The sequence below is a fragment of the Diceros bicornis genome, chromosome 18, assembly GCF_020826845.1.
Source record: "Diceros bicornis minor isolate mBicDic1 chromosome 18, mDicBic1.mat.cur, whole genome shotgun sequence".
NCBI classification, from domain to species: domain Eukaryota; kingdom Metazoa; phylum Chordata; class Mammalia; order Perissodactyla; family Rhinocerotidae; genus Diceros; species Diceros bicornis.
The window spans coordinates 61,298,859-61,806,228 of NC_080757.1; the positions used below are offsets into that span (position 1 = coordinate 61,298,859).

Here is a 507,370-nt window from a genome sequence, read left to right on the forward strand (position 1 = left end):
TGGCAGCCTGGGTTCTCAGGTATAGATCCTGGGTGTGGACCTACACCACTCGTCAAGCTATGCTGTGGTGGCAATCCACATACAAAATAGAGGAAGATTGGCACAGGTGTTAGCTCAGGGCTAATTTTCCTCAAGCAAAAAAAGAGGAAGATTGGCAACAGATGTTAGCTCAGAGCGACTCTTCCTCAGCAAAAAAAAAAAAAAACAACCCAGAAAACTAACCCCCCCACACCAAAAAAAAAGGAGCATAGGAGCCAGCTTGAAGGGGGTCTCACTGGCCAAATTTGGATCAATTTGAGCATCAAAAAGAATAATTGAATGAACAGTGAATCTATGAATTCATATCAATATTTGAGAATTTTTTTAAAAGGAGAAGAAGTATTTCTTGACCAAGCAAATGTCTATTAAACGTAGAGGGAATGATAAAATTGGAAAGTCATGATTTTGCAACCATAAATGTAATGATGGATTCAGGCAAGGACCATCAATTGATGCTAAAACCTTTGAGTAAATGGTTATTGGTCTCAAAGAATTACCCCACACATGGCTTATTTCACTCTAAAAGGGACCTTGACCATGTTGGAATCTGGCAGACCCACCTTCACCAAGTGTTCAGACTTCACGTCCCCACTAATGGGACAAACTGATGTCCTGGATCTCCTGATGGGCTGTCATCTGCACTGCCTTACCACCCCAAATGTTTAACCCCAGGAAAGGATCAGGCAGATCCAGATTGTGGAACATTCTAAAGAAAATGGGTCTGGGCTCCTCAAAAATGCAAGGGTCATGAAAAATTAAAACAAATAACCCAAAAGATGGAGGGACTGTTGTAGATTAAAGGAGTGTAAACAGATGCAACAACCAAATGCAATGTGACAACTGGACCATTTTGGGACAAGGGAAATTCCAAAGTGGACTTCGTGTTAGACAATATCATTATATCCATGACTGTATGGCTGTTGGGTGCGGTGACAGGTACGATTAAGTAGGAGAAGGTCCTGGCTCTTATGAGGTGCTGCTGAACTATTTGGAGGGAAAGCGCCTGGATATTGAAACTTACTTTCAAATATAAATATATATGCAAATCTAAATGCAGAGAGAGAAGGTGAATGATGTGAGAAGATGTTAAGAGTTGGTGTACCTAGGTGAAGGTATAGAGAGGAGTTGAAAAGTAGTAGTTTATTGTATTAAATTTTCAGCTTGCTTGTAGATGTGAAATTTAATTGAATTTTTTATTGAGATAATTATAGAGTCACGTGCAATTGTAAGAAAAAATATAGAGTGACCCCTTGTGTACTTTGCCCACTTTCCCACAATGGTAACACTTGGCAAAACTGTAGCACAATATCACAGCCAAGAGAGTGATGTGGACACAACGGACCCGTTCTCTTCACAACCTAGTTTCACGTGCACTCAGTTGTGTGTGGACCATGTTGTATACAGGTTGGTGTGTCAAGGTACTGAACAGCTCCATCTCCACAAGGGTCCCTCGTGCTGCCCTCCTACAACCACACCTGCTTCACTCCTTTCCCCAATCCCACTGCCCCTAATGTCTGGCAATCCTTAATTTGTCCTCCATTTCTAAAATGCAGTCATTTCCATATAAATGGAATCGCACGGTATATAGCCTTCAGGGACTGGCTTTTTTCACTCAGCACGCTTCCCTGGAGACTCACCCAGGTGGCTGTATCAGTAGTTCGTTCCTTTTGGTTGCTGAGCAGTGCTCCACGTGTGGATGGACCACAGTGTGTCTAACTGCTCACCCTGAAGGACATCTGGGCTCATTCCAGTTTTTGGTTATTACAAATAAAGCTGCTATGAACCTTAGTGTACAGATCTGTCATTTTTTAAGATACCAAATTTGGAAGGAAAAATATGAGCTGCAAAAAGAGGCAGAGCTACAAGAGCATCTAGTACAGACTCCCCTTCGTCGCCCTGCAAACCTCCCAAAGACGATCTTTGACCCCATGGTCATCACGGTGGCCTCCATTGTGAGCATGTCTTAGAATCTGGGCAGCTCAAAGCTGTGCCCAAACTGCCTGTGACAGAGCCCTGAGCGAAGGTGCCAAGTTGCAGTGACGAGCTGAAGGAAGTGCAGTGAGGAAGCACAGGGAAGCAGCCTCCCAACAGAGCAAACATACGGTCCCAACAGGTGGGTTCTAACCTGAGTGTGCATACTCGCCATGGGGCATGTGAGGGTCCTTCCTGCTGTAGCAGAGAGCTGGCGTGTCCAGCCACCTGAAGTTTTGGCTCTGCTCAAATGCCCACTTCTGGGCGTTTCTTGCCCCTGGAGTCTTGTCGAGCTGCATGTTCAGCACGCCCAGGGCCCCACACAGCAACAAGTGGTCGTCTCTGGGGCTTGCTCGTTTTCACGGGTGCCTCGTGGGGTCTCTGTCTGTCCCACCTGGTCTTCACCAGGTTTGACCCAGCCAGGCCATCGGGGGGAGGTGGGTCTGCGCTGCCTCTCCCACCTCGCACTGCTAGGGCGCCCTACCTCCGCAGCAGGAGGGGAAGGCATGCTTAGGGGGATGATGTGTTTGTTTGCTCCCCCATCAATAATCAATTCTCTGATAGATGGTTGCCAAGCACCCGCCTGGACCCTGTGCTCACTCTGCTCTGCCTGCCAGCATGGTGGAGGGCCAGGCAAACAGGACTGCCAGGGGGAGAGACAGCCAATAAACAAGCGAGCAGGTGTGAAAGACCTGTGCCAGTACAGATGAGGCTCTGAGGAAACCCCTGCAGGCTGAAGGGCTGAAGAGGTCAGGCTGGGCAACTTGGGGTGCAGGGGGCCTGGCTGCCACAGAACTTTGCATGGGGCCCTGATGGGCTGAAGGCTGTGGTGGGGAGTGCTTAACCAGGCAGTGGCCCCCAGAAACGCCCCACAGGCGTCTGCTCCGAGGCTTTGCGTGCCCAGCTACACATGGACAGTGAGACCCACTGGAGGAGGTAGGAGCGGACAAGACAAGATGAAGACAAGGAGGAGGCACGTCAGCAGGCATTGTTTCTGAGCTACCGTAGACCTGATAATGGCCAGTAAGGCGGCTTGACCAGATGACCTCCTGAGTGCCCCAACCTGAAATCTCGGCAGTCCTGTGATGCTCCCTGGCCTCAGGGGAGGGGGCTGACGGATGGTGACCAGGCGATGTGTGTGGCTCAGTGAGGCACTGAGGTTGTGGAGCTTGAACGGGTGGGTGTGTCTCAGAGGGGGTACTGGAGGGGCATCCCTGGAGCTGCAGCTACCTGAGGCTTTCCCCGTGTTCCTACACACACATGCAGGTGTCTGTGACACAGAGGTGTCAGCTATAGGAAGGCGTGAGCACCCACATGGGAGGGATGGTAGGATCCCACACACCCCTCCTCCCGGACCTTCTAGACTTCCATTGTGCGCCAGTGGGTTGGAATCGGGGACAAGTTCTGTCGCAGGGTTTTTAGCTGCTGGTAGAGAGAGTCCAGCACTGACAGTGTAGAAAGCTCATCTCAGACTTTGACTGAATCTGCGCTCTCAGGTCTGGAGTTTCTTAGGGATTGCTTGACCTTTACACCACCCCACGGGGCCCGCAGGCATTCACTCCTGAAGGAACCTCCGCAGAGGTGCAGGCAAGCAGAGGTGACCAAAGGGGACAGGGGGTGGGGGGGCGTGCGTTGGAGTGGAGGTGGGAGCACAGTGGACCGGCGGCGAGAGGGAGCCCAGGCCTCGGCGCGCTCCCGGCCCGCACGGCCTTCCTCATCTGGCCGTCCGTTCAGAGCGGGGGCGCGAGCGCTGACAGCCGGCCGGGGCCTGGGGCCACGTTAAGCCGGTTGGGGTGACAGCGCGCCGGGCCCCGCCCCGGGCACGCGCTCTGGCAGGCCGGGGGGCGCGCCCCGGGCCGGGGGCGTGGCCTGGGCGTGGGACTGGCAGCGCGCGGGCCCCGCCCCTCAGGCTCCGGCCGCGCCCCTCAGGCTTCGTCCCCGCGGCCGCGCGGCTGTGCGTCACGGCTGGTGCCAATAAAGTTGTTTGAGGCCGAACCCGCGGCAGCAGGTCACGTGGGCGGAAGATGGCGACCCCGGCAGGCGGCGGGGGCTCCGCGGTGTCGGTGCTGGCCCCGAACGGGCGGCGCCACACAGTGAAGGTGACGCCAAGCACCGTGCTGCTGCAGGTGCGGCCGCGGGCGGGCGGCGGGCGGCGGGCGGGCAGCGAGGACGCGGCCCCGTGCCTGCTCCTGCGGTTGGCGCCGACAGCCGCGGGGCGGGGCCTGAGGGGGCGGGGCCGGAGGCGGCCAATGAGCGGGTTCCTGGCGCGGCGGGCCCGCCCACTACCGCGCCGGGATCTGGGCTCCAAGGGGTCGGGGGAAGGGTCCCACCGTGGCGAGGGGCGGGCTGGCGGGTGTCGGCACCTCCTGGCACCCCTAGCCGGGTCCTCGGGGCGCCCGAGCCGGTCTCCCAGCGCCCCCGGCCCGTGTTTCCATCCCCGGGCGTCCTACCGGTCCGGCGTCCACTGTGACTAGGTCTGCCGGCCTTTGTGCCTGGGAACTGGTTTGCTGAGTCACTCGCTGCACTTTCAGCGGGGCAGGTGGTTGACCTCGAATCCATGACATTAAAATGCTTCTTGGGTCCTGCTGTGTAGGGGACAGTGCGCATACAAGGTCTGCGGGGAGGAGCCTCCGGGGGGCTGAGCCCAAGAATAGTGACTCAGTGTGTGTGCAGGGCACAGAAGCGGGGAGCTCCCGGGCCATTCGGGCGCCCCAGGACCCACTTTGAGCTGGCTCTCTGTGGAGCCGGCTCGCGGAGAGGAGGGTGAAGCGCTGCGGGCAGTGGGGGCCCAAGTTTGAACTTTATTCTCTGTGAGTGGGGAGAGGCGGGCCACGAGTGTGTAGGAAGATGTCTGTGGTGCTGGGCTCTCCTACAGAGCTGGGGTGACAAGGCAGGCCCAGTGAGGACGGGGAGAGTGAACAGGATTTGTGAGTGAGGCGCATGGAGCTGTTGAGTGGAGGGTCCATCATGTGACTAGGCTTTGTTCTGCAGGGCCAACCGGCTCTCCAGAAAGAGAGAGACTCTGCACTCGGCTGCCTCAGTGCCACTGAGCCTGCCAACCAAGGACCAGGCCAGACCCAGTGGCTCACCATCCTCTCATCTCACTCCTAGGTTCTGGAGGAGACATGCCGGCGGCAGGACTTCAACCCCAGTGAATATGATCTGAAGTGAGTTTCCTCTGTTTGGGCTGCGGGCTCTGAGTCCATCTCCCCCCACCCAGGGCCCCGCTCGGGGGCTTAAGCCAAGAGAAGTTTATTCTCTCAGTTCTGGGGGCCAGAAGCCCAAAATCAAGGTGTGGGCAGGGCTGTGCTCCCTCCAAGGCACTGGGAGAAGATCCTTTCTCTTCCAGCTTCTGGGGGCTCCAGGCGTTCCTTGCCTTGCCTTGTGGCTGCATCACTCCACACTCTGCCTCCACCTTCACGTGGCCTTTTCCCTGTGTGTTGTGTGTCTTTTGCTCTTCTGTCTCTTGTTAAGAACACTTGTCATTAGATTTAGGGCCCACCTTAATGCAGAATGACCTCATCCTGAGATCCTTAACTCAATTACATCTGTAAAGTCCCTATCTCCAAGTAAGGTCCTGTTCACGAGTGCTGGGGGTTAGGATGTGGATGTTTCTTTTTAGGGGCCACCGCAGAGGGTTTTCATGCCTTTGGTTGTGTAAGTTCTTGATGGGGCTCTGAGGGCAAAAGGAAGTAGTCATGGAGAAATGGGAAGAAACCTGCAAACTGTGGGTGGATCCCGGTGGCCTTGTAGCCCCTGGAATTGCATGCAGGTCTCTGTGTGTGGGCATTTTTCCGAAGAGAGGGCTTTCACCACATTCTCAAAGAGTCCAAAACAATAAAAGGGTCAGAAGGCACGTTGGTGGGGTGTGGGTTTCTTTTCCCACATGAGGAGCTTTTGGCCTTAGCGGCATGTCTTCACGGTGTGGCTGTCCTCACATGGGGGGCAAAGAGGAGCCTGTTCTTTGGGGCTTTCTCACGCTGCCTTGTCTGTGGGGCTCTGCAGGGGAGGTTTGGAGCAAAGAGGCCCTTGTGTCGTGCTGACTCCCCTACTCCTGCCTGACCACTGAGAATCTCAGGGCCTGTGTTCTGTCCTTCGCCGTCCCCTGGCATCCTGTCACAGAGCTGTGCGCCCTCTCTCTGTTCTCCTTTAATCTGCCTGAAACCTCTGCATGTTGTATGGTTGGAGCGGGTCAGAATGTTGGAGCTTTTGCAACACAGTATCAGTTTTTCTCTTGTCTTCCTTTTACACACCTGTGGTGTAATTTGTTTAAAAAGTGCTGCCCCTCTCAAGTGTGCATGACACCTTCCCTTCACCTCTAGGGCTGCCAGTCCACCTGGTCCTGGGTTCACCTTAGATCTGCTGTCCTGTCTTGCACTAGTCATTGAAGTTATTGTATTGCATTCTCCAGCTAGTGTTGAAGATGGGTATCAGAATTGCTTCTTTCTCAAGTCTTCCCAACTCCCTGGGCTTTATAAATTGTCCACGATCAGAAAACCATTGTTTCTAACGGCGTCTTGGCACTCGTGTAGTCAGGTCACCACTTTGTGTGTATTCAAATCTCACACGCGTTCTCTCTCCAGCTCTGTAGTTTTTTCCTAAACTTTTATTAAAAGTCAGCTCAGAGTCTGACTTTTGAGCAGCATAAGTAGGTTCTCCTATTCCTTCTCTGGCGATTCGTTCTGGCGATTCGTTCTGGCCACCATCTGCCTCCTCTGAAATCAAGCCACACGGCGATGGTGTTTTCAGAAGCTGTGGGCAGGAGCTTTTCTCTGACCCGAATGATCTGTGGGGTTAGCAGTGGTAATTCTTGTTCCTGTGGGGTTCCTGGGAGCCAGAGGGGTTGGGAGGAGAGGGACCAGGGTCAGGCAGGCTCCAGGGCCACCTGGCTGCCACCCTCCCTGCCCTCATGTGAGGCAGTGTCCAGGTCTCTGAGTCTGGGCCGCCGTCCTCTCTCTCCTCTTCTCAGGAGTAGGTGTCTGACTCCTTGTCGGTCCATAGCTGACGTGTGATCCGAGCTGGATGTCAGGAACCACACATTATGGTCCCAGCTTTGCCATTGGGTGGCCTGGGCTACCTGTTGGCACTTCTCATCTGAGTTTCTTGTTTGTTAGGCGTGCTGAGCGTGACCCTGGCCATGATTTCCGGGAGGGCAGGCTGCTGATAAAGACCCAGTGGGCATCTTGGAGGCCGTGGGAGTTCTCTGCCTGCCCTCTTCTCCTGCCCTTGGTTATTTCCTCTCCTGACTCATCAGGTCTCTTCATTCCCTCCAGTCCTTCTGAGAAACTATACCCCCATGGACCCGGGACCTCTGTGCACAGGGATCAGAGGAGGTTGCGGGCCCACCCCGTTGTCTGAAGGCACACACTGGTCTCTTCCTGACCGGTTGGGAGACTCAAAGCTGCCAGGTGCCTGTGCAGCCGCTCATATGTGCAGGACACAGGCAGAGAGACTGCTGGCTGCTCTGGGTTGGAGGACCTGGCTTTGTGGGTGGGAATGGCAATCTTAGCCCTTTATCCCTGAATCCTGGCCGCCGTCAGGGCCTGGCTCTCCGTGGGGACTTTAGGCCAGGTTGTTTCATTTGTGTTTCTCTAGAACCTTTGCCCTCTGTTGCTCGTCTTTGGGGTCATGGCCCTGCTTCAAAGGATGGCGGGAAGCAGGAGTGAGGGGAGCTGGTCATTTTGGCTGGTGGCCAGCAGTGTAGGGAGAGTGGCTTGCAGGGGCTGGACGGCTGCGGGTGCAGCTCTGGTTGGTGAGGATAGGGTGTTGTTCTGTGAGATCTTTTCTGAGCAGAGCAAGGCGCACGCCCCTTAGTTGTTCCCGTGTGTGCTTTTATGTTCCAAGTCTGTACTTGGGCTGGTTACTGCTTCACGGTCTGAAGGAGCAGCCCCTCAGCTCATCCCAGAGGGTAACGCATTTCCTTTTTCTCCTTTCCTGCCCTGCCCTTGTACACTTAAACTGTGTCAGTGCTCTCTTTGTCTCTCCTTTAGAAGACACTGTAGTCAGGGACCTGCTCCTGCCCCTGCAGGCTTCCAGGCTGTGGCTGTCTGTTCTTATGGCCTTGGGGGCACTGGCTGGAGAATCGCTGCACAGCCGAGGACATCCAGGGTGTCTACCCCGTTCCCAGCAAGACTGTGCCAGAGCCAGACGGGAGCTGGGCTGTTAGGATCTGTGGGGCAGCTTATGGGCCTTGGTCTGTTTTGCAGGTTTCAGAGGAACGTGCTTGACCTCACTCTCCAGTGGAGATTCGCCAACCTGCCCAATAATGCCAAGCTGGAGATGGTGCCCATCTCCCGGAGCCGCGAGGGGCCCGAGAACATGGTAGGTGGCTCTCAGGGAGAGACCAGCAGTACTGCTGCTCCTGGCTCTTTCATTCAGACTGTTTGGACGGCAGGGTGCTTCAGCAGGCCGAGCAGATGGGGAGGGCCTGCGGCTGTGGTTGGGGAGCGGGGGCTGTTTTAGAGGGGGGTGCACGGTGAGGCCTGAGTCCTCGGATCCATCCTGCCTTCCTGGGGTCAGGTCAGAGCTAGTCTTCTGCTTCGATAGCTGATGGTTGGAAATGAGACTTGCTCTTCATGTTGAATTTATTTTTGAGCAACAGTTAATTGTGCTGTGTCCATCCCAGCATGTCAGCAGCATTCGCCCAGCCTCGTGATTTACAGCCTGATGTTTCTGGTCATAAAAGTGCCAAGAAACTTAGAGCCTGCAGAGCTCTGTGAGGCGATGAAGGCGGCCTTGGTTCTGGGATGAACTCAGTTCTCAGGATTCGCCCCAGCCCTCCTACAGGTCTCACCTGGACCACAGCCCAAGTGTTCTGACCGCGGCCCACCGCCTTCCACCAGATCAGTAACTTTCAGCTTCTAGAGATGAGCGCACGACAGCAGGGTTACTGTAGACGGAAACAGTGACCAGGGTGACGGCTCCCACTCCTGCGAGCCCAAGCCAGGTCCTTTGCGGGTGTGATATTCACCCAACACCTCAAGGAAAGCGATTTTCATCCCTGTTGAGAGATAAAGAGGCTTGGGCCCTAGGGGTATTAGTCTCCAGGGCCCACCAGGAGACAGGCGGCTGGGACTGACCCTGACACCCCTCCTTTTCCATTACAACTGTGGTTCTCAAACTTTGACGTGGAAGGGAACCTGCCTTTCTTTGGGAGTGACTTGGGCTGTGGGGCAATTGGGGGACTCCGTTGTGCTTTCACACAGAGCAGCTCCTGCTTTGTTTGTTACTGGATTTCATGTAAATGTGCAGGAGTAGCTGTGATGTAGAAAATCAGGTGCTGGGCCGTGGCAGGTGGGGCTGAGTGCGGCTCTTGTAGGTGTGGGACACGTTCTTACTCCGGGGCTCTGTGCACACATGCTCTAGGGTGTCTGTCACTCAGCAGAAGGACCAGAGAGGAATTTCCCTCCTTTGGGTTATAAACTTGTGTCCTTGTTTAGGGACATTATTATTAAAAACGGACTTATAAAAGCAATGTGCTTATTTGTGGAAAAAAAATTCAGAAAACACAATATATTAGTTATCATTGCGTAACAAGTTACCTCAGAATTTGGCAGCTTAAAACACAACAAACATGTTTACAGAGTGTGCAGAGCGGCAGCACTTACCGTCTCCCACGCGCCCACAAGATCCCAGGAGCCCTGAGGGAGGGCGTGTGCTCATGCCTGTGCCCTGAAAATCAGACCTGAGTCCAGGATGGGACAGCTGCTTTTCCTCCTAACTTGGTTTCCTGTCTCTCGCCCCCTTAGGTTCGCATCGCTCTGCAGCTGGATGATGGCTCTAGGTTGCAAGATATTTTCTGTTCAGGCCAGACACTCTGGGAGCTTCTCAGCCATTTTACACAGATCAGGTGAGCATCAGTGAGCAGGTTCTGGGCTCTGCTCTCATCTGCAGTGCCAGTGCTGCCATGCTCAGCAGGGCTGGTCCAGAGCCACAACCTTGAGCTCTGCTTCAGCTCTGCACGGCAGAGCTGGGGTTCTGGGGGCCTGGTAAGAGGACTGGCTTGAGATGAGGGGGCTGCCCGTTCATCAGCTGTACCAGCAGCTACTGATTGTCTTTTTGACTGCATTTCCTGGTGTGTCGGCCAGGCCTCACCCTCACGGAAGAGCCAGCACTTCCATCTTTGTGGGGACCTGAGAGGCCCCCGAGGGCTTGGTGAGTAGTGAGGAGAGAAGTTGAGTGCTGGGCTCTTCAGCTGACAAATGCTTTAGATGTAAAACTCCCTTATCGTGAAAATGGGTTGTGTTCAAAAAGAAAATCTTCTTAATGATAACTGATTATCAGTTTCTGTTTGGTGATTAATGGTTTCAACTTTACTCCTGAATGTGTCAAAATGGTGGCTCTTTAAGTTTTGGTCTCGTTGGGTGGAATTCTTTGTCCAATTTTTTTTTTTTTTTTTTTTTGGTGAGGAAGATTGGCCCTGAGCTAACATCTGTGCCCATCCTTCTCCATTTTGCATATGGGACGCCACCACAGCATGGCTTGATGAGCAGGGCGTAGGTCTGCGCCTGGGATCTCAACTCGCAAACCCTGGGCCGCCAAAGCAGAGCCTGTGAACTTAACCACTGTGCCACTGGGCCGGCCCCCTCTTTGTCTACTTTTAAAGGTCTCGACCAGCAGAATGGAAGGGATTGTGGGAGGATGTAGTGGTCTCTTTGTGGCCGTGGGCATGTTGCTTGCCCTGTCTGGGCCTCCCAAGGGAGACGTGAGGATGAGATGAGTTGATCTATCTCAAATACTGAGAACAAGGCCTCACACTGTGGTTTGTCTGTGCAGAAGAGAGGGACTCTGGGCAGGGCCGGCTCTGATCTGACCGGGCGCCCACTGCCCCTGCTGTCCCAGCAGCCAGACTCCTGCTCCCCACCCAGGCTGCCCTGATGGAGCTCCTCACCCGTTTCTGATGTGCTGGCGTCTCCACATTCCCGGTCCTTTCTACAGCACAGCTGCAAGGGCTGCTGTGCCAAGACGAGGTGGTCCCTCCCTGCTCCTATGAGCCTGGGCAGCCAGGGCTGCCTCCCGTCCAGCCAGCCTCTGCTTCCTACCTCAACATTCCCCTGAGAGAACTTTGTGACCGCCCCCCCCCCCGCACTTAGGTGGCCTTCAATAGCGCCCCTGAAATAGGCACCTGGGTCCCCGCCTCACTGTGCTGCTCTCGGCACTTGTTGTCTGACCCGGTCCTCCTATCAGCTGCATGAGGTCGGGCTGCTGTTACTCTTATTTTCAGAAGAAAGTATGGAGACCCAGAGGCGGAGGGGAGCTCCTCAAAGCCCCGAGCCTGGGACACCGGCTCCTGCATTTTTAGCTGCCACCCTGCACTGCTGAGACGATGGGGCGTCTGTGTGTTTTTCCTTTGTTCTTTTGTTTATTCGCTGCTAGCCAGCTGGTGCTGCCTCAGGGAGCCTGGTTCTGGTCTCTCAGAGCTGGTGTTCTCAGTGGGGGGCAGAGCTAACAGCCAGGTATACAGAGCTATAAGATTTTTACAAAGAAGGGAAGACGCCTTGGGAGGTGGTGGGGCAACATTTTCTGGGTAGTGGGGTAAGTCTTGGTAGAGCCAGCTGCACCAGGATCTGGGACGGGGATAGCAAGTGCAAAGGCTCTGGGCCACCAACAAGGAGCAGGAGGAACATGTGGCACACAGTGTGCAATTCTTCTCCCTCCCGAAAGGCAGCTAAAATGACAGTAAAGGACTTCACAAAGATGCAGCCTGGAGGATGGAGTGAGCGGAAGCCGCGCAAGGCAGCACCAGGATGAGGGTGGGAAGGTGATGGAGGGGTGGGGAGAGGAGGCAGGTGCTATATGAGATATAAGAAGCCGTAGGGTCCTAGATTCCCTCCTGCCCCGAGCTGCTGGTACTGGAGGTGGTTTTCTAGGGAGAGTGAGCCTTGGGGCTCTCTGGACTGGGAGTGCCTGCATGGTCGAGGCTATGAGCGCTGTCCCAAGAATGGGGAGGTTAGGTGAGTGTGAGCTGCCAGTGTGGCTCCCAGAACTCTGGCAGCTCCTGATGTGGGAGGCACGACTCGCTTCCCAGATTACCGTCTAGGTACTGAGAGCTAGCTGCAGTGCACCAGAGCCCCTGCTCTAAGTGTGAGCAGACAGCCAAGTATACCCAGACATTGGAGCAAGTTTCTGATGGGAGAGGCCGGTGCAGACAAATAGGAAGAGACGGTACCGTCGGGGGTGGGAGAGGCAGTGTTTGTTCCTGTTCTCAGAGGACTGAGAGGCTGTTGGAATGAGAGCTGGATGTGATGAGAAGAGCGTTCAGAGATGAAGAGGAGCCTTTGGAATCTGCTAGGGAAGCCGCAGTGGAAGGGGCATCATGCGTCCACAGCTGTGAATCAAACGGCCATGACCCCGGGCACACATGACAGGCTCACGCCTCTGGGGGCGGCTGCCCTGTGGATCTGCCGTCCTGCTTACATGCCTGAGGATCAGCAGATTTGGCTGGTCTGCGGCCTGCCTGAGCATGTTCTTCTTGTGGTGGTGGCAGATGCCTGAGAGAGTGTGGGGCCACTCGAGGCCTGGGAGCTGACACTTGGAACCGGGGGCGCAGGGTCCCTACCGTCCTGGCTCTCGCTGAGGCGTGGGGAGAAGCCACATCTCCTCAGCAGGAGGAGGAGCTGCAGAGCCAGGCGGGCAAGTGCGAGGACGGAACAAAGAGGTGAATCCGGGCGGCCCAGGCAGCTGGCTCCTGCTGATGTGTCTCTTGAAAGAGAACAGAGCAGTGGGAGGACATGGGTGAAACTGCAGTGGAAAACGGTCCCAGAAGTGAAGGGTGTGTGTTTCCAGATGGACGAGCCTCCTGGTGCCTGGCCCAGTGGGGGCCTCACCTGGTGGCATCACTAGGAGCTGGGGATGAGGAGACAGTTCTGCCCTTGACCATAGGCCCGCGTAAAGGCCTTGGGCACCTGGCACCACCACTGGGAAGGCGGCCGAGCAGTGTCTTTGAAATGCTGTAGGAAAATCATTTATTCTAGAATTTTCTCATTTTCCCTAAGTGTCATTGAGTGGGGAGGATGGAACAAAGCCATTCTTAGACACAAAAGCTCACATGTTTACCCCACGCACCCTCGCTGAGGAAACTGCTGAGATTGCTCCCCCAGGGATCCCCAGGCGGGGTCCACTGGGAAGGGGGCAGACGTGGGTGTGGGAGCAGGACTCTGCTTGAGGGAGTAGGCTGGGCTGGGTGGTGGGGTGTGAGTCACCTGGCCCCTCAGGAGGGGTCCTCGCCTGAGGTGGGCCTCCCTGTGGCAGCAGAAACACCTCTGACCCTGAAGTCACAGCTCTGTCAGTTTGGGTTGGTTTTTGTTGTTCTGGCATGGGGGAATGCGGTGGCAGGCCTGTGTTGACAGCACCTGTGTTTGTACCAGCCCCATCTTGGTCAGGCCCAGATGACCTAATTAGAAAGGGCTTTAGATACCTGGCTTGCCCCCAGCGCAGTGCCTCGTGGGAGCTGGCCCAGGTGGGTGGACAGCCCACGCCGTGGGGACGATGTGCTTTGTGGCTGGCGAAGAATGTCTGTAAATCCAGCAGCAGCAGGACCTCTGCCCTGCCTGGCGTCCCCGTGGGTCTCCGGCTCATCTGGGGTGCTGGCCTTAAAGCAAGACCCCGGTGGTCCTCCCCAAGCACTGTCCCGCTGGGCTGAGGTGGCATCTGGCGAGGGTGGGCAGGTGGGTACCCAGGGAGCTCCACCCGACTCCCGGCCTTGCCTGGCGTCCAGTGGCTCTGCCTGGGTCTGGGGTGTGGGAGTAGGTCCAGGGGCACAAGGGTCCTCAGGAGGCCCCTGGCTTGGCTCCCTTAGAGACATTTGGAACTTTAGTGAGGTCTGTTGCAGGGAGTGGTGGACTCTTGCTGAGAGTGCGTGAGGGGCCGGCTCCTCAATGCGCTGGAATGTCCCCCGGTCCGCCATCCTCGGAAGGAGAACTCTGTTAATTGGCTTGGAAGGTCTGGAAGCGATTGCATTGCGGCTGCCCCTCCCCTCGCTGTGTTTACAGGCCTCTCCCTCAGATCCCCACACGAGGGAATCTGATTCCTCTGGAGGAGATGCACATCAAAGCCGGGCTCCCGTTTGATGTCCAGAGACCTCCAGAGGCCTCCGAGGGCATGGAGGCTAGCAGGTCTTCCCGGGGTGCTGCTTGCTTTGTCCCTGTTTGTCCTTTGCCGTCCCTGCGCTGGCATCAGGTGCCCTGGGGAAGTATTGTGAGAGAGGATGCCTGGCCGGAGCCCCTGCCAGTGCAGAAAGCACTGTGCTGGCTGCTTGGTGGGCGTCAGCATGGCTGGCTGTGTGACCGGCCAGCTTTCTCTCTAGGCAGTTGCTGTCTGTCACAGTTGAGGGAAGCAGGACCCCCATGTCACTCTGACTCTTCCTCTCTGGCCCCGGGGTCCTGTTTGCTGGAGTGTCTTCCTTGCCTGAGGTTCCTTCGCTTCTCCTTTGTCTTGGCTTCAGTAAGAAGAGCATGTGGGCCTGGCTGGAACTCTTGCTCTTTCACTTTCGAGGTCTTGTGTGTCTTCGTGAGGCATAGGGTCGCCGAGTCTCAGTGGACTGGGGCACCCCTGGCCCCACCGTGTGAGAGGTCGCACCCTCCATGCTGGCCCCCACGTGGCTCTGGTTGAGGCCAGAAGCCTTCTCTGGGGAGCAGCTTCACCATAGGTGCAGGTTCATAGAGCTCTGGATGAGCTCCGTGGGGGCTGTCAGCCGGCGGGCCTCCTACGTTCCTGCGGGGACCCTGAGAGGTGATGAGGCCAGTGGTGCCAGGGCCTGGGCAGGGGCAGGGCTGCACTTCCTCCAGGGGCCCCACAGCTGGCTCTAGATTGTGGGTCTCAATCCTGGGGAACATGCAAAAGCAAAAACATGCTGAACCCAGAGGATGGGTCACGGGTCTTGGGGATGGGCCCAGGCAGCCGTGCATTCTTAGTGTGTAGTCAGAGGCCCTGCTGCCTCTGGCCACCACCTCAGCTCCTGTATCTTCCCGTCCCAACCATGTCCCAACCATGTCTGCGTGTCTGAGCCGTGAGGCCTGGCAGGTGGAACTGTGCTGACCAAGGGCCCTCCAGGCCTCCTGCTTGGTGGACCAGCCCCTCAATTCACCCTGCCTGGAAGGGAGGGACTGGCCTGGGGTGCGCCAGGTGTTGTCTGGGATGGGCTTTTATTTGGGGGGCTAGTGTTATGATTATGTGTCAGGAAGTGCAGAAATGAGCTTCCCTTTGGCTGTCTTGGGCCTGCCATCAGCAGTTAAACACTCCAAAGCCAGGACTCAGCCACCTTGCATTCTGTAACTTGGATGGTCAGTGCAGGGCCGGGTAGTGGGAGTTATGTTGGGTGGTTGCACAGGCGTGTGCATGGGCGAGCGTATATGTGCCTGTGCCTCTGGTTGTGCGCCTGCACACCCTCCGCCCTTCACGCCCATCCAGGTGTGCCTCCTGGGGGCTGCTCTATCCCATCTCAGGGTCCAGTTTACAAGGGGAGAGGACGTTGGTGGCCAGGCCCAGTGTGTGGTGACTGGGTGACCATGTTGAGGGGTGCGTTTGCTGTTTCCCAGATGATGGAGGGAAGTCTGTGTGGAGCATCCGTGGTGTTTCCTGCCCGTTTGCCCCCACACTGTCCCCACGCCCAGCCTATGTGTGATGGAGTGGCCCGAAGTACTGACTGCCCAGGCGTACCAGTATCCCGTGCCATGCCATGGCCTTCAGTTTCCCTACTTTTGTGTTTTGGTGACAATAATTTCAGTGGCCGTCAAGAGCCCTCTGTGAGCCTGGCCCTGTCTTACTCGACCACGTGGGCATCTGGGTGCATTTCAGGAGGAGGCGTCACCATCATCCTCCTGCCTCACGACTGGAGGTCACACAGCGTCTCAGGGCCCAGCTCACTCCTGGGGCAGGCAGCAGGCCACGACCCCAATGTGCAGCTTGCTCCGGCCCTTCAGGAATACCAGTGCCCTGTTGATCCCGGCGTTGCCCTGCAGGGTCTGGGCAGAGGGGATGGCACGGAGTGCTCATAGCCTCAGGGGCCTGGGCCTCTCTCCTCGAGTCCACTTAATGGATTCTTGCCCTGAGCTGCTCCTGATGCCTCAGGGGTCAGCGACCCTCTAGGAGGCCAGCTTCAGATAAAAGCCCAGATCACAGGACCCCCGGGACCAAATCACAGCCCCCCTGGATACTCTTTCTCATCGCTGACCCAGGGCACAGTTGACAACGTCCTGTGGCTCGTCCCCTGCTCCATGTCCCCCCGCACTCAGAGCCTCGAGGCTGGAGGCAGGTGGGAGACACCCCCAGACCAGGTGCTGGTGGCCCAGGCCTGTCGGGCAGCAGCTCCTGCCCAGCGGTTGGCTGCCTCCTCTAGTGGCTGTGGGGCTGCCAGGGTGGGCCTGGGATGCTGTCCTGGGTGGGGCCTCCATGGTGCCTTCCCAAGGGCACCAGGTGTCCCCTCAAGCCAGCGGCCGGCCTGTGGCGTTTTCTTTCCTCTCCTTGCAGGGAGTGTCTGGAGCAGCCGTGTGAGGCGAGCCCAGTCTGCGTGTACATGAGGGATGAGGTAGGTGAGCTGCCGGGCCCCACCCGCCTGGCCCACTTCCCACTGCCCGCTCCCAAGTCGCCACACAGGCCGAGCCCCTCTTTCCAATCTGGAAAATTCACTCTCCCTCAGACCCGCCTTCAAAGCAGCGGCTGGGGACACAGCTCTGAAAGCGTGATGTGTTTCATGGAAGGAGAGCAGAGCGCCAGCTCCACGGGAGCTGACCACGGGCCGCCCGGACTGCTCCCGGAGCCTCCCTCAATGCCCTGTTTGTTTTCTCAGGTTCTCTCAAAGCCCAAGAGTGACAAAAGTGGTTTCATTTTAATAAATGTTTGCTTTGCTCTGTGTTTTGATCTTTTCCAAAACCAAGTGCAGCGTGTTGCAGGCTTAGCCTGGCACTGAGGCCCTGCCTGTCCCTACCCGCCCGCCCGCCCTTGACGGGGGACCCTCCTGGCACTTGGTCCCCTGGCTCACAGGGGCTTTTTGTTTCAACCCTGGCAGGGCTCCTTTTCCTGGCCTGGGGTGGCTACTGTCCCCGAGGGGCCCTGGGAGGGCCCTGGTGTGGACGGGACACACCCACCTATTTATCCCAGTTTGAGATTCTCTGACCCAGGGCTGTGAGGGGTGGGACCTGGGGGGACGCATCCTTCCCTGGAGGAGATAGACCACTGGACCTCAGGCACCTGGGCCTGGACCAGGGCCATCATGATCAGGCCAGTCCTCAGACGACTGGTCAGCTGGTCAGATGTGGCTAACCCAGGCTTGAGTCCTACCCGCCCAGGCTTCGGATGGGACGGGTTGGGGGGACAGATGTAGACCAGTGAGCAGATGTTCAGGTGCAGGTCAGGTGGGGTGTGGAAGGCTGGACCCAGGCCTCTAGGGAGCCAGCGCTGAGTTGGGGCTGGCTGGGGAGCCCCTGTGGTGCCAGTGATGTTAGTGCCCAGGCTGGGGGCGGTGGCGTGAGCTGGGCTTGGCAGGTGGGCAGGGCCTGTGGTACCTGCGCCCAGGTCAGGTGGGGGAGCTTTGTCTCCTGTCCTGTTCCCTCCTCACAGGTGACCGGCAAAGCTGCCTTGCAGGGCACGACGCTGCAGTCGCTGGGCCTCACCGGGGGCAGCGCCATCATCAGGTGGGGGGGGCCTCTGAGTCTTGTTTAGTGGAAGAAATGGGGTCTCAAAGGAAAGGAAACAAGAAACATGGAAAAGTAGAAGAGAAAACGTGCCCCTGCGGTCCTTGCCCCTCAATCTGAGGCTGCTGCCCGGCAGCTTCTCCTGCCTGTGGGCCTGGCGGGCTTGGCACTTTTGGGTAAGGGGGGGACGGGAAGGGGGCCATGGAGTGCTGAAAAGGTTAAGACGCTGGGGCTGTGAGACCTAGGAGCAGGGACAGGCTCTGTGTATGGAGTTTCATCTGCTTTCTGGGCCTTCCCCTCAGGTTTGCCATGAAGCAACGAGACTCTGCCGGCAAGCAGGAGCATGGGGTCTCCAGGAGCGAAAGCCCAGGAAGCCCAATTCTTTCCACATCAGCTGATCAGGCAGCTGGCAGCCCTCTGCTTCCGTTGAGCTCAGTAGGGCTCAGCTGGGGCGACGGGAGCCATCAGGATGAGGCGGGTGCCTCAGGGTCTGGCCACGTGGATGTCCTGGGCCCAAAGCCGGTGGATGCTCAGGCGAAGCAGATCTCAAAGGAGCCTGCACCTAGCCCCTTCGTTCCTTTCTCAGGGGGGGGCCAGCGCCTGGGGGGCCCCTCCGGGTCTTCAAGGTCTCTGATGTCACCTTCAGCCAAATTGCCAAAGTCTTACTCTAGCCCCGGAGGCCCCTCCAAGCCAAAGAAGTCGAGGCCTGGCCAGGATCCCCAGCTGGAGCCGGAGCCAGAGCCGGTAAGGGGCGAGCTGCATGCTGGGGGGTCTTTTCTCCTGATTGCACCTGACCTCTTGGCTGGTCAGCCTGGGAGTGTGGCAGGGTCTCTGGGCACATTTTTGTTTTCTTAGGGAAATGATTTTTTGGTTTTGTTTTTTCTGAAATCCACTTCATTGAGGCACTATTTTAGATGTACAGTTTGATGGGCTTTGACAAACTCATGTGCCCCCGTGATCATGGTCACAGCCAAGACAGCCTGCCTTCCTGGTGACCCTCTGTGTTGGTGTGGGGGCTTGGAGCATTTGTGTCCCAGGCGCTGCGTTGGAGTCATTGCCCTCCACCCTTCTTGCCTGGGCCGGTGGTTTTGACTGGCTTTTGACGCGCATGTGGCTTTGGCACATTGACTCCTGAGCCGAGCGACCCCCACAGCTTATTGACTGTCTTCCCCGCTAGCCAGCGGGTGTGCAGGGCGTGCAGAGTGATTTTAACATTGCCCTAGACCAAGCAGGAGGGAGGTGGTGAGTTTGCTCACTCTTCACAAGCTGAGTGGGTGGGGCGCTTGGTATCTCTGGGAGGGACTAATTTGGCGTGGAAATTCCCCCCGGCCGCTTTAACATGGCTGGGAGGAGGGAGTGCAGCTTTCACTGAGTGAGTGAAATGGCGGAGTGAACGGGCTCTTGTCTAGGCCTTGACACACCTCCAGTATGTTGTCTTCTCTTCTGTGATTGGCTTTATTGAGGTATAATTGACTGCATAAACACAACCACCGTCAGTGCCACACTGGGCAAGTTTTGCAAACAGTGTGTTTTCTTGATGGCCAGGTTCATCTTTGAGTGCCTCTGACTTGAGCTGTCATGTCGGCCTGCTTGTCCCTGAATCTCACACCCTGCCCCCAGAGTTATGCCCATTCCCGTCCACTCCTCTGACCATACACCAAACTGAGGGGTGGAAGGGGCCCCACATTTTGGATCAGGCTGCGCAGGCAGTGACAGGTTGGGGTGTGGCCCCCAAAGCGAGGGGACTCCCAGGTGGGCGGTGCCTCTGCAGGAGCCAGGCATGCATTGGGCAGGCTCTCGGCATCACACCAGCGTCCACCTCCCACGCCGTCTGATGGTGCCAGCCCCTGAGGCCATCTCTGGTCCCTTGTGGGTGAGGCTGGGTTCGCCTGGGCCCACCCTGGCCAGCTGCAGCCACGTCGGAGCTCCTGAGGGAGGACATGCGTGGGCTGCCCATCAGGTCGGTTCTCATGCTGGGTCCTGGTGTGGAACTTTCAAATCAGAGGGCCACTGGGCCTGTGTCCAGTCAGGATTTCATGGGTCACACAACAGAGGTCCCGCTGGCGTCTTTGGGAAGCTGCAGCACGGATGGTGTCGGCCCAGGTGCTGCAATGGTGGATCCCTCTATGTGACTGCTCCCTTGGCAGCACTCACAGACCCAACTCCCCATTAGCAGTACAGGCATGTGACCGATTCCCCAGGGATCTTGGGCTCCTGGACTGCCCCGGGCTCCCCTATTTCCCAGTCGTGGTTCCTGAGAAGGCTCCGGGTCGTCCACCCAGAGAAGGTCTTTCCCTCCGGCCAGCATGTCTCTTGAAGTGTTAGGAACACCATTAAAGAGACCTGACAGTGGGACCAGCCTGGGTTTCCAGCCTGGGCTGCATGTTGTCATGTGTAGAGTCCCCTGAAGCTGCGCAACTGTGGGTGGGTGTCACCCTGAGATGCCTGGGGCTCCAGGTTCTCCACCTTCTCTCCCTTTCCCACCGGCTCCATCCCACCTGCGTAGTGCATCAGTACTCAAGATTCACTCGAGATTTTTCTGTGATAAACAGGGTTCCACTGCTGAGAAAAATTCCTTTTCACAAATCACCTTTCCAGATGATGGAGAGCCATTGCAGGACTCTTAAGAGAAGTGACCTGGAAAGTTTCTTACAACCATCCCATGGTGGTGGGGGAGCTTGAATGAGGATGACAAGTCTTGACCCAGGATGTGGAATGCTGTTGGTTTTTATACCCAGCAGCCATGCTAATCTGCTTTATTAGTTCCAGTAGTTTCTTAGTTTCAGTTGAGGTCTCTACAAAGAGTGTCAGTTTTTTTTTCCCTTTGTGTTTTTACTTCTCTCAGTTTTCTTCTTGTATCGTAGTGATTGTGTCTCCAGTATTTGTTGAATACTAGCAGTTTTAGTGAGCATCCTTGTCCTGACTTGGACCTTAAAGGGAATAATCTGTAGGTTATCTGTGAAGGATGATGTGTGCTGTGAAAAGCCTTTATGAAATTAAGAGAGTTTCTTCTTTTTTTTTTTTTTGTGAGGAAGATCAGTCCTGAGCTAACATCCATGCCAATCCTCCTCTTTTTGCTGAGGAAGACTGCCCCTGAGCTAACATCTGTTGCCAATCCTCCTCCTTTTTTTTTTTCTCTTTTTCTCCCCAAAGCCCCGGTAGATAGTTGTATGTCATAGTTGTACATCCTTCTGTTGCTGTATGTGGGATGCCACCTCAGCATGGCCGGACAAGCGGTGCATCGGTGTGTGCCCGGGATCTGAACCCGGGCCACCAGTAGCGGAGCGCACACACTTAACTGCTAAGCCACGGGGCCGGCCCCAAGAGTTTCTATTCCTAATTTCTGAGAACTTTTTTTTATCATAAGTGGGTGTGGAGCTTTATAAACTGCTTCTTCTGTGAGATAATTTTATGCCTTTTTTCTCCTTCAGATCATTCACGTGTGGTTTTGGATAGATTCCCCTTGTCAAGCCATCCTTGCATTCCAGGGATCAATCCAGTTTCAGTGATGCGTTTCCTTTTTAGCTACACTTTAGTGGTGGTTAACTAATATCTTAGTTCAGAGTTTTGCATCCATGTTCATAAGTGAAAGACTACAGAGGTCGTGCTGCTGAAACCTACCCACCTGCATCCTGTCTCTTCTGGAGCCCCCCCCACTTGTCTCCAAGTCATACACCTGGGGAGGGTGGAGAGTCAAGGGCACCTGTGCTGGGGCGGTGGGGGCAGGTCAGCTGTGGAACAGAGCCTGGGTCCCTTCAGAGGGTCGGTGGCTGGGATTCGCTCTTGCTCCCTGAACCACCCTTGATGTGTCCTTGCTGAGTGGACAGGGGAGGGGGACCAAGGCAGTCCCGAGTCCCGTGAACGTCCATCCTGGGAAGGTGGTGGCAGTGGTACCCCAGCCTTTGGGGACCCCACTGGCTTCCATGCTGATGTTTGGGCCACGTTGGAAACCAGTGTGCAGGCCCCAGTCTCATGGCCTTTGTCACCTGGGCCCAGAATCAGCAGCGGAAAGCAGACCCATGTGGTTGGGGTGAGCTGTTGTGGGGGCCTGACTCCCCCTGGGCCTGCTCTTCCTAGGGGCCCCTGGGTTTGAGGGCCAGACCCTGGGGCTGGGGCTGACTGTCTCCTTCTCCCACCCTAAAGGCACAGTGGTGCGTGGAGTGGGGCTGCTGGGCCCCTGGCTCCCCCAACTTGGGCAGGCCCTGGTTCTCTGTGTCTCTTGGGAACCTGCTGATGGCCCCGTGGGCGTGTGGAGGGTGGCCTGGGCTTGTGCTTGCCCGGTGGGTGGTTGCTGTCCAGGCACAGGATCCCAGTGCAGCCCTGCATGCTGACCCTGGGGCCCCAGGCAGGAGGGGTCCTGGGGAGGGTCTGCCTGGCTGCCAGCAGTGCGTGCCTTTGATGTGGGAGTCCCAGCAGCTGGTTGATTGTGGAGCGTCCCACACCCGCCCGCCCGCCTCACGCCTCCTGTCACTAACAGCCGCACACCCAGAGGGCCGCCAGCCACATGGTGTCTGTTTTGTGTCCCTTTTCAGTCTTGGGGGAGGGGAGAAGGGAACAAAACAGAACTTTGGGGGAACTTCAAAGGCACACTCCAGTATCTAAAAGAGCTTCCAAGTCTCCCAGTAGTGTTTTGCCTGCGTGTGGTTTTTAGATTTAAGTAAAGAGTCAGAAGAGACAGGATAAAATATAGGCAGGTCCTCTGCTGAGGCCCAGGATGGTTTACAGACCCCAGCTGCTCCTGCCTTTGATGTCAGAACATTAATTATTAGAAGGTAGTTTTACTGGCCATCAGAACCGGGTACAGGGAGAGGCTGGGGCTGCCCGGCAACCGATGGCCTGTCCTTTGAAGTCCTTCTGCCGGCCTTGGAGGCCGCCCCGCATCTCTGTGCACGGCTGGGCCGCAGTCCCAGCAGGCGCCCCCCACGCGGCTGGCATGGGAGTCTGATCAAAGGCCCTGATCCACTAGGCAGGGTGGGCAGTTGACAGCATCTCCCCTGCCTGCCCCACACCTTCCAGGAGGTGGGCTTGCCCCCCCAGAGACGGAGAGTTGGGGACTTCCTCGGTGCCTTGCACCCCCGTCTCACAGCAGGTGTCAGCCTTGCCTCTGGCTGTCCCTGCTCCCTGGTTTACAAGCCTGGCTAGGGCCTGGGGGCTGGAGTGGACTGAGTGTGGTGCCCCTTGCTCCCCTGCCACCCTTGTTCCCTTGGCCCAAGGCACCTGCTCGTGATGTCCCCCACGTGTGTGCGCAGAGCGTGGTGCGAGCCTGTCCCTGCTGTGCTCAGTCAGTGTTTGTGGATGTCCTCTGGGCTCTGGCGACAGCCCAGGGGCCCAGCTGTCCCAAGAGACGCAGCCATGGCCTTGATTGGAATGTCCATTGAGGTTTGTTGGCAGATGGTCAGTGGCTTTGAAGGTGCTGGCCGAGTCTTGTGGCAGTTTTTGAAGCCTAGCAATGGGCAGGTGCCCTCCAGCCGTCTCTGTCCTGCTGTGTCTCAGCCGTGACTAGACTGAGGGGAGAGACAGATGCCCAACCTGTGAGCCAGAGTGGAGAATGGGTGTGCAGGGCGCCCTGGCCACCAGAGCACCCCTGCAACCCCAGAGCTGCCCAGGTGGGGCCAGGCGGCCCCCGGGGCTCTCTGCCAGATTCTTCCTGGCCCTTTGGTCTCTGTGGGTGTCCACTCCTCTGAGGCTTGCTGACCTCAGGCTGTGCAGTCCCTGGGCTCCCCAGGGGCAGGTGCCAGGCCTCTGGATGAGGACACCCTGAACCACACCCTACAGTTATTTATTTCAGTACTATGGGGGTTCATGGGCCTTATCCACAGCGATACATGCCTGGCCACACCACGGATGCGTGGGAGCCACTCAGTTTTAAAATGTGCCAGTGTTGCTGCTGCGGCCCAGCATTTAGCTACCCTGATCTCTTCTTTTTAAAGAACTTCTCTCATTTCTTCTGCTCAGAAGGGTGGGCAGAGCCAGGAGTGGATGTTGGGCCCCAGGCCTGGGTAAAGCGCTGTCTCTGGCTGGCGCTGGCTGGTGAGTGAGGGGATCTGCTGAGGCTGCCTTGCGCCACCACATCTCTGCGAGCTTCGTGACCAGGGCCTTGGGTGTTCAGAGGAGTTCCCGTGTGCAGCCTTGCCTGGGATCAGGCCTGGCCTTGAGCTCTGGCACAGCTCTCCCTGCCTGCCTGGAGGCCTTTGATGGTGTCCATGTGGTCTGGCGCTCCCTCCACAGGGCGGCTGGCTCTGTGAGTAGCTCAGGAGGTTTGGCCTCTGTCCCTTGAGCACTGATTCATTGAAGCTCCAAGCCTCAAGGGGAAACGCTTCACATTCTCTCTTACCCAAAACCATTGTCAGAGGACAGTCTGGGCTGAGAGTGAGGTGGGAGAGAGGGGAGGAGGGAGGGAGGAAAACAAGAATCCTCACAGGGAAGCTGGAAAATCTGGGGTTGAGGTCACCTCCAAATAGTTTTTACGTTTTTTTCTCCATGTGTCATCACGTCCTGGAAAATTACTGTCAAGAAAAGGAAACCTCAGTGGGCGGCGAGGCCACTTCTGACATGAGGGGACCCCTGTGTGCCCAAATGGATCCTCAGCCACTCATGCGGCGGCTGCTGGAGCATGTCCACCTGACTGTCCGGGGACGCACTGGGTCCACGTCTCGGACCAGCACCTGGCCCCCTGTCCCCTCCATGCCCGGCCCCTGGCTGTGCCTGCTGGCCGCGCTGAGCCTGGCATGGGGCCGAGGGTGGGCAGTGCCTTTATGCCTTCCTTCCCTCGGGTCTTGCTCACAGGGCCGGTCCCAGTGTGGCAGGGGCTGTTTCTGAAGGCAGCAGTGGTGGTTGGTCATCAAGTCTCCACCTCTAAATGGCCTGGGTGTCAGTCTAGTATCTGTCCAGCTTTGGGCTGTCATCCAGGGCCTGCAGAGAGTGCTCCTGTCCCTCTGCCTCTCAGAGGGTCTTGTCCCTCCTACGCACCTCCCAGGCCCCTGGCAAGTGTCGTCCCATTCACAGACTGCCTCCCCTCCTTGCTGTTTTTCTGGATGTTCTCTTGGCTGTAAGACGCTTGGTGTAGGCTAGGACCTGGGAGTCTGTGCCGGGGTCCTGCGTTTGCAGGAAACAAGAGCCCCTGGCCTGGGCATTTCATCAGAAGGGTCTCTCATGGCTGCCCGCTTGGAGCCCGCAGACACTGGCACCTCTCCTCAGGATTGCGTCTGTGCCTCAGTTTCGTCAGGCGCAGTCATAATAGATCCCCCGCCCTATGGGCTGAGACCTTACGCTGGGCCTTTGGCCACTTGGGCTCTGGCTGCGTCCCTGTTATTCTGCCCATCCTCTCGCCAATGCCACAGTGTCCAGGGCACCGGGGGAGGGACCAGCTCCTCTGGCTCTCTCTGGGCTAAAGGGATGGGGGCCTGGGACTGTGTCTTTGTAGACTGACAGTGTTTAGGAGCCAGGCCTTGAGTCGATGAGGTGGAAAACCAGTGCCTTTGCAAGGATGACCCAGGCCTGGTGACGTCACGTTCTCGGTGGAAGTGCTGTCCTCTGCGTGGCTCCCTGGAAGCCTCAGGAGCCAATTTGGAGGTTTAGGCCGTGAAGGCCAGTTGTGAGAAGCGCCGAGAAGGTCCCGAGCTGAGCTCTGTCTTCTTAGCCCAGAGCCTGCGACCCTGCCAGCATCCTCAGGCACCAGCCAGGAAGTTCATCTTGGGGCCCCCTCCCCGCCCCAGGGCTGTGGCCCTCAGCCAACTCACGGGAACTCCTTCCCCGGAGTGAGGGCTGAGGCACCGCGCCGTTCCTTCATGGTTGCTGCTGTGTGTGCTCTTTTTCCTAACAGCATCTCATCCTAGATCTCTACTCTCCATCCAAAAATATCTCCATAAATCTACCTAGGATGGGGCCTGTGTAATACCTGCTGACGACCAGGGAATGGCGGGTGAAGGACAGGTTGCCGGCAGAGCGTCAGAAGTGAGCAGGGCCAGGGCTTGGCCGAGAGGCCGTGGGCTCTGGCCTTCCCTAGCACAGTGTGCCCTGTGAGGCCCCGCACCCATGTGTGCCTCTTTCTCCTCCTCAGCCCTCTTCTCTGCGGTGGAAATGCTTTCTCCTGGGGAAGGCTAAGTCGAGGCGTTTGAAACCCTGGCTTCTCCCTCAGTCATTTGGTGGCAGCGTGATACTTCCTACCAGCCCAGCCACGGACCTCAGTCTCTTCTCGTGAGACAGAGCCCACCTGGGGCCAGGACATGGCAGCAGCTCTGGGACTCGAGTGGTCTGGCAGCAGAGGCTGCTGGGAATTCTGGCTTCTGTGCCCAGAGGAAGGGAGGCCCCAGGGGCGCAGGGCAGTGTGGAGAGTGTGTCCTGAGGCAGCTCTTACCTGGCACTCTGGTTCCTGTGTGGGACCCCGGCTCTTTGCTTCTCTTTAACAGACAGGCTTTTGGAGCAGAGTGGAGACGAGGGGAGGGGTGGAAATTGACGGTAGATCCAAAACCAGAGAGGGATTTTGTCAGTTTTATTTTCTGACTGAAAGTTAGTGGCCCCTGAGCAGTGTGAAGACATGGTTGGTATCACCTGTGTTCCCCATTCTGCAAGTGGCCCAGGGAGAGGGCTGTGGCCTTGGAGTTGTTGGCACTGCCAGCGGTCTGCAGTCCTCCTGGTCACCCCCAGGCTGTGTCCTGGCAGTGCCAGGGAGGATGGGGAGGCCAAAGTGGCCACATGCTCCCTGGGCCTGGCTTCACCAACTGTGTCCTGAGGTCAGGGCCCATCTGGATGGTCAGGCTCAGCTCAGTGCCACAGACTGCGCATCACCTGATTGCTGAGTTCTCAGGGTGACTCCCATGCCCAGGACTGGGTCCTCGGAGGGAGCGGGACAGGCTGGTCCCAGAGCTTGCTCGTTAGCCTGGGGGCTTGGTGCTTGAGCTCCTGGGGACCTAGAACTCATGGACATGGCGGTTCCCAGCTCAGGCATGTCCACGTTCTGCCCTTGCCCTCCCCCAGGAACCCGGGCGAGCTCTTGGCCCTTCTGGAATGCAGGCGCCGTGGCTGTGGGGGGCAGCCTGGCACCTGGCATCAGGTTATAAAAAGCTCTGGTGTAGACTGCCCGTGGCGGCTGCAGGATGGTTGTGGCTTTGAAGGGGCAGCCCCCAGGGGCCTCAGTCAGCCATCTACGGGCTCTGCTGCCTGGGCCTCAGCCAGCCCTTCCTGGCCACTTCCACAGCGCCCCGAGATCAGAGGGGCTTCCTGGTGAGAGCACACCTTCCTTCACAGAGGGCGAGCTGTGTTGTGATGTGTGATGCAGCCGTGCGCTCAGTGGACTGTAGGGAGCTGCCGGTGTGGACAGTCGAGGCCTTGGGTGTGGCTGGGGGCGGGCAGCCCTGGAGGCACCTGGCGGGTGCACTGGACTGGTGAGTCCTCAAACACTGGGCAGCCCTGGCCCTCGACCGGCCTAGGCCTGGCCATCCCCAGGGCGGTGAGGCTAACATTTAGAGCAGGTGGGGCTGTGGCGAGGCTGGGCTGTGTAGAAGGCTGCAGGAAGGGACATTTGGGGAAGTGTGTTCCAAGAGCCTGCCAAGCCCGTCCCCAGGTGTCCAGAAGCAGGAGGTGGAATTCCTATGCTGAAACCAGAGTCGGGAGGTGAGGGGCAGGCAGGGGCAGAGGGCAGAGGGTGCCCTCGCCCCTGACAGCTCACAGCTGTTTTATGTGAGGGAGGGCAGGACCTGGTGCGGGTCCTGCCGGCCTAGCTGGACGCCTCCGTCAGGCCCTGCTCCATGGGCGGCGTCCCACCCCCATTGCACTCGCTGAAGTTACCCACCCGGAGGTGCCGCAAGCAGAGCGAGCCCTGCCTGGTAATTTCCACCATCGTTGCTGCCAGTTAGGAGTGACGCTGTCCCTTCCTGTGTCCCCAGGGTGGGCAGAGGTGGGGCTGGGCCGCTCCCCTGGGGAGGAGAAGGGGAGTCAGCCTGGCTCTGGGGCCAGTGGTTGACAGGTTTCTGCCAAACCTCTAATTTAGGGGCTGTTGCTTCCCCTGCTCTCTGGTGGAGCCCCTGACGTGGCCACTTTGGGGGACTGTGACAGCAGGCAGCTCCCTGGGCCTCTTGTGAGGGGCCCCCCACGGAGACAGGAGTGAGCAGAGGAGCTGCTGGGGAGGCTGGCCCTGCCAAGCTGCCATTTACCCTACTCTTGTGAGGGGGCCACGGGTGCCAGCCCGCCTGGCTGAGCCATGTGCCCTGCTGGTGATCATCAGCGTTGCTGAGGAGGCAGGCCTTGGGGGGTGCTCTGGTCCTGGACAGGCTGGGCCTGGGGTGGGGTCCCCCAGCCCACGGCCTACACCCCACCCTGGAGACCTGGCCCTGGCCATGGGCTGACAGGTGGGCCCGGTGAGGGTGTGTGCTCAACTCAGGGGCCTGCACGGCCACTCCAGCTGTGGGGCCTGGGTGACCCAGCCTCCTGGGAGCCTACATCAGCCGAGCCTTCTGCCTACCCAGCCGGTGGACCGAGATACTGTGGTGTGCCATCCTGACCTGGAAGAGCTGCTCCAGGCCTGGCCTGCAGAGCTGCCTGATGAGTTCTTCGAGGTGACCGTGGACGACGTGCGAAGACGCCTGGCCCAACTCAAGAGTGAGCGGTGGGTGTGCCCCCGGCCCCTTTGGTGTCTCCCTGCTTCCCACTTTGGATCCCCAACACCCATGCCCTCGGCAGCACCTTGTGGGGTGCAGGGGCCTAGGCAGGGATCTCCTATTACAGCCCTCTATGGGGGAGCAGCCTATGGAGGCCGGGGTGGGGCAAGAAAGAAATCCAGAGTCCAGCTGGTGTGGGGCCTCTGCTCTGGCTGGGGAGACCTGGCACCTTCACCACCCCTCACCCCCCTGCAGGAAGCGCCTAGAAGAAGCGCCCTTAGTGACCAAGGCCTTCAGGGAGGCTCAGATGAAGGAGAAACTGGAGCGATACCCAAAGGTACGTGGAGTGGTTGGCGGGTGTCTGCGCGTGGCTCTGAGCTGGGGTCTCCTGTGGTTCCAGCAGGGAACAGAAGTCTCACCCTCAGCAACCGCAGCCCACATGCCACTGGCTGTGGTCACCTGGCTTCACCCGAGGCCTGCGCAGCCACAGTTCATTGATGAACCAGTCAACCCCTTTTTATAATTAAAACAAATGTCATCATTGTTTACAAATGCACATGGGGGTACCTGATTGGTCCTTGTGGCCAGCCCGTGGCACAGCAAGCAGAGGCTGCAGCTCTGGCCAGGAGCGTGGGGGGCACAGCCTGGGCCAGGGGCAGCTGGCATTTCTGCCTGCCCCAGTCCTGGTGTCTGCTGGTATGGGGTGAGGGGCTTGGCCATCGTGAGCCCAGGGGTGCAGCTGCCTCCTCCTGCCTGGGCCGGGCTCTAGCTGTCCTGCTGACAACTCGGCTTGTCCTGGCCTAGGTGGTCCTGAGGGTCCTGTTCCCTGACCGCTACATCCTGCAGGGCTTCTTCCGGCCCAGTGAGACAGGTAAGCAGCCCCGTCTGGGAGGGTGGGGCGCCCTCTGAGCACCTCCTGGCTCCTTCTGGGCCATGGGACTGCAGCCACCTGGTCTTTGGGCTCTAGGGAGACAGACGTTTCAGGGTGCTCTCATTTTCGTGGGGCAGGCGGCAGGCTCTGAGCTTGCAGAGTGTGTCGTGGGTCAGATGCTCACTAGGCCAGCCTGGCGGTGCCCGTGGTACTGGGTGCCGCTGTGCACCCACCTCTTCTGGGCACGGCAGGACAGAGGGGCAGCCAGAGGAAGGGTTGGCCCGGGGCTCCCCCACGCCCAACAGTGGGGTCTCTGGCCTGGGCTTACAGCTCACCAGGAAGGAAGGCAGCGATGCCACCAATTCTGAGTGGGATCCCTCAGTGACCTGAACCCAAGACAGCGAGGGTGGCAGGCAGGCCCTCGAGGCCCCTGGGGGGCTGTGTGACAATGCCCTTGTACCCGGGGCCTCATCAGGACGGAGCTCAGGACTGGGTGGTGGGTGGGGAGGGATGCTTCCCAGCAGGGTGGGAGTCTCGGTTGCGGCCTGCACTGCGGTCCAGCAGGGCTGAGCATCTCGGGGTACTGCAGAAGGACCAAGCTTGAGTTTCCACTCCTGGGCTTGGATTCAGCCTGAGGATGGGAGCAGTGTCCATAGTGCCTGAGGCCCAGGAGGCCCAGCTGCCTGGGGCTGGTGGCAAGTCCCCCAAGGCCAGCCTGGAGGGCAGTGGGGGTGTGCACAGAGGTTGGACCCGGCTCGTCCCATCCCATAGTGGGGCCCTGGAGCGAGTCTGAGCATGGGGCCTGTGCCTGTCCCATGGAGCCCTTCTGCTTACCCTGTCCTTCCTCCTCCAGTGGGGGATCTGCAGGACTTTGTGAGGAGCCACCTTGGGAACCCCGAGCTGCCGTTCCACCTGTGTGAGTGTTCCTCCGGGACCTCCTGCTCACGCTCAGGCCTCCATGACCCCCGACCCCTCCCATTGTGGTTTAAGCAGCTTTTCCCATAGAAACAGTGTCGTGAGGGAGGCAGGTCTTGTGGTCAGTGAGGCCCACTGGTGTCTGAGGACAAGTCCAGAACTGGGGAGTCAGAGAGGGAGGGAAGTCGGCCTTTGTCCTGCATCAGCACCCTCTGCTTCTGGCCTCTCCTCCAGGGCCCCCGGGAGCTGTGGGGAGATGGGGGAATGGAGAGCTGCTGGCCTCCCTCGGAGGGCTTCTGGGGGGTGAGGGGTCAGGCCACTGGGCTGCATAGGGAACTGGGTGGGGCTGGGTCCCCTGCAGGTGGGTCTGTTCAAGGCCCCTCCCCCTAGCCCCTCACCAGAGTTTTTGCAGCAGCAGAGATGTGGGCAGAGGGCTGTGAGCTGAGGGGGCTCTTCAAAAGTACGCTCTCCGAAGGCTGTGGGCCCTGGGCCTCCCTGCTTACCTCAGGCCTGTCTTCCCTGGGTAGTGGGGATGGGGGCGAGGGGCCAGGGGGCAAGGTGCTTCCTGACCCAGAAGACCATATTTCCGCAGTCATTGCTCCTCCAAAAACCATCCTGGACGACCACACGATGACCCTCTTTCAGGTACGGACTGTTTGGCTAGGGGCACTGCTCTGGCCAGTTGGGGAGGGCAAGGCCAAGGCTGCTCGGGAGGAGCGCCCTGGCAGCTGCTGTGGGAGGATAATAACGCCTTTTAGCTGGCGGACTGGAGGGAGCAGGGCGCCTCTGAAGTTGGTTCTGGGGCTTTCCAGCCTCCTCCGCTTCCTGCCCTAGCAAGGGTGGGCCTGCCTGGCTGGCTGCCAGCCGTCCTGAGCAGGACTGCCTGCGGGCTGGGTGAGAAGAGGCCGGCAGGTGGGGCTGCTGGGGGAGCCCCTGAAGGGTCAAGGGTCAGAGGCCTCAGCTGCAGGTGGCTGGTTGCCCCGGAGGCCCCAGGGGTGCCAGCTACTGGGTAGGTTTTGCCCTGGGCTGGAGGGGCTGCTGCCAGGCCTGCTTCCCTGCTCCTGCCTCCCGTTGGACCCCACTGCCTCTCCTGGGAATGCTGTCGTGGGCCCTCCTTGCTACTGTGGCTGCTTCTGCCCCACCCTGCCATCAGCCCCTAGGGCTCCCAAGGGTGAGGAGTGTTGATGCAGTGCCCTGCTGGGCTGCCTTCCAGAGCCAAGAGGAATGTCCTGTCCTGTTGCCTCTGGGAGAGCAGCCTGGGGCCTCCCCAGCTCTCTGGCCTAATGGTTTTGTCTTCAAAGTCTCTTAAGCTGTTTTAATTAGTAACAGAGACTGGCCCTTATTAACTGGCTGGCAGGCCCTGCAGAGGTCTGAGTTGGGGCGAGGGGGTCTGCTTGCTGCCACCATTGTGGGGGAGATAGGGCAAAACCAGTCACAGAGGCTGGAAGCTCACCAAGGAAAGGAGTTAAAGTGGGTGGGAGCAGGGCACTGTGTGCTCCCCACCCTTTGCAGCCCCCTTCTTCTTCACCCTGGGAGCCCCAGAGGTGCTGGGCCTCTTTCCTCCATCCCTGCCTGTCTTTCCTCCCTCTCTCCCTCCCTTCTTCTCTGGCCAGCCTGTTGATAAACATTGAATTTGGAAGGTGCTTTAGGATGGAGGAGACTAGCGCCCAGGCCCGCTCCCATTAGGAGCCCTGGGGTGCTGCCTGCCCCGCCCACACAGCTGATTTCTGGTGACACTCTGCCTCTGCTACCAGCAGCCGTCTCCTTTCATCCGTCAGCTCAGCCTTGGAGCCGCAAGGCTTCTGCACGGGGTGGTGTCCCTGCCTGCCGGCGATCAGAGAGCTGGCAGGGCTCAGGGAAGGAAGGCTTCCTCCCTCCCGCCAGTGAGCAGGCGCGAGTGAGCAGGCGAGGAAGCCGCCGGCTTTCATGTCCCTGGCAGGGCCGTGCTCTGGCTGCTGGCTGCCCTGGAGCCGGCCCGAGTTTCAGAGAGTGACAGCATGGGGTGGGTGTGGGGGATGGCAGCCCAGCTGCCCTTTTTGGCTGCTGGACCAGGAGAGTGAGTGAGTGCTGAGAAAGGGCAGGGTTGAGGACAGGATGGGAGGATGCAGGGACACAGCTGGTGGGCACAAAGGCCCCACATCAAACCTGCTTCCGGGTCTGAGCCCCCTTTAGTGCTGCGTGCTGCCCCGAGCCCCAGGGGGCCTTGTTCTGCCTCCATCTCAGCCCCCCGCCTACTGCCTTGTCCCTGGCTCAGGCATCTCCCTTAGCAGGCTCTGAAGACCACCAGGATCTGCAGGGATCTCCTCAGCCTGAGCAGACAGGTAGACCTTCCCTCGTGGTGGTCATGGTGGTCTTCTGTGCTGTCCACTCACCCCTTATTTGGTTGGGATTCAAGAGATACAAGCCAGTGGGAAGAAGGCTTCCAGCAGGTGCTGAGGGGAGACAGGGAGGCAAAGTTCAAGAGGAGCTGCTCCGAGGGGCCCGAAGGACTCCCAGCTGGTGGGAGGGATCTTCAAGGCTTCAAGCTCTACAGCCCCCAGATGGCCTGGCTGGGTGGGCTTGGGCAGGGTCCTGTGAAATGGGTACAATGCCATCCAGCGCGGTGCTGGGAGGGTGGCCCCGGCACCTGGTGCGTTGGCTGAGTCGGGGTCCAGCTAAGCTGAGCCCAGGGAAGGTAGGGGCGCTGTCCTCCCCACGTCTCCTTCCTGTTCCCTGGCCACCTCCCAGCTTCCAGTGCCTCCAGGGCCCTGGGGCAGCCCCCACAGACCCCCAGGGCATCCTTCCACACGAATCTTTGGTCCCAGGTGTCACAGTGGGGTTTTCAGAGCATTCACAGCCCTTATCTGTGTCCCTTGGCTTTGGCTGCAGTCTCAGTGTTCCTAGGCCTGGTTTTTGAAGCTTCCTTTTATTAATACCCATCACCCCGACTCCGAGAGCTCAGGGCCAAGAGCAGAGAGGATGCCCTCATCTGGCAGCTGTGGCCTTTCCACCGAGGACTGAGGACACGGATCCTTGGGCAGTAGCATCGTTGCTACCTCGGGCCAGCTTTGGGGCTTGCAGCCATGGTCCTCCTTGGTTGAAGAGGTGGGAGTGGAAGGCAGGTTATGACGCCGGGGGTGCCCTGGGGCCTTCTGCCTATAGCTTTGGTTCTGTACTACCATCTAGCCCCCTGCCTGGGAGGCCTACAGGGGCATGTCAGGGGTAGTATGACCCATCTTCATCCCATGCTTCTGCAGGCGAGGCCAGTCCCTGAGCAGAAACCCTGAGTCACCAACCCCACAGATGGGAGCTCAGGAGAGGCACAGTTCCTGGACCCCCCAGGGTGGGATGTGCGGACCCCAGTGCAGTGCCCGCTCTGCGGGTGGGGCTTCGCACTAGCTGGCACTGGCTCTTCCCCACCAGGCAAAACCCACCCAGTGTTGAGTCAGGGAACCTGAGCATTGGCGTTCAGGGTCTTGGCTGGTGGACTCTCAAAGGCAGCAGACCTGCGCAGCACCTCTGGCCCTGGACTCCTAAAGCAACTTGTCTCCACAAGTCGCCCACTCCCCATGCCTGGGCCTGGGCCTGGGCCAGCTGAGGGTCCCCCCATGGTGCTCCTGTCTCCCGGCCAGCTGCTCCCAGCAGGTCTGGGTGCTTGCATTCAGCCTGAAGGTGGCCCCCTCAGGGGTCTGGCTGCCCCTGAAGACCCCCACGCTCTCTGTTCTTCAGGCAACATGGATGGGGGAGGGGGACAGCATAGGCTGGGGGCCCCAGCTGGCAGCCACCCTATGCTGCTCCGGCCTCCCTGGCCATTCTCTGCCCTGTACTGCAGTGTGTCTGTTTGTATCTCCTCTGATCTGTCTGCCTCCTACAGTCTCTGCAGAGGGTGGGGACTTCCAGGCCTACTTCCTGCCTTCAGAATGTTAGCCGTTCACCCCAGGAACTGGGCAGGAGGGAGAAGAGGTGATTAAAAATGCCAGAGTGCACAAACTACAAGAACTTCCTGTCCAGCTGGTGCTTGGGGCTGGTCCCTGGAGAGTCCCCTGTGGTCTGACGCCCTAGCCTGGCTTGCCCTGGGATTGGTGCCAGAGAAGGAGCAGGCAAAGCCGGGCTGGGGGCAGCTCATGGGGACCGGGCAATGGACTGTGCTCATGGCAGCGGCCTGCTGGGGGCTGTAGCCCTCCTCAACAGAGCCCTGGGCCTGGTGAGTGTGGCTTGCCTCCGGGTGCAGCCCTCATGAGGCCACCACAGGAAGTAGGGTGCAGCCCACCTTCCCCACTGGCCTCTGCCCACAGTGCCCACCTGGCACCCACCTGGCCCCCTAAGCTCCCCTCTGCCATCCTTGCAGGCAAACCTCTTTCCTGCTGCCCTCGTGCACTTTGGATCTGAGGAGCTCACAGGTAGGTGGGGGCCCCTTGCTTTGCCCATCACCACCAGCCAGCCCTGGTCCCCGTGTTCCAGCTCATCAACGTCCCAGAGCAGGGGACTTCCTTCGGGCCTGGGAGGGAGACCTGCGGCCCAGATACCACGATCCCCTACTCCCTGGGGGCTTTAGGCTGGGACAGCCACCTGCCCAGGCCATGTCCCCTCCCATTGCAGAGCAGCGGTGGTGGGTGGGACCCCCTCTTCCACCTCCGTGACCTGAGGGCAGAGTGGGCATCTTACAGGCTTCTACCTGGAGCCCAGGCTGCTGGAACACACTATCTCCCCGTCTGCAGCTGACGTGCTGGTGGCTAGGTGAGTGCCTGCAGAGGGGTGGGGTGAGCCCACTGCTGCAGTGCCTACTATCATGAGCCTTGGCCTTCCATCCCCAGGTGCCTGTCCAGGGCCACTGGGACCCCATCCCCGCTGCCAGCCCCTGACCTGACACCCGTTGAGTTGGAGCCAACTGCTGAGGGGCCCCCTGAGCCCAGCCCTGGGACAGCCCAGCCTGTGAGGAGGGATCTGGGCAAGATGCCCAAATGGCTGAAGCTGCCAGGTACTGTGGTGGGTGGCTGGGTGGGGAAGGGCTTCTGGGTCGGGGCCCAGGGCCCCCAAGGTCATCCTGGTGTGTTTGTACTGCAGCTAGCAAGAGGTGAGAGCTGCCACACTGGAGGTCCCCACTCTGCCGGCCACAGGACCCCTCCCCACCCTCAGCAGGAATAAAAGCTCAAACTTCTTTCCTGACCCTCATGAGACTCTCCTGTCTTCCTTTCTCCTGAAGAGGGCCTCTGGGTCCTCTGCCCCAGCCTCGCAGGCACAGGCCTCCAGCTACTCCCAACCCCAGGGCCAGCCAGTCCTGCAGCCAGGCTGGACCAGGGTGTGGGCCGGGGGCTGCTTGCTGGGGCCTTGCTCTCGTTAACAAGGGCACAAGTGTCCTCCCTGAACCTCAGGCCACTTCCTCTTGGTTTTTACCTAATTGACATTGTTAATTACTCCCCCTCTGAGGTGTGAGAAGAAAGGCCTCCAGGCATCACCCACTGCCTGGCTGTCACAGGCCGGGCCACCCCAGCCCTGGTGCAGAGGGGTGGACCATGTGGCTGGGCAGGGCTGGCCTGGGGTTTCCCAGTGCCCCGCCCGCCCCCACCATCTGAGCGCACTTCAAAGTGGCTGTGGGGCACGGGTTCTGGCACTTGTCACCAGCCTCCCCCTTCAGGTCTAATTACTTCCATATGCTCCTAGTGCTCTGAAGCCCAGAGACTGCGGGGGGTGGGGAGGGCGGGGCAGAGGCAGGGAAGGAAGAGGTGCAGGAAGGGGCCAGCAGGGGTGAATTGGGGGGGGCTTGCCCCACCAACCCACACCATCCTCAGGTGCAGGGGTGGGAGGGCACAGAGGTGGGGCAAGTGTGGGTGGGGTGGCTCAGCCAAGGGCAGCGGTTGTCCCACCTGCCTCCCCAACCTGGATGTCCCTCCCCAGTGGACCATGTCTTGCGGCTCCATGTCCTGACTCTAGTCACGGCCCAGAGCCCTTTGGGTGTTCCTATCCTGGGCTCTGACGAGTCAAAGCAGATTTTAGAACTAAAAGGAGGTGGGTGCTGCCGGGTAGGGAGGGCCAGGTTGGGGGGTGGCCCAGACTTGAGCCAAAGGAGCTGGGCCCCAGAGGCCCTTGAGCATCCAGGGCAGCCATATCTCCCAGATGGGCCTTCTAGTGGGTCCCGCGCTGGTCTGAGTCTCTGCGGTGGGAAGGGCCCTGGTGTTGGGGCAGGGGCCTGATGGCTGGTCTCTAGGTTCTTCCCACCCTGCACACCCGGGTCCTTTGCACCAGCATGATCCCCCACGAGCAGACCCTGCCCACACTGACATTTCCGGGCGCACCTGCTGGCTGGTGGCAACCCCACAACCACAGCAACCCCGTGGCAGGAGTACTACTTCCAGAAGAGCAGGCACATGTGCAAGGGCTCCGATTTCACAGCCCCTCTCCGCAGCCCGGCCCACGGCAGGGCACTCACACATGCTGTTTGTTATTCTGTCCTTTCTCAGAGCTTTGCTTTTGTCTTACCAAGGTTGATAGAGGGGGTGAGTAGGTTTTGAAGCAACTTTAGGTGATTAAGGGCAACAAGGAGGCAGCGCCTGGGAGAGACAGCTTTGATTTATTGATGTTGCTTTACGAGAACAAATTTATAGCTCAGGGAAGCATCTTCTGAGGGGAATATCAAATGGTTAAAAGGTTACACACCAGCTTTGATGTCGGGGTGGCAGGACTGTGTGCAGCTCCGCTTGTTTGTAGAAGACACACAGGTTACCTGCTCAGGTGGACTGGTCCCCACTTCTCCCTCAGCACCTGCTTCCCAAGGACCCAGCGCTTCTCCCACGCCAGTGGGTGCTCGGCTGTCCTGGGAGGCACGAGGGATGGGCACCTGCTGTGGCGCCAGACCCCATGGGCCTGGCTCCCCACACAGGCCCGCCATCACCTCAGTACCCCCCCATCTGCTGCGTCCAGGCTGTCGGCAGCAGGGCAGAGAGGACACTAGGAGGAGAGGTGCGTTTGCTGGGACCTGGCTCAGTCTTCAGGGTGGGAGGAGAATCTCAGGGATCAGCAGCTCCTTCCTTGCCTGAAGTCAGAGGCCACAGACGACACATGAACACGGGGCTTGGCTGTGACTTGGACAGGCAGCCGCAGCAAGCACGGAAACCCCTAGAAGTCTAGAAGCTGTGGGGGAGAGGAGCGCTCAGAGCCTCATGGGTGCCAGCGCACCCCTCATCTCCTCTGCCAGCCCCCGCTCCTGGAGGGCACGCTGCTCCCTCTGCCGGGCCCACCTACCAGCTGTGGCAGCACCTTCTCCAGCTGGTCCAGGTCCACGAGGGCCAGGTCCTCTGCCTGGGCCTGCCAGATGCTGCGGATGGCCGCCTCTGCCGGGACACAGGAGGAAAGTGAGAGGCGAAGAAGGTTGGGGGGGCTTGAACCCTGCAGCCCCCTGGGCCTCAGCCTCAGCCCCCCCTGTGCTAGCTGGCAGCTCAGGAGATGGAGGTTGTGGCCTCTGAAACACAACTTTCCAGGGATACAGAGCTCAGGTGCTTGTGGGAAAATGGGAAAAATACATGTCCTGGTTTCCCCATGAAAAATGCGAAAGGGTCATGGATGGTCTGGATGAGCCCAGGTTGGACATCAGAGGACGCTGCTGGGGTCCCTCGGCTTACCCACGACAAAGATCTTCAGCAACTCGGCCATGAGCTGCAGTGCGTCCCCGCTGACTGCAAGGTGGAGGGGAGCAGGTTACAGGATCCCTGCGCGCTCCCTGTGCCCTAGCCAGGGGCTGCAGTCCCACCCCCCACTTCTTTCCTCACTACTTCTCACCTGGCTCATCCTTGCGCGGGTGACTCCTAGCCCTCCCCACCCCGGCCCTCCTGGTGGCCCTGGCCCTGCAGAGCTGCGATGTGGGGTCCTGTCCGCCTCCCAGCTGGTGTCACACACCTTTGGTCTTGTCGTCCTTAAAGTGCAGGTACAGCAGCTTGCTCACCAGTTCCTGGGGGGGATGAAGGGGTGTCAGTGGCCCACTGCCCCTGCCCCCATCCCTCTGACTGCTGCAGACCCCTTAGGCATTTAGTTCTGGGTGGGGATGTAATTTCCAACCGGAAATGCCCTCTGCCCACGGGCCTCTCCCAGGGTGGGGGACGAGGCGGTGGGGAGAAACTTCCCCGTAGATGTCTCCAGGAGGCCCAGAAATTAGACACATGTGCAAGGCAGGTGGAAGCAGCCCAGGTGCCTGCTTGGTGTTCTCTGGGGCTCCAGTCCTTGTGAAATCCAGGGCACTCTTGTGTCCCCACCCCTGGGACCAAAGCACTCTCCCCTCAAGGGGCTGGAGGTAGCCACTCCCACCATGGGCCTCTTCACAGGTCTGTCTGCCAACACTGCCTAGCTTGTGTCAGACCCTCCAACCGAGGTCCCTCCCTGGAGCCTACAACATGCAGTGCAGGTGGTGCCAAAGGGAATCTTCTTGTAACAGGACAGACACTATAGGAACCGCAGTGCTGGGCAGGGCTGGGCTACAGCCTCAATGGGTGGTCAGGGTGGACAGGGGATGGGGGCACAGAGCCTGGACATATCTGTAGGACTTCTTGATGACCAAGGATGAGACAAGGATGGGTCCAGGCCAAGATTCCTCAAGGTTGGGGCTTAAGCCTCCAAAGGATGGTGCCACTCTGCAGAGATAGGGGCTGTGGACAGAGATGGATTCTGGGGTCCAGGGACTCAGGAGCTCAGCTTGGGACACATTCAGAGAGACACATGAGGCACCCAAGCAGAGTGGCCAGAGGGGCGGTTGGAGCTGAGAGAAGGGCCTTCTGGAAGGTTGGAGCTGGCCATGAGGATTTGGGAGGTGGCAGCATGTGGGTGGACCACGTGAGGTTGCTGAGGGCAGGGACCAGCCAGAAGAGGCTGCAAACGAGGAGCCAGCAGAGCGCATGGGGGAGTTGGGAGGACAGCAGCAGCAGGAGCTCAGAGACAGGGTGTTGTGCAGGGAAGGTGAGCTGGGGACCGTTCAGCCTTCCAGCCTTAGCCACGGGAGGTCGCGCTACCTCGCTCAGCGCAGCTCAGCAAAGCCCAAGAGCAGAGCGGAGTGGACAGAGGATGGTGCCCAGGCTCAGAAGGGTAAGAACTTGCCACCTGGTCAGTTGGGGAAGCAGTCACTTGAAGCGGCTGCAGCGGCTTTTCCCTCCCAGCAGTGACCGCGTGAGCTTGGCACCACCTGCTGGTCCTTCTTGCTGCTTACCAGGAAGGTACCAGAAAAGGCCCAGAAGGGTCTATTGCACCACCTGCTCCTGGACCTCCAGGAAGAGCTAAATCAGCCAGGCTGCTGCATGGGGGGCTGCTGCATGGGGCTGTTGCGACATCTAGCACCAGCTGGGAGTGGTGGTTCCCTGAACAAACGAGTGACTTGAACTCACAGAGGACAAGAGGGGACCTGGGATGTGTTCAGCCTTTGCCCCTCCCTGATACTTGCAACTGGGACAGCCCTGCTCATACGTAATGACCACAACCCCACTCTGGCCAGAGCCCTTGGGCCAAGGACTCCAGAGCTGTCCAGGGCAGCATGATGGAGGCCAAGCCTGGTGCTCCCCTCTTCAGCTACTACGATAGGCGGATTCTCACAATCACCCTGCCAGGTCGCCCCAGCCTCAGTGACTTTCCCTTTTAGATCACTGACCCCTTCTGCGCCAGGGCAGAGCCACGAGCCTGGGTGAAAAAGGAGAAGCAGCAGAAGGTGAACCAAAGAGAACTCCCCTGAGCTTCTGCAAGGTTGAAACCCCCACCGGTGAGGTGTGGGACAAGGAAGTGCTCACGAGGGGCTGAGACCCTCCTTTCCTCCCCAGGTCACAAAAGCTCACAGGCCCTCCTGGAGCACCTTCCTGACATCAAGGGCTCAGTGCCTCCTAACCTTAGAGCAGAGCAACAAAATGAGACTCAGAAACCACTCACAGCCTGCAGGGCATGGGAGCCAGCAGGGGCCTTGCTACCCACTCACCCAGAGCAGCCCTAGCCAGGTGCAGAGCACAAGGCAAGACTCTGGAGTCGGATGGCCTGGGTTTGACCCTAGCCTTGCCTCAGTTTCCCCACTGGTAAATGGGGATGGTACTAGTACCCATCTCCTAGGGTGGCTGAGCATTACACGGGTGAATCTACGTCAAGTGCATGTAACAGTAACAGTGCCTGACTGTGCTAGGGTGTTGCTAAGAAAGCACTTGTAGAGCCCTAACACCAGACGGAGCACAAACAGGCTGCCAGAAACGCAGTTCGGCGCCGGGCTCTTTAGAATACGCGGGCAGCGTGACTGTCAGCGAACCGGGCGGAACTGCGCTCTACGCGCGGCGGTTTAGGGAGGTCCCGCCAGATCCCCGAGCATCAGGGCGGGGCGGGAGGCGGCGGGCCGGGGCTCTTCTCTGAGCCCCCTGCATTCCGCCGCGGCGCCACCCACCCTTGCCCGGTTTCTGCAGCCCGCTCCCTCGTGCTGCAGACCAGGCTGCCTGCCCAACCTTCTGCCACCGGCCGCGGGACCCTACCGACCGGAGGTGAAGGGCGCGCGGGATGGGGGTCGTGGCCGGATTCTGGGAATGGGCCCACCCTGGAAGGCCCCAGCGGGCACCGCGGGGGCTAGCTCAGGGCCCGCACGTGGGTCATGCGTGGGGCCAGACCGCAGTGCCCCCGCCGCCCCGGAACCCCCCGCCCGCCCAGCCGGCCCTCTCTCACTTTCCGGAAACCAGCGCAAGTTCCCTCCATGACCGCCGCCCCGCTCACACCGTCCGCAACCCCCGTCCCCGAGCCCCAAGCCAATCAGCCCGGAGCGCGTCCTCCGCAGCCCTGCTTCCGAGTCCCCAGCCAATCAGTTCTGAGCGCGCCCTCCTCAGTCCCTCCCCGCCCCTATCCAATGGCACCGGAGCGTGCTGCCTCTGCTCCTCGGGCTGGCGGCCCGCAGCGCGCGCCTGCCCCTTCGCCGTCATTGGCCCGCGGCGAGCGCCCCTCCTACGCAAAGCCTCCTGGGAGTTGTAGTTTCCGCCAGCGCTTCCCGGCGCACCTTGCTCTTCCTGGATACTGAGGCGCCCCGGCGGCCGTGTAGACCCGCGGCGAGCGAGCGAGAGTCCGCGGCGCGAGGGCGGGGGACCGGGGTCCGGGGTACGTGCGACGCCCGGACCAGCCCCGCCGCGGGAGGCCCTGTCTCCGAGGGGCGGGTCCCCTGCTCGAGCGGCTTCCTGACCATCTCCCGCCAGAACCAACTCCGCTTGCTCGTGGTTGCTGGGCTGGGAGGACTTAGGGGTCGTCGCGCCCCACGCTGAGCTGCCGGGCTCTCTCTCTCTGTAGGCCCCCGGGGAGAGGTTCTGCCTGCCGCCAGAGGAGCCGTAACGGGGCGAGCGTCCCCCTGCCCTTGGCTCCCTGCCCAGCGGCACCCGGTGAGGCCCATCTCTGGAGCACCGGAGGGAGCCCGGCTAGCACCAGGGACATGGAGGAGCTCTGGCGTTCCTACAGCCGGCTGTGCAAGGAAAGCGGGGCCGAGCCCCAGGAGACTGTCCTGCAGCAACTGCACGAGCTGCCGCGGGGCCGGCTGGACCTGGCCACACAGAGCCTGACTGTGGACACCTGCAGGGCCCTGGGCAAGCTGCTGCAGAAGGAGGCACTGTTGACCCAGCTAGTCCTGAGTGATTGCATGCTGAGTGAGGAAGGTAGGCACCCGAGGGCAGGCAGGGGCCAGGGAGCCCTGGCAACTTCAGAGTCGGGGTTGGAGTCAAGCCTTTTGCCTCAGGGCGGCCTCCTCTTGCTTTGTTTGCCCTGCCGCCCAGTCGCTGCCCACACCCAGTCCTCGGCTGCCTCCCTCTGGTAGAGAACTCTTCCATCCCACCTGATCACTTCTTTATGAGGTTTCTCCTTTTCTGTACTGCAGTTAAAACAAGTAGCAGTGTTCCTTCTTGAAACCTGGGAGTGGAGGGCAATTTCTCTTTGTAATGAAGAAGCCTTAGCATCCCCTGACTTGGGAGAGCCCCAGTGTGCTGGTGAGCGAGAGGGTCAGTGGCCTGGCTCCGCACCTGGCAGAGGTTGCAGATGTTTCAAACCTGACACAACGAGTGGGGCGACTCATTTCCGGCATGAACCCTGACCAGTGGGGGCCACTGGGACAGTTGTCTCTCCCCTATGTCTGGGGAGCTGCCCACAGGGAGGGGCTCAGGCCACCAGGGGCAGAGAATGACCACCCTACTCCCTTACAGGGGCCACACTGCTGCTCCAGGGGCTGTGCACTAACACCGTTGTGCGGTTCCTGGATCTAAAAGTGAGTGGATGTGCACTTAGGGGTGTGTCACCTGAGAGCGGGAGTGGCGGGGGAGGGGCGGGTGTCCCAGGGACCAGAGGTCTGGCTGGTGGCCAGAGGCTGAGTCTGTAAGTGCTCTTGGCACACATTGCTCCACCCCATTTTCTCATGGTCTCATGCGTGTGTGCAGATGTTCTGAGGGCAGGAACTGAGTTCCAGAGTGTTAATGTAAGCAAACTGAACGAGCCCGCACCTGGGGGCCCACTGCGTGCGGGGGCCCACTGCAGTCAGGGAGAGCGGAATCTGAGAGGAGCCGCACCTCTGCCCAGAGCTTGCAGCCTGGCCTCGCCCACTGCCTGACTAGGGTCCTGTGGAGTGTGGATGTGTTATTCTGAGCCCAGCCTGGTGGACAGGGAATGACTGCCTGCCTCTTCCTGTCCTAGGGCAATAACCTTCGAGCTGCAGGGGCCGAGGCTCTGGGAAAACTCCTCCGACAGAACAAGTCCATTCAGAGGTAAGGGGGCTGTCCAGCCTCGCCCCCCTCCCCCCAGCCCCCTCTTTCTCCGCACAGTTCAGAATTGGCCCCAGAGAACAATGTTCCACAACCCCAGAGAGTTCTCTCCTTCAGGCCCGTTGTGCGTTTCCCATCTCCTGGTGGGGAGTAGGCAGGTATAAGTTACTCATGTGGCTTCAACCTTTCTGCCAGAGACCCCCAAGCCTGTGCCGCTTCTCAAGCCCCCGTTGACCCCGTGGGAGCAGGGTGCTCCTCGGCCCCATGTACCTCACGTCCACCCTTCCTGCAGCCTCACCCTGGAGTGGAATAACCTGGGCACATGGGAAGATGCCTTCGCCACCTTTTGCGAGGCCCTAGCCACCAACGGCGCCCTGCAGCACCTGGATCTCCGTAACAACCAGATCAGCCATAAGGGTGCAGAAGAGCTGGCCCTGGCCCTGAAGAGCAACGCCAGCCTGCAGCAGCTGGGTGAGGCTCCTGGCGCTGGCCCACTCTCCCAGGTCCTGCATCCTGTTGCTGCTTCAGTCCTCCCCCTGCTTCTTTTGTCCTCTCCTGAAAGCAGAATTGAGAGAGTAGGGCTGTTAGGGAGAAGGGGCATGCTGAGTGGGGCTCCTGCTCTGTTGGTGATCACGGAATACCCTCCCTGCAAAGGAAGCATCCGAGCCAGGCCAGGCCCTCCCTGCATTCTGTCTGGTGACACTGGTTTCCTTCCAGACCTGCGCTGGAATAACATTGGCCTCCTGGGTGGCCGGGCCCTGGTGAACTGTCTCCCCAGCAACAGAACCCTGTGGAGGCTGGAGCTGGCTGGGAACGGCGTCCCTGGAGATATCCTCAGAGCCGTGGGTATGGGCGCATGGGGCTGCTGGTGGCTTGCAGTGTTTGGAACAGGGCATAAAGTTGATTTGCTCTGACAGAGGCCCAGCCACTGAAGCAGGGGCGGCTCAGGGCTCGGGGCACGTAAATGCGTAATGATGGCAGCCTAAATTACAAATGGAGAGAGAGAGGGAGAGGAAGAGGGCGCCTCAGGAAAGAAAGGGCAATGAGATCACGTAGCTACTGCCCAGAGCTGCTCTTTGCACCGCTTGCATGTCCTCACTTGGTTCTTAGACCCCATGAGGTCACCCATTTCACAGAGAAGGAAGCTGAGGCAGTGTGGCTCAGGGCCTTGTGCTGATGACCATGACGCTGCCTCAGGTGGCCCAGCCACAGCTTGGGAGGGGCTTCTCAGCATCTGCCCTCCCCCCATCACCTGGAGTTCATGGCCGTGCACATGAGCCGTGTGAGAGTGGGGCCACCCGACCCGAGCTGCCTTTGCTGGAGCCACAGTCTCTACGGTCCCCTCCCTTGGTGACCCTGACACCTCAGCCTCAGGCCTGGCTGAGCACTTTGCCACTCTCCATGGTTCTTTGTCCTGCTGCCAGTGCCAGCCACCCGAGGGCCTAAACTTGGACTGGGACCCTGCACGGGGTCACCACCTCCTGTTGGATCTGCCCAAGCTGTATCATCTCTGACTTCTTGGTTCTTGGCCCTGCGTCTGAGTCACCCCAGCTGTTGTAATCACCTCTTATGCCACAGCCACTTCTGTCTGGCCCCTCTCCAAATGCTGCCTGGATGTTTCCAGAACACAGGAACTGAGCACAGCATTCATCTCTTAAGTCATACAGTGGTATTTGACCCTTGGTATGGAGCCCAAATGCCCCAGAATGTGCTCACCTCTTCTAGCAGTTGAATAGCCTCCCCCATCCCTCCCCATGTGTATGCCCCCTGCACCAGGCACCTCCCCGGCTCCTGGCCCCACTGTTGCCCCAACTCCCGCCCCCGCTGAAGCCCTTCATCCCCTAGTGCACTGGGGGGTGCACTGTTTGGTTTGTGGGGTGAGACACTGCCTCACACAGTGTTGATTCCTGGATGACTGGCTTCTGGGTACAGGGCTGGCCCAGCTGGTGGCCACTCCCAAAACCGAGCAGCTCCCCTGGTGGGTAACTTGGATCCTTCCACCAGAACAAGCCATGGACCACAACCAGGACTGGCAGACCACCTTCTGGGAGAACCAGGCCTGTGCCCACGTGCTCAGCAAGGAGATGCAGCACCTCCGAGAAGAGAAGTCCAAGCAGGTGGGGACAGCAGCACCTCAGACCGCAGAGCCTCATCCCCTGGCCCTGCCCTGGCTGCATGGACAAAGGGCTCCCCCAGGCCCTGTGCCCTGACCATCTTCCCTTCTTCTGGGTCCTGGAGCCTCTCCGAGGGGCCAACACACAGGCCCGAGAGGTGGCCTCTTGGTCTAGCTCCCTCTGGCCAGCAGGCCTTTCCCGGGGGCTCTGGGCCTCCGTGTGTGGGAGCCAGCCTCTCTTTGGCTGTGGCTGAACCCTCTGTCGTCCTGCTGCCTCAGTGGGTATCTGCTTTCCTTCCCACCTGACCAGGGGGAGCGGGCAGGCTCTGGGTCCTGACACGGCTCTGGCCGGCTCTGTCCCCAGTTTCTGGACTTGATGGAGATGATCAATAAGCAGCGAGAAGAGATGGCCCGGAGCAGCAGGTGAGCACAGCCCGGGGCTGCGGGAGGCAGAGCTGGGGCTCAGTTGGGGTGCGAGAGGTTTGGGTCCTGGCTCTGGCCTCGGAGGTGACCACACCTGAGCCTTGTCACTTGCCCATGGATGAGGTCATAGCGTGTGCTTCTGAGGAAGTTGGCTGGAGGGTTAGAGGCTGCACAGAGCACTTCTCGGCTCAGCACCTGGGCTGTTGGAGAAGCATGAGGAACAGCAGCTGCTGCCAGGGCCAAGGGGGCCCCAGAGGGGTCTGCGGTTTGGGTTTGGGTTTCTCGGACCCTCCTCTCTGCCCACAGGGCCTCAGCAGCACGCTTGGGGCAGTTTCAGGAAGCCCTGAATGAGAGACACTCCATTATCAATGCCCTCAAGGCCAAGTAAGTGGGAGTGGAGGGGCGGCTTCAGAACACATTAGAGGTGTGCCCATGGGGCAGAGGAGAGTGGTACAGACAAGGACCCGAGTCCCCAGTGTACAAAGGAGAGGTGGAAACAGCTGGGTGGTAACCTGGGAGGGTTACCTGGAGGAGGCGAGCACTAGCTGGGGTGAAGAGTAGACTGATAAGAGTGAGAACAGTGAGGCCTTTGCAAGGCTCGAGGTGGGGCCAGGCCGGGGCTCATGGAGGGCCCGGGGCTGGGCTGGCCCTTCCCCTCTTGCAGGCTACAGATGGCTGAGGCTGCCCTGGCTCTGTCGGAGCAGAAGGCCCAGGACCTGGGGGAGCTCCTGGTCACTGCAGAGCAGGAGCAGCAGAGCCTGGTGCAGAGGCAGGCAAAGGAGCACAGGCTAGAGCAGCAGGTGGGCAGGTGGGTGGGTGCGGGGCAGGCAGGGGGTACATGGTGGCAGGGGACCGGTGGTACCCTTTCCCCTTCTCACCCCTAGGAAGCTGCGGAGCGGGAGTCTAAGCTCCTCAGAGACTTGTCTGCTGCCAACGAAAAGAACCTGCTTCTGCGGAACCAGGTGTGGGGATGCGGGGCCAGGCCCCCCGGGGAAACTGGGGCAGGGGCCGCGGGACTGGGGCCAAAGCTTCCCTCTCACAGTGCTGGCTCTCCAGGTGGATGAGTTGGAGCGGAAGGTGAAATCTCAGCAGGAGCAGCTGTTCCTGACCAGGCAGGAGCTGACCAACACGTCGGCTGAGCTGAAGATGCGGGCTGTCCAGGCTGAGGGTGGGCATGCACAGGCCGGCCACTGAGGGGCATGGAGACTGCAGCCCTGGGGGCAGGGGAGGATGGGGAGCCCTGGGAAATAGGAGACCCTCAGAGCAGTCCCACCCATGCTCTTCTTCCTGGGCTTCCAGAGCGCCTGGAGCTGGAGAAGAAAAGGTCCCGACAGAGCTTGGAGGACTCAGAGCAGCTGCGCTTCAAGGAGGTGCCTCATTCGTTGTGTCGTCTGCTCAACGTGGCATGGTGTCCCCAAAGCACCATGTCCCCTGGCCGGGCTCCCCTCAACAACCTTGGCCTGCTGGGGGCAGTTCTCTGCTAGTCCTGGCAGATGTCAGACCTACTATCTTCAGACCAGGCTCTAGAAGGGATCCCGACTGTGCTGGGGCCACAGTGTAGACTGCTGTGTGCTTCATGCCACTTGGGGTGTGGCGCTGGGGTGTGTCCTCCATTCTTGCTTCTTGTGAGGCCACTTGGGGCAGCCACTTCTTAGAAGGAACAAGGTCCCCAAGATTCACCTGCCTCCCAGGGAGGGGATCCCATAGGGAGAAGGCTGGGGTGCCAGCCTGCCAGCCCCATACCCGCCCCACACCTGGGCAGGTGGAGCACATGACTCGCCACCTGGAAGAGAGCGAAAGGGCCATGCAGGAGAGGGTACAGAGGCTGGAGGCCACACGGCGGTCCCTGGAGGAGGTGAGCACGCGCTGGCTGGGCACTGGGTTCTGCCCTCCCCTGGGGCACCCGTTCCATGGTCTCAGAGCCTCATCAGGTCCCCCTTTGGGATCCTGTGACCTTGTGAGACCAGAAGGACTTAGTAAGGTGGGACAAAGGCTCTCTTGGCCATGGAAACCCTGCCTAGTGAAGGAAGCCCTCAGGAGGCTGGTGGAGTCGTCGTCATCGTCCCCCCTCCCCCCCACTCAGCAGCTGGGTGGGGCCAGGAGGGGGTCCCTGGGCCAGGGCAGGAGGACAGGCCCAGTGAGTCACTGTCTGCGGTGCAGGAGCTGAGCCGAGCGAAGGCTGTAGCACTCAGTGAGCGTGGCCAGGTGGAGGAGGAGCTCATTAAGGCCAAGAGCCAAGTTCGTCTAGAGGAGGTGAGCTCACGGCTACAGCCATGCGAGGGCCCGAGCCCACGGCTTGTAGCACCCACCAGGGAGTGAGGTCTGAGGGGCCGGCATGAGCTGCCTGGGATGGCACAGCCTGCAGGGCTGAAGCTGGCAAGACCAGGGCTGTCTGCTGGTTCTGTAGGGGGAGACGGGGGTGGGAGGAGACGGAGACAGGAATTCCAGGGGTACAAGGGGTGGGGAGAAGTCAGAGCAGGACAGTCGTCCTATCAGCGCCATGTCAAGCCCTCCACCAAGAGCCACCATCGTCAAGCCCTGAGTTGGGGGAAGGGGTCTGGCCCATCTCTGCAGCCTGTGACTGCATGGCTGAAGGTGGAGACCAGAGGAATTGGCCGGGGAGATGGGGAAGGGGAGCCCAGGAAGGGTGCTCCCTGGACACTTGTTCAAGTTGAGCCTGTTCAGAACAATACACATAATAACTTGAGCAACAGGGCGGTTTCCACGTTGCAAATAAAAGCTCCCCTTGGTCCAAGCAGGGGGGTCACTCCTCATGTGAGCTCGGGCCCACACATCAGAAAGCAGCAGGCAGGCTTTGAGCCCCCTTGTGCTCACCAGCCCCTCCTGTGCCCACAGCAGCAGCGCCTGGCTCACCTGGAGGAGAAGCTGCGGCTGCTGGCACAGGCACGGGACGAGGCTCAGAGCGCATGCCTGCAGCAGAAGCAGACAGTGGCCGATAGCCAGGCACGGGCCAGCCAGCTCGGTCTGCAGGTAGAGGGCCTGAGGCGGCGCCTGGAGGAACTACAGCAGGTAGCCGAGACTTTGAGGGCTCCCAGGGGTGTCCTTGGCCCCCCAGCTGCCATCTCACCCCCCATGCCTGGCAGGAGCTGAGCAACAAGGACCAGGAAAAGGTGGCTGAGGTGACCAGAGTGCGAGTGGAGCTGCAGGAGCAGAACGGCCGCCTGCAGGCCGAGCTGACAGCCCAGGAAGCTCTGAAGGAGAAGGCGGCTGCCCTGGAGCGCCAGCTCAAAGGTGAGCTGAGCTCCAAGACCCCCATGCCACCTCTGTGGGACCTTTTCTTACTGGGTCATCTGACAGGCGGCTGGCCTTGAGAGCTGAGGTTGGCCTGGTCTCAGCTCCAAGAGGTGCTGGCATGAAAGGCCGGGTGTGTCTGTGTCCAGGGGACCCTGAGCAAGCCCCGCCCGGCCCCTCTGTGGGCCTCTGGAATGGTGGGTGCCCAGGCAGCACCCAGTGCCCCCTCCTCACTGAGCTTCCTCCCCTGCAGTGATGGCGAGTGATCACCGGGAGGCGCTGCTGGACAGGGAGAGCGAGAATGCCTCTCTCCGAGAGAAGCTTCGGCTCAAGGAAGCTGAGATCGCCCGGATCCGGGACGAGGAGGCCCAGAGGGCCAGCTTCCTGCAAAATGCTGTCCTGGCTTATGTACAGGGGTCCCCCTTGAGGGCCCTGAGCCCCCAAAAGTGAAGGGAGGCAGGGAGACTCCAGGAGCTGCGGGAAGGTGGCATCTATGTGACGGCTGTGTCTCACTCCTGCCTGTCCCTTCCTCCCAAGGGACAGGCCATCAGGCAGGGCCTGGCAGCTTAAGCAGGGTCTACAGCTGGTGACTTGGAAAATCAGTGCCAAGATGGATGGGCCAGTGGGACTGCTGCAGCTTACTACCACGTGCCTGGCTGCGGGGGCGCAGAGCCTGAAGGGCCAAGAGGGCCCAAGTGGCCACTGCCCCAGCCCTTCCCCACTCTTCCATCCCAATCCCAGGGAATGATGCGCCTGAGAAAATGTTCCCATGATGAAAGGCAATGTGGAGGAGGGGAGCCCAAGCTCTCCCAGCTCCAGCCCATATTTCACAACCACCTTGTACAGCATAGCCCTGAAAGCACACTGCTGCGTGCTGGGACTGTTTGGAAATATAGAACTTTTGCACTTTGTGATAACTTCTGGGCCCAGTCTTTCCCCCACATCAGCCAGTGCTCCCAACTTGCTGGAGACCCTCTGCTGGACCCTGCAGGAAAGCCCCTCCAGGGTGTGACTGGGTCGCCCCTGACTGCTGCGGGGTGGGGACAGTAGAGTTACTAGAACGGGGGGGCGGGGGCGGATATGGGGCTCCCAGGCGTGGGGGAACTCTGGTGACTGCAAACACCCTTTTCACTAGCCACCTCCAGGTGGGAGGGTGGGTGGGTCTCAGCCCTTAAGTGGGCCTTGAAGGGAGTGCTCTCCTTAGAAACCACGTGCACGCAGACAACCGCACGCACGTCCCGGTGGGCGGGAATCGCCTGCCTGCGCTTCCCCCTGCCTCTTGGCGTTGGTCACGAGAGCGGCCGGGAGCCCCCGTGCACCGGGCCCTGCACCTAACCAGAGCTGGAGCGCGCCCGAGCTCGGGGACAGACTGCGGGTGTCCCGGTGCCTCGCTCCACACCAGATTTCTCTGGAAGGCGCGTCGGCGCGGGTTCGGAGCTGACCCGCGACCCCCGCCGGCGGCGCTCGGCTATCTTCGCGCCGGCGCTCGGCGGCGCTCGGCAGTCTCCGTCCTCTCGTCTCGGCGCTCGGCTCCGGTCCGCGGCCGCTGCGGCGCCGGGCATTTCTCCGCAGCTGGGCTGGCGGCCGCGCCCGCCGCCCGGCCCGCGCCCATGCAGGCCATTAAGTGCGTAGTGGTCGGCGACGGGTGAGTGTGCGGCGCGGAGGCGGCGGGCCGGGCGGCGGGCGCGGCCCGGGGATCCTGTCCGGGCCAGGCGTGTGGCTCCGGGGCGCAGCCCGAGCAGGGCGGGGGTACTGGCTCGGGGGCTGGGTGCGGCACCCTTGACGCCCTCCTCCAGGCCCGCGCGCGACCCGGGACCCGGCAGGGGCTGAGGGCACGGTGGGGCGGGGTCCTGGCGGGCGGCGGGGCGCAGGCCTCCAGCCCAGGCCCACCTGATGCTGCCCGGCCAACCGCCCGCCGCCGCCTGGCCTCCCAGTGGGTGGGGCCAGGCTTCTCACCTGGGCTGAACTCCCAGCGGGTCCTACCCTTCCCGGTTGTCTGGTAGTCTGCCGCCCTGCCTGGGGCTCTGAGGCGGCTCGCCCCAGCTGGCACAAACCACTCTGCCCTCGGAGACCCGCCTGCCATGGTCCGCCGCCTTTAGTCCTATGTCGCTGTGGTTCTGCTGGGCTGGGACTTCTGTCCCCACCCCAGGCACCCTAACTGGGCCTCTGGCTTTGTGGGAGGGGGCTGTCTTTGCTGGGCAGAGGGCTGAGGCACACGGCCTGGGAGCAACATGGGCTCATCGTCTGTCCACAGCGCCGTGGGGAAGACCTGCTTGCTGATCAGCTACACGACCAATGCCTTCCCGGGAGAGTACATCCCCACCGTGTGAGTGGGCACCAGGCGGTGGGGTCCAGAGCTGGCTTGGTGGGAGGCCTGGGTGCCTGTGTGTGGGGCTCCCTTGGGCTTTGAGGTCAGGCCCAGGTGGCTCTGGTCGGGGCTTCTGGCATGGGGCCAAGGTGCTGAAAGAATTTCAGTTCTGTGCAGGCCTGAGAACCCGAGACATGGGCTGACTTTCCCCACTCTGCTCCTGCAGTTTTGACAACTACTCTGCGAATGTGATGGTGGATGGGAAGCCGGTCAACCTGGGACTGTGGGACACTGCTGGGCAGGAGGACTACGACCGGCTGCGGCCGCTCTCCTATCCCCAGACTGTAGGTGACCAGAGGGCCAGCCCCAGGAGCTGGGTGGCTCAGGTGGGCCCTGAGGTCCTGATGGCAGTGACAGGGGCCATTTGGAGCCTCCTTGACCACCCTCACCTGGGCGTCCCCATCTTTGTCCCCAGGACGTCTTTCTGATCTGCTTCTCCCTGGTGAGCCCGGCCTCCTTTGAAAATGTTCGAGCCAAGGTAGGGCAGGGCTGGAGGGGGTCCGACTTCGGGGAGGGGTTGCCCAGAGGAGTTGCCCTGACAGGGCAGGGGTCTCTTGCCTGAAGAGCTTGGACAGGCAAATTGTCCTTTGGAGGCAGAGGAGACGCTTGTTCTGCTTGGTGTGGGGTCTGAAGGTGGCCCGAGGGGTGATGAGGGGCAGGGGTTGGGTAGGGGTGGTGAGCAAGGCTCACAGAGGAGGGAGGGGCCCTGACTGCGAGGCTCTGATAGGCCTTGAAGCTTCTTGGCTGGGTATTTTTGTCCTTGGTCATTTCTGCACCAAACCCAGTGGCCATTTGGTGAAGCAGAAAGGGCTAAGTGTGATTCTAGGAGCCGCGACGAAGGGGTCCCTGGGAGTCATGGCCTGCTCTGGGCCAGGCTGGGGGAGAAGCCCCCAAGGGGTAGGGGTCAGAGCCTCCGTTCCCACAGTGGTACCCGGAGGTGCGGCACCACTGCCCCCATACGCCCATCCTCTTGGTGGGCACCAAGCTGGACCTCCGTGACGACAAGGACACCATCGAGCGGCTGCGGGACAAGAAGCTGGCGCCCATCACCTACCCCCAGGGCCTGGCCATGGCCCGGGAGATCGGTGAGTGGGCATGGCCCATCCTGGTGGGGAGCAGGGAGATGTGCTCTGGGAGGCACAATGCTGCCCCCTGCTGGCCCCGACCTGTGCTGATCCCCCATCACACTCCCGCCTTCACTGCCCTCTCTCTTGCTGTTCTCCCCCTCGCTGACCCCCACCCCCAGTGTCCCCCCACCCTTGCTGCTCCCTCCTCACTGCCCTCCTCCCTCACTGCCCCCAGGCTCTGTCAAGTACCTGGAGTGCTCAGCCCTGACTCAGCGGGGCCTGAAGACGGTGTTTGATGAGGCCATCCGGGCTGTGCTCTGCCCGCCCCCCGTGAAGAAGCCAGGGAAGAAGTGCACGGTCTTCTAGAGCCTGGCTTCCAGAGGAGCAGCCCCACCGCTGCCCGTGTCTGCTGTCGTGTTGAGATGTTTGGTGTTCCTGAGTCTGCTGTGGGGGAGTTGTGTGGGGGGGTGGGAAGAAGCATGGGGACGGGGCTGCCACTCCTGGGGGTGGGGCTGACACTATGGTGTCTGTGGGCTCTGCCTCCTTTTTCTGGGGGTGCGGCTCCAGCCTTCCCTGGCCCCCACAGGAGGCCGGGAGGGAGCAGGGTCTCCCTCAGGCTGCAGGGGCAGGTCCAGGGCAGCCCCAGGATGGGCTTCCCTCTGGGGGAGGCTGGGGGGTTGGTTGTATCCATGTACCCCGGGATGGGGCAGCCCTTTCTTATTTTATACAATAAACGTTCTCCACCGACATCTGCCTGTCTCACTACCTGCCTGGCCTCTGCCTGCCCCTCTACCTTGGGGTGCTTTGAACCTAACTACCCCCAGCTACACGTACAGAGAGAGGGGGTGAGCTTGACCCCACACCCTGGGCAAGAGGAGAGAAGAAGAGCTTGCTGAGTTTTCAGTCCCCAAAGGAGGTAAGCCAGAGGAAAGTAGGAGCAAGTGCATTTAGCCCCTCTGGATGAAGAAAGCCTCCCTCGTGCTGCCTTCGGGCCTCTGGGAGGGTCACAGGAGAGTGAGGTGGGCTCCGTTCAAGCAGCCCCCAGGTGTGGTGGGGGACAGTCTGTCAGGCCCCATGGAGCCCTAGGGACTCCCTGGGGGAGTCTGGGGGGACCCTGAGCTGAGTACTCGAGAAGAAAAGTCGTCAGGATGAAGGGCGTCCAGGCAGAGGGACCAGAGTAGCTAAAGGTGTGGAGGTCAGGACAAGTGTGCTGAGGCGGAGACACACAGCCTGGCTGAAGTCAGAAGCAGGAAGTCAGAAGCAGGGGCAGCCAGGACCGTAGCTGAGGCCGCAGGCATCGCTCCAGGCAGACACGTGATCTGAAGGCCACACTTGGCTCCCTCCCTATGGCGTGGGGAGCGGGCTCATGAAGGCTCACACTGGCTCAGCAGAGCTGACAGCTAAATCTTCAGGAATTTTGCTAGCCAGTTGTTAAAGAACCATTATTAGTAATTATATAAACTTACAATTAGTTGTATTAAAAACAAAATTAACAAACACTCAAAATATATCACTTCCTAATTATTTTTGTACATATTACTATTATCTATGTTTTTGGGGTTATTTACACCTATGTTATTTACATATCTGTGTGATAGGGATACCATATAAAGGTCTGAGTACACCACGGAAATTGGCAAATTCTACAGCTGGGCTTGATTTATTGTTAATTGCCTAGACTTAAAGTGATGGGAAAATGCAGATTAAACTTTAGTGTGCTTGTGTGTATCTGTACCCTGTACATTGTGAATAACTCAACATGTTGAAAAAAATGTTGTTCCAGTATTCAAAAACTATCATCTGATTCAGCAAATAAGTTGCTCAGGTCATTGACAATTAGTGAAGTTCCAACACACATCTCTGTTTCACTTTTCTTTTACTCATTAACTTCAAGGACTATAAACCAACATTCATGTCAGAATTACAGCCACAGAGCTGGTTGTTTAAAACGCCACTGCTTCCATCCCAGAGGCATCTGGACAGGGCCCAAGGCCATCCTTGGTCAAATTCACCATGCTCCTTAGGACCTGGCTTTCTGGAAGGTCCCACCTCCCAACTCCTGCCAGGGACTTGGGCAGGTCTAAAAATCTCAGGCATAGGAACCTGGCTGCCACCTGGCCTGGGACATGAGTTGAATGGGTATCCCCCTATCTGGGAATCCATTCCACACCCAGCCTTAAGCTCTACATCTTCCATCCACTTGCAGGCAGCCTAGGAATCAGTATTCAGGCTGGGCAGAAGAATCACATTTATTGGAGGGATGGTGGGGGCAGGGGTGTGTGTGGGGGGGGAGGGGCTCAGGTGGCCAGGAAGCCCCCATCCACTGGCACAGTGGAGCCTGTGGTCATGCTGCTCCGGTCACTCAGCAGGAAGATGATGGTGTCCACCACATTCTCTACCTCTTCGGGCAGCGTAGGGGTCAGGGTGTAGATGAAGGGGGCTGCCTCCCATCCTTCCCTACCCCGCCTCACCCAGGCAAGCATAAGGGCTACTGATACAACCCCCAGCTGGGCTCCCACCTGACTCACCAGCAAACCTGCCAAGTGGGATGCGATCCAGCATGGTCTTTGCCTTCTGGGGGTCACTCCAGTTGGCCTGGCCCATGGGCGTCATCACCACTGTAGGGTTCACTGTATTCACGCGGATCTGCACCAGGACAGGCAAGGGGTCAGCAAGGTGGGCTGGGGTGCCCTGGGCAAGACAGGCTGGGTGGTGGGAGGCATCTCAGAGGGGCTCACCTTATGTGGCCCAAGCTCCAGAGCCATCACCTTTGTCAGCATGTTCATGGCACCCTTGGTGGAGCCTGTGAGGAGAGATGGCATGCGTGGAACCTTAGCTGGGTGCAGGCTTGGGGGCAGGGGGTGAAGGCCAGGGCACAGCTGGGGCTCACTCACAGTAGACACTGTGGTTAGTCAGTGCGCGCTGGGAGGCCTGGCTGGAGATGTTCACGATGGCCCCTGGGGCTCCCCGAGCTATTAAGCCCCGGGCCACGATCTGGAATTGCAAAGGGAGCATGAGGCAAAACTAGCGTCACCCACCAGTTCCCACTCCTGCTCTGAAGGCAGCTCACCTGGGACACCTGGATGACAGCCCGCAGGTTCACGTCGAAGGACCTGGAGGCAGATGGACAGACCCTGGTCAGGGACGGGGGCTGCTGCTGCAGGGGACAGCCCCTGCCCCCAGGGCTCCTCCAGCTGCCAGCTCACGTGTCAATCGCCTCCTTGGTGACCTCCAGGAAGGGCTGAAGCAGCGCCACGGCAGCGTTGTTCACCAGCAGGTCTACGGGGCCCACGCTGCCCAGTGCCTGCTCAGTGGCCTCCCAGTCACCCAGGTCCACACACACGGGCTCTACCCCGGGGCACTGTGTGTGTTGAGTGGTTGAGGGTACAGCTACCAGAGGCTCCATGCCCAAGAAGGGGCACAGCTGGGCCTCTGCCATGCGAGGGAGGGGGGCTGGGTCTGGGTGACCTTTAGGCCCGACACGGGGAGGGGTTAGGGGTCCCAGAGGAGCCAGCCACCTTCTTGGGGCTCAGAAGCCCAGGCTGCTCAGGGAGAGGGGAGGGGAGTTAAAGCAGCCTCTGGGCCACTGGGTAACTCAGGGCTTCGGGACCAGGAGCCTGGTCCCGCCTCCGGCCAGTCCACTTCCTCCCTGCGTCCTAGCGCCTCTGCCCCGGGCCTGCAAAGCAGCCATTTCTGCCTCCTTCCAAGCCCAGGGAGTGTCACAGTTCTCTCGGCCACTCGGCCGCCCACGGAGGCCGCGAGCCCTAGGAGGGGGTGCTGAGGGTACTTGGTCCGCCCCAGCGCCTGGCTCCCGCGCGTCCCGGCCCCGCGTCCGCCCGTCGCCCGCTGGGCTGGAACAGGGCGGCGCCTACCTCGCGAACCAAGCTATCCAGGTCCGCCTGGGTCCGGCTCACGGCCACCACCTGCGCACCTGCCGCGTGCAGCGCCTGGACCGTGCTGCGTCCGATGCCTGCGGGGAGCGCGGCTCAGTGCTGGTGCCCCTCCCCGGCCGCCCCTGGTCGCCGCCTCCGGCCGCCGGCCCACCTTTGCCCGCCCCGGTGACGAGCGCCCGGCGGCCCGCGAACCCCAGCTCCATGGCGGTAGCGATCCACCGGGCGCGCTGCGGCAGCGCAACTGCGAGCCGGTGTTGCAGGACAGCGCGGGGCGGGGCGGTACGAGGCGGGACCAATCGCAGGGCCGTGTCAGAGCGGGGTTGGGGGCGGGGATATTCAAATAGAGGCCCCTCCTGCAGAGGCGATTGGCCGAAAGGAGTGGGCGAGGCTGGCGCGGGGCTGGCGGAGTCCCGGCCGGGCCTGGGGCGGGGTTTCTCAAACTGCCTGGTGGCGCCGGATCAACGGGGCGTGAAATCGGTATGGCGGGTCTTAGCCAGCATTTTTTCCCTGCCAAGAAGATTATTACAAAAAAACAGATGTGGTAGTTAATACCAGAAAGAGCGTGTACCTACACGTGAAATGGGAAACTCAATGCTAACATTTCTTGTTTTGTTTCTGAGAAGAAAAGTTTGGCAAAAAGGATCGCATGCCCCCCTCCCCCAGGCATGGGGGTGGCTCCGGCCCCCTCACTTGTAGTGCCCAGAGGGCAGAGTTTGAACAACCAAATAAGCCTGAAGAAGAAACCAATGCCAGCAAAGGTCCACTTTAGCCTCGAAGGGAGTTTGTACCCCACGGTCACCTGGGCCAGCCTGCAGGAGGCAACCAGCACTTTTATTTTATTTTATTTTTAAACGATAATTCTTTTTTTTTTTTGTGAGGAAGATCGGCCCTGAGCTAACATCTGCCAATCCTCCTCTTTTTTTTTTTTTTTTTTGCTGAGGAAGACTGGCCCTGGGCTAACATCCATGCCCATCTTCCTCCACTTTACATGGGACGCCACCACAGCATGGCTTCACAAGCGGTGCGTCAGTGCGCGCCTGGGATCCGAACCAGCAAACCCTAGGCCACCGAATCGGAGCGCACACACCCAACCGCTTGTGCCACCGGGCCGGCCCCTAGCCAGCACTTTTAAAAACTTGGATAGGATAGAAAAGGATAGGATTGGGTTCATCGGGGTACATGGTGGCCAGCAAGGGCAACCATTGCTTCCTGAGGCTTTAGGGTCAGTTACAGACGTACTTGTGCCTGCTTGCACACTGGCCCCCCTGTGAAAGCTATTTTTTTCTGTGGCTCATGATGGGACAGTCTAGAACGACTGCCCTGAGGACCTTCTGTGGCCAGCGGTAAGGAATTGGTGATTGCAGGGCCTTTGGGTCACCTAGAGCTTTGGGCCCAGAGAGGTGGACAGGCCGGAGGTGGCCAGAGGTGGCAGGAGGCACAGATTTGAGAAGCTCCTGGAGGATAGCCAAGCGAGTCCTCCCCTGGTGGCCCTGTAGTGCAGCCCACAACCCCTGGCCGCTCGTCAAATCCTGCCATCTGCTCCTAGACTTGGACCCTGTCTTCTGCCTGCCAGAGGCCAAGAGAGGGACAGCCCCCAGCCTGTCCTTCCTGAAAGGCACACCTGTTTAGATTCCTTTGGTGGCTTTACCTTGCCCCCAGAATGTGTCCAAACACTTTCACTTGTCCTGTGATTCTCGGTGGGCCAGCTGGACTGACTCAAGCCAACTCTGGCAAGAACATTGTTCCAAGAGGCCCCGAGGGCTAGCCGGAAGTGCCCTCAGCGTTCCCCATCCCACTCAGTGCACTGTGCTCTCCTGCTTAGCAATGCCATTGCATGGAGTGCGTGGAGGGCCCCACCCAACCCCTCGACCCCTGCCCCCTTGCCCAGGGCTGGACACTGCACTAGTCCAACTGACTGACCAACCACCTCAGGCCTCATAACACCCACACCCTGGCCTCCCAGAGGGCATGTACCACGTGGGGAACTGACCCAGGCAAGCACAACTGGAATCCGGCAGGGCCAGCAAGACCCTCTGGCCACTCCAGGCTGCAAGGCTGTTGTGCCTGGATTCAGGCCAGGGACAGTAGGTAGAGCAGCAGCTGTGGATGCCTCCCCAGCTTGGGCTGCCCTGAGTGGTCTTGTGGGAGGAGGTGTGCCCAGAGGTGGAGCTGCTTTCCCTAGGGTTGGATAAACTAGACTGGTGCAGCCTCCTGCCCCTCAGGCCGGGGCTGAGTGCTCAGTCTCATCTTCCCTAGGGATGGCCTAGGTAGGGTCCAGGGCATCCCCCCCACTCCGCAGACCCTCTACCCTCTCTGATGGGCAGCGATCAGCAGGTCAGCTGGGACGCTGGGCTGAAGGGCAGGGCCAGAGTCTTAGGGGAGGAAAGGCGGCTACAGGCTGCCCTCTGCCCTCTGCTCTCTGATCGGGGCATGTTGGGTATTGGAGGGAGGGGCGTAGACACGAGGAATCTCCTCCTTGCGAAAGAATCACGGCCCTTCTGCCAAAAGGCAGGGTCAGCAGTGGAATCCCGCTGGCTTCAGGATTTGCGCCCCCATTGCTTCACGGAAGGTGAAATGTGTGCCCCCAATCCCTGACCGTCCCCTCGCGGCGTGCTCCTCCAGAGGCACGGTTCCACAGTGGCATTTACTTAGGCAAATCGACCCCAGCACAGCAGAGGACACAGTGGGTGGGGGCGACAGAGGCGGGGGTCTCATGGCAGCGCGGGTGTGGTTGCGGAGGGGTGTGGCCAGATTCGGGGTCTGCATGGGGCATGCGCTGGTGGGGCGGACAGGGCACTCTGCGGAGCATGGAGGTGGGGCTGGACGACTGCCGGGACCACAGAGACCGCAGGGTGGGGCGTGAGCGTGGAGGCGGGCTGGGGGCGTGGCCTGGTCTGGGCGAGGCCGGGGCATGGAGGCGTGGTCGGGGCGTGGGGCCCTGGCCGAGCCGGGTTCCGCTGGCCGCCCCGCGCAGGGCGCTCTAGGAGGCCAGGTACCCGGCGTCCACGAGGATGCCCGAGCCGCTGGTGGAGGCGCTGAGGTTGCTGAGCAGGAAGAGGATGCTGTTGACCACGTCCTCCACCTCTGCAGCGGACAGCGGGCGGGGTCAGCGCAGCTCGGCGCAGCCGCCCCGGCCACGCCCGCTGCCCCCGGCGGCCCCGCTGACCTGCAAACTTCCGCAGCGGGTGACGCTCCTTCAGCTTCCGGACCAACTCGGGGTCCGTTGTGACATGCTGGCCCATGGCTGTCAGCACCACCGTGGGGTTCACAGAGTTCACCCGAATCTGGGACCAAAGGCCAGTGGACTAGTCCTTCCCCCACAGCCTCCGCTACCCCCGCTTCCGGCTGAGCTTGCTTACTGTGTTGGGTCAACCCCTGACCCCACTGCCCAGAGACTTGGGTGGTCCCCAGGACTCTCTCACCACCCCCGCCCCCGTTCTCATTTCCCCAGCCCGCAGCCTTGCCCCTCAGGGCCTGCCTCGTGTCCCCCACAGACCCGGGCCCCCACACACCCCCAGCGCCTCCACGCCTACCTTGTATGGCTCCAGCTCCATGGCCATGGCTTTGGTCAGCATGGTCATTCCGCCCTTGGTGGAGCCTGTGAGGGGAGGGTAACACTGAGGACCCCTTAGGGATTCAGCCTTCTTTAGAGCACGGAGGCCCAGCCCCAGAGCCAGAGGCTCCGGCATGGAACGGGGAGTACAGGCTGGGCAGAGGGACTCACTGTAGGCAGCTAGGTTGGGATAGGTGACATGGGCCACCATGCTGGAGACATTGACGATGGAGCCAGGCACCCCACGGTTGATCATGCCCGGGGCCACAATCTGGAAGCAGAGTGAGAGGGGGGCAGCCTGACCCCTCTGCACTCCCACCTGGGCTGTGTCTGGGCCATGTCAGTGCTGGGCCACACCCTCCCCCTGCTGGCTCACCTGGGACACCTGGAACACAGAGCACAGGTTCACAGTGAAGGACCTGGGGGGAGAGCAGATAGTCATATGGACCCTGGCCACATCTGCCCCACGTCCTCAGCAGCCCCCTCCCCAGCCCACCTGCTCTCCCACTCCCCACCTGTCGAAGACCTCCTTGGTGGTCTCCAGGAATGGGTATGTCAGTGCCACAGCAGCGTTGTTCACCAGCAGGTCCACAGGGCCCACACTGCCCAGTGCCTGCTCTGTGGCCTCCCAGTCACCCAGGTCCACACACACCAGCTCTATCCCGGGGCACTGTGGGGAAGCATTGGGCAGTTACGGGAGGGTGGGGGGGTCCTGGCAGGCTCGTGAGGATCCTTGAAGGTGTGGGGGGCAGGCCTGGGCCATGGTACAGCTTCGTGCCTCACCTGCTTGGAGAGGCTGACCAGGTCAGCGTTGGTGCGGCTCACAGCCACCACTCTGGCTCCCAAGGCATGCAAGGCTTTCACAGTGTCCCGTCCAATCCCTGCAGGGGTGCACTGGGAGGGCAGATGGCTCAAAGCATCTGGGTCAAGGCTGGGGGCAGGGGCTGCAGCCTTGCTGCTCAGGAAAGAGCAGTGAGAGGGCACTGGCCAGAAGATGGTGGCCTGGGAGTGAGCGAGGGCCTGGGTCAGAGGCCCACCAGCCAGGATCCAGTCAAGGGAGGCCCCAGAGGGCGGCTCCTTCCCACTGGGCCCAGGGAAGAGGCCGTGGCTGGGACCACCATCTGCCCAGCCTGAGTCTGAGGGCTGCCCTCTCTTGAGGGGGGGTGGTCTTGCATTGACTGGGGAGGGGCTAGTGTCCTGTGCCAATGGGGCCTGCTGGGTGGTGGGGAGCAGCCCAGACCTAGGTCCGGGGGCTGTGGTTTGCTGGGGGACAATTGCTGGTGGGGCCGGTTATGACAGACATGAAGAGACTCATAGACCCCAACACAGACCTGTGAGGCTTCAAGTCTGGCCACCTTGTTCTCCACCTCTGGCCTCCCTTACCCCCGCCTGGCCCGCTCACACCCACCTTTCCCGGCCCCTGTCACCAGGGCCCTCAGGCCATGGAAATTCAGCTGCGTGGTGCTGGCTCTGAGCTTCTGTCCAGCCGGACAGCGGGGCGTGGAGGCTTTATAGACGCGGGCTGGGGAGGCCTGCGAGCAGGAGTGTGTGTGAGTCACCGGAGGAGGGGAGGCGGGGGCACCGGGCGGGGTGGGGCATCAGAGCAGCTGCTGCTTCCTTGTTCACGGGAGCCTGCTCCCCTCAAGGGCCTCCCTCTTCACCCACACCCCAAAGGCTCAGCCAGAAACTCCAACCTGGGTTTTGGAAAAGAAATTAAAAATAAACCCTGAGGTGAGGGACATGCCCCTTCTTGGCTGTCTGGGGGCAGATGGCCTGGAGCTGACCCCTGCAAGCTCTAGGCTGGGTGCCCCTGGGTGATGGCCAAGGCACACCATGCTTGGGTTGGCCCCCTGCCCCTGCCACCCGTCACCCCACCATGGCCCCAGTCTGGAGGTTACTACAGCCTCCAGATCTTCTTCACCTGCTGCTAGCCAGCCTAGGACTCCTACCCCTCTGTCCACAGGTGTGACCTCCCTGAGGCACCCTCATTCCCTCTCAAATGTGCAAATCTGTGGACTCTTCTGAGGGGGCAAAGAACTTAACATGTGCTCCCAACTTGTGCCACTAATACCTGTGGATTCTGATGCCAATTCCACTTCTGGGAAGGAGTCTGAGAGTGTGTCCCAAGTGCCTTCCAGTCCTGTGTAACAGGTCTTGCAGGACCAGTGCCTCCATTTGGAGGTCTGAGAGTCAAGTCAGGGCACATGACACCTCCACCAGGCCCTCCAGGTGTGGCCCCAACAGGTAGGTGGGCCCGCTGCCCTTCCCTCACTCAGACTTTGGGCCAGACCCCCAGGCGCGACCCCAGGAAGAAGGGCTCCTGTCAGAAAGCCCATCCCGCCTCTCTGAGCTCTCCCTGACTCCTGGAGGTCCGAGGGGCTCACCCTCTGGAGGGTGCTGGGCGCAGCCCTTGACCTTGTGGTTCATCAATGAGTAAAACAGAGGAAACTCTTGCCCTGGGCAGGGACGCAGGGAGCTCGAAAGCTGGCTGTCTTCCCCCACCCTGGTCAGAAATTCATTTTTAAAAGGGACTCAGGGTGCAGGCTGTGGAGGGCACAACTGAAAGTCACTTCTGTGCCTGAGTGAACCCACTCAGAATGCACACAGGAGGGGCGCCTGGAAAGCACCGCTATGTAGCGAGGGGCTCAGCTCTCATCTACAATGTGACCTTCAGGTTTCTTCATGAGATCCCCAGGGTGGAACACATCTCTTCCACCCCTGTCCTGAACCCTGGGTGCTGACCTCCAGGTAGCTTGGGAGAAAGGAACATCCAGCGGCTGAGGCATGGCAGACAGCCCCCAGTCCCCTGCCTGCCCCCTGCCTGATCTACTCGCAGAGGTCCCTCAAGGGACGGTTCTCCCAAGTACCTGCAGCTTAAACAATTTCCCTACCTCCATCAACCCACACCCCAAATCAAAAGCTAGCAGTGCCTGCCCCGCTCCACCAAGGCCACCACTACACTCCAGACGCATTGTCAAATGCTAAAGATAGTTTTTATTTTAAAATAATTCAGAGTTGCAAGGATAGTAGAACTTTTTTTCCTCTGAACCATTTGAGAGTAATTTACAAAACTAGCACTCTATCACCCCCAAATAGCTTAGTGTCTGTTTCCTTCTAACAAAGACATTGTCCTGCACAACCACAACACACACAACACATACAACACAACCACAATGCGACCGTCAGTGTCAGGAGATTAACACTATGTGTCCCTACCACGTGATCCTCAGCCACTATTCAAGTTTCATAAGGTGTCCCAATGATCTTCTTTTTAAAAAAACGGCTTTATTGTGGTACTATTGATATATGCTAAACTGCACATATTGAATGTATACAATTTGATGAGTTTGAACATAAGCATATACCCATGAACTGTCACCACAATCAAGGTCATAAACATATCCATCACCTCCAAAAGTTTCCTCCTGCTCTGTAGGTTTTTGTTTGCAGTAAGAGCACGTAACCTGAAATCTAGCCCTTCACGCAGTATTTCAGTTTGTAGTACTGATTGTTGGCTACAGGCACTATGTTGTTCGGCAGATCTCTAGAACTTACTTGTCTTGCATGACTGAAGCTCCCCATTTTCGTTTTTTACAGTGAAAGAGTGCGGTCCAGGGTCACATGTTGTCTTTGGATGTCCCGCCTTTCTAGTCTGCCTCCCTCTGGAACACTCAATCACTGCATCACCCTTCCAGGCATAAAAAGAACATGGCTGCTGCAGCTTCACTTCTGTCCTCCAAGTTTCGGGTGAAATGTCTCCTGTGTTCCACACCAACTTGGAACTATGCAGAGAAAGCGGTTCTGGGACTCTGGGTTCATCCTTGTGCAATGTACATGGACCCAACACAAATCTGCCACAGTCCATTGAACTTAACTTCCAAGGAAAGCCAATAGCAAAATCTGCCTAACATAATTCAACCTACAGTACACAACCAAACACATGCTACCCTCTCCCCAAAAGATCATGTGAAGTCCCTTTATCCATCTCTGGGTGATGTTCATTCCTCTTCCAACTGAGTCACGCTCCCCCTTAGATATCCTGTAACTTAAATACTGAAAAGGTTAACCACTTTTAACACATCTGATGGTAGATGGTGTGGGAACGGGAGAAGAGAAGAGGAAAAAATTGGTTAATATGTACTGTGGGAGATCAGAATTTACCATCCCACAATATGTCTCTTTGGCTTGATTATTTTTAAGAAAAAGACTCAGAAAAAAACTTTGACCTTCCCCCTAACTGCCTAAAAGAGTTTAAGATAGAAGGCCTGTTCCAGGAAGGAGCTATCACCATAGTTAACTATAGTATAATAGGAACTAGGTGTGATAGACAGGGAGGAACCTAGCAAGGCCCATTTGATCAAAGTTCTCCCCATGTCCCGTTGTCTCTGGAAGGCATAGCAAACATCTGTTTACCAAACATTTGCTTTTCCATCTCCATGTGAATTGCCTTCTTCCCCTTTGAAGTCCCAAATGACTACCTCCAACATCCTCCTTTGTCTTTAGCTGAAGATGGTATTTAAGGTGGTGGCTTTGGCCATTTTGGTGAGTTACTCAGTTTTCCTGGGTTTCTCCCAGGTATACATATTATTAAATTTGTTTAATTTTCTCCTGTTATTATGTCTCATGTCAGCTTAATTCTTAAACCCACCAGAAGAACCTAGAGGGTAGAGGAATAGGCCTTCCTTCCCTACAGTACACAAATATATTTGTGAAAAAATAATGATGAAATTATTACAGTTCTCTTCCACAGCTGGCCACATGGTCACATGGTCATAACTACTGTTTATCTTCTTACACTCCTTCATATTCCTTTGCTCTCAGCTGGCCAAGGTTCCTTGCCCAGTGGATAAGACTTCTGCAGGTACAACATTTTGATTACGACTATGGCTTTGCTACCATTGTGTTAATCATGACCAGTTTGTTTTTGGGAATTAAATGCCACCCCTTGGGCCTTGCCACCCTGGGATCCCATCACTCCCATTGAATTCAGGAATCCCAGATCAATGGCAGCAGTTCCCACTGTCACCACTGGCCTACAGAGAAGAGCCCCTTAGAGCTCTTCAAGGATGCTGGGGAGCTCCCCATGAGTTTATTTCTCAAAAGTGTGGTAAAAGACGCATCCTCTGGGCTCTCCGAGGTGGGTGAACAGGTCTAACATTCTGATCTCTGTATGCCTTTGGATACCTTCCTCTGTGGCATGCCAAGGAAGTTCTGGCATTTCAGTTCATTTAGAGTGGCCATCTTTGGGTCCAAGTTTCTGTCAACCAGCCAAGCACACTGGTAGAGCCCCTCAGTTGCTCACACTCACTCACGGAATTGAGATCTTTGCATAGTGAGCCCACATCTATCTTCATCTGCATGCAGCTTTCTGTTCCTTCCACATTGGCCCCCTACCCTTAGGGTCCATTCCACACAGATTTCTCCCCATTTCTATTGATATAAATCAGCAAAACCGTGCAATTCTTTTGGTGTGCATTACACCTCTTCATGGGTCACACTTTATACTTCACCCTCTGGAACCTGATGGAACTTGAGAGTCTAGAGCAGAGAGAGAGGGCCGGCCCCGTGGCTTAGCAGTTGAGTGCGCGTACTCTGATGCTGGCGGCCGGGGTTCGGATCCTGGGTTCGGATCCTGGGTGCGCACCGATGCACCGCTTCTCGGGCCATGCTGAGGCTGTGTCCCGCATACAGCAGCTAGAAGGATGTGCAACTATGACATACAACTATCTACTGGGGCTTTGGGGGAAAAATAAATTAAAAAAAAAAAATGTAGAGTAGAGAGAGGTGGTGGGCTGTGTACTTAGAAGGACCAGCAGTTCCCTGCAGGACAACAACCTCAGGGGAGGCCATTACAAGTTTTTTAGGCAAAGGGACACTGAGCTCCTGGGGCAGCGGCTGAAGGGCTGCTTCTCCTGGGAAAGGGAGCTCAGCAACACTTAGTGGTTCAAAGCGTCTGCCCATCTGTCCCGTCCCAGGGTTCCAGGACCCATTCATTACCAATTAATGCTGCAGCTTTAAGAAAAGGGACCCTGCAGGGTTAGGAATTCAATTTGCATTGTTATTCAGGATGAGATTTTGAGTTTGGTTTTGGAAATCTTGGCCCTGCAGCTACAAAGGATCAGTGTGTTTTCCAGGGCCACCACAGACACTTTCAGGCTACTCATGTGGCCCTTGGGCTGAGAATGTCCTTTCCCCAATGTCTCTAGTGCCCTTAGTGCCTAGTACACTTGAGCTGAGGAGCACCACAGCACTCAGCAAGTCACACAGCACTCAGCAGCCTCTGCAAGGCAGGCATGTGGGAAGCGAAATATTGTGGAGAGTGCAATCTGCCACATCCACAAGCCAAGAATGAGCCAGAGACAAAGCCTGGGTTCCAGGCTTTCTCCAGGCCCCGGCTGGCCACAGAGAGTCTCTCTGAGCCCAGGACCAAGAGGAGGCATGGGGGAGGGCTGGGGAAGAGACGGGGCCCCGTGTGAGAAGCAGAGATGCTAAGAACCAGGGCAGGCCAGGCCGACTCTTTAGGGGACCAGGACACAGGGCAGAGGGACAAGGCAGCCTGAGGGCTTCATACAGCCTTACACATACCATAAACATACCACACACACCGCAGATAACACACACACCACAGACACCACACATACACACCACAGCACACACACCACCATGCACACACCATACACACTACACACACCACCACATACCATACACACAACATACAACACCAAACACACATACCACCACATACATATACACAACACACACACACCACAGACACACACTAAACATACACACCACATGTCACACCACACACACACCACCGCACACCACCACATACCACACACACAATACCACACATCACACAAACACACACCATATGCATACCAAAGGTACTACATGTACCACACATACCACACACAACACCACACACAAAACCACACATACCACGACACAACACACACTACACACACCACACACACCACATACCACATACCATACATACCATAACCACACACACTTACACCACATACACCACACCACACACATACCACACAACACCACGTACCACATACACACTACACACAACACCACACACCCCCCAGATACCACACCATACACAACCACAGACACCACACATGCACCAAAAGTACAACACACACACCACACACCAAACACCACACACATGCCACGCATACCACATGCACACTGCACACCACACACACTGCATACCACACACACATACCACATACACCACACACCACAGATACCATGCACCACAGACACACATACCACACACTCATACATACCATACACAACACACACACCACAACACACACACACCACAACACACACACACCACACATACACCACCACACCACACACACAATACACACACACATCACAGACACCACGCACACAACTATACAGCACACACACTTACACACCACACACTCACTCTCATGCCTGCATTACTGACTGTTTTTGTACCCCTGGGATTCTGGGTTCTTCATTCTCCAGAATTGGCCTTCCAGAGGCTGCCCTCTGCACTCTGGCCCCAGCAGGCCGTAGAGGCTGTCTTCCCATGAGACAAGAGGGTGGGGGTGCCTGCACCCTGGGACAGCACCTGGAGGGGCATCAAACCCAGGATCAGGGCTGCCTGGAAAGGGTTTGCAAAGTGCCCCCATGCCTGCCCCAGGGTGCGGCACTGTACAGCTCCCTGACATGGGCTCATCAGGGTCTCTTCAAAAGGAAAGTCGTTTGCTCCTGGTTGAGCAACATGAGGAACCACCATGAGCCTGACTTGTGCTCTGTGGTTGTGATGCACATGGTGGACTTGCCCATGCCACACAGGGAAATGGACAAAGACACAGGCCCCGAGGCTGTGATGGGGCCACACCTGCTGTGAGCCCCTTACTGGGCTGGAGGAGAGGAGCAGGCCTCTGTGTCGTTAGTCTGCTTGGCAAAACCCCAGTCCTCTTGCATCAGGTGTGTAGTGAAGAATGAATTACTCAGACAGGTCTGGCCTTTGCCTTGGCTCCTGGAAGGGGAGCTCCAGGCTCCCTCCATGTCCTGCCTGACAGGACCGTGTGTAATTTATGCCGGGGGCTTTGGGACACGCTGTATCGGTTCTGACCTCTGGAAAGAACTGGAGTCTAAAGGTCAGGCCAGCCCCACACGCAGTAGGTGATGAAGCCCCAGTAAAATCTCTGGGGGCCAGCCCGGTGGCATAGTGGTTAAGTTTGGTGTGCTTCACTTCAGTGGCCTCGGTTTGAGGGTTCGGATCCTGGACATGGACCTACACCACTCATCAAGGCATGCTGTGATGGCAACCCACATACAAACTAGAGGAAGATGGGCACAGATGTTAGCTCAGGGCGAATATTCCTCAAGCAAAAAGAAGATGATTGGCAACAGGTGTTAGCTCAAGTCCAGTCTTCCTTACCAAAAAAAAAAACAAAAAACAAAAAACCCAAAACAATTCTGGACATCAAGTGTTGGGCAAGTTTCCCGGGTTGGCAATAATCCATGCAGGTTGTCAAGCCTCAAGACTCCACTGGGACAGATGGCCAGAAGCTCCATGTTTGGTGCCTCCCAGAATCCACCCTCTATGTCTTCTCTTTTGGCTGATTTCCTATATTGTTTTGCTGTTATAAAACTGTAATCGTAAGTACAGCACTTTCCTGAGTTCTGTGGGTCATTCTAGAGAATTATGGATGCCGAGGGGAGAGTTGTGGGATCCCCTGAATTTGTAGCCAGCTGGTCTGCAGTGAGGGTGGTCCTGGGGATCCCTGATCTCATGGCTGGTGTCTGAAGTGAGCGTGGTCTTGTGGAGACTGCTCCCTCAGATTGCAGTTTGCTAAGCTCCTTTGCAACAGGCCACAATTCTGCTGCACCAACAAGCCCCACAATCTCAGCAGCATAACATAACAAGAACTCTCTCACTCAAGCTACAGGCCCAGGGTCAGCCACTCAGGGACTCAAGCTGGTGGAGGCGCCACCAGCTTGTAGCTACATCATCTGGAATTTGGTCATCACAAGAGGCAGCTGTGACGCCCTGCACCTGCTCTTGGCTGCTTTGGCCTGGAAGTGACACGCACTACTTCTGCCCACAGCATGGCCAGGATGAGTCCCATGGTCCCACCTACACTTAGAGAGGCTGGGGCATGTCAGGGAGCAGCTGAATATTTGGTAGGCCCTAACTTCTCTGCTGCATCTGGTCAATCCAACTCCTCTTGTCACCAGCTACCTGCTCCCGAGTTGCTTAAAGAGTTACTTAGGTTTAGAGTCACTTGTTGCTTAAGTTGCTTAAAGAGCTGCTTAACAAATGCCATCAGCATTCAGTAGTTCCTCAAAGTTGTTTTTCAGGAGGATGAGCAGCTACCCACCAGCTTAAAGCAGCTCAGACCAGTCCAAACCACCCTGCAGGAATGATGCCTGTGCAGAAGAATGGAAAAGTGTACAAAAGTGACCTTTACTTCATTGTAATATTAGAAACACCACCCCGGGAGGAGCTCAAGTCATATTAACACCACATGCGATGCATGCAGGGGCGTGTATCTGAACTGCTCATGTGCCAGCCCTTGCCCGCCTCTACGTGGAATGACAAAGCTTCCTTCTTGCATATTCATTCTCTACCCCAGATCAAAGGCACCCACTCTCCTTGTTCGGGGAGTCATAGCTTTTTTTTTTCCCCCAGATTTTTTTTTATTGTGAAATTTTTGTTGTATGTTACTGTTTATCAGTCACCATATAAGTGCATCCCTCCACCCCTGGTGCCCACCCCCCAGCTCCCTAGCCCCTGGTAACTACCAAACTGTTCTATCTGTGAGTGTGCTGGTTTATCTTCCACATATGACTGAAATCATGCCCTGTTTGTCTTTCTCTTTCTGGCTTATTTCACTTAACATAATACCCTCCAGGTCCATCCATGTTGTTGCAAATGGGATGATTTTGTCTTTCTTTATGGCTGAGTAGTATTCCATTGTATATGTATACCACATCCTCTTTATCCAGTCATCAGTCGAGGGACACTTGGGTTGCTTCCACTTCTTGGCTGTAGTGAATAATGCTGTGATGAACGTAGGGGTGCATAAGCCTCTTTGGATTGTTGATTTCAGGTTCGTTGCGTAGATACCCAGTAGTGGGATAGCTGGATTGTAAGGTATTTCTATTTTTAATTTTTTAAGGAATCTCCATACTGTTTTCCATAGAGGCTGCACCAGTTTGCATTCCCACCAGCAGTGGATTAGGGTTCCCATTTCTCCACAGCCTCTCCAGCATTTGTTGCTTTTTGTCTTGGTGATTATAGCCATTCTAACGGGTGTAAGGTGAGATCTTAGTGTGGTTTTGATTTGCATTTCTCTGATGACTAGTGATGTTGAACATCTTTTCATGTGCCTATTGGCCATCTGTATATCTTCTTTGGAGAAGTGTCTGTTCATTTCCTCTGCCCATTTTTTGATTGGGTTGTTTGTTTTTTTGTTATTCAGTTGTGTGAGTTCTTTATATATTATGGAGATTAATGCCGTGTCAGATATACGGTTTGCAAATATTTTTTCCCAGCTGGTGGGTTCCCTATTCATTTTGATCCTAGTTTCATTTGCCTTGTAGAAGCTCTTTAATCTGATGAGGTCCCACTTGTTTATTTTTTCTTTTGTTTCCCTTGTCTGAGTAGACATGGAATTCAAGAAGATCCCTTTATGGCTGATGGCAAGTAGTGTACTACCTATATTTTCCTCCAGGAGTTTTATAGTTTCAGGTCTCACCTTCAGGTCTTTGATCCATTTTGAGTTAATTTTTGTGTATGGCGAAAGAAGGCGGTCTATTTTCATTCTTTTGCAAGTGGCTGTCCAGTTTTCCAAGCACCATTTATTGAAGAGACTTTCCTTTCTCCACTGTATGTCCTTAGCTCCTTTGTCAAAGATTAGCTGCCCACAGATATGAGGTTTTATTTCTGGACTTTCAGTTCTGTTCTATTGATCTGTGTGTCTGTTTTTGTACCAGTACCATGCTGTTTTAATTACTATCACTTTGTAGTATGTTTTGAAGTCAGGGATTGTGATGCCTCCAGCCTTGTTCTTCTTTTTCAGGGTTGCTTTAGCTATACGGGGTCTTTTGTTGCCCCACATGAATGTTAGTATCTTTGTTCTATTTCTGTGACGAATGTCCTTGGGATTCTGATTGGGATTGCATTGAATCTGTAGATTGCTTTAGGTAGTATGGACATTTTAACTATGTTTATTCTTCCAATCCAAGTGCATGGAATATTTTTCCATTTCTTTATGTCATCATTGATGTCACTCAGTAATGTCTTATAGTTTTCATTGTATAGGTCTTTGGCTTCCTTGGTTAAATTTACTCCTAGATATTTTATTCTTTTTGTTGCAATTGTAAATGGGATTGTCTTCTTGAGTTCTCTTTCTGTTAGTTCGTTGTTGGTATAGGGAAATGCAACTGATTTCTGTAAGTTGATTTTGTACCCTGCCACTAGCTTTGTGAAATTCCCTATGGTCTCCATTTTATTTGCTGCATGCTGTAAATAAAATTCTGGTTCGTGTGACAACTGCTGCTGGTGTAGTTTGATTAATTTGCCAAAGAGAGGACTCACTTTGGTCCAGTAACACTGCTACTGTTTTTGTAGCAAGAAAACACACACTCGACCACCCCAGACACGCCCACAAACCACATGGCTTCTCTGAGCTTCCCGGTAATCGCCCACACTTCCCAATCCTTCACTTGATCAGATGGCCTCTCTCACCTCCTGTTCTCTGCCAACCCTTGACACCTCCCTCCTCGCTCTTAGCTAATGGCTTGTTCCCCCCAGCACCTGCTGCCCAGCACTGCCCCACTCCCTACGCCCCTCCCACACCCCAGCTTTCTGCTCCCAACAGCATCCCCTCTTGAAGGCCAGCTCCCTGGAGAGTGACCCATTCCTCCCTGTGTCATTAAAGCGTCTCCCGAGGGGCCCTTCCCTTCTGTACCAACAAGTTGCTATTTTCTCTTCTTAAAAGCAAGCCAGGGGCCGGCCCCGTGGCTTAGCCGTTAAGTGCGTGCGCTCCGCTGCTGGCGGCCCGGGTTCAGATCCCGGGCGCGCACCGAGCACACCGATGCTACCGCTTCTCCGGCCATGCTGAGGCCGCGTCCCACATACAGCAACTAAAAGGATGTGCAGCTATGACATACAACTATCTACTGGGGCTGTGGGGGAAAAAATAAATAAATAAAATTCTAAAAAAAAAAAGCAAACCAGCAGAAAACCAAAACCCGCACTAGCTACCGCACATCTTTGCTCTTGTTTCAGAAGAACTCCTCAAGAGAGAAGCTTTTCTCACCATCTCTTTCCCCGCCAGATCCACTTGAATGGTACTTTCACCTCTTCACCAGACTGCTCCTTGTAGCCAGTCCCTGTGGTCACTCACAGGCCCCGCTGATCTGCATCCTTTCTCAGCTGGTTGCTCCACTCAGCTGCTGTGGCCCATCGGTTCCTGAACCCTCCTGCTCCATAGTGACAGCCTCAGGTTCTCTTTTCCCCAAGGCTCCCCAAGGGGCTCCAGGGGAACATCCTTCCTGCGTTTCCCAGTTCTTGGTGGCTCCAAGCGTTCCTTGGCTTGTGGCCACATCACTCCACTCTCTGCCTCCTCCTTACATGGCCACCTCCACTGTATGTGTCTATATCTCCTCTTCTGCCTCATATGGAAATTTGTCGTTGGATTTAGGTCCCACCCCAATCCAGGATGACCGCATCTTAAGGTCCTTAACTCAATTACATCTGCGACGTCTCTTTTTCCAAATGAGATCCCATCCACAGGGTCCAGAGATTGGGACGTGGAATTCTCTTTAGGCCTCCATTCAGCTCATTGCCTTTGCTCATTCCTCCTTTGGGGTTTTGTGCACGTTGCTCTCCCACCACGAGCCGAGCCAGAGTGCCAGGACACTGACGGGTGCTGGGTGAGGGTGGCAGGTCTGGGAGGTGAAGTGCCTTGTCCACTGTCATGAGCTGGTCAGTGCAGAGTTGGCCCCTGCCCGGCCACCTGCCAAGTGCCAGCCTGAGCTACAAGGTGGCCTACCATGGAGAGCTGACCAGGTGCAGGTAGTTTACGTGGGTGGTGGAGTGTGGACACTGACCAGCCTGGGATCTGCTGCCCTGGAGAGGGACTGCCGGTGCACACACTTGCACGTGCACATGTGTGCACATGCGGACACTCACACTTCTGGCCATGGAGATCTGAGTTGGGGAGGAGCAGGATGGGAGGACAGTGTGGGCAGCGTTCCTGCCGGGGCAGGGTGCTCTGGGACCCTGGGAGAACAGAGGGCTGGAGGGACAGGACCAGGTGCACCCCAGGGTGGATGAGGTGGGGAGACCCCTGGGAGCATTTGAGGGCAGGGGCTGATGGCTTAGCCCTGTAGTGCATGTGTGCATGCACGTGTGTGTGTGTGCGTGCATGCGTGCGTGACAAGGGAGCAGGGGGGAGGCCTCTGACACCCTGAGGGGGTCTGCACATGACAGGCCTGGGGTGGACCTGAACAAAGGTCCAGAGAAGCCTCTGAGGTTCCTTCTCAAATTCCCTCCTTAGAGACTCTCAAGAGGGAGGGAGGTTTTATTTGTTTTTCTGTTTCTCAGAGTGAGGAGAGCGCCCTTGGGCAAACCTGCCTGAAATTGGACAGGGGCCAGGCCCCAAAGGGGACACTTGAGCAGGGTGGAGGTGGGGGAGTTCAAAGCTGGCCAGATTCCAAGGACAAGTGGGCTTTGAGGGGAAGGGCCCCCTCCAAAGGGCCAGCCCTTGGGCACCTGCTAGGAAAGCCCATGCTCTAGGCTGAGCTCAAGTGGGGCCATAGGGGCTTCAGGGAGGACAGGGTGTCTGACAGAGCCAGAGATGGAGGGCACGGTACCTGGGAAGGAGGGCCCCCCACAAGCCAGGTCCCACTCTGCTTCCTGGGCTGGACAGTTTCTCAGTGGGGAGGGCTTGGCATCACCTAGAAATTTCCGTGTCTGAGAGGTGGGGCAGGGCACGGTCCCATGATTATTTTCTCTGGACCTCCAGAATGTGGGGTGGCAGGAGGGTGAACTTATGGGCACAGTGCCTGGAAACAAAGCCTGCCTCCCAAACACGGGCACCTGGGTGCCGAGAGGTGCTGCAGAGTGGGGCCGCCCCTTCTACTGTTCAAGCTGAGTGAGTCGCTTCTCTCTGAGCTGCAGCTGTCTCTGCTGTGTGACTCAGCCCTCACCCAGAGCCACAGCCATGGCTTCATCACTGCCCGCTGCTCAGCTCAGAGCCTCACTTGTTCCAGACCTTTCCTCGTCCTCCACTGGCTGCCTGTGGCCACCAGGCCTCACTGGTTCTATTTCACTATCTGCCTGTGTCCTCACTCCCCTCTCCCAGAAGGTAGGTTGCCTCTGTGACCTCTGGGCCTCCACTCTCATCACCTGGATCCTACGCTGTTAGTCCCTGCACGTCTCCCCATTGCCTTCTCCATGAAGCTGAAGCACTGAGTCACTTCGTGTCACATGCAGGCCTCCACGCTGCCTGCCAAGTCGGGAGGTGGAGGGCTGAGCTGTCTCCTCGCTGGCCACTTCCCTTCTCCGCTCTTTGCTCCCTCCACCTTGGCTTATGGGCCCCGCTGGGGTGTCAGTACCTCTGAGGTTCACCCCTGTGGGCTCCTGTGCCCCTGGTATGGCTCTCAGCCCCGCCATCTCCTCTGTGGCTCATGTTCCCTCTGCCTCGAGATAGCCTGGACCCCCAGAGGGCAGGGGCACTCTCTCCATCACTATCTCCCTAGCACATGGCAAAGTGTGTGCTTCCAACATGTGTCTGCAGAGTGAATCAGTGAATGAATGACACACACCCCAAGTCAAGGAGGATAGGGAACCTGTGGCTACAAAGAACACCAGCCACGGCCTGTGCCTGCACTGGGAGCTCGTGGTCAAGCGGGAGGATAAGAGCAGGCACAGGGGTATGAGTCAAGATAACAGCAGCAAAGACTTTCACCCCTATGCCTGGCCCATGTTCAAGTTGGGTGGAAGTGGCTTTATCACAGTCGATAGGACTGTCATCAAGAAAGCACTGTTGACAGCAAACCCTCTTAGACACAAGGGCTACGAACCCTTACGTGGATAATAACAGTATGTGATCCAGCCAGAGCAGCGTCAGGCTGGAGGCAACACGGGGGGTGCTTCCCAGAGGAGGCCAGAGGCAGGCGTGGCTGAGAGAAAGTGTAAGGGCACCCTGGGAAGGAGAGACAACCTGTTCATGTCACTGGACACAGGTCATCATTCCCCTTTCACCACTTATGTGTGCACACATGCAACAGGCACATGCAAATGTGAGCACATGTGCTCAGGTGTGCATGTGGGGGCACATGGGTGTACATATGCACACACAGGGAGACACAGGGACACACATAAACATACACACACATAAGCACACACATAGGAACACATGTGCATGCCCACATGGGCATACAGGACCTTGCACGCACGGGCACATGCATACACACACATGGGCAAACAAGGTACATGGACACACATGGGTGCAATGCATCAGCACACACACAGACACACATAGGTGTGCACATGTGTGTACACATGGGCCCATGTGGGCACACACGCATCTGAAGCGCAGGTTGAAGAGGACCCTGGATGTCAGCAGGTTCAACCTTGATGCTGGGCTGAGCCAGTAACCAGGCTTGGCCATGTCCTTGTCACTGCTTTCAGTGTCCTCCTGCAGGACAGCTACTCTAAGGAGGGGACAGAATCCTGGCTATCTCTGTAGCTGTCACATGGGCCAGATCTCAGGGGAGGATGGCGAATGGCACATTGGCCTCAGTGATGGGCCCTGAGACTGCCGCTGCTCCCTGGAGTCCACGTGGCTCCTGGGGATTCTGTGGGGCCAGCTTTGCACCTGGTGTTAGGAGCTCTGTCCAGCTCTGGAGCTTTGAACACGACCACGGTGCGGGGGTGGGGGTTGACCCTGGGGAAATGCCCATCTCTCTGGGAGGGAAGCCAAGGGCCACCTCAATGGCTCAATTTCTTCTGGACAATGAAGGGATTGAAAAGACTTAAGACCTTCCAGCCTTCATCTTCCCTGGACACTATGCTGGTCCTTCTGACCCTCAGGGTAGTCCTTGTGTAGCTGGCAGCAGGCAAGGGTCATTGTCCTGAGCTGACCACATGGAGGGCGGGGTACTCCAGGTCAGGTCCCGCCCCCTGGGCCTCTATGCTCCCTGCAGGGAGTGGGATCCAGGGCTCAGGCCACCCCAGGAGCCTGGAGCGGGGCTTGCCTAAGGAGGTGTCTGTGGGCTCAGCACCAGGCCTTTCCTGCCAGAGCACGCCCTCTGTGGAGGGGCGTTCGAGATCATGGGCACCACTGAGAAAGGGTTTCCTGCAGGACTCCTTGAGGACCTTGGAGCCAACACCTGCATGTCACCTTCGTCAAGCCATGTGGGACACACTGCCCTGAATTGGAATGTGAACCCCAAATCACAGCCTTTCCCGTCATTCCCGTGTTGGCTTGTTGATTCTGTTCTTCACCTGCAGCAGTGAGTCCCTACCATGTCACCGGGGCCCAGAGTCTCAGAGGGGAGAGTGACATAGGAGAGAGGGGCTCAGGGTCCGTGCTTGGCACTGCTGAGATCGCTGGGAGTGGGGGTGAGCATCACCTACAGCTAAGGTCCGGGTCTTTTTCAGGGCTTTCCATCCCTGCCTACATCTGCCATCTCCTGAAAGTCCTTGACCCCACTCTGGGGGTCTCTGCCCCCCAGGAAGCTGACTTATTCATAACTTGGCATCGGGTCTTCGGAGAAATGAGGGGGAAACTTCGAGTGCCAGAGTTATCGGGCAGGAGTCCCACTTCCCGGAGGCTCCTGGGTCCCTGGGATCAGCACTTGCCCCCAGGAATGCTGACAGCTTCTCTGGTGGGAAAAGGACTGAGAACCCCTCCGCCCCCAATATAATGGGATCATAGCATGATTTATCAGGTATGAACTGAGAGAGGGCCTACAGGCAGATCTCCTTTGCTAAGAGACTAAGCTCTTCCGGGTAGGGAAGTGCTCCTCTGAGGGGGAGAGTTGCAGACTTTCCCTGAGGCACAAAAGCTCTGTGAGGCTGAGTGTAAATACGGTGATGCCGCTGGGAAAAGCCACCGCCCCTGCTGCTCCCAGGATTAGGCCTGAGTGGGCGGGCAGGATGCAGAGCTGAGGAGGCCTTCCTCTGCTCCACTTCTCACTGTGGGACGCTGAGGCCCACACTGTTTGTGGGTCAGCAGCTCAAGGGGGAGTTGACCCCAGCCTGCAGCCGCAGGGCCCCATGCACTGCAAGTCCTGGAGCTGAGGGTCCTGCTGTTGGGTACAGGGTACCTTTCTGGGGGTGAGGAGGGTTTCTCTTTTGCAGGCTATGTCGCTGAATCCTTAATCTCTTCTGCTTGCTCGCCTCCATGCCCCCCGGCCTCTCTCAGTCCCATGGAGAGGACAGGCCCTTCCTTCAGCATGGTGGTGTCTCTGGGAAGTCCAACAATCCCTTTGGGAGTTGGCCTAGCTCAGATGCATTTCTGTCTTCTTAGGCCCCACCGGACCCTTCCACCGGCTAGTGCCTGCTCTTGCGGCTGATTCTTCAGGAACTGCTATAACTTGCCCCCTTGGAACAGAGTGGAACAAGTCAAAACAGACTGAGATGTACAGCACACTGTCCTCTCCATAAACTAAAAATGATGCACAAACAACCACGGACATTTGCTTCCAGTGGTGATGTTGTAACTGGTACCTAGTCTAGCTCTCCCACTCTAAATAACCATGAGTCTTGACAAAATATACCCAAAAATTGTTTTCAGGAACTGGATAATAGGCAGCATAAGACTTCCATCCCCGGAGGATGGAAATCCCTGAGATGAGACCCACAGATGCTCGACCTGGGATAACACCTCCACCAAGGAGCAGGGAGTGGGATTCCGGGCAGAACACATGGTCCTGCTGAGTGGAGGAGGCAGATCAGAATTTGAGGCAGCTGAAGGGGCTGGAATCTTTAGGGCAGAGCATCAGAGAAGAAGGGGCTGTGCCCAGAAGTCTGTGTGTGGTTCCTTTTGAGTCCATGGCTGAGGACTGGGCTGTACATGTGTAGGGTGAGATTACTCAAGAGAGGTTAAGAACAGAACAGAACTACTACAAGTGGAGCAATGCTGGAGACCTGGGAGTTCTGGCTCCCAGAACTCAGAGTGGACACAGGTCATTAACCCCTAGTTCACTCCCTGGGCACCCAGCTGAGACCTGGAAACTCTGATCCTTATGAGTCAGGACAACTAGAGTAGGCTTACTCTAGCCTCACTCTCTAAAGCCCTGATAAAATGCACAGGGGAGACAGAGTTTAGAGGCTGAGTCCCATTAAGTTAGAGGGCCTTGGGAAACATCATCAGTTTTCCACAGATAATCCTAATAACCAAACCTAAACAAGTTCAAAGTGATTAGTCAGTAATTAAGCTTCCTACCAGAACAAAAATCAACACTCTTCAGAGGAAGATAACAAAATCCAGACGATCTATAGCATATCATTCACAATGTCCACTATATAATAAATTTTTTCTAGAAATGAAAAGAAACAGGAAAAAGTTATCCAGAGTCAAGAAAAAAAGCAGCCCAGAGGCCCAATTAAAAAAATTATCTGGATTTACCAAGCAAGACTTTAAAGCAGCTATTATAGATATGTTCAAAGAATTAAAGGAAAATATCACCTTAATGAGTGAACAGACAGGAAATTTCAACATAGAAATGGAAACTATAAAAAGAATCAAATGGAAATTGTAAACTTTAAAAGTATAATAACTATATTAAAATTCACTGGGTAGGTTTAACAGCAGATTGTAGACGACAGAACAGTCATTAGACTTGAAGACAGATCAATAGAAGTGATCCAATCTGAAGAAAGAGAACAAAAAGACCAAAGAAAAATGAGTAGACCCTCAAGGACCTGCTGGATAAGGTGAAATAGTCTTGGGGCCAAGTGAGTGGCATAGTTGTTAATTTCATGTGCTCCGCTTTGGTGGCCTGGGGTTCGCAGGTTCGGATCCTGGGTACGGACCTACGCATTGCTTATCAACCCATGCTGTGGCAGGCATCCCACATATAAAGTAGAGTAAGATGGGCATGGATGTTAGATCAGGGCCAATCTTTCTCAGCAAAAAGAAGAGGATTGGCAACAGATGTTAGCTCAGGGCTAATCTTCCTCACCAAAAAAAAAGATGAAATAGTCTAATATACAGGTACTTGAAGTCCCAGAAGAAGGAAATGAGAATAGCGCTAATAAGTATTTGAAGAACTAATGCCCCCAAATTTCAAAAAAATATTGATTAGAATCATCAACATACAGACCCAAGAGCTCCCTGAATCCTAAGCAGGATAAGCATAAAAATAACGACAACAAAGCACATCATAGTCAAACCGATTAAACCAAAGATGAAAAGAAAATCTGGAAGGAGACCAGAGGAAAAGCACCCGTCACTTACAGGGAAAAAATTGTGTGAATGATGATGACTCCTCACACAAAAAAAGTGAGACCAGAAGACAACGAAATGACATCCTTAAACTGCTAAAAGAGAAAAAAATCTGTCAATCCAGAAATTCTATATGCAGCAAAAATATCCTCCAAAAATGTGGGTGAAATAAAGCCATTTTCAGGCAAACAGAAGCTAAGAGATTTTGTCACCAGTAGACCTGCACTATAAGAAAGCTAAAGGATGTTCTCTAGCCTGAAGAGAAATTACACCACATGATTCCTTGCATCTACCAGAAGGAATGAAGAATTCTAGAAATATTAAATACATTGGAAAATATAAAATACAATTTTTCTTTTAAAAATTTCCTGTAAAAACAGTTGCCTATTTAAAATAAAAATAACTTTGCAAAGTGGAATTTTTGGCATATGTAAAAGAAGATATAACAACAATAGCCCAAAGGATAGTGAGGGTAAAAGAAATTATGCTCTTGCAAGGTTATTACATTTGTGAAGCATGAAATTAGAAATGTGAAGCAGGAATAATGAAATGTCTTCAGTGTGAAGTGGTTCAGTATTGACTCTAAACAAATTTTGATAAATTAAGGATGCATAATGTTAATGCAAGACTACTAACAAAATAATTTTTAAATGTATAGCTGAAAAACCATTAGAGGAAATAAAGTAAAATACTAAGCCTACTTGATTACCCTCAAGAGTGACAGCAAAGGAACAATGGAAGAACAGAAAGCAGAAAGAACAAACAGAAAACCTGGCAAAGCAGTAGACTTCTACCCAACTATACCAATAATTACACTAAATGTAAACTGCCTACACACTCCAATACAAAGGCATGGATTGTCACACCAAATATGAAAGCAAGACAATATGCTGTCTATAAATTACTCACTATGAATATCAAGTTACAAATGGGTGGAAAGTAAAAAGATGGAAAAGATATACCATGCAAATAGTAAGCATACTAATTTCTGCACACAAAATGATACACATTTTATAAGAACAGAAACACACAATTATACACTGAAACACATTAAATGGTTTCCAGGAGGGGTGGGGAGTGGAGGACAGGAATACAAAGGAATGAGTGAATCAAAAAGAGGGGGACCTGGCACGAATGGGGGAGATCCTCAGCACTTGAATGCGAAGAAAGAAAAAAACAAAAGAAGGAAGGGAGAAAGCAATGAGAAAGGAAAGAGGTGGGGGAGGAGAGGGATCTGCAGCTTTGTGTGGCCACACTGGCTAGAGGCTGGGGGTGCACATGTTTCCTGGGGGGTCTCCCAAAACTGTATTTGAGGCTTTTGCTCCTTTCTCCCAACCAAGGGGATAAGACAGAACAGGTTAGAGGCCCAAGGCCACTCCGCATGGCATTAAGCTTCTTATAGGAAACCTAAAGAACAGTTTACCCTTCCCAGCGTCCAGGCTGCCTTGGTGTTGTCTAGAACACAGCTGGGAAGGTGGCCTCAGGTTGGTGGAGCCAGAGTGCTTGCTCAGGTTGGAGGGAAGGAGCTGGGGTGGAGGCTCAAGGGCTGTGGTATGGGAGAGGAAAGCCCACCCTGCTGGGCTACTGGGAGATTAGACACAGGGTGTGTATCTGGGGCAAGCCAGGTGCCCAGCACAGAGCAGGGGAACTAAATGGTGGGGACAACTGTGGATAAGGCTTTGGAACCCATTCCTGATGCATTCCTGCATAGAGAACAGAGTCAACCAAACTGCTCCACCTTACAACAGATCAAGCTTCCAAAGGATCCTCCTGTGGAGACCACCTCCCAGGACCCTCCCCTCACCATGTTGAATATGAGAGGGTGGCTGCCCAGGAATTACTCCTCACTGAGTTTTCAAAATGCAGGTGTTTGTCTCCTGTCCTCTCGAAAGACAGAAGACTGACCACTACCCCCTGACAATTTTGTGTGCAGCACCAGGAGCCACTGTCCCAAGCTGAGGCTTCCTCCCATATCTCCCCTTTTTTCTTTATTCCTCCTTTATTTCTTTTTCTTCCCATTACTACTCCTTCCAAAAACTATTTGCAGTCATAGATCTTCCTTCACACTTCATAATCAGTTAGGAATGCTTTCAGCTGCAAATAACACGATTAATGCTGGCTGAAATAATAGGAGTTTGTTTCTCTCATGATAACAAATGCATAATAAGAACATGGCAGCCAACACCACCATCAGAGACTCAGGATCTTTTTCTCTGTCTGCTCACCGCCACAGGTAATCAGTGCTCACCAGACCCCTGTGCTTCTCCACATTTTCCAGTTTCTCTGGGTGTTATGGTGGCCATGTGACTTCTTCAAGCCAGTAAAATGTTGGAGAAGTAATGTGTGTCCCTTCTGGGCTCACGTGGCAAGTATCTGGTGTGCCTTCATCATACCTTCTTCTGCCCTACATTTCACCTGACGATGCCAGGTTGACTTTTAAACTACAAGGTGGTGGCCCAAAGGATAGAAGCAGCCTGGATTCCCGCCTCACCACTTAGAAGAGAGCCACCCACACACTTCATAACATGATGTGAACAAATGCAGTTTCAGTGTTACTCGTTTCTGCAGCACAGCCTAGCCCATCCTAATGCACACTCCATGTTGGCTTTTTTTTTTTTTTTAAGTATAATGAAATTAATAAACTAATTCTAGCACCATTTGTTGAAAAGGCTTTTCCCCACGGAACTGCTCTGGTGACTTTATCGGGAACTCTATGACAGTATGCGTCTGCATCTGGGCTCTCCTCTGTGTCCCACGGTCTATTTGTGGCCACTTGTGCCAGAGCCACACTGTCTCGAGGCTGTAGCTTTACAGTAGGCTTTCAAGTCAGGCTGTGTATGTCCTTCAGCTTTGTTCATTTTCAAGACTGCTTTTTATATTCTATGCATTTAGCATTTCTGTACAAAGTTTAGATTCAGCTGGTCAATTTTTTTTGTAACATATCTGTCTGATTTTGGTACCAGAGTTATGCTGGCCTCACAAAATGAGTTGGGAAATGTCCTCTTCTTATCTATTTTCTGGAAGACTTGGTGTAATATTGATGTTATTCCTTCCTTGAATGTTTGATAGAATTCACCAGTGAAACCATCTAATCCTAAAGATTTCTTTGTGGGAATGTTTTTGTTAATAAATTATATTAACAAATAATAGGAGTTTGTTTCTCTCATGATAACATAAATAATATAGGGCTATTGCAATTTTGAATTTCATCTTGGCTCTTTTTTTTTTTTTTGGTGAGGAAGATTGGCCCTGAGCTAACATCTGTTGCCAATCTTCCTCTATTTTGTATGTGGGGCACCCCCACAGCATGGCTTGATGAGCAGCATGTAGGTCCGCACCCAGGATCTGAACCTGCAAACTCTGGGCCACTGAAGCGGAGTGCATGAACTTAACCACTACACCATCGGGCCAGCCCCTTGGCTTATTTTTTAAATAACATCTTTATTGAGATATCATTCACATATCAAAAAGTGTACAGTTTTGAAGTGTACAATTCAGTGATTTTTATTATATTCACAGAGTTCTGTAACCATCACCAGAATCCAGAATAAAGTCCATAATTCCAGAACAAAGTTAATTCTTATTATTCGCAGTAGATTGAAGTCACCACAAATACTGAATTAGCTAATACTGAGCCATTGCTCTTAAGGGAAACACACACACACATTTTACATAGATTATAAATCTTAAATCCTAAAAACAACTCAATATGTAGATTCTATTTTCCTTATTTTACAAAAGAGAAAATGAGGCTCAGAAGTGTCAGGTGACCTACCTGAGGCCACCCTACCAACAGGTGCCAGAACCAGGACCCAAACCCAGTTCCACTGGCCCTGGAGCCGGAGCTTCTTGCTTTACTCTGCACTGCTCCCTGCTGGCTCTGTCTTCTCAGTATCTCTGAGGCAGAGCCTCACCTAGTTCAACCTCAACTGGGGATGGGCACATCCAGGGACTCAAAGTTTTCACTATTCTTCACGTGTCTGTGAATGTCTAGGAAAGCAAGTATTGATTTTGGGGTTACAAATAAATTTATCGAGTGTGCAAATTCACAAATACAGAATCTGCAAATAATGAGGATCAATTGTGTTTTCATCACCCCAAAAGAAAGCCCATACCCATTAGCCGTCATCCCCCATTGGCCCCCAACCCTCCCCAGCCCTGGGGAGCTGGTCCATTCTGCTGGTCATCATTCCTCCAGTGCTCGCTCAATGCCTGGCACGCAATGACATGGGGTGTACTGATGCTTAGTAGATGCTTGTCCAAAAAATGTTAGATGGAGGTCCGAAAACATACAGTTTAATTTTAACCTTAATTTAAAACACTTTAACTTTTTCTGATTATACATCTACTATATGTCCATTATAAGACATATTTTATTTGTAAAATACCAAAAAGTAGAAAGAGAAAAAAACATTTTACCAATTTTTGCTTTTGTGTGTGTGTGTGTGAAGAAGATCAGCCCTTAGCTAACATTCGATGCCAATCCTCCTCTTTTTGCCTAGGAAGACTGGCCCTGGGCTAACATCCGTGCCTATCTTCCTCTACTTTATATGGGACGCCGCCACAGCATGGTGTGACAAGCCGTGCTCTGGTGCGCGCCCGGGATCCGAACCTGCGAACCCTGGGCCGCCGCCGCGGAGCGCGCGCACTTAACCGCTATGCCCCGGGGCCGGTCCCCAGTTTTTGCATTTTTTCAGAGACAATTATAGATAAATATTTTGGTGTGTTTCCTCCCACGCTTTTTTCTCTCTGAAAAATAAATGAACCAGCTGCCCTGGCAGACCATGCAGCCTCAGGATGCTGGCCAGTGCCGCCTCCCCTTGGAGGGTACTAGGGGTTCTGGGGTGACTGTTACACCCCACCGAGTGAGGTAGTCCGGGGTGGAGCTCTGGGCCGTAGGCTGCTCCAGCTGGGGGAGGGGCAGTTTGGTCCAATCTGATGCTGTGCTGGGTCTGTGCTCTGTGAACACAGGAGAGGCAGATGCCCTAGTGGGCTAGGGTCTGGGAGGCTCAGCCGGTGTCTAGGTCTCGGGGCAGGGGTGTTGTTGCACATTCCATGTCTGGGAATGGGAGGGAGGTGGCTCCTGAGCACAGACAATTTCTGGTAACCTACCAAAACCCCCTCCCCAAGTGACCTGTGCCTGACGCCACCTCACTGCCTTGGGGTCTGACTACCAGCGCCCAACCCAGAGGACCCCAGCTGGTTTCTCCCACCCTCACTGGGCGCTCCTGAGGCATGCCCATCTCTGGCCTCCATTCCTACTCCTGAGGTTCAGGCTGCCCCTCAGTTTTCTTTCCACCCCTTCCATGCTGTGGTTCCTCTGCAGCCCCAAGCTCACCAGATTTGCAGCAACTTGAGTCTGGGATTGCCAAAGTCTCTTTCCAGAAGATCTGAACAGCAAGACTGGCTTTGCCTAGAATCAGTTGTTTGAATCAAAGTGGAAAATTACCAGTTTGAAAAGTTTATAATTATACACCAACAATTCAAAATGGCACTGGTGTGACTGGTCACTTACGAGAAAAGCCTCAAGACCTGAGTAAGTGGACATGAATTTACACCAAAAAAAGAGAGAGAAATGGAACAGGCTTAGTTCACAAACTGATGGCAAAAACCAACCTCAGAGAATGACTTAAATGCTAAAGAATTACCATTTCATATCTACTAGTACACAAGATGACATTTTAAATGATAAGACCAGTATAGGCAGAGTGGAGGTAGAAGGGATACAATTTTCCATTCTCAGCTGTATTGCAAGTTGAACTCACTCTTTTGGAAAGCATCTGGCCCTAAAGAAGAGCCAAAAACTACTCACTTGTTTTGAATAATAACCCACTGGTAGGAACTTCTCCCCAGACATTCTTTCCGTTGGGTGAACACGTTCTATTTCATCTTCCTCGCCATCCACGGACATCGTGTTTGTGGGCAGTGCCTGGGGCAAGGCAAGGGGTGTAATGCAGGCTCAGGAAAGAGGGCAATCCTTACACGACATTAAGGGGACAAGGAGGACACAGAACTCCATGTCTGGCGTGAATGGAGCACCAAGCAAACCACACGTCCACACAAAGTGGGATGCGGGCCGTGTGGGGAGAGGCAGACAGCTGATGCAGGCGCCTTTTTCTATGTGGATTCTTTTATTGTACATATCTGCAGCAAGTTTCAAGAATTTTTTTTTGTGTGTGTGAAGAAGACTGGCCCTGAGCTCACATCTGTTGCCAATCCTCCTCTTTTTGCTGAGGAAGATTGGCCCTGAGCTAACATCTCTGCCCATCTTCCACTATTTTGTATATGGGACGCCGCCACAGCATGGCTTGAAGAGTGGTGTGTAAGTCCGCGCCTGGGATCCGAACCTGCGAACCCTGGGCTGCCAAAGTGGAGTGCACAAACTTAACCATTATGCCACCAGGCCGGCCCCAAGTTTCAAGAATTTGCTGTCTTTTCTTATCAAGGTGAGGTTTCAGGCTTGCTGAAACTCACCACCCCTTACACTTGTTTGGACTTCCAATATTTCTCTTCCAGCCCAGAGCCTGACAGTGCACAAAGTTAGGGGCCTTTCCCTGGGCCCCTGGCAGCCCCAGGCCCTGAAGACCCCATGAGGCTTGGGATGCATTTTCCTCCTGGCTGTGCACCAATGAATCAGACAGAAAACGGTCCATGCTGACTCAAACCTGCTTATTGGAGTACTGCCTGCCTGTCCTCCACATGCACATCTGCACACATCTACACAGCCATGCACATGTGCGCACACACATCCATGTACATACACAGCCATGCACACACTCATGTACACACACCCACGTACATACAGAGCCATGCACACACTAACGCACATGCACACATTCATCTATACACACAGTCAAGGAGGGCGAAAGGGATAATGCGGCACATGTCTGTGCTGATGGGTTGTAATTAGTATTTGGGTGGTGAACAGGATGTAATCTATGCAGAAATAGAAGTATAATGATGTACACCTGAAATTTATACAATGTTATAAACCAATGTTACTGCAATAAACGAAAAATTTAAAACAAAAAAAATAAAAAATAAAATAAAAATATACAGTCATGCACACAAGTACACACAGATGCACACACATATACAGCCATGCACACACTTGTGTACACACACATCCATGTACATACACAGCCATGCACACACTAACACACATGCACACACACTCATCTATATACACAGCCATGCATGCATGTGCATACCCCTCTGCACAGCCATGTACACATGTGCATACCCATACACACATACACAGCCATGCACACACATACCCATGTACACATACAGCCATGCACATATGTGCATGCCCACGTGCAGAGCGAATCATGCATTTACATAGCAATTCACAGATATACATGCCATGCGCACCCAGGTACATATGCATGCACTCATACACACGTGTGTGCACACACGTGCACAAACACACACAAGGTGTTCCACAACGTGCTGAGAAAGCCAAGCATGACACTCAAGAAGACTGTCTCCTGGGACAAGGCTGGTCATGTTTCCATCATTCCCTGTGGGATCTCATTCCCACCACCCCTCGCGATATGCTTTGGCTCCTGCAGAAGAGTCCAGTGGGCAGTTTAAGGCTCAGCTGGTGGGGCTGTAACGAATGCAGATCTGCCTGGGACAAAGACTGTCTCAGGGCAGAGCCTTCCCTGGGGAGGAGCAGGATGTTGTGTGGTCCTGCCTAGAGGTGAGTGCCAGGTGTTGTGCTGGTCCATTAAGACAACGAGCCAAACAGAAAGTCACGACCAAGCCTTTATTCACTTATGACAACAGCACAGCAAGAGATCAGAAAGGATGTGCTGGCTCCCGTGCTCCATTTTCTGCACCTGTGGAAAGGCAGAATCAGTGCCCACAGGATGAGGATGTCTCCCTGCAGAGAGAGCCCCACAAAAAAGGCTCCTGCTGTTTTGTGGACTTGGGGCCAGGAGGAGGGGGAGGAGGAGGAGACAAAAAGCACTGTGTAACAAGTCAGAGCAGAGAAGTGTCTTCAAGGCCCCTCAGTAAGGAGACCTTGGCTGAAGAACCTGAGAGGGGTCTTGGCCAAGAGTCCCCCAATAATGTGGCCTCTGAATAGAGATGCCCTGACTAGAAATAAGCCGTGCCCAAGAGCACAGCTGGCTGGGGAGCCTGAGTCCTTGAATGCAGCTATCCTCAGAGACCTTAATACCCTGGCTGGGCACCAAGCCTGGTGTGGGGAGAGCAGCCTCCCCTGCAAGGCCTGGAAAGCCTCTGCAGTCAACTACGGTTGGCTAAAGGCTCCTGCACAACCCTGGCCTCAGGACCTAGTCTTCCTGGAGCCCCCTCTCCAGCACGGTGAGGAGGGCAGCACAGAGCCCTGGGAGCCGGATGCCAGTGTCCTCCCAAGCCCCCAGACCCTAGCGTAGAGACCTTTCCCACGGGAGCAAGCCTCCAGAGCAGAGCTGGGCTGGGAGGAGGGGGCAGCGCGTCCCCTTCCTGCTTTTTCTGGGGTAGGCTGCACCCTACAGAGGCTAAATCCCTTGGCAGGGCAGGGCAGGCAGCGCTGTCCTCACTCTCCCACAGCACCGGGTCCCACAGGCCTGCCCAGGGGCTGTGAAGGAGGCCTGCAGGCCAGCCCGAGTGTCTGCTGAGCACCACATCGCCCCCCTGATGTAACCATGGCTGTGACCGTTGCTGCCTGAGGAAGCCAACCGAGGCCAGGAGGGGGCAGCACCGTTCCTGTTCTTTTGGGCAAGCATGGCCCACCTGCACCTGGGGCAGAGCCAGAGCCACCCCCTGGGTCAGGAGTCGAGGGTCACCGTGAGGCGAGGTCACCCTGCTTTTGCACAGGACACCAGTCTGTGTCTGGGTAGAGCAGGCAGTGGACGGACTTAAACCTGGGAAGGGGGAAGTGGAGGTCAGCACTGTGGGAGGGGTGGGCTAGCACCAGAGCTCCTGTGGGGCCCTGGCAGCCCACTCCTCCCCACTGCCCACTCACCGTGTGGGGTCCTGCTGCAGGCTGAAGCCCCCAGCCACGCTCACCACATTATGTGGGTTCTCAGGACCCCCATAGCTCAAGGTGACCTGGGAGAGGGGAGGAGAGCAAGTCACTCTCTCAGGGCCAACTCCTCTACCTGTCTCAGGAGTCCAGCCAGGAGAGGCCACTCAGCCTCCTGGTTGCCCTGCTGGAGGAGGACCATGCCTACCAGCCCCACCCTGTGTCCTCTGGGGCAGGCTTGGACACAGCACTGAGGATGACATGGGCTGAGAGGCGTGGCCAGCACAGAAGACACCTCAGGAAGGTGGCTGGTGCACGAGCGGGGGCTGCAGTCTGGAACTTCCTGTTCAAAGCCAACTCCCCCTTCCTGTGGCCTGATCTGCGACTCCCATCACCACTCGGACTACTGCCCACTGCCCAGCTGCCCCGGGGCCTGTCCATTTAGGTAAGAGCAGCAGCGGTCCTTTACAAATGAGCACCCACATAAGACTGGATGCCCCCACTGCAACGGCAACCCTGGGGCCCAGCAGGCTAAATCCAGGGTCCACAGCAACTTCACTGCAGCACTGGGACCTAACCCCAGCCCCGTGCCAATCTCTCCCTGAACCCTCTCGCAGCCGACAGACCATCTGGGTGACAGGCCAGGCCTCTCAGCGAGTGGGGTGGGGGGCAAGACCCCAAGTCAGGGACACGTGCTAAGGCACTAGGGAGCACCGGGCCTGGCGCCTGGTGGACCGTACTTGCTGGAGCACGGCGTCAGGCGGCAGCCTCTGCAGGTTTTCCAGGTGGGAGTGGAACAGGGAGGTGTGCAGCAGGCGAGCACCCAGCAGGCCCTCCACGATGTAGCCCACCGTGCAGTCATCCGGCAGCCGCACCCGCTCGGCTGTGCTCATGAAGCTCCCCAGGCTGGGGGCGGCGGATGCTGGTCAGCATCTCCTCAGTCCCAGGCGCCCCCACTGCCTGCCTCCCAGCCTGAGCTGCCAGTGCTCCCACAGCCCCACTCACCTGGCCCATGGGCTCATCTTGAGGGCAAGGCCTCTGCTCAGGCAGAACCCAGCCCCACCGGTAGCGAACCAGAACTTAACAGTGGTCACCTGGGAAGAAGAGAGCCACAAGTCAGAGCTTTTCACCCCGACTCTTCGTCTGAATATCATGAGTGTCATTCTAAGCCAGCGCTTAGCAGCTCCTAGCCCAAGTGGCAGAGGCTCCCCAGGGCACAAGGGGATGGGGGCTTCTGCAACCCAGTCGCCTGTGGCCCCGGCCCCCTCTTGCTTGCCAAACCTCTTGAAACGACCACCTGGGTGGATCAGGCACCTGCCCTGAGCCCCTGCCCTTTCCCGCTGGGGTCTCCACGCTCTCAGCTGTCCCTCCTCGGCCCAGCACTCACAGTTCCACTTCCCTGTACCCTCTCAGTAGCCTCGATGGGGTGGTCTAGGCTGGGCCGCCCCAGGTAGACGTCTTGGCTGGGTGAGAAGGCGGAGAGCAGCTGCAACAGGCCTTCGGGGTTCACGTAGTTGTCATCATCCACATGGCAGAACCACCTGGGGGTGATGGGGAAGTCTCGCCAGCGAGGGGCCCAGCCCAGGTGTGTGGGCCCAGCTGCGGCCCTGGGATCTCTGAGGGGCGCGGAGCCGTGGCCACCACATACTTGCGTCCAGACTCGATGAACTTGTCATACTCCACTGACATCTTGCAGCACAGCGCCTGGCGGGTGTGCACAGCCGAGCAGTTGGTGTTGATGACGTGACTGCCTGCCATTTAGAGAAAAGGGGGAAGCGTGAGGGCCGGGGTGAGGCCTCCCCCCAACCTGCCCCACTGAGGTCAGCGCAAAACGACAGGCTGGCCATCTTGCCCTGCTCAAGGCCCCGAGGCCAGGTCCGACTGCAGCCCTGTCTCGGCCTCACTAGGCTGGCCCTGTTGCAAACCTCTGAGATCCAGACAGACGAAAACCCGTTGGAGTCCTGTGAGTGGAAACTCACTGGAAAATGGAACTGAAATGGGATCACCCTGATAGGGACAGGCCCGGAAGGAATGGTTCCCTGCTGGAGCCACTTCTGGGAACATGGCTCCTGCCTGAGGCCTTTGGAAATCTGGCAGCGGTGGAGAGAGGCAGAGCATGGTTGGCAGGGTGGGGCCCTGGACGATGGGCCAGTGGCAAGTGGTCATCCTGGTTCTGTTCTCTACCAGCTGTGTGACTCTGGGCAGATAACTCAAACCTTCTAGGCCATTGTAAACGATAGAGGGATGCATGACACTGGAAAGAGGGATATGTGAGGAGGGGGCCCTTGGGCACCATGGCAGGGCTGGGCCTGGGAGGGCACTCACCTCCCTGAAGCTGTAGCTCAGGGTCATCCCCGTCGGTGAAGATGAACGTCTGGGGAGACAAAATCTGTGAGGCATCAAGGGGCCCTCCCCAGGGACCCCAGGCCTGGTAGAGCCTTGGCCCTGGTGAGTGAGGTTGAAGCAGTAAAGGAGCCAGCAAGTGAGCCTGGGCTTCAAAGCCAGAATCTCAGAATGAGAAGTATGCCCCCAGGCTGGGCTTGGATGCCAGATCAGGGTCAGGGGAGAAGGAAGGATGGTGTCACAGCAACAGCCAGACAACCTGCTACTATCTTCAGCATCTCCAGTGCAGTTGGGGCCAGGACTGCTCTCACTGGAGGTTTTTGCGGTCTCGGTCGGTGCCAGCTAGGAGAACCTGCCCAGAGCATCACCCCAAACCTGGAGCCCTGGAAAGAGCGGATGCTGGAGACCCTGGGTCCCCCTGGATTCAGGACGCAGGGCATGGTCACCACGCCGGGCGACGGGTAGCGGGTACTGGGATCTCTGGGGCGAGGCTCCCGGAGTCAGGGCTCCCGGGGCCAGAGTGCCAAGGCGGGGATCCCAGGGACGGGGGTCCTGAGGTCCCGGGGTCAGGGATCTTGGGGGGCGGGGTCTCAGGGTCAGGGATCCCGGGGACGAGGGTCCGGGGGGTCAGGGGTCCGTGACGGTGTCGCGGGGCGGGGCCCACCTGCCGGCGGGCCCGGGAAATCCAGGTGCGTAACAGCAGCCCCAGGCGCGGCCCGTGGTTCTTCCGGGTGGTCTTGACTGCGATGAAGACGTCGTCCGGCCGCAGGCGGGGGGCGGCGGCGCGGGTACGGGGTGCGCGCGAGCCGGGGGTTGAGGCCGGGGCCGGGACGGGCGCGCGAGGCAGCGGCAACAGCAGCAGTGCGGCCAAGGCCGCGGCCAGCGCGAGGCAGGCCCGGCACAGCACCCCCCGCGCGCGGCTCATGCGGCCGCGGGACCGGCGGGCACCGCCCGGGCCAGGCGCGCGCCGCGGCCCCTTTAAGAGACACCCAGCCCGCGCCGCGACCCGGAAGCGGCGGCCGCGCTGCCCCGGAAGTGGACGGTGCGCCGCGGCGGGGTGGGCGAAGATGCCGTTGCCGGTTCAGGTGTTTAACTTGCAGGTAACGAGCGCGGCCGGTGGCCCCTCCACGTCCCCGCTGCTGGGCCGGAGTCGGCCGGCCGTGTGCCCCCTCCCCCGGCCTCCCTCCTGCGGCGGTGCCCCCCGCCGCAGCGCCCCGCCGTCGGCACTCGGGGGGCCGTCCGGCGCTAACGCTCTCTCTCCTTCAGCAGCCAGCCAGCTCTGTGTCAGGGTCGGGGGGTGCAGAGAGTCAGGACAGGATGAGGGGTGGCCCGGCCCCCAGCGCGGCCGCCGCGGCGGTGGCAGATCTGTACCGCGCCCCTCTCAGCAGTAGGTCAGACCTCTTCCTGCCGGGCACGGCCGGGGACTTCAGCCTGAGCGCCAGCCTGTCGGCCTGTACGCTGCTTTATGAGGTACCTCCCAGGACAGGGCCCAGGACAGCGAGTGAGCGCGCGGGAGGGGGGCAGACCCCCGCCCGCCGGGCCGCCCAGGCCGCTCGCCGTGCTCCCGAGGAGCGTGGCCTCGTCCCGCCAGGTCCCGCCGCTGCGCCCCCAGGTGACTCCCGCCCGCCTCCGGATGCGCGGGCTTCCGGTCCCTCGGCAGGACTCGCCCCCCGCACTGGTGCCCCTGCTGCTCGGGACTTTCCCGAGTTGAGGTCGCCACCGTTTTTTCCCTGTGGCTCGGAGGAAGCTGCATCAGGACGGTGGCTGAGAACGTGTAGGGACCCTCGCGGGTCCCTGGGTAGCCGTCCTCCGATGTCTGCTTTCCGGCTCCAAAGATGCTCGCTTAGAATCGGGCCAAGGGTTTCTGCTTATGAGCCGCTGGTCTTGCAGGGAGCCCCCTCCCTGATGTGGCGGTGCTGGAGACGGGGCAGGGAGTGGGTAGGGGCTGGGATGGGCACTCTTGGGGGAACAGGATCTCCCGCCTGGGAGATGGCAGGCAGAGCTGAGCTCGGGGCACAGTGAGGGTCTCTCACCTTCCTTGGGCTGTCCCAGGCTGGAGGTGCCAAGGTGTTGGCCCGTGTTGCAGGGGGCTGTGGAGCCCATGCAGATTGATGTGGACCCCCAGGAAGACCCGCAGAACGCGCCTGATGTCAACTATGTGGTGGAGAACCCCACCCTGGTATGTAGCTTGGTGGGGTGCTCCTGGGGAGAGGTTGGGGGGTCTAGGCCAGGCTCCCCACTCTGGTTGTGTCTTTCTCCGACCCACAAACCATCAGGGTTTCTAACTGCCTATTTATAATGGGTTGTTAGCCCAGCTCCAGATCCTGCACCCCACTTCTTCCCCACATAGAAGAGCCCTGTGTGCCAGGCTGCCCTGCAAGTTGAATCTCACCATAAGTGCAAGTCTTCCTTGGGGTCCAGCCTATGAAGCACTGTCTCGTCACTGGTCATCCTGGTGACTGGCAGTCACGAGCAGGTGCCCATCTGGCTCTGGCCATTCACTCCCCCCAGGGCAGAGCTCTACTCTGGAAGCCCCTGCACTGGCCCACCCCACGTGGTTTTTCTCAGCACCTGGATAGTGGTTCTTCTGGTGCCCACATGCCCAGTTGTGCCTGTTGAGGGCCTAGGGCCTCTCAGACACAGGGGAAGGGTTGGCATTCGCGCCCTTGCTCCTGACTCACTAGCCAGGGCTTGGGGTCTGGGGTTCCGCCTTGCACAGTCTCCCTGCCCCCTACCCCCAGGACCTGGAGCAGTATGCAGCCAGCTACAGTGGCCTGATGCGCATTGAGCGACTGCAGTTCATTGCTGATCACTGTCCGCCGCTGCGGGTGGAGGCCCTGAAGATGGCCCTCTCCTTCGTGCAGAGGACCTTCAACGTGGACATGTATGAGGAGATCCACCGGAAGCTCTCAGAGGCCACCAGGTGAGGCCAGGGGCTTGGTTAAAGGAGGAAGGGGCTGGGCATGGTGTGTCCCTGTCGGGTCCAGCCAGGGCAGGGGCCATTCCTGTGCTCTTGCAATGCCTGGCCCTACACCTGTGCAGGCACTCACAGTGCCACGACCTGGCCTTCCTTGTTGAAAAGCTGCAAAGAGCGTTAAGCTGTTAAGTGGCAAAACAGACTAGGTTCTTGCTCTCCTGGCTGAGAGAATCCAGGCTCTTTCTACGCCGTCCCTGCTTCTTCTGCATACGTGGGCACATGGCGGCTGTTCTGACGCGAGCAGAGCTTGTGGAGATGGCAGTGGGCTTCTCTCTTCTTGGCACGGCTGCCTGGCCCTTTTCCCACTGGGCTTCCCTGCCAGGCTGCGGGCTTCTGCGGTCAGGACTGCCCCTGTGCCAACTGGGTGCTCTCCCAGTGGGGGCCAAGCCAGGCAGGGGCCGCTGGACGGTGCCTGCCCGCCTGTACCTCAGCCCCTGATGGCCAAGCCCTCCCTCAGAGAGCTGCAGAATGCACCTGATGCCATTCCTGAGAGTGGCGTGGAGCCCCCGCCCCTGGACACGGCCTGGGTAGAGGCCACGCGGAAGAAGGCCCTGCTGAAGCTGGAGAAGCTGGATACAGACCTAAAGAACTACAAGGGCAACTCCATCAAGGAGAGCATCAGGTGCCGCCCACGGGGGCGGGGGAAGCGGGCAGCCAGACCCTCCACGGCCCCTGACAGGGGTCCACTCATGGCTGGGCTCACAGGCGCGGCCACGACGACCTGGGTGACCACTACCTCGATTGTGGGGACCTTAGCAACGCACTCAAGTGTTACTCCCGGGCCCGGGACTACTGTACCAGCGCCAAGCACGTCATCAACATGTGCCTCAACGTCATCAAGGTGGGCCCAGCGGGAGCAGGTGGGCGGCGCCTGTAGGGTAATGCTGCCCCTGGGCCAGGAGGGGCGCCCCAGGCTGAGTCCTCTCCACCTGCCTGCCTGTCAGGTCAGCGTCTACTTGCAGAATTGGTCTCACGTGCTAAGCTATGTCAGCAAGGCTGAGTCCACTCCAGAGATTGCTGAGGTAATGCCAGCTCCGCGTCCCGCCTGCCTGCCTCCTGAGATCCTGCCTCAGGAGCCCTGACCACAGTAGCCCCAGTGGGCCTCACCCTCCCCGAGTCTGCCTTTGCCCTTCTCAGGCTGGGGCTGGGTGTCCAGGCCTGGGAATTGACAAGTGTGGGAGAGCATTGGTTGCTCAGGTGTACAACCTTCTTCTGCAGCAACGTGGGGAACGGGACAGCCAGACCCAGGCCATCCTCACCAAGCTGAAGTGTGCCGCAGGTGAGGACCCTTGGGCTCCAGGGCGAGTGGACATCACAGGTTACCCTGTCCCACCTCCACTGGGGGTGGCCCAAGCACATCATACTGCTGAGTTCTCATGACCTGGGAAGTAGGCCTTGTCACAGCTGGGGAAAACCTGGAAGCCTCACACCCATGGCTATGGGTGACACCTGCCCGGCTCAAGTCCTGTATGGTGAGGCCAGTGTGTGACCAGCATTAGGAGTGGAGGTATTGCCTTCTGACAGCTGCTGTCACGGTTGATTCCCCACTGGTCAGTTGTACAGCCCTGATCAGGTCAGCCTGCAAACAGTAACAGCCACTGTGCTCAGCTTCCCTGGGCACCTGACTCTCAGAGTGCTCATGGGCGCTGTTACTTCTCGCTAGCCAGAATTTCTGCCCCTGGTGCTGAGGAGCCCCTGAGGTGGGAGAGGCCACGGTGCGCCTGTCACGGCGCTGGGCTTTATTCTGTCCCCCTCTTCTCCCAGGCCTGGCCGAGCTGGCTGCGCGCAAGTACAAGCAGGCTGCCAAGTGCTTCCTGCTGGCTTCATTCGATCACTGTGATTTCCCCGAGGTGAGGGGCATGAGGGTCTCTGGGGAGGACCCCTCGCTGGGACTTGGGAAGCAGGGTGAGGGCTCAGGGGCTGGGTTCTTTGTTGGGAGGTCTCCCCTATGGGGTCCCAGGCATTGTCTGAATGGGCAATGGGTGGGGCAGAGGCGGACCCAGCCCTGGCTCCAGGCTTCTGTCTTAACCACCAGTGACCCCAGGTCTCTGGACTCACCTTCCTTCTTGCCCCTCAGCTGCTTTCCCCCAGCAACGTGGCCATCTACGGTGGCCTGTGCGCCTTGGCCACTTTTGACCGGCAGGAGCTGCAGCGCAATGTCATCTCCAGCAGGTGCGTGGAGGATGGGGGTGCTGGGCCCTGCAGCTTGTCCCTCTGTGGGCCCTTTCTCTGGCCCTGCTCCTCCTTGTGTCCTGGCCTGTCCCAGAAGCCTTGGGACTGGGGCCCTGTGGGCCTCTGCAGCTCCAGTCCTTCCTGTTGGCTGCCTTCAGGGCAGGCAGGCGCAGGGCCAACCCTAACAAGGTGGCATCTGCAGCTCCTTCAAGTTGTTCTTGGAGTTGGAGCCACAGGTTCGGGACATCATCTTCAAATTCTATGAGTCCAAATATGCCTCATGCTTGAAGATGCTGGATGAGATGAAGGTGAGGGACTTACGGCCTGGTCTGGAGGGCGAGTAAGTGCAGAGAGCCCAGGCAGCCGGTCCCTGACCAGCTCTCTTCACCAGGACAACCTACTCTTGGACATGTACCTGGCCCCCCACGTCAGGACCCTGTACACCCAGATTCGCAACCGTGCCCTCATCCAGGTAAACGTGGGGTGGGGTGGAGGCTGAGGCAAGGTGCTGCAGACATGTCTGGAAGCTGACATCCCCTTTGCGCCGCAGTATTTCAGCCCCTATGTGTCAGCTGACATGCGCAAGATGGCCACAGCCTTCAACACCACAGTGGCAGCACTGGAGGACGAGCTGACGCAGCTCATCCTGGAGGGGCTCATCAATGCACGCATTGACTCCCACAGCAAGGTGGCTGGGCTCAGGCTGGGACCGTGGGGTGTGGGAAGGGGGACCCCTGGGCCCTATTGAGCCCTGCACCTCTACAGATCCTGTATGCCCGGGACGTGGATCAGCGGAGCACCACCTTTGAGAAGTCTTTGCTGATGGGCAAGGAGTTCCAGCGGCGTGCCAAAGCCATGATCCTGCGCGCGGCTGTGCTGCGCAACCAAATCCATGTCAAGGTAAGATCAGGGATGGCGCTGGGATGTGGGGAGGACAGGCTGGGCCCGCACATGCACCTCCTAGGCTGAGCAGCCATGTCTCCACTGCAGTCCCCTCCGAGAGAAGGGAGCCAGGGGGAGCTGACACCTGCCAACAGCCAGTCCCGAATGAGCACCAACATGTGAGGGTGCCTGTTGGCTTCCAGGATCGTCTGCATGCCCTCATCCTGCCCCATGCCCCAACCTGCAGACTCGGACACCTGGGCCTCCTATCTGCCTGCACAGGACTTCTGGAGGTGCCCCCTGTGGCCCACTTGCAGAGGCCTGGCCACTGAATGCCAGCTCTTGCCCCCTGCCCAGGCTTCCACGTGTCCAGCTTCTCCTGCCCCCTCCCCTACGCTGTGCCCTGTGCTGGGGCCCTGGGGAGGTGGTGAGGCCTGCAGGGCTCACCTGTGTGGCACCTGTCCCCCCCCCCCCCCCAGCAGCACTGCCTCCCAGCCCCTGTTCATGCATTGTTTGGGACTGCAGACAAGGTGATGAATCTTAGTCCATTAAAGGGCAGCCTGAGAACACTCCCTTTGCGCTGTTCTTTCCTGCCACAGTGGCTTCTAATGGTTGTCTCCCTGGGGCCAGGCTTTGGGGCAGGGCCTGGTCCTTGTCCCCTGGCCCAGACCCTACTTCCTCAGGTTCCCCTCCCTCATGTTCAAGCAGTACGGCCTGGAGGCAGCCTCTGCTGGGCTGACACTAGGCATTGCCCTCTTAGGAAGGTTTCCGTGGCCACAAAAGAGATCAAGGCAGAAGGTCCTTTGCCCATTTCCCCTTGTTCTGAGGTCCCCACTGGCCCTGACTCCATCCTCCCAGTTTGCAGCGGCAGTCGGGCCTCGTTGGGCCTGGCGGTGTCACAGGTCGTCTCTTGGGCTCTATGCATGCGCGTCTTTGAAATGATTTATTGTTCGCTTTTTAACACACACAAGTCTGGAGGACAGGGCAGGTCCAGCCTGCGAGCCTACTCCCTAGTGCAGCATTTCCAGGCCCCCAGTGTGGGCTGAGGATAAGACCAGCTTGCCCTTCTAAGTTAAGTAGCAGGAGATTCCCTGAGTAAAGGCGTTTCCTTAAGTGGGATGTGTCGAGGCTTCGGCAGCACTCCTGGGGCTCAGTGGGATGGCACATTAGGCTCCCGGTGCCCTCAGGCCAGGGCACTGCCAGTGACCTCGGGGAAGAAGTTGCCTGGTTCCCCAGGCCCTGCCTGCTGAGGCTCCTGTGGCCGGGGCTGGGCCCCCTTCCATGCCAGAGACTTCTCCAATTTGGTTTTAAAAAGCAATCCGTGACCTGGCAGAAGAGGCGAGAGGAGGAAAACGGGGCTCAGGAGGCTGAGGGTCCCAGAGCCCACTGGGGGCCCTAGGGAGGGACGGGCTGACAGCAGCAGGCATCCCCACCTGGGCAGTCTGCGGTCTCTTTGAAAGCTCGCTTCTTGCAGCAGCCCCGGCACAGGTTAAACACACATCTGTTGCCCTGGAAACAGGAAAGCCAGTGAGCCTGCAGCTGACACCCTTCCCCAGGCCAAGACCTGCAGCCTAAACAAGCTGCCAAGAGCACAAGAGGGCTGCACCCCAGGCCAGGGCCTCCCTTCTAGACTCCCAGGGGCTGACCTAAGGCTGGATAGAGCTGACCTTACAGGGAAGCAGCCACCCCACCTGCTACACCCTCAGCAGACAGGGAAAGGATGGCTCCTGCAAGTACTGGGCAGCCCAGGGATCCTCTGAGACAGTGTCAGCAGGGACCACTCTCCCCGTCCCCTCCTGGGGCTGACCTCTACCCTGAGCAGCATGGCCAGAAGGACCGACTCACCTTTGGGTTTCCACACTGATCACACTTTGCATATTTCGCTGGGAAAAGAACAAAAGGAGGTGCTGAACAAGCCTACACCACTGCCGTCTCCTACATGAAGCCCCTAGTGGGTATACCTGCTCGCTGGGCTGGCCAGGCCAGGTGGCTTGGGGTAATGCAGAGGATGCAGTGAGTACAGTCCTGCCAGGAAACCAACAGGCCCTTCTTCCCACTTGCTCAGAAGGCTCAAGGGGTCTATGCCCATTGCTGCACATCTCCCACTTAAAGGGCCTTCTCAGGAAGGCCATCCCAAGCCCCACTTCTGCTTCTCCAGCTGCCTTAGGGCAGCAGCCAAGGGAGCACGTGGCAGGCAGGACTGCTGGCAGTGGCCTAATGTGGCAGCCTCGTGGGACTTGCCCATCTCCCCGGGGGCATGTGGGGGTTGCAGGGCCCTTCCTGCTGGTCTCCCCTGTGGCCTGTGAAGCCCCCTTTATGGGGGCTACCCTCCCTGGGCCCCGGCGGCATGAGCAGCTTACGCTTCAGCGAGGGGTCAAAGGTCTTGTGGGGATTCCTCAGTTGTTTCTTCTGCTTGTTCTTGGACAGGACATCCGTGCTGCCCTCCTCCTCCTCCAGGGCCCGCTTGCCACAGGCACCCCTGTTCTCCTTGCTCCCCTCCCTGGGCCTGAAGGGGGAAGACAGCGGGCAGAGCTGAGGTATACCCGTGAGAGGGGCCTGCCAGCCACAGTCCTAGGACGAGGGGGACCACGTGGCCATGGTGGGTACTTATGTACTGGTTGTGCACGTAGCTCCCCCGAGGCTCCAGCAGCTCAGTTCTTGGGCTGCCAGACTGAGAACACCAGGGTCTGAGCCATGGAGCCCCAGGCAGGGCTGTGACCACAGAGGATAGCCTGGCCTTTCCTCTGAGAACCCAGAGGAAGCCTGGGGGTCAACATCTTGACCCCAAGACAAATCCTCCCAGGATCAGAGGAGCTTAGAGAAGCATCTTGTGGAAAAAAAGACTTAAAACCTAAGCGTCCACTGATAGGGGAGAGGCCAACTCCACACCTGGAGGGATGGAGCTGAGCTGCCAGCACCCCTGCCTGTGCACCATGGCCCTGTGCAGGCACTCACCCTGGCCGGAAGTAGGGCTGGCAGATCCAGTGGAAGAAAGGCAAGCCACCCGAAGGCTTCTCTCCCTCCTTCTGCCTAGATATATCCTCCTGCAAAAGCCCAGAGGGCCCTCAGTCATGACCCAAGACCCTCTCCCACCCGCTCAGCGACTTGCCCGGCTTGCCAGCCCCTGCACGTGCCTGACACCGCAGTTTCAGCTCCTGGCACACTGCAGCGACACCCTCCAGGGTCTTCACTTTGGCGAGTTCCTCTCGAAGCTGCTGATGCACCTGCAGCCTGAGACAGACGCCCCATCACAGCTGGCCTACCACCCTGCTCCAACCGCCACCCCGAGCCCTGACACAAAGGGGCGCTGTCTCTCTCCAACCCAGGCTTCCCACCTGACCTCACTAGTCACCTCAGCCCTTCCAGACCTGACTTGGTGACAAACTGTTTTGGTAAATGTTTTCGGAGAGGTCTCTCTTAAAAGCCCCAATGCCCAGGTAGGGCTCATACCAGACAGCATCTGCCTTGTGGGTCAACTCACGTGTGGTGCCACAGCTTGAAGAGGTGGGCCCGGACGTAGGACAGGGGGCAGGGGTGCTGCCGCACAATGTCCAGATACTCCTCGGCCAACTCCCACACGGCAGGGCTGCGGCCCTCGAACAGGGCGGGGTTGTGCAGGTTGCCCTCTGCAGGGGGAAGGGGGCTTGAGGCTGCGGGTGCTCACCTTCCGAGAGGGACGCCCCCACCGGATGCCATGTCACACCAAGGGCAAGGCTGGCCACCCAGCTCACAGGCTGATGGGGACCCGAGTAAGGACGGTGAGGGGCCCAAGGCTGTTTAGCTGGGCCAACAGCCTCACAAGCTACACAGGGCCCTCCAGTGTCTGCCAGCGCCGGCCCAGCGGCAGGCGAGAGCGCAGCCTCACCTGCACTCATGACCCCCTGCACCCCTGTGTCCTGGATGCAGCGCTCCACGTCCCGCAGGCACTGGATGTTCCCGTTGGCAAACACAGGGATGGCCACTGCCTTCCTGTCGGGGAGCAGGATAAGCAGACACTCAGAGGAACACTGTCCCTTCACCCCCTGGGGCAGTGCCCAGACCCCCAAACTTCATCTTGGCAGGCACTTCTCTCTTTCTGCCACGCTGCCCCCCGACCCCACTCCCACTGAAGCACAAAGGGCTGAAAGCCTTGTCTCAGGGCCGGGCTGCGTCCCTAACCCCTGGTTTGTCCCCCATGTCCACTCACCGCACAGCCTTGATGTGCTCCCAGGATGCGATACCCGACAGAGGCCCCTTCTGCTCCTTGGTGCGCCCGTGCACAGTCAGCAACTAGGACAGAGCAGCACTTGGCTCAACCCCACTCCCGGCTATAGCCCCAAAGTGACCCCCAGGGGACCCTCTCCCTTTGGCTTTTGGGCATCAGCTTCCCACGCAGAGTGGAAGAAAGGCTGCCCTGGGCCTGCCCCACACCGATCCCTGGTTCCCTGGGCTGCACTTGGGGCCAGGTGATGCCCTGGGGTGCTGTCTGGGGTGCTGCCTGGGGCTCCCACATCAGAGCCATCTCACACTTCCACCCAGGACTCAGAGGTGAGAAGCCTAGCCTCAAGGGCCAGTCCTCCTGGAGGTGGCAGCACCCCACTGCCCAAGGCCAAAGGCGTGAGGGAGGGACCGGACTAGCCCGACCCCAGGGCCTGGCACCTCCCTCTACCCAGTATTCACCTCCCTCATACAAGTGAGCATGGGTCTCATCAGGCCTTGCCTCAAGGTCACTGTGATTCCTGTCCACCCTCAGAGAGTAAGCTCCTTGAGGGGTGCTCCTGGGGACGGGGGCCCCTCCAGGCCTGACTCAGTGTCTAGAGGACAGAGGGCAGGGGAACAGCACGGGCCCTGTAAGCCATGGCCCGCTTACCTGGCAGCCTGCTTTCTCCAGCATCTGGGCATACCTCACAGTCTTGTCAATCTCTGGGAAGACACGGATTTTGCATGTGACGGGCACAGAGAGTTTCTCGTGGGCTAGAAGAACTGGGGAAAAGGAGAGTCAGCTTGTGCAAGAACCGTGGTGTTCACCTTCAGGCAGGCTGTGGGGACCCACAGCTCAGCCCCTGATGGAGCACAGGCCCAGCAGATGGTCCTGCACCTGCTCCCACTTGATGGCAGCTGAGAGATCCGCCTCCGTCCCTCAGGGTGTTGGAGGGGCCAGGACTGGGAAAGGACACTGCCTTCTGACACCTACTGTCGGGTTCTAAGGGCGGCAGCTGGCACAGCATAGGTGACTCTTCATAGCCACCTTCTACAGCAGGAAGAGCACTGTGACCAGGAGGACTCTGCCAGCCACTGTGCTCTCCTGAGCCCCTGCCATGCTGTCTCTGGGGTTCCTTTGCCCAACCATGACCCAACCCCACAGCCCCACACACAGCACAGAACCTACTTACTCATTCTCTGGAGCAGGTCCCACTCCTCCTGTAGGAAGGCACCGTAGTGACCTGCAAAGGAAAAGCATGACCCTTTGCACCCCTCCTCCTCCTATGTCCACACAGACCACGAGCTGACCTGCCAGGCCAGCCCCAAGGGGCACCAAGCCTCCTGCATGGGCTGCATACACGTCCACAGATCCCTCGGGCTGGGGGCCCCCTGACTGCTGGCCCCCACAGCCTCCCCAGGAGTAGATGTCTCCGGCAGAGACAGGAGACCATCACTGAGTCAAGCAGTTTCTCAGGGTCAGACTTGGGGGCTGTTTGCCCAGCTGCCTGAGCTCAAGAGTGCTGAACAGAATGCCCACCCTACATGGTCTTGACCAACCAGCAACTCCTCAGGCCCAGTGAGGAAGAAAGGTTGAGCCCCACGCCAGGGGAGTGGCCACTGGTGTCTTGGAAGCTCAAGGGTGTGACAGGGACCTCCCTTCAGCAAAAAACGTTTATCCAGAGGGAGCCCGACCGCTTCCCAGGCACTAGGGGAAGTGATGAGCCTCCAAGTGCCAGCAGAACCCTGCCCCTGTCTCCAGTATAGAAGAGCCATCCTCCAGAGGGAGGAGCAAAGAAAGGGCTGGTGCTAGGCCTGAGCTACCACTGCAATCAGAAATAGGGCCAGGCCCTGGCCCTAGCTCATCCCCACCCTAGACTCTCTACTTGAGTGCCCGATGGGCTCAGAGCCTCACTTTGGCCTAAAGCAGGTGCTCTATACAGGACTCCAAAACTGAACTCACCTCGCTTGGCTATCATTTGCGGGCAACCCAAATTCAGGTCTATGGCGTCGCAATAATCCTGAGCCAGGAGAGCTGCCTGGACGAACACCTCTGGGTCATTGGCACAGAACTGGAAAGACAGCAAAGTCACCACGAACCTGAGCCTGGTCCTGGTCTGTTGGCCACCCAGCCCCACAGGGGTTCATATGTGACCAAGTGGGGAGTGTGGTCCCAGGGGTTGACTGTAGGATGGCATCCTGTCTTCAACATTTACAACATGACTAAACTAGGACACGTCCCCATGCCACCAGGAGGGTGAGTTAGATTCACAGAATTTCTCTCGATTCTAACAGAAAGCCAGTGTCACTGACTTTCCCAAGACCTCAGAGCCATTCTTTTCTCTTGTTCTGAGAAAGAGGCGAGACAGCATGCAGGATGATGTTAGGGGGCTGCAACTCTTTCAGGGCACCCAAGCTGTCCATTCACCAAAGTCTGAGCCAGCTCCTGGGGAGAGGGGGGCATCTCCGGGAAAAATAGCTATAGATGCACCTGGAAACTTCGCATGCGCTTCACCATGGCACACCCACCCACTCCCCTCCAATCAGGAAACTGTTTCTGGAAAGGCTGAAGGAAAAGTGTTCCACCAGGTGTTCCAGGGGCCAGGCTTTCCCACCCACCTGCACAATGAGAGGCCGGTCCTCGGGGCACACTTCACAGTACAGATTCTCTTTCCGGTAATTGGCATCGCGGACGAAGACTTGGGCATGCAGCATGGGAGTGTAGCAGAGTTGGGCCCCGTGGCGACGGCTCAGCAGCCTCCAGGCCAGCTCGCTCTGGTCCACCATGGGGGCCACCACGTGGCGGGCCCCCCCTAGGGTGCGGCTCCAGAAGTCAAAACCCTGCAGCTTTGGCATTGTCTCCACACTGAAGGGGGAGAAGACCAGGGCTCAGCCACCGCCAATGGAGAGCCGAGGCAGGCATAAAATCAATCTCAAAGGCTAAGCGCTAATTCTCCTCAAGGCCACTCCACTGACAGCCAAGCGTCACAAACGTGGACACTAAAGGTATCGGTGCAGGCCAAGAGCTGAAACCCCACTGCCGTCACCTTCCAGCAGAGACCTTGGGCAAGTCACTCAACCTCTCCGGGCTTTAACCCTTCATTTGTTAGCGGGATTGAGACGTTTGCCGGTCAGGACTGGTGTCAAGAGTAAATGAAATAGTGAATGCAATGTCCTAGTGGACGCCTGGCCCACAGCAGGCTACCATAAAAGGATGCTGTCACCCACAAGACACAGGGACCCCTACCAAGGCAGACCACCCTGTGGCAACATCACTGGAGATCTGCAACCAGGCCTGCCCTCCCCGCCCACCATGGGGCCCAGGGTGGTCACCTGCCCAGCCCTCTGTGCCCTCCTGTGGGTGTCAGGTGTTCTGTGTAACAGTGCTTTGAGAGTCTCACTCTGGGCCACCTCTGTCAACGACGAACTGAAAATACAGCATTACCTTCCTCACAGAAACGGTTCTTACTCCTCAGGCAGGTGGGAGGAACAGAGGCCCCCTTTGGCATATCTCATCCGTGACTGGCCAGTCAACCTCGCTGGAACCATCTTTCTGCACCGCGATTGAATAGGCGGTGGCCTAGACATGGTTACGATATTAAATTCCGGAGGCCCCTTTTAAGAGAACACTTACTTCACGTATCTAGTTCTGGAACTATTAAGCAGGGTCATCGGTTTCATAATTGACTAAGCGCCCAACTGTGGGTTTGGTATTTCCGGAAATCGTGAAATTACGCACAAAAATCCTCTAACGCGCCAGCGTCGTCCCCAAAGAGACCAGGCTGGAGTGAGTGTGGCGCAGCGTCCTCACGCCGGCGGGAACGAAGACCAGAAGGCGCAGGCGCTGCGGGCCCGTCCCCGCTCCGGCCCGGGAGCCCGAGGAGGACGCGGGTCAACCCCGCGGGACACCTACCTGTGCCCTGCACGAGCCTGGCCGCCCGGCGGGGCTGCGACTCCTTCCCGGTCGCAGCTGGGCCTTCGGAGCCGGCGGCCGGGGCTCCCCGGGGCGGGGTGCAGCTCAGGGCTCGCGCCGTGTCTGTCGTGAGGCCGCCACCCCGGGGCCGCCGGAAGTGAGCCTCCGCCGGGGTGGTTCGGCCAGCCAGCGGTGCGGTGGGAAACGCGTCCCCGGGAAACCGGGCCCGGCCGTGGAGGGGCCCGCTCGCAACGGAGGAGCGGCGCACAGGGTTGGGGGTCAGAGGCCGAAGGTCGGCTCGGCCCGGCCGGCGTCCCGCCCGGAGCCGTCGGGCCTGGCGGGACTCGCCGCAGCTACCTCAGAGCGGGTGTGGGTGGAGTGCCGACCGCGGGCGCCGAAGGCCAGCCCCGCCGGCGCCTGGCCTCGAAGTCGAGCCCCCGCCTCTTTCTCCCAAAGGGGCCCCAGGGTACGCCCAGGGCCCACGGGGACTAAAGTCCTCGCCGCCTCAGCCCAGCACAGAACCACCGCATAAAACCTCCACAGCCCCAAACATGCTCTTTTATTGCGGAAAGACAGCCCCGCCCCCAGCGCCCACCGGACCCCAAGTCCCCATACGGCTCTCTCCTCCTCCGAGCATCGAGCGGTGCATTCTGGGAGACGGCTCGGGGCGCCGCTCGACGCCCCGCCCCCAGCCGCGCAGCCTCCGCCGCGCCTGGGGAGGCTCAGGGGACGGGGCCGACGGGCTGCGCCGGCCGGGGGCCTCGGTCAGGTCCTTCTGAGTTCTCCGAGGGCCAGTTCTCACGGTTAGGCCTCTGGGCAGTGGCTTGTCGTTGCTGGTTTGCGTGGGCGTCGGTGCGTGCGGGCGGGTAGAGTTTGCCCCCAGGTGCGGCGTGTGGAGAGGCCCTGTGAGGACGCCCTTCTCAGCCCGGCCTCTGACTTCGGGGACCGTGGTACCCGCCTTTCGCGCTCTCCCCTTCCCTCCGGGGTTAAGGCGGTGCCCCGGCCTCCCCCGGAGCAGAGAGTGCGATCCTTCCACAGGCTGTCAGGACGCCTGCAGCCTCGGGGGCTCATCTTTAACGCGGAGGCTGGCGTTCCTCGCAGAGTTGTGGCGAGGACGGCGCGAGAAGGTAAGTCGTGAGCGGGCCGCAGCGTGGCTCTGGCACATTCTGACTAGTCACACATAAGATGAATGTTAGCTACGGCTGTTTTTCTGCGTCTTTGCCCTTTCTGGTGTTTGAGAAGAGTTCTCTGCCTCACCCCGTTTTAGCACAGTCATAAACGTTCCGAGGCACAGGCCAAGTTACACCCAGTCTGAAACCAAGACTAGTTTATGGCCGTTTAGCCATCGTCACGAGTAACCAGCTGCTGAGCCTCGTCAGAATGAAACAACCCCTGCCCATCAGAGTGTTCACTGGATCAGTTGGATTAGAAAGCAGGACAATGCCTTCAGTGCCACCATCCATGCCCTCTGGTTTAGGAGGCAGGATCTCAGGGTTATCTTCAGTTCCTCATTCGGCCTTGAAAAAGCATTTCAGTATTTATTATTTCCTGCCATTTGCAAGGAACCAAGAGTATCCTCTAAAATGGAATTTGTTTTGTCTTGTGCTGTACAGGATCTAGGGAGGAAGAAATTTAAAAAATTTTTTTGAGGAGCTGCCATTTCCAGCTTTTTTTTTTAATAGCATCAATTATAATTTTATTTATTTATTTATTTTTTCTCTCAAAGCCCCAGTAGATAGTTGTATGTCATAGTTGCACATCCTTCTAGTTGCTGTATGTGGGACGCGGCCTCAGCATGGCCGGAGAAGCGGTAGGTCGGTGCGCGCCCGGGATCCGAACCTGGGCCACCAGCAGCGGAGTGCATGCACTTAACCGCCAAGCCATGGGCGGGCCCTCCAGTTTATCTTTAATTCTCACCTAAATACTTGAGTATTTCATCGCTCATTCATTCATTCTTTCACTCATTCAGCAAGTTTTAACTGAGCACTTACCATGTGCAGGACCATTCATAGTAGTGCATTCCAGTGGCTAAGAAATAATAAATAAAAACGTTAAGTGTATAGTTTTCAGATGGTGATGAGTGCTATGTAGGAAAAGTAAGCAGAATAAGGGGGACAGGAAAGCTGGGGATGAGCAACATCTGGCTATTTCATGTGGGATGGCTGAGGAAGGCTGCACAGGTATTCAAGCCAAGACTCCAGGGACGGGAAGGAGCAAGCCATGCAGATATGTGTAGGAAAGGTGAGTCCGGCAGATGTGAAGAGGAAGCTGCAGCTTGGTTTGTAAACTCATGAAAGATCAAAGAAGCCGGTGTGGCTGGAGCAAAACGAGCCAGGGAGTTGGTGTTGAGGACATAGAGGTGAGAGCGCAAGATCATGTGGCGCCATGCAAGGGTTTTGTTCTGAGTAGGCTGGGAAACCATATGATGATTTTGAGAAGAGTGACACCCTCTCTTTACTAGCAGGCTGCTGGGTGGAAGACAAACTGTAGAGACAAGAGTGGACATAAGAGTTTTTTGACAAAATCCGGGAAGAAGAGATGGAGCTTGAGAACAAGGTGGTTATCAGTGGAGGTGGTGAGATGTAGATTCTGAAGGGATTATTCATTTTAAACTGAAGATGTTTGAGATTCAACACGTGTAGAAAGCTTTTTCAGAGCTCCCTTTTTCTGACTAAAGGCAAAAACTTTTGAGAGTGAGGCTGCCAAAAATCCCCTCTCCTGTGGCTTCATTCCCAGAAGAAGATAGAAAAGACCACTTGAACTGGCATAAACACGATCACAAACTTACCTCCTGTTTGTTCCCCTAAAAACCCATTTCTCTTTCCTGAAGAAACCGTTTGATCTTCCCTTTTCTCCTCCCTGCATTCTCCCTATTAAGTTAGGTGTATAAACCCTTGTCTCTAATTACTGAGCTACTTCTTTTGTGCGCTCCAAATGTATGTAAATAAACTTCGTCTTTTCTCTTGTTAATCTGTCTTTTGTCATTTAATTTGCAGACCCCCAAACATAAAACATAGCAGGGCAGAAGGAAAGTTTTCCTTCCTGACAGAACCAAGTTTCAGACATTTTATCATTTCATTCTTAAATATTTCAGCATCTCCAAAGCATAAGGATTGTTTTAAAGAACATAACCACACTACCATTAATACACCTAAAAAATAACAATTTCCTAGTATCATATATTCATCCTCGTGTGTCTAATATGATAGCCAGTAGTCACATCTTGAGTGCTTGAATGTGACTGGTCTAAATTGAGATATGCTGTAAGTGTAAAAAACATACCAGATTTCAAAGACTTAGTAGGAAAGGAAAATGGTTCATTCATAATTTTAACAATATTGATTACATGTTGAAATAATATTTTTATATTAAGTTAAATACATTATTAAAATTAATTTCATCTGTTTCTTTTTATCTTTTTCAATTAGGCTATTAGAAAATTTAAATTTACGTATGTGTGTAGAATTTCTGGAATAGCAGATTGAGGAGCTCACCAAATCTCCTCCCAAAAAAGCAATGATATAACTGGATAAAATTGTTAAAAGCAACCATTCCAGGATTCTGGAAGTTGACCAAAGGCATACAACATTTGAGAAGTACTTATTTAAAAAAGAAAAAAAATTAACATAAAAAGTAAGAATAGTGGGAGTCTGTGGTGTTTTAGTATGGGACTGCTTTCATTTCCTCCCACCTCATAGTAATTCCACCAGAGCCAGGTAGGCCTTGAGGATCTGAAGTTCCTGCTGACACTGGAAAGGGTTGGCTTTTTGGGGAGGGGGAAAGCTCCAAGGAGTGTTTGTCAAGAACAACTGCAGTCACCTTAGCGAACAACTGATAGAGGCCCATACCTCAGCTGCCTGAGGCCATGGTAATGGTTAGAGCTAGCAACAGTCCAGCCAGAAATTTAACGAGGAAATTCAGTAAGTAAGACAGCCATAGTGGACCTTCATAAGCTACCAGAAGTCCCTGGTACTCTGCAAGGCTGTGCATATGCTAAGGAAAGACCAGAGCGGACCCTAGCTATGTACTCCTCTCTTGCTGAATATGAGGCTTTGTGCAAGCAAAAAGTAAAAGCCAGGGCCAAATTGCAAACTTTGAATGCACCACCAACCCATACACAGAGCCGACAGCAAAGGGTGGAGGCCTTCCTGGTTCAATATGTTTAAGCATAATATCTAGCCAATAATTGGCTGGCCACTAAACTATACTGACCCAGGGGCAAGCCTTAGAAACCCAGGCTTACACATAAAAAAAAATTTTTTTTAAATCCAGCAGAGATATCCGTGACCATGCATTGCAGAGGGGACAGATGCTACAGAATTCATCCAGGCCAGGTGCTAAGCAAACAAATACCAGCACCAATAACAACACCCAGTGAGGGGAGAGGGGGTCAGAATCTAGAGTTTCTACAACATGTTATCTAAAATGCCCAGTATTCAATAAAAAAGTGTGCAACATTAAAAAGAACAGGAAAATGTAGGCCGTACACAGGAAAAAAGTAGTTCATAGAAACTGTCCCTGAGCGGGGCTCAGATGTTGGATTTAGCAGACAAAGAATTCAAAGCAGCTATTATAAATATGTTCAAAGAACAGAAAGAAACTATGTTTACAGATTTTCTAAAAGTACGATGAGGGGCTGGCCTGGTGGCGCAAGCGGTTAAGTGTGCGCGCTCCGCTGCGGCAGCCCGGGGTTCGCTGGTTCGGATCCCGGGCACGCACCGATGCAGCGCTTGTCAAGCCATGCTGTGGCGGCGTCCCATATAAAGTGGAGGAAGATGGGCATGGATGTTAGCCCAGGGCCAGTCTTCCTCAGCAAAAAGAGGAGGATTGGCAGATGTTAGCTCAGGGCTGATCTTTCTCACACACACACAAAAAAAGTATGATGACAATGACTAATCAAGTAGAGATTATCAATAAAAAGACAGAAATGATTAAAAAGAGCCAGTGGAAATTAAGAGTTGAAAAACACAATAACTGAAATGAAAATTTCACTAGAGGGGTCAACAGCAGATATGAACTGGCAAAAGGAAGAATCAGTGAACTCAAAGATAAATCAATAAAGATTATCCAATCTGAAGAACAGAAAGAAAAAAGCATAAAGAAAAATGAATAGCACCTCAGAGACCCACAGAATACATACCATCAAGCATACTAACATACACGTAACAATACATACACATCCAGAAGAAAGGAAAGTAAAAAAGGAGCAGAAAAGAATATTTGAAGAAATAATGGAGGCAAACTTTCCAAATTTGATGAAAAACACTAATTTACACATCCAAGAATCTCAATAGGACAGATACAAAGATATTCACACCCAGACATGTCAAAGTGCTGAAAAATAAACACAGAATCTTGAAAGCAGCAAGAGAAAATGATTCATCAGATACAAGAGAACTACAATAAGATTAAAAGATGACCTCATAAGAAATAATGGAGACCAAAGAGCAGAGGAATATTCAAAATTCTGAAAAAGAAAAACAGTCACCCGGTAATCCTATATCCAGCAAAGCTATCCTTCAGAAATGAAGGCAAAGTAAAGACATTCCCCAATAAACAGAGATGGAGAGAATGTGTTGCTAGCATACCTGCCTTACATGAAATACTAAAGGAAGTCTTTTAGGATAAAGGAAATGACATCATATGGTAATATGAATCCACATGAAGATATAAGGAACACTGGTAAAGATAATTACATAGATAAATATAAAAAATGGTATGTTCTCATTTATGCTATTAACTGATTTAAAAGATAGTTGCGTAAAACAATAATTATAAAGCCATATTGTAACAAAAAAAAGATATATCTTATGATATATAACTTCTAAAATGTAAAGATGTTATAAACACTTAAAGACATGTATGATAATGATCATACAAAGGAAGAGGAGAGAATAAAGCTATATTAGAGCAAGATTTCTATATCTTACTAGAATTGTTAGTATTAACCTAAAGACTACAATGAATTAAGATGCATACTGTAATTCTCAGAGCCACCACTAAGAAAATGACATATATATATGTTATATGTTTATGTATGTCATATACATATAAAGGAATTAAAATGGTACAGTAGAAAATATCTGTTTAATACCAATAAGGCAATAAAGGAGAAACAGGAACAAAAAAGACATGAGACATAAAGAAAACAAATATCAAAGTGGCATATGTAAATCCAAATTTATCAATAATAACATTAAAGGATAATGTATTAAACACTCCAAAATACAAAGATTGTCAGAGTGGATTAAAAAAATAATCAAGATCTAACTATATGCCATATACTATCTACATACTTTATATTCAAAGACACAAATAGAGTGAAAGTAAAAATATGAGAAAAGATACACCATGCAAATAGTACCCAAAAGAGAGCTGCAATGGCTATACTAATATTAGACAAAATAGACTTTAAGACAAAGTATGTCACTAGAAACAAAAACAGACGTTTTTGGTTTTTTGCTGAGAAAGATTAGCCCTGAGCTAACATCTGATGCCAATCCTCCTCTTTTTGCTGAGGAAGATTTGCCCTGGGCTAATATCCGTGCCCATCTTCTTCTACTTTATATGGGAAGCCACCACAGCATGGCTTAACATGTGGTGTGTCGGTCTGTGCCCAGGATCTGAACCTGTGAACCCCGGGCTGCCGAGGGGGAGCACGCAAAGCTAACTTCTACACCATGGGGCCAGCACCAGATACAGACATTTTATAATGATAGAAGTGTCAATTCATCAGTAAGATATAACAATTATATATGCACCAAGCCACAGAGCCCCAAAACACATGCAGTAAAAACTGACAAAAATGAAGAATTAGACAATTTAACAATAATAGTTGGAAATTTCAATATCTTACTCTCAATTATGGACAGAACAACTAGACAAAAAATTGCAAGGATATAGAAGATTTGAAAAACACTATCAACAACCTTACTTAACTAACATTTATAAAACACTCCACCTATATAGCTAGGCCATATAACAAGCCTCAACAAATTTAAAAAGATTTAAATCATAGAAAGTATGTTCTCTAACCACAGCAGAATTAAATTAGAAATCAACAAAAACAGAAGTTTGAGAGATGCACAAATATTTGTAAATTAACAACACACTTCTAAATAACCAGTGGGTCAAAGAAGAAATCAAAAGGGAAATTTAAAAATATTTTGAGATGAATGAAAATGAAAACAACATATCAAAATTTATAGGATGCAGTTAAAGTAATTCTTAGAAGGAAATTTTTAGCTGTTAATACTTACAAGAGAAAAGATCTCAAATCAATAACCTAAGCTTCCACTTTAAGAAACTAGTAAAAAAGAAGAGCAAACTAAACCCAAACCAAGCAGAATACGGAAATAATAAAAATTAGAGCAGAAATCAGTAAATAGAAAACAAAAGCAAAAGTGAAAAGCAATAAAATCAAGTTTTTTTTTTAAGAATTAACAAAATTGACAAACCTTTAGCTAGACTGAGCAAGAAAAGAGAGAAGACACAAATTACCAAAATCATGAATAAAAGAAGAGTTATCACTATAGACCTTAAGAAAATAAGGATTATGAGAGAATACTATGAAAAACTGTATTCCCAAAAAGTTGGATGAAATTGACAAATTTTTTTTTCCCCCAAAGCCCCAGTAGATAGCTGCATGTCATAGTTTCACATCCCTCCAGTTACTGTATGTGGGACACGGCCTCAGCATGGCCAGAGAAGTGGTGCATCGGTGCGCGCCTGGGATCCGAATCCGGGCCGCCAGCAGCGGAGCGCACGCACCCAACCGCCAAGCCACGGGGCCGGCCAGACAAATTCTTAAGTAAATTACTGAAACTGACTCAAGAAGAAATGGAAAATCTGAATAGATCTGTAACAAGAAATTGAATTAATAATTAAAAATGTTCACACAAAATAAAGCCCAAGCTCAGATGATTTCAGTGAGTTCTAGGAAATATTAAAGAATACCAGTACTCCACAAACTCTTCTAAAAACTAGAAGAGGAGAGAACACTACCCAACTCACTGTATGAGACCAGAATTATCCTGATACCAAAACCAGTCAAAGGCATTATAGGGAAAGAAAACTGCACACTAATATCCTTCATGAGCATAGTCACAAAAGTCCTCAAGATATTAGCAAACTTAATCCAGCAACATATAAAAAGAATTATATACCATGACCAAGTAGTATTTTATCCCAACAACGGAAGGTTGATTTACTATCTGACAATCAATTAATGCAATACATCATATTAATAGAATGAAATATAAAAACCACATGATCATCTCAATAGATGAAAAAAAACATTTGACAAAATTCAACACCTATTCATGATTAAAAAAAAAGAAAAGACTCTCAATAAACTAGGAATAGAAAGGAACTTCCTCAAGTTGATAAAGAGTATCTACCAAAAAACCTACAACTAATATCATGCTTTATGATGAAAGACTGAATGCTTTTCTCCTAAAACCAGGAACAAGGCAAGGATGCCCAATCTCACCACTCATTCAAAATAGTACTGGCAGTTCTAACCAGCACAATAAGGTGAGAAAAATAAATGAGAGGCATACAGATAGGAAGAAAGGAAATGTGTCTTTTTGCACATGGCGTGATTGTCTACATAGAAATTCCTAAGGAATCTACAAAAAAAACCCTACAATTAACAAGTGAGTTCAGGGCCGGCCCTGTGGCTTAGTGGTTAAGTGCGTGCGCTCTGCTACTGGCGGCCCGGGTTCAGATCCCGGGCGCGCACTGAGGCACCGCTTCTCCGGCCATGCTGATGCCGCGTCCCACATACAGTGACTAGAAGGATGTGCAACTGTGACATACAACTATCTCCTGGGGCTTGGGAGGAAAAAAAAAAGGAGGAGGATTGACAATAGATGTTGGCTCAGAGCCGGTCTTCCTCAGCAAAAAGAGGAGGATTAGAATGGATGTTAGCTCAGGGCTGATCTTCCTCACAAAAAAAGAAAAAAACACAAGTGAGTTCAGCAGGGTCAGCACAGAAATATCAATCACATTTCTATATACTAACAACAAACATGTGAAAACCGAAATTGCAATCACAGTACTGTTTACAATTGCTCCAAAGAACATTAAATACACAGGTGTAAATTTAACGTCCAATGTACAGGATTTGTTTGCTGATAATTACAAAATTCTGATGAAAGAAGTCAAGGAAGACTTTTTTTCACGATATAGAGAAGCATACCGTGATCATGGATTAGAAGACTCAACACTGTAAAGATATCTCCAAGATATTATCTCCAAATTGATCTATACATTTAGTGTAAGTCTCTCAAAAATCCAGCAAGGCTTTTTGTAGACATGGACAAGCTTGTTCTAAAATTTATGTGGAAAAGCAAAGTACCCAGAATAGCTAAAGCAATTTTGAAAAAGAAGAAAAAAGTGAAAGGAATCACTCTACACTTAACATCGGTTAAGTCTTACTATGTAGCTACAGCAATGAAGAGTGGTGGTGTTGGTGGACACATAGGCACAGAATAAGGAACCCAGAGGTAGACCCATACAGATACATCCAACTACACTTTGACAAAGGTGCAAAAGCAATTCAATGGAAGAAGGATAGGCTTTTCCAAAAATGGAGCAACAGAACATCTACAGGCAAAAATATGAACCTCAACTCAAACCTTAAACAAAAATTACCTCAAAATGGATCACACACTTAAATGTCAAATGTAAAACTATAAACAGTTTAGAAAAAACAGGATATCTTTGGTACCTGGGGCTGGATGAAAAATATTTAAATGTAACACCAAAATCATGATACATAAAAGGGTAACTTGATATATTGAACTTCATCGAAATTTAAAACTTTTGCTATGTGGAAGACCGGGTGAAGATGAAAAGACAAGGTACAGACCAGTAGGAAATATCTGCAAGCCATATAACCAACAAAGCCCTCGGATCTAGAAAATATAAGGAATTGTCAAGACTCAACAATACCAGTAACCTCAGAGAGTAATCTGAACCCACAGGAGAAAACAAAGAGCATCAGTCAGGGTAATGAGGTAATTATAAAAGACATTATGAATGCATATGCCTTCTCTTTTCTTTTCATAACTGATTTTCAAAGCAGTTGTATAAAACAGTATGGACATAATTGTATTGTTGGGCCTGTAACATGTAGAAATGCAATATATTTGCCAATAACAGCCCAAAGGAGATGGGTGGGAGCAAACTCTGCTGGACTAAGGGGACGACACCAGATGGTAATTCAAATCCACAGGAACAAATGAAGAGAACCAAAAATGCTAAACAAGAAGGTGAATATGACAAACCCTATAAAGAGGCACTTGCCTTCCTTTCTTCTCCCAGCATCTTGAGTGATACAGTGATATCCCTTCCTTCATTCCTGATATTGGTATCTGGATACCTAGGTGAAATGAACAAATTCCTAAAAACACACAGACTCCCAAAACTGACTCAAGAAGAAATAAAAAACCTGAATAGACATATTACAAGTGGAGAGATTGAATGATTACATCCATGTCATGGATCCTACACAGCATTAAAAAGGATCAAACGGTGGATACATGCAACTGCTTGGATGGTTCTCAAGGAAATCATGCTAAGTGAAAAAAGCCAAACTCAAAAGGTATCTATGATTTCATTTATATAATGTTCTTGGAATAGCATAATTATGGAGATGGAGAACAGATTAGAGAACGCCAGGGCTCGGGGAGGGGAAAGGCATGGGTGTAGCTACAATGTGGCACACGAAGGAGCCTTACAGTGCTGGCACGATTCTGTCTTGATTGTGGTGGTGGTTGTACAAATCTACACCTCATGAAGTTGCATAGAACTACACACACACAAACGAATGAATGCACATAAAACTGGTGAAATTTGTATGAACTCTGTGGATTGTACCAGTGTCAATTTCCTGGTGTCTATATTGTACTCTGGTATAGAGATGCTACCATGGAGGGAAACTGGGGAAGGGTGCACAGGACCTCCTGTTCATTCATATTTCTTGAAACTTTCTGTAAATATATATTATATATATATATGTGTTTATTTAAAGTTGTTTTTGTTTTGTTTTTTTGTTTTTGTGAGGAAGATCAGCCCTGAGCTAACACCCATGCCAATCCTCCTCTTTTTTTTTGCTAAAGAAGACTGGCCCTGAGCTAAAATCAGTGCCAATCTACCTCCACTTTATGTGGGATGCTGCCACAGCATGGCCTGACAAGCAGTGCGTCAGTGCGTGCCCAGGATCTGAACCTGGGCTGCCAGCAGCGGAGCATGCACACTTAACCTCTGCGCCACAGGACTGGCCCCTAAAGTTTTGTTTTTTAAAAAATAATTCACAATAGCCAAGACATGAAAAAAACCTCAGTGTCCATCAACAGATGATGAATGGATAAAGAAAACGTGAGATGGAATATTATTCAGCCATAAAAAAGAAGGAAATCCTGCCATTTGTGACAACATGGATGAACCTTTAAGATGTTATGCTGGGCCAGCCCCGTGGCTTAGCGGTTAAGTGCGTGCACTCCGCTGCTGGCGGCCCAGGTTCGGATCCCGGGTGCGCACCGACGCACCGCTCCTCCAGCCATGCTGAGGCCGTGTCCCACATACAGCAACTAGAAGGATGTGCAGCTATGACAGACAACTATCTACTGGGGCTTTGGGGGAAAAATAAATAAATAAAATCTTTCAAAAAAAAAAGATGTTATGCTAAGCGAAATAAATACAGCATGATCTTACTTATATGTGGAATCTAAAAAAGCTGAATGCGTAGAAACAGAGACTAGAATGGCTAGGGGCTGGGGGGTGGGGGAAAAGGGAAATATTGATCAAGGGTACAAACTTCCAGCTCTAAGATGAATAAGATCGTGGGAGCCAATGTACAGTATGGTGATTGTAGGTGACAATACTGTATTGTATAGTTGAAAATTGCTAGGAGAGTAGATGTTTCAACAAAAATGGTAATTATGTGTTAACTAACCTCGTTGTAAACATTTAGCAATGTATACATGTATCAAATCATCACATTGTACACTTTAAACTTAGGCAATGTTATATGTCAATTATCTCTCAGTTAAAATAAAAAAAAACCTGCTAGGGGCTGCCCGGTGGCGTGTAGTGGTTAAGTTCCCGCACTCCGCTCTGGCGGCCCAGGGTTCACCGGTTTGGATCCTGGGTGTGGACCTACGTACTGCTCATCAAGCCATGCTGAGGTGGTGTCCCACGTAGAGCAACTAGAAGGATGTACAACTATGACATACAACTATCTACTGGGGTTTTGGGGAGGAAAAGGAAAAAAAGGAGGAAGATTGGCAACAGATGTTAGCTCAGGGCCAATCTTCCTCAAAAAAAAACCCTCCAAAAACTAAAAACTTCTAAACTATTTTCCAAAATGGTGGTACTATTTTACAATGTTACCAGCAACATATGAGGGTTTCAGCTGTTCCACATCCTTACCAGCACTTGATAATGGCATTTTTAGCCATTGTAGTGGGTGTGAAGTGGTATCTCATTGTGTTTTTAATCTATCTTAATGTGTTTACTGAGACATTCGTGTCTGTTGTTTTGTGAAGTGTCTGTTCAATTCTTTGGGCTTGTTAAAAAATTGAGTTATTTGGCTTCTTATTGCATCCTAAGAGTTGTTCTTTCAATAATTTTGGATACAAATCCTTTGTCAGATATAGGAATTGTAAATAATTCCTCCCAGTCTGTGGCTTGTAGTTTTGTTTTGTTTTTCTTTATCTTTGTTTCTTGTTTGTTTGTTTATTTGTTTTGTTTTCTTGACAGTGTCTTTTGAAGAGCAGATGAGTTTCATTTTGATGCCAATCAGTTATGCATTTTTGGGAGGGCTTGTTGTGTCCTGAGAAATTTTTGCATTCCTGAAGATCACAGAGATTTCCTCCCATGTTTTCTTGTAGAAATTGTATAGTTTTAGATTACACACCTAGGTCTGTAATCTATTTCGAATTAGTTTTGCACACAGTGTGAGATATGTTGTTGAGTTTCACCGCCTCCCATATGTATATCTAGTTGTTCTAGCACTATTTGTTTAAAGGACTCTTTACCCCATAAAGTGTCTTGGCGCCTTTTTAACAAGCAACCATATATGTCCAGGTGTATTTCTGGACTCTCTATTCTGTTTCATTAATCTCTATGTCTGTCTTTACATCAATACCACACTGTTTTAATTAATGTAACTTTAGAGTAAGTCTTGAAATTAAGAGTGTAATTCCTCCAACTTTGTGCTCTTTCAAACTCATTTCATCCATTTCAGGGTCTTTGCATTTCCACTTGAATTTTAGTATCAGCTTGTCAATTTCTACATTTAAAAAGAAGCCTGCTGGGACTTTGATTAGGATTGTATCTAATTTATAGATCAATTTGGGGAGAACAGAAATATTAACAATATTGAGTCTTTGAATTCATGAGTATGGCACATCTTTCCATTTATTTAGCTTTCTTTCCATTCTTCTCAGCAGCGTTTTGTAGTTTTCAGCATAGAAGTTCTATACACCACTTATTAAATTTATTTCCAAGTATTTTCTGTTTGGGTTTTGGACACTATTGTAAATGGTATTATTTGTCTTCTATAAGAAGTAAAGGATGGGCTGGCCCAGTGGCGTAGGGGTTAAGGTTCGCGCACTCCGCTTTGGCAGCCTGGGGTTCGCAGGTTCCAATCCTGGGCACGGACCGACGCACCGCTTGTCAAGCCATGCTGTGGCGGCGTCCCATATAAAGTAGAGGAAGATGGGCACGGATGTTAGCCCACGGCCAATTTTCCTCAGCAAAAAGACGAGGATTGGCAATGGATGTTAGCTCAGGGCTAGTCTTTCTCATTAAAAAAAAGAAAAAAAGAAGTAAAGGATGACTCTTATCATCTTATCGTTGCTTCCCTGTACGTGATGTGCCTTTTTTTTTTTAATTTCAGGTTCAAGATTTTCTCTTTATCTTTGGTTTTTAGCAGTTTGTCTATGTTATGCCTGACTGGTTTTATTTGTATTCATCCTGTTTGTGGTTTACAGAGCTTCTTATCTGTCTAGATCAATGTTTTTCAAGTTATTTAGCAAATTTTCAGCCATTATTTCTTCAAACATGTTTTCTGCCCCGTTCTCACTTTCTTTACCTAACACCCTCCTCTCAATGGCTCCCTGCCAAAATCACCATTTTCTTTTCAGTTATTTTATTGAGGTCATAATGGTTTATAACATTGTATAATTTCAGGTGTACATTATTATTTATCAGTTTCTGTATAGACTGCATCATGCTTATCACCAATATTCTAATTTTTGTTGTTGTTGTTGTTGTTTTCCTCCCCAAAGCCCCAGTACATAGTTGTGTATCATAGCTGTAGAGTTGTAGCTCCTCCACATGGGACACTGCCTCAGCATGGGTTGATGAGCAGTGAGCAAGTCCGTGCCCAGGATCCGAACCGGCGAACCGCAGGCTGCTGCCGAAGCAGAACGCGTGAAGTTAACTGCTACGCCACTGGACCGGCCCCACCAATATTCTAATTTTTATCCATCACCATTCTCATGTGACCCTTTACCCCTTTTGCCCACCCCTACCCCCTTCCCTTCTGTTAACCACTAATCTGTTCTCTTTATCCATGTGTTTGTTTATCTTCCACATATGAGTGAAATCATGGTGTTTTTCTTTCTCTGTCTGGCTAATTTCACTTATCATACTCTCAAGATCCATCCATGTTGTTGCAAATGGGACAATTTTGTCTTTTTTTAATGTCTGAGTAGTATTCCATTGTATGTATATACCACATCTTCTTTATCCATTCATCAGTTGACGGGCACTTGGGTTGCTTCCATGTCTTGGCTATTGTGAATAATGCTGCAGTGAACATAGGGGTGCATAAATCTCTTTGAATTGTTGATTTCAAGTTCTTTGGATAAATACCCAGTAGTGGGATGGCTGGGACATATGGTATTTCTATTTTTAATTTTTTGAGAAATCTCCATACTATTTTCCATAGTGGCTGTACCAGTTTGCATTCCCACCAGCGGTGTATGAGGGCTCCATTTTCTCCATATCTTCTCCAACACTTGTTATTTTTTGTCTTGGTAATTATAGCCATTCTGACAGGTGTAAGGTGATATCTCATTGTAGTTTTGATTTGCATTTCCCTAATAATTAGTGACATTGAACATCTTTTCATGTGTTTGTTGGTCACTTGTATATCTTCTTTGGAAAAATGTCTGTTCATATCCTCTGCCCATTTTTTGATCAGGTTTTTTGTTTTTTTATTGTTGAGTTGTATGAGTTCTTTATATATATTTTGGAAATTAACCCCTTGTCGGATGTATGGTTTGCAAATATTTTCTCCCAGTTGGTGGGTTGTCTTTTTGTTTTGTTCATGGTTTCCTTTGCCTTGCAGAAGGTTTTTAGTCTGATGTAGTCCCATTTGTTTGTTATTTCTTTTGTTTCCCTTGCCTGAGCAGACATGGCATTCGAAAAGATGCTGCTAAGACTGATGTCAAAGAATGTACTGCCTATATTTTCTTCTAGGAGTTTTATTGTTTCAGGTCTTACACTCAAGTCTTTAATCCATTTTGAGTTAACTTTTGTGTATGGTGTTAAGATAATGCTCTACTTTCATTCTGTTGCATGTGGCTGTCCAGTTTTCCAGGCACCATTTATTAAAGAGATTTTCCTTTCTCCGTTGTATGTTCTTGGGGTCCCTTGTCAAAAATTAGCTGTCCGTAGATGTGTGGTTTTATTTCTGAGCTTTCACTTCTGTTCCATTGATCTGTGTGTCTGTTTTTGTGCCAGTACCATGCTATTTTGATTACTGTAGCTTTGTAGTATATTTTGAAGTCAGGGATTGTGATGCCTCAAGCTTTGTTCCTTTTTCTCAGGATTGCTTTGGCTATTTGGGGTCTTTTGTTGTTCCATATGAATTTTAGGATTCTTTGTTATATTTCTGTGAAGATTGTCATTGGTATTCTGATTGGGATTGCATTGAATCTGTAGATCAATTTAGGTAATATGGACTTTTTTTTTTTTTTGGCAAGGAAGATTGGCCCTCGGCTAACATCTGTGCCCATCCTCTTCCATTTTATATGTGGGATGCCTACCACAGCATGGCTTGATAAGCAGTGCATAGGTCTGTGCCCAGGATCCAAACCTGTGAACCCCGGACTGCCAAAGCGGAGTTTGCGAAGTTAACCACTAGGCCACCGGGCTGGCCCCAGTATGGACATTTTAACTATGTTTATTCTTCCTATTCATGAGCGTGGAATATCTTTCCATTTCTTTATGTCTTCTTCAATTTCTTTCAATAATGTTTTATAGTTTTCAGTGTATAGGTCTTTCACCTCCTTGGTTAAATTTATTCCTAGATATTTTATTTTTTTTGTGATTGTAAATGGGATTATATTCTTAACTTCCCTTTCTGCTAGTTCATTACTAGTGTATAGAAATGCAAGTGATTTTTGTAGATTGATTTTGTACCCTACAACTTTGCTGTAGTTGTTGATTATTTCTAATAGTTTTCCAGTGGATTCTTTAGGGTTTTCTATATATAGAATCATGTCGTCCAGAAACAGTGAGAGTTTTAATTCTTCCTTTCCAATTTGGATACCTTTTATTTCTTTTTCTTGCCTAATTGCTCTGGCTAAAACGTCCAGTACTGTGTTGAATAGGACTGGCAAGAGTGGGCATACTTGTCTTGTTCCTGTTCTCAGAGGGATGGCTTTCAGTTTTTCACCATTAAGTATGATGTTGGCTGTGGTTTTGTCATATATGGCCTTTATTATGTTGAGGTACTATCCTTCTATATCCATTTTATTGAGAGTTTTTATCATTAATGGATGTTGAATCTTGTGAAATGCTTTCTCTGCATCTATTGAGATGATCATGTGGTTTTTACTCCTCATTTTGTTAATGTGGTGTATCACGTTGATTGATTTGCAGATATTGAACCATGCCTGCATCCCTGGTATAAATCCCACTTGATCATGGTGTATGATTCTTTTAATGTATTTCTGTATTCAGTTTACCAATGTTTTATTGAGGATTGCCTCTATGTTCATCAGTGGTGTTGGCCTGTAATTTTCCTTCTTTGTGTTGTCCTTGTCTGATTTTGGTCTCAGGATAATGTTGGCCTCGTAGAATGAGTTAGGAAGTGTTCTATCTTCTTCAATTTTTTGGAATAGTTTGAGAAAGATAGGTATTAAATCTTCTTTGAATGTTTGGTAGAATTCTCCAGAGAAGCCATCTGGTCGTGGACTTTTGTTTTTGGGAGGTTTTTGATTACTGTTTCAATCTCTTTACTTGTGAGTGGTCTACTCAGATTCTCTATTTCTTCTTGATTCAGTTTTGGGAGGTTGTAGATGAGTCTAAGAATTTATCCATTTCTTCTAGATTATCCAATTTGTTGGCATATAGTTTTTTGTAGTATTCTCTTATAATCCTTTGTGTTTCTGTGGTATCCGTTGTACTTTCTCCTCTTTCATTTCTAATTTTATCTATTTGAACCTTCTCTCTTTTTTTCTTGGTGAGTCTGGCTAAGGGTTTGTCAATTTTGTTTATCTTATCAAAGAACCAGCTCTTAGTTTCATTGATCCTTTCTACTGTTTTTTTAGTCTCTATTTCATTTATTTCTGTTCTAATTTTTATTATTTCCCTCCTTCTGCTGGCTTTGGGCTTTGTTTTTTGTTCTTTTTCTAGTTATGTTAGGTGTCATTTAAGATTACTTATTTGAGATTTCTCTTGTTTGTTGAGGTGGGCCTGTATTGCTATAAATTTTCCTCTTAGAACTGCTTTTGCTGCATCCCATAAGAGTTGGTATGTTGTATTTTCATTTTCATTTGTCTCAGGTTTTTTAAAATTTCTCCTTTGATTTCTTCATTGACCCAATGGTTCTTCAGTAGTAGATCTTTTTAACAGCTTTATTGAGGTATAATGAACAGTGAAAAACTGCACATAAAGTGACAATCAAATAAGTTTTGCCTGTATATATGCCAGTGAAACTATCATAACCAAAATAATGAAAATATTTATTACCACCAGTGCTTCCTCCTACCCCTTTGTAAGCCCTCCTACTCCTCCTATCCCTAGCAAGCACTGATCTATTTTCTGTGACTAGAGATTAGTTTGCCTTTCTAGAATTTTATATAAATGGAATCACGTAATATGTACTCTTTTTTGGTCTGGTGTCTTTCACTCAGCATAACTATTTGGAGATTTATCCATGCTGTCATGTGTATCAATAGTTCATTCCTTTTCATTGCTGAGTGGTATTCCATTATACAAATGAACCATGGTATGTCTATCTATTCACCTGTGATGGACATCTGGGCTGTTTCCAGTTTTGGGCTGCTACAAATAAAGCTGCAGTTAACATTCGTGGACAAGTCTTTGCATGGACAAATGCTCTGTTTCTTTTGGGTAAATGCCTAGGAGTGGAATGGCTGGGTCATAGGGCAGGCGCATGTTTCTCTTTTTAAGAAAAATTGCCAAAATATTTTCCAGTGTGGTTGTACCATGTTGTATCCCCATAGCAGTGTAGGACAGTTCCAGTTGCTCTACATCCTCCCCAACACTCAGTAGTCTTAGTTTTAGCCACGTGAATAGGTGTGTACTGGTATCTCATTGTGCTTTTAATTTGCATTTCCCTATGACTAATGACTCCATCTCTTCATGTGCTTATTTTCTATCTGTATATCTTTGTTGCTGAAACGTCTGTTTCAAATCTTTTGCCCATTTAAAAAAATTACATTGTTTTCTTTTTGCTGAATTTTGAGAGCTCTTTCTATATTCTGGATACAAATCCTCTGTCAGATATGTATTTCCAAACACTTTCTAATAGTCTGTGACTCATTTTTCATTCATTTCACAGTGTCTTTCAAGAGTAGAAGTGACTAAACTTTGATAAAGTCCAATTTAACAATTTATTGTCTTATTGATGGTGCTTTTGGTGTCACAGCTAAGAAACCTTTGCCTACCCCAAAAATCTTTGTGAAATCTTTCACAAAGATTTTCTCTTATATTTACTTCTAGAAGTTTTATAATTTACATTTAAGTCTATGATCCATTTTTAGTTAATTTTTGTATGTGTTTGAACAATGGACCTAAGTTCTTTTCTTTCTTGCTTTCTGACTTTTATTTTACCTTTTTTTTGCATATGGATATCTAATTATTCCAGAACCATCTGTTGAAAAGACAATCCTTTCTGCATGGGATTGCCTTTGCATCTTTGTTGAAAATCAGGTGTCCATACATGTGTGAGTCTATTTCTTGACTCACTATTTTGTTCCATAGATCTACTTATGTATCGTGATATCAAAAACACCCTGTCCTGATGATTGTAGCTTTATAATAAATCTTGAAATCAAGCAATGCAACTTCTCCAACTTTGTTGTTCTACATCAAATTGTATTGGCTGCTCTAGGTCCTTTGCATTGCCATGGGAATTTTAAACTCAGCTTGTCAATTCCTACAAAAAGCCTGTTGGGATTTTGATAGGGATTGCGTTGCATCTGTAGATCAATTTGGGGAGGATTTGCATCTTAATATTGAGTCTTCTAACCCGTGAACACAGTATATCTCTATTTACTTAGGCTTTCTTTAATTTCTTTCTGCAGTGTATTATAGTTTTCAGTGGACAGTCTTACACATCTTTATCATTATTTCTTGTTGGGTTTTTTTTTTTTTTTGCTGAGGAAGATTCACCCTGAGCTAACATCCATGCCAAACTTCCTCTATTTTGTATGTGTGTTGCCGCCACAGCATGGCTGCCAAGTGGTGTAGGTCTGTGCACAGGAACTGAACCTGGGCTGCCAAAGTGGAGCACGCCAAACTTTACCACTAGGATATGGGGCCGGCCCCCTCTTTCTTATTTTTTGTTGCTATTATAAATGATGTTGATTTTTTTAGGATCCATTTCTGCTTGGTCATTACTTGTATATAATTATATGATTGGGTTTGGTATATCGAGCTTCTCTCCTGCAGTCTTCCTAAACTCATTCATCTGTTCTAGTAGTTTTTTGTAGATTCCATCAGCTTTTCTACAAAGATAGTCATGTTGTCTGCAAATGGAGTCAATTTCATTTCTTCTTTTCCAGTTGGTATGCCTTTTATTTCCTTTCTTTGACTTACTGCACTGGCTAGAACTTCCAATACAATATTGAACAGAAGTGGTGAAATTGGAAATCTCTGCTTTGTTCCTGATCCCAGAGGGAAAACATTTAGTCTTTCAGCTATGCATTGCATAATGGTGTTTCAGTCAACAACGGACTGCATATATGACGGTGGTCCCATAGATTAGTACCATACAGCCTGGGTATGTAGTAGACTACACCATCTAGGTTTGTATTACGTACACTCTGTGATGTTCGCACAATGACAAAATTGCCTAATGATGCGTTTCTCAGAAGGTATCGTCATTATTAAGCAAAGCATGAGTGTATGATGATAGCTATATGTTTTTTGTAGAAGTCTTTTTTCAGGTTGAGGAAGTTTCTCCCTTCATAGTTGGCTGAGAGTTTTTATCACGAAGGGGTGTTGGATTTTGTGCTTTTGTGCTCAACAGATGCTGTTTTCTGCATCCACTGAGATGATAATTTTTTTGATCATTAATATGGTGAATTATATTGATTTTTTTTTTTTGGCTGAAGATTTGCCCTGAGCTAACATCTGTGCCAATCTTCCTCTACTTTGTACGTGGGTTGCCGCCACAACATGGCTGCAGATGAGTGGTGTAGGCCTGTGCGCAGGAACTGAACCCAGGCCGCCAAAATGGAGCTTGCCGAACTTAACCATTAGGCCATTGGGCTGGACACTATTGATTTATTTTTGAATACTGAACCAGCCTTGCATTCCTGGGATTAACCCCATTTGGTCATGATGTATTACCTTTGTTTTATTTTATTTTTTTTAAAATTTTATTTATTTTATTTTTTTTCCCCAAAGCCCCAGTAGATAGTTGTATGTCACAGCTGCACATCCTTATAGTTGCTGTATGTGGGACGTGGCCTCAGCATGGCTGGACAAGCGGTGCCTTGGTGTGTGCCCGGGATCCGAACCCGGGCCGCCAGCAGCGGAGCACGCACACTTAACCGCTAAGCCATGGGGCCGGCCCCCTGTATTACCTTTAATATATTATATGATTCAGTTTGATAAAATTTGGTTTAGAATTTTTGCCTGTATGATCATGATGGATATTGGTAGTTTTCTTGTAATGTCTTTGTCATTATCAAAGTAATCAAAGTAATGCTGGTCCCATTAGAGGAGTTGGAAATTATTCCCTGCTATATACTGAATTGTGTCCCCCCAAATTCATGTGGAAGCCCTAACCCCCAACATGACTTTGTTTGGAGACAGGTCCTATGAGGAGGTAATAAAGGTTCAATGAGGTCATAAGGGTGGGGCCCTACTCCAATAGGATTGGTGTCCTTATAAGAAGAGGAAGAGGCACCAGGGCTTGTGCTCTCTTTCTGCCATGTGAGGACACAGCAAGAAGGCAACTGTCTACAAACCAGGAAGAGGGGTCTCACCAGGGACCAAATTGGCAGGAACTTTGATTTTGGACTTTCCAGCCTCTAGAACTGTGAGAAAATAAATTTCTGTGGTTTAAGCCATTTAGTCTATGGTATTCTGTGATGGCAGCCAGAGCAGACTAAGATATCCCCAAAATATTTTATATAAGTTGAATTCTTGTGAACTTATTGAGACTGGTTTCCTTTCCAAAATTCTGGAAGAGGTTGGGTAGAATGGGTAATATTTTTCTCTTACATATTTGGTAGAATCTGCCATTCAGGTATGGAGTTTTCTCTGTGGAAAGGTTTTTAACTACAAATTCATTTTCTTCAATAGATGCAGGGTTATTCAGGTGATCTATTTCTTCCTGACTTTGTGTCTTGTGTGGAATTTGTTCATTTCATCTCAATTGTCCAACTGTTTGGCATAAAGTTGTTCACAATATTCCCTTACTAGTCTCTTAATATGTGTAGAATCCTAGTGAGGTCACCTCTGTCATTCCTGATATTGGTAATTTGTGTTGTCTTTGTTTTTTTCCAGCTCAATATGGTTTCAAGTTTATGAATTATTGGTTTTGTCAAGGAACCAGCTTTCAGTTTCATTAATTTTCTGTTGTTTTCTGTTTTTTAATAGATTTTCACTCTGATATGTATTAGTTTCTTTATTCTGGTTAGTTTGGGTTTCATTTGCTCTTCTTTTAATTTCCTAAGGCATAATTTGAAGTCACTAATTTGAGACAGTTCTTCTTTCATGACATAGGGCTTCAGTGCTGTAAATTTCCCCCAAACACAGCATTAGCTGCATCCCACAAATTTTGGAATGCTGTTTTCATTTTCATTCAGTTCAAAATATTTTCTAATTTCTCTTTTGATTTCTTCTTTAACCCAAGGGTTTTTTAGAAGTCTGCTATTTGGTTTCTAAATACTTGAGGATATTCTAGAGATCTTTTTTCTGTTGATTCTAATTTTATTCGATTGTAGTCAGAGAAAATATTTTATAGAAGTTGAATTCTTTTGAACTTATTGAGACTGGTTTTATGACCCAGAATGTGGACTGTCTTGGTAAATGTTCCCTGTGAATTTGAAATGAATGTGCATTTCTGCTGTTGTTGGGTGGAGTGTTCTATAAACTCCATTAGGTCAAATTGGTTGATTTTATTGTTCAAGTCTTTTACATCCTTACGTTTTCTGTCTACTTGTTCTATCCATTACTCAGAAAGGGGTTTTGAAATCTTTAACTTTGTGGATTTTTCTGTTTCTCCTTGCAGATCTATAACTTTTGCTTCCTGTGATTTGGAGCTCGGTTATGGGGGCATAAAATTTAGGATTGTTATGTCCTTTGGATTACTTGACTCTTTTATCATTATGAAATGACCCTCTTTATCTTTAGTGTATTTTTACACTTTAGTGTATTTTTTTTCTCTGAAATCTACTCTGTCTGATATGAATATGCCTACTCTAGAAACTTTTTCACTATTGTTAGCATGTTTTCAAGGCTGATTCATCTTGTAGCATGTATCAGAACTTCATTCCTTTCCTTTTTATGGCTGAATAATATTCCATAAGGATAGGCCACATTTGTACATCCGTTCTTCTGTTGATGGACACTTGGGGATTGTGGATAAGAGTGATGTTGGTATGCACATTGGTGTGCAAGTATCTGGAGTCCCTCTTTCCAATTCTTAGGGGTCTATAGCTAGTAGTAGAATTGTTGCCTCATGGAGTACTTCTATGTTGAACTTTCTGAGAAACATGGAAGGGCTCCTGGTGTGTCTCTGGGCTCCACACACCCTGCTAGAAGCCTAGAGGTGGGACTGCTCCTCCACCTGTATGCAGTCCTGGCCTCACACCCTCCCCTCATTGTAGGGTCCAGTTCTGCCTGGCCCAGCTCACCTCCACCAATTGGCCCAGTATCCCCGGCCCCAGTGAGTCCATTGGTTTGTGTCCACGTCCCTCTTTGGCTCTTGGGGGTTCAGGTGCTCAGGGGGCCTCCCTGTCTTTCTCACTCCCTCCCATCCAGCCTCCACTCTTTGCCTAAACCCGTGTGATGGTCAGTCTTCTGTTCAACTTGGCCAGTTATGCAAACACTGGTCCAGCTGTGGCTGTGAAGGTATTTTTGTCCATGTGATTCACAGCTACATCAGCTGACTTCAAGTAAAGATTACTCTCCATAATCAGTTGAAGCCCAGGGGAGCAGACCGGAGGTCTCCCTGAGAAGGAACTCTGGCAGGAAGTGCCCTAGTGAGGCCCCCACATTGTGCCAGTGGCACACCTGTCTTCTACCTGTTGTTTCTCTGGTAGAGTCCCACCTCCCTTCCAGACCGCCTGCAGCCCTCCAGGGGGTGTCCTCCCTATTTCTGGAGCCAGGCGCTGTCCCTCTCACTCCTGCATCGGTGGAATCATGGTAGAGGGCCTCAGGGAGGAGAGGAGAGTCTCCTCCATGGCTGGTCAAGGGGGAGGGAAGAGAGGATGACCAGAGGACAGAGCTCGCGTGTGGTTTAATTGTGGGACGGCTCCAAGAAGAGCAGCATTTTTACCAGATTGCTGTAAAAATGAAACAGGGTCCAGACAAGATTCTTTATACTGAGAGTTGACAGTAAATTTCAAAATCCAAGCAACAATTTGAATCATGTTTCTTGAAAGACAAACAGACGAACAGAAAGAGGTTGCCCATCGTGCCCTGGGGCTGCTCCGCTCCACAGGTCCCTGCATCATGGGGCCCCCAGGGCTGTGGGTTCTAGCGCCAGCCTGGCTGAGAAGGACCACTGGCACCGGCCCTCACCGGGTGGATTGAGGCCTGGCCTTTCCTCAGCGACACAATAAATAGGAGAATTCAGAGAAATGACAAACAGACCCACGTGGGAGATCCCATGTGGTACAAAAGCTCGGCCTGGCTTGGCCGACTCTTCACAGACCAGGGCAGGTCTCCGAGTCGGTGGCACGGGTCCCGGCCCCGCGCCCACGTGGAGATGCCCACGGGAGGTGGCGGGCCCAGACGTCCAGGAAGGGTGCCCATTGGAGATGGTCACATGGGAGGTGGAGACTGAGGTGCCTAGTTGGGAGGAGCCCTTGGGAGGGCGCGGTGTCAGTCCTACTTATAGGGGCCGGCCACAGGCAACGGTGCAGAGTGGAGGCAGGGGTCTGGACCCAGGCAGCGGGGCAGGGCAATGTCCCACCGGCAGGACTTGCCCAGACCCGCGGGACTGGCGGGGGGCGGTGTGGGCGAGGGCAGCAGGGGCATGCTAGCCCTCCCGCACACTGACGCGTGGCTCGGCCAGGGAGCTGTGGATGATGCTGAGGATGGACTCCAGGCCGCTGCCCTCCAGCAGCGTGCCGTGGTCCCCCTCAATGACATGCACAGACACCTTGCCATCGCACACCTGGGACAGGTTGTAGTCGGCGCCCAGGCCCTCGCCTTGGGCGCCGCCCGTCTTGGTGCGCAGCAGCGTCACGTTGCCGTGGTAGGTGGCCTGTGGTGTGTACTGCTCGGCCGCGCGCAGCTTGTGGTAGAAGGAGTGGGCAGCGAAGCTGAGTGCCCGGCGGTCCAGGCCTGCGTGGCTCTGTGCGATCAGGTCTACGGTGGCTGCCACACGCTCCTCCAGGCCCTTGAGGGGCAGCAGCACCTGCAGCACCTGCAGAACGGGACTCTGAGCGGGTGCACCCACACTGAAGTCCCCTCCCCTCCCTGGGGTGGGTGCCCCACACTGGGGATGTGGGGTCTGGAAGCCTTTGCTGCCAGCTCCCCAGGGACCCACCCTGCTGTGCTCTGTGTCCGTGAATTGCTGCGTGAAGAAGCACATGGCCTCGGTCTCGGCCTCCGCCTCACAGCCAGGGGTCAGCTTTGCACGGTAGCTCTGCAAAGGGAGGAGGGGCTGCTGCAGCCACGCGGGCTGGTGGTGAGTCCCGAGACCGGAGGGGGTAGAGCTGAGGCCGCCCTCACCTGTGTGTAGGCCATCACGTAGGTGTGCGAGCCGTCAAACAGGAAGAGGCTGTTGTGCGCGGGGGCCGGACTCTGCTGCGCCTGCAGCTGCGAGCACATCTCGAAGGCGACACAGGCCCCGTAGGAGTAGCCGGCAATGCGGTAGGGCCCCTCGGGCTGCACCTGCCTGATGCACTCGATGTAGTAGGCAGCCAGGCTCTGGATGCTGTCCAGGGGTGCAGCTGTGGGGTGGCACAGGCTCAGCCTCAGACAGGCAGGAGGTGCCCCTGGGTCGGACAGGCAGCTGCCTCTGCTTCCTTGCTGGGAGGGGAGGCCCCACCCCAGCTCGTTGTGGGGAAGGGAGGCCCACCTTGGTGGGGGGTGGGGATGGGGGCAGCCCTGCAGGACTGTGACGCACCTCGAGTGCACTGCAGGCCGTAGGTGGGGATGCTGAGCTTGGCGGCCAGGCTGTGGAACACAGTGATGGAGCCCTCGATGGGGTGCACCAGGAACAGGGGCCGCTCGGAGCTCTGCACTGAGTTGAGCCGCATCAACGTCGGGCCCTCAGGGTTCACCAGGAGAGTGCTCAAGTTCAGCTGGGCCTGCTGCCTGGTGGGGCTGTCCTCTGTGGGTGTGGGGGCCGCCAGCTCTGCGAGAAGGGGCAGATGCCAGGGAGGGTGGGGCTGCACAGGTTCCCTCCCCCCACACACACATGCAGACCTGACTCGGGCTGCTGGTGGCCAGGGTGGGATTTGCATGGAGGGGCACCGTGTCCCCACTGACCAATCTCAGGAAGGGGCCAGATGGACAACCCCTGACCTGGGTGGGGGCGTGGCTCCAGGGACATACACCCCAGACCCAGAGGAGGAGGAGGATGAGCTAGTGTGGCCCAGGGACCTCCTCCTTTCCCCCAGCTTCCCCACTCCCACGCACCATCAGCCACGCTGGCCTGTGAGGAAAGTTCCTGCAGCTTCCGGAGAGTCAGCTGCTGGATGTCCCGCATGGACAGCACCAGGTCATGCTCACGCTCCAGCGTCTGGCGCACCTCCACGCCCATGAGTGAGTCCAGGCCCAGGTCCATCAGCGAGCTGTCCAGGTTGACAGCGGCCAAGTCTCGGATGCCTGGGGAGAGGCGCTCGCTCAGTTGGCAATTTGGGAGGGGGAGTGGGGACGGGCCCTGGGTGGGTACAGGCACTTCATCGGCTGGGCCTCATGGGTGAGATCCTCTGTCTTCCCAAACCACCATCACCATGGTTACAGCAGGAAGCCCCCACCCAGCTCTGCACAGACCACTTGCGTCTCTGTGAGCAAGCAAGCATGCCCCCTTCTACAGCTAGGGAAACTGAGGCTCAGGGGAGCCGAGGATCTGTCAGTGGAGGCACGGTGTGCTCCCTCACCCAGGATGTGAGCCACGGCCTTCACCAGGTCTCGCTGGTCGTCGCTTCTGGCTGTGGCCTTCTTTTCAGCCAGCACAAAGCTGCTCAAGACAGGGTGGGGCTGGTTCAGGAAGAGGTCGAGCACCTCGAGGCAGGAGGCGATGCGCTGAGGCAGTGTCCCGCCGATGACCGTGTCATTGGTGCCCATTGCCTCCAGGATGATGCCCACATCACCAATGGCACCCCACTGCACGGCAAGGCCTGCAGGTGAGAAGGGCCCAGCGGGCAGATAAGTATGGGCACTAGTGGAGGGCGGCAGCTGGTAGGTGCAGGCCGGACAAGGTGTTGGGGGGCAGGGCCCACCTGGGAGGCCATCGTGCCTGCGCTTCTCGCATATGCGCTCCATGGCAGAGTTGGCGAAGCCGTAGTTGGTCTGGCCGGCGTTGCCGCGCCCGCAGCTCACCGAGGAGAAGGCCACGAAATAGTCGAGCTCAGGGCACGCCTCCCGGGTCACCCTGTGGGTGCTTGAGTCACACCCAGGCCAGCTGCCCCAGCCCAACCACTGACGAGCCCCTGCCCACTCTCTGAACTTCCTCCACTTTCCTGGACGCTTGGCTCAGACCCCAGCAGAGGCCTGTGGCATGGTCCCTGAATGGTGTGGGGAGGGTCGGGGGAGGAGAGGCGGCCCCTCCCTGGGACATGCTGGGTCAGGGCACGGGGGTGTGGTGGGGGGTATGGGGTGTGGCACACGCCCTACCTGTCCAGGTTGAGGGTGCCGCTGTACTTGGGCTTGTTGACGTCCTGGAAAAGCTCAGGGGTCTGGTTCTCCAGCATAGCGTCTCTCAGAACCTGGGGGAGAGGGATCCTCAGTGCTTATGCTGGCCCCAGAACTTCAGAGGGCTCAGACTGCATTGAAGGGGATGGGGGCGATGACACTTTCCCTGGGGGGCCGGCTCTGGCTCCTTCAGAGCCGCACTCACCATGGCCAGGTTGAAGACGCCTCCCACAGGCCCGAGCTGCACAGCCTCCGTGATGAGGGCCCGGGCCCCATCTAGTGAGCTGGCATTGCTGGTGGACACCAGGACCTGCACGCCCTGGTGCCTCCACTCACGGACCTGCTTGGCCTGGTAGCCTGCGGGACAAGGGACAGTGGGGCCGGACAAACTGGGTTTCTGCCTCCAAGCCCAAGTGTCCCGAGAGCACTTGAGCACGGGGCAGACCAGACTTCATTCCCACTGCCCACTCGCGCCCTCATGCCCGCTCACCTGTACGGATCCCCGAGCGGGAGGTCAGCACCAGCTTCTGGGCCCCTCGTAGCACAAGCCACTGGGCCAGCTCAAGGCCGAAGCCACCCAGGCCCCCAGTGATGACATAGCTCTTGTGGGCTGGGCAGAAGGTCTTGGACACAGCCGCCATCACGGTGGGCTTCACCCTCTGCAGCTCCGCCTCCTGCTCCTCCTCGCGCACCTGCAGCCCAAGCAGCACCCCTGCTCATGCGCCGCCCGTAGGGGCAGAGCCAGGGGCGCCCGGGTTCCCTCTCACCTGGATGGCCACTTTGCCAATGTGCTTCCCTTGGGCCATGTAGCGGAAGGCGTCCTCCACTTTGGTCTTGGGGAACACAGTGCACTTGAGGGGCTGCACCACGCCATCCTGGATGCCCGCCCGCAGCAGCGCCGCCACCTCGGGCCAGTCGGAGCTAGCTGCATCAAAGAGCGCATCTAGCAGGATCCCGTGGAAAGTCACGTTCTTCAGGAAGACGGCCATGCCTAGGTGGGCAGGTGGAGGGGTCACCCCACAAAACCCACAGCCCACCCTGCAAACCTCACCCTGCCCCCCCACCCCACCCACTGCCTGGCCTCACCCAGGGGGTGGTTGTTGGAAAGATCGAATTTGCCAATTTCCAGGAAGCGGCCATGCTGGGCCAGGCACCGCACACTGGCCTGCAACTTTTCTTCTGCCAGGGAGTTCAGGACCAGGTCAACACCTTGGGTGGGGAGCAAGATGGGTCCTCACAGTCACGACCAGTGTCCAGCCCACCCGACACAAGTCCAGAGGGCCAGAGGCTATCTCTGTCTGGACCAGTGTCTTCTGCAGCTCAGCCAGTAAGGATGGAGATGGGAGGAGGGTGGATGATGCGGGGGTCAGTGAGGCCAGCACTCACCCTTCCCGGCTGTGTGCCGCAGCACATGCTCCTCAAAAGACGTGTCCCGGGAGTTGGCGAAGCTGGTGTCCTTGAGCTGGGGGAACCTGGCCTGGAGGTATGCCTGCTTCTTGGCTGACCCTGGCAGGGAGAGGCACGTGCTGGTGACCGGGGCTTCGGGGGCTAGAGGGTCAGCCCCAGGGGAAGCATGGGTTGGAGGGGCAGCCCCAGGCTCCAGGACAGGGTGGGTGGTCTTACCCACGGTGGTGAAGACGCGACAGCCCAGGCTGAGGGCGATGGCAATGGCGGCCTGGCCCACACCGCCCGAGCCGGAGTGGATGAGCACTGTCTCCCCACGCTGCACGCGCCCGCGCACCACCAGCGAGTAGTAGGCAGTGGTATAGACAACAGGCACGGAAGCCGCCTCCTCCAGGGTCCTGCAGGCACAGCGCATGGAGTCAGCTCAGGCCTGATCTCTAGCCATGTCTGTGTGGGGCCCCAGGCTCATGGCCCCGACCAACTCACCAGCAGGAGGGCACGTCCCACAGGAAGTCCTGAGACAGCAGGACGGAGGTGGCCAGGCCTTCGGCGGGCACCAGCCCCATCACGCGCTTCCCACTGGCATCTCGGCCAGAGAACTCCATGCCCAGCATGCAGTCCCGGGTGGCCCACTTTCCTGGGGGCAGATGTCGGGTGAGGCCCGGGTTTCCCCATGGGGGCCCTGTGCAGCAGTGCGGGGCAAGGACCCCCTCTCTTCCCAGGTCCTGGCCCAAGGCCTTGGCTCACCTCCTCCCACCCCCCCCAGCCTCGTGCCGCCTGTACCTGGGATGGCATCAGGGGACAGCTTGCCCGTGGCCAGCATGATGTCTCGGAAGTTGAGGGAGGCGTAGTAGACGGTGCAGAGGTGGGTGCTGGGGCCGGTAGGCTGGGCATGGCGCAACGGGGAGCAGACCCAGCGGATGGAGGAGAGGTCCCCGCGGGTGAGGACATTTACGAAGGCATGCTCTGTCTGCTCCTCTGGCTGGTCTAGGGTGACAGGAAGTGGGGCTGCCACAGGGCCACGTGCGGCCCTGTGCTGGGTGGGGCTTCCCAACCAGGGTGCCCCAGCTCCCTCTTCCTCAGTCCACCTAGCTGCAAGGTAAGGAGCCTGGTGGGGGGCAGGGCGGCATCTTGGGGGGCTCACCCTGCTCCAGTGGGAAGTGGCGGAAGGCCCCCCAGGCCCCGTCCCGGTAGATGTTCATCACCAGATCCCCCTGCAGCACCTTCTGCAGCTCCAAGGAGCTTGAGTCCAGCTTGGGGATGGGCGATGTGTTGCTGAGGTTGGACACCAGTATGCACCTGTGGGCGGTCAGACTGGTGAGTGGAAGCTGCAGGGCGGAGGAGAAGGGGAGGGAAAAGAGGGAGGAGGGCAGGTGGCAGGTGGGGAGGGGGCACGCAGCTCAGTGGGCAACCCTTACCGGATCCGGTGCCCGCCGGGCTCTTTGCGGAGACAGTTCACCATGCCCACGACGCCTGAGGTGGTGCAGCTGACAGCTGTCAACCACACGGGCCGAGAGGAGGAGTCGGCCAGAATGTTCTGCAGGACGAGGGAAGAGTTGGCCTCTGGGAGGGTCCCCAGACCTGTGCGTGCAGTGCTGGGTCGCCAGGCCAGGACCTGGGGGGCTGGGCAGGGACAGACCTTCAGAGAGTCCACCCATTGGAAGCTGGTGTCCTCCACAGGCAGGAAGACGGGGCTGTCCTGTGGGGCTGGCCGGCGGCACAGGAAGAGGACAGAGCCATAGAAGGACTTCTTCAGAGCCACCAGGCGCAGGGACACCCCAGAAAACAGGCTCTCCCACTCCGCCTGCATGTGTAGGGGGGTGGTCAGCACTCAGCCACCCTCCTGGCCCCTCCCCTAGGCCCTGCTTCGCCCCCACACCTGGCTCAGGAGGCTCTGCCTGCCTCTCTGCAGCTCGGTGCAGGTGAGGAAGGCGACCATCTCCCCCAGGGGGTGTCCTCTGAGCAGGGTGTGCAGCAGCAGGAAGCCGCCCTCCTTGAGGACAGCTGCCATGTTTCTGAGGGCGGTGGCCGGGTCGCCGAGGTTGGCCACGGCACAGTTGCACACCAGGAGGTCGGCGGCACCCAGGCTGCCAGGGGCAGGGTCCATGGGGTCCCACTGGCCCCGGGCTACATTGTGCTGCTGCAGCTTGGCCTGGGCAGCCTCCAGGGCCTGAGTGTGGCGGTCAGTGGCCATGTAGTCCAGCTGCAGCATGGGCTGGGTGGTGAGCAGCGCCGGGATGCGGGAATACAGGTGGCCATCACCAGCCAGCACCTAGGGAGACAGCTTCCTGGATCAGCTGCCACTGGGCAGGCGTCCCCACCCAAGCTGTGTGATTGTTTGCCAGAAATGACCACCCACCGACCCTGCTGATGAGACTGCCCGCCAGCATTGTTCCTGTCTGTGGTGCCCCCCACCCCCGGGGCCCACCCTCACAGTCCCCTTCCCATTCCCTCATCCTTCAGCGTTCAGGGTGCAACAGGAAAGGAGGTCCAAGATAGCCTTGGTACAATCTCCAATCGGACGACCTCGCATTGGATGGGGGCCCTCACGCCCCTTGGGTTTGGGTGAGCCCAGATCTGGGTCCACACGCCCTGTGCCCGACCACCCTGCTCGGCACCCACCTCCACCACCTTCATCCTGAGGCTGGGCATGTTCTCCATGGCGGTGTCCACACAAGCCTTGAGCGCCAGGGAGTCGAGGAGCCCGCTGAGCAGGGGATCATCACACAGCAGGGGCCTCTCCTGGGCCAGCACCTGGCCCAGTTCCAGCTGCAGATTCCCATTGAGCTGCAGCTGACAGGCAGCTGCCAACAGCCGAGGCAGGCCCTGCTGCGGGGGCTCCCGGGGGACCTGGGTCCCGTCCAGCCCAGGGACCACCATCTTCAGGCCCTGCGCAGCCCCCGTGACCTGCAGCACCTGTGCCAGCCCTGGGGCGGGAAGACATGGGCGCTAGGGAGGGGCCTCAGCTGGGCTGGTGTTCCCCAAGCCCCTACCAGCAGGTGTCTTCTTAGAGCAGGGACTTGGCTGTAACTAGGACCCACATGGCCATCCCTTTCCTCCCAGGGCCTACCCCCCGGCCCTGCCCACTACACAAATAAACAGACAGAGAAACGGAGTGGGTAGCCCAGTCCTCTAGGGCCAAAGACTGGCATCACCATCGGGACCACTGGGTGGTCGTCGAGGGGCTGCTGTGCCCCCGACCAAGGCATCAGCCCAACAGAGGGTAGGTTCCCTGCAGAGGACATCAGACAGAAGATGGAGCATAGGGCTGCAGGCTGGGCCCTGGGATGTGGACGGTCGGCGCAGGCCTCACCCCTGCACAGCTGCAGCTCCTCCTGCAGGGCCGCGCTCCCGGCCAAGCACGCCCCCTCCACGTGTGGCGTGAAGCAGAATTTCTCCAGGATGGGCGTGAGCTGCTCCTGCTGTCGCCGCGGAGCCACTGAGGTGTGGACCCGCGAGACGATGGCACCCCCGGCCAGTGTTCTGCTCAGACAGCTGTCCACCACCACGTCAGCCGCTGTGGGCACAGGAACACATTCGGTGAGTGTGGGCAGCGCCTGGCGCAGGGACACAGGTGTGCGGGGCTGGGGCTGGCTACCTTGGGCCTCGCCCTGCAGTGCGTACACCTTCTGCCGGTGGGTGGCAGGGTCGATGTGGATGGCAGTGATGCGGGTGGGCAGGCGGAGGCTGCGCTGGCCTGAGCCCAGGATGGACATCTGCAGCATGGTGTCCAGGAAGGTCACCCAGTTGTCCTTCCACAGCAGCTGGCCTGTGTTGCCTGCAGCGGAGGGGCCATCAGGGTGGCGGGTAGGGTCTCTTGTGCTCACGGGGCCCTCCCCTCCACACGTTGCAACCTGGGGTGCCCTTGTGCTCCCCTCACATGTACAAGTGCCCTCCTCCATCTGGGATGAGCGATGGGGCAGTCATGTGGCACCTGGATACTGCGTAGCAGGTCAGGCCTGGTCTGGCCTAGAGGAAGGCGGCCCTAAGGCTTGTCCCGAGTATAAAGTGGGGACTCCCTTGTGTCCCACCTTCGAGGTTGGCTTTGAGAATGCCTTGGAAGTGAGGGCCGTAGTCATAGCCACACAGCCGCAGCTCCTTGTACACATCGCCCTGGGCCAGGTGGAATGTGGCTGTGGGGTCCAGGCCATCGCAGTTCTTGAAGAGCTTGGGGTCGGGGTCATCCCACTGGTACACCTTCCCTGTAGGGGGTCGCAGAAGGGCCTGAGGGCGAGGAAGGGCCGATTTGACAGCTGGGGGTCCACCCAGAGACACCCCCACCAGGGATCCTGCAGCCTGGCTGGCCCCCCCACTCACCACTCACTATCAGGTTGCCCTTCTCAGACACCTCGAAGGTACGGGAGGCCTCCAGAAGCCGCACCTCCAGTAGCACATTCCCTGCGGGCAGCAGGGACAGAGGTCAGCAGCAGAGGTCAGAGGTCACTGGTCAGCACTCCCACTGCCCCACCGCGGTCACCCCGCCTCACCCGTCTTGGGCAGGATGGTAGCCTGGTGCAGTGTCACATCCTCAAACACCACAGGCATCTGCTCCATGTTTTGGCCCAGGGCACGTGCCAGTGTTCTCCAGACCAGACACAGGTAGCCGGTAGCAGGGAAGATGACGCGGCCGTCGATGCAGTGGTCCACCAGGTAGTGGTCGGGGGACTCAGGGCTGGCGTCTGCCCGGGCATAGGCCTCAGTGCCAGTGCCCAGGAGGGAGGAGCTGAGCCCCGGCCGCCCCTTCCCCCCCTCTACACTCTGCTCACCGATGTTGTAGATGGTGGAGGAGGAGCAGGTGGAACCACTAGGGAAGTCATTTGCAGTGGGCACATCCCAGGTCTGGCTGTGGTCCCACTTGATGTGCGGGGAGATGAGTGGGGTCCCCCGGGGAGCCGGGAATTCCACGGGTGGAAACAGGCCGTTGGGGTTGATGTCGATGCTGGGGGTAGATGGCAGGTTTGAGGGGCCCACCTGGCCTTGGGGGCCCTGGGACCATCCAGTCACACCCTAAGACCCCAAACACCAAATCAGGGTGGGGTGGGGGCCGGGCCCCAGTGAGGGTGCTCAAGGCCCAGCACCCACTGTCACTTTCTGGGGACAATCTCAAGGCCACTTTGTGGCCCTGTTTACATGCCTCGCTGTCCCCCACTGCCAGGGAGAAGTATGCTGTGGACCTGCCCAGGGGAACCTAGAGTGCCCCCACCACAAGGCCCAGTAGGGACAGCAAACCCACCCCATCAGGTGGAGCCTGCCCACGTTGCTGAGGAAGAACTCCAGATTGTCTTTGTGGTCCTTCTTCATCAGGGGGATGATGGTACAGCTAGGCTTGAGACCTCTCTTTAGAACAGCCTGTGTGGGGCAGAGATGGGCTGGGGTCTCCCTCCGATTTGATCTGGCTGCCCCCACAAGGTCATGAAGAGCTTGGTGACCCAGATGTGGCCCCCCCGCTCAGACCATCAGCTTCTCTGGGCCCCCATCCCTGGTGCCCCAAGACCACGACCCCTCCTGGAAGCAGCCAGCCCTCCCTGCCCAGACCCCTGGCAGCGCACCTGCAGCAGGGCATGGGGGGCGATCTCCAGCACCACGGCGTGCTCAGGCACATGCCACAGCGCTTCTTGGAACAGCACGGGGCTCACCATGTTGTTGACATTGTACTCAGCTGAAGATGTGCGGGCCAGGCTGCCATGCCATTGGGCCTCGGGGACGGAGGTGCTGAGCCAGCGCGCCGAGCGGGGCCGAGGCTCCCGGATCACCTGTGCACAAGGCCGGTCAGCCGAGAGGGGACTCCCTCCAGACCCAGTCCCACAGCCCTGCCCCCAGGAGGCCCCCCTCCAGGCAGCCCTGCGGGGCAGTCAGCCCACCTTCTTGAGTGCCTGCAGTAGTGTGTGGGCGATGGACTCCATGAAGTAAGAGTGGAAGGCTATACCACCTGTCCGCACCTCCTTGGCAAACACGCCCTCCTGCTTCAGCTGCCCCACAAACTCGGACACAGCAGCCTGGGGGCAGGGGGGTTGAGGGGGCTGGAGGAGCAGTTCTGGACCATCTGCCTGGCTCCAGAGCACAAATCACCCTGAGGAACAAGGAGGGGACTTGGGGACAAGGCCTGGCCTCCCAGGGCCCACCTGAGGTCCCGAGATGGTCACCGTGTCCTCAGAGTTGTGGCAGGCAGGCACAACGCCGGGGGGGCAGCGCTGCTTACACTCCTCCCAGGACAAGCCTGTGGGCAGAGATGGCCTCAGAGAGTGGCTGCAGGGAGCAGGAGCCCCCACCCAGCCCTGCCCCACGCAAAGACGACGCTGCCGGGGTAAGACCTAATGACGGGGTGCAGGACTAACAGCCATGGAAGGGAGCCCTCAGAAGGCACTTTCGCCCCACCCATGGTTGACCTCGGGTCAAGATGTCATTACTGCTGTCCCACAGGTGGGGAGCCGGGTCTTGGCTCAGGAACCACACCCAAGGCTCCTTACACCCGACTGGCCATGGAGGGCCTCGGCCCCACTCTCCTGCCAGCCCCTCAGTGCAGCGGCTCTCAGGTCCCCCTCCTGTCCCTAGTCCTGCCAGCCTGAGGTCCACCCCTTCCCCCGCAGCCCCGCAGTGTTGGGTGCCAATGGAGGGGAGCCAGGCCAAGTCAGCCGACACCCTGACTTCATCAAAAGGCCTGCCGATTCTTGTGAGAGGAATTCAGCTCAGGCTCCTGTAAAGATCACGCTGGTCTTTACTGATGCCCATTGGCAGGTGTGCCGGGCACCAAGGCCACCAGGCACAGGGAGGCCAGATGAGGTGCATACATCCGACTAGGCCATCTGGGTCACTGTCCCTCTGGGGTGAGGATAGTGGCCAGCGTATCGCCCCCACACCCCTCCTCTGCCCAGCATGGACATCGGAAGCACCAGGGAAGACGCCCCCTCCCAGGGAGTCCCTCAGGCCCGTGGGTGGAGTGGGACGGGGGAACACTAGGTGACGCCTACCCACAGCTGCCATGGCCCCTGGCGGGATATTGGCCTCCTTGATGCACTGGCCCCTCCAGTAGGCAGCGAGGACAGCCTCCTCCTGAGAGAGACAGCCATCGGCGTAGCCGCAGGCCACCTCGCCCAGGGAGTGCCCGATGATACCGTCGGGCCTCAGGCCCATGGAGGTCAGCAGGTCTATGAGGGCGATCTGGGGGTACAGAGCATGCCATTCCAGTCCTGGGGACGCCAGGATAACCACCAGCACCATGATGGCAGCCAACACCCATCTGCCCCGCCAGGCCAGGGCACGCTTCCCTCCCTGGCTCCCGTCCTGCACATTCACCCCCAAGGCCACCTGGCCCCCTGACCCCAAGGGCACCCACCTGGATGGCGGTGAGGCTCACGAAGGCGTGGACGGTGTCATCGAAGGTATCCTCCTCTGCGCTCAGTAGCAGGTCCGACACCTGCAGTCCCAAGGGCTTCACGGCCTCGTCGGAGCGCAGGATGGAGTCGCGGAAGCTGCCCAGGCGCATGAGGCTCAACCCCATCCTGCGCCACTGTGCACCCATCCCTGTCCCAGCAAGAGGTGTCAGGGGGCACAGACGCCCAGACCCAGCTGCCCACTCACCCTCTGGGAGAGCCTGGAGATCAGGGGGCTCACCAGAACAGATGAACCAGAGTGGGCGTTGGCCAGCGGGCACTTGCTGCACTTCTTGGGCGCGACCCTCACCGCCCAGCACAGTGTAGCCCCGGAAGGGCATGGCGGTGGTGGGGGTGGCTGCGATGTCGTTGAGCATGGTCACGAAGGCCAGGTCCTGGCTGTGCTGGCGGCCCTGCTCCAGCAGGCCCAGCACAGCCTCGGGGGTACGCCCACTAGCCCGCAGCAGTCGGGGCAGGGCGGCATGTGGGGCGGGCGCCAGGGGTGGTCTTGAGTTTGGCTGGAGGACAACGTGCACATTGGAGCCGCCAAAGCCGAAGGAGTTGATGCCCACGTTGCCCCCACGGACGGGCAGCGGCCGGTCCACCACCTGCAGCCGCCCATCCTGCAGGGCCGGGATCTCGGGGTTCGGGCTGTGGAAGTGCAGGTTGGGGGCCCAGAGCCCATGCTCCAGGGACAGCAGCACCTGCGGGCAGCTGGCAGTCAGTGGGGTGGCTGACCCCGTGCTCCCTGCACTGCTGGCTGGGACGGGGTACAGGTGCTTTCCCTTCCTGAGGACCATCCTGAGGCCATGTTGTGAGCCCTGCCCCCTGCGATGGGCTTCCTGTCCCCCAACCTCGCCCTGCCATAGCTTGGGAGTCTGAGGACCAAGCCCCGAGTCCCTTGCCCTCTCTGGGCCTTGTGCCTTCATCTGGGGCCCCGCCACAACCCAGCCTGACTGGCTGTGGGCCTGGACACCAAGGCCCCCTCAGCCGAACCCCATCCTGGGCCCTGATCCAGAGCTGCAGACAGGTGGCTGTAGCAGCCTGAGGGACCCTAGAGCAACAGGAAGTCCCCACCACACCCAGAAGCCTAAGAGATGGTGACCTGGGTCCTCTGGGTTACCAGTGCCTGATGTCCCTACCGGCCACCCAGCCCCATCAGCTGTCAGGAGGCCATGGGATGGGTGCGTGGCCCTGCCTGGGGCTGCCTCAGCCGCTTCCACTCCCTCTGGCCGGACCCCGTGCAGAGCAGGTGCTCCACATGTTGTCTGACCCACAGTGAATCAGGGCAAGGACATACCACATGCTTGTGCCCTGCCATCGTGGCCAGCACCCTAAAGCCAGACTGAGGGGCCCCTCTGTCCACCTGTGGGCAGAAGCCCAGGAGCCCATGGCAGCATGGCCTAGACCAGCCTGCCTACCTTGGCGAGTGCTGCGAGCCCTGAAGCAGGCTCCGGGTGCCCCATGTTCGATTTGGTGGACCCGATCAGCAGGGGATCCTGGCGGGTGGCGCACAGGGCTCGGACGATGCCGTTCAGCTCCTGTGGGTCGCCCACCTGCAGGGGATGCGGGGAGGGTCAGGACTTCACCTGGGCGCCTCTCAGCTGTGGGGTGTGGGGCCTGGGTGGGGTCTCACCTTGGTGCCAGTGCCATGGGCTTCGATGTACTCGAGGGACTCAGGGGCCACCCCAGCCGGCTCATACAGGGAGCGGATGAGCTGCTCCTGCGCCTCTCCAGAGGGGAAGGTCACACCTGTGGGAGGCCCAGGCCTCAGCACCCCAACCCTGATGGCCTGTAGCGGCTCTCCTGCCCCAGGACAGGCCTGCACCCACCTTGCTCCTTGCCGCCGTCTGTGTTGGTGCCAGCATTCAGGATGGTGGCGTACACCCGCCGGGCCAGGGACTTTTTGGTCACTAGGATGGCCACCACGGCCTCTGAGCGGCAGTAGCCGTTCCCTGAGGACAGAGGGCATGTCAGGCCCAGCAGCTTGGCTGACCCCAAGCCCCAGGCCAGGTCTCGGGTGGCAGTGTGGGCGCCCTGGTCTGGGCTGGCCAGAGCTCGGGGGCTGGTGTCAGGTGAAGCTGGGGTGGGGGTGCTGTCCTGGGGCACCTCTGGCTATACCCAACTCCACTTCCTCCCTGGGCTGGCCTGCCACTCCCTTTCCCCACACCCGCCGCCCTTACCAGCCTCATCGAAGGACTTGCAAGTGCCCTCGGGGCTGAGCATTCCCAGCTTCATGAACTGCACAGAGGTGTTGGGCTTTAGCAGGACATTGATGCCTCCCACGATGGCCGCGGGGCACTCCCCGCTGCGGATGGCCTGGTAGGCGTTCTGCAGGGCCAGCAGGCTGGAGGAACAGGCCGTGTCCAGAGCGATGCTGGGCCCTGCAGGCAACGGCACAATGAAGGGTGTGGGCTCCCCTGGGGACCCTGGTGGCTCTAGTGGCGTGCCCTCCACGTGGACCCCATGACACTGGGATTTCACTCCTGGCGGCCTTCCTGGGGCAGGGGAGGCCAGAGCCTGGAACGGTCTCAGGTGTCATCAGGCCCACACACAAGACCCAGAGGAGCCGGGTGGGCACTCACCTTTAAAGTCGAAAAAGAAGGAGAGACGGTTGGCCATCATGGCACGCTGGCAGCCCACCATACTGTAGCCCACCAGCGTCTCGGGGTCTCGGCTCAGAGCCTCTGATGCCTCTGAGCCGCTCACGCCCACCCAGACACCAGTGTGCGTCCCTCGCAGCGAGGCTGGGTTGATGCCTATGGAAAGTAGCGATCAGACTGGGAGCCCAGCCTGCCGTGCTGCACCCAGCCCTCCACCCAGCTCTGGGGGTGAGGCCTCCCCTCTTGGCCTCTCTGGCTTGTGTGAGAGGAGGCTCCATCTCAGTTGGACTCTGGAGGAGCCTGAGCAGGGCCAGTGCAGAGGGAGCAGAGCAGTGGAGGTGGCCAGCCCAGGTAGGGCCGAGAATGGAGAACTCGGTCACGAGGAACTGGGGGCAAGGGGGGCAGGCAGGGCACCAGGTGGGGCTCCAGGCTCTGGGTCAGGTAGCGGCCAGACCCAGCTAGTGGTGAGGACAGAGGGCAGCATTGTCCCCAGGCTACTCCCCTGGCCTCTGGTGTCTCCAAAGGGTCTGGCGAGCCCTGAAATCCAATGAGCACCCAAGCCCTAAGGGCGGCCTGCCCTGGGACAGGGCAAGATAAGGAGACTGAGGGAGACAAAGGCCGAGTGTCCAGGCTCCGAAAGGAGGGAGGGAGGGACCCTGGCCAGCCCCCGGGGAGCGGTGTCCAAGGCCTCTGGGTGGGGCCTGGGCAGTGGGAAGGCCTCTGCCTCCACCCACTGGGGCGGCCTCCAGGGTCCTCTTGCTTCCCCTCCACCCCACCCCACGGTGGAGTGTGCCCACGACCCTGTCGCTCTCAATGTCCACCCCAGGGGCTGGCTACCATCTGCTGCAGGACACCACGAGAGCTGGAAGGCCAGGATACCCTCCCTGCCGACCAAAGGTGGGAGCAGGTGGGTCCCCAGGCTCCACCTCAGGCTGGAGCCCCCACCATCCACCTGCTGAGGCACCACACCCACGCAGCCAGCCTCCCCCCCTCACTGGGTGGGCCTTCCATGCCCCTGGGATGAGGGAACAAGGGACAGCCACCTTGGGGCACTCATTGGAGGCTAGACGCAATCCAGGGAGGGGAGAGCAGAAGACAGGAGTCCTGGGGCTGAATACTGCCTTGTGGTCTGCCTGGCACCCACCCTCGCCCCAAGATCAGTCATTCAACTGGGAGTGAGACAATTGGCTGTCAGGGTGGGCCAAGGACACCTCTGCGTGTGGTTGTGAACCCATGACCCGCCCAAGGGCCCTCGCCTCCCAAGCCCCCTGAGCCTGGGGGCCGCTGGGGAGAGCCCAGGCGGTTTGCAGTTCCTCCTTAATCATCTCTGTGTCTTGGTAAGTTCTAGTCTGAACACGTGTTGCTTTTAGAAGCAAAAAAAGGAAACATTGTCGTTACGCTTTTGAGAGGCGGTGGGGCTCCGGGATGGCGGGGAGCCTCCCGACGACCCACCTCCATCCACGATTGCCTCGTAGGTGACTTCCAGCAGCAAGCGTAGCTGGGGGTCCATGGTGTGAGCCTGCTTAGGGTGGACCCCGAAGAAGGAGGCGTCGAACTTGGACAGGTCCTTGAGCTTGCCAGTCCGCCTGGGCAGGCCGTAGAGTCCTGCGGACACAGGCAGGTGGATGGCGCCTGCTGTGAAACGTCGCAGGCCCCAAGTGACTGACAGCGGAGTGAGGAGTCCCTGCTGCGATGGGGAGCCATGGGCTCCCTGGGAGGGGTAGGCGGCCACCCCAAAAGCAGGGGCTAGTACTGCAAGCCTGGGGTGCCACCTAACAAATGTGTGGCCGACTGTGACACCAGCCCCATGTCTGAGAAGGGCCCCCCTGGGCACCTGAGTGGTTGGTGGCCTCAGAACAGAGCACAGTGGGGTCAGTGCCACCTCCTCCCGCCCACCACCGTCCTGGCAGGAGACCCTCTGCCTGGGCTGTCCCTGGCCTGGCTGCTGAGGCCGGGCCAGGTTCTGCCATGCTGACTCACATCCTGGAGATCAGGTAGAGCCGCTCCAGGGAAGAACCTACTGGGCGTGGGGTAGTCCACCCAGCTTCCCAAGAGAGCCTGCGGTCTTATCTGACAGCTCGGGACACATGGGCCAGCAGTGGCAGGCCGGGCTCCGCAGGGAGGGGTGGGGGGTGGGAGGTTGGAGGTACTCACTCACCTGGCCTTGCCCCGGCTTTACCCCCCACAACTCTGGGACCCCAACAGGTCACCTAGGTTGTGTGTAAAATGGGCAAAGATGGCACATGCCCAGGGCCGGCCCTCAGCCTCCCACGGACTGTAGCCCAGTCCCCAGCAAACTCCCTCAGGAGCCCCAGGCTCGCGCTGGCCCCTTGCCTTCTCCTGGCGCCATCTCCAGGAGGAGCCTGCAGCATAGCCTCGCCTCCAGTGGCTGGTGGCTCTGCAGGTGGGACTGGGGCTCAGGTCAGAGCCCGCCTGCCCCAGGCAGACTGGAGACTGCGTCCATAGCAGCAACAAAGAGAGGCAGGCATCCTGAGCAGCAGGGGAGCCCCAGGGCTGCCCACTCACCTGCCTTCCACCGCCTGTCGTCGTCCGTCACCATGTCCACGCCACCGATGAGATTGGCCCAGAACTCCTCCATGTTCTCTGACTCGGGCAGCTTCCCAGACATGCCCGCGATCACTACCTCCTCCATGGCTGCTCTCTCTGCAGGGAGGGAGATGTGGGGGCCAGGACACTGGTCAGTTCTGGCCTCCACTCTGCCAGTCCACAACATCACCCATGGCCTTGCTGCTCCTTTCCCCTTCCCCTTCCTGATGCCCACAGCACCCACCCTTCTCATCTGGCCCACCCAGGGACCCGTGGGTCTGAGAGCAGCAGCTCAGAAAACCATGTGATCAAGATCCAGGAAGTCAGCTTCTGGGCCCTGCAACAGCTCAAATGGATGCCCCAGGTATGTGTCTGTAGCAGTGGGAGCCGGTCCACTGTGGCCCGGTGGCCCCCCCTCAGCTGTCATGGGCCTCTGCATCCTCCTGCTGCGGTGCTCCCGGGAGGGGGACTCACAGTGGGAAACAGGCAGGGCCATCCCAGAGAACGCCCCAAATCCTTCCCAGGTCGGGGCCACATGGCCGGCAGTCTGTTAAGAGCTGGCCCAGGAAATCAAGCAGGCAAGTGAGAAAGGGGCCTGGGTTCAAGCGGAGGCAAGCATGAGGGTGAGAAGGAGCACAAAGTGGGGCTCCGGTCCCCCTGAACTTGTGGACACGTGGACCTAATGACCGGGGGACCGCGGACCCTAGCCCTCCCGGGTCTCTCTGAGCAAGGGCGTGAGCGAGTGGAGGGCAGCGTCTTCCTTGGGTGGCCGACTGTCCCCTCTGTGCCGTCAGGGAGGGAGCCCCGCTCCCCAGCGATGAATAAAGAACCCTTTGCCGGCCCAGCGGCACCAGCGCCGGGCGGCTGCTTCCTCCAGAGAGCGCCCGCTCCGTTCTTTCCTACTTGCTATTCACGCGGAGTCCAGTGGAGCCGAGGCAGGGGGTGGAGACCCCCACAGCGCACGGTCTTCCCCCGCGCCGCCGCGGGGCTGCACCGCTCGCCTCTCAGAACTTCGGGGCTCCGGGCGGCGCCCATGTGCTGGGGAAGCTGGTCTTCACCCGGCCCCGGGCCTCCTCCGACCACCTCTCCCTTTTTCTCGGCCCTCCGGTTGGCTGAATAGACGCCCCGAGTCGGGCTGGGCCTCGGCTATCTGGCATCCGCGGTGGCGGGGTGGGGGGGCCGGCCACATTGAGTTCTTTGTGGGCTCCGGTTGGCCGGGCGCGCACCGGGCGGCTGGGGGCTCCTACCGTCTCTCTGGGGTCCGCGGCCGACCGGCCCACCCAAGACCAAAATGGCTGTTCGCCGAGCTCCGGAGCGCCCGCCCCTCGCCATCCGCCCACCTGCCCCGCCAGTCTGGGGCGCAGCACGCGGCCTCTTCACCGCCCGGCCCCGGGCTCCCCGCGGGGGCTTGCAGAGCCAGATCAAGGGCTCAAATCCCGAGAGCCGGGCAAGCCACGCGGGGCGAGCCCCTCACCACGGGTGCGCTAGACCATACGCCTGGAGGCCGGAGGATGCGGGCCGGCGGCGCCCCCGAGCCTAGCCGCGTCGCCCCAGCCCGAGCCCAGGCCCCGACCCCCAACCCCCGGCCCCCGGCCCCGCCGCTGGCACCTGGTCTGGGCGCGGGCGGTGGGAGAGCGAGGATGCAGCGCGGCAGCGGAGAAAGGCCGGGCTGCTGCCGTCTCTCTGGCTCCCTCTAGGCCGGCGCCGACTCTATTTAACCACGGCCGCCCCGCGCGGACACGCCACATGGGCTGACAGCTTGGCTGCGCCGCCCAGGCCAATGAGCTTCGGGGCTGCGCCCAGGGACCCGGCGCGCCGCCGCCAGTGGGGTGATGCCGCGCGCCGCCGCCGAGCGCCGAGACTCTGCGCGGGGGCGCGCCCAGGGAGGCCTCGGCCAGGCGGGGGGGCCCGAGGCTCGAGGGTGCCGGGGCGGGGCATCAGCCCTGGCCCCCGACTTCCGTTTTCCACCCCCGTGGTTCTGGACGCGGAATAGCCCGGGGCGCACGCGCACGCGCACGCGCCTCCGCCCCACCCCGCCCCCAACATCGAGGCTGCGGGGGCCACGTGTGTGCGGTGCGGGGGTGAAACGGGACGGGCCGTGCTTCGGCCACTATGGGGGCACTCTGGGAGTCACACGGGGGCCACACTGAGGGGGCCGGACCCCCGGGCGCGCGGGCCGACAGACCCGTGCCCGGGCCGCGCGGAGCCGGGCTGGGGGCGTGGCTCGTCCCGCCGCCGTGGCCAGTCGCAGTTCGGGGGCGTGCGCGCCGGCCCAATGGCGGTGCGCGAGTGGGCGTTGCTAGGCGATAGGGTGATGGGCCGGGCTGCTGGGGCCTCCCACGCTGCGCGGGCCGCGGCGCGGCGAGCGCGGGCGTTGACCCGGCCGAGGGCGCCGTGGGCGGGGTTACTGCCGGTCACCGCGGCATGTGCCCGGCTCTCCCTGCCAGGGCGCCCAATCCTGGGGTGGCGCGAGGACCACCGGACGCCCCCTTGGCTCCCCGGAGCCGGCGCGGGCACGGGGCGCGGCCACGTGGCAAACGAACTCTCAGGACACCACTTACTATGGTTGCAACAAAGAGGCCCGCGCGCAGAGGCCTTCGCGCTTGCGCACAGGGCCGCTCGCGCACATGCTCCGGCCGGCGCTCAGCCCTGCGTTTCGCCTCCCTGGTGCGCCCTCCCCAGTGACTGTCCTGCTCACAGTTACCCAACCTACAAAAACGCCTTAAGTTCCAGACCAAGAAAAAACAGATGGCCCCATCTTGGGGTCACCTGCGAGTCCAGGAAGGCCGCCCTCCCACCCTGCCGGCCACACCTGCAGGGCCCAGATCATCTATGGGGCTGCGAACAGGCCCTAGTGAGGCCAGAGAAGCCCGTGGCAGTGACCGGCGTGCTTGCCCCTGGTCCCTCCTCGCTGTGCTCCAGGGCAACACCTCCCGCCTGTTTTCAGGAGCTCAGGGACTGTCTGTGGAGCGTGGCACTGGCCAGGGACGTTCAGGGACAGGACAGAACCAGACGACATGGTTCTGTGTGCCCCCTGCCCCCAGGTGTGTCCTGGTGGCAGCTCCAACTTTTCCCTTGGCTTCCTGTCACTGGGGGCTTCTAACTCACACCCAGTGGAAGGAGAGAGATGAATAAGAGTGCGCGCCCTGAGGTCCTACAGCTGAATTGCTGTCCTGAGCCATCTTCCCGAGGCTCTTTCTCTTCCAATTTAAGAGCTCTTCAGATACCTGGTACCCCAGACCAGGAGTGGCTGGGCCACACTGGCAACTCTCTGTGTCTTAAACTTTCCCAGGCTCATTTCCTGCTGGTCAGCAGGGCCCTACTCACTGCAGCTTGCCAGGGGCCGAGGGGATGGGGGCTGGTCCCAGGCTGGGAGAGCTGGGATCCAGACCCCAGATTTGCACCACACGGGGAAGGGCTTCAAGACTAGACTTGCTCATGGGCTCAAAGGGCTTCTCTCCTCACTTTTAGCTAAAGAAAGTCACATGGCCTTCCTTACTTCAAGGGGCACGTGCCGGAAACAGTAGAGCACCAAGACCCCCACCACTCCTGGGCAAAGCTGCGTCCAGCTTGCTGCTCCCTGGCACATCAGGAGTGACCCGCCATTGCTTCTGTGACTCCCAGAAGCCTCATGCGCCCGGGATGAGCTGTTAGCCTGTGGTGAAGATGTCCGCGATGCCCGTGTGTGTTCACAAGGAGCCGAATGAAGCACATTACAGATGCACAGGATGAGGTGGGAACCACTGCAGACCACTGGGACCTTGATCTGTGATCTGTGGGCCCTGCATCCGGCCACCGCATGGACTGCAACACACCACCACTGCTGTCTGTGGTCTCCCCTTGTGATGGCGTCCCCACACGGGTGTGAGTGCTGCCACGTGCCCTCACACCTGTGAGCCAGGCAGGGAGACCACACTGTCCACATTTTACACGGGGACAAGCTGAAGCCACAATGGCCACGTGATGAACCCGGTCACACAGCAGGGAGGGCAGGGTCCAGCCTTTCCCCTGCTGTCCCCCCATCCCCCCAGAGAAGCTGTCTGTCTGGTTCAGTGAGAGCCGGCTGCTCAGAAAAGGAGACTTTCAGAGCCCAGGCCAACCAAGGGCACGGGCCATGCACGACCTGGGGTGGGAACAGGCCATGTCCATCCCTGAGCACTGCTGTGGGCGGGGAGTGCTTTGGCTCTGCCAACCAGGTGTAGGTGCCAGGGGAGAAAAAGGCTGAGGGCTCTGGGAAAGTGGGGGCCGTGGGCCCCAGCCTCCCCCACGCTGAGCCTCCCAAGACAGGTGGTTATGCTTACAACTGTTGAGTTAGCAGCAGAGCGAATCTGCAAGTGTTGAGGACGTGCGGCTGTGATTCTTGGGACGTGTTTTTCTGGTGGGGGAGTGTGGGTGCAGTCGTGTGACACTTGGGGTGGAGGGCATTGGTTTATGTGTGTTTCTCATCCTTGCAGGTGCCTGGCCTGGGGCATCCAGGTGTCAGGAACATTACACTGCTGTCCTACGTGGGGGATGGACAAGTGACCCACTGTGTTGACCAGGGTTGGCCTCATGTGGCTGATTAACGACTGGACGTGCCATCTCTCCTCCACCAGCACCCTGACATGAGCACCCAGCATGCATGACAGAGGAGTGACCCCAACTGGGTGTGTGGGCCGAGCTAGGGGAGGTGGCCTCTGGTCTGGCCGTGGGAGTCACCCACATCCACTGTTCTCACTACTTCTGGGAGGACCCCTTGCACGCATGGTGCTCTCTGGGGGAACGCTTACTTTGCAGGTGGGCATTCTGCTCTCCACCCCTAACTGTCCTCACCAGGCTCTGGGGGAGGCCGCACTGCCCGTGACACCCGCCAGCTTGCAGGTGGCTGTGGGTGGTGACACAGGCAGGTATGGAGGTGGCCCAGCTCTCTCTCGCACACCAAGGATGCACTGATGCCTTTTCTTAAGTGGGACAGGAAAAGAGCTCCCCTGGCCAAGCACTGCACAGGAGGCACTGGCTTTAATGGGCTCGGCGGTCTGTCAGTGAGGCGCCTCAGCAGCATTGGGGAGCCTGCTCTGCAGCTCACTGCCCCACTCACACTCTTGTGCAGACACACGCACATGTGTACATGCACATGCCCCCTCTGATGTGGAGATAAAAGCCCAGGCCCCAAGCACCAAGGAGGAGAGAGAGGAGGGAGAGGGGATGGGAAGAGCAGAAGGAGGGGAAGAGGGAGGAGAGGGGACAAGGATGGAGGAAAAGAGAAGGAGGAAGGAGGGGGAGGGGGAAGAAAGGAGAAAAAGGAGGAGAGGAAGGGGGGGCGGAGGGAGAAGAGGGTGGGGAGGGGCAGGGGCAGCCGAAGAAGTCAGTCCTTGAAGTTGTAGTTACGGATCTTGGGGGGCCACTGGCAGCCTTTAGGTTTTACAGGGTGAGCCCTGGCAGGCTTGGTCTTTGCCTGGGTTTCCATCTTCATTCCTTCAATGGCAAAGGCTGCCGGCATCTTGATGGGGCTCCTGTCAGAGTGCTGGACACTCTTGGCTGCTGGAGGTACTGTGAGAAGAGAAACAAGAGAAAGGTGTGTTACCTTACGGGGCAGAAAACCAGGTGCTTAGAAAGCTGGGTTCAGGGCCGGCCTCGGTTAAGTGCGCGCGCTCCGCTGCTGGCAGCCCGGGTTCAGTTCCCGGGCGCGCACCGGCGCACTGCTTCTCTGGCCATGCTGAGGCGGCGTCCCACATACAGCAACTAGAGGGATGTGCAGCTATGACATACAACTATCTACTGGGGCTTTGGGGGAAAATAAATAAATAAATACATAAAATTATTAAAACAAAAAAAAAAAGAAAACTGGGTTCACTGTGTGTTAGGAGTGTGCTTCTTGCCCGCAGGAATGAGAGACCTCACACCCTGGCTCCCTTTATGGGAGCCTGTGCAGGCCAGAGGTCCTCCTGCAGTGACTACTCAATGGCAGCAGCTGTGCCTTGGGGTCCTGGCCCTGGTGTCCTGGCACAGAGGTCTTTGTAGGCACGTGCTCTCCAGATGCTCTGCAGGGCCTAGGCCTGCCCCTCCACTGGGCACTCAGGACATTTGGCCCTGAAAATGCCATCTCCCATCCTGACCATTTCGTAATGGGTCCCACAGAGGGTGCTGAGGTTAATGGTTGACTCAAGGCACTTCCCAGGCACTTCCCTGGTTGTCAACCACCCTCTGCCCACTGACCATGCTCGCCAGGCACCTCTAACCGTCCAGCAGCCCCAACACACGTGGCCAGGCACAGGCCAAGGACCCGGGAGCCGCACCCCGCGTCACAGACACAGGCCGACACGCCAGGGCAGCCGTTCCAAAATATTGGCAGCGACTGTCTTTGCACTAGAGCATTGTAGGTTTTTTTTTTTTTTAGAGCTTTCTCTACTTTCCAAGGTTTTAGAATTAAGAATGTATTTCTTTTGTAACAAAACAAAAGAGATGTTATTAAAAAGCAGTTGTAAGATGCAAGCTCAGGAGTGGCTCTCCCTCATGGGCTGGCCCGAGCAGGTCAGGCCAGGGTCTCTGGAGCCCCAGGAGGGTCCACCTGCACTGGGAGGGAGTACTGCCCAGGGCACCAGCCTCTCACACGTGTGAGACACACGTGCAGGACGCAAACACCATCTGCCCAGTGTCACTGAGCCCACCAGCCTGGGCCTGGAGGTCTGGAGGGCCCGCCCGGCACAGGGCCCCACGCGCTCAGCACAGATGGGGTGTGTTGGATGGCGGGGACTGGCCCAGGCAAGACCTGAGGATGGAGACGGGCCAGCTGGTCAGCTGCACAGCCTCCGAAGGGACAGAATGGGGCCATAGACCGGGCCTGTGCCAGGGCTGGCATGGAGCCAGAGGACTGGGAAAACTAGTGTGCTTTAGAAAGCACACACCCATGGTGCATGCCATGGGCTTGCCGGCGTCCTCCTGTCCTAGGCAGTGTCTCCAGCACCCTGGGCTGCAGGTCCCTGGCCTTCAGCTTGGGCCCCTTCTCTCACTGTATGGTTTTTCTGTCCTGCTGGCATCTCAATGCACCTGGAACCATTGCTCTTTTCCCTGCCGCCTCCCTGGGGTCATATGCCCGTTGGCCTCCCTCCTGCTGCCCTCCAACCCAATCCTGGGGCCAGGCCCTGCTCTCCCCCTGCCGCCTGGCTTCTGAGCTCGGATCCTCAAGGGGCGAGGATGTGGGGCCCTGGACGCTTCATGCTCCTCTCTGCTCCCTGTGGCCACGGCTGCTTCTCCCTCATCAGGAAAATGCCTGCATCTTCACTCCTCCATCCCCAGACTAATCCCTCCTCACACACAGTCTCACAGCCCACGTCTTTTTAGAAGTAATCGTGCAGGCCCTGACCTCTGGGCAGCTCCATCCTGCTCACTTGGTTTGCTTTTGGAGGGCAATGGCCACTGGGAAGGGGCAGGATCAGGACTCTGACCACTGTGATACTGAGGGGTCCCTCTCCACAGCACAGGGGCCTAGCTCTCCCAGGGAGTCCATGGGCGTGACCTGAGCTGCTGCCTGGGGGGTTACCAGAGAAAGTGAGGCTTAGGGAGAAGGGCCAGCCAGCCCAGGCCCCAAGACCCTCTGCTTGGGAGACCCAAGCTCCCTGTGACGCTGGCTGCACACCAGGCAGGTGGTTCCCACTGTACACGGGGAGCACAGGCCCAGGGAAGACCTGTCCACCTGCCTGGAGGCAGACCTTCTGAGCCAAGGGAGAGAAGAGGCTGGGAAGACAGGACAGTTGGCCTCCTGGTCTCAGGTTTCTGTCCCTCTCCCCACAGACCCTTCCTGGGGAGGTGGCTGGTTTTTCCAGGGCAGACCTCCAGGGCAGGGGCAGTCCTGGCTTAGGCACGAAGCTGGATGTATCAGGCCTGTCTGCCCCTAGGACACTCCCCATGACCAAGATGTGGTTGGTCTCCTGCCTGACTGACCCGAGCTGGGCCCTCACTCAGACCAGTGATGGGTTTGCAGAAGCGCAGCCCCCACCCGCTCTCTGCTCTTCTCTTTCTGCCCAGCAGGGGATTCTCTCTCTGCACTGGGTTCTGAATTGGCTTCAGGGAAATGATTTGGGCACAGGACTTCCTCCCACATGCTGCTGGTCCAGCTCTGACTCTCAGGAAGGTTCAGTGAGACGCCTAAGGCCTCCCAGCTATGGACCTGGGAGTAGGATTGGAGCCCTTCCAGCTCCTCTCTCCCAGGCATAGCTTCCTCCGGGGTCTGATAGTGCCCAGGGGGTGTGGCCCTGCACTTCCCATGGGTGGGTGGTCTTCCCTGTCACCTTCTGGGTGGCTGTAATGACCTTTGAGCCTGGGAGGGTCTTGTGGACTAGCGTCCGAGGTAGACATGGGCCAGTCTCCTGTCTCTGTCTCGGGGGCTCCCAGAGCTCTTTGACTGCACAGGGGCAGTGCTGGTCCCAGCTCTCTGGCGGCTCGGAGCCGCTGCCCAGCTCCCATCCAAGTTGGCCTGCAGGCTGCCTGGCTCTGGGGAGCAGGCAGGCTGCACCTGGTTATCAGGGTGACCCTAAGCACACGCTGCCTGGGCCTCTGAGGGCTGTCGGAAGGGCTGGGGACATGGGTGTACTCTTGAGAAAGGGGCCACCAAGCCCATGCTTGCTCTGGCTCTCCAGAGCCTTCCCTGGGGCTGAGAAGGGGGGCAGCTCACGACTCAAGTTCCAGTGGTGGCCTTCAGCACAGGGGCAAGGCCTCCTCAGGCTCACTGCGGCCTCAACTGGTCCAGCCAGTCCTTGTGTCTCCCCTCTCCTTCCACCTCCCCTCTGGTAACTACCCATGGGTGCTGACAGCCCCTTGTTTCTGCTGAGACCTTTCTCCTGCTTCCACGGAAGCCCCTCATGCCCCATGCCTCATTCGTCAAATGGGACAAATTACACCCCCAGGTCTCCAGGCCCATCATTTTAAACCCCCTTTTTGATTAGTGGTTACAAATGAGATTACAAATGAGATTGTTACACTCTCCCACCCCCCAAAACCTTCCAAGGCTTCCCGCCACTGTTGGGAGAGAACCCCAAGCCTTCGGCACGTGGTGGACGTGGACAGTGGACGTGACCTCCCTCTCCTAGTCCCGGCCCTGAGTCTCCAGAAGCTGCAAGCTACTTCCCAGGACCCCGAGCCGCCCAGAACAACCCTGCAGGGAGCCGCTGCCAGCCCTTGCTGCCGAGGCTCTGGGCGGACATTCCCTGGCCTGACTCGAACACAGCCAGATGGAGGAGGGGCAGGCAGGAAACCCCGGATCCTTCAGGACCCCATGGCTGCTCTTGGCCTTGGCTGGGGGCGCTGGCCACAGACCAACTTCCTTGTTAACACGCCAGCATCACCGCTCCACCCCTCCCTTCCTGAGGTTAACTGCCGACAGCAACCTCTAATTGCTCCTTCCTAATATCATCTTTGGGGGTACCCCCTCCCTACTTCTGAGCTCACCCAGGCCCGTCTGCCGGTGCCTTTCAGTGTGGCCCAATGTGGTTCCGTTCCAGGCCTTGAGAAGTGCTGCCGGGCCCCGGAGAGCATGCCTGGGCCCTGAGGAAGGGAGTTTAGGGGATGCACTTCTGTGGACAGAGGGCTTGAAGAGAAGCCAATATGCCCTTGTCTGGGGGCTGCATTGTCCAAGGTGGGCATGCAGGCCTCAGTGGGTGGGCAGGACCCAGAGAGCTGGCCCTGCCTACTCCCTCTCTGGGCTTAGAGGCTCAGCTCCAAGAAAAGAGGTGCTGGAAGAGGCCTGAGGTTGGGGTGGGTAGGCGGCAGGCACATGGGTGCCAGCGTGTGTGGCGGGCGGATGGCTCCAGGAGAGCCGGGAGGCAGTGCCACGACAGAAGCCAGGACAGTGAGAGCTGGGGATCCAGGAAGTGGCTGAAGGTGGAGTCCAGGCCACCAAGCCTGGTTTGGTCCCGTTTGGAGGGCAGAGGCGATGGTGGGAAGAAGGACTTAAGGCCCCAGAAAGGAAAGGAGGTGCCGAGGGTGGGCTGGGGTTGTGGGAAGCCGTGAACTGGCTTCAGGTGGCTGGAGCCATGCTCACTTCACGCCCCCTCGGCCGGGATCCTGCGCTGAGAGCCTGGGCTGCATTCAGACAGCATGTATCCTCTGTAACGTGCTGCGTGGGCATAGCCAGAAGGGCCTGGGTGAGCAGATGGGGGGTGGATTTTTTTTTTGCTGAAGAAGATTGGCCCTGGGCTAACATCCATGCCCATCTTCCTCTACTTTATATGGGATGCTGCCACAGCATGGCTTGACAAGCGGTGCATCGGTGCGCCCAGGATCCGAACCTGTGAACCCTGGGCTGCTGAAGTGGAGCACGCGCACTTAACCGCTGCGCCACCGGGCCAGCCCCTGGTTGCGGGGCGGGGGTGGATTCTGATCTGCTTTCTTTCCATAGAGATCTACTCCTAAAAACTAGACAAACAAGATAAAATTCACGAAAGATACACGTTCAAAAGAGGCCTAGGAGGGTCCCACTCCAGTGTCAGCTAGGTTGGCCCACAGCTCCAGGTGGCCCCCCAAACATCTCCACGGATCCTCACGTAGGGTGGTTGCCCATCCACACGCCCCCGGCCAGGGGTGCAGACCAGCAGGCCACACATTGCACTGGCCTGTCCTCTGCTCTTCTTGGCGAGAGGATGGCTGTGAGTGATGCAACGCTCTCCTTTTCCAGGGAAACGTGGTCCCCTTGGGAGGGCTGCCCATCGGCCATGTGCACACAAGCTGCCCGTCTTGCTCAAGGTGCCGTGAGCTGCGAGCCTGGCCAGAGGCTTCCCCACACCAGACCAGGCCCCTAAAATCACCCTCTGGAGGTCCGGCGATGACCCTTTGAATCCCATGGGCTGCTTTCAGTTCCCCCAGAAGGAGAGGCACAAGCAGCGGGGATGCAGACTCCAGCCAGAGCTCCAGGCTGTGCTATGGACAGAGCGGGAGGGCCTGCGCCATGCGGCCTGGGCGGCGGCCAGCACTCAGAGCTGGGAGCCAGCTTCGTGCAGACTCTACTATGGGGCTGGTAGCTCTCCGCAACTTCCCTACTGCTCCCTGATCGAGTTCAGCCCAAGTGGGAAGCAGCATGGCTGCCACCATGCAGACAGGCACCTGGGAGCTCGAAGCTTGTGAGGAGGAAGGATGCCTCTCCAGGGCCTTTGCCATCTGCCAGAGAAGTGTCACATTTGCCGAGTGCCAACGCAGTTCCAGGCCCGGTTCTAGGTGAAGTTTTCTGCGCACACACCTGCCTCACCCTCTGGCCCCTACACAGGGACAGTGGTGACCCCGCCCCAACACGGAGGTGGTGCAGCAGCTGGGCCAAGGGGGCTGGGACCCCACCCTACCCCCCACCACTGTTTTCTCAAAGGGAAAGTGGCGTAGCTTCAGTCCAAGTCAAGGGGCAGCACGTGCATCAGAGGCTGCCCAGAGGAAGCAGACCAAACAAATTACATGGAGACCGCTGCATCCAAGCTACACCACAAGTGTAATTTATGCTTATTGCAGATGCTCGCTGCCCATCTTCCTGGCTCCTCATGGAAGAAGGGGCCCATGGCATTGGCTTCAGCCAGGAAGTAAGGCCGGGCTCAGGGCCTCTTTGTCCCAGTGCTGGGGCTCGGAGCAGGCTTCATAAACTACTCACATAAAGAAAGCTGATGAATCTATACTTCTTCCCCCACAGCTGGGCCTGCACCCCATTCATCTCCTCCCTCATGTGACTGGCATGTAGGCCTGCAAGAAGTCCACCTGCCTGGAAGACCCTCTGTCCATGAGGCCTGGGAGGAGGTGGGCAGCACCTCCCAAGTCCTGGGCTGCTGCTCAGCTTCCAGCTAAGTGGCTTGGGCTGGTCCGTAGGGCACGAGGCCCTCAGGCAGATGCGCCATGGAGAGGCTAGCAGATGGTGCGGCCCCACGAGGACGGGTGGAGAAGCTAGTCTGCAGGTGTGAGAAAGAACGGCTCTGGACCGGGTGGAGGTGGCCATCTCAGGCTCCCCAGCAGCCTCATCACCCAAGTCGATGCCCCCAGCAACGCCTGCCCGCAGTGGCCTGAAGAAGATGCCCACACCAGTCCAGCACTGTGCCCAAGCACAGTGCTTGCCCCCTGGACTGTAAGTTAGAGGGTTGGCGTCTGCCCGGAGACAGGGCTCCCCCTGGGAAGGGCCCGCGTGTGGCACCTGGGCTGCAGGTCGTTCCTCCAGAACTGCCCTCCTGCCTCGGCTGCCCTCAGCTCGCTGCTGTGCTGCTGGGTGCTCTCAGGATGGACACTTTCAGAACAGGCTCTTCTACAGAAAGGGACGTTGGCTCCAGGGCCTGGAGTCCATGCATGGACACCCAGGCAGGGTCATTCCACATCTCAGGGATGGAAGTTCATGTTGGAAAAGGCATGAACATTCCTGGGGAAGGCCCAGCCTCTGTCTCCCTTAGGGACCGAGGATCTACCACTCCATGCCCGGTCCTACACACCTCCCTGGCTTCTGTCTACACTGGTTTGGGGGTGCACGAAGTCAGAGCAGAGAGCCATTTCCACGTTGAGAGTCAGCTGGTCTCTTGGCCAGCTAAGCTCCCTTAACTGTGCAGCATGTCGAGAGCAAACGGCCAAGACCATCAACTGCAGCTGCTGTGGCTGGTAGTAGGAATGGCCTGTTTTAGCTCTTTGGTCAGGCATCCTGTGGGCAAGACTGAAAAGGGCGCCTGTTGGAGTTTTGAACATCTGACCTGTGCCCCCACCCCATGAATTGGGTGCCCTTTCTGTGGATGACTGGGCTTTTCTGCCCACCTGAAGGGTTCCCACAGTCCCCACATGGACCATGAAATCCACGTGTCTGTAGCAGGGTCCATGGAAAGCTTCCAATAGCAATGTGGATTTTAGGGGACGAGATCTCCTGCTCGCTCGTGTGTGGAATCTGTAATATCAAGAATGTAACTGGCTCCTATCTTAAACAAATATAAACGGAGTAGTGCATGTGATGGTGCCAAAAGCAGGCAGGCTGCACCTTTGATTCACAGGAAGCCTGGCGACAAGAGCTAAACGTGCAATGCCCAGAAAATCCCTCTGCCTGTCCTTCCCAAGTTAAAAGAACAAGTCCCTCGTTTCCCACCATGGTGACTGTATCACTATGCTTACTTTAGGACTGAATGGCATTCTTAGAGGAGGAGGGCGGGGACAGAATTTGGATGAGACCAAACTTATACATAACCCTTCTACGTCTTCGTCAAACACAAACCTCTAAATACCCACAGGAATACAGGCACAAGGGTTTCCTAAACAAGCGGGATAAAAATTCTGGTTCTACATAAGGATCCACGTTGAGAACACTCTTGGAAGAAGAGCTTAAATAGGGAGAGAAATCGAGAAGAAGCTGCAAGAGACCTGAGAAATAGGGAAATCAAAGCTACAGAGACCCACAACAAGGCAAAATAAGAATCCCAGACACTGTGGCTATGATTGGGGTAGATGGCCAAAATGGGGACGAGGGGAATGTGTGAAGAACGTGCCTTGTGAGGGGGTAAGACCTGAGTGGCAACAAGCCTGAGAAGTCCGTAGGGCGACATGAACATGGGTGTGAGCTAGTGAGACTGTCCTAGGACAAAATTAGAACGGGTAACTTGTACAGCAGCACAGGAAAATGCAATTTCTCCAATGAAAAGCAGGAATGTAGAAAGTGAAGCAGAAAGAAAATGAATGGGAAATTAATAATATTGGAGAATTAAGTCCAATAGAGGAGAAATCAATGTAAACGAGTTAAACTCATAACGAAGACAAAAAATTCTCAGATTGGATTTAAAAAAAGGAAAACAAGATCCAACAAGATGTTGTGTAAAAGACTCATGTGAAACAAAAGATACATAAAAATGGAAAATAAAAAACTAAAACAGAATTAGGCAAAAATGCCATAAGAGGCAAAGAAGAATTCTATGTGCTGGTAAAGTACAACTTCAAAACATATCAAGTAACCACTGACAGAGCTGCAGGGAAGAGAGATCACTCAATATAGTCAAGGAAGATTTTACCTCGCCCCTGGTGGTCACAAAGCCACGCCAAGATGGCAAAGACTCACCCAGTGGAATTAATTAGATTGAGTTATTAGACATACAGACGTCTAAACTAGTAGACAGATAATGTACTTCTTTTCCCAGCAAACACAGACCACACACAGAATCGGACCCACGTACGAGGCATGAGTCTCAATTCATTCCAAACATAATGCAATAAAATTAGAAACCAACATCAAAACCCCCTCAAATCCGTTCTGCTTGGAAAGTGTACAGTGTATTACTGACTAATCCTTGAGTGATAAAGGAAATCATGAAATGAATTAAGAGATATTCAGAACTGAATCTCAGAATTTGTAGGACACAGCTGAAACAGCTTTCAATGCACTTGTCAGGAAACACTAACAGTTAAGACTTCCAGGAGATGAGCTAAACCTCCAACGTGAGAAGTTGGAAAGAAAGGAACAGAACAAATTCAGGAAACAAGAAATAAGGAAACCATAAGGTTAAGAGCAAACTTCAGTGAACTAGAAACCCCAAGAAAACAAAGAGTACAGAAAATCAACAGAACCCAAACTGTTGTCTGCAGACATGAATGAGATGAACCTCCGCCAAGACTGACTCAAAAGAGGGAGAGCAAGTGAATGTGGTAGGGGGACAGCTGGGTGAAAAGGAGTGTTACCAAGAGCTATTCACTAGGAAATTAATAAACCCTAGATGAAATGGAAAATCCCAAAACCAGCACCAAAAAATAGCATTTGAAATGTCCAATAACTATTAAGGAAATTGAAATGGTAATCAAACACTTCCCTTCCCTAAAGACCTCTGGCTCAGATGGCTTTAAACATGGTTCTACTGAATTTTCATAGCCCAATTTTTGAGGAACAGTCAGTTTCTGTCCTACTCAAATTATTCAGGAAAGTAGAAGAAGAGTGAAAGCTGCCCAGCTCATTGTATGAGGTGAAGTAATTTATGTTCCCGAACCAGAGAAGGACAACACATGGAAAGCTTACAGGCCTGTTTCACTTATAAATATAGCTGCAAAAACTGTAAACATTAGCAGATCAAATCAAACAAGCATGAAAAATACATCATTATCCAGGAAAGTTTATCCCATGAATGCAAGGCTGGTTCAAGATCAGAGAATCTACCACCCTATTTCACCACATTAATGAACAAAAAGAAATCAGATGATTATTTTAAATAATGCAGAAGAACATCCGATAAGGTTGAACATCTATTTATGATGAAAACTCTTAGCAAACCAGGAATATAAAGGAAAATTTTTAACTTGATAAAGGTTTCAAAGACACACAGCAATGATTATATTTAGCAGAATAACGAGCCCCATTCCCTTCAGTTTAGGGAATGAGACAGATGTTCACTATGAGTGTTCCTGTTAATACAGTTCTGGGGGCCCAGTCACCCTGGAAAGAAAAAGAAATAAGGAGTAGAGGATTGGAAGGGAAGAAGTAGACAGTCATTGTTTGAAGACAATATAATCATCCACTTAGAAAAAAGCACCAAAGACAAACTATTGGTATTAATATGCAAGTTCAGCAAGACGGGTGGAGAGATCAGCTATGAACTCCGGAGCACTTCTCTACAGAATGTAACCACCTAGTAAATACAATAAAAACATTGGAAAAAGCTAGAAAACTCTAAACCAGCCTGCCACATGCTACGTAAATGAAGCTTCCCTGGAAGACAGCCAGGCCCCTTTGTTACAGGCCGTCTACAGCCAGACGGCCGCCACAGGTTTTCACTGCTGCTTCTGCCACCAGCCACCTCGTAGCCTTCCCTTGGCAAAGGAGGATGGAGGCCACCGTTTCTTTTTAGAAAGTGAGTGTGAAATGTGCAGCATTCTCCAGAGACCAAGTAACCCCTCGTGAGCCAAGAAAACAGAAGTGGGTTTGTTCTATACACTGGTTTTGAATGTTTTCTTAAAGTTGAGGCACTATTGGGGCTGGCCCGTGGCGTAGCGGTTAAGTGCAAGTGCTCCACTGCTGGCAGCCCCAGTTCAGATCCCTGGCGCGCACCAAAGCACCGCTTGTCAGGCCGTGCGGTGGCGGCGTCCCATATAAAGTGGAGGAAGATGGGCACGGATGTTAGCCCAGGGCCAGTCTTCCTCAGCAAAAAAAGAGGAGGATTGGCATCGATGTTAGCTCAGGGCTGATCTTCCTCACAAAAATAGAGAAAAAAAAAATTGAGGTACTATTTCTTTAAACAAAATCTCGTTGCAGGCCTGAAGTGAAAGGCAGTTCTGGTTGGGAGGAGGGCAGGAGGCCCGAGGCCCAGATGCTCCTTCACCTCTCCCCATCCCCAGGGTCTCTCGAGGCCCTTCCAAGAGGGCCTGGGGCCTGCTGGGAGGACACTGTCTACGGTGATGACCTCCGCTGGGGCTTCCTAAGTGCCACAGTGGAGAAGAATGAAGAGAGCAAATTGGTAAGCATTACAAAGATCCTGCAGGGATCCGCAGCGACCATGAAATGGATGGCTGATGGTGGTGTCTTTCCACTTGGGCTCTTCTTGACTTTGGCTGTGACAGACTAGAAACTGGGAGACTAGAAGGGTGATCGCGGGGCAGGAGAGAGACAGAATATCTAGGGCAGAACTTTGACGTTCACCAGGAACCTTCAATAGACCACGGCTGTTCCCAGCAGTTTGGGTGATGCTCACCACAGGTGATCCTTTACTTAAAAAACCGTTTCTATGGAGGTGTAATTTACATACAATACAATGCACCCACTTTTAAGCCTACATTTCAATGGCTTTTAGAAAATATACACACGCATGTATATGGAACATTTCCATCGCCCCAAATACCCCTACCCCCAGCCCCAGGCAACCACTGATCTGCTGTCTGTCACTTTCGATTAGACCGGTCCTTTCTAGAGTTTCCCAGAAATAGAATACACTAGGTACTTTCTGACGTCTGGTTCTTCCAGAGATCATAGAAATGTTTCTGCGATTCACTCGTGTTGCTGTACGTATCAGGAGTTCTCTTCCCTGCGAAGGAGTAGTACACTACGTGGCTACACCGTCATTTGCTTTTCCAAGTATCACTGGATGGACAGTTGTGTTGTTCCCAACGTTATGAATGAAGCTGCTACAAACATTCATGCCATGGTCTTTGGGGGCATGGATGTTTCTGTTTCCCTTGCACAATTACCTTGGAATTGAACGGCTGGGATGTGTAGTAAGTGTCTGTTTAATTTTTTAAGAAACTGCCAAACTGTTTTCCAAAGGAGTAGTACATATTGCACTCCCATGAGCAGTGTGTGAGAGTCCTGGTTGCTCCACATCCTCACTGCCACTTGATATTGCCAGGTTTTAACGTTTCTTTGGTCATCTGAGTGAACAGGTAGTGGTATCTCGTCGTGGTTTAACTTTGCATTTCCCTCATGACTAATAATGTTGAGCATCTTTCATGGGCTTATTGGCCGTTTGTGTATCTTCTTTTGTAAAGTGACTTTTCAAGTATTTTGGCTATTTTTTTATTGGGCTTCTTCATCTCTTGTTATTGGGTAGTCATGTTCTTTGTATACTCTGGATACAAGTCCTTGATGTGTATTCAAATATTTTCTCCCAGCTGTGGCTTATCTTTTAATCTTCTTAACCCTGTCGTGCGAAAATTCTGAAGTCCAATCTATCAAATTTATTTCATTTATGGTTTGGACTTTTTGTATCCTATCTAAGAAACCTTTGGCAATCCCAGGGTCACAAAGATTCTCTCCTATACTTTCTTCTAGAAGTTTCATAGTTTTAGCTTTCCTGTTCAGGTTTATGATAGATTTCGAATTAATTTTTGTATTTGGTATCAGGTAAGGGTTGAGGCTCATTTTTTTCCATATGGCTATCTAGTTGTTCCAGCACAACGTATTGAATAAACTATCCTTTCCCCTTCAATTACCTTAGAACCTTTGCATTAATTGAAAAATCAATTAACCTACGTGTGTGTGTGTGTGTGTATTCTGTTCCTCTGCTGTGTATGTCTATCCGCATGCCACTCACACACTGTCATGACTACTGTAGCTTTACAGGAAGTCTTACAATCAGGTAGTTTAAGTCCTTCAACTTTGTTCTTTCTCAAGATTGCTTTGGATATTCTGTATCCTTTGCATTTCCATGAAAATTTTAATTTTCAATTTCAAAAGCCAGCTGGGATTTTGATTAGGTTTGTGTTAAATCTATAGGCAAATTTTGGAAGAAATGACATCTTAACATTGAGTCTTCCAATCCATGAATATGGTATATCTCCGCATTATTTAGGTTTTAAATTTCTCTGCAATGATGTTTTTCACTGCACAGGTATTTTGTTTAGTATATCCCTAAGTATTTCATGGTTTTGGCTGCTCTTATTGTAAATGGTATTTTTTATTGAAATTTCTAATTTTCATCGCTATATATAGAAATATAATTCATTTGCTATATTGACCTTGTATCCTGGGCCTTAGCTAAAGTCACTTTTTAGTTCTAGTGGTTTGTTTTGTTTTGGTAGCTTACCTAGGAATTTTTTTTATTACTAGATCGTGTGGTATGTGAATAAAGACAGTGTTACTTCTTTTACAAGTTATGTCTGTCCCTTACCCCCTGCCCCCTTTTCCTTGCGTTATTACATGGCTAGGACTGCCAGCACAATGTGGAATGAAGTGGTGAGAGTGGGCATCAGCCTTTCACCAGTAAGGAACATATTAGTTATAGGTTTTCTATAGGTGCCCTTTATCAGGCTGAAGAAGTTCCGTACTATTCCTAATTTGCTGAGGGTTCTTCTTCTTCTTTTTTACTCATGAATGGGTGTTCAGTTCCGTCAAATAGTTTTTCTGCATTTATTGAGACAATCATATGGTTTTCCTTTTTTAATCTGTTAATATAGCACATTGATTTTTTAATGTTATACTCACCTTTCATTGCTAGGAAAACACCCACTAGGTTGGGATGTACTACCCTTTTCATATATCATTGGATTTGATATTCTCATGTTTTATTAAGGATTTTTTTGGTCTATGTTCATTAAGGATGTGGGTCCATAGTTTTCTTTTCCTGTAATGTCTCTCTCCAGTCTTGGTGTCAGAGTCGTGCTGGCCTCATAAAATGAGTTGGGAAGTCTTCTGTCATCCTTTATTTTTTGAAAATGAGTTTGGGTAGATTAGTATTCTTTTTTTCTTAAATGTCCTATAGACTTCACCAGTGAAGCCACCTGGCCTGGAGTTTTCTTTGTGGGAAGGTTTTAAGTTACATATTCAATTGCTTTAATAGATATAGGCCTATTCACATTTAGATTTCTTCCTGAATCAGTTTTGGTAATTTGGGGCTTTCAGAGAATTAGTCAATCTTACCTAAGTTAACTTGGCAAACTATTGGCATGTAGTTGTTCTTATTAATCCACTAGTATCTCCTCAATATCTACAGGACCTGCAGCAATGCCCCTCTCTCATTCCTGACATTTATCCCTTATATTGTCTCTTTTTATCTTGATCAGTATAGCTAGATGTTGTCAGTTTTGTGGATATTTTTTCAAAGAATCAGAATTTTTTTAATTGATGTTTTAATAGTTTTAAACATTGTGAAATTTTGGGTTGTACATTTTTGTTTGTCCATCACCATATATATGTCTCCCTTCACCCCCTGTGCCCACCCCCTACCCCCACTGCCCCTGGTAACCAGAATACAGTTTTCTCTGTCCATGTGTTGATTTATATTCCACATATGAGTGAGATCATACAGTGTTTGTCTTTCTCTTTCTGGCTTACTTCACTTAACCTAATACCCTCCAGGCTCATCCATGTTGTTGCAAATGGGACGATTTTGTCTTTTTTTATGGCTGAGTAGTATTCCATTGTATATATATACCACATTTTCTTGATCCACTCGTCAGTCGAGGGACACTTAGGTTGCTTCCACTCCTTGGCTATAGTGAATAATGCTGCAATGAACAAAGGGGTGCATAAGGCTCTTTGGATTGTTGATTTCAGGTTCGTTGGATCGATTCCTAGTAGTGGGACGGCTGGATTATAGGGTATTTCTATTTTTCATTTTTTGAGGACTCTCCATACCATTTTCCATAGAGGCTGCACCAGTTTGCATTCCCACCAGCTGTGTATGAGGGTTCCTGTTTCTCCACATTCTCTCCAACATTTGTTGTTTTTTGTCTTGGTGATTATAGCCATTCTAATGGGCGTGAGGTGATATCTTAGTGTTGTTTTGATTTGCATGTCCCTGATGATTAATGATGTTGAACATCTTTTCATGTGCCTATTGGCCATCTGTATATCTTCTTTGGAGAAGTGTCTGGTCATTTCCTCTACCCATTTTTCGATCGGGTTGTTTGTTTTTTTGTTGTTCAGTTGTGTAAGTTCTTTATATATTATGGAGATCAACCCCTTGTCAGATGTATGTTTTGCAAATATTCTCTCCCAGCTGGTGGGTTGTCTGTTCATCTTGATTCTGGTTTCGTTTGTCTTGTAGAAGCTCTTTAATCTGATAAAGTCCCAGTTGTTTATTTTTTCTTTAGTTTCCCTAGTCTGGGTAGGCATGTCATCTGAAAAGATTCCTTTATCACCAATGTCAAATAGTGTGTTGCCTATGTTTTCCTCTATGAGTTTTATAGTTTCAGGTCTTTGATCCATTTTGAGTTAATTTTTGTGAATGGTGATAGAAGATGGTCCACTTTCATTCTTTTGCATGCGGCTGTCCAGTTTTCCCAACACCATTTATTGAAGAGACTTTCCTTTCTCCATTGTATGTTCGTAGCTCCTTTGTCGAAAAGTAGCTGTCTGTATATGTGTGGTCTTATTTCCGGGCTTTCAATTCTGTTCCATTGATCTGTGTGTGTGTTTTTGTACCAGCACCATGCTGTTTTGATTACTATTGCTTTGTAGTATGTTTTGAAGTCAGGGATTGTGATGCCTCCTGCTTTGTTCTCTTTTCTTAGGATTGCTTTAGCTATTTGGGGTCTTTTGTTGCCCCATATGAATTTTAGTATTCTCTTTTCTATTTCCATGAGGAATGTCATTGGGATTCTGATTGGGGATTGCATTGAATCTGTAGATTGCTTTAGGTAATATAGACATTTTAACTATGTTTATTCTTCCAATCCATGTGCATGGGATATCTTTCCATTTCTTTATGTCATCATCGATTTCTTTCAATAATGTCTTGTAGTTCTCATTGTATAGGTCTTTCACCTCCTTGGTAAGATCTATTCCTAGGTATTTTATTCTTTTTGATGCAATTGTAAATGGTATTATCTTTTTGAGCTCTCTGTTAGTTCGTTATTAGCATACAGAAATGCAACTGATTTTTGTAGATTGATTTTGTACCCTGCAACTTTGCTGTAGTTGTTGACTATTTCTAATACTTTTCCAATGGATTCTTTAGGGTTTTCTATATATAAAATCATGTCATCTGCAAATAGTGTGTTTCAATTCTTCGTTACCTATTTGGATTCCTTTTACTCCTTTTTCTTGCCTAACTTCTCTGGCCAAAACTTCCAGTACTATGTTGAACAGGAGTGGTGAGAATGGGCAGCCCTGCCTCGTTCCTGTTCTCAGAGGAATGGCTTTCAAAGAATCAGATTTTTGTTTCATTGTTTTCCTGTAGCAGTTTTCTGTTTTCTGTTTCATGGTCCCATGTTTATCTGCATTATTTCCTTCCTTCTTTAAACTTTGGCTTTAATTTGTTCTTATTTTTCTAGTTTCTTAGGTGGAGGTGTAGTTCACAAATTTTAGACCTGTGTTCTTCTCTAATATAAGCATTTAAAGGTATAACTTTCTCAGCACTACTTTGTGATATCTTCTTTGACCCATGTGTTATTTAGAAGTGTTCTTTTGATTTTCAAAATGTTGGGATATCTTTCTAGATATCTGTCATTGATTTCCAGTGTAAATCTCTTGTGGTCAGGAAATATATTCTGCATGATTTCAATCCTTTTAAATTCATTGAGACTGGTTTTACGGCTCAATATGTGGTCTATCTTGTTGAACGTTCCATGTGCACCTGAAAAGAATGCGAGTTCTGCCGCTGTTGGGTGGAGAGGTCTAAACGTGCCAGTCCGGTCAAGGTGGTTAATAGTGATGCACGACTCCTTTATACCCTGTGGATTTTCTGTCTGCTTTTTCTATCAATGACTGATGGAGAAGCACCGAAGTCTCCAGCTGTGATCAGGGATTTGTTTAGATCTCCTTTCGTTTCCATGAGTCTTTACTTCCTGTGTTTTACAGCTCTATTATGCGGATCGTTATGTCTTCCTGATTGACTTCCATATCACTATGAAACGTCCCTTTTCACCTCTGGTAATATTCCTTGTTGGCAAGTCTACTTTGCCTGATGAGTTTTTTAACTGCAGGAACATTGGTGTAAAACGTTATGTAAATTTCAGGTGTACATCACTATATTCTGACTTCTGTATAGATTACATCTTGTTCACCACCAAAGTGTAGTTGTCTATTTCACCTGATATTAATACAGCCACTCTAGGTTTCTTAATCTGTGTCTTTATGTTTAAAGTGGGCTTCCTGTAGACAGTACATAGTTGAGTCTTGCCTTTTTCTCCAGTCGGCCTTTTAATGGAATATTTAGACCATTACATTAAATGTCACTATTAACATGGTTGGTTTTAAATGTATCTTCCTGCTAAATGGTTTCTATGTGTCCCATCGGTCCTTCATCCTCCTTTTCCTCCTTTCCTGCCTACTTTTGAGTTGATGTTTTTTATTCCATTTTATCTCCACTACTGCACTATGGGCTACACTTCTTTGGTTTTGTTTTTTGAATGGTCGTCCTATGAGTTACAATATGCTTTTTTTCCCTCACTGCCTCTTTGATCAGGTCTTTATTAAAACTAGCTGTCCTGCAATCTGCATTTTTAACTTATCACATTCTACCTTAAGGTAATATCATATGGCCTCACATAGAAGAGCCTCACAGAAGTACACTTCCTTTCCTTTCCCACCATCTGTGCCGTTTCCGTCAGATGCTTCTCTTCTACACACGTCACAAACCGCATAACTCATTGTTATTATGGGCACTTCAAACAGTCAATTATCTTTTAGAGAGAAATGTGAACCTGTCTTCTTCATTCACCACACACCTGCCACTCCTGCCTCTCTGCATTACTCTCTGTTGACCCAGGTCTTCATCTGGTATCATCTTCCTTCAGCCTGAAGAATATCATGGAACATTTCTTACAGTGTGGGTCTGTTGGCGATGAATTCTATCAGATTTGTTTATCTGCAAAAGCTTTTATTTTGCCTTCATTTTTGCAGGATACTTTTGCTAGGTATAGAATTCTATTTTGACAGCATTTTTTCTTTCAGCACTTTAAAGATGATGATCCTTTGTCTTCGGCTCACACAGCTTCTGAAGAGAAGTCCATCATAATTGTTATCTTTGTTCATCTTTATGTAACGTGTCTTTTATTTTTCCTATCCTGCTTTTAAGATTTTTTCTTCATTACTGATTTTCAGAAATTCGATTATGATCTTCTCTAGGTTGCATGCACGCACGTGTGTGTTTATCCTGCTGCTTGGGGTAAACTTCTTGGATCTGTGAGTTAAGAGATTTCATTGGATTTAGAAAAAGTTGGCCATTATTTCTTCAAATAGAAAAACTTTTTCTGTCTTCTCTTTCCCTCCTCTCTTTCTGTTCGACTGAGGGATACTGTCTTTCAGATCACTGAGGCTGTTTTCTAGTTCCCCATTCTTTTCTCCCTGGGCATCACTTTGGATGAATTCTATTGCTATGTCTTCAAGTTCCCTCTTCTTTCTTCTACCATCTCTATTCCGCTGTTAAGCCCATTCAATGAGTTTTCCTTATCAAATATTGCATTTTTCATATCTAGAAGTTTTGTTTGGCTCTCTTTTATATTTTCAGTTCTTCTCCTTATGTACATGTTTTCCTTCAATTACTTGAATATAATCATAATAGTTTTTAAAACGTCTTTGCTTGTTCCCTCATTTCTGTCATTTCTGGGCCTCTTGCTATTGACTGATTTTCCTCTTGCTTACAGATCACATTTTCCTGCTTCTTCACATCTTGTGATTTTTGATTGGATGTCAGACACTGTAAATATTTTCTTGAAATTTTCTTGTCATTTTTTAGAGTGTAAGGCTTTGTTTTGGTAGGCAGTTAGGTTCCTTGTCTGGTCATTTCAAAGACTGTTTTCAAGATTTTCTAGGACAAGTCTAGATGGGCCTTCATTCCAGAAACAATCAGCCCTACTACTACGGTGTGACTCCTCTGGGTCTCCACTGAATGAAGGTGACTGCTGAGGACACTGCACCTTGACTGGCGGGAGCTTGGATATATCCCCACCCTGTGAGAGCTCTGGAAATGGCTCAGCTTGTAAGTTGTTTGTCTTCCTTTTGCCTGGATTTGTGGAGTTTTCTTCCATACATCTATGGGCTGGTACACAGTAAGAACTCAAGAGAATCCCTATGCAGATTTCTGGAACTCTCTTCTGCACAGTTCCCTTCTTTCTGGACTCTGGCATGCACTGCCAGCCCTTTCTGCCTCCCTGAACTCCAATTCCTATTTCCTCAACTTGGTAAGGCTGCTGAGCTGTTTGGCATCCCCCTCCCTGTACCTGAAGCCCAGAAACTGCCTTCAGGCAGAAAGCCAGGGAGATCCTACAGCTTGCCTCATTTGTTTTCCTTCTCTCAAGGGTCACAGCCCTGTGCTACCTATCGTCCAATGTCTGAAAACAGGTGTTTCATATATTTTACCCAATTTTCTCATTGTTCATGGAGGGATGTTAAAGTCTAGTCCTTATAACAACCCAGGCAGAAGCAGAAGTGAGTGCTAGTCCTGCGGTGGTCCCAGAATAAATATCACTAAAGAGTAAGCCGATTTGGCTATTTCTTAAAGTACTTACTTTGTTCTAAAAGTTATTTCACTACCAGTTTGTTTCTAAGTGGCCCAATTGTTTCATCATAACAACTTAAAGGCGCTAACAAAGATCTATTTGACCATCTGTTTCTCAAAAAGTTTAGAGGATACTCTGTACTTCTTAAAAAGTCTCAGGCAGTAATAATCAGTAATGGCAGGAAGGTGGAGTTGTTCACCCAACTCAGGACACTGCGTTGCTCCCTCCTTTGACCAGAAGACTAGTTCTCAGATTTCTTCAGCTGCAATTACAAGAGGTTGCTGTGGGTGGTGAACACCCATCCTGTAACAATTTCACTGGTGTAACCTGGCTCTCTCATTCAGTCTCATCCTGAGTAGCAACAGGGAGAGCCAAAAAGACACATGTGGAAGCTGAGTAAAAAGAGGGCAGGATCCTTTCTCGCCCTGGGATCCTGGAGCAGTCACGGTCACAGATCCTTCCTCTCCCTTAGATCCTGGAACAGTCATGGTTACTGATCCCTCCTCCCCCTGGGATCCTGGAACAGTCACCATCACAGCGATAACAAGCCTCCTGCCATGCTCTCATGGGCAACTCCCGCCACCATCTGCCTCACAAGGTTGTCGTGACAGTGGCCAGTGAGCGGGAGGTCCTTCTTCTTGTTCCTAGCTGGTGTTCCTGGAACTCAGCCAATGAGCCCTGCCTGGGGCTTGCATCATTGCATGTTTCTGGTGCAAAGGACAGCCCTTCCTCAGGCTCCTGCTGGCCTCCTTCCCTGTGGCTCACCTTGCTGCTCTCTGAGCCGGGTCTCAGAAGGTTCTCTTTGGTCTGTCCATCTCACCATGGGGCAACAGGAGCCTGATGTTCACTTTCTAGTATTGATTCTCAGACCTGAGGGAGTTCTGTGGTTAGCATATAGGTATGGGGACCACAGAAGGGAAGAACAGAATGTCATGTCCCAGGTGTGTTTATAATGGAATCACAAACTGTCCTCTGAGGTCACCCATCCTGTGTGATTCTCCTCTTTTCTTTTTTTTTTTTTTATAATTTTGTTTTGTTTATTTATTTTTTCCCCCAAAGCCCCAGTAGATAGCTGTATGTCATAGCTGCACATCCTTCTAGTTGCTGTATGTGGGACGTGGTCTCAGCATGGCTGGAGAAGCGGTGTGTCGGTGCGCGCCCGGGATCCAAACCCGGGCCGCCAGCAGTGGAGCGCGCGCGCTTAACCACTAAGCCACAGGGCCGGCCCTCCTCTTTTCTTTCTTATCACAAATCCACATCACAAGCAGCTTTTCCTTACCATCTGCCACTCAAATGTGGGGCTGGGGCGTCTAAAGTGCTCTCCTGGGTGCTCAACTCCTGGGTTTCACAAGAAACAAAAACAGCACCTGTGGGGAGGCCAGATGGCTATATTCCTGGTCTCGAGGGTGTCAAGAGATTTTCACATATTGAGGTATATGGGGTAACTATTTGGGTTCAAACTGATTCAGCTTGAACTAAAGAAGCCTGACTTATGGCCTATCAAACATACATTGTACATCTGCTTTAACCATTAAAGTAAAGAACGCACTCTCTTAAGATAAGAATGCATACTTCCCCTCCTATGCCCTATTGGTAATGCCCAGAGTAGTCCCTTTCCTGACATCAGGGTCATGTTGACTTCTTAATTTGCAACTAAAAACTTCTTTGAAACTTTCAAAATGTGTCCTGGGTGTGATTAATATATGCTCTTTGTTCTAAAAAGATATAAGACTGTACTGAAAACCATGCTTCTCTGGAAGCTTTATTCCTTTCTGGAAAAGGCCTTCCAGGGTTATAATCCTCACTGTGGCTCAAGTAAAACTCACCTTATTTAAACAACAACAACAACAAAATAAAATTAAAAAACCAAGACAAAATAAAAAAAACTCACCTTATTTCCCTTATCTATAGAATGGCTATTGGTTATTTTGCATCGACAAGGTACATGGACAAGGTGACTCTAAGCTCCCATGTTCAGCACATGTTTTTATGTCCTCAGAGAATGGCTGGGCTGGCCGAGCCATGGCTGAATCACAGTCTACTTCAGAGGAAGGTCCAAAATGCTGCTCCTGAGTCCAAGCATCCTTCCAGGGAAGGCCTGGAACAGTCTCCACTCAGAAGCACACAGTGCCAAGATGAGATGGTGTCCTGGGGGCCCACTCAGCCCTATGGAGAGCCTGGTGACACCCTGCAGAATGGCCCACTAACCAGGGCGGACCTGGTGCGTTTGCTCGTGTGAGCACACCGTGACTCAGAGTAGACAGAATCTCCGTTTTACCCAGCAGTCACTTTACTCCCAGTGGGGGAAGGTGCTTTGCCAGAGGCTGTCCCCCTGGAGCCCACTCAGCTGATCCAGGTCATTGCCGCATTTTCTTTGTTTTCTGTCAACCACATAAAATTGTGAACACAGTTCTAAGCTGGAGGCATGGCTGGATCTGGCTAGCAGGAGTGTGTAGCTCGCAAACTTAGTGGCAATTTGGCCCACATTTTGTTTTGAGTTTTCAATTAGTTGCCAATATTCAAAAACAGCAATGTTCTATATAAAAAACCAAGATTTCCAGTTTCTCTTGAAAAACGGGAGGATCCAGCTCGTTGGACCCACACTGCCACGGAGGGGCGACTGTGGGTGGTATCACCAACTGCTTCCACTAGACGGAGCCAGCCTGTGGGTCGCCAGTACCCCGAGCCGAGCACCCCTGGTAGTTAGCACGGCCCATATACACCTTTGCTCAGCTGCCTGCTGCAAGGCACCCACGGGCATTGGCCTCAGGGACCCTTCTCTGCCAGATGGGCTCAGGGTCTGGAGTTAGATGGCTTGGATTCTGATCCCGATCCACTAACTGGGGGCTGTGTGACCTTGGATGAGCAACCTAGTGTCTCTGGGCCTGGGTTTCTTCATCTGAATGTAGAGCCCAGACCTCCAGGAGCTGCTGGGAGAGGAATCCATTGTGGTGGGGCAGTGAGGTGTGGGCTAATGGCAACACGAGGGCACCATGTGAGCACTGACACAGAGGCTCCCAACATTTGGGCTGTGAACAGGAGGTGGTTGTTTTTGTTTCTTTCTGGATCCTTAGATAAGAACAGCCTGGCAACTTGCTTTTCTGATTTAGGTGTCAGCTCTATAAAGAGACCTGCACAAGGGATGGTTCAACATCCGCAAATCAATCAACGTGATACATCACATCAACAAAACAAAGAATAAAAACCACATGATCATCTCAATAGACGCAGAGAAGGCATTTGACAAGATACAACATCCATTTATGATAAAAACTCTCAATAAAATGGGAATAGAAGGAAAGTACCTCAACATAATAAAGGCCATATATGACAAACCCACAGCTAACATCATACTCAACGGGGAAAGACTGAAAGCCATTCCTCTGAGAACAGGAACGAGGCAGGGCTGCCCACTCTCACCACTCCTGTTCAACATAGTACTGGAGGTTTTGGCCAGAGCAATTAGGCAAGAAAAAGGAATAAAAGGAATCCAAATAGGTAACGAAGAAGTGAAACTCTCACTATTTGCAGATGACATGATTGTATATATAGAAAACCCTAAAGAATCTGTTGGAAAACTGTTAGAAACAATCAACAACTACAGCAAAGTTGCAGGGTACAAAATCAATCTACAAAAATCAGTTGCATTTCTATATGCTAATAATGAACTAACAGAAAGAGAGCTCAAAAAGATAATACCATTTACAATTGCATCAAAAAGAATAAAATACCTAGGAATAAATCTTACCAAGGAGGTGAAGGACCTATACAATGAGAACTACAAGACATTATTGAGGGAAATCTACGATGACATAAAGAAATGGAAAGATATCCCATGCACGTGGATTGGAAGAATAAACATAGTTAAAATGTCTATATTACCTAAAGCAATCTACAGATTCAATGCAATCCCAATCAGAATCCCAATGACATTCTTCACAGAAATAGAAAAAAGAATACTAAAATTTATATGGGGCAACAAAAGACCCCGAATAGCTAAAGAAATCCTAAAGAAAAAGAACAAAGCAGGAGGCATCACAATTCCTGACTTCAAAACATACTACAAAGCAATAGTAATCAAAACAGCATGGTACTGGTACAAAAACAGACACACAGATCAATGGAACAGAATTGAAAGCCCAGAAATAAAACCACACATATACGGACAGCTAATTTTCGACAAAGGTGCTAAGGACATGCAATGGAGAAAGGAAAGTCTCTTCAATAAATGGTGTTGGGAAAACTGGACATCCACATGCAAAAGAATGAAAGTGGACCATGTGCTATCGCCATTCACAAAAATTAACTCAAAATGGATCAAAGACCTGAAGGTGAGACCTGAAACTATAAAACTCATAGAAGAAAATATAGGCAACACACTATTTGACATTGGGTTTAAAGGAATCTTTTCGGATGACATGCCTACCCAGACTAGGGAAACTAAAGAAAAAATAAACAAGTGGGACTTTATCAGACTAAAGAGCTTTTATAAGACAAATGAAATCAGAATCAAGATGAACAAACAACCAACCAGCTGGGAGAGAATATTTGCAAAACATACATCTGACAAGGGGTTGATCTCCATAATATATAAAGAACTCACACAATTGAACAACAAAAAAACAAACAACCCGATCAAAAAATGGGCAGAGGAAATGAACAGACACTTCTCCAAGGAAGATATACAGATGGCCAATAGGCACATGAAAAGATGCTCAACATCACTAATCATCAGGGAAATGCAAATCAAAACAACACTAAGATACCACCTCACGCCCGTTAAAATGGCTATAATCACCAAGACAAAAAACAACAAATGTTGGAGAGGATGTGGAGAAACAGGAACCCTCATACACAGCTGGTGGGAATGCAAATTGGTGCAGCCTCTATGGAAAACGGTATGGAGATTCCTCAAAGAATTAAAAATAGAGATGCCCTATGATCCAGCCATCCCACTACTGGGAATCTATCCAACGCACCTGAAATCAACAATCCAAAGAGGCTTATGCACCCCTATGTTCATTGCAGCATTATTCACCATAGCCAAGAAGTGGAAGCAACCTAAGTGTCCCTCGACTGACGATTGGATTAAGAAAATGTGGTATAGATATACAATGGAATACTACTCAGCCATAAAAAAAGACAAAATCGTCCCATTTGCAACAACATGGATGGGCCTGGAGCGTATTATGTTAAGTGAAATAAACCAGAAAGAGAAAGACAAACACTGTATGATCTCACTCATATGTGGAATATAAACCAACACATGGACAGAGAAAACTGGACTGTGGTTACCCGGGAAGTGGGGGTGGGGGGTGGGCACAAGGGGTGAAGGGAGTCATATATGGGGTGATGGACAAACAAAAATGTACAACCCAAAATTTCACAATGTTAGAAACCATTAAAATATCAATAAAAATCAAAAAAAAAAAAAAAAAAAAAAAAAAGAGACCTGCACAGACATGTTCTCACTATACAGGGTTTAAAAATAACGTTGGATTATCAGCAGTTAACAAGATTATGGCACACCTTATCTTAATATCTTATGCAATCCTTTCTAAAGGAAAAGTTTTAAATTTTGGGAGAAACTAAAGTAATTTTCAAAAGAACAAAAATTTAAAGAAAAACCCAACATTAACATTGCACCCCTTTAAAAGTCGTACCTCCTCTTATTCCTCATCCTTTTTTAATTTCATTTTATTTTATTTATTTATTTACTTTTTGAGGAAGATCGGCCCTGAGATAACATCTGCAAATCCTCCTCTTTTTGCTGAGGAAGACTGGCCCTGGGCTAACATCCATGCCCATCTTCCTCCACTCTATATGGGACGCCGCCACAGCATGGCTTGACAAGTGGTGCGTCGGTGCACGCCCGGGATCCGAACCAGCGAACCCCGAGCCGCCGAAGCAGAGCGCGTGCATTTAACTGCTTGCGCCACCAGGCCGGCCCCAATCTTATCCTTTTTTATTCCCTCATCCTCAGTTTGGGGGCTGGCACAAGGGCGTGAGAGTAAGTCTCCATCTGGGAGAAAAGAGGGCGCACTGCAGTCCTTTTCACCGCACAGGAGAGACTGAGGGAGCTCCCTCCACAGTGAGGGAGCCACCACCTCCAGTGGTGCTCAGGGGCCACTGTTCAGGGGCTCAGAACAGGCTGGGTGCCAAGCAAGTGCCAGCCTGAAGTGGGGAAGGTTCCGCCTCCCTTTCTGAAGGTGTACTGACCACCAGCAGCTACATTCCTCAGGAGCTTCTATCTGACCCTAGGGACAACCTTGGACCTTTGCCCCACTCATCCTGCCCTGTTTGGGTCAGGCCTATCCCCTCTGGAACTCCAGGGAGTGGAATGAGGGTTGGGACTTGGGACCTCTGGCTAGGGGCTACATGACCTTGGGTGGTTACTCAGTGTCCCGGGCCTCCATTTCCTCACTTGAAAATGAGATCCCAGTAGCCCCCCGCTGTGGCACTGGTTTACTGTGGGGATTAAATATCTTTGTAGGCGAAGCACTAATAATGCCTGGCACTTAGGAAGCACTCAACAAATACTGGCTTTAGCTGTACTTCCCTCTAAAAAAGCCATTCAGATTGCATTTATTTGTAAAAACTGTTATTCACTCCTCCCTCCCCTCCTCCTGTCGGCCCCCTTCCCAAAGCCTGGGCAGCAGTCCTCTTCTAAAGCACACTTTTCCATCCTTCTGTGGTCTCACTTTCAAAAACCACAATGAGCATGCGTTTCCTTATGCTGGCTTGTGAGGTCACCTTTAAAAAGGGCGCAAAACCCGACCAACACACAAACCACATGTCAAATGGCCAATCTTACCTGTAACTTAAAGCAATAGCGAAATAACATTTTTCACCTATAAGAATGGCCAAAAAAGAAAATGCTTGATAAAAACCCACCAGTATCAGAGTGAGGAAAGATGCCCGTACCCCCTGCAGCCATGGACACGCACTGGGCCAACTCTCGAGGGCAATTTGGTAATATCTCTCAGAACTCAAACCACTCACACCTTTGACCCAGCAACTTCACTTCCAGATATTCATCGGACAACAGGTTCCCACAAGCGCTCCATGTGCACCAGGAGGGTCACTGCAGCACTGGTTTAGAAATGAACAACAACCAGCAACCTCAACGGCCCTGAGCACAAGCAGGTTAAAAAAAGTACTGAGGCAGAGGGTCAGTAAACTACGGAAAAGACCTGTTAGCTGTGTGCACCGAGACAGAGAAAAACGCCACAGACAGAGATGGAAAAGCAAGTTGCCTACTGGTATATGCCACCGAACAGAAAAGAGGATACACACACATCTCTACATATATGCCTCTACAGCCACAGAGTGGGGGCGAGTCTGGAGAGGGGCAGTCAGAGTGGACAGTTGTGGCCTGGGAACAGGGACTGGGCCTGGAAAGGGGGGGGTGGGGAGGAGAGAGGGAGGAGGAGACTAACTTTTCACTTAACCCCCTACGCACTATTTTAATTTATGTCGTAGCCAGAGGGAGGTGTCACTCCTGACTAGACGAGTTTTGGAGCCCCCTTTGCTCCAGTGGACGTTGCACACCCTGACGGACACCAGAGGCTGACTACTCTAACAATCCCCGGAACAGAGATACACTGATCAGTTGCACTCCCAGAAGGCCAGGTGGCTCGGCCTACCCTCCTAGGCCGGACCAGGCTTTCCCAGGCAGGTGTTGCTCTGCCGAGGGTCACACCCTGTGCTTGGCTTGTACTGCCTCGGCTGAGCGTTCTTGTCCCTTCTGATCAACTTGTGCATCTAATCTTGGATGAGTTATGTATATATAACTGACCTTTATCATGTTGCTTCAGGATATCTTCCCAGTTTGATTATTTTTGAGGTTAAAAAAGAATTACCTTAGGGGCTGGCCCCACGGAGTAGCGGTTAAGTGCTGGCGGCCCAGGTTCGGATCCTGGGCGCGCACCGACGCACCACTTGTCAGGCCATGCTGTGGCAGCATCCCACATAAGTGGAGGAAGATGGGCACAGATGTTAGCTCAGGGCCAGGCTTCCTCAGCAAAAAAAGAGGAGGATTGGTACAGATGTTAGCTCAGGGCTGATCTCCCTCACACACAAAAAAAGAATTACCTTCGAAATTTGTGATTTTTAAAGCACATCTAAGGTTAACCTTCTCCTCATTTGTAAATATTCAGTTCTAGTTCTGTCTATTTTTATGGTTTGATTCTAAGCCATTTAACTTTACCCAGGATGGTGCATTTCAGCGTGTGGTCTAGATGGGAGGAGTGAAGAGGGCAGTGAGCGCATCCACACTGCCATTGTCCTGGCTCCTGGAGAAGCACCACATTCTTATCTCAGAGGCTCTGCTGGGGAAGGCCGTTCTGTGTTGGCATCATATTATTTAATGATGCATGCTGATATTACCTCTTCCCCATTCATTTTATTGCTCTACTACTTGAAAACCCACTTATTTAGCTTCAAGAGAAACTCTGTCCATATTTCAATTAGGATTACAGTAACTGGTTACTTCGATTTGGAGAAAACAGCTGTCTTTACAATACTTAATACTTCTATCTAGGAAGGGCCTGTTTTTCCAAATCTTATACTTTTTAAACAATGCTTGGGAGTTTCTCCAATTACACACTTTTCCTGAGAATCTAGATCCCTGGGCCGCAGACTCAGGGCCTCCCCAGGCTCTCATTCTTTGCTTTGGTTATCCTCCTGCACACCTTGATTGAGCACCTACTGTATACCTGCTTGTGCCGGCCACAAAGGGTCAAGGATCAAGGACGATGCTCCCACCCCACCTCATACTCTCCCAGTAGACAGAATAGAATCAAGATAAATGAGAAAAATGGAGAGCGTGAAACTTGGGGGCGAGTGCTAAGAAGCCAGGTAGGGGGTGAAATGCTGCAAGAAGGGGCCAGGGAGGGCTTCGGGAGGAGGCAGGGGCTCGAAAGATGAAGGTAGGTGTGCCCACACAAGTACAGGGGTCTGCAGGTTTGGGAAGGGGGTGTCCCTAAGTATGGGGGGGTGTCCCCAGGTGCGGGGGGGGGTGGCGGTTGTCCACAAATATACAGGAGTGTCCGCAGGTGCAGGGGGGTGTCCACAGGTGCGGGGGGTGGGGTGGCTACAGGAGCATGGGAATGTTCGCAGGTGCAGGGTGTGGTGCCTACAAGTGCACAGGAATGTCTGCAGGTACAGGGAACTGTCCGAGGGTGCAGAGGAGTGTCCACAGGTGCACGGGGGTGTCTGCAGGTGCAGGGGAGTGTCCACAGGGACAGGATAGAGTGTCTGCAGGTGCAGGAGGGTGTGTCTGCAAGTGCAGGGGGGTGTCCACAGGGGCAGGAAGAAGTGTCTGCAGGAGCAGGGCAGTGTCCACAGGTGCGCTGAAGTGTCCGCGGGTGCGGGCAGGAGGGAGCTGGGCTGCATGCGTCTGGGGAGGAGGGGAGATGTGGTGGGAGGCACTGGCTCGCTGCTACAGACCGGGTAGGGGCAGAGACCGTCCGGATGCTGCAAGAATTCGGGTGAGTGGCGGCAGGGCGTGGAAAGGCTGCGCCCTGCAAACAGTGGATCCCTGAGGATGGAGGAGGGGGCCATGCTGACCTAAAGGTCCAGGGTGCGGCCCCCAGGCCGCTGTCCAGGCCCTGGGAGTCAGGGTGGGGTCCTGCACTGAGATGGGGTTGCAGTAGGGCCTGGACAGGCCTGCAAAGGGTCAGTGTGTATGCGTGTGGGGGATGAGGGGGGGACGGCAGGGCGGGTAATGACAGGTAAAGGCGTAGTGAAGGTGGGACAAGTACAGGAAGGGGCGGGGCAAAGGTGGGATGGGCGGGGCAAGGACAGGAAGAGGTGGGGCAAAGGTGGGAGGGGTGGGGCAGGACAGGAAGCGGGGTGGGAGGGGTGGCACTAGTTCCACCTCAAAACCAAGAGGTGTGTGTCCTTTCAGCAGGAAAACCTCCAGCCGTCTTGAGAAGTACCACATTATACAACTAGTGCATGTCCTTAACTGCAGATGCCGCAAGTGTTCAACCATTTGTTGTCACTCTAACCCTGTCCATGCTGGCTAGGACGCACCTTGCTCCTCACGATGCGCTGAAAATGTGAAAAGGGAAGAGGCCACTCAACCCAATTTCTAGGATGGAGCTTCCAGAATGCTTGTCTGGGGACTGTTCCCCACGCTGTACTTTATCATAAATGCTAACATCGCGCCTTAACCAGAGTTCTCCTCTTCCTGAGTATTACTGTTTAAGTCACCAAAAAAGTTTTAAAAAGTAATCTTAAACAGGGTGGAAATATCATACTGGTAATTCAGTTATGTGTGCTCAAATATTCAGATACAAGGAGAGCGCAGGAAACTTGGTGGATCATTAGAACAATTAAACTGCATTAATTTTGACCTTCTCTTTATGACAAAATCTTTCACGGAGTGCACAGAAAGCCTATGTTGAAACATATCTTCTTTTTTATTGCAAAGTGCTGCTCAGAGACAGCCGCAACCCCTCTGGGCCTGGGGTTGCACCACTTTCCCCTGCACAGACCCTGTTGAAGGCCCACCCCACAGCCCTTCCCCAACTTTCTTGCCAAGAGACCCCAACACTATTCAGTTCCAGGCAGCAGGCTCCCAGGGTCTAAGACAATCTCCCAGTGACCAATCAAGGAAAGGCCACGTGAGCCAGGCAGCCAGTCAGATGGACGAGGTGGTCTGTTGGGAGCTCTGGAGAGACATTTCCCTTTCCAAATAAAAGAAAGAGAAGTGTGCAGAGAGAAGCACTCCTTTGGACCTTCTGACATGATGGTCGGAGCTGCTTCAGCCATTGTGGAACCATTAGGAGGAAAGAGAATCCCAGAGGATCCAGCCCTAGGCTCATTTACCTCTGGACTTGACATACAAGTTGATGGACTCCTATTTTTTGGTCTGTGTGTCCCACTGCGGTGCCATGCACACTGTGTGTCAGGAATGTTATCAAGATGCTGACCACCTTAGCTCTCTCCTCTTCATTCCAGTGAGCACATATAATTTTCTATGGGTGCCATGATGAGATAAAGGTTGAGAAGCTGTTTTATGTTACTTTCGTTAGGCTGTCCTGTGACTTGTAGCTAAAAGTATTTAAACCGATACATACCACTCCCACTTCCTCTCCCTAGGCCAGTTCCACTTTCAGCCTCTGGGTAACCATGTGCTGCATCTGTCATCGCTCCCACCTCAATTCACGGCTGCTCCACAATGGCACTTGGAGCTGTTATTACAGTCATGCCCTTCTCCACCCCAGGATGGTCTCCGCTTTCACCTACAGCCAGCATCTGGCCGTCCTGCTCTTCACGAGGACCTGCACTGCTTGGCAACCCCATTCACTCCCTACTGGCTGCTTCCTTACCATCAAATGGCCATTTTGCAACTACCCTTTCTGTAAGCCTCCTGCACCTCTCTCTCCTCTCTCAGAGCCCACGGCTTTGTGCTGTACTCAAAAGGAGGAAATAAAGGGAATGTGACAGGAACCCATTTTCCCACCACCAGACCTGTTGTTGGGACAGTTCTCCATGGGTCACTTGCATTTCTGCTTGTCAGACCACTACAGCTTCTGTTCTAGACTCTCTCATCTAGGTATTTGTACAGCTAACAGCCTCGGAAGATGGAGAGCATGTCTCTCTCCGGAGCAAAGGGCAGATACACTTAAAGCACACTAGAAAACATTTGGGTTCCCCCGGCTTGGGGTTCCTCAGCTGAGACACATTCTCAGGACACATGCCCCACTCTGCCTTGGCCTGGAGGACGGGAGGATGAAGGAATTCACAGCTGCCTGCTGTGCCGTGAGTGATAAAGTCCTTTGTGTCTGACCCAGGAATCTCATGTCTTCCGCCAGCATGCATGAAATTGGCAGGCTCACTTGTCAGCGCGCAAGTCAGGTAAGCTCACAATTCTGGCCGCTCATCCACTTCCCTGTCCCTGTCACCAGGAGGCAGTCCTGTCCTATCACACCCCAGCCCCTCACCTCCCCCAGCACGTCTCTCCTGAGCTTGCCCTCCTGCTCCTTAGAATCATCACATCTCATCCTTCCTTCCCATCTGTGTATAAACAGGCTGTAACTCCACATCTTCCTCCTATATTGCCTTTTTCATTTTTAATTTTAATTTTTTTGTGAGGAAGATCAGCCCTGTGCTAACATCTGCCAATCCTTCTCTTTTTTTGCTGAGGAAGACTGGCCCTGGGCTAACATCCACGCCCATCTTCCTCCACTTGCCAAGTGGTGCCAAGCGGCTTGCCAAGCGGTGCGTTGGTGCACGCCCAGGATCCGAACCGGTGAATCCCGGGCCGCTGCAGCGGAGCGTGTGCACTTAACCTCTTGCGCCACCGGGCTGGTCCCCTATATTGCCTTTTTAAACTGCCGCTTTTCAGAGCAATATTTGTTTTCTTTTTTGTGACTTTTTTTTCTTTATCATGAAATTTTTGTTGTACATTGTTGTCAGTCACCATATAAATGCATCCCTTCACCCCTTGTGCCCACCCCCAGCCCCCTTGCCCCTGGTAACCACCAAACAGTTCTGTCTGTGTGTTGGTTTATCTTCCACTTATGAGTGAAATCACACAGTGTTTGTCTTTCTCTTTCTGGCTTATTTCACTTAAGGTAATACCCTCCAGGTCCATCCAGGTTGTTGCAAATGGGACGATTTTGTCTTTTTTTATGGCTGAGTAGTATTCCATTGTATATATATACCACATCTTCTTTATCCAATCATCAGTTGAGGGACACTTGGGTTGCTTCCACTTCTTGGCTATAGTGAATAATGCCGCAATGAACATAGGGGTGCATAAGCCTCTTTGGATTGTTGATTTCAGGTTCGTTGGATAGATTCCCAGTAGTGGGATAGCTGGAGCATAAGGTATTTCTACTTTTAATTGTTTGAGGAATCTCCATACTGTTTTCCATAGAGGCTGCACCAGTTTGCATTCCCACCAGCAGGTTAGGGTTCCCATTTCTCCACATTCTCTCCAGCAATTGTTGTCTTTTGTCTTGGTGATTATAGCCATTCTAACGGGTGTAAGATGATATCTTAGTGTCATTTTGATTTGCATTTCCCTGATGATTAGTGAGGTTGAGCATCTTTTCATGTGCCTATTGGCCATCTGTATATCTTCTTTGGAGAAGTGTCTGTTCATTTCCTCTGCCCATTTTTTGATCAAGTTGTTTGTTTTTTTGTTGTTCAGTTGTGTGAGTTCTTTATGTATTATGGAGATTAATCCCTTGTTGGATATATGGTTTGCAAATATTTTTTCCCAGCTCGTGTGCAGAGCAAGATTTCTTGAATGAGTTGTCCATCTCATTCTTTCCTTAAGCCACTTCAGCCAGGAAGGCTGGGATGGCAGTTCCACCACTCCATTGAGACCACCCATAGACTGCCTTGCAAAGACCACCTTGAAGGTCATCTTGCAAAAAACAGGGGCAGTTTTCCGTCCTGCCCTTCCCTGACCTCCCTGCCGCATGCCACCCAGTTGACCAGGCTCTCCCTCTTAAAACTTTCATTACAAAAGAAATCCAAATGACAGCAAGCACACAGAACACACATGTATAGTTTAAGGAATAACAGTGTAAAGAAGAATAAAAATAAAAAATAAAATAATTTAAAGAATAAAGCAAACACCTGTGTTTGCTTAAGAGCCAGAACATTAGGACCACCTGTTTTTGTAAATCAAGTTTTATTGGCACACAGCCACACCTATCATTTACATGTTGTCTGTGGCTGCGTTTGAGCTACAATAACAGAGACGAGTAGTCGCAAAACAGAACATATGGCCGCAAGGCCAACATGTTTACTATTCAGCCCTATACAGAAAAGTTTGCCGACTCCTACTTTGGAATTGTTTTTAGGGAGGGACAGGTAGTGGCAAAGTTGCTCAGTTTTTGTTGTTTGAAAAGTCTTTGTTTTGCCCTCATTCAGCAAAGATACTGTCACCAGAGGTGGGATTCTAGGTTGATAGTTGTTTCCTCTCTGTACACACGTCATTTCACTGTCTCCGACTCCCATTGCTGCTGATGAGAAGTGGCGATCCATCAAGCCTCATCTCTTTGAAGGTAAACTGTCTACTCTCTCTGACAGCTTTCCAAAGAATCTCATTACCTCTGGGCTGCCTGGGCTTTGTTAGAACATGTCCAGGTGTGTATTTCTTTTTAATTATTCAGATTGCGATTCGTGAGGCTTCCTGGGATTAAGAATTAGTATCTTGCAATACTTCAGCCCAAATCCCTCCAATGTTGCCTCTGTCCCACATTCTCTCTCCTCCTGAAGGTCTGACTAGCATGGGTCAGACCTTCTTGCTCTATCCTCTAGGCTCTTGACCTGTCTTTCTTTCTTTATTTTTATTTTTTTGGTGAGGAAGATTAGTCCTGAGCTAACATCTGTTGCCAATCCTCTTTTTGCTGAGGAAGATTGGCCCTGGTCTAACATCCGTGCCTATCTTCCTTTACTTTATATGTGGGACGCCTGCCACAGCACAGCTTGATGAGCAGTGCATAGGTCCGCACCCGGGATCCGAACCTGCTAACCCGGGGCCACCGAAACAGAGTGTGCGAACTTAACCACTATGCCACCGGGCTGGCCCTCTTTCATTTTTTAAAATCTCTGTTTCTCTGGGTAATTTCTTCACATATAACATCTATTTCATGAATTCTGTAGTACATAATCTGCTGTTAAACCCATCCATTGAGGATAAAGAAAATGTGGTATATATACACAGTGGAATACTACTCAGCCATAAGAGATGATGAAATCCAGCCATTTGTGACAACATGGATGGACATTGAGGGTATTATGCAAAGCGAAATAAGTCAGAGGGAGAAGGTCAAATGCTGTATGATCTCAATCATAAGTAGAAGATAAAAACAACAAAAACCAAACACACAGAGACAGAGATTGGATTGCTTGTTACCAGAGGGGAAGGGGGGAGGGAGGAGGGCGAAAGGGATAATTAGGCACATGTGTGCAGTGATGGATTGTAATTAGCATTTGGGTGGTGAACATGATGTAATCTATGCAGAAATAGGAGTATAATGATGTACACCTGAAATTTATACAATGTTATAAACCAATGTTACTGCAATAAAAAAAGAAAAAAAAAAACCCATCCACTGAGTTTCTAATTTCAATAATTACATTTTTCATTTCTTAAAGTTCTATTTGGTTCTTCCTTAAGTCAGCGTGGTCTTTCTTTATAGTTCCTTGTTTCTTGAATGTATTTTCTTGCTGGTATTTTAAACATATGAAACACTTTTTTTAAACGTGTTTTATTTCTTTAAACATGTGAAACACTTATTTATACCCTGTATCTTCTAGGTCTGTTTCTGCTGGCCTCATTCCTGGTGTCTTGTTCCTTGTGTGTGGCGTGTTATTTTTAGTTGGAATCTGATTTGTGGGAATTTTTTATGGCCTGGAACAAGGGTGGATCTCCCCTGAAATGACCAGCATTTGCTATTGCCTAATTCTTGGGGGGCTCCACCAGTTCAGAATCACTCTAAATTAAAATCCTCAGACTGCCCAAGGGTTTTAATTGGGACCAAACCATATGAGGGCCGCCTCGTGGTGGCAAATTATCAGTAACAATCCTCCCGCTACCACTCAGCACAAGGGTCATGTCCTCAGTCTTCCTCACAGCCCCTGGCCAGGGGAGGGGAGTAGGGACTGAGGAGTTGGGAGCGTGCAAGGGGGGGTATTTTCTGGTTCACTTTCACACTGAGGGTGTACCTCTTCGGAGTTCCAGCTTTATGGGGGGGGTGTTACCCCTCACACTCCCACCCTAGGTGGGTCCTGGGTTTTGTTACCTGTTTTCTAAACTCCTTGAGGCTACGACACCAAATTTCAAGCTCACCGAGGTTGACAAAGTCCTTGGGGTCAAAAACAACTTCTTCAGTGCTCAACCTGCTGTGAGGGCTCCTCCTTCACTTCATCTTTTGGCTTGAGAATTCTTTATCTTCTTGTCGTTTATTGATGTCTTACAAGCATGTTTTTAGTATTTTATTCAGCAGTTTTAGCTGTTTTCAGTGGAAGTGTCAATCCAGGTACTTAGCCTCATATATTACAAGAAATGGAAGACTAAAGTCTTTTATTTAACTAACGTGTATTTAAATGTGAGGCAAAAATTAAAATACTCTCTCACGTATAAGGCCTCAAAAAGTTTCCCATCTAAAAATTCTCTTTTGAAATTATCTTGGAAGAAGAAAAATATATCCAAGAGGCTACTATGAGAGATTTGGAAAGTAAGTAAGAATAAATTAAAAAGAATTTAGTCAAATTTACTTTTGTAAATTTTGGGGCACACAACAGCTAACGCTCTAATTGATACCAATGGAAAATATAGAAAAATGCAGATGTTGATAAGTTTAAGAAATTGATGGGTGAAATGAAAATAGTAGGGTCTTAATAATTTAGAGGTAACCACCAGAAGAATGAAAATAGTGAGTATAATTTAAAAACAGGCAGAAGGAAATGGAAAATGGGATCTAGCCAATAAAAGACAGGAGAAAATAAAAAACTTTTAATAAGCACGCTAAATAGAAGATACAAAATAAGATGCCAGAGGAAAGCACTAATGTAAGAGCACTTACAGTAAATGACATGTATGAAACCATCAAACAAAAACAGAGACTTTCCAACTGGGGTAAATAAAAAGCAAGAGAGAGTACTTTATTTTCTACAGAGGACGCCGTGTAAACAAAAGAATGCAGAAAGGCTGAAAATAAAAGGAAGCAGATAAGCAGTTAAATATGAACCAAACGGGACTGAGGGAGTGATCTTAATGTCGAGGCACTGCGGGGGAAATTGCGTAGTACAGGCAAGACAGAGGGAGGAGGCAGAAACCTAAGTACACAGGCACCTGGAAAGCCAGGGCAGCCAAGGCAGAAACAGGAAGTCAGAACTGCAGTGGAGAAAGATTCCCTCAGAAGAACTGACATCACAGTGATTTTAGTCTCTGAACAAAATGTACAAATATTAAAAATCACTAACTAAAAGACAACTGAAAAAGAAAATATCGCACAAATCTGGAAACTTAAAAAAAAGTCCATTTAAGTTAAAGAAAAAATAAAAACATGCGTTGAATCATGAAGCAGTATAAGGGAATGACCAAGGAAAAACCGTATGTCAGGATTTGTGCGACTTGGCTAAAGAAAAGCAGAGCAGAGGAAGATGTATGTCTGAGAAATGGATGCCGTGATCAGAAAACAAGATGGATTTCGGACCTGAGAAGGCATCATAAAGTTGGCATTTCTCCCCTATTCTTGCTGTAAAGCAACGCCCCGCCCCCTTGCCCAAGAGAAAATTTTCGTTAAAACTAAACTGGTGGTGCTGCCAAAGGCAGTGGAAATTTCATCAGGGTATGTGGCGGGACAGACGCAGTGGTAATCTCAGAAAGAGCAGGAAAAGCCTTCAAAGGCTAGGGGCACACCCTGAGGTGCAACACCCAATTCCTGGTTTGCAACAGCAGAAGAAGGCTGGAGGCCAAGGCTCCTCTGGCCCGGTTTGGTTCCTAGAAGGGAGGAGAGGAGTGAGAAGGAACCTCACAGGCCCGGGCGGTGGGGGGACATACTGCAGAGGGCAGTGTGGCTGTGGCGGAAGGGGAGGAGAGGAACGGTGCTTTGTGAAAAATGTGACAGGTACTGACTCTTACTGGCAGAGATAAGTAAAGGCTAAACTTATTTAAAACCACCACCACCACCAAAACTCTCCTAGACTGGAAAATGGCCCTGGTCTCATTTCCCTTACAAATGTCCTACAAATACCTGGGCAAGGAAAAATCGACCTCTTTTATAGATGAGAGGGAACAAAGAAACAAACATGCTGTAAGGAAAAAGGAGGAGGGAAACAAGTAAACTAAATGACAATGAACACTCACCAAAAACACTTCCAGTAGAGCAGACGAACAGTAGGACGAAACACTGTTGAATTAAAAACGGCTGAAACAACAGACTCTCGGAATCCAGTGCACAGAGCAGACACAAGAGTCCAGGGAGGAGGTGTCAGGAACACACTGAGAGGTAGTCTGAGTTGGCTGACCCAGGAAGAGGGAGACAAGGAAACAAAGACCTGACAGAGGTGAAGGCAAGTTGGAGCTCAGAACACACATATCATTATAGCCTCCTCTCTTCCCAAGTCAGAATACAGGGTAAAGAACCCTAAGAAAACTAACAATAGAGTTTGCGGGGAGAGGGGAGGGGAACTAGAAAAGCTGAGTCTAAAGACTGTATGGAAAAAATAAATACATGAGAATAACCAGGAAAATTCTGAGAAAGAACTATAAAGAGGAGATCCTAGGTCAGCCAGACATTACAAGGACCATGAAGCAATAATAACTCAAGTGATACAGTACTACACGTGAACAGACCAAGAGAACAACGGGATTGAAGAAACGATCCAGATACAGATGCAAATACATATGGAAATTTTAGCATTATAGCGAAAGTGGGATGTCAAAGTGGGGAAATATGGGTTATTCAATAATGGGTGCTGGGACATTGGAATAGCCATCTGGGGTAAAAAAAGAAAAAAGTTTTCTTCCTATTTCATAACATATGCTGTGATAAATTCCAAATGGATCATAGATTTAAATATAAAAAAATGAAACCATAATGTATTAGAAGAAATCATGGAAGAAGAATCTCTCACTTTGGAGTGGAAAAGGCCTAAGTATGGCACAAAAACCAGAAAGGATCATAAACGAAGAAATTAATTTCACTACCAAAAATAAAAATATGTGCATGACAAAAACCACCATAAGCAAAGTCAAAAAACAAGTGAAGGGGCCAGCCCAGTGGCACAGCGGTTAAGATCGCATGCTCCCCTTCAGCAGCCCAGGGTTTGCTGGTTCGGATACTGGGAGCTGACCTACTTGCCGCTCATCAAGCCATGCTGAGGTGGCATCCCACATAGAAGAGCTACAACTCTACAACTATGATACACAACTATGTACTGGGGCTTTGGGGAGAAAAAAGAAACAGAGGAACATTGGCAATAGATGTTAGTGCAGGGCCAATCTTCCTAAAAAAAAAAAAATGTGAAAAACTGTGGGAAAATATTTGCAACTCATGTCTCAGAAAAGGCCTAATTTCCATCATATATAATGAGATCCTACAAATCAATAAGAAAAAGGTAATAAACCCAACATACCAATGGGCAGAGAAGTGAAGAAAAGGAAAAGGAAATGACTCTTACACATATGAAAAGATGCACGACCTCCTAACAGGAGAAATACTAATTAAACTGACACCTATCAGATTGGCACAGGTTAAAGTTTGATAAGACTATACTGGAGAGCGTTTGGAGAAGGATGCACTCTCAGATATGCTGGTTTGAGGATGAATTGGTGCAGTCTTGGCAGAGCTCAATTTGACAATATCTTCCCCCACGGGAATTTACATGTCTACCTTTATATAGCATGTGTATAACATACTGTAGAGCATGTGTCCGTGGTTTTTTGCTATGACATTATTCGTAATGGCAAAAGATTGGAAATAACCTAAAATGTCCATCGATAGAAGAATAGTTAAATGCATTTTGGCACATCGACGTAACAGAATGTGGTTACGTATTGCACAGTTGTGAGGTGACAAAGAGGGGGCTCTCTATGTGCTGATCCAGAAGGGACTCCAGGTTTGCTCCTCTCCCACCGTCTTCAAACAGCCTCCCCTCCCTCTGCCCTTCTTGCTACCTCTTGGTCGCATGCAGTTCCCCCAAAGGTGGGCCCTTCAAATGGATTTTCCTGAAAACTTCACAATGACCATTAGGGTGTGCCGAGTTTCCCAGGCAGGACAAGGACATGATCGTCCTCAGCTGCTCTGGCCTTGTGAGGCTGAGCAAAACAGAGAATGCCTGTCTCTCCCAGAGTAACCAACTGTGCAAACTGCATCAACTCCTGTGGAGAGGTGATGCCCTCATCACACTGGGCTCCACTCTAAGTAGACACGTTAATGGGCATCAGTCTGTCGCCCTGCTGAAGACACGGCTCTGTCCTTCTGGGCTCTGTGCTGCATCATGTGGGAGATGCTCAGGCACCAAATCGGAGAAGGATCTGACGGGATTAACAGATTACTAAACCAAAGTGCAGGGGCTTGAACAGGCAGAAAGAATGCAGTGTGTCACTCTGCATATTAGCCTGAGAGTGGTCACCATGGCCGTCCTCATGGGGCAGCGGCCTAAGGGAAGCACGTTCTTGCCTACCTGGAGTTGAGTCATCCTGGGAGGTGCGGCCAGAAGGGCTGGATCCCAGGTCGAGTAACTTCCATGTGTCCTGGAGGGAACTGCTGGCAAGTGGTGAGGATCTTTGGGTGTGGTGGCCGTTTTCCTCGGGGAATTCTTGAGCCGGGAGTGACTTTGGGGACTGGTTTTCTTTCTGACAAGTTGACTTGCAAGTCACAGTGGAGCTTCTGTGTTGCCTCTATAAAAGTGAGAAAAGACAGGATTATCCTTGAAAGCCACCCTCTCTCCAACCCGAGGCAACAACAGGGCTCCCTCTTCCCTTTCGGGTAAGTGACAAGACAGAGGACATGGCTCAAAGACAGCCTTTTGTAGTGGGACTTCAAGGACCATCAGAGAGAGGCCACTGGAGATAGGCCCGAGCTCTCCAGCCATACTGCACTCCAGTTCCTGCGGTGGTTCCCCCACTGAAACGTGGCAGAAAGACTCCAGCACTGACGGGTCCTGCTGTACCTGCCTCGGCCCCACCACCGCTCCCGCCGTAGAGCCGTGCGGAGTCTCGTTTCTGCAGACTGTCTGTGCCGAGCAGGGTTGGATCTTTCCTGAGCATTCGGAGAAACATTCTTTCTCGGCATTCTGAGAGTCCTGTTGTAGAAATTTAAATAAAAGAAATTCAGTGTTCGTAGGTCATTGATTGGGTATGTTACTGAGTTTTCCCTCAAGATTAGGAAGAAACGCTTTCCCCAAATTGCTGGTATTAGGGACTTACTCAACTTGGAGACAAGCCAAAAGTGAGGGATATGCTCTGTCCACTAGCCAGGATGAACTTAGGCCTCGTGATGTCAAGCTAAGAACCTCTCCCATCCTCCGGGAGGCCAAGCACCTGAACATCACACACACCCTCTCTGCAGCATCGGGGGAGGAAGCCCTGGGCCCAAGTTGGGCACACGAGTGGCCCCCAAGCCTCTTGGTTTGGTGGGGCATCTTCAGTGTATAACTGAGGCCACTCTGACCCCCTGCAGCTGGAACACTCATTACATCCTCCCTCTTTGGGGAAACCTGCCAAAAAGCGTTCAGATAGGACCGTTAAGGAGAGTCACCTAAGGGGTATTAGAAGGAAACATGGAAGAAAACAGAATTACAAGCCCCGGACTTAAGCAGAGCCGTGAGCAGTGGGCCACCCCAGGGAGGGCCTGGGGACCAGCCAGACCTACCAGGCCTCTTCCTGGTGCGCCAGAGGGCATGCTCAAACCTGCTGCTGCACAACTTTTCTCTGCTCAAGTTTAACTAGTGTTTGAATTTCAACCAACTGATGCATGCATATCTTTCAGTTTTAACTTTCAGCCCACGGGTAGCAGTGATGATGAGTGGCTTTTCCTGTTTCTTGATCGACTCACTGAGTTTCTTCCTCTATGGTTTCTAATCATACCCTTTGCTTATTTTTCTATGGGTTACCTGTCTTTTTCTTATTGATCTATAGGAGTTCTTTTCTGTATGTTCCTCCTATTTCTTATATGACACCATTTACTATTTGAAATAAAGAGGAACCAAAAAGGGGACCCCGTGGAGTCTTCATGTCTCGAGTGTTAAGAAAAGTTATTTCACAGGATGTAATGAATACATGCTGGTTTCGTAGTTTGCAAGAGATTAACAAAGCTTAATAAAATATTTAATATACTAGAAAGAAGTGGAGGTCTAGATAACTATTATTTTACCATATTGTTTGCATGTTTTACCATAATAGGTAACGGGCACACTTATTTGATGATTTGGGAGAGGTTTCTTCTAACAACATATATTTAGAAGTTTAAGCAATTAATAGATGATTTGCAAGTTATGAACAGTTAGTTCAATGCTTTAACAGCATTTCCCACAAGTGGGGAGGGGGAAGAACTCTGAGTGTGTGTGTGTGTGTGTGTGTGCATGCGTGTGCGTGTACGCACACACACCTGCACACGTGGCAGGAGTTGGTGGGGGGAAGGAGAGGCAGGGCGCTGCTATCCAGGAAGCCTCTTGAGTTCCAGCAGGCCCACCCAGTGCCCAGGGCTCCTCGGCCTCAACGTTCTTGCATTTCTTCTTTCTGGGCTGTTTCCTTCTCCCCAGATAACTCCTCCACAGGCTCCTTTCAGGGGAGAGGGGGGTCTGTTGGTGGAAAACACTGCATCCCTGGGCCCCTTTCTTCAGCCAGCCCTTCTCAGTTTCTTTCTCTCCTCATCTGGCAGACCCACCTCCATGGGCCTCTCTCTCCCCAAGACCTGTTCCTGGGTGACCTCGTGCTGTCCCAGGCTCAGATCCCCGCCTGTTGCTGAGGACTTTGTGTTTGTGTCCCATCGGACTTCTCACTCAAACTCCACATCTAGATGTGCAACCTTAGACTGGACGTCCACACGGCAATGGAGAACGGGCATCTCGAATCTAACCCCAGACCTGCTCCTCCCACAGTCTCCTCCCCCATCATGCTGCCCAGGCCTCAAACCTTGATTCCTTTCTTTCTCTCTCATTCCAAATCCAACATGATAGGGAGGCCCGGCTTCAAGTGTCTCCAGATCTGCCACTTCTCCTCACCAGCCACCCTACCCCCCATCCTGATCCAGCCCCCACCCCAGCCCCACTCCCCCTCCCCAGCCCCTCCTCCCACCTCGCCCAGCGGCACCTCTCATGCAGGTCAGAGCTTGTCACTGCTCAGCCCAGAACCCTAACAATCCCACCTCACCAAGAGCAAACTCAGAACTCATGTCACCTGATGGCAGAACAGGCCGTCCCTCTGCACCTGGCTCTCTCTTATTTTAACTGATTTTAAATAAACTGAAAAGACACACAACACACTGGGAGACTATATCAAGACTTTATAAAACTCCCACATCCTTTAAAGAAGCTGAATCTTAGTTGTTTAGAAACTACACACAGACTCACGCGCATGGCTCCAAGGCACACATTTGGCATGTTTCATCAAATAATCAGGAGTGGAAGTTTCTAGTCATATTGAAACTCTGTGATGAACAGAAAGGTGAGAATATTCCCCAAGGCAAAAACGTGATCCAAGCACAGGGTGGACACAGCTGCCAAACCCTAGCCAAGACCCGAGCAAGCACACCCTTCAGGTAGGAGGACAGTTAATGTCCAACCAGCCAGGAAAGGTATCCCCACATGTGGTCATCTGGGTAGAGTCAGAAGCAGGACTAGACAGAATTCAACACCTATTCTGGGTAAAAACTCAGTCAAGTAGGAGGAGAAAGAATTTCTTTTAACTGATGAAGGGTCTGTGTTGGTTCAGACCCATGTGAAATTGCTGACATTTGGCCTACAAAACTGGCAATTTTGTATGGTTCAACATAATACCAAAACCTACAGCTAACATTCTGCTTGAAGATAAAGCGCAAAAAGCATTCTTTCTAAACCAAGCCAAAGGTGTGGATGCCAGCCACCCCATTCTTCTCAACGCTAAATGGATCCCTGGCTAGGACAGCAGGATGAGAAGAAATGAAAAGTATAACAATTAAAAAGGAAGGAGCCAGATCCTCACTCCAGACGCTATCTTTGTCAACATATAGAACTGAAGAGAGAAACTACTGACACACAAATAAAATCATTTTATAAAAGTTGACTATGTTCCTACCCACCTGCAATGGTTAGAAAACGTAAGTTTAAAGAGATATTTAAGATAAATAAATTGGTATAGCCATCAAGTAGAACACTATTCAGCAATAAAAAGAAAAGAGCTATCAAGCCATGAAAAGACATGGAGGAACCTTAAATGCATATTACTAAGTTGAAGAAGCCAATCTGAGAATGCTACATACTGTGGGATTCCAACTCTATGACATTCTGGAAAAGGCAAAACTATGCAGAGAGAAAAAGATCAGTGGTTGCCAAGGGTTAAGGGGATGGGATGAACAGGCAGAGCACAGAGGATGTGAGGGCAGTGAAAGTACTCTGCATGATGCTATAATGATGAATACGTGTCATTATACATTAGTCCAAAGCCACAGAATGGACACCACCAAGATGAACCCTAATGTACACTATGGACTTGGGATGATAACGACCTGTCAATGTGGGTTCATCAGTTGTAACAAATGCACCACTCTGGTGGGATACTAATAACGGGGGAGGCTGTGCATGTGTGGGGGCAGGGTGTATGTGGGAAATTTCTGTACTTTCTGCTCAATTTTTCTGCGAACTTAGAACTGCTCTGAAAAATAAAGTCTATTTGTTATAAGAATTTAAAAAATAGCAACAAAAACAGGTGAATATATTTTGTTGAGCTTCAAAACACCTATATGTGACAAAATATAAAGGATCTCCCCGCATTGTCTACGGTGTAAACTGGTACAATAACTTTAGACTGTCATTTAACAATATCTAAGAAAGATAAAATGTACACACCCTAAAACTCAGTGATTCTGAACCATAGGTACATACCTAGAAATGCTTTGCTCATTTATAACCATGTTCATAGCAAAAAATTGGTAACCAATCTAAATGCTCACTGACAGAAGAGTGGATAGATAATGTTGGTATATTCATACAGTAGAAAGAAAATACACAAACAAGTATCTAGCCCTGGGGTTGGCAAACCACAACTTGCAGGCCAACCCCCCCCCCACCATGTTTATTTGTATAGCCCATGAGCTAGAAATAGTTTTTACACTCTTAAATAGTTAAAAAAAATCAAAAGAAGAATATTTCATGACATGAAAATTATATGAAATTAAAATTTCAAGATCCATAAAGTTTTACTGGAGCATATCCACGCCCATTTGTTTACATATCACCTGTGGCTGTGGTCAGGCTGGAGGCAGAGTTGAGAAGTTAAAACAGAGACTGTATGGCCCTTAAAGGTGAGACTATTTCCTATCTGGCCCTTGACAGAGAAAGTTTACCAATCCCTGAACCAGAGCTACATGTATCAACACGGATAGATCTCAGAAACATAAGGTCGAATAAAAGCATGTGTGCAGAAAGATATATACACAGCTGGATGTGATTAATATAGATTTCCTAATATCCACTGAGACAGTGAGAAGCATCAGACTCAGGAAAGTCTGAGGATGGTTGAGGGGGACTTTTGGGGTGGAACTCAAAGGGGTTTTGACTTCATAACATTTTGTTTATTAAGTTGGATGGTGTACACACAGGAGCTCAGTCTATTAATCTTTCTTTGTATCTTCTCAGGAGTCTAAAAATACTTAATAAAAATACATAAATAACAATATCCACCCAGTAAAAATTAAATAGGAAAGAACAGCCAAGAAAATTTTGTGAAGGAACAGAAACAAGGGTGAGCTTGCTACAGAGATTTGTAATATATTAAACATATCACAAAGCTACGGTATTGAAGGCAGGACAGCACAGGCTCAGGAATAGACGAGTCACCGGAACTGTGCAGAAAATAAATGCAGAACCTGAATCCAACAGTGTTGCAGTGTCAGCCCCATAGTCTATGAAACACTGGCCTGACTTTTCAAAAATGTTCATGCTGTGAAAGGCGAAGAAGGGCTGAGGACCTGTTCCAGGTTTAGAGAGATGTGCGCATGCACACTCACTCACACACATACACACGCAAGCGCTGGATGCAGTGCGGGTCCTGGACTGGCTGCTCAGCAGAGGATGACAGCTACAAAGAGGTGACTGGCAAAATCTGAATATAAAATATGTTAAATTCTAGGACTGTATTAATGCTATGTTTTGTGATTTTTGATAATTTCTGTGGCTACATGTGATGGGGTTGTCCTTGTTTTCAGATATAAAAGGGCTTGATGTCTGTACCTTATTCTCAACTGGTCCAAGAAAAAAGCCAGATATCTGGCTATCTGTCTGCCTGCCTGCCTGCCTGCCTGCCTGCCTACCTTAAACATAATACAGCCAGTTATATTACCAGCAAAATGGGTTCTTTATTCAGGAATGGCAGAGGAATTGCAATTCAGGACATGCAAGCTATGGTGAAACAAGGTAAGTCCGCAGAGATAAAGGGAAGGTCAGGTTTTAGGAGGAAATTGGGGACGGTTGTTTCAAACAAAAGCTCAACGGAGAAGAACAAGAGTCGAGGTTGTAGTGGTTTCTCACTGGCTACAAGCAATGGTTGGTACGCTGTTGCTGGGGCAGGGAGGGATCTTCCTTCTTTTGCTTACAAGCAGGAGATGAAACTCCCATGTGATTATGTCCTTCCTTGTCAAAATAATTCTTGTCTTCCTTCTTCCTGCTGGTTATGTGGCTTATGCAGCGGCACCAAGTGGTACCTGCGTGAGAGCTCCCCTCCAGGGCTTCCTGAATCCATTTTAAATGAGGTTTCCTTTACTTATTTTCACTTAGCTATCTGTCTGTCTATCTATCTATCTAACTATCTATCATCTCTCTCTATCTAAAATGTGTGGAGGCAGAGAGAGGAAAGAGAAAGAATGATAAATCAAATGTAGCAATAACAACTGGTGAATGTAGGTGAAGGGTATATGTGCTGTTCTTGCAACTTTGTGCAAATTTGAAATTATTTCAAAATAAAAAATTAATTAAAAAAACAAATATAAGCAAGAGTACACATTTTCAGCACATGATAAAAATGTCAATTCAAAATCAGTGAGAAAAACGGAGGACAATGACTTATCGGGTACTATGACAACTAGTAAAATACAACGACTGGAAGAAATGGGTGAATATTTACCTAAACTCAGAATAGAGAAAAACCCTCCAAGACAAAAAACAGTGAAACAAACCATTAAAGTAGACTGACAGTTCATTAGATTAAAAAAAGTTACCTGTGGATTAAGACAAAATTAAAAGACAAATGACAAGTTTGAGAAAGATTTGTAACAGACAAGCAGCAATTTCCTTGATATATAAAGAACTCTTACAAACTAACAAGAAAAGAACAAATACACCAGTAGGAAAAATAGCAGACAATATGCATAAATAACCCGCAAAAGAAGAAATATAAATGGCCAATAAATAGATTAAAAACTTTAATATCACTAAGGATAGAAGAAATTTTTCAAAGATGCAATTTTTTTTAACCTAGTATATTGGTAAAGATTTAAACAATAATACCTAGGTGGTAAAGCTATAGTAAAACCTATGTATGCTATAACTTGTAGTTTTAAAAAATAGTAGAAAACACACTGAAATGTTACTGGTAACTATGTTTGGGTGCTGAAAATTGGAGGCTTTTTAAGTTGTGTTTACCGTATTCTGAAGTTTCTGTAAAGAAAACTCAATACTTAAGCAATTAGTAAAAAGCTACTAAAAATACATTTCTGAGATGAGGGAGTGTTACCTGAGCTGGCGGGTGTGGCTGCAACTGTCCCAAAGGTGCCTCAGGTGCCTCACCTGCGTTCTGGGCCCCAGGGCTGGGAAGAGAGTAACCAGATGGTTTCGCTAGAAACAAGACAAGGGAAAGGTTTGTTCTCTATGTGCACATCACTTCTGGGTTTCTCTCGTGCTGAATACAAACACTTGAGAAGAACAGCATGTTCTCTTCAAAACCAAAGTCACTTCTCTTTCAGAGAACTTGTGGGGGTGGACACTTGTGAACTGTGTGACACACACCAGCATTTTAGCAGGCCAGTAGAGCTCATGAACACACACAGACAACTTTCTACAGCTATACGCATCCCTTTCACGGCTTCTCAAAGTGGCAGAAACGAACACCTTCATTAACAGACCCAAAGATATACCCTGTCTGAAGCATAGAAAAAGAAGAAGCAAAAGTTTAAGTATATACACTGAAAGATTATGCTTGTAATCAATGCTTCAGCATTCTGTCTTACTTAGAAATAATCTAGGCATCCAATGAATATCCATTCATTAACTCAACTTGTGTTAAGTTACCTAAAAATCTTGGAAATTTATCTTGACGCTGACGTACTATAAGACAAAATTACTGTCGAAATAACATTTCTCCGAATAACGAATCAATTTGGTTAAACACAAGCTTACTGAGGACTCCAACGAGTTTTGTGAGTTATAACTATTGATATTTACCGTCCTGGAAACTGAAACAGAGAAATTTTTTTAAAGCTGATTTATCCATTCATCTGAAGATAGGGACGATAAACATATTGCATGTTATTGACGTCTGAGTGGTCATGAAATCAGTTCTGCCACCAGGGACCTCCTGAGATGGGTTCTAAAGTAATGTATCAGTTTTTCCAGGCAATAAGAGGACATATGAAGGACAAAAATTGGAAATGAAATTATTTTCCTTAGTTTATGATACCTGAGTTTAAAAGCTATGAAATCAGAAGACACACAAGTGGCCAACAAGCCCACGAAAAGATGCTCAACATCATTAGTCACCAGGGAAATGCCAAATCAAAATCACAGTGAGATACCACCTTGTACCCACTAGGATGGTTAAAATCAAAAAGACGGAAAATAAGTGTGGGCGAAGATGTGGCGAACTCAGAACCCTCATCCATTGCTGATAGGAAAGTAAAATGGTGCAGCTGCTGTGGAAAAGAGTTTGGTGGCTCATTAGTAAGTTAAACATAGAATTAATACATCATCCTGCAATTCCATTTCTAGGAACATATCCAAAAGAATTGAAAACAGGTTCAAACAAAAACTTGTATGTGAATGTTCACAGCAGCATTATTCACAATAGCCAAAAGACAGATAAAAACCATGTCCATTACTGACGAATAAGTGTGGTCCATCAATACAATGGAATATTATTTGACCATTAAAAGGAATGAAGCACTGACACATGCCACCACATGAACGAACTTCAAAAACATGCTCAGTGAAAGAAGCCAGACACAAAAAGTCACATAGCATAGGATTCCATTTGTGTCTGTCTTGAAATGAAATGTCCAGAAGAGGCAAACCTATAGAGACAGAAAACAGGTTGGTGGTTCTCAGGGGGAGGGGTAACACGGAATGACTGCTGAGTATAGGATTTCCTTTGCAGTGATGAAAAAGTTCCAGAACAGATGGTGGCAATAGTTGCATAACACTGTGAATGTAATTAATGACACTGAACTCTATACTTTATAATGGTTTAAATGGTAAAGTTTACATTATATGTATTTTACCAAAGTTAAGAAAAATGCTAGTTTAAAAAAATGCTATGAAACGTGTTAAATCTTAGCAAAGTTTGCTCAGTTTGATGGGCTTGTTTCCTCAGCTTACTATTGATTGCCTTCACCTAAAACAAGAAGCTTTATTCTGTGTAATCTGCCCAGATAGCAGAGATTCTATGTCTTCCCAGAATAGTTTTCTTTGCTTTATGTTGCCTTTATTATGTTTGATTATTTAACAAAACAAAGCTTCCACACTTCTGAGAGCGCTAAGGTTCTTTACAACTACATTGCCTTCTGTGGGTTTTCTTTAAATGTTTGTCACTTTCTGTGAGTAGACACATATTGTTTCTCAGGCATCCATGATCCTATCTCAGTGTTCAAATCTCCTGACAGCTTTTGATTTTTTTCCTTCTCAAAACTGAATCCTAGGGCCGGCCCCGTGGCTTAGCGGTTAAGTGCGCACACTCTGCCGCTGGCGGCCTGGGTTGGGATCCCGGGCGCGCACCGACGCACCACTTCTCTGACCATGCTGAGGCCGTGTCCCACATACAGCAACTAGAAGGATGTGCAGCTATGACATACAACTATCTACTGGGGCTTTGGGGGGAAAATAAATAAATAAATAAAATCTAAAAAAAAAAAAAAAAAAACTGAATCCTAAATGTAAAATAAGATAAAACTTTCAGGGCACCCTTTGCACCTAGCTATCTTTGAGACTCCCCAGAGGGCCCCTGGAAAATCACAAAGATTTGTTCTTATAAAAAGAGGGGTGTTAGAAATAATCAGGTTTATTTGGTGTGTTACTATTGATGAGTTTCAGGAGAAGAAGTGCCAACTCAGAAGAGATGCTCAGCTCACCCTGGCTACATTGGTTGGTAAAACGTTGTTAGTATAAAGTATTTGAGGGCTTTCCTAGAGATCTGTTAGGGCAGTGGCCGCCCACGATGTTTCTCTTCATCAGAGTCCTGAAGGGCTTATGTGAAGTTACTGGACAACAATGGTATAGAGCTCAAGTCACAAATGCAGTCACTGTTTTAAGTGTTAACTTGGGCACCACTTTCCTTCTTTTCTTTTGTGGGGGATCAGAATTGGCCACCCCAAAAAATGTCTCTTTGGCTTGATTATTTTTAAGAACAAAAGACTCCCGGGCCAGCCCCGTGGCTTAGCGGTTAAGTGCGCGTGCTCCACTGCTGGCGGCCCGGGTTCGGATCCCAGGCGTGCACCGATGCACCGCTTGTCTGGCCATGCTGAGGCCGTGTCCCACATACAGCAACTAGAAGGATGTGCAGCTATGACATACAACTATCTACTGGGGCTTTGGGGGAAAAATAAATAAATAAAATTATTAAAAAAAAAAAAAAAGACTCTGAAAGAAACTTTGACCTTCCCCCAACTGCCTAAAAGAATTTAACATAGAAGGCCTGTTCCAGGAAGGAGCTAATATCTAAGATAGCTATAGTATACTGTAAAATAGCTGTGATAAAAAGGCACCAACAAGCCCAGTTTTGGCCCAGCAAAACTTGTTGAACAAACATTTGCATTTCCATCTCCATGTGCATTGTCCTCCACCTCGCTGAAATCTCAAACCACTACCCCCAACATCCTCCTTTGTCTTTAGCTGAAAATTATATTTAAGCTGGCAGCTCGGCCATTTTGGTGAGTTACTCAGATTTCCTGGGTCTCTCCCATGTATACATGTTAGAAAGCTTTGTTTGATTTTCTCCTGTTATTCTGTCTCCTGTCAATCCAATTTGTAGCCCAGCCAGAAGGACCTAGAGTGGGTAGAGGAATTTTCTTCCTCCCCTACAGTCTGGCGACTTGGACAGGATAAAATTTCACTGGCTGGACGCTGCTTGCTCATGGACTACTGCAGCCACGAGATCCTGGGCCCTTGACAAGAGCCAACAGGAGGTAAGAGTTCTTACCGTGTTGGTCTCCCGGATCTTTGCCTGCAGGATCCAATGGAAGTGAGAGTGGTGAGTTTTTTTCCTTTTCTAAATTTAGATTAGCAGGAGAAACTACTGGTGATGCTAGCTTCTTGGACTCAGCGACTCTAGGATTTTGTTGCATACTCACTGGTTATTGATCCTTTTCCTCCCAGAGATAGCCACTATTTTTCATTGTCTCTTTTTCGTTGTTTGTCATAAGACACAGCCATCTCTGTAAGCCTCTTGTCTGGGAATATGCACATGAGGTGAAAGCTGTTGCTAAGGGCATCTTGTAAGCCAAAAAGGCTGCAAATTTAGTGGGCACGGGTCAAGCAGTTAAGAGTCATTAGGGTGCTCACCACCTCAAGAAGTCTCCCATGGAAGGATAAGTCAGGTCACAGGATGGGGTAGATGACACAGGTCTCCCTGCCAACTTCAAGAAAACATCCATGCAACAATGAGGTACTCTATAAAGCACACACAATCCCCAACCCCGCAGTACCACCCCTCTAGCTATTATTCTGGCTCCAAGAGACCCAAGGCTTAGCTAAAGCTGTTAATGTGCATATTAGATGAGGTTTTTTCTTTTGTCTTGTTCTATGTCCTGAGAGCTTGGCTTTGTGACCTTTCTGGTCTCTGCCATCTGGAGCATGCATGTAGCGGCATGCATTTTGGTGGCCAGTCAAGTAGACTGGGGTTCCAGGGGATACTCTCTTAGTCCAGCTGTGTCAGCTCTCAGGGCAGGTTTGTCATAAGGAGTTGCAATTGCTTTCCTTAGGGGCTTTTGTCATATCAACCTTCGTTGCTTGTTATGCAGCAATGGCCTTTGCTTTCTTACACTATTTTTGGGAGTGAACTTTCTGGATCTCTTTTGGGGATGCCTCTTGTGTCCATGGTTAAGCTTATTGGTATGAGTCACTGTTAAGATTCTACTCGTCAATGTGGCAAGACGATGGTGGATCAATTAAATTGGAAAAACTTCTAAGTTGGGAGAAAAATTGTTTTTTGAGAGCTCTCATCATATTTGTTTTATGGGTACCTATAAAAAGGCCAAATTAAAAAAAGAAGTACAAAAAAAATAATGACTAGCCTTAAGACCCTAACTCAGGTTACAATTAACAAAATGTAAAAGTGAGTGACGTCAGCATCATGGCAGAATGAGCTTCCCCCATTGAACTCTCCCCCTCTAAGACACAACAAAAAGGACATTCATATTCCAACAGAAGCTACTCACACCACACAGGGGACGTCTGAGACATCCAGGCAGCCGTACACCCGAGGACGGAGGTGCTGGAATCCCCAGAGTAAGTGGAAGGAGGTAAGAGGAGCTCCCTTCTTTCCCCAAGGACTGTGACCCAGAGACTGAGACCACGCGGCTCTCAGAGGGGTGGAGAGGGGCGGCTCACCGCGTGAAAACCGGCGCTCTCCAAGACCCCTCACAGCCCACAGGGATCCCCCTACGGAAGGAGCAGAACTGTTGCAAGGGTACTTTCAACAAGCTAGCCCCTCAGGAGAGCAGAGAGCCACAGTGAAGCGAGAAACCTCTGAGATCAGGGAGGCAAAAGTAAGTGCCCCTTCCCCACCCAGCCCGCCCAACCACTGCATCAGCACAGTGGTGCTTCAGCTCAGCCCCGTCCCCAGAGGCAGCGGCTCCAAGGCGCCCGGGCCCCACCAGGAGGGGTAGTGTGACCACACCCTGCCCCCACAGGCAGCGGCCCCCACCTGCCAGGGCCCCAGCAGCAGCAGGGTAAGCCTGTGTCCCTGCACCAGAGGCAGCGACAGTTCAGGCTGCACTGCATCACAGCCCCAGCTGCTCTGGCTGGACTAAGCCACGGCCCCAGCTGCCCTGGCTCCACTGTGCCATGGCCCCAGCTCCTTTGGCTTGACCACCCATCCCCCGGCTCCGGCTGCTTTGGCTTGGCCTGTGCTCAGGCTCCAGCTGACTTGGTGCCAGCAACTTTGGCTCACCACACTCCAGTTCCAGCTTCTTCAGCCCAGCGGCACTCCAGCTCCAGCTTCTTTGGCCCAGCAGCGCTCCAGATCCTCCTTCTTCAGCCCAGCACACTCCAGTTCCAGCTTCTTTGGCCCAGCGGCACTTCAGCTGCAGCTGCTTCAACCCACCCGCACCGGAGCCCCAGCTGCTTTGGTCTGGCTGCACTCCAGTCCCAGGTGTTCCCACGCTCCAGCTCCAGCTGTTCCCATGCTTCACTCTCAGCAGCCTCTGCTCAGCCACGCTACAGATCAGCCAGGGGCCAACGAGAGTGCCTGTGGATTGAGGCAGGCCAGAATACACTGCTCTTGACCCCCACCCAGCGGCAGCAAGAGGAAACTGCAACCATATATTTTCACTATGAGGAAAAGTAAGCCAACACTGACAGGCACTATGCAAAAATATATTAAATCTCCAGACCAAAAGGAAAATGACAAGCACCCAGAAGTCAAACTGGAAAGCACAGAAATGTGTAACCTTAGTGACAGAGAATTCAAAATAGCCATTATAAAAAAGCTTAGTGAAATACAAGAAAACACAGACAGACAATTCAACAAAATCAGCATTTTCTTCACAAAAGAAATTGAAACTATAAAAAAAACCAATCAGAAATCTTAGAGATGAAAAACACAATAAAGGAAATAAAGACAAACCTGGAAGCCTTAAGCATCAGAGCTGACAATATGGAGGAAAGAATTAGCAATATTGAGGACAGCAATGCAGAAATGCTCCAGATGGAAGAGGAGAGAGAACTAAGACTAAAAACAAATGAAGAAACTCTCCGAGAAATATCCGACTCAAGTAGGAAATCCAACATAAGGATTATAGGTACTCAAGAGGGAGAAGAGAGGGAAAAAGAAGCAGAGAACTTGTTCAAAGAAACAACAGCTGAGAACTTCCCAAACCTGGGGAAGGAGCTGGAAATACCAGTGAATGAAATGAAAACAGATCTCCTAAATACATCAACATGAAAAGACCCTCTTCAAGGCATATAGTAGTAAAGCTGGCAAAAGTCAACAAGAAAGAAAAAATATTAAGGGCAGCTAGACAGAAAAATAAATAAATAACATACAAAGGATTTCCTATCAGGCTCTCAGTCGATTTCTCGAGAGAAACTTTACAGGCTAGGAGAGAGTGGAACAATATATTCAAAATTCTGAAGGACAAAAACTTTCAGCCACAAATACTCTACACAGCAAAAATATCCTTCAGATATGACGGAGAAATAATAACTATCCCAGATAAACAAAAGTTAAAGGAGTTCATTGCCACAAGACCCCCACTACAAGAAGTGCTCAAGAAGGCCCTCATCCCTGAGAAAGAAAAGAGAAAGGGGATTCAAAGTTTTGAACAAGGAGGAAAACAGGTCGACAAAACCAGAAAAATTGCAGTCCTCTATCAAAATAGATTAGAAAGAAAATGTAAAAGTATAAGTGTTGATAAGATTATAAAGGTTAGAATGTTTGAGCTAATTTTATATAAAGAAGTTATATCAACTTTGCCTGAGCATGTTTTAAAATGTCTGACTGGGAATGCTTCCCCTATCCAAAATTATAAGACCAAGACCTATTGATACAGTCCTAATGAAAGCTATGATTTGAGATATGAGAGTTGATGGAATTCAAATAAAATTTTGTAGAAAAATTGATATATTTATGGGCTTTATGTTAAGTGATTGTATCTCTTTTTGCCTGATTGTATCATAGATTGTATTGTAGGGATAAACACTGACTCATTGGGGAACGTTTCCCCTGCCTGACTGTAAGATAGCATATAAATCTGCCCTTCAGATGGTGTTAATTAAACTTACAAAAGGGAAGTCAATAGGGTTGTCTGAGCCCACACAGTATGAGACAAAAACTAGAGACTAATATCAGCTGCTAATAAAAAAAAATAAAAGCTTCCCCCACCCCCAAGGTAAATCGGTCTAGGGTTAAATTGTACACTTAGAAAGAGGACCTTTGTTAAACGCTTTGTAAAGACTTTTAAAGGTACGATACATTGTCCTGAATATTTTAGAACATAAACGTCTTTTGATTCACCTAAGTTAAAAATTTCCCTGATATAAAGACATTAAAAACTCATAAAGCAAATATGCCCCAGAAACTCCACCTTGAAGAAAACTTGACTGCTTTCTCTGTATCTTTATGATGTATATTTTCTGCTCCCATCTTCTCTAGGACCTGAGAGCCATTCTTTGAAATGCAAATGTTCCTCAGAAACTAGTGAGTTTTGTATCACATCTGATTCATGACAAAAATTTAACGTCTCTGTCAGTGTCTACCTATGTGTTTATGTGTGTCTGTATATATGTTATATATATGTGATATTTTACCTCCAGAGGGTATGGCCAAAATTAAGAGCTCTGTTTAATTGACTTAAAGTAAGCGCTTACATGTCTTTCAAGTTAACGTGATATGAAATAATCTTTGCTGAATGAAAGCTTGCTTAAGTTTGTTGGTTTGATTAAAATAGACATGTCCTCAGAGTTATCAGCACTGGATATGATGTAGACATGCAGCCTGGGTTTACTAGTTTAAAAGCTCATGCTATCCCTGTTACAAATTTGTCAGCATAATAACTTAGAATGATAGCTAATTCTGTCTAATGTCTCAAGAAATTTCCGTGGGTAATCTAAACATAACTGTTGGAACAAATGATTTAGATGTAAATGAGGTAAGAGTTTAAACTTTTAGCAATAATTATATTTTATGACATGTATTTAATAACTTCCAAAATCTCTTTAGTAACTTGGAACTTTGAGGTTTTGCTCAATTAAATGATGGAAAATTCATTGAATATCTACATTATTTCTAAATAAGATATTAGACATTAATTACTAAATATAAATTCATCTACTTTGGCTTCTTATTACAGAAAAACTAAAAGGTATTTTGGGTCTATTGATAAACATGTCTTGTGTTTTATTGAAAGACTGTACTATAAAGTAATGTGTTCCTAGGAATTACAAAAAGTATTTATATATTTTCCAAGCCACAGAATGCTAATGTAAAAGACAGTTCATAATTGCTTGCTTACTTAGTTTTCACTAAAAATTAAGGTTTCTAACAGTTAAAAATTCTAACATGATAAAAGCTACTAAAAATTAACAAAAGGTTGTATTCAAAGAAAGTGAGATATGTTTTCAGTAAAGAAGGTATAAAGACTGGAAATACTTTTGTTTGTTTGGTTAAGAAAGTTTACTTTGTCCTAAAGTACTAGGAGGAAGAAAGGAGGCATGGGACAAATTCTGAATGTAAAAAAAAGTTATAGAAGGTCTATGAAAGAGAAATTCTGAAAAGAGTTTTGTGCATGGTCAAGTTGGCTAAAATTAAAATGAATTTAATTAAGTAAATTTAATATCAACAGTAAGCTGGTGCAAAATTAGAATTTGCTTTTTTCCCCTCTCTTAAAGTGATAACTTTCTTGAACTTTTAGTCTGCTCTTGGTAAAGCGGTTATGAAAGGTTTTTTGTTTGTTTGTTTTTTGAGTAGTCTACCAGAAGGGTAGGGACTTTGTTTTATCAAAATAAATTTCCTATATTCTTTTTATCAGGTCTTTAATCACAGGTGCTAAGGTTTTTCTCACATTTAATCTTTTGCATTTGCTGAAAAATCTTTGTCACTATGGTTAAATGGATAACTAAGCATTGTTTCACAGTGACCTATGATATTGTGTGTGTAAATGTATTGACATAAGTGTTTTAAAAATTGTATAACATTCCTAAAATTCTGATCTGTTCTGGTTACCAGCCATAATTCTAGTTATTATCTTAAAGTGTTGTACATCACAAAATTAACCAAATTTCTTTGTCAATTGCCATTTTTAAGTCTTTTGTTGTTTACAAACAGTTATCGTTTTACTCTGATGCTTTTGCAAATGTTTTCATCTTCAGAGAGATTCATGGGAAGGACTCTGACATTTACTTGAATGCAGGTTTCTGATAAACTTTCAGATTATAAAAATGAACTGGGTAAGAAATTACAGAACTCTAATGGAGAAACTGATGGCCCCATAAAACTGCTAACAGAAGATGTAGATAAAAAATCAATTACACAGGACTGAATGAATTGATGAGGATGACTATAAGTTTATGACTTTTCATTTGAAATATTGCTGATCTTTAAAGTGTTTTGTTTTTTCAGATTTAAGGAAAACTTTTTCTCTTTTCTCCCCTAAGCTAACTATGACTCATAACAATTTGGTAAGTTATACTTTTATAAACAGAATTAAAACATTTATCTTTTTCTCTCTACATGATCCCTCCAGAATTTGGAAACTCTTAGTAAGTGAGTACTGTTATTTTCATGGCAATATAGTTATTTGCATAAGTTCAATAAGAATCTGTTCTCCTTATAACAGGGCACAATTGGAAACATGGCTTATCTTGCCAAAGCTTTGACTGGAATGTCATATTTGAGAGAAACCGGCATAGACTCAGTTATGACTGGACAGCTTTTGAGAAACAAAAATTGGACTTTACAGAATAAAGCCACTTAGAAATATGTGCCTGGTACCCTGTTGCAAGGTTCCCAGCAACCTTACCAGGTAAGTAACGAAAGTCACTTATCTGGCAGATGCAAGGAACCTCAACATTTTGTGGAACCTCAAAAGAAGAGAATTCACCCAAATGGGTAGGTATTACAGGCTTTGTCTGATAAGTCCTTGGCTTTCCTGGCCTCAAGAGACCTTTAAAGTTCAATCTGAGATTCCTTAGAAAAAGTTCCAGCAAAGCTTATATGATCAAATGCTGTTCTTCCTGTATTTATGTAAATAACTGGGCCAAATTTATTGAAACTAGACTTACTTTACAAAACAGTTAGTCTTAATTTGGCTATCCTTGGTAAAAATGGGGGTGATTTTAGAGAGAAAAATTATGTTTCAGAAATCTGTTAATTGTCTTTGAGGTTTTTGTTTTCTACCTGTAAACTGGACCGGATCCTGAATTCCTCTAGTCTTCTGGAATATCTGGTTACAAATCTCTAAACTAATGTTTTCAATCATTTTTATCTGAAATCACTGAGAACTGAAACCACCCTTGTTCCTGAAGCCCCACAAACTGAAGCTGGATAACTTTATATAAACTTGAGAGATCACCATGATAACATGCTTATTGCTATGTAAGCCACTCAAAAGGCTACCTGAACACTCGATGACATCACCAGAGACATTTCAAGCTGCAAAAGATGCTTCGACCCTGCCATCTAAAAATCTTGACTGGCTGTTCCCTGGACTCAGAAACAGCCTTATAATTTGCTCCATTAACCTTGTTTTTCTTTTTTTCCCCAAAGAAATGCTTCTTATTAAATATCTGATTGCTTGTTTCCACCACATAGGCCTAACTTTGGGAGCCCACCTGCATCATCACCTTCTAAAATGAATTTAACTGGACTGATCTATTATCAGGACTAAGAAATGTGTTCAGTGAGATGAAACAATCTACCAACTCAGCTTCTGGACTATGAAACTTCTTAAAGTTTCAAAGGTGGGGCTGTAGCGGATCAGAGTTGGCCACCTCAAAAAGTGTCTTTTTGGCTTGATTATTTTTAAGAACAAAAGACTCTGAAACTTTGACCTTCCCCCAAACTGCCTAAAAGAATTAACATAGAAGGCCCGTTCCAGGAAGGAGCTAATATCTAAGATAGTTATAGTATACTATAAAATAAGTGTGATAAAAAGGCACCAAAAAGCCCATATTTGGCCCAGCAAAACTTGTTTAACAAACATTTGCATTCCATCTCCATGTGAATTGCCTTCCTCCCCTCTGAAGTCCCAAACCATTACCCCCAACATCCTCCTTTGTCTTTAGCTGAAGATGATATTTAAGCTGGCAGCTCAGCCATTGTGGCAAGTTACTCAGTTTTCCTGGGTCTCTCATGTATACATGTTAGGAAGCTTTGTTTATTTTCTCCTGTTATTCTGTCTCCTCTCAATTTAATTTGTAGCCCAGCCAGAAGGACCTAGAGTGGGTAGAGGAATTCTCTTCCTCCCCTACACTTTGAATCCACCATCCTCTAGGCCAACAGTTTGCAGCTGGGGCTCCACATCACTTGGTCTGGACTTTTATTAACACGCAGATGGTCAGGACCTATTCCTCACTTCCTGACTCTCTACTTGAAATTCTTGGTATATTATGTTTCAGGATTAATTGTACGTCATACCTGAAGAGTTTTTTCCTCTGTAAAAATTATGTTCATCCATTTTTATAAATTAGATATGATGTTCACAGTCTTCTGTGAAAAGATGCCTAAATGTCTTGGATTAACTTTATCTAAAACTTTATTTTAGACTAACTTTGTTTCTCATGCCAGGGAAACAGCCAAATGTAACTTCTCAGTTGCACTGTTCTTGTTATGAACTCTCATCAGATCTTTCACTCTTGAAAATTATCAGTAGTAAGGTAACCACCGCCACATTAAGTCTTTGTCTACAGAGAGTTTCTGTGGCCACATTAAGTCTTTGTCTACAGAGAGTTTCTGTTTTACTTTGATGAAAAAAAAAGAAAAAAGAGAAAGTTCTGCAGTTGGGCCAAGGTGCCATCTCAGGAGGGCAAGAACGTCTCAGGGCCCATGGGCAAGGACCGTGCAGGTACTGTGGGTACAGGCTTCTGATGGCCCTGCTCAGACCACTCTGAGGCTATCCCAGTGGACTGAGTCAGGATTTCCAGAACTCTAGTCGAGAAGCAGACGGATGGTTGAGACCTCGAACCAAGACCAAATGGAACAAGAATCACCTAGGGCTGAAGGAACTGATGAGGGATGATGGCAGCTTTGTTTTGAATATTGTAGATGTAGTTTTAATGTTCTACTTTCTAGATATATAAGGAACCCTTTTTCTTTCCTCTAAGCTGTCTGTAGTCCCTAAAAACTGAGTGGTCTCAGCTTTTGTAAACTGAAATGAAACATTTCTAAGTGGTATCTCATTGTCCCTGTCTGAGTTCTCCAGAACTCAGAAACTCTTGTTGAGTAGTTTTACTTTTTCTGGCAATATAGTTTTCTGCATAGGTTCAAAGAGCATCTGTCCTTGTTTTTACCAGGACTTGACTGGAAACATCGATTATGCAACCAAGTCCCTGCCTGGATGGCCAGATTTGAGAATGATGCTCATGTGATCATCAGGATCTGTCACTTGTAGGGAGCTGTGGTTGACTTTATGGAGCCGACGCTTCCAAAGCCCTCCCAGGAAAACCACCGGTATGTGGCTTATTGAGAGTTAGGAGAGTCACCTCCTGGCAGGTTCAGGAAGCTCAGGATGTTTTGGAAACCTCAAGAAAAAAGGAGTTTGCTCAAAATCATCCAGCAGATGAAACCTGGTGAGTTCTTGGCTTCGTGGCCTCAGGACACCAAACAAGAAGCTTTTAAAAGTCCAATCTGGAATCCTGACAGAAAATTCCAGCAAAGCAAACTCAAGAAGGCCAACATCACGAATTAACACTCTTGCTGCACCTATGGAAATAATCAGGCCAAAGGAGACCAGCCTTGTTTTGTGATCAATTCTTTGAGATTGTTTTTTATCAAAAGCAGAGGAAGTGTAAGAAAAAAAAAACTGTCCTTCAATGGAAACTGCATTGTCCACAGAACACCCTCGGGAGCTATCAGTGTCTCACCTCTCCTGAGCCACTTTACAGCTCTGGAAGTGGAGAGACATACAAATTCTGCCTTGTCTCTGGGAGTTTTCATTGTCTTCTCTCCCCGCCTTTAGAAGAACCAGTTCTGCCTCCACTTGCAATTCAATTCCTTTACTCCATATAAATTTGTGTTTTTTTGACTTTTCCTTGGAACTGGTTGTTACATCTGTCTGGTTCCCTCACTGTTTAATGACTAGAAGAAAATCCTAAACGTGTTCAGTTTCATATCTATTTGACAGCCACATTTTACCTCTTTCTGAAAATGATCTTTTCACACCTGCTTAAAGAAATATTATTAAACATTACTAAACATCAGAAAGGACACTGTATAATTTGAACCGTCATGAGCTGTAATTGTCAGGAACATTTCGGCTCTAAGTAACATGGCATGAAAATTGACAGAACACAATGGTGCGGAGCAGAAGAAGAAACGGAAAGAAATACAAGAGGAATGGAAGATTTTATCACAAAAATCACGGTTCTTGGCAGTTCAAGTTGATGAGTATAAATAAATTGAGAAAGAATGTTAATAAGTATATTTAATAAGGCTGCTTAATAGAATAGAATCAAAAGTAGAATTCGACACGTTTAAAAAGTAACTAAAGGAATTCTGACACTCTCTCCTAAACAACTCTTGAGCGAAATAGAAAACCTGAGCCCATAATGGCAGAATACCTAGAAACTAATCATGCTGATAACATTATCCCTCAAAACCTCTGGGACATGGCCAAAGCAATACTCAGATGGAAAACTCACATCTTAAAAAATGCAGTTACAAAACAAGAAAGAACAAAATAAATGTTAAAGAAATCAAGAAAAGAACAATAAAATAAACCCAAGGAAAGTAACAAATAAATATAAAATGGAAACTTCTGGTAAAGACACAGGAATCCACCCATTGGCTCTGTGGGGGATCATAATTGGCCACCCCAAAATGTGTCTCTTGATTATTTTTAAGAACAAAAGACTATGAAAGAAACTTGGACCTTCCCTCTAACTGCCTAAAAGAATTTAAAATAAAGGGCCTATTCCAGGAAGGACCTAATACCATAAGATAATGGTAATTTAATGTAAAAATCTGTCTCTTAGGTCACATTGTCTATAGTTGGCCCATTTGCATTTCCATCTCCAGGTAAACTGTCTTCCTCCCAAACCAAACCAGTCCCAAACCACTATGCCCAACATCCTCCTTTGTCTTTAGTTGAAAATGGCATTTCAGGTGGCAATCTTGGCCATCCTGGTGAGTTACTCACTTTTCCTGGGTTTCTCCCATGTACATATGTTATAAAGCTTTGGCTGATTTTTTCCTGTTATTCTGTCTCATGTCAAGTTAATTCTTAGACCAGCCAGAACGACATAGAGAGTAGAGGAATTGTCTTCCCCTCCCCTACACTTTCAAAGTTACCTTTGAGGGAACCTCTGGGATGGTAGCAGAGAGAAATTCTTTACAGACACCTGTGCACACACAAATACACACACCTTAAGCAACATCTCTAACATGTCTAATAAGAAGAGTTTAGAAAGAAATGGGAAGAGGAGCTGGCCCAGTGGCCTAGTGGTTAAGTTCGGCATGCTTCACTTCAGCAGCCTGGGTTCGGTTCCCGGGCACAGACCTATACCATTTGTCAGTGGCCATGCTGCGGCAGCTACCCACATACAAAATAGAGGAAGACTGGCAACAGATGTTAGCTCAGGGTGAATCTTCCTCAAGCAAAAAGAGGAAGATTGGTGACAGATGTTAGCTCAGGGCAAATCTTCCTCAGCACACAAAAAAAAAAAGAAAAAGAAAGAAAGAAAGAAATGAGAAGAAGCAGTATTTAAAGAAACAGTGGCTGAGAATTTTAACAAATGGAAAAAACAAACAACCACAAGTCCTAAGATTTAAAAAACATACAGATTGCTGAGCAGGTTAAATTAAAGCAAAGCAACCTCTACTTAGACACAGGATGGTAAAACAGGAGAATAAATGGATTAGGAGAAAATCTAAGAGCAGCCAGAGAGAAAAAGAGACCCTCCTCACAAGGGGGCTCAGACTGATGGGCGACTTCTCTGAAGACAACAGAGTCCTATCTTTAAGAAAAGTTGTAAGAATATGCCAACAAAGAGTTCTATTTCCAGCTAAGCCATCATTCTAGAAAGAGGTCAAAAGAAGAACATGTTATAAAGACAAAAAGAGTTTACTGCCCACAGGCTCTTCCAGAAGGAGCTGCCAAAGGAAAGCCTGCAGATCCCTGATGAGGAGTTTCTTTCCCTCCCAGGACTCTCAGAAGAGACGGGTGGGGTGCGTGTGTGACTGAGCACTCTCGACGGCCCCTGGAAGACACTGTGTGGGGCGGGTACTGACCTCACGGGCAAAGACGGCAATAGTCTCAGTCGACTAGTTCATCAGTGTGACTAAAACTTACTGCTTCTACATCAATACATTTTTACTGTATGATCTTAGATGCATATGTGTAACTGTAATTAATAAGCTAAATGTAAATAGATGTTTTACTATTTATTGGAAACATGCCTAATAAGTAGTATTGGGTCAGCCGGCTAACCATTTAGAAAAAATAAGGCTAGATCCCCAATTTATTCTTTGTACCATATCATTTCTAAATGAATCAAAAATTCAGCAGAAAAATGACACGATAACGAAATACAAATGGCCAAAAACCACACACACAAAAATTAAAGAAATACAAACTGAAACAACGAAATGTCTTTACCTGGCTAGATGGGCAAAAACCATTTTCTAAACAAATATTTAGTTTTTGTGAGGCTGTGGGCAAATTGGCACTTTACTGTTGTAAAAATGCACACGATGCACTTTTTCCGGAGGGCTGTTTCACGCTCTCAAAATACGTCAAATGTCTCCTGAGAAGACATCGAGGAGGGTGTCCATCTGCCTGGAGACGGCAGGAGCCACCGAGAACAAGTAAAGGATACTGGTGGCCGACGTCTCCTCTAAAAAGAACTAGCCATGGTCATGACCCGAAAACGTGCACAGTGGGTCATTCACAGAGAAAGCGCGTGCAGAGGGAGGCAGGGCACGACACAGTGCACGCAGCTATGTGGGTGCTGGAGCATGAGAGTGTGTGTGTGAGCATGAACAGACACCCTGATGGACAGACAGAACGGCACCAAAACGTGGATTAGCTCTAGCTAGTAATTTGTGCTTTCCTGTATAAATTAATACTTCCCAGCACTCATTTACATTTTTACAGCAAGAAAACAGCCTTTTTATAATCAGAAAATCAGAAATCTTTTAAGAAATGTTAGATATCAAAGGCTTCACTGTATGATTCCAACTCTACAAGATTCTGGAAAAGGATAAGTTTGGAGACAGTAAAAAGATCAGTGGTTGCCAGGGGCTGGGAGGAGGGATGAAGCGGAGCACAGGGGATTTTTAGGGCAGAGAAACCCCTGTGTGTGACACTATGATGGTAGATACATGTCGTTATACATGTGTCCAAACGCACACAACGTACAACACCAAGACGAACCCTAACATACACTATGGACTTGGTGATTACGGTGTGTCGACGTGGGTTCATCAGTTGTAACAAATGTCCCACTGTGATGGGGGAGCCTGATAGTGGGGAAGACTGTGCATGTGTGGGGGCGGGGGTGTATGGGAAATCTCTGTGTCTTCTGCTCAATTCTGCTGTGGACCTAACACTGGCCCCTGCAAAATAAAGCCTTTAAAAACTGTTAGACGTTAAGATCCTTAGAAACAACATTTTAAGAAATCCTAGCTTTATATAAGATGAAGGAAATGTCACATGCAGTTCTGACTTCCGGGAAAAGCAGAATTGGCAGCAGGAGGGGGAGAGGCCAGCCCAAGCTGAAGTCCACTCTGCCTGGCCATGTGGCCGCCTGGCCTGCTCTTCTCTGGCCCTCTACCTGCTCGGGGTGCACTGGCTTCCCTGTGGTCTTGGCCTCCACCCCACAGTGGGTGGTATCATGGTCTCCATCTCAGAGGTGAAGGGTGAGCACTCAGGGCGGGGGCCACCAGGTCACCTGCTGCAGCCGGCTCCACACCCATGCACTTCCACGTGCCGTGGAATGACAGGAGCGTGGACAGGGACAGGTGCAACTTGAGGACAGGTGGCTCCCTGGCACCTCCACCCACCCACCGGCCTGGAGAAGAGGTGGGGGAACGAAGGGTCGAGCTCAGGAGCCACCTGGACGGCTCCTGGCAGTGTGCCTCAACCACACACCATCCACCTTTCTGGAAATGTGGATCTGAAGGCCTGGACTGAGCAGGAGGGACATAGCTGGCACAGGAGCCTGACCCTGGTCAGCAGGGATGTGGAATGAAGACTGGATGGGCAGTCCAAGAGCGAGGGCCAGTGAAGAGGCTGGTCCTCTAGCTCCCCACGGGGAGGGGGGCCCTTCCCAGAGGCAGACGGGTGAGGACATGCCCCAGGGTGGCTACAGGTGAGCCCTGGGTTCAGCCCTGCCTGGCAGCTGCAACCACAGACACAGCTAGAGAAGCGCCTGGAAACAACTGCAGACGGAGTGCATCCGGCTCCACCTGGGCCACACGGTCTCACGTTTTCAATGCTGTCAAATGATGATTAGACACTTTTGTCACAGTTGGTCATTCTGTACTACCCAATGACTGCAGCCACACCATTTACGAGCCAGACAAACCACCTTTGTAAAAAACAATTGCAGACAGACCAGTCTTGCCAAAAGTCTCTGCCATCAGGTCTAAACACCTGCGTGAGAGAGAAGTCCTACCGCCAGCATGGTTTTGAGGGAGGATGGCCTTCCCATAAGGAAACAAATGGAGTGCACTGGGTATTTTTACAAACTGCACATCACATACAAGTATACAGAATAAACTCCCCAAAATCTCCTTCACTCCTCTTCTCACTCCACTTTCTTCCTCAAACTGCCGAGAAATCCATAGGCCTTCTTCCACATACGCACACACAGTTACACACACCCTCTTTTGTTTGTTGATCCACACATACAATTCTGCAGATTGCTTCTTTCGCAGAAGGACGTGTCCAGGTCAGGGTATGCAGAAGTGTGGTCAGCAGGCCAGGGCTGTCCACAAACTACTCCAGGCCCGTCCACAAACTACTCCAGGCCCGTGATGAAATGACACAGAAAATGAGAATAAGCGTTAGGAGCTTCTGCAGTAATTTGGAACTGCCACATTTTTATTGTATTTGACACAAGTATCATCCACAACGGACTGGAACTTAATGGGCTCTCCATCGTAACTACTTTGAGAAGAGCCATGTGGAGACAGTGCCCTGCATGGACAGAGGCTGCCCTTCGTGCTTTGAACGGCTGAACAGCATTCCAAGTTCTGGATTCCAGCGTCCCAAGGATGGCCATTTAAACCGTTCCCAATTCCTCTCTTACTGTAACAAAAACGCTGGCAAGAATACCTTGTGCACGCGTATTTTTCACATCTGTGGGAAAATCTCTGAAGTAGATTTCTAGAAGAATCACTGATTCAAACAGTTGAACACTTAAAAATTTGGCAGATGGAACCAAATTGTCCTCCAAAAAGGCTTCACCAATGAAGAGTCACACCAACAATCTTCGGGGTGTCCCATGTTCTCCTCAACACCGAGCGTAAAACTTTCTCATCTGAGATTTGAACTCGATGCTGACTTAATTTGCCCTCCTCAGACTTCTGGAGAGGCTAAGCATCATTCGTATCCTCATTAATTCTGTGGATTTCTTCTGGGACACACCATCCTGGCTCTTTGCCCTGATCTGTAGATGCCCACTTTAGGTACCGTTCCTTTTTTTTTTTTGAGGAAGATTGGCCCTGAGCCAACATCTGTTGCCAATCTTCCTCCTTTTTTCCTTTTCTCCCCAAAGCCCCAGTAGATAGTTGTATGTCACAGTTGTACATCCTCCCAGTTGCTCTATGCGGGATGCAGCCTCAGCATGGCTTGATGAGCAGTGCATAGGTCCACGTCCTGGCTGCGAACTGGCGAACCCCAGGCTGCCAAAGCCGAACCCGTAAACCCAACTGCTACGCCATGGGGCTGGCCCCAGTACTCATCCATTTTATCTGTCAAATAATTTGCAAACATTTCCCCCAGTCCGTTATTTGTCTTTTACCCTTGTTTATGATATCTTTTCCTTAGAGATGTTTCAAATGTAATGACATCAAATCTGTTGGTCTTTGACTTTCTCATGTCGAGGTGGTTTAAAAAAATTTTAATCTTATTTAGAGGAGCCTTTCTCACCGCTTGGGTTTGTTGCAAAGATGAACTGAGTCCATGTGTGCACAGCCAGTGGGGGAAGGGCAGTGCAAGCTGCATCCCACATCACTGCACTTATGAAAGTCTGAGAAAATGAAGGAGAGAGAACCACAGATCCAGAAGAGAGTAGAGTTATGGGCCACCATGTGCTACTCTATGGTAGTACTTTAAAGGCTAGAGAGTATGGATAGTTTTTTAGCAAAATGTAAACGACCAAAATTGACCCAAGAAGAGGCAGAAAACCCATATACACAAATCACCATAGAAGAAGACAGTTAAACGTCTACCGTTAATAAAGGTAGCAAGTATGGAAATTTCTATTGCTGAGGTCTCTCTAACTTTCAGAGAAGGCCACAAACTTGGTCACTAGGGATTTGGGGCTTTCTCTGACACTGTGAGGCAGCCAGGGAGCAGGCGTGGTGAGGGGAGACAGCAAGTTTAGTCAGATTTGGGGCCTGGAGATGCAGAAACTGCAGAAGGCAGGAAGTATGGCACCTAGCAGGGGCTCCTGTCTTGGATGAATGAAGGAATGACGGCTGGATGGGTGAGGGGTAGGAAGGAAGGAAGGAAGGATGGATGGAGGGATGGATGGATGGGTGGGTGGATGGGTGGGTGGATGGGTGGGTGGATAGATGGGTGGTAGGATGGATGGATAGGTGGTAGGATGGATGAATGGATGAATGGGTGGGTGGGTGGGTGAGTGGATGACTCACTGAAATACTTGGCCGTAAGGTCAGCTGGCTACAGGAAACCACAATGAGGAGAAAGACATGTTCACTGGAATGAAGGATTAGAGGGAAAGGGAGGCATGGCTGCGATCAGAGAAAATGTCTGGGGCCTCAGGGGCTGGAGAGGGCACTCTGGCAGGAGCAGGGCTTGGTCAAAGAGCAGCAAGGTTCGGATATGAGCGGGTGTTGCCAGTTTAGAAGATGACAGAATGGGATGGAATCAGGGGAAGAAATGGAGCCACAACTGCTGAAGTCACTGTGGCTGCAGACTGTAAAACGACAGGGGTGAGGGAAGGAGAGTATGAGCAGATGGCACAGCCTTTAAGAGAAACAAGGTTTTTAGTGAACTTTGCAGGAGATGGTCCAGAAGTGCCTCTGAGGAGGAAGCGAGCCAATCTTTCCCCTCAACTTGTGAAAGAGAAGGAGGACAGGGAATGGCCTCTGACGACGGGTCTGGAGAGATGGAGCCAGTTCCTTGACGACATCCGTTCCCACTGTTTTGCACATGGCATCTGGAAAAGCATCTAGAAATAGCTCTGTTGACTATGCCCCTTTCCAGGAGTGGGTTCCTAGAAAGACAAAGCCTCTGAGATACCATCTCTTCCAAGTATCCTACATGCAAAAGGTGGCCATTCAACAGCCGTCTCAAAGAATGATTTGGGAAATTTTACACGTACGGTTTGGTTGACCTCTGTATCTCAGGCACTTGGCACGCAGCAGCCACTCAGCAAAACATTTGTAGAATACAAGGTGACTGTAATCTCCCCTTCTGAGCTTTTCTCAAATCGCTTCCACCCTCTCTCCCACAAACAAGCACTCCCCTCAGTTCCGCTGCGCTCCTAAGTCCTCCCAAGCTCCACTTCCCAACCACGGGGGAATTGGAGCAGTCATGGTAGGACCGAAAATATTAATATACTAAAAACTACTATGATTATTCATGCCGCTTAGCCCTGGGAAGAGACTAGAGGATGAAACATAATGCCCCACCCTTCTCTTTCTCTTTCCTGGTGACTGTTTCCTGAGTGCTGTGGTGATCAGGGGTTAGGAAGACCCGCAGTTCACAGAGAAAGTTATTTTTGCTGAAACTCCCTTTGCAATGCTCTCAGCTCTTCAGAGGCAAACTAGGGCACTCGGTCGCAAAAGGGAAATGGAGTGGCCTGGGGCTTTACTTCTCCAGCGGATTCCTTGCAGATGGCTCCACAGCCCTCCAGCCTCCCCTCTTCTTTTAGGCAATGCACAGGAGAGTGGGAATGGCCTGAGTGTCACACCGACGGAGGATGAGGTGGAATCCCAAGGACCCCTGCTTTAGGATACTCACAATAACTCAAAGCTCTAGCTGGGAAAGGGCGGACAGGCAGAAGCCACAGAAAGTGAGGGGGAAGCTGCGTGAGAAATGGGGCCTGTGCCTGGGTGCCGTAGAACAAGCGAGAGGGACCTGAAAGGCAGTCTGACCATGGTGTCCCAGGAAAGCTTCTACTCAGGAGTGTGCATCAGAACTGGACAGAAGCAAGGCGCTGTGCACGAAGGCCTTTCATGCTTAGTCTGGCTGACTCTGATGGATTTCCTACGGGACCCTCACTCAGTCTGGGGTTCTGTGTCCTCGATGGCAGCCTGGGTCTGCCCCGCAGACTCAGAACACGAATGCATCTGTTTTTCAAGAGTCGGACTCGAGTGTCACCCGCCTTTCTTAGGAACCAGCACCCTGAGGCACCCCAGGCAGCCCGGGTGTCTGCAGGCGGACAGTCCCAGCCTGGGTTGCAGTAGAGACACCGCTGCCTTTATCTGGAGACATCTGCAGTCAGAGCCAGCCTGGGAACACGGCAGCCTTTGCTGCTCACCACAAAGCCGCATAGAAAGGCCGGCTGCTTGGCTAACCTGCGGCATTTTTCTCACAAATCCTGCCAGAGAAGTGGGTTCATGGACTGCCATCATGGAGACGGAGCTCTGCTCTGTGCCGGTGACTCCTGACCTCAGCTTCAGCTTCGCTCCACAAGGGCGGCCTCTGTTCTCCCTCTTGCTTTCCTGAGAAGTCTGGGCCAGACCCCTCCCTCCAACCCAGGCTCTCCACACGCCTTTCCTGGTCCCTCCCCTCGCCTCTGTACCCATGGGCAGCCTCCAGGCACCCTTCCTTTTCCCTTCCCGAGGGGCAGGCCAGAGGAAGAAAGCACTTCTGGGAGGTCCCCTCGGCCCTCCACTGCGGGGGCTCCCCAGAACCTGGCACCGCAGGCCGACGCTCTCAGCACTCACCTGTGGGGCAGCCCAGCTCCGCACGAAGCCTGTTTCCCATCTCCAGGAGCTGCTCCTTCTCCAGACGGAGGCAGAGGATTTTTCGGGCCGCCTCCTTTAGTTTCCTCTGGAGTCGGGCCACAGACAAGACTTGTGGGGGCTGTGCCCCTGGGCTCAGGTGCACAGAGAATGTCCCCTGGTCCACAGTCCCTGAGGGTCCTCTGCCTGTGAGGTCCTGTGAACAAAACCCACATGGCAGACAGCACTGACACAAGCTCTCCAGGTGGGAGAGGGGTGTGGTAGGGGTGAGGGTGCGGATGGCGGGCACCCCTGCCCGGCTGGCCCAGAACCAGCATCACCGGGTGACGTCCTTCTGAAGGAGAGACAAAAGGGACAACTGCTCTCGCACTTTAGTGTGAGATGGAGGACAACCACGCATCCGTGGACAACTCCTCTTTCACAAGCAGGATGAATGAAGGCCCTCGAATCTCCCAGGCCAAGGCCTGCCCCTCGGTGACTACACACCCCGGTTCCTCGAACCCTCACAGCCCCTGCCCCATCAGGTTCTTCTCCTTACTCCCCATCATGCCTTTGTGTCTTTCCAGTGAAGACAATAAGGAGCTAGCTGGCAGCCACGCTGGCCTCCAACAGGCCCCCAGGGCCCGTGAGGGCTGTGTGTGAAAGGACCCTGCACGGGCACTGCAGTCACGGGCCAGGTGCCTGTTGCCCGAGGGCTGCCCGCCTGGCGTGGAAGGGGGCTGGCAGAGACCCACAGGGCAGCCTGTGGTGGGAGTCCAGCCACCTCCTTCACTCTCTTCCTTCCCGCCGTGGACTCTGCACTGCTGGGTCACTCTGCCCTCGGCCACGCTAGTGGTGGCCCTGTCCCATTGCCTCCTGCTGCCCTCCTTCGCTGGACACGCTTGCTTCTCCTCTCTGGCTCTGTCTGGCCTGACTCCTGTTTCCGTGTCTCAGGCACTTTCTCCAGCTGTCGTTCAGGCTCCCCTCAACCAGCCGCAGGCCAGCCCAAGTTTCCCACTGTCCTAAAACACGTGCAGAAAGCAAAGGGGGCGAAGGGAGGAAGCAGTGGCCACCCGGGGCCTTGGCTTCTGGGCCCTGAGGCTGCCCTGGGTGCCCTCACCCTGCGAAGCACCGTGTAGTCCGAAAACCTGCTACTGCCCCTGCTAACCCCATCCTGGACTCAGGGTCCCACCACACAGACGTGTGATCACACTCATGTGGGGAATAAGAGAAAGGAAGAAGAATGTGTGTGGGGGCTGCCTCTGGGCAGGGGCCCAGGAGGGACACTGAATCCAAGGCCCCGAGGGAAGCAGGTGGCCTACTTAGGCATGCCTGCTCCTGACACCCATGAAAGCCACACCATGCCCCGTCCTGGCCACACGAGCTGGCGCCAGCACAAGGAACCGGCGCCGAGTCCCTGGAGCAGCCCAGCATGCCCTGTCCTGGCCCGGTTTCCTGGTGTGCCTCTCCAGGGGTGGCAGGTACCCACACCCACTGGTGGCTACTGCTCCTCAGGTAGCCTGGGAGCCATAGGGACTGCACACAGGTGCCTCTGGCACATGCCCACAGGCTAGTGTGGCCTGAAGGGGGGCTGTGGAGGTGAGACTGCAAAGGAAGAGACAGACAAATCTTGTGGCCCTGCAGCCCCCGGGGAGGACTCGCCGCAGCCCAAGCACCCAAGTCTGACTCCTTTCCCCAGGGTGCGAGCGGGACTTGTGCCTGCTCTCCGCGAACACAGAGTGTCAGCTTCGTTTACGGTCTCTCAAGGGCACAGGACAGGAGTTGGGGCCCTTAGGCCTGCGGGGGGGCTGGGACAAACCTGGAGGAGCGGAGGCCTGGAGCGTGGGTTCACGCACACGGGTTCCACAAGCCCCTAAAGGGTCGACCTGATCTGCTGTGAAAGCATCACAGCCTTCCAGGCGTGCTCCGCCCTGCAGTGGGGGGACTCAGCCGGGCGGTCCATTCTCAAGGCCTGGTCCTCTACAGGAACACACTGTTGGATTCTCTCATGTTATTTTAAGTGAAGAAAGAAGAGTCCTGAAAACAGAGACTTTGCAAACCTCAGAACACTCAGAGATTTAAAACCCTCTTCAAAAGCAGACCCCACCCCCCACCCCCGCCAGCAAAGCCTGCCCCTGGCCTGAGCAGCTAGGAGCCGACACTGCCCGGGGCTGGTGGCCTGGCTCAAGCTGGCGGGTCACAATTTTAAATGACCCTCATTCTAGTCACTGTGGCTAGTCACGCGGTGAGTGGGGACTTCAGCCAGGGACCTCACCTATCTTGGGCACAGTTTCTGGTAAGATCAAGTTTATTTTGATGACTCTCTAAAGTCTCTCCCCACAATAATGATAAGATGCTAAGTGACCAGAGACACATTTAGGACCTGCTGAACTACTGCATGCTTCAGGGCCCACTGGATCCCATCCTAGGCTGGCCCTGTCCACCCCACATTGCCCACCCGCCCTTGCCTGCTCTGGGTGCTGATCCCAACATCTTGACTGGGAGGGGAAATGTCCGTGCAGTAGAGGGAAAGCTTCGCCCGTTGAGACGTCTCAATGATGATTCTGTTCCCAAGGGCAGGGAGTGACTGGGCTCCATGGAGAAGTCCTTTGGGAGGCTGAGGCCTGGGCCAGAGCAAGCCCCAAACCTGGCTCTCAATGGCTCGGCTTCCAGGGTGGACACAAATCCCTCTGCAGGTTCCCAAGCTTCCAGGAGGAGACGGCCAAGGGACTGCCAGCCAACACTGCCCCACAGTGGGCCCTCCCACTGTGTTCTTGGCCGCTAGGCAGGAAGGCCTGGGGGAAGCCCAGTAGGCAGGAGGCGGCAGAAGGCCGGGAGACCCTGTCAGTCTGCCTGTCCATCAGTCCACCCACCAGTCTCTCCCTCTGTGGGAGGGGCCCAAGTAGGCACTGGGCTGGGGGTCACTAGAGACCAAAGAAATGTGAAAATGTGAAACTGCAGACACCTGGCCCTGCATATCTCCAGTGCACCATGCAGAAGTTCTGCACGATCCCTTCTTCTTGGCTAGGAGAGGGAAGGGGACTGGCTTCTGTCTGGCAGAATTTCAAACTTGCAGAGAAGCTGCGAGGATGGCACGAGGGCTCCACGCACCCTTCGCCAGATTCACCAGATTAGCCATGGTGGCAGTTGGTCCACTGGCTTTATTGTGACCTGCCCCTTCTCCATATAGTCTTCTTCCTGAACCGCTGAGAGTAAGTTGAGACACTGTGCCCCTTTACACCTAAATACTTCATTTGGGACATTCTCTTAATAACCAAAACCAGAAGTTGAACATGGGTACAACATGAGGACCTAACGCACAGTCCACATGCAAACTTCACCAACTGTCCACATACTGTCCTTCGTAGCTTGCTTCTCCTGCCTGGGGTCCAGGATCCCACATGGTGTTGGCTTCCCAGGTGCCCTCAGCCTCCTAACTGGACTGCTCTCACAGTACGGGCCCGTTGACCTTAGTATCTCCCTCAGTCTGAGTCTGTCTCAGGTCTCTTTGTGCTTAGAGTCGAGAGGGAGGCTGTGTCCCTCTCCTGTCCAGAAGCCCATGATGTCCGTCAGTCCAAATGCTGGCGATAGGAGCTGATCCCTCAGTTAAGTTTCTACTTCCCTTTGTAATTAGGAAGTAATGTGTGGGGAGACACTGTGTAACTACCTTGCTCCTGATCGTAGCAACCATCCATGACTTTCCAGCTGCGTCACTCCTGTTATGTTTGCTGCTTGATGTTCTAACGTAAGGAAGAGCTTTCCTCTCGCCTTTTTTTCTCTATCACTTGATTTGCGTTAGCATGGACTCAATTCCCCATTTTATTCAGTGGACTGTAACCCTGACTTCATGATCACTGGCCTAGACTGGGTCAAGGGGAGCCCTTTAAGCCAGTCCCTGTATCCTGTCACGTCTCCACGGTGGAATCAGCCACTTACCCTCATTCCTCTCAGCAGAGGAGGAAATTCAGAAACTAAGATCTGGGCACTGGGTGTGCTCATCGCTCCTGGGGAGTCACTGCTCTTAGGTGCTCTGGGTGGGCAGAGCCAGGAATCTGTGCACACGTGTTTCTCTGCCTCCCTACCTATCGCGCTCTCTCTCTCTCTCTAAAATAACCCATGACTTTACTTTGCTAACTCCAACCCCAACTCGCGCCCCAGGGAGCATCCCAGCCCTCTTGGTCTTCCATCTCTCCCAACCTGTAACTGCTCTCCCAGCTGCGGGAAGCCTGGCACATGCACCCTCTTCTCCAGATGAGAGAAGCTGGGCAAGTATGGGTGCCAGCCTGGGTGGGCCTGGTCTGGACAGAGGGACTGGCCACTTGGGTTTCCTGTGCCTCAAATTTCTCACCTGGAAAGTGACCTCACCAAGGTCATGGGATGCCTAGACCTGGAAGGAGTGTGAGACCCTGATGGCTGTACAGAAACTAAGGCCCAGAGAGCTCACCCGTCCCACTTGCCTTGGGAGAGCCGTGATGGGCTTCATGTCGCTTCTGCTCCCAGTCTGTCCGCCATAGGATTAAATGCCTTGACTTTAAATTCTGCTTCTTAAGCCAGCCCTGATGGCCTAGTGGTTAAAGTTTGGTGCTCTTACCACTTCGGCAGCCCAGTTTCATTACCTGGTTGCGGAACTGCAGCACCTATATGTCAGTTGCTATGCTCTGGCAGTGGTTCACATAGAAGAACTAGAAGGACTTACAACTAGGATATACAACCATGCACTGTGGCTTTGGGGAGAGAAAAAAAAAAGGAAGATTGGCAACGGATGTTAGCTCAGAGTGACTCTTTCCCTGCAAAAAAAAAAAAAAAAAGAAAAATCTGCTTCTTTGTGAGATTTCTTCCTCCTTCACTCTAAACAAGTGGGATCGGTGAGTTCTGTGCAGGTGGCTAACAGAACTGCTAGATCCCCTTCGCTGTGGCCCAGCACCTGGCAGCACCTGCAATGAGCTGTGGACATGGGTGAGAGAAGATCTACCACCCCTGCATCTGCATCTGCATCTGCATAGATCCCAGCTGCCCGGAGCGCCTGCTGGGCCAGAACTCAACCCTCGAGTGGCAGGGTTTCAGGGACGCCGGGGCTCTTGAGGATGACGTCTACAGACTACCTCGCTTTATTGTGCCTCACAGATACTGCGTTTTTTTTTTTTTTGAGGAAGATCAGCCCTGAGCTAACATCCGTGCTAATCCTCCTCTTTTTGCTGAGGAAGACTGGCTCTAAGCTAACATCCATTGCCAATCCTCCTCCTTTTTTTTTTTTTCCCCAAAGCCCCAGTAGATAGTTGTATGTCATAGTTGCACATCCTTCTAGTTGCTGTATGTGGGACGCGACCTCAGCATGGCCGGAGAAGCGGTGCGTCGGTGCACGTCCGGATCCGAATCCGGGCTACCAGTAGCGGAGCACGCGCACTTAACCGCTAAGCCACGGGGCTGGCCCGATACTGCGTTTTTCAGAAGACCCTCCACCGGCAAAAACAATACGACTTGCTGAAGGCTCAGATAATGGTTAGCATTTTTTAGCAACAAAGTATTTTTTAATTAAGGCCTGTACTTTGTTGTTTTAGACATAACGCTATTGCAATAGACTACAGTACAGTGTAAAAATAACTTTTACAGGCACTGGGCAACCAAAAAATTTGTGCGACTTGCTTTATTGCAATATTTGCTTTATCGGGTGGTCTAGAACTAAACGTGCAGGTCTCTGACGTCGGCCTGTACTTACTGATGGCACAGACTGTTCGGCATCCCACCTTCTAGTGACCCTGTGGGGTTCAGGACTCCTCAGCCTTCCCGTCTCCCTCTGCAGACACCCCTCACGTGTTCCCCTGCACCAAGGCTCATCTGGTGCCCTCCTCGTGTTCTCTGAGCCAGAGAGTACCACGGACCACGTCTTCTCCTCTGTCCTTTCACAGCCCCTGGTGGTGGGTCCTGGAGCCATGTCCCCATTGGAGCCCAAGTACCACTCTCAAAACGGTGCCCATGGGACAAGAGCTGCTGGGGTATACACGATCTGTGCTGTTTCTGCCAGAGGACTATTCACGGCTTCCAGACATCGTTACTATCCCTGAAACCTTCTGCTGATGAACACGTCACCATCTGTAGCCACAGGTAACACATGTAACTGCAGGTCACCACAGGTAATGCGGTGTAACTGCAGCACCACAGGTAACTGCAGGTCACCACAGGTAATGCCGGTCACCACAGGTAACTGCAGGTAACCACAGGTAACGCGAGTCACCACAGGTAACACGGGTCACCACAAGTAATGCAGGTAACACAGGTCACTGTGTGTCACCACAGGTAATGCAGGTCACCACAGGTAACACAGGTCACCACACTGCGGGTCACCACAAGTAATGCAGGTAACACAGGTCACTGTGGGTCACCACAGGTAATGCAGGTCACCACAGGTAACACAGGTCACCACACTGCGGGTCACCATAAGTAATGCAGGTAACACAGGTCACTGCACTGGAGGTCACCACAGGTAATGCAGGTCACTACAGGTAACACAGGTAACTGCAGGTAACCACAGGTCACCACAAGTAACGCAGGTAACACAGGTCACTGTGGATCACCACAGGTCACCACAGGTAACCTCAGGTCACCACAAATAATCACAGGTACTCCAGGTCACTGCAGGTAAGTGACAGAGGTCTCGGGAGGCATGTCAGAGGACGCCCCTGTAAAGAAAGCCCGTTCTTTACAACACCTCCATCACGGCCTTCGGTAAGAAGAAAGGTGGCCTGTTTGTCAGATCTGTGGGAACAACGTGCTGCCGCAGAGCTCTCTCCATGGCTTGGGACCTTGGCTCACACCAAGCCATGGTGCTAGACGGGCACTGGGTGCCGAGGGCCTGACCACGACCGGGATGGGAGAGCCCCCACAACTCCCACACAGGGTGGCCCCACTGTCACGTGCATGTGGGCAGAGGTCTTAAACACTCTGAGAATCTCATGAAAACGACATGGTCCTCCCACAAGGGTCCTCCTGAAGGAAAAACTACAATTTGTGTGGATTCCAGGGTTTCCCGGAGCCCTCTCAGCAAGTAGTCAAGGACCCCTGTTCTAGAGGAAATAGAAGAACTATTTTCACATGTGCGGTCTCCTACACATGATTTTTAAAGGGTGGGATCTTAAAGACCTGCAGTATTAAGGGAGGGACTGCACCCTTCAACAGTGTGTCTGTCCAGGAACAGGCCCAAACATGAGAGCCAGCCCAGGAAGGAAGAGGGAGCAAGTGGAGGCGGAGCCCCTGCTCAGGTGACTTCACAAGCTACACCAGCCATGGAGTGGGCAGAGCACACACAGGAAGACCCCAGGGCGGGAGCAGATCAGAGGCCTGCCCAGGGCACCCACCTCTCTCCTGAGGGCCATGGGGCAGGAAGCTTGCAGCTGCTGCCTGCTTGAAGCCACCCCGCCTTCCTTCCGCACTGTCCCGAGACGCTTCTCAAGCTCAGCCACCTGTTTCTGAAGCTCCAAAACCTCCAGGTGTACTTGGTCCACTTCGTGAGGAAGCTCTTGCTGGACAGTGTCCATGTCCAAGGGTTTCTGCAGCACCTAGGAAGCCGTTTTAGAGGCAATGTTAGGAAAGAGACTACGAAGGAGGATGCCAGCCCTGGAAGGGGTAAGGCCATGTCTGGAACAGGTCTACGGGAAGGATGGGGCAGGAGGAGAAGGGCAGAGGTGGACGGTAGAAGTTCAGGAAAACCAGAAAGAAAATCTGTCCGTCAGTCTCTCCTCTGGCTTAACGCGATCACCCCACAAACCTGCGCCCCACCATCACAGCTGCTGCTCTTCCGGCTCCACCTAGCCCAGCCCCCAGGCAGCTCCACCTGGCCCCTGCATAGCGAGGACGTGGGCATCTGCGGCGGAGCCTATGCACTGGACCCCAAGGCTGGCTGGGGAGAGTCTGCGCGTAGAAGTGTCCGGACAGAGGCTGAGGGCCTAACTCCCTCTTCCTGAGCCCTAGTCCCAGGTGGACACAAACAACAAGAAACCAGTGGGGGGTATTCTGGGGCAGGGGTGGGGAGGCCTAAGGCCATCCAGGCAGGCGGATGACTGATGAGCAGATGAAAGGTTGCTGTAGGAACAGCCTCTGCTGGCTGCAGGTCAGCTGTGAGATCCTCGAAGCAGAGTGCCTGGCCAGAGCTTCGGGGCCAGCCTCTTACTTTAGCTGCTTCTCTCAACAACATTTCCCTTCCTCTTGCTGTGAGGAGGGAGAAAAGATGAGGCAGAGAGGAAAGACACACTTCTCTACCCCCTTAACTTTCCCATTTTCTTCTCAGGAAGATAAACTATTATTTTCCTATTCAGGGACTCCTATAATGAATTCCTGGTGAATATTTTATTCTTTTTTTTTTTTTTCTGTGAGGAAGATTAGCCCTGAGCTAACATCTGTCACCAATCCTCCTCTTTTTGCTGAGGAAGACTGATCCTGGGCTAACATCCATGCCCATCTTCCTCTACTTTATATGGGACACCGCCACAGCATGGCTTGACAAGCTGTGTGTTGGTGCGCACCCAGGATCCAAACCTGCGAACCCCAGGCTGCCGCAGCGGGGCGCATGCACTTAACCGCTGTGCCACCGGGCAGCCCCTGAATATTTTATTCTTTAAATCTGTCACATACACACTAAAAAAGGTGACTGTTTGGTAAACAGACGCTGTAAAAACAAACAAAAAACACTTTGAGGTAGACTTTTTTCCCCAGCATAATCAAATCATCTGTGATTACAAAAAGAAAATTAAAAACTCTTATTGAAAAGTTTATTTCCTGTTTGTGGGTGTGGGTGTGTGTGTGTGTGTGAAATTCCAACAGAGGGGCAGAACTGGGAAACAGCATAGGTACGAAGATCTCCCACCCCTCACATATGTATGTAGATCTGTAATCCCATAAATAGAAACAGAAAAGTGGTCAAGTTCATCTCCATTGCAACAGTCAAAACATACTTTCAACCAAGATAAGGCATCAGATTTCTGGAGCACTGCTTGCTCCCTGTAGCAGACGGAAAGCTCAGAATAATCTTTATGTTTCCAAGGCTGTGTTCTGTTTCACAGATGATGCAGAGTCTATAAGAACAGTGTAATTTATGTATTTGTGGACTTAAAAGGACATGTGAAAATTCCTTCATGTCGCCTCATGAGAAACATGTGTACAAAAGACAACAGGATGGCGTGACACCAAAAGCACAGCAATAAGAAGAAACAGACAAACTGGACATCATCAAAATTAAAAATATTTGTGCTTCAAAGAACATTATCAAGAGAATGAAAAGACAAGTGCATAGAACGGGAGAAAAATTTTGCAAATCGTGCATCTGATAAGGGACTTGTATCCAGAACACATAAAGAACTCTTACACTCAACAATAAACAAACAAAAAACCCAATTAGAAAATGGGCAAAGGATCTTAATTAATAGACATTTATCCACAGAAGATATACAAATGGCCAATAAGCACGTGAAAAGATGTTCAAAATCATTTGTCATCAGGAAAATGCAAATCAAAACCACAACGAGGTACCACTTCACACCCACTAGGATGGTCAGAATCAAAAAGACAAATACAGGCATATCTCATTTTATTGCAGCTTGCAGATACTGCATTTTTAACAAATTGAAGGTTTGTGGCAATCCTGCGTTGAGCAAGTCTATTTGCGCCATTTTTCTTTAGTTTCTTTTTATTAAAAAAACTTTTATTAAGGTCACACGGGTTTATAACATTATATAAATTTCTGGTGTACATCATTATACCTCAACTTCTGTATAGACTATTGGCACCATTTTTCCAACAGCATTTGCTCACATTGTGTCTCTGTGGCACGTTTTGGTAATTCAATATTTCAAACTTTTTCATTATTATTATATTCGTTATGGTGATCTGTGATCAGTTACCTTTGATGTTACTATTGTAATTGTTTTGGGGTGCTATGACCCACGCCCATAAAAGAGGGCAAACTTAATCAATAAATGTTGTGTCGTCTTTTTTTTTTTTTTTGTGAGGAAGATCGGCCCTGAGCTAACATCTGCCAATCCTCCTCTTTTTTGCGGAGGAAGACTGGCCCTGGGCTAACATCTGTGCCCATCTTCCTCCACTTTATATGAGACGCTGCCACAGCACGGCCTGACAAGTGGTGCAACAGTGCGCGCCCGGAATCCGAACCGGCGAACCCCGGGCTGCTGCAGCGGAGCACGCGCACTTAACCGCTTGCGCCACCGGGCCGACCCCTGTTGTGTCTTCTGACTGCTCCACCAACCAGCCACGCTCCACCAACCGGCCATTCTCCTATCTCTCTCCCTCTCCTTGGTCCTCCCTACTCCCTGAGACACAATGATATTGAAATTAGGCCAAGTAATAACCCTACAATGGCCTCTAAGTGTTCAAGTGAAAGGAAAAGTCTCATGGCTCTCACTTTAAATCAAAAGCTACGAATGACTAAGTTTAGTGAAATGCTGAATGTTGGGCCGGCCCCGTGGCTTAGTGGTTAAGTGTGTGCCCTCCGCTGCCGGCAGCCCGGGTTCGGATCCCAGGCGGGCACCAACGCACCGCTTCTCCGGCCATGCTGAGGCCGTGTCCCACATGCAGCAACTAGAAGGATGTGCAGCTATGACATACAACTATCTACTAGGGCTTTGGGGAAAAATAAATAAATAAATAAATAAAATTATTAAAAAAAGAAATGCTGAATGTTGAATGCTGCAATAGGCAGAAAGCCAGGGGTCTTGCGCCAAACAGTTAAACGAGTTGTGAATGCAAAGGAACAGTTCTTGAAGGAAATTTGAAGTGCTACTCCAGTGAACGCGAGAATGATAAGAAAGCAAAACAGGCTTATTGCTGATATGGAGAAAGTTTTAGTGGTCTGGATAGAAGATCAAACCAGCCACAACATTCCCTCAAGCCAAAGTCTAATCCAAAGCAAGGCCCCAACTCTCTTCAATTCTATGAAGGCTGAGAGAGGGGAGGAAGCTGCAGAAGCAAAGGTTGAAGCTACCAGAGGTTTGTTCATGAGGTTTAAGGAAGGAAGTCATCTCCATAACATAAAACTACAAAGTGAAGCAGCAGCAAGTTATCCAGGTAGAAGCTGCAGCAAGTTATCCAGACCATCTAGCTAAGATACTTAATGAAGGTGGCTACACTAAACAACAGATTTTTCAGTGTAGATGACACAGCCTTACATTGGAAGAAGATGCCATCTAGGACTTTCAAAGCTAGAGAGAAGTCAACGCCTGGTTTCCAAGCTTCAAAGGACGGGCTGACTCTTATTAGGGGCTAATGTTGAAGCCAACGCTCACTTACTATTCCAAAAATCCTAGGGCCCTTAAGAATTAGGCTAAATCTACTCTGCCTGTGCTCTATAAATGGAAGAACAAAGCCTGGATGACAGCATATCTGTTTACAACATGGTTTACTGAATATTTTAAGCCCACTCTTGAGACCTACCGCTCAGGCAAAAAGATTTCTTTCAAAATATTACTGCTCATTGACAATGCACCTGGTCACTCAAGAGCTGTGACGGAGATGTTCAATGAGATTAACGTTGTTTTCATGCCTACTAACACAACATCCATTCTGCAGCCCATGGATCAAGAGGTAATTTCGACTTTTAAGTCTTATTATTTAAGAAATATATTTCATAAGGCTATTTTAGCCGCCATAGATAGTGATGCCTCTGCTGGATTGGAGCAAAGTAAATTGAAGATCTTCTGGAAAGGATTCACCATTCTAGATGCCATTATGAACGTTCATGATTCATGGGAAGAAGTCAAAATATCAACATTAACAGGAGTTTGGAGGAAGTTGATTCCAATCCTCACGGAGGACTTTGAGGAGTTCAAGTCTTCAGTGGGGGAAGTAACTGCAGATGTCATGGAAATAGTAAGAGAACTAGAATTAGAAGTGGAGCCTGGAGGGCCAGCCCAGTGGCACAAGCGGTTAAGTGCGCGTGCACCGACAGACTGCTTGGCAAGCCATGCTGGGGTGGTGTCCCATATAAAGTGGAGGAAGATGGGCATGGATGTTAGCCCAGGGCCAGTCTTCCTCAGCAAAAAAAAAAAAAAAAAAAAAAAGAGGAGGATTGGCAGATGTTAGCACAGGGCTGATCTTCCTCACAAAAAAATTTTAAAAAAAGTGGAGCCTGATGATGTGACTGAATGGGTGCAATCTCATGATAAAACTTTAACAGATGAGGTCTTGTTTCTTATGGATGAACAAAGAATGTGGTTTCTTGAGATGGAATCTACTCCTGTGAAGATGCTGTAAAGATTGTTGAAATGACAACAAAAGATTTTGAATATTACATATACCTCATTGATAAAGCAGCAGCAGCGTTTGAGAGGACTCACTCCAATTCTGAAAGAAGTACTGTGGGTCATGCAATTAAAAGAAAATGCCACAGCCACCCCAACCTTCAGCAACTCTGATCAGTCAGCAGCCATCAACCTTCAGGCATGCCCCCACCAACAAAAAGATTACAACTTGCTGAAGGCTCACGTGATGGTTAGCATTTTTTAGCAATAAAGTATTTTTTACTTAAGGTATGTACATTGTTCTTTTAGACATAACGCTACTGCATACTTAATAGACTACAGTATATTGTAAACATAACTTTTATATGCACTGGGAAACCAAAAAATTCAAGTGACTCTACTGTGATATTCGCTTTATTGCTGTGGTCTGGAAGCGAACCCACAATATGTCCAAGGTATGCCTATAATAGCTAGTGTTGGTAAGGATGTGGACACATCGGAACCCTCACACACCACTGGTGGGAAGGTGAAATGGTGCAGCTACTGTAGAAAATGGTTTGGTGGTTCTTCAAAAAGTTAACTGTAGAATTACCGTATGATCCAGCAATTCTGCTCCTACAAATATACCCAAAAGAATTGAAAACAGGGACTCGAACAGATAGTAGTACACCATGTTCACAGCAGCATTATTCATACTAGCCAAAAGGTGGAAATAACCCAAGTGTCCATTGACAGATGCATAAACAAAATGTGAGATATACAATGGGATATCCTGGTTATTAAAAGGATCAAAGTGCTGATTTATGCTACAACACTGATGAACCTTGAAGACACTATGCTGAGTGAAATGGGCCAGTTGCCAAAGGACAAATATTGCAAGACTCCACTTATGTGAGTTTCCTAGAGGAGTCAAATTCATAGAGACAGAAAGAGTAGAGGTTACCACAGACTGGGGGGAGGGGGAATGGGGAGTTAAGTGTTTAATGAGGAAAAAGTTCTGGGAATAGATAGTGCTGATGGTTACACAATGTTGTGAATATATTTAATGTCACTGAACTGTACACTTAAAAATGGTAAACTTTATGTTATGTATATTTTACCACAATATAAAAAAACACTAAAAAGAGGTATTCTGAATGCGTAGCAATAAAGCACGGGTTGCGACGCCAGCCATACGTGTAGCAGGGTGGATTCTGTCCTGGAGTTCATGCGACTGTCCCATCTCCACAGGAAGTAGCTGGTGTTGGCCCAGCACATGATCATGACCCACCCCCCAGAAAGGCAGGCCGAGGGACTGAGAGGGATGGCACTTGCCGAGGCATTAGACGCTCTCATCACTGATAGTGTGCGCTCATGCCACACCCTGGTGCCCAGATGTAACACGGGTCCCAGGACTCGCTTAAGTGTGTCCTGAGTGGGCAGCTGGTATCAAAGCTCTGTGACAGCCAGCAACACTGTGGCACACAGAACAGGCTCCACATGCTGGACCACCAGTGCTGCCCCTCTGCTCTGGACTTTCCTCCCATTTACCAGGTTCTTACTCTGTACCTTCTAGGGACCACACATAAGATAAACCAGCTACTCCCCACAATAACCCCTTCCTAAGGAGTGACATCAACATCACGGTGCAGTGAGCTGTCCCCTTAGACTCTCCCCCCACTAAGATACAACAAAAAGGACATTCATATACCAAGAGAGGATATTCACACAACACAAAAGATGTCTGAGAGACCCACACAACCGTACATCTGAAAGTGGAGGTGCTGGAACTCCCAGAGGAAGTCAAAGGAGGTAAGGAGAACTCCTCTCCTTCCCCAGCGGCAGCAACCCCAGGATTGGGACCACGCAGCTCTTGGCGGCCCTCTTCGGAAAAACCATCGCTCTCCAAGTTCCCTCATAGCCCATGGGAAACTCCTACACAGAGGTGACGGAGCTGTTGTGGGGGTGTCTTCACCAAGCTAGTGCCCCAGGAGAGCAGAGAGTGAGGGAAGAGCGAGAAGCCCCCAGGGATCCAGCAGGAGAAAGAAAGCGCCCCTCCCCCCTGCCCAGCACTACAGCTCAGCTGGTTGGCCAGAGTGCCCACAGATTGCAGCAGGCTCAGAATACACAGCTCTCGACCCCCACCCAGTGGCAGCAGGTAGAAGCTGCAACCAGATATTATCATTATGAGGAAAAACAAATTCACGCCGTCAAAAAGTATTCAAAAATATATTACACCTCCAGACCCGAAGGAAAATGACAAGCACACAGAATCAATCCTGAAGGCGCAGAAATTGATAATCTAAATGACAGAGAATTCAAAATAGCTATCATAAAAAAGCTCAACGAGTTACAAGAAAATACAGACAGACAGTTCAATGAAATCAGGAACTCTTTCACAAAAGAGATTGAAACTGTAAAGAAAAATCAATCAGAAATGTTGGAGATTAAAAACACAATGGAAGAGACAAAGAAAAATCTGGAATCTTTAAAAAATAGAGCTGACAATACGGAGGAAAGAATGAGCAATACAGGGGATAGGAATGCAGAGATGCTCCAGATGGAGGAAGAGAGAGAACTAAGACTAAAAAGAAATGAAGAAATTCTCTGAGAAATATCTGATTCAACTAGGAAATGCAATATAAGAATTACAGGTATTCCAGAGGGAGAAGTGAGGGAAAAAGGAGCAGAGAGCTTGTTCAAAGAAATAATAGCTGAGAACTTCCCAAACCTGGGGAAGGAGCTGGAAATACAAATGAATGAAGCCAACAGATCTCCTAACTATATCAACATAAAAAGACCTTCTCTAAGGCATATAGTAGTAAAGCTGGCAAAAGTCAATAACAAAGAAAAAATATGAAGGGCAGCAATACAAAAAACATAACATACAGGGGCCGGCCTGGTGGCGTAGCACTTAACTTTGCACATTCCACTTTGGCAGCCTGGGGTTCACCGGGCGCGGACTCCTCACCGCTCATCAAGCCATGCTGAGGCGGTGTCCCATACAGAAGAGCTACAGCTCTACAACTATGATACACAACTATGTACCGGGGCTTTGGGGAGAAAAAAGAAAAAGAGGAAGATTGCCAACATGTGTTAGCTCAGGGCCAATATCCCCCCGCCAAAAAAAACAACAAAACATAACATACAAAGGAATTCCTATCAGGCTATCAGCAGATTTCTCAGCACAAACCTTACAGGCTAGGAGAGGGTGGAATGATATATTCAAACTTATGAAAGACAAAAACTTTCAGCCAAGAATACTCCATCAGTGAAAATATCCTTCAGATATGATGGAGAAATAACTTTCCCAGATAAACAAAAGCTAAGGGAGTTCATTGCCACAAGACCCCCACTACAAGAAATGCTCAAGAAGACCCTCATGCCTGAAAAAAAAAAAAAAGAGAAAGGGTATACAAACCCTTGAGCAAGGAGAAAAATAGGTAGATAAAATCAGAAAATTTGCAGCTCTCTATCAGAATAGGTTAGCAAACACTTTATAACATCAAAGATAAAGGGAAAGAAACCACCAAAAATAAATATAACCTCATCACTTTAACTATAAACTCACAACACAAGATAGAATAAGTTGTGACAATAACTTAGAAGAGGAAGAGGAAAGGGATGGAATCAACTTAGTCTAAGGAAATAAGAGACCATCAGAAAATGGCCTATCTCATCTATGAGATTTTTTTATACAAACCTCATGGTAACCACTAAACAAATAATCAGAACAGAGACACAGATGATAAATAATGAGAAAATTAAGAAAACCATCATACAGAACTACCAAACTGAATTGGTAGTCTGAAACACATGGGACAAGAAACAAAGGCAATGCAGAAGAACCGGAAAATGAGCGATAAAATGGCACTATTAAGCCCTCATAGGGCCAGCCCCGCGGCTTAGCAGTTAAGTGCGCGCGCTCCGCTGCTGGTGGCCCAGGTTCAGATCCCGGGCGCACACCGACGCACCGCTTCTCCGGCCATGCTGAGGCCGCGTCCCACATACAGCAACTAGAAGGATGTGCAGCTATGACGTACAACTATCTACTGAGGCTTTGGGGGAAAAAAATAAAATAAATAAAATTTAAACAAACAAAAAAAGCCCTCATATATCAATAATCACTCTAAAAATGTAAATGGATTGAATTCTTCAATCAAAAGACACAGAGTGGTGGGATGGATTAAAAAACAAGACCCAACAATATGCTGCCTCCAGGACACACACCTCAGCTCTAAAGACAAACACAGGCTCAGAGTGAAAGGATGGAAGACAATACTCCAAGCTAATGGCAAACAGAAGAAATCAAGTGTTGCCATACTTATATCAGACAAAGTAGACTTCAAGATAACACAGGTAAGAAGACACAAAGAGGGGCAATATATAATGATAAAAGGGACACTCCACCAAGAAGATATGGCACTTATAAATACATATACACCCAACACAGGAGCACCAAAGTACATAAAGCAACTATTAACAAAGCTAAAAGGAGATATTAACAACACCACAATAATAGTAGGGGATCTTAACACCTCACTTACATTGATGGATAGATCATCCAGACAGAAAGTCAATAAGGAAACAGTGGACTTAAACGAAAAACTAGACGAAATGGACTTAATAGATACATAGAGAGCACTCCATCCAAACATAGCAGATTACACATTCTTCTCAAGCGCACATGGAACATTCTCAAGGAGAGACCATACGTTGGAAACAACGCAAACCTCTACAAATTTAAGAAGATTGAAATCATAACAAGCATCTTTTCCAACCATAATGCTATGAAACTAGAAATCAACTACAAGAAAAAAACTGGGAAAGTGACAAAGATGTGGAAACTAAACAACATGCTACTCAATAACCAATGGATCACTGACGAAATTAAAGGAGAAATAAAAAAATATCTGGACACAAATGAAAATGAAAATACACTGTACCAACTCATATGGGATGCAGCAAAAGCAGTCCTGAGAGGCAAACTCATAGCAATACAGGCCCACCTTAACAAACAAGAAAAATCCCAAATAAGCAATCTTAAACTACACCTAACAGAATTAGAAAAAGAAGAACAAAGCCCAAAGTCAGCAGAAGGAGGGAAATAATAAAAATTAGAGCAGAAATAAATGAAATTGAAACCAAAGAAAACAGTAGAAAGGATCAATGTAACAAAGAGCTCGTTCTTTGAGAAGATAAACAAAATTGACAAACCCTTAGCCAGACTCACTAAGAAAAAAAAAGAGAAGGCTCAAATAGATAAAATTAGAAATGAAAGAGGAGAAATTACAATGGTTACCACAGAAATACAAAGGATTATAAGAGAATACTATGAAAAACTATATGCCAACAAACTGGACAATCTAGGAGAAATGGATAAATTCTTAGACTCATATAACCTCCCAAAACTGAATCAAGAAGAAATAGAGAATCTGAGTAGACCAATCACAAGTAAAGAGATTGACACAGTAATCAAAAACCTCCCCAAAAATAAAAATCCAGGACAAAACAGCTTCTCTGGAAGAATTCTACCAAACATTTCAAAGAAGATTTAATACCTATCTTTCTCAAACTATTCCAAAAAATTGAAGAAGACAGAACACTTCCTAACTCATTCTATGAGGCCAACATTACCCTGAGATCAAAACCAGACAAAGACAACACAAAGAAGGAAAATTACGGGACAATACCACTGATGAACATAGAGGCAACAATCCTCAATAAAATATTGGTAAACTGAATACAGAAATACATTAAAAGGATCATCCCACCATGATCAAGGGGGATTTATACAAGGGACGCAGGCATGGTTCAATATCTGCAAATTAATCAATGTGATACACCACATTAACAAAATGAGGAATACAAACCAAACAATCATCTCAACAGATGCAGAGAAAGCATTTGACAAGATCAAACATCCATTTATAAAAACCCTCAACAATCGGGTCGGCCTCGTGGCTTAGCGGTTAAGTGCGCGCGCTCCACTACTGACGGCCCGGGTTCGGGTCCCGGTTGTGCACCGACGCACTGCTTCTCCGGCCATGCTGAGGCCGCGTCCCACATACAGCAACTAGAAGGATGTGCAACTATGACATACAACTATCTACTGGGGCTTTGGGGGGAAAAAAAAAAGGAGGAGGATTGGCAATAGATCTTAGCTCAGAGCTGGTCTTCCTCAACAAAAAGAGGAGGATTAGCACGGATGTTAGCTCAGGGCTGATCTTCCTCACAAAAAAAAAAAAAAAAAAAAAAGCAGTGACGCCAAGAATCAGCTCTATTGCCCTAAACTATATCCACTAAATGATCTTTGAAAAAAAAAAAAAAAGAAAGAAAAGAATAAAAAAAAAAAAAAAACCCTCAACAAAATGGGTATACAAGGAAAGTACCTCAACATAATAAAGGCCATATATGACAAACCCACAGCCAAAGTCATACTCAACGGCGAAAAACTGAAAGCCATTCCTCTGAGAACAGGAACAAGACAAGGGTGCCCACTCTCGCCACTTTTATTCAATGTAGTACTGGTGGTTTTGGCCAGAGCAATTAGGCAAGAAAAAGGAATAAAAAGAATCCAAATGGGCAACAAGGAAGTGAAACTCTCACTGTTTGCAGACGACATGATTTTATATGTAGAAAACCCTCAAGAATCTATCGGAAAACTAGAAGAAATAATAAACAACTACAGCAAAGTTGCAGGGTACAAAATCAACTTTCAAAAATCAGTTGCATTTTTGTACTCTAATAACAAACTAAAAGAAAGAGAACTCAAGAATACAATCCCATTTATAATTGCAACAAAAAGAATAAAATATCTAGGAATAAATTTAACCAAGGAGGTGCAAGACTTATATAATGAAAACTATAAGACATTATTGAAAGAAATCGATTATGACATGAAGAAATGGAAAGATATCCCATGCACATGGATTGGAAGAATAAACATAGTTAAAGTGTCCATACTACCTAAACCAATCTACAGATTCAATGCAATCCCAATCAGAATCCCAAGGACATTCTTCACGGAAATAGAACAAAGAATACTGAAATTCATATGGGGCAATAAAAGACCCCGAATAGCTAAAGCAATCTGAGAAAAAAGAACAAAGCTGGAGGCACCATAATCCCTGACTTAAAAATATACTACAAAGCTATAATAATTAAAACAACATGGTAGTTGTACAATAACAGACACACAGATCAATGGAACAGAACTGAAAGCCCAGAAATAAAACCACACATCTACGGACACCTCATCTTTGACAAAGGAGCTAAGAACATACAATGGAGAAAGGAAAGTCTCTTCAGTAAATGGTGCTGGGAATACTAGACAGCCACATGCAAAAGAATGAAAGTAGACCATTTTCTTCCACCATACACAACAATTAACTCAAAATGGATCAAAGACTTGAAGGTAAGACCTGAAACTATAAAACTCCTAGAAGAAAATACAGGCAGTACACTCTTTGACATCAGTCATAGAGGGATCTTATTGAATTCCATGTCTACTGGGACAAGGGAAACAAAAGAAAAAATAAACAAGTGAGACTTCATCAGACTAAAGAGCTTTTGCAAGGCAAAAGAAATAAGGATCAAAATGAAAAGACAACCCACCAGCTGGGAGAAAATATTTGCAAATCAAATATCCAACAAGGAGTTAATCTCCATAATATACAAAGAACTCACACAACTAAACAACCAAAAAACAAACAACCCGATCAAAAAATGGGCAGAGACTATGAACAGACAGTTTTCAAAGGAAGATGTTCAACATCACTAATTATCAGGGAAATGCAAATCAAAACTACACTAAGATATTATCTTACACCCGTTAGAATGGCTATAATCACCAAGACAAAAAATAACAAACCCTGGAGAGATCGTGGAGAAAAGGGAACCCTCATTCACTGCTGGTAGGAATGTAAACTGGCGTAGCCTCTATGGAAAACAGTATGGAGATTCCTCAAAAAATTAAAAATAGAAATACCTTATGATCCAGCTATTCCCCTACTGGGTATCTACCCAACGAACCTGAAATCAACAATCCAAAGAGGCTTCTGCACCCCTATGTTCACTGCAGCATTATTCACTATAGCCAAGAAGTGGAAGCAACCCAAGTGTCCCCTGACTGATGATTGGATAAAGAAGATGTGGTATATATATATATATATATACACACACACACACACACACACACACAAAAGGGACTACTCAGCCATAAAAAAAGACAAAATAGTCCCATTTGCAACAACCTGGATGGACCTGGAGGGTATTATGTTAAGCGAAATAAGCCAGACAGAGAAAGACAAACACCATATGATTTCACCCATATGTAGAAGATAAACTAACACACGGATAGAGAGAACAGTCTGGTGGTTACCAGGGAGAAGGGGGTTGGGAGGTGGGCACAAGGGGTGAAGGGGCGTATTTATATGGTGACTGACAAACAATAACGTACAACTAAAATTTCAAAATGTTATAAACTATTATGACATCAATAAAAAAAAAAGTGAAAAACAAAAATAAAAACTAACCCCTTGCTTGGAGGGAAATAGGCACAGAGAGGTCAAGTGACATGTCTGAGGTCACAGTAGGGTTTGCACCTGGCAGCTGGCTCCAGAGCCTGCATGCTGCCCACCCCAGGAGCGGCTCTCTAGTCAGAAGACCTGTACAGCCTGAGTGTCAGAGGGGCAGCCATACCTTCTGTCTGAGCCCGGTCACCAGGAAGTTCAAGAGACGCGCCCTGTCTCCAAGCCTCCTGAGTGCTAATCTCGTGGATGCACCATCAGCTGGCATGGCTCCTCCTGTAGAAAGAGTGATTCTGTCAGGCTCAGGTCTCCTAAAGCCTCAGGGAAGGTTCCAACTGACTGCCCTCTCTTTGAGGAGGTGGAGTTTTGTGCCATCCTTCTCTGCCCCCAGCCAAGGAGGCCCACTGTCACTGCTGGTCCCCCTCGACGTGAAGATGCTCTAAAGCTGGTCCCCCTCGACGTGGGGACAGACTGGGTCCCCACGAAGACTGGGATGTGCTGTACGTAAAGTATAATCCTTACGCCAAGAAAGCAGGAATCTTTGCAGGAAAAAGATCCCATCTTACCACCTAGTGTCTGGTAGAGGCTGATCTACACCAGTCTCCTATTCAATTGTCTGGGAATGAAGAAAAATGTACATACAACCCAGAGGTCAAGGAAGAAATCACACTGAATGTTAGAAATTATTTTGAACTGAATTATCACAAAAATACGGCTTATCAAAACTGATGGAATGAATCTAAAGCCATCTTTTCAAGAATACTTGTAACCTTAAAAGCTTATTTTAGAAAAGAAGGCAGGCTGAAAAATCAATGAGCTGAACCTCTGTTTCCAAAACTGAGGGAAAGAACAACCAAACAAAGTAGAAGGAAGGGGAGATAAAGCTAATATAAGATACTGAGGTAACAGAGAATACGTGTATGACAGAAGACCAACAAAACCAACAGCTGGTCCTTTGAAAAGGCTTTCAGAAAAGATTAATCCCTGGTAAGACTACGCAGGAAAAAAAAGGGAACAGAAACCATACAGTGAATGGAAAAAAGGTTCTCACTTCAGATCACACAGGCTTTTAAGACTCATAGGAGGATGCTGTAAGCAACTTCATGTCAAAATTTTGACAATTTAGATGATGGACAATTTTCTAGTAAAACATAACATCAAAAAATGACACACAAAAAAGAAAATCTAGATAGTCCTATAACTGTGAAAAAAAATGAATTCACAATTTAAAACCTCCCCACAGGAAAAATTCGAAGCCCAGGTGGTTTCAAACTTGAATTCTATCAATTGGATAAGGAAAAATTAACATGAGTCTAATACAAACTTTTTCAGAAAACAGAGAAATAGGGAATATCTTCCAACACATTTATGGGACCAGAATACCCTTGATTCCAAAACCCGATATGAACGTCATAAGAAAGGAAACTACAGGCCAATCTTTTTTTTTTTTTTTTTTTTGAAGATTTTATTTATTTATTTTTTTCCCCCAAAGCCATAGTAGATAGTTGTATGTCAGTATGTCATAGCTGCACATCCTTCTAGTTGCTGTATGTGGGACTCGGCCTTAGCATGGCCGGAGAAGCGGTGCCTCGGTGCGCGCCCGGGATCCGAACCCCGGCCACCAGCAGCAGAGCGCGCGCACTCAACCGCCAAGCCACGGGGCCTGGCCGTACGGGCCAATCTTACAAACACAAATGCAATAGTTCTCAATAAAATATTAGCCAGAGAATATACCACATGTTGAGTTTATTCCAGAAACGCAAGGTGGGTTGAACATTCGAAAACCAATTTAAGCTTCTCATTCTGGACAACATGGAGTATGAGCTTTCCACCCCACTCCTCTCCCTACTTACAACTAAAAGCCCTGGGCAACAGACACAAAGCGACCATGAGAAACTTCTGAACAGTGAGGAAAAGCAGGCAGAGAGGCTAGGGACCTCGGGATTCAAGGGATGATCCGCAGTGAGTTCCTTGTCTTTTTTTCTCCCTGTATTTCCCAGCTTCAGTGCTGCAGTAGCCACGACCCAGAACCACCAATGAGCCGGGACCAAGAAGAAAGGCCCAGGAAAAGGGAGACTCTGCAGGTAGAGCCCTTCTGACCACACGTGCCCTGTGGAGACAAACACCATGACAGAAGCTGCACCCCACCCTCCACTACCCCCTTCTCCACTGCCCTGCATGACCCTGCCCTGCACGACCCTGCCCTGCACGACCCTGCCCTGCACTGTGCACTAGTCAAACAACAGCACCTCTCCCAGTAAGATCATGTGGGGAGGATTATGGAGATGGGGGAGCTGGGGAAAGGAATTCCTTCAGTCTGCATATCCGGTCCCTGAGGAGCCCATGTGGAAATCAGGCAGCACCGATACAGACGAAGCTTTGAGAGCTGGGCTCCAGAGAGCTGGTGGAAGACTGCCCAGGACTTAAATTGGCCACAGGTGGCACACAATTGGACAGACCAGAAGAGCATCGCAAAGGCTCTGGAAAGTAAGTGGGCATTCAAACCCAGCCCAAGAGAGTGAGCCAAGATATGCACTGTGACCCTAGAAAGGTGGACTGCCTGATTAAATAGAAGTAGAATTAAAATAGAGTTCATAAGGCTCAGAATTTCATAACATGATACTCAAAATGCCCATGATGGAATCCAAAATTATTCATCACACTAACAACCAGGGACATCTCAACTCAAGAAATCTCAACTGAAGACAGACGACACCAAGATGACACAGATGCTGGAATGATGTGACAAGGATTTTAAAGCAACTCCAATAAGAAATTTGATACACTCTTAAAACAAATGGAAAAATGAAAGTTTCAGCAAAGAAATAAAAGATATAAAGAAAAACAAAAGGGAAATTTTAGAACTGAAATCGAAATAAAAATCTCACTGGATGGGCTCAACGGCAGAAAGGAGATGACAGAAGAAAGAACTGGTGAACTTGAAGACAGATAATAGAAATTATCCAATCCGAACAACAGAAAACAGATTAAAAAAAAAAAACAAGTAACAGAGCCTCAGGGACCTGGGGGAGAATAATAGAAGAGCTAACGTTTTTATCATCACAGTCTCAAAAGGAAAAAGAGTGTGGAGCTGAAAAAACACTTGAAGAAATAATGGCTAAAAACTTCTCAAATTTGGCAAAAGACATAAACCTTCAGATTCAACATCAAATGGGATAAGCTGAAGAAAACTATGCCCAGACACATCATAATCAAATTTCTGAAAGTAAAGACAAACTTTTGAAAGCAGGCAGAGAAAAATGATGCAATGACCTACAGGGGAACAATGATTCAAATGGCAATGGATTTCTCATCAGAAACTATCACCTGATTTCTCACCAGAAGGAAGTGGTATAATATATTTTAAGTGCTGAAAGCAAAGAACTGTCAACTCATAATTTTGTTGTTCAGGAATGAAGGTGAAATAAAGACATCTCAGAAAAGTGAAAACTAAGAGCACCTCTCACCAGTAGACCTGCTCTGAGAGAACTGCTGCAGGAAGTACTTCAGACAGAGAAGGACTGGAAACAGAAGGATACCTGGACCCCAGGAAATACCACAGACTCTACCTCTCCTCCTGAGTCTTTAACACTATGTTTGACAGTTGAAAGCAAAAGTAAAATCCTGTGAGGTGGTCCTTGATGTGTGGAGAGGTGACAGTTGCAATAATAAAGGGGGTGAAGGGCTGGACAGCTGTAACACTCCCATGTTCCACTTGAAAGTGCAGAATGTTGACATGAGTTGACTGTGCTAACAAGTATACTGTAATCCCTGAAGCAACCGTTAGAAAGATGACCCAAAGAAATACACTCACAAACACTATAGATAAATTAAGACAGAACACTAAAAAATGTTCAAGTAACACCCAGGAAGCGGGGAAAGAGGAAACTGAGGCACAGGGCACAGACATTCAGTGGCAGGCAGACCTGGATGCTGACATAGCACTAACCATATCAAGTGTAAATGGTATATCAAGTAAAATAGCAGCAAAATGGATTTCAAAAACTGACAACTATATGCTGCCTACAAAAAATTCACTGCAAATGTAATGACAGAGGTTGGTTAAAAGTGCAAGGACTATGAAGAAAGACCATGAAAAGAGTCATCACAAGAAGGCTGATATCAGACCAAGCAGACCTCAGAGCAAGGAAAACTGCAGGATAAAGAGGAACATTTGTAATGATATAAGGATCGAGTCACCAAAAAATGTAACAATTCTAAACGTAAATAAATCTAACAACACTTCAAAATACATTAAGCAAAAACTGACAAAAACTGACAGAATCATGATAAAAAATAAAGATTTCTATTACAATAGAAATAGGAAAAAAATTCTATAATCTGACCAAAAAAACCCAACAACAACTAACGTTCAGCAAATATTCAACTTAATTGTGAAATGTTGATATCCACATCATCCTCGAGATACCAGACATGAGAAATAACATAAGAAAAAGAACCAGAAGACATCAGCATTGGAAAAGAAATAAATAAAACTTGCATTATTTGAGACAAGCTCATCCTGCAGGTGGAACACCCCGCCCGGCCCCTCTGCTTCCTGAACAATCAATCCTCTAAGCTGTGGGCGGGCCTGTATCCACTGACCCAAGCTGGGCTCACCACCTGGGGGCCAGTGCCCAGGCAGGGAGATGGGTGGGGCCAGGGAGGCACCCCACAGAGGGGCACCCATGCAGCAGAAAGGCCTCTGTGGCAGGAGGGGAGGTGGTGAGGAGAGGTGGCGGCAGTGGGAGGCTGCTTACGTCCAGGGAACTGGATGGAAGAAGGAACTGTATTAAGGATATCAGGAGCCAGGTTTCTCATTGTCAGAAAAGGAAGTTCAAACAATGAAAAAGGAGAAAACTAGAATGAACTCTGTGATGCTGGACTAACCAAAAAGGAACAGACTGACCAGTAAGTCTGTCTTAAAATTAAGACCTTCTGGGGGCAACCCGGTGGTGTAGCGGTTAAGTTTACACATTCTGCTTCATTGGCCCTGGGTTCACGGGTTTGGATCCCAGACACAGATCTACACACCGCTCATCAAGCCATGATGTAGCAGCGACCCACCGACAAATGTTAGCTCAGGGCCAATCTTCCTCACCAAAAATAAACAAATAAATAAATGAATAAACAAACAAATAAATAAAATTAAGACCTTCCGTTCACCAAAAGACACCAGTGAAGAAATAAATGCCTGTTGTTTGAGCTCCCCAGCCAGTGGTATTTGTTATGGCAGCCCAAGCAGACTAACACACCAATGAACACAGAAAAAGATGTTCAGCATCACTAATAAATAGGAAAATGCAAATTAAAACCATAATAGGATGTACTACAGACCCACCAGGATGGCTTTGGTTAGAATGAGTGGGTGTGCTAAGTGTCAGTGGGGAGCCAGAGTAACGGCTATCTCATGACTGCTGATGGTGGAGTACATGGGTGTGAACGCTTTGGAGAACAGTCTGGGCTGGCTACCAACTAAAACACACTGTAGTCAAAAAAAAAAGCCAGACAAAAATAACACACACCATATAATTCCGTTTATATGAAAACAGAAAACTCAACTACAGGGTGAGGAGTCAGGATAGTGGCTGACTCTGGAGGGAGGACAACGGGGTTCCCAGGTACTGGTAACGGGTACCTGATGTTTGCAATAATTCCTTGAGCTGTACTCAATTTTAAAAAGATAGCGTTACTGGACAGAGCACACGACACAATGAGACACAGACCTTTACCAGTGGTTTCTGTCGAGGTATGGACGCTGGGTTGAACATCAGTATAAGATAAGGACATCTTTGAAGGATCTAACATATCTTCTAGTTGTTCTTCCAGGGTTTTAAATTTATGCTTTAGACCTCGTATTTCTGCTTCAAGGGCCAGCACATAATCTGCCAAAAAAAACCCAGTCAATACCCACCGCACATACAGGCAGACAAATTTACACTCTTGTCCTTTATCACCAAGGCAGGGGCTTGCGCAAGCTTGTGCCTGCTTGCTCCACTGACCTGCCCCTCCTCCCTGCCCGACCCTCACAGCTGTCCCCATGCTATCTATGTGCCATCGGCCCCTCGGTCACCAGAGTGCAGCATCCAGAGATTAGCTCACTGTGCTCTCCAAGGAGGGCTCATAATCAGAAGCACACATTAACGCTCCCTCAATCCCGCGAGCCTTTACACACAGATCCAACATCGTGTCTCGAGTGCAGAGCCATCTTTGCAGGCTGCTGTCCCTCCACTCACAACTACACGGACCCCATTCTGACAGGGCACGAAGTGGGGTGCCCACCTCCGCCACAGTCCGGGACACTCCCCTGAGGAAGGGCCTGGCGTCCACCAGCTCCATGCTGCCCATAAGCTAGTAGAGTGCAGCACTAGCCCAGCCCTTGTCCAAGTTGGGCTCTGATTAGTAAGTGTGGCCGGTATGTATCCTTCACTTTTTTTCTTCCACTTTACCAATAACTTATCGTATAGATAAAAATTGACTTAAAATCCCTTCTCTTGGAAGAAAAGCAGCTGTCATGCTTTGAAGTGATTTACTAAAGAGGATGTTCATTTATAAGACTCCAGGGGAAACCTATCTTGGACCCAGTAGAGATCTTCCCTCGTCCTCCTTCTCTCTGTCTCTCTCCTTTGCTCACCAGGAGTGGCGGCATCTGCTGTTGTCTTTGGATCAGGTTGGTTTGTATCTGAAGTCTCTCCTCCTGACTGGGCAGAAGGAAGAATTTGATCACTCAGAGTTTCCATTTCTTTCCTCATTTGTGCAACAGCATTTCGCAAGCTTGAGTTCTGCTCTTGTAGCCGCTGGATCTCACTAGACGGAAAACTTTTACTTATTTCTCCTTCATGACAACTTGGAGGCCTCTGTCAAATAAAAAAAAAAAAGAAAATGGTAACAAAGTGCGGGCAGTGACCTTCCTTTCTAAATTGACAGAAGTACGAAAAAACCTTTTTTTCTTCTAGGTTTCACAAAGACAGATTGCTGTTTTTCAAAGGTAATTTTGATTGGGAAATTTGGGGACCCTTCCTTTTCAGTCAAAAAGCCATCAGTCACCCATTAGGGTGGCTATAATAAAAAAGACAGACAATAACAAGTGTTTGCGAGGATGTAGAGAAAATGGGACCCTTGTACACCGTAAAGGGTAAATGTATGCAGTTGCTTTGAGAAACAGTCTGCCAGTTCCTCAGAAAGTCAAACAGAGAGTTATTATCTAGCCCAGCAATTTCACTGCTAGGTATACGCCTAAGAGAAATGAAAACATGTGTCCACACAGAAACTTGTATGCACATGTTCACAGCAGCACTATTCAGAGCAGCCAAAATGTGGAAACGCTCAAACATCCACCAATAGAGGAAGAGAGAAACAAACGGAATACAATGAAATATTATTCAGCTATAAAAAGGAATGAAGAGAGGAGAGAAGTCAAGATGGCGGCGTAAGCAGACTCTGAACTCACCTCCTCCCGCAGATACAGCCAATTTACAACTACTTGTGGAAAAATTACCCCTGAGACAGAACTGAAAACTGGATAAGAGGAACCCCTGCAACAAAGGACAATCCTAATTCAGGTAGAAGAGGCAGAAACTCCCTTCTGGAGAGGAAAAACGCCGCCTTCACAAGCCACAGCGCTTCACGGCCGCCAGGGAGCAGCCCAAAGGTACACAGCCCTCCCTGAAGGAGCAGAGCCCTGAGCCAGGAGCGCCCCTGCTGTGGGCATTTTGTGGACCCAGCACAATCGAGACGAGTGGCAGAATATCTGACTTTGCCTGCTACTAAAACATTGGGGAGTACCCACAGAAAAGCTGGTTCACAAAGAAAGTAAAACCGGCTCTTAAAGGACCCACGCGCAAACTCACTCGTTTCAGAAAGCAACCTAAAATCACCAGAAAGAGAGGTGCATAGTGCTTTGGTGAAAAGAGACTCACCTAATAGGCCCTGAGTGCATCTCGGTGAGAGGTGAGACCTCTCCAGGGACTGGGACATTGGCGGCGGCCATTGTTGTGGCCTGGTGTGGGCGTGCTGACACAGATGCCATTGGAGTTCTCCCTGAGGCCTGCTAGCCCAGGTCTGCCCCACCCGCTAGAGCACCGATTTAATCCAGCTCAGCCAGAGCAGGCAGCCCACCCTAGAGACTGGCCCCACCCAACAACAAGCCCTCAGGCAACTTGTGGGCCTACATAGATTGGTGACTGGATTCTCTGCAGCCTGGCAACTGAGCCCACTTCAGAGGGGCAGGGCATGCACAAGGAGCGGGTGCAGAGTGTGGGGCGGTGGTGGAGTGTGCGGGGCTCCTGCCGTGGAGAGACTGGGTCCACTTCAGGAGGTCAGGGCGCACACACAGAGCAGGACTGTGTTGACTGTGTGTGTGGACCTGTGGGTGGCAGGACTTGTCAGCTGCAGAAGACTTGTGCTTCTCAAAGACCCACATAGGGGGTTTGCCCCACCTTCCAAAGCCTGAAACAATTGGGTGCTCCCATGCCTGAGGTGAGCCCCACCCAGCTGCAATCCTCAGAGAGCTGACAAGAGACCTAAAGGCTAGAGGCTTATAGCAATTGTAAGGCCCTGAGCCTAACAACCTGCCACACTGGGGGCCTACTCACTTAAAAGAAATACTGCAACACAAATGTGGTATTAGAACTTGCAGCCAACTGTGCTGGCGCTCCCCACACCTGATAAAGAGACTGAAGGGCCCACAACAACTGCAAGCAGCTGAGCACTACAACAGCTGGCCAGGAGCATAACTCGGCCTCCCTGGGTGCCTACAGGGAGAGCAAACAGGCCACAACAGAAGGACACACGTAGCCCACATAGGGGTCACCCCTGGAACATTGAGAACTGAAGGAAGCACACTGAAGGCCTCCTAAGGCATCACTTATATAAGGTCACCTATCCAAGAGCAGGAGACGTAGCTGACCTACCTAATACGTAGACACAAGCACAGGGAAAGAGGCAAAATGAGGAGGCAAAGGAATACATTCCAAGTAAGGGAACAGGACAAAACCCCAGAAAAGGAACTAAGTGAAACAGAAATGAGCAACCTACCCAACAGAGAGTTCGAACAAAGAGTGTTAAGGATGCTCACTGATCTGGGGAAAAGAATAGATGAACTCAGGGAGAATGTCAACAAAGAAATGGAAGATATAAAAAAGAACGAAACAAAAATGAAGACTACAATACTGGAATCAGAAATGAAGACTACAATACTGGAAATGAAAAATTCACTAGAGGGACTCAAAAGCAGAGTAGAGGATATAGAAGAACAGATCTGTGAGCTTGACGAAAGACTAGAAGAAATTACCCAAGCTGAACAGGTAAAAGAGAAAAGAATTAAAAAGAGTAAGGACAGTCTAAAGGACCTCTGGGATAACATCAAGCGCACTAACATCCGTGTTATAGTGTCCCAGAAGGAGTAGAGCGAGACAAAGGGGCAGAGAATCTATTTCAAGAAATAATAGATGACAACTTCCCTAACCTAAGGAAGGAAACAGACATCCAGGTACAGGAAGCACAGAGAGCCCCAAACAAGATAAACCCAAAGAGGCCCACACCAAGACACATCATAATCAAAATGTCCAGAATTAAAGATAAAGAGAGAATCCTAAAAGCCGCAAGAGAAAGTCAAGTTACATACAAAGGAAACGCCATAAGGCTATCAGCTGACTTCTCAGCAGAAACCTTACAGGCTAGAAGAGAGTGGCGATATATATTTAAAGTGCTAAAAGGAAAAAATTTACAGCCAAGAATACTCTACCCAGCAAGGTTATCATTCAAAATGGAAGGAGAGATCAAAAATTTCCCAGACAAGCAAAAATCAAAGGAGTTTGTCACCAAGAAACCAGTGCTACAAGAAATGTTAAAGGGACTGATTTAAGGGGAAAAGAGAAGACCACAAATAGGAAAAATTATCTATTTCCATGATAAGAGGGTAATGGATACAAATGCACAAAAAAGAGGTTAGATATATCAAAAACATAAAAGGAGGGAGGAGGGGAGTTAAAGAATAGAGCTTTCAGACAGAGGTCAAACTAAAGAGACCATCAATTCTGTATAGAAGAAGAAAGGAACAGAGAAGGACTACGAAACACTGAGAAAAGAAAAATTAAAAAATGGCAGTAAGTACATACTTATCAATAGCTACTTTATTTATTTTAGTTTTTATTTATTTATTTATTTTTTCCCCCAAAGCCCCAGTAGATAGTTGTATGTCATAGCTGCACATCCTTCCAGTTGCTGTATGTGGGACGGCGTCCTCAGCATGGCCGGAAAAGCGGGGCGTTGGTGCGAACCTGGGATCCGAACCCCGGCCGCCAGCAGCGGAGCACACGCACTTAACCGCTAAGCCACGGGGCCGGCCCTCAATAGCTACTTTAAACGTCAATGGACTAAATGCTCCAGTTAAAAGGTATAGGGTGGGGGCCGGCCCGGTGGCGCAAGCGGTTAAGTGCGTGCGCTCCGCTGCGGCGGCCCAGGGTTCGCTGGTTCGGATCCCGGGCGCACACCGACGCACTGCTTGGCAAGCCATGCTGTGGCGGCATCCCATATAAAGTGGAGGAAGATGGCCACAGATGTTAGCCCAGGGCCGTCTTCCTCAGCAAAAAAAGAGGAGGATTGGCGGATGTTAGCACAGGGCTGATCTCCTCACAAAAAAAAAAAAAAAAAAAAAAGGGATAGGGTGGCTGATTAGATAAAAAAACAAGACCCGTATATATGCTGCATACAAGAGACACAAGTCAGACCTAAAGACACTCACAAACTGAAAGTGAAGGGATGGAAAAAGATACTCCATGCAAATGGCAATGAAAAGAAATCTGGGGTAGCAGTACTCATATCAGACAAAATAGACTTTAAAACAAAAACTCTAAAAAGAGACAAAGAAGAGCATTACATAATGATCAAGGGAACAATCCAACAAGAGGATATAACACTTGTAAATATCTACACACCCAATGTAGGTGCACCTAAATATATAAAGCAATTATTAACAGACATAAAAACAGAAATAAACAGTAACACAATAATAGTAGGGGACTTTAACACTCCACTTACACCAACGGATAGATCATCCAAACAGAAGATCAATAAGGAAACATCGGCCTTAAACGACACACTAGAACAGATGGACCTAGTAGATATATACAGAGCATTCCATCCAAAAACCGAAGAATACACGTTCTTTTCAAATGCACATGGAACATTCTCCAGGATTGATCACATATTAGGCCACAAAACAAGTCTCCATAAATTTAAGAAGATTGAAATAATACCAAGCATCTTTTCTGACTACAACGGTATGAAACTAGAAATCGACTATAGGAAGAAAATCAGAAAAGCCACAAATACATGGAGATTAAACAAAATGCCACTGAACAACGACTGGGTCAACGAAGAAATCAAAGAAGAAATCAAAAAATACCTGGAGACAAATGAAAATGAAAATACGACATGCCAGAATTTATGGGATACAGCAAAAGCGGTTCTAAGAGGGAAGTTTATAGCAATACAGGCCTAACTCAACAAACAAGAAAAATCTCAAATAAACAATCTAACAATGCACCTAAAGGAACTGGAAAAAGAAGAACAAACAAAGCCCAAAATCAGTAGAAGAAGGGAAATAATAAAAATCAGAGTAGAAATAAATGAAATAGAGACCAAAAAAACAATAGACAAAATTAATAAAACCAAGAGCTGGTTCTTTGAAAAGATCAACAAAATTGACAAACCTTTAGCTAGACTCACCAAGAAAAAAAGAGAGAAGGTACAACAGACACCTCAGAAATACAAAAGATTATAAGAGAATACTATGAAAAGCTGTATGCCAACCAATTCGACAATCTGGAAGAAATGGATAAATTCTTAGAATCATACAACCTTCCAAAACTGGATCAAGAAGAAGTAGAGAATTTGAATAGACCAATCACCAGTAAGGAGATCGAAACAGTAATCAAAAACCTCCCCAAAATTAAAAGTCCAGGACCAGACGGCTTCCCTGGTGAATTCTACCAAACATTCAAAGAAGACTTAATACCTATCCTTCTCAAACTCTTCCAAAAAATTGAGGAGGGGGGGAAGCTCCCTAACTCATTCTACGAAGCCGATATTACCCTGATACCAAAACCAGACAAGGACAACACAAAAAAAGAAAATTACAGGCCAATATCACTGATGAACATCGATGCAAAAATCCTCAACAAAATACTAGCAAATTGCATACAACAATATGTTAAAAAGATTATACACCATGATCAAGTGGGATTTATTCCAGGTATGCAGGGATGGTTTAACATTCGCAAATCAATCAACGTAATACACCACATTAATAAAATGAAGAATAAAAATCACATGATCATCTCAATAGATGCAGAGAAAGCATTTGACAAGATACAGCATCCATTTATGATAAAAACTCTGAATAAAATGGGTATAGAAGGAAAGTACTTCAACATAATAAAGGCCATATATGAGAAACCCACAGCTAATATCATCCTCAATGGTGAAAAACTTGAAAGCTATCCCTCTAAGAACAGGAACCAGACAAGGATGCCCACTGTCACCACTCCTATTTAACATAGTACTGGAAGTCCTAGCCAGAGCAATCAGGGAAGAGAAAGAAATAAAAGGGATCCAAATTGGAAAGGAAAAAATGAAACTGTCACTATTTGCAGATGACATGATTTTATACATAGAAAACCCTAAAGAATCCACCAGAAAACTTTTAGAAGTAATAAACGAATATGGTAAAGTTGCAGGATACAAAATCAACATACAAAAATCAGTTGCATTTCTACACACTAACAATGAAGTAGCAGAAAGAGAAATTAAGAATACCATCCCATTTACAATTGCAACAAAAAAAACAAAACACCTAGGAATACATTGAACCAAAGAGGTGAAAGAGCTGTACATGGAAAACTATAAAACATTGCTGAAAGAAACTGAAGAAGACACAAAGAAATGGAAAGATATTCCGTGCTCTTGGATTGGAAGAATTAACATAGTTAAGATGTCCATACTTCCTAAAGCAATCTATAGGTTCAATGCAATCCCTATCAAAGTTCCAACAACATTTTTCACAGAAACAGAACAAAGAATCCTAAAATTTATATGGAACAACAAAAGACCCTGAATAGGTAAAGGAATCCTGAGAAAAAAGAACAAAGCTGGAGGTATCACACTCCCTGATTTCAAAATATACTACAAAGCTATAGTAACCAAAACAGCATGGTACTGGCACAAAAACAGACACACAGATCAATGGAATAGAATCGAAAGCCCAGAAATAAACCCACACATCTATGGACAGCTAATCTTTGACAAAGGAGCCAAGAACATACAATGGAGAAAAGAAAGTCTCTTCAACAAATGGTGTTGGGAAAACTGGATAGCCACATGCAAAAAAATGAAAGTTGACCCTTACCTTACACCATACACAAAAATTAACTCCAAATGGATTAAAGTCTTGAATGTAAGACCTGAAACTATGAAACTTCTAGAAGAAAACATAGGCAGTACGCTCTTTGACATCGGTCTTAGCAACATATTTTCAAGCACCATGTCTGACCGGGCAAGAGAAACAATAGAAAAAATAAACAAATGGGACTACATCAAACTAAAAAGTTTCTGCACAGCAAAAGAAACCATCAACAAAACGAAAAGACAACCTAACAATTGGGAGAAGATATTTGCAAACCATACATCTGATAAGGGCTTAATCTCCAAAATATATAAAGAACTCATGCATCTCAACAACAAAAAAACTAACAACCCAATTAAAAAATGGGCAAAAGACCTGAACAGACATTTCTCCAAAGAAGATATACAGATGGCCAACAGACACATGAAAAGATGTTCAAAATCATTAACTATCAGGGAAATGCAAATCAAAACTAGCATGAGATATCACCTCATGCCCGTCAGAATGGCTATAATTAACAAGACAGGAAACAACATGTGTTGGAGAGGATGTGGAGAGAAGGGAACTCTCATACACTGCTGGTGGGAGTGCAAACTGGTGCAGCCTCTATGGAAAACAGTATGGAGATTCCTCAAAAAATCAAGGATAGAACTACCATATGATCCAGCTATTCCACTGCTGGGTATTTATCCAAAGAACTTGAAAACACCAATGCGTAAAGATACATGCACCCCTGTGTTCATTGCAGCGTTATTCACAATAGCCAAGACTTGGAAGCAACCTAAGCGCCCATCAAGGGACGAATGGATAAAGAAGATGTGGTATATATACACAATGGAATACTACTCAGCCATAAGAAACGATGAAATCCAGCCATTTGTGACAACATGGATGGACATTGAGGGTAATATGCAAAGTGAAATAAGTTAGAGGGAGAAAGTCAAATACTATATGATTTCCTTCACTGAGTAGTAGATAATAACAACAATAAACAAACACATAGAGACAGAGATTGGATTGGTGGTTACCAGAGGGGAAGGGGGGAGGGAGGAGGGTGAAAGGGATAATTCGGCACATGTGTGTGGTGATGGGTTGTAATTAGTATTTGGGTGGTGAACATGATGTAACCTATGCAGAATGGAGGTATAATGATGTGCACCTGAAGTTTATATAATGTTGTAAACCAATGTTACTGCAATAAACAAAAATAAAATAACATTATGTTTAACAAAAAAAAAAAAAAAGGAATGAAGATCGGATAGATGCGACCACATGGATGGACAATGAAAACATCATGCTAAGTGACAGTCAAGGACTTTAAAGCAGTTATCATCACAAAAATACTCAAGGATTTAAAGAAAAACATGAACGGAAAAAGAAGAGAAATGGAAGATATTAAAAAAGAAATAGCACCTGCAGCGATGAAAAATACATACATTATCTGAAATTAAAAATTCACAGAATAGGACAGGACTAAGAGCAGATCAGATATTGCAGGAGAAAAGACCAGAGAATGTTAAGTACATAGCTGTAGTATCCAAACTCAAGCACAGAGTGAAAGAGACCATAAAGGAAAAAATTAATAGAGCTTTAGTGACCTGTGGAACAACGTGAAGCAGTCTCACACACAGATAAACAAGAACCCAGATAAACGATGGGGGCAGAAAAAGTATCTTATACCACGTTGGCCAAAAAATTTCCAAATCTCATAAAAATATAAGTCCACAGGTCCCGAAGTCCAACGAACCCAAAGCAAGATAAACAACAAAGAAAATCACATCAAAGAGCACATCAGAATCAAACTGCCAAAAGAAAACAGAGATAAAGAGAGACAACTTAGAAGCAATCAGAGAAAAAAGACACATTACATTATGTGCAGAGGTACAAACACAAGAATTCTCACCAACTTCTCATGAGAACCAATGAAATTCAGAAGACAATGGAACAATATCTTTAACATGCAGGAAAGAAAAAACCCCATCACCTCAGAATCCTATAGTCAGTGAAAATATCCTTCAAAAATGACAGTCAGACACTTGCCAGTGCACTAATCCCCACAGGGGCAGTAATGCCCAGCGCAGGAGGGACGGTCATCCCAAAGGATGCAGCACATGCTCTCCAACTCCACACTTCAAGGCCCAGATCCCAGCCACAACTTTCCGACTTCCTAACTTGTCGCTAGCTCCTCCTTCCTGCTCTCCACCAGAGCAAACAGGCCTGGGCTCACAGGAGGAGGGCTTTCACCAGCGTCAATTAGAGAGAGACCAAGACTCTGTGCACAGAATGTGAGCTTCTATCAAGTTCAGAGGGAGGCACAAACACACCCATGCAAATAATCTACATGGCCATCAGTAAGAGAATGGCTGGGTAAACTATGGCATGGCCAGATGATAAAATACACAACCATTTAAGTTGTGTTTTTGAAGAATTTTAATGACATGAGAAATATTTGTTGTAGAATTGAAAAGAAAAATTAAAATTAAGAAGCCTGAACTGAGCTACACAAACATAGCATGCCCACAGGAAAATACAGGTGATATGTGGATACAGATGACTGGAAGGAAATATACCAAAATGTCTGAACGGTCAGACTAAGCATGATTTCTGTTTTGTTCTTCATAATGAATAACTCTGGCTCACGTTTGCTGAGCTTCCGAAGTGCCAACAGTGGATCAGTGCCGGATCACAGCATCTCCTTTAACTCTTTGCAAGGGGTACCCACCACAGGGATGAGGAAACTGAGACTGGAGCTCATGAGGGGTGACTCCCAACCGCCACACTGTGACCATGCCAACTACCGACACGCACACTGCTTCCACGTTCAACTCAGTTACGATGTCATCTTCTAGGCCACTCGCTAAACACGTTACAGGCACTGCTCACTGATTTCCCACAAAAATGCTACGGAGGCTCTGAGAGGCTAAGCAACCTGCTCCACACCAAAAAGGAGCCGAGCTGGGCTGAACCCCCGGTCTCGGCTGAACCCCCGGTCTCCCTGATTCCAAAGACCACGACATTAAACTAAAATTTTAAAATTTCTGCAGTGGCCACATATGACTTTTACTTCTAGAATGAAGCTACCTTTTCTTCTGTTAATCACAGGCCCCAGCTTTTCAATGCCCATCCTCAAGGCATCCACTGGCCCTGCTCTGCAGGCAGCTCTGCCTTCCAGTCCCAGTTCCTCTGGCCTCACTGCTTGTGCTGACTGCTTACTGACACCTGCAGCTTTCCCAGGCGGTCACAGCGGTAACCCGTTAACGGTTATCAATGCCCTGGGAGAGGGAAGTCCAGGTGTTCTGCTATTACCTGCAGAATTCGATTCAAAACTTCATTCCGTTGCACCAAAATGGACATTAGTGAGCCATTTTAAATGGAGTCGGAGCTGCTTTTCCAGAGAAACTGCTCTATCTCTTTACCTTGGTTGTTTTCTCTAGGGACATTTGACCTCCCCCATTAACTGCCTAAAGAATTTGACATAGTAACTCCTTCCTGGAACAGATCTATCATGATGGCTGTAGAGATAATGTAGGATAAATGTTACAATAGCAAAGGCACCAACAAGCCCATCTTATCGGAAGTTCTGTCTCTGGCCACATTCTCTGGATGGCCCTGCAAGGAGTTGCCAGACAAACATTTACATTTATAAGGGAAATCTCCATTTGTAAAGGTATCTCCCTCTCTGTTTTGGGAAGGGGGGGGATGGCCTCATTTCTAGAGGCTTATCAATGTGGAAGGTGAGGCCTTAAATCTGCATAATAACCTTACTCTTGTTTACTGTGCTTTAGTGGTAATCTCCTGTAACTGACTCCCCCCACCTCCAACATCCTCCTTTGTCGTTGGCTGAACATGGTACTTAAGACGAGAATTTCTGCTATTGTGTTGAAAAACACAGTGTCCCTGCTTTCTCCCATGTATACATGTTATTAAACTTGGTATTATTTTCTCCTGCTAACCTGTCTTGTTCATTATTTGGCCAGCCATAAGAGCCTTAGGAAAAGGGCTGAGGGAGATTGTCCCTCTTCCCCTGACACTGCCTTGCTGTCTTGAACCTTGGACTGGGCCAAACCTTTGGACTGGGTCAAAATGACACGTTTTACAAGCCATTATTTGAGACGTCAGCAGGAGAACGGACATCCTGATCACAAAGACTGAGGATTGTGGGCTTACTGAAGATAGAGTCAATAGTCAATCAACGTTTAGCCAAGACTAGCTCTCTGCCTCCAACCCCAATTAACATTCTGTGTAATAGAACTTCCCTTCTTTGCCTTTAAAAGCCCCTGCCTTTTACTGCCTAGTGGGACACTCTTTGGGTTTCTGTCTGAATCTGTGCTTCCCAAATTACAACTCTTTGATCCCAAATAAACGCTCTGCCTCTTAATCTGGTTTCTGTTTTGGAAGGCTGACAATTGTGTCAGCCAGAAACTTGCACTGCAGCCTCCCCCACCTCTGGTCCTGGCCCTGAAGCCACATCTCTCCTATCAAGGCTGCCACACCCGTTTGTGTTGGCAGACAGCTTTGGAGTGCTGCTCTGCTGTGCCCCCGTCGCTTCACCTCTGGGGCCCCATGGCCAGGCTCCCTCTGTACAGGACCAAAGGTGCACGTCCCCTGGTTCTCCACGGGATGGGTGGGGCGCAGATGTTCCTGACCCCCAAACTATTTCCAAGGCTCTTTGTTTACCTAACAAAGCAATTAGCCAGTGAGAGGCCTCCCTGACCTGCTGAGCTGGTGCTTGGACACAACTGTCTTCTTTTAACTGCCAGCCTGGGGGGAAAATAAAACAAAGAAAAGCTTGGGCTGGAAGGGCCAGGGGGGCCTTGATGAAAGAAGAAACATTTGTTTTCTCTCTGTGCTCTACAGAAGGTACCTGTGTAATATATACCACCCACGCAAAAACCACCTGTTGTGAGCCCCTTAAGACCAGGGTGATCCTGGAGGCCAGGGACCCCCCTGCTCCTCTTTGGAACCTTGAAGGAATGCATTTTCCACATCAGTGTTCCCAAACCTGACCACCGGGTGATCACAAATCTCCCAGGGGGCTTGTTAAGAGACATCTTCTGGAGTTCAACCCCAACGGCGTCTGGCCTGGTAGGTCTGGGTGGGACCCAGAGGTGTGTGCATTTTCATAAGCTCCCGGGGGGTTTCTGAGGACGGCCAAGTTGGGGGACCCTGCAGTGCACCTGTGCAAAGGGAACTGTCGCTGTCCGCATCTGCTCACTGGAGTGAAGTGTCTTCTCAGCACGGCTGGCAAGAAACTACCTTCCTCAGGTGAATTCCAGCTCAGCCCTCAGATGCTCAGCTCCCAGCACACCCTGGCCTGCCTAAAACGCCGACTACAGGGCAAGCACCAGCCAAGGCAGTCGCAGCCAGAGGCCCCAGGGCTGCCCTCCACTCTGCACCGAGCACGAATCACACCCAGCAAGGACAGGCGAGCTGGACATTTGTGCTCTCGACAATTTGGTGACATGCACACTGTGCAAGCACGACTAGAGTGGACAGACAGCCCAGAAACACGCACCTCACATCTGCATTTGCCCCTCCCCTGCAGCCTGACAGCTGGACAGGTGGGGAAAAGGCCGGCACCCCTGGAAAGTCTTCCTAAGGATTTCAGTGGCTCCGTTGCCCGGGACAACTGGCTGAGTAACTTTTCATAAAGGGACAGGTCAGACTATTGAAAAAATGGGCACTTGAGCCAGGGAGATGGTGTCTGAGACAGGATCAGGCTAACCACCACCTGGTGCTGCTCTGGAAGGCGCCTCTCCTTGTGGATTTCCAAGATTTCACAGCAGCCAGGCGACACGGCTTCCCTTAGGAGCCCTGGGTGGACAGGGGACACTGAGGCGAGACACGTGACGTGCTGGGAGTCACTGTGATGCCAAACTCAGCCAACACAGCTCGGGTGGAAGCAAATACTCCCTCTCAGATCTGGATGGAATCGTTCCTGGCCTCTTCCAGATACTGGTGGTTTACTGGCAATCCATGGCGTTACCTGGCTTGTGGCTACCTCACTCCAGTCTCTGCCTCCGTCATCACATGGCCTTCCGCCTGTGTGTCTCTGCCTTCACGTGGTGTTCTTTTTATTAGAACACCAGTCATGTGAGATCAGGGGCCCACCCTACTCCAGTGTGACCTCATCTTTACTAATTACATCTGCAACAGCTCCATTTACAAACAAGGTCACATTCTGAGGTCCTGGGGGTTAGCACTTCAACACATCTTTTGGGGGGCCACCATTCAACCCATGGGGATCCTGTAGTCAGTGTCAGGCTCTGGTCGGCTAAGTCTATGAGGAAGTCTTTGTGGAGAGAAAAACAGCCATCAACATATTGTCGTATCCCAATGGCTCAGTCACCACGTACGAAGAAGTGTGTTGATAAATAAATGACAAGCGATAGGACATACTGGAGTATATGAGGAAGCCACTTGGTATAAAACTAATTTGGCCTGAACTTGTTTGTCCAAAAGGGCCTAAGGTGGCCGTTGAGCATGCATTGTATGTCTGCTTTAAGTGTTTACTATGTCCCAATGAACAATGTCCTTAAAGATGAGGACGTAACTTCCCCCATATCAGGCACTTCCTTAAGGATAAGCATCTCTCCCTAGGCTAGGGATTGATTGCTGACCTGCTGTGCTCACCGAATTGCTGTGCTGACGAAGCAATCTCGTGACTACTATAAAAGGTACATTCCAATCATATGTGATAAATGCTTTTTGACGGTATATAACCACTCTGCACACCCCCACTTCTTTGGAGTGCTCCACTCCTTTGTGAAAGGACTCTCTCGGGCTATAAGGTCCTCAGGTCTGGCTCATAAGAAACTCACTCCAATTTTGATTTACAGATTTTTTATGGATTATGTGCGTCAACAGCGTCTTTGGGATAAAGCTCCAACCTATTAGTTCTTTCTCTGGAGAGACCCAGGCTTCCATTACAAAAGGGCCCTGTTGCTGTACCCTGAGATTTCCTTCTGGATATTCGATGGCACACTGAATTTTCCAAAATCAGCAACATAAACTGATCACACAAGCAAGACAGGAAGCATTATCTCCAATTTTTAAAATGAAGAAGTTATCTGGCTCTGCGGCCAGCAGCGATGTGGTGGGCAGGATGCTAGTGTCCTGACCACCTGCTGGTCCCTCCCCACGAGCCGTCCTGCTCCCTCCCTCCTGTTGCTGAGGCCTGAAGGAGCCTCCACGCTGATGTGCCACGTCCTCCATGAGGCTGTGGCTCCTGACCAACTGTCCACACAAACATCAGATCAGTTTCCTCTGTCCTGACAATTCTCATGAATGACCGAGACAGAATCATCAAATGTCAACTCTGAGTCTGCACTAGAACTTAAAATTCTTGAGAGAAGAAATAAAGTTCCTGGGTTCGGTATACTTGTTAGGAGAATGCGTGTTGAATAAATGTGAGTGAGTGAATGACAAGTTACGAACACTCCTAACGCTGGTTAGGATCTGGGTCTTATGGACGTGTGGCCACAGTAGTGTCTTGGAGAAAACCTTGCCCACCTGGGTCCCCATGACAAGCCATAGCCAGAGAAACGAACTGAGAGGAGAGAAATCAGAACGGCAGCTGCCTCCAGGGGTGGGAGGGGGACCAACAGGAGGGGGTGTGGGGAACTTTTTGCGGGGCTAGAAATGATCCGTAAGTTGTTAGAGGGGTGGGTACACGGGTACATTCATGTCATTGACCTGCACACTTAAAATCTGGCCGTTGCACTGCATGTAAATATACCCCGTTGAAACAAACAAACCTGCAGGGAAAAATAAGAGCCATTCACAGACCTAGAACAATCCTCACCTATCAGCCCCTCCTGCTGCATCCCCCAGCCTCATGTGGCCCCTCAGACCCCTCTGACTGTGGGCCTTGGGGCGGCCAGGCTCAGACCCCAGCTCTGCTCCTTCCAAGCTGTGACAGCTCAGGCCAGTTACTTACAGTCCCCGTGTCTCAGCCACCATGGCTCCGACCTCCGAGTCAGAGATGAAGAGTTAACAGACATGAAGTTCCTGGGGCAGAGCCTGGCTCAGGATAGGGATTCCACAAGCACTAACCACCAATGTCACTGCCAGACAGAGTCAGGGCTACAAGGACAGAGGCACAGCACAAACAACCCAGGAGACAGTTCTGGGGATAAATACCACAACAACCAATTTACATGAACTATCTACCCTAGTGTGATATTTGAATTTGGGGCTTTTTCAGATTTCAAACACTAAAGTTACAAAGAAGATTCTGAGTACAGATTTGGTATAACTCTTTAATGCCCCTGTTTGTGCAAACAGTCGTCCAAAAAGGAACAAAACTGAAAAGACCTAACTCTAGTTTTGGTTCTAGCTGGTACTCTTTTCCCACTGCCACTATTGAGACAGGCTGGGGGAGTGGGCATTTCCCAGGGCCCAGGAGGAAGAGGCGGCAAGGGAGGCTCAGGGAGGAGGGCAGCCACTGTGCTAACCTGCACCTCCCTCTTGGGGAGGGGCCCGTGTGTCCTCAGCGCCTGCACGGCCTGGTCTCGTTCTAGGGTCAGGGCCTTCAGCACCACCTCCCGGTCACACAGTGTCCGCTCTGTCTCCTGGAGCTTGGCAGTAACCTGGGAACAAACACGGGACTTAGTTCATCTTGGTGGATTACGAGGGAGCAGTGCCAACCTTCAGGGTCGAGAGCAGCTTCCCACCCCTTCCTAGGAAGCAGACAGCAGACACACAAGAGAGAAATACCATGAGAAACACGTGGCCATCGGAGCTGGCTGAGTGACAACAAGGGCTGGGGGCTGGCCCTCCTGCGGCTGGGCATCAGGGCTCCAGGTGCAGCTCCTTCTGCCTAGTCCCGGCAGCCCAGGCTGCCCTTGCCTGCTGCACGCAGTAGGCGGGGGAGTCGTCCCAGCACTGCTCAGTTAGAGAAATGGCTCATGTACTAGAACACTGTAAAAAGCTGGTGGACAGGGCAGGGACATATTTCATTACTGACATTTTTCTTATTGTAAGTAACAACGGAGTTATTAGTGAAGTTCAGGGTTTTCAAATTTAAAGGCTAACTTGGCCAGATCCCAAACCCAGCCTCCACGGCACTGCCGCAGAAGGAAATGAGAGAAGGCCACGTGACGTTCGCCCTAGGAAGCACACACCTGCTCTTTAGCCGTGATCAGAGCCTGAATCAGATCCTCGGACCTCTGGAACTGGTCCCTCTCTAGGCCCTCACAGCGACGTTGCCAGTCCAGTTCCAGCTGTACCTTATCACGTTCCAGGCTCTGCTCCCTTTCTGCTGCCAGAGACAGCTGCTGCTTATACCTATGAGGATGTTAAAACCGCCAAACATTAACGATTTCCTGAGGTCCCCTTGGACGTGAAAAGCAAAGGTGTGACGCAGGGGAGATGGGATGGGCAAGGAGCTGCAGTCACATCCCTCCGGGGCCTCCTCTAGGCCGGCAGTGCTCATATGCATTTGCTGACACATGTCATGTTCAACATGTTCACAGGCTGGCAGCCGGGGAGGCGTTTCTGTAAAGTAGACGTGGGGGAAATGGCACCTGTGGACAGGCTCAGGTACAGAGATGAACCCAACACCAAGAGGACCCAGCACCGTGAAAGAGGTGATCAAACTCAAGAAAGAGAAGAGCCAATTTGTAAGAAAAGAAGGGAAGAAAGCCAATGAACTTAAAAAAAAAAGAAAGAAAAATGGTTACACCAGAGAAATTTGAGAGGGTTTCACAGCTACAGAAGCAAACCACTGGAACGCCTGGAAATGCCTGGACTGAAGCGCAGAGTGGACAGAGTTAGAGAGCTCACTAGTGAGCTAGAAGCCAAACAGAGAGAACCCTCCAGATGTGGAAGACCAACATCCATCTGATAGGAGGTTTAGAGATCAGAAGGGACGGGAAGAAATAACCGAGGAAACAAAGGAGGAAATCCACGTGTCCTCAGATTGAGAGACGTCTCCAAGTGCCAGAGAGGGAGGAGCTTAAAGAACCACACACACAGCCACTGGGTGAGGAAGTGCAGAGCACCAGGGATAAAGAGAAAAGCCTGAGGGAGAGGGAACCAGACTGCACTGGACCTCTCCTCGGCCACACCCAGCCACACAGGAGCAGCATGCTGGGGCTCTCTGGACGGCCTCCGCGGACAACCTGAGTGAGCTGGAAGGGGAGCCTGAGCCTCAGAAGAAAGGGCAGCCCAGCCGACACCTTGATTCCAGCCTAGTGAGATGCTGAGCAGGGGACCCAGCTGAGTTGTGCCAGGATTTCTGACCACAGAAACCAAGATATAAATGGGTGTTGATTAAAGCCTCTAAGATGGCAGTAACTTGTTACACAGCAATAACAGAGTAACACACAATGGATTTAAAATCCAGAGGGAAAATGATTTAGAATCTAGTATCCTAAACCCAGCTAAATTAGCATTCACATAAGAAGGCAAAAATAACGACATTTTAAGACCCAAAGGCTCAAAGCTTATCACCTACAGATAGAACCCTCCTCACAAGAAATCTTTAGAGGATGGCGCTAGAACAGGGCTTCTCAACTGTGGTGTCCGTGGCACTGATGACCAAAACTTTTGTGAAACACGATGAAATGTCACAGCACTACCCAACTGCTGTAAAAGTTCCTGAACACCCGCTCTCTCTGCACTTGTCTCCCACGGAGCAGGAACAGACTCCACTTTGAGCAGAGGTTGTAAAGGCCCCAAAGTACGATGCTGAGGAAGAGGGAGACAGGGGACGCAACAGAGGAGGGCCTAGATGCACAGAGGGGATGCCATTTTAGATTTTGTGCTCCAGCATCTGATTCAGGGCCTTGCTCCAGTGTACAGCAGACATTTACTAGAAGCCACTTTCTAAGAGAGATCATATCATGTTGGTTAATTTAAGCCACTGGTTTTAAAACAAAGTAAACCTTCGTCCTGGACATTCAAAAGGTACTGGTGCAATGCAAACCACTGCCTTCAACAGCTAAGACCAGATCTACTTGAAAGTGATGCCTGCTCTCCAGGGCCCTTCCTGGCTGCGTTTCCATCCCAGTGCCTCTCACAGCTTGCCCTGGGTCCACTGATGACCATGAGTAGAAAGCTTTGTTCACCTTGGCCAGGACTGATCTGCCCCCTCTTCATGCTGAGAGGGAAGGACAAAGGTGAGGAGGAGTCATTCCTGGGTCAAGCATTCATCACCCACATATCTGTTGGCATTTGAAGCTAGGGATAAAAGACAAAGGGACGAGAAATCCAAACCCAAGAAATAGTAACAAAAGTAGGAAAAGGCCTAACAAAATTACACATAGATTTTTTAACGCTTGTAACTGCAAAATATAAATAAATCTCTAAAATATCATTTGGTGGCCATGACGGAACCATTGTTGCCAGGGTTGCCTTCCCACTGTAAATAGCTAGGACACTGGACAAAAACACGAAACAGCTTTCAGTTACTAGACAACAGGCAGTGTAGGACCGTGATCCCTTACAGACGTGACCTCAAGAGATGAGCCTAACCACTATCCCCTTTCTCCATACAGAGCCCTCTAGACCCACCCACACAGGGAGGGTGGACCCCAGCAGAGCATGAGGGCCTTGCCGCGCCAAAGAGACAAAGACCAGAGTTGGCAAAGCTGAAGTGGGTGGTGGACTTTAGGAGGCAGAGTACTGAAGAGCAGGGAGCTCCCAAAATCTGTACAGGGGCGCCTCAAAACTGGCTGACGAGTCTGCGGCAAAAGCACTGCAGGCCAGGCCAGGCTGGCTGGGAAGAACTCATGGGCTGTGCAGGCTCTCACCAGCCAGTGCAGCATCCTTGGGGACCACCAGAGCAACCAGCGGAGATCCCCGGGGGGGACACCACCGTCTAGTGGGGCTAAACTGGCCCTCGTGGGAAGGCCACCCTATACCCACCCTAGATTTCACACAAGCCTGGGAAGGACCACGCTGATCTGCAGGGACAACTGCAGCCTAAACAAGAGGCCGCACTGGTGCAAGGAAGACGACAAATTCAGATGCTTGTCCACGCGGTGGCCACCATGTCTGACACTCGACAGAAATGCGCCAGGAAGCAGCAAGATGTGGCCTCTGTGCCACAGAAAAAACAGCCAGCAGAAACAGCAGAAACAAAGAGTGGTGGAAATTAGCAGAAAAATACTTTTAAAACAGCTATTATAAATATGTTCCCGGATTAAAGGTGACCACGCACATAATGAGAGAAATGAAAAGTCAAACATCTGAAATGAACATCTCCAGCCTTACAGCAGATTAGACACTGCCGGGAGAAAGGCCGGGGACCCAGCGAGACAGGACCCCCAGCCACACACTGACAGGTGAGGACTAGGGAGCCCCAGAGGAAGGGGGGCAGAAAAGGGTCCTCACCAGGATATGTGACATCCACATTCTGACAACCAAGGATGAAGAGAAGAAGGAAAAACTGGAGGAAAAGGCATATTACATCCAGAGGAACAAAGAATGACTACAGAACTCTCACAAGAAACACTGAAAGCCAGGAAACAATGAAACATCCTTAAAATGCTGAAAAAAACTGTCCCCCTAGAATTTTTCATCCAGTGAAAATAAGCTTCAAAAAGATAAAGGCGAGAAATTTCCATCAAACAGAAGCTGAGATAATTCATGAGCAGCAGACAAACGTTAAAGGAAGTTTTGGAGGCTGAAGGAAAATGACACCTTATGGAACTTTGAACATAATGTTTAAAAAAAGAAAAGCATCCGGGGCCGGCCCAGTGGTGTAGTGTTTGGGTTTGCGCGCTCTGCTTCAGCAGCCTGGGGTTCGCAGGTTCGGATCCCAGGTGTGGACCTACACGCTGCTCATCAAGCCATGCTGTGGTGGCATCCCACATATAAAGTAGAGGAAGATGGGCACGGATGTTAGCCCAGGGCCAATCTTCCTCAGCAAAAAGAGGAAGTTTGGCAACGGATGTTAGCTCAGGGCTAATCTTCCCCACCAAAAAAAACAAAAAAGAAAGAAAGAAAAGAAAAAGAAAAGCATCAGAAATACTGGAAAAAATATAAAACTTTTGTTTTCATTTTAAGTTTTTTTTTTAGATAGAAAATTTCCTAATGTTGAGTGAGGATTTTTTTTGAAGAAAAAGAAGATTAGCCCTGAGCTAACATTTGTTGCCAATCTTCCTCTTTTTTTTTCTTTTTTCTCCCCAAAGCCCACAGCACATAGTTGTATATCCTAGTTGTAGGTCCTTCTAGTTCTCCTATGTGGGACGCCGCCACAGCATGGCTTGATGAGCAGTGAGTTGGTCCTCGCCCAGGATCCGAACCGGTGAACCCCGGGCCACTGAAGTGGAACACATGAACTATACCGCTGTGCCACTGGGCCAGCCCCTTCATTTTAAGTCTTTAATTGAAGGACAGTTGTCTGCTCAAAGAAGAAATATCAACAACGTACATGTAACTACACACGCAATCACGCGTCTCTTAGCGGCAGGGACACATTCTGAGAACTGCATCATCAGGCGATTTCATCATTGTGCGAACATCACAGAGTGTACTTACACCAACCTAGATGGTGTAGCCTCTACACACCTAGGCTCTACGGTACTAACCACTAATGGGACCGCCGCCGTCTATGGGGCTCATTGTTGACTGAAACATCGATATGCGGCACACGACTGTAAATATAAAAGTAAAATGTGTGACAACAGTAGTAAAAAGGAGGAAAAACAAGAAACAGAAGGCTGTAAGGATTCTATATCCTACATGAAGAGGTAAATATTATGGGCAGACTGTGCATACTGTAAATCTTAGAACCACCACTAAAGAAATAAAACAGAGAAGTTTACGTGAGACAACAGCGAAAAGAAAGTGGAATCCTAAAAAATACACAATTGATTTTTTAAAAAGCAGAGAAAATAAGAAACAAAAAACATGAGGAAAACACAAAGCAAACAGGAAGTTGGAGATTTAAATGCAGACACAGCAACAACAGCATTAAATTATCTAAACACTCCAATGAACAGACAGAGATCGTCACGCGGGATTAAAAAAACAAGACTCAGCCACATACTATCAATAAGAAAAGCACCTTACACAAAGCACAGGTCAGAGTAAAAGGGTGGAAAGACGAGCCACGCAGACTCTGAGCAGGAACAGGCTGGGACAAAGCAGACTCAGGAACAAGGAATGGTACCAGAACAAGAGAGAGCTGGTGCTTCGCCGAGAAGCCGTAACAATCCTAAATGCAGACGCCCTTCACAGAAGACTCCACGATGCGGGAACTGAAAGACAGCTCACCCACAACAACAGGTGGGGAGTTCAATACCTCTCAGTAACTGACAGAACAAGCAGAGAGAAAATCAGGGAGGATACAGAAGGTGAGAACACGCCCATCAACCAAGGTGACCTCGCTGATGTTTAGAGAGCCCTGAGCCCAACGGTAGAACACGTGTTCTTCTCAAGTCCGTATCAGACAGTCATGAGACTGGGACATATTCTAGAGCAACAAAACAAGGAAGTACTGAAGATTTAAAGTCATACAGAATAGGTTCTCTGCCCAACAGAATTAAATTAGAAAGCAGTAACAAAATGATACCTGGAAATCTCAAAATAATGGGAAATGAAGCAACACATTTGTAAATAAACCATGGATCAAAGAAGAAATCACCAGGGAAATTAGAAAATATTTTAAACTGAATAATATAAAGTTTTGTGGGGCACAGCTAAACAAGTGCTTGAAAGGGAATTTATAGCATGAAATGCTTACATTTCTTAGAAAAGAGGAATGGTCCAGAATTAATGATCTAAGATCCCACCATTAGAACTATCGAAAGAACATGAAATTAAAGCCAAAGGAAATAGAAAAAAGAAAATAATGAAGATAACAGTAGACATCAACGAAACTAAAAACAGAAAAACAATCGAGAAAAATCAATGAGACCAAACGCTGGTTCTTCGAAAACACCTGTAAACTGATAAACCTCTAGTTAGTCTAACTAAAAAAAGAGAGAGAAAATACAAATTACCAATATCAAGAGTGAAAGAGAGGACATTACTACAGACTTTATACATGTCAGAAGGACAATAAAGAAATACTACAAACAATTTTATGCCCATGAAGTTAACAATTATGAACAATTCAGAGAAATGGACCAACTCACTGAAAGACACAAATTACCAACACCAACGTGGAAAAAATAGAAAATATTTTTCTAAATATTTAAATAAATACCCAAAGAGCCAGATACAGAAGGGTAGATACCGTATGACTCCACTCAGATGAAATTTTAGATCAGGCCAAACTCACCCCCAGTGATGGATAGCAGCTCAGTGCGTGCCAGGCCAGGGCACGGACTGCAGAGGGGCCTGAGGGCATCTGGTGATGGAAGGTTTATATCCTACGGCAGCGGTGGTTATACAGCCGTACATACCACACATACTGCTAAACTGGGTACTGTATTTACACTATTCCTCAAGAAAGCTAGTGGAATATTATCTTTACTCAAGTGTTCCTTCCAACTGCTATGAAAAGACATGAGAACATTACCCATCAGACAAACGGCATCAAGAGGTGATTCTTGACACAGGATCAAACAGTACAACCCTCTCACAGCCCTGTGACGGACTGACAACCACCCTCCGACCGAAAGGCCTTCTCTACCCACCCTCCATTGCCTGTTCTTCCTACTCTTCCTTGCTCTCACTCTCCCTTGTCGCGACCACACCAGACGTTCTAGCTCTGCTTCCTGGTTCTTGCCTTGCTTCCCCAATAGGAGGCCAGGCCAGGGGCTTGATTCTGTTCCCTTTTGCATCCTTAGCACCTAGAATGGCGCCTGGCCCCTAGGACGAGCTCAGTAAAAAGATCTGCCTTAGGAGAGTCACCTTCCGATGTCCTGCTGGCATCTGGCCAGCTGTGCCTTGAGCATCACCTCTTCTTCCCGCAGCGAATGAACCTGAAGGTCTTTGGAGATCATCTCCTTGGACAGTCGAGCAATCTGGGCATCCCAGCCAGATTTTAGAGCTGCCGCGTCTTCCCGAAGTCTGAACAAAGAAGGGAAGTTCCATGAATGTGAGTGTGGTTCTCGCTCGCTCAAGCTCTCTTTCACACGGCGTCCCCAACAAATACACACATTCACACTCACACACACGTATGCAGCCCTCGAAGGAAACGCTACAGTCAGGGTCTCTTCTGTGCTCCTGTCTCCACATCAGGACAGAGGCTTCCTTGCCTAGATTCGGAAATGGTCCCACCCAGAAAGAAATATCCACCCAGCCGTCCCACCAACCCAGGTATCTACTAAATACCTACGACACGCAAGCCCAAGCCAGGTGCACAGGGGGAAAGGTGGGCCACGGCGTGTCCCGCGGAGCCTACGGTCTTGAGATGGCGCCGTCTGACTCAGCTTTGCGTCTCTTGCCACGCCTCGCACGGCACCTCAACGTGTAGACATTCAACACACGTTTTCAAATTGAATAGTAAACTGAGGTTCTACAGAAACCCTTAAGCTCCCTGGGAGATTCACCAAAAACTGGACAAATTTCCCGAGAAGACACCTAGAGATATTAACTTCGGAAGCCACAGAACCAACCGCATGAAAGGCCGCTGGGTGTTCATCCTATTTGCAGCCCTGGCCCGTTTCCTTCCCAAGTTCCTCGCAGCGTGCTGTGGGATAGACGTTAGCGGTCACATAAGGGCCGATGCCCAGAGCCACGGGCCCACAGTCGGGCCATGGTGTGCCACACAGATGTGGATGAGCCGAGAGAAGGCAAAGGGCCGTCAGCTAACAGGGCCTTTGATCAGAAGCCCCAGTACGGCTGCCCTGAGCACTAGACAAACCCCTATCCAGACGTGGGCAAAGATGGGAAGAAGAAGGGAGCAAGTTTCCTGATAGCGAAAGCTCTTTAAACATTTCAGCTTGAAGAGCTCAGCCCCAAGATCAAAGATGGTGCGTTGGTGAAAACGCCCTTGGCGAAGGGTCAGCAGACTCCACAGGGACGAGGTGGGTGTGTCGGCTCCTCCTGCTCCCACCCAGCTTCCCCCAGGTGCGAGTCCCTGCCTGAGAACCCTTGTGCTCTCCATACTCCCAGGCGCCCTCGCGCCCTGCCCGCCCCGGCACAGACACGCAAGGACAGGGCAAAGACTGCTCTGCTCATTGGCAGACCCTGCTGTGGCGGGCAGGGGCTGGCTCAGGGTCCCACAGCCTCAGTCCTGGCCAAGCCAGGGTTATCATCATTCAGAGCAAAGAGATTTCTCTGTTCAGAAAGGACTGCAGTGAAACCAAATGGGGAAAATGCCTTAAACACTGAGGTGGGGATGAAGAGGGGGAATTACTCCGGGAAATGGACACAACCCTACACACTCTCAGGGGAAGGCAATGCTGCTCGGGAAAACACTAAGATTCTTCCGGCTCTACTGCTGCCCTAGGAAATGCGCCCTCTTTGAACCTGCCTGGATACAGCATGTCATAAGGCTGGAGTCACAGACCTTCTCAAAGGAGGGAGAAAGACTGTCAAGTACAGAATTTCCCACATTATTCGGCACCATGAGAAGAAGATCATTTATTCATATAATTTCAACAAATTATTTCTAATTCCATCTGCCCAAACTCATACCAACCTCTCACCTAAAATAGAACAGCTCGTTCTACACCCAAAGGGCTGCAAAGAGTTGGAAACGTCAGAACAGACCCAGCGAAGACCCAGGGCTGGTGACAGGGGCTCGGAGGCGGGAGCTGCTCAACCCGGGGTCCACCGAGCACCCCTGAGGCACCCCCTATCCCCCGCTCCGGTACCGCATGGCTGTCAGGGTGAGAAAGCAGCAGGTGGGAGCGAGCGAGCCCGACAAAGCAGCCCCCTCCTCCTCCTCCTTGTGTGCTGACCTGGAGCTGCGTCCCAGGTCGGGCATGTGGGGTGGTGCGGGGTGCTCCCAGGAGAGGGCCTTCAGCCTGGCTGCGCCACACCAGACACTTGGGCCCCGAAGCCTCCAGCACCCATGTCTGACATGACAGAGGGAAATGAAAGGATCTCCTCCGGCTCCACGCTCTCATCTGCACGTGGCCAAGGAGACAAAGGGACACAAACTACCCGGGCCCTCATGTGGATTTCGAAAGTACAACCTTCCTCTCAACCCACTGTCAGGAACTCTGTCCTAAGAGCCAAAGGATGTCAGCCAGCAGGTCATTTGTAATGGGGCTTTTCTGATCTTCCAGGTGGGAAAGGCGAGCAGCTGGCGGCCCTGGCAAGTCAACTGCCCAGGCCTCAAACAACAGCCAGTGGGACGTTCCATTCTGAGCTTCCTATTACGCTCCATGACGTTGTTCCTACACAATTCCACGTGTGTGTTGGGCCTCCCCAGTTATAAGAGAAGTTGCTGGAACTCAAGAACCATATTGTTATTTCTTCTCGATTTCCAGCAAATACCTATGAAACGATGTGCTTACAGCGAGGGCTTTGCACATGTCATGCATGCGCTCCTGGTTCCTGCTGCAGTTTGCCAAGACCAACCCAGCACAACCAGGTCGGTGCTCTGGAGAGCACGATAATTCGCCCTTACCAATCCTGGACTCCTGCAGTCAAGTGTTCGGATCTGCGCTGTCCAACACGGGGCCATGGGCCACACGTGGCTCCCGAGCCCGAGGCCAGTCTGAATTGAGATGTGGTTTCAAAACTTATCAGCAAAAAAATGCAAAACATCTCAGTAATAGTTTTTTTCAGGCAAGTTGAATGATCTTTCTTTATTGATAATTTTATATTGATTACTTTTTTTAAAAATATGTAACACAAGGGGCCAGCCCGGTGGCGCAAGCGGTTAAGTGCGCACTCCGCTGTGGCGGCCTGGGGTTCGCCGGTTCGGATCCCGGGCGCTCACTGATGCACCGCTTGGCAAGCCATGCTGTGGCGGCGTCCCATATAAAGTGGAAGAAGATGGGCACGGATGTTAGCCCAGGGCCAGTCTTCCTCAGCAAAAAGAGGAGGATTGGCAGATGTTAGCTCAGGGCTGATCCTCCTCACACACAAAAAAAAAAAAAAAAAAAAAAGATATGTAACACCATAACATTTTAAACATGTCGAGTTAAATAAACTACATTATTGAGGTTAACTTCACCTATTTCTTTTGCGTCTTAACTGCGGGTACTAGAAAGTTAAAATGGCTGTGTGACCCCATCATATCTCTAGGTTATAGGTTATACGGCCGCATGGGACACATGTGGGTTCTCACGAAGCCTCCTCAGGGTCATCGCTTCTCTATTGGGGCATTCACGAACTAACGCTCTCAGCAAAATCAACACAACAGGACCAGTGAGACAGCAAGCTCCAGATATGGGCTGTTTCTGTTGCTGATTTTAAGCAGAGTATGTCTCAGAAGGCCAAGACCGTGACACAGAGAATGAGGCTCTCTCCTGGGAACGGGTGGCCCCAGGTAGCACCAGGCCTGACTGGCACTGATGCTGCTGGTCACAGCCTGCTGGGCCAATCACACCGAGGAGCAGGAAGAAACGCAAGGATGGACACGTTGAGAGGAGAGGAGGAAGGAGGCCAGCCCCAGGGCTTCCACGTGAGGAAGCTCCGGAGATCCCGACAACTGGACTTTGAGTCCTGGCCTGCAAGAAGGGCCCAGAAAGAGAGCCTTCCCAGCAGGGAGGAATCAGCAGGAAACATACACCCGTCAGACTAGTTGCTTCAGCTTCTCTAACTACTGTTGCTTGCATTTAATAGACCAAACAATAAAACAATACGCCAAATCGAAGGAAATGCCCCTGAATAAGCTTTCACTTCCTGGTATTTTATATTTGTAGGAACCATTACCTCTGAAATAGAAATATAATTTGGCAGATAATTCCCTGTAAAAAACAGTTACAAATATTTCCCAAACAGGGCCGGCCCCGTGGCTTAGCGGTTAAGTGCACGCGCTCCGCTGCTGGCGGCCCGGGTTCGGATCCCGGGTATGCACTGACGCACCGCTTCTCTGGCCATGCTGAGGCCGCGTCCCACATACAGCAACTAGAAGGTTGTGCAGCTATGACATACAACTATCTACTGGGGCTTTGGGGGAAAAAAATAAATAAATAAAATTATTAAAAAAAAAAAAAAAAGAAATATTTCCCAAACAAAGGGAAAAAGCCATTTGCCCAGCACAGTAAATACTGGCAAATAACTTATAATGGTCTTCAGTAAACACAGCTTCTCTAAGGATCGTTTCCTTCCTGGCAGCCAGGAGACTGGAATTCAGTTACAACTACAATTTCAATCACAGTGGTTCTACATGTCTGCATTTCTCCTAGACAGAGACACAGTGGGACAGGGCTACTTACCTGTCCTGGGCCGGCCTAGATGCCGGAAAGAAGAATGGGTTTAAAAAGAAACCAGTGGGGCCGGCCCCGTGGCTTAGCAGTTAACTGCACGCACTCCGCTACTGGCGGCCCGGGTTCAGATCCCGGGCGCACACCGACGCACCGCTTCTCCAGCCATGCTGAGGCCGCGTCCCACATACAGCAACTAGAAGGATATGCAACTGTGACATACAACTATCTACTGGGGCTTTGGGGGAAAAAAAAGGAGGAGGATTGGCAACAGATGTTAGCTCAGAGCCAGTCTTCCTCAACAAAAAGAAGAGGATTAGCATGGATGTTAGCTCAGGGCTGATCTTCCTCACGACAAAATAAATAAATAAATAAATAATAAAAAAAGAAACCAGTGAAGGGAGAAATTGGAACCCGTGTGCAAAACGGTGCATCTGCCACAGAAAATAGTCTGGCAGTTCCTCAAAAAGTGAAACACAGAATTACTATGTGATCCAGCAATTCCACTTCTGGGTATATACCCGAAAGAACTGAAAAAAGAGACCTGAACAGATATTTGCATACCCATAGTCACAGCAGCACTATTTATAACAGCCAAAGGTAGAAACAACCCAAGTGTCCATCGACGAATGATGGATAAACAAAATGTGGTCTATTCATACGACACAATATTTTTCTGCCTTAAAAAGGAAGGAAATTCTGACGCATGCTTCAACATGGATGAACCTCAAAAACATGGATCCTGGAATAAGCCAGTCACAAAAGGACAAATATTGTATGATTCCACTCACATGTGGGACCTAGAGGAGTCACATTCATGGAGACAGAAAGTAGAGTGGTGGGTGCCAGGGGCTGGGGGAGGGGATGGGAGTTGTTTCATGGGGACAGTGTCAGTTTGGGAAGATGAAAAGGCTTCTGCAGATGGGGGTGACGGTTGCACAACAATGTGAACATGCTTAATGCTGCTGAACTCTACACTTAGAAATGGTTAAGATGGCACATTTTATGTTATGTATATTTTACCACAAACAAATAAATGGCTGCATTCATGCATACATACACACATACTAACTACACAATTTGAAAGAAGGAAAAGGAAAAAAAAGAATGGGTGAGAAAAATGACCAGAGAGCTACAGGAGTGACTCCCCACACTCCAGTGCCCACGTCCCTTTACCTGAAAGGGATGAAATGAGCAGCTAGGCCCTCCTGCCACACACTCACTTGTCAATGACGGCATTCTTCTCCTTCAAGGCGTCCATCTGCCTGCGCTCGGCCCTGCGGAGCTGCAGTTCGAGGGTCTCGCAGTGGGCCTGCAGCTCCAGAGCCCTTGCCTCCAGCACCCGCAGCTGCTCCACGTGGGCACCCTTCACCACCGCCAGCACCTCGTCCCTTTCCCTGGCCCGATGGTCGAGCTCCTCATGCCTGAAACACAGCGAGTCCCAGAGCACCTCATGCAGGGCCCCGCTCTGAACCCCAGACCCAGGAACCTCTTTCAGCGTTTCTCACCCTTTCTGTGCTATGGGGGTGCTGTGCCCATGTTGCATCCTGAACGCGTGCTCCTTTCTGTAGGGCAGGGTCTGCCTATTTATCTTCCCAGCAGCAACTTGTTCATTTGCTCATCACTCCTCACATGTAAACACTGACTCAGTAAGCCTTAGATGCCAGGCCCCTGGCCTGCTAAGCGAGCGGTCCCCACACCACCAGCCTGGGGCGGTGCAGGTGTGGCCACATTCTGCCGTGACCTGCTCATGCATCCAGGTGCCCACTCAGCCTCAGTCTTCCCATCCAGGGCTGAGAATGCTGATGCCCACCCCACCAGTGCTGGTGAGCATGCTGCACCTGGGAGGTGCTCCTGTGCGCTGGACACCAGCTGAGGGCACGACCCCTCTCTCCACTGCCAATGGGCACCTGTCCAGTGGACTGGAAAGCAGTTTCCAGCTACACATCTGATTCAGGTGAAAAGGCAGTAAACAGACCCATTTTTTAAGAGTTTTTCTTCTCAATTTGTACATATTGCACAAACATCATGGCAACAAAACAAAAAATACAAGAAAAATGGCCCATGATGCACCACCCATCACCTCTCCTCATTACGAGGTATCTTCATAATCATCATAGGTGGCGTTTTATATACAGTCACCATGACGTTTCTCCAGAAAAGAAAAGGCAGCTGAAAGGGACGGACGCCACCCCTGCCCCTCTTGGGGTCTCCAGGGCCCACCGGGCACCAGGCCTGGGTTCCTCCCAACTGAAGGCACTCTTCCACGCCCACCCATCCTCGATCTCCCCTCCCCCGTGAAGCCCACCCTGTCCCTTTTCAAGCACCCACTGCACCCTGCTGGCCTCACATATCTCAGGTTGTGGGGGTCACTCTCCCATTGCTTTCTCAGGGTCACTGCCGAGGGGCCGCCATCTTGCCTATGTGCCGGGGGCCCCATGACACCCAGCGGTGGCAGGCACACAGAGAACCCACTGCGGCCCTGCCAGGCACACTACTCCCACTGAGGGATAACACATGCCTCTCAATGGCAAGAGAAGGCTCTGGAGAACCATGAGAGCATAAAGCCAGGAGGGCAGAGTGATTCTGCCACAGTAATTTAAAACGAAGGTGACCATCACCAAAGTAACAATTGTCGCTGCCATCTAAAACTGACAAATTGGTTAATAACACTTTTAGTTTCAAAACACTAAAAAGCCTAAATATCACGGAGAAAATCCTGCACAGAGTGTAAAAGCAGATCCAAAGCAGCGAGTTCGCAGGCCAAGCGGGCCCGAGCTGGTGGGACCCTCTGTCCTGGACCATAACCTCGCTGCCCACGGCCAGTTCTCCCTCCTGTACCAGGGGCCATCAACATTGGGAGCCAGAAATACTCACTTCTTCCTGCACGTTTCCTTTTCTTTTCTCCTGGTCAGCTGCACAGAGTGAAGCTTACCCTCTAAGTCTTTTATCCTAAAAAGAAATATTTGTGGAAAAAGTGGGTAAGGGACGACGGCAAAGCCAGCCTGCCACGAATAAGCCAGGACAGGCAAAAACCTCCAGACTCAGAGCCCAAACCTCAAGGCACGGAGCTAACTCCACCCAAGAGAGACAGGAGAGGCTCCGCACCGGGCATCTCTCACCGTGGTGAGGTTCCTGAGCTCCCAGGCTCTGTGCTGCAGCCTTTTCTCCAGCTCCGAGTTGGCCATCTCAGCGCTCTGTAGAGACTCTGCTGCCTTTGCTCCAGCTTCCTTCAGAGCCACAAGCTCTTTGTTCAATAGTTTGACCTTTGAGAGATAAAAAGAATTCAAAACGAGGATATAATTGGAACAAACTGAGGTGTCAGAGGTGGGCATTATTACCCTTTCATCAGCATCGAGAGGGAAGAAAAATGAGAATTCAAGAAGCAATAAAACAGAAAGAATGTCCTCACGCTCCCACAGTGAAAACTCCCAGGAGACTTGTGACCTGGAGAGCACACTACACCCCACAACGGCCTGTGTGTGGCCAAGCCCGTCGCTCTAACAGACCAACGAACAGAACTCCACTCCGCTCCGGACACAAGAGTGGAATATTGTGTAAATACTGGACTCACACATGCAGGTGGAGGCTGTGAGAATGGGGCTCCCTGCTGAGCGACGGCACTCAAATCAACTTTTAAATAACCTCTCTAGGCCTCAGTTCCTCGACTGTAGGATATGATGACAGGAACGGCCACTGCACCCAAATCAGTTCCTACGTGGAAGCTGTGAGGCCCTGGAGGGCACATCTTCAGGAGTTTGTAACCGACTCCCACAGCAGAGGGAGGTGGGGGCAGGGCCTGTACCCTGGATGTCCTCCAGGCCACCCACCCCCTGCCGCCCTCCTCTGACAGCAGTGCCTGCCACCCTGTAGAGCACAGGGTGGCCCTCACACGTCCCGCCTGCCCTTTCTCCCCTGGCACTCAGAAGTCCCCAAAGTGGCCTTGTGAGGGTCACAGTGCGGCAGCCCCAGCCTCGAGGTCTGGATCCCTGCTAGCCCTGGCTGACGGAGGGCAGCATTCCTCCAGGGCTGGAGTCAGGGGGACCCGTGCAGAGGGGGAGAACTCGGGCCGGTGCTCCTGGGAGAACTACTGTCTGTGCCAGGAGGTGAGACTGGGGGTGGGGGTTGCCTGGCCTGGGCTCCAGCCACATAGAACTGCCAGGGTCCCTGGGGCCCCCGGCTGGCCGAGCGCTGCCCCTTGGACTCCGACACTGTGGGGAGGCTGGCAGCCTGGGGGACAGGCCCTTGCCGACCACTAGGGCAGGGTTTCCATCGTACTAACACCTGGCTGGATGCCGGCCCAGGTATAACCAGTCGGAGCTGGGAGCGCCAGGCCAGGCGTCATCTTCCACTTCCTCGTCCTCCTACACAATCGCAGCATCCCTCAAGGCTGGTCCTTGTCTCAGTGCTACAGGTCAGGTGTGCATGCTCCTCACGCATGCTCTGGCAATATGGCGGCTAGTGCTTCAGAGGAGCCATGTTCACAGAGGTGGCTAGCACCGAGGCCGGGAGCACGAGCTTCAGGCAGGCTGCTGCCCACCCGCTCTGGCCGCCTCTGCTGTAAATTGGGGGACAACCAGCACCTCCTCATAGGCCCATTCCAAGGCACTCACGAGAGGACACAGGCCAACGACAGCGTTTGCAGAGTCTCGGGCATCTCGGCCAGGATCGGGTGGCAGTTCATCCTGGGGGAGGCACTTCCACAAGGTCGGGGAAACTGGACCCGAGCAGCGGCACCAGCGCTCCTCTGCCTGGGCAGAGTGACGGTCACTCCTGAGCAGGGCTGGCAGCAGGTGCGATGCTGGACACTGCTCCCCATGGCACCCCCAGCTCCGTGTGGTGGAGACCTCAGTCCATGAGCAAAGGAGGAGGCCTCTGTGTGAACCCTAACTCACAGTTCACAGGCCACCTCACACTCAGGAGGAGCTTCCCACTTATGATGAGGAAACTGTCACAGCCCCCCGTGAAGGGTGTCCCCGTTACCTTGAGCTCGTGCGTTAAGACCACGTTGCTCATGCCGTCAGCCCACAGGCGGAATTCGTGCTCCCTCTTCTGCGTTTCGCATTCAAACTCCAGCAGCAGCTCCTGGAACAGAAAGGGCTCAGGGTGAAAGGTGGCCACTGGGGTCCCAGCAGAGACCCACCACGCATGACCAACAGGCAAACGGTCAGGAAGCGGCAGGATGCAGAGGTCCCTGGCAAAGGGAGCCCCTCACAGACACTAGAGAAGCGACTCGGAGAAGACAGCAGAAGCGACAGCAGGACCCACCATCTATAATATCTGCACAAATGCCGTCAGAGGGCTCACAGCCTGAGTTTGCCCCCATGGATGTGGATCTGCCTACTTCTCCCTCTAGTCCTGTTGGCTTCTGCTCTGCACAGAGTGAGCCACTGGCCATGGACAGACAGAGAGTTCCTGAAGGACTTACGACGAGAAACGTGAGGCCCTGGGACCCCCTTCCCCAGCCCCCGCCCAGACCACCCACTTTTAACGGTTGTCCTGTTGCTCCGCCTACGTCTCCAAATAACACGCTCACGCCACCATTCCCTGTGTCAGTGTTCCGTGCTGTCCGTTGGTTCCTTGCTACGATAGGTAACGGTTGAGCAGCCCACACCTCCCAATGTGGCCATCCTGGCTCCGTTACACCCGGCTCTGTAAACACATAACATCTTCCAAGCTTCACCCACAGGCTGAAAAGCCAAGAGTGGATAAATTATTAGGATGGTAAAATTATTCACTGCTCACCCAACAGTAAACAATGATCACAGTTCATGTCTTACACAGCTCCTTGCTTCTCCTGGAGTTTTGAATTACTCTCCTCTCTCTCTCCTGTCTCTGCCTATCTGTCTCTGTCTCTGTATGTTTGCCTATCTCTGTCTGCCTGTCTGTCTTGGTCTGCTTGCTTGTCTGTCTCTCTGTCTGTCTGGTCTGCCCGCCTGCCTGCCTGCCTGTCTCACTTGTCTGCCTGTCTCTCTCTCTGTCTGGTCTGACTGCCTGCCTGCCTGCCTCTGTGTCTGTCTCTGTCTCTGCCTGTCTTTGTCTGCCCGTCTCCGTCTGCCTGCCTGCCTGCCTGTCTCTCTGTCTGCCTGTCTTGTCCCCTCATGTTTCCTTAGTGGTGTCCACTTCCCAAGACACAGCCCACGGCAGGACCCTTTCTTCTCCTGCAGTGCTGTCCTGCTGGGGCCCTCAGTCTCCACGCTCCAGTCTGGCTTCTCCCTGGGCTACTGCACAGCTGTCACCCGGGACCGCCCCTCACAGTTCCCCCATGCAGTCCCCAGGATTCCTCGAGGCCATCTTCCTCTCTTGGGTTACTCCTGCAGGGAAGAGCCTCCTTCACCCACCTCTGAGCTCCCATCAGGGTAAGAGTGAGCCTGACATGGCCCTCTCCGAGGGGGATGGAGCCGGGAGCCCAGCCCCTCGGGCCTCTCCGTCCCACCTCTCAGGGTCGCCGGGTCCCACCTCCACTTGGAGCTTACAGGGAGGCCTGAGGCTGCCAGCCGGCGCTGTGACTGGCGCCACCCAATCTTCGGGACAGGGAGTCCACTCAGCTCAGGTCAGGAGCTGCACACCTGCCTGGCAATAAATGCACAGCTGGCTTTCTCTCATTCTCTGAAGGTCGAGTGGGGGCCTTGTGCAGAAGCACAATTGAAAACACATGTTTACTGTTTTTATCCTTGGAGAAGCAAAATGAAGTATAAAGGGTCACATGAGTAACACTTACTGGAACCAGAATACAAAAATCATTGACATTCACTCATCCTAATGCATTACAAAATAATGAAGCATTCGGTTTCTGCTCAAAGTTCTGCAGGCTGCGTCGCTCAAGGGGCAGGAAGCCCTCGCGCAGGTGGAGCCCAGGCCAGACTGGCAGGTACAGTCGAACCCACGAACAAGAACTTCCCACTCTCCCAATGCGCTGCTGCACCCACGTCTACTCCTAGCCCCCACCTCACCCTGGAGACTCGAGGCTCATGCCTGCCTCTGGGCTACCCTCTTCCCTTGCTCCTGGGCACCCCTCTCCTGCTAGCTCTCCCTCCCCTGCCCGCACCCTGCAGTCCTCTGGCTGACGTCTCCTGCCTCCCCCATCCTTGCACTCAAGGCTCAGCCTGGACGGCTCTTCTGTCTACACTCGCCCTTTGGTTGATGCCCCAGGCTCCCAGCTCTGTACTCCGTGAACCCCCAATCTGCAGCGGGCAGTCTCCTCTTCCCCAACACGCCCTCCTAGAAGTCCAGGAGCCACCTCCCATGCAGCCTGACCAACCGCCCTCCCCATCCTCCCTGCACAGTTCCCCATCTCAATACACGGCAAGTCACCCACCAGGTGCTCAGCCCCAACCAGCTGTGTCCTCGGCGCCTGCCTCTCTCACCCGATCCGATCCATCAGCGTGTCCACAGGCTCTGCCATCCAGGTGTGTCCAGAACCTGCTCTCTTCTCCCTGAGGCCTATCTGTGGCCCAAACCCCCACCTCTCACCTGGGGCTGCAGCAGCCTCCTTGTGGTCTCCCTGCTACCCCAGCCCCACACTCTGTCCTCAATACAGCTGCAGACGATGTTCCTAAAACTCAACTCAGCTCATGGTGCACCTCTGCTCAAAGCCCCCAAGAATTTCTCATCTCACTTGGAGCAAAGGCCCATCCTCACGAGGGCCTGTGAGCCCCACACAGCCGCCCCCACCTGGGCTCCCTGAACTTGCTCCCCGAGCACATGGGCGCCTGCTGCTCCCTCCCACACCCCTTACCACCTACAGACTTCGCTTACATGTCCTCTTCTCATAGTGCCACCCGAACCACCTTATGTAAGAAGTCAGCCCCACCCACCCTGCCTCCTTGTGTCACGCAGGTGACAACGCCCTTGGGACGCTGCAGCTAGAGACAGTCCTATTCAGGTGTCGACTGTGTTAGCTCACTCCCAGGGCAGCCGGGGCCTGACGCCAGGAACTGTGAAGGCGCCTGCCACCTGCCTTGTGTTCAAAAAATATTTCTGAGGGGCCAGCCCGGTGGCGCAAGCGGTTAGGTGCGCGCGCTCCGCTGCGGCGGCCCGGGGTTCGCTGGTTGGGATCCCGGGCGTTCACCGACGCACTGCTTGGCAAGCCATGCTGTGGCGGCGTCCCATATAAAGTGGAGGAAGATGGGCACAGATGTTAGCCCAGGGCCGTCTTCCTCAGCAAAAAAAAGAGGAGGATTGGCGGATGTTAGCACAGGGCTGATCTCCTCACAAAAAAAAAAAAAAAAAAAAATATTTCTGAGATGAAGAAATAAATCAATTAATCATTCCGTTTCTCCTCCAGTGCCTTCTACTCCTGTGACGGCTAACCAACACAGAAGCAGCTTTCCTTAAACCCACAGTCTATGACTTGCAGGTCTAATAAGAGTTAAACAGACTAACTCAGGTCCCATCATCTTATGTTTCATTTTTCAAGAGAAAAATCACCATCACCACTGAATCAGTTCTACCTCTGACAAGTCGATAAGGGATACAAAGATCTTTGGAAACAAGGGCCAGGAACCCACTCAAAGGAAACCACATTGCTGATGAGCACTGAAGACCCTGGTTCGAGCACTGAAATGGTAAGAGGAGGGCAGCAGAGAGGGTTCAAGCAAAGGCACACTGCACCCAAGAACTGGCAGGGCTCAGACTGTTCCGGAACCCACTAGACAAATGCCATCCGAGATTCCGGCAGCAGCCATGGGTAGAACACCGAAGCTGGAGGGTTTAAACATCAAGTTTCCTTCCTCCCAGAGACAGGCTGGTACAAAACCAACATTCCCGACGTCCGTGAGGGGTCCTCCTCGTTGATGTGGGAGCTCAAAGCCTGAAAGAGCTGGAGTCAGAGCAGAGGTTCCAAGTGTGGACACCCTGGGAGCCACCCAGACAGCCAGCACAGCTGACCACAACTCCCCCGGGGCCACTGCTGCCCCAAGTGCCACCCAGTGCCCGCCTGCTAACTGAGACGATCTGCCACTGCCCAGAGCCTTCTGAAACTCCTTCTTTGGAAGTGACGCTGGCGCCACTTGAGGAGACTCCTCACTACTCACATAAGTCACAACTGGTCTTTTCCTGATCACCCAGCTCACGCCCCAGCTCGGTGCTCTAACGACTTGGGGCTCTTTCCAAAAGTCAAACCTGCCCATAACAACCAAAGTTCTTTGGTCACCAAGAATTCCCACAGAAAGTCCTCTGCAGGAAATTTCAAGAGCTCTAAAGGATGTTCTGAGCAATGGCAGCATCATGGACAATGAACTTCCAGCTTCCAGCGGGGAAGGAAAGAGCGATATGTTCTGGGACACTAAGCCTGGGCGTTGGCGGGGCCTCCGCCTCCTCCTTCTCGGCCACGGTTGGCAGACACAGCCACGCGGGGAAGTGCATGAAGGTCAGAAGGACAGTCGCACCTTTCCGTCCTGATTGGCCCTGTGCCTCTCAGGACGCTGTCCTGTCTAGGGCACTTATGTTGTGCCACGGGACAGCGGACCAGGCAGTCAGGCCCTACTCTGCCAGCATGACAGGTCTGTCCTTCTTGAGAACTGCTGACCCCAGTACCTAGAACAGAGCCAGCACACACAGGCACACCGTACAAATCTGCCCCATGGCACCTTCCCGGAGAGACAAGGGGACAAGCTCAGAGTTCAGGGGCTCTCAGCATCACTCTGAGAAGGGGCAGACAGGGACACAGCACAGGCTGACTTCTCGATCCCGCTCCTTCTCCGACATCATGGACATGAGTCTAAAAATAAGGTGTGACTAGTTATCCCGCAGCAGGATAACAGCGGCTAAGAGTTCACAGGCTGGAGGCGTCTTGGACTCAAACTATAGATCTGCCACTTATTAAGGGGATCTTGGGTGGTTAGCTAATGCCTCTGGACCTCACTCCCCCATCTGTAAAATGCAGATCAAAATCGTGTCTCTGTCGTGACGGGCAGAGAAAGTCACACACGTGCATGTGGAGACAGTTTTCATGAACACTGGCTGTTGCTATAACAACATAAGCTCAGCACATCCTGGAAGGAGACCAAGGGGACCTCGTCACTCTGGCACCTGCACCCACTCAGCCCACATCACCCCTGCACACATGCAGCCCGTCACACTTGCACACACACTGACCACGTCTCCTCTGCACCCATGCAGCCCCACATCACCCCTGTAAGCTTGCAGCCCATCAATCCTGCACACATGCAGCCCGTCACCCCTGCACACACGCAGCCCATGTCACCCCTGCACCCATGCAGCCCCACATTACCCATGTAGACACAGCCCCATATGCCCCCAGCACCCACACAGCCCACGTCACCCCTGCACACACACAGCTCTGCCAGATGTGGAATCCAGCCATAAATGTGGAGGAAATCCTGAGACCAAGCCCCAACACAGTGGAGACTCTCAAAGGTGTATCCTGCATTTCAACGACACTGAGGAGAAATTTTGGTGACAGGTTTAAGTGTCACCCATCAGTTGACACATCTATACTTAAACTTACGAATACTTGTTGTTTTGCTGAAAGAAATACAGCTATCACAACTTGAGTTCCCAGCTCTTCCTACAGGAAATAAACTCAAATTTTAACTTTGTAATACTTTTTCCTATGATAAATGAGGGAGGAAACGTTTATTCAAATTTTAACCTTGTAATACTTTTTCCTATGATAAATAAGGGAGGAAACGTTTATTCATTTCAGAGAAAAGAGAACACTGTGGGAGTTAATCTAGGGAAAGAAGACACCCCATCATCTTTCTCTCCAGACCATCACAGAATGGAAATCTGGCCCAAGAAGTCCACTTTGATCCCGTGGATACCACACAGTTAACAAATGGTCTTTCCCTTAACCTGGAGCAATTGTGCTTTCAAAGTGGGCGGGCAAGGCAGGCATCTGAGAAGCGACTGGACTCCGCACGCCTTACCTGCCTCTGCAGAGCAAGTTCGCCATCAAGCTCCTTAAGCCTTCTCTCCAGCTTCCATTTCAGGTTTTCATACTGTTCCCGCTGGTGGTCAATCTCACTGTTCTTGTCACTGCGTATAAAATGCAGCATTAAGAAAAGCCATGCCAGTGGTCACCATGGGACACACGTACAGGTAAATTTTACAAATGTGAGCTGGCGCTTCGCTTCTGCAGGGGTGGCTTCCACGGGACCCAGGGGGCAGCAGCACTTTCCCCCACCTGGACCTGTGTGCTGCCTGTAAAAGACTACAGGAAATGGGATTCAGAGTCTCCCCATATAATTCCCAGAGTGTCCAGGATACAATTCAAAGTCAGCAGTCGTGCCAAGAACGAGGAAAAACTCAATGTGACTGAGAAAAGACCATCAACAGACGCCAACACCAAGATGACACAGATGTTGGAATTATCAAACAAAGATCTTATTAAAGCGCCACCATAAAATGCTTCCACAAGCAACCTAGTATACTCTGAAAACAAACGGAAAAGGGGAAACTCTCAGCACAGAAAACATGACAGAGAATTACATGGAAATTTGAGAACAGTGAAGTACAATAACCAAAACAAAAGGCTCACTGGATGGACTCAACGGCAGGATGAATACGGTAGAGAAAAGAATCAGCCAACTGGAAGACAGAACTACAGAAATTTCCCTGAATATTATCGGAATAACCGAGAGAAATAGACTGGGGGAAAAAACACAAAAAATAGAGCCTCAGGGACGTGTGGGACAATAACAAAAGATGCAACGTTCATGTCATCGGAGTCCCAGAACGGTAAGAAGAGGGTGGGGCTGAAAAGGTATTTGAAGAAATAACAGCTGAAAATGTCCCAAACTTGCAAAAAGAATGGGCAAAAGACCTGGGGAGACACTTTACAAGATAACATAAAGCACTCGAAGGATGCTTTCAACACTCTCAAAAACAGCTGGGAAAGAAAATCAGTATTTCCGTGGAGGGCAACTTGGCCATACGTGTCACTGTGCTAAAGGCACCAGCCTCTGTACCTCAAGTGCATCACAGCGCAATTCTGAGCAGCTTCTGAGCCAAGGGGGCTCTGCACCCACTGAGGCGGGTCTCCTCTTCTTGCCCCTGAGCTGCCGCAGACAGCCTCCTGCTACGGAGGAGCGCTTCCCGCTGTCCCGCTGGCAGCTCTGTGCCCGTCTGAGGGAGTGGGCCCAGCACACACAACAGAGGGCCAGGGAGCAGCGGCTCCTGCCAAAAGGCTGTGGCAGAACTCAAGGCATGACACGAAGAAGAGGTGCCACAAATGGAGGGGAAGTGCTGGAAGCCACGGTCAACAGTGTGCCCAGGACGACTCCACTCAGGTATGAAACGTGAGGTCTCCTGGAGAAAACACAGCAGACCCTTCAGGTAGTTTCTACTTTCTGCCTCACCATCTTCGGGGTGAAATGACTTTCTACAATAAGAATACATTACCTTTGTGATTTTAAGAAAGTACTTAAATGCTCTTTACCTTAGAAGAATATGTAACGACAGGGAAAACTCTTCAGGATCTTGTCAAGTGAAAACAGAACCTGCAGTACGCACGCTGTGGCTGTGACATCCGCGGACACACACATCACACACTCAGAGAACAAGCCCTAGCAAGACACACTCTGTTAACCTGATATGGGGAACACACGTTCTGAAATCAGGGGGAGAGGAAGCACAAGATTTGTACACGAACCTGTCTTATCTTTCTTTCTTACTGTCTCATCAAAAGACCACCACCAGGATCACTGAGCAGTGCTGAGGAGGAGGCCGTGACACGTGAGCAAGTTTCCAGAGGCCCAGCCAACAGGACCCTCTGACCAGAGCCTCAGGTTCTTAGTTGACTTGCCTCAAGTCGGCTCACTTAGTTTTGAAATTAATATATATTTCACACCATTCAAATGATTATAAGCTCAAGTACGTTTTATTACAATGATAGAGATTTGTAATTCATGGAAAAAATTCCACATATTTCAACCACTCTCCAGTAATTTCACTTGTATCAGAATCCAGAAAAAGACAACAGGGTGTTGTCTTGTCTACCTTCACTCAACAAACACTGATTCAGGGCGGGCGCCCAGGCAGCACTGGGGGAGCCGAGCCGGCGAGCCGAGCGGCAGGTGCGTGGAGGCCCCAAGCACTCCAAGGGAGAGAGGAGTCTGCCTGCCCCTTACCTGTGGACCCGATCCAGCTCCAGGCAATGCTCCTGCAACTTCAGCTGGTACTGCTGCTGCATGTCTGCCAGCCGCCTGGCCTCCGTGGTGAGCGCCTGCCTCAGCTTGGCCACTTCGATCTTGAGCTCGCTCACCTCGGCCTGCCTGGCCTCCTCCAGCCCTCGGGCCTGGGCGAACACGGCGTCATAGAGCTCCAGCTCGCAGTCCCGCTCCTCCAGCACCTGCAGATTGTAGACGAAGTCCTCCTGCAGGCGCCGCAGCTTCCCCTGCGCCTCCTCCAGCCGGTTCTGCGCCTCCTGCAGGGCCGCCTCCTGCAGCTGGGAGCGGTGGGCCTGCAGCGCTCTCCACTCCTCCTCCTTGCGAACCAGCAGCTCATTCAGGGCCTGCTCCGAGGGCGGCGGCAGCATTGTGGCAGCTGCAGCAAAGAGGCGGCGGGCATCGGGCTCAGCGGTACTTAGGGGCTCACTGTCCTTTCGCAATGCCCACCTCAGATCCCAACCTACGGTGATGGCTGTCACGGAAGCGAGGGGATACTCTGGGCCAGTCACTAGCTGTCTGGTCACACTGTGAAGCTGGGAGAGCCACGAGGCACCTCCCCTCGGCCCAGACCCCAAGGGCTCTTTCCGCCCTATCCTCACTTTACAGCAGAGGGAACAGGCAGTAAATCCAGGATCACGGAGGAAGAAGGAACCAGAGGAAACACCGTTTGCCACCTACAAGAGCTCGGTCCTTACAACAGACTCATGAAGCGCTCTCCCCATTCTGCAAATGCGAAAACTGAGGCTGCTAAGTAGCTGAGCTAGGACTGGACCACGGGAGGCCCCTGAGAGCCAAGCCCCTTCCTGCCCCACGCTCCTCCCTCTCCAGCTGGAACTCAGGCTCCTGGAGATTCACCACCCAGGAGCAGGTTCCTTTGTTCTTTCCTTTCCAATCCATCATGGACTCATACTTTTGGAAAACTCAATAAAAATAAAGTGCTAGGAAAAAATGTAAGAAAAAACCAAACATATATGAGCCCAATTTTCTAATTATTAGATTCACCAGCATAAAACAACTTCGTCAAATTGCTAACAAGTGTCTAAACACCTCTTGCTGCCCATGTGTCTGTCAAGGACAGGGGAAGACATAGAGGGCTGCTCCTCGCCAGGGCATGCTAGAGACCACATCACTGTCCCAGTCTCGTCACCTGGCAGAGAACGGGGGGATTCTGACACCCAAAACTGCTAGGGCGGGACTCCGGGGATGGATGGATGCAAATCGGCCCAAGACGATGGGGGCTGGGTCCCCCACACAACAGGCCCAGAGGGCAGGCGCACAGGCTAGACTGAGTGCCCCGTCATCATCCGGGGGCCAGACGGCGGTGCGCAAAAGATGCCCTTCTCTGAGAACGCCCAATACTCCACACTCTGATCGCCGGCCCTCACCCTTCAGCTTCGGGCACTCTGGATCTACAATAACTTGATCTTTAAATGTGTTCACGGATGTAATCAATGAATTACAGATAACCTATGGACACTGACTTTAAAAGTTTGGAATTCAGTAAAAATGGGAGTTACTGGCTTCAAATTCAGTCGGTTGCCAAGTATTTCCCCCAAGCAGACAGCTGAGGGGCTTCCCCAAGTGTGTCCTGAGGTCACCTCAGACTCTGTTCTGTCCCCCAATCCCCGGCACACAGAAGGTGACAACAAGTGTTTGCTTCATTCCTGAGCAAACACCCATATTCTGTTATAACCAGAAAAAGTGACACTAGGTAATGTAATTCTCACAGACACAGTAAGCTTTCCTAAATTCACTCATTTAACAAGTGTCTATTCAGCACTTACTAGAGGCAGGCACTGTTCCACCAGCTGGGGACACACGTGAGGTCCCCGCACTGCCCGGCTGTCACCCTTTTTGAGGCAAGACAGAAGCAGGGAAACAAATGGGAAGAGGAGGTGACTCCCCACATCGAGAGTGGTGGTGGTCGGTGGGGTGGGTGGAGCAGGGCTGCTCTGGACAGAAGGACAGAGTGCAGGAGGCCCCGGCCCAGAGGGCCAGGCAGGAAGGGGCCCTGCCTAGCCTTCAGGAGGCTTAGGCATCCTGCTCCGCCTGTGGTCCCTGTGCTGGTTGCAGGGCGCCCAGGACCACTGAGAAATCAGGGTTACAGCAGGTCAGGCCAGCCACAAAGCTCAGGTAAAGCCCTGGCGTGGAATAACAAGGCAACGTGGCGACCTCCACGGTCGGGGTCTGTAGTGGTTCACCCTGAGCACGGGGCCCAGCCTCGTCAGAGCAAAGGGAACAATGCCCAGGGTGTGACACTCCACACGCAGGGCACAGAGAGAAGGAGGGTCTGGAGTCAGCGCTTCCAGCTAGTGACAGTCTCTGAGATATCGCTTCACAAATTACGACAGGGCCAAAGACTGCCAGAGCTGCAAGTAGGACCCCTTAACAGCTAGCATCGTAGTTAAGAGGAAAGAGTTCCAGACAAACGATGAGTCCCAACGAAGTATGAAAAGGAGCTACGTGGAAGAGAAAGAACTTCCCAAACACAGTGGGCTCTGCAGAGGGGCTGGCCTTGCCCTGCCCTTGCCCCAGCTCTCCAGCAAGCTGGCTGCACTGACTACCTCCTGGATAAACAGGGAAGCAGCAGGTGAGGATGGTTCTGCCCACCCTCATCTTACCCCTCGCCAAGATGACCAGATCATCAAAGCAAAACACATCCAAGTCAGAGGTGAACCTGCAGGTCACCTGATCCGCAGATGTGACAGTGGAATTAATCACACTTCTGTTTGGCTGACCACAAATTTGGAGCAACCTGTTTTAGAAAAAACATTTCATTAGTACTTAATTGGAAAAGCATTACATGACCTCCATAAAACAAAAGCAGTTGCAGACTCCAAAATTTATACAAAAGGACCATCCGCTCAGGCTAAAAGTCATGAGATGCTTACAAACAAGCCCATTAGGCACACTGGCTGGTCAGAGACACATCGGAAGAGGGGGTTTCTTTTCATCTCCTTCCCCGAAAGGATGCAGCCCCAGATGGGTTTGGCTTTCCACTCACCACTATGAGGACCAGCCCCACCACTCGTAATGCACAAGAACCCAAATCTACTTCAGTCAGGAACATTGTCTTCTTGTTGCTCTGTAAATACATTTAATGAGCTGAATTTACAAAATATTTTCCTGGGACTTGAAGGAAAATCCAGAGGTGGCTCATCTGCTCTGCACTCAAGACACCGGACTCGACGCTGCCACCCTCTGGAACCCCAACGTGAGCCGTGAGAGCCAAACTCAGCACGCATCATCTTTAAGGGGGGCTAGGGAGTGAAAATTACAGGCCTGTGACCCCAAGGCGTCTTTCTGTCCTTCACTGACTGCCAAGTGGTACTCAACCATTTGTAAAACCTGAAATAAGAGAGTTGAGCAACAGAAAGATCTTAATCCCATCACTGGCACTTGCTGGAGGTGAGGGGCACCACTCCAGGGCAGGGCATGCAGTGCTTTTTTATTTGAGTTTACATCTGCCAAATTCCCTTGCCGCCGGCCCCGCCCCACCCCCCCCCAGCCACAAAGATAATGAGTAAATGAGAAATAAAATGGAAGAGAAGCTGAATAGTGCTGTAGTTAAGAGCTTAGACTCTGCTGACTTTCACAACCACATAAATGATTCTTTCACATAGGGAAACCGAAAATCAGTAAAGACTCAAAACCAAACACAAACAGAAACAAGTGAACCTAACTTATCACAAAGGAATAACATAAACACACTAAAGCAACTCTGTCAAACAGCACTTTGACTATATGTTCTAGGGACAAAAGCAAAACAACCGTGCGTAAATACTATAGTCTACTTGGTAGGTTTGCTTATGCATTGGCAATTCTGAGACTACTGTATGCATAGTCTAGCACTGAGCAAGTAAGTCAATCTACTGAGGAAAATGGGAGCCAGATTCAGAGAGGAAAAGGACTGTGGAAGGAACCCGCTGGTAACAGACTAGAACTGGAGGTGTTGAGGTAAACTCACAGTTTTTAGTAAATACACAGATATGGAGACATAGAAACAGATCCCGATGTATGTGGTGTACACAAATGCATGTTTCCTAGCTCCACCCACTGAGAAAGCTAAAAAGCAACCCCACTCCAGTAGCAGTGAGCACACCTGCACCCACATCTGGGTTTCTCAACACCACCGTCTACACTAAAAGAACCAGCACTCCTTAGAGAAATGACCGATTCTGGGCTAGGTCGAGGAAACCACAAGGTGAGCCTGGAACATCTTGTGATGCCAGAAAGTAAGGAAGTGCTCAAAAAGGCTGAGGACACAGAAGCCAAACCCCCTTAAGGGGCTCCTAATGCCCAAATCCGGACAATCAGGGCAACAAGAGAGCGACAGCAATGGGTTATAACCTATGGAATAAAAACAAAATATCTGTACCGACACAAATAACTCACTGAATAAACAGAAAAACGGGCAGAAGGGGAGGTTCTCTCGCACAGCAGAAGTCCAACTCATCAATGCCGAAGGAACCACCGACATGGGAAAATCGCCATTTGGCAACTACGACATTCATTACCGTTTCAGGAAACTCGCACTGCCGCTGCTGAAATGAGCGAGCATTTCCGTAGCCTCCAAGGATCTCCCCACAAGACGGTTATCACTCACAAGGGGAGAACGGTCACTCCATGACGGAGACACCGCCCAAACCAGCGACCAAAGTCCAACTAAGACAAGCGGCATCACGTGCCTCCCGAGTAGACGCACTGAGAACACAATTTCACTGTCGAGGTTTTCTCACCCAAAACGCATAACTGAAAGCACTCGTGAGCAAACACCAGATAAACCCCCACTGAGAGCCTTCTATGGAACACGGACGCGTGACAGTCACAGCGGGACTGAGGAACTGCTGCAGCCTGCGGAGGAGCAGGGAAACACGAACGGTGCTCGCGGGACCCCGTGAGCGACTCCAGGCGCCAAAGGCCCCCGCCGCCGAGCCTGAAGAAACCCAGGGAGCAGACCGCGGTTGCGTCAGCGCGAGTGTCCTCGTTTGCTGAAGAAACGGTGGCAAGGCGAGCGGAACGTTCTGGGGAATCTCGGCAAACGTACAGGGGAAATCTTCGCACCCCTGTGGCAACTCTTGTCAGTGCCAAACAACGTAAGAACCCCACCCTCGGCCAGACTGCCGCGTCTGAGTCCGTCCTCACGGGCTGTGGAGCTCGGCCGCTCCGCCCCCGCCCCCGCCCCCACCCCCACCCCGCAATCTCCTCACCGCACGGCACACCTCGCCGGGTCCCGGAAGGCCCACTCGGAAGCAAGCACGGCCTCGGCGGACTCTCCAGCCACCCCCGTCCCGGTGCGGGCCGCGGGGTCCACGCCGGGCGCAGAGCTCCGCAGGCCCGGCCCCGGCTGGGCGTCCGCACGCAGCGCCCTGCCCGGCAGGGCCGGGAAGCCCCGGGTTGCTCTCTGGCGAGCGACCGACAAGCCGCGAACCCAGGCACGTCCGCCGTCCGCGCGACGACCCCCGCGCTTCGGCCCGAGGCCCCGCCCGAGCCCCCCGCGAGCCGGCCTCGTCCCGCGGCGCCCGCGCCTCACTCGGAACGCCCACTCCGAGCGGCCTCGGGTCCCGCCGCGTTGCCATGGCGACCCGAGTCCGTCGGCCGCAGTCCAGGCGCGCTCGGTGCAGCGCTCGGGTCCCGCCGGCCGGAAACGCTAGCCCCGGCGCCGGGGTCCCGGGCCGCCCGGCCCCGCGCGCAGGCGCCGAGGGGCGCGCGGTGGTCCCCGGTCCACCCGACTCCGGGCGAGGGTGAGCCGAGTGAGAAGGGCTCCAGACCGTCGCGGGGCGGCGGGGCGACCGGGAGGCGGCCGAGGCTCCCCCGCGCGACGGCCCTCCCTCGCACAGCTGGGCTCCCGCAGCACGCCCATCTCGTAGCCCCGAGGTTGACTTGAGCCCGGGCAGGGGTCTCGGACCGACCTGGGCGGGGGCTGCACGCGGGGCGGGTGCGACTGCGCAGGAGGCGTGGGAGGGGGTCCGGAGCTGCACGTGGGGGAGCCGGCTGCAATCCGTGGGTCTGCACGTGGCGGGGAGCGAACACCCGAGCCCCCGAGAGATGTAGTGTCCTCCGTGGATCCTCCAGCAGAGACAGGGCGCGCCGGACGACTGCGCTCATGCTGAAGGGGAGGCGGCGGTCAGGCCGAGTGGGGCTGCCCCAGGCTGGCTCTGGGGGCCCCTGGAGGCTCTTCTTCTGGGCGCTGTTGCACGATGTTTGATTTGTGAGAATTCATCATTGTTGCACTCGTAACCTGTGCGCTTTTGTGTTTGTGTATTCCATTACAAGTTAAAAAGAGAAACAAAACCTTTGCAGGCAGCCTGCCTCACATAGGCAAAAGTGAAACTTTCACCAAGGCCCCCAACCCGTGCTTAGGGACACCCTTCACTGGCGTCTGAGCATTGTCGCAACAAGTGGAGGCAAAACACTGCTCAGCCCGCCTGTCCGGTGGCACCGCAGGGCTCCCGTTAGTGATGAGCACAGGGGCCTGGGGACACAGTCTCCCCCATGCTCTTGGTCCGGCCCCTCCTGTCCATCCGTGTTTTCTCCACCCTGATGGCATGCTGGCTGCCTGGGGCCTGTCCCCAAGCTGGTCCTGCCAGTGCTGGACAAACGTCCCACCCAGTTCATGATAAGAAATGTTTTGCTTTAGGAGGTGGCTCCTGGAGGGAGGTCCAGGAGTTAGAATCAGAGACAGATCAGTCATTCAAGCCTCATGGATATTGGAAGACATGATCCTATCCTTGCACAGAAACCACAGGAAAATAGCCACACCCACCTGGAGGAGCCCAGAGGGTCCCGTGACCTTTAATCTGCATCTCACAGGCCCTGGGCACCCTCACTGCCTCCAGACCGGGGTAACATGCTGTGACAGAGCCAGGGTTCAAATCCCAGCTCCACTTCTGCCTTATTGTAGCTTTCCGGGACTCGGTTTGCTTCTCCATAAAATGGGGTGAACATGCTTCCTTCCCCATTGCTTTGAGGGTTACAAACACCATGTGAACTATGCGGGTGCTGGTTCAGCCCCAGTGAAGGGGCTCAGTGGTGTGTCTCTGTAAACCAAAAGGGCCAACAGGACGCACCCTCTTCAAAAAGGACAGATCCTAACAACGAATGTGAGCTCTGTGCTTCACCATCCCTGGCCCCTAACCCTGACCCAGAGCCAACCCTAACCCACTTCAACCCTAACCCTAACCCTATGATAACCTTAACACTGACCTCAACCCCAACCCTGACCCTGGTGCTAACCCTAAGGGCAGCCCCAGGGTCAACATGGCCTTGCTTCCCATAGGAGGGGCCTGCTCCTACTACCCTTTCCCAGTGACATGCGTCCTCCCGGCCCCTCCTCTAGTCTCCCAGCAACCCCAGAACTTCTGACCCTCTCACCTGAGCCCTAGCTAAGGCTTCCAGGGTGCTAGGCCCAGAGAGGTGCCGTGCACCCCTGCCCCCGAACGTCACAGCCAGCAAAACGGTGGAGGCTGCCAGTGGGCCCTGCTGAGAGCCCAGGCGCTCAGCTTCCTGTGAGGGGCCTCGTCACCCCTAATCAGCCCCCCTGCCCCTCTGAGGTCTGCAAGCTTGTCCACTCGGCCTCCCCGGGACCCCTTCTCCATGCCCCACACCCTGAGAGACCAACAGATGCCTGTGGGAGGACAAAGGGACATCCTGGACACCAGAGTCAGGCCCACAGAGCCCCTCAGCACCTGCCATCTTTGCCTGGGTCTTACTGCCCTGTCTTCCAGTGCCCACCCCCCAGCTCAGGCCCATCACTGCCTCATCCCCTCACTCATCTGACCAGCATTTAGTGACCACCCAGGCAACGCCCCCCACCCTCCAAGGGCTCCTGCCTCCTGGGCCCACCAGGGCTGGCATCAACACACAGCGGCCCAAGTAGCCCCCGGGCCAGGGCCCCTCGACGGCCTCCCTGCCTGGGAATCTGATGACTGACACTCTCCACCTGGCTCCCTGCCCGGTCTCCCCACAGGTCAAGCCAGACCCCACATTACCCGAGACTGACTGCCCCAACCTGCCCGCCATCCTGCTGGTCAGGCCAGACTCACACCCTCCCCTCGCCCACCCTCTGCCCACCCCGCAAGGCAGTCGCCCGCCACCCTGGGAGCCCCTAGTGCCAGCTCCCCAGCAGCCACCCTGTGGTCACCCCATCACAGATGGAGAAACAGAGCAGTGGAAGCTGAGGGAGCCTACCAGGCCCCTGGCAACCAGCACAGACAGGATCCAACTGTCCCCACGCCCTGGCACACAGTCAGAGCTCAGTAAATGCTCATGGGGTAAGAACGTTGGAGGGACACCGAAGGGCGGCAAGAGGCTGGCACTGGACTTTCCCATGGAGCTAGCAGGCTCTGAGGGGCCCAGCTTCCAGGCAGGTCTCGTGTCACATGGGACGGCCCCCCCCATGTCACATGGAGCTCCCACAGCCACCGTCTGTGGTGATTCTAAAAGTCTCCCCACTTTATAGATGAGAAAACCAAGGCCAGAGGGGCTCAGGAACGGGCTGAGGCTGCACAGCTCAGACAGGGCTTGGGCCGTCCTGCTCCTATCAGTGCCCCCAGGGCCTAGCCATGCCCAGCCCAGAGCAGATGTCAACACTGGGTGGCAGGCTGGCTCCGTCCTGGGGTGGCATAAACCAGGAAGGGCCATCGCTCAAAGGGCTGGTTTTGGGCTGTGGTTCCTGGATCCCGAAATACAGCCTGAGCTCGATGGCCACCAAGTGACCACTGAGTGAGCAGCCTGGCCTGGCAGCTGGACGCCCTCCCACCACAGTGCCCCAAGGGGACACAGGGAGCACCCAGGGCTGCCCGAGGAGGCCCCAGTTCTGACCGCACATGACTCTGGGTCCTTCCTCTGATTTTTGGCTATGGGCTTCATGGTGCTGGGAGCTGACCTCACAGTGGGACCCCGCCCCCACAGGCTCTCATGGGGTCCCAAAAACACAAGGATCCAGGGCGGAGCCGGCCTGGGCACTGACCTGTGTGGCCTTGAGCAAGTCACTTCCTCCCCAGATTGGGAAAACACCCGCAGTGGCCTGCAGCAGCAACTTCTCCATCTGCTCCCAGGGCCCGGGGGCAGGAGAGGCCGGGCTGCCACCTGCTGCCTAGGCCCCCACAAGTGATGACGCCTCCAGAGGGGGGTGGGCAAATTCCTTGCCGGAGTCCTGGGAAAAAGGGGACCCAGATGGGGGGTTCAGTGGAGACATCCTTCACCCCCCCAGTGTGTGCCAGGCCCTGAGTGGCCAGCCTGGTGGTCTCTGCCCTCAAGAACAAGGGGGTGCCCTGTGAACTGGGTGGCAGACTAGAGCAGAGGAGGGTGTCCTCACAGTCCTGAAACTGAGAAGGGACTGTGGTGGGAAGGACAGTGCTCCTGGAAGGGATGAGGGACCAGGGGGCCCAACGCTGCCATTTCCCAGCCGTCAAGGCCCAGAGGCAAAGGCAGGGGTCCCAGCGAGCCGCGGACATGGGCAGGACAGCGAGGGACGTCCCCCACGAAGCCAGTGTGAAAGGGGCATGCCACCCGATGGCTGGGCACCAAGCAGGGGTGCCTCACCAGGTCGGCCCCCGTGGCGTCTTGACTGGTGGCTGGCATCCATCCTCCTTTGCCATCCAGCCCACTGCACAGACTGTGGAGTATGAGCGGGAGGCGATTCCAGGAGGCTGGGGGCGCCCCAGGGGACTCATGTTTCACACACGAGTTCAGTTACTGTGTTCACACAGTAACTGAGTGTTAACTGAATCCCCAGAGACCATGACGTCCAGCCTCTGGGGGGAAAATGAGGAAACCAAGGTGAGGGGGCCCAGGGGCTTGCTTGGTGGTTCCGCTGGGCTTGCAGCTCTGAGTCACCGGCACGGGGCTGGACAGGGGAGGTTGCGGTCGGTGCAGGAAGGTTGGGCAAGGCCTTGCCCTCTCTGCGGGCTGGAAGGGATGCTAGAGCTTGGCGCACAGCCCGGCCAAACTCTCTCGGCACCCTTGCTGGCTCCTGGGCCTGGCCCCTAGCCGAGTCCTGGCTGCCATCCTCATGCCCTCCATTCTGGCCTGGTGAAGACCAAGGGTGGACTGGCCAAGACGCCCATTCTCCGCCTCAGCAGAACTTTCTGGTGCCTCCATGTGCCAGGCTTGGGCTTGGGTCATGACCTCTGTCTACTGGGGCTAGGATGCTCCAGGTTGAGATTAGGGAGGGATCAGGGGGGCACTGTCACTCCAAGTACCACTGGTGGGGTGGCCCAGGTGGGCCGAGCTCGATCACTGGAGGGCAGAATCAAGGAATGAGGTGGTCCCACAACTGGGTCACACCTCAGCAGGTATGCAGAGCCTGAGGAGTGTAAGGTCCAGGAGAAGCGGCCAAAGCAAGGTCAGGTGCAGAGCATGTGGGCAGGGCTACCTTAGCTGGGCCCCCAGGGAGCCCACCTGAGCGGGTGAGACCTGCATAGTGTCCAAGGAAGAGAGGACAGAGGCCTGGCCAGGCACTGGACCACAGGGGCAGTGTGGGAGGCTCCCTCCACCACCGCGTGGGGCATGAGCTGCAGGGGTGGAGAGGAGGCCGGATCAGAGACCAGGCCATGGACACAGGTGTCCAGGGGCCAGGCTGGTGGTTCCAGCATGTGGAGGTGCTGTTTCCTGAACATCCCTCACTCACTTGCATTCACCTAGCACCTGCTCTGGTCCAGGCACCGTTCCAGGCACGAGGTGGGCAAAGGCTCTCCCAGCCTTGGGCGGGCCACGGCCCAGGGCACAAGGAGCCGCAGGACTTGCCCCGGACTGGATGTGGGAGCAAGGGAAGAGAGGAACCTGGAGAGGGGCCCGAGGAGGAGAGGGCTATGAGATCGGTGGGGGCACAGGAGGGAGCTCCACTTGGGCCAAGGGGTATTGAGGGGTCCTCGGGGGAGCCTGGGCCGAGGGGCACTGAAGGGTCCTTGGGGGAGCCTGGGCCGAGGGGCACTGAGGGGTCCTCGGGGGAGCCGGGGCCTAGGGGCGTCTCGGGGTCCTCCAGGGAGCCTGGATAGAGGGGTGTCTCAGGGTTGACAGCTCAAGGATGGTCTTGAGGGCCCTGAGAGGGGATGAGGCCACTTCCAGACGGGTATGGACAGAGAGGAGAAGAGGGGTGAAGACTGGGCCCCCCAAATGTGGGGTTGGGAGGCATGGAGAAGCCCTCGGAGCTGCAGGTGGAGAACCAGGCAGAGGAGCCCTAGATTTCTGGGGACATCCATGGGGGAGCAATGGGGCATCACCTGGCCACAGGTGTGTGACGTGAGGCCTGAGAAGTGGCCACTGCATTTGGGGGTCGGGGCTGGAGGCCTGGACAGGAAGTGTGGGGAAGCATGTGTTTGCCAGGTGCTTCCCAGGCGAGGTACCTAACTGAGCAAGGGTCTGTGCAGTGGTGGGCTCAGAGAACCTTCTCAGCTGTCCTCCACTCACAGTGGGCTGCTGCACCTCACCTGGTGAGCAGGTAGGGTCGTAGGTACAGCTCGGCCACCCTCAGGCTGTGCATGGGCCACGGGAGTAGGCTGCTGCCAGCAGAGGTTGTGTAGCCGCCAGCTCTGTTCTGGGGCCCCATCTCAGGAGGCTGTGGATGCTGGGGGCCAGGCCCAGCCTGCAGTGGGGCCCTTACTACCAGCCCTCAGTGGTGCTTCTGGCCACCAGTCCTTCACGGGCGGCGTCCTGGGTCCCTACCTGGCCACCCCGCTGCTCCTTAGTAACACCTCCCTCAGGCCAGGGCTGGGGGCAAACAGCGGCAGGCGAGGTGGACAGGGGCACAAGGAGGTGACATTTCACAACTGCTGCCCCTGAGCCCGTCGGACACAGAAGGAGGACAGGCTTGCAGGCAGCAGAGGAGCTGTCCATCATGTGCCTGGGCTAGGGGGCCTCTAGGAGGGGGGGAAGGAGGGATGAGCAGCAGGGACCAGAGGGACCAAGGCTGGAAGGGCTGCCTGTGGGGCCTGGAGGGCGCAGGTCCAGGAGGACCCGGGAGAGGATGGGGCGTGGACGTGGGGCAAAGAGGGAGGCGAGGGGCTCCAGCCAGTGGGAACCACCAAGTGACAGTTCCAACCCTGACCCACATCCCACATGTCTCAGTCTCATCCCAGGGCAAACCCAGGGCCTAGATGGGCCCTAAGGAGGGAGACAGGGAGCCCTGACCCCCTCCGGCCCACAGCCCACAGCTCGGATGGGGCAGGGGTGGCAGAGCCCTCTTGCCACCCGTGGACAAAGAGCAGGTGGAGTGGAGCAAGAGGGAGGGAAAGCAACTGGGGAGTGGGCCCAAAGGGCCTGAGGGCAGCAGGTAGTGGCAGGGGAAGCCCATGTGCTCGGGGCCACTGCCTGTCCAGCCTCCAGGCCTCAAGGCTGAGCTGAGAGAGGAGGGCTCACCAGCCCAGCCACCTACCGGCTCACCGGCCCCGCCCAATCCCAGAAGAGATGGGTCTCTCCGATGGCCTGGCCTGGCTTCCCCACAGAGCCAGTGGCCTCCAGTGCAGCCAAGGCTGTGGGCATCCCATACCCTTCATGCCAGGGAGGGCTGCTCCTCCCCTGGCGCCAGGCTAGACTGCCTCCTGCTCTGTGCCCATCACTAAGGCCACCAGCTTGAGGCTGGTGATCTGCCCACTGAGGCTCGAGTGCTGCAGAGCCAAGGGGTTGGAGCAGGGCTTTGCTGCCCCAGGAGTATGAAGGGGAGACCCAAGGCAGCTTCTGGCCCCAAAGGGAGGCCCCTGCCCAGCAATGTCCTCTCCAGCTTAAACATGGGAGCGGGCTGATCACACACACTTATTCCTGTAATTCTGAAAGTAACAGATCAAGTGGTGCTGTGACAACTGGACATCCACGTGCAGAAGAGTAGAGTCAGATCCCCATTGCACACTATATGCAGAAATCAACTCCAAATGGATCAACAACCTAAATGTAAGAGCTAAAACCTTAAAACTCTTAGAAGAAAACATCAGGGTAAGTCTCCGTGGCTGTACGTCATTAGATATGATGCCAAAAACACAGCAACCAAAGAAACCAAGATGGAACTTTCGTGCATCAAAAGGACAGTACAGGTTGGGGCCGGCCCGGTGGCGCAGGCGGTTAAGTGCGTGCGCTCCGCTGCGGCGGCCTGGGGTTCACCGGTTCGGATCCCAGGTGCACACCAACACACTGCTTGGCAAGCCATGCTGTGGCGGCATCCCATATAAAGTGGAGGAAGATGGGCATGGATGTTAGCCCACGGCCAGTCTTCCTCAGCAAAAAGAGGAGGATTGGCAGATATTAGCACAGGGCTGGTCTTCCTCACCAAAGAAAAAAAAAAAGGACAGTACAGGAGAGTGAAAAGACAACCCAGGAAATGGGAGAAACTGTTTGCAGAGCGTATGTCTGAGAAAGGTCCAGAACATAGAAAGAACTCTTAAAACTCAACAGGAAAAGACAACCCAATTAAGAAATGGATAAAGGACTCGAATAGACATTTCTCCAAAGAAGACACACAAATGGCCAACAAGCCCATGAAAAGATGCTCCTGGTCATTAGTCATCAGGGAAATGCAGATCACAACCACAATATGCTTCCACTTCACACCCACTAGGATGGCTTCCATGTAAAAAGAAAGGAAAATAACAAGTGTTGGCAAGGATATAGAGAAACAGGAACCCTCGTACACTGCTGGTGGGAGTGTAAAATGGTGCCCTGCCATGGAAAACAGCTCAAAAAGTTAAACATAGAATTATCACCTGATCAGGCAATTCCACTCCTAGATCTGCACGCAAGAGAAACGAAAACAGACCTCCACACAGAAATTTACAGGAATGTTTGTGCAGCATTATTCATAACAGCCAAAAGGTGAAAAGGACCCAAATGTCCATCAACAGATGAATGGAGAATCAAAGACGGTCTGTGCATACCATGGAATATTATTCAATTATAAAAAGGAATGGAGTCATAAAGGCTACCACATGGATGAACCTTGGAAACATTGTGCTAAGTGAAAGAGCCAGTCACGAAAGGCCACCACCTGAATGATTCCTTTTATATGATGCACTCAGAATAGGCAAATCCGTAGGGACCCAAAGCCTACTAGTGGTTCCCAGGATGGGGGAGGAAGGAATGGGGAATGATTAATTAATGAGAATGGGGGTGTTTTATGGGGTTTCGTGGGGTGATAAAAAAGTTTTGAAACTGGAAGGAGCTGGAGTTTGCACAGTATTGTGAATACACTAAATGCCACTGAGCTGTACACTTTATATATATAATCACATATTATGTGAATATCTCCTCAATTAAAAAAAAAAGTCAACAACAACAAAAAGTAAGGTATTCCCAGCAGGAAAACTGGGAAATTCTGGAAAGGTATAGAGGAGAAAAATCAAATACAGCCCTACCTGATCCCACACGAGGAGTGTGCTCTGTCTCTGCCCAGGCCCACGTATATTTCTAAAAGCAGAATCGTACCCTACTTCGCTTTCCACTTTGCATCCTGCTTCCACCTCACCTTATGTTGGGAGCCCTTCCCACGGTTTTCACCTTTAGAAACACGACTGCTTGAGTAAAACTCGCCGCAGATGACCACAGCATCCTTGCACCTTCAGGCTGTTCTCAGCAGCCAAGAGTAGCAGAACTGTCCCCCTGAACCCCCAGGTGCTGCTTCTGAGGCCCAGGGAGGGGCTGGGGGACAGGCCAGGAGGAGAGGTGAAGGGTGGCCCCCGTGGCTGTGTCCTGCAGCCCAACATCAGGGCTAGGGGTGTGTGCGTGTGTTGAGGGCCACTGCACAGCCCACAGGTCCGAATATCAAGTCCACTCACATGGCAGCCGGGCAGGCCTTGGAGCTCAGGGCTCCCACTGAGGTCACTTGGCCTTCGCTCTGCAGCATTATCCTCGTGGGCTGAGACCCACCTGGAAAAGCCCTGCTTGGAGGTTTCTGGGCTGCAGGTGGAGAGGGAAGAGTGGCAGCCCCCTCCCCAGGGGGACTGGTGGTTGTAGTCCTGACGGCAGTTCTGGTCTGCTCCATACCTGCTCCCCTCACTTCCTTCCAGGGCGAGGGGCCAGGTGTTGGGGGCCTCTGGGGCCTCCAATTCTTTGATCCTCCTACCTTCAAAAGGTACAGCCAAATTCCCACCTTTTGAATGTGGGCAGGACCTAGTGACTTTAACCAGTGGAAAGCTGCAGGAGTGATGGTGCTCGGTTTCTGGGACTAGGTCTACAAAGTCTCCCTGGCCTGGACTGCTCACTCTGGGAGGCTGGCTGCTATGGTGTGAGGATGCTCAGCAGCCCTACAGAGAGGCCCACGTGCAGAGGAATCGAGGCCCCTAGCCAACAGCCACGGGAGGGAGCCGTCCTGGAAGCGGGTCTGCCTCAGAGACCCTGACCACCCAGCTCAGCCGCCTCCAGATCCCTGACCCTCAGACACTGGGCAAATAATAAATGCTTATTGTTCTAATCTGCTAAGTTTTGGGGGTGATTTCTTATGTAGCAATAGAGAACGAATACAGCTCTCAGGTCTGTGGGGGTGAGGTGGGACCCTGGTACCAGGCACCTTTGTCTCCTGGTGTTGGGGCCTCCCCCAGAGCCAAGGCTCCATGTTTACAGATGGGGGGTGGGGGTGGCAGGACATTTGACACCAGTGTTTTGTTTTGACAGGCTCCTTGCAGAAGAGAAGCCAAAGGCTGAGTATCAAGCCTATAGGACAGCCCACACCCACCCCTGCCTGCCCAGGATTGTGCCCCTCTTACCAGGCCCCTGAGGGCTGGCTCCCTGCCCCACCTGGGGAGGAGCCATGATTCGAGTATCAGAGCCTCAGCACAGGCTCACTGGCCTCCGGGGGAAGAGGGCACAGCACGTGCAAAGGCACAGAGGCCTGGAGGAGGGCCGACAGAAGAGTCCCAGGAGCCTGATGGCCTGGCTGCTGCCCCACGCACCCCTGCTCTCTACCTCCCACAGCTGTGCAGTCTGCACCCAGCCAGGCCTTGGCACCCCACCCCCCATGGTGCCCCTGGCCCTCCCACATCTGAGCTCAGGTCTGCACTGAGTCCTGCCTCTCCTGGAAAGGGAGCTCCCGAGGCTGTCACAGGGTATGGGGCGGGGAGAGCTCTCCTAGGGGGAGCAGCGGCCCCAGGGCAGAGGCTGTCTATCCCTAAGAAGTTCCCTCTGAGCTGGCCCCTCAGCTGAGACCAGCTGTGGAGGGTGAAGGTGTGCAGGGGTGATGTGGCAACAGGGCAGGCTTCAGGAAGACGAGAGGGAGATGCCGAGCCGGGCAGGCAGGACCTCAGGTGCCGGGGCACAGCCCTCATCTGAACCCTGGAGGACGATGGGAGTGCAGGAGGGGCTGATATGCTTGTTGCCCACCATGGGAGCCCGGCCTGTGTTTGCCCAGTGTTGGCATGATGATGGGGTTGGAGGAGAGAACTCCTTGGAGACGGGAGGAAAATGGAGTTTTTCTGGGTAGGCCAGGAGAGAAGAATGCACCTAACAGGTGAGGAGGGCAGGACTTTTAAACCCTCCCAAGAGTGGTCAGGTGGGCTTCGCTGTGGCCACTTCACAGACTGGAGACTGAGGTCCAGAGAGGTCCCAGGGTTGAACTTGGCCTCCTGCATGGTTTTCTGCTCTCCTTCACTCCATCTCGACCAGGCTCTTGGGCACATCTGCCCAGCAATCCCACTGACCTTGGGTTCTGAATGTTCTGGCAGCAACACCAACCTCTGGCAGTAACACCAACCCCATCTCAGTTCTGTCTCTACGTGACATGGGTGAGAGGTCGCTGTGGCCACCAAAGAGAGGGGTTCAGCTGCCCAAATCAGCTGCTCCCCTGGACTCAGCTCCCCATGCTGTGCTGTAGTTGGTCACCTCCTAGGTGGGACCTTCCCTCCAGGGCTGCGGCAGGGTCAGGGGAGGAGTGGAGAGCTGGGGCGGCCCACTTGTGACTGACCTCGGCCGAGGGGCAGCAGCTGGACGGGGCACAGCCTGGGGATCACTTAGGCCAGCTCAGGCTGCTCTGCTGGGCCTCCTCATGGCTCTGGCTTAGCGGTCCTCCCAGCACCTCCTGCTGCTCAGAGCCCCACGGTTTCTGCTTTTGGCCTCTCAAGGGGAAGCCAGTGGCTGTCAGAGGGGTCACCCACCAGGGTGCAAGCCAGAGCCTGCCACCACCCCCAACATACTCCCAACCCACACCCCCAACCTCCCCCCCACAGACACCCCCATCCCCACCACAGACACTCCCAAACCCCCCACAGACACCCCAACCCCCCCAGACACCCCAACCCCCCCAGACACCCCCAACTCACCATGCACACCCCCAGCTCCCCCCACAGACACTCCCAACCCCCCCACAGACATCCACACCGCCCCCAGAAACCCCCAATTCCTCCACAGACACCCCAACTCCCCCCGACAGATACCCCCAACCCCCCCACAGACACTGCCAACCCCCTCAGACACCCCAACTCCTCCACACACCCCCATCTCCCCCCTACAGACACACCCAACTCCCTCCCAACAGACCCCCCAACTCCCCCACAGACACCCCCAACTCCAAACACCACCACCACCCCAAAGACACACCCAACTCCCTCCCAACAGACACCCCCACTCCCCCACAGACACCTCCAACTCCTCCACACACCCTCAACTCCCCCCCAACAGACACCTGCAACTTCCACACAGACCCTCACTACCATGCCCAACACGCACCCTGGGCAGGGAGTGCAGGTGAGTCAGGCCAGGCTGGGCAGACTGGGCAGGAGTCTGGCCGCTGCAGACTGTTTCCGCCTCTGCCCACAACAGCCTGGACCACCAAGTGGTTAATATGATTATTTTTCTGTGAGCCTGAACTGACTGCAAGGAAAAGGGCGGGAGGCCAGGGTGCCCCAGCTGGGGGAGGGTCCTCTGCCCTGCCCCCACACCCCCACCAGTGACCTCAGTCATTTGAAAAGGCGGCTTCTCCATCCAGGAGTCAGGGAAGGTGTGGCTGCAGGTGTGGAGTGAGAGTGAGGACTGGCTGTGACAATTGTGCCACCAGGTCCCGAAGGACGGCAGGATCAGGAGCTGGGACCCCAGGGCAGGGGACCATGGCCCGGCCAGAATGATGGTGTCATGACTTGGCTTTCTTCACCTGACTTGGCCTGTCCTGGCGCCAATCCTGTCCATGGGATGGTGGCAGCCAGCGCTGGGTGGCCTGGCTGGGGCGTGGTGGCCTGGCTGGGGCGTGGAGTCCAGTTGGGGGAGGTTCTCAGGGCTCGAGGATTGTGGGTCTGCTCGGTTCCATCAGGCCCCAGAAGGTTCCATGGCGCTTGAGATTTGGCCTCAGGTAGGAGCAGGAGGCCTGTACTGCCACCCTCCCTGGGACCTCGCAAGTCTCTCCAGGTTTCCCAGATCATTTTCAGAGATAGAGGTGGGGCCTGGCTCCCATCCTGTCTGGGTATACAGGGAAAATGGAGACGGGACGTGGACCCAGGGCTGGTGACACTTCTCCTCCACATCCATCTCCTCTGACAGAGATTGCTCTTGGGAAAGGTGGAGCGTGGCCCCCAGGAGCTGCAGCCAGTTAGGAGGGTGGTGGGGGACAGCCCTGAAGGCCTCTCAAAGCACATTCCAGGGACTGATGGGACCTGCAGCTGACTTCCAACAATTCGAGGAACTGGAATCAAGGAGATGGAGGGGAGGAGGGGACAGGTAGGGGCACTGGCAGGGGCATGGTGGACTACGGGGGAGGGCAAGGCCAGGAGCAGGTCAGAGCAGTCCTGTGAAACCACCCGCTGGCCAGGGATGGCTACACCTTTCCAGGTCACCCACCCCCTCCCTTTCAGAAAAGCCTGGATTGTGGGGCTGGCCCAGGGCCACTGCGGAGGACCAGGCATTGGAGCCAGGGCTGGGGTGGGTGCCCCTGGTCTCCCCTGCACCATGGAACTGCACCCACAATTTCGCTGCTGTGCTCAGGGCCCCTGGCCCCGGAAAGGGGACTGAAGTGTCCAGGGGAGCTGGGGCGGGGGGTGGGAGCGGGGGGACTCGGAGCCCCTCTGGAAGGCACCTCAACCCAAACCTGAAGGTGCCCCATGAGGCTGTGTGTAGAACGGAGCCTGGCTACCTGAGACCTGGGGTCCAGACACAGGGCCTGGGGTGTCCCCCAGTGCTGGGCACTCCAATGGAGCCTTTCTGAAGGTGGAGCACTCAGAAGTAGGGAAGCACCTCACCCCCATTAAGGGGACTCCAGAGTCCTCAGAGGTGGAGCCAAGCATCTCAGGTCTCAGAGGCTCCCGGCCCTCCCCCACAGGGACCTCCCCAGGCGAGGCCCTGGAGTGAGCCTCCTTTCCCTTCCTCTGATCATCAGCAAGTTGGTTTCCCATGCAGCCCCACCTGCCCCATGCACCAGCATCCCTGCCACCCCGCTTTGGGCTTCCACCTCACCCCCAGTCAGAGCCCACACCCTGGAATACTCTGCTGAGGTGGGGGGTTGGAAAGCCTGTGCCTGAGCAGTCTGCCCTCTATGCCCCTATGAGGTGGGGGGCCCCCACCTCAGCTCTGGGTGGGCAGCCAGGCTGGCCCCGGGGCCCACTTCCACGGAAGACCATGCCTGAGGGGCTCTGAGTCTGGGGGACTGCCCTGTCCACCGGGCTCCTGCAGGACCACGGTGTCCCTGGCTGACAGCCCCTAACTCTCCCAGCTGGACCCTTGGGGCCCTTCCCCTTCTGGGGAACAATGGCGGAACCCCAAGCACTCCCTCATATCACTGGGTTGGGGCATGAGGGTCTTCCCAGGTCTCAGAGCTCAGAGAAGATCCAGCTCTGTCTGCCCTTAGGTAGGCTGGGAGGGGGCAGGGAGACCCGGGGCATCCCAGTCCTGTCTATCTCCCCTTGTTGGCCACTCTTTGGTTTTGGGGTGAGGTGGGGTGGGGGTTGGGGGCTGAGGGCTGCACAGCTCCTACCCACGAGGAATCTTTGGTACCTGGGGTGGGGGGCATCTGGGTGGCAGCAGGAAGGACCCTGACCTGGGCACGGTGGGCATCTAAATAATCTGAGGCACGGGAGGGTGGTGCCCCGCCCTTCCAGAGGCAGGAAGCACCAACACAGGTGGGGGATCCCTTCCTGCAGCTCTGCCCTGCCCCAGGTGCTGCAAGGCCTCACCTCCCTCTCAGATGCCCACCCACCTGTGTGCACCTGTGGCCCATGAGGAAGCCTGGGAGTGTCAGCTGGTGCAGGCAGATGGGGGTACCACCTGAGGTTGGGCTGGATTGCCGAAATCCCATGGGGACAGCCTCCCCGCCCAAAGGCATCTATAGACATCCAGGGTCCAGGCCAACTAAGTGGGGTCTTCGTCCAGGGAGCCCTTGGCCCCCAAGCGGTGCTGGAGGCTTGCGCTTTGCTCACTGTTCTCTCACACACACATGCTTAGGTAGCGATTTCTACAGCATTTTGGAGTAAGGGTGGTTGGGCCCCAGGCAGGGGTCGGGGACCAGACCTGGCCCAGCCTCTGTGAGTGCCAGGGCTCTTCTCACAGGGGGCCTGTGGGGTGTGGTCTCTCAGCATCCATAAGAAAAAGCAGAAGGCCTCAGTGGACTTGGCATCTCAGAAGGTGGTTGGATGGTGGACTCTGGGTCAAGAGGCCAATACTGCCGTCTGCCCCTCTCTTTACTTTGCCCCCTCCATAGGCCCCTGGAGGGCTTAATCTACCACGGATGCTCACTGTGCCCCCCATCCTGGATGAGCTGGGATCTTTGTGACAACACCCAGAGTTACCAATGCTTCGGCCTCCTGTAGCCCCAGGAGACTTGGGGTGCCATTTTGAAGTTGGTTGGGTGGAAAGTGTTCCTGTGGTCCTGGCTGGGTGGCCACCACCAAGTGGTGTCCTGGCCCAGGCCACCAAAGTCCACACTCCCTGGAGCCTCCTCAAACCTTAGCTCTTTCCATGCGGCAGATGAGAAAGATGGGGCTCGAAGCACCCTGCCTAGGACCAGCCTGGATCAACCCTTCCCCGTGGGCAAGTGTGGCAGGATGTGCGCATACGGCGCACGCCTGGGGGCCCAGCCAGGCTCTGGGCAAACGAAGGGAGGGGCAACTGCGCAGGGCTGGGGGCAGAGGCTTTATCTGGCTTCGCAGGGCGCAGAGCCACATGGGGAAACGGAAGTTCAGACAGGATGACGGCCTTGCCCAAGATCACCCAGGCAGCGCAGGGGACCAGGCCCGCTCCCAGGCCCAGAAGAAGCCACCGCCGCCCGCGCCCGGGAGGAAGCTGAGGTTTGGATGCGGGCGCAGATCCCCGGGAGGTCTGGGGAGGGAGGCCTTTGGGCCTCAGAGCGAGCCAGGAGGCGGGAATCCCACGGCGTCTGGACACCTCGCGGCGCGGGGTGCGGGTGAGTGCGCGCGTCCACCTGTCAGAGGGCGCGGCCCGGGCGTGGAAGGGCGAGGGGATCCCTGCCCCGGAGCACTCGGTACCGGGCCCCGCTCCCACCAGAGCCCAGGCGGAAGGAAGCGAGCGCACATGAAGGGGGAGACGGAGGGTCGGGAGGGGTCTGAGCGCCGGGGTTCCCAGCCCAGCGCCAGGGGGAGGCGAGACCGGGGACCGGTCCGAGGACTCGGGGAGCGCAGGCCTGGCCAGATGAGAAGACACGACTCCCGGCCAGAGTTCGCGCGGGGGTCCCTCGGCCCGGGGGGAGCACTGGGGACGCGACGTCCGGGAGACCCGGACGCGCCCCTCCCGCGGCGGCGCGGGGTCCGGGCGGGGCGAGCAGGGGCGGTGCCAGGCGGCGGTGACGTGCGCGGGGGACGTGCCGCGCGAGCGACCAGAGCACTGAGGCGCCCCCGGCGCGGCGCCCGGCAGCGAGGCGGGCAGAGGCGCGCGGCGGCGAGCGGAGGCAGGTAGGCGCGGCCCAGATGCTCGGCGCGGGCCAGGGGCCGGGACCCTCTGCGCCGCCTGGTGCTGAGTCCGCGCCCGGCGTGGGGGCGGCCCCAAGGTCCGCGCTTCCGCCCCCCTCGAGCCTTATTCTCCTAGTCCGGGGTCGTCCCGCGCACGGACGAGCCCCCCACCCTCGGCGGCTCCCGCCAAGGGGCCCCGGGGAGCCAGCTGCGCCCTTTTGCGCCTTCGGACCCGGGCCGTGCGACCTCGCCTCCCCCAGCCCGGCCCGGGTGCCTCTCCGTCGGGCGGCCCTCGGGGGCTGGGCTCCGGCCAGGAGGCGGCTGCGCCGGGTGTCCGAGCTGGGTCCCGGGTATAAATAGCTCGGTAAGCGGCGGGCGGCCGGGGCGCGCGGGCTATGTTTGGTGGGACTGCCGCCCGGCCCGGGCCCCCTCCCCGAAGGAGTGGGAGCACGTGCGCTCCGGGCCGCGGCGCTGGGGGTAGGGGGGGTTCCCGCCGGCCGTCTTCTCCCTCATCTCTCCCCCTTGTCGCTGCCGCCCGTGCACTCACCAACCTACACCCGCCCGCGGACGACGGCTTTCAGCCCAGACCCAGGGCAAAGAGGTGGGCGCCCCTCCGGATCAGGCTGGACTCGCTGCGTTCAGTTCACCGCCCCCCCCCTCAGGCCCTTAGCCCATGGGAAAACCAGGTGGGGCCTCAAGAGCCTCAGTTTACTTTTCTGAAAAGTGGGTTGATAACGCACCTACCTGGATGCTGGACCAGGCATGTGAGTGGAAGGGAAGCAGTTAGTAGAGTGGTGGCCACTGGGGGTGGCTGGAGTCTAGGTGAGGGACAAAGGGGCAGCTGAGGGGCCAGAATACTTCTCTGTCCCAGAGGCACTGAGCTGCACGTCCCGAGGTGTCTGGGCTGACAGGGTCACCCTGTGTGATGACCATGGCCAGGCTGGGTGGTCTGAAGGACAGTGGATGGCAGCCAGACCCTCCCCCATGCAACCTAGGCCCAAGGGGCTTGTCTAAAGCCAAGAGCAAGTGTGGGTACTGAGTGGGTGGGTGGGTTCCAGGGGTCCCCTGCCTCATTCCGAAGGCCCAAGGGTCTGCTGGGTCAGGTGGGTGCTGGGAGGGAGAGGGAAAGATGCAGGAGTGCGTTGTGGAGGTTGGACTGGGCCCCTGGGGGCCAGCAGTGATTGAGGACGGGATCCATGGTGGGATGTCTGCCCCTATAGGGGCTCTCAGGGCACTGGTGGCAGTGCCCAGGCAGGTGTGGAGCCTTCCTGCACAGCAGTCTGTGGTGTGGACACAGCCTGGCATGGGCGTTGGGAGGCCTGGTCCCAAGGCAGGCTCTGTAATGACCCTGGGTGACCTTGGGCAGGGCCTGACACCCAGGAGGCAACACTGACTCCAGCTGGACACCTCAGTTTGGAGGGGCAGCAACGAGGGGGTGTTCGTGCTTCCCAGGACAGCAGCCAGAGAGTGTGTGTGGAGGGGGGCCTGTGGGTCCCACTCACTGGCAGGCGGCGTCCCCTGTGCCAGGCCGGACTCGCTTGAGGGCAGGTCCCCGCAGTGACCTGGCCGGTGTGGAGGGGAAAGGCTAGTGCCGCCCCCTCGATCTGAGAAGCCCAGGACAGCTACCCCAGGGCCACGCGCTGGCCCTTCTGGGAGGTGGCGAGTGGAGAAGACGCTGCGCAGAGCGATCGATCCGTCGGAGGCGCCTGCGGATGAAGCCTGGGGCGCACCGGGAACTGGGCCGGGACGCGGGGGCGGGGCGGGGCGGGGCGGGAGCGCACAGAGCCTGAGGCTGCTCACCGCGTCGCCTCGGCGAGGGCAGACCTCCTGGTCTCAGTCCCCATCTGACGGCGTCGCCTCAGGGACGACAGACCTGGCCTGTCCTCATCTGTGAAATGGGCCGCGCGGGATGCCGGTCCCAGAGACCCGGAGTCTTCAGTCAGCATTCCCATCCCCAGCCGCGCCCACTCGGCCCGGCCCCTGTGGAGGAAAAGTGAAGCCGGCCCCGCCCTGGGGGAGGCGCGAGAGGGGCTGCGGGGTCCCCTTCGGCGCGCGGAACCGCTGGCGCCCAGTGCGGCTCCGGGGCTCGGTGACTCCGGCAGCCCCGCGCGTGGAGCGCGCGCGCCGGCCAATACGGTAGTGGACGGGAAGGGCGCCTACTCTAGGCAATACGGCGGCGGCTCCTCCCTCGGCGCGGTCACGTCCCCCACGTCCCGCGGCCAGGCGAGCGGCCGGGGCGGGGCAGGCAAAGCCTGCTCGCGTCCCACCCCCACCCCACCCCCTCTCTACCGGGTGGGACCCGACCCCCACCTGCCCAGCCGGAAGCGGGGGGCGGTGGGTGGAGCTCAGGGTTCATGAGCTCAGGTTCCTTCCTCACGCAGCCTTCCTGTCCTCCGCAGCCACCTGCCCCCACAAGGCCGGATGGGGTGGTGGTGGGAGCTGATGAAATGCTTGCTGACGCAGAGACCTCCTTCTCGGCCTTCGCCTTAGGTCGCTGGTTTTAGGGTGGGGGGCTGCAGGGAGATGAGGAATGGGACAAGGTGGCCGCATGGACGGGCAGGCCAGGCACTCCCGGACTGGGCAGGGTCTAGGCCTGGAGGGGGGGTGGTTTTGGCCCTGCTCCAGCCTCCACTGCCTCCTGGCCCCTCCTCATTGCCTTCAGAGCCTTCCAGAAAAGGGGGCTCCGACAGGGTAAGCCCAAAAACGTCCCCAAGGCCACTCACTTATGGTCTCCTTGTCAGTGAGGGATGGTGTTGGAGAGCGGAATGGCTCAGAGCAAGGGGCTGGCCCCGGGGCACAGTGACCAGTCTGGCGAATGAGTCCAGTGTTTCTGCCCTGCTGGCCCCTGCAAGATGACGTGAGCCCATTGGAGAGCCTGCAGGGGTACCACACATGCGCTGGGGGGCTGCGGGGGTCAGTGCAGGTAGTGGAAGGTCCTAGTAGGCCTGAATCAGGCCTGGGGCAGACCGTTGACTAGTGTCCACCTCCCACCTCCCCGGAAAAGGCCCAGGCACCTCTCTCTAGTACAGCTCTACACACAGGTGGGGGCAGGGCTGAGATGGGCATCTGGGGTCCTGCACCCAGCCTGGGAAGGAGAGGGGCTCTGAGCAGTGGTGCTTTCTGTGCCCCTGGCAGGCGAAGGCATCTTGGACCTCTGCACAACAGGGGCATTCAGGGAAGGAAGAAAGAAAGAAAGCAGGAGCCCTCCCTCCTCCTGAGGGTGCAGCACCCTCTTGTCCACCGGCCACCCCCATGGGCTTCAGGGACCTCGGGGCTTGAGAGGAGCCCGGTGCTAGCCACACTGGTGCTGTTTCCTTGGTGCTCAGGCATGTCTCCCATGCCTCGTTGTGCAAGAGTCCAGGCAGGAATGTTATTGCCCCCTTCCTGCCCCGCCCACCCAGAGCTGGTCTCCCAGGCCTGGAAGTTGGTTAGATAACTGGCCAGTCTCCACTAGAAGGCACACCTGCTAAGCACCTGGGACAGGCCGCAGGCTCTAGGGCCCGGGGCCACCACACTGAACCCAGGGGCTGACGGGCCACAGAGCCAAGGTGGACCTGAGGTGGGTGAGGGCACCGCCAGTACAGAGGCCTAAGGGGGAGCATGCCAGGGTGCACCGGAGATGGCAGTGGGCCTGCGGGCTGGAATAGAGTGGCAGGAGGAGGGTCCTAGGAGGTGGGTGAGGCCGGCAGGATGTGGGTTGGGGGTGGCCAAGGCCGGCCCCGAGGTGGGGGTGTGAGGAGTCGCACTGGGGACCTGTTTGTGTGAGGTCTGCACCAGCCCTCCAGGTGGAGACGCAGACCGGGTAGGGCTGGGCACTGTGGACACCAAGATGGAATTCAAAGCCAGGGTGAGTGTAGGCAGAGAAGGGGGGCATTGGCGAGAGGAGGTGATGCAGGATCATGAGATCCCGAGTCCTAACCCCAGCTGGGACTCTCACCCAGATAGCCAGTGGACCCCTGAGGGAGCAGCTGGCAGGAGCCCCTGACTTGGGAGGACAAAGTGGTTCCTCAGATGTGTGGTCTGCTAAAGGTCATTCCAAGGGACCCCTCCTCCTTGGTCCTTCCTCTGCTCAGCTCTCAGCTGCCTGGGGTTGTGGGACCTTCGCGGGTAGTTTCTGGAACCTTGCCTGACCCAGAAGCAGGCACATGCACCCTGCCTGGGAGATCAGCTTTCTGAGGCCCAGAGGGCGGGTTATTTCTGGGCTGGGGACGTGGTTCGCATGCCTCCCTGGGAGGGTAAATGTCACTGAAAGGCCAGCCGGCCGGTGTGTGCCCACAGACGTGCTGGTGCTGCCTCCCCCTGCAGTGAGGGTCTCTAGCAGCCCCCGAGAGGGGCCACTCCTCCCACCCTGGGTCTAGACTGGGCAGGGGCAGGGTTTTCCTTGGAACTTCAGTCAGCCTGTGCCTTGGTGGCCCTTCTCCCCCAAGGTGGACTGGGTTGATGGGGCCAATTGGCTCTTGGAAATCCCAGCCCCTTCTCTACCCTCCCCCCACCCAACACACGCACAACCCTGCTGAGTGGAATCGCTCTGCCATACACCTGGAGCCGCAGCCCCTACCCCCTAACCTACTTGCCCACCACCCTCCACTGGCAAATTGAAACCTCGCTGAGAAAGCTCACTTTGAGGTGGGGGGAACAGGGCAAGGGGGCCATTTCAATGTGGCTGGCACCCCAGGCTGGGTGTTAGCTGGGAGACAGCAGTGTCTGAAGAGCCTTTGGGGCCTTCAGGGGTGGGTGGGAGAGACGACCGTGGTGGGCCTTGGTCCAGACGCAGAGGATGGGCCCCTCCCCATGTCAGCCTCACGTGGCAGCCACTTGCCCCACACAGGTCCTGGAACACACTGTACCCTCCTGGCCTCTGGGCCTTGGCATCCACCCTGCTGCCTCCTCACCCTCCAAGATGCTAGTTCAGGGGACACCCCATGTCCCACAGGCAGCCAGCGTCTGTCTCCTGGGGATCTTGGGAGCCTCCAGGGAGGGCCCAAGCCGCAGCGGGCAGTGGACAAGCAGAGAACAGAGCCTCAAGAGTTGGGGCGCCTGTCATCCCGCTGGTGAGTGCCAGGTGTGGCTGGTGCAGCAGAGAGACCTCAGAGGGAGGCCCTGTTTTTTTTGTTTTGTGACCTTGGTATACAGAATTGGGCTATTCCTAATTGTTGGGTCCAGACATACTCCCCTCCTTGGCCTTTGCATGGCCCACTCGATTTATTTTAAAAAGTGCAATAAATGTCTATGAGCCCACAACCCAAAACAACCAACTCTTCAGCACCCCCATGACCACGACCACTGTCCTGGGTCTGGAGTTCTCGTGCTTTCTACCTTAAATAGTGTCAGTGCATCACACAGCGTATTCCTAAAATGTATATATTTTTTAGTTTGTTACCCTGCTGTGCATACCTTAGAGACCTTTTAAACTTAACACTAAGGTGGGTAGGGACATCTGCCTCAGCTCCCCACCTCGTGTGTTTTGGCCGCGGGATGACACCTGCCCCTTTCTCTCGTCCCAGGCTCAGGCACATCGCTGAGCTCAAGGAGGGCTCTGGAGGAGAGACTCTGAGGGTGGGACCACACTGAGCCTGTGCTCAGACCCTCCTGCACAGAGGCCCTTGTCCTCACTCCAGAGTCCTATCCCAAGTCCCATGTTTGCCTTACATGCAGAAATGGGCCACCTGGGGGGCTGTGCTAGGTCACTGGTTTGTGGACATGTTTGTAGGAGGATGGGGGGCTCCCTTGGTTGAGGCATCCCATGTACCTTTCAGCTAACTGTATCCCCTGGACGGCTGTTCAGCCTTTGGCCTCAGAGACACCCCCCGTCTTGCTCACTGAAGTCCAGGAGCCTTCTGAGCATTCAGGGCGCAGAGCAGTGGGTACGGCCTGAAGGGACAGGGGTCTGGGTCCTGGGAGAGGCAAGAGCTCCTCTTGTGTTTCCCAGAAGTGGCACCTGTGGCCCTGGCCCAGCTGCGAACCAGTGCACCTCTGGCCCAGCCTGGGGTAGGGGCAGGACCGTTGTTCTGCTCCAGTGGGCTGTGTCTGCCTTGTCATCACCCTGACAGCCAGCTGGCCCCTGGGGGTCTAGTCATCAAACAGTGGTGCTCACAGACAGCAGCTACTGCTTGGAATCACCTAGGAAGCCCTTTAAAAAACACCCTCCCCCACACACACCTGCTGAGTCAGAGCCCGGATACCCCCCAGACCAATGAATCAGAGCCTGGATCCCCCCCAGACCACTAGATCAGAGCCCAGATCCTCCCCAGATCACTGGATCAGAGCCCGGATCCTCCCCAGACCACTGGATCAGAGCCCGGATCCTCCCCAGACCACTGGATCAGAGCCCGGATCCCCCCCAGACCACTGGATCAGGGCCCCCAGAGGGCACAGCACCTGTGGCCGGGATGCTCAGGCTAGGCTGGAGGCTGGGAGCGGGGTTCTCATTTTCTACATTCCTTTGCCCTCCACACTGAACCTGTGCTCAGACTGTCCAGGCACAGAGGCCCTTGTCCTCACTCCAGAGTCCTGTCCCAGGCTCCGTGTATGCCTTAGATGCAGAAATGGGCCACCTGGCGGTGCCGTGCTAGGTCAAGGAGGATCCGAGGAAAAGGGGCAGGGGGTGGAGCGGGACAGATTATGAAACCTGAGTGGGCGGGCCAGTGGGCTGATAAGAAGGGGGCTGTCAGGTGTCACTGGCAGCAGCTTTCCTAGTCAGGAAGTCCTTGGGCATCAGCCCAGGTGGAGTATTTACACCACAGAGTTGGCAAACGCCACACATCAGGGCTTTTTCTCCCCCCAGAGAGCTGGTTTACAGCACACTGCCAGTGGAGAGAGACCTGCGCTTCTGTGGGCAGCGGAGCAGGCTGGACTGAATAAGCCACAGATCTCAGGACTGCCCTCCCTTCCCCGTGCCTGCAGCGAGAGACACTCTCTCCTCAGAACAGCTTCTGTCTGGTGAGGTGGGGGAACCAGGCCCCCAGGCCCCCTGAGCAGGGGATTTCTGGAGCTAGCCTCAGCTGGAGGGTGGGGGTAAGGATGGAAGGGGAGGGTCAGAACCCCAGCTGAAGCTGGCCCCATGTTCCATGTTACTGTGCCGCAAATGAGCTAAGTTCCTGGGGTTTAAAAGCTGGAAGTCATCCCTGGGCTGCTGCGGGGTTTTGGGCAGGCAGTGGATACAGCCAGCTCCCTCCTCGCCTTGGCAACCTGGGGGCCCAAAGAGTTTGCTCCAGGGGGCTGGATGGAAGCCTGCCCCTGCCCACTCTTCCCTTACCAGAGTATTAAACTCCGCAGCAGGCACGCGCCTTCCACCTGGGCTCAGCCCTACCACCCACCCAGCCGCCCAGAGGGGCTCCCCTCCCCGAGACCCATCTTCCCCACCTGCCTCCTCGGTGGTACTGCTGTCCATTTCTGACGGTCTGGCAGCTGCCAGCTGCTTCCTACTCCATCCCCTGCACAGCAGAGCCTTCCCCTCCCTCTTCAGGCTCTCACTAGGGGTGCAGTATGATCAGAGTGGCCAGGATCGGGGAGCCCCGTCCCTCTGGGGTAGAAGAGCTAGGTTGGCCACATCTAGGTTTAGGTCCAAGGGACACCAGCCCCAGGTCCCCTCTCGGATGTGACCTGCCCACGGAGGCCTGCTTCATTGCCTGAGGGGATGGGAAGTGCTGACTGCCAGAACCACACTGCAGTGGGAGGCTGCTTCCTGACACAGGGTCAGGTAGGAGGGCAGGCAGGGCTGACTTTCCCGCTGGGGTCTGCCTTCCTCAGGACGTAACCTGAGACCTAACTGAGCCCAAAAAAAGCCACTGCCCTTTAGAGCCAGCAGTGTGGGAGCAGGTCAGGCCAGGCCTGCGTGGAGAGGGCAGCTGCTGGTCACCCTACATAGGTGAGGGCCACAGGCAGGGCTCTCAGGTAGCACTGGGCAGCTAGCCGGCCCAGAGCTGGGGTCCTGTCAGGGGCTGAGGCCTGAAGAAAGGGATGCCTGCCTGGGTGCCCAAACCTCAGGTGCGTCTCTGTCCCTGTGCTGCTGGGCTGCCTGACAACCGAGTCAGCCTGGCTTCCTCTTTCTCAGGGACGTGCAACCACCCTCCTGGCGATGGGAGGGGCTGTGGTCGATGAGGGCCCAACGGGCATCAAGGCTCCTGATGGAGGCTGGGGCTGGGCCGTCCTCTTGGGCTGTTTTGTCATCACGGGCTTCTCATACGCCTTCCCCAAGGCGGTCAGCGTCTTCTTCAAGGAGCTCATACGCGAGTTTGGGATCGGCTACAGTGACACGGCCTGGATCTCCTCCATCCTGCTGGCCATGTTGTACGGGACAGGTGAGGGGCTGTTGTGCACAAGGCGAGGCGGGGGGGTCGCCCCTGGGAGTTCACCAAGTGCAGTCCTGATTAAGAGCCTCATGTGGCAAAAGGCCTGGGGTGGCCAGCGCATCTTGGCATCTGCAGCCCAGGCCCCCAGGAGCTCCTGTAGAAAGCCATGTTTTCCGCAGGGCCAAACTGGGCACAGACCAAGTGTGTCTGGGACCCTGTCCAAATGGGCTGTATCTGCACAGTTGCACACAGTCCCAGAGGATGAGGCTTTACAGGTGGTTGGTTCCTGCTGCCTGCACAGGCCAACCAGAAGGGAGACCACTAACACGGGCAACTTCTGCTGTGAACTGTGCTTTGCTTGGGAAGATGGCGAGTGTGATGTGCTCTGGGCACCTGGTGCCCACGGTGTTCCTGCTTTGTCTGCTGAGCTGGGGCGTGGGGCATCAAGGAGGGGAGGGGCCAGTCCAGGCCTTGCTGCCTGGGGCAAGTCTGTCAGTGGGCGCTGGGAGACACCTGGACTCAGCCGCGTGCCTCAGCTGCTGTCCCCCCCAGGCCCGCTCTGCAGTGTGTGTGTCAATCGATTTGGCTGCCGGCCGGTCATGCTCGCGGGAGGCCTGCTGGCATCCCTAGGCATGGTGTCTGCATCCTTCTGTGGAAGCATCATCCAGCTCTACCTCACCACAGGGGTCATTACCGGTGAGTGGGGAGCGGGGTGGGCTGTGGCACTCAGGTTGATGGAGGAGAACGGACCAGCGTGCCCAGAACAGGGCCTCCTGGGTCGGCAGCTGTGGGGTATCCCCCTCCCAGGGCACCAGCCCGTCCCTCAGTCCCCTCTGTCTCTCCGGGGCGTCGGGTGATGACAGGAACTCTGCTCTCTACACACCCTGGGTGTCCTCACATCGACCCTGTCAGACACACACAGATCCCTTCAGGCTGGAGCCTGTGCCTGGAAAAACCAGGGGCAGGGCCGGGGCGGGTGCTGGGCGGGCAGGGCTGGCACCTCACCACCCGCCCCTCCTCCAGGCTTGGGTTTGGCACTCAACTTCCAGCCCTCCCTCATCATGCTCAACCGCTACTTTAACAAGCGGCGCCCCATGGCCAACGGGCTGGCAGCCGCGGGCAGCCCCGTGTTCCTGTGTGCCCTGTCCCCGCTGGGGCAGCTGCTGCAGGACCACTACGGCTGGCGGGGTGGCTTTCTCATCCTGGGAGGCCTGCTGCTCAACTGCTGTGTGTGCGCCGCGCTCATGAGGCCCCTGGAGGCACCCCAGCCAGGTTCGGGGCCGGGGCCCCAGCGGCCATCCAGGCGGCTGCTGGACCTGAGCGTCTTCAGGGACAGCGGCTTCGTCATCTACGCTGTGGCTGCCTCCATCATGGTGCTGGGGCTCTTCGTGCCGCCCGTGTTCGTGGTGAGCTACGCCAAGGACCTGGGCGTGCCTGACACCCAGGCTGCCTTCCTGCTCACCATCCTGGGCTTCATTGACATCTTCGCCCGGCCTACCGCCGGCTTCATCACGGGGCTTAAGAAGGTGCGGCCCTACTCTGTCTACCTCTTCAGCTTCGCCATGTTCTTCAATGGCTTCACTGACCTCACGGGATCCACGGCCAGCGACTACGGCGGCCTGGTGGTCTTCTGCATCTTCTTTGGCATCTCCTACGGCATGGTGGGGGCCCTGCAGTTTGAGGTGCTAATGGCCATCGTGGGCACCCACAAATTCTCCAGTGCCATTGGCCTCGTGCTCCTGCTGGAAGCCGTGGCTGTGCTCATCGGGCCCCCTTCGGGAGGTGAGTGTTGCAGAGCTGGGGCTAGCCGCCTCCCCTCTGTGGGGCCTGGGCAGGACCCCGGCAGTTTCCCAGTTCCTGCACCTGCCTTCCCTGCGAAGGGGAGGGGATGTTGTGTGGGAGGGCTCTTAGCTGCAGGGACCCCCCAGTGTAGCCAGCCACTGCGCACTCCAGCACAGATCAGCAGGTGTCAGGAGCGAGTGTCACCGCACGTGGGAGAGGCCACAGGCTGGCACACGTGTGAGTCTGGGGGTGATGCTACCCCCTGGCCCTAGGAACAGGTGATGGCAGTTCTCATCCGCTCACTTCAGACTGAGGCAAAAGCCAGCTTTTGTCATCTTGGGCTGTTGCGTTTCTTTTTGAAGGCTGAGAAAAGTACTGGAGTGAGATTTAAAATGGTGGGACTGGGGGAGCAGCTCGGCCCAGGCGCTGGCCAAGCCTCTTCACCTGGGTTTGGGTCTCTCCAGCTGACCCTGTAGCCACCCCCCCATGTGACCCCATGAGTGCCAGAGCTGTACCTCCAGCCTCTGGCTCCTCCCCCCTGAAGGGTCCAGGGGGCAGGGGTGGGGAGGTCCCCAAATCCTCACTGTCTCGGGCTCCTGGGGCCCTTCTGGGGCCTAGGTGGTGACGGACAGTGGGGCTGGATCCCTCCAGGTGCCTTGGACAAGGCCCCCACCCCGAGACTTTGCCATCTGCACCTGCGAGGATCCAAATCCTCCTCAAAGTCACTCTGGTTTAAGCTTCTCGGTCTGCGCTGCCCAGGGGGTGGGGGAGGGCCAGGCGAGGACTCTACCTCAAGGCCCCTGGGCTGTCCCTGGTAGCACACTGGCAAGTGGGTAGCCAGTGACCATGGCGGACACATCCCCCATGCCGAGACACCACGAGACATGAGGGAGAGTCAGTGGAAACCTCTGGCCAGGGCTGACACTGTTCCCTCTGCAGGCAAACTCCTGGATGCGACGCACGTCTACCAGTACGTGTTCCTCCTGGCGGGGGCCGAGGTGCTAGCCTCCTCCCTTGTGCTGGTGCTGGGCAACTTCTGCATTGGGAGGAGGCCCAAGGCGGCTGCGGAGGAGGAGCACCACAAGCCCCCCATGGACACGGACGTGAGGGTGGACTCACGGGAGGTGGAGCACTTCCTGAAGGCAGAGCCTGAGAAAAACGGGGAGGTCATTCACACCCCAGAAACAAGCGTCTGAGGCGAGGAGGCCAGCAGGGGTGCAGGGAACCGGACAGAGACTGTCAACGCTTATATTTATTTCACAAACAGGACTAGCTTGGGCGGGGCCGTTGGTGGGGCGGCTGATCATCACCTGATCAGTGTTTTTCGGGGGAGGTGGCAGGGTGAGAACCATGTCATTCCAAAGCAGATCTGTGGTGAAGCCAAGCCAGGAAGTTACAAACCGTCTGCACCAGGGACCCAGCCTGCTGACCCCAGAGCAGCCCAGGGCCAACCTGGGCTCAAGGACCTAGAAACCCACACTTCAGAGACAACACAACTTTAATCAGGGGCGGGGCCGGGACAGCTGGTGTAGTGGGCACTGCCACATCGGCCCCGCCTGCGCCCTGCGCCTGACATGCCCTGCTCTCCCCTGTGGTGCCCCAGCCCAGCCCTGTCTGAGTGTCTAGGGAACACAGCTCCCTCCCTTCACCTCTGGAAGGTCTGAAATAAACCTGTGTGTGGGAGGAGCCTCTTGGAAAGAATGTTTTCCAGGAGCCACAGGAGTTTTGTTCTACGTGGGGATAGTAGTCTGACCATTCACCCTGAATCTCACTTTCTCAACAACTTGGTTATTTTTACAAAGTAGTTCTGGTCCTCATCAGCCCTGTCAGCTTTCTAAGCACCATTGGTCTGGACCCTGCCCTACTGGCCCCTGGACAGCTCAGAGCATTTACAGAGGCCCCCGGTGGCTGGCAGGGTAGGGAGCCACGCTGCAAGGGTGCAGCCCACGCTGGGGAGCCCCTACAAGGTTTGTGCACTAAGCTGAGACATACGTGTGATTTTTTGTTCACTGGTGTGTGTGTTTAAACAAAATGATCTTCCTGCTTTCTGTTTATTCAGCCCTCGGTTGGCTGATAGTCGCCCTACACGGTCAGCACCCAGGGCTGGTATCTGCTCCCGTTCTCCTGCTCCAGCCCCGCTCAGCCTTGCCCCAGGTACCTCACACCCACCTGCCCTTGTGGCCAGCAGTGGCCTGCGTGGCTGGGAGCCTGGTCAGAGGCCGCTGGGGCCGCCTCAATAGGTGGTGCGTCGTGGGCGCTGGGGACGGCCGCGGGCACCCTGGCGGGACGTGTACAGCCGGAGAGATGCCACGTCCCTGCTTCTCTGCAATGAAAAGCAAGCAAGAGCTCATATCTCAGGCCCAGCCACAGAGAAGTGGCCAGAGAGGGAGCTGCAGCTCCCCCTCCTCCATCTGCCTGTCAGGCTCTGCGGGGAAGCCAGGCTCCTGCAGCTCAGGCACAGTCCCTTGGCTCTGGGCCCCCATCGCCCTTTCTAGTCTTTCTGTCCCCTCTGCCAGGAGTTGGGGCTGCAGGCAGTGCTGACAGTCACAGAGGTCAAGGTGTAGCCCTGCATCTGGTGACTGGCCCTATGTAAGGTGGTAAGGTGGGTCAGTCGGGGCCCCCAGGCCCTCAGGCCAGCCCCTGGATGAAGCTGAGACTGGAGCACCCCCCTGGTCCAGTCTCAAAGGGCTGGCCCCAAATGTGGTCTCTGCAACTGCCTCTGAGCCTGAAAGGGAGGTGGAGAGTGGGCAGCTTGCCCATGCACCTCTCCCCAGCTGCCCCCCATCTCTCAGGGCCTGCTGGGGCTGGTCACACCCACTCTGCCTGTCATGTGACATTATCCAAGGCTTCCTGGAATTAGCAGCACGCACTGATCAGGCCCAGTACCCCACAGTGGCATCTGTCCTCACTCATCCTAAGCTGCCTCACCTCTAGCTGGCCAGGAGCAATAGGAAGTGGGTGTCCCCTCCTTTCCTCACACCTGCACCCAAACCAGCAATCCCCTAAAGTCATACTCTGAGGACACTTAAGTGATTCTGAGATGGTCAGTATGTTGGGGTTGCTCTGTTGGGGGTGGAACCCACAGTTGGCCCAGGGGCTGGAGTCCCTGCACTCCATAGTGGGCAAGAGCTCCGCCCTCCCTTGGCCTTGGGAACATGGGCCCATCTGTTCCTCAGCCGACACCTTGGTGGAGATGGTAGGTGGATCCGAGGCCTCCTACCCACCCTGGCAGCAACAACATTGGCTGGTTACGGCGTCTAGGGGCTATGCCCAGAATGGGGGCTGATGTTACGGGCCTTGGGGGACAAGGTGAGCACATGGCTTGTCAGCCTAGTTTTCTGGTTCCAGATGTTTCCAGCTGTGCCCAAGACTTGGAGACAGGGAACTTCCCGTCCTCAGGAAGCTGTGGCCGCCAAGGGCCCTAAGAGGAGTCAAGGAGAGCAGTCAGTCCTCTGGGGGGCCAGGGGGCCATGGACAGGGCTGCCCCTCACCCTCCAGACATCCCTGCCAAAGGAGACTCATGCCAAACACCCTATGAAGACCCCCTTGGTGATGCAGACACCCATGCTGAGCCACTCCTAGTGGGCCCCTTGGCCCCTCCTCAGAGGGCACGCACACATCACTCCAAATCAGAGGTGAGGGGGATGTGAGCAAGGCACCCTGGGCTGCTGCCCCCACCCTGGCCAGACCTGGGGACACCCGCCACACACACAAACACTTGGGAGGGCATATGCGGAGAACACCTGGGGACACGTGTACAGGACCCATGCTGGGGGAGCCTGGGGGTGGGGAACCAGCAAGGGCCTGGTAGGCAGGCAGACGCTGCCATCCTGTGGCTGCCTGAGGAGTCTGCCAGTGACCTGCAGGGCCCACTCATGGGTTTTCCTGAAGGACCATCCAGTTGTTCCCAGCATCTAAACCGCGTCCTCAAGGACACAGAACGTGGCAGACGCTCCCCTGTAACCTCAAACACACCTTTACAGGTAGGATGGCGCCAAAGACAGGCACTGCTTCCAAAGGTCCCACCAGATGGAGGCAGGAGCAGGAGAGACGGCAGGAGAGGTCCCCTCTTCCAACACAGGGGTTCCGGGAAGGGCTCCAAGTACCCCTCTCAGTGGGGGCGAGGCCTGGGGGAGGGTGGGAGGTGGAGGCCAGGCCGGAATCCAGAGCACACTCTCCTGAGCACTGAGCCTATGACTCCAGTAAGGAAGGTGGTGAATGCTCTCCTAGCATCAAGGGGCCAGGGAATAGGATAGGCCGCCTCTGAGTGGAAAGCATCGAGGGTCACTGGGGTGAGGTACAAGGGGATCCAAACATTGCCCTCTTGGCCTTGGCAGTGACATGAGAAGGAACAGGCCAAGGAAGAGCCCAGCCCTCTTCCAGAACGTCAGGGACCACCAGGCACAGCCAGAGAGGCAGAAGTGGGAGGGAAGTGGGCAGGGGGTGGGGACGCAGCTGCCCTTCCCATCCCAGTGACAGAAGGGCAGGAATGCATGTCTCGACGGGGCTGCCACCAATTTCCCTCCAGCACACACATACAAAGCCAGTCTGTTCTAGAAGGCTCCAGTGACAAGTGGACGTGGACCAGGAAATCCCGCGGTCACCAGGGCACAGTGCTGGGGGAGGGGAGCTCATGAGCACGTGAAGGTGGATTAGGAGTTTGAGAGGGACCTCCCTAGCCAGACTGCAGAAGGGGTGTGGGAAAGCAGCCCACAATCTCATGCCGGGCAGGGGTAGGGGAGGAGGGCTCCAGGGTGCTGGCTGCTCAGGTGTACACAGGGGCCAACCACGCCCCTCACCACCTTCTTCTTTAGCAGTGCCGTCCATCTGGAACTCGCACTGGGGGGCCTCTTAGGCTTCAACAACTCAAGTGAGAAAGAGAGGCCAAAGCCATGGGCACAACCGAGAGATGGATGGACAGACAGATGCCGCCTTCCCAGATGCTTTGGCTGCTGCTGCTGAGAAGGGCCACACCAGGGTAGAGAAGAGATCCTGGGCATGAGCATCACAGGATTGGGGACTGACAGGCCTGAGCCCCTTGGTCTGCATAAGGGCCCACTGGGAGCTGCCTCATGGGAACCATGTGCACCCCTCGTGGGCAGCAGGAACGTAGCACTGTACCAGCACCGCACTGTTCACTCCGCAGAAAACCCAAGGCAGGCAGAAGTACTTCCTCATGGTGCCACCCCCAGGGCCACGGAGGTCAGGGGCCCACTTCGTAAAGGCAGTTAAGCCGGGGAGAGGGGATCTTCAGAAATCCCTAAGTGGACAGGTGGGTGTGCTCTGCCCACACGGGTGTCAGCTCTGGGGACGTGGCAGCAGCAGCCCCGTCCCTGCCACTTCCCAGTCTCACTCTGCCTGCTCCCAACCAGTTTGCAACACCACAACAGGCTATAAGAGGCTAGACGCGAATGCCCATTCTCAGAAAATTAAGTTTTCATGTGGTTAATCTACGCACACTGAAAACTCAAACTGATGAAATAAAGACCACATGTCAGGGGTAGGGAAAAGGTAGAAGTCATCATGAATTTATTATTTACATGGTGGTCAAGTACACACACACAGTGTTCACACAAACGCATAGTTCAGAGACTGGCCACCAATACACAGGTTGATACAGACATTCAACTACGTTTCTGGGAGAGCAACAACTGCCCACAAGCACACTGCCGAGGACTCAAGATCAGAGCCTACTTTCTAAATGGAATCTGGCAATTTCAGGTAGAAACCCAGATGCAGAATGTGGGAAGGCTGCCTGGTCCCATCTCTGGTACTACATTGGGGGCTGCAGCTGCTAACACCTCACTGAGAGGGGGAAGCCGACCTCTGAAGGCGGTGTTGGGCCACAACGAAGCCAACTCGCTCTGACCCACCCAAGCTCCCTGTGCACTCCAGAGACACAGCCCCACCTGGCCAAGTCCCTGCACCCCAAAATGCTTACAGAGTAGCCCACTCAGGATCCAGAAAAAAGCAAAGAGCCACACTCTGCACTGTTAACGCACACCTGTCAGGATATCCCAGGACCAGCATTCCTGTGCCAGGTGACTTTGGGGGCAGGAAGGGAAATTACAAGACACGGACTTTAGGTCCCTAGCTTCCTACAAGTGCCCCAGTCGTCAAACAGAACACTCTGCAGTGGGTGACAGAAGAAATGGGAAAGTACCTATTGCACCTCCTTTCTTAAGAAGGAGGGGCTCCTGTCTACTAACTGCCACCACCACCTGGTGCCTCTGCTGCAAAATGAGGGTGAAGAGCAGAGTGAGGAGTGTCAAGAGCCTGGCCGCCCCAGGGTCTTTGTGGTGAGACTCAGCCCCACCCCTTCTTGATCTCTGGGGTTCACTATGTCCCCACCAAGGTCCTGAGAGCCCATGACACCACACTCTCATGAACCATCAGGTTGTCCAAGTTCCTTGCTTCTTGGCACTTCAGAGTGGATTCCCTCGGGCCTGCTGGCCTTTCTGGGCACACCTGGCACCTGGGGATGCCAGCCACATCCCTGGTTTTGAGCATGCAGATGTTAACACAGACTAAGGGCCAACTTGCACGGTGATATTTAGTCTGTTTAGAAAATTCCCAAATTCAAAGGCATTGAGACCAACAACCACCACCAAAATAACTCCAAGGAACGGCCTGATGTCTCCTGGTTGGCAACCCTCTCCTGAAGGACCAGTGATGCACACACAAAGCCTCGGCTTCCGTGGTCTTCAGTGCTCGGCTTCCTCCTTGCCACATCTGGGAATATCATGGGCACGCTGCTCTGCTGGGAAGCACTTGCCGCACCCTTGCTCACAGTGCTTGCTAACTGCTCTGATGATTGCAAGAATCCTGGTGGGTCTGTGTTACGCAGGCATTTCAGTTTACAGTGGGGAAGGGAGACTGACAGCCAAAACCAGTTTAATGAGGTCACAAGACACACAGCACACACACATTACTTACACACACGTACACACATGATAGAATTTCTGATGAGAAAATTCCCTCTCCACAGAGGACCACACAACAAAACAAAATCACCAAGCACAGATCATTGAAATTCACCGGTGCTCCACTCCCTGCCTTACTCCATCCTGCACCAACTCCATGGCAGTGTCTTTGTTTCAGGATTCTTTAAAGTCAACATTTTTTAACACCGCAAAAACAGACAAGAAAGAAACAATAAAAAGATTTCTTTACACAGATTTAAGCTAATAATTTTTAGCAAAATGATACAAAACTGTCTTAACCAAGTAGAAGACGGGTAGTTACAGTAGACTCATCAGGGAGCAGGGTGCACCACCACTGGAGAAGAACTGAAAGGCCCCTGGACAGGAGTTTGATTCTCTCTGTGATTGTCTCTCACTCTCTGCTTTTCACTCACTGCGGGGGCTCGAGGGTGGTCCCTGGTGATGGCAGCATTTGTCTTTTGTCTCCCACCCCGGCGTCGCTGAGGGGTGGCCTGGAGAACTCCTGATGTTAGCGTTTCGGTTCTAGACCGGGGGCGTGTCACTAAGAAAGCCATTGTAACAGAGGAGATCAGCCATGCATTGTGTGTGCCCTTCAGAGCAGAAAGAAGCCTTCTCATCGGTGCACGACAGACTGAAGACCACTGGGAGCCACCCGACCGGGAATCTGTCGGAGCCAAAGCACAGAAGGTCAGCACGAGGCCAGAGCAACAGGGCTGGTCAGTCTCAGGAACAGAACACCAGTGACGGCGCCTGGGAGGGAGGGCCAGGATGCCACCTGGCCCCACGCTGGACGCTCACACCCCCAGCTGCTCCGGAAGATCCCTCTGCAGCAAGGATATGTGCTCAGCAGAATAAGTGACAGGAAGATGGGAAAGGAAGAAGAGGCATGCAGGCCAGGAGGCCTGGTGGCTGTGGAGCAGAGAAACTCATGAACGATCGGACCAGAGTCCAAGTGGGGAAGAGATACTGGCTCCTAGCCTCCTTCCTGGAAAGTAACCCAGTGTTCTGAAAACAGGGACCAGGCCCCATGTGGGCACTGGAACTCCCCTCTGGGAAAGACGTGACAAGCAGTTCCCATCAAGATGTTTCCAAGAGTGCAGTCATGTTAAAACCGCAGTGGGTCTCTCAAAGCAGCAGTGAGCCTGACAGAAGCTGCAAGCCCTCGGCTGGAAGGAGCCACCAAGTGTTGCCGACGAGAGGGAAGCACAGCTTGCACGCCCAGCCATGCACCAACGGCAGGGGAGCAAGTGGCTGTGGCTGAGGGGTTAATACAGACAACAGCAGGGATGAGATGTTGGGCAGAGACCAAGTTCGAAAAGAAAAACAAAACGAGGAAGACAGAAATAAATGCAAAGGGAAGATAGATGACAAAGCCAGGACGGGTGGAGACTACCAGGAGCCTCACGCAGCAAGAGCACAAGAGCCCCCACCAAGCGCGGCCCCTCAGCGGAGCACATGACATCCCGATACCAGGACAGGGCAGCTCGAGGGTTCTGGGTCCACAGGAGCCAAGTGCAGAGCCCTGGCCTCCTGCTCCCCACGCCGGCTCCCAACTTGAGAACGCTGTGGGGGCCAAAGGCCAATGTACAGTGGGCAGGGTCCTGGGGTCACCCCGTTTGGGGACTCTCTGTGGTCTGCTCGCCTCCAGACTAGGCAGCTGACTGCAGCTGCTCTGGAATCCACATGAGGAAGAGAACTGGGCAGAGGGACCTCACTTTACCTGAAGCACCTGGCATGCAAGCCCAAGCCCACCTGCGTGCTCCCATCAGCGGGCGAGGGGCAGTCAGCTCCCACCCCGCCCTGGCGCCTGCTGTCTGTGAGACCCGACGTGAGCACACTCACCCAGTGCTGCCTTCCAACGGGGAGACGTGCAGCTACTTGCCGTGGTGTTCGAAAGGAATGCTATTCTGAGGTGGGGGGAAAAGACAGCTGTTGGTAAGAGTTCTGCCGGCCGGACCAGCATGTGAGGCCCTCTTGTTTCCACAAGTGCTTCCTTGCCTCAACCAGGTCCACCACCACTGGCCGGGGCCGCCTCAGAGGGGTCCCCAGAACTGCCCAGGACCTCAGCCTCATCTCTCTCCGAGTGGCCCCTGCAGCCACTGCTGCTCCTCTAGGATTGACCTGCTGTTAATGAGGCCAATGAGGGGCCAGGACAGGCCCTTTCTAACTCCTCACGCAGTAAGATAACCTGATGCCCAGACAGCGGCCCCTCAATCGGCTCTCAGCACCGACGCCTCCCCAAGGCCTTGCTCGCTGCTCAGAGCAGCTTGTGCTTGGCCAGATGGGGAGGAGGGCTACCTCCCGGTGACACACAGACTAGACACATTTCCTCGCTGACATGAGGAAGAGGATGAGGTTGTGAACCTTATTTTGAGGGGGCATGGGTTAAAACAAATCAAAAGGAATAACTGGCACCAGGGACCAGTATTACGTTTTATCAACAGTGCTGGACTCATGAGGCCCTTTTTGCTCACAAAGAGAAAAAATCACAAATAGAGTCACCCACCAGATGCCCTTTAGACTCCACATTATTCTGGCAGAAGAGGCCCAACTCGTACTCCAGGGTCGGGAATGCAGGGACTGTGGTTTCCCCTAAGGGCTGATGTAGCACAAGCTGCCCTTGAGAAGCAAGTGGGGGCAAGGAGGAGCAGCCGCTCTCCTGTAAAGTTTGAGTGTGCGACGGCTGTGGGGTCCGGACAAGGGACACGGGCGTCAACGGCCCCTGCCCACACCCAGCTGGAGAGGGTGCAAGCTGGCTGGTGGGTCTGAGCCCTTTCTGCTGAAGATAAACTACTTCCTTGGACTTGCTGCATCTGCCCAAGATGCACCATCTCCTCCTCGACGGGCAAAAAGAACCAAGAAATGGCAGCTGTGGGGAAAGCTGACAGGATGCGCTGCCGGGGTCTATGCATACATGGTGCCTGCTTCTCTAGCTCGCCCTGAACAGATGCAGTGCTGCTCCTACTTTCACCTCACTTTCTTTGAGAGGCATGAATGTGAATGGAGGCTATAGGATTGTAAAAGCTGGAGCAACCTCATTTGCTCTGGAATTTCCAAACCACCAGGGAAGATGTCGAGGGCAGCCCCACAGCTGAGAGTCTCAAGAGCCTCTTGCTGTCCCACAGGGGCGCTGATCACGCCCTCAGAGGGCCAGGAGCCTTTCACAGTCTCCTAAGGAAGAGCACCCATAGTGACCAGGAAAACCCAAAGGAAACAGCCATCCTCAGGACATGGGTGCACTGGGGACACACCCCCAGGGGTCATGTCCTTAACCTGAAGATTCTAAGAAAATCCTGAGGGTGACCAGTGACAAAAGCTAAAGTGCTTCTTTTGGAGGTAAACACCCCCAAATCACATCTCTCTAGAGACTCCCAGCTACACTTTAGATCCCCATTATCTTTCTTCACACCCAAAGCAAAAGGAAAGAACAAGAGAGCAAAGATGTATGATTCCAAGTTATAAGCTCGCCTCAGCTAGGTAAGACGTTACAGGAAGGACCTCGGAGCTGCATGTGGTCAATGCTCAGGGACCGGCGTGCTGAGGCTGGCCACACAGTAAAGAAGAGGCTGGACTTGGACTTGGACTTGGACCCATAACTGTCCGGCACCCACAGGACCTTCTGACTCTTTCATCTCCCTCAATGGCCCCAAACCCATCAGATGCTTTCTTTGCTTAAAAAAAAAAAAAAAATTAAGCCTGCCCCTTCTTTAGTCTTTGCTGGCTGAGCCCCTGACAAGCAGATGTCAAGTCCAGAAAGAGTCCCCAGCATCCACAGGCCCAAGTCGTCCCCACCTGAGATGTTCTGGGGCCACAGAGCTGGCCGCACATCTGGGCTCTCTGCCAGGCTCGCTGGGCAGACACCTCCCAGGACATGCTCCCAACTGCTGACTCACAGGTTCCAGGGCACATGGGAAGAAACCTGTTAAGCCCTTTCTGTGTCCTGTGGTGATGGAGGAAGGGTGTGGGGCTGGGGGCCACAAAAGGCCCAATCTCATTACCCTGACTAGACTCCTCAAAGCCCTACAATTTAAACTAGCTGCATTTTCAGTCTCTTTCAGAGCAAGTTACTGTACAAAAACAACTCATTTCTAGTAAAATTATCAGTAAATTAGAAGTGTTTAGTAAAACTATCCACTTCACTTGATTAAAAGGAAAGTGGTCAGGAGCCCTCCCTCTGCCTGGGCACACCTCGCTCCTCTGCCAGAAGACCAGCCAGACACCGCAGAACTCAGGTTCCAGGCAGTTCTCACAGACTCTGTGAACATGTTCAACCCACCAAATGTAGCAACAAGCTACACCCAGTGCCAAGCAAGCACCCAGCAAGCACTGAGCAAGTGCCGGCAGCAGGGCCCCTGGGTGCTAACTTGTAAACTAGAGACATCACAGTGAACCAGAGGGGGGCTCCCAGGACACAGCCCAGGACCTGGGCTCCCAGAGCATTCCTGAAACCCACTCCCGCCCACCCAACAGACATCCCACAGGATGCTCACTGAAGCAGGACAAACAGCCCTGCTTAAACGGGTTCTTGACCTACCAACGCCCCCCTCACCCCACCTGTGGAGGGAACCCTGACAGCTATTTGAGGAAGAGAGTCAGTATGTATGTAAAGGGCTGTTGTGTTGAGAGAGGCATGTTAGCAAATGCAGAACAGCTACAAAAGCCAGAGTGGGAAGAGGATGTGGGTGGAGGAAGTGGTGGAGAGTTGTTCAGCTGGGCCCTGGCTGCCTGCACCTCCATCACTCCGCCCGCCCGCCTCCATCATGTAGCAGGGTGTTTCTCTTAGCACACTTCCTCCTCAGAGTGAAGACAGACAGGGACGTCAAAAGATGGGAACGCTTACCTCACAGCACATCACCAGGCCCTGGGCTCTAGAAGCCTCTGTCCATGCCACCTTACAGTGACTGCCAGCAACCCCCCTCCCCCCACAGGCTCTCTGCTAGAGGAAGCGCCTGGCCAACAAGAAAGAGAAGACTCTCAAAAGCTGGGCGAGCCTATGACAAACAAATGGTGCAAGCAGGCGTGGCATTTCCAGTCTGCATAGGGAAGACTGCTGAGTCTCCAAGGCTGGCTCGGAGCTGGGGGGCCATGCAGAGGGCAACAGAAAAGAAAAAGCCCCGTTACCTGTCGCAGCATGGCTGTGGAGCCGAGCCCTTTACCCACATAGCTTGTCTCCAAGGCTCTCAACCAAGGGGCTGAACACAGTGAGGGGAGCGGGGTAGGGAGGGAGGGAGGAAGGAAATCCTTCGAAACCCCCACCCCACTCTGCCTGGAGCCTGTGAGACTAGTCCAAACACGAGGAAGTCAGAGGCCCGCAGTGTCCTGACCTCAGTGAGCTCAGAGCGCGTACCTGTGAGGTGGACATGCGGGAGGTATCTTGTCGGCCTGTGAGATCAGACGAGGAGATGTTGACAGGGGCTCCGCGGTGCAGCCGCATACTCACTTTCCGCTCTCTTTCTATACCGGACACAGGCCGAGGAGAGGTGTTAGCTGAGGGAGAGGGAGACAGGGTCAAGAGGCCTCAGAACACGGTCCCACACTCCAGCATGATGGGGGTCTCTCCTCGAGAGCTGTGTCTAACAAAGACCCTCCCCTGTCTCAGCATCAGTACAGAACAGGCTGTGGGCGAGCCGTGCACCGGACTGCATCTCACTAGATTTTCAGGGCAGCAATAGGCGACTGGCCCCTGGCTGATGCTGCACCGCTTGCACCCCAATTTCTAGGTCAGCACTAGTGGGCAAGGTCCATGAAGGACCCCGGGACACCAATGCATGGGCTCCAGGCTGACTGTCCCAGGAGCAAAAACTCAGGTGTCCAGTGAGAGGGCAGCCCAGGCATCTACACGTACAATGACTGCCACAGATGGGGAAGGAGGAGTGGGTATTGATAGGTTTGCTGGGTAGGAACCTGTGTCATGAGAAGGCGGAGAAGTAATAGTAACAAAGCTTTCAGGGAACTCAGCCCTTCAAGAGACCAAGTCCTGTGAGATGAATGTTCCCAAAGGCATCGTCCCAGGCTGTTCCCTGGCCCGTCTATCCTCAGGAATAACAATCGACTGGAACAAGGATGCAAATGGCATCACCCACAAGGCGCAGCTGCCCCAACTCCACACACATAGCTGGCTCCCCACGAGATCACAGAGTTGGAGTGGCCAGAGCAACTAACACACAAAAACCCCCACTGCCTGCTAAGGGGCAGGGGGAACATGGTGCAAGACGGCAGACCACTCACCAGTGTGTGAGGTAGGGGTGAGGGGAGTGGGAGGAGCCACTTCTTGTGTCCCCCTCAGGCGGCCTGAGGCCGTAGAAGGAAGGCCGCGGGTGGCTGGATTTCTGGAGTGTCTCAATCGCTCCTCTCGGTCCCGACGTTCCCGTTCAGCATCATCAGCTGCCCGGCTGGCACCCTAAAAAGGAAAGAGGAAGAGACCAGAACTGAACTGGGTTTGGTGAAAAACCACCCAAGGCCCTTGGCTGTCCCCTGCAACTTGAGAAAATACCAGGGGCATTTGGGACAAGACTGCCGGTGAACACGCCCTCCACAGAAAAACAGCAAGTCAGAACAAGACATTTCTCCCTCCAGACAACAGCACAGCCTGTCTCACAATCCTGTGGGCAAGGCATCCTGTTCCCAGCACAGCAGAGGAAACCCCACCCCATCACCTCAGCACCTCCTCAAACCCCGAACACCTGCGGCAGCTGGGGGACCCTCTTCTCTGTAAACATTCACATAGGGACGGGAAATCATTTGAGGCCAGAGGTAGGCCCAACATGGCGACAGCTGGGAGAGTCTGAGAAGCAGGTATGAGCAGTGGCAACCAGAGCCCAGACTCACGGCCCCAGGGCGAATGCTCTGTCATGGTGACACCAGGAACATCATGCACACATGCAACGAGGAGGGCAGCAGCCAGGTGTGTCCTGGGAGGGCCCATGTGGTACACACTGCTTAACTAGGTTTCCTCCCAGCACAAACAGCTAGTTACGCATTCAGTGAATAACAGATTAGACATACAGGGGATTTGATTTTAACTGGTTAAGCTGAGGTACCCATCACACTAAAGGTTACATCCTAACCACCACTGCTATAAGGCAAGAGTCTGCAAACTTCAGCCTACGGGCCAAATCCAGCCACCATCTGTGTCTGCAAATAAAGTTTTATTGGCACAGCCACGCCTCCTCATTTACGCATTTGCCTACTGCGGCTTTCCAGCTACGATGCAGAGTTGAGGGGTTGTGGCACTGCATAGATTGCAAAGTCAAAATTATTTGCTAGCTAGCTCTTTACAGAAAAGGTTTGCCAAGCCCCGCTACGAGAGATGATAATGTTAGAACCAGGAGCTTCAAGTGGCTCTAGCAGGAGGTCTACCCTGATGTCCAGACTCTGGGCGATCTGCAGCACCATCACCAGGGCTGTGCTTTGCAGGCCACCCTAGCAGAGGGGCCTGGCTCCTGAGCCAGCCTGCCCTGCAGGGCACTTTCCTCCCAGGACCTGGCTCTCCCCTGGATGGCACAGGCTAGGTCTGGGTCAGGCTGGCTCTGCCAGCTGGATCCCCATTCAGGGAGGCTGCAGCCACTCCCACCACCTGGTCCCTGTACAGGCAACCCTGCACCTGCAAGCCTGTGGGACAAGGCCTCCTCCTACTGTGCACCCTCTGAAGAGGAGGCTCTGCTCCTCCATCAAATTTTGTCACCTTGGAAAGGTTCCAATTTCTGTGTTAAACTCATAACTAAACAGAACAAGAGAAAGTGGAAGTTCCAAAAAAAACGAATTCTGGCAGTGGTGTCCAAAGATTAATTAATTAAATTCATAAAACCGACTAAGGGATGGGTGACCAAACTCAGACCTAAGGCGCAGCGCCTCCCCAAGCCACCTACGTGGTGGGAGCCCTTGGCCTCAGCCACACCCTCCTGCACATGAACACGTGGGCACCACGCCTCAACATCACAGACGGTCAAAGCCATGATGCTCTTAGGATTGATGACAATAATAATAAAATGACCTCTCACCTAAAGAAGACTTAGCATTCAAGTAAGAGCTTTAGTTCCAGACAGACCTGCACTTGTGGACACTCTCCAAGTGGCCCTTGACTGCCCACACCCCCATCATGTCTGCGTGGTGCCATCTCTGCTTTCCCTCAACGGGCATCTTGCTTCTCACAACCTCTTGCCCTCACGCAGACCCCATATAGGCCACCGCCCTTCTAGGTACACTCGGCTCCCTGAGTGCAGCGAATAAGCCTGCAGAACCTGAACCTGGTACAGTGTAGCTCCTCACACAAGACACAGCTGCAGATGGGACAACCGCCAGCAGCCTTTTAGTGACTGGGCTATGTCTCCTTCCACACTGAGAAGTTAGCGAGTTGGCAATGCCACTTACAAACTTGAGCATGTTCCAGTCAAACACATAGTCATAGGAGAAACCCTGGCGATGGAAAAGGTTCCTGAAGAGCTGTCTCAGGTATGAGTAGTCAGGTTTATCATCAAAACGCAACGAACGGCAGAAATTCAGGTACGTGGCAAATTCAGCTGTAAAACGAGACACAGAGCTAACAAATAATAACCCCACCTGGACCCAGCATGGTGTCTGTCAACATTACTGTTTACCATCCCCTGCTACACACTTAGGGTGTGAAAGAGGGAAGCGGAAATACCTGTCATATTTTGAAAACTCTAGGCCTCAGGAAAGAGTTTCAGAAAATTCAGCATCACAGAGCACAATTTAATCTCATCTGGGGCGTTTATCCTAGGGGCAGTCCCACAACAACAAAGGGAACTCCCTGAGCTATGGCTCTGGACAGTCGAGGAACACCAGGGACAGAAGGCTGTGGCCAGTTAAAGCAAGGGCCACTTGCCCGCTCTCTACCTTCCTAATCACACAGGGCATTTGGAGGGAACTCTGGGAGCCAGCCTCGGGGTGGCGGCGGCGGGGGGGTGGTCTACCTTGTTCGCCTCCTATGGCCTCACTGCCTCCCCCAGAGGCACTGGGGAAACGAGCCAGGAAACGAGGAGCTGCCCTCCTCCCACAGAAACCACGGGAGGGAGGGGGCCGGCTCAGGACGTCCACTCAAGGACACTCACACGGGTAGCCTTTACATAACACTTCAATGGGAGTGGACATCTTCTTCTCACTAATCCTCTCGTACTTCTGTCTCTTGGTGGCAGCCTTCAGCCCCTGCCAGGGCAGAGAGCCCAGGTTGAAGTACATGAGCACATAACCCAGTGACTCCAGGTCATCCCTTCGAGATTGTTCTGGAAAGAGAAGGGAAATGGGTCAAGGATGGCACAGATGCACTTGCAGCAGCAAAGCAAAAGGCCCCAGGCAGACACTTACTTTGGAAATGAACTTTAAAAATCATGGAAAAATATACATGGAGTCTCTGGTTTCACCAGAAGCTGCCCCTGATGTGCTGTCAGGAAACTCTCCAACACCCCAGATGAGCAACATCAACGTCACAGCTGATTATCAGAAAGCCCATCATTTACCTGCCCCACCACCACCTCACAAAACAAGGTTTCCACAGTCCTGAAGCCAGCCTTTGCTACAAAGGTTTGATGACAGCCTCCACATCAAACATGCTGACCACTCCCAGGGTCCCTCCAGAGGCTGGCCTTTCCCTGAGCTGAGAAACGGACATACCCAAGGCAGCTTAGGTCAGTGACCAGGGGCACAGGAGACCCCACCACCCACAGGCTCACCGATGCCAAGATGTGTGTTGATGGAGGCGTACCGCGCCGTCCCTGTGAGGTTCTTGTTCTCACGGTAGGGGATGTGCTGGTGGGTCCTCGCATCCCGGTACTTCTTGGCCAGCCCAAAGTCTATGATGTAGACCAGGTTGCCCTTCTTCCCCAGTCCCATAAGAAAGTTATCTGGCTTCACATCTCGGTGGATGAAGTTCTTTGAATGAATGTATTCAATACGACTAATCTGTAGACAGAGAAGACAGAGAAGCAGCGGCACAAGATTAAATCCCAGAGTGGCAGCCTTGGAAAAGGAGCCTGCTCAGCAAAGCAAGGGCCGTGCCTGGGCTGCATGTTCTGTATCCCTTGGTCTGAGCAAAGTAACTCAATAATCCTGAGGACACTCAATTGACCACCTTCAGCACCCCCAACAGGCCTGGGCATTTCCCCCTTGGTGGCTCTCACGGAGGCAGACAGAGAGCAGCCTGACGTGAAAGCCACTACTAGACAACATCTGTGCTAGACAAACTCCTAGGAACCAAACGTGTGCTCCTGAGGGAACTCGGACCCCACACGTGAATGTACTAGGCCATGCCTAGAGGGCGGGTCTCCAAACCCAACTGCTGGGTCATCATCCTATGGCAAATGCTAATGAACTTCCATTTTCCCCCTGCACACGAACAGGCATAATCACGAGGAGAACAGCACCGGAGTACTTTATCAGACTGTCCACTCAAATCAAGCATGTGCTGAGTGCCCAGGCTGCTCTGTCACTTTAGAAAAAACAAACTCTTACCATTTGGTCAGCAAGTAGCAGGACAGTTTTGAGACTGAATTTCCTCGAGCAGAAGTTGAATAGGTCTTCCAGGCTTGGTCCCAACAGCTCCATCACCATGACGTTGTAGTCCCCCTCTGCCCCACACCACCGGATGGTGGGGATGCCCACTGTGAGAGAGACCACGCGGTGCTTCAGTACAGGTGGCCTCCCCATGTGGCCACACGTCATATCACCTCCCATGCACGAAGGGGGCGAATGAGGGCAGGGTGGGGGTCAGAAGACCCCGACATGCCTGTGCTCCACACTGTCACCAACTGCACAAGACAGAGTTCTCTGACTGGGGTCAGGTGGGCAGGAGTCACAAGTGACACAAAGAGAGAATGTGAGGCCAACTTCACGGGCAGGGAAGAAGGCAACGCAGGTAAGAGAGGGGCTAAGGCAGAAAAAGCAGAGTTCCCATACACCCCGCACCCAGGTCCCTGTGATTAACATTTTACATGAGTATGTGCATTTCTTACAATTAATGAGCCAATATTGATATATTAGCACGAACTAAAGTCCAGGCTTTTTCAGTTTCCTTAGTTTTTACCCAGTGTCTTTTTTTCTGCTCTGGGACCCCATCCTGGATCCCACCTGACATTTGGTCGTCCTGTCTCCTGAGGCTCCTCTGGGCTCTGACGGTCTCTCAGACTTTCCTCGTCCCAGATGACCACGACACTTTGCGGAGTGCTGGTCGGGGACTTTGGAGACTGTCCCTCTGCTGGGATTTGTCTGATGTTTGCTCATGATGAGCCTGGGCTTGTGGGTTTGGGGGAGGAAGAGCACAGGGTCCAGTGCCTCCTCCTCACGTCCTGTCAGAGGTCCGTGCTCTCTCAGGACTCGTCTCTGTTGACGTGACCTTGGTCACCCGGCTGAGATGTGTTTGCAGGTGTCTCCCCTTGTTGTTCTTTCCCCCCTTTCCATCCTGTGCTCTTTGGGAGGACGTCACTACGCACAGCCCATACTTACGGAGTATAGAGTTATGCCCCTCCCTAAGGGCAGAGTATCTGCATATGTTATTTGGAATTCTGCACAAGAGAATGGTCTTTTCTCCCCTATTTATTTATTCAATTATTTATTTATATCAGTATGGACTCGTGGACATTGATTTTATACTTTGGGTTATAAGCCAAAACTACATTATTTTATTCTGTTGCTTGAAGTGTTCCAGCCTTGGCCACTGCGGCTCCTCAGTTGGTCCTGCGTCCTCATACCCACCATGTAGGCTTTTGTTCACTTGTTTTGAGCACCGCCTTACTTTATGACACTAAAAGATGCTAAACATTTTTAGTTTAGCTTTATAACGAGTTTTGATATCAAGAAGGCAATCCTCTTTAATTTTTAAAATTATTTAAAATATATATTTTACATACTACATGACATCAACTTTAACAAATATATAAGTTATAAAGCATAATGTAACAAAGGCCTGTAAGCCCACCACCCAACACAGACCCAGGATATTCCTAATATTTGCATCTGCTTTTACACACCTCTCTTCTCCCATTCCTGTGCTCCCCAGATAAAGACTATCCATAGCTTTATCATTTCCTTGCTTTTAATAAAATAAGCGTGTAAGCTGTATAATATTCCTCTTGGAGAATACACCACAGCTCATCTACTCTTCTGTAATTTGGATTATTTAGGTTTGCTTTTCCTATTATAAACAGTGCTGTTACATACATTCTTATACATGTCTACTGGTGAAAATTCTTATATGTGAAATCCTTGTTCATATCTAGCTCCCCCTCCCCAGTACACACCTAGAAACACAGGGTACAAATTATCTGACTATAGAAGATAACGTCAAATTGTTTTCCAAAATAGATAAACCACTTTACACTCCCACCAGCAACGAATGAATTCCTGTTGACGCAAGAGTATTGTCAGATCTCTTAACTTTTATCAATCAAGTGGGTGTAAAATGGTGTCTCACTGAACTCTCAATTTGGATCTTTTTTCCATATATTTACTGGCCATACGTGAAGTTTCCTCTCCTCTGAAATGTCTTTTGCCAATTTTTTTTATCAGGGGAAAAATTTATGTATTTATAGCAGTTCTTTATAAACTCTGGATACCAAACTATTGTTGGTTTTATGTGAGGCAGATATCTTCTCTCAGTTAACGGCATGTTTTAAATTTTATTTTGGAACCTTTGATGAGAAAAGGTGCTGAATTTTAACAAAGATGAATGTATCAACCTTTTCCATTGTTTCTAGTATCTTACATAAGAAACTCTTTCTGAACTCAGAATCAGAAAGAGAAGCTATTGCTTTCTTTTAAAAGTTTAAAAGTTACTTCTACTTCCAGCCAAGATGGAGTGACGGGGACCCAATTTACCCTCACATCTGCAATAACCAAGAAGAGAAAACAAAACACAGAACTGATGAATAGATGGTTTCTAAGACACCAAACACAAGACAATGATGACATCGATGCCTGAAAGACAGGAAACAATTTGTGTAAGCCCTCAGACTGCCCCAGTCCTGCCTTGAGAGTGTTAGTGGAAAAGCAAAAACTGAACAGATGAAAATAACTTAACTTCATCCCTTAACTAAGCTGAGAAGGAATCTGAGGAATATTAAAAGACCCAGCACGCAAGAAGGTAAAATTCAGTGTGCAGCATTCAAAGATTACCAGGTATGCAAGGAAGGAGAAAAGAAAACATGATCCATGTTGAGAAGAGTCAGTTAAATGAAACGGATTCAGATGTTAGAAGCAGCAGAGAAGGGCAATAAAAGTTATAACTGTATTCCATGTCAAAGAAGTTTAACAAAGGCATGGCATGGGACATATGAAAACTACAATGTCTAAAATGAAAACTACACTGGGTACGGCCGGCCCTGTGGTTTAGCGGTTAAGTGTGCGCGCTCCACTACTGACGGCCCGGGTTTGGGTCCCGGGCGCGTGCCTACGCACCGCTTCTCCCGCCATGCTGGGGCCGCGTCCCACATATGGCAACTAGAAGGGTGTGCAACTATGACATACAACTATCTACGGGGACTTTGGGGAGAAAAAAAAAGGAGGAGGATTGGCAATAGATGTTAGCTCAGAGCCGGTCTTCCTCAGCAAAAAGAGGAGGATTAGCATGGATGTTAGCTCAGGGCTGATCTTCCTCACAAAAAACAAAACAAAAAAACCTACACTGGGTGGGATTAACAGCCCATTAGACACTGCAGAAGAAAAGACTTGTGAACTTGAAGGCATAGCAATAGAAACTACTGACAAAGCCAACAAGAGCTTCAGTGAGCTGTGGGGACAACTTTAAGCCACGTAACATCTACGGGACTAGAGGCCTTGAGGAGGGGAGAGAGAAAGGAGGAGGGACAGAAATCATATTGGAAGAATAGCTAGATGAAAACAATACACCCACAGATCCAAGATGCTCAACGAACCCCAACCACGAGAACCACACGGAACATTACACTAAGGTACCTGATAATCAAATTGCTCACAACTAGTGATAAAGAGAACATCTTGAAAGCAGCCAGAAGAAAGACATTACATACAGAGAAGCAAGACAAGGATAACTGCAAACTTCTCGTCAGAAACGAAGCACATAAGAACACATAGGAGGAACATCGTTCAAGTACTGAGAAAAAAATGGCAAACTAGAAAAGCATAGGTTGCAAAAAAAAAAAAAAAACCTCAGCAAAGCAAACACAAAATGAAGACATTCTCAGATATTAAAAAGTTGCAGAATCAATTCCCAGCAGACCTACACTGCTATGTATGTTAAAGGATGCCCTTCAGGCAAAAGGTAGATGATGCCAAACCAAAGTATGGCCCTACACAAAGAAATGGAAAGCACTGGAAATAACAACCTAAGTACACATGTAAGATTTTAAAAAATTATTTAAATCTCCCTAAAAGATAGAACTGTTTAAGCAAACATAAGAATGCAACATAGGGTTTATAACACAGGATACCACCATGCAGGCTGGGAGGGGAAAAATGAAGCGCACCTTTGTAAGGCTCCTCTGTTCCACAGCAAGCAGCACATCGCTTGAGGACAGACTGTGACACACTCAAGATGTGTGTGAGAACCCTAACGCAACCACTAACGTAAGAAAAGAAGCATAGGTAATAAGCCAATGAAGGAGCTAAGCACAAGAAAAATCATTAAGAAATGTAAGAAAATACTTGATTAATCCAAAAGAAGGCAAAAATGGAGGGAAAATGAAACAAAGATCAGATGAGACAAAAACCAAAAGCAAGATGATAGACTCAAACCTAATTCTGTTATTAATCACATTAAAAGTAAGGCATACTTTCTCAGATTAGACAGAAAACAAAGGACCACCCATACATGCTGCCTACAACAAACACCTTTGAGATCCAAAGAGGTGATCAGGAGGACAGTGTATCACACTGACATCAGACAAGGGAGCATAGAAGTGCTATATTAGCAACAGACACAGTAGACTGTGGAGAAGAATATTTCCAGGGATATACTAGTCATTTCATAGCGATAAAGGCATCAACTTATCAAGAGAACATAATAATTCTACACATTTATGCAGCTAACAATAGAGCTTCAAAACACACGACGGAAAACTACAAGGAGCGAGAGACAAATCTACAATTTGACCGGAGACTTCAATAACCGGCCTCAACAGCAGAACACATATTATTCTCAAGTACACACAAGGCATTTACCAAGAAAGATCACAATCTGGACATAAAACAGGTCTCAATAAGGTTAAAAGGATTCAAGTTATATGAAGTATGTTCTCAGACAACAGTGGAATTCAATTAGAAATAAATAACAGAAAGCTCTCTGGATAATTCCAAGATACTTAGAAGCTAAATAATACACTTCAAAATAACCCATGGATCAAGGAAGAAATCATAAAGGGAGTTAGAAAGTTTTTTTTTTTTTTTTTTTTTTAATAATTTTATTTCTTTCTTTCTTTTTCCCCAAAGCCCCAGTAGATAGTTGCATGTCGTAGCCGCACATCCTTCCAGTTGCTGTATATGGGACGCGGCCTCAGCATGGCCGGAGAAGCGGTGCGTCGGTATGCGCCCAGGATCCGAACCCGGGCCGCCAGCAGTGGAGCGTGTGCACCCAACTACTAAGCCACGGGGCCGGCCCTAGAAAGCATTTTTAGCTAAATGAAAATGAAAACACAACCTACCAGGATTTATGAGATGCTGCTACAGTAGCACTTGGGGAAATTTATGCCAACTAAACGTCTATTATTAGAGAAGACAGATCAATGATCTCAGCTTCCATCTTAAGAAAACAGGAAATTAAGCCCAAAGTAAGTATAAGAAATGAAATAAAAGATCACAGCAGAAACCAATAAAATAGAAAACAGAAAAAAATTACTGAAACCAAAAGCTGGTTCTTTGAGAAGATTTTTGGTACACTTCTAATCAGACTGATCAAGAAAAAATACAGAGAAGGCACAAATTACTAACAACCAGAATGAGAGGTGAGGGGCCAGCTCTGTGGCCTAGCGGTTAAGTTCGGCACACTCCACTTCAGCAGCCCAGCTTTGGATCCTGGGTGCTGATGTACACTACTAGTTGGCAGCCATGCTGTGGCAGCAACCCACATACAAAATAGAGGAAGATTTGCAACAGATGTCAGCTCAGGGCAAATCTTCCTCAGCAAAAAAAAAAGAACGAGAGGTGACATCACTAGATTCTACAAATATTAAAAGGTTAACAGAGAAATATAAACAGCTTTATACCTATAAACTCAATAACATAGATGAAACAAATTACTGAAAGCACAAACCCTCAAAGCCCTCATATACTGCTGGTGGGAATGTAAAATGGTACAATCACTTTGGAAAGCATTTTGGCAGCTCCTTAAAAGGTAAAACATTCACCTACTTTTGATTCAGCCATTCCACACCTAAACGCTTACCCAAGAGAAAAGGAAACAACCATCCACACAAATATCTACACAACAGTTCGCAGCAGCTTTGTTTGGAACGCCTGAAACCTGGAACCACCCCAAATGTCCACAAACAGATGAAGGGATAAAGAAAGTGTGGCATGTCCACACAAAGGATGCTTCTCAGCAACCAAAAGGAGTAATTGTTGATACACACAACATGCAGGAAGCTCAGAAAAAAAAGTGTTGCTCCCTTCATTTGAAACTCTACAAAAATGGAAAGTAATCTATAGTGACAGAAGCAGATGAGTTGTGATTTGGGGAAACAGGGTGGGGAGACTATAAGGGGGGACCCAGAAACTTTTGGAGGTGATGGATGTGTTCACTATCTTGATTATAGTAATGGTTTCACAAGGGTATACATGTGGCAAAACTTACCAAATTATACACTAAAATACATGTAGTGGGCTGGCCCCATGGCTTAGCGGTTAAGTGCACGCGCTCCGCTGCTGGCAGCCCGGGTTCGGATCCCGGGCGCGCACCGAGGTACCGCTTCTCCGGCCATGCTGAGGCCACGTCCCACATACAGCAACTAGAAGGCTGTGCAACTATGACATACAACTATCTACTGGGGCTTTGGGGGAAAAAGTAAATAAAAAATAAATAATCAAGTAAAATAAATGTATTTAAAAAAAATACATGTTAGTTTATTACATCTCAATAAAACTGATTTTAAAAAATCATGTTTTACAGTTCCACTCTTAATTGAAGTCACCTGATCCCATCTGGAAGTGGATTCTGGGGGAAGGTGAGGCAGGACTCCCACCGTCCTCAGCACCAGGTGTTCACAAAGGCCCTTTCCCACTGACCCTAAGACTTCTGCTGAAGTCACAACTCTGTGCACACTTCTGGTCTTTCTGGTCAGTTCCAAGGCCCTTTTCCCTGTGTCTGTGTGGGTAACAGGACTGTAGTCAACATCTGTACAGACTGTATGGCGATGTTCCCAAGAATGACACACAGTCGACACTCACATTTCCCCAACTGCATCCTTCACAGCTTTCCCCCAACCCAGGGTCCAATTTAGGATCATACACCACATGCGATCATCATGTTTAAGTCTAGAACAGTTTTTAAATTTTTCATCACATAGATATTTTTGAAGAGTTCAGGTCAATTTTGCAGAAGTCCTCAATTTGGATTTTATGTGACTGCTGGGTCTGATCACTTGTCAGATGGTATCTGACAGACTTCTCCACCAAGACACCTCTCTCTGTTATTAAGTAATCTGTGCATGAAGTTTTGAGGGTAGTGTCAGTACCCTGCTCCCCTTAAGTTGTCTGCATCCATCAACTATTCTCACCTGAACCAATCAATAAAATGGTGTCTGCAAAGTAGGGATCTTCCCTTTCTGATTGTTCCTTCTGCATTTTTCTGTGGAGCTTAATTCTGTGTGTAGTATTATGGACTCATGAAATCTCCTCCCCTCCTCCCATGTGTTGTAACTCATTATTCATTTTGAGGTTCTAACTGTCCCAAAGTTGGCCAACAGACACCTTCAAGCTTGCTCCTGTGTCCTCTGGACATGTGCCGACGGTTTCCTTTCAGCCACAACATGCTCCAGACTCGCCTTCTCTTCCTGTCCCTCCCTGGAATCAGCCATTTTTCCTTGCAGCCTGGGCCCCTCTCAGTGGGGAATGATACCTAGAAACCAAGACCTAGGTGCTAGGTGTGCTCATTACTTTGGGTTGTCGCTACTTCTAGGCACTTTCTGTGAGTTTTGTTTTTTGCAGGACAAATGCCCTCCTCCTTCAGGAATGTTTTAGTCAATCTCTGCCCTTTGCTATTCTGTGAATTCTTTTTTTTTTTTTTGCGAGGAAGATCAGCCCTGAGCTAACATCCGATACCAATCCTCTTCTTTTTGCTGAGGAAGACTGGCCCTGGGCTAACATCCGTGCCCATTTTCCTCTACTTTATATGGGATGCTGCCACAGCCTGGTTTGACAAGCAGTGCGTCAGTGTGCACCTGGATCCAAACCGGTGAAACCTCGGGCAGCCGCAGTGGAGCGTGCGCGCTTAACCACTACGCCACTGAGCCAGCCCCTGTAAACAGTATTTTAAGAATTACGCTTTGGCCTCTGGACTTTTCTGGGGCCAGCAGCTGCCTGACCAGGTACCTGGGGCTCAGCAGACCATGGGCTCTGCATCCAACCAGCAGTTTGCAGGTGGTTCCACCAAGGTGCTGGAGGAGCCACAGCTGTCACGTGATGCTGACATCTGTGAGTGGGTCTCTGTGCACATGGGGTTTGGCTTCCTGTCCACGACTACTGCATCAGGGTCATGCTCAACCCCCACAGTGGACGTCTTTGAGTTCCTGAGTCAGCTGCACACACAGAGATTTCAGAGCCCGAACTGGAGTGAGAGAGTACAGTTTACCTTTCAGAAGTCCACCAAGGGCCTAGAATCTCCCCAGTCACCAGCCCTGAAGGTCTTCTGTACTGGGAGTGAGAGGCATCAAAGGGGCAGAAGACAGAGGGAGACAGAGGCTATAGCTGTGGAGGTCTAGACCAGTGTGCCAAGGAACCAAGCTGCCATCCCAGCCCCAGAAGTGCGCCTTCTGCCAGAGCATCAGCCACATGGCAGCCCCAGCTCCCAGGGAAAGCCAGCCTACTTTCTGGCAGAGGAAGAGATCCACAGCCCTGCCCTACAAGGCCCAGAACTGAGCTACAGTGGGTGGAGCTCTCCTTCTGCATCCATCAGCAGTGGAGAAAGGGGCAAGAGTAGGGAGGTGGTACTGCCACACTTCTCAGGTCGGGTCCACAGCATCATCCCTCTTCCTTCTCCATGGGGAGGTGAGCCAGAGCAACTCCAACTAAGCTTTGTGCAAGTGCATGTGAGGGCCTCAGGGAACTCCTCCAGAACCTGCATGCTTTATTGGAGCCTCCACCCCCAGAAGCTCCAGCTTCTGAAAGCGGCCTGGATAGGGAAGTTGTTTTCCTTTTAAAGGATATGTAGTAATGACATTTCCCACATCAGGGCGAGAAGATTAAAAGCATGAGACCACACTGATGGACCCCACTCTCACACCATTGTACTGTGCAAGGGACTCTCAGGGATGAGGCAAGGTTTTCCACTGTCGGTCTCCTCATAACCCACTCTTGGGGTACGATGCTGGGAACTGACCCAGGTGATGGGCTGAGATGAATGGCAAAAGGGGTGGTTGGGGGAACAACTGCAATCCTGCTGCTCCTAAGCTCACTTGCACCTCACTCTGGGTCAACACCATTTATCGCTCCCTCGGATACCTGCACCTTGGGTCCCACTTTCTCAGGATGTCAACTGCACTAGCTGTGTTCGAATGATGAATACTGTGCATTTTAACTTTTTTCTTGACATAACATTGTGCTTTTGTATTTCTGTATATTTTGGTCCGAGGCCCTCTTTCCTGCACTGTGTTCTCAGGTCTCTGAGCAACCTCAGGGGTGAGCTGGCTGCAGCTGCAAGACTACATAACAATCTTTTCTGTCGTCTTATCGCCATGGAGGACAACTATTTGGAGCACGTACCCTAGTGAACCACCTCATTTTTGCCAATTAGAGCTGGCTTCTCTACCATCGTGTCCTCTTGAAGCCCTCAATGTTTCAACGGAGACTAGGTTTTAATCCAGTTGCCCCATGACTTGATCTCCTCCTACTGGAAGACTGGAAATTAGTCTGAACAGGAAAGGTGGTGCAGAGAGGTCAGGAGAGGCAGAGCCAGACGAAGGCACTGAGAGGCAGCCACGGCCAGGTGAGGGTTGTCTATACAGGTGATGAAGGATTCCTGTTCTGGACCTCCGAGAGCACAGACTCACTTCACCTACCAGATCCACCACAGACAGGGCCAGGCCTAGCAACAGAATAAGGTTCACATGTGTTTGATGGTCAGGACAGGTTTTAAGGATACCTCTGCACCCATCCCAAACTGCCCAGGGGTGCTATATAAAGCAAGGACCAAAATCCTTAACCTTTAACAATGCTGGGCTCTCCTGAGACCACAAGCAAGGGCTTTTCCATGGTGCCGGGAGCCAGCATCCCATCCTGCCACAGCAGAGGTAAATGTTGTGTAGCTGAATGAGAAAAGGGTTCAGTTCACGTGCTGTGCCTCATCGTGTGGGAACAGGGTGAATGCAATGGAACACAGTGGGTGAAGAGTCTGATCCTGGGTTCCCGTCACCCCCACTGCTGCCCCCTCTAGTTACTGTGTTTGTTGGACTTTGAGGACTTCATGAGCCACTGATCTGGTCATCGCTAGGTGGCCGTTTGTGGAAATATAACATGTTGGTCTTTCTCCAAGTTCTTCTGGGGTTTTATGGTTTACAAACGTTTTGTATTGAGAGAAAAACAGCCAGAGCATCTCTGACAAAGGTTCTGCACCAGGCACAGGACCTGAAACACAGGCTTGAGGTGTGTCTTGAAGTGGGTGTCTGGAGCCATCCTTTCTTTTGTGGTCTCTTCTCCTATTTCCTATTTTAGACCAGATCTTCTATCCTAAAAACTTGACTTCTACCCTACTCCCTCCCTCCCCTATCCTCCACTCCCCCTAAAAAAAACCCCAACATCCACACATTTAATTTGTGGGGTGTCTCCACAACTCTTAAATGATGTGTGCAAAAACCCTGAAGAAGCTAGAAACACTCCATCCTTTGTTCTCAACCTCCTGAGTCAAGATCATTCCTTGACATGATTCATGTCAAACACACTGCTGTATCTGGATGATCAAACCTACTTTAACCGCTAATCCTAGTGTTGAAAGAAGCAATGGGGGGGCCTCTCATATAGAAAGTGGGGTTGGGAGGCCAAGAAAGGGAAAATGAATGTATCTCCAAGTCACTCTGGAACTTTTATGCAGATGTAAGAAACTTATGTCAAAGCAGCCACAAGACTGTTTACTAGGAGACGGACAAACATAACTCCACATTTACTGTTAGAAATCAAAGCTGTGTTGGGTCGGCCCCGTGGCTTAGCGGTTAAGTGCGCGCGCTCCACTACTGGTGGCCCGGGTTCGGATCCCAGGCACGCACCGACGCACCGCTTCTCCGGCCATGCTGAGGCCACATCCCACATACAGCAACCAGAAGGATGTGCAACTATGACACACAACCATCTACCGCGGCTTTGGGGAAACAAAAAAGGAAGAGGATTGGCAATAGATGTTAGCTCAGAGCCAGTCTTCCTCAGCAAAAAGAGGAGGATTAGCATGGATGTTAGCTCAGGGCTGACCTTACTCACAAAAAAAAAAAAAAAAAAAAAATCAAAGCTGTGTGTGAAATCTTGAATCTACGGGGAGGGTGGGAGGGTATGGAAGCATGCGCCCATCTGTCCTCTCAAAAATCCCCACCCCTGGTTCCTGAACTGCAGGAGACTGAGCCCCGGGCCCCCGTGACTGCATCCCTGGAGAGAGTTGATCTGGTGGTGGGCTTTGCTGTGCCAGCAACCTCCTTTCCCACTTGCGGTCACTGTGTAACACACACCCTGACTCTTTTCTCTTTCCCTCTTTTCCCTGGGAAAACACAATGAATAAATAAAGACTTATTGGTATTGAGGGGGGGAAAAAAAAAAAGAACTACATTTTTTAACTGATCGTTGTTGGTGTAATGAACTGATTTTATATCTTCATCCTAAGCTAGCTATCTGGGCAAACTCTGCTATTTGTCTTCTGGGTTTCCTGGGTAGGAAATTATATCATGTGCAAATAACAGTTTTATTTCTTCCTTTTCCATCCTCATTCTTTAAATTTCCCCCCTTGTCTTCTGTGCTAGCTAGGACATCCCAAGCCAGGCTAGAGAGAAATGGTAATGGTGAGGCTGAAGATGATGTGGATCCAACAGGAGACCGCATGTCGGGGGGGCGGGGGGGGGGGAAGGATAAACCTGTGTGACGACCTTAGAACACATCCCTATGCACATGTACAGCAGCTGGCATCATCCTGCAAGCCAAGCAATTACCTACTCCACGAAACTCAATTCCACTCTTAGGTTGTGCACCAGAAGGCATGGACCAAGGTGTCATCAAGGCACCGTCCCTCAGAACAGAACACTAGAAGCAATCCATCGCTCCTCAACAACAGAAAGAAGAACTGTTTACAAGACATGAGAGACTACTAAACAGCAATGAAAATCATCGACCTACAGCTGTGTCAACAGGGAGGAATCTCAGGAAAATGATGGGTCAAAAAGGAAAATTGTAGAATACGTACACTAAGATTGTATGACGTATATTCAAAAGTTTTATACATTAAAAAGACATGTGGCATGGACTCCTGATCCACTTATACCAATGGCACGTATAACTGGCAGCACCTGTCTTTCAGTGGTAAATACCAATGTGTCTTGCCATCCGCAGCATCAGAGTAGATAAAATGCAGTAAAAGCAAAGTGCTCTTGCTCTCAGAGGTGTTTGGCCAGAAGAGGACGTTAAGCTTTCTTTGTGGCCTGCTTCGCCCTAACCAAACTAAGTGGTGAGGCCCCAGCAATCAGCTACAAAGCCTTTCAGGAGAACGTTCCCGCTGCCTGTCCACAGATTGATACTGTGTCACATCAGATATCTGGGGCTAGCAAGATCAGGAATCTGAAAATGCACCTGTGCTGCGAGAGTGTTGCTACTGGGGCTCATGCAAGAATAGTGAGGTGAGCGCTGGCCCTGTGGCTTGGCGGTTAAGTGCATGCGCTTCGCTGCTGGCGGTCGGGGTTCGGATCCCAGGCGCACACCAATGCACCGCTTCTCCGGCCATACTGAGGCCGCGTCCTGCATACAGCAACTAGAAGGATGTGCAGCTATGCCATACAACTATCTATTGTGGGGGGGAATAAATAAATAAATAAATAAATAAAATTATAAAGAATAGTGAGGTGAGGGGTAGGGAGGGGTCAGAGTGAGCAGCATGTTGCCCACACCGCAGTGCACCAGTCATGCCAGGGACACCCAGCTGCCCTGCCCCACACGACATTAGGATGGGAAATGGGTTACTTGGACTGTTATGTGTAGTTCTGAACACTTGCTACTTTTTTGCTCATGGAGTCCAAAGATACCAAGACATACAGGGCCAGGGCCAAGTCAATGCTTCCCGTTTGGATTTGTGAAAGGTTTCAATATAAACATGGGGACTCAGATTAATGCAAATAGAAGCTTTCGTGAAACTCTCAGCAATTCAACCTTAAAATAATTGTAAATAAAACTGCCAAATGTTTCTAGACAGTGTCATTAGATTTTTAAAGATAAATTTCTTGCGGAGTAACAGAGAAAAAAAAATTTAAAAACAAACTAGGAAAGGGCATGGGGGAGAATCACTTCAGCTACTGCCTCTCCCCTGAAGGGAGCATTGGGCCAGGGGCACCAGTGCTGAGGGGTGTCCTGCTCCCTCTCTCACATGGGTGGGTGTCATGCGGGTTCACTTTAGCATTCTTGATATCTACGTGTTATACATGTTCTTTGGTACTGTAAAACATTTCATTATAAAAAGACCATGACTGCCTGAAATAAAATGTGGGAAATGACCAGGCACATAAAATGAGAGAAGTGAACTTGGGTGAAACTGCCTGTTTCTACTGTGCTGGCAGCCCCAGGGCCACACTGGCAGGCATTTGCCCATCCTCAGTGCAGTGCCAACACTCTCAGCCCTGGTCTGGATTTTATACAAAGGGCCCACGCTCCCCACCCATACCCCACTGTGAACTAAACAGCTGTTCTCTCCTGAGGGGTGGACTGAAGGGGGAGTGGTATAGAGCTAGTTTTGGGGTCTCAGGACTGGAAAGAGCAGTTGGCCTCTAGGTTGTTCCTGGCAGTCCACTCTGTTTTGATAAAAACTTGGTGTCTAGCCAAGTCCTCCACCAACGTAACTAATTTAAATTTATTTCTGCTATTTCAGGGTTTTTTTAATCTATCTTCTCAACCAGACCTGGGGCAGGTGGAAGCATCTGGGGCACATTCCTGACCACTGACCACCACAGAGGGCAGCTGCACTCCTTCCCAGGAGCAGAGAGCTGCTGTACAGCAGTGGCCTGGGAGCTACAATGCTCAAGGTCAACTCTGTGTCTTTTGCAAAGTTCCACAGCATCTGTGCCTCAGTTTCCTCATTCATGACACGAGGCTGAGGATACCTACTGCACAGGACTGCTGTGTGTGCCAACATGCCAATGTGTGTAAAAAACGCTTTTAGGGGCTGGCCCTATGGCATAGTGGTTAAGTTCAGCACACACTGCTTTGGCAGTCCAGGTGTGCGGGTTCAGATCCCGGGTGTGGACCTACACCACTCATCAGCCATGCTGTGGTGGCGACCCACATACAAAATGGAAGAAGACTGGCATAGATGTTAGCTCAGGGCCAATCTTCCTCAAGCAAAAAGAGGAAGATGGGCACAGATGTTAGCTCAGGGCCAATCTTCCTCAAGCAAAAAAAGAGACAGATTGGCAACAGATGTTACCTCAGGGTGACTCTTCCTCAGGAAAAAAAAAAAAACAAAACCCTTTTAACAATACTTGACACTAATGTGTATTTTTTAATGCCAACTCTTTCCCACAGCAGCCTGACTGACCAAGCGCAGCAGCTTTCTTTAGCCAGGTACCACAACACCACCATCATCCGGGTAGCATCTTGGACGACCCTGTACCACAAGCCAGAGAGTCTAAGGCAGCCACTTGGCTTCAACCTCTCTCTGACAATGCCATCAGTATCACCACTTGCAGGTAAGCCCGGAACATGGCATAAAAACAAGAGCCACAACCAGAGATGCTTGTGTCCCTTCATAGCGACAAGTGGTCTGCATGCATCCACGTGAGACGTGATGCAGAAGACTGGTCAACAACAAAGCCAGATGATTTCTGGACAGAGCAGATTCCTACATCTTCTCTGCTGGTCCCAGCTTAGTCTTCATTAGAATAAGTTCACAGAACACTATCAGAATTATGCACTCTGCTTTCCTGGACATAATCTGTTTTCTAAAATAGAGATCTTTACATCTTGGAAGTACCAAGAGTGGATGTGAAACAGGAGGAAAACCCCCATCTATGTGTGGAGAATGGCCAGATGGAAGGAGGTCCATTTCTGGAATCCTGGTGGGTTTCCAGGATCCTAGAGAACGGACATGGGAACACCAAGTGAGCAAGTGATCCTTCACATCCTAAAGCAGGGACTCAAACCGGGAAGCAACATCACACCCTGGGACATTTAGCAACATCTGCAGACACTTTTGATCGTCCCAACTTGGGCAGAGGGGTCCTACTGGTACGTAGGACGCTGCTCACCATTCTACATGCAGAGGACAGCCCCCACAACAAATGGCAATGGTGCCAAGGTTGAGAAACCTTGTTCTAGACCAAATAAAACTCTTCTGTTTGGAGTCTCAGTCTGCTTAACCAGTTCCTATCGCAGGCGTCAGCTGACCATTTTCCCTCCCACCGGCCGCGGGCACCCCTAGCTTGGGAGTTCTCACAGAGATGCTGCTCCTTAAAACTCAACACGGCTTTTAAGCTCGGAGGTTTCATTCAACCCCCAGCACCAGGCTCTTCCCTAACATGAAGGCTACAACCTGAGTCACTTCATTCTACTCGTCACCACCTTAAAAGCTGTGTAGACTGAATGCCTGAGAAGCCTTCCACTCCTGAGGGCCGCCGGAGGGCAAGCACACTGGCTGGGGCCTCTGCTGATCTCTCCCTGGGGACCACAGGGGCCAGTGAGTTTTCACCCGTGTGCCGGTCAAGAGCCCACAGCCTCCTCTGGTCCTATGAAACCTGCGACGGTACACACTGGTCACCTCCTCTGCAATAGGTCCCACAGGACTGTTTGTATTGCCTTGAGATATTATCTGCTACTAAAGGGACACTTTGTGCTGTGTAAACCAAGAAATGTTGGTTTCTAGGTGTAGCATAAATTCAACTGCTTTTGTGGAGGAAAGACGTCAAAAAGTCAAATCACCAGTCCTCCCTTTCTGCCTGACAAAAGGGCTCACACAGACAAGCTTTCCTTCAGCAAAGTGCTAAGAGCACCCCCCCAACTATGAAAGTACCACAGGGGCTTCTGACTTGAAGGGTTTCCAAAGAGGAAGCAGCGCAGCCACTCTTCAGACACAAAGCCCTATTTTCGAAGAGAGCTCAAAACATTCAGGGCTGCGCCTAGGGCTTCCTGAGCTCCCTGTGGAGCAGCCGTATGTGTCCTTCATCATGTTGCAGTGTCTTCAGGTCTCTGAGACCCCCAATAAAATCCCCTCCTACTCCATCAGCCAAACGTTTTTTGTGTGTGTGAGGAAGATCAGCCCTGAGCTAACATCTGTTGCCAATCCTCCTCTTTTTGCTGAGGAAGATTGGCCCTGATCTGACATCTGTGCCCATCTTCCTCTATTTTATGTGGGACACCACCAACAGCATGGCTTGATAAGCAGCGTGTAGGTCCGCGCCCGGGATCCAAACCCGTGAACCCCGGGTTGCCAAAGTGGAGCGTTCAAACTTAAGCGCTAGGCCACTGGGCCAGCCTCCAAACTATTTTGAAGTCCATAGAATTCTGCAAGTTAGACTGAGATCAGGATGAGCACCTCCGACATCACGTCCTCTTAGGCCTGGGGGGTTACAGAGTTGGGACACATACCAAGCTGGAAGGGGTTGCAGAGTTCAAACCCGTTTCACTCAGCAGAGTTTGAAGGGACCTCCCCAAAGCTGTAAGCAAAGTGTGTGACCAAGGTGGCACGAGCAACAATCAGCAGTGTGCTTGAAAAATCAAAATTCACATAAACTCTGAGTTCAGAGACACTACTACGTAACATGAAGCTAAGGAAGGTAGTATTTAAGCAAAAGGCATAAAATCATGTTTGTTTTCGTTGAGTGAGGCCCTCTGTAGGCCTCTCAGACAGCATGTGAAGGAAGACTCATGACTGAGCCAAGGATGTGGACATTTCCCTCCCTTTCCCAAAATAAACCAGAGGCTTCGATTCATGACACATTCTCCCTCATCAAACACAACCCTGGTTTTCTCTCTTAACAGGTAAATGGCATACCTCCTCCCTGCATCATTTTGTAGATTTTGCTCTCAATGTGGAGCTGAGGGTGTTTGGTTTTGACACATTCAAGCTTGATGGCAACTTCTTCTCCTGCAGCAATGTCCGTACCTTGACAAAGAAACAAAATCACAAACGTTAATTATCTGGTGTCTACCACCCAGCCCAATGCTACCATACGAGAAACAATGAGCACTAACTGAATCTTCCAACAAGGACCAAACGATGGATGCTCTCTATTTCCTATCCCAAGATTGTGTCAGTGGTCAACAAATCCCTCCGGAAAATTATCCTTACTTTCACTTTTTAAAACAGGAAGTATTTGATATGTACAGAAAAGTCTTATTTGGTATTCCACCACCCACTTCCATATGTCCCCACTCTGATCATGTCACTAGGTGACCAGACCCAGAGACAGGCCAATGTAGTTCTCTCCTTAGGACTCCCATCTTTTCTGGTCCAAACCTTCCTACCCACCTTGTTAGTCACCCCGGCATTTACCCGGCCAAGGCCAGACTGGGGGGAGTCCCAGGGCGACTCTGTGTTCCTGCGACACAGTCTGTGTGGACCCGTTTCTCCACGCTGCCCTGAAAGGCCCATGTGGGTGTGCATCAGCCTTTCTCTAGAGGAAGGGCTGAGTTTTTGTTTGTTTTGTTTTGTTTTTTTGTGAGGAAGACCAGCTCTGAGCTAACATCTGATGCCAATCCTCCTCTTTTTGCTGAGGAAGATTGGCCCTGGGCTAACATGCGTGCCCATCTTCCTCTACTTTATATGGAATGCCACCACAGCACGGCTCGACAAGTGGTGCGTCGGTGCACGCCCGGGATCCGAACCCGTGAACCCCGGGCCACCGCAGCAGAGCAGGCGCACTCAACCGTTGTGCCACCAGGCCGGCCCCGAGGGCTGAGTTTTTATCAAACACCCACACAGCCTCAGTCCACTCAGACTGGTTACTGAGCCACACACATCTCAACAGTCAGAGCACTTCTCAAGCAGGCTCAGCTCCCACAAGGCGGCAGAAGTCATCACTAACCCATCGCAGGCCAGGCCAAGGGACACCCAGGGAGGCTCAGCAAACCTCTCCCTTCCTGGGCACAGGACATCTCTGCGCATTTCTTCCTGGCACTGTTTCCAAAGCCCTAACTATATCTACGCAACGTGTACTTGTCACACAACTTTTGTTAGTTTTGTGCTAAAATACTTCCCAATTACCAGCCCATGAGTTTAAAGGCAAAATTAAAGTTTTTATCTAAAAACGTTGTATCTCTGCTTTACTCTAGTAAGGAACTACAAAACGTGACAACCACCACCCCTCCAGGCTTCACACACACATGCCACACATGCTCCTGAGTTCCAATCTGACCCAAAGCTGTGTCTACAAGACCTTCCTCAAGGAGCTTTAACTGGAGAGAAAAGGAGAAGAAGTCTTACACAGAACATACCCAGCTCTCCTCTCGCTCTCCTCACAGGTTCCTTCTAAGTATAAAACACCTTAATCCCTCCCAGGAGTATAGTTATTCGTGAAGAAATTAACACTGGCTCCAGCAGCCCAGATAGAACCTGGGACACTTCCTTCCCAGGGAGACTGTAGTGTTGTGCAAAGCAACCTGGCCAGTCATTGGTGACTCAGTTTCTCTCGCCATCTGAGTTTAGCAGGGAGATCTGTAGTTTAGTTCATGAGGGAGTCGTGGAGATGAATAGGTTAATGGTTACAAAGCACTTTGAGATTCCCAGACAAAAGACAGAGTAAGATAGGCAAGCATTACAACAATGCAGGAGAGCTGCCTGTTGATGTGTCCAGTAAATGCCCAAGAACCAGAGAAACAGACTCCCCTTGTCTGCTCAGATGACTGCACGAGATGGTGGCCGTTTCCAGCGAGCCTGGATCCAAAGCAGGTCACCAATACCGGGGTTCCGTGGGAATAACCACCACATGATCACTGCCAATGACCATTCTAGATTTAAGAACTTCATTTACCATTCCACAAGACTCTTTTGGGCACTCAGAAGAAAGACAGATAATACATTTTGTTCTTCCTGCCCACAGTTGGGACAGTGTGTCCAATTACAAGGGAAATGACTTCATTGTAAAATGTATGGTGCCAATGAAAAATGAACTCAGAGTTCCTGTGAGGACCTGGAACTCTGAACTGAACTCACCAGCCCAGGAGGAACAGATGACTCATCTTTCTAGTCACATCAGCAACTCCCCGCTCCCCAAAGCACAAGTGTCGCCTCTGGTGAGAGCACTCTTGCCCCTCCGACTATGTCAGCACTGTCACCCTTGTCAGGAAGCAGGTCCTCAATGACAAGATAGCGTGGGCCCACACAGGCTACCTACTGGACTAGCACCTTCCAGAAGGTGGAGAACATTTCTGGCTCTACTCTACTGTGGCTGATAAAGCTAATGTCTGACATTCACTCCAGCAATACCGACAGCCTTGGGGACAAATGACCACAGCCAACTTTGGAACACAATATGAATTCCATCTTCCTATCAATGTTCCAGTCCTCCCACAGGATCACACAAGCGAAGAGCCAGCCCTCTGCAGGATTACAGATGTGAAGATTGCCCCAAGTCTGATGACTCAAAGAGGAGAGCCTGGATGTGGGCTCTCTACCAAACAGATGTTGAGAGTAGCACACACTCCAGGCTGCCTCTTCTGGGAGCCCACTGGGTAGAAGTACCAAGCAGCAGTGGCCAGCCTGATTGCATAGCAGTTAAGTTCACACGCTCTGCTTTGGCGGCCCGGGGTTCGCCAGTTTGGATCTTGGGCTGCGGACCTGCACACCACTCATCAAGCCATGCTGAGGTGGCGTTCCACATAGAAGAACTAGAAGAACGTACAACTAGGATATACAACTATGAACTGGGGCTTTGCAGAGAAAAAAACGGAAAAAAAGAGGAAGATTGGCAATGGATGTTAGCTCAGGGCCAATCTTCCAAAAAAAAAAAAAAAAAAGTACCAAGCAGCAGAGCTTCAAGTTCTGTGCATTCCATGGGAACCAAACTTCAGAGGCCACCAAGCAAAACTGAGGTCCATGAGCCCGCAGCCCTGCAGCCTTGCCCCTGCTCCAGGCTGACCACGGCCCCCCTGCTCCACTGGTGGTGCTGCTCCAAGTCTAGGCCTCAAACTGCCACCAGTCGATGAAGAGACAAATACAGGACAGTGAGGAAGCACCGAGGAGCTCTGATAGCAATGTGACATGCTGCAACATTTTAATCTTATTTTACAAAAGCACTGGTCTGCAACAGACTGGATATTACAAAATCTGGTCCTTCAGCACAGGCAGCTTTTAGAAATACGAACTTCTAGATGAGGAACAAGAATTTAGAAGATACCACTGAGCTCCAGATTCAGAACAAGTCAAAATCAAGTGGCATGTACATGTTCACTCACAGTGTCTGTCTATACTGAGGGGTTTTACCTCCCAACAACCTCAACTCTTCTGTGCAGCTTAACAGCCCCAGTCAGATAAGGTCCCCACACTAGGCAAGATGTTCATCTATGTTCAGACATAGGTCCATGCTGGTCCTAGGAAAACAAAATTACATCCCTCAAGTTGAGCAGACAAAGGCAGATGGTCAATTAAGAGAACCTCATCCCGAGTTTGCCCCTGACCTGGGACAGGAAGGTAACTCCCACTGAGGACTGTCTTATCGATGAAGAAATAGGGAGAGGCCTCAGAACAAGAAGGCAAAGGTCCCTCTCACAGGGCAGCTGTTGACAAGGCAGCTGACACAGTACCATGACTTCTCACTAAAAACGCTCAAGCCACCACCCTAAGAACACACGCAGCGAGGACAGGCTCCTCTCCTGGCCAGCCAGCCAGCCACCATTTTGGAATTCCTACTGCATGCCAGGCACCTTGCTAGGTGCCGCTGACAAAAAATGAAAGTCAGCAAGGGGAAAATACGAAAATCAAATATGAAGAGGTAACTAAGCTTTAGCTTCCAAAAGGTCTTTGTGTACATCATGAAATCCGTCCAGGTAACAGGTGGATGGATCAGGTCACACTGTGATAAACTGACGGAGCAAGAGGATCAAACACAAATGCCAACAGCTGACAGAAAGAAAACCTCTGTTCCGTGAATCAAGAATGGGAGGGGGGTCTGAGGACCCTGCTGCCTGTCTCTAGAAGACAAACATGGACGAGAACAGAGCTCCATGAGAACAGGGGGCTCATGCCACCCCTCCGGCACTTGGCGCCTCGCAAGCACTCCCCAAACACTGGCTGAACAGAACAGCAACTGCGCCGGCCAGCACCACCACACAGCCTGGGCTCCAGCTGGCCACCCGCACACACTCTTCTCCCCTCAGCTCCAAGGGCCATACTGGAGTTTGGAACACATGGTCCACATTAAGAACACTGGCTCTCCCTTTGTTTTCACATATATCAGAGATATACTGCCAGCAAAGTAAAAGGACTTCTGGTTTCCACTGCCTCAAAAACACACCACCTCCAGCAGCGAGGGGGCACAACCCCGTGGAAGCTAAAGCTGAGGGAGGCAAACGGCCGGGCGGGGTTCACCTTATACCACCTGCAATACCAAGTGCAGTGACATTCTGCCCAATTGTGTGCTGCCCAGGGTGTGTGAGCTCTGAGGCCTTCCCAGCAGCCTTCTCTGGATCTGGCAAGCTGAGAGGGAGGCAGACTGAGGATCGAGGCTGCACGTTTTGGGGTCTACCTGGCTCAAGTCCAGTCCACAGACTTTCTGAAGCCTGGGCACTGGAGAAAATAGCCCCAAGATCCTGCCCCCCTTTGAAGGGGCAATTTTGGGAAGGACTGGAATAACTGGCAGGGCACAGTGCCACGTGACCACGTCAGCACAGTAGGCCACCAGAAAGACAGACCAATACTGGGCCTTCTTGGTCCACAAGGCGCTTGGCAAGCTGAAGAACAGCCTTCCCTACTCCCAGTTTCAAACGTGTGAAAGCACAGAAACTTCCAGGCAGAAATCCAAGACCCCAAACACCAGGCTCAAAACAAGGTGACCCTACCTGGAGGAGTCAAGAGCCTTCTGACCAGTAGCAAAAGGATGGTAGCAGGAATGATTTTAATTGTAATCACACAAAATACCTAAGACATACCAATTTTCAAGATCAGGACTCAGTTCCTTAACTAATGCCTGATTAGTTGCCTAAACAAATAGAAAAAGCTATGGTACAGGTGACTCAATCCATCCCATCATCTTTGGACCAGTCATCTTTGATCTTTAACGACAGTATGTGGTGAGCTTCCTCAGACCCACCTTTCTAGCCACATCTTACTCAAGCTAACAAGATCATTTCACATTTTCTCAGTGGGGTCGTGCGTAGCCTGAAAGGGCTGCCATGTGGGCCAAGAGCCAACACTGATTGAAAAAAATGGGTTGTGCCCAATCCCACACAAGTAACTCTAAGTTTACCCTGATGCGTGAGCTGTGTGGGTACTCAGAACAAGGGCTCAAGAACCACAGTCCACCCATCTTAGAACACACATGAAGCAGGAGACTGAGGACAGACTCCTCTGGGACCAGTCAGCCTGATATGTATCCAGTGCTACCCGTGTGCCCAGCACCAGGTGAGGTCCAAAGGATGCAGTAGTGAATAAGCAGACAGGGTCCCCCACAAAGCTCCCAGTCCCGATGAGAAGAGCTTACACCTTTGTGAATGACTCGGTGACAACCGTTTCACAATTTGATTGTCTGAACCCAGCTTTAGAAAGCACAGAGCTGTCTGGCAAGGACAGAAAGTTTCACATCTACTTTTTGATGCTTGCATAAGAGTGGCTCATGGAATGGCCTTTCAGTACAGCTCCTAGGTTAAAGCTTTTGCCAAAACCTATTATTCTATAAATAAGGCAAACAGCTTGCATTTACCTAGCACTTTGCCTCCCAAAACGCTGCTGAGAATGCAGCTGGCTGACTACTGGACATAAATATTTAAATACTAAATTCCAAATGCTTCCAAAGTGTATTTTACTCAGCAGGACAGTAAGGCAGAAGTATAGGTTCAAAGGCATCAATATGGCAGTAACGGTGTCAGGGTATCTAGGCACCAGAGGCAGTTATGAACTACCCAAACACGTCGACTCCTCTTAACAGCCCCCGAAGTCCTGCGTCTTCTCCGGCCAAGAAGGAAGGATAGGGCGGTGGGCACACACACTTGGGATCGTCTGAAAGGCATAACCAGAGGCATTACCGACACAGGAAGCTATTCCTGACCCTCCCGGACAGGTACACCGTCCAAACAGAAACAACAGGGCGTGGCTGCGCAACAACACAACACGCTGACCCCAAACTTGCGCAACGACAGTCTTTCAGTCTTTCTGAACACACACCGTGTGCCAGGTTGGACGTTCCCAAATCCAGGGGGTGTGCAGTAACTTACACATAATTCCTCTGAGAAATGCAGAAAAGTTGTTTTAACATTCCCAACTTTAAGATTCCAGCCAACCTTTTATTACACACGTGTGTGCGCGTATTCTTCCACTGTAAATCCGAAACAATCCAGAACATTCTAATCCCAAATGTGTTTTTCAACTCTACCTTGAGAATTTTCAAAGCCAAAAGGGCAGGCTCACGAGCAGGGCTTCCTACCTCCCTTGCCTCTAATTCCGCCAGCATCCTCACACGACTCCGTCACCGCACCTGACTCTCAGGGCTGTCCGGGCGCAGGTGCCCAAGACAGAGCACGGATGCCCAACACGTCCCTAGCCACCACTCACCACTGACACGGCCGACCCCGCGCCCGTCCTACCGTCCGGAGCCCACGGTCCGGCCCGAGCGCGCGGCTGCACAGGGCCCAGCCGGGGCTCCCCGCGCCCACCTGCCCGCACGTGCCAGGACGCGGGGCCACGCGACGCCCGACGGCCTTCGTCGGTCTGCGGGGACACCGCCACCCCCGGGCCCGGCGCGCTGGGGCCAGTGCCTCGGGGCCGGCCGGGGGTCCCCGGGGCGCGGGCGGAGGGGACCCGATTCGGTTCGGCCAGGCCCGGGGGAAGTGCCTCACCGAGATAGATGTCTCCGAAGGAGCCGCTGCCGATCTTGCGGCCCAACCGGTACCTGTTCCCGACCCTGAGCTCCATGGCGGCGGCGGCCCCGGCTCGCTCCTACTCTCCCGGCCGCTTCCTGGGTCTAAGCGCGGGGAGGCGGCGCCGCAGCTGCCGCTACTGCGGGTCTGGCTGCCGGCTCCGCCCCCCTCACGGCCCCGCTTTCACCATCGCTTTCCGGCCGCCCCGTCGCTCCCAGCGCCTCAATACGGGGCGGAGAGAACAGTCCGAGCGCCGCCGCCCCTGCTCCAGGCCCCTGCGACCCCCCTTGCCCTCTCCCCGCCGCGGATGGACTCGGATCTCCCGGGCCTAACTCCCCCTTCAGCAGCCTAAAGGAGCCGCCGCCATCGCGCTGTGACGTCACTTCCCCTAGCAACCTGGAGGGGCGGGGCCGCGCAGCTCGGGGGGAGGGGCCGCGCTGCGCGAGGGGCGGGGCGGGGCAGGGGGGCGAGGGCGCCCCGGAGTTTCCGCGGCCCTTGGACACCCCAGGCGGCTCCCTTCTCTGTTTGTCGCCTGTTCCCGCACCGCAGCACCGTGCCGAGAGCCCCCCGCCCGACCCCCTCCCGCATGCAGGCTCCACGTGCTCACGCGGGGAACTCGTTTGACCCCGCAGGAGGAAGCCAGTGGCTCTTAGCAACAGGCCTGGGACAGGCCGCCAGGCAGTGCTTTTTGCAGGAGAACGAGAGGGGCCGAGCCCGTCCCTCTAGACCCCGGGGACCCGCGCCCTTGAGACTCTCCAGGAGGAGGCCGCCCTTCCTGGCCCAGCGTCTGGAGACAGAGACACAGGTCGGGCCACAGCGGACACAGGTGTGCACGCCTCTTGAGGTGGTCGGGGGCTGGCCGGGGACGTCTACTGTGCAGTTCCCTTCCCATCCTGCTGTGCCAAGTCCCGGGCTTGCAGCTCAGCCAGCTGTCACACCTGAAGGGTGAAGGGGAAGCTACCAGGGTTTCAAAGGATGAGGCCAGACTGCCTGCCTCTCCAGTCCCATCGGTCTGGAGACTGAATCAACGTTTTTATCTAACCTGTGTTGAGTCTGAATATTCTTCCTTGCAAAATAAAACAAGAATGTTGATGTTCCGGCTGACCGCCAGCTTCATGATCTGGACTGTTGATTCCAGTCACTGGGAAGGGAGTCCTCCAGAGAGGCACGGAAACCAAGAAGGAATGACTTTCATGTCAATGCTTCTCTAGGCCTATCCCCCACCCCGGCTAAAAAGGAAGCACCATAAAACCGGCTGTTAATACAGCAGAGTGAGTGCCCTCCCATGGCGCTTGGCAGGCTGGTCTCTCCACTCCGGAGTCCTCCCTCTCCTCCATTCAGTCTCGGTAGTGCAGCCCATGCCGGAAAATCGTTGGAGCTCAGGTTGGGGAGACTCCTGAGCATTGCAAGGAGTGCCTGGAGACAGAAAGAGAGGCCACAAGGCAAGCCAGGATCAGTCGCTAGTGAGTGGTGGGCAACTGGGAACACCCCATGTCCACGTGCAGTGGTCAGCCTAGTTTCTCAGTCTTATGAGGTTGGGGGGATTTTGCCAAACCAGTGAAAAGAGCCTTTTTGGCAGAATTTGCTGATGAACAATGCCCAGTTCCCCGGCCAGAGAAAGCCACGAGTGCAAACTGGAAACAGAAGGGGGCCTGGCCCCTGCTCCCTGGAAATACTGGACAGGCCACTCGCTCAGCTGCCCTGGGCTGATCGCTGGCCAGTGGTCCCCTCCTGGGCCTTGGTGTCCTCTCAAAAAAGAAGCTGTAGCTGTTTGGGCTGCCCCGTAGGCCCTGTGGTTCTACCTGCTTCACCTGTTTGTTCTCGGAGTTGGTCAGGACAGCCGGCCAACAGCAGGACCAAAGTCCTTGCCTGTGTTTCAGTCCACGGCTGTGATGGAAAGCAGCCAGAAGAGGCCTGCGCAGGGGCAGAGCCACCATCTTTGAGGGGCCTCACCAGGGGCCTGTGCCAGGGTTCCAGGCCCTGTTATCCCAGCACTTTGCTGCAGGTAGCCTGCCCCAGTGGCTACAGTATCCTTGTGTGTGCCTCAGTTTCCCATTTGTGAAGCACGCTTGCGGGGCCAGGGCTTGCAGAGGCTGTGCTAGGACAGCTGGTTCCCCACTTCCGGCCTCTACACTCTTCCAGATGGGAATCCTCTCTGTGCTCACGGCTGCTCTCTCATCCTACTCTGCCATTCACTGTGTGACCTTGAGAAGGACGGAAGTCAGTGCCCCAGACTGTCCATTGGAGCGTTGCCTGAGGACCAGGAGTTACACAGGAGAAGGCCGGCAGGTGCAGGAGGCTTTCGCACATGCCCCTGTTCTTGTTGGGAACGGCCTGGGACATAGCAGGCACTCAGTAAATGCTGGCTTCATGAATGACTCACGTGGATGAACTCCCAGCTCCTAGGCTAGGCCATCCCCAAACAGAACTGCGAGGTGGAAACCCCGCCTTCACTGTTGGGGTGGCCTCCCTGGACCTGGCCCCCAGCTGGATTTCATTGACCGCTCCCAGCCTCATGCTGCCGGCAAGGTCACTGGCCTGTGCCATGCCCTCAAAACTCACTCACGCCCAAGATTCCCCAGGTGTGTTCCTGACTAAGCAGGGGGCCCCTCTGCCCTGCCTGGGGTCTTCTTGTTTCAATCCAAAACTGCAGTAGGAGGAAAGTCTCACCCAAAAGGCTGGGGGTGGGGGCTGGAGGTCTTTTGGGCCCGTCCCTCTCCTGGCCTTTGGACTCCCTGGTCTGCCCGTGCAGACCCACACATGTCCCTGCTGAGCTTCTGCCCGGGTCCTGTGTGTCTGCAGGCCATTCCCACTCCAGGCGGCCTCTGGGGTTTTTTTCGTTTTGTTTTGTTTTGTTTTTGTGAGGAAGATTAGCCCTGAGCTAACATCCATTGCCACTCCTCCTTTTTTTGCTGAGGAAGACTGGCCCTGGGCTAACATCCGTGCCCATCTTCCTCTACTTTATATGGCACGCTGGCACAGCATGGCTTGACACACGGTGCGTCAGTGATCCCCCAGGATCCGAACCTGCGAACCCCGGCCCACCGAAGCGGAGCGCACGCTCTTAACTGCTGCGCCACCAGGGCTGCCCCGGCACCTGGTCTTAAAGCACTTCCAAATACTTTGTCCCCTTCCTTATAACCCAAATTCCCTGTGACCTCCTGGGCAGGCGAGGAGGTGTGGGAGGGGAGTGGACTCCCAGTCTGTCCTCTGTCCTCCGTGGAAGCGGAGCCCAGGGAAGCAGACTGAGAACGGCCTGTCCTGGGGTGTGGAGGATTTTCCATGCTTGCCCTGTGTGTGTCTGTGCGCATGTGTGAGCAGCTTTACCGAGATACAGTTCACATACCACACAATCCACCTGTTTAGACTACAATTCAATGGTTTTTAGTATATTCATAGAGGTGTGCAACCATCGCCACAGGTTTACATTTTAATCGCCCCCCCAAAGGAAGCCTCTACCGTACAGCTATGCCCCCCACGCCCAGTGAATGAATGGAGGGCTGTGCTCTCATTCACTGGTGTGTCGCACTGCTCTCCGAGGTCCAGCCAAGGCTGGCATCAGCTGCAGAAGTTCATGTTTTCCTGTACCCTGAGAGCACACATCTCCCTTCTCCCATCCTGGCCTCACGCCAAGGGTTCTCGTCAGACCCTTTAGGGGCGGGGGGCAGATACACACTCTAGTCTCCAGAAACAAGAGGCGTGTGTGTGTGTGTGTGTGTGTGTGTGTGTGTGTGTGTGTGTCTTGGAAGGACACCTGACCTGGGATTAGACATGGGATGAGAGCTACTCTGGGGTCCTCGCTGCTGTCTCTCATGGTGGCCCTGCACCTCCCAGCTGCTTGGCTCAATTCTTCCTCCTCTTGACTGACATGCCTTGGCTTCTAGTAGTTTCTGCCCCTTGAGCTCCCTACCGTGCCTCCATTCAGCTTTGTGAGAGAAAGTAACTGGCTGGTCCTGGTTGGCCAGTTTTTTTCTGCCCCAGGTCACAGGTCACTGGCAAGCCCAAGGCTGGCACCTTGGAGCCAATTAATGGGGGCGGGTGGGGGTGGGGCAGGGAGGGGACAGGGTCATTTGCACAAATCATGACTACCTTTTGCTTCACTTCCCCTTGGCCAGAGCCAGACTCTGGACTCTGGCAGCCCAGAGTCACTGAAGAGGGGATTTGTGCCCAGGCTCAGACCATGGAGAGAAGGTCACCCCCGCTGCTGCCCTCCTCACCTGGCTTCCACGCAAGTCTCCTCATTCTGCTCCTGCTGGGCATCAACAAACCGTAGGAATGCTGACCTGTGTTGTTCCTTTCCATATTATCATTGTGAGATGCAGAAACTGAGGCCCAGAGAGGCTGTCCTGTTAAAATTTCTAGATTTTCCAGGCAGCTGCAATTTGAAATATTCCGCATGATTTTAACAAAAGACAGCAAAAAGAGAAGTTTGAGAGAAAATGAGATAGCCAGAAGCTGGAAACAACCCAAGTGTCCCTGGACAGGTGAATGGATAAACAAAATGTGGTCTGCACACACAATAGAATATTATTCAGTCTTAAAAAGGGAAGGAAATTCTGATACATGCTAAATATGGTTGAACCTTGAGGACATTATGCTAAGCGAAAGAAGCCAGACACTAAAGGACAAATCCTGTATGATTCCACTTATATGAGGAACCTAGAGGAGTTACATTCACAGAGACAGAAGGTCAAGTAGAAGTTACCAGGGGGAGGGAGAGGGAGATGGGGGAGTTGTTGTTTAAGGCAGACAGAGTGTCAGTTTGGGAAGATGAAAGAGTTCTGGAGATGGATAGTGGTGATGGCTGCACAACAATGTGAATGTGGTTAATGCCACTGAACTGTACACTTAATGGTTAAAATGGTAAATTGTATGTTGTGCATATTTTACCACAATTTTTAAAAAATCCACGGACCAAAAAAAAAAGGGGGAGGGAAGAGGGAGTGGAGAGCCTAGTATAGACAACTCTCTATCCTAAAAGGTTTGGCAGGAGGTAACTTGGGATCCTTCCTCCTGGAAGGTTGCCCTCCCTTCCCGTGAGCACCGGCTCTCTCCTGCCCTGCCCCTTGGCAGCCCGCATGACTCTGATGCCTCGAATCTTTCTTGCTTTCCACACCTGGGGTGCAAGAGCTCCAGACAGCTGCAACGGTACTGTGCTGGCTGCCTGGTTCTTGTTGTTTGTTTGTATCTTGACTCTGTAACCTAGACTTGTGCGTGGGTGTTATGAGAGGTTCGGGGATTCGATGGGAGATGTAAAAGACACTTTCCACTCCAAACAAATGGACTGAAGGTATATTTTATTATATAGAGGATAATAAAGGCGATAGTCCGCAAACAGATCCGAATAGGTCAAATAATAAGAGGGAAAAAACACCAGCTCGACTGGAAAGGGAAAACATCCACATCGGCTGAGATAGCAGCAGATCCGAATAGGTCATATAATTTTTTTTTAATTTAATTTTATTTATTTATTTTTCCCCCCAAAGCCCCAGTAGACAGTTGTATGTCATAGCTGCACATCCTTCTAGTTGCTGTATGTGGGACGCGGCCTCAGCATGGCCAGAGAAGCGGTGCGTCGGTGCGCGCCCAGGATCCGAACCCAGGCCGCCAGCGGCGGAGTGCGCGCACTTAACTGCTAAGCCACGGGGCCAGCCCCGAATAGGTCATATAATAAGAGGGAAAAACATCAGATCGATCGGAAAGGGAAACACCAGATCGACTGAAGGGAAATGACACAAATCAACCGGAAAGAGAAACACCAGGTTGACCGAAAAGAGAACACATCAAATCAGTTACTTCACAGTAAATCAATTACTCACAACATCCGCGCCCCACTGCCGGGAGAGTCCTGTCAATCGACACGGCTGGGCAAGGATCACACATCCTGGGCAAGGCGTCCCTTCCACAGGTGGAACTCTCACCAGGTCTCAGCTTCTAGCAGTTTATATAAGCAGTTACAGAGTTTACAGAGCAAGCATCTAGTGTTCCCATGCACAAAACAGTTATCAGTGGCGTACGTGCCCTGAGCCCCCTGGCTAACGTCCCAGCCCAGTAGTTGTGTACGTGCATTGTTCTCCTTGGTTATCGTCTTAGCCTGGCACGGTCCATCCCGTGCTACGACGCTCCAAGAGCCTTGAACTGTTACAACTTGCAACTCCCTCCGTGGGAGAAAGGCCAGTTCCCGGGAAAAGGCCAGTTTCCACCACACAGAAAGCAGCTTTTATATTTCTTTTTGTGCTGGTGGCTGTAGGTCAATAGAGCGGCCAAACATGGCTGTACTCATGTCAAGACAGTGGGCCACATGTGGAGACGACAGGGGCGCTTGCTGGGAAGGTGCTGGCTTGGGCACCCAGGGCAGCCGCTAGCCTGAGGGCAGGATGATGGCTTTGTCGTCCTCCCCAGGGGGACCACAGACACTCTGGCTCCTCCACCACAAGACCCAGAACCAACAAACTGACAAAGAAAGGGGGCGACAGTTAGCCCAGGAGTCAGAGAGGAAGAGCTGCCAGAGGAGAAATAGTGAACAGCACCTCCCACACAGAAAACCGAAGGGGACAGGGACACACACAGTGCAGAGAGGACTCCCTGCAGCTGAGATCCCTGGCGTCTGAGCTAGAAAAATGTCAGCTGGTGAATTGAAGGAAAGGACAGTCATCAATGAGATCAATGAGTAGCCTCGATGTCCAGGTGGAAGGAACACCTTATATCAGAGGGAAGATGGGAGAAGATGCAGAGCACAAGGAGAAAGACAAGAGGCTTAGACCTCATCGGGAATAGGAGTCCCAGGAGGGGCAAAAGCAACAGGTGGGCAAGTGAGGCTGGGATCATTGGACAGATCATAGAACATCTCCTGGAGCTGAAGAAAGATCCAGGGCTGCAGGTGTGAGAGGCCCGCCGAGCTCCAGGCAAGACGCAAAGAGCAGGCCAGGCCCAGGACCGTGCTGGTAAACCACCTAAATTCCACAGGTAAAGAAGAGATTTTCAAATCTTCACTCAGAAAGAAGTTGCTGACAAAGGAAAGAGTCAGACTGGCATTGGGCTTCTTGTGTGACTAGAAGCCTGCAGAGGCTGCGAGAAAGCATCTCCGGACAGTCAAGGCAGCTCCCAGGACTCACGTGCCCAGCACGGACACCACCTGTATGCCAGGACAAAGAGAGGTCTCAGAGTGGACACCCTGAGCCCAGCCAGGATGGGCCTAGAGAGGCCTCCTGGTAAACAAGAATGAGACAGAACCCAGATCTTAGGACAGGGAGGCAAAGGGACGAGGGGAGCGGTGATGAGCAGTCCTTGCCACTCTTCCCCTGTATCTATACGTATGTGTGTGTGCATGTGTGTATATGCGCACCGCATTGAAACAAAGGCACCACACACATATGTGCATGCACGGGTACACATGTGCATGTGCATATTGTGTGTGTACATATACTTGCATGAGTGCTGACATGTGGTGGAAAATAGGTAATGATCATTTCTCTGGCTCTGGAACTGGGGAAAGTAAACGTTAAGTAAAGATTCTTGATATAGAAAGGGCGGCTGCAAGGAACTCTACCAGAGGCTAGCACTAAAAAATTTGGAAGTTGTGGGGCAGGAGTTGGGGGAGTAGAATCGAGAGGTCTCATTTTGGGGGAGAGGAGGGGACAGAAGGGGACTAAATGTCTTCTACAGATTCCATCTCATGTGAGTGGGAGGTGTGAGGAGTAAGCGTCTTGGTAGGGAAAATAGTTGGTGTCTTGCTTTCAGGTAATAGTAGGAGAAACTCCTCTGATTGTGGACATCAGGAAGGGAATGGAAAATGCCTCGGGGCCTCCGAGGGATGGACAAATAGGTGGGGAGAAGGAGCAGAGAGAGGCTTGGACTACTGGGGAGGAAGGAGCAGCACCGTCCCCCTCCTCCTGCCTCTGGGGCCTGCCCTGAGAAAACTGCCCTTCCAGGCTCTGACTGGCTTCCCTCCTGGGCAGATCCACAGTTTCTGGTCATTTCGTTTACTGAAATCCAAGTCCCGGTGGGCAACCATGGCCTGCTTCCGGGTTTTCTGGGTCCAGCCTCCTACCTGGCCCAGGTCAGCTAGAGGCTCTGGGTGCCAAAGGGGACAGTCCCTCCATCTTCCCCACCTGCCTTTTTACCCTAGTGGTTGGAGTCAGAGGAAAGAGGGCAAGCGCCCCAGACACTGGGCACCCGAAACTGTCCCTCAACATCTCTGTGGGGCGTTCCCATGGAGCCCAGGTGTGCCTGCCCCACACAGTGACTGACCGTGTGTTCTCCAACTGCCTGAGTGGGACACCCTGGAGTCCCCAGCCCAACACCTTCCAGGCGGCCACCCTGAGCACCGGATACTTTGGGATCAGATAGTTACAGGCTGTCCCAGTCAGGCCAGGCCAGTTGTACTACATAACAAACAACCCCCAGATCTCAGGGACTGAGAACAGTGGGAATTTATGTCTCAATTATGCTCCTTGTCCATCGTGGCTGGGAGGGGACTCAGCTTGTCCGTTGCTCACACGCCCAGAGAGATGAAGCAGCCGGCATGTGCGATGCTGCCAGTTGCCGAGTCTAAAGGAAGAGACAGCACCCTGGAGGGGCAGGCAGGGACAGAGGGGCACTTCCACACACAGTGCATCCTGGCCCCACCCCACCTCAGGGGCTTGGAAGTGTAGACAGAGAGCTGGGAAGGTGTGGTGACCAGCACTAGGACAGCATGCTGGGGCCTCTGAGCAAGTGGAAGAGCCGCCCAAGAGTGGCTCTTGTTGGCCTTGCCAGTGGGGACAAGAAACTCCCCATTGGGGTCCCCTTGGTCTGGGGGGTACCTGATGTGTCCAGGGGCTCCACCGCCACCAGGACAGTGGCGACCAGCCTTCCTCGTGCACCAGGCAGGCTCCAGACATGCCACACGGGCCCTGAGAACTGGGTAGGGGTGCCCCCTAGAGCCCCCAGTCTGGGCCTGGACACTGATGCCAGAGAGGGTGGGGAGGAGGTGGGTCGAATGCCCCGTTCCCTCCCCTGGCCCTCACTTCCTTTCTCAAGGGCACGGATCTCACCCCATCAGACCAGGGGACTGCCAGGGGTTGGAGGAGGAGGGGAGATCAGCCCACTCAGACTTGGTCCTGCAGGAAGTGCTCACCACTCACTTCCCCCCCACCCGTCTGCGCCTCCCTGAGCCAAAGGTCGAAGGTCAGGCAGGCTTCCTCCAAACACCTTTGGCTGATGGAAACCACCCTTGACCTTGAAATGTCAACCAGCAGGTCAAGTTGCCCCTGAAGGCCAGAGTCTAGCTCTGGGGTAGAAGGGTGGGCTTCCTCACCCCGCTGCAGCAGATAGGGGGCTGTTCCCCCTCACACTGCCCTGGGGCGAGGCCCAGACCCAAAACAGCATCCACTGCCCAGGGGTCAGCCCTGCGGCCTGCTCCCAGCTCCTCCCCTCTCCCCTACTTGCAGACAGGGCCACTTTCAGAGCTCTGTGGGTGAAAGACATGTTGTCTGGGATGCAGGAAGGGAACTCGATGGGTTAGGGTCACAATTCTGTGGCAGGCCAGCACCGGGGCCTTTGGGGACAGTGGGGCCTCACCCCAGGGGACACAGACCAAGAGACTGGCCCCAACTGCTTGTTTTTCTTTGTGTGTGAGGAAGATCAGCCCTGAGCTAACATCCATGCTAATCCTCCTCTTTTTGCTGAGGAAGACCGGCCCTGAGCTAACATCTATTGCCAATCCTCCTCCTTTTTTTCCCTTTTTCTCCCCAAAGCCCCAGTAGATATTTGCATGTCATAGTTGCACATCCTTCTAGTTGCTGTATGTGGGACGCGGCCTCAGCATGGCTGGAGAAGCGGTGCGTCGGTGCATGCCTGGGATCTGAACCTGGGCCACCAGTAGCTGTGCGCGCGCACTTAACCGCTAAGCCATGGGGCCGACCCCGGCCCCACCTGCTTTTGACAAAAGCAGAGTCACCTGTCTCACAGATGTTCCAGGCACCCCCAGGACGCCGTGCACTTGGGCCTGTCTCTTCTTGCTGTGTCCTTGGGTCCCACCCTCCAGTGGCAGGTACGGGGCTGCACAGAGACCAGACTTGCCATCACCCTCTCAGGCCCTCCAGGCTGTGTGGTGGGAGGCCCCAATGCTTACCTTCAGCACTGCCTCAGCCAGGAGCCGGGCCCTTCTCAGAAGCTCCCAGCTGCCATGTCAGACACACTCATTTACCACTTTCTCAGCCACACTGAGCTCTCCAGAACCTTCTGTGGCTCTCCATAGTCAGCAGCAAGAAGTTAAACCCCCTCTTCTGATCAGAGCTCGTCCTCAACAATTGGTCTCACTCCCTCCCAGCCCAGTGTCCACAGCATGGCCATAGAGATGGTTCCGGAACTCAAATCCCACACACACGCCCTGCTCTGCTGAATGTCAGCCTCAAGCGGGGGCCCTCTGAGAATTCCTGGTGGGAAGGAAAATGATGCAGCCACTGTGGAAAACAGTTTGGCAGTTCCTCAAAAGGTGAAGGTAGAGTTACCATATGACCCAACAATTCCACTTCTAGGTTCCCCCTGAGAGAACAGAAGATGTCTGTCCAGACAGACACTTGCATGCAAATGTTCATAGCAGCGTTATATTATATATAATTATATTGTTATTGCCAAAAGCAGAAACAACGCAAATGTCAGTAACGAATGAATGGATAAACAAAATGGGGTCTGTCCATACAACGGGATATTATTCAGCTATAAAAAAGGAATGAAGTTCTTTTTTTTTATAATTTTATTTATTTATGTATTTATTTTTTTCCCCCAAAGCCCCAGTAGATAGTTGTATGTCATAGCTGCACATCCTTCTAGTTGCTGTATGTGGGACACGGCCTCAGCATGGCCGGAGAAGCAGTGCGTCGGTGCGCGCCCAGGATCTGAACCCGGGCCGCCAGCAGTGGAGCGCGTGCACCTAACCGCTAAGCCACCAGGCCGGCCCAAGGAATGAAGTTCTGACACACACTACAACGTGTATGAACCCTGAAGACATCACTCTGAAGTGAAAGAAGCCAAACTCAAAGGGCCTCATACTGTATCATTCTATTTTATGAAATGTTTAGAATAGGCAATCCACAGAGACAGCAGATTAGGGGCTGGAGAGAAAGTGTTGACAGGCGTGGGGTTCCCTTCTCTTCTGGGGTGATGAAAACATTTCAAAACTATGTAGAGGTGAGGATTGTACAACATCATAAATGTACAAAAAGCCACTGAATTGTACACTTTAAAACAGTTAAAATGGGGCCGGCCCCATGGCTTAGCGGTTAAGTGTCCGCGCTTCGCTGCTGGCGGCCTGGGTTCAGATCCTGGGCGCGCACCGACGCACCGCTTCTCAGGCCATGCTGAGGCCGCGCCCACATACAGCAACTAGAAGGATGTGCAGCTATGACATGCAACTATCTACTGGGGCTTTGGGGGAAGGAAAAAAAAAAAAGGAGGAGGATTGGCAATAATTTTATTTATTTATTTTTCCCCCCAAAGTCCCAGTAGATAGTTGTATGTCATAGCTGCACATCCTTCTAGTTGCTGTATGTGGGACGCGGCCTCAGCATGACCGGAGAAGCGGTGCGACGGTGCGTGCCGGGGATCCGAACTCAGGCCGCCAGCAGCGGAGTGTGCGCACTTAACCGCTAAGCCACGGGGCTGGCCCAGGATTGGCGATAGATGTTAGCTCAGAGCCGGTCTTCCTCAGCAAAAAGAGGAGGATTAGTACGAATGTTAGCTCAGGGCTGATCTTCCTCACACACACAAAAAATGGTTAAAATGGTGAATTTTGTGTTATGTGAATTTTACCTCAAGTGAAAAAAATACGAATCAGCCCTGGGGACTGAACCCAGATTCCTTGCTGGAGTTTAAAGGGTCCTCACTGCCCCATCGCCCCCACAGGCGTAACCTGCAGTTCCCTGAGTGCATCAGCGTCTCCTGCCCCTAGGCCTTTGCACACGCTGCCCCTTCAACCTGTAATGTTTTTGTCTCCCACCTTTGCTCAGCTGAGTTCCCTCTGTCTCCCCCCTCCCCAGTGAATGACACTGATCTGGTGCCCATGCTGTACACAAGTGAACAGCAGGACTGAACAGGAGTGGAGGAGCCACCACCTTTAAAGGCAGTGGCTGGGAGACTGGGCTCAGGGGTCAGGTGCCCAAGTTTCAATTTCTGCTCTGCCACAACCTGTGCAACCTTGGGCAGGTAACTCAACTTCTCTGTGCCTCTGCTTTCTCATCTTTGAAACAAGGATAATAAAAGCACTGAAGCCCTAGGGTTGTAGAGAAGGTTAATAGGGTTACCACATGCACAGTGTAGAACAGGGCCTGGAACCAATCACTGTAGAAATACTAGCTGTTTATACAACTACTGTTTAGTCGGGAAACAACTTGTCATGCAGGCAGCAGCTGCGGTGTTTGCCAGCAGAGCAGTTGATGGTGTTCAGGCCCGACAGTCGCTCCTGCTCTGATCCATGGGGTGAGTGGGGACCATGCCACCCCTGGCCCTTGGACCTGTGCCTCTGTGCCAAGGGGGCGGGGCCCAGCATTAATGATTATCCCCATTTGTTTAACAAAATTTGCTAACTGAGTTCCTATCTGGGATAGTGAGGATGGACAAGCTAACTATCATAAAGTGAGGAGCAATTACTCAGACAGACCCAGATGAGCTCCAAGCGGGCACAAGGTGGGCACAGGGCTGCAGTTTGTGGCTTCCAGCAGCTTCCATGGGGAGATGACCTTCCCCCAAGATCTGAAGAAGGTGGAGCGACCTCAGTCTGGGGGAGGGGACCCGGACTCACCGGTCCGGTGAGTGGGACCTGGGGGGGTCTCCCAGGGATGAGAGGCAGCATGCATGTGTGCATTGCGGATGTGTATGTGTGTGAGTGTGGTGCACAGTGTGTGCATCTTGCCAGTTAGCGCCCAGCCACTGGCCAAGGAAAACTCCAGGAAATGCTGGGGTCACCCAGGGCCCCGTCTGGACAGAGGCCCTCGTGGGAGCGGAGAAGAGCAGCCTTTCATTTCCAGGTGCTCCGTGCCAACGGCAAGACTAATCAGGCAGAGGCAGGCAGAGGTGGGCAGCCCCAACTCACACCAGGAGGGAAATGGAAGTGAGTTCATGCCCCTAGCCAACCTCCCAGGATCAGCCTGGCACAGGCTAAGCTAGGGTGGAGGCCAAGGCTGGGCTGCAATTCTAGCACCAACGGGCATTTGCTCTAGAGGCAGCCACTAGTCATTCATAGTTATTTAAATTATTAAAATTAAATAAAAGTAAACATCCACGGGGCTGGCCTCATGGCGTAGTAGTTAAGTTCGTGCACTCTGCTTCAGCGGCCTGAGGTTCGGAGGTTCAGATCCCGGGCACGGACGTACGCACCACTTATCAAGCCATGCTGTGGCGGCGTCCCACATACAAACTAGAGGAAGATGGGCACACATGTTAGCTCAGGGCTAATCTTCGTCACCAAAAAGAGGAGGATTGGCAGTAGATGTTAGCTCAGGGCCAATCTTCCTCACACACAAAAAAGTAAATATGTAGTTCCTCAGTCTCACTAGCCACATGGGGCCATGAATGACAGGTATTTTCTGGAGCTTGCCTGCTGCCACCCACCGCTGGTGGACTCAAGCAGGTTCAAAGTGGCCCCACGCCCTCTTCCTGGTCAGGAAGCAGGTCCCTGTGACTTCTTCTGGAGTCCAAGAGTGGCGCCCCTTTGCCCCCAACCCTGCTCGGCCCACGTGGAAGGATCTCCAGTGGTGATCCCCCTGCAGGTGGCCTTTTTTCTGGCTGCATCCCCTCTCACCTCTGCCCTACAGCCTCTGGCCCAGCCCCAAGCCCTGCCATCCTCTGTCCACTGTCATCTCCTGCCAGGTGGGGTCCTCTAGTCAGGGTCTAGACATGCTCCTGCCCCTCCCTGCCCTTCCATCTCCCTGGAGAGACCCTTCTTGTAGCCATGGGGATGGGCAGGGCTGTAAATGCCATCCCAGGTGTCAGGGACAGTGGCCTGCAGGTGGGGGTGATGCCCACACAACTGGAGCATCTGTGGTTCTAGCCTGGCCTGAAAGAAGTTGGGGCGACCCCCAGACGCCAATCCTTGATGGGCCGTGCTGCTGGCCTGCCAGGGCAAGGCTGGGAGGGTCATGCCTGTCCCTGGCCTCCGGTGGTCTCGTCTCTCTCGTGGCCCACCCTGTGTGCCCCACGGCCAGGCTGGCTGGGAGACCTCAGGTCTGGTGCCCGGAATTTGTGCTCAGACCGCGATCTCTGCATCTCCGGCTGTGCTGCATGACTAGGCAGTGAGTCACTGGGCCGAGCTTCTGCCGGGGGCCCCATCTGCCCCAGGTGAGCAGAGCCTCTGCAGGTGCCACCCAGTGAGCTGGCGGCCATGGGCACTTCCCCAGCACCCCTTTCCCGAGGCCTCACAGGTCTGCCCACCCAGGCAAGCTTGGGGGTCCTGCCACACACCCCAAAGGCCCTGTGGAGCAGTCCCTGGTGGTGTGAGGGACGGAGCTTCTGATGACAGAGGGACTCTCCCAGCAGCCTCTTCCGGCAAGAATACCCTACTGACTCAGCTGGCAGAGGGTCGTCAGGTTGAGTGACCCAGCCCTGGCCAATCCTAAACATGATCCCTTGGGAGGCCTCCGGGAGGGGTGTCCTGGGTGCTGGGGCAGGAGCTGAGAGTTCCGGGGTCAAATCAAGGCTAGATTTGTAATGCTGTCAACTGGGGCTCACTACCATGGTCTGGGAGCCAGGGGAGTTAGAGGAGGCAGCTGGGGAGGGTCTAGCACTGTGCAAGCAGGACACACGAGCATCCTGGGAAAGGTCAGCTGCCAGGATTGTTGCAAATAACCGTGGTGATGTTGAGAAAGGGCTGAGGTGGTTAAGGCAGCTGACTCGAGACCACCTCTGCTCCAACCAAGCATGGGTTCCAGAAACGCTGATCAATTCAGAGCAAACCCTAAGAAACTAGAAGGAGAAAATTAGTGTTAAAAAGGGCAGAGACCAATGGAGGAGGGAGAGAGATGGAAGAGTAGAGATGAACAAAACCAAAAGCTGGTTCATCGAAAAGAGTAATCACATGAATGAACTCTGGCAGGAAGAGGAAGGGAAAGCAAGACGATGGAGATCAAATATTTAGGAGAGGAAATCACTGCAGACCCAGCACGGATTCTAAATAACAGAATCAGGAACACATAAACTAATAAATTGGAAAACCTAAATGAAGTAGATAAATTCCTGGAAAAATACAAAATGACACAAATAAGGGCAAAAAGAAGCAAAGAACAGGAATAGATCAAAAAGTGGTTGTCAGAGCCCTCCCCTCCCCCAGCTTGGAGCCCAGCCTGCTTTACGAGGGAGTCCCACCCCGATTCCAGGGACCAGTTAATTCCTGTCATGGACAGAATGTTCCAGAAAGTGGGAAAGAGTGGGATGTGTCCAGCTCACTGTATGAGGCAAGGGCAATTGTGGCTCCTAACCAGACAAAGACAAAGAGAACCTGAGAGGCCTGTCTCACTCAGGAAGTTCGCCGCAAAAAATCTGAAATAAAATACTAGGTGACTAGACCGAATTCTAAGGGCAGACCTCATGTTCTGGGTTTCTCCAGTTTAATACCAAATGTATCAATGCAATTTACTCCATTAATAGAGTAAAGGAGAAAGATCCTATGATTAACAATAGGCACAAAAAAGCATTTGACGCTTGTATTAAATACACTAGATTTCATCTATTTTGTTACTAACTAAAAAGCTCTTAGCACAATAGAAATAGAAGAGCATTTCCTTCACATGGTGGAGGTTACACACCCAAGCCTACAGCACCTGTATGTGCGATGGAGTAACTGCAGTGGCCACGACCATGACCAGGACAAGCTACCTAGTGACGCTGATTTTTCACACAGGCCCAGAGGCTATGTGATCTGGCAATCACACTCTGCTATCCACTGAATGTTGGTGTCCCCCCAGATTCCTATGTTGAAACCCACTCCCCAGTGAGATGGTGTTAGGAGATGAGGCCTTTGGGAAGTAATCAGGTCATGAAAGCAGAGCCCCGTGATGGGACTAGAGCCCTTATAAGAAGCCTGAGAGCTTGCTCTCCCCCTCTGCTCTCTGCCGTATGAGGACGCAGCAAGAAGACGGCCATCTGCAAGTCAGGAAGCAGGCTCTCGCCAGACACCAGATCTGATGGCCCATTGATCCTGGACCTCAAGCCTCCAGAACTGTGAGAAAGAAATGCTTGTTTCTGGTCTCTGGTATTCCGTCATAGCAGCCTGAACTAAGACATGCTCCTAGGTATTTACCCAAATGAGTCAAAAACATGTCCACACAAAAAACCTGCACGTGAATGTTTACAGCAGGTTTGTTCATAATTGCCCCAAACTGGAAGGAAGCAAGATGTCCTTCAGTAGATGAGTGGATACACAAACTGGAACATATGTACAACGGAATATTATTCAGCAATAAGAAGGAATGAGCTACCAAGCCACACATAGGCATGAATGAATTGTAAATGCATATTGCTAAGTGAAAGAAGCCGGTTGAAAATGGCTCCCTACTGTATGATTCCCTTTATATGACATTCTGGAAAAAGCAAAACTATGGAGGCAGTATAAAGATCTGTGGTTGCCAGGGTTAGGGGGAGGGAGGGAGGAATAGGTGGAGCTAGGAGGATTTTTAAGGTAGTAAGACTATTCTGTATGATACTGTAATGCTGGATACATGAAACTACACGTTTGTTAAAACACATAGACTATACAGCAGAAAGAATGAGCCTTACTGTATGCAAATTTAAAAGAATCATTTAGGAGATGGGGGATCTCAGGATGGAATGACAGAAGAATCTAGCTGCATTGCGAATGTAGAAAACCTCCTCACTGAGGGGCTGGGGAAGGTGCTGACCTCAGTCACATTGGAGATGAGTGGGGTCTGAGAGATTAAAGGCGCAGGAACTGCACACAGACCGTGCTGTAGTTGCTAGAGTTGTTTCCCACAGGCTGCTAGTCAATTCTGAAACCACGGTCCATGTGCACTGGAGTTGAGCCACTGAGTACGTGGGTGATGGATGCCGGGAGCCAGGGTTCTCACTGCTGGAGTGGGAGCTGACAGATAAACAAGGGGGAGGGTAGATTGATCCAGGAGGTGATGAGTTAGAGTTGGAGACATCAGTAGGAACTTGTGCTTAATATGGACACTTATGGAAAATGTAGACACATTTACCAATGTGTGTATATACATGGGTTAGCACACACACAGACATCTCCTTGCTCTGTCAGCTGAGAAGCAATAACACCAAGTAGCAATAAGCATACTTAGCACCCAGATCTTGGTCTCTAACACCATTGTCCAAAAAAGGAATGAGTGGTCCTGGGGAAATGGCTGGTTTGAGGAATGGGACAATGAATACACAAGATGATCCTGGAACGTCTTATAGCGCTAGTGTTATGGACTGAATTGTGTCCCCTGACCAAAAAAATTCACAGGTGAAGCCCTAGACCCCAGTGGGACTGTATTTGGAGATGTGGCCCTTAGGAGCTAATTGAGGTTAAATGAGGTCATAAGGGTGGGGCCTTGATCAATAGGACCCGTGTGCTTACGAGAACAGGAGAGACACCAGGAGTGAGCACACAGGGGAGAGACCACGTGAGGACACAGGGAGAAAGCAGCCATCTACATGCCAAGGAGAGAGGCCTCAGGAGAAACCAACCTGCCGGCACCTTGATCTGGGCCTTCTCACCTCCAGGATTGTGAGGAATAAATATCTGTTGTTTAAGCTCCCAGTCTGTGGTGCTTTGTTATAGTATCCCTAGCTGACTAGGGCAACTGGAAAGTAAAGAAGTGTTAAAAACCAAACCACGGCCAGCCCCTGTGGTCTAGTGGTTAAGTGATGCACTCCACTTCAGTGGCGCGGGTTCTGTTCTCTCGAGTGCAGACCTACACCACTTGTCTGTCAGTGGCCATGCTGTGGTGGTGGCTCACATACAAAAGGAGGAAGATTGGCAACAGATGTTAGCTCAGGGTGAATCTTCCTCAGCAAAAGAACAAATAAATAAAAAAATAAAAAATAAATAAAAACCAAACTCAAACAACCACCCACGACCAGGGGTTATGTTAAATAACACCAAATGAAGGCACTCCTGATGTCTAAAGCTGGCAGAGTGTGAGTGCAAAAGAAAGAATGTAGCATTGTTTTAAAACACAAAGTAGAAAAATAGGTATCTATGAGTCCATATGGTTATAAAAATGATTGAATAAATAAATGAGAAGAAAAGACCAATCTCTCTTGCAGAATTCCAAACAACATATGCAGATACTCTGCCCTTAGGGAGGGGCATAGTGACGTCCTCCCAAAGAGCACAGGATGGAAAGGGGGGAAAGAACAACAAGGGGAGACACCTGCAAACACACCTCAGCCGGGTGACCAAGGTCACGTCAACAGAGACGAGTCCTGAGAGAGCACGGACCTCTGACAGGACGTGAGGAGGAGGCACTGGACCCTCTTCCTCCCCCAAACCCACAAGCCCAGGCTCATCACAAGCAAACATCAGACAAATCCCAGCAGAGGGACAGTCTCCAAAGTCCCCGACCAGCACTCCGCAAAGTGTCGTGGTCATCTGGGACGAGGAAAGTCTGAGAGACCGTCAGAGCCCAGAGGAGCCTGAGGAGACGGGACGACCAAACGTTAGGTGGGATCCAGGATGGGGTCCCGGAGTTGTAAAAACTAAGGAAACTGAAAAAGCCTGGACTTTAGTTCCTACTAATGTATCAATATTGGCTCATTAATTGTAACAAATGCACCATACTCACGTAAGATGTTAGTAACGGCGGAAATTGGATGTAAGGTATATGGAAACTTTGTACTATCTTCACAACTTTTCTGTAAATCTAAATCTGTACTAAAATAAGAAGCTATTTAAAAAGTAAAAAACAAAACAAAACAAAATTGCCTTAAGCTCCTGATTGTTACCATAACAAGTTAAAGAGCTTCTCCATTATTCCTAGCTTGCTAATAACTTTAATGAGGGTGTATTTAAATCTATCATCCCCTGAGATGAAAAGAATACACGCACACATCTAGGGTTGTGGTTGCATGCGGGGTCAGGGGGATGAGAGCAGAGAATGAATGAGTAAAATATAAATAGATGAAACCAGAGAGGGCCTTGCAATCATGAATCATGTTCAGATTCCATGACCTGAGGCGTGTGAATTCCACCCTCAGAAAGAAGGAAACTGGCTGTGAAATTGGAAGGCTAGTGCACAAGCCACAGAGCCTCTCTTAATTTCTGGTGAGCTGGGTGAAGCCTCCCAGTGGGGGGTTGGGGGGGAAGACACTAGCCACAGTCCCCTCACCTCGGGGCCTTCCAGGTCGGAGGAGGGAAGTGCTGAGCAAGGGGTGGGGGTGGGGGGGGGGCTCAGCTGCCCAGGAAGACCAGTGTTGCATTATTGAGAAATTGTGGGAAATGGTTAAAAACAAGAAAATTGAAATGTTGTGACTTAAGAAATATACAAATAGAACTATTTTTAAATATACAGAGAGAACTAGAAAGTAAAGAAAGAGGGACAACGCAGAAAAAATATACTCATGATAGACCTTTGATGCCTGTTAGACCTAAAATCGCCCTGGCTAACTGTCCCTCTCCTGGCTTCCTACCCTAAGCCCCTGTACCTTCCACGGAGAGCTACGCGAGGGGCAATCCCTGAAGAACCATGCCGAGCCAGGGATTGGTTCTCATGTCTGCCTGCTTCTTCGGAGTTCCGTTTTCTTGGTAATCTGGAGTGTGTGTGGGGGGGGTGGTATGTTCTATACACAGATGATCCTGGGCTTGCGTCAGTGCCGGGGTCCCCTTCCCCAGGTGAGGGTGCTTGGATACCTCCCTTAAGGGGGCCAAATTTAGCAAAAATACATGATACCGCGCTAAACTTGTACTTCAAATGAACAAGGAATATTTTTATTATGCGCAATATAGGTAAATCCATAGGGAGCAAAAATAGATTAGTGGTTGCCTAGGGCTGGGGAGAATGGGATGGAGAATGACTGCTAATGGGTACACGATTTCTTTCTCGGATGATGAAAATGTTCTAAAATTAGATAGTGGGGATGGCTGCACAACCCTGAACATACTGACAACCACTGAACCGCACACTTTCAATAACTGAATTTTATGGTAAGCGCATTGTATCTCAAAAAATGACTGCATTTAATCTGGCAATCGCCCGCGCTCCTTCCAAGGGCGCGTCCCTGTCACGTCGTGGGGTCCTCGGGACTGCGTGCCTGGGGGGGCCCTGGCGTGGTCCCAGGCGCCCACACCGCCTGTCTCTGGGCCCCCAGGTGGGTCCTAGGTCGCGGGCGCGGGGCCACACGGCCGCGCTTTCAGTGACCAGAGAGTCAGGACCCCAGACCCACACGTGACCATGGCTCCTGGGGCATGGGACGTCCGGCTGACCACCACCAACGACCCCGATCGGCCTCGGATTGCAGTCTCAAAGCAGCCCCGCCACCGCGGAGCACCACCGAAGTCCGAAACCACACAACACAACGCCTCCGCCAGCTTCCCGCAGCCTGCCGGAAACCAGACCTCAGCTCCGCCTTAAATAGACATCCTTGGGCTTTGATTGGCCATTAAGGTCATGTGCCCACCCCTGGCCCAATCGCTGAGGCTTATTGCACTGTGATTGGCCAGATCCGGTCATGTGCCGAGAGGGCGGTGTTGGGCCCGCGCGGAGCGGCCCCGGCTACGGCGGCTGAGAGAGTCAGGGCCAGCGGTTGCAGTCCCACGGTTTCCAGGGGCTCAGTAGGGTCGGCCCCGCTCAGGGCGCTCGAAGCCCAGGCTCCTGGGAGCCCCGACCGGGGCAAACCGGTCATCCAATGTGGACAACCAAAAAGACTAATTTGTGCGCTGGCCCCACCCTGACGTGCTCATCCGCCTTTCAGGGATTTTGTTTAATGAAAAATTTCAAACACAGCAAAGTTGAAGTAATTGTACAGCGAACACCACACAGAGTCAGACGTTAACGTTTACCTTCGTCAGTCCGTCTTATTGCTAGGCATATAGACGTGTTATAAACAGTTAAAACATGTAATTTAATGGAAAACCCTTTAAAGCAAGAAAATGCTGGACATCGTGGGGAACCGGCTGCGAGAAGCACCCGAATAGATGCAAGTTATTGGAAATACTCTAGTTTTGGAGCTGGAGGTAGGTCTGCAGGTGCTCATTACATTATTATACCATTATGGTAAATCTATATATATGTATTTTAATTATTTTATTGAGGTCATATTGGTTTATAACGTAAATTTCAAGTGTACATTATTATATTTCAGCTTCTGTATAGACTGCATCATGTTCACCACCAATAGTCTAGTTGCCATCTGTCATCATACATATGTGCCCCTTTATCCTTTTCACCCTCCCCCCACCCCCTTCCTCTCTAGTAACAACTAATCTGTTTTCCTTGTCTATGTGTTTGTTTATCTTCCACATATGAGTGAAATCATTCCCTGTTTGTCTTTCTCTGTCTGACTTATTTTGTTTAGCATAATACCCCAAGGTCCATCCATGTTGTAGCAAATGGCAAGATTTTGTCTTTCTTTACGGCTGAGTAGTATTCCATTGTATATACATATCACATCTTTATCCATTCATCTGTTGATGGGCACTTGGGTTGCTTCCAAGTCTTGGCTATTGTGAATAATGCTGCAATGAATATATTATTTTTATATTATTAAATTGCAAATATCAGTACACTTCACCGAAAATACTTCAGCACACATACCATTAGCAGGTAGTATTTGTTTATAGATTTTTATTGTTATATTTACAACAAAGTGCACAAATGTTAATCATACAGTCACTGAGTTTTAGAAAATTCATACAACTGTGTAACCTAAGATATTCTCTAGACGACTAGAATATGTCCATCACCCCAGAAAATTCCCATATGCCCTTCCCATTCCATGTTGTGAAATTAATAAGAGAAACCTCAGCTAAATTGGAGTCGGGAAGGCATGTAAAGGAGAGCTCTCCCCACCATCGTACATCCTCAGTTGCTCCAAACAGAAAGAGAAGTGCGCTTTGTTGACACAAATAATCCATAATCAATCTATAACTCAAAATTGGGGTGAGTTTATTATGAGCCAGGTCTGAGGGCTATAGCCCAGGATCCTCAAGGAAGGAAGGGCACCAAAGAAGTGGGGTGTACAGAGTGGTTATTGCCGTCTTGGAACAAAGAGCATCCATCATATATGACAGGAACATCTCTTTTTCTAGTGTCACAGGATGCTTAGCTGGCACAGCAGATCTGTGGTCAGCAGGTCAGTGATCACAAGGTGAGCACAGCAGGTTGGTAATTAACCTTAGTTTCCAGGAAGAGATGCTTATCCTTAAAGAAATGCTGATATAGGGAGAAGTTACATCCCTATCTCAAAAGGGCATTGTTCTTGTCTTTGTGAAATTTTAAATGTTTAAAGCAGTTGTACAATGCATGCTCAATAGAGCACGTCAACCCCTTTGGAAAAACAAGGTCAGGCTGAATTTGTTTTAAACCAAATGGCTTCCCCATATACTCCAGTTTAGCCCATTGCTTTTCATTTATTTATCAGTTTGCATCTTCCACAGGAAGTAGAACTACTTTACTACTAAGCAGGAGGAGGGAAGATTTCTCTCTCAACCCTGCAACAGCCCAGCCAATAAGATACTATAGCAACCCAGCCAATGAAAAGCCACAGCCACCCTGAACTCTTACTTTCCTCCAGTGAACTTTCACTTATTACTACCCCTCCCTACTTCCCCTTTTTCTCTGTAAAAGCAAACTCTTCTCCTTGTTTCTCTGGATTTGTCTATGGTCCACCATAGCTACATATCCTAAATTGCAATTCTTTTGGTTATTTCCAAATAAACTCATTTTGCTGGTAAAATAACTGGCTATTTTATGATAAAATTGACTTCAAGTGGTGTCAGAAAGTGGGATCTGAAGGAGGCCACCCCCGAGAGATGACAACCCCTGGAATCCAGTGAGGTACCCACACCAAGCCCCTTCTGCTCGTTGCTTTTGTGCGTTGCCACCTTCTTTCAGTTTGGTAAGTCTCCTCTCGGGTTCCGAGATCCATTCTCCTTTATTTATTCAGGATCGTGAAAGGCTTTGTCCTCTCTGGGTCAAGGCTTCATCCTTGGTGAGTACTCAGTTATTTTCATTTTGGAATAGTGCTGAAACTTTGGTGAGGTTCTATTTGGAATCAAGCTAGCTGGGAATTTTTTTTTTTGCCCTTGGGAAAATGTGAGAAATGGGATCCCCATCTAAATGCTCTAACGGCAGCCCTCCTTCAGGGACTCTGGCTGGTTTTATATTTAAAAACTATGGTCCCTCCTCATGCACGTTTTTAACTAAATGGACCAATTTAACCAAAAATCACTTAGAACACCAATGGCCATTGTGGGGAATTTTTGATTTCCCCAAATTTGCTTTTCTCAGAACTAAATTAGAAAGCCTCAGCTCTAAAATTATATGGACTGAATAGGATGCCTATTTTAATTGGTAGCTTGAGGTCTCCAAACATATTCGGGACTTTAAAATTGCCTCTCTGCAAAACACCGTATCTAAATTAACAGAGACAACCAAACAACTAAAAGAGAACAAAATGGCTTCTGAAGCTTCTTGTTCCTTGAGTTCTCCTCCCTTGACACCTTTGTCTCAGGTGCCATCTTGTTTGTCTCCCCCAGCTCCTTGTCTCAGGCCTCACCCTGGCAGCCATCTTGTGATCAGGCTGCACCCCTAATGCCATCTTCCTCTTTCTCTTCTGCAGTGCAACCCACCTCCTCTATACCCTGTGCTTCCCCATTCTAATCCTGTTGCCCAACTTCCTTTATTCTTTGAAGCTGTTAGAACCTCCTCCTTTAAAGTTAAACTCTCAGAGGATCCAAGTAAACCCCATATTCCTCATGTTCCCTGGAGTAAAGCTGAAATGTGAACCATAGGTAAGGATTTTCCAAAAGCAACTGAAGACCCCCATAGATTTGCTGAATTTAGTATATTTGTTCAGACCTACCAACCGGGGTTTTCAGATTTATATCAAATAATCCACATGCTTGTAGCTGAAGGTCAGGCCCAACACTGGATGAAGCTGGCCCAATGAGAACATGCTGAAGGGACTTAGAAAAACAAATATCTAACTTTTGGAAAGATGCTAGAACAGTCACTGGAAATACCCACCACAACAGTCACTGGACGTCTCTAGCTACTCCAATCCCAGTAGCTTTTCCCAGTCCTGTGGATTGGAAGAAAATTCAGGCTTGTGCATAAAAGCCTGATAAACCCGTTCATGACTATCACAATCAGCTTCAGATTGCTTTTAAAGAAAATTCTGTCCTCCTCATGGATGTTAAATCCACTCGGGTAGCTTATACTTCTATGTTTGTTAATGGGCTGAATGGGGACCCTTCCCTCCTAGTGAAAAGGACCCAGATGGAACGGAAGACCATGTCCACTGCAGGTTTGGTCAATTGAGCAAATCAGCTTACTCACACCCTAGAGGATTCAACAACAACAACAAAAGAGCCACAAAAATCCCTAATTTTCAGCTTCAACAAATGGAGGCCCCTGGACAGAACTAGAAACTTCCTGGTCTCCGTCATTACTGTAAAAAGCCAGGGCGCTGGAAAAAGGATTGCCATAAGCTAAAAGGGCTTTTCAGTCCCCCAACCAACCCCTCCAATGCCTTCCTAATCCCCAATGACGGGGTTCTGAGGAACCACAGGGGCTCTTCCCAATGCTTCCCCTTAATCACCTTGGGGAAACCACTCTCCAGATTGGGGATGAATCTTTCCCAGAACTTACTGACACTGGAGCCACGCTCTCGCTGCTCAACCCCACTGTGATTAAACAGCCCCTGCCTCGGAGTACTGAAACAGCTCCGGTAGTGGGGTCTCAAGCAAACCTCATCAGGTCCCTGTCTCTAAACCCATCCCCTTTTGTTTGGGCCCTCGAGGGACACTCACTCTCTTCTCCTTAGTTCCTCTACTCCTATTCATCTGTTAGCCTGAGGTTTCTTGGAGAAATGCCATGCTGGTGTTTCTCTCTCCCAAAAGGGGGAAATAATTCTAGAATTTGATAGCAGCAGTGACAGCAGCAACCAAAATAAGCAACTGGACAAGTTCAGTGACCCTACAACATCATTTTTGTGCTTTATCTCTGACAATGTTAAGACTAATGTTAAGGGCACTAGCTATCTATCCCTATTAGGTCAGTCACGACCCTCCTTATGGGCAAGGTCCACAACCAACATTGGCAGAATCCATAGTGCACCTCCTATCAAAATTCAAATAGAGCCTTCAAAGCCTCTTCCTGAAATCAATCAATACCATATAAATAAAGAAGCCCTCCAGGGCATTGGGCTGGTAATAGAAGATTGTAAAGCTCAAGGCCCTCTTATCCCCTGTACCAGTGCCTGTAACACTGTGATTTACCTGTTAGAAAAACCCAGTGGCCAAGGATAGAGATTGTTGAGGACCTCCAAGTGATAAATAACATTGTCATCCCTCTGCACCCAGTTGTGCCTGGCCCTCGTACACTGTTGGCCTCTATCCCACCTGAGAGCAAACTCTTTACAGGGACTGATGTGTGTAGCATGTTCTTCAGTGTCCAGGTGAGGAAGAAAGCCACTTCCTCTTCACTTTCACTTGGGAAGGAAAAAAATTCACCTGAACAGTGATGCCTCAGGGCTTTCCTGAGTGTCCTTCTTACTTTTCACAAGATCTGAAGGCAGGTCTGGATGGTGTTCTTTCCCAGAGGTTCTACTTTGTTGCAGTGTTTAGATGATTGGCTTCTTTGTTCTCCCTCTCAGGCCTCCCCCCCAGGAAGGCAGCTTCCACTTACTAAGGCTTTTAGCCCTAAAGGGACACTAGGTCACCAGGGAGAAACTGCAGTTTGTCCAAACCCAGATTCAGTATTTGGGGCACCTGATTTCAGAATGAGTGCTGCACCTAGATCCAGCCAGGCCTCATGGTATCCTGAGATTCCCCAAACCCCAAACTAAGTGTCACCTACGAGGTTTTCTCAGGCTGGCTGGCTACTGCCGAAACTGGATTCCAAATTTTTCTCTTATGGCCAAACCCTTGTATGTCTCACTAGAAAACAAGAACCCTGACCTGATCTTGTGGGGAGAAGAGGATGGCACAGCCTTCAAAGCCTTAAAGGAGAGCTTAATAAATCCCCTGCCCTTGGGCATCCAAACTACTAGCTTCCCATGGATCTTAGTGTGTGTCAATGAGCAAACAATCAGGAATGTCTCCCTGACACTGGAGGAGTTGGCCGACTCCACAACCAAGGCAATTTCAGTTCAGCAACAGTCACTTGACTCACTGGTCAAGGTAGTTTTGGATAATCGTACAGCCCTTGATCAATTACTTGCTGCGCAGTAGCAAACACCTGCGCAGTTGTAAACACCTCCTGTTGCACATGGATAAATGCCTCTAGGGAAGTGAAGACCCAGTTACATGAGATTAGAGAGCAAGTATATTGGCTACAACAAATTGCACTTAAAAAGCCATGGTCTTTTGGTTTGTTCAGCTGGTTACCATCGGGTCTGGGCTCCTGGTTTAGAACCATCCTGCAAACTGGGCTTAAAGTGTTGCTCTTTGTCTTACTCTGTACGCTTGTTGTGAGGTTCTGTACCTATTGCCTGCTGAACCTCAGTAAAAATGACGTGCCAAATAAGATGATGCTGGGTCAGCAATTTAAGATGATCTCCAATGTAGGATCTTGGAGAAACATATACTTTAGATGGGAAATGCCTGAGAGTTCTCCCTCCTAACCTTTGTTGTTACTCAAATGTGACCTAAATGGTTTCCAACTGCTATGCACTTTCCCTCCAACGTGGGACATGACAACCAGGAAAGGTCCTTCCTGGCACCAAGGAACAAGACCACCATGTGCAGAGAGCCGACTGTTGATCAGCAATGCTTTCGGCGAAAGACTTTGATCAAAAGGGGAAAGTGTGGAAATTAATAAAAGAAACTTTAACTAAATTGGAGTCAGGAAGGTCTGTTGAGGGAGCTCTCAAGCCCTATCACACGTTGCCAATTACATCAAACAGGAAGGGACTTACTCTTGCATCTCTGACAGGTAGTAGAACTACTTCACTACTCAGCAGGAGGAAGGAAGATTTCTCTCCCTGCCTGGCAACAGCCTAGCCAAAGAGAAACCCTGCAGCTCAGCCAATGAGAGACTGTAGCAACCCAGCCAATGAGAAGCCTCTACACTTTGGAATCCCAGTTTCCCCTAATGAACTTTTATTTTTTACAGCTCCTCCCTACTCCCCCTTTTCCCTATAAAACAGCTCTCCTCCTTTGTTCTCTGGATTTGCCTATGGTCTGCCATAGCATGCACATCCCAAATTGCAATTCTTTTGGTTATTCCTGAATAAATTCATTTTGCTGATAAAATAACTGGTTATTATTATTATTATTATTTTTTTGTGAGGAAGATCAGCCCTGAGCTAACATCTGATGCCAATCCTCCTCTTTTTGCTGAGAAAGACTGGCTCTGAGCTAACATCCGTGCCCATCTTCCTCTACTTTATATGGGACGCCGCCACAGCATGGCTCAACAAGCAGTGCATTGGGGCGTGCCCGGGGTCTGAACAGGCGAACCCCGGGCAGCCGCAGCGGAGCGTGTGCACTTAACAGCATGCGCCACCAGGCCAGCCCCTGGTTATTATTTTTTTTAATTGACAATGTCCACCCCTATGGACCAGAGGCACCTACTGTTTTGTTTTTTTCCACTATAGTTTTGTCAGTTCTAGGAGTTCATATAAATGAATCATGCAGTACATACTCTGTGTAAGGCTTCCTCACTTAGCATAATGTTTTTTGAGATTCATTCGTGTTGTTTCATGAATCAATAGTTTCCTTTTGATTGCTGAGTAGTGCCCCATTTTAAACACATCACAATGTATCTATCCGTTCTATTGATGGATACTTGGGCTGTCTCCAGTTTTGGACCATCATGAATAAAGCTGCTACAAACATTCTTTTTGAAGTCTTTGTGTGGACATATGTTTTTATTTCTCCGGACAGATACCTGGAATTGGATCAAAGGATAGGAGTGTATTTAGTTTTACAAGAGGCTGACAGGTCTTTTTTCTACCATGCTGTTTCAATTTGCATGCCACTAGCAGTGTATGAAGGTTGCAGTTTCTCCACATCCTCCTCAGCACTTGTTTTGTTTTCTTTTTTAATTGTAGCCATTCTCATAGATGTGAAGTGGCATTTCATTGTGTTTTTAATTTGCTTTTTCCTGATGACTAATGATGCTAAGCACTTTTTTCTTCTTTGGAGAAGAACATATCTTTTGTCCACTTTTTTAAATTGGTTGACCTTTTAAAAAATTTTTCCAACAATGGCATTTTATTAGAAATGTACTATCACAGATAATTTCCAGGAGGGCATTTTAAATGGATTATTATACAGAAAAGGAATTTTCAAATACCCAACTCTGTGCTTAAAATTCTTGGTTAAGATAGCAAAAATGTAGTTGGTCTAATGGGACCACCTAAACTTCTGTGTTGCAAATAGTGCTGCTACAGACCAATTCTAGGCCTCTCATAATTCTGGGCTGCACCCCTCACTCTGCTAGCTTTAGTTGTGTTGCAGAGAGGGTATTTGACAATTGAATAGTAATAAGGTTAGAGTACATTTTATTTAATCTTCTATCATGTAGGCAATTAAAATGTTACATTCGCAAATGCACATATTCCACTTTCTGCCTAGAGATGTAATACATTAGTTTACATCTGGACGCTTTTGCTTCATGTCCTTCAGTTAATGACATTTCCAGTTTACTCTCTTGGGCTGCTTGGCTCTCCTTCTCAAGGCCCAATGATAATAGACCCCAAACTATGGACTTGATTCCATAAAAGACAGTTGGTATTCACTGAACAGAACATAAAAGACACGCCCTGCCACATCTATGCTTTGGCTAGCCCTTTTTCAAATGTGGTCAAAAAACCAAAAGCGAGGAAGGTATACAGATGGCCAACAGACACATGAAACAATGTTCAACATCACTAATTATTAGGGAAATGCAAATCAAAACAACGAGAGATCACCTTACACCAGTCAGAATGGCTATAATTACCAAGACAAAAAACAACAAATGTTGGAGAGGATGTGGAAAAAAAGGAATCCTCATTCACTGCTGGTGAGAGTGCAAACTGGTGCAGCCACTATGGACAACAGTATGGAGATTTCTCAAAAAATTAAAAATAGAGGGCCGGCCCCATGGCTTAGCGGTTAAGTGTGCACGCTCCGCTGCTGGCGGCCTGGGTTCGGATCCCAGGCACGCACCGGCACACCGCTTGTCCGGCCATGCTGAGGCCGCGTCCCACATACAGCAACTAGAAGGATGTGCAGCTATGACACACAACTATCTACTGGGGCTTTGGGGGGAAGATAAATAAATAAATAAAATCTTAAAAAAAAAATAGAAATACCATATGATCCAGCTATCCCACTACTGGGCATTTATCCAAAGAACTTGAAATCAATGATCCAAAGAGACTTATGCATCCCTGTGTTCATCGCAGCATTATTCACTATAGCCAAGACGTGGAAGAAACCCAAGTGTCCCTCGACTGATGATTGGATGCAGAAGATGTGGTATATATATACAATGGAATACTACTCAGCCGTAAAAAAGACAAAATCATCCCATTTGCAACAACATGGATGGACCTGGAGGGTATGATGTTAAGTGAAATAAGCCAGACAGAGAAAGACAAATACTGTATGATTTCATTCATATGTGGAATATAAGAAATACATGGATACAGAGAACAGATTGGTGGTTAGCAGAGGGGAAGGGGGGTGAGGGGTGGCTGAAAGCAGTAAAGGGACACATATGTACAGTGACGGACAATAATTAGACTACTTGGGGTGACCATGATGAAGTCTACTCAGAAATTGATAAACAATAATGTACACCCAAAATTACACAATGTTATAAACCATTATGATCACAATAAAGTTACTGGAAAAAAAAAAGCAAAAGTGAGATATGATGGATTTTTTCAAGTGTGTTGTTTGACTTTTTATTATAGAGCAGTGGGAGCTCTCTATATATTCTGGGTACCAGTCCTTGTCAGATATTAGTTTTGCAAATATTTGCTCCCATTCTGTGGCATGCTGATTGATTTTTTTAACAGTGTCTTTTCAAAACAGACATTTTTAATTTCAATGAAGTCTAATTTATCTATTTATTCTTCTATTGTATTGCCTTCTGTGACCTTCTAAAAAACCTTAGCCTGTCCCTAAGTCAAGAAGACATTTTTCTTTGTTTTTCTCTAAAACTTTATGGTTTTAGCCTTTACATTTAAACCTATGACCCATCACAAATTAACTTTTGTACATGATGTGACAAATGATTCATTTTTTGCCATATGAATGTCCCGTTATTCTGGCACCTTTTGTTGAAAAGACTTTCCTGGGGCTGGCCTGGTGGCGTAGTGGTTAAGTTCACGTGCTCTGCTTCAGTGACCTGGGGTTTGCAGGTTCGGATCCCGGGCATGGACCTATGCACTTATCAAGCCATGCTGTGGCAGGTGTCCCACGTATAAAGTAGAGGAAGATGGGCTCAGGGTGTTAGCTCAGGGTTAATCTTCCTCAGCGAAAAGAGGAGGATTGGCAATGGATGTTTGCTCAGGGCTAATCTTCCTCACAAAAACAAGAGAAGACTTTTCTCTCTCTACTGGATTGCTTTGACACTTTTGTAAAAAGTCAAATGTTATATAAATGTGTGGCTACTTCTGGAATTTGTCATCTGCTTCATGATCTACTTTGCAGTCTTTAGGCCAGTACCACGCTGTCTTGATCACTGTAGCTTTATACCAGGTCTTGAAGGCAGGTAGTGTAAGACCTCCAACTCTGTTCTTTTTCAAGATTGTTTTGGATATTTTAGGTCCTTTGCATTTACATATACATTTAAAATCAGGTTGTAAATTTCTACAAAAAAGCTAGCTGGGATTATGATTGGGAATGCACTGAATCTTGATCAATCTGTGCAAAATGAGATCTTAACAACATTGAGTCTTCCAATTCATAAACATGGTATATCTCTTCATGTATTTAGGTCTTCTTTAATTTCTCTCACAAGTGTTTGTACAGGTCTTGCATTAAAAAAAAAAAAAAAGTATTCCTAAGTATTTCATGGTTTTTTGAATCTACTTTAAATTGTTTTTATTTCATTTTCACTTGTTTGCTGCTGGTATATAAAAACACAAGAGATTTCTCGTATATTAACCTTGTATCCTTGATAAATGCTAGGTTAGTTCTACCAGTTTTCTTTTTTGTAGATTCCTTAGGATTTTCTACTCAAACAATCTCGCCATTTACAAATAAGAGAGTTTTAGTTATTACTTCTCCATCTTTTTGCCTTTTCCTTCTTTCCCTTGCTTTTTGCAATGGCTAGAACCTCGACTAAAATAGGAATTTAAGGGTGAGAGTGGGCATCTTGCCTTACTCCCGATCTTTCTGGGAAAATGTAACCTTTCACAATTAAGTGACGTTTTTGTAGCTTGCTGTTGCACAATATCTTTTTCCATCCTTTCGCTTCCCCGCGCCTGTTTCTTCGTATAAAGTGCGCCTTTTGGAGAAGGCGGAGTTGGAGGGACCAACCCCACTGGGACCTCTCCCGGGCAGGGCTCAGTGTGTTTAGTTGAAAAGGAGTATCCCACGGCTGAGGGTACGTTCGCCTCCGCGTTCACACGAGGGCATGGAGGGTCTCGGCCTGGGACCCCACCTGGTGGACGGGGTGCCCGCCTGCGCCTGGCGTGGGGTCGGTTCTTCCGTCCCGACCCAACCCGGGACCCAGCGAACTCCCCGTGAGAAAGCCCGCCAGGGCAGCGCCCCCACAGCACCGGGGACCCCGAGGGCGCCCCTGCTTCCACCCTAACGGTTCTGCCGGCTTCAGAAGCGGCTGCACTCGCGGGTCGGCTGGGGGGCCAGGCCCAATCTCTGCGTCGGGGGCGCGGGTCTCCTCGAGGCGCCCTGGCTGCAGGGGGTGGGGGTCCGCGGGCGCAGAGACGGCCGGACGTGCAGGGCCGCCCCCTACTTCAAAGGCGTCTCCACACCGGCCGGCGGGGGCCCGACTCCCGCCACCCCCCCCCCCCCCCCCCCCCCGTTCTAGGCCCGGTCACTCTGGCCGCGACTCCCCGCTCTCATCTCCTACGGCCCCCTGCCGCCCCCTCCTCTCGCCCCCTCCCCGTCCCCTCCCCGTCCCCTCCCTCCGCCCACCCGTCTGGTGCCCCTCTCCGAGGACCACCCGCTGCCGGGCGCCGGGATCCGGGTGTTCCCTGGTCGCCCCACCCCTGTCGCCCCCTGCAGCCGGGGATCGAGATCCTCACCGGGATGCCCTGAGCTGGACCAGGTCAAAGCCCCTTCCCCGAGGCTCCACCCGGCTGCCCGCCCCTCCCCCGCCGGAGAGAGGACGGGGGTAGGGGGAGGGCCAGGCGGGCCGGGGGCGGGATAGAAGAGAGCCCGCATTCCCTCCCTGTCCTGCCCCGCCGCCCCCCCTGCACTCCGGCATTTTGGTCTCCCGGTTCCTTCCTGCATGAACCCTCGGTTATCACCCGGGGCTCTGGACCAACGTTAGTTTTGGAATGCCTTTTTTAGCATTCCACATAGTAAGCATTTCTAACTCTTGTTAGGATTGATATTTCATGCCGAATTCATACAGGTCTTCCAAAGTACAAAGAACATAAAGTTACTTTTGTTTTTTTAAAGAGAATAAAGCGCATCCTATCTTGCAATTACCACGTGGGCCCACTGGCCCTGTCATATTTTTCCTAGATTTTGAGACATTTTGCTCCTTCATCATTCAGGGAATTATTTCGTCATTACCCATCAACTGTTCTCCATTATGAGCACAATGACTACAATAGTAAGAAAACGGAAGGATGGCGCTGTCACCAGAAGGATGACAACACAGGGAAATCCGCGCTGGTTGCTCACTTTCCCACTGGACTTCCCAAGTACTACCCTCTTCCAAGACGGAATAAGAGGGGCCTGCAGACCCGGCTCTCACGGGACCCAGGTGAGGGTTCAGAATCTTCCATTTGCATGCATCAAGGCACAGAGAAGAAACCTGTCAGAAGGGGAGGAATGGGGAGGAATGGGGTCAGGCAGCCCGCCCCACTGATGGTGGAAGAAACGACTGTCTTCAGATGACCAGGTCGCAGACAGAACTTCCAGCGGTTAAGTGCGCGCTCGGCTTCGCCAGCAGGCCTGTGGTTCGCCGCCCAGATCCTGGCGCACACCAATGCACCGCTTGTCAAGCCATGATGTGGTGGCGTCCCATATAAAGTAGAGGAAGATGGGCATGGATGTTAGCCTAGGGCCACTCTTCCTCAGCAAAAAAAAAGGAGGAGGATTGGCATCGGATGTTAGCTCAGGGCTGATCTTCCTCACAAAAAAAAAAAAAAAGAACTTCCCCACTCAAGGGTCAATGAGGGAACAGGACGTTTCTCACCCAGTTAGTCCTTCAGCAGGACAGTCATGATCACAGTATTTTGCAACCAGCAGCTGGACCATCTTGTGTGACTAAAAGGATGGAGACAGTATTTGTCCATCTTTTGTGATGTCTGTGCTTCAAAACATACTTGACACAAATACAAAGAGGCTTTCTATGTTTAAATTCTTATTAAAATTCTAATAAAGATTTTTATCATCCTTTTATTTTTACCTTTGTAAATTATTTGTAATCTGAATTAAAATATAAAACAATAAAAAGGGGACTATTCTGTTTCCTGGCATGTACTGCCCTCAGCGCCAGTATTGTGCTGCGCCAGGAACACCTGACCCTCCAGGTCCCTTGGCTCTGATACCCGTGGCTGCAGGGGTGAGAGCTTGGGGGCCAGGTGTTGGCCTGAAATAGCTGGGAGGGGTGAGGTTGGGGGAGAGTCTTGCAGGGCTGGGGAGGCATGTGGAAGGGGGAGCAGGTACACATGTGTAGGAGGTTTGTGAGGGGGACACATTGTGTGGCGGGTAAGTGGGTTTGTCAAGGGGAAGTAGGCTTGGCAGGGCCAGGCTATGTGTGTGTTTGTGTGGGGGGCAGGCTGTGTGTGTGTGTTTCTGTGGGGGCCAGGTTGTGTATATGTTTGTGTGGGCGGCAGGCTGTGTGTGTGGGTGTTTGTGTGTGGGGCAGGCTGTGTGTTTGTGTGGGGGGCAGGCTGTGTGTGTGTGTTTCTGTGGGGGCCAGGTTGTATATATGTTTGTGTGTGGGGCAGGCTGTGTGTGTGTTTGTGTGAGGGACAGGCTGTGTGTGTGTTTTTGTTGGGGGGCAGGCTGTGTGTTTCTGTGGGGGGCAGGCTGTGTGTGTGTTTTTGTGGGGGGCAGGCTGTATGTTTCTGTGGGGGGCAGGCTGTGTGTGTGTTTTTGTGGGGGGCAGGCTGTGTGTGTGTTTCTGTTAGGGGCAGGTTGTGGGAGGGGGAGGCTGTGTGGGGGGGAGCAGGCTTGCCTGGGCCTGAGCCCCTTCCAGGAACCTTCACATATGCTGGGATGTGGTCTCCTGTCACCAGGAGGGCTGCTTTTCCTATATTTCCGCCGTGTGCTGAGTCATCAGCACAGAATGCTTATTTTGAGGAGCAGTTTCCTGGGAAATACCCCTGACCAGCAGCTCTGCATTAGCGCAGACCAGCCTCTACCAGGAAGTCGTGGGCTGGGATGATGACGTCAAGCCATGGAAACACTCGGCCCCACTGCAGACAAACCGTTAGGTAAGACTCAACCTGGCAGAGTTGACTCTTTGCCATGACCTGGAGCCATAGCAAGCACGTCAGCTGCCACCCTTCCTAAGAACTGAGCTCCTCCACTGTGCCCCTGCAGGGCCCCAGCGGGGCTGGCCTGGAGTTCCAGCCAGAGCAGCATCCCCCAGGAGCCCCGTCACGGCCCAAGCAGGGTGGCTTCTTTGAGTGACTCTGCCCAGTGTGACCCCCAGCTGTCCCCAGGCCTTTGTCCAGGGCAGTGTCCACCCCCAGAGGGGAGCAGTGGGCAGACTGAGTCGGGGCAGGAGTGAAGCATGTGGAAGGAGAGCCGCCTTTGAGGCCCTGTGAGTATGTCAGAGGTGCCCAGGGACTGGAAAGAGCCACACAGCCGATGCTTGTCAAAGTGAAGCAGGTTTTGTTCAGTAACTCTGCCAGTAGGGAAAAATCTGAGCTCCATCCAGACTTGTGCAGAGCTGACGGGGCATTTTAAAGGGAGAAGGAGGCCATAGGGAGTGGGATGGCTCTGTAGGGTCAGGAAGGTGAAAAATTACAAAAGCGAGAAGGGGCTGCTCGATGTGAAGCCCATCTGGGCTTGCGAACTGGCACTGATCCGAGTCAGATTCCTGCTCTCCCACGGGGAATGGGAGATGGGGCCCTATTTTCAGGTGTTGGCTGGAACCCCTTTCAATGGCCAGATGAAGAGTGGCAGTCAGAGGTGAGCGACAGCGGGGTGCTGGGGCAGAATGTCTGGGAAGGGACAGCGAACCATCTGTTCTGCAGAACGCTGGCTGCAGCCTCAGGAGACAGTCGCCGTGCGGGGAGAGGTCTTTACGTTCCTCCTGAAGGATGACGGGCCTGGGGGACAAGCTGGAGGTCTAGGAGATGGGATTGAAAACCGGGCTGAAAGAGAGAGGCCTCCCCTGCTGTTGTAAGACCCTTGACGTTGGTGACAGGCCTTCACCATTACAGAAGTTTTCATGCCCCAAATGGAGTTTCCAGGGATGGGAAGCCTGGAGTGGCCTCAGAACCTGCAGGCAGGTCAACTGCGAGGACATTAAAATCCCCCAATCTGGGGCCAGCCTGGTGGCATAGTGGTTAAGCACGCGTGCTCTGCTTCAGCAGCCCGGGGTTCGCAGGTTTGGATCCTGGGCGCGCACCGATGTGCTGCTTGTCAAGCCATGCTGTGGTGGCGTCCCATATAAAGTAGAGGAAGATGGGCACAGATGTTAGCCCAGGGCCAGTCTTCCTCAGCAAAAAAGGGGAGAATTGGCATCGGATGTTGGCTCAGGGCTGATCTTCCTCACACAAAAAGAAAAAGTCCCCCAACACCATCCAAGGAGCCAAGCTGTGGGCCAATTAGGGGTGTGCAGAGTGGGTCTGGGAGGGTCGTTCAGAGGAGCAGAAGCTCCAGCAGGCAGTTAAAGGTTTAGATGAAATAAGGGACTTGCTGCTGGCATTTGGCCTCCTGCCGTTGTGGGGCTGGATGCGGGGGCAGTCAGGAGGGCGGGGGCACGATCAGCTGGGCCCCACCAGGGCAACCTCCAAGTTGGATGAGGTGGGTGTCCTGGGGGGAAGTGGAAGCCCCTCACCATGGAGGCAAGTGCACCTGCTGTCCTTCCTTCCAGACAAGTCTTGAGGCCACCCCAGTCGCCCAAGCTGCCCTCAGAAACTGAGGGGCCATCTTGAGCATGGAGCCTCATCCAGGCCAGGCTTAGGCCCCTGCAGAGTCTGCTGTGAAATGAACCCAACAGTGATGCCCCGAGCCTCACAGCCCCATTCCCTCTGCCCCCACACCCCCAGGGCCCCACAGTCCCTCTCCCACTGCCCCCCTGCCCCCTCCAGCCCCACACCCAGGCCCCAGGCCCCAACCCTTCCACATGTGCTGTGGTCAGACCCTCTAACTGTCACCAGTCTGCGGGGTTAAGTGCCCTCCCTGGTGCGTCAGCACCTCTGGTCGTGGCCGGAGGCACAAGCCTGTGTGGACAGCCCGGGGCTCAGCTTCTGGGAGTTGCCTGTGGCACCTGGCCCGTGTTTCTTCATCTCTGTGAATAAGACCTCCTGTGCGAGAGGCTCTACTTCCCACACCATTGCCAATACTGTATTACAGAGTTTTGAAACTTTTGCTAATTCCCAGGTGAAAATTGCATTTGGCAGCTGCGCTTTGTATTTCTTTAAGTGGGAGTGAGCCCGAGCATTTTCATGCTTGTCTACGTCATTTGTTTGACCTGCCTGCTCATTCCTCCCATTCTTACTGATTTCGGGAGTATGCTCTGTCGAGGAAATTGGCTCCTTGCCCTCTGCCCACCCAGCTCCCCGCGTCACTGACTCTGGGGGATGAGCCCCACTGGTCCCACCCTCCCGACACTCCCAGCCTCTTGGTTGGTTTTTAAAGTTCTCAAACCCTGGACCCCCAAACCATCATGGAACATTGTGGGGATGCTCATTTCTGCGGGAGGGGTGACAGCCTGGCGAGACCCTCTCATTGGTGTGTGACACACGCCCAGCCCACTGGGGAAGTCTCCTCGAGGCTGGGGCTTCTTGTCAAAGCCCGCTGCCACCTCTGGGCCTCAGTTTCCCCATCTGCCAACGAGGGGCTGGACTCCATGAACTTGGCACTCCCTTCCAGGCCTGGTGTGTCAGCCTGGAAACGCTAGCTGGGCCAGCTCCCTGCCCCTGCCTCTGTCCTGCCACCAGAGGGCAGCCGGCCCTCCTTGGAACCCAGGCCACCTTCTGTTCCGCATCGCTCCGCAGGAAGGCAGCTGCTACAGTGTGGACCCGGATGGGTTAGGGCCGCATAGTGCCCGCAGGGGCTTGGATCCCAGCGCAGCCACCATGCTGTGCGAGGCTGGGCGCTGGGACACCTTCTGAGAGCTTGTCACCTGCGGGCAGTAAGGTCCTCAGAGGCAGGCCTGGGGCTGGCCCTGAGGATTCCAGCAGACAGAGGAGAGGGAGTTGCCGGCAGGGCACGGTCTGGCAAAGGTGTGGAGGGGACATGTAGGGTGTGCTGTGACACAGCTGCCCCTCAGGGCCTCTCCCTTGTTCAGACCTGCCCTTGGGTCCTCGGAAATGGGTGGAGAAGCCTCAGGCCCCACAGACCCGACTTGGCCCGGCAAAGGGTCCTAGGGGCTGTGAGAGGGTGGCCAGTTGAGATGGGCGGTGCCCCGGGTGCTGGGCAGAGATGGTGGGAAGAACGGGGCCAGGACTCGTGGACCAGGACCACCCAGCTGCAGGTGCATGGAAGGGACTGGGTAGGGCCGTTGGAGCTCAGTCCAGACACCAAGGAGCAGGGACAGTGGCATCTTGGGGGCAGGTCCGACTCGGGGGGGCTCTCTGGGTGAAGAGGGGGAGGCTTTCTAGTCTGGGTGTCGGGCAGCAGGGGACCCTGAACAGAAATCGAAGAGTCAGGGTGGCCTTGGAGCCCTTGCACTGGAGCCGAGAGAGAGGTCTGTGCATGAGTCCAGCATACTGGAGAGCCGACCTGGGGGACACACAGTGTCCTAGGGAGTGGATGACAGGGAGAGGATGAGAAAGGAGACCCCGCCTCTAAGCAGCTGTGGCATGCCTGAGCCTTTAGGAGAGCTGGAAAGTTTCATCCCACCATGATGGGGTGGGGGTATAATGGGATGTGAAACCATGGGGGGGGGTGGAGGGTGCCCCAGGCAGTGGGGCACCTGGTGGGAGCCCCAGACCAAGGGAAGATGGTGATTTTGGGGGTCGAGAGAGCACCCTGAGAAGAGGCATGACATGGTCTTCCTGCCCACCCATGAGAAAGAGGAGAGAAAGAAAACCTGGCCTCCCATGGCGGCCACAGTGGGACCTGGAGGTCAGGACACAGATGACCAGTACCCCCTGGGCTCGACTCGGCTGCAGTCCAGAGGCTCCTCAAAGACCCGGGACCCTAGGGGCGGCATCTTACCCAGAGTGCCTGGGGACCCCAGTGCCCAGCTGGTTGATCTTTATTTTATTTATTTATTTATTTTTTTGTGAGGAAGATCAGCCCTGAGCTAACATCCATGCTAATCCTCCTCTTTTTGCTGACGAAGACAGGCTCTGAGCTAACATCTATTGCCAATGCTCCTCCTTTTTTTTTTTTTCCCCCAAAGCCCAGTAGATAGTTGTCTGTCATAGTTGCACATCCTTCTAGTTGCTGTATGTGGGACGCGGCCTCAGCATGGCCGGAGAAGCAGTGCGTTGGTGCGCGCCTGGGATCCGAACCCGGGCCGCCAGTAGCAGAGTGTGCGCACTTAACCGCTAAGCCACGGAGCCAGCCCCCAGCTGGCTGATCTTTTATCAACAGCAGCTCCCTACAGTGTGCCAGCTTTGGGCAAGATGATGACTCAGAGGAGCCCACGACGGGGTCTCCCCAAGGTTTTCTGGTATCTTCCTCCATGGTCTCTGGGCCACTTTGATCTTTGACTCAGGAGGCCCCAAGACTGTGCTGAGCTATGAGCACAGAGAGGGTATGGGCTGCTGCTCCCAGCAGCTGGAGGAAGAGTCTCTGCTGCAGGGTCTGGGGGCGTGGGGGGCCTGAGGTCCAGTGTGGGGACTGCCTCAGCCATTTGCTGTGTCACTGGTCTTCTGGGTCCCTGGGTCCCATTTGTCAAATGGGGAGATGCCACCCCTCTTGTAGGTCTTTCAATGAAGTGGAGCCCGCCCCCCACCTCCTGGGCTGCTCTTGTGTGAATCAGGTGGCGGGGGGCAACAGTTTTGATGCTGTCCCTGAAATGCTTGACCAGCTGGGGAGGACCTGGCGGCAACTCCCCACTTCCACAGGGGTTTGGGGTGTCCCCTGAAGGGATCCCTCCCTCCTGGGCCATCATCGGGGTGGGGACCAAGGGGGCCTGGGGCCTGTCACCCGGCTGGCTCCTCCCGGCCCAGGCTTGGTTTTGTTAAAGGAGGTGGCAGGGCCCCGTGGCCCAGTGAGGACTAAATGCATTAAATGACCAGCGAAACCAACGGCTTGAGGCTCAGAGAGGCAGATGCTGCAGGAGTGTCTGAGGAACTGTGGGAGCCCCAGGGCCAGGGTGTCATCTGAGCAGGCAGGCCACCTGCCTGTGGTCAGTTGGTCCCCTCGGAGACCAGGGAAGCTTAGGGAGGCCCTGGACACTGTCCACTCAATAGCAGGGTGATCAGAATCTGCAGAAGGATGGCATCCTTGGCCGGGGGACTGAGAGGGGGAAGAAGAATAGGAGGGGGGGGAGGAGGAAGAGGGGGAAAGAAAAGCTGTCAGGAGACAAGTAGCAGCTGGGGAGGGCTGGCAAAGGGCTCCAGAGGCCTGGGCCCCCGGCGGTGGCGGGAGCAGCGCCCAGTGTAGGGGGGGCCTGGACACCTGGACTGCGGCGGGACAGCGGCTAAGCAGGGGCAAGGCAGGGCGCACTGAGGACTCCAGCTTGGGCCTGGCCTTCAGGTGGCTGTGGGTGTTCGTTTGTCGTGGTGGTGGTGGGGAGAACATACTTTATTTACCCACCAGTTACCTGATTTAGGCGTGTGAAAGACATGGGTGCCCGGATGTGGGCACCACTTGTGCTATTGCCCCGTGGGCGTTGGAGAGGATGGGGGAGGGAGATGGGGGGAGGGTTGAGGAGGACTAGGGGAGGGCAATGGGGGAAGGGTTGGGGAGGATGGGCAGCTGCAGGCCTGAGCAGGGCTGGTGGCGGTGCGAGGCCAGTGGGGGCGTGAGAACTTGGAGGGGGATGTTGCAGGCCCGGTAGCTCCTTCCTGCACCCTGACAGCAGCCCCGATCCGGGAAGGCAGCCTCGCAGGCAGCAGACAGACAGATGCCTGTGGGCAGACTGACATTTTAGCAGCCGCTCATCTCAGAGCCTGCGGGGGAGGCACGGGTGGGGGAGGGGTCTCTTTGTGTCCCCCAGTCCTGCAGACCTGAGAGTGCTCAGCCCGGCAGTGAGGGGGGCCACATCTCCCGGAACCACCCTGACTGGTGGCCCACCACAGGTTTGCTTGCAGCTCCCCACACTCAGGCGGCAGCCCCTCCCAAGGCCTGGAGGGTCGGGTGTGGTGTAAAATTTGCTAAAGATGTTTTAACCACAATGGTCCCGACCTCTCTCCTTCCACTGTGCTTGCCTGTCAAGTGGCCTCGGGCTGGCCCAGAGCATCTCTGCAGCCCAGCCAAGGGGAAGTTGGGCTGGGGATAGATTAGGTTGGGTTTATGGGAGTCTATTTACCAGTGTGCAGTGGCTCAGAGATCGATGAAGTTTTTGCTAGCTGTCTGGGAGAGGGATGGTATGCTGGGGAGAATGGAGTCCCCCAAAATTTGTGTCCACCCAGATCCTGTGAATGGGACCTTATTTGGAGATGGGGTCTTTGCGGATGTAGTCAAGTTAAGATGAGGCTATCTTGGATAGCCCTAAATCCAATGTGACTGGTATCCTTATAGGAAGAGATAACTTAGGACACAGACTTGCAGACACAGAGAGGAGGCCACATGAGAACGGAGGCCGAGATCAGAGTGATGTGGCCATGAGCGAAGAAATGAAAAAATTGCTGGCAGCCACCAGGAGCTGGGATACGCCTGGAGCCGATTCTCCCTCAGAGCCTCCAGAAGGAACCAGCTTGCCTTGATTTTGAACTTCTGGCCTCCAGAATTGTGAGAAAATAAATTTCTGTTGTTTTAAGTAATTTGTTTATAGTAATTTGTTATGGCAGCCCCAGGAAACAAATACAGATTTCTTCCAGGCACACCCGCTGCTCCTGGGCCAGCTCTCCGGCTTCATGACACAGTGGTGCACAGCAGGAGGGTGGACGGAGAGCTACCTGTGTCCTCCGGTGGGCTGGGTGGCAGTGGTGGCCGAAGAAGGAGGTGTGAAGTGTATGGAGCATGACATTGTTGGTGGAGGCCTGGGGACTCATCCACACCGGTCAAGACACACGTGTTCACCTCCAGTACTGCGCTCCACGATGCAGTGGACACAATTATAACTGCAGCAGCCCCCTTTTTTCTTTTTTGATGAGAATCTCAAAAAATAGAATTTCCCAGAATCCCTGTGTTTGTAGGGAGGGAAGACACACGTTCTGTTCATCCCCAACTAGCCGAGCACATCCCATTCACAGAGAAAATGGTGTCACAAAATTGTGGTCATCTGAAGACGCAACCAGAGAGTAGGCAGTGAAATTATGTAGCAAAAAGTAGAATAGTTGCTGGTGTCAGTTAATTTAAAAATATTGTTATTCCTGGATATTTTGGATGCTTTTTAAAATTTGTAATTTCTTTTCTCATTCTAAATATTCGGGATATGCACCGACGCACCGCTTGTCAAGCCATGCTCATATAAAGTAGAGGAAGATGGACACAGATGTTAGCCCAGGGCCAATCTTCCTCAGCAAAAAAAGAGGAGGATTGCCATCAGATGTTAGCTCAGGGCTGATCCTCCTCACAAAAATAAATACGGAAATTAGTAAATAAATAAATATTCGCTTCTGGACCTGTGATTTTGTGTTTGTGTCCTTAGAGAGCCCCCTCAGTTTGCGTAAGCTCGAGCACCACTGGCTGGGCCGGCTGCTTCCACCTCAGAGCACTCTGTGCTGCCGGCCTATGTGTTGTACTCACTGACCCGATGTCGGCAAGGCTGTCTGTCTGAGCCACATCCTGGGGCTTTTCTTCCTGAGCTGGGACAAGATGTGGGAGCCCGGGCCTGGGGAGGGCAAGGCGACCCTGGGGTGGTGCCGGGGGTGGGGGGTTGACCACATGGCCCTCCGGCTGGCTCCCCGCCAGAGGCCCCTCCCAATGGTCTGGGATAACTTACAGCCCACCTGCCCCTCCTCAGATGCCCAGAGCCGAGTTCCTCATAGGCTCACTCTCCTGTTTTGTGTGTTATTTATTTTTCCCCTGCACCTGTGCCCCTCCCTGCCCTCCCATCGGTGGTTCTCTCGAGTCTGAAGTGCACCATCCTACGGGTCTAGTTACGGTAACATGCACTGCTGTTTTGTGTGTGCGTGTGTGTAACTCATGTAAACTGCATTGGGCCTGCAGACCTCTTTCTGTCTCTCTGTTTTTGCTCAGCACCTGATGGCAGTAAATGATCATTAAAAAAAAGTTTCACGTATGCTGCACAATAATGTCTGTTTTCTGTTTGAGGAGTGTGGAATTGCCACACTCATCAAATGCACGATTGATTCTGCAAAATGCACGATTCAGATCTGAGGAGGCACATTAAGATTTCAGGTTTAGAGCCAGAAATGATGGCCTAGCAGTTAAAGTTCAGTGCTCTCTGCTTTGGCGGCCAGGGTTCGTATCCCAGGCATGGAACCACACCACTCATTTGTCAGTAGCCGTGCTGTGGTGGTGGCTCACATAGAAGAGCTAGGAGGACTTACAACTAGAATATACAACTATGTAATGGGGCTTTGGGGAGGAAAAAAAAGCAAGAGAGGAAGATAGGCAACAGATGTTAGCTCAGAGCGACTCTTTCCCAGAAAAAAAAAATTCAGGCTTAACCGTTGGCTAATCCATTTCTCCCAGAGGTTACATCATTCCTGGCCTTACATGTTTTGCCTGTTAATTTTAGAATCATAGATGTTCACATTGGTTATATATTTTTGTTCTATTGTTACTTTTACCAGTATTACTATTTTGTCAGAAAATAGGATTGATAACTGCATCTTTCTTTTGGTTCATATTTGCTTTTTACATATTTTCCATCCTTTTATTTCCAACCTATTGGTGGGTGTCCTTTTGTTTAAAGTGTGTCTTTTGGGCCAGCCCCGTGGCTTAGTGGTTAAGTGCGTGTGCTCTGCTGCTGGCGGCCCGGGTTCGGATCCCGGGCATGCACCAACGCACCGCTTCTCCGGCCATGCTGAGGCTGCGTCCCACATACAGCAACTAGAAGGATGTGCAGCTATGACATACAACTATCTACTGGGGTTTTGGGGGAAAAAATAAATTAATTAATTAAATTAAAAATAAAAATAAAGTATGTCTTTTGCAGACAACATATTGAATCTTTTCTTTTTTTTCCCCCAGCTCTTGTATTCCTTTAACATCTTAACAAAAGAGTTCCCAAGGTTTAAAAAGCCTTTGAATACTGTACAGTTTCATATTACTTACATAACATATGAGTACAGGTTCCAGCATCATGCAAACGTTGCTGTGTTAGAAATACAGTGGGAAGGCATGATGCCACTGCTGCATCTCGGATGGCCTAGCTGGTGGGCATGCTTTCATGTACCAACTACCTTTGTTGTTCGTTGTCCTGATACATAAACTATCAGGCACCTGAGAGGCTAGAAGACTACTGGAATGGAACTTCAATACCTTCTATCTTGATCTGACTTATTATTTTCAAAACTTACTGCATTTTAAATCTCTTTACAAATTTTTACTTCATCCACCACTAAGCTACCTTTATTGTCATTATCCTAAATGATCAAATATTAACCACATGAACTGTTAGCGTGTACACAGATCTAAAAATCAAACATAAAATTGTGTAGCCAAGTTGTGAAGGACATATATTTAAACTCAGGAAATTCCATAGTGCTTTGTGAGCAATCTAAATTCTATTAAAGAGAAGTGGCAACTCTTCAGTTTCCATGCTCTGGACTACTTTTTAAAAAAACATATTAAAAAATGACTGACACGGGGCTGGCCCCATGGCGTAGTGCTTAAGTGCATGCACTCCGCTGCTGGCAACCCGGGTTTGGATCCTGGGCGCACACCGACACACCTCTTGTCAGGCCATGCTGTGGTGGCGTCCCACATAAAGTGGAGGAAGATCAGCACAAATGTTAGCTCAGGGCCAGTCTTCCTCAGCAAAAAAGAGGTGGATTGGCATGGATGTTAGCTCAGGGCTGATCTTCCTCACACACACACACAAAAATGACTGACAATGATTCGAATAATTGGTACTTTACAAATTAATTAAGAAACCTAAGATAAAAAATTCTAGGGGCTGGCCTGGTGGCGTAGTGGTTAAGTTCGTGTGACCTGCTTCGGCGGCCCAGCGTTTGCAGGTTTGGATCCCCGGGCACGGAACGACACACTGCTTTTCAAGCCATGCTGTGGTGGTGTCTCATATAAAGTAGAGGAAGATGGGCACAGATGTTGGCCCAGGGCCAATCTTACTCAGCAAAAAGAGGAGGATTGGCATGGATGTTAGCTCAGGGCTAATCTTCCTCACACACACACAAAAAAAGTACATTGGAAATTCTTCATATGCCCATGATCAAGCTTATTTTCAATTCACATTACTTAAATTCTGATGACCTGGTTTGTTCAGACAAGTCATTTTTCTTTTTTTTTTTTTCCACCAAAGCCCCAGTAGACAGTTGTATGTCATAGTTGCACAGCCTTCTAGTTGCTGTATGCGGGACGCGGCCCCAGCATGGCCGGAGAGGCGGTGCCTCGGTGCGTGCCCGGGATCCGAACCCGGGCCGCCAGCAGCGGAGCGCGCGCACTTAACCGCTAAGCCATGGGGCCGGCCCCCAGACAAGTCATTTTTCAAGCTGAACACCAAAATAGGGAAACTCCTGTAGATTTCCACTCGCCCTGCCACCAATGATGTATATTGCTTCCTTGCTAACAATGGTGGATGACTTTCACCTGCCTTTTATCACCCGAACAGTTTTCCGACCATAATGATAATAACTGTAAGCTGGTGCAGCTGTAGTGAAAGCTGTAAAAGTCCACAGTGTCTGAAGACAAATGCCGTCAACATAATTGAAAACTGGAGCTACCAACATAACTGGACTGCTGTGTTTACCTTGCTAATTAAGGTTGGTTTTAACCTAGCAGTGGCAGAGCAAGGATTGGAACACTTAGAAAGTGTTTGCAGTGTTGGAGGAGTTCGATATCTAACATAAAAACCAGCAGCAATCAACATTACATCTCTTGAACTTATCATGTAAGTAAGTGGAACTGGAGTAAGATCTGCACAGGTCAAGCTAACATATAAGATACTGATAAGTATTTTATCAGCAAGTGGTTAGAGCACTTCCCAAAACTGATTTTCGATTGGCCCAGTTTTGAGCAATAAATCCATCCGACAAATCAGTTAGCCCAGCCAGAGCAAAAACCTGTGGTGCAATGTGAAAATCCTCTTCAATAATCAAATAGCCCAAAACTGGGGCCAAGCCAATTCTCATATGTTGTCTCATGACAACATATTCAGGATTGTTGATGGGTTTTCATACAGGCTGGCGGTGCTTGCAAGGCCCCCCATGAGATGCATGCCACTTGTGAAGCCAGCATGGCGTGGACGCAGGTGGCGGGAGCTCTGCAGCCTGGGGCACTGGTGAGCCACTTCTCCATTGAGTCCCTGAAATCTTGGAGAACCTTGGATGCCTGCATGCTAGTTTTCAAATCCTAGCCAAATTTCTTCTTTTAAATCCAATTTGAGACTATCTTTTAATTGAGGAGTTTGGCTCATCTACATTTATTGTAAAAGTATTTGTTGTATAATTATTGCAATTGTAATTACTGTAATTAGGACTAATTGTAGTTGTTAAATCAGGACGTTCTTTTGTCATCTTATTTCATATTTTCTATTTGCCACACATTCTTTGCATTTATTTTTTCTCCTTTCCTGTATCCATGGGGCAGCTCTTTCTGCTGGTTTACATGCTATGTTCTGCTTTGGTTCCTACTGCTGCTTCCCATAAGCCCCCTCCCTGTTCGTTTACCCAGATTGATTTCTTAGTCTTGTCTTCATCTACGTCTTCCTTCTGACAAGATAAATGCCTCAGCATGTCCTCACTTCCCTCATCTCCACCCTCCCTCTCTCTGTTGTGCTGGTATTATCTAGAATTTTAGTTCTAGATTGCTACGTAGTTTGCACATAGATTGTAGATTGTATGTTTATTTTCTTTAGTCGTTGTTTCTTGGACACAAGTAAACTCTACTGAGTTATTTTATCACTTCTTATTTCTCCTTGTGTAATGTCTCCTCTGTTGGGTCTCTTCTTACTTGAACACTGCCTCCAAGAGTGATTTCAAAGTCGACTCTTGGTAGAGTGTCTTAAGATCTTATATGCCTGAGAATATCTTTATTACATCCTCATATTGAAATGATAATTTAACATTTTGGGTACAAAGTTCTTTTCTTTCAATACTTAAAGGTGTAATTCCATTGTCTTCTTGAATCCAGAGCTGTCTTTGAGAAGTCTGATGTCATCTGAGTTTTAGGATTTCTCTCTGCTTTTGATGTCTTGTAGTCCCCAGACCGTCCAGGTGTGGGGAATCCTTCTCTCTCCTGGTTGGATATGTTTCTCCTTCAGTTACCTGTATCTGTCAGGCCTTCTTTCTCTTTCTTTTCCTTCTGGGAGACTTCCTCAGTCAGACCGCAGCTCCTGTCCCCCTGCTGGTCATTCCATCTATTATTTCTTGGGTCAGTGATTATAGTTTCATCCCTAACCTTCCCACATGGGTGTTTTGATGACTCCTTTTTCCTGCTGCCTGTCCTCTGAGGATATCGGTTTCTCTGGCTTTGGCTCTGGTGCTGCTTGGCCCTGCTCCAAGCGGTGGATGTGGCCCGATTGACCGTCTGTCTCCTGAAGAGGCTGCCCTGCTCAGGACTCTACGGCCATGAGCTTTGAGGGGGCCTAGGTCTGGTCCAGGGTTTCGGGGGAGGCAACCTGGAGTGGGGAGGCAGTGAGCCCCTGGCAAGCCAACCCCCCCCAGAACCCTTAGCCACCTTGCTGACCCCCTCCCTGTTGTCTGCCCTCCTTGGCCACCTCCTGTGTTGGAAGCTTGGCTTTCATGGGAGGCTCAATGGCCGTCCTTGGGCTTTGGGGGCCACTGTGGGGAGGAGTCAATGCCCCGAAGTGTGTGTTTCCACTGCTCCCCACCATGGTCGGCCACCCTGGGCCAAGCTGACCTCTGTTTCTCCAAGTCTGAAAGCCCCCACCCCCAGGGAAACCCCTAAAGCTGTGGCCTGTGGTGGGGGCTGTTCCTCCAAGTTTTTCCCTCACAGTCAAGGCTTTTGCCTCCAACTTCCGTGGTCTCAGCCCACAGCCACACGGTTGATGGAGCATTTGCTCTGCGGAGGCCTGTTCTGAGGGTTTCCCCGGGTATCTCGCTTAGTCCTCATGGCACCCCCGAAGCAGGGCAGCCATTATCCTTATTTCACACATGAGGAAATCGAGACCTGAGAGGCTCAGGCATAGAGGTAGATGTGTGGGACACAGGACTTGAACCACGCTCAGGCTCTTGCTCATAAATGCCCAGCACACAGTGGTGCTCAATAAGGGCCAGGGGGTTAGGGATGTGAAGGAGGGACCCGGCCCTGCCCTCCACGTCATCACAGCCTGGGGTGTGGACAGAGAAGAGGACGGACGATTAAGGGTCGAGCATGAGGAGGGAGGAGGAATCTGAGGAGCCCAGCCTGAGCATAGAGCAAACATCAGGAGGGAGTTCACATGGTGGGGGGACCGTGGGGCTCTACCTCATGTGTAGCCTCTGGTTGCTGGGTGGGGTCAGGCCTAGCGATGCCTCAGATGACATGGTGCCCCTGGAGTGGGCACCATGGTGCTGTCTGCTTATCTCTCAGGTGTTGCTTCAGACAAGTGGGCAAGGCAGAGCTATGGCAGGAGCTGAGGGGCGGGGGCAGTGGGAAGGACAGCTGGCTTGGAGTGAACCTGGACCCCACTCCCCTAAATTACAGCTGGGGAAACTGAGGCCCAGAAGAGCAGGACTTGTCCAAGGCCACACTGTTGAGTGGTCAAGAATGGGGACCAGGGGCTGGCCTGGTGGCGCAAGCGGTTAAGTGCACGCGCTCTGCTGTGGCGGCCCGGGGTTCGCTGGTTCGGATCCCGGGCACGCACCGACGTACCGCTTGGCAAGCCATGCTGTGGCGGCATCCCATATAAAGTGGAGGAAGATGGGCACAGATGTTAGCCCAGGGCCAGGCTTCCTCAGCAAAAAAAGAGGAGGATTGCCAGATGTTAGCTCAGGGCTGATCATCTGCATAAAAAAAAAAAAAAAAGAATGGGGACCAGAAATCGGCAGGCAGCTGAGAGACACCTGCTGTATACCCGGCTCTGCAGGGTGACTTGCATTTACTCCAGGGGTCCCTGGGGGGCTGGCATGCTGGGACGTTGCATCCCTTCTCTTTTTCCCCTGGCCACCGTTTGGGTCTCAGCTGCAGGCCCTGGTGCCCTCCACGAGAACCACTGAGATCATGTCCCAAGCTGCTTAAGCCCGAGGGGTCCTGGTGACTCCCTGCCCCGGCTAACACACATCCCACCACCCAGAGAGAACCAATGTCGACACTCCGTCTGTTCTTCCATTATGTCAGCCGTGCAGACGTGAAAATACAGTCACGTATTTAAACAACCACATGCACCCGCGTGTGCTTTATAAATGTGGGGTCATACACACATTCTGCACCCAACTTATACCGTTCATGGTGTTTTGTGAAGGTCCTAGTGAAGCTATAGATTCTTCATGGCGCCATTGCAACGCCTGCTGTATGTGTGTGCCATACTCAATATGGCAATTCTCTTATTTGGAAACTTTGGTCATTTCTCAGTCATTAGTTTTCGTATTGAAAGAACACTGCACTGGATATTGCTGTAGTTTTGTTTCTGTGCCCAAAGATCATCTCCCAAAGATACAATTCTAGAAGTGGGATTTCCAAGTAAAAGGGACATCATACTTGAATGACATTTTAATCTTTAGGGGGTGAAGGGCTGCCTCATTCTAGTTGATGTTCCATTGGTAACGGTCACTTTTGCTGTTTGTACATTCGTATCCGAGTATTTGTCTTCTTCCTATTGATTGATAAGGCTCTTTATAAATTAAACATATTAGCCCTTGTTCTGTAATTATTTCTCAAACAGCCCCTCCCTGAGTTTTTAGATGCTCGTCATTTATCTATGTTTGTAGTGATTTTATAGAGAGAGGTTTTAGGAGTTTCTGCGCAGTCGATTGTATTAGTTTTGTCTTTGCAACTTTGAGAGAAGATTCATCGGCACAGGATGGGGTGGGGGTGGGCAGCACAGTCTGATGTTTCCGGCCCAGAGTCCGGGAGGACCCGGCCACCATTCACACCACACAGGGGCAACTGTTTCCCACTGGGAGGCAAGTTCCCCAAGGTCCCATCGCCCCGACAGGAGCACACACAGGGAGGGCCCTTTGTTAGGACACCCAGGTCACGGCTGCCAGCTCCCCTCCCTCCATCCCCATCTTATTCTCTGGTGGAGGTAGGTAGGTGAGGGCGAGTGAAGGGGGGTAGGGGACGGTGGGGGGGTGAGTGGAGGGGCAGGAGAGGGGCGGTGAGAGCTCTGCTTGAGTCATCCCTGCTCCAGCCTGTGGGGCACCCTCTGGGCTGAAATGGGGAAGTGCCCCTTTCTCCTATTTCCTTCCTCGAAAGTCTCACACAGTCACACAAACTGCAAAAGTCCTAGGAGACACTTGGGGCTGGTGTCAGGCAAGCCTCCCCTCCTCCGCTCCAAGCTGGTTGAGAGACAGACGCTGGGGTCAGAATGGGGAGAAGAGAAGCACTTTATTTCTGGCAATGGCTACCCCCACCCGACCCCGCATCAGACTGCCTGCTGCCCCTGGCTGCAGCAGGACAAAGAGGCTTTCTCCCTGGTGGCTCCAAGGTGCCAGGGGCAGCTGGGCAGGGAGAGCAGGGCAGCCTGAGGGCATGAGACAGCCAAGGAAGGCTTCCTGGAGGAGGTGCTGGGAGCCTGATTGCTGCGGGGAGCTGCCTGCATGTCAGCGCTGGGTTAGCCCATCTTCTCGGAGCTCCACCCAGGCAAAGGGAGGCCTGAGGGGCTCACAGGTCTCACTGGTACTGGTTGGGGGTGGACACTGTGTTGCGACGGCTGTAGGACATGTCTTCATACACCACACACACAGAGTTCTTATCCCTTGCCCAGCAGAGTTTCTTGATCTGAAAGATACAGCCTGTCATCTCCCTACAGGGGGCCAGCTCCCTCTGGGGCACCCTCTTTCTTCAATGCACACCCCTCTAGGACGCTTTTAGATTTTAGCCTTGAAACACCGCTGTGCCTCTGGACCTGCGTGAAGCCATGTCTCAAGCGGCCTCGGCCAGCCCCACAGGTCTCCTGAGCTGCCCCAGGCCTGGGCGAGGGAGTAGGGGCAGCCCAGGGGCAGCGGCAGGGAGGTTGGAAGTGACCTTGCCCCCAGGGACCTGGACAGGGACGGGAGCTCATGGAGCTGGGCAAGGGCAGGGGTGGGGGGCAAACAAAGGAGTGACCAGGGGCAAAGCTGACTGATTCCTGGCCCCTGTCTCCATCACCTCCTTCCCCTCCCACCTGCAGCACACAGTCACACAGGTTCACATTCACATGCACACTCACATATGCACACACATGACACATGCTCACACATGTGCATACTCTCACAGTCACAAGCAGGCATCCCCCAGCTCTCTGAACGGGTTTCTCTGGACCCTCCTCCCACTCTCGCCCTCAAATTGCTGACCAGGACGTCCTCCCAGGCTCCACGCCCGTCCCCGGCCCGCCCTGTATCCTTAGGACTTGGTCTCAGCTCCAGTTCTTGAGTTTCCCTCCCACCTTTGACCCTCCCATCCAAACCGTCGGAGCTCCGGGGGACCCTGACGGAGGGGACAGGTGGGTGCTGGAGTTTCCCACGTGGCCAGCTCCCTGGCTTAACCGCTCTCCTTCCCTCCCTGCGCTCTGAGATGAGCCGGCTTATAGGGATGCAGGTGACAGCTGGGGGGGTTCACACTGACCTGGGTCCTCCTCAGCACACACACCGCCCCCAGCCCCAGCCCGATGAGGAGGAAGCCTGCAGCCAGGGCTGTGGGGAGGGCAGGGTGTATCAGCTGAGCCTCTTGGCATGTGTTCACTACTTGGGACAGGTTGTCTGGGAAGAAGGAACAGAGAGAGGCAGTTGGCAGGTGGGGGAGTCCATGAGAGCCTTTGGGGTTCAGAGCAGGGAGGGGCTCTGTGGTGGAGGGGGGCCATCCAGGAGGCTTCCTGGAGGAGGTGGGCTCAAGTTGGAAGGAACCACTCAAGCAAGTGTAGACGGAAGTTTCCCAGACAGGGTCAGGTGGAGGCTGGCTGGCCTGGCCAGCAGGTAGGTGGAATGGTCCCAGGGTGGCACGCTCCCTACCTGTCACGACGACCAAGGTGCCGGGGCCCCAGATCTCCATGACGTTCTCCATGACGGCCTGGCAGGTGTAGATGCCAGTGTCGGCCATCTGCAGGTGGTGCATGGTGACGGTCAAGTTGTGCTGTGGCCCCGAGAAGGCAATGCGGCTCCCAAACCACTCATCCACGGTGGGCTCCCTCTCATCCTCATAGTAAATCACATTGGTGGGCTTCGGCCAGCTTTGCTTCAGGTAGACCCCGAGCAGGGGCCCGCTGGTGGAGCAGGTGATATTGATGGAGCCCTCCTCTGGGGCGATGATGTAGGAGGGCGACTGCTGCACCTCTACAGGGAGGACCCGCTGCTGTCACCACCTGCCTGGCCAGAGGAGCAGGGACTCGCCCCTCTGCAGGGGATGGTGGCGGGATGGAGGGGCCCTGGGACAGCCCACTGCTGACTTGTCACCACGGATGAGACACGTTGCGGGAGCCTTAGAGCAGCTCAGGGCGGCAGCACTCAGTGCTGTACTCAAGTGCTGTACTAGAGTGCTAAAGGGGCTACGGGGGCTGGGCCATCTGAGACCTCTCCCCACCCTGAAGTTTGGGGGAAGTCGGAGCCAGGGCTTCTTCCTTCCAAAGCAGCCGACACTCCCCTGGGCGGCTCTGACTTTCCCTGGCTCCACGCCTTCTCCCTCTCTTAAAGGACAGTCCCTGAGATAGCAGGAGGCACTGTTCTGTCTCTCTCTCTCTTTCCAATGCTGGCTGCCTCAGTTTCCCCACGTTTCCAGGCACCTGGAGCTGGTGGCTGTGAGGTGGGCACATCCTGGCTTGTCTATGGGAACCAGAAACGTCCCTCCTCTGCCCAGCCTGGGGCCCAGCAGGACCAGCTTCCCCGTGCAGACACAACCTTCCTTAACATAATCCAAACATCAGCTTCTCCACAAACTAAATTCTACAGCTCTTGCTTTCTTTTTTGCCTTCTTTCTCTCTTTCTTTTTTTTGCCACGAGGATTGTGCCTGCCGATCCCCCCACCCCACATTGTGTCACTGGTCTTTCTATCTTACTGCAGAACTTCACACACGTCGCTGTTTTAACAAGCAAACTGAAGGGCAGAGTTCTCTCATGACAAAGGCCACCTCGCTAACCATAGAAGAGAAAGCCCCGGACACTCAGGTAGAGAGAAAGAAGAGCTCAAAGCCGGTGATTCTACTGCCGGTTGTTTTGTGACAGGTGCTCAAGGCTCTCCAGGGGGCTCTGTAGGAAGGTCACGCTCAGCATCCCCAGACCACCCCCTTCCAGGGAAGGAGCGTCCCCAGGTGGGGGCTGCGCAGGCGGCTGGGTAGGGGCGTGGTGGGGGAAGCGCTTACCTTGGGTGGCCAGGGCCCTGGGCAGGTTGCAGACAAGGGCCAGGAGCACGGGGAGCAGAAGGAGCCCCAGGGCCATGCTCTTTGCCATCCCGCCCACCGCAGACCCAGCGACAAGCAAAAGGCAGGACCCCCTTTCACAGCAGGCCGCCAAGACTCTTCCTGTCTGCAGCACCCAACTACGTGTTGCCACCTCGGAGGCGCCGCACCAAAAGTCCCGATGAAAGGTCCTTTCCCAGGAGTCGAGGCAAGACAGAGCAGGAGGCTGGCAGGGAGGATGGCAGGCGGTGACTTGTGGTCAGGGCGCTCCAGGAGGGCTTCCTGGAGGTGGAGCCATTGGCTAGAGGACGCTCTGCAGATCAGGCTGGGAGGGGTGGCCCTCGTTCCCTTAACACTGTCCTGCTGGGTGCCCAGAGGGTAACTGGTTGTCCTGGTTCCCTGCCCCTGCTGTGTCTCCATAGGGCACATGAGGGGAGAGGAGATAGGAGGGCGAGGCCAGGGGGTTGGGGCAGGACCAGGAGAAAGACAAGGGGGCCCCCTGGGTGGGGTGGGGGTCAGGCTCCAGCCTCCCTTGTCCTCTGGGTCACTTTCTGCTGTAACTTGATTTACGCCCAGAAATCTGGCATGTCACGTCAGTCACCTCGTAGTGTGGGGGCGGGACAGGGTTTGGCGGGGGGCTAGCAGCAGGGCCTCGAGGGCTTTGTAAGGACCCAGACCCAGTATTTCCTTCCTAGTGTCCTGCCTGGGGTGTGCAGGGACCAAATGGCTTTTGTGGGCCCCTCCCACCTTGATATCAACATTAAAATGACCTTTGATATCACTTTAAATGCACTGACACTTTTGGTCTGTTTTAGGCAAGGTGGAATAGATTTCCGTGGCCCCCAAAGCATGGAGGCCCCGGGTGCTGTGCCCACTGTGTCTGGTGGGTGTCAGTCTGGCTCTGGGACGGGCCTGGCCTGATGGTGGCACCAACCCAGCTTTGCAGTGGCATGGGATGCCACAGTCACCAGGCACCACGCAGGGCCTCCAGTTTGGGGTTCCTCGCACTGAGCGATGACTTCCAGGTGTCTGCGTCTTTCAGATACCTTAGGACTTTTTAGAGCTTTAAGACAAGAAGCAGCTTCTTTTAGATTTTTATATTTTCTTCCACTTAAAAAATATTGTATTTCCTAGCTCATTTGATGGTTTATTGATTAGTTTATTTTATTCACCTGAAGGATTTAGCATACGGGATGTTTTTCAAAGCATTGAATGTAGAACTTCTAGAAAAAACCCTATATGTATCTAGTAAGACTTCTGGCATAAACGGGTTTGGGATGGTGAAGGGCCAGTAAGCGGGGCTGATGGGGGAGGGGAGCCCCGGGGCTGGGAGAGGTGGGGGTGTGGAATGACCAGGCAGAGCCACTTGTCGGGCCTTCCTTAGGGAAGGGCTCCCTCGGCCGCGCCCCCTGGTGGAGCGGGGCGACGCACCATCTCAGGCCTCATCCCTGCTGCTTGCCCTCGCCACCGCTGGCAGGAGGGTCCCCAAACTTGTTCTTGCTCAGAGTCAAAAGACAGGACTGTGCCCGAGATCAACTTAAGACCAAAAACTGGGGCGTCTCTGAGGTTACCAGCGTGCCCCTCCTGCTCCTGAGGCCGGAGCACTGGGAGGAGGAGCCCAGGCCCCTGGCCCGTGATGGGTGATGAGGGAGAGCATCCTATTAGGTCAATGCTTTGAAACTTGGATTTTTGTATTTTTGGCCAGAGGATGAGGGAGCCGAGAGAGCTGCTGAGGAGTAAATGGGAAGGGCCTGTGCTGCCAGCCTTCCCGCGAGGCCACAGTCCACTCTTTGCGTAGGCCCCGGAGTCCCCACTCCGCGGAAGGACCCGCTCGCTGCCTGACGTCCACACATTGGGCAGGACTCCGGGGCCGGCAGACCTGGGTTACGTGCTCACAGGCATCTGTCAGCCAGGTGGGGGGCGTGGGACAAGCAGGGCTCCATTGCTGGGGCTGCGACCACACTGTGCTGGCAGCCTCAGGGTCAGGGTGGGGCTCCTGGGGCCTGAAGCCGGATGCTCCCTGGGCTGGATCACCCTCCTGATGGGCCTACGCTCCTCGGGCTCCGAACCAGCTCATCTGGGGACTGAGGGACGACAGCTGTGAGTGGAAACCTGTGTGCACAGACACTCAGGCACAGGGTCTGCAGCACACGTGCTCACACACACACCCAGGAACACCCACTACACACACACAGCACACTCACCGTGCCCATACATCCTAGGTCTCCTGGAAGGAGCAGGAAGTCCAGCCTCCCCACCCATGCTGTCCTCCAGGGTATCCTGGGGACTAAGTGAGGACTTGAAGGACAATGGGGACCCAGGGGCCTGGTTGGGACTGCTGTAGACAGCTGGGGTCCTCTGGGGGAGGGCCACTGGCTTTCTGGGACCCCACACTCCCCCCTACTCCCCATAGCCCTGGTGCGTGTAAGGCCAGGGAGCCCAGTGTCCAGGCCGGATCCGGGATGACCCCCACCTGAGTCCCCCCGCTGGCCCACAGACCGGAGCAGGGCCTCGTACTTGTGGAAGCTTTGAGAACTTCGAGGAACGGCACCTTCTGTACCAGGCCCACATGCCGACCACCAGGATGGAGAGTGTGACAATGACAAGGATGACAAGGACCACGTCAGACTGGCTCCCCACCTCGGACAGGGGGCGTGGCAACTCTGGGCCTGCAGGAAGCAGGCGGGAAGCCTCCATCAGATGTTCACTAGCTCATCACTCCGCACCTGGAGTGAACCTGAGAGGAGACATCACTTCCCGTGGCCTGGGAGTGGGAGAGCAGCAGGGGTGACAGGGTGTGCAGGATGGGCACGGGCGCCAGGCACAGAGGGTACCTGGGCACAGGCTCTTCATCTGTGCTTTGGGGTAAGGATGCAAACACCTACCTGAAGAAGGTGTGAAGAGCAGGTCCTCGGGCTCTGCCAAGGAGACATGGGCAGGTTAGGGGGCCTGTCCAGGCCCAGCCCTGGTGCAACCCCCACCCCTGGCACCAGGTGGCAGATGAGACCTGGATACTGGAATCCACGAAGGGCTTTCTGGGTCCCCCTCCCAGGGCCTGGCCAGTCTGGGGCACCATTCTCAGCCCCCCTCGCTGCCCCTGGCTGAGTGGGCAAAGTTGAACAGCTGCTCTCTGCCCCCAGCGCTCAGGGTGACCATGACTGGATTAGAACCGGGTGTGGGGGGCGGTGGAGACTTGGGGAGTTTTGCAGCAAAGGAAGGGGTGGGGGTGGGGCAGCAGGGTGGAGAGGAGGTTTTAGGTGTCACCGCCCTTGTGCAGATGGAGGTGGGGTTGGGGGGCTACGTCCAGGGCACACGTGCAGGGGCAGCCCTGGGGAGGGGGCTTGCGTTCCAGTGGGAGGTCATGGAGGGGGGCACAGAGGTTGGGGGGCGGCGGGAGGGCAGCTTGGTGTCCTTCTCTGCTAATTGCTTCCATTGTCTCAGTGAATCAAGTAAGTAGCCAGGTCCTGGGTGAGAGTGAGGGGTGGAAAAGTAGGCAGAGGGGCTGGTGGGGGAGCAGAGAGGTGGTCGCTGTGGCCACAGGGGTATGGCGAGTGCCATATGGATTTAACCAGCATGTCCTGGAGGAGGCGTGGGGGCAGTGGTGAGGAGCCGGTGCAAGTGGAGCGAGGGGTAAAGTGGGAGAGTGTGGTCAGAGAGGGGTCCTGGTCTGGGGGCAGTGCTGGCTCTTCAGGTGGACAGTGTCCAGGGTAAGGCTGCGGGAGTGGGGGCGCTGCTAGAGAAGGCGAGGGGACCACAGGGCCTCTGGGTGATGGCAGGCACGGAAAGCAGCAGAGCTTCCTCTGGTTTCATTTTGCTGGAATCCAGGCCTGCCCTCCCCGGGCCCCATCCCCATTGCTGGGGAACTTCAGGGGACGAGACGGGAAGATGCCTGGGGGGTCGAGATGCCCCTCCCTCCCCCTCCCCCACCTCCACCTGAGACATTCAGGGTGGTGGTTGCAACGTTTCTCTGGCGTCCTTGGAGATGCCACTTGTACTGGCCAGCCTGGGCGTCTGAGGCGTCCTCAATCACCAGCTGTGCCACGCCTCCTTGAACCCGCAGCTGCCACCCAGCCCGGGATAAGTGTCCTGGGGCGACCTCCCTGAAGATGTGCTGGCAGTCCTTCCCGGGGGCCGGACGCAGGCAGATGGTGACGCGGGAGAAGGGGTTGGAGATGTTGCAGGCCATCATGGCGTGCTCCCCCCTGGACACAGACACCACGCCCTTGGTGCAGGTAGGGTTGTCCCAGCCTATGCGGAGGGGAAGGTCACTCGTGTGGGTCATGGCTGGGCCTCAGGACATTCAGTGACTGCCCTCCGTGGGGTCACTGATATTCCCTGGGGCCTGGGCCTGAACTCAGTCTGCTTCTTCCATCCCTGCCTCGCCCCTGCTGGACCCCCTGGCAGAGAGAGTGGGACCCCGAGACTTACTTCCTCTCTGAGCACTCAGGGAGGCAGCCAGGAGCAGGAGGGCCCAGACCATCTTGGTAACGGGGAGGGGGGATGCCAAGGTCAACATGGCCAGCAGGACGGGCAGGCAGGCCTCAGGGGTCCCACATCTTCCTCAGTGGTTCTTGGGACACTCCCTGGAGGAAGGAGAGCCAGTGGGTCAGAGGCCCCCTGGGCTGCTGCAGAGGCCGATGGGAGCAGCCACAGCCTGGCCAGGGGCAGGCAGGGGTCCGTGAATGCTGGAGCCACCGCCCTGACTCTTCTCCATGCAGCCTGCCCCCCCATCCCCCTGCCCTTCTCAGTGCCTTTATAATGTGTGCGGTACTGGCCACCATCCGATGAGACAGGAAACAAGGTGCTGGGCGATAACCCTCCGTACATCGGGGTTTATCCTTTCAGTTTCATAGTAAAACGTGCATCGTGTGTCCTATGGAAACAGCTGGTGCCACATAGACTCTCTGGTGCCCACTTTGGACTGACACTGTCCTAAGACCCCCTAGATGCCCCCAGCCCTCTACCTCCTCACGCATTCTGTGGCTGGGCATGCCGGCTTCATTTTGGCACCTATTAAGGGGACATTTGGCCCACTTGCCGAATTTTCTTATCAACAAAGAGTCTTCCTGTGGAACTCACAAGTTATAATCCAGGAAACTGGGATTTTCGCTTCCTCTGAAACAAGCCCATCTCAGGCACCATGAAACTGACATTCATCCTGATTAAACTATTTAAAAGAATTTTAAAATTGTTTGCCAGACCATTTGTTGACTCTTTGATTTAAAATAATAATAATAATGATAGACTTTTCTGTTTTGTTTTTGAGCAGTTTTAGGTTTACAGAAAAATTGGGCAGAAAGTGCCAAGAATTCCCATATGCTGCCCCCCCCCCGCCCCAGTTTCTCCTGTTACTAGCGTCTTGCCTTAGCGTGGTGCATCTGTAAAATCAATGAGCCAACAGTGACGCATGATCACTGACTAGGGTCCAGAGTGTACCTTACGGCTTACCCGTGGCGTTGGACAGAATGTGGGTCTGGACACATGTATAACGACACGTATCCACATTACGGTACCACACAAACTAATTCTACTGCCTGAAAATCCCCTGCGCTCCTGCATCCCCCTCCTCCCACCCCTGGAGACCCCTGATCTTTTTACTGTCTCCATAGTTTTGCTTTTCCGTGAATGTCATAGAGTTGGGACCCTCTGGTGTGGGTTTTTTTTTTTTTTTTTTGGTGAAGAAGATTGGCCCTGAGCTAACATCTGTGCCAATCTTCCTCTATTTTGTATATGTGATGCCGCCCCAGCATGGCTTGACGAGCAGTGCGTAGGTCCACACCTGGGATCCAAACTCGAGAACCCTGGGTCATCAAAGCAGAGTGAGAAAAGCACCATGCACCCGGCCAGCCCCGACCCTTTGGTTTTGAATGCAGCTGTTTCTGATTTTCTTTCCAGTTTGGGGGGGGGATGGGGTGGAAGGGTAGGTGGGCCTCCTTCTGCAATCTTGCCCACCCAGACTGGGCAACCCACTGCAAGGAGGCAGCTGCAGGTCCCGAGACATCATGAGTGCAACTTACCCCGGGAGCTGAGCCCTGTCCCAGCCACCCAGGGGGCAGACTTCTCCAGCACGCCTCCCCAGGTGTGTCGCTTCTGAGCTGGTGTGGCTGGTGCTGCTGCCTCCAGGCTTCCTCTGGTTGATTTTCTAAACTTGTTTCTATTCCCAATTTATCATCACAGGGAGGGTAGCTTTCTTTCCTCATGATATATGTACCACATTTGTAAAGCAACAACAGGCAACAGAGAAGAGCTGAGGAAGAAAGAACCACCTGAAAGACATCACCTAAGAGAAGCGGTGGACACTCACGGCCCGTCTTTCAAGTGTGTTCTTGTGCACGCGTGTACACGCACATTCATGTGATTTTACATAAGTGGAATCATATTAGACAAGATGCTTAATCAAAGATACTCCCTTGCCACCCCTCCTCCCTCCTTTCTCCCTCTGAACCGTATGTCCTTGGGTGAATGGTGGCCCCCAAAAGACATGTCCACCCAGAACCTGTGAATGTGACCTTATTTGGAATTAGGGTCTTTGCAGACGTAATTAGTTACGATCAGGTCAATTGGAGTAGGGTGGGCCCTAAATCCGGTATGACTGGTATCCTTATAAGAAGAGGGAAATTCGGACACAACGAGAGAGACACTCAGGGAGAAGCCACAGGACAATGGAGGCAGAGAGTATGTGATGCAGCTCCAGCCCAAGAATGGCAGAGACACCAGAAGCTGGAAGAGACAGGAAGGATGCTCCCCTGAAGCCTTAGGAGGGAGCGGGTCCCTGTCGACACCTGAATTTTGAACTTCTGGCCTCCAGAACTGGAAAGGATAAAATTCTGTTGTCTTAAACCCTCCTGTGTGGTCCTTTGTTACGGCTGCCCCAGGACGCTCACACACTTTCCCCTCCCCTAACCCCACAGCCGCACCCCAGTGACCACGTGACTCCAGCTTTCTCCTCACTCACTCGGATAAACCTGCATAAACCCCAGACACATGGAGGGAGTGTTTTGGGGTCGTGTTATGTCCATTTCTCTGCATCTGGTTCTTGCTTGGCAGTGAGCTGGGGGTGCTCTTGATTTCAGTGGCTGCGTGAGGGCCGCCCCTTCCCCACAGCCCCAGCGCCACCTGCCTCCCTCATCTAAGCTTCTCTAGGTGACACTGACGCTCACTGGGCCTCACAGGCATCTCCTGACTGCAGAGCGACCGGCCGTCTCATCCTGGTACTGGCTCTTTGGGTTTCCAAAAGAGCCCTCCCCCAGCACTGGCTGTGTGCCTGCGTGTTGTCACTGCCTTTGCAAATCCTTTGCCCATTTTTCTGAGATTGTCTGTCTTCTCCTCACGGGTTTATAAGATGTTCATGTTTTAAACAAACCATCATCCATGAAGAAAACGCGTTCCCTGGTTGATCATTTCTCCCTTGATCGTTTCCGGAATAAGAGGACTCTACATGTTTATATCGTCCAGTCTGTCTTTTCCTTGAAAGCTTCAAGGTTTTGTTTTAAAAGTGTTTTTTCTTTGTTTGTTTAAAGTGTCCTTTTGAAAAGGCCTCCCAGAGCGTAGAGAATCCACGGATGGCCAAATTTTGTCTATTTTTGTGTTCAAATCTTGAATCTACCTCAAAGTCATTTTGCATTGACTTGTGACAGGCCAGTTCTGTTCTTCCAGAGGAGGGCAAGTTGTGAGTGAGACGCCCCATCCCCCTGGCAGAGGCACCTGGCCACGCGGGGCCATCAGGACCTGCCATCGGCCATCTCCACCCGAGACACTGCCGCAGGTCTCAAGCTGTCTGTTGCCTGTTTGTCTGTCTTCACCTCTGGGAAGGCAACTTCTCCCTTAGTGCTCTGTTAATCTTTTCTTAGACATTTGTTTTCCACAAGAACGTTAACATAATTTTAATCAATTTCTTTTTTTCAGAACCAAGAATTTGGTGATTGAATGGGAGAGGCGGCTGCCTTCATCTTGCCCAAACCTGCTCGGAATGACGTGATAGAGGCTGAGATTTCACAGTTGGACACAGTCCAGTGGCAGCCTTTCCAGTTTCGTGGCCTGTCAGCAGTAGCCAAGATTGGGTGTAAACAGCTCATGGCCATTAAACATTGACAGGAGCCTTACGTGGATGGAAGGTTCTAGAAAGAGGTGTTGCAACTTCTCGTGCTGGGGCTTTTCCTGGCACCTCAGATAAGATCTGATCAATCCTTTCCCTGAATATTTTTACAAAATAACTTTTCTTAACTTGGAAGCTTCAGACACACGAAATGGCACCCAACGTCCCAAGGGGGCCAAAAGCATCCTTGCTGATCATTGGCCATCACTCCCGGCCCCCTGGCCAGAGGCCTCTGTGCCCACCTGAAGGGAGCTCCCTGCCCAGGCACTGTCCTTCTCCTGCCACTGGGCTGCACTCTGCAGGGTGTGGGCAGAAATTCACTGTGTGTGGTCTCACCTCTGGCCACTGTCCCGGCCCTAAAGGATGCCTTGGGCAGGCCCCTCAGTGTTTCCAGTATCCTTCTGCCTCAAGAACAGTCTACGGGGACCTTTGTGGGTCCCCAGAGGTCCCCCGGGGACTGCCCAGGGCTGCTCCTTTGTCACAGGGTCCAGGGCTTCTGCGGGGTTACAGCTCCCTCCCGGTGGTCTCCAGAGGATGCACTGGCCTCAGAGGACACCACCTTTGTCCCTAGATGATCGGTGGACACGCAGCTCTCTCTGCACTGCCGCCTCTGGCCAGCCTCCATACAGCCTTTGGTGCCCACACTTCCCCAGCAGTCCAGTGTGGGTCCCAGTGCCCCAGTCTCCGGGGGCGGGAGGAGGCAGGCCAAGGTCTCCCCTGGCCAGAGGTGTCGGAGGACACGCTCCCTGGGAGGCCAGCCTGCTGACCCCAGGGCTCCAGCCCTGCAGGGATAGGTGAAGGCACACTTGAGCCAGCAGGCAGGTGTCCTCAGGGCTCCGTGGAGGATTCACTCCCAGGGAACCTGAACAAGAATGCCCCCAGGTATCCAGCCCCATGACCTGGGCGCTGAGTGAGCCATGGAGCTTCCTGCTTGTGGCTTGGTGCACCCACCAAATGCCCAGCGGCATGGACATGGTGCCCTGAGTCCTCTGTCCAGACACATTTATTTCCACCACTTCGGGACTCAGCAGGAAGGGCAGGCATGCCCTCCCCAGAGGAGGGACCCAGGGGCCTGCAGTATGCTGAAGGAGGCCCTCTCCCTGGGAACCGTCCTCATCACACATTGTCCTGACTGTGGTCCGGTGTTTATCCTTCCCAATAAATTTAGAGTTGTGTTTCAACTTTCAAGTAAATTTCCCAGCATGTCGATTGAGAACAAATGACTGGATGGGTTATTTCAGTCCTGAGCCTGCAAACCCCTGCGCCTTCCAGGGCCTCACTCCATGCAGACAGGGCGACCCAGCCTGGCTAAGCTACCTCCTCCTCCGAGCCTCCTATGATGCGCTCCCTGACTCCCTGTGGCCCTGCCATACCCACACACATGGGCACGCAGGCACACAGCCAGTGCTGGGCAAGGGCCAGGCCCCATGTCACCATCTCTGATTCTGTCAGGGCCTCCCACACGCTCTGCATATACACCAGGTGCTCAATCCTGAGGACCTGCGCAGCCTCCCCACCATGAAGGGCTTCATCAGTCCCCAGAGCAGTGGGCCCTGGACAGGCCGCCTCAGCCCAGTTGGGCAGGTCAAAAGTCAGCCTTGGTCCTCACCTGGACCAGGTGACATGGGGAGGTGGTGACCTCAGTGAAGGTGTGTTTATGTGACACATGCCAACCTGCCCAGCTGGACTTTGGGAGGGAGTATGTGAGCTGACAAGCAAAAGGAAAGCGAAAGGAAGGCGGCAGGGGGCAGGAGCCAGCTTCACACCCAGGGCGTGTTTGCAGTGCTGGCGGGGGTGGGGGAGTTCATGTGCTCTGGGCTGAGGACAGCTGCCCTAGGCAGCTCCAGTCCTGGCAGGGAGGAAGGACTGGGTGGAAGAGGCTGCAGCTTCCCCCTGGGCTGGGGCCAGATGTCAGGTTGACTCTTTCGGAACAAGAGGGCTGAGGACTCCCCCTCCCCCAGGCTGGACTCCTCAAGGGGCAAGGAGTCAACCAATGGTGCAGAGCAACCTCCAGCAAGGGCAGTCCCACAGAGCTGTGCTGGGCTCCCCAGAGCAGGGGCCAGAGCCTGGTCTGGGGGAGACCTCTAGCTCTGGAGCATGATGTCCAGAGACTGCCAGAACCGTGGACAAGTTTTAACTCATCTGAACCAAATCTGTAAAACAGAGACACAAACTTCTGCCTCATAGAAGCACAGGAGGAGCTGCCTGCAAAGAGCTGGGCTAGAAATGGAAGAAGCTGGACTAGAGCTGGAGGGAACTGGACTAGAGCTGGAGGGAACTGGACTGGAGCTGGAGGGAACTGGACTGGAGCTGGAGGGAACTGGACTGGAGATGGAGGGAACTGGATTGGAGGTGAAGAGAGCTGGACTGGAGATGGAGGGAGCTCCCCAATGTCTTCATGCACATCCGGCTGCCTTAGCTGTCTGGGGCTCTGACGCTGTGCTTGGTCCCGTCTGGCTCTGGCCAATGGCCTGGGGCCCCCCCTTTGGACCTGGGCTTAGATCTGAGCCAGGCCCTATGCTTGGTCACCAACACTCAACCCCAGGCTTATCTTCAAGGACAGCGACCAGCACAGCTGCCCACTGAGCAGCCTAGACCTGCAGGGGGCTGACAGGGGAGTCAGGTCTGTCAGTTGGGGGTGCCCCTCTGCTCACTGCACCCTCCTGCCTTTGCGGCCACTCCCACTCCCAGGGAATCCCGTCCTTCCCTGGAAGCCAGGAGGTTGTCTCTGAGTCTGTTTTGGAAGTGCTTCCAAGGACTTTGGACTTTTAGTCTGTGATTGAGTCACGGCTGGGCACTCTCTGGACATGGAGCCAAAGGCAGCAGAGGCCCCACAGAGCACTGTTTCCACTCCCCGCCCCCTGGCCTGCTGGCTCTGCCATCCATTCGTCCATTCCTGTGAGGGACAGGGTCCAGTCTCAGCCATCTCTGGACTTCACCCCTTACCCAGCATGGAGAGCTGTGCCCCCCACCGGCTCTCCAGTGGACAGTGGAACTCGCCACTGGGGAGGCACACCTGGCCTCCAAACCTCAGTGACCAGGTCCCGGAGGCCCCCAAGAGCCAGCTGCACACACTGGGCCGAGCTCTTCCTGCCTGGGTGGTGGCTCTGTCCACTCCCTACCCCTGCCAGCCCCCAGCGGCCCCAATTCTTGTAGTTGTTCTGCATTTGATGTTAAGAGCAGGCAAGTGGAGGGTCTATTTTCTCTCTAAAGCTGTCAACACCGAGCTGTGAGGTGGGCCCCGCAGTGCCCTCTCGCTTTCAGTAGGGTTGGGGCCATGGAGACCCCGGTGGGAGGTGAGGGCGGCAGGAGGGAGAAGTTCTCTCTAGCCTCCATCTCCTCCAAGCTCCCAGCACCCAGCGGCTTTGTGACGCCAGCCCTGACAGTTGGGCTTTGATTGTAATGCAAGTGCCTGACTTAAGCTTTGATTTCCAAGTGATCCGCCTCAAACATGGCTATCTCCATCTCAGACAAACACATCAAGACCAGATAAAGAGCCAGGCTGTCCCCCTGCCCCAAGTTCCCTTTGCTTCAGAGATCTCTGAGTGACTTAGGTAACTGACCATGTGGCCTCTTGTCCTTCCCTTCCCACGCCTTAATTCCTGCCCTTATGTTTTAAATGCAACAATAAAGAGTGAACCTGCAAAACCATAGGCCCCCACCTCGACCCCAATGAAAGCAGAACCCCAGGCTCACAGACTCTCTTCCTCTCCCTAAGACCTTGCTGTGGTCCCTCACCTGCTGTGTACCCTCCAGGCCTGTGAGTAATAAAACTTGTCTTTCAAAGTTTCCTGATGGTTTATGGCTGAGGGCATCTTGTAGTTGTAATGAGAACCACGAGGGCCAGTCCAGCCACACCCACACTGTTGGTTCAGAAAGGGGAACCCGGGCCCAGGTGAGTGTCCCCAGGCTCTATTGATAGGCTGAAACCAGCACAAGACAGGCCCAGACTCTTGTCCAGCTGGAGTGGAGGATCTGCACCGAGCACTGAGCTAGAAAGGTATCCACCCTGCCGAGCCCACCCAGCACCTGGCAGGTGCAGAGAAAGGTGCGAGTCCAATCACAGCAAGGACAGACTTTCCGCTGTCAATAAGCTTAAGCTATTTCCCTGTGGGCCACTGGCATGAAGCCACAGGGTCCAAAAGATGGGCCTAAAAACTACCGTCCTTGGCTTGAAAACGACCTAGAAGGACTCAGGAGACACTGGGGCAGGCACAGGGAGGAAAGTGGCGGGACTGTTTCCACCCTCTCCTGGGAACCTCAGGAAGCCACCTAGTTTCCAGACCGGGAGGGCCCAGCTCCGTCTGAGCAGCAGCCCCGGATGCGTGGCGTCCACAGGGCCACCCTGTGAGCTGCAACATTCAGTCACTGCAGGGAATTTAATAGGAGAAAATTCACTCTAGTGAAACAGGCACCTGCCTTGGCTTGCCAGGCACAGTACAGACATCCAGGTGCGTTCAAATTTCAGATACGTGACCAGTCATTTTGTAGTATAAGTATGTTCCATGCAATATTCGGGACATACTTGTATTTTAAAAATGATTCATTATGTGAAATCCAAATGTGTTTGTAAGTCTGACAGCTCCACTGCTCTGCCTGAGTCTCTCACTTTTAGCCAACACTGCAAAGGACAGAAAAACCAGGGAGAGAGGCCAGGGTGCGACAGGGTAGGTGACAGGCGAGAAGCAGAAAGACCGCATGTGTGGGGCCAGGACTGGAGGGGCCTGGACACTTTGAGAGCTAGGAAATAAGGCAACAATTCAGGTTTTTCCCAACTCGCCAACACAGGAACTGCACGTGCATATGTTAAGATTGGAGCGATACAGCCAGGGTCCCTTACCAAGGATGACTCACAGACTTGGGAGCTGTTCACATACAGGAGTCAGCGACACACTTTGGAAAGTGCCTGCTGCTGCCAGCACCTTGTCCCACTATGGGACCTTGGGAACACTAGGGGAGCCAGGGTTGTGAAAGTGTGAGTGTCATTGGGACCAGGCACAGAGGCTTCTCAGTCAGCCTGGGTCTCCATCTCCACACGCCTTCCTGCCTGCTGCAGGGGCTCAGGTCCCTATGTCGATGTTTGTGTGGAAAGGCTGCGCACAAGGCTGACCCGAGTGGCCTTTCACCAGCACTGTAGAGGGAGGTGACCGACCACCTCCAGAAGACAGCTGCAGCCTGAAAAGGCTGTGGACCCCAGCCTGCCCTTCGATGGAGGAAACGCCCCAGTCCAGGGTGCTGTTGTCCATGTCCTGGTCCCTGCTGCTGTGTCTGGGAGGGGATCTCAGCTGGGCAGTAAAGTCCTCAGGCCGAGGGTCAGCAAACCCTTCCCGCCTCACAGCATTTGCACATGCTGTCCCCTCTGCCCGGCTACCTCCTGCTCTTGGCGAGCCACCTCCTCTAAAAGCCCTCCTCCCGCGCGGCCAGCCCGCTTGCCTTTGCCACTCCTGCCCCGGCCCCCGCAGTTGGAAGCACATCTCCCCACCACCCTCGCTGTCACAGTCCCCAGAGAGGATGGCTCCCAAGGGCTCTGGCTCCTCTACCCACAGGCATGGAAAGTGATTTTCAACTGCAGATCATTAACCTGCAGTGGGTGGTGAACTGAATTTAGTGATTGCTGCTGTGGTCAAACCAAAAATGAAAGGAGAACATGGAAAGCTGTGGTGGAGTGCCCTCCCTGGTTAGATGAAGTCTCGGGCATTTCATTTCTGTTTTATGAATGTTTGTGAGTGTATGTGATGTGTGTGCATGAGTATGTGTGTGAGTATCATGGGAGTATGAGTGTGAGAGCTCATGAGTGTGCATGTGTGCCCCTGTGAGTGCACACAAGTGTGAGTGCCTCTGGGGCTGGGCCTGGACTTGAATGCATTTCGCCCCAGTCCTGTCAGGGGTGGGAGGGGGCTCTGTCTAGACTCAGTGGACATCGGACGTCGGGAGCTCAAGATGCCACCTGTCCGCCCCTCCAAGGGTCGAGCCTGGGGGTGCGCTGCAGAGACGTATGTCCCTTCTGCAACACGCAGCCCCTGTCCTCTCCCCTCCCCCGACGCACACCCTGAGCCTCTGGCTCCCCGGCTCGTGGACCCCGGCCGGCATGTCTCTGCGGCAAGAGTGGCCAGAGCGGGTGAGGGTTGGGGAGCTCCACTCTCCGGAGTCTCCATCCCCGCGGACCCGAGTACACGGAGCCCCCAACACCTGGAGCCCTACCCTTGTCCTCGGAGCCACCCACCACATCCCCAGCCCCTCCTGTCCTCCCCTCCTGCCTGCGCGCCCCTCACCTGCGCCCCTGCTCCGGACCCAAGTGGCTCCTCCACACCAGCAGCCACCGCTTCTCTGTGCGCTGTGCTCCAACGGAGAGGAAAACAGACACACCAGGGCGGAGCCTGGGGAGGAGGCGGGGGGGGGGGGGGGGGGGCGGGGGGGGAATGAGGATCCAGCAAGAGGTGCGGCACCCAGACACAGGAAAACCAGAGTTATGGGAAATCACTCGAGTCTCAGGAACTGCCCTGAGTCCACAGAAAAAGTTTATGACTTTCTTACTAGTGAATTCTTTATTATATTTTTATTAGAAGCACTTCATTAGATGGTCATTCTAAAGAAAACAGGAAAAGAGCAGGAGGCGCTTTTCCAGAAGAGCTGATGCCTAGAGCTCTCCACGCTCAAGCACTGAACAGATGTTTCTTGGGGAGCTGGGTGGGTTCACTTCCCTGAGAGGATCTGCACATTCTTGCACACAACAGGCAGCTGTGCCTGTGAGAATCCACAAGGAGCGTGTTAAGGCTGAGGGTCGTTGGAAATGCAAGTTGGGTTGGTCTGGAGGCAGGGCTGGGGCAAGCAGGCAGGAGTGAAGGGCACACTCACTCCGAGCCTGGGTAGAAGGTTGAACTGCCCTTAATTAGGCCTTGAGCTGAGGGAACCCCTCCTCTCAGCTCCCTCCCCACTGAGGGTCCTACTAGGTGGGTGTGGAGACACACTGTGGACAAACTCAGGGGTCCTGGAGGCACACTTGTGGACGGCCATCCCCAGAGGGTGAAGGCCAGCACAGCTGACCTGGGAGAAGGATTCCAAGTGGGGAGTTCATTATCGGATTTGTTCGTGTCTCAGGTTTGGGGGCTTATTGTAAAAGTTGCTGTGATGAAAGTTTCTCTTTGAGTACCTGACAGAGGGAATGCGGAGGCACTTGTGCGAGTCCCCCAAATGGCGAGGGCAGAGGTGTTGGAGTCACTCTTCATGGGACTCTGTGGCTGGCTGTCTTTCAGGTTGCTGAAGGGAAGCGGCTTGCAGACTTGAATCCTGAGTCTCTGGTCCGTGTCCGGCCTCACCAGCCCAGGCCCAGCTGTCGTTAGTACAGACCAGAGAGGTGGCTGCTGGTCCTCTGTCCACTCATTGTCACTCCCACTGACCAAACTGCTTGAACTCTCCAAGCTTCAGCTTCCTCATCACAGAGGGGCCAGTGTGAGGATCCAGCACAAAGACGGTCCCTGTCCCGTGAGCTTACACCTGCGGCAGTGGAGCCATGAGTCAACCGACCATGAGAAACAAGGAGACCCCGTGGGAGCAGGTGCAGGGACCTGGCCTGGCTTCTCGGGGAGCAGGGCAGTTTGGGGACAGCGTTCAGCAGGGGGTGCTGGGACAGGGGATGGCCTAGGGGCCAGGAGAAGGGGTTTGTCTCCAACTAAAGTGACCTGGGAATCTGCGGGACAGGGATGTCTGTCATCAGACCTGCACTTCCAGAAGCCCATGGGAAGGTGGGGGTGGAGAGAAACGAGTCTGGAGGTCCTTGCAGTGGTTCTGTAGGGTGTCTGTGGCGGGATGGGGAAGGCCTGGAGGTGCACGGAGGCAGGAGAACCCACAGATGTTGGCAGTTTGGATGTGGGGTAGGGGGCCTGGAGGACCCCAGTGCTGGCATGTGGGCAATTCCCTTCCATTGGAACCTAAGGTGATACACTGGCAGGGTGGAATGGGGTAAGGGCCAAAATGTGTCTCTGGGACACCAGGGGAGAAGTCCCCACAGCTGTGGGCTCATGGATGGGCAAGTCTTTGTTGGGCAGGCCGTGACAGTTGTCCGGGATGGGCAATTCCCTACTTTCATGAGAAGAGAAGACACAGAACCAAATTCTGGGGAACTCTCCAATTTTGGGGATGGCAGAGGAGGGGCCCAGAGAGGACTTGGCAGAATGTCCCAGTTGCCCCACAGGTGGAGTGTCTAGAACCTCCCAGGCAGTCAGAGGGCGAGAAGAGTCATCTCTCCAGATGGACTTGGGACCTGAAGGTCAGCCAGCAGCCAGGCATCCAGCTGGGCAAAACAGATCAAAGTCCTCAGGGACATTCCAAGAGAGCAACAGCTGCTCGTGTGCAGATAAAACTCAGAGCCAACTGCCCTCACAGGAAGACGCACTGTGGTCAGTGTGAAATTCAGACCCCCCGCCCCCGACAGAGGGTGCAGAGGCCAGAGGCCTGGCCCCACCCTGAGGGCCAACAAGGCACTAGAGAAAGGCCCCACAAATGACGACCCACGCTGGGGACCGAAATGCCACCCGCCACGTCCTCTGTGCCTGTCCCCTGGGCCCATCTCTCACTCCTGGGCTGGAAGGAGGGGCTTGTCCCCAGGGCCACATCCCAATTCAGCCCTTCCTTCCCCTCCTAGGGTCTTTCTCTCAGCAGAGGCTCCTGGCAGCAGCATGTGGCTGCCAAGTCCCTGGGGCATTGGGCTGTTCAGGCAGGATGGCAGGAGGGTCCCACACGAGGAGCGGCCTTGAACATCCACTGAGGGCTTGGAGTCTTTCGTCCCCAGGCAACAAGATGCTGTTGGGAGTTTGATGCAAATGCACACCCTGATAAAGCATTTATGTATCTTGAAAATGAAACTAGTTTGTTTATTTTGAAACTAATACAGAAGGCTTACAAAACCACTCAAATGCTATAAGATACAATAAAACCAACTGTGGTGTGTCTCATTGCAACTCTTTCACTTCCCAGAGGAAATGCCTGTAGACATTTGCTTCTATAACTTTCTAGAAATTTTCTGTGTATATACAAACGCACACCGCAGCATCCAATGCGCGTATCTTTTTCCATTTTTATACGATCCTGGGATCTCTCTTAGGATGGCACACAGCTCCTCCATTCCCTGCCTTTCTCTTTCTGTGGGGTGTTTAACCTTCCATTTTCCTGAATCACAGCTTCTGCTAAATCACAGGATGCCTGGAGTTTCATTTTCTTTTGGTTCTAGGAATTTGTAAATTTCAGTTATGATTTCCTATTTAACTAAAAAGTTATCCGTCAGCATGTTCTTAATATTCTAGATGTGTTGCAATGTTTCTTTTTGTTACCAACTTGTAACTTCATTCCGACTTCTCTCTTCATACTTGGGTTCCCCCACAAAACCTGTTGCCGTTTTGCGCATGCCCCAGTTGTCACACACGTGATCAATTCTTGTGAGTGCCTTGTGTGTCCTTGAGACGTGTGTGTATTCTCTGATGGTTGAAGCAGAGCGCTAGCTGTCAAGGTGGTCACTGGTGTAGTGTAGATCCTCTATGTACTTGCCAGTTCTTATTGGCTATCAATAATTGAGAGAGGTGGAATCTCTTGCTGTGATGGGGGATTATCAATTTCTCCCTGTAGTTTTAGCAATCTTTAGTCATATATTTGAAAGCTATTTTATTCCATCCAAAAATATTTTATTTATTTCTTTATTTTTTTGTGAGGAAGATCAGCCCTGAGCTAACATCCAAAAATATTTTAAATTGCTATATTTTCATGGTAAGCGGAGCCTTTATCAGTAGATAGTGACCGTCTCCACCCTAATCATCCGATTTTTGTGTGTGTGTGTGAGGAAGATTGGCCCTGAGCTAGCATCTTGTCTTGACATGAGTACAGCCATGTTTGGCTGCTCCATTGGTCTACAGCCACCAGCACAAAAAGAAATATAAAAGCTGCTTTTTGCGTGGTGGGAACTGGCCCTTCTCCCACGGAGAGAGTTACAAGTTGTAACATTTCAAGGCTCTTGGAGCGTCGTAGCACGGGATGGACTGGCCATCTGTGCCGGGCTAAGACGATAACCAAAGAGAACAATGCACGTACACAATTACTGGGCTGGGACGTTAGCCAAGGGGCTCAGTGCACGTACGCCACTGATAACCATGTGTGCATGGGAAGACTAGATGCTTGCTCTGTAAACTCTGTAACTGCTTATATAAACTGCTGGAGACTGAGACCCGGTGAGAGTTCTACCTGTGGAAGGAATGCCTTGCCCAGGACGTGTGATCCTTGCCCAGCTGTGTCGATTGACAGGACTCTCCCGGCAGTGGGGCGCGGATGTTGTGAGTAATTGATTTACTGTGAAGTAATTGATCTGATGTGTTCTCTTTTCGGTCAACCTGGTGTTTCTCTTTCCGGTTGATTTTTGTCATTTCCCTTCAGTAGATCTGGTGTTTCCCTTTCCAATCGATCTGATGTTTTTCCCTCTTATTATATGACCTATTCGGATCTGCTGCTATCTCAGCCGATGTGGATGTTTTCCCTTTCCAGTGGAGCTGGTGTTTTTTCCCTCTTATTATTTGACCTATTCGGATCTGTTTGCAGACTATCGCCTTTACTATCCTCTATATAATAAAATATACCTTCAGTCCATTTGTTTGGAGTAAAAAATTTCTTTTACGTCTCCGATCAAATCCCCAAACCTCTCATAACACATCTGTTGTCAATGCTCCTCTTTTTGCTTGAGGAAGATTGTCCCTGAGCTAACATCTGTGCCCATCTTCCTCTATGTTGTATGTGGGTCACCACCTCAGCATGGCTGATGAGTGGTGTAGGTCTGTGCCTGGGATCCGGGCTGTGAACCCCAGGCTGCCAAAGCAGAGCGTGCCAAACTTAACCACTGCGCCACCGATCCGGGCCCCCAATTTGTTTTAAAGTCTCTTTTGTCTGATATCAGTGGAGCAACAGCAACTTTGTTTGGTTAGAATATTTCCGATAGATCATTTTCCAGACTTTTGCTTTCAGCTATTGTGTGTCCACATGCTTTATTTACATCTCTTGTAAGCAGAAAACATCTAGATTTTTATCCCTTCTGACAATCTCTGACTTTCACCCAGTAGTGAGTCCACTTCTATTCATCAGGTTACTGATAATTGTGGACCTGTTTCTACCGTGTCACAGCATGACTGCAGTTTGTCCTACTGTTTCTAAGTGTCTTTGTTAACCTGATCTTCTTCTTCTTTTTAATGAGATCAATACCTCTCCCCCAATGAGACAGGAAGTATGGCCTGCTGTCACTTCTTTTGGTCCACAGCAGCCCCCGCACCTGCCAACATCCATCCTATGTTGATACAATGAGGGTTCAATTCTGCTCATTTTGGACAATCAGCTTTCATGGGGCACTTGGTCACCCTCGCTCCACACATGTCAGTTGGCATCTCCAGGCCCCCAGCTTTCCGGTGTCAGGGCAGGTCTCTGTGCAGCAAATCCCTGGGGGTTCGCGGACCTGAGGGTGGGTTTAAACACGCCTTCATATTTGGATGACATGTGGCTGGGATCATGGCTTCTTGTTCCCACAACACTTTGGAAACACTATTCCAGTGTCCTCTGGTGTCCAGAGCAGCTGAGGGAGAATTGGATGGTTCTTGTTCCTTTACACATCGTCATTTTATGGAAGATTTAAGAACTTTCTCTTGCCTTTGGTATTCCTAAACTTCACCGTGATGTGTTAGGGGAGGTGAGCATTTTTCTTTCTTTCTTTCTTTCTTTCTTTTTTTTTTTTTTGTGAGGAAGATCAGCCCTGAGTTAACATCCATGCCAATCCTCCTCTTTTGCTGAGGAAGATTTGCCCTGGGCTAACATCCTTGCCCATCTTCCTCTACTTTATATGGGACGCTGCCACAGCGTGGCTTGACAAGTGGTGCGGCGGTGCTCACCTGGGATCCGGGCCTGCAAACCCTTGGGCTGCTGAAGCAGAGCTGGAGCATTTAACCGCTACACCACCGGGCCGGCCCTGCGAGCATTTTTCTTACTTCCTCTCCTTGGTTCCTGTGGGCCCTTTCAAACAGAGATCTTTCTTTCTTTTTTTGATTTCAAGAAATGTACGGGTTGGCCCAGTGGCGCAAGCAGTTAAGTGCGCGCTCTCCGCTGCAGTGGCCCAGGGTTCGCCAGTTCGGATCCCGGGAGCACACCGATGCACTGCTTGTCAAGCCATGCTGTGGCAGTGTCCCACATAAAGCAGAGGAAGGTGGGCATGGATGTTAGCTCAGGGCCAGTCTTCCTCAGCAAAAAGAGGAGGATTGGCAGATGTTAGCTCAGGGCTGATTTTCCTCACAAAAAAAAAAAAAAAGAGAGAGAAATGTACTTCCTTCCTTTTCCAAGTCTTTCCTCTTCTTCATTTTTGTTGTTCTCTCTCTGGACTCCTTTTGGTGCATCATGTCACATCCATTTCATCCTCTAAAGTTTCCTTCTTTCTTCCAGGAGGTTTTCAGGGAAGTTCTCCAATCTGCTATACCGCTTTCCCATTCCTTGGCGGCAGCTGGGCTGCTATTTATCCATCTCTAATGTTCTTTAGTTCAGCTCTGTTTTTTTTTTTAAATCTAAGATTTTTGCTTGGTTCTTTGTTGTTGCTGTCTTCCTGTTCTTGTTCTTTGAACTTAATCTAATTCTAATTTATCTGTTTGAGATAATTTTAAAGTTTTAAAATTTAAGACTAATCTGATATTCTTGATGCATCTAATATGTCTGCTTCTGATGGAACCCACAATTCAGTGTGTTGTTTTCCTTCTGAAATGGCTGCGTTCCTCAAACATCTGGTTATTTTACCCCCCCAAGCCACCCCACCCATCAATGCTCTTGGAACTTTATTGTCTTTAGAACTTTATTTTAGAAAGAATCACTTTTCTAATATTAATCTTTCCCAGCCAAGACCAAGATAGCTCTTTCCATTTATCTAAATGCTCTTTGATTTTCTTTAGAATATTATAAGATTTTATTGATGTAAGTGCTTCACATTTTTTACTAAATTTTGGGGGGGCATTTTTGTTACTGCTTTAGGGAACACGTCCGTGAGCTCAGGGTCCTGCCTTGCACGTTAGCTTGGTGACACTGTCCAGAGTCTTACTCCTGCCTTGGTTTTCCCATCAGCTCTTTTCACATGTGCAGTGGCAGCATCTGAGGGAATAATAATGAGGGGTGTTTGGGGACCCATCAGTGGCCACGAGTCCTGGACAGGTAACCCCAAAGGGCCACGCCTGGAGCTCTCTCCATGGTCCCTGGTGCCCTGCTGGTACCTCGAAGTCCAGTCCTGGCCGTAGCTGTAGCAGCGTGGGCCTGGATCCAGGCATAGCCGGGCCTCAGCTGACTGGACCGGGGGTGAGAATTGTTCTTGTCTGCGTCATTTCCTTTTGGGGAAGGACCCGGCCAGTACACCTGGATGTCACCTTCTTTTTTTTTTTTTGTGAGGAAGACCGGCCCTGATCTAACATCTACCAATCCTCCTCTTTTTGCTGAGGAAGACCCTGGGCTAACATCCACGCCCATCTTCCTCCACTTTATATGGGATGCTGCCACAGCATGGCTTGATAAGCGGTGTGTTGGTGCGCACCCGGGATCCGAACCGGCAAACCCCGGGCCTCCGCAGCGGAGCACACGCACTTAACTGCTTGCACCACCAGGCTGGCCCCTGGATGTCACCTTCTTGAGGGGGCACCAGGAACAGAGATGGGTGGCCAGCAGCCAGTGGGGTGGCAGCTCTGCCTGGCAGGGGAAGAGAAGACTAGTGAGGAGAAGGGGCGGCTCTCCAGGACGCCTCCGTCCCTCAGGCGATTTTAGACATTAAAGCTCTCTCTCCCCCTCATTGTGACAAAATGTTCATTGTGGAACATCTACAAAATGTAGATAAACAGAAAGCTACAAATCACCCTTGATGGTGTCCCAAGGGGACGTTCTGGTGCACTTGTGTGCACAGTGACTCTGACCTACATGATGATGGGGACACACCGGGACCGAGTTGGTGGCCCCGTCCCTCCATGCGCCCTGAGTGAATTACGGGCCCTTTTGTGAGATGCCGACTGGTGGCGCTGACCATCCACTGTTGGGATGCCCCTCGAGGCATCTCCTGGCCCCCCCTTCCTCAGTTAACTGGTGAAGACTCCCCCTCCCCCACTCTGGGCTGTGGTCTTGATCCCCTTGTGCGGCTCCCACACATCCCGCACCCCCCTGGCTCAGCCCCTGGGCAGTCTGAGGAGATCATGTCCTTGGAGCAAACAGGGACTGTCACCTCCGGACCCTTCCTGTCCTCTGGGCACAAAGGGCCCCCTGCAACAGCGCTGGTTGGCCAGCTCCACCTCCCTCTGCTTCCCAAACAGAAGACCCTCTTGTTCTGCTGCCTCTGAGCTTGGTGTGGCCGTCCTGCCCCAGATGGGGCCCAGCTGGGCGTGCAAGTATGAGGGTGCATCTCACAGCACTCCCCGTGTGTGACAAGTCAGACAAAGGGGTCCCTGGGGACAGCAAGAGTGTGAGTCTGGCCGAGGGTAGCCTGTCACTGAGCTTACTGGGCCTTTCCCAGGGCCTGGATGACAGGAGGACCGGGCCTGAGGCTCTGCCCCTCCCTGGAGCCTTGAACCTCCTGCTGCTCCGGCCCCAGAGGGAGCGCTGGCGCTGGCAGGTGACCAGAGTGTGGGCCACCAGGAGGGAGCGTGGCCTTCAGACCCGCCCCTCAGGGTCCTCACTGCATCCCCACAGGGTGTTTTTGGCAGCATGACGTTCCTTGTTATGTCCTTGGTATTTGTTGGTTTGTTCAAAGGACTCTGCTCCAACACTGAGGATTCCCTCCCAGCTCAGCTGTCGTCTATGCAGCAAACATTTGCTGAGGGCTGAGTGGGAGCCAGCCTGGGGGCGTGCGAGAGGAGACTGCCCCACCCCTGCAATCCCAACCCTGCAGCCATGTGGAGGGGTAATGTGCAGGTTACAAGACACAAGGGGTCAGAGCCTTTCAAAGCCTCAGCTTTCCTTCTGACGCCTCCCTTGCCCTCACCCCACTCACCCTGAGTCACCTCAAGTCACCTGGAGGTGGGGGTGGGGCGGGCTGTGGGAGGAGACATTGCACCTCGTTCTCTCTCTTTGGCTGCCTGCCTCTGATTCTGTCACTGACTAGTGCCCCGAGGAACTCAAGGGTGGGTTTGGAAGCATTTAACTGTTGTTATGTTAAGGAGACAACCAGTAGCCACCCTAAAGCTAACCAAGCCTCCCTACAAGAGCTGCACCCATGACCTTGCTTTATTTTCGATGCGAAGATCTCTTCAAGAGGAGATTAAGCCTCATTACCATAATCTGCAGTGTACCCGCCTCTCTCTTTTGAATATTCATTCCCCAACCAAATAAAAGTTCTTCCTTCCCTTTGTTTGGGGACGCCATGACTTTGGAAATGATTCCTCATGGCCTCCTATTTGCTGCAAATACACTTTACTTTGTGAGACAACTTCCACTGGTGTAGAGTCTTATTTAACTCACCAAGAGGCGAGCTCACTTGGTTCGGTAACAAATTGGCGACTCAGAGGGGATGTACTCCCTTTGTGGTGCCTGTGTTGCCGGCTTGACTTGGCTGCCCTGTCGGGACACCCAGCGGCCGCACTGCGTGCTTTGCTCAGAGGATCTCTTTATGGAGGTGAGTGGCACCAACCCCACGGCATGGCTACAAGAGTTATTTTCTTAAGTTGTCTCACAAAGCCTCTCTGGGGCCTGGCTTTGGGGTTTGAGTCCCCATCCGGAGGTAGCCTGGCTCAGGGGAGTGAGAGTCCCCTCTGGAAGGATTGTGAAACTCAGCCACTCCAGAAGGGCTGACGCTCAGTTCTGGCGAAACGGGAGCAATCCCTGGTGACTAGTCAGGAATCAGACCCCATCTGGAGACTGAATCTCACCTGGAATGCACTGAGTCTGTCTGTCTAGGGGTCAGGTCCCCTCTGGAGATTGAATCTCATCTGGATTGACGAGGTGGGGGTTTGAGGCCCCCTGAGGTCAAATTTGTAGTCTCAGCCTCCTTTTGTGGTCTTTTTTTTTTTTTTTTTTGTGAGGAAGATCAGCCCTGAGCTAGTATCCACACCAATCCTCCTCTTTTTGCTGAGGAAGACTGGCCCTGGGCTAACATCTGTGCCTATCTTCCTCCACTGTATATGGGACGCTGCCACAGCGTGGTCTGACAAGCGGTGTGTCAGTGCGCACCCGGGATCTGAACCCTGGCAGCCAGCGGCAGAGCGCACGCACTTAAACACTACGCCGCGGGGCCGGCCCCTCTGGTGGTCTTAATGAAAGCTCTCCTCTGGGTTCTGGTTTCAGAGAGTCTGCGCTCCACCTCTGGGAGCTCTCCTGGTTTGGGGGCACCTGGAGTGATTCCAGGTTGGCCCCTGGGTCAGTCATTTGACTGACAATCTGGTCAGTTATGGGGACAAGAGACCTGTATTCTGTAAACTATCCTTTGGGGTTGTGTTACCTCAGCGCAGGAACTGTTGTCTGTGTGACCCTTATCTTGATAATCCTTGGGAAGAGGCCATGAGGGCAAGGCCTGATCACCTTTTTCCCTTCTTTTTCCTCTTGTTCGTCACCTCCTCTTTTGTCAGCACGTCGAGGTTAAGTTCAGGCTGGACCTGAGCAGAACCTGGACCTTCTGCAAAATTGAAAACTTGAAAACCTTTTGCCAGGGACTTACTCTCAACCTCAGCAATAGGATCCCTGGCTCCCTGGGCTGAGTGGGACTTGACTAGATCTTGTAACTATATTGATGCCCACAGATGGGCTCAGCACCCTTCTCCGGCCCATTGTCAGTTGGACACTGGCTTTGCGCCCATGGGGAGTGCCCCAGGCATCCCTGGAGACTCACGCCTTGGGTCCGTTTTGACTGATTAGAAACACTTTCAATTGGATGCCTTATGCCCCAGAAACTCCATCTTAAAGAAGACTGCTTTCTGTGTCTTTATGATGTGTGTTTTCTGCTCCCATCTTCTCTAGAACCCAAGAGCCGTTCTTTGAAATGCAAATGTTTCTCAGAAATGAGTGAGTTTTGTATTGTGCCTGATTCATTTTAGTGTCTCTGTCTGTGTCTATCTGTGTGTTCGTGTGTGTCTATATGTATGTGTGGGGGATCAAGGTTGGCCACCTCAAAATGGGTCTCTTTACCTTGATTCTTTTGGGAGCAGGGGAGTCTGAGGGAAGCCTTGACCTCCCCCACCACTCATTGCCTGAAAGAATTTAAGATAAGAGGACTGTCCCCAGGATAAGCCATCACAATAAATAACTCTGGGTATCGATAAACTGGTAGGGTCCTTGCTAAGCCCATTCTAATCAAAGTGCTGTTTACCAGACATTTACCTTTGTAAGGGAAATCTCCATTTGTAAAGGTATCTGCCTCTCTGTACCGAGAAGGCGGGGGATGACCTCATCTCTAGAAACTTATCAATGTGGAAGGTGAGGCCTTAAATCAGATTCCACCCAGTTATTCATAACTAGAGAGACTTGTGCCTGATTCAAGACAGTAATTTTAAAACAATAGCTGTGGGCCTGCCCTGTGGCCTAGCGGTTAAGTGCTTGCGCTCCGCTACTGGCGGCCAGGATCGGATCCCGGGCCTGCACCGACGCACCGCTTCTCCGGCCATGCTGAGGCCGTGTCCCACATGCAGCAACTAGAAGGATGTGCAGCTATGACCTACAACTATCTGCTGGGGTTTTGGGGGGAAAAATAAATAAATAAAATTAAAAAAAAAATAGCTGTGGAACCTCTGTGTATGTGTGTCTATATGTACGTTGTAAATGTGAGATATTTTTCTACCTCCGGATGGTATGTCCAAAATTAAGAGCTCTATTGAAATTGGCTTAAAGTAAGGGCTTACATAAATTCTAAATGTAATAGAAATTAACCTAAATGTCTTTTTTTTTTTTTGTGAGGAAGATCAGCCCTGAGCTAGCAACTGATGCCAATCCTCCTCTTTTTTCTGAGGAAAACTGGCCCTGAGCTAACATCCGTGCCCATCTTCCTCTACTTTATGTGGGACACCACCACAGCATGGCTCGACAAGCAGTGAGTTGGTGCGCGCCCAGGATCTGAACCAGCGAACCCCGGGCTGCAATAATTATAGTTTGTGACAAGTGTACTTAAAATAACTTACAAAATCTCTTTGGTAACTTGAAACTTTGAAGTTTTGCTAGGTTAAGGATACAAATTCATTGTGTTTTTAGATCATTTTCAAATAAGATATTAGATATTAATTACTAAATATGTTTGTCTACTTTTGGCTTATTACAGAAAAACTAAAAGGTGTTTTGGGTCTATTGGTAAACAAGTCTTGTGTTTTATCAAGATTGTACTATAAAGCAACATGTTTCCAGAAACTGTTAAAAGTATTTGTAGGTTTGTCAGGCCAGGGAAGGCTAACTTCTCGTTTATAATTTCTTACTTAGTTTTTACTTAAAATTAAGGTTTCTAAGGGTTAAAATTCTAATATGTGATTAAAGCTACTAAAAATTAAAGAAAATATGGTTGTATTCAAGGAAAGTAAGATATGTTTTCAGTAAAGAAAGTATAAATAATGGAAATATTTTTGTTTGGTTTGTTAAGAAAGATAAATTTGTTCTAAAGTACTAAAAGGGAGGAAAGGAAGGCACAGGACAAATTCTGAATGTAAAAAGTGACAAAATTTTTGAAGGTAAAACCCTGAAGAGTTATGCATGGTCAAGTTGGTTAAGATTAAACTAAATCCAATTAAGTAAATGAGTTTTAAGTCAAAAGTAAGCTGGTGCCCTCATTCTCTTAAAAGGATAATTTTCTTGAACTTGATAAAGAGATTATAAAAAGTTTTTCTTTGTCTTTGAATTAGTCTACCCAAAAGACAGAAACTATGTTTTGTTAACATAATTTCCTATGTTCAGGGAAACTGAGGTCTCTGTATTAAGGCTTTTTGGACTGTTTTAACTCTCTGTTTGCCCTTGGCTGTTTCTGTTGTCACTTTGTTTGAATGCGTAACTAAACATTATTTCAACAGCAACAAGATCAGCATTTCTTAATCTTGTCTGACCAAGAGTTTTAAAACCTTTTGATAGTTTTGACAAACTCCCCCAAATTCAAATCTTAAATAAAATCTTTCTTTTGACTTTTTTCTTTGAGAATTTTCGAATTCTCAAAGAAATTTGCTCTCTTCCCATAAGAAGGAAGATACTAAACCTATCCGGCATATTCGGTATGTTAAATTACATGGAAGGCATTGTCAAATAAGTGATGATAAACCTTCTCAGGTGGTATTATGTGGGTGAATGTTATTGACATAGGTGTTTTGAAATCATATAATATTACTGAAATTCTGATCTGTCTTGGTTATCAGTTCAGTTCTTGTTGTTATTTTGAAGTATTGTATGTCACAAAATTAACCAAATTTCTTTGTCAATTGCCATTTTGGGGTCTTGTTGTTTACAGACAGTTATTGTTTGATGCTTTTGCAAAATACATTTCATCTTCAGAGAAATTCATGGAGAGGACTCTGGTGCTTACTCTAGAATACAGGTTTCTGATAAAATTTCAGATTACAAAACTAAACTAGGTAAGAAATTCTAAAACTCTAATGGAGAAACTAATGGCCCCATAAAACCGCTAACAGAAGATTAAGATCAAGAATCGATTACACAGGACTGAATGAACTGATGAGGATGATTATAATTTTTTATAACTTCATTTGAAATATTGGTGATTTAAAAAAAAATTTTTTTTTTTTCAGATTTAAGGAAACTTATTTTTTCTTCTCTTTCAAGCTAGCTATGACTTATAGAAATTTGGTAAATTATACCTTTGTGAGTAAAATTGAAACATTTATCTTTCTCTCTACCTGATCACTCCAGAATTTGGAAACTCCTAGTAAGTGAATATTCTTATTTCATGGAAATATAGTTATTTGCATAAGTTCAATAAAAATCTGTTCTCCTTATAATAGGACACAATTGGAAATATTGGTTATAAGATAAGGCTTTGACTGGAATGTCATATTTAAGAGAAACATACAGACTCAGATATGACAAGACAGCTTTTGAGGAATGAAGGTTGACTTTCTGGAATAAAGCCACTTGGAAATGTTGGCCTGATACCTAGTTTACAGAAGTTCCAAGCAATCTTACCTGGGTGAGCAAGGAATATCACTTAGCTGGCAGGTGCAAGGAACATCTATTTAGGGGGACCTCAAGAAGAGAGGAAGTCACCCAAATCTCTAGGTATTGCAGGCGAAGTCTGATGACAAAATCCTTGGCTTGGCTTTCCTGGCCTCGAGCGGCCTTTGAAGTTGAATTTGAGACTCCTTATAACAAGTTCCAGCAAAGCAGATTTAAAAGAGCCTGTAGGATCAATTGCGATTCTTGCTGTACTTATGTAAATAATTGAGTCAAATTTATTGAAACTAGACTTATTTTACAAACTAGTTAGTCTTAATTTGGCTATCTTTGATAAAAATGAAGGTGATTTTAGAGAGAAAAATTATTTCAGTGGAAACTATAGTACACATTTGTGGATATTGGATCCTAGTTCTGTTACTTGTCTTTGAGGTTTTGTTTTACATCTGTTAACTGGACTGGATCCTGAATTCTAGTCTCCTGAAATATCTGGCTACAAATCTCTGAACTAACGTTTTCAGTTTTCCCATCATTTTCATTTGGAATCACTGAGAACTGAGCCTGCACTCTTTCCTGAAGCCCTGCAAACTGAAGCAGAACAACTTGATATAAACTTAACAGAGATCACCACGATAGCATGCCTGTTGCTGTAAGCCACTCAAAGGGAAGCTACAACAGATATGATGCTGACATCTAGAAATTTTCTTAACTGGTTGTCCTTTGAACTCAGAAACTGGTTTATAACTTACTCCAACCAGTTACCTTGTTTTTCTTTTGTTTCCCTAGAAATGCTTCTTATTAAATACCTGATTGCTTGCTTCCACAATATAGGCCTAACTTTTACAAACAACTCGGGGCCATGCCTCTGGTGACCTGCAAACCTATTTGAAGATTAGCTGTAAATTCTGCTCTGCTGGTCCCTTTGACGACACCCATGCTCAGTAGGAAGCAGTTACAGAAGATGGACCTTTGACCTGTGCCCCTCAAGAATGAGGAGCAGGATAAAACTAGAGGGGGAATTTGTCACCAACTAGTGCCCCAAGGAACTCAAGGGTGGGTTTGGAAGCATTTAACTGTTGTTATGTTAAGGAGACAACCAGTAGCCACCCTAAAGCTAAACAGACCTCCCTACAAGAGCTGCACCCATGACCTTGCCTTATTTTTAGTGCAAAGATCTCTTCAGGGGGCCGGCCCCATGGTGTAGCGGTTAAGTGCATGTGCTCCGCTGCTGGCAGCCTGGGTTCGGATCCCGGGCTTACACTGACGCATTGCTTGTCAGGCCATGCTGCGGCAGCGTCCCATATAAAGTGGAGGAGGATGGGCACGGATGTTAGCTCAGGGCCAGTCCTCCTCAGCAAAAAGAGGAGGACTGGCATGGATGTTAGCTCAGGGCTGATCTTCCTCACACATGAAAAAAATCTCTTCAAGAGGAGATTAAGCCTTATTACCATAATCTGCGGTATACTCGCCTCTCCCTTTTGAATATTCACTCCCCAACCAAATAAAAGTTTCTCCTTCCCTTTGTTCAGGGACGCCATGACTTTGGAAATGATTCCTCATGGCCTCCTATTTGCTGCAAATACGCTTTACTTTGTGAGACAACTTCCACTGGTGTAGAGTCTTACTTAACTCACCAGGAGGCCAGCCTACTTGGTTCGGTAACAATTCCCTTTGTTCCCCGAGAATTCCCCGAGAATCAGAGCACTTCCCTGGGAAGACTAACCACAACCTAACTACAGGGCAGTCCAGGGTCTCATGTCCCCCAAGGACTCGGGCTGGGATGAAGGACAGCAGCTTCCCTTGATCCCAGGCCCTTCCTGGCAGACACCATCCACCAGCCCCGTGGGAAGAGGAGTGAGGTTCTGGGAGGCATCTCGGAACGAGCAGTTCTGACAAGGGAAGCTCCTCAGCTGGGCCAGGATGAGAAAGACCTCCAGGGGCTGCTTGCAAATGGAAGTCAAGGGGAGGGCCCCTGGGGTCTCTGTCCCTGCGGGAGAGGGTTCGGGGAGGGGGTCTTCCCCAGAGACCCGTGGGCAGACACTAACCTGGAGGAGCCGGGGGTTTCTCAGGCTGCCAGAGGCTCAGGGCTGCACTTGTTTTGGGAACACTCCTGTGACATTGGCTACAAGAACGAGGCCTGGATGCATCTGGTGAGGAACTTGTTTTTTTGTGTGTTTAATTTTCTTTTTTCTTTTTTTTTTGGTGAGGAAGATTAGCCCTGGGCTAACATCCGTGCCCATCTTTCTCTATTTTATATGGGTTGCCGACCACAGCATGGCTTGACAAGCCGTGCATTGGTGCATGCCTGGGATCCAAACCTGCGAACCCCTAGCTCCTGTAGCAGAACGTGCGAGCTTAACCGCGGAGCCACCGGGCCAGCCCCAGAGGAACTTGTTAAAATCAAAAGCCAACAGACACCAGCCTTGAAAATTCCCTGAGCAGGCGAAACCAGTTTAGTCATATGAGCAAAGCTGAATTTAGCTTATTCTGTAGGACTAAGTTGACGTGGGGCATTTCTTGCTTAGGTCTCTGGAAATCATGAGCCAAACTTGAATGCTCTCCCAAGCTTGATAGGAGGTAACCACTGACCAATTCCCTACCACTTAGGAAAACTCCAATTTTATGACCAATCCCTGGGAAAGTAATCAGTCAACACTCCTCACTCCCTCAGCTGCGTGGTAACAATGCGCCTGGGGCCTCCTGCTGCGTTTTGGTTTGAATGGGAACTGTCTTTTTGGTGTGTGCACAATTAACTTTCACTAACTACTACTTTGGTGATTTATTGGTTTTACTTCTGTTATTTCTGAACTTTTGACAAACTTGAGGGACTCCCAGAAGCCAGGGCCCCTCTGATGATGGTGTCTGGGCGCCGGCAGCACCAGGCAGCCAGACCCCAGATTGTGCAGACAGCATCGTCCGCTTTCATTTAAAATACGTTATATATTTCCAGAAAAGCTAGAAGGATATAGCCTGTTGTCAGGAAGTCAGTCTGAGTAGGGGAACCACAAGTTTTTGCAGTTTCTTCTACTTTTTCCCTTTTTTTCCCAAAATTTCTACAATGGACAGATGCTTAAACAATCGGGAAACTGTTCTTTAAGAATAAACAACAATTTTTATTAGATTTGTTGACGCAAAATAACCAGTAACCTTTCTATCGATAAGAGAAATAAAGTGAGTTTACTTGAGCCAGAGTGAGGATTATAACCTGGGAAGGCCTTAGAAAGCGTTCCAGAGAAGCATGGTTTACAGTCCAGTCTTTTGTCTCTTTGGAACAAAGAACATACATTAAACACACCCAGGATGCATTTTTATTAAAATTTCAAAGAGGTATCCAGTTGCAAATTAGCAGGTCAATGTGACAGTGATGTCAGGAAAGGGACTAATCCGGGCGTTACCAGTAGGGCATAGGAGGGGAAGTATGCATTCTTAAGAGAGTGTATTTAATGGTTAAGCAGATGTACAACATATGTTTGATAGGCCATAAGTCAGGCTGTTCAGTTCAAGCCAAATCAGTTTCGAACCCGAGTAGTTACCCCATATATCTGAATATGTGAAAATCTCTTGTCGGATTAAAGAGAGAAGGATTGACTGGGGAGAAGGGGAGAGGTGAGTGACCCCATGGGGCTGACTCAGGCTCCCTCCCTGAGGCCCAGGCGGTGGGTGGAGGGGGCGGGACAGGCTGAAATGCTGTGGGATCTGGGTGGAGGACTCTGGATCCTCCAAAGGGTGTCTCCCCTCCCCTCCAACCCACACAGACTTTCTCAAGGGAGGAGCCGTGGGGCCCTGGCACCAACTCGATGCCCCACCTGGGTGAAGCATCACCTCAAAGCCACCTGGTCAGGGGCAGTCCAGACTCCTGGATAGTCGCTGAGGGGCTGCAGGCTGGTTGGGCTTGGCCCCCTCCCCTCGGAGGCTCACTCAGCCTTAAGAAAGGGTTAGGTGCTGCCCAGGGTCCAGGGGGACAGTTTGGGAAAAGGCTTCAGCCACCTTGGCCTGATGAGATTAGCCCTGGGCTCCAGGACATTGCAGGAATGGAGACACCTCTTGGCCCTCCTCTCCCCCAACCCTTGATGCCAGCCCTGATATCAGTTCCCCTACATTGAACCCAGCATATACGGGGTTAAAAACCAAAAATCACTCATTCCCCCTTCCCTGCTTCTCTAAGGTCCCTTCATATGTAGATATTGGTTGTTTTAGCTTTCTATCCCTGAGTTCCACAAGGCAGATGGAGGTAACAGAATGTTAGAAGACCAGGTGGCTTCACACTGAGTTCTGGAGTTCTGGCTAATTACCAGTTCTTGAGGTTTGTTACAGGGAGACTGATATCCTGAAATTATCAAGAAGCTGAAGCTCCTCAACTGGTTCCTGGCACCGAATCCACCATCCACCAGGGAGACGTTGAAGGAGACCCACCTGCGATTCCCTTATCTCGCCCTCCTCCCTGCCAGCAGCCTCACAAGGCCAAATACAGGCTGGTGGGAAAGTGCTGACCAGCAAGGCCACAGGCTTCCCCTCCCTACAAACAGCTACATTCCTCACAACCTGTAAAACTCCAACTCCTAATGCCTCAGGAGGACTGTGGGTCTTGGGGCACGAGCCCACTGCAGCCTCATTTTGCTGGCAAAATTAAACCATTTTTCTTTTCCTCAATCCCTGGTCATTGTGTTCATTGATTCGGCTACGGTGACAGGGTCCCGATTTTTTCTGGTTACACCCTCTTTGGTCCCCCCACAGCTGGCTCTCAGGTTGTTCACTCTGCCATCTGCATTTGACCTCTGACGCCTTTTCTTGGCCAGAGGCATCCTGGCCCAGGGCTGGACCAAACAGGCCTGAGACCACTGGGTCTGAGACTAACAGGCATTCCATGTCCAGAGCAGGGAATGTCAGCCCAAGGCCACATGACCAGAGGGGACTGTGGGGGAGGGCTATGAGTAGGAGATGGACCATGGTGGTCAGTGAATCCTGAGCAAGCACAGGCAGCCCTTGGCCCCAGAGACAGGTTCAGGCACATGGGCCTCAGCCAGTCAACACATGCCTGTGGGTGGTCCCCACATTCTGGAGCCTGAGGCCGGGAATGTACCGGAAGCCAGCCCCAGGGGGAGGCCCACAGACGGGAGGGCAGAGCTGAGAGAACAGCTGGCTGGGCCGAAGACCGCTGCTCGGGATTTGTAGAAAACCGAGGGGACATTCCACACCGGGCTGATTCGGGGTGTAAGGTGTGGGCAGAGGGCAGCAAGGCTGGGGAGGGGGGCGGAGAGGCTGTGTAGACAGACAGCTGCCCAGCCATGCACATTTCCTTCTGCTAGGGGTCAGCAACTGAGGGCGTTTTGTTGTGACGATGTCCCTGCTCTTCCAAGTGGACAAACACCTGCCATTCTGCACACAATAGGTGCTCAGTGAACGCTGCCCAACAGGCGAGGGCGTCCCCTTGAGCAGAGGTTCTCAATCCCTTTCCCACACTGGGAAGAAGCACTCATATGCGCAGCGCCTCAGCCCTCCCACAGCCCCTCCTCCCCCTCTGGAGGTCGGGGCTCTTCAAAGGGGCAAGTGTGTTTTCTGAAAAGTTGGAGTTACGTCTGCTTCATAAAACACACAAACTATTCCCAAAACTTGGTGTGTTGCCATTGGTCACAGAATCTCAGGCCTTGACAGGTGGGAGTGCTAGCGATGGTCCCACACCATGTGGTTAATTTGATGCCCAGTTTGAGGACTGGCCGGCCGGCGGTCCCACCAGAGCACGGTGCGGGCGTGCCTCCACCGTTCTGCATTTGGATGCCCTTACTTCTGCTGCTCCTGCTTCTGTGCCGGCATTTCCCGACACATTCTAACTCAGTCAGATATTTTCAACTTCTATGTGTCTTTTATTTTAGATGTGCTTCTTGTAGATGGTGTACAGCAGACTTTTATTTGTTTGATCTTTTTTTTTTTTTTAGAAAGATAAGACATCCTTTGTGTCTATAAGGAAATTTATTTCATTCACAGTTACTGCAGTTACCTGGATTTTATATGTCCTATTTCCATACTTCTAACATACTCTTAAACTTTTAACAAAGTAAAGTCAATAATATTTAGAAAATAAATGTACCCATTTCAATATATTCTAAACATGACCCCTTCAAGCATTCCATCTCAGAGCCTGGTCTGTGGGAACCAGGGGCCCAACATCCAGAATGTTGGGAACTTCTGCAACACTGAACCACAAGTCTTAAAACATGTGCTTTTCTGGTTTAATCAGAATTTATAATTGTATTTACATTGACAAAACCTTACTATGTGGCTCTTTCTCCCCACCCTTTTTGCATGCGGAGTGTCTGCGACTTAATTTCCATTTGCTGTTGGATTTCCCAAGTGCCTTTCAAACCATGGATGCTGTACCTCCCTGCTTCAGCTGATGAAGGATTTGAAAAAGATTCAGGGCTAAAGGAATGTGGCGAATGTTTGCTTCTAAAGGAACAGACTGACCAGGAATCAAGGAAGTCGCCTGGATGTGGGACTCTCTCATCACTTGTTCATCCCCGGCTAGCTCACTGGGTGAGGGGCACTTGTCCCAGGGTGGGGGGTCGTCCCTTCTTGGAAGCCACGCTAGCGACTAGGTGGAGGGCCTTGGACAGAATGGCTGGCCCACGGAGGAGCCCAGCCTCTGACTCTATGTGCCCAAGACCATTGTCCTGCTGGTGAGCCAAGACATTTGGGAGGCAGGCGAGAAAATCGGACAAGGTTGAGATGGCGGTGGGTTGAGTTCCTGCTCTCCATTTTCCAGGAATCCTCACTAGCAGTCAGCATTTCCTTGTAGGTTCCAAGGGAGCAGAGCCTCAGTGATGTCTGCCCAGAAGGGCTGTGTCAGCCTGGGCATCTGCTTCCTGCTGTCTCCTCTGTCCTGAAGGCCCATTGCATGGCCCTGAATGGTGGCCAGCTTTCTAGAAGCCCCCTCGGCCCTTTCTGGGAATCAGGGCTGGTCCAACAGGGTGTCTGTGGCCCTCAGCCCTTAAATCAGAAGGAAGATGGAAAAATCAGTGTTTGCTCTGCCCAAGGAGGCAGGTGCTGGGTGCGAGGGCAGAGGGCCAGTGGGGAACAAGGTTATCTGGAGAGGTCCCTGCCCATCCACACAGGCCTTCAGGGTGTTTGCCACTGGGGGAGGGAGTCCCATTCTGCCCTTGGCCCCTGGTTGGCAGGTTGGAGTCAGCATGCTCGGGGGTGCTGGGCCTGGGGCCCGCTTGCACTGACCAGACCCATATCACCAGTGCACAGGTGCTGCCCTCGATGAATGCCTGGCAAGCCCCCTGCTGGCTGCCGCATGCTAGGGAAAAGTGTCTACAGGAGGAGTCGTGTGTAACCAGTAAGTGATAGCATCCTGGTCACGGTGGGCAGGCTCCCTGTGGCGGCCTGGGGGGTCTCTGTGTTCATCTCCTCATTCCAGCCTCCACAAGCGCCCCACCTCTGCTCAGAGAGGGAACTGCAGGGTGACCCTGCTCCATGTCCCTCAGGGGCCCAGGCTGACTGAGGCCCCTACCTGCTGACAGCACCATCTCCACGTGGCTCCTGAACTGCCGTGGACAGCCCACACTTGGCTCACCCGCCTGGCTGCAGGTGTTGCGGTCACTCCTGCCTGCGGCCCCACCTGTCTGCAGGGCAGGCTCGTGGAGAGTCTGGGAGACTCTCTGCCTCCTTCCAGCCCAGATCCAGATGGACACTTTGTTCTCGTGACAGACACCAACATAGTGGACATTTCTCTTTTTCTTTTTCTTCTTTTGTTTAATCTTCACCCGAACACCTTTGAGAGCTGGCATAGTGACTTCAGCCTGAGTCCCAGGATGGATGGGCCGGCTGGAGACCGTCAGGAAGGCTCCGCGCACGGGAAGCGCTCTGCTGCTCCAGCTCACCTTGGACGTTCATCAGTCTGCCTGGGTGACTGTAGCCATTGTCCTGGGCTCAGCTTGTCCCTCCTGGGTCACAGCCAGATGAAGGAGACTCTCTCAGGAAAATACCTCCTTGCCCCTCCCAAGACTGCTGACCTCTCGGCCTCCACTGCTTCACACCAACCACAGCCTCGCTTTTTTGCAAAAACGTAAATGTCCATCAACTGATGATGGATAAACACAATGTGGTCCATCCATGCAATGGAATATCACTCAGCCTTAAATAGGAATGAAGCACTAGCACACGCTACAACACAGACAGGCCTTGAAAACATCATGCTGAGTGAGAAAACATCAGACACAAAAGACCACATAGCGTATGTTCCGTTTATATGAAACATTCAGAACAGGCAAATCCACAAAGATAGAAAGTAGATTGATGATTGCTGGAGGCTTGGTGAGGGGGATGGGGAGTGACTGCTTAAGGGGTACAGGGCTTCCTTTTGGGCTGATGAAATGTTCTGGAACTAGGTGGTGGTGGTGATTGCACAATATTGTGAATGCACTAAATGCCACAGAATTGTACTCGTGAAGAAAGCCTGTTGGGCTGGGTGTCCGGTGGCCCTTGACCTTGAGCAGGGCCTGCTCCCCCATCCTCTGTGTCTGGCTCCCAGTGGAGCTGAGGGTGGCGGCACAAACCCACCTCTGCTGAGTATGCCCCAGCTGCCTCTGCACACACACCCAGCTCTGGCCGGGGTCACAGCCATGCACCATCCAGTGTCCGTGGAATCCTGACTCAGGTCCTCCAAGCCCACTGAGGGGATGCTAGGTGGCACAGGAGGATAACACTGTTCTCGCCCTAGAGTAGGCAGGGGTAAGGCTGAGGGCTGAGAGCGGCTGATGTCCAAAAGAGAGCTTTCCTACTGGAAAAGCTCCAACTTCCACACACACACAGAGAACAACAAACCAGGAGCCCCTCCATTTCCGGTCTCAACTCCTGGCCCCTTCCATTTCCTCCCCCAGCCCCTTGCAAGCAAGGCCTTGGGACCGGCTCCAGCTCCGTGTGGAGGACGAGTAATAGCTGGTTTTAATTAGAGTGATTCCTTTACCTCCTCCCCCACCACGTTACTGGCCCTCCCCCTTTCCTGACTGTGGAGACATCAGCTTGCCTTCCGAATTTGCACACTGCTTAGATCTGTAGACCACGGCATCAGCTTAACAGCATCTTTCTTGGAGGTTTTCTAACTATAAGACTGTGAGAATCAGGCTAACGTCTTCTAAGACACAAGTCCTGGTTCCGAAGCCATTGATACAAAGGACTGTTAAACTTACGAATTTAGAATTTATATGAAACATCCAGACAGAAAGTACAACCACACGGGTTTCCTGTGTCATCTGGGGCTGAGGATGCCAGCACCTTTTAGCCTAAACGTCCTGAGAGGCAAACATCTAGAGTTCTTGCTTTTCAAAAGGGAGCAGAGTTTTCCGCTCTAGCCGAGGGCGGAGCCTGGGCTGTCTGCCACGTGGTGCATCACTCCCTCCACGGGCAGGCCAGACCCGGCAGCGGGGATAGCATGTCACTTTCCCACATTGCTTGGTATCTTCAAAAAGCTTGAATGTTAAGGAGTTGGTGTTTTAAGCCGTGTCAGAATGATCCTGGAATCAAACCCTTTCAACATGACATGAGCATCGTGTCTGGCGTCCACAGGCGGGCCCAAGCACCTCCCACTTCTCGGGGCCTCTCTCCAGTTCCCCTCAGACAGAGTACAAAGTTTTCAGGAAGCCAGCCATTGTCAGGCCCTGAGCAGGCTGCACGGAATTTTCTGCAGACGAGGGTGAACTTTGGCCCAGAATGCGGGCTCTGGACTCTGACACAGCGCTTCGAGTTTCTCCAGTTATCAGGGGACCACCCCCAGCCATGGGGGCTCTGGGCCTGGTCAGCCCGGCGTGAACTCGGCTGTTTGAGGCCTGAGACCCTCGGGAAGGGGCCAGGCCTCCCAGAACTGGCCTCACCCCGGCTTGAGGTTGAATACACCTGGGTTTGCACATGCGTGTCATCCAGGGCCTGGCACAGGGCGGGCCCTGGAGAAGCGTGACCATCTCTGGAGCTTTGTTACAAAGATCAGGTCCGGGGCCAGACTCGGAGCCCCCAGGCAGGGTCACCTGCTCACAGTGCCACAGGGAGTGTGTGTGGGAGTTGACGCTGCCAGCCACAGCCTGTTTATTGGGGACAATCTCAGTTGTCACAGAAAGAGCTAAAACAAGCAAAGATGGAATTGTCCAACGGTCCCTGATCACAGTGCAGTGGTTGGGGGCCTCACGTCAGCCCTGGCTGGGCGGCCTCGGGGCCTGCCACATGGAACCCACCACAGTGACGGTGCCTGGCACACCCGGCCCCCACTCACGGGGCCTCTGCCCGGCCTCAGTTTTCCACCTGCAAGGCAAGGTTGGTTGAGTCCCCTCCTTGGCTGTTCTCAATGCTTCTCTATGGCTCTGCCCAGCCTGGACTGTGGAGACGGGACTGCAAACAGCGTGAGAACGTCACAGTGGGTTGGTTTCCTGTTTCCGCAGTAGTTCAAGTGCATTTTAGAAGCTGTGGAAAACACAGACAGGCAGAAAACGTGAATGTCCCATATCATCACAGCCCCAAAGATGACCTCTGCCAACATCTGGTTCTCAGTCCCAACTGTGTGGTCCCTGCCTTTGGGGCCAGGCCCTCTGCATCCCAAGGTCCTGTGATTATTAATGGACTCTTCTTGTTTACGTCAATTCTCCAGACGTACGCTGGTGGGGAGGGGACCCGGAAACCAAGGCACCTGCTCCGAGGGCCTGAGGACTTGCCTGTCAGCAGGTGCACAAGTGTGCACACACTCGGACACTGCACACACACCCACACATGCTCACACACTCACCAGTGCACACTCACAGGGGTCTCCAGGGCTGGGGCAGGCAGCACAGCTGGACTGGGGCGAGGGAGGGAGCTTGCTGAGGTGGCTTGGACGTGCCCTCTGCCTGGCCTCAGCCCACCGACTGGAGTGTCTGCCAGGAGAGGACTCAGGACCCCGAGAACTGTCAGGAGCCCACGTCCACCGTCCTGACTTCACAGATCAGAAAACAGAGGCCAGAGCAGACTGTAGAGTTGGGAGATCTTGGGAAGTTCTAAAGGACTGGTTGGTTCTGGTTCTTCCTGGAGCTGGGGCTCCTTTACAGGAGGCCACGACTTGGGGAAGTGCTAATGTCTATGCAGCCTGAAATAGCCACCAGGGGGTGCCATGGGCAAACGGTACGTCGTCACCCAAGTCCCAGGCCTGGAAAGTGACGCTGCGACTGCTGGGCTGCTCCCCAATGTCACCGGGATCCCCAGGGACGTGAAGAGGTGGGTCAGGTGCACCTGGAAGCCCCCAGTTTCCATAATCTTCCTTTCACGACCCAAAGATTTATGGGTTTGATTCAATCCTGTGTTTATATGTGTACTGTGGGTCTTTAAACAAGTCGCACTGAGCACAGCAAGAACAGACATGTGAGAAGGACCCTTACACCCAAGGGGTGGTCACACCCACGCCCCTTCCTCCATGCGGGGTTCTCCACAGGTCCAGGGGTGGCCGTGTGCCCTGTCTTCCCTGGAGAAGGGAGGCCTTGGCCCCTCCCTCTGGCAGCCTGGCTGAGCCCATCCCCTCTGACAGGACCCCAGGAGCCCACCTCCCAACCCAGGGCCAGTGGGCCAAGAGAAAGGGATGGCCTCGCTGCCTTTGTGGGGCCATTTTCCTGACTGGTGGGTGCGTCCCTTCCTGGTGTCCCCTCACAGTGTCCCCCAGCATGTCCAGCAGTGGGGTCCATGGTGGTGAGTGTACAGTGGGATTGATTTGAAAGCCACCCATGTGTTGGGCCATCTCCAGGGCAGGATGGCCCACGGCCCGTGAGTGCGGTCCTCCCAGAGTGGAAGCTGAGGGAGGGAGGCCTTGCCTGTCGCGATCGGAACCTTCCAGCTCACATTCTGTGCAAGGTGGCTTTGCGTACTTCAACATGAACAGGCTAAATGGAAATAAATATTTAAAGCTGTTTTTAACCAAAAAATATGTTATTCATCAAGCGCAGCCTCTTACTCAGATGATAGACAGCGATGAGCTGGCCTCATCAAGGGCAGTTGGCCAGTGGCTGAGGGTGAGACCAGCGAGACATCACTGGGATTCACCCAGAATGTTTAATCCTTGGCATTTCCCCTCTTAGCTTCACTGAATGTGCATTTTTAAGGAGATGTCATTTTGCATCTGGGTCTCCATCTTTTATGTTCAGTGTATTTGAGCAAAGGGGTCTGTGGCTAACAGGCTCCGCCTCCACAGGGCTGCCCCTCCACCTCTCAGGTGGGGCCAGGGTGGGCTTCGTCCAGCTCCCACGGGGCTCAGACCTCCAGAATCTGGACCCTCCCTCAAATCCATGCAACCTAGAAGCATGAATCCTAAATCTGCCATGGTGCCTGGTGGGGAGGGAAGAGGGCAGCTGCTCTCAGGCCCCCTGTGACCTGAGGGAGCCCAGGGGAACCCCACCCGGGTCACGGTGCAGCGTTTGTTCTTGCAAGCTGTGGCAGGGAGGACAGGACTGCGTGCGTGCCTACCTCCACCTCCTTGACCCCTGGGAGGGAGCAAGAGGGGACACAGAGGGGATGTGAGCCACAAGTCTGGGGCTGCCTCCCCCTCCTTGGGAACCTTCCAGCGGGGGAACCTGCAGCCCCCACCCCAAAGGCACCCAGACTTCCAGGTGTCTCTGGAAAAAGCCGGCACAGGAACCAGACAGAGTGCTGTGGACTCAGCAGACGGGGTGGCACCAACAGGCTGCAGCTAGTGCAGGAGGCCCCTGCCTTACACCCCTGGGGACGCACTGGGCTGTGGCAGAGGTAACAACCCAGCTTCCTGGAGGTGACAAGACTGAGCTTTCTGCCACAGGCAGGTGCAGGGAGCTGAGAGAGGCTAACAGTGCTCAGTGACGGTGGTGACGGGGGTGGTGATGGGAGACTAGCCCCTTCTGCGCCCTCACTTGCCTGCTCCATGCATGCGTCTTTCTCTTTCGTTCAGAAACCCACTCAGCCTGCAGTGACCCTGCCCGCCTCAGGAGCATCAAATACTCTAGGCACCAACCAGAGAAGGGGGTGGACCCACAGCCTCCCCTACTCCACACGCCGAAGCGGGCATTGCTCATCGTAAACTCAGAGGGGAGATGGTCTGAAACCAGAAGACCCCCCAGAGGAGGTGGTCTTCGGCTATGAGGTGAGATGGAAATTTCCAGATACGCAGGTCTCAGTTGCTTACCTTTCGCATATGCTTTCTGAAAGAAAAAACCCAGTGGGCCGGCCCTGTGGCTTAGCGGTTAAGTGCGTGCACTCCGCTGCTGGCGGCCCGGGTTCGGATCCCGGGTGCGCACCAACGCACCGCTTCTCTGGCCATGCTGAGGCCGCATCCCACATACAGCAGCTAGAAGGATATGCAGCTATGACATACAACTATTTACTGGGGCTTTGGGGGAAAAAATAAATAAATAAATAAAATTTAAAAAAAAAAAGAAAGAAAAAAACCCAATATTGCTCCATTCCAGGGAAACGAATCCAATCTATTGAAGACAGGATTTCAAGAGACATGACACTCAGTAAACCCAGGTGGTCCGCATGGCTGCGGGACCTGGGCTGGGAGCTCCAAACACTGCATGAGGGTCATCAAGGTCGGCACACGGTCCTTTGTGCAAAGGTGTGTGAGGGATGCCCGCAGACCCTGCCCTGGTCTCCTGACCACCCTTCCTCTCAGGCCTGCCCCTGACCTCTCCCAGGAGACACTAGTGTCCCTCCGCTCTGCCCACGGGACTCTCAGAGCTGTGTGAAAGACCCTTCCCCAAGCCGAGGCTCTCTGCTGATTCCACACAACATCTTCCGTCCTTGCTGTTGTTGGTGAAGAAAATTCCCCCAGGGGTGTGGGGGAGTCTGCTCCTGGGGGTCTCGCACCACCTCCTCCACTCCCTAACTGGATCCCCAGCTGCCTGGAAACCCAGGTTATGTGCAGACGTGTTCAGCTACAATGGCAAGGAAGGTATAGAGAGCCCTGTGCCCCTTCAAGGGAAGGGCTCTGGGTCCCAACACTCATTCACTCCTGTCCTGCTCAGGGGCTACTGTCTGCATACCCTGGGCCTCTGGAGAAGTCACAGACTCTGGATTCAGTAAGGTCTCCCTAGCCGTGAGGGAAAAGAGGGGACCTGGGACTTCAACCAGGCTCTGAAACTGCCAAAGGGAGATGACAGTGCTCACTGCCCACCTCGCTGAGATCTGTCCCCAGGAGGGCTCAGGACAGTGCTGACCACAGCTGGATGCTGGTGCCCAGCCCTCCTCTCCTGCAGCCACTCTTCCTGCTTCAGAGACACGCAGAGACTACACTTCAAAATTTTTTTTTTTTTTTTGTGAGGAGGATCAGCCCTGAGCTAACATCCATGCCAATCCCCCTCTTTTTGCTGAGGAAGACTGGCCCTGGGCTAACATCTGTGCCCATCTTCCTCCACTTTATATGGGATGCCACCACAGCATGGCCTGACGAGAGGTGCGTCAGTGCGTGCCCGGGATCTGAACCCTGGCCGCCAACAGCAGAGTGTGCGCACTTAACCGCTACACCACCGGGCCGGGGCCCATAAAAATTTTTTTAAAACAAAAAATTCTAAACATCCACGGAGAAAACAATAGATCAATACACTCCAAATACCAACAGCACTCTCTGGGGGTTGCATCACTGGTGATGTTAATTTTTCTCTTGTTTGTTTATCTGTTTTCTAAATTTTGGACAATGAATATGCATTTTTTCAAAACCTTATTTTTCCTCCCCAAAGCCCTAGTACATAGTTGTATATTCTAGTTGTTAAGTCCTTCTAGTTCTTCTATGTGAGCGGCCGTGACAGCATGGCTACTGACAGATAAGTGGTGTGGTTCCATGCCTGGGAACCGAACCCAGGCCACTGAAGTGGAGTGCGCCGAACTTGAACCACTAGGCCATCAGGGCTGGCTCAATACACATTTTTTTTTTGAAACAAGCAAACAATAGTGGAAATTACTTTTAAAAGGACAGTCTCTAAGTGCATGATGACCCAGCGTGTGTGAACACTGACTGTAGGGGTTCCATGTCACCCAGCACTGGCGAGAGACCCAGCTTCCACACTGCAGCTTCCTGGTCCCTTGGAAGGACAGAGGCTACCAACAGGTCAGTAGGTGGACAAAGCAAATGATACAGGGAGGGGTGGGTGGAAGAGACGAGAGGTCGACTGTGGTCCCCTGGACAGTGTCTACTTTAAAAAGGCCCCACCTCTCTTGGCACATCTGACTCCTCACTCACCACCTTCTCTATCCTCAGCCACATCTTTTATCATCTACCTCCTTCTTGGAGTGGAGGCTGCAGCCCGGCGAGCTCTCCGTCTGCTTGTGTGCTGACATAGCCCCTGTGCCCAGAACAGTGCATGGTGCGCAGTATAGGTGCTCAAAAATGTTTAGTGACTGATGGTTTCCAGGACCAATCACAGAACTGTCATCGCACAGATGCGAAACATCGACATCACAATTTACTGACATTTCACACACCCAAAGGTCTGTGTGGCAAGTACCTGTCACATTGGACGCTGGCAGGAGTTACTGTGAATGTGTGTTGAGTTCCAAGTTCCACACACTATGCCTGTGAATTTGACTGGATGTTCATTCGGTTATCAGAGTACCTGAGGGTGGGAGGGAAAACAGACACTGTCCACCATTACTTCCATCCTCCCAGGAACACTTTCTCTGGACCTATCCTCTGTCCTTCCAGGAATTAAAACAGAGAGGCCCAGACCAGGTCCCCTCAGGCTTGCTAACTGTCACTAACCTGGGAGCTATAGATTTTAGTCATCCCGGTGACCTGTGCCTGGTGAAGCTGATGTTGACAGGACTGATCTGTCCCAGAGGGGGAGAGGGCAAGGAAACCAATAAGGGCTTTCTGAGGAAGAGCTCTGGACAAGAGCTTGATGCGAAACTCTTACAACTTTATTTAGTTAAAAACAACATACAAAGAAAGTGAAACTAAACAGTCGAGCTGCATAGAATAGCCAACCTTGGAAACCAGGTCCCCCCACTGCAGACCAGAGTCCCCAGTGCTGCTGACAGGGTCCTGTGCAGCCCCAGACACCATCCAGGCAAAGGCAAGCACATGTCCCTGTTGCCCCCAGACTCTGGTGTGATCCCGGGACTGTGCGTCACACTTGAGACATCCCTCCCCATGGCCAGGGCAGGCTGGTGCACAGATCCGTGTCCCGCTCCCCACTTCACCCACTGCACAGCAAACATTCACGCAGCACGCCTTGGATAGCGTCACATTCCCAACTCCGTGACATTTGACACAGAAGAACTTCTCTCCTAGTTATAGGCATTTGGGTCCCTTCCACCTGAGGCTGTGGCGGGTCCCATTTCTCAGTCCCTAGGCCACTCCCCATTCTTCCTCCACAGCCACAAGTCCCCATCCTTTGCCAACTGCTCCTCTGGCTGTTGTGGAGGAGCAGCGGCCAGTCCTTCCCAGCCTCTGGTGTCCCAGGGCAGCCAGAACAGTGGTGACCACTTGGGCCTCAGTCCCTCAGTCCCTCAGTCCCGGGGCCCTGGGCTGAGGGGCTGGAAACACGGCAGCTCCCCCAGGGCCGAGGCTCTCCCCAGGCGCCCTGGACCCACTGTTCCAGGTCTCAGTGCTACTGGGATCCCTTCCTTGGATGGAGGACTGTGGCCTAGAGGCTGAGTCCCCTCCTCTGCCTCCCTTTTGGTCCAGGGTGAATAAGAGAAGGGTCTTAAGCAGGGCTGAGTCTGGAGGGACCAGCTCTTCACTCTGCCCTGGAGGAGAGCATTCCAGAATGCTCAGCTTCCACCTGTGTAGGCCCTGCCCCTGCGGTGCATCTCGGAGCCTCACCACCCACACCTCATCGGGCTCCAGCAGCGGTTTCCAGCACTGCTCAGAGGTCCTGAGGGCCCATGCTGGTGTCATCTTCCGGAGGTAGACGGCATCATAGTGCCCATCATGGATACCACTTGCAGGTCCTGGAACCAGGGCTTGGCCTCAGCAGGGTCCACTGCCCGGGTGGTGCCCAGCTCCAACACCATGGGCTCCCCCCGGGGAGCAGGTCCACGTTGAGAAATCTGTGCCACGGGAGAGGGGGCCTCGGCCAGTATGAGCAGGAAGGAAGCCCCCCGAATCTCCAGGGAAGGCCCTGGGTCCAGTCAGCATCCTCTGGACCCAGGCCCAGGGGTGCCACGTCCTGGGGCTCCAGCTCCGCGGGCACGAAGTAGTGGTCCGGGCCCACCTCTTCTGACCCCAGGGGCTGACGCCAGGGTGCTCCACCCCCGGTCCAAAGACGCTCCCTGTGCAGGCTACTCTTGGCCCTGCCCCCAGCTCGGCCCCATCCCTGGGGACGCCCCCTGCTCAGGCCCCGCCTCGGTGTGGTCCATCAGCTCAGGGTCCCAGACTTCATCTTCCCAGTCTTCCGACTCCAGCAAGTCTCTTGGGTCCAGAAAGGCAGCCTTGAAGCAAGCAAAGTAAATCCTTGGGCGGTTGCCCTGCTGAAGCTGATACATCCAGGAGGTGTGGTGTAGGACATGCCCTCCCCTGCATACCACACACTGACTGGGGGGCACGTGGCCACGCTGCCTGCCTTCGACCGGGGTGGACGGCAAGAGCAGGACTTGCTGGGGATTGTAGGTGGTCGGGCCCATGGAGGGGGGTGGGCAGGGAGGTGCTAGGGGGGCAGGGAGAAGGAGGGGGAGAAAGACGAAGATCAGGAGGAGAAGAAAGGTGTTTCCTGTGCAGGAATTGGTGGACAGGGGGTGGGATAGGGAGGTGGGGAGGGGAGGCAGATGCACTGGGTCCCAGTTCAACAGGGACCTGCTGAGGTTGGGAAGGTTGAACTTCCAGAGGTTTCTTCAGCTTATGCAATTGCTCTGTTCTCTAGGGAGCTGCAAAGGAGAAGGAAGTGAGGTTTGACACCCCTGGCCGGCAGGGCGGGAGCAGGTCCCGCAGGGCCAACAGGGTGCGGTGGCGGGGAGGGGGGTGGGCTTCAGACCCGGCCCTTTAAGCTCCACCTCTGCTCAGCTCGGCTGTTGGGCCTGCGAGTGACGGGGCCCCTCCCTCCTCCACCTCTCCGCCCCTGGGACCCCAACACCCAGTCAGCCTCACCTGACGGAATCTGACGGAACCACACCCACGAGAGCTGACCCGCCTGGCCCGAAGCCACGCTGGACCGTGTGGGCCCTCCGCCGGCCCGTGTCCCCCATACCCTCCCTCAGACCGAGGGGCTCTCACGCGGCCCCCCTCCTGTGGGTGCCCCAGGAAAGGAGGGGGGAGAGCCCACCTAGGAATATATCTCCCATGAGCCTCAGCCCACCAGGAAGTGAACCTGCTGCGTCATCCCCCTCCCAGGAGAGCCCCCTGCAGCTCCCTACCACACCCCCAGCGATGGCAGGCCTGTCCCCCTTGCCTGTCCCCAGTATGATCATGCCTGAATATTTGCTTCTCTGAGGGCTGAGGAAACTGTTGGCATCCTTCTTTCCATTTGCAGGTTTCTGAAATTGTGCAGGCCAGCGGCTCTCCTGTGGTCATTGTCCCTTCCTGGGTCCTGTTGGGGAAGAGGGAGAATCCCCCTCCACCCTTTTCCTTAAGGTTCTTAAGGCTGGCCAAATAATTAAAAGACAGGTTAGCAGGAGAAAATAATACCAAGTTTAATAACATGTATACATGGGAGAACCCAGGGAAACTGAGTTTCTCAACAAAATGGCAGAGATTCTCATCTTAAATACCATCTTCAGCTAAAGACAAAGGAGGATGTTGGGGGTGGGGAGGGAGACAGAAATCACAGTAATCAAGGGTATGCAGATTTCAGTCCTCTCCTTCCGTACTGAAAAGAGTTTACAGAGGTAGGATCATCTTCCCCTCTTCCCAGTAGAGAGAGGGAGATACATTTACAAATGGAGATGTCCTTTATAAATATAAATGTTTGTCTGGCAACTCTTTGCAGGGCCAGGGAGTGACAGAATTTTGACAAGATGGGCTTGTTGGTGCCTTTCCCATTGTAACATCGATTTTACGTTATATTACAGCCATCATATGATAGTGGCTCCTTCCTGAAACAGGTCTTCTATGTTAAATTCTTTAGGCAGTTTGGGGGAGGTCAAATGTCCGCAGAGAAAATAATCAAGGTAAAGATATAGGTAAAGATTCAGGGTGGCTATTTTGATCTCTCACAGTCCCCTGAGTGACCTGCTTGGTCACGGGTCCTGGGCTTCTGTGGTTTAAAGTGGATTCCTTCTTGTTGTCTCTTGATTAAATGTTCTTTATGAATTTCAGAAACTGATCAATTGTCAATTATTTACATTCTAAGCACGTTTGTCTCTTTGTGGTTCACCTTTTCACATTTTTTAGAGTCTGTCAACATGGTCAAATGTGTTAATCTCTTCTTTGAGAAAAAAGTTTTTTGGTCTTTGTAAAGAATGTCTTTAGTTCCCCAAGACCACAATGTTAGTTTCTTGTGTTTCATATTATTCTTTCACATTTTTTGTTTCCTTTGCTTTGCAATGTTTTATTTAAATGTAAGTTGCTTTTGTAAAAAATATAATACCAGTATAGATAGATGGCTTTTTAAATTACTTGCCAAATTAATCAAGTCATTCAGCCCTTCCTTCCAAACTTCTGACCAGTGCATCCAACTGCACCTGCCACGTCTGCCCCAGGACATCTGACTGAGATAGGCAGGAAGCTAGATATGAGCTGGGAGCATGTCCCTCTACCAGGTGCAGGGTCCTAATTACCAGGCAATGGCTCTTCAGACGTTCAGGACTCACCCTGCTCAAACCTGACCAAGAGTATCCCCAAGCCTCATTGTATGCGAAACCGGCAAAAAGTTAGCCATTGATGATTAAGTAGGTAGGGACTAAAGACTGAAGTTTTTTTCCTTTTTGCAATTACTGGCTATAGCTTTTAGTTGTTCCCCTGCCCATTGTTAACTGTGCTGTTTAGGCAATACACTATCTGACTCCCACTAGGTTCCTATAGATAACATCTCCTTGAAGCCTGGGTCACCACGGTAATGGATGCTTGAGCTGTTTTTTCAGGAATTTGAACCCCTTGTCCACTTCAGGCCAGTTGAGACCACCAACTCATCAACAGGGACCGAGCAGATGTCTGATAAGCAACCTTTTGAAGTCAAGAGGCTAAAAACTCCACACTTGGGTCATGCCAATGCTGCCATTTTGTGAACATGCGTCCTATGAAGAGGCACAAAGTCTGACTACACTTGCACAGATCATCAATTACCTCACATCTCCTCACCTCCAATCATCTATGTCCACATTTCAGACCACCTTGCCCCCTTCCAGATAAATATCCCTGAGTCCCTATTTTCGGGGAAGGGGATTTGAGACTCATTCTCCCATTTCCTCATATGGCTGCCTTGTGATTAAACCCTCTATCTCTGCAATCTTGTCATCTTGGTGATTAACTTTCTGGGCAGCAGGCAGAACGAACCTGGTTCAGTAACATATCCTCATTTGCATTGCGGTTTTGACCCCCCCTGCAGGGGATCACCACCGTGACAGTTCTGGAGATCCCTATGTAAGGAAAAAATCTCCCTCTCCCACTGTGAAGGTAGAGACAATGTCCTGATTGGCACACGTTCCAAGACCCTCACTCGCCCCCTGTACTCACATTCCAAAATCACTGACCACCACAACTTTGGTGCAGTTGCTCCCCCTCGAGCCTGCCCACCCTCCCCTTGGGGGTCTACTTTCTCTTTGCTAATAAATCTTCCTCTGTTAAAACTTCTGCTGTGCGTCTGCTCTCAAATTCTTTTGTGTCTGTGGACCAAGAACCTAGGGTCTCACCACACTGAGCTGACCGGTGCCGATGATGTGATGAGTGTTCCCAAGTGTACAAGTCTGTGTCTGGACTCCTGGTCAGCAGCTGGGCCTTCACTGGGCAGTGCCTGCTGGGGAGGGCACAACCTGCCTCTGGAATTAGACAATAGCAACATTCCTTGGATTAGTGATTCCCAAATTTTGCTGCAGTTGAAATTGTCTTGGGAGTTTGAAAAGTCCCAATGCTCATGTCACAGCAAGTGGCAGACACCCTGAGGTGACCCCTAGTTGGTTTCGCCCTCCCCATGATTGAAGGTAGAAACTGTATCTTGCTTCTAACCAATAGAAGTGGCAAAGGAGTGGCACTCCTTCAATTACATTATTTTATATATATATGCATTATTGCATTCATTATAAATAGTACATATTATGTTATAATTTATATCCATACATACACTCATGTATTTATATATTTTTATACATATATACATCATTTATAGGTACTTATACACACACATATACATATACATACTCAAAGCAGACTCGTTCCTGCTCCCTCCCACCAGTTTTGAAGAAGGAATCAGCCCTGCTGTGAACTGTTGGTGGAGGTTGGTGCTCTGGGGAACCTGGCCCTCGCCTGCCAGGCAGTGACTGGGAGGGACTCCCAGCTGAGAAGGATGGTGGCTGCCTCAGGTAATTTGGAAGAGCATGTGGAGTGGGGGGTGGGGGAGGTTCCATGACCTGCAGGGATGCAATGTGCCCCCTCTCTGGCCCCTCCCGGGGCTGGGACACTAACGAGTAATAGTGACGCTCCTGGTGAATTCTCACTTGTCTGCCAAACCCACAAGCCATCACCTCCCTTGCTTCAATTCTGGTCTATGTATACACCTTTATCATTGCCTCTATCGCTGTGTATAATTCACTTGTTTTTCTGTCTCCCCTCACAGCCGAGTACCCAGAGGCCACAGCTGAGTTGGACTTAGGTCTCTGACACAGAGAAGAGACTCAGGACACAAAGTGAAACCATCAGGGAGGCATTTTCCTGTTCCCCTTCTCAATGCCCAGGGTTATCAGGCCTTGGCTCTACCTGGACATCTTGGTGGCAGAGTCCATGCCTCCACCCCTCACATGCTCCACTGGTTCCCACCTGCAGCAAGTGAACAGTGCTGAGGCCAGGGATGGCTGTGTCCCCACAGTGAGGGCGCACAGAGCTGGCCCATCAGTGCCTCCACCCACTGCCCAGGCCCCCTTTAAGTACCTAGTGCTGGGGCTCACGTCTTGAGGGGTCTGCCCTCAGCCTTGAACTTCAGCGGCTTCTGAAGTTATGGTCCTGACACATATTTATTCTAGGAGATTAGGAGACTACAGAAATCTGTAAAGAAAATTCAATAACGCACAATGCCATCACCTTGGCTCATGGCCTCCAGAGTCTGGGTGGGTCTAGGCCACCTGGCCCTGCTCACCTGGCTGCGAGGTGAATGTTAAGCTGGGAAGAGTGAAGGCACTTAGACACCAGGAGGGAAGAGCAGCCCCCATCCTCCTCCGTCTCCTGGCACTTGGGATCCACATGGGTCCACATGGTCCCGTGACCCAGAGGACAGAGCCTTGCTTCCCGTGGAGCTGTCACCATCTGCTCATTTGTTTTTCATTGATCCATCCACTTATCTTTTCAACAGGTTCTAACTGGGCTCCCCCTGTGCCGAGCACTGAAGCCTTAACAAAGAGCAAGAACGGCGTGCCAACTTCCCTCTCGGGATGCGCCATCGTCAGAAGGAGGAGATGGAACAAAGGGCCAGCGAGGTGCTGGGACATCAGTACCGAGATTCTGAGAGCAGTGGTCCCACGCTGGTCAGCCAGCGAGGCTTCTGAGAGGAGTCTCCAAGTGGCTTTCCACGGTGGGACGAGTGTGCGTCTGTTCTCTGGGAGTCATGGAGACATGGGCACGGCCTCCCAGCATCCACACACCCTTCAGAATGCACGGGTTGGTCCTTGTGAGGAACAATCTAGAACTTCTGACAGCTTGGGGCTGCCTCAGACCTGTTCGTGTGGCTTCAAACCTCAGGTCCTTTTACAAACAAAAAATGGTGGCCCAGGGATGAAGAGAATAATGAGCGTGGTGCATGAGACAGACAGAAGAGAATGTGTTATTCATGACAGGAAGATCGCAACCCAAACCTACGAGAGGTCAGCAGAAGACGTCGACATTTAGAGGAATGAGTTTAAAATTGCAAACAGCAAGTCCATTTTGGAATAATATGAAGGAGTAGAAACTGGGAAATAGCATCAGTGCCCAAAGGTAGGTTTTCATTAGGATACGGTCACACTGTGGAATATTGCACACCCACAGAAAAAAAGTTTTTGAAGAAGAACTAATGTAAAATCATCAGCATCTGTTAAATGAAAAGAAAAAAGCAGATTATAAGTTCATGTACACAGTATTGCTTTCATTTTGTAAAGGAAAAAAAAAAAGTCTGGGGGCCGCCCCCGTGGCTTAACGGTTAAGTGCGCGCGCTCCGCTGCTGGCGGCCCGGGTTCAGATCCCAGGGGCGCACCGACGCACCACTTCTCCTGCCATGCTGAGGCTGCGTCCCACATACAGCAACTAGAAGGATGTGCAACTATGACATACAACTATCTACTGAGGCTTTGGGGGAAAAATAAATAAATAAAATTATAAAAAAAAAAAAAAGTCTGCAGCCATGTGTGCAAGTGTTGAGCGTGATACTTACAAGTGGGCTCCTGCCCTGTGTACATGTGTCAGGTGTCACATGTCTGTGCCCTGTGTACACGTGTTGGGTGTCACATGTCTGTTAGCATATAAAGAATGACTGGGGAGAAATATACTATCAGCTGAGAATATCTCTGGGTGGTGGTATTGGAAGTTATTGAATTTTCTTTACAGATTTCCATACTCTCCTAATTTCCTAGAATAAATATGTGCTATGAGCATACCTTCAGAAGCCGCTGAAAGCCCCTGGAAGTGCTTTGTGGGGAGTGGTGGGCTCTGCACCAGCCCCTCTAGGTTGGACTCCTGGGCCCGGCTCTCCCCACTCCCCACCTCCCCAGGCCACTCTCAGCACCTGCCTGTCGGGATCGCATGGACTGTGGGCCCTCCAGGACAAGCCTGGGTCTGCCCTCCATACTTCCAGACCCCCAGCAGGGGCTGGACAGAACAGTGGGGTGACCACTGTCCCCACAGGGCCACAGTAGGGCTGGAACCTCTTTCCTGGGGTCTTCTTCTACCCAAAGCACTTTAGGGGATGACTTGAGAGCCCCTGGAATCTCCCTCAGGTTCTTTTATGTCAAACCTTGTGGGTGTCTGAAGCTTCCACCCAGCCCCGGCAAGGCTACTCACGTGCCCATCAGCAATACCGTTGCCACAGTTACTTCAAGGCAGCAGGGGCCCTGTGCCCAGCTACAACAGCTGTTAGAAGAGCTAGATTTAGGGTGAACACCCTCCCAACAAGTGAGCATCGTGTCTGCCCAGTGTCCCCCCCGACTGCCTCCTCATGCCTTAGCCACACTCTGCCCGAGGTGCACCAGTCCCCCTGGATGCTGCCCTCGGCCACGGCTGCCTCCACCTCATGGAGTGCATTGGAAATGGGGCGTCTCAGTGTCCCTACTCCAGAACCCCCAGAACCATCCAGGCAGAAACACATTCATCTTGTGTGAGTTTCCTGTGGCTGTTGAACAAATAACACAAACTCAGGGGTTTAACGCAGCACAAATTTATTCTCCTACAGGTCTGGAGGTCCAAAGTCCAAAACTGGCCCAGGGCTGGTTCTTTCCGGAGGCTCCAGGGGAGCCTCCCTTGCCTTTCCCAGCTTCTGGAGGTGCCCGAACCCCTTGGCTTGTGGCGTCTTCTCTTCTTGCTGACCTATGCTTCTGTCCTCACACCTTCTCTCTCTTACTAACTCCCTGCCTCCCTCTTATAAGGACCCTCATGAGGCCATTGGGCCCCCCTGAATCCAAGCTAACCCCTCATCTCAAGGTCTCTAACTTACACACCTCTGCAATGTCTCTCTAGCCATGAAAGGTGACATATTCACAGGTTCTGGGATTAGGACGTGGAGATCTTTGGGGACATTGTCCAGCAGACCACAGACCCATCCTGTGCTGTTAGTAGTTCCTGCCCAGCTCTGGAATTCCTAGGAAAAGCCTTTTCTCTTAACACACATCAGTAGCGCCTGGGCTTTTCCCTCAGGCGGGCCAGCAGAAGTCTGCAGGAGCTCCAGGACAGGCCCTCAGCTCCGTGAGGCTGTGCCCTGCCCGCTCACACCCAGGCTTAGCGAGATCCCACACACCTATCTGGTGGGGTGGGAAATGGGACAAGGAATTTGGGGTTGTGGGAAACAGCCTCTCAAAATCTCAAAGCACTACTCTGTGACAATTGCATGGATCTGACACTCAGAATGCCAGTGCCGAGTGGCTGCACTGACGCTCAGTCCCCACGTCTGCTGAGGCCACTCAACACTCTCAAAACCAGGGCCAGATCTGGCCTTGCCAGGCTCTCTGAATTTCTGGATAGATAGACAAGTCAAATTGGGGGAACAATACGGGGCTACCAACCAAGGCATCTTTCCATAAAAGATTTTCACATCAGAGGTTCAAAGTCCATATCTGACTAAAGGATTTTAAATTGAATAAATTTCACTTCATGAGAAGCTCCCCCTTATTTTTCTCATTTAGCGTGAGAGCAAAGGGTCTTGCCATCAACCGGAATCGCCACAAAAGGGCTTCAGAATAACTGACCGACACATGAAAGAGAGTGAAGGGAGAGAAGAAGAGCGTCCATGGTGAACGGGAGCCGTAAAATCAGGCGGACAATCTCGGGCTGCAAAGCACATTACCCAAAATGACAGACTTGTACGGGTTCAACAGCAGATTCAACAAGCAGAAGACGGAACTGGTGAACCTGACAGTAGGTGAATATCAGGACTGAAGCGCAAAGAGAAAGTCGAACGGGACACCAGGACCTGTGGGGCTTCTGGGGCACACTCAGAACATCTAACGGAGGAGGAACTCAGGTCCTGCAAGTAGAGGAGCTGTTCCTGGAGGCTCACAGGTCCAGGGGCTTGGGCTGCCCACTGTGCCCCCTGCACAGCTCTGGGCGGAGGAGGGCGAGCCCTGAATGCTAGTCCATCCCCAAGGGCAGCAGAGGCCAGAGCACATTCAGGGGAGGAAACTGTCCTCACCCAGATGGCGGACCCCTCGCTCTGGGCAAGGCCTTTCCCCTCCTGGGTGGGTGTGTGGGTGTCGGGGCTACTGAGCATCGTGCCCTGCTACAAGTGTTAAAAAGCCACTATCTGGAGAGGCAGCATCCTCTGAAAGATGCCCACTGGGGCTAGCTTCTCTTACTGAACGTCATTAGCCACTAAATTTAGTAACACAATCGGAAATGAGTTCCCTTGGAAAAAATTACGGTTCCCTTGCATAATAACACTCATTATGTGTGGAGAAAATCTTTTAAAGTAACACTGAATGGGAAATGGGAGTTTTTCTGCTTAGTAATTCTCAAAGTGAATCACAGGCTGGCGGAGATACTTTAGCGCCGAGCACGCTAGGTTTTAGGGGTGGCTGCCCAACAACCCCGCAGGCGGCAGCAGTTCTTCAGCTTCCTGGACCCTGGACCCTCCCCCGACCGCCGCTCTGGGCTGAACAGAGAGCCCTGCTCTGTGGACACTCAGTTCCTCTCTGGTCCAGGCTGAGGACCTGAGGAGGGTTCTCAGGTGTCTCCCATCCACAAGGGGATGTCCCCCAGCCACCAGCACCTCAGGCCTCTTGCTCTCTCCCTCTCCCTTCATCCCAACTCCTTGTTACCCCATCCCCTGTCACCCCCTCTCAGGACAGCACAGCTCCTCCCCCACGGACCGCAGGGTTTGTCCAGCATGCATGCTGCATGGGTGTCTGTCCTTCCCTCGAGGTGCAAATGGAGAGAAGGCCATTCACATGTGGCCTGTGGCTCTGCAGGACGTCATGACCAGGAGATGAGGGACCAAGGCTGCTCCTAGAAGGGCAGGGAGCTGACCAATGCCTTTTGGGGTCTGACTCCCTCCTTCCTGAGTCTCCCACTGGGGCCTGAAGCCAATCACTCTCCAGGAAGCCACACCCAGCACGTGGTACGGTCACAGTCATGATGTGCCCATCCCCCATCCGGCGCTTCGTAGCCTTCCTTGACCAAGTATTGTGTCCTTCCCCATGCAGCCAGGACACAGCACCTCATGGACCCAGTCTCGAGGCCTACACATCTCCATGTCGGGTCACAGGGGGGCGGTGACAACAGGGATCAGGTGGGAGACATGGTGTGATTTTTCTCCCTGGAATGTCAGCCCTGTGTCCATGAGCACATTTCCTCCCCTCTCTGGGCCTCAGTTTCCTCTGAGGAAAACAGGGCAATTATACTCCTGCCTCGTAGGGCTGTGGTAAGTGTGGGTGACTCTAGGATGCCAGTGGGCACACACCCCAGAGGGAGGGGTGGAAGCTCGGGGTCCAGAATCCACTTCAGCATGTGAAGGCATCACCTTATTTGGATGTCCCTAAGTGAAACCAGAGAACACAGCCTATTCAGATGAACCATAAGCTCACATAAGTCAGAGGTGAGTGGGCTCAATTTCCCCTCTCCATCCCACGCTCCTCAGGAGAAATTGTAACAGAGTTGTCTCCTCGAGGGGCCAAGAAAGTTGGGCTTTCCAAGCAAACATTCCCTTTCTCTCTTGTTCTCACTTTTTTCCTGCCCCACACCTGACAGAATAATCCTAAACAGTGATAAAAATCTCCCTTCCACATCAGGCATTAAGGAAGGACTGCTGCCCAGACATACTCAAAGTGACATCTCTGCACAAACCATCATGTTTCTGAAGGGCATCCTAACAACTCTCGAGAATAAGATTAATTAACTGAAGCACCGTCAGTTCATGCCAAGGGGACTTTCAACACACAACTGCTGTGAGGGGCAGCAGCTGAGGAAAGAATGAAGCATTTAACTGATTCCAGCGCCCGCCCTGAGTTCTCGTGGTTTTCCCCTCGGGGGTGTCGAGGCTCCCACACTGGCTCCTCCCTCACTCCCCAGGTGCCCTCTTTCTAGCTAGGATCGCAGCACCAACTCACTAGGTGCTGGTGTGTCCACGGCGGCCCTTCCCTGGAAACCCCATAACCCAAGTTCTCGCTATAAGACATGGCCTATTAATATCATTTAATATAATTTACCTCATTCTGTTAAAACACAAACTTTCAGCCTCAAATCTGCCTCTGGCAGGTAGACTTGGCACAAAGGGCTGGGCGTTTCTCCCCATCCATGTCAAAATCCTACTGCAATGAGACAGAGTAGCTGGATATTGGTGCCCATTTGGACCTTTCCCACGAGGATTCATAATCCACCCAATCCATCCCTCCACCCACCCACCCACCCATCCATTTGACAAATATCTGCCGAGTGCCTGTCCTAGGTTAGGAAATTCACTGGTAAAAAAGGACTGTTCTAGAGACTACATGTGAGTGAGGAGAGACACAATAATCTCCCCAGCAGGTAAGCACCCCAATTTCAGACAGTCAAAAGCCCTAGGAGGAAAATCAAATGGGACGATGTCCTGGAGAGCGTGGCCACGCCACAGACTTGTTTCTGCCGCGTGTGTGCATGTGGGCCCTCCATAACGAGGAGCCCTTGTCCCCCAGGATGTCCCTGAAGCTTGCACTGTCCAGAGACTGGAAAGAGCAAACGGCCTGCTTTGGGGAAGAGTGTCCTTCAAGGTCAAACCTCTAATTGGCATTGGCTGGAGGTGGAAAGGATGATGGGGCCATGACTGGAGCAGGGCTGGGGAGCTGGATGTGAAACTGGCCAACAAAGACCAGTCCCTCAAAACAGAAGGGGAAACAGAGGTGGCTGATCTACTTCAAATGCTAAGACAAAAACAAATGAAGACAATCACTCACACACACTTATGTGCATATAACATGAAAGTGGAAATCCAAGACACTTGCTCTTACTTCAGATTTATTATGGCATCAAAATTTAATGTCCCTATAGAAGTATGTGCCTCTGAGGGAAACTGGAACATGCTACTGGAGGCCCCCGCTTGTGTGTGACCCCAGGTATGTGGAGAGACAGAAACTGATGGCTCTGTAAATTATTTTACAATAAACTCATGAACCTTACTCATTTTTATAGCTTACTTGGAGTCCTTTAGCATCAGTTGGTCAGAGAATTATTATTTGTTCTTGTCTTCATACCTTTCTGTTCCTTTTGGAAACACAACTCTAATTTTATGGGGCAAGTCAGCAAAAAAATATGAAAAGGAAAGGATAGGCAGTCTTTCAGAGCACATCTGTTCTCCACAGCCCCAGGCACATCCCATCGCCTGGTGGCCGTCGCCGTGTGCCTATCCTCCACGGAAGCAGAGGTATCCCTCTGCATCAACAGGCAGCGTCTCTCTGAAGAGCTCTCCATAGTAAATTTATGCAAGAAAGATATGAAACCGTCTATCTCCTTCTTTATTGCTTGTCAGGAGGAATGAGAGGAGAAAGCCAATAAAAAATGCAATTGCCTCTGCTGCTGAAATGCTTCCTGCAAATGTTGCGACTGGAGTCGAGGGCTGGATTTTGCTTTGTAACATAAGAGCAACAGTATAAAGGTTTGTTTAAAATCCAAGCCCTTGGACTGGGTTAGAATATGCAGTGATCTCTCTTAGTCTTCATTATGATAAGAAATTTCCAAGAAGGTTCTATTTGGTGAGTCACTTGATTATCTAAACACACTTCTCTTTCTTTGAGGGTTTGATTCCAGCTGGGCCACTTGCCCCCAGATCCAAGCCTGCGTGGGCTGGATGGCTTCTCAGGTTGGGTGGTTGGGCACCATTGGCCGTACTTAGATCAGATTCCCGGACACATGGAAGCCTGTGGTGGAGCCTGTGCCTGGGAAAGGCGCCAGCCCAGGTTGGCTCGGAGCTCGTCCAGGGGGTGCAGAGGCTGTGCCTGGGAACGCAGGAGGTCACTCATGCCTGCACGGCTATCCCGAGGACAGAGGTAACCAAGCCAGGGAAGAAGCAGGAATGTGTCCACCCCACAAACATCTCTGGAATGTTCTCTAAGCCTCAGGAGCCACACAGGGCCTCGTGGGTGACACAAAGATAACTACTGCTGTAAGCTCGAAGAAACTCCTGGTGCTCAGAGGGTGCTGCACAGGGCATCGCCTCTTTCCTCTTGAGGGTCTCAGATGGGCGTTTTTGCCCAGCCCTCGGGGCAGTACGGGCCTTTAAGCTTGACCAGGGCAGTTGTCCTGGTCCTCTTCCGGTCCGTCAGTCTTGTCCATGCTCGTCCACTCACTCTTTTCAGCTTCTCCCCCCTCACCCTTCTCCACTGCAAGAGCTATGTGTCCATGGCCAATGGGGATGGGGCTTTGGAACATGGGCAGGTCTGGGTGCCAGGCTCTGGGCCCCCCTGGCCTCCAGGTCATGACTTCAGCCCCTCGAGGCCCTAATGTGTTAGGAACACACACATTGCAGCTTGTGGCAAGTCACGGGGAGGTGTCTGATTCACAGGGTGGGGTGATGGGTGGTCAGATGGACCGTGGCTGCTAGGGGTCCCTATGGAGACTGGCTTGGGTATCGATTAGTCTAAGACCAGGTTTACTGGGGGAGGGATGAGGGATCAAGGGGCTCAACATCTGTGAAAACTAACCTCACCCAGTGGTCCAGGCACTGCTTCTCAAATTGTATATTGCATATTGGAAACATCTGGAGAGTAAAGCCACTGATGCTTCGATCCCATGCAAGAATTCTGACATAACTGATATGGAGTGAATGTTAGGTTTCTGTTGCTGCATGACAAATTACCAAATTTAGTGGCTGAAAACAACACACATTTATTTTCTCATCATTTTCATGGCTTGGGAGTTGGGACATGCCTTGGCTGGGCCACCTGCTCTGGGTCTCACACAGCTGCAACCAAGATGTTGGCTGGGCTGTGATCTTAGCTGGCAGAATTCATTTCTTTGTGGTTGTAGGACTGACAGCCTCCAACTTCCTGGCTGTCAGCTGGATGCATGCTCGGGTCCTAGAGGCCACCTGCAGTTCCCTGCCGCAGCTCACAGAGGTTTCCCTCTTCACAGCCTGCAGGAGGCAGCAGGAGCTGGCTGGAGTCTCATGTACATTATGGCGATGTCACTGCAGGAGGGACAACCCCTTTGCTGCATAACGTAACCTCATAAGGCAGTGACAGCCACTGTCTTTACCACTTCTATTGGTGGGAAGCAAGTCACAGGCTCTGCCTTCAATCACAGGGAGGGCGTGACTGACTGGGGGTCACCTTAGGTGCCTCTGCCACATGGCTATAATTTGGGCACTGGGACTCTTCAAAGCTCCCAAGAAAATTTTAATGTGCAGCAAAATTTGGGAGCCACTTATCCAAGGACCTTTGCTGTTGTCTAATTCTAGAGGCTGGTTGTGTCTCCTTCCTGCAGGCACTGCCCAATCCACTCCAACCGCTGACCGGAAGGCCACATACAGATTCATTTGTTCTGGGATACTTGTCAAATATCTAAGGGGAGCTGTCACTGGTGCAGTTCAATACATCTGTTGGAAAAAAGGACTGAATTACCTGATTAATTTGTCAAATCATTGCAAAAGCCGTCTATCTACATTCTTATATCATTAATAAAATAACTTTCATTTAAATTGCATTTTGCATAAAAATGCAAAGAGAAGTGCTGTGGACTGAATTGTGTCCCTCCAAAATTCATATGCTGATGCCCCAAACCCCAGTGGGACTATATCTAGAATAGGATCTTTAGGAGGTAATTCAAGTTAAATGAGGTCGTAAGGGTGGGTCCCTAATCAGAACTGTGGCCTTATAAAAAGAGGAAGAGAGAGAGATCTCTCCTCATCTCTGCCATGTGAGGACACAGCAAGGAGGTGGCCATCTGCATAGCCAAGAAGAGAGCCCTCATCAGAACCCAACCACAGGGCACCCTGAGCTCCAAATTCCAGTCTCCAGAACGTGAGAAATAAGTTTCTGTTGTTTAAGCCTCCAGTCAGGTATTTTCTTATGGCAGCCCCAGCCGAATAATCCAAGACACAAACAAACAAAAATTTTAAAAAATGAGAACATGCAGGAAACTAACATCGTGGCCTTAGAGTGTTAGAATGTACTTTAAAAGACCAAAAATTTTTTTGAAAGAAGAGATTAACATATTTGATGACATCTAAAGGACTCTAAACAAGCCTTTGTTTTAAAAAGTGTCTGTTACCCACATAAATATAGTCAACTCACCTTTGACAAAGGAGCAAAGGCAATACGGTAGAGAAAAGATAGTCTTTTCAACAAATGGTGCTGGATCTAGTGGATATCCACATGCAACAATATGCATGTATTCATGGATCCTTCACCAAAAATCAACACAAGATGAATCATAGACATAAATGTAAAATGCAAACCTATAAAACTCCTAGTAGATAACAGGAGAAAATCTAGATAGGTCTTGGGTGTGGCAATGGCTTTTTAGATACACCACCAAAGGCTTGATTTTCAAAGAAATAATTGATGAGCTGGCCTTAATTAAAAATAAAAACTTCTGTTCTGCAAAAGACACTGTCAAGAGAAAGATAAGACAAGCCACAGAGTGGGAGAAAATATTTGCAAAAGACACATCTGAAAAAGGATTGTTACTCAAAATATACAAAGAACTCTTAAAACTTAACAGAAAACAAACAACTTGATTTAAAAATGGACAAAAAACCTGAACAGACAATTCACCAGTGAAGATATACAGATGGCAAGTAAGCATATGAAAAGATGCTCCACATCATATGTCATTAGGGAAATGCAAATTAAAACAACAATGAGATACCACTACACACCTAGGAGGATGGCTAAAATCCAGAACACCAACACCACCAAATGCTGGTGAGAATGTGGAGCAACAGGAACTCTGAGTCATTGCTGGTGGGAATGAAAAATGGGTCAGCCACTTTGGAAGACAGTTTGAAGGTTTCTTACAAGGCTAAACATACTCTTATCAAATGATCCAGCAATCAGTTTCCTTGGTATTTACCTAAATGAGTTGAAAACTTATGTCCACACAAAAACCTGCATGTGGATGTTTATAGCAGCTTTATTCATAATTGCCAAAACTTGGAAGCAGCCAAGATGTCCTTCAGTAGATGAATGGATAAATAAACTGTGGTATATTCAGATAATGGTATATTATTCAGCCTAAAAAGAAATGGGCTATGAAGCCATGAAAAGACATGGAGGAACCTTAAATGCATATCACTAAGTGAAAGAAGACAAACTGAAAAGACTACATGCTGTATAATTCCAATTATACGACATTCTGGGAAAGGTGTAGCCACAGGCCCATTTAGAGCCAATTCAAACAGACCTCATCTCTTATCAACAAATTGATTAAGGATTGTCTTTCAGAAAATCTACAAAGTCACATGGCCAGAGTGTGCACAGAAGAAGAAATCTTGACCTGAAATGACAGTGGAACCAAAGATCCTCCTCCCCATGGAACCAAAGCACTGAGACACTACTGGAACTTAAAAGTCAGACTCTCATCAGAAACAAGGGACCCCTCATTCAGGAAGATCCAGTGTTAAAATTCCTTCCCCACCTCATCATAAATGAGAACCCTTTCAGGGCCAGCCCCATGGCTTAGCAATTAAGTGTGTGTGCTCCACTACTGGTGGCCCAGGTTCAGATCCCAGGCACGCACCGATGCACCACTTCTCCGGCCAAGCTGAGGCCACATCCCACATACAGCAACTAGAAGGATGTGCAGCTATGACATACAACTATCTACTGGGGCTTTGGGGAAAAAAAGGAGGAGGACTGGCAATAGATGTTAGCTCAGAGCCAGTCTTCCTCAGCAAAAATAGAGGAGGATTAGCATGGATGTTATCTCAGGGCTGATCTTCCTCACAAAAAAAAAAAAAGAACCCTTTCACAAGAGTTTAGAAGCCCACCAACCAAAACCTGTCCTGCTAGCATTTCCATGTGCCAGCCTATTCTCCCTAACCTCTTAAATTTTGCCCCAAAGTCTGAATTGGGGAGACAGATCTGAGGGCACACACACCCTGTCTCCCTGCAGATTGATCTCACAGAATAAAGCTGATTTCTCCCCCAAAAGCTGATGCTGTAATTAATTGTTTTTTTTTTTAATGCACATCAGGCAAGAGAACTCCAATTTTGTGTGGTGACAAAGGCGAACCTACGGAGACAGTAAAAGGATCAGTGGTTGCCAAGGGTGGGGATGGGGACAGATGAATAGGCAGAGCACAGAAGATTTTTAGTGAAAATACTCTGTATGATATTATAATGGTGGATACGTCATTATACTTTTGTCCAAATCCATAAAATGAACAATACCAAGAGTGAACCCCATGTAAACTATGGATGTTACCACACCAGGTCCTTTTTTGCCCACCACCCATAAAGCCAATCACTGAGGTGATGAGATTGCAGCAGAGAGAGAGGGTTTAATAATCACAAGGCAGCCAAGTGAGGAAACAGGAGAATGAATCTCAAACCCGCTTCCCTGAAAATAGGGCCTCGGGGATATTTTATGGGGTAGAGGGCTAGGTGGTCTGAAATGATTGGAGGTGAGGAGAGATGAGGTAATTGATGATCTGTGCAAGCGTAGTCAGCCTTCATGCCTCTTCATAGGACGCATGTTCACAGAATGGCGGCATTAGCATGCCCTGAGGGTGGAGCTCCCAATAAGCGACATGTCGCTTATTGGACATATATGTCTGCGTGGGCCCAGTTGATGGGTTGGTGGTCACAATCTGGCCTGAAGTGGACAAGGGGTTCCAATTCCTGGAAAAAATAGCTCAAACACCTGTTACCATGGTGACCTCGGCTCCAGGGAGATGTGATCCATAGGAACCTAGTGGGAGTCAGATAGCTTATTGCCCAAATAGCACAGCTAACAATGGGCGAGTTTATCATGCAGATTTCAGTCATCACCTTCCATTCTGATAAGTTTCTAAGTAAGGTGATTCCCCTTTTCTTCCTGGTACAGGGAAGAAGACACCCTTACAAATGGAGATTTCCTTTACAAATGTAAATGTATCTTACAAAGGGTAACCAGAACTAAGAAAGGGCTTAGCACGGACCCACCCAGATACCCAGAGATGTCTATGGTAATGGCCTGTTCTGGGGGCAGACCTCCTATCCCAAACTCTTTTGGTCAGTTAGTGGGGGTAGGGTTCAATGTGTCTTTCAGGCAGAGACATATTTTGAGGTGGCCAATTCCAATCCCCCATAGTTACTAGCTGCTTAATCATCAATGGCTAACTATTTGCCAGTTTCATGGACATTGGGTGATAACGATGTGTGGACATAGGGTCACTGATTGCTATAAATGTACCACTCTGGTGTGGATGTTGCTAGTAAGAAAAGCTGTGCATGTGTGGGGCAAGGGGTATACAGTGTTAAAAACAAAATTCAGCCCAGTAAATTTGAAGATCTTATTGGCTTTATTAGGCAATTCATGAATCAGCCAGCATCCCACTTAGCAACTAGAAGGGTGTTCCATGGGGTTGTACAAAATGGAAAGTTTTTATAGGAAGAAGAGTCAGGCAATGGAGCTATCAGCAAAAGAAAAGAAAAGATTACTTTTAGGGGGACATCTCCCAGGGGAAGGGAACAACAGGGTTTTTCTTATGTAGATTGTCTTTTCTCCCTGGGGATGGGGAAGGCCCATTACTTTACAGGAAGACAGATTACCTTACTGGTGCCTGACCAGAAAATTCCAGACTGGTAGATTAAGATGACATCTCTGGGAGAGGTTGAAACTGCAACGAGATCAAGAGTTAAATCTAGGTTTGTATCATAGGCTTTGGCACCAGTGATTCCATTTTGGGCCTGTGGTTTTCTTCTTAACAATAAGAACCCTCTGTACCTCCTGCTCAATATTGCTGTGAACACAAAACTGCTCTAAAAAATGAAGTCTATTTTCAAATAAGTGTTCCTTTAAAGAGTCTTTATTTATTTTTGACGAAGATTGGCACTGAGCTAACATCTGTTGCCAATCTTCATCCTTTTTTCCTTTTCTATCCCCAAAGCCCCCATTAGATAGTTCTATGTCATAGTTGTACATCCTTTTAGTTGCTCTATGTGGGACGCTGCCTCAGCATGGCTTGATGAGCAGTGCATAGGTCCACGCCCGGGATCTGAACCAGCAAACCTGGGCCGGCCAAGCAGAGTGCGCTAACTTAACCACTATGCCACGGGGCTCGTCCCTAAAGAATCTTTAAAAGAGCGAAGAAAGGCAAAAGAAGGGGAAATGTGTTTAAAATGTAAATAATTGACAATTGATCAGTTTCTGAAATTCATAAAGAACATTTAATCAAGAGACAACAAGAAGGAATCCACTTTAAACCACAGAAGCCCAGGACCCGTGACCAAGCAGGTCACTCAGGGGACTGTGAGAGATCAAAATTAGCCACCCTGAAATATATATCTTTACCTTGATTATTTTCTCTGCGGACATTTGACCTCCCCCAAACTGCCTAAAGAATTTAACATAGAAGACCTGTTTCAGGAAGGAGCCACTATCATATGATGGCTGTAATATAACGTAAAATCGATGTTACAATGGGAAAGGCACCAACAAGCCCATCTTGTCAAAATTCTGTCACTCCCTGGCCCTGCAAAGAGTTGCCAGACAAACATTTATATTTATAAAGGACATCTCCATTTGTAAATGTATCTCCCTCTCTCTACTGGGAAGAGGGGAAGATGATCCTACCTCTGTAAACTCTTTTCAGTACGGAAGGAGAGGACTGAAATCTGCATACCCTTGATTACTGTGATTTCTGTCTCCCTCCCCACCCCCAACATCCTCCTTTGTCTTTAGCTGAAGATGGTATTTAAGATGAGAATCTCTGCCATTTTGTTGAGAAACTCAGTTTCCCTGGGTTCTCCCATGTATACATGTTATTAAACTTGGTATTATTTTCTCCTGCTAACCTGTCTTTTAATTATTTGGCCAGCCTTAAGAACCTTAAGGAAAAGGGTGGAGGGGGATTCTCCCTCTTCCCCAACAGGACCCAGGAAGGGACAATGACCACAGGAGAGCCGCTGGCCTGCACAATTTCAGAAACCTGCAAATGGAAAGAAGGATGCCAACAGTTTCCTCAGCCCTCAGAGAAGCAAATATTCAGGCATGATCATACTGGGGACAGGCAAGGGGGACAGGCCTGCCATCGCTGGGGGTGTGGTAGGGAGCTGCAGGGGGCTCTCCTGGGAGGGGGATGACGCAGCAGGTTCACTTCCTGGTGGGCTGAGGCTCATGGGAGATATATTCCTAGGTGGGCTCTCCCCCCTCCTTTCCTGGGGCACCCACAGGAGGGGGGCCGCGTGAGAGCCCCTCGGTCTGAGGGAGGGTATGGGGGACACGGGCCGGCGGAGGGCCCACACGGTCCAGCGTGGCTTCGGGCCAGGCGGGTCAGCTCTCGTGGGTGTGGTTCCGTCAGATTCCGTCAGGTGAGGCTGACTGGGTGTTGGGGTCCCAGGGGCGGAGAGGTGGAGGAGGGAGGGGCCCCGTCACTCGCAGGCCCAACAGCCGAGCTGAGCAGAGGTGGAGCTTAAAGGGCCGGGTCTGAAGCCCACCCCCCTCCCCGCCACCGCACCCTGTTGGCCCTGCGGGACCTGCTCCCGCCCTGCCGGCCAGGGGTGTCAAACCTCACTTCCTTCTCCTTTGCAGCTCCCTAGAGAACAGAGCAATTGCATAAGCTGAAGAAACCTCTGGAAGTTCAACCTTCCCAACCTCAGCAGGTCCCTGTTGAACTGGGACCCAGTGCATCTGCCTCCCCTCCCCACCTCCCTATCCCACCCCCTGTCCACCAATTCCTGCACAGGAAACACCTTTCTTCTCCTCCTGATCTTCGTCTTTCTCCCCCTCCTTCTCCCTGCCCCCCTAGCACCTCCCTGCCCACCCCCCTCCATGGGCCCGACCACCTACAATCCCCAGCAAGTCCTGCTCTTGCCGTCCACCCCGGTCGAAGGCAGGCAGCGTGGCCACGTGCCCCCCAGTCAGTGTGTGGTATGCAGGGGAGGGCATGTCCTACACCACACCTCCTGGATGTATCAGCTTCAGCAGGGCAACCGCCCAAGGATTTACTTTGCTTGCTTCAAGGCTGCCTTTCTGGACCCAAGAGACTTGCTGGAGTCGGAAGACTGGGAAGATGAAGTCTGGGACCCTGAGCTGATGGACCACACCGAGGCGGGGCCTGAGCAGGGGGCGTCCCCAGGGATGGGGCCGAGCTGGGGGCAGGGCCAAGAGTAGCCTGCACAGGGAGCGTCTTTGGACCGGGGGTGGAGCACCCTGGCGTCAGCCCCTGGGGTCAGAAGAGGTGGGCCCGGACCACTACTTCGTGCCCGCGGAGCTGGAGCCCCAGGACGTGGCACCCCTGGGCCTGGGTCCAGAGGATGCTGACTGGACCCAGGGCCTTCCCTGGAGATTCGGGGGGCTTCCTTCCTGCTCATACTGGCCGAGGCCCCCTCTCCCGTGGCACAGATTTCTCAACGTGGACCTGCTCCCCGGGGGGAGCCCATGGTGTTGGAGCTGGGCACCACCCGGGCAGTGGACCCTGCTGAGGCCAAGCCCTGGTTCCAGGACCTGCAAGTGGTATCCATGATGGGCACTATGATGCCGTCTACCTCCGGAAGATGACACCAGCATGGGCCCTCAGGACCTCTGAGCAGTGCTGGAAACCGCTGCTGGAGCCCGATGAGGTGTGGGTGGTGAGGCTCCGAGATGCACCGCAGGGGCAGGGCCTACACAGGTGGAAGCTGAGCATTCTGGAATGCTCTCCTCCAGGGCAGAGTGAAGAGCTGGTCCCTCCAGACTCAGCCCTGCTTAAGACCCTTCTCTTATTCACCCTGGACCAAAAGGGAGGCAGAGGAGGGGACTCAGCCTCTAGGCCACAGTCCTCCATCCAAGGAAGGGATCCCAGTAGCACTGAGACCTGGAACAGTGGGTCCAGGGCGCCTGGGGAGAGCCTCGGCCCTGGGGGAGCTGCCGTGTTTCCAGCCCCTCAGCCCAGGGCCCCGGGACTGAGGGACTGAGGGACTGAGGCCCAAGTGGTCACCACTGTTCTGGCTGCCCTGGGACACCAGAGGCTGGGAAGGACTGGCCGCTGCTCCTCCACAACAGCCAGAGGAGCAGTTGGCAAAGGATGGGGACTTGTGGCTGTGGAGGAAGAATGGGGAGTGGCCTAGGGACTGAGAAATGGGACCCGCCACAGCCTCAGGTGGAAGGGACCCAAATGCCTATAACTAGGAGAGAAGTTCTTCTGTGTCAAATGTCACGGAGTTGGGAATGTGACGCTATCCAAGGCGTGCTGCGTGAATGTTTGCTGTGCAGTGGGTGAAGTGGGGAGCGGGACACGGATCTGTGCACCAGCCTGCCCTGGCCATGGGGAGGGATGTCTCAAGTGTGATGCACAGTCCCGGGATCACACCAGAGTCTGGGGGCAACAGGGACATGTGCTTGCCTTTGCCTGGATGGTGTCTGGGGCTGCACAGGACCCTGTCAGCAGCACTGGGGACTCTGGTCTGCAGTGGGGGGACCTGGTTTCCAAGGTTGGCTATTCTATGCAGCGCGACTGTTTAGTTTCACTTTCTTTGTACGTTGTTTTTAGTTAAATGAAGCAATAAGAGTTTTGCATCAAACCCCTGTGCGAGTCATCTCTCAGCTAGTCGTAGTTGATTGGCCTTGTCGTCTCAGTGTCTGGATTTAGTCACCTTCACAGATTTAAATCCCCTGGGAGAAGGGGACAAAAGTGGGGAGCAGCACAGGACAGATGATGGTTCTGGTCAGTTTTTTGGCTTGTGGTGGGAGTTTGTTTTACAGGTGTTTATCATATTTTTTATAAACAACAAATACATTCCCACACACTTAAAATAAAGAAGGGCCATGTTTTGAACAATAATGAGAGTGTGTCATCAGATTTTCATTAATCTAAATGTGTCCCCTGATATTAAAAAAAAAAATTTACAGACAGAACCATGTTTAAAGAATGCTAATAATGTTCGTGGGACACAGAGAGAGAGAGAGAGTCACACCCATCAGCATACTTGTGCTCTGCACACTCACTGGAGAAGGAAGCTCTAAAGATCTGGTCACCAGGGTACGGCGTGCAGGAAAGATGCTCTCCATTGGCAGCTTCTCCTTCTTGTAAATGATCCATCTAGAGGTTTCCAAAATCCTCTGTTGGTGGTCTGTGGCTGGCACAGCCTTCCAGTGATTCAAGGATGGGCTGTGTCCCTTTCACTGAAAGATACAGGTCGAAGAGTCTGCTCCGGGAGGTTTTACTGCTGCGTTAGGTATCGACAGTAGCAGTAAGGTCCTTTCACCAAATTTTGAGGGCAGTCTGCCTCTCGTGTGTGTCTTGTAGAAGTGAGTCTCCAGGCCTTAAATCATGAAGGCTTTTGATGCTAATTAAATGGAGAAAAGGCATTAATGCAGCAGCCATTCGGAACACTTCACTTCAATAGGCCCTCATAATTCTGTGAGCATTTAGTGACTTGGAGTCTGTATTCAAATGCACACCTGGCTCTTTTCCTAGAGGAACCCAGCCTGGTCTTGCCTTCATCCCCTCCTCTCTCTATCCCTCCACGTTAAACAGTCCATTTATTCATTATTGCAGCAAACCCTTGTTTTAGGCAGTCTTTTTTTTTTTTGATGACCATGCTGCTTTGCTGTACTCAGGGATGCTGAGGTCAGGAGGGGTCAGCCTTGCAGAGGGGCCCAGGTGAGAGCCCCAGCTCGGAGTCATGAGGCTATAGCTGGTTCCTTGGCTCTTCTCATCTGAAAATGGGGAAAAACACCAACTCACAACGTTATGGCAAAGATGAAATAAGATCAAATGTTTCCTCAAAAAATTAAGCATATGATTACCATCTGACCCAGCAATTCCACTCCTAGGTACCCAAATTAATTAAAAACATATATGTGCATGTTCATAGCAGCACTATTCACAATTGCCAAAAGGTGGAAACCAGCCAGATGTCCAACAGATGGATGGATAAATGAAATGCCGCATGTCCATACAATGGAATGTTGTCCATAAACATGAATGAAGTTCTGATAGATGCTACAATGTGAATGAACCTCAAAAGCATTACACTAAGTGAAAGAAGCCAGACACAAAAGACCACATACTGTATGATTCCATTTACATGAAATGTCCAGAATAGGGAAATCCATAGAGACAATAGCAGATGAGTGGTTGCCAGGCCCTGAGGGAAAAGGGGAGCAGGAAGTAATCACTTAGTGGGTATAGGGTCTCCTTCTGAGGTAATGAAAATATTTGAAGCTAGATAGAGGTGATGGTTGCACAATATTGTGAATGCACTACATGACACTGAATTGTTCACTTAAATAGTTAATTTTATGTTATGTGAATTTCACCTCAATTAAAAAAAAATCAAATGTGAAAGTTGTAGCAGGTTGGTCCAGAGTAGGGATAATCGTCTGCTCACTTCTCAGAGGACCCGTGAAGAACCCCCACCCCCCAGACATCGCTCCAATGTGCATTATTCCACTCATTTGTTTAAAACAGCTGCTGTCACTGCTGGCTGTTAATGAAATACTGGCCTTCACACTGCATACAATTACATGGTGATTTTTCTCTTCCAATCCAAAGAGGCATCACAAACAATTACGCTTATTTGCATTCACAGCCTGGGCAGGTTCCTGTGGAGGGATGTTCCTGCCAGGTGTCCCATGTAGCATTAAAAATTATTTGTTGTTGTTGATCAGAAACCTGAATTTAACTGAGAGTCCTGTATCTTATCAGGTGACACTGCCCTGAGGGCTCCACTGCAGTCACTGCCAGGATATGACACTCGGTCAGTTATGGCCCATCCCCTGAGGGCTCATGCCCCATGTGGATGGGGGCCATTCCCCTCTGGAGTCTGACCCTCTAGGACTCAGTCCTGGGGGCCTCTGGCTGTGTTGCTGCAGCTGCCGCTGGGCCACACCACACCCTGCACAGGCCGCTGCAACTCAGGGCAGGTGTCCAGGTCCCTGGGGCCTCCCAGAACCAGAGGACAGACGGCCACTCCTTGGTTTGAGCTGGGACACCCATGGTGGCCTGTTCCATCTTGAGTCTCTTTCTTCGTGGGGCTTCAGCCTTGTGCCTGGCAGGTCATACCACGTGGACCCCTCAGATTGAGCAGAATCACCTCCTCGTGCCACATCCTAGCAGCCCCATAGCCCAGATAGACCCCTCCTCCAGGACGCCCTACTGGACCAGTCCCCCTCCCCGCCTCTGTGATTTGAGGTGACGACTGTATCTTCCCATCACTCAACCAAGAGCCAAATGCTGCCCGAATGCAGCTCCCCCGCTGTCCTGGACCGCCATGTGCACAGTGAGTGCGACTCCTCTGCCCACGTAGACGGAAGACTCCCTGAAGGCGGGGACCATACCATTGCCTTCATCTTCATCCCATCCTCATCCTAACAGCCAATGGTTACTGAGTGCCACCTGCAGCGCCAGCATTGTGCAGCACTTCACACATGTTAACTCTAAATCTCACAACACTCTGATGACACAGGTTCTACTTTTAGTCGAATTTTACAGATGAGGAAACTGACGCACAGAAAGGTGTGGTAGCTCCCCTAAGGCCACACAGCTGACAAGGAAGACACCTAGATTCACACTGAGGCAGCTGGAGTCCAGACCTCTTTGGCCTCTCTATGTCCAGCCCAGAGCCCTGCCTGACTCTGTGTGGTCAGCATCTGGCCCTAGGAATGGGGTGGAGAGGGGTCTTGTAAATCAGCTGGGAGGTGTGCGTGGAGTACCACAGAGCGTTTCAGAGGGGTGAATGAGCTCTCATCTATCAGGTTGAGAGAAAAGAAAAAAGTGCAAAGGATAGGTACCGTATGGTCCCACTTACGAAAATTTTAAAGCATGTTATTAATTGTACATGGAAAAGACATAGTCAAAAAAAAAGTTTGAGAGTCACCCCAAAGTCAGGGCAGAGGTGCCTCAAGGGAAGGAGGAGAATGGGAATGTGGAAGGCTAGGGATGTTTCATTTCCTAAAACAACAATCTAAAGCAAATATGGAAAAATACTATCACTTGATCTAGATCAGCGTATTCAGGTGTGTGTTTATGCACTGTGTGAATGTAAAAATGATGGTGGTGGTGATGGTCGTGGTGGTGATGGAGATGGGGATGAAGCTGATGGTGATGATGGTGAAGAAAGTTCCCAGGAGAGACCTGCAGGAAAAGGACCCCACTCTCTTGGATTTTGGCTGCTGCGGAGGCCCGTTCATTAGTTTTGGGGCTGAGGCATCCCACTGCCGTTTTCACGGATGGGGCTGATGGGCCTCAGGAAGGAGGTAGGGCCCCTGACCACCTGGTTTCCCAGGGAGGCGGGGAGGAGTGGCCTGGCCATGCTGAGGGGAAAGGAGTCCCTGCACTGTTACGTGGAGTTAGACCCCCCGACACAGTGAGGACAGCTGGCCTCAGCTGTACTGCTGCAGGAGAAATCTGGAGCCCCTGGGGTTTCTACCTTCACTCTAGCATCGACTCCCACCTTTGTAATCCTCAGAAGGGCTCTAGGAGGCTCTGCGTCCAGCCTCTTCACTCAGAACATGAGGGTTAATGGATCCTGAATCGGGGCCTTTTTCCACAGGTCACCCAGCCTGAGTCGCTCCCCAACCCCATGACTAGGGAGACTGCAGCGTTCAGACCCCCAGCACCTCTCTAGGAGCAGGGGGGCCATGTGGCTTCCCTAGGGGCTCCCAAGGGTGGATTCTGATTGAAGACAGTGTTATGTGTACCTGGAACTTGTCCTCACTCCTCACTCTCCCTGCATTTCCGCTGTCCCGAGCCTGGGCATTCCAGGTGGTGGAATACTTGGGACTCCACGCTGCCTCCCGCCAGCTTAAGCGCCTCAATCACTTGTGTTGCTCAGATGTTGGAGGCTCTCCGCTCATTAATAGGGGCTGCCCTCAGCTGGAGACTTGTGCATGTTTTAATTGGTTTGATTGATAGCATCATCCCTCCAGCTGGGTCTCAGATCTGTGGGTGTTTGGGACCAGAATTGGGAAAACTGTAGTTCTGAAATTGACAGTAAGGAATCACATCAGCAACAGCACCAAAGGGAAGGGTGTCCAGGAAAAGTATGGTGAGCAGCTCACTGTGGGGCCTGGAGCTGCTGACTTCAGGGTGGCAGGTGTGTCCCTGCTGGGACCTCCTTCCGGGCAGGTGCCCTCAGTGTGGGCGGTGCAACGAGTCCAGGGCCCTGAAGGCTCCGGGCTGCTTCTGATGGGCACTGTGGGTGGGACTGGCCAGGACTGTGTCAGGGTGCATCTTGGCCTGTGCCCCCCACCTCCAGCCCTGCTCACTCCCTTTTACTTTCCCCAGTGGCTTTTTGAGAGGGGGAGCAGCAACAGGATGTACCTTTGACGAATCTGTGGTCGGGCTGGATGGACACCTGTGAAGAGCCCCATGAAGCCAGATTCTGTCACCTCATTTTCCACAGAACTTAGTAAAACAATTGGAAATGAGTTCTTGCAGAAAAATGATCATTTCAAAACCTAGTGAACCCATTATGTGCAGAGCAAAGCTTTAAAGTCACATTTGTGGAAATTAGCGGCTTGATGATCATGATTTATGATTTAATGGTCCATAAAGTGAGTCACAGGCAGGCAGTTACTTTTGCACAGAGCACAGTAGGTTTTAGGGGTGGGGCCCCAACAACCCCCAAGGGCACTAGCAGCCCCAGACATGCCTCAGTTTCCTGCAGGAGCCATGCCCACCCCTCACCCGCCTCTCCGCTCTGAGCTGAGCAGAGAGCCCTCTCTGTGGACACTCAGGTCCTCTCAGGTCCAGGCCAAGGTCACCTGTGCAGTAGAGGAGGGTTCTCAGGTGTCTCCCTGACAGTGCCCCTCAAGGTGACGTCCCCCGGCCACCAACACCTTTGGGTTTCACTCTAACTCCCCTCCCCCCGCCCCTGTTGCCCACCCTGAGCACAGCCCAGCCCCTCCCCCACTGACTGCAAGGTCTGTCCAGCATGCACACTGGATGGGCGTCTGTCTTTCCTTCATGGTGCAAATGGAGAGAAGGCCACGGGCCTCGTGGCCTGCGGCTCTGCAGAACAACATGACCAGGAGATGAGGACCAAGGCTGCTCCTAGAAGGGCAGGGAGGTGACCCACACTTTTGGCTGATGCTGTCCTTGGTCATCCATAAGTCCTGGTCTGTGGCCTGAGGGCTCATGTCAGGCTGGGCCCCTCAGTGACCTCAGCAGCTGACCCTAGGCTGTGTTCCCGGAGGCTCCTCTCTGTGACCCAGGCATGCCCCAGGTCGCAGAGTGTTGGGACCAAGGCAGCAGACGGGCCCAAACACAATGCGGCTGATTGCCTGCCCACAGAGGGAGAGGATAAGAGCAAGGCCTGACTGCACAAGAGTCCCCTTGTGCGTGAGCTGCGGGGGGTGACAGAGACTCTCCTGTGTCAAGAGTGCTGGGCTCGGGGTCCCTGTCTGTTAATGAGGAGTGGAGAGCAGTGCTTGGAGGGTCTCAGGCTCCCTGACAATGGTGGAGTCATCTGAAAAGGACCTGACAATAAGGATGGTTAACATTTTCAAAGAGATAAAGGAAGGAATATCATCCCTAAAAGGAACAGAAAATTATTAAACAAAACAGCAGCACTAGTCACAATAGCCAGAAGGTGGAAACAACCCAAGGGTCCATTATGGATGATGGATAAGCAAAACGTGGTCTCCACACTTGATGTAATATCATTCAGCCTTAAAAAGGAAGGAAATTCTGACACATGCTACAATGTGGATGAACCTTGAAGACATTATACTAAGTGAAAGAAGCCAGACACTAAAGGACAAATCCTGTATGATTCTACTTATGGGAGGTTCCTAAAATATTCAAAATTCACAGAGTCAGAAAGGAGAATGGTAGTTGTCAGGGGCTGGAGGGAGGAGGGAATGGGGAGTTGTTTAATGGGGACAGAATTTCTGTTTGGGGTGATGAAAAGATTTTGGAAATGGTGATGATTGCACAACAATGTGAATGTCGTGAATGTCACGGGATCGCAGCCCGCTTCTGCCACCCCCACCCCCCACCCCTCCACAGTGTTCCCTGCACTAAGCGCGCCGGCAGGTCCAGGGCTTGATTGACAACTGGGGTGTGGGGGTGCAGAGGGGCGAAGGCGGGAAGCAGAGACCCCCGCGGAGAGGCTGCGGGTTAGCCTGGGCAGCTGGGCTGGAGGCGCCTTTGCCCCACAGACACGGCCCCTGCGTCCGGAGCGGCGGCGTGGCGGCCCATGTCCCACCCAGGGTGCCCAACCTCGGAGCCCGCGACCTCCCACGCTTGGCCCGAGCGTTCGGCACCTTCTCCTCGCAGGTCCCGGCGCCCCCGGCCTCCCTAACCCCCGCACCCGCGACCCCACTAACCCCCCCACCCGCGACCTCTTCCCCGCTGCCCTACTCCCGGCGCACCACCCCTCCCGCCCCAGGGCTGCCCGCCTTATCCCTCCAGCCACACCCCGCGCGCCCCCAGGGCCGCCCCCTCGCGCCCCGGGCCCCGGCCCCCGGTTATTAATATCCGGGCGCTGGCGCGGGGCCACGGCGCATTCCCAGCTGGCGGCCGGGCAGGTGGCGGCGGCGACAGGGACCTGAGCGCGGAGCGCTGCTCTTGGCGGGACTGGAGAGACCCCCCAGGCCCTGGGAGCCCCCCGCCCTCCACTGCGCGCCCGGCCAGGGCAGAGCCCTTGGGAAAGTTCCGCGCCGAGCGTTTGGAGACGTGCGGCGGCGAGGCGGCCATCCCCGAGCGCGACCCCGGGGCCCCGCCACAGCCCCGCTGGCCCAATGACCGAGGTGAGCGCGCGGGCGCCCTGAGTGCCATGGCCAGGGCGCGGGGTGGGGCCGCGACCCTTGCGCGGGTCGCCCTCCCCGCAGACCCGCACCTTCCGGGCGCAATCGCCCGCGTCCCCAGCCCTCCTCGCGCCCCAGGGCCGCCTGCGGGAAATGCCAGGGGTGGCCGGGGGACGCGCTCCGCACAGGTGGAGCCGCCGAGGCGCCGAGAGAGGACGGGGAAGCCGCAGGTGCGTGCGGGCTCGGCCGGGCTTCGGGTCCCTGCCCGGTGCTCCGAAGCGCGGCCCCGGGCAGGCGCTTGTCCCGCGGCGGCCCGAGGCCTGAGGCCGCCTCTGGCTGGGGAACCTTGCGCCCCCCAGCTCGGCTCTTGGGCAGCGCCGTGGGGGAGGTCTTTGGTACCGGGACCCGCGGCGGCAGCAGGGACAGGGGCCTCCGGCCGGTAGGAGGACCCCCAGCTCCCCTCGCCGGACCAGAGGCTGGGCGGGATCTCGCGGGCACAGGGGCCTGGGCGGCGTCTCTGCACCCCTGGGTCTGCCGGACGTCAGCAGGTGGGACGGTCTCGAGTTCATCCTCATCATTAACCCTGGACGTGCGGAGGGAAAAGCCTGGAGCCAGTATTATCCCTGGATAGTGGGGAGGTGGGGGGCACCCGGGCCTCCCCTCTCCGTGGAAACGTTCCCACGTTTTAGGCCTCTTTTTTCGTATGAAAATAGTCTTCGTGCAAGAAGCACAGATCTTAGGTGTGCAACTCCGCGAGTGTTTACACGTGCCTACGCCTGTGTCACCACCACCCAGATCAGGACACAGCAGGTTTCCATCCCCCCGAGGGTCTGCAGTGCCCCCTCCTGGTTTACACCCCCACACTCTGACCTCCACTGTCATCGACCGTCTTGCCTGTCCCTGAACTTCTGTAAATGGAATCACACAGCGTGTTCTTTTTCTGATTTCTTCCCTCAACATAGCTTGTGAGTTTCACCCACGTTGTTGACTGTAGGATAATTCCATCTTCCTCATTGCAGCCAGCGTTTTTATGTTGATGTCACAGTTTGTTTATCTGCGCTACCACCTAGAGACATTTGGGTTGATCCAGCTCCTGGCTATGAGGAGTGAAGCTGCTCTTGTTTTTTTGTGGACATTTGCCCTCCTTTCTCTTGAGTACAAACCTAAGAGTGGAACTGGCGGGTGGCAGGGCGTGCACAAGCCTGGCTTTACTGATAGTGCCAGACTGTTTTCCAAAGCGGCTGCACCATTTTACATTCCCACCAGCAGTGAGGGAGGGTTCCCATCCTCCATGCCCTCCCAACACCAGCGCCTGCCTTTGGCGTCCAGCCTTCCTGGTGAGAGTGCACTGGTTTTGGTCTGCGTGCCTCTGATGACTGATGATGTCAAGCATCTTTTCATGTGCTGCTTGGCCATGTGGATATCCTCCTGTGAGAAGTTCCTGTTCAAATCTTGTCTTTTTTTTTTTTTCCAAATGAGTTGTTAGTCTTTATTGATCTGTAGTTCTTTCATATATTTTGGTTACTAATCCTTTGTCTGATATATGTCTTCTGACCATCTTTCCCCAGTCCAGGATTTACATTTTTACTCTCTCAGTGAAGTTTTTAATTTTAATGAAGTCCACTTGATCAGTCTTTTCTTTTATTGCAAGTGTTTTTGTTCTTTTTTGAGAAATCTTTGCCTACCCAAGGTCATGCAGATATTCTCCTGTTTCCTCCCAGAAGCTTGATTGATTGATTGATTGATTGATTGATTACATGCAGGTCCCCAGTCCATCTCGAACTATTTTTGTGTACAGTGTGAGGTGGGAATGACAGCTCATTTTCACCATATGGATAAAGGGAGATTGCAAGGGCTTTCCCCTCTCTACCACACATATTTTCCTATTTGAAATTTTAAAGTCAGCAGATAATACTTTTGCAATCTGAACAAAACAGTTTTTTAAATGTACAGGAGAAATAAATTGGGAGAAAGGACTCTGGGTACCCACAGCTCCCCTGCTTGTTCACCGAGAAGGTGAGGCCCGGGGAGGCCTCCCAGCTCCATCCACTGCTGACCCCACTGCTGAGGGCTGTGCGCTGCTTTTCAAAAAAGTCCAGTCAACCCTCCCAGGGTGGAGGTGCTGCTGGGGCAGCTGGTCGGGTGGTTCTCTGGTGCCCCTGGTTAGCTGGGGAAACCGAGGTAGAGTGACAGAGTTCTGAGTGGGGAGTCCCCAAGGGGGAAGAGGGAGTCATTAAGCCCTGTCCCTCTGCAGGCCCCCCAACCCATGGGAACTATGCCCTCGCATGGACTCCAGGGCATCTCTAATGGGCATCTTCTCCTGCAGGACAAGCTTGTCGCACACAGATGACATCTCCCTGTCCAAAGGAGCAGCACGCTCCAGCCCCAAGCCCAGCATGAGGCAGCAGAGATGGTGCTGAGCCTGGAGCCAGTGAGCAGTTTCCCCGTGCTGGCTACAACAGGCAGCACCATGCCTGAGCTGCCTGGTGGCCCCAATGCTTCTCTCAACAGCTCATGGGCCAGCCCGACAGAGCCCAGCTCCCTGGAGGATCTGGTGGCCACGGGTGCCATCGGGGCGGTGCTCTCAGCCATGGGCATGGTGGGTGTGGCAGGCAACATGTACACACTGGTGGTCATGTGCTGCTTCCTGCACGCCTCGGCCCCCATGTATGTCTACATCGTCAACCTGGCGCTGGCCGACCTACTTTACCTGCTCAGCATCCCCTTCATCGTGGCCACCTACATCACCAAGGAGTGGCACTTCGGCGACGTGGGCTGCCGCGTCCTCTTCAGCCTGGACTTCCTGACCATGCACGCCAGCATCTTCACCCTGACCATCATGAGCAGCGAGCGCTATGCTGCGGTGCTGAGGCCGCTAGACACGGTGCAGCGCCCCAAGGGCTACCGCAAGGTCCTGGCACTGGGCACATGGCTGCTGGCGCTGCTGCTGGCACTGCCCATGATGCTGGCCATCCGGCTGGTCCGCAGGGGCCACAAGAGCCTCTGCCTGCCGGCCTGGGGCCAGCACGCCCACCGCACCTACCTGACGCTGCTCTTCGGGACCAGCATCGTGGGGCCTGGCGTGGTGATTGGGTTGCTCTACGTCCGCCTGGCCCGGGCCTACTGGCTGTCACAGCAGGCCTCCTTCACGCAGACGCGGCGGCTGCCCAACCCAAGGGTGCTCTACCTCATCCTGGGCATCGTGCTGCTCTTCTGGGCCTGCTTCCTGCCCTTTTGGCTGTGGCAGCTCCTCACCCAATACCGTGGGGCCCAGCCGCTCACGCCCCGCACTGCGCGCATCGTCAACTACCTGACCACCTGCCTCACCTACGGCAACAGCTGTGTGAACCCCTTCCTCTACACACTGCTCACCAAGAACTACCGCGAGTTCTGCCAGCGCTCGCTCCAGGCCAGGGGCGCCCGTGGGCCCGCAGGCGCCGGCAGCTTCCCGGAGTGCCGAGTCCACTTCCACCGCGGCTCGGGTCGCTTGCTGTCCTCCAGCAGCCAGCAGGCCACTGATACCGTCATGCTATCCCAGGAGGCCCTTGGGGACATCTGCACCTGAGTGTCCCTGGGCCCCACATGGCACTGGGGTCAATGGGGTGGGGGTGGCTGAAGTTCTGCTGGGAGGGGCCGCAGAGCCCAGGTCACTTCCTGGAGCCCCTCTTAGCCCCCCACAGCCCCCAACTGAGTGCCCCCCTTCCTCAGTCCTCTTCTGGAAAGTTCTGTGCTCTCCCTTCTCCATGGCTCATTTCAGCTCCATCAGCTGCCTTCCTCATAATGCCCAGAAGCCCCATCCCCAGCCCATCTGTGAGGGTCTACAGGAGCCTCAGGCAGCTTCTGAAGACCATGGTGTGTAGGGTCTTCACCACCCATAGCAGCAGACATGAGCACCCAGCCAGTGCCTACCCTGACTCGTGGCAAGCACACCGTGGTGGGCACACAAGCTGCCTGCACTGGGCCCTCCCCTCTTGGCTGGTGCGCGGCCCCTGTGTCCCCGTCCCTGTCCCTCCAGGCACCTGTGCAGCTCCATTCCTCGCAGCTTCAGCACTTGGAACAATAAACCCGAGCTCTCCGCTGCCTGTCCTGCCTCAGCAGTGGGGTGGGATGTTGAGGGGCGGGAGCACCCTAGTCTTCAGGGGCCCAGCAGGAGCCTCCAGGATGTACCCCCACAGCACGCGGAAGAGCCTGTTGGTCTGGCTGGGGAGGGCACACGTCTTCCTTTGAGGCCTTTGCTGGTGGCTGATCCGGCCGTCCTGATGCAGTAGGTGGGTGCCGTCCATCTTGAGCCAGGCCGAGGGTGAGGCTGGGAATGACCAGTCCCCGCTTGCTCAGGGAGGAGGGGCCATCATTCCAGGGCAGAAGCACAGCCCCCAAACTGAAACTATGAGCCAGAATTCTTCCATTAGCAGCTCACCTGCCTCTTCCTCTCCAGACCTGTGTGTGGAATGGGGGTTGGATCACTCCACACCGCATCAGGGTTTATGTTGTCCCTCCTATGTGTAGCGTTTGAGCTGGGCCTCCTGGGGACACCAAGGCCACCGGGCCCTGCCCACAGAGAGCCCATCCTCAGGGAAGGGTCCTGGACCTTTCCCCACCCCCAACCCTACCACCAGCAGCCTGTACACTCCTCATCGTGGCTCCAGCTCCCGCCCCGCAGGTGGGTCCCTGCCTCAGCTGCACATCAGACTCACCACCACCCAGGCTCTGCCTGGACCCCCTTCAGGGCCCTGCCAGGATTCTAACGTGCGGGTGGGTGGAGACCTGCTGCCCCTGCTGGCAGCCCCTAAGTGTGGGGTCCCAGGCCATCGGCCTCACTTGAGACCCAAAATGTTTTCAGAAGAGAACGGCCTGAAATTTGCATCTTAACCAAGACCCCAGGTATTTGCTTCCTGAGTCTTGATTCCAAGATGTACTGAGAAGTGGGGGCTGGCCTGGTGGTTTAGCAGTTAAGTTCATGCACTCCGCTTTGGCGGCCCAGGGTTCATGGGTTCAGATCTCAGGTGCAGACCTACACACTGCTCATCAAGCCATGCTGTGGCAGCATCCCACATATAAAGTAGAGGAAGATGGGCATGGATGTTAGCCCAGAGCCAATCTTCCTCAGCAAAAAGAGGTGGATTGGCAACAGATGTTAGCTCAGGCTAATCTTCCTTACCAAAAAAAAAAAATATGTGCGAGAAGGCCCCAACCTTGGAGACCAGAGACCCCCCCCAAAGTGTCCCTGCGGCCCCCATTCATCTGCATGTGTGAATAGTTCTTTGCACCATGTCTTGGAGAGATGATGAGGAAGCTATGCTTTTGACCCCAAACTTAGGACCTGGCTTGATGCATGCTCTGTCAGTGGGGCCTAAGCGTCCTGGTTAATGCTCCCAGGGGTGTCATGCTGGGCTTCCAGGGGTGCCCAGGTGTGCCAGGCAGCACACAGAGGGAACTCAGGCAAAGGTGTGGAGGAGGGAGCGGGCCGGGGCACCGTGTCCTGTGATGGGCATGGGCAGGAGGAGATGAGACCGGGAGTCAGGCAGGGTCCTGACCCAGGAGCCCATGAGTGTTGGGGTCAGGGTGGGGGTGTATCTGAGGCAGTGGTGGGGGCATGGAAGGATGTAGTGGGGTGAGGCCATCTGCAGGCAGGGAGACTAGGCTAGAAGGCCCCTATTTCAGGGGTCGGGGGAGGCAAGGCAATGGCAGTGGGGGGGGGCCGGCGACGGGCAGCCAAAATTCTGGAGAATCAGCGGGAGCCAGAGCGCTTCTGGCTGGGGGGGCAGGCAGCCTGGACAGGACAGTCCTGACTCACTGCAGGGGGAGGCACCTGCCCTGGGGGGACCACAAGCCAGCGGGTGGGGGGAGATATTGGAGGATGAACCTGCGGGTCCTGGGAAAGGGTTGAGGCTGGAGATAGACACACACACACACACACACACACACACACACACACACACACACACCTCTGGGGAAGAAAGGAGAACAGGCCGGAGCAGTGATTTCCCTCTCAGGACATCTGGTCACACCCAGGGGGCTGCGGCCACCCCGAGTCAGGGCAAGGGGAGACACGTGGGCTGAGCTCCTGCAGGCCGCCTGGGGCCCAGGCCCTGTGGAAGTAAAACACAGTGGCCCTGGGGACAGAGGCCCTGGTCCTGGGCGGACAAGCCATGCCTCTGCTGAGCTGGGCTCAGGACTCCTTCCATCTGTGTGTCTGTCCCTCCTGGTCACCAGAACCAGAGCTGGGCAAGGCCAAGCCTGCCCTGCCGGCCTCACAGCACAGATCCCTGAGCACGGGCCGGCCACCCCAGGACAGTCCGTTCCATCTGGGCCCCAAGCCCCAGGGCCCTGGGATCCCTACCTGTACCTGGGACAGTTTGGGGCTCCAGTGGGCGGGGTGGGCTGTACTCATGTCGCCTGCCCCTCTGAGCCTGGACGGTGGGTGCCTGGCACCGCGCGAGCACCTTCCTGAGTTTCCTCCTAACCCAGGTGGGTTCTGCTCCAACTTCCTGTCCAGGGGGCCAGGGAGAGGCTCAGACCCAGGAAGTGACCCAGCCAGGCCCACACAGGTCAGGGGAGCCCCTGGCCCATATCCCACCTGTGGGGAGCCCTCCAGCTCCTTTAGGGCAGTCTTAGCAGGGCGGGCTCACTTGAGGCCTCAGGGGATCAGGGAGGGAGGGATGGCCCCACGAAGGGCTGAAGCTTCAGGTACGGAAAGCAAGAGGCTGAGGCTGCCGGCCCCACAGGCCTTACACCTGCGGCCCACAACACACATGGCTCAGGTCTGGTCAGAAATGAAATCCAGGTCCTGCCTTGCAGTGGCCCCCCCCACTGCCTTCCAGACAGACGCCCACCCACAGCGTCCATCAAGCATCCTCTCACTCCCCTCCAGCCCCCGGTCCCAGGTCCCAGCATGGCCTCTCCCGACCTGGCCTCCCTTGGTTGACCCCCCGCACCTCTCCCCTGTCCTCCCACCTCCAGCCACCATGGCCTTGCCTGGGGACGCTCTGCTGGGGCTGCCCTCCCAGCCCCTCCTGGCAGTGCCCACATTCCTGCCTCCTCTCAGGAAGCCTCATGATGGCATCCAGGGTGCTTCAGCATTTAAAAACGTTAGGCAAGCACTCACACACATACACACGCTCTCACACGTGTGCACATTCTTGCACGTGTACACTCACACCCACACACAGCCACGCAGAGACTCCTGCAGGTTTCTTGTGGCTCTGCTGGCCTCCCTGGATCCACCGCCCACAGCCCCTCCCTCTCTCCTCACCCTGGCACCCAGGACCCACTCAGTTGAGGCCATGTGATTTATGGAGGCCTTGTCTGGCTCGAGACCCACAGTTGTCAGCCCATCAGGCACTGTGCCCGGTTCTCTGGCCTCTTCAGGCCTCCCTCCCCACTTGGAGGCCAGGCTGGGTCCTGCAAGGGGATCCTCTGCCTGCCGGGGCCCCCACCAGGCCCTCAGACTCCCTTGGTCCCCCAGGGCTCTGAGGCTGCTGAGGATCTGGGTGGCTTGAGCCAGGACAGAAGGAAGGGAGGTCTGAGCAGGGAGGGGCAGGGGCCACAGCTGGGAGGCACAGTGGAGGGCCCCAGGTTGTTACCGCCCAATGTGGGCCTTCTGCTCGCCGCAAGACATGCCAATAGTCAAGAGGCAAGGTGGTAGGAAAAAAAGGACTTTATTATTACAGCTTGCTAGCAAGAGGGAAGATGGCCGACTAATGTCTGAAAAAAACCATCTTAAAGGGGCACAAATCTTACAGCAGTTAGATAGACCAGTGGCTTATAGGGGAGGGAGTTAGGAATGTTGACCTTCTGGTCTTACAGACTGCGAGTCGCCACACCAGATCTTTCAGTTTTCACTGATGATGGCTATTAGCATAGATTCTCTGTTCAGGGGTCATCACATTCCTAAGGAACTCAAAAGAACCAAGTTATCATCTTATCGCAGCTGGGAGGTACATGCACAAGCAGGGGTCGTAAAACCTACCTAGCAGTTAGATCTCCTGGAGGGTGCATATCCAGCTGGGTTAGTTTGTCAGAGGTCATTCAAAGTTACAACAGAGTTTTTCTTTTCTACAATATGGCTTCCCTTATGTCAACCTTGTCTTGAGCAAGCATCAAGGTGAGGCTGCTGCTATTCAAACAGTTATAGCTTGGGCCGGCCCCAACTATCTTAGCAGTTAAGTGCACGCGCTCCACTACTAGCGGCCTGGGTTCAGATCCCGGGCGCACACCGACGCACCGCTTCTCAGGCCATGCTGAGGTCGCATCCCACATACAGCAACTAGAAGGATGTGCAACTACGACATACAACTATCTACTGGGGCTTTGGGGAGAAAAAGGGAACAAAAAAAAAAAAAAGGAGGAGGATTGGCAATAGATGTTAATTCAGGGCCAGTCTTCCTCAGCAAAAAGAGGAGGATTGGCATGAGTGTTAGCTCAGGGCTGACCTTCCTCACAAAATAAATAAATAAATAAATAAATAAAATAAACAAACAGTTACAGCTTTATTGAGGCTGTTACATACCATAAAATTCACCACTTAAAGTGCAATTAATGATTTCCAGTCAATTTACAGTGCTGTGCAGCCATTATCACAGTACAATTTTAGGACACACATCCGTTAGGGCGCTCCAGAGAAAGTGAACCAATGGGACATACATACGAATAATAAAAGATTTAAGGAATCGGCTCACACAATTATGGGGCTGGCACATCTGAAATCCGTAGGGTGGGCCCACAGGCTGGAAACTCAGGCAGGAGCTGATGCCGCAGCCTTGGGGCAGAATTCCTTCTTTTCCTGTTTTTGCTCTTGAGGCCTTCAACTGAGGGGATGAGGCCCATCACCCATGTTATGGAGAAGAATCCTCTTTGCTTGAAGTCAGTTGAAGTCAGTAGATGTCCGTCCTCATTGCAGCGTGGGTCAGCACTTCGTTCCTCTTTATAGCTGAACACCCACTGTGGTTGATCTGTTCATCAGCTCTGGGCACTTGAGCTGCCTCTCCTTCTCCTAATACGAACACTCATGTACACGCCTTTGTGTGGACGTGTTTACATTTCTCCTGGGGAGAGTCCCAAGTGGAGGCGCTGGCTCCTATGGAATCTCCAGACTGTTTTCCAAAATGGCTGCACATCCCACGCTCCCTCCAGCAGTGTGTGAGGGTCCCCGTTCCTCCATGTCCTGCCAACACCGTCCTCCCTCTGGGCACGTTTTCATAACGGAGCAGCTGTTCTGGGTAAACTTGGATTAATAACGGCCAACTCTGTGACGGCGACCGTCTCTCAGAGGCATGTGTCTGCAAGGCTGGGGGCCACAGGCCTTGCTTGGACTGGCCGAGGTTGGTGCCAGGAGAGTGCTGCCCACAGGCTGGGGGAGGGGCAGGCACTGGGCCCCTTGAGGACCGAGGGTGGACACGCCCATTCCCACCTGTGACACATCAGCTTCTAGCAGGAGTGAGCCCAGGCCCCTCACTTGGTTCTGTCCTGGGAACCTGGGGCTTCCCCACCTGGTAACATCTATTAGGGGGACCGGTGCGGCAGGGCGCCTCAGGAGAAAGGGACGTCATCATGGCCGTCATCACTATGGATCATCTTGGTTCTATGGGTCATCTGAACTCCTTTTGCCTAGTTCTCCCTGACCCAGGGAAGGCACTGACCAGGTCTCTCCTGTTCCCGGAGCTGGGGAAGCCACCGACGAGGCATGTCCACGGGCCCAACTGGCCTCAGATTTGGCCGGGAGGCTGGAGGGCTGCTCCCGTGCTGAGGCTTTTCCACCAGTTCGATGGAAGGGGGTGCTCAGAACCCACGGGTCCTTACTGTGACTCCCTCTTGTCACCTGGAGCTTAGATCACAGGGCTTTGCTGGAACCTCTTAGGGGCTGTTGGGGGCCTAGGAGGTCAGTGACCTGGGCCAGACTTGCCTCCATGGGCTTTGGGGTCTATCTGCTCATTCAGTCAGCTCCTGGGGCCGCGGGGGACCATGCCCTCTTGGGAGTGGTGATTGTCAGTTGAAATCTTTTATTCTCTTTTCCATTCTCGTGTCCTGCAGGGAATTTTCGATGCAGCGAGAAGGCTACTGGTCCTGGGAAGGCCGGGCAGCTGGGTCTCCAGCTCCTGTCCTCCCTCCACCCTCTCCTCCTGGGGTAACGGGCAGGGTTGGGGACACGCTCCATGTGGGCAGGAGCCTGGGCAGAGGCTCTGGGTGGGCAGCACTGCTCTGCGCTGCTGCAGGAAGAAAGGGCAGGACCAGGGACGGCCACCCCTCGTTCCCCACGACATGGGCACTGGTGTGAGAGACAGAGAAATGGACTCAGGGAGGGAAGGCACAGACCGTGCTGTCCAAGAGCAGGGAGAGCTGTTCGCAGGGTCTGGACCTGAAGCCCAGAGGGCTGGGCGCCAGGGAGTAGGAGTGGGTACGGGTTCTGACCCAGGAGCCGCAGGTGAGTGAGCAGCCCTCGGGCTGGGTTCTTGGCTCTGTGTCACTGCAGCATTTGCAGCAGACATTTCTGCTCATCCTGGTTGGGAATGAACATCTGGTCACACCTCAGGCCACTCGTCTTAGGTCTCAGCGCCCCTAGAAAGCTTGAGACCTGTCCAGAGACCAGAACCCCAAAGAGGATAAGGCAGGGTTGTGGGGGACCCCAAGCGCTGGAACGCCACAGTGACCAAGGAGACATCCCATAATGCCAGGCTCAGAACGTGGGGTCAGGGCGGCCATCAGCAGGGCTCAGTGGCCTTTAGGGCTGGGGCAGGAGGCCAGCAGGGTCAGCCTGGGGTCAGGGGCTCACTGGGAGCTGAGTGAGACCAGGAGGGAACAGACATGAGGGGATCCCTGGGGGCTGCGGGCCCTGGATGGTCCAGGTGCACCCCAGACAGCAGCCAGAGCCAGAGCATCCCTTCTCAGGGCCACACAGAGCCAGGGCAATGGGGGTGCTGGTCCAGCTGATTTAGGCTGAAAACCGGGCCTGGGTGACTAGTGGTTCCGGTCTGCCCTGGAGGTGTGTCCCAGGATTTGGGACTTCCAGTGCTAAGACCCAGGCCCCTACCCAGGATCGGCCCTCACCTGGTGTCAGGGAAGAGGCAGGAATGTGGCCCGGATGTGGCAGGTGGTGGCTACCTCCCTGGGCCGCTGTGGGCCAGAGTCTGGAGCCAGGAAGTGACTCCCTGCTCTCGGAGCTTGGGGGAAACTTGGAGGGAGTTGGGAGCCCGGAGAGCCGTGTGCTGAGGGTTCACCTTTGCTTCCTTGGCTGAGCGAGATGAGCTTCAAGGACAGAGGCAAGGCTGGCCCTCCAGAGACCCTCAGCCCCTGGGGTCCCCAAGAGGATAGGGCTCTGGGGGACCCACTATATCCTGACACACTGAGCAGCCCGGAGTCTTGTGTGTGCTCCTGCTGCCCTCCACCCACATTTCCCCAGACCCTTGGCCACTGTGTGTCCCATGAACCTGGTCTGATATTTCACTTCCCACAGCCTCAGTCCTACCTCAGTCAGATCAGCGTGAGGCCCCGGCACCTCACAGACAACGGCCCACTCACACTGGAGCCGTGGGGCAAGGTGAACACTATAGGGGGCAATGTGGACACAGCGAGGGGAAGTGTGGACCCCGTGGGGGCAGTGTACATGCTGTGGGGGGCAGTGTGGATGCCATGGGGCAGTGAGGGTGCAGTGGGGTAAGCGTGGACACCTTGGGAGCAGGCCAGGAGGAACAGGGCCAGGGAAGCCCCAGGTGGATGCTTGGCCCTGGGCGCTGGGGCCTTCCAAGCTTGGTCCCCACACCCCAACCACAGTTGGAGCCTGAGAAGCTCTTGGGCCTATGAGTCATGAGCCTTGTCCTGGGTGGCTGGGCCCTCCCTGGGGTGGGCACATGTTCTGCAGGTGCCAGCGTGGGCTGCTTACCTGCCTCCATCCTGTCCCTTTCTTGCATGCCCCAGAGTCTCAGGCCTGGGCGTCCTTACCCCCACGGTCAGTGCTCCCAATGCCCCCACAGCCTGCACCAGACACCCTAGATGATGGCACTGGCCTCTGCTCCCCTGTGCAGCTGGAGGAGGCTGGGTCCTGGGACCGAGCAGGGGACCACAAGAGCTGTGCATGGAGCCGCTTCAATATAACCAGGGAGGGAGGGACACAGGCCACCACTCTGGAAAAGCGTGACAGTGTCATTGTTCACTCTGGAGGCGTCAGAGTGAAATAGAGATCCTGAAGCCTGGAGGCCTCACCTGGGGCCACCTCCTTCCTGGGCAGAGGGGCCAGTAGGAGGCGTGGAAAAGAAAAAGGAGGGAGGAGGAGAGGGGATGGGGGACAAGAGGAGAGGAGAGGAGAGGAGAGGATGAGGGAGAGGAGGGGAGGGGATGGGGAATGGAGGTGGAGCAGGAGGAGGAATGGCTGCTGCTCTCGGCCAGCACTGGACTCCGTGAGCTGAGAATACCTCTGCGTGTGTCCAGCTGCAGCCTCCAGGGCAGTGGCAGTCAGCAGGGGGGACAGGAGGGCTGTCAGGCTGGCTGATGGATGAACACGCAGAGGTCGAGGGACACTCAGGGTGATGGACGAGGTCCCTGTTTAAATGTCATCCACTCAACAGCTGGACTTGCAGATGAGGAAGCAAAATACCAAGACCAGGCTCAGCCCACCAGCGATGCTGCATTTAGCGCTGTGAAGCACTACTGCCCTGGCTTCAGTCACCTTACCACTGTCCTAGGACCACCCCCTTCTGCCCCAGGACCCCACTTTGTCTGCCCCAGAACCCCCCCATCTGCCCCAGGATGCCCCCATCTGCCCCAGGACCCCTCTGTTTGCCCCAGGACCCCCACTGTCTGCCCCAGGACACCCCCATCTGCCCCAGAATGCCCCCATCTGCCCCAGGACCCCTCAATCTGCCCCAGGACCCCTCTCATCTGCCCCAGGACCCTCCCACCCTGCTGTCCATCATGGGGGTGCTTTTGGCTGCTCCTGGGTCTCTAGAAGCTTCCAGGACAGTTTGCAATGTTCACTTTGGGATGTGCTGACACATCCCACCTGCCCCCCCCCCCATCTTGGAGTGAGGGTCTCTGTCTAAACTCAGCTTGGGGTGCCTGTGCTCTGGGCCACAGAGTTTGAGGAAAGAACTAGAAAAAAGTCCTTCTGCAGCTCACCAAGAACAACAATGAAGACAATAGTCAGGAAAGCTAAGAAACGAAGGTGCCTGTGTAATTTCCTATGAGGTATTAACATGTCCTCTGCGGCTGTAACCACTCTAACCAGGTCGGCTGGGCTCAGAAATGAAACAGACCGGAGTCCAGGGTTCCCCCAGGGAACGAGGCATCAGCACGGGATGGAGGGGCATCCCACTGGGGGAACGTGTGGCAGGTCCCTAAGCAAAGTAAAATCCAGATGGAATTTTATGTGTAAATTGGAGTCATAAAATCATAAAAGAATGAAAAGAAAATACAGTGAATATATTTCTAACATAGGAAATGGGAAGGCTTTTGAAAGCATGACCTAGACCCCAGAATCCTCATGGAAAAGATCGATAAATTCGATTACATAGTCACTTAAAATTCCAATAAGAAAAACAGAAATGACACCCTCAAGAACCAAGTTGGCATTACTTATCAAGAGGCAGGTAAATATTTGTAACTCTTGCTCCGGTAATCCACTTCTAGAATTTTATCCTAAATCAAAAATCAGATGTGGGTAAAGATTTATGTACAAAGATGCTCATTTCAGCATTACTTTAAAAATCAAAGGCACCTGGGAATGTTGGAGTTGTTAGTAAGTTCTGACGTGGCTGTGAAATGTGGGAGATGGAGCCGCTCTGGAGGCTCACTGGTGCGGTGGAGCTAAGGCAGCCTGGTAAAGGGGAAACACTGTAAAACTGTGTGATGTAATTCTAAGTGTTATTTACAACAAACATGTGTGTGAGTGTGTGAATGCGTGTGTGGCTCTGGTGTGTGTGATTGTGTGTGCACATGCGTGCACATATGCATAAAAGCTTGACAGAGATGCTTGAAAATATCAACAATATTACCCCATTTCACAGGGACAGGGACCCCAAGGTGCCAGGGGAGCCCATGCCGGGCTGCCCACCCCCCCACAGCCGAGGGCTCTGCTCGTCCCGATGGGGCCCCCAGGACCCTCCCCACAGTGGACCCTGGAAGCCATGACCTCATCGCTCACCTTGATGGGTTTTGCTGCTTCTAGAACTTCTTACAAATAGGATCCCTCAGCCCGCAGTCTTCTGTTTCTCAGATCTCCATGTTGTGGAGGGGATCAGTGCTTCGTTCCTCTCTATTGCGAGGAGCATCACTGATGGATGGACCACCATCTGTCACCCATAGACGGACATGTGGGTCCTGTCTTGGGCAATTGCGAATGGAGCTGCTATGAACTTATATAGTATACAAATCTGTGCTAGTACATAAATCTGCACTTCCGTGTCCCCTGAGTAAATCCCAGGTGTGGAATTGCTGGGTGGTGCATCTATTTTTGGTACAAACTGTTTCACCAGCAGGTATGAGCAGTCCTGTATCTGCGTCTACATGGAATCAACTATATTTTGGGTGCATTCGGGGAATGAAATTCTTTTTATAGCAGGCTACTGGGAAGCCCTTTGTGAAACACTAACTCTGCTCAGATTGAACATTTCATAAATTTGGACTTTGGTCTATGGGGGCTCACTTGAAGCTGGGTTAATGGTTGGGCTGGGGTAGGAGAGGACTTTAGTGGAGGGCCTGGCACCCAGTAGGGAGTGAATGAATGAATGAATAACTGAATGAACCGTATCCCTCAGCTAGGGACCTGCTGCCCTTTCTTATTTTGTCTTCTGTCTTCCTGGAGGTGGTGGAGGGAGTTGGTAGAAGGTGGGGAAGGAGCCAGAAGCTGGGCGAGTTCACAGCCAGGCCAGAGGTTTCACTTCCCAGGAGGTGGGCAGGCAAGCATCCAGGATGGGAGCCTGGTGGCAGATGATGGGTTTGCCAGGTGCAGGCACATTCCTGCCCCTCGCAGGTCAGTCTCAAGGCAGCTCAGGCTTGACCGGATTTAGCTGCTGAACCCCGTAGGCAATGGGGGTGGATGCCATGCCCCCCAGGCTGGGCCACAGGGCCCCAAGAGCCTGTCTCCAGCCCTCCCGGCCACAGGAGAGTGGCCTAGCGCAGTCTGGGAGCCCGCAGAGTCCCACCCTCCCACCTTCTGTGGGTCCCCAGTGGAGAGGACAGCAAGAGCCCAGCCGGCTGCAAGGAGGAGGCCCCAGTGCACAGACATGTGGACTTTGTGTAAGTTACTTATCAACCAAGAAACACACACTCCAACGTCCCCTGGACTCCTACTCTTCCCAAGAACTCATTCTTTGGGAAGCGAGTTGCACCTACAACCAGTGGACACCACTGTTTACCTGCCCAGAGTCTCACCAAATGGAGCTCTCGGGGACAGCACCTGGGGCCATGAGTGATGACAGTGACATGCTCGTGGAGACGTAACCCTGTCCGGACGGCACCTGTGCTGGTTTGCAGAGACACTCGATTTCTTACCTGATTCCACACCTGTGCACACCCAGCTGACAGGTGTTCCCGACCCAGGTCACCTGGAGGCTCCTACATATGCGGAGAAAGCACTCAGAGCTCATCCCAAGTTGTGGGGCACCTTCCCCAATCTCCCCCAAGTCATGAGAAAGAAGAAGGTGGGAGCCCCCATTTCCGTGCAGGGGGAGGGCAGGGGTAGCTAGAGTCTTGCCTGGGGCCCCACACACCCATGAACACCAAACTGGGGATCCAGCAGCCCCAGGGTCATGCTCACAGGCGGGTTTATCCATTGGAATTCCAGATGGATGATCCTCTGAGCAGGAAGCGAGGCTGCCAATGGCCAGCAGCCAGGAGCTCCAGACTCTCGCCTTTCCAGGTGGGCTGAGTGCCGAGGCCCATAACAGAGGCGGGGGGCCAGTTCTCCTGCGACCAGCCCAGGTCCTAGAGGGTGGCCCGTCCCCTGAGCTGCCCAGGGCAGGCCGCAGGCTGGACAGCTCTGTCCTGCACCTTTCTCCACCTGCACCGAGAGTGCAGGTGAACCTGGGTGGCGAGTGGGATCAGAGCAGGGAGGCAGCCTCTGGCAGTCGGTGGCGTGGGGACTCTGGTCCAGTGCTCCAGCCCCCTCCCTGCCCTCCCTTCTCTCCCTCCATGTGAACACACCACCAGGTTATCTCTTTCACTAAATTCTCTTATTCCTGTTTCATTGCTGAAGAACCAGGACTCCAGGGGCTGCTCAGGCCACATGGGACCCGCATGGGTCAAGCCAGGAGCACTCAGCACCCCTCAGCTCAGTGGGTCGTGGCCGCCCTTTACCCTTCGCGGCCTCAGGCACCCTGAGCATGATTGAAAGCCCAGAGCCTGTGTCTCAACCCAAAACTATGTGTCAGTGTGAAACACTGAGGCTGCCTGGGGCGTGGCCCCTCTGCGCTGGCTGCCCTGTGCCAAGATTCTTCCTCAGGGGCTGGGGCGAGTCAGGGCTGGGCCTGCGGGCTGATGGGAGCAGGGGAGCACCTCCACTTCTGCCCTCAGCCTCCCAATTCCCTATCCTGCCCCCTCCCCCCATCCTTCTCCCCTCCCCCCAGCCCAGGGCGGCTGGGCAGAGCTCAGATGGACCGTGTGTGCCCCACTAGCTGGCAGGGAGGTGGCCAGGAGCCTTCTCCACCAGAGACACTGCCGGGAGGTGGCCCTGAGGTGGGTGACTTTAGGGGTAGGGGGAAGGGTGCCCGAGCTGCCAGCGAGGTTGGGGCACCAGCTGGGTTCTCATGGGCAGGTCCTGACTGGGGTGAGTGGTCTGGACTCCCCTCTGAGGGAGTGTGTGTCTGAAGCCCCTGAACATGTGGGTCTGAGCCAGGTCCCAGCTCTGCCCCAGGAGACAAGACCACATCCTAGATGTGAGGCCTTAGCACGGACTCCAAGGGGCAGGAGGGGCATGGGGGGCAGGGGGGCCATCGAGGACAATTGACCTCCCCCCTACGTTCGCCTCATAGAGACAGGGGCACAGGAGACAGACCACTGCACTGCCCCCACCTCACTGCCATGTCCCCCTCACCTCACAAGCCCTGCCAGCCCCCAGAGCCCCTACAGGTAAAGGGGGCCTCGGCTGCACTGGGGGCCGGGGACCCTGGGGAGGGGGCAGCAGGTATAAACATGTGCCCCACTTCTTCCTGGCGACGAAGCATTGGTCCGGGGACCCACCCTGGGTTTGTGGAAACCCTAGACGGTGCCCAACTCCCCCCTCCCTCTCCTCTCCCTCCTTCTCCTCCATACTCATTAGAATTTTCCAGGAATGGGGCCCTTCCTGTTCTTTATCGAGGGGCACAGAGGAGGCAGGTGAATGCCCCCAGGTCCAGGCAACCCAGAGACGGGTGGCAGGGGCAGGTCAGCACCAGGCAGCTGTGTGACCACAGCAAGATTCTGAGCCCCTGCCTCCCGTGTCCACCAGGCTGGCGGTGGTAGCCATGACCCCCACGATGCAGTGTGGAGAAGGGCCTGCATTGGGGAAGGCATGGCCCAGCCCTCCCAGAGCCCCCACCGGCCTGCTCCGGAATGAGGGATTGCCCGCACCCCCAGCTCTGTCGTCTGCTCCGCCTCTAAGGTGCTGAGACGGAAGCAACATCAAGGTGGGGCCTCGAGATCTGTGGGGGACAGAGCTCAGGTATAGTCCTGGTCACCTGGCCGCAGACTCTCCCGGCCACTCCATGCGGCATGGCATGCTGGCCGGCGGGAAGGTCCGGGCCCGCCGAGTGTGGAGGAGCTGCCAGGACAGTAAACAGGAACCTTCAGGGCCCCTTCCTAGGAGGAATAGGGGTTCATACAAAGTGAGTTCAGGGCTGGCCATGGGCCCTACACTTTCTCCTGAAACTCAAGATCAAGAAACACCAAGATCAGGAAGTGGAACCCCGGTCTCTAGTGTCAGTCGGTGGAGAAGCCCTGAGATGGGGCTGGGCGAGCCCAGGGCCTGAAGGTGAACTCATGGGTGGTCCACTGGCGCTCTCTCCTGCTTGGCCTCAGTCTATTTCTATTTTGTCTGTCTTACCACTCTGTGGATGCTCCCCAGATTATACATACAGTTTGGGGGACAAACTCTTGCTGCCCACACCTGTCCCCTGTTTCCCAGCTCCGAGCCCTGCCTGGGGGCAATTGCAGGTGCCTGAGTGGGATGTGACTGGCTTGGTTTCCGGAAGATGCTGGGTCAGGCAGCACTTTACTCAGGTCTTTGGTCCTCAGCCCCGGGTCTGCCTCCCAGAACTGCCCTCTCTCAGGAACTTTCTCCACAGG

General features: G+C 52.1%; 17 protein-coding genes, 3 long non-coding RNA genes and 1 pseudogene across 49 annotated transcripts; 7 read left to right on the forward strand and 14 right to left on the reverse strand.

Annotated features, from left to right (window-relative positions):
• Positions 1 to 3,983: 3,983 nt before the first annotated feature.
• Positions 3,984 to 35,171, forward strand: ASPSCR1 (ASPSCR1 tether for SLC2A4, UBX domain containing). Of its 7 annotated transcripts, XM_058561910.1 has the most exons (16): positions 3,992 to 4,136; positions 5,122 to 5,177; positions 8,217 to 8,331; positions 9,759 to 9,859; positions 16,477 to 16,534; positions 17,566 to 17,639; positions 17,942 to 18,383; positions 28,103 to 28,242; positions 28,490 to 28,571; positions 29,039 to 29,105; positions 29,959 to 30,021; positions 30,613 to 30,665; positions 34,348 to 34,399; positions 34,667 to 34,736; positions 34,814 to 34,977; positions 35,064 to 35,171. In XM_058561910.1, the coding sequence occupies exons 1-16, from the start codon at positions 4,035 to 4,037 to the stop codon at positions 35,075 to 35,077; spliced, it is 1,653 nt and encodes a 550-aa protein (XP_058417893.1). In that variant the 5' UTR covers positions 3,992 to 4,034; the 3' UTR covers positions 35,078 to 35,171. The 7 variants fall into 7 exon arrangements, with proteins under 7 accessions (XP_058417891.1, XP_058417892.1, XP_058417894.1 ...); XM_058561911.1 differs by lacking the exons at positions 34,348 to 34,399; positions 34,667 to 34,736; positions 34,814 to 34,977; positions 35,064 to 35,171 and adding exons at positions 32,291 to 32,519; positions 33,874 to 34,142 and having other exon boundaries at positions 3,986 to 4,136; XM_058561912.1 differs by lacking the exons at positions 34,348 to 34,399; positions 34,667 to 34,736; positions 34,814 to 34,977; positions 35,064 to 35,171 and adding exons at positions 32,291 to 32,341; positions 33,874 to 34,142 and having other exon boundaries at positions 3,988 to 4,136.
• A 1,377-nt stretch (positions 35,172 to 36,548) lies between these two features.
• CENPX (centromere protein X) lies at positions 36,549 to 40,755 on the reverse strand. The gene is made up of 5 exons (XM_058561915.1): positions 40,662 to 40,755; positions 37,890 to 37,941; positions 37,616 to 37,669; positions 37,239 to 37,327; positions 36,549 to 37,127 (listed from the first exon to the last, which is right to left on the reverse strand). The coding sequence occupies exons 1-5, from the start codon at positions 40,689 to 40,691 to the stop codon at positions 37,113 to 37,115; spliced, it is 240 nt and encodes a 79-aa protein (XP_058417898.1). The 5' UTR covers positions 40,692 to 40,755; the 3' UTR covers positions 36,549 to 37,112.
• Positions 40,756 to 41,015: 260 nt separating this feature from the next.
• Positions 41,016 to 49,420, forward strand: LRRC45 (leucine rich repeat containing 45). Of its 3 annotated transcripts, XM_058561916.1 has the most exons (18): positions 41,016 to 41,084; positions 41,271 to 41,629; positions 42,170 to 42,231; positions 42,654 to 42,724; positions 43,014 to 43,192; positions 43,439 to 43,567; positions 44,726 to 44,838; positions 45,199 to 45,257; positions 45,564 to 45,641; positions 45,922 to 46,057; positions 46,142 to 46,219; positions 46,314 to 46,425; positions 46,557 to 46,627; positions 47,020 to 47,112; positions 47,418 to 47,510; positions 48,114 to 48,287; positions 48,362 to 48,509; positions 48,763 to 49,420. In XM_058561916.1, exons 2-18 carry the CDS (start codon positions 41,410 to 41,412, stop codon positions 48,957 to 48,959), a joined length of 2,013 nt encoding a protein of 670 aa, XP_058417899.1. In that variant the 5' UTR covers positions 41,016 to 41,084; positions 41,271 to 41,409; the 3' UTR covers positions 48,960 to 49,420. The 3 variants fall into 3 exon arrangements, with proteins under 3 accessions (XP_058417899.1, XP_058417900.1, XP_058417901.1); XM_058561917.1 differs by lacking the exon at positions 41,016 to 41,084 and having other exon boundaries at positions 41,114 to 41,629; positions 48,117 to 48,287; XM_058561918.1 differs by lacking the exons at positions 41,016 to 41,084; positions 47,418 to 47,510 and having other exon boundaries at positions 41,114 to 41,629.
• A 267-nt stretch (positions 49,421 to 49,687) lies between these two features.
• On the forward strand, positions 49,688 to 52,406 carry RAC3 (Rac family small GTPase 3). Of its 5 annotated transcripts, none has more exons than XM_058561925.1 (6): positions 49,688 to 50,154; positions 50,764 to 50,835; positions 51,044 to 51,161; positions 51,293 to 51,355; positions 51,803 to 51,966; positions 52,180 to 52,406. In XM_058561925.1, the coding sequence occupies exons 1-6, from the start codon at positions 50,120 to 50,122 to the stop codon at positions 52,238 to 52,240; spliced, it is 513 nt and encodes a 170-aa protein (XP_058417908.1). In that variant the 5' UTR covers positions 49,688 to 50,119; the 3' UTR covers positions 52,241 to 52,406. The 5 variants fall into 5 exon arrangements, with proteins under 5 accessions (XP_058417908.1, XP_058417903.1, XP_058417905.1 ...); XM_058561920.1 differs by having other exon boundaries at positions 49,696 to 50,154; positions 51,044 to 51,203; positions 51,803 to 51,962; XM_058561921.1 differs by having other exon boundaries at positions 49,703 to 50,154; positions 51,803 to 51,962.
• A 1,769-nt stretch (positions 52,407 to 54,175) lies between these two features.
• On the reverse strand, positions 54,176 to 56,072 carry LOC131417873 (L-xylulose reductase). The gene is made up of 8 exons (XM_058561919.1): positions 55,989 to 56,072; positions 55,817 to 55,914; positions 55,151 to 55,305; positions 55,015 to 55,057; positions 54,839 to 54,938; positions 54,683 to 54,747; positions 54,473 to 54,590; positions 54,176 to 54,345 (listed from the first exon to the last, which is right to left on the reverse strand). The coding sequence occupies exons 1-8, from the start codon at positions 56,038 to 56,040 to the stop codon at positions 54,242 to 54,244; spliced, it is 735 nt and encodes a 244-aa protein (XP_058417902.1). The 5' UTR covers positions 56,041 to 56,072; the 3' UTR covers positions 54,176 to 54,241.
• A 2,745-nt stretch (positions 56,073 to 58,817) lies between these two features.
• On the reverse strand, positions 58,818 to 62,972 carry LOC131417978 (carbonyl reductase [NADPH] 2-like). The gene is made up of 9 exons (XM_058562074.1): positions 62,946 to 62,972; positions 60,799 to 60,922; positions 60,174 to 60,271; positions 59,906 to 60,060; positions 59,767 to 59,809; positions 59,562 to 59,661; positions 59,371 to 59,435; positions 59,004 to 59,121; positions 58,818 to 58,921 (listed from the first exon to the last, which is right to left on the reverse strand). Exons 1-9 carry the CDS (start codon positions 62,970 to 62,972, stop codon positions 58,818 to 58,820), a joined length of 834 nt encoding a protein of 277 aa, XP_058418057.1.
• A 23,647-nt stretch (positions 62,973 to 86,619) lies between these two features.
• On the reverse strand, positions 86,620 to 91,119 carry RFNG (RFNG O-fucosylpeptide 3-beta-N-acetylglucosaminyltransferase). Of its 3 annotated transcripts, XM_058561929.1 has the most exons (9): positions 90,844 to 91,119; positions 90,162 to 90,210; positions 89,485 to 89,587; positions 89,224 to 89,377; positions 88,842 to 88,930; positions 88,577 to 88,742; positions 87,837 to 87,922; positions 87,605 to 87,735; positions 86,620 to 86,706 (listed from the first exon to the last, which is right to left on the reverse strand). In XM_058561929.1, exons 1-8 carry the CDS (start codon positions 91,102 to 91,104, stop codon positions 87,654 to 87,656), a joined length of 990 nt encoding a protein of 329 aa, XP_058417912.1. In that variant the 5' UTR covers positions 91,105 to 91,119; the 3' UTR covers positions 86,620 to 86,706; positions 87,605 to 87,653. The 3 variants fall into 3 exon arrangements, with proteins under 3 accessions (XP_058417912.1, XP_058417913.1, XP_058417914.1); XM_058561930.1 differs by lacking the exon at positions 87,605 to 87,735; XM_058561931.1 differs by lacking the exon at positions 86,620 to 86,706 and having other exon boundaries at positions 86,990 to 87,735; positions 89,242 to 89,377.
• Positions 91,120 to 91,191: 72 nt separating this feature from the next.
• On the forward strand, positions 91,192 to 96,779 carry GPS1 (G protein pathway suppressor 1). 3 transcript variants are annotated; one of them, XM_058561927.1, is made up of 14 exons: positions 91,192 to 91,279; positions 92,266 to 92,358; positions 92,921 to 93,102; positions 93,614 to 93,778; positions 93,862 to 93,997; positions 94,101 to 94,178; positions 94,375 to 94,435; positions 94,921 to 95,006; positions 95,234 to 95,328; positions 95,531 to 95,636; positions 95,720 to 95,800; positions 95,879 to 96,016; positions 96,094 to 96,228; positions 96,302 to 96,779. In XM_058561927.1, the coding sequence occupies exons 1-14, from the start codon at positions 91,247 to 91,249 to the stop codon at positions 96,350 to 96,352; spliced, it is 1,440 nt and encodes a 479-aa protein (XP_058417910.1). In that variant the 5' UTR covers positions 91,192 to 91,246; the 3' UTR covers positions 96,353 to 96,779. The 3 variants fall into 3 exon arrangements, with proteins under 3 accessions (XP_058417910.1, XP_058417909.1, XP_058417911.1); XM_058561926.1 differs by having other exon boundaries at positions 96,319 to 96,779; XM_058561928.1 differs by lacking the exon at positions 91,192 to 91,279 and adding an exon at positions 91,328 to 91,649 and having other exon boundaries at positions 96,319 to 96,779.
• A 346-nt stretch (positions 96,780 to 97,125) lies between these two features.
• Positions 97,126 to 104,829, reverse strand: DUS1L (dihydrouridine synthase 1 like). Its single transcript, XM_058561932.1, has 14 exons — positions 104,303 to 104,829; positions 103,009 to 103,969; positions 102,353 to 102,461; positions 101,583 to 101,633; positions 101,060 to 101,172; positions 100,397 to 100,479; positions 100,076 to 100,179; positions 99,692 to 99,836; positions 99,345 to 99,441; positions 99,166 to 99,254; positions 98,571 to 98,716; positions 98,056 to 98,093; positions 97,644 to 97,719; positions 97,126 to 97,536 (listed from the first exon to the last, which is right to left on the reverse strand). Exons 2-14 carry the CDS (start codon positions 103,243 to 103,245, stop codon positions 97,394 to 97,396), a joined length of 1,431 nt encoding a protein of 476 aa, XP_058417915.1. The 5' UTR covers positions 103,246 to 103,969; positions 104,303 to 104,829; the 3' UTR covers positions 97,126 to 97,393.
• An 817-nt stretch (positions 104,830 to 105,646) lies between these two features.
• Positions 105,647 to 107,226, reverse strand: LOC131417879 (uncharacterized). Its single transcript, XR_009222766.1, has 3 exons — positions 107,091 to 107,226; positions 106,294 to 106,330; positions 105,647 to 105,918 (listed from the first exon to the last, which is right to left on the reverse strand). It is a non-coding gene; the product is annotated as an uncharacterized LOC131417879 (long non-coding RNA).
• Positions 107,227 to 128,253: 21,027 nt separating this feature from the next.
• Positions 128,254 to 147,549, reverse strand: FASN (fatty acid synthase). 2 transcript variants are annotated; one of them, XM_058561935.1, is made up of 42 exons: positions 147,375 to 147,549; positions 145,746 to 145,883; positions 144,672 to 144,824; positions 143,202 to 143,375; positions 142,800 to 143,000; positions 142,449 to 142,571; positions 142,253 to 142,368; positions 142,038 to 142,172; positions 140,858 to 141,320; positions 140,580 to 140,767; positions 140,215 to 140,404; positions 139,369 to 139,463; positions 139,108 to 139,242; positions 138,796 to 138,999; positions 138,480 to 138,595; positions 138,013 to 138,185; positions 137,734 to 137,925; positions 137,564 to 137,644; positions 137,278 to 137,448; positions 136,845 to 137,024; positions 136,560 to 136,763; positions 135,869 to 136,173; positions 135,126 to 135,518; positions 134,886 to 135,050; positions 134,665 to 134,783; positions 134,391 to 134,545; positions 134,030 to 134,233; positions 133,733 to 133,883; positions 133,466 to 133,644; positions 133,229 to 133,348; positions 132,929 to 133,051; positions 132,610 to 132,833; positions 132,333 to 132,534; positions 132,048 to 132,199; positions 131,825 to 131,916; positions 131,431 to 131,582; positions 131,089 to 131,328; positions 130,625 to 130,813; positions 130,110 to 130,340; positions 129,713 to 129,933; positions 129,528 to 129,626; positions 128,254 to 129,404 (listed from the first exon to the last, which is right to left on the reverse strand). In XM_058561935.1, exons 2-42 carry the CDS (start codon positions 145,870 to 145,872, stop codon positions 129,015 to 129,017), a joined length of 7,527 nt encoding a protein of 2,508 aa, XP_058417918.1. In that variant the 5' UTR covers positions 145,873 to 145,883; positions 147,375 to 147,549; the 3' UTR covers positions 128,254 to 129,014. The 2 variants fall into 2 exon arrangements, with proteins under 2 accessions (XP_058417918.1, XP_058417917.1); XM_058561934.1 differs by lacking the exon at positions 147,375 to 147,549 and having other exon boundaries at positions 145,746 to 146,144.
• A 3,495-nt stretch (positions 147,550 to 151,044) lies between these two features.
• CCDC57 (coiled-coil domain containing 57) lies at positions 151,045 to 293,463 on the reverse strand. 4 transcript variants are annotated; one of them, XM_058561937.1, is made up of 21 exons: positions 293,208 to 293,463; positions 290,619 to 290,752; positions 287,959 to 288,373; positions 285,757 to 285,865; positions 279,848 to 279,949; positions 279,478 to 279,615; positions 277,973 to 278,130; positions 277,742 to 277,816; positions 276,088 to 276,288; positions 270,447 to 270,605; positions 263,762 to 263,924; positions 263,093 to 263,227; positions 247,866 to 248,088; positions 246,964 to 247,116; positions 241,404 to 241,507; positions 227,832 to 228,032; positions 220,483 to 220,696; positions 197,992 to 198,092; positions 191,238 to 191,369; positions 190,749 to 190,965; positions 151,045 to 151,295 (listed from the first exon to the last, which is right to left on the reverse strand). In XM_058561937.1, the coding sequence occupies exons 3-21, from the start codon at positions 288,363 to 288,365 to the stop codon at positions 151,111 to 151,113; spliced, it is 3,177 nt and encodes a 1,058-aa protein (XP_058417920.1). In that variant the 5' UTR covers positions 288,366 to 288,373; positions 290,619 to 290,752; positions 293,208 to 293,463; the 3' UTR covers positions 151,045 to 151,110. The 4 variants fall into 4 exon arrangements, with proteins under 4 accessions (XP_058417920.1, XP_058417919.1, XP_058417921.1 ...); XM_058561936.1 differs by lacking the exons at positions 279,478 to 279,615; positions 293,208 to 293,463 and adding an exon at positions 292,515 to 293,136; XM_058561938.1 differs by lacking the exons at positions 151,045 to 151,295; positions 190,749 to 190,965; positions 191,238 to 191,369; positions 197,992 to 198,092; positions 293,208 to 293,463 and adding exons at positions 215,795 to 216,337; positions 292,515 to 293,136.
• A 15,606-nt stretch (positions 293,464 to 309,069) lies between these two features.
• SLC16A3 (solute carrier family 16 member 3) lies at positions 309,070 to 321,282 on the forward strand. 6 transcript variants are annotated; one of them, XM_058561941.1, is made up of 6 exons: positions 309,070 to 309,179; positions 316,582 to 316,736; positions 317,851 to 318,097; positions 318,641 to 318,784; positions 319,112 to 319,870; positions 320,810 to 321,282. In XM_058561941.1, the coding sequence occupies exons 3-6, from the start codon at positions 317,875 to 317,877 to the stop codon at positions 321,064 to 321,066; spliced, it is 1,383 nt and encodes a 460-aa protein (XP_058417924.1). In that variant the 5' UTR covers positions 309,070 to 309,179; positions 316,582 to 316,736; positions 317,851 to 317,874; the 3' UTR covers positions 321,067 to 321,282. The 6 variants fall into 6 exon arrangements, with proteins under 6 accessions (XP_058417924.1, XP_058417926.1, XP_058417929.1 ...); XM_058561943.1 differs by lacking the exon at positions 309,070 to 309,179 and adding an exon at positions 309,186 to 309,295; XM_058561946.1 differs by lacking the exon at positions 309,070 to 309,179 and adding an exon at positions 309,719 to 309,800 and having other exon boundaries at positions 316,582 to 316,741.
• Positions 321,283 to 322,051: 769 nt separating this feature from the next.
• On the reverse strand, positions 322,052 to 361,528 carry CSNK1D (casein kinase 1 delta). Of its 5 annotated transcripts, none has more exons than XM_058561949.1 (10): positions 361,165 to 361,526; positions 354,170 to 354,280; positions 337,282 to 337,430; positions 336,504 to 336,732; positions 335,886 to 336,056; positions 335,185 to 335,333; positions 333,043 to 333,214; positions 332,162 to 332,301; positions 328,657 to 328,721; positions 325,372 to 327,478 (listed from the first exon to the last, which is right to left on the reverse strand). In XM_058561949.1, the coding sequence occupies exons 1-9, from the start codon at positions 361,238 to 361,240 to the stop codon at positions 328,689 to 328,691; spliced, it is 1,230 nt and encodes a 409-aa protein (XP_058417932.1). In that variant the 5' UTR covers positions 361,241 to 361,526; the 3' UTR covers positions 325,372 to 327,478; positions 328,657 to 328,688. The 5 variants fall into 5 exon arrangements, with proteins under 5 accessions (XP_058417934.1, XP_058417932.1, XP_058417931.1 ...); XM_058561950.1 differs by lacking the exons at positions 325,372 to 327,478; positions 328,657 to 328,721 and adding exons at positions 330,254 to 330,450; positions 360,232 to 360,328 and having other exon boundaries at positions 361,165 to 361,247; XM_058561951.1 differs by lacking the exons at positions 325,372 to 327,478; positions 328,657 to 328,721 and adding an exon at positions 322,052 to 322,193 and having other exon boundaries at positions 361,165 to 361,528.
• Positions 361,529 to 406,455: 44,927 nt separating this feature from the next.
• On the reverse strand, positions 406,456 to 407,087 carry LOC131417979 (cardiolipin synthase (CMP-forming)-like; annotated as a pseudogene).
• A 4,262-nt stretch (positions 407,088 to 411,349) lies between these two features.
• Positions 411,350 to 414,724, reverse strand: CD7 (CD7 molecule). The gene is made up of 4 exons (XM_058561954.1): positions 414,303 to 414,724; positions 412,960 to 413,280; positions 412,577 to 412,710; positions 411,350 to 411,751 (listed from the first exon to the last, which is right to left on the reverse strand). Exons 1-4 carry the CDS (start codon positions 414,388 to 414,390, stop codon positions 411,644 to 411,646), a joined length of 651 nt encoding a protein of 216 aa, XP_058417937.1. The 5' UTR covers positions 414,391 to 414,724; the 3' UTR covers positions 411,350 to 411,643.
• A 654-nt stretch (positions 414,725 to 415,378) lies between these two features.
• SECTM1 (secreted and transmembrane 1) lies at positions 415,379 to 418,907 on the reverse strand. The gene is made up of 5 exons (XM_058561955.1): positions 418,767 to 418,907; positions 418,272 to 418,586; positions 417,224 to 417,256; positions 416,856 to 417,007; positions 415,379 to 416,422 (listed from the first exon to the last, which is right to left on the reverse strand). Exons 1-5 carry the CDS (start codon positions 418,852 to 418,854, stop codon positions 416,369 to 416,371), a joined length of 642 nt encoding a protein of 213 aa, XP_058417938.1. The 5' UTR covers positions 418,855 to 418,907; the 3' UTR covers positions 415,379 to 416,368.
• Positions 418,908 to 437,803: 18,896 nt separating this feature from the next.
• Positions 437,804 to 447,195, forward strand: LOC131417888 (uncharacterized). Its single transcript, XR_009222768.1, has 2 exons — positions 437,804 to 438,073; positions 446,860 to 447,195. It is a non-coding gene; the product is annotated as an uncharacterized LOC131417888 (long non-coding RNA).
• Positions 447,196 to 459,446: 12,251 nt separating this feature from the next.
• On the reverse strand, positions 459,447 to 464,851 carry TEX19 (testis expressed 19). The gene is given in 5 exon segments (XM_058562075.1): positions 459,447 to 459,744; positions 459,746 to 460,016; positions 460,019 to 460,163; positions 460,601 to 460,610; positions 464,736 to 464,851. Coding segments are annotated over 5 exon segments (840 nt in total).
• A 24,117-nt stretch (positions 464,852 to 488,968) lies between these two features.
• Positions 488,969 to 493,193, forward strand: UTS2R (urotensin 2 receptor). Its single transcript, XM_058561953.1, has 2 exons — positions 488,969 to 489,124; positions 491,448 to 493,193. Exon 2 carries the CDS (start codon positions 491,532 to 491,534, stop codon positions 492,684 to 492,686), a length of 1,155 nt encoding a protein of 384 aa, XP_058417936.1. The 5' UTR covers positions 488,969 to 489,124; positions 491,448 to 491,531; the 3' UTR covers positions 492,687 to 493,193.
• Positions 493,194 to 501,410: 8,217 nt separating this feature from the next.
• On the reverse strand, positions 501,411 to 505,110 carry LOC131417887 (uncharacterized). Its single transcript, XR_009222767.1, has 3 exons — positions 504,867 to 505,110; positions 502,229 to 504,664; positions 501,411 to 501,683 (listed from the first exon to the last, which is right to left on the reverse strand). It is a non-coding gene; the product is annotated as an uncharacterized LOC131417887 (long non-coding RNA).
• Positions 505,111 to 507,370: the final 2,260 nt, after the last annotated feature.

Coding starts and splice junctions, on each gene's coding strand:
- SECTM1 (XM_058561955.1), bottom strand. CDS start 418,854: ATGTTGACCTTGGCATCCCCCCTCCCCGTTACCAAGATGGTCTGGGCC. Junction 418,587..418,766: donor CCTGAGTGCTCAGAGAGGAA/GTAAGTCTCGGG, acceptor CCCTCCGCATAG/GCTGGGACAACCCTACCTGC. Junction 417,008..417,223: donor GCTCTTCACACCTTCTTCAG/GTAGGTGTTTGC, acceptor TGCTTCCTGCAG/GCCCAGAGTTGCCACGCCCC.
- CENPX (XM_058561915.1), bottom strand. CDS start 40,691: ATGGAGGGAACTTGCGCTGGTTTCCGGAAA. Junction 37,942..40,661: donor CTTGCGCTGGTTTCCGGAAA/GTGAGAGAGGGC, acceptor CATCCCCCCCAG/GAACTGGTGAGCAAGCTGCT. Junction 37,670..37,889: donor TAAGGACGACAAGACCAAAG/GTGTGTGACACC, acceptor TCCACCTTGCAG/TCAGCGGGGACGCACTGCAG.
- LRRC45 (XM_058561916.1), top strand. CDS start 41,410: ATGGAGGAGCTCTGGCGTTCCTACAGCCGGCTGTGCAAGGAAAGCGGG. Junction 43,193..43,438: donor CGCCAGCCTGCAGCAGCTGG/GTGAGGCTCCTG, acceptor GTTTCCTTCCAG/ACCTGCGCTGGAATAACATT. Junction 44,839..45,198: donor GAGAAGAGAAGTCCAAGCAG/GTGGGGACAGCA, acceptor CTCTGTCCCCAG/TTTCTGGACTTGATGGAGAT.
- SLC16A3 (XM_058561941.1), top strand. CDS start 317,875: ATGGGAGGGGCTGTGGTCGATGAGGGCCCAACGGGCATCAAGGCTCCT. Junction 318,785..319,111: donor CACCACAGGGGTCATTACCG/GTGAGTGGGGAG, acceptor CCCCTCCTCCAG/GCTTGGGTTTGGCACTCAAC. Junction 319,871..320,809: donor CATCGGGCCCCCTTCGGGAG/GTGAGTGTTGCA, acceptor TTCCCTCTGCAG/GCAAACTCCTGGATGCGACG.
- CCDC57 (XM_058561936.1), bottom strand. CDS start 292,678: ATGCCGCTTGTCTTAGTTGGACTTTGGTCGCTGGTTTGGGCGGTGTCT. Junction 263,228..263,761: donor TGATCACGGCTAAAGAGCAG/GTGTGTGCTTCC, acceptor GTTTGTTCCCAG/GTTACTGCCAAGCTCCAGGA. Junction 198,093..220,482: donor GGAGCTGGGCTGCCCCACAG/GTGAGTGCTGAG, acceptor TCTTGTTTCTAG/CGAAACCATCTGGTTACTCT.
- GPS1 (XM_058561928.1), top strand. CDS start 91,497: ATGAGGGGTGGCCCGGCCCCCAGCGCGGCCGCCGCGGCGGTGGCAGAT. Junction 93,103..93,613: donor AAGCTCTCAGAGGCCACCAG/GTGAGGCCAGGG, acceptor GCCCTCCCTCAG/AGAGCTGCAGAATGCACCTG. Junction 96,017..96,093: donor GCATTGACTCCCACAGCAAG/GTGGCTGGGCTC, acceptor GCACCTCTACAG/ATCCTGTATGCCCGGGACGT.
- ASPSCR1 (XM_058561908.1), top strand. CDS start 4,035: ATGGCGACCCCGGCAGGCGGCGGGGGCTCCGCGGTGTCGGTGCTGGCC. Junction 28,243..28,489: donor GCCCAACTCAAGAGTGAGCG/GTGGGTGTGCCC, acceptor ACCCCCCTGCAG/GAAGCGCCTAGAAGAAGCGC. Junction 30,022..30,612: donor CGAGCTGCCGTTCCACCTGT/GTGAGTGTTCCT, acceptor ATATTTCCGCAG/TCATTGCTCCTCCAAAAACC.
- RFNG (XM_058561929.1), bottom strand. CDS start 91,104: ATGAGCCGCGCGCGGGGGGTGCTGTGCCGGGCCTGCCTCGCGCTGGCC. Junction 89,588..90,161: donor TGAGCTACAGCTTCAGGGAG/GTGAGTGCCCTC, acceptor TCTAAATGGCAG/GCAGTCACGTCATCAACACC. Junction 87,736..87,836: donor CTGCAGCAGGACCCCACACG/GTGAGTGGGCAG, acceptor CCCCCTTCCCAG/GTTTAAGTCCGTCCACTGCC.
- UTS2R (XM_058561953.1), top strand. CDS start 491,532: ATGGTGCTGAGCCTGGAGCCAGTGAGCAGTTTCCCCGTGCTGGCTACA.
- CSNK1D (XM_058561947.1), bottom strand. CDS start 361,240: ATGGAGCTCAGGGTCGGGAACAGGTACCGGTTGGGCCGCAAGATCGGC. Junction 354,281..361,164: donor CTTCGGAGACATCTATCTCG/GTGAGGCACTTC, acceptor TTCTTTGTCAAG/GTACGGACATTGCTGCAGGA. Junction 333,215..335,184: donor ACTGGAACATGCTCAAGTTT/GTAAGTGGCATT, acceptor TTTCCTTTTTAG/GGTGCCAGCCGGGCAGCTGA.
- RAC3 (XM_058561920.1), top strand. CDS start 50,120: ATGCAGGCCATTAAGTGCGTAGTGGTCGGCGACGG. Junction 50,836..51,043: donor GGAGAGTACATCCCCACCGT/GTGAGTGGGCAC, acceptor CTGCTCCTGCAG/TTTTGACAACTACTCTGCGA. Junction 51,204..51,292: donor CCAGGAGCTGGGTGGCTCAG/GTGGGCCCTGAG, acceptor CTTTGTCCCCAG/GACGTCTTTCTGATCTGCTT.
- CD7 (XM_058561954.1), bottom strand. CDS start 414,390: ATGGCAAAGAGCATGGCCCTGGGGCTCCTTCTGCTCCCCGTGCTCCTG. Junction 413,281..414,302: donor CAGGGCCCTGGCCACCCAAG/GTAAGCGCTTCC, acceptor TCCTCCCTGTAG/AGGTGCAGCAGTCGCCCTCC. Junction 411,752..412,576: donor GTGTGCTGAGGAGGACCCAG/GTCAGTGTGAAC, acceptor TGTATCTTTCAG/ATCAAGAAACTCTGCTGGGC.
- LOC131417978 (XM_058562074.1), bottom strand. CDS start 62,972: ATGGGGAGCTTCAGTCATGCAAGACAA. Junction 59,122..59,370: donor TGGAGCTGGAGCCATACAAG/GTAGGCGTGGAG, acceptor CTTTGGTCCCAG/ATTCGGGTGAACTCTGTGAA. Junction 58,922..59,003: donor CCCGCTGCGGAAGTTTGCAG/GTCAGCGGGGCC, acceptor TGTCCGCTGCAG/AGGTGGAGGACGTGGTCAAC.
- LOC131417873 (XM_058561919.1), bottom strand. CDS start 56,040: ATGGAGCTGGGGTTCGCGGGCCGCCGGGCGCTCGTCACCGGGGCGGGC. Junction 55,915..55,988: donor CGTCACCGGGGCGGGCAAAG/GTGGGCCGGCGG, acceptor CGCTCCCCGCAG/GCATCGGACGCAGCACGGTC. Junction 55,306..55,816: donor TGGATAGCTTGGTTCGCGAG/GTAGGCGCCGCC, acceptor CAACACACACAG/TGCCCCGGGGTAGAGCCCGT.
- DUS1L (XM_058561932.1), bottom strand. CDS start 103,245: ATGCCAAAGCTGCAGGGTTTTGACTTCTGGAGCCGCACCCTAGGGGGG. Junction 102,462..103,008: donor ACCGGCCTCTCATTGTGCAG/GTGGGTGGGAAA, acceptor CTGTCTTTCCAG/TTCTGTGCCAATGACCCAGA. Junction 100,180..100,396: donor GAGCACATCAAGGCTGTGCG/GTGAGTGGACAT, acceptor GCTCCCCGACAG/GAAGGCAGTGGCCATCCCTG.
- FASN (XM_058561934.1), bottom strand. CDS start 146,019: ATGAGAAGGGTGGGTGCTGTGGGCATCAGGAAGGGGAAGGGGAAAGGA. Junction 131,583..131,824: donor GGCACCCTCAACCTGGACAG/GTAGGGCGTGTG, acceptor AAGCACCCACAG/GGTGACCCGGGAGGCGTGCC. Junction 131,329..131,430: donor CAGGCACGATGGCCTCCCAG/GTGGGCCCTGCC, acceptor TCTCACCTGCAG/GCCTTGCCGTGCAGTGGGGT.